This window comes from Neovison vison, chromosome 1 (genome assembly GCF_020171115.1).
Source record: "Neovison vison isolate M4711 chromosome 1, ASM_NN_V1, whole genome shotgun sequence".
In the NCBI taxonomy this organism is placed as follows: domain Eukaryota; kingdom Metazoa; phylum Chordata; class Mammalia; order Carnivora; family Mustelidae; genus Neogale; species Neogale vison.
Window position 1 is genome coordinate 231,245,005 of NC_058091.1, and position 576,716 is coordinate 231,821,720.

General features: G+C 38.8%; 11 protein-coding genes, 2 long non-coding RNA genes and 5 pseudogenes across 20 annotated transcripts in view; 10 read left to right on the plus strand and 8 right to left on the minus strand.

Moving 5' to 3' along the window:
* Positions 1-1,618: 1,618 nt before the first annotated feature.
* Positions 1,619-86,134, plus strand: SLC38A9 (solute carrier family 38 member 9). Its single transcript, XM_044224662.1, has 15 exons — positions 1,619-1,866; positions 14,900-15,049; positions 39,869-40,001; positions 44,386-44,507; positions 44,645-44,708; positions 44,944-45,037; positions 46,605-46,775; positions 51,677-51,736; positions 54,739-54,933; positions 56,936-57,043; positions 67,075-67,181; positions 77,574-77,687; positions 79,366-79,514; positions 83,822-83,911; positions 85,327-86,134. Exons 2-15 carry the CDS (start codon positions 14,943-14,945, stop codon positions 85,490-85,492), a joined length of 1,680 nt encoding a protein of 559 aa, XP_044080597.1. The 5' UTR covers positions 1,619-1,866; positions 14,900-14,942; the 3' UTR covers positions 85,493-86,134.
* Positions 22,898-23,122, plus strand: LOC122889491 (small nuclear ribonucleoprotein G-like). Its single transcript, XM_044224671.1, has one exon. It carries the CDS (start codon positions 22,898-22,900, stop codon positions 23,120-23,122), a length of 225 nt encoding a protein of 74 aa, XP_044080606.1.
* A 15,522-nt stretch (positions 86,135-101,656) lies between the features above and the next one.
* Positions 101,657-136,089, plus strand: LOC122889498. 2 transcript variants are annotated; one of them, XR_006380928.1, is made up of 5 exons: positions 101,657-101,697; positions 126,053-126,179; positions 127,826-127,908; positions 129,657-129,753; positions 135,824-136,089. It is a non-coding gene; the product is annotated as an uncharacterized LOC122889498 (long non-coding RNA). The 2 variants fall into 2 exon arrangements; XR_006380927.1 differs by lacking the exon at positions 135,824-136,089 and having other exon boundaries at positions 129,657-129,872.
* Positions 136,090-139,956: 3,867 nt separating this feature from the next.
* Positions 139,957-140,162, minus strand: LOC122889877 (annotated as a pseudogene).
* A 4,909-nt stretch (positions 140,163-145,071) lies between these two features.
* On the plus strand, positions 145,072-238,468 carry PLPP1 (phospholipid phosphatase 1). Of its 2 annotated transcripts, none has more exons than XM_044224709.1 (6): positions 145,072-145,431; positions 179,091-179,245; positions 209,724-210,004; positions 227,741-227,798; positions 237,400-237,576; positions 238,055-238,468. In XM_044224709.1, exons 1-6 carry the CDS (start codon positions 145,374-145,376, stop codon positions 238,181-238,183), a joined length of 858 nt encoding a protein of 285 aa, XP_044080644.1. In that variant the 5' UTR covers positions 145,072-145,373; the 3' UTR covers positions 238,184-238,468. The 2 variants fall into 2 exon arrangements, with proteins under 2 accessions (XP_044080644.1, XP_044080653.1); XM_044224718.1 differs by lacking the exon at positions 179,091-179,245 and adding an exon at positions 203,933-204,084 and having other exon boundaries at positions 145,075-145,431.
* On the minus strand, positions 238,407-345,799 carry MTREX (Mtr4 exosome RNA helicase). Its single transcript, XM_044224697.1, has 27 exons — positions 345,421-345,799; positions 335,569-335,706; positions 333,583-333,649; positions 329,023-329,085; positions 328,001-328,113; positions 321,771-321,945; positions 320,633-320,723; positions 318,453-318,577; positions 317,170-317,268; positions 316,444-316,546; positions 314,879-315,010; positions 313,292-313,371; positions 311,305-311,415; positions 309,616-309,717; positions 306,859-306,984; positions 298,855-299,005; positions 289,119-289,291; positions 288,324-288,392; positions 275,961-276,089; positions 264,745-264,855; positions 263,285-263,473; positions 257,323-257,486; positions 253,237-253,342; positions 248,777-248,833; positions 247,415-247,577; positions 240,091-240,195; positions 238,407-238,702 (listed from the first exon to the last, which is right to left on the minus strand). Exons 1-27 carry the CDS (start codon positions 345,552-345,554, stop codon positions 238,650-238,652), a joined length of 3,129 nt encoding a protein of 1,042 aa, XP_044080632.1. The 5' UTR covers positions 345,555-345,799; the 3' UTR covers positions 238,407-238,649.
* On the minus strand, positions 294,261-296,620 carry LOC122896504 (annotated as a pseudogene).
* A 58-nt stretch (positions 345,800-345,857) lies between the features above and the next one.
* On the plus strand, positions 345,858-401,777 carry DHX29 (DExH-box helicase 29). 2 transcript variants are annotated; one of them, XM_044224729.1, is made up of 27 exons: positions 345,858-346,167; positions 355,591-355,664; positions 357,380-357,493; positions 358,471-358,600; positions 359,363-359,505; positions 361,362-361,490; positions 364,628-364,754; positions 365,690-365,848; positions 366,859-367,024; positions 367,294-367,417; positions 368,934-369,542; positions 371,565-371,708; positions 382,732-382,908; positions 383,557-383,697; positions 385,392-385,536; positions 385,658-385,775; positions 386,342-386,426; positions 389,569-389,657; positions 390,806-390,934; positions 391,030-391,105; positions 392,258-392,482; positions 393,653-393,789; positions 394,197-394,290; positions 396,099-396,401; positions 398,287-398,418; positions 399,538-399,634; positions 401,483-401,777. In XM_044224729.1, exons 1-27 carry the CDS (start codon positions 345,987-345,989, stop codon positions 401,536-401,538), a joined length of 4,104 nt encoding a protein of 1,367 aa, XP_044080664.1. In that variant the 5' UTR covers positions 345,858-345,986; the 3' UTR covers positions 401,539-401,777. The 2 variants fall into 2 exon arrangements, with proteins under 2 accessions (XP_044080664.1, XP_044080675.1); XM_044224740.1 differs by lacking the exon at positions 399,538-399,634.
* Positions 387,773-388,992, plus strand: LOC122889520 (annotated as a pseudogene).
* A 32,862-nt stretch (positions 401,778-434,639) lies between the features above and the next one.
* On the plus strand, positions 434,640-436,782 carry CCNO (cyclin O). The gene is made up of 3 exons (XM_044240791.1): positions 434,640-435,026; positions 435,645-435,830; positions 436,297-436,782. Exons 1-3 carry the CDS (start codon positions 434,640-434,642, stop codon positions 436,780-436,782), a joined length of 1,059 nt encoding a protein of 352 aa, XP_044096726.1.
* Positions 436,783-440,783: 4,001 nt separating this feature from the next.
* LOC122901278 lies at positions 440,784-442,272 on the minus strand. The gene is made up of 2 exons (XR_006383413.1): positions 441,851-442,272; positions 440,784-441,471 (listed from the first exon to the last, which is right to left on the minus strand). It is a non-coding gene; the product is annotated as an uncharacterized LOC122901278 (long non-coding RNA).
* MCIDAS (multiciliate differentiation and DNA synthesis associated cell cycle protein) lies at positions 441,961-448,241 on the plus strand. Its single transcript, XM_044240792.1, has 7 exons — positions 441,961-442,077; positions 442,165-442,261; positions 442,439-442,530; positions 445,753-445,825; positions 446,395-446,618; positions 447,425-447,535; positions 447,785-448,241. Exons 1-7 carry the CDS (start codon positions 441,961-441,963, stop codon positions 448,223-448,225), a joined length of 1,155 nt encoding a protein of 384 aa, XP_044096727.1. The 3' UTR covers positions 448,226-448,241.
* Positions 448,242-479,163: 30,922 nt separating this feature from the next.
* On the plus strand, positions 479,164-524,416 carry CDC20B (cell division cycle 20B). 3 transcript variants are annotated; one of them, XM_044224766.1, is made up of 12 exons: positions 479,164-479,226; positions 479,494-479,556; positions 499,034-499,262; positions 500,244-500,371; positions 504,541-504,634; positions 506,781-506,897; positions 511,455-511,651; positions 513,010-513,104; positions 515,740-515,965; positions 517,869-517,994; positions 518,456-518,573; positions 523,912-524,416. In XM_044224766.1, the coding sequence occupies exons 1-12, from the start codon at positions 479,164-479,166 to the stop codon at positions 524,025-524,027; spliced, it is 1,572 nt and encodes a 523-aa protein (XP_044080701.1). In that variant the 3' UTR covers positions 524,028-524,416. The 3 variants fall into 3 exon arrangements, with proteins under 3 accessions (XP_044080701.1, XP_044080710.1, XP_044080716.1); XM_044224775.1 differs by having other exon boundaries at positions 518,456-518,561; XM_044224781.1 differs by lacking the exon at positions 517,869-517,994.
* GPX8 (glutathione peroxidase 8 (putative)) lies at positions 486,031-491,199 on the minus strand. 3 transcript variants are annotated; one of them, XM_044224796.1, is made up of 3 exons: positions 490,990-491,199; positions 490,177-490,438; positions 486,031-486,645 (listed from the first exon to the last, which is right to left on the minus strand). In XM_044224796.1, the coding sequence occupies exons 1-3, from the start codon at positions 491,191-491,193 to the stop codon at positions 486,482-486,484; spliced, it is 630 nt and encodes a 209-aa protein (XP_044080731.1). In that variant the 5' UTR covers positions 491,194-491,199; the 3' UTR covers positions 486,031-486,481. The 3 variants fall into 3 exon arrangements, with proteins under 3 accessions (XP_044080731.1, XP_044080724.1, XP_044080741.1); XM_044224789.1 differs by having other exon boundaries at positions 490,177-490,441; XM_044224806.1 differs by lacking the exon at positions 490,177-490,438 and having other exon boundaries at positions 486,577-486,645.
* On the minus strand, positions 494,220-495,959 carry LOC122896516 (annotated as a pseudogene).
* A 2,980-nt stretch (positions 524,417-527,396) lies between the features above and the next one.
* On the minus strand, positions 527,397-535,703 carry GZMA (granzyme A). Its single transcript, XM_044240795.1, has 5 exons — positions 535,578-535,703; positions 532,910-533,048; positions 530,385-530,526; positions 529,915-530,184; positions 527,397-527,754 (listed from the first exon to the last, which is right to left on the minus strand). The coding sequence occupies exons 1-5, from the start codon at positions 535,645-535,647 to the stop codon at positions 527,593-527,595; spliced, it is 783 nt and encodes a 260-aa protein (XP_044096730.1). The 5' UTR covers positions 535,648-535,703; the 3' UTR covers positions 527,397-527,592.
* Positions 535,704-548,818: 13,115 nt separating this feature from the next.
* On the plus strand, positions 548,819-549,266 carry LOC122901305 (annotated as a pseudogene).
* Positions 549,267-573,644: 24,378 nt separating this feature from the next.
* MARCOL (MARCO like) overlaps positions 573,645-576,716 on the minus strand; it is a 6,991-nt gene continuing 3,919 nt past the window's right edge. The window contains exons 2-4 of the mRNA XM_044225537.1: positions 576,158-576,716; positions 573,777-573,898; positions 573,645-573,675 (exon numbers count right to left, since the gene is read on the minus strand). The exon at positions 576,158-576,716 is cut by the window's right edge and continues 28 nt beyond it. Of these exons, the coding sequence (XP_044081472.1) occupies positions 573,645-573,675; positions 573,777-573,898; positions 576,158-576,716 (712 nt within the window). The remainder of the gene's footprint in view (positions 573,676-573,776; positions 573,899-576,157) is intronic.

Below are 576,716 nucleotides of genomic sequence, written 5' to 3' on the forward strand. Positions count from 1 at the left end.
TGCTCCCTCCGATACCAGCAACCTACATCAGGAACATAAGCTACTATTTTTAAGGCTGCTACCAACCTGGAGAATAGGAGGTGATCATGGTGCTCTCCTGTAAAAATTCAGCATTCTTTTCTTGTGTTCCCTGGTTGTTTTACATCTTATTATTACATGCCAGAGTTAAAAAAAAAAAAAGTTGATTCCAGCAGTTTTGCCAATTTATTCATTGCTTTTTTGGAAGCAACATTTTGAAGTTCCCTACTTTACCATTTTCACTGATGTCACTCCATACCATTCAATTCTGTGCTTTTTGGTCTTGCCTAAAATCATTTTCTCAACCTGGAATGCAGCAAAAGAAGAAAATTTTATTATCATTGAAGTCATCAAAAGAATGTTAGTTTATTTATTTTTTTAAAGGTTTTATTTATTTATTTGACAGAGATCACAAGTAGACAGAGAGGCAGGCAGGGTTGGGGGGAAGCAGGCTCCCCACTGAGCAGAGAGCCCAATGTGGGGCTCGATTACAGAACCATGGTATCATGACCTGAGCCAAAAGCAGAGGCTTTAACCCACTGAGCCACTCAGGTGCCCCAAGAATGTTTATTTAAAGGTAGGTAAAAGAGTAACTGCAAAAAGTTTGGAATAAGGACACCATTAGCAAAATAAATTTTACCTGTCACAAAGTCAATATTCATTGTATCATCTGCCTGTTGTCAAGTCCTCAGTAATACAGGGAGTGTTTTATAATGTTTGAGAACTCAGGCTTTGAAATAAGACGTCAGTTGGAGTTTGACTCTTCTGCCACTTTCTTCTTGTTTGGCCTTGGGGAAGTTACTTAAATTCTGTAAGACTATTTCCTTATTTGTAAAATGGGAATAATACACACTTCTACATCATGGTAGAGACTTAAAGTATTGTATGTAAAGTGCTTAGCACTCAATATTAGCTGTTAAATTTGGAATCGTTAATTTGGTTTCCTTATCCCATTGCATTTCTTGTTTTCTTCTGGTTGTTTTTCTTAAAGAAAAAAAAAAAAAAAAACCCTACTGGCTTCCTATGTAAGAAGCCCTTAGGTGTTGCTATATGCTTCCCAAGGGACTTTGATTGAGCTGACTTTTTACAACAAGCACATTAATTTTACTTAGATTACAGGTTAATCTCGGGGGTTTTGGTTGAAATTGCGAGGGATGTGAAGAATGGGTTAAAATACTCCCAAAGCCCTTCTTTTCGCCTAGGGACGAATTTGTCAACGCATTAAAAGAATAATAATAATAATAAAAAAGAAAGAAAAACAGAACAACAACAACAAATTAAGTGTCCAGCCAAGAGTGAGAATGCCAACTCAACGTTTTTCAAACCAGTTTCTCTCGCTGTCTGTGGGATTCAGGCACGTGACGACAGTACAGACAGCCAGAAGAGCCGGAGAAGAGACTGATAATGGGAGGTCAGCTCTAGATGGAGATGTCACGTCAACCCCTTCCTAGGTAACCTCTGGAGGTGTAAGGACTGCAGGAGATGGCATTTCTTCTTCTAGGCGACTTTGATCGTCAGGCAAGCATCTCACACAACGCCAAACATCACTGAGCAGGGATGAGATTTGCGAACCTGAACCGCCCGGCCTTTCCAAAGCTGGAGAACGCGGCTCTGCGGCGAGAGGCGTGGTGACTCTCGCAGAGACCTCTGGGAGTTGTAGTCCCCAGGGGCGGGAGGTTTGACAGCGGCTGCCGACTTAACGCGCTCAGAACTCCATCCCCCGCCGGCCCCCGCGGCTTAAGCTATTGCCTCTTCCTGTTAGGAGAGGAGAAACCCTGCTACAGCAAGTTGAGAGGATTTGGGAAAGGGTCTCCGATCTTTCGGAGACCGAGCCCTTGGCGGAAGCAGGTAGGGCATGTTCCCTGGTCTTACAAAATGACTCCTCGGTATGGGCGGAGGGGATAGAGGGGAAGCAGCGGGAACCGCTGAGCTTGCTGTGGAGCCGGCTGTCGCCGGGGAAGTTCTTTAGTGAAACGCGTCGAACAGTTGCTTATTAGGGGATCCGTGAGGACAAAGTCGGGGACTGAGGAGATCACTCCAGAGGGGCGACGCGCGCTCCTCTCGGCTCTGGTGACTCCCGCGGGAGCAGAGAGAGTTCAGGGGGCTATGGAGAGTCGGTGCGTGTTTGAGCCTGGGGGTGATGATGGGTAAACACCCGGGTGAGAAGGAGGAGAACTGGAATTACTGCGAGAACGGGAGAGCCTTCTCTGTCCCGAGTAAGGAAGAGCTGTAGAAAGGAGATCCTGGGAGGGAACACTTTAGTGTCTGGGGCTAGGACCACAGATGGGTGGGGGGCCGAAAGAATTAAGTCCTCGCCTCTCTTTTCCCCGGCTCAAATGTGAGAGCGGCTGTCTTGATAGTAGGTGACTTTATATCTTAGCTGTCTTAGAATACTAGAGCTGGAGGAGGCCTTTGAGAATAGCTAGTACAGCACATTCTCTTTATTTGACTGATGAGGAAACTAGGGTCCACCAAGTTGGAGAAACTGCCTCGCGCATGACCAGCCAGCCAGTTAATGGCCAACTTGACTAAAACCTAATTTTCATGACTCTGAAGCACTGCCGTAATCTATTGCTGAGATCAGTACAGCAGCAAACTCTAACCTATTACTCTTTTTTTTTTTTTATGCTTACCTATACAAAATAATAGGCAGACGCTGAAGGGCAAGTTTTTAAATTTCTCAATAGGCCAAGGAAACCCCGGCCTTAACTTAAAGAAAAATCTCTACAAACTTCATAGTAATATAAAAGGTTGGTAGCAAATTAACATGTGACCTCTTCTTTCCCACCTACCCGCTGGGAACACTTAGCCTTAGATTGCTTCTCTCAATCCTAAATGCTGTATATCTGAGTCTTATAAAAATAGCATGCTAATTTGATTTTACAGTACCCTACATATTTACAGTAACGGGTAAACGGCATACGAGGTTGGGAATACCCACCTGAACTATAAAATAAAATAATAATTTATAGTATTTTTTAAGAAGGCGATATGAACATAAAAGTTAAAAAAATAATTAGGAGATTAAAAACTTCTACGGGGCCTGCATTTTATAATACACTTAAATTTCAGTCCATCAGCATTCTTTCTTACTGCATAACATAACTGGAGAGCATTTAGTGTTCCCATTGCATTATTTTGGCTGGTAATTTCTTTATTAGACTACATTGCCCTCCAGCACGGTGAAATTTAACAGCTTTTGAAGCATTCATTGATCAGTTTGGAAGCATGTTCTATCAGTCTTCTCAGAATTGGAGCTTTAGAACTCTTATTGGCTGACCATTAAGTGATTCAGAAGGAAGAATTTGAGATAAATTCATTACCAGACATTATAGCAGTTGCAGACTTCTATAGATGAAAACATGTATACATAGCATAACTTCTTTCACCAAGCTGCTTTTTTATGCTGTGGTTCCATTGGCTTTTATATTGGTGTAGTACAGAAGTGGCCAAACTATGACCAGATTTGCTATGACCATTGCCCCCAGATGCATTTATTTTTTATAAAGTTTTATTGGGGGGCAGTCAGTTAAGTGTCTGCCTTCTGCTGAGGTCGTGATCCCAGGGAGCCCCACCTCAGGCTTCCTGCTCAGCAGGGAGCCTGCTTCTCCCTCTCGCTCTTCTAACCCCTGCTTGTGCTCTCTGTCAAATAAATGAAAGTATTTTTAAAAATTGAAAAAAGTTTTAAAAAGTTTTATTGGAACACTGCCATGCTCACTTATTTATATATTGTCTTCTGTGCTAAAATACAGAGTTGAGGGGTGCCTGGGTGGCTCAATGGGTTAAAACCTCTGCCTTCGGCTCAGGTCATGATCCTGGGGTCCTGGGATGGGGCCCCACATCGGGCTTTCTGCTTGTCAGGGAGCCTGCTTCCTCCTCTCTCTCTTTTTATTTGACAGAGAGAGATCACAAGTAGGCAGAGAGGCAGGCAGAGAGAGAGAGGAGGAAGCAGGCTCCCTGCTGAGCAGAGAGCCCGACGTGGGACTCGATCCCAGGACCCCGAGATCATGACCTGAGCCGAAGACAGCAGCTTAACCCACTGAGCCACCCAGGTGCCCCTACCATATCTTCTTTATCCATTCATCTCTTGATGGACATCTAGGTTCTCTGCATAGTTTGGCTATTGTGGAGATTGCTGATATAAACATTCAGGTGCATATACCCTTGCGGATCACTACATTTGTATCTTTAGGGTAAATATCCAGTAGTGCGATTTCTGAGTCATAGGGTAGCTCTATTTTCAACTTTTTGAGGAACTTCCATGCTGTTTTCCAGAGTGGCTGCACCAGCTTGCATTCCCAGCAATAGTGTAGGAGAGTTCCCCTTTCTCCGGATCCTCACTAACATCTTTTGTTTCCTGACTTGTTAATTTTAGCCATTCTGACTGGTGTGTTAGGTGGCATCTCTTTGTGGTTTTGATTTTTATTTCCCTGATGACAAGTGATGTGGAGCACTTTTTCATGTGTCCATTGGCCATCTGGATGTCTTCTTTGCCTAATAGTAAAATTTACAGTCAATACCTTTTATGTTAAATGTACTTTCTTTGGTGGCTTTCTATGTCCTTTTTATGGAAAAAAAGTATTTTTCAGTGCAGATATCAGCAAGCAGTTCAGTAAACTGTTATTTTCCTTTTGAGACTCCATACTGAACCAATTTTAAAGTAAGTGGGATATATTATTAAATGACTTAGCTTTGACATTAAGTCTTGCTTCTATGACTTTGTTTTAAAACTCAGAGGACTGGGGTGCCTGGGTGGCTTGGTCATTAAGCAGCTGCCTTTGTCTCAGGTCATGATCTCAAGGTTCTGGGATCGAGTCCCACATTAGGATCCCTGCTCAAGGGGAAGCCTGCTTCTCCCTCTTCCACTCCCCATGCTTGTGTTCCCTCTCTCATTCTCTCTTTCTCTCTCTCTCAAATAAATAAAATCTTTAAAATACAGAAAAAATTTTAAAAACCTCAAGTTTGAGCCATTAGAAGTGATTTTATCTGTTTATGTCATCTTGTATGTTTAGATCCCTGTATCAGTGTTGTCTGTGGCAAATTAATGGTATAGGAGTATTTAACATTTTAGTTAATTATTGATGGTGCTATTTTGTGTTATTATCTATGTAGCATTAGCTCTGGACCTCTAATTTGCTCGTAAATTCATCAAACTTGAGAATATCTTGTAGTTGTACTCATCAAGACTTCCAAAAGGCATTACATTTCCTTTGAAATAGCATTTTTGGGGTATTTGAAGTCAAGCTATTTGACTCATTGAGGCAACTGAAAATTACCAGTTTTCTTACAATTCTTTGTATTTACTTGAATATTATTAAATCCTGGAAAGGCATTATAAGGTTTGGACTTATTTAAGGCTTATTTAGATCACTGAGATAGTATCATTGTTCTTGCTTATTTGGAATAAAGAGCTAATCTGATAACACCACAACATTTCAGATTTGCTCAGAACAAACACATATGTGATTAAACTGGAAACTTTATGTCAAATCCTGAACACCCCTCACATTTTCCCTAACTTTGATTATCATTTTTGGGAAGGCTGACTGAGGTCCCAGGACCTTTCTAGATTTTTCTTATTCTGGGTTTTCTAATATTTAATTTCAGCAAAAGTATTGATTTCCAGAAGTTAAAAGAATCCTCTCTTCCTAAATTCAGTTGCATTCTCAGTATAGTATAGGAACCAATATTGCAGAGCGTATTGGTTAAAAACGGAAGTCTGGGCAGACATCACAGTAAACTGGAAATAACATTTGGGACCTAAGTAACCTGGTTTCCATCTCAGCTGTGGCTTTATTAGCCAAATGATATAGAAGAAGTTACTTATGAGTTTCAGTTTCTTTTTTTATAATTTGAAAGTAGTACCTTTTTTCCAAATTCTAAGATTAGTTGCAATTAAATAACATGTAAAAACTTAGGCCAGGAATAGGTGTTCAGTAAATAAATGTTAGTCCCAACTCCCACTACTTATTTATTGATTTTTCTTTTTCCCTGGGTTTTTCTCCAAAGTGACATCCAGTTTTCTTCTTCAGAAATGATTTCTTCCCTTTAGGTCTTTTCTTTTTGTGACAGTTCAGTAATACTGTGAAGCTCAACTTCTTTATCTTTCTTACCTCACCGAGTTTACTCACTTTATACTAAAGGCATATAGATACATCAGCTGATTTTATTCATACCACTAAGTTAAGCCAACACATAATTTTGCTAACTACTTTAAAGAGCCAAACTCATAATAAAATGATACCTGTGTTTGTTGAACACTCACTGTGAGTGAAGGCACATTATGTACATTATCTCAAATCTCAAACCCTGTAAGACTAGTACTTTTATTATTCCCTGAACCAGAGAGTCTTAGAGAGTTTAAATCAAAGTTACATAGAAAATAGCAGAGCCAGGATTCAAACCCAGACAGTCTGACACATGAGCTTTCAACTACCACACTCTACTTGATGAACCAGTGTAGGCCATGCCCCAAATTAAGCATTGTGTATAATTCAAATGAAGGAATATCCTGGCAATACTTTCTGAAGATGATTTTATCAGTTTTTAGAGATTGAGGAGCAATAAGGTTGTATCTCCCAGTCAAAATTTAAATTCTTCTCTAGTATTTCTTAGCAATTCTATTATGACTTCATTAAGTTTAGTTTTATTAAGTACAGAAATGATAGCAAACTTCTATACAGAATCTAACAGTACTTGGCATCTTCCTAATGTTTGTACAAATTGAATTTATGGTCTTTTAGAAAAGTTTTTATGTGCATTAGATTTTCTTGAATAAATAGCCCTGCAGTTCTTAATGATATTCTTTTTGATGAAAGGATACTGGCTGACAATCATCTTTTCAATTCCTAAAATATTTAATTTTTAAAACTGAGAGAATGTTTTAAAAATTCCGTAAAGCTAGTAACTTGGTTTTTTTCAGAAGACAAGTTAATGCTGAGATTGAGATTGTATTTGCCAATGGTTTATTTAACAGAGGTTCACTGTGGGAATTTCACAAGCCAGTAGTATACAGAATGATACCTCTTGATAAGCCAATAAAGAAATACTCCAAATCAGTGATAAATTAATTATACTCTATTCAAGACAAGAGGAGATGAAAGGAATAAATTCCAAATTTATTTAAGGTGTAACTTCTTGGAATTGATACTTGGGAAAGACAGCTGAGTCAACCAGAGTGAATGTCCAGCTTCCTGCACAAAAGTAGAGGTGTCCTGTTGTTAGAGCATGTTGCTAGGGATGGTCATTGTCCCTGTTGATGGGCAAGATGATCTTCTGCGCTGCTGCATGGTTTTTACCACTGCAGATGAAAGTATCCTTTGCCTCAGCAGGATCTAATTGCCCCCAGGTCTTTAGAGAGCTATTTTAGATCATTAGAGTCACCTTGCCCATACCCAACACTCTGATAGTCCTCCCAAACTCACTATTTATAGTACAGATATCCCCTTGCCATAGTTGCGTCTTCCTGTGTTTTTATTGATAAGCAAATAAGCTCCTGAGTTCTTATCCATGAAAACAGATGAAATAACATCCTAGCACGCTTAACTTTGTTCTTAATATTAAAACAACTTTTTTTTTTTTAAACAACTTTACTTCTAAAACAACTTTTTTTTTTGGCTTTGCCATAAACAGGTTAAAATGATTCACTTAGGTTGTAAACAAGTAGATTTGAAATCATATATACACAGAATAACTTCTCTACAATATCTTTATTTTCTAAGTTTTTAATTCCTGTGCTATGTCCACCTTAATTTAAAATGTATTTTTTGTTGGTATTTTATATAGAATATTTTCACTCTTTATACCCAGGAAGCAATTTTTTCAGGTTAAGTAGTCATTGACAATTTTAAATTAAGGAAGTTTAATAGGAATATCAATACTAGTTTTATAATTAGTGGTTCAAATAATCTTGAAACATACTGCTTTTCAGTTTTAAAATTTAAGACCAAACAAGTCAACTGAATTATTAATTAGTTTTATTATGTAGAAGGAAGAAGGAACTGAAAGATCAAGTTTGTGTTTCTGCTTCTCAGCTAACTCTATTTTTGTGAAATTACTTAACCTTGCCTCAGTTTCTTCCATCTTAATGAAAGATTAATAACAATTACCTTTGAATAATGTATGCTTTTTATTCAGGATCATTTCTGATGCTTCAATCTAAATACGTACAATGCATTTTGTGAATCTGTGTTTTAAACAGTTGAGTAAACTTTTTACCATAAAAAAATAAATTTTGCACTGCTCTATTAGAAAATTGATTTAGGAGCTAGGACTAGCAATTGGTGTACGCTTTAATTAAAAGTACAATGATGAACTGAAAATCAAAATTGGTAATTAACATCCTACTAGTTTTTATTATTTAAGTGATTTAGAACAAGTTACCTGACTTCTAGGCTTCTTAAATAATATTTTTTAAGTTTATTAAGGTTGGGAACCATAAGTTAAAAAAATATTTTTTTCTCAGTACTACTTTAGTACATTGTAGAGGCTTGGTGAGAAGTTGTTGAATGAATATATTGTTCAGGGTTTGCCATTACTCAGTATTTTAGTTGTCTCATCTTAAAATAGATAATCAGTTTTGCTTGTGTGCTCTATAGAACGACACAGAAATAAAGCCCTTCAGGACTGGAGATGGTAGGATTTTGATTTCACTTTTTTTGAAAAATCACTATTACATAAGGTACTTCTTTAACATTATTTGTCTCTAGTGAGACTAAAAAGTTAATGAGACCTTTGGCTTAAATGCTGGGCTGGAAAACAGAAGAGGGAAATGGAAAGGAATGACAGAGGAAAGAAAACGTACATATTCTGGGGATAGAATATGTTACCAACATCTATGTCACTTAATAGTCGCATTTTGACTTGTGCCTACCTCTCACCTCATTACTGCAGAATTTTTCACTTGAAGAGGTTAATCTCAAGAGGGCTGCACATGTTTAAAAAAACAAACAAACAAACCAACAATAAATCTTTTCATTTGTTTTCTGAGAGGAATAATAGTGGGTTTGAACATTTATTTTCCTGTTACAAAGTACTAAGTATAACATGCATCATTTCATTTAATTTTCAACCACACCAGTTGGGTGGATGCTATTGTTCAGTTTCACAGTTGGGAAAATAGGTTCATGAAGGTTAAGTGGTTAATCTTCAATTACATAAGTAGTGAGTGGCAGGTAAGCATTGCTGACTCAAAGTATTTTCTACTGTGTTCTAAATGCTATTTTTAGAAAAATACCAACAGCAGACTTAAGACTCCGTTAAACAAATACAGCACCAATAAAACTATACTTGTTTTAAGTAGTCTGGCAATAAGAAACAGAAGGTGAAAAATAAGAGACAAAGGGCAAAGAACAGGAAAGAAGCACAGCATAATGGCAAAGAATACAGGCTCTGAGCTTAGACTGCCTGGTTTTGAATTCTAACTCCCCCCCTTACTAACTTTGTAATCAGTTAACTTCTCTGTGCCTTGTATCCTTATTTATAAAATGAGGATAGTCATAGTAACTTAGAGTTGAAGAATAAAGGTAAAGCACTTGCCTTAAATGTTAAAACCTATTTATTTCACTTCATGGAGTTTGCTTTTTTTGTGTGTGTCTGCTTACTTCTGAAATACAACATCCATTTAGAAAAGTGCATAAAGGGGCATCTGGATGGGTCAGTCGGTTAAGCGGCTGCCTTCTGCTTGGTTCATTCTGGGATCAAGTCCCGCATCGGTCTCCCTGCTCAGCAGAGAGCCTGCTTCTCCCTCTCCCTCTGTCTGCCACTCTACTTGCGCTCTCTCTCTGTCAAATAAATAAATAAAATCTTTTTTTTTAATGCATAAAACAAATATATAATAATAAAGTAAATGGCCATATAAGCAGAATCAAGTTGAAAAATGCAATATTGCCATCACCATTTAAGATCCTCTCCTGCCCGTTCCTTTCATAACCTCTTACTTTACCTGTGTAGAGCAGTGTTTCTCAACTTCAGAACTATTGACATTTTGGACTGAATAATTCTTTGTTGTAGGAGGCTGTTTTGTTCATTGTAGGATATTTAGCAACATCCCTAGTTTACCCACTGGGTCTAATAGCACTTCCCCTGGTGATAAAAACCAATTGGGTGAGATCAAATCCTTCTCTATATCTCTCTACAACTCTACCTGCTGTGTACAGAGTAGACAGTAAGGGCATAAGGGTAGAAGCAGGGAACTCCATCAGAAAACTGTCGTAGAGGGGCGCCTGGGTGGCTCAGTGGGTTAAGCCTCTGCCTTCGGCTCAGGTCATGGTCTCAGGATCCTGGGATCAAGCCCCACATTGGGCTCTCAGCTCAGTGGGGAGCCTGCTTCCCCCTCTCTCTCTGCCTGCCTCTCTGACTACCTGCGATCTCTGTCTGTCAAATAAAATAAATAAATAAATAAATAGAAAACTGTTGTAGAACTCTTGATAACAAATGGTGGTTTCCATACCCAGGATATACTTGAAGAGGAAGCCAAGGCTATTTTCCTAATGGATTGAATATACATTGAGAAAAAGAAGTCATGAATACCTTTGAGGATTTTGGTCTTAATAACTAGAAGGATGGTGATGCTAGCAACTGAAATCAGGAAAACAATCAGTAGGATACTTTTTTTGGGAAAAAATTAAAAGCTCAGTTTTGATATGTGGGTTGCCTGTTATATCCAAATAAAAATGTTAAGAAGAATATATATGTATATCAAATAATTATATTGTTCATCTAAAACTAATGCAATGTTTTATGTCAGTTATATTAATTTAAAAAAGATGGGAGCACCTGGGTAGCTTAGTTAGTTGAGCATCCAACTCTTGATTTCGCTTCAGGTCATGATCTCAGGGTCATGAGATCAAACTCCATATTGGGCTCTGAACTCAGCAGGGACTTTGCCTAGGATTCTCTCACTCTCTCTCCCTCTCCCCCCGCTTGCACGCTATCTCTAAATAAATAAACAAAATCTTAAAAAAAAAAAAAAAAAGATGTTAAGTAGGCAGTTGGATATGCAAATGTTAAATCCAGAAGAGAAATGTTGGCTAGAAATGTTACTGTGGAAGTTGTCATTGTCTAGATCAATAGAACTTTCTGTTATGATGGAAATGTTTTATTTTTACACTGTGCAATATGGTAACCACTAGGCGCGTATGGCTACTGAGCACTTCAAATGTGGTTAGTGTGACCCAGGTGCTGAATTTTTTTTAAATTTAATTTTAATTAATATATACATATAGGTATGGGTGACTGGTGGCTGCTGTATTATACAATGCAGGTGTGTTACTAAAACCATGGGATTAGATAATATTATCCACAAATTGAGGGTAGATAGAGAAGGGAACCAACACTGAACCTTGAGACTACAATTTTAAGAATTCTGGGACACAAGAAGTAAACAGTAAATGAGACAAAAGAGGAGAGACCAGTAAGGTATAGAGAAAACTTGGAGCCCTAGTGAATCTAGTTTATTAAGAAGGAAATATATATATGACACTTATTTCTGATGGAGCGAGTAATTTAAATACTGAAAAATAACAACAATTGACTTTTGGTCCTTAGTAATCTAATGAGTACTTTTTTTGTAGTGATGGGAAAGATAGCATGGTTTTAAGAAAGAATGGAAGGATCTTACTATTTTATGCTTTCTATTTTTCCTCCCTTTTTAATGTTTTTCTTCTTTTCCTAGTCTACTATAGTAATTTTAAGTTACATACTATTTTCTGTTATGTTAATAGTTACCTTTAAAATCATAACATGCATTGTTTCAAATATAATGTTAATCTGGACAATATAAGGACCTTAGAACACTAATTCCAAGACCTTCACTTGACTTTTTTTCCCTTTGGTCTGGAATTTTAATTCCTTTTCTCTACTCTATGATAATATTAATTCTGGTTGGAATTAGTTAAACTTCTTGAATTTGTAGATTGTTATCTTTTATGAATTGTGGAAAATTCTCAGCCACTCTCTCCAGATGTTACCTCTGCTATCTCCTGTCTGTGGTTCTCCAGTTACATGCATGTTAGGCCTTCTTTTTCTATCTCCTGTGTCTCTTAACTTTGTTTCCACATTTACTTTTTTTCTCTTTCTCTGCTGTTCTAGATAGTATCTAGTATTATTCTATATATCTATATATAGAATGTATATATATTTTATAATATAACTAAATACATATTTATTATGTATTTTATATATTCTATATATTTTAGAATATAACTATACATTCTAGTTCATCAGTTTTGAACTTTAAAACCCATCCATCACATTTTAAATTTTGGCTCTTTTATTATTGGAGGGGGTTAAAATTCATTCTGGTTCTTGTCAAACATGCTGAGTTACTTTTTGGTAATCCACTTTGTTTTACAGAATACATTTATTGCAGTGTGTACTGGCAATTAGATTTGAGGTTGTAAACTAAGCTGGTGGAATGAGCTTTTTATATGCAAAGTGAGATATTAATGTAATTAATCTTATAAAATCTTTTTAATGATTTATTTATTTATTTTTGAGAGAGAGTAAGAGAACATGTGAGCTGTGGGAGGAGCAGAGGGAGAGAGAATCCTCAAGTAGACTCCCTGCTGAGAGCCCTGATGCAGGGCTCAATCCCAGGATCCTGAGGTCATGACCTGGGTCCAAATCAAGAGTTGGTCACTTAATCAACTGAACTACCCAACACACCATTAAGTCAAAAAAAAAATTTTTTTTTAAGATTTATTTATTTGAGAAAGAGAGAGAGAAAGAGAGCATGAGCAGTGGGGAGGGGCAGAGGGAGAGGGACAAATAGACTCCTTGCTGAGCAGGGAGCCTGACGTAGGGCTCAATCCCAGGATCCCAGAATCACGGCCTGAGCTAAAGACAGATGCTTAACTGACTGAGCCACCCAGCCTCCCCAAATCAAAAATTCTTAACAACAAGTTGACAGTAGGAGGAAAAAAACCTCTTTTTTGTTTAAGATTTTATTTATTTATTTATTTGAGAGAGAGAGAGAGAGAGAGAGAACGTGCACAAGTGGGGAGCAAAAGCAGAAGGAGAGGGAGAAGCAGGCTTCCCGCTGAGCAAGGACCCTGATGTGGGGCTCAATCCTAGAGGAACCCCAGATCACGACCTGAGCCAAAGGCAGACACTTAACCAACTGAGCCCCGAATCCTTCTTCAATTTAGCTTCTATGAATTTAGCTTCTTTAAGTACATTGTGCTTAAAATTTTCTTTTTTTATTTGTTTTATTTTTTGTTTTAATTTCAGTATAGTTAACATTCAGTGTTGTATTAGTTTCAATGTACGATATAGTGATTCAGCAGTTCCATATATTACTCAGTGCCCATTAAGATAAACACACTCCTTAATCCCCATCATCTATTTCACCCATCCACCCCACAAACCTCCCCTCTAGTAACCATCTGTTTGTTTTCTATAGTTAAGAAGTTGTTTGGTTTGTCTCTTTTTTTGCTGTTTTGTTCCCAAATTGTACCTCTGAATGATACCATATAGATTGGTCTTTCTCTGCCTGGCTTATTTTGCTTAGTATTACCCTCTCTAGATCCAACCATGTCTGCAGACGGCAAGATTTAGTATTTTTTTGGCTGAATAGTATTCCATTGTGTATATATCCACTTTGTTTTTTATTTAAAGACGGGAAGCATAATTGTTTTCTAGTATTATTTTGATAATTCCTATAGTTGAAGTCTTTATGAATCTGTTTCTGCTCATGTTTCTCCTGGTACTCACTAAAAGCATTTTATTTCTTTGCATGCTAGATTATTTTTTACTGTGTACTATTCAGTGTCCTTGGAAGATTGTTAGCAGGTCTTCTTTGAGGCATAGGATCAAGGTGTGTCCTCACAGAAAGATTTATATTTGTTTCTAGCAGTTACCTAGAAGTCCTACCAACCAAATTAAAATTAAGTTATATTCCTGGCTTTAAGTATTCTTTGACCTTCTGCAAATCCACATGAAGCACAGTTTGTGGTATGGAATACTTCCTCCTCCACAGATGCATGCCTGCAAGCACATGTGTGCACACACACGCTGCCTATGGGCATGGTCAAGAAATCTTGTTTGTAGTTCCCTTGTGAGGGAGTAATCCCCAGTGCAATGGTAAAGATCTTTGTACTCCCCACTCTGTTACTGGGAGAAGGGAAAGGGCATGATTTCTTACTACATTATTCCTTACTTTGGGTGAATCCCAGGTTTTATCTGCTATTTTCCTAGTACTTCACAAGGCCTTGAAATCCTCAGTCCCATTTTCTCCTGGTACAACAAATACTCTGTGGGCAGAAGCAGTTTCTCGAGCTGTTTACCTCACTAGGTTCCTTAACTGTACCTACTAATCGCCTGATTACTATCATTATTTTTGATGCTTTTCAAAAGATGTTTTCTGTATTTTACCCAATATTTTTATAGTTGTTTTCTACAGGAAAATGGGTCCAAATAGCCTAACCTGTTTTTTTTTTTTTTTAAGATTTTATTTATTTATTTGACAGAGATCACAAGCAGGCAGAGAGGCAGGCAGAGAGAGAGGAGGAAGCAGGCTTGTGGATGAGCAGAGAGCCCGATGCGGGGCTCGATGCCAGCACCCTGGGATCATGACCTGAGCCGAAGGCAGAGGCTTTAACCCACTGAACCACCAGGCGCCCCAATAGTCTAATCTGTTTTATTACTAGAAACAGATTGGGGCAATTGCCCCACTTATTTTTTAGAAAGCTGAAAAATAAACAGCAACTCCAATTCAGCTTAGCTAATTTCTGATAAAAGATTTCAGGCATATACCTCATTAAGATATCATTAGCAAACTCTTATATTTTTCCAGTATCTTATGCATGCAAATGTATTACTTGTTAGTAATAAAATAATTTTAATTAAGTTTTATATTTTTTATCCTTTCTTATTTATATAGGACTGACTTCATCAGTGTTTAGAGGCTAAGAAAAGTGGCAGATATGGATAGTGATTCTAGGCATCTTCTCATCCCAGAGGTCAATCATGAAATAATAAATCCTGGACCTATGAATATCCAGTTTGATTCATCAGATCTAAGATCCAAAAGGTAAGTGATTAAAATAAAACATTTATTTCATAACTAGAGTTTTTAATTATTAGACTAGAACTGTGTAGCCAAATACATATAGCTTTGAATATAAAATACCCAGTTACTTAACAGCATATATATGTTTGTATGTGGAAGGGAAAAATATGAATACACTTTAATCTTTTATATTTAAGCTCACCATTTGTGTTGTAGAAGGGGTTGGATTAAATTTTACAAAGTAAGATGCATTTATATAATTCATTTAACAAATATATATTGATTACCTGCTTTCTGCAAGGTAATATACTAGGTACGGGGGATAAAACAGTAGAATTAATACATAATCCTAACCTTCACAGAGCTTAAATTCCAGCAAATAGTTTAAGATAATTTGAGTTTAAAATTTATTTCATTGCATACCTAGAAACCCCGAAAGAATCCACTAAGAAATTATAGAGAATTCAGTAAAGTGGCTGTCCATAAAATAAACAAAAATAAGTAGTATTCCAGTAATAAGGTGTAATGGGAGAAAAGAAAAGGTAAGAGTAGCCTAACAGTGTGCAAAATCTACATGAGAGAAACTTCAAAATAAGATTTAGAGTGTTTTTCCATATATGAGAAGCTGACTGTGAGTTGAACTGTTCTTTCTTTTTGTAATTTAACACAAAGATAAACTGCTACCAGTACACCTATGAAGTAATCTCTTAGGACTTAGAGATTTTTTTTTTTAAAGATTTTTTTAATTTATTTATTTGTCAGAGAGAGAGGAGCGAGAGTGAGCACAAGCAGGCAGAGAGGCAGGCAGAGGCAGAGGGAGAAGCAGGCTCCCTGCCAAGCAAGGAGCCCGATGTGGGACTCGATCCTAGGACGCTGGGATCATGACCTGAGCCAAAGGCAGCCGCTTAACCAGCTGAGCCACCCAGGCATCCCTAGAGATTTTTTTTAAATTTCTAAAAGAACCCTTGAGCTTATTTGGTATTTTATCGTATATCTCTTATGCAGTTATAAAAATGAAAACAAAATATTTCAGTTAAGATATTACTTACTGATACTTCACATTTAGAACATGATCCTTTGCAATCAGTTTTCTAACTTGGTGTCATCAAAATTGTTTTTTGTTTCCCCTCCAACACCCTGTTGTCCTTTGTATCATTAAGAATGTAATAATGTAGTTAAGAGAATTTTCTTTCAAATCACTGGCACTTTCTTTAGTTTGGATGCTTGCACTTTCCTGATCTTACCAGAAGGTGTCACAGGTTTTCTGACAATAATATGGTTCATATTTCTTCTCAAATGGTCCTTAAATGGTTTGATGACTGAAATGACCAGTTATTTATAACTTACCTATAATTTACAATATACCAGTCATTTACAATTAACTGTCATACCACCAGGAATAATTACATTTATGACAACCACCTGGCTGATAGTGATTAAGAGATGTTCTGGATTATGAGATATGTCCATATTTTAAAAACATTTAAGAATTGGTAAAATATGACATATAATGAAAAGGCATATTTTGCAGTCAGTGGAAGGACTCTAAAATACAGTCTTAATGCTCTTTAAATTTTAGTCCATAAATTTAATGTCTCCCTCAACCCCCAAAAGTGCCAGCAGCCAATTCCAAAGTTTGTATGTCCCAGCAGTTTCACTTCTAAGCATTAACTCACAGTATCAAATAATATATATACAAGGTTATTTAATGCAGTATTTTTTTTAAATAGTCTAAGATTTAAAACAACCAGAATGTCTTTTCTTAGAGGACTAGATAAATAAATTTTGGCACATTGATATAATGGAATATTCTTCACCCTTTAAAACGAAGGAAGTTGCTTTATTACATATCAAAAAGAAACAAATCTTCAACTTGTTTTGTTTAATCAGAAAAAGTACAGAACAGTGTAGTATACCATCATTTGGGTAAAAATAAATTCTAAAACTGTGTATGCTACAATATGTATAAATGATTCTGGAAGAATAAGTAGTAAATTTTAAGAGTGGTTGCCTCCTCAGAGAGAAACAGTGCTTGAGTACAGATGCTGTTGGGTAAATACCCAACGATTCAACTACCGGAAGAGTTCCTCAGCCACAGAATCTTAATCTTGTTAACAGAGGCAGTAGGTTCCAATCCAAGAGATAAAGGAGGATTGAAGCTAGAGATGGCAATGTGAAATTTGTCATAAAGAAATGTATCGTTGTCATTTACATAGTGGCCACCACAGAAGATAACGAAATGAATCTTAAAATTTTCACTTGTGTATTCCAACATCAAGTGAATACAAAAACTTATGAATGCTGATTGAATACTCAGGATTTTCTTGAAACATCTAAATTCTATGATAAATAATTGACCACTGTGACAATAGAATATAGGTCATTAAAGTGCATTCCAATTGGCAGGAGTTCGGACAGTTCCCTGAGAATCTGTTTAACCAGGTAGATTAAATGGAAATATATTTTCTATAATGAAACTCGCCAAAATGAGAAGGGATCAACTATTGACAATCATGAGATCATTACCTGGGTAAGCATGTTTTCAGGAAGGCAAATATTGGGGTGCCTGGGTGGCTCAGTGGGTTAAGCCTCTGCCTTCGGCTCAGGTCATGATCTCAGGGTCCTGGGATCGAACCCTGCATCGGGCTCTCTGCTCATTGGGGAGCCTGCTTTCCCCTGCCTTTCTGCCTGCTTGTGATCTATCTCTCTCTGTCTGTCAAATAAATAAATAAAATCTTTTTAAAAAAAAGAAAAAAGAAGGCAAATATTTATAGGCATTTTGCAGTATTGAATGCTAATTTGCTTGTGAAATAATTTCTGCTTTAGAAAACAGGGCCTATTACTTGATGAAAAAAAAGAAGTACCTAAAAACATTGTTAGTTCTATTAAAGTATGGGTTACTTCACTTTATATGCATTAAAAAACCCTCAGACACAGTGAGGGAAGTTATTTTCCATTAGAAGAACCAGCTTAGGGGCACCTGGGTGGTTTAGTAGGTTAAGCCTCTGCCTTTGGCCCAGGTCATGATCTCCGGGTCCTGGGATCGAGTCCTGCATCGGGCTCTCTGCTCAGCAGGGAGCCTGCTTCCCTCTCTCTCTCTGCCTGGCTCTCTGCCTACTTGTGATCTCTCTCTCTCTCTCTCTCTGTCAAATAAATAAATAAATAATCTTTTTTAAAAAAGAAGAAGAAGAAGAAGAACCAGCTTAGACGACTATTTCTAACACTGATCATTTTGGAGTTACCGTAAAGCTTTGGTGATATCCCATTATAATATTACTTGTGCAGTATTATTATGTAGATATATTTTAAAATCTGTTTACTTCTTAAAATTAGGCTTTTAGCTGCATCTTCATAGGTTTATGAAATGATGAGTTTCATCATTATTCTAATATGCATTATGATAAATATCAAGTAGTTAAAATAGCATTGGTCTTTGTGCTACCTAAAAATCATCTCACATGTAAGAAATTGCTTGGCCATCAGAGAATAGAGAACAACATTTGATACTTTTAATTTGCTTTTCCTCAGTTTAGCTTGTGATTAATTTTCTCTCTTCCACTAGGTGGCAATCAAAATCATCTATCAGTTCAAATGTAACAATTTTAAGAACTCCTTTGAGCTGATAGTGTGCTGGATCTGCTTATGACATTGGTGGAACTGGGGTCTAATTAGACTCGTGGAGAATGAAGCTTGTCACTGTAGAGTAGGAATACATATCATAACCATTTGGATCTTGTGAGGAACTTCTGCAAAGTATACGTGTATACTTCTCTCTACACACCTCTTCTCCCTCTCAGTTTTTCACCTGGTTTGGGGTAGAGTTAGGAATGTGCATGGAGGGACAGAAAGGTTTAGAAATCTCCTGTGTTGTATGTGATAGATTCCATTGGCAATCACTGGTTCAAGAGATTGTCTTCCAGCTTTTCCCAGACTTTCTGGTAACCAAAGATATAGCTGGTATTCAGAATTGCTTCATACTGTGATGCTGCTCTGGGATTATGCCCCTTGAGAGTTGAACATTCCAGCCAGTCTAAAACCAGATTATGAAGTGGTTATTTTGTTTTTGAGCTCCCCTTTTTCAGTTTTCTTCTATCAACATGTCCTTTTTCATTTTTCCTAGGGTATAGGGCTTTCATGCTTCTTTTGTATCCCAGTGTTCCTCCAGGGCAATAATTGACCCAGCAGTTTCCTCTTAGGCAGTGCTTGGTAAATCATACTTTTTGTCCCCCCCTTTTTCACTAGTTCTTTTTTTTTTTTTTCCTCATCAACTGTTTTTGTTTTGTTTTGCTTTAATTTCTTTTCAGCGTAACAGTGTTCATTGTTTTTGTACCACACCCAGTGTTCCATGCAATACGTGCCCTCCCCAATACCCACCACCTGGTTCCCCCAACCTCAAACCCCCCGCCCCTTCAAAACCCTCGGGTTTTTCAGTGTCCATAGTCTCTCATGGTTCACCTCCCCTTCCAATTTCCCTCAACTCCCTTTTCCTCTCCATCTCCCCATGTTCTCTGTTATTTGTTATGCTCCACAAATAAGTAAAACCTTATGATAATTGGCTCTCTCTGCTTGACTTATTTCACTCAGCATAGTTCTTATCTGTCTTATTCTTGTGGGATCTGTTGTCTATTTGGTGTTTTGATGGAAAACAGTCTTAGGTGTCAGAGACCTAGTCTATTACCTTTCCATAGCTATTTGCATTTTAATATGGAGAATCCTAGAAATGTAAAAGCCTGACCTAAAAGTTAGGGGGTTTTGTTTTGTTTTGGTAAGTGACAACATTGCAAGAACTCTGGTAAGTCAGTGGGACAGAGGTAGATATTGAAAATAAGCAGCATTCCTGGTACCCTCAAACACGCTGTGTCATGGCCCCTGGTTTTTTTAGAATGTTTACTAGTCTGCACATAATGTCAGGTGGCCTCTTTCTGTTTCGTTTGGCAATAATACTACCCCTGAATAGCAGCCTGAATTGACTCTTTTGGATATTTGTGGTCCTGGGAGAGAGAAGGAATAACAAAGCAAAGTGAGGAGTTTATTAATTTGTAAGGGTAGATCTGGGCCCAATAGTAATAATTGGAAGCGGTTACTGAAGCTTGGTAATTCCATAGTTAGGGATTATGGAGATGTATAACAAGAGATAGAAAAGTAGTTTTCCCAGGGCTGCTGATTTACAGAGCTGCATAAATTATATTTTGAGAATGTGCCATCCATGTTAAGTAGATGGGACAAGGGTCTTGACAATATATCAGTGACAAGGATGGTCCATTTGCTGATGCAGTGCTTCTTCTATACCCTCCATCTCTTCCTTATTTTTCTTCTATTCTCTTCCCTCTTCTGTCTACTTTTCTCATTCTTCTCCCCGTTTCCATCCCCATGTTACTTTTCCACAGTGGAACCCTTTTTTGCTAAATGCTTACATGCATATGTGTGCATCTGTGTGCATTTGGTAATGCATCAAAATCTGAAATGAGGGACACCTAGGTGGCTCAGTGGGTTAAGGCCTCTGCCTTCGGCTCGGGTCGTGGTCCCAGGGTCCTGGGATCGAGTCCCGCATCGGGCTCCCTGCTCAGCGGGAAGCCTGCTTCCTCCTCTCTCTCTGCCTGCCTCTCTGCCTCCTTGTGATTTCTGTCAAATGAATAAATAAATCTTTAAAAAAAAATCTGAGGGGCGCCTGGGTGGCTCAGTGGGTTAAGCCGCTGCCTTCGGCTCAGGTCATGATCTCAGGGTCCTGGGATCGAGTCCCGCATCGGGCTCTCTGCTCAGCAGGGAGCCTGCTTCCCTCTCTCTCTCTCTGCCTGCCTCTCCATCTACTTGTGATTTCTCTCTGTCAAATAAATAAATAAAATCTTTTAAAAAAAATCTGAAATGATTTTTTTCTAATGGATTATTTTCATTTTCCTGTATAACTTACATATTCTCTTCAGATAGACAGTCTACTACTTTTATAATGAGAACCAAGTTATTCAGAAAATACAGCGTTCAGGAACACCTGGGTAGTTTAGTCAGTTAAGCATCTACCTTCTGCTTAGGTCATGGTCCCAGGGTCCTGGGATTGAGCCCTACATTGGGCTTTCTACTCTGTGGGGACTCTGCTTCTCCCTCTGCCCCTCCCTTGCTCATGTGCATTCGTTCTCTCTCTCTCAAATAAATAAAATCTTTAAAAAAAAAAAAGAAAGAAAATATAGTATTCTTATAATTTAGGGTAAAATAGTATATGCAAAATAAAAACTCATTTTCTTAAAAACATTATTTAAATCATCTGTGCTTCTGTGGAATGTTACAAATCATGTCTTTTTCTCTACTTGGTGGAGCTTTTTTAGTAGGTGGGTATAAGGAAGTTTCTGACAACAGAAGCATAAGGAAATAAATTCCATCACATAGAGGTAAACATTGTTGAAATATTTTGGTACATTTCATCTTGTCTCTCTTTTCTATGATTTTTTTTGTGAGGTCACATAGTAGGTACAATTTAAGGTACTGCTCATTCGGTGTAATTCATTACTTCTCCCTGTTACTCCCTAGCTATCTCCCTGCCTGCCTCCTCTCTCTGCCTCTTTCACTCCCTCTCCACTTGCCACCTCCTGTCCTTTTTTCTTATATTTTTACTTTTGTCAGCAAACATTCACTAAGCATTTGTAGTGTGCAAGAAGTGCTCAAACACAGCCCTTACCTCCAGGGAAAGAGATAGACACACAGTGAGAAAAAGGGAGCACTTTGATGAACAGTTATAAATATTTTGATTTTATTTTTTTTAACTCAGTACTCATTTTTCACTAGGAAAAATACTGGTTTATCCCATCCTGAACTAGCATTACCAAGAATGCTGTGGAATTATTTTCCTGTGAGTAACTATGCTGTAGAGTCTGGCTGAGCCCAGCCAGAAATACAATCTAGCCATTTGTAGTCCTGATGGCTAGGTGTTTGGGGGGCTTTCTGTGTAGGCACTGCTCTGAGTAAGGATATTTGTTGTGGTAGTTTTTTTTGGACTGAAGTTGAAGGTCTTTCCTTTGAATTTTGTTTTATTTGTAATACATAGTCTTACAAATATGTGGTAGATCTTCTAAAGGATTAAACTGGGTGAAGTTTACTAACATCTGGTTACAAGCATTTCTAAAAGAAAGACCTATTCAGATGCTCCCTGACATAGATGTGACAAAAGCATGAGGCCTCCTTCCTGCTTATCCCCTCTGCCCACCAAGAAGGGGAATAGAAGTCCTTATCTCTGCTTCTGAGTCACTAAGGAGACTTTCAATGTCTGGCAGGAGTTAGCAAACTTTTTTCTGTAAAGGGCCAGATAGTAAATATTTTAGGCCTTGTGGTCCTATGAATTAAACTTCACCATTTTGCAGTGAGAATAGCTATAGAATACAAAATTACATGGACATGGACATGATCCAATAAAACATGCCATAGACTGGATTTGTCCTATCCTGCCATAATCTAACATCCTTAATCTTTAAAAATGAGTTTTAGGGACTCAGGTATATGGTTCCTACCACTGTGACTCCTAGGGATACCTTTTGCCTTGTTTCTGGAAAAGCTAGTAATTAAAGCCTACTCACCTTAATTTCACTCTACTCCCACAACTGCTTCTAATAAAACTGTTCTCATAATAATTGTTCCAATCAAAATGGTCCTTTGGACAATAAAACAGTCTCTAGCCTTTCCCTGAACTCAGGTCATGATCTCAGGATCGTGAGATCAAACCCTGCATCAGGCTCTGAGCTCAGCACAGAGTCTGCCTGTCCCTTTCCCTCCCCCTCTGTCCCTCCCCTCACTCTCTCCCTCTCTCTAAAAATGAATAAATAAAATCTTTTTAAAAAAGGAATTCTTGCCATTTGGAGGCATCTTTGAGCTCGCCGAGTAGACACTATGAGCAAAGCTCACCCTCCCGAGTTGAAAAAATTTATGGACAAGAAATTATCATTGAAATTAAATGGTGGCAGACATGTTCAAGGAATATTGTGGGGGTTTGATCCATTTATGAATCTTGTGATAGATGAATGTGTGGAGATGGCAACTAGTGGGCAACAGAACAATATTGGAATGGTAGTAATACGAGGAAATAGTATCATCATGTTAGGAGCCTTAGAATGAGTATAAACAATGGTTGTGTTCATCAGAAGAATCAACTGCTTCCACATGTCCCCTCTCCATAGTACCTGTTTTACTACAATATAAAAATCAGATCGTGTGCATTTTCATATTGAGCTTTTTTGTTAAATAAACTTTTATAATAGCCAAAAAAAAAAAAAAAAAGGAATTCTTAATATGAGAAAATGCTTACAATATATATTTGGGGGGCATTTCAGTGATTCTTTTTTTCTTTTTTTTTAAATATTTTATTTATTTATTTGACAGAGATCACAAGCAGGCAGAGAGGCAGGCAGAGAGGAGGAAGCAGGCTCCCGCCGAGCAGAGAGCCCGATGCGGGGCTCGATCCCAGGACCCCGAGATCACGACCCGAGCCGAAGGCAGAGGCCCCAACCTACTGAGCCACCCTGGCACCCCCATTTCAGTGATTCTTAAGCACAATTTTTACTGTAAAACTTTTTACTTCTCCTTGAAACCTGGTACTTTCCCCTTGTATATCATTCTGGCTTCAGTCTCTATTCCTAGAGTTTATAGCAGTTAAAATCCTTGATGACCTTGCCAGAGGACTTTTGGCCTGCATCCGGGGCATGAGTTAAAAGGAAAGGAAATTTTAGTTAAAATGCTGACCTGGCATTTTTCTTCTTCTTCTTCATTTTTTTTTTAAATGGAGAATATTTAGGGTTACAAAACGGGAAATTTTCTTTCTTTTCCAGAAATTCTTTTTTTTTTTTTTAAGATTTTTAATTTATTTGACAGAGAGAGAGTGAGAGACGGAACACAAGCAGGGGGAGTGGGAGAGGGAGAAGCAGGCTCCCTGCTCAGCAGGGAGTCAGTTGTGGGGCTCCATCCCAGGACCCTGCGATCAGGGCCTGAGCCGAGGGCAGACGCTTAACCATCTGAGCCACTCAGGAACCCCTCTTTTCCAGAAATTCTTTTGGTGGATTTGTGTAAGAAGGAGGGTAGTAATTGGCATGACATTGCAGGCTGAAGCCTACCCTTTATTTATAATTAAGACATACCCTTTATTTCAAAATATTGTTAATGATATTCTTAATTTATTGCACTTAAGTTTATTGGGACAATTTGTGATTTATTTTGGCATTTTCATAAGGCGGTTAAAAGGAAGAGCTGGAAAAATATACTGTCTTGGAAATTTTTCCCACATTCCTAATCTTCCTTTTTTGAGGTCACTCACCATGTCCCGTTTGGATCTGCTTTTTCTAGGTGGAAGATGGGATGCAGTGATGGTGGTGGTTTTATTTTATATCAACCTAGAGATAGTGAAAATACTGATTGATGTTTGTATTACATGGAATAAATACCAAGATACTAGTGCTGTCATTTGCGTCATTATTACAGTTGTTATTTTGACTATTTTTATGTTTAATAACAGATTCATTCAAAGGCCATTTACAACTTTGGAAGTTTTTACGTGTTAGAAAGTTTCATCCATGTATGTAAAATTGCAGATAGAAGTTTTTATTGGTGACAAACATTATTTTCAGCAATAATATTATGTACAGTGGAAACATTTCTCTCTTTTTTTAAAGATTTTATTTATTTGACAAAGAGAGACGGAGCGGAAGAGGGAACACATGCAGGCGGAGTGGAGAGGGAGAAACAGGTTTCCCACCAAGCAGAGAGCCCGATGCAGGGCTCTATTCTGTGTGGAGCTTAATGTGGGGCTCCATCCCAGGGCTGTGGGATCATGACCTGAGCCAAAGGCAGACACTTAACGATTGAGCCACCCAGGCACCCCAGTTGAAACATTTCTAAACATCCATTGTCAGAATATTCTCTACTCAGTGTGAATTTTTAAAAAGCAGCTACTCTCTTGGGGCACCTGGGTGACTCAGTCTTTCAGTGTCTGACTCTTGATTTCATCTTGGGTCTCAATCTCAGATAATGAGTTCAAGCTCCGCCCAGTGTGGAACCTAGTTAAGTATGTGGAGGCTTTTAGGTTTTTAATGCATGTTGTGTACCTATATAGCATACTTTTGATAGCGGCTTGCCATCGCAGGAGGAGTTAATATATTTTAAACAGTTGTCTTTTCATAGAAAAGTAGGTAACTTGTGTTTGAGTTTGACACATCTTTATTAATAGTTTGCCAAAAGATAACCAGTAAACTTCTGTATGATATATAAGATTTTTTTGGTCCCTTTTCATCTCCTTACTAAATTTTGAAAGAATGGGTTAATTCAAGTTATATTTTTTAAGTCTTTTATCACGTGATATATGTACAGAAGACTGTATAGCATGTATGTACATTTTTATTTTTTTTAAGATTTTATTTATTTGAGAGAGACCACAAGCAAGGGAAGGGGCAGAGATAGAGGAAGAAGTAGCCTTGCTGCTGAGCAAGGAGCAAGAACCAGGGGCTCAGTCCCAGGACCCTGAGATCATAACCTGAGCTGACTGAGTAAGCCACCCAGGCACCCCATATGGACAATTTTTTAAAATAATTGTAAAGCCAACACCTATGCAGCCAACACCAAGGTATAGAAAGAGCAGCACCCCAGAAGTTCCTCATATGTCCTTTACCAAACACATCCTCCTTCCTCCCTACAAGTTCACCACTTTCCAGTTGTTTGTGTGATCATTTCCCTACTTTTATTTATTTATTGTCTCTGTATCCCTAAAGACTGAATTCAGTTTTACCTTTTTGTGCACTTCATGTAAATGAGATCATTCTATATATATTATTTTAGAATTTTTGTTCAGCAGTGTAATTTCCATCCAAGTTGTATATAACAGTATTTCTTTCCCATGCTTTGTGCTATTTTATTCTATGACTATCTGAAGTTTACGTATATTTACATTCTACTCTACTTAGACATTTGGGTTGTCTCCAATGTGAAGATCTTACAATTAATGTTCTTATAAATATTGTATGTGTGTCTTAGCATACATGTGTAAGAACTTTTCTAGGATATATGTATGTGAATATTCAACTTAACTAGATAATGCCAAACTCTTTTCCATAAGAGTTGAACCAGTTTACATTCCCACTATAGTGTGTAAGAGTTTCCATTACTCTACCTCCTGCTAGTGCTTGGTATTGTCAGATTTTAAAATCTTAGTAATTCTGGTGAACATACAATGGAATCTCATGTTTCCTGCCCAAAAGAATGAGGTTGGGAAAGTGTTATTAATGATTACTCATTGTGGGGTTATGGGTGATTTTTATATTTGTTACGCTTTTTTAATGCTTTCTGAAGTATTTATACTTAACCTGTTAGCTACCACTCCATTTCTTTGGCTCCTTTTTACAAAAAACTCTTTGCAAGGATTATTTATTCTCACCATTTCCAGTTTTTCTCTTGAACCCAATTCAGACAGGCCTTTGCCATTACTACTCCACTGAAAGCACTCACATCACAGTCACCAGTGGTCATTTCATGGATCAGTTCTCATCTCTTTTGACTTAGCAGTAACACTTCACACAGTTAATCATTCTATCCTCTTGAAAAATGGTTAATTGGTTTGAAGATAACACACTAAATTAACACAGTAAATTGATTTTTGTACAAGTTGCTGCTTCTTTTGTAAAGTACTTAACACTTTGATTACTCCCTCCATCATTTCTCCCTCACTTTATTTTAAACATTTTAAACCTACAGAAATGTTGAAAGAATTATCCCTATAACTTTTCATTAACATTTTTCCTGATTCTAAAGTAATACAGGCACCTGGGTGGCTCAGTTGGTTGAGTGACTGCCTTCAGCTCAGGTCATGATCTTGGAGTCCCAGGATCTAGTCTTGCAGCTAGCTCCCTGCTCAGCAGGGGGGGTCTGCTTCTCCCTCTGACCTTCCGCCTCTCCTGCTTGCTCACTCTCTCAAAATAAATAAAATCTTTTTAAAAAATAAATAAATAAATAAATAAAAGTAATGCAAGTTTTGATGATTGTACTGTGGTTATATAAGATATCAACATTGGGGAAACCTGAGTGGAGTGTACTCTGCTCTTTGTACTGTTTTTCTAACTTCTTTGTGACTGGAAATTATTTCAAAATATTGGGGCATCTGGCTGGCTCAGTTGGTAGGGCATGCAACTCTTGATCTTTGGACTGTGAGTTCGAGCCCCACGTTGGGCATGGAATTATTATTATTTTTTTTGACTAGGTGTTATGAGTGTATGAATATGTGTGCAAGTGTAAGTGCACGTTGTATTTGTGTGTGAGTATGTGTTATGTGTTTAAGTATGTGTTGTGTGTATATGTTGTATGAGTTATGCATGTGTGTGTTGTGTATTTAAGTCTAGTGTGAATGTATGTAAATATGTTGTGTGTGGCATGTATTGTAAGTGTGTATATGTTATACTCTGTGTGTGTTTTGTGTATACATGTGCACATGTTGAGTGTATATAGGTACATTGTTGTATATTCTTTTTTTTTTCCCAATTTATTTATTTTCAGAAAAACAGTATTCATTATTTTTTTCACCACACCCAGTGCTCCATGCAATCCGTGCCCTCTATAATACCCACCACCTGGTACCCCAACCTCCCACCCCCCTGCCACTTCAAACCCCTCAGACTGTTTTTCAGAGTCCATAGTCTCTCATGGTTCACCTCCCCTTCCAATTTACCCAAATTCCCTACTCTTCTCTAACGCCCCTTGTCCTCCATGCTATTGGTTATGCTCCACAAATGAGTGAAACCATATGATAATTGACTCTCTCTGCTTGACTGATTTCACTCAGCATAATCTCTTCCAGTCCCGTCCATGTTGCTACAAAAGTTGGATATTCGTCCTTTCTGATGGAGGCATAATACTCCATAGTGTATATGGACCACATCTTCCTTATCCATTCATCCGTTGAAGGGCATCTTGGTTCTTTCCATAGTTTGGCGACTGTGGCCATTGCTGCTATAAACATTGGGGTACAGATGGCCCTTCTTTTCACGACATCTGTATCTTTGGGGTAAATACCCAGGAGTGCAATTGCAGGGTCGTAGGGAAGCTCTATTTTTAATTTCTTGAGGAATCTCCACACTGTTCTCCAAAGAGGCTGCACCAACTTGCATTCCCACCAACAGTGTAAGAGGGTTCCCCTTTCTCCACATCTCTCCAACACATGCTGTTTCCTGTTTTGTTAATTTTGGCCATTCTAACTGGTGTAAGGTGATATCTCAATGTGGTTTTAATTTGAATCTCCCTGAGGGCTAATGATGATGAGCATTTTTTCATGTGTCTGATAGCCATTTGTATTTCTTGATTGGAGAAGTGTCTGTTCATATCTTCTGCCCATTTTTTGATGTGTTTGTCTGTTTCGTGTGGGTTGAGTTTGAGGAGTTCATTATAGATCCTGGATATCAACCTTTTGTCTGTACTGTCATTTGCAAATATCTTCTCCCATTCCGTGGGTTGCCTCTTTGTTTTTTAGACTGTTTCCTTTGCTGTGCAGAAGCTTTTGATTTTGATGAAGTCCCAGAAGTTTATTTTCGCTTTTGTTTCCTTTGCCTTTGGAGACGTATCTTGAAAGAAGTTGCTGTGGCTGATATCAAAGAGATTACTGCCTATGTTCTCCTCTAAGATTCTGATAGATTCCTGTCTCACGTTGAGGTCTTTTATCCATTTTGAGTTGATCTTTGTGTACGGTGTAAGAGAATGGTTGAGTTTCATTCTTCTACATATAGCTGTCCAGTTTTCCCAGCACCATTTATTGAAGAGACTGTCTTTTTTCCACTGTATATTTTTTCCTGTTTTGTCGAAGATTAATTGATCATAGAGTTGAGGGTCCATATCAGGGCTCTCTACTCTGTTCCACTGGTCTATGTGTCTGTTTTAATGCCAGTACCATGCTGTCTTGGTGATCACAGCTTTGTAATAAAGCTTGAAATCAGGTAAGGTGATGCCGCCAGCTTTATTTTTGTTTTTCAACATTTCCTTAGCGATTCGGGGTCTCTTCTGATTCCATACAAATTTTAGGATTATTTGCTCCAGCTCTTTGAAGAATGCCGGTGGAATTTTGATCGGAATGGCATTAAAAGTATAGATTGCTCTAGGCAGTATAGACATTTTAACAATGTTTATTCTTCCGATCCAAGAGCATGGAATGGTCTTCCATCTTTTTGTGTCTTCTTCAGTTTCTTTCATGAGTGTTCTATAGTTCCTCAAGTATAGATCCTTTACCTCTTTAGTTAGGTTTATTCCCAGGTATCTTATGGTTCTTGGTGCTATAGTAAATGGAATCGATTCTCTAATTTCCCTTTCTGTATTTTCATTGTTAGTGTATAAGAAAGCCACTGATTTCTGCACATTGACTTTGTATCCTGCCACGCTGCTGAATTGCTGTATGAGTTCTAGTAGTTTGGGGGTGGAGTCTTTTGGGTTTTCCATATAAAGAATCATGTCATCTGCGAAGAGAGAGAGTTTGACTTTTTCATTACCAATTTGGATACCTTTTATTTCTCTCTGTTGTCTGATTGCTGTTGCTAGGACTTCTAATACTATGTTGAACAAGAGTGGTGAAAGTGGGCATCCTTGTCTTGTTCCTGATCTCAATGGGAAGGCTGCAAGCTTTTTCCCATTGAGGATGATATTTGCTGTGGGTCTTTCATAGATAGATTTGATGAGGTTCAGGAATGTTCCCTCTATCCCTATACTTTGAAGCGTTTTAATCAGGAACGGATGTTGGATTCTGTCAAATGCTTTTTCTGCATCAATTGAGAGGACCATGTGGTTCTTCTCTCTTCTCATATTAATTTTTGTATCACATTGATTGATTTGCGAATGTTGAACCATCCTTGTAGCCCAGGGATGAATCCCATTAGATCATGGTGGATAATCTTTTTAATGTGCTCTTGGATCCTGTTGGCTAGGATCTTGTTGAGAATCTTAGCATCCATATTCATCAGTGATATTGGTCTAAAATTTTCCTTTTTGGTAGGGTCTTTGCCTGGTTTGGGGATCAGGGTAATGCTGGCTTCATAGAAAGAGTCTGGAAGTTTTCCTTCTGCTTCAATTTTTTGAAACAGCTTCAGGAGAATAGGTGTTATTTCTTCTTTGAAGGTTTGGTAGAATTCCCCAGGGAATCCGTCATGTCCTGGGCTCTTGTTTTTTGGGAGATTTTTGATCACTGCTTCAATCTCGTTATTAGATATTGGTCTATTCAGGTTGTCGATTTCTTCCTGGTTCAATTTTGGTAGTTTATATTTTTCCAGGAATGCATCCATTTCATCTAGGTTGCTAAGCTTATTGGCATATAACTGTTCGTAATAACTTCTGATGATTGTTTCTACTTCCTTGGCGTTAGTTGTGATCTCTCCCTTTTCATTCATAATTTTATGAATTTGGGATTTCTCTCTTTTCTTTCGGATTAGTGTAGCCAGTGGCTTATCGATCTTATTGATTCTTTCAAAAAACCAGCTTCTAGTTTCATTGATACGTTCTACTGTATCTCTGGTTTCTCCCTCATTGATCTCAGCTCTAATCTTGATGATTTCCCTTCTTATGTGTGGAGTTGGTTTGATTTGTTGTTGATCCTCCAGTTCTTTAAGGTGTAGAGACAGCTGGTGTGTTCTGGATTTTTCAATTTTTTTGAGCAAGGCTTGGATGGCTATATATTTTCCCCTTAGGACCGCCTTTGCTGTATCCCATAGGTTTTGGACCGAAGTGTCTTCATTCTCATTGGTTTCCATGAATTGTTTCAGTTCTTCTTTGATCTCCTGGTTGATCCAAGCATTCTTAAGCAAGGTGGTCTTTAGCTTCCAGGTGTTTGAGTTCCTTCGGAACTTTTCCTTGTGATTGAGCTCCAGTTTCAAAGCATTGTGATCTGAGAATATGCAGGGAATAAGCTCAGTCTTTTGGTATCGGCTGAGTCCTGATTTGTGACCCAGTATGTGGTCTATTCTGGAGAAGGTTCCGTGTGCACTTGAGAAGAATGAGTATTCTGCTGTTTTAGGGTGGAATGTTCTGTATATATCTATGAGGTCCATCTGGTCCAATGTGTCATTCAATGCTCTTGTTTCTTTATTGATTTTCTGCTTCGATGATCTGTCTAGTTCTGAAAGAGGCGTGTTAAGATCTCCTACAATTAGTGTATTCATATCAATATGACTATCTTGATTAACAGTTTTCTTAAGTAATTGGCTGCTCCCATATGGGAGCATAGATATTTACAATTGTTAGATCATCTTGGTGGATAGTCCCTTTAAGGATTATGTAGTGTCCTTCTGTATCTCTGACTACAGTCTTTAGTTTGAAGTCTAATTTATCTGATATGAGAATCGCTACCCCAGCCTTCTTTTGAGTCCCATTGGCATGAAAGATGCTTCTCCACCCCTTCACTTTCAGTCTGCATGTATCTTTAGGTTCAAAATGGGTCTCTTGTAGACAGCATATGGATGGGTCCTGTCGTTTTATCCAATCTGCAACCCTGTGCCGTTTTATGGGTGCATTTAGGCCATTCACATTGAGAGTGATTATTGATAGATATGTTTTTATTGACATCGAGTTACCTTTGAAGTCTTTCTTTCTGTAGAATGTCTCTATATTTCTGTTCAATGCTATTCTTGGGATTTTTCCTCTTTTATAGAACCCCCCTTAATATTTCCTGCAGTGTCGGCTTGGTGGTTGCATAGTCTTTTAAGCCTTGCCGGTCTTGGAAACTCTTTATCTCTCCATCCATTTTGAATGTCAGTCTTGCTGGATAAAGTATTCTTGGCTGCATGTTCTTCTCATTTAGTGCCCTGAATATATCTTGCCAGCCTCTTCTGGCTTGCCAGGTCTCTGTGGACAGGTCTGACGTTATTCTGATGGGCTTCCCTCTGTAAGTAAGGAGCTTCTTTGCCCTGGCAGCTTTCAAGAGATTATACCTACAATTATAATTTCTCAATTTGACTATCAGGTGTCGTGATGTTTTTTTGGAGTGTATAATCTTGGGTGGAGACCGTTCAGCCTCTAGTACATGAACGCTGGTTTCATTCGCGAGATTCGGAAAATTTTCATGAAGGACTTGTTCCACGATATCTTCTAGATTTCTTTCTTTCTCCTCCCCTTCAGGAATTCCAATAATTCTGACGTTGGAACGCTTCATGGCATCATTTATTTCCCTGATTCTGCTTTCGTGGGATCTAAGCTGTTTGTTCCAGGCTTCCTCCTGATCCTTTCTCTCCATCTGTTTGTCTTCCAGATCACTAATTCTATCTTCTGTCTCAGTTACCCCAGCTTTGAGAGAGTTTAGATTGGATTGGAACTCATTGAGAGCATTGTGGACCTCCTCCCTGGTAGCTTTGAGCTCCGCCCTAACATTGTGAACATCCTGTCTGGTCGCTTTCAGTTCGGCCCTAATCAATTCTGTTTGGTCATCCATGGCTTTGTCCAACCTAGCTATTGCCTGGATAATTGTTAGCCTGAATTCTCTTTCCGACATATTGTCTATGTTGATAGCCGTTAGCTCTATTGCAGAAGGTCCATCCTCTGTATTTTTCTTCTGTTGGGCATTCCTCCTCCTAGTCATTTTGGTGGGAGAAGACTGAACAGATGTAGCTGGATGTATCAACTCTGGTGCAGTCAAGGTGCACCCTGGAACACTTCCTGATCTCCGTCTCAGAGAGAAGCCTCAGTCTGGGTGCAGAAGCTGAATAAATTCCCCCTGGGACGCTGGCAGTGCAGGTTCCAAGTTAAAGACCCTGGGGGCGCAGGATCTTTTGCTCGTCCCCAAAGCCAAGGCAGTGGCGGCTGTCTGGGAGCTCCTGACCGCCAGAGAGTTTCCAAGCAGCGATCGCACACTGAGATTTTGCCGCTGGCCCGGGCTGGGAGTGCCCGGCTTACGCGCACCTCTTTTCAGAGGCGGCTGTGGGTCGGGCGGGCATCTGGGGCACTGAGAACGGGGTGCTGGTCTGTAAGCCGCAGGCTGGGCTTTTGCGCGCCTCTGTCCGGGGAAGAGTTTCGCGTGCGCGGCTTAGACTTTGAAACAATGGCGCGGGTCAAGAAGCGCCCCCGGGCCTTAGAAACCCTGGAATTATTTTTTAAAAATTATTTCAAAGTGGACTTTTTCTTAAAGTGGTATATGATATTTTATTCACCATATTCTAATGAGCTTTTATGATATGCCAAGTACTATCCTAGCGCCTGAGAATATAAGAGTGATCAAATTGACAAAAATCCTTGCTGTTACTGTAAGCAACCAATAATATATAAGTATATACTGTGTTACATAGTATAAATGCTAAGGAGATATTGTAAAGCAGAGAAAATATGTGAAATGACAAGTGTAGAGAAGATGGGTTGAAATTTTAGCTATGCTGTCAAGGATAGCTAAATACCTTATTCCTCAAGTGAGGAAAGAATTGAAAGAAGTAAAGAAGCAAGCCATGCAGATACTTAGTGGAAAGGCCTTCAGAGGCTTTGTGTTTTACCTGAAATTGGTAACAAAGGTCCTGGAGTATAGGTGCATGCTTGTAGTGTTTCAGGAATTGTGAGGAGGCTAGTGTGATGTGGTAAGTAATGAAGTCCAAGAGATGGGGTTGGAGAGAAGGACAAGATCAGTCTGATATATATGAATCAGGAGTTCAGGCTAGAGATAATAGTTTGAGTGCCATCAGCATATACATGATATTTAAATTTACATGACTAGATGAGTCCACCAAGAGATTGAATCTAGATAGAGAAGAAAAATGTCAGTGGATTAAACTCGGAATAACTGATTATTTGAGGTTTGAGATTGGAGAAGGAATCAGCTGGGTGTTCTAACATAAAGGATCATAGCTTTTGTTGGCATGCGAAGTCCTCCATGTTCTTGCCCTGGTTTACCTTGTGTCTTACCCCTTTTCTTCCTGCTATTTAGAGTTTCCCAAAAATACATCATACTGTCCTGTTTTTTTCTACATGCTTGTATATATTTCTGACTAACTCTGTATCTTCCAGGATCCACCTCAGCTGTAACTTCCTCAGTGGTCTGCCAGACATGGTTTAGCTTCTCCTGCTTTTTGATTGCATAGTACACTGCACCTACCTAGTACCACACAACTCTGTTCACTCTTTCTTGCTCCCACTATTGCTTATAAGTAGTCACTCTCTGTCTTTTTCCCTTTGGATTGGAATTGCTTACCTACCTGTCTTCTCCAGCAGATTATGAACCTTCAGGTTCTGTGTCTTATTCATTGTTAAATGTTTAGAACTATGCTTAATACTTGCTTGGCATTTAGATAATATTTAATAAATTTGAGAACCAGTACAAATTAATTAACCATCACAGAGAAAATTTGTGTGCTCAGCCTTTGATAATAGTGAGTGAAATTGGAGTGTGGAACAGGATTTTTGTGAAAAATGATGTTGTATAAGCATCAGAGGAAGTGAGAAACATATTAGCAAGCTCCAGGTCACCATTTTTTTTTTAATTGTAGCCGCAAGGAATTTCTAGGTGCAATGGCTTGATTAACTTCTTTTCTGTCTTTATTGAAATGCTTCTTGTCAGACATAGCGTTTTACCATGCAGGAAGAAACACGTACAGTGGATTCATTATTTTGAATGTCTGTTTTGCTTGAGATTTTTGAATAGTTGATTCCCTTTTCATTTTTTAACAACCTACCCCAATCTGGCAGGTGTGGAGTGCTTCAGCTTTCATAGAGATGTGAATAAAGGAGCAGCTTTAAGTCATAGGTCTTCATATTGAGTATGAACCTAAAAAGTCATGGGGTTTGTTGTTAAACTCTAGAGAAACATAACTGGTCAGTAGAAGGGTGGAGACAAATTTTAAAGCCAAAAATTTTTAAGGAATTTAAGGAGTGGAACTAGAAAAGGTGTTAGGTAGAAATAACGTTTCTCTGTTTATAAGGGTATTAAATGAAAATATGGGATTTTGAGTCACATTTTTAAATATCTTAAAATTTCTACTAAATGTTAAAAGCATTTTCTTCTGTAGCATGACCATACATATTTATAAGGTAAAACAAATATAACTTCTACATGAAATATCATAATTTATTTTTACTTTGGCACATTTGAGCCACATTTCATTTGGGAGGTAACCCTGATAGGGAGCAATCACATGAAACCATGTTCAAAAGAAAAAGCCCAAGTTTCAAAAGCATTTTACTCTTAATACTGTTTTCTGTATACTATTAATTTTAAAAGTATTTTCAGAGCCAACTGAAGTTCAATTTAGAAATGTAATTTATATTTTTCCTCTCTGATGAAGCCTTAAGTGTATGTTTCTAATAATTTAGTTAAAATATGCGGAGTTGGATATTTTTTAGGAGAATCTGTTTTGAAAACATTCCAAAATATTTGTTTGAAAAGGCACTCAGCATCTCGATGAAAACTGTTGGAAAAAAAAAAAACTTTCAGAGTCATTCTGCTCTCAAGGTATCCAAGCCAACTAAACTGGTACAGTTAACTCTTCTGTTAGAGGCCAGGAGCCAAAAAAATGTAGCACTTCTTGGACTGCTTTTCTGCAAGCCTTCAAGCCAACTTAGTGGTTGATATTAATACATTTGGATTTTCAGAGTAAAAAGTTACAAGTAGAACATCTACACCTCTCTATTAATAACCTACTTGTAACTCTCTTTCATAATCTTTGATCAGTTGCAATGTCTTTTTTGTTGGCATTAAACCTGTAATTCTTTCTTGAATTTTGTGGGGTATTGTTCTTGCAAAAAAAGAAATGAATGCTGTGTAGATTGTGACCCCAGGTATGACTGAACTGTCTCCTGGATGTAAATATGTTTACACTGCTTTTTAGTACTGCTGTCACATTAGATCTACAAATTATACAGAATACTGTAATGCTTTGGAAGGGTTAGTAGTTATCTAAGGCTACCAAATTTATAAGTAGGGATAGTTTACCCAGCTTCCAGCCTTCATGTTTTCTTTATATCACCTTCAGATTTATTGACATCCCTTACTTCACTTAGTAATGATATGCTTAGTAGAGATAGACTGTCATGTTGATCTATATATCCACATATTTACTCTAGTAAGTGCTTAACTTTAAGATATATGTTGGGTTGAACTGGAGAGTACCCATCCTATTTAGGTGCTGTGATGGAGAATAAATAGAAAAAGAAAGATTCAGAGATTCTGTATACTAACTAGAGAGACAGGATTAAATTTAACATCTATACTATCATTTCTCTAATATCTAACAGTTGGAAAAATAACAAACTAAAATTTTAGTCACTTGTTTTTCAAGTATTTCCACAAGATTAGATTAACTGTCTCCAGAAATGACTAACACATTTTTTAATTTAAATTCAATTTACTTAATACATAGTATATATTATTAGTTTCAGAGGTAGAATTTAGTGATTCATCAGTTGTAGATAACACCCAGTACTAATTCCATCAAGTGCCCTCCTTAATGCCCATCACCCGTTTAGCCCATCTCCCTCCTCTCCTCCCATCCAGCAGCCCTCAGTTTGTTTCCTTTAGTTAAGAGTCTCTATGCTTTGTCTCTGTCTCTGTTTTTGTCTTATTTTTCCTTCCCTTCCCTTCTGTTCATCTCTTCTGTTTCTTAAATTCAACATATAAGTAAAATCATATTGTCTTTCTCTGACTGACTTATTTTGCTTAGCATAATACCCTCTAGTTCCATCCACTTCCTTCCAAATGGCAAGATTTCATTCTTTTGATGACTAAGTAATATTTTATTATATATATATATATATTCATTCTTTTGAATGAATATATATATATATATTCATTCAAAAGAATGAAATCTTGCCATTTGCAAGGAAGTGGATGGAACTAGAGGATATATATATATAGATATATATATATATAGATACCTCACATCTTCTTTATTTTATTTCATTTTCATTTATTTTCAGCATAACAGTATCATTATTTTTTCACCACACCCAGTGCTCCATGCAATCCGTGCCCTCTATAATACCCACCACCTGGTACCCTGATCTCCCACCCACCCCCTGCCACTTCAAACCCCTCAGATTGTTTTTCAGAGTCCATAGTCTCTCATGATTCACCTCCCCTTCCAATTTACCCCAACCCCTTTCTCTCGTTACTCCCCATGTCCTCCATGCTTTTGGTGAGCATAGCTGCCTTCCACATCTTCTTTATCTTTTTATCGTTCAGTGGATACCTGGGCTCTTTCCAGAGTTTGGCTATTATGGACATTGCTACTTTAAACATTGGAGTGCATGTGTCCCTTCAAATCTCTATGTTTGTTGGGGCGCCTGGGTGGCTCAGTGGGTTGAAGCCTCTGCCTTCAGCCCGGGGCCCTGGGAATAAGCCCCGCATCGGGCTCTCTGCTCAGCGGGGAGCCTGCTTCCTCCTCTCTCACTGCCTGCTTCTCTGCCTACTTGTGATCTCTGTCTCTCAAATAAATAAATAAAATCTTCAAATCTCTATGTTTGTATCCTTTGGATAAGTACCTAATAGTGCAATTGCTGGGTCATAGTGTAGTTCTGTTTTTAACTTTTTGAGGAACCTCCATACTGTCTTCCAGAGTGGCTGCACCACTTTGCATTCCCATCAACAGTGTAAGAGGGCTCACTTTCTCCACATCCTCACCAACATCTGTTGTTTCTTCAGTTGTTAATTTTAACCATTTTGACTGGTGTGAGGTGTTATCTCATTATGATTTTGATTTGTATTTCCCTGAGGCCAAGGGATGTTGAGCATTTTTTTGTGTGTCTCTTGGCCATTTGTATGTCTTCTTTTGGAGAAATGTCTGTTCATGTCTTCCACCCATTTCTTGACTGAATTTTTGTTTTCTGGGTGTTAAGTTTAGTAAGTTCTTTTAGATTTTGGATATTAGACCTTTATCTGGTAAGACATTTACAAGTATCTTCTCCCATTCTGTAGGTTGCCTTTTAGTTTGGTTGACTATTGCTTTGCTGTGCAAAAGCTTTTTATCTTGATGAGGTCCCGGTAGATCACTTTTGCCTTTGTTTCCTTTGCCTTTGGAGACATGTCTAGCAAGAATTTGCCATGGCCAAGGTCAAAGAGGTTGCTGCCTATGTTCTCAAGGATTTTGATGGATTCCTGTCTCACATTTAGGTCTTCCATCCATTTTGAATGTTTTTGTGTGTGTATGGTATAAGAAAGTTGTCCAGTTTCGGGACACCTGGGTGGCTCAGTGGGTTAACCCTCTGCTTTCCGCTCTGGTCATGATCTCAGGGTCCTGGGATTGAGCCCTGTGTTGGGCTCTCTGCTCAGCGGGAAGCCTGCTTCTCCCTCTCTCTCTCTCTGCTTCCCTCTCTACCTACTTGTGATCTCTCTCCCTGTCAGATGAATAAATAAAATCTTAAAAAAAAAAAAGGAAGTTGTCCAGTTTCATTTTTCTACAGGTTACTGTCCAATTTTCCCCACACCATCTGTTGAAGATACTTTTTTTTTAAAATATCCAGTTTCAAATACTTTATTTCAAATTGTTCTCCGTAGCTCTTCTCTTACTTTTCAGATGCTGTTTTCTTTTTTTTTTTTAATTTTTAATTTTTTATTTTTTATAAACATATAACATATTTTTATCCCCAGGGGTACAGGTCTGTGAATCGCCAGGTTTACACACTTCACAGCACTCACCAAAGCACATACCCTCCCCAATGTCCATAACCCCACCCCCCTTATCCCAACTCCCCTCCCCCCAGCAACCCTCAGTTTGTTTTGTGAGATTAAGAGTCACTTATGGTTTGTTGAAGATACTTTTTTCCATTGGTTATTCTTTCCTGCTTTTTGGAAGATTAGTTGACCATAGAGTTGAAAGTCCATTTCTGGGTTCTCTAGTCTGTTCCCTTGATCTATGTGTCTGTTTTTGTGCCAATACCATACTGTCTTGATGATCACAGCTTATGACTAACATAAATTTTAAGCTTCTTTCACAACTGTTAAGTGCAGCAGAGTTATATGGAACCAGAGAAATCTGAGCTTTTCCCCCTTCATTATTGGATCTTTTTGTAATCTGAAAATAGCATATTATATGCAGTTTGGGGCACAGTATCATTTGTGACTTAGAAGGATTTGAGAGTCATGCTACTCTGCCTGGTCTTTCTGTTTTGGAGTATATTACTGGAAGCTTAGAAGCAAATGGAGGGAGTTTTGGTAAGGAACTGGCAGCGTTAATGACTAGAAATAATTGAAAACTAGAATCTGCAGTTGATTGGGACATAGTTATGGGAAAGAATCATATACATAAATAATAGCATAATAGGATTTGTTACTGAAGTCCAAATAAAGTAAAATGAGGCAAAATATCTATAGTGTCTTCATATTCCATTTGATAATACTTGTGACAAGTTTCACAAGGGAGGTGGTTGAGATCATTAATCTTTAGTACATGAACCAAGCAATAGATATTTTATTTGTCATAGGAAATAGCTTTGGCCCATAAAGAAGGAGTGGAAATTTCTTAGCAGAAGAGAGTAGTTCCTCTTTTGTATAGGAACATTTATAACAATAATTTCTTTGATTTAGTGCCAGAAACTTTTTGAGAGAATATTAAAAGCTGTATAGGTTTAAATTTCATTGTTGAAAACTAACAGCTGCTATGTACTTCTTTTTCATATCTGACTGAAGCTCTTTCTGTTATGTCTCCTCTGTTGCTAAATTCCTAAAAATTAAAAAAGTGTATTTATAATAGTATTATGAGACAAAAGCATTAGTCTTTGGATTGGATAATACTTCTTTTGTGACATTTTCTTTTCCCACCCAAAGTGAGAACTGAATGCCTTGCCTTGGTACATCCCATTTCTAATGGAGGACAAGAAGTTATTTTCCTCAATGGCTGACTTCCAGAATTTCTGGCTGAATATTCTTTGTCAAGTGTATATTCCCTTCTCTAGGCCTTTCTATATAGAGCCCACAAACATCGTCAATGTGAATGATGTCATTCAGAGGGTTAGCGACCATGCCTCTGCCATGAACAAGAGGATTCATTACTACAGCCGGCTCACCGCTCCTGCAGACAAGGCACTGGTAAGGGACAAGCATTGCTAATTGTCTAAAGTTAAGTTGAAATGAACAGTGAACAGCATAAGCCAGGGAAACTCCCAGTGATTGATCTTTTTTTTTGCTGGCCATATTCCAGATGGCATCATGGAAAATCAAGGTAGTAATTAGTACACATCTTAACATCCCAGACTAGTTTATTCTTATCTAGCATGACAAAGAGATTTGAAATAATCTCTCTGTGTTGACAATAGCCTGAGATTTGTTGGATTAAATTCTGCTAGTCTCCAATCCTAAGAGCTCTGAGGAGAATAAACTACTTTTAAAGTACTTTAGGTCACTGATAAATAACATAAATAATAGTAGATCTAGTTAGTCCATTCAGTTATTAAGTTTGAAGCTACAAGGGAAAAAAATTTTTAGAATTTTTCTACTAGAGTGGGAAACTGAAATACATATAAACAAATATATTATTTTACTATTTAGCAATGTCCTTGTATAGATAAAAAAACAAGAGTCAAAGAGCAGATTCTAAACGTTTTAGGCTTTGTGGGCCATATATTATTGCATATTCTTCACTTTTGGTTTTGTTTTGTTTTTGTTTAAGATTTCATTTGTTTATTTGAGAGAGAGAGCACTAGAGAGAGAGCAAGCACAAGTGAGGGGCACCTCCACTTATCTGTTATGATCATTACAAATATATAAACCAGGAACGCCTGGGTGGCTCAGTTGGCTAAGCAGCTGCCTTCGACTCAGGTCATGATCCCAGCGTCCTGGGATCGAGTCCTACATCGGGCTCCCTACTTGGCGGGAAGCCTGCTTCTCCCTTTCCCACTCCCACTGCTGTGTTCCTGCTCTCACTGTCTCTATCAAATAAATACATAAAATCTTTAAATATATATATGTGAAGTAATCTGGTTGCTTATAAGAATCATCACATATGAGATATGCAGAAACTTAATAGCTTAAAAAAATGGAAACATTCTGGGAGGAAAAGTGATATTTTTATAGATGATAATAAAAAAAGGAGAGCGAAACCAGTATTCTTTAGGTGTTTACTGAGGGACAAGGCTTGAGATATCTCAAGTAAAGCCATATGAGGTATTAACATCTCCTTTTGCATAGCTGAAGTAGTGATTTCCAAAATATTCTGGTCATTTTTTTCCCCAATTTTTTCATTTTTCCTCCCCTAGACCTTTATATCAGTACTTGTCATAAAGACTTAGTTCCAACGGGATTATTTAAGCCCTCTGCGGAGTAGAAGTAATCCAATGTCTCTCGGTCTAATTCAGACCTAGAAGCTCTTCTTGTGGAAGCAGGCTTTAAAGATACTGGCTGGGCCAGTCTAGTCCTGAATGGACATTGTTTGGCTGGAAATTAAGTCAACAGTGAACACCAAGTTGAATACCTTTTGTTAACTGACATTGAGATGACTGTAGTAAATCAAAGTGTATAAACAGTAATAAATAGTGATCTAGAATTAACAGTAAGACATGACCATTTTTAATGAATGTATGTATACATAAAGGCTCATTTCCTGAGAATTCCAAAATTACTTTATTAAGAGATGTTTAAGGGGAAAACAGTGTGAAACCACATGTCTCAGGATTCTACGGAGTTGTGCCTTTTTATTTCTGAAACTTTCCTTATTTATCTTACTATTTTAATTCTAGAATAGGGAAGAGAAGAAAATTATTTGACCGCCAACATCTCCTAGATCCTGATTAGTAAAATTGTGTCCTGCACAAGCCAGCAGTACTGGCATCACTGAGAACTTATTAAAAATGCAGAATCTCAGTCTTTACTCCAGACCTACTGGATCATAATCTGTATTTAACAACATCCCTGTGTCTGTCACAGGAAAATTTAAGTTTGAAAAGCACTGTCCTATGCCTGGGTGCTGGGTGGCTCCGTTGGTTGATCGTCTGCCTTCAGCTCAGGTCATGATTCTGGGGTGCTGGGATAGAACCCACACATCGGGCTCTCTGCTTAGCTTCTCCCTTTCCTTCTGGATGCCCCCTGCCCCCCAATTTGTGCTCACCCTCTCTTGCTTTCTCTATCTCAAGTAAATAGATAAAATCTTAAGAGAGAGAGAAAGGAAGGAAGGAAGGGAGGGAGGATGGGAGGGAGGGAAAGAGAGAAAGAAGGGAGCAAGAGAGAGGGAGAAAGGAAGGAAGAAAGGAAGGGGGACACCTGGGCTACCTTCACCTCAGGTCATGATCCCAGGGTCCTGGTTGAGTCCCACATCAGGCTCCTTGCTCAGCAGGGAGCCTGCTTCTCCCTCTGTTTTCTGCTCCTTCTGCTTGTGCTCTCTCTCCCTTTCTCTCTCTCTGACAAATAAATAAATGAAATCTTTAAAAAAAAGAAAAAGGAAGAAAGAAGGGAAGGAAGAAGGGAAGAAAGTGAGGAGGGAAGAAAGAAAGGAAAGAAGGAAATGAAGAGAGGAAGGTAGGAAGGGAGAGAAAGAGAGAGGGAGAAAGGAACAAGAAAGGAAGAAGGGAAGAAAGAAAGGAAAGGAGGAAGGAAAGAAAGGGAGGGAGAAAGAAAGAAAAAGGAAGGAAGGAAGGAAGGAAAGCACTATCCTACATTACTGCTGGAGTATGGAATCCAATTCTCCATTTTGTCTGTAACTCTTAAAAATTTATAACTTCTTAACCTTTAGCTTCTAATCCTGCCTCCTGTAACTTTAAATTTTCACTTTTTATGAACTTTGCAAGCCATCATAGTTTATCACCTGCCTGATGCAGACATGATCCTTCCCCTTTTTTCTTTTTACACCCTTGAAGAAAATAATACAACTCAGACCCAGGATGGTTAAGGGTAAAAGAGAAAACAGCAGAGCCATTTACATATATGCCTTTTTATTTCTCAGAAATAATTGTTTCCAAAGCCACAGGAGGCGTAACATTCAAGACACGTTTTACCCGCAAGATACCAGCAATTATATACGTAAAGTCTCTGCACTTTTTCCTTTTGTACCAGTCCATATCCTTTCTACTTACTATGGTCCAATATTCTATCACTTCCTTGACGTCTTCCCTAACTATTCTAGTCCCTGTTAATCTTTTGTCATTCTTGCAATACAGTATCCCACCCTTACTTTTTTCTCTCTTCTACCCTTATCTAATTGCTTCCAGTCTTCCAACTGGAATTTAAGCTTCTTAAAGTTGTGGACTGTATTTTTCATCTTGAACACTAAACCTAACACAGAGTTGTAGATTTTTATAGTGGATGCTAAATGTAAAAGATTGTTGAGGGATGCCTGAGTGGTTCAGTCTGTTAAGCCTCTGACTCTATCTCAGCCCAGGTCTTGATCTCAGGGTCATGAGTTCAAGCTCTGCGTTGGGCTCCATGCTGGGTGTGGAGCCTACTTAGAATAAAGGGGAGAGGGGCACCTGGGTGGCTGAGTCAGTTAAACATCTAACCCTTGCTTTTGGCTCAGGTCGTGAACTCAGGGTCATGAAATGGAGCCCTGAGTGGGGCTGTGTCCTCAGCCTGGAGTCTGCTTGAGAGTTTCATTCTCCTCCTCCCTCTGCCTCTCCCCCAACTTGCATGTTCTATAAATTCATTAGTTAATTAAAGTCTTTAAAAAAAGGGAAAAGATCATTGATTTTTTACCTGTCAGCTCTTTTATTTTTAACTACTATATGGGACTTCATGTTCTCAAAGGACTGTTCTCAGGGAGATGGGCAGAATTCCACCAGGAGACTAATTTTTTTTCCTCTCTAAGGAGGTAGAATTCAGAAGATATGTATGGGAGGTAAGGTGAGAACTATGTGTATAAGAAAATGTATCTATTCTGTCATTCCGTGTGTCTTCAGCCTCTCTATTAGCTCCTTGTGTTTTGTTTGCATATTCCATCTCTAAGAATTCTTGCTTTGCCTTTCCTTAGGCTATGTTAGCTCATTTTTTACTTCTGCTTTTTATATGCTTTTCATATATATTTCCTTTCTTTATCTTGTATTGATGTGTCATTTCTTTATAGTTTGAGTTCCCTACCTCTTTGCTAAAACCTATTCCTGGAGGAGTTCAATGGCCACTTGATTTTTGAAATTCCTCTCACTTAAGCCCCAGATCTCCTCCATCTAGAATTCCTTAATCTCATTCTTTGCTGACTCTTCTTTCTTTCTCATGAAAATGAAGGGAAAAATATTTTTATAGTTGCATATTTTAAGAATTCATTGTCATGTCACATGAACATTTTATTGCTCTTATTCTCCAAACTCTTAGTCCTTTAGATCTACTATATTTGGAAAGGGTTTTTTTATATTCATTAATCAGGGATACATGCTATTTGTTTGTGATATTAAGAATTATATCTAGAGTCAGGTCCTCTGATGTTTAGAAAATATCCTATCCTGCACATTTTCTGGTTGTAACATTTCTCTTATAACATTTCTTCTTTTACTAGATTGCCCCAGATCATGTAGTTCCAGCTCCAGAAGAGTGCTATGTATATAGTCCATTGGGTTCTGCTTATAAACTTCAAAGTTACACTGAAGGATATGGCAAAAACACCAGTTTAGTAACCATGTGAGTAAAACTTCTTTTTGGATCATAACTTAAGCTTTTTATAAATGAAAATTCCTGGTTATTTTCATTTTTGTCTTAATTAAAATGTTTAAAGAGTCAAACTCCATATTTTTACTACTATTATTCTGTGTTTTCAGTTTTATGATTTGGAATACCATGATGGGAACATCTATATTAAGTATTCCTTGGGGCATAAAACAGGTAATAAAATTTTTCAGCACACTTTTTGCTTGAATTTTTTTCTCTTTATTTTGTAAGATTTACAGTCAAGGTTTTAATAAATCTAGACAGTTACTGAAGAAAATAGATAATCATTTTTAACTTTACATTGTCAGGTTTTATCATAATTGTTTAGGGTAGGGTAAGGTAATGTGGTTGCATATGAATTTATTCTAACCTGATGATATATGTTTTCTATATTTGTGTTTTTAAACAGGCTGGCTTTACTACTGGAATGTGTGTCATCATGCTGATGGGCATTTTAACACTTTATTGCTGCTACAGAGTAGTGAAATCACGATCTATGATATGTAAGAGTTTGCCATGATGAAAATAGAGTAACCATTTGGGTATTCATAAGTATTTCCTGGTGAAGGAGATCACTAATGTATACATTCCACATGTGTGTTAACTATTTTGTTTCTAAAGATTTACTTCTTTAACTCATAGCATTCAACTGAACTGATATGTCAATGAATTAGTGACTGCCTTTGAAATTCAGAGAGGTTTGTAGTTTCTTTACTTTGATGCTAATTTCCTGATTTAAAAAAAAATATGATAAGATCTTATTTTAAAAATAGTCTTTTTCAGAACTAAGTTGAAAATTCTGTGATTCTGGGTTGCCTGGGTAGCTCTGTCAGTTAAGTGTCTGACTCTTAATTTTGGCCCAGGTCTTGGTCTCATCGTCCTGGGATCCAGCCCTATGACAGGCTTCTGGTTCAGCAGGGAGTCAGCTTGAGGATGGTCTTTCTCCCTCTCCCTCTAACCCTTCCCCCTGCATGTGCTCTCTCTCAAATGAATAAATCTTTAAAAAAAAAAAAAAGAAAGAAAAGAAAAGAAAAAGAAAGAAAGAAAAGAAAACAAAAATCTGTGATTCTTAGCAGTTAATGGTGACTTTTGATCTATCCCCCACCAAGAGATCTAAATGTTAGAATCTCTTTAAAGTAGAAAATGTAACTAGAAAAATATGAAAATATGAACATGTCCATTTTAGTGAATTCACAAAGCTTAGTAATACATTGCCTCTACTCATCTCTGTAAATTCTGGATCAGGGAATTACCTTTTTAGATTGTTTTAAAGTAGTTTAGGACCTAAATATCCCTATATTATTTAGGTGAATCTTAGCAATTTTGAATCAAGAAACCAGGCTTTGTCTTTGAGGGGGAGGGCTTTATTAAGCAATGTATATTTTGTCTTTTTTTTTTGAGGGGGTGTATATTTTGTCTTAATTTTATGATTTATTCTTACCCCTTTCCCATTTATCCTCAAATACCTTGATGCTCTTACAGATCTGCTAAGTTTTTTGTATGATGTAGACATTAGCCCTTTAACCATTATTTCTTGTCAATTTTCTTTTCCATTCAACATTTGAATGGCTTTTGTATTATATGAGTTTGTTTATATCTGTTGATCTTTTCCATTGTATTTCTATTTCTTCATTTGATAGAAAAGGATAACCCTTCAAGGTCTATTTTTATATTGTCTTCTAACTTACTTAATTTTTGAATTAATTAGGACTCAGGAAAACTTTCCCCCATATGTCATTTAAGTATGCCAAATATTATTGAATAATATCTTGACTCTTACTCATGATTTTGCTTAGCCATGATTTTTCATTTGTTTTTATTAATTGCAAAATATTATGATACTGTAATCTGTTTCTTATATTATCTGTACTGTTTTGTTGACCTATATATCTTTTTATGTGTTTGTTCTGTAATGTTTTAATTTCTGTTACATCATTCTGTGTTCTAATATCTGGTGATGGACTATTCTTAATATTTTGCTAGATATTTTGAGTTAATTAGGGGAACACAGATTATGATTAATGGATATATTAGTAACATCTGTTTTATTCTTTCTCTTGTTTTATCTAGCATCAGTGGATACCAGTACCTGGGAATATCCAGATGTCTGCAGATACTATTTTGGCTCCTTTGGACAGTGGTCAAGTCTCCTTTTCTCCTTGGTATCTCTCATTGGAGCAATGATAGTTTATTGGGTGCTTATGTCTAATTTTCTTTTTAATACTGGAAGGTTTATTTTTAGTAAGTATCCATATCATATGCTTTAACAGTAGTTACTTTCAGATACAGTAACTACTGCAATGTTTTAGTTTCAGCCTTAAATTCTGGACTTGGGATAAATAAAGTAAAAAGTCATTTGTAATTCTGGAAGATATAATTGATTCATTTTGTTTTAATATCATAGACATACTTTTATCCATTTATAAACTCTTTGTGTGTTTGTGTATTTGTGCTTTATATGTAAAAAGAAATTTTTACTGCCTACGAACAGATTTTTTCCCCCCTTGGTGTCATTATCTTATCCACTGGAAAAAAAAGATCTATGCGTATACCCACTCCACTCCCCACCTCAGTTGTTATAGATATAGTTCTTTTTTTTTTTTTTTTAAAGATTTTATTTGTTTATTTGACAGAGATGACAAGTAGGCAGAGAGGCAGGCAGAGAGAGGAGGAAGCAGGCTCCCCGCTGAGCAGAGAGCCCGATGTGGGGCTCGATCCCAGGACACTGGGATCATGACCTGAGCCGAAGGCAGAGGCTTTAACCCACTGAGCCACCCAGGCGCCCCGATATAGTTCTCTTTTTTTAGATAGAATTTACATTCATAGAAACACATAAATCCTAGCCATATAATTTTGATGAATAAATCCATGTAACCATACCACCTTCATGAAACCATTCCATCGTCCCAGAAAGTAGTGCTATATTTGTTAATTATAAAAATTCAAGTTATTTGTTGCTATTATAAAATAACCTAATTAATTTTGGAACCTTTGTCTTGAATCTAGCAAATATGTCAAACTCATATCGATTCTAATTTTATAGGTTCACTCTGGATTTTATGTTTAGACAGTTATGTTGTTCATGAGTAATGAAAACTTCCCATCCAATTATTACTTTAAATGATTCATACCTATATACATACATTTATATATATACATATATCCTTATATTTATATATATATACACAAACACACAACATATATGTTTATATGTACACATATTTATACATGTTTATCTTTTTTAAAGTATAAAGTTATGTAGATAATGTCTCTGGTAGACATCCTTATATTGTTCCTGTGGATATCCTTCCCCATTAAATATTAAGTTTGTTGTGGGATATTGGTTATACCCTTTAGCAATTTAAAGATGTTCCTGCCTATTATTCTCTTAAGAATTTTTATTAATGTGTACTGGATTTTATCAGACATTTAATACTCTGTATCCCTTGAGATGATCATAAATCTTTTCTCCTTTATTTTTATTTATTTATTTATTTATATTTTTTTAAGATTTTATTTATTTATTTGACAGAGAGAGATTACAAGTAGGCAGAGAGGCAGGTAGAGAGAGAAGGAGGAGGAAGCAGGCTCCCTGCTGAGCAGAGAGCCCAATGCGGGACTCGATCCCAGGACCCTGAGATCCTGACCTCAGCCGAAGGCAGTGGCTTAACCCACTGAGCCACCCAGGCGCCCTATTTATTTATTTTTTTAAGAGAGAGTGTGAGCAGGGTGGGGAAGGGCAGAGGGACAGGGATAGAGAGAGAATGCTAAGCAGACTTCATGCCCAACCCAGAGCCAGACATGGGCTCTGTCTCACAACCCTGAGATTATGACCTGAGCTGAAACCAAGAGTCAGACACTTAACCAACTGAGCCACCCAAGGCACCCCAATCTTTTCTCCTTAAAATTGTTATTATGATAAGTTAAATGAATACATTTTGTATTATTTAAATCATTCTTATATTCTTAGATAAACTTAGTTTAGCAGTCATAATGTGTATTTTTTAATTTTTTACTGGATTCAGTTTATTTTCAAGAGGAAAAGAGTTACTATTTTATTTAGAACTTTTGTGTCTTTTCAAAAGAGATATTAGCCTATAGTCTGTTTTTTTGTTTTTTTTCCTCATACTGCCCTTGTTGAGCCTTGATGTATTTGGCTACTATAACAAATTACCATAAACTGTTCAGCTTAAAACAAGAGAAATTTATTCTCTTGCAGTCCTGATGACTGGAATCCAAAATTGAAGTGTCACTAGGGCTCCACTCCTTCTGAAGCCTTTAGGAAAGAATACTTCTTCCTTATCTCCTCCTAGCTTCTGGTGATTGATTGTTGGCAATCCTTGGCATTCCTCAGCTTGTGGCTGCATCACCCAATTTCTGCCTGTCTTCACATGGCCATCTTCCCTCAGTGTGTCTTATTAAAGATACCAGTCATTGAATTTAGGGCCTACCCTAACATGTATGACCTCATCTTAATTATATAACTTAATAACCCTATTTCCAAATAAGGTCACAGTCTAAGGTTCCTATGGATGTGGATTTGAGGGTAGACTATTCACCCTACCATACTTGGTGTTAAGGTTTTACAAGCCTTATTTGAGTCTTTGGCATCAGGAAATAGATAAAAACTGATCACCTCTAATCTTATCACTAATAACCCTTAAAGATAGTACAAAAGCCTAGAGCACTACTCTCCTGCTTTTATCTTGACAAGCATACAGTGGAGGTGAATAATTCATACATACTTAACTTACTTTATGACCTGAAAATCTAATCCAACATTTTTTATCATATCATTTAACTTTCACATTAAACACTTAAGGCTTACTAAGGTCATAAAAGATTAACATCAAACAGAATAAAGTAACTTCAGGGCGCCTGGGTGGCTCAGTGGGTTGGGCCTCTGCCTTCAGCTCAAGTCATGGTCTCAAGGTCCTGATCTCTCTCGCTCTGTGTCAAATAAATAAATAAAATCTTAAAAAAAAAAAAAAAAAGAAGAAAGTAACTTCAGTCTAACAAGAAAACACATTCTTAATCCATTCTCTCATTAACTATAGAGTGATTTGAATGTTTAGATATCTGCATATGCTTTTCTTTTGAGATGTCAAGCAGATACTTTGTTTTTCTTTTCAAAATTTTATTTAAATTCTAGTCAACATATAGTGTAATATTGATTTCAGGTTAGAATTTAGTGATTCCTCACTTACATGTAACACCCAGTGATCATCATAACAAGTGCCCTCCTTAATACCCATCCCCCATTTAGCCCATCCCCCATCCACCTCCCTCCATCAACCCTCAGTTTGTTCTCTGTTGTTAAGAGCCTCTTATCAGTGCTTCCCTCTTTTTTCCTCCCCCCTTGTTCATCTGTTTTGTTTTTTAATTCCACATATGAATGAAATTATATGGTATTTGTCTTTCTCTAATTTAATTTGCTTAGCGTAATACAGTCTGGCTCCATCCTCATCATTGCAAATGGCAAGATTTCATTCTTTCTAATGGCTGAGTAATATTCTGGTTATATGTATATAAACACACACACACACACACATACATATGTATTCACCACATCTTTTTTATCCATTAATCAGTTAATGGACATTTGGGCTATTCCATAATTTGTCTATTGTTGATAATGCTACTGTAAACTTTAGGGTGCATGTACCCCTTAGAATTTGTATTTTTGTATCCTTTGGGTAAATACCTAATAATTCATTTGCTAGGTCATAGGGTAGTCTTATTTTTAACTTTTTTTTTTAAGATTTTATTTATTCATTTGACAAAGAGGGAGAGAGAGAGAGCACAAGTAGGCAGAGCAGCAGGCAGAGGGAGAGGGAGAAGCAGGCTGTCTGCTGAGCAGGGAGCCCAATGTGGGGCTTGATCCCAGGACCCTAGGATCATGACCCAAGCCTAAGGCAGCCACTTAACAGACTGAGACACCGGGTGTCCCTATTTTTAACTTTTTGAGGAACCTCCATACTGTTAAGAATGGCTGTACCACTTTGTATACAGTATAAAATTTATACTTTGAATACAGTATAAAAGTAAAAGAATACAGTATAAAAGGTTTCCCCTTTCTCCACATCCTGGCCAATATCTGTTGTTTCCTGTGTTGTTGATTTTAGCCATTCTGACCAGTGTAAGGTGGTATCCCATTGTGGTTTTTATTTGTATTTCCCAGATGATGAGTTATGTGGAACATCTTTTCATGTATCTATTAGGCATCTGGATGTCTTCTTTGAAAAAAATGTCTGTTCATGTCTTGTGCCCATTTCTTGATTGGATTATTTTTTTTTTAGGTATTGAGTTTGAGGAGTTCTTTTTTTTTTTTTAAGATTTTATTTATTTATTTGACAGACAGAGATCACAAGTAGGCAGAGAGGCAGGCAGAGAGGGAGGAAGGGAAGCAGGCTCCCTGCCGAGCAGAGAGCCTGATGCAGGGCTCGATCCCAGGACCCTGGGACCATGATCTGAGCCAAAGGCAGAGGCTTTAACCCACTGAGCCACCCAGGCGCCCCAAGTTTGATGAGTTCTTTATAGATTTTGGATACTAACCCATTATCAGATATGTCACTTGAACATATCTTCTCCCATTCTGCATATGCTTTATACTTTGCTACTTCCTTTAGTATAACTTAGTGGTACATGTGAGCAATAATTATTACATAATCTTCAGTCTATTAAAACATATATAATACTTTATGAAAGCTTTATGTGATTCTCCAAATAAGTTTTGCTGTTTTAAGTGTTGGTTTTCACCTTCTGCAGGCTTCAGAACTTTATATAAGAAGTAACTATACTTATATCAACTAGTATGAGTAGAAGAAAAAAATTGTATACTTTATCTTGATTCCAGGGCTTTAACTAAATTCTGCTGTGTAGGTAGATCTTTTTTCTTTTTTTAATCTGCAATCGTGTAAAAATTTTCCATAGTGGGAACTGAAGCCCATGACATCATTCCTGTAAGTAGAGAAAAGCTGAGAATGGTTAAGCTGGTTAATAATGAAGCAGGCTTGGTTCAGTGTTCTACGTAATATTACCACACAGTAGATCTAAATGATTTTTGTAGATCAAAGATTTTAGGGGGTGATTGATTTAGCATCTTTCATTTGATATTAAACTGTTTTTTCTGTAATTTTTAGATTTTATTCATCACATCAATGACACGGATGCTGTACTGAGTACCAACGATAGCAACCCTGGTGAGTAGTTTGAAATTTAAAGTTTAGCTTATTTTTTTATTTTCCACTTTGCTTCAGAAGGAATTTAAGGTGGAGCATATTGCTTTATTTTAGGTAAATAATTAGTGCAACATCATTACCATTATATTAACTGAGCCAGTATTAAATTGATGGCAACCAATGTGTTTCAAAAAAAGAAACTCCATGAAAGGTTGTATTAATGTGAGCTAAACAAGATTGAGTTTGTATTATGCAGTTCACAATGGTAGCTCACATCTCTAGAATCCATGTTTGCCTATAAGTAGTCAATACACATTTTTAAGAGCTTGTATCTTTGCTAATTGTTTTGGAAGTCTAGAAGCATAGTTCTCAGGTTGTTAACTTTTTTAGACATTTGCTGTATTATTTACTAATGCTTAAGATACACAAGTCTGTATCCTGGAAAATAATTTCCTAATAATGAACAAAGGTTAGTAAATACAAATAAACTGAAGGCATGACTTAAAAAAAAAATCTTAATTTCTTAGAAAGGTTTCCTTTAATTAATTTGTTAAAAATAAATCTTTTTGGCTTATGGATTTATCTACTTTGGCAGTCATGAGGAAAGTGAATGTTAAAAGCTAATGTAGGGGTGCCTGGGTGGCTCAGTCAGTTAAGCATCTGCCTTTGGCTTGGGTCATGATTTGAGGGTCCTGTGATAGAGCCCCAAGTAGGGCTCCCTGCTCAATGGGGCATCTGCTTCTCCCTTTGCCTCTCCCTCTCACCTGTTCTCTCTTTCTCAAATAAATAAGTAAAACCTTAAAAAAAAAAGTAAAAGCTAAGGTAACCTTCTTAACAGTTTTACTGTTAATCTTTAACATTATCCAAAGCTTTATGTAGTAATGATTTAGATTTCAGAGTATTAGATTTCAGAAATGCTAATTTATCTTTGTTATGATTTCTAATGTATCTTTATGTTAGATTTATATATTTAGATTTCAGAGATACTAAATTGATATCATTCCAATGGAGGAACACATTGATCAATGAGAAGAAAATTCATTCTATATATATATTTTTTTTTAATGTAATTATATATTTAAGAGAGAGAGAGAAGACTGCCAGGGAGAAGGGCAGAGAGTCCTATGAGGGGCTCCATCCCACCAACCTGAGAACATGATCTACTCCAAAACCAGGAGTCAACAGCTCAACCAGTTCTGCCACCCAGGCGCCCCTCAACATATATTTATTAGGCTTATTATGTGTCAGGAACTATTCTAGGCTCTGAGGATATAATGAACGGATGGAAGTCTCTCCTCTCTTAAAGCAAATGTTTCAGTATTTACTGTTCAGTGTCTTTGTTCCTTAATTAAGCTCATTAACCTGTGTTTTATTAACACTAGCAAATGAGTGGGTACAGTACCAGCATTTCTGTAGACAGACAGATACACACACACACTTTTGAATACTTAAACACTCACATATTTTGGGTTAACTTTAAAATATGTTCATAAGTTTCCTGATTACACTGATGATTTGGAGAGTACCGTCAGCAAAGTCAGTTTACTTTGCGTTCTTCTCTTTGAATGATGTGTTAAATACTATGAAACAATACATTTCAGTTAATGTAAAATTATAGTTAACCTTTATTGGATACTTACTGTGTGTAGGCATTATCCTAAATGTTTTATAGCACTTCTAGGTATTTTATGGTTTTATAGCACTTCTAGTTTTATAGCACTGCTAGGTCGATTATGTTAACTTCACTCCCTAGATGGAAAAACCAAAGCACAGAGAAGTTCATAACTTACCCAAAGTTACACAACTACTAAGTGAGAGAGTCAAGATTCATTATTTAGTCAATTTAGTTCCATAGCCTGTGCTGTTTTCCACTGTAATTACTAGCACACACACAAAAAAATCCAAGTTAACTTACTTCTGTCCAAACATAGAAAACATGTTAAAAAGCAGACTAAGCAAGAAAAGTAAGTGTTTGCCTTTGTGGCATGCCAAATATATAATGGATAGAAAATAAAATTAAAAACAGAACTTAAAATGAATATATCATTTTCTCTTTAGCTAATGATGAGAATGCTTGTTACTTATTAGTATTTTTCACCAGCATTAAGAGTTGTTTTTAAGGTGCTGATTATTAAGGAAAGTAGTGTTATGAAATTAGAAACATAGAATGATTTTTATCATCTCTCCTAACAGAAGAAATTGCTAGCCACTTCAAGATCAGCGTTAGGGAAAATGTATTTTACTCAGCAGTTCTCTGGCTATCATCTAAGCTATTAGGCTGTTATAAAATGTGATAAACTCACATGAGAATTATTCCATATTGCTGGAATTCAAGATTCGTAAGCTATAAGCAAGTTAGGTTTGGGCACTAACATGTCATCTGTTTCAATGATGTCCACTTTTTATTCCAAACCCATAGATTTTGTTTATTGTTAAGGAAATCTGTTCTGAGGCGGGTGGGTGTCTCAGTCAATTGTGCATCTGACTGTTGACTTTGACTCAGGTCATAATCTCGGGGTTGTGAGATTGAGTCCCATGTTGGACTGTGCACTGGTTATGGAACCTGCTTGAGATTGTCTTTTCTTTCTCTCCTTTTGCCCCTCCCCCCTCTAAAAAGAAAGAAGGAAACAAACCTGTTCTTTGGACTTTGTGTGGGTTATTAGCACAAAGGTAGCAAACAGTCACCCTGAATATTTCTTACATTATTGTATAAATAAGATCAAATACCATTCAGTTCAGTATTTTCTCTCTGGCAATGGAACCAAAAGATAGTTGGTAGGATAATTTTGTAGCTTCTCATAGAAATTAAGGATATACCTCAGAATTTTCTAAGATTCTCCCACCTTTAATTATTTGTAAGTAAAAGTTTCCTAATGTGTTCAAATATAAACCTCTCTTTTTTTTCCAGAAAGCAGCAACTTATTCATGATACAAGTTGAGGTTGGTAGAGCAAGTGTCAGTCTCTGGGGTAGCCATTTTGTATTCTTTGTGGTCTTCTCTAACCTGATGCTTTTCTGTTGCAGTGATTTGTCCAAGTGCTGGGAGTGGCGACCATCCCAACAATGGCTCTATGATTTTCTATGCCAATGACACAGGACTTGAACAGTTTGAAAAGTGGTGGAATAAGTCTAAGACAGTGCCCTTTTACCTCATAGGACTCCTCCTGCCACTACTCAATTTCAAATCTCCTTCATTTTTTTCAAAATTTAATATCCTAGGTAAGCTGAGACACTGTGTTATGGAGCTTCTGTGTAATAGAGTTCACACTGGATTCTGTGGAAGTATGATCTGGCTTGGGAGAGTTACCTACCAGGCCTATTCACCTATGTTTAATTTGTTCACTTATATGTTACCCTGCTTTGTGGTTTTCTTTTGGAGTTTGACACAGAGAAAAATGTAGATGACCATTTCAAGTCCAGGTTCTTTTTTTTAAAAGATGAATTATTAGTTGTCCCATTCTAGCCTGACTGAACCACTGTTCCTCATTTCCTTGGTGGGTACAACTAGAGGAAACAGATTAAGATTTCAGGAGGAGAGATCCAAACTGGATAATACAGGGAATCTCAATACTAAGGATTGGAAACTTAAGAATTTACTGGAATATTTTTTCCTACAGTTTCTACTTAAGAATATAGCACAGAATTATCACCTAGCTTCAACCTGGGATATCATTCTTTAACTCACCCTAATGAGGTTTATTCTGCTTTTACTGTCCTCCTCATTGCTTTTTCTTTACTGGAACACTGTTGCCTCCTTAAAAGTACAGACTTCTTACCATGAGTCCAGTTTTTCAGAAATTTCCGAAATCACTGAAGAAATTTCACAAATTTCTGCATCATTAAAGAAATGTTTTTTATCCCATTTTCATTTGCAATACTGAACTTTAAGATGACAAAAGGAATCCCCCAATGAAAACTTAGATCTGGTTAACTAAAAATAAGGATAATAGTCATAAAAAATCGATAACTCCAAATAATCCATAGGGTTTCACCTCCTCCCTATAGTTCTGATCTCCTGGTAGGCAGTGTAGAGTATAAAATAATAGATTATTCATCACATCAAGGAGTTAGCTTTTGGGGTTTTCAGAAAACCAAAGGAGGAGGTAAGTTTCTTTATAGCTCTCTACTCACAATAGGATTCTCTGCAAGACTGCCACAGACACACAGAAAATCAAGAATTGGGATATAAACTTTGGCCTCGTTTTTTTTTTATCGTTTCTGTGTCAACTACTCTGCAAACCCATAGTAGAACTTACATAGCTTATTTGTGGTTTCCTAATTTGCTTGCCGACTTTCCTATGGAACAGATCTTTTAACATTAGCATATAAACTGGGAAAAGTATTTGCTAAAACAATCACTGGACTTGTAACCAGGTTGATTATTCTCTACCTCCTTAAGAATATTTTGCTTTTGCCTTTTTTTTTTTTTTTTTGGTACTTTGCCTTTGTTTTAAAACTATAGCCTCTTTACAGAAATTAGTATGTAAGAAACCCACTTGAATCTCCTGACTCTACTCCATAATGACTGGACTTAATTCCTTAAAAGGAAAATTCTCTACCTTCTAGATTACTAAAAATTCTGAATACCCACTTCACCCTGTGTATGAATAGCTATGAATGGAATCTGTAATCTTATCATCTAGCAGGTAGTACTACCCAGTCAAACCCTTCTCTAGGTACTAGTTCAGATTATTCATGGATTATTTGGCATATCACCTTTCTCAAATAGTCTTATGAGCCATATCTTTTCTTTCTCTTCTTTCTTACTTTCCTTTCTTTACTCTCTTACCATCTTATAGTAAATGCTGTGACAGACTTTTCCAGCATTTTGACCATCTCTAATATTTGCAATACAAAGAATGAGGGTCAGTTTCATGTTGCTTTTTTCCTCCTGTGTAATCTTACAATTTTGTAATGGATTTTTTTTTTTTTTGTATGTATCCTCCACTTAACTCAGCTCTTAAATAAATTAAACAGTTTTGCATTCTTCAGTATATGAGCTACCTTCATTTAGTTCTTAGGCCCACTACATAGTGTTTTGCTTTCTGAAAACTCGTGTAGCTTCTTTCTTTTCTTTAGATTCCACCTGGGTTTTAGTGGGAATGATCAATGAGAATAATAATTTTCCACACTTCGCTGAAATTTAGAAACAAAGCTTAACTTTAAAATAATCTGTAAAATACACAAAGTTGACAAATGGTTTCTGAATTTTGTCTCACAGGCACAGTGTCCGTTCTTTATTTGATTTTCCTTGTCACGTTTAAGGCCATACACTTGGGATTTCATTTGGAATTTCACTGGTTTATGCAAACAGAGTATTTTGTACCAGGTAAGCTGTTTTGGCCAAATAATCAATAAATTACAAAAATGTGACCTGTTAGTTAACTATTATTAAGTATTGTTATTATAAAACAAATAATGGCATTTTTTGGATGAGCACTTTTCATTAATCCTATTAAGCTAAAAACGGGAATGCACTTAAAATTATTCCACTTTTCTCCCAGGAGTAACTAGGGCCCTTTGTCATTTCTGCTTGAGAACTGAAGTTAATTGAAGTTATAATGCAATTAAAAGTTGCATTTCCTAGCCTCATTTCCTAGACTTTTCTGGAGAAGCATACCCCTAGAATTTCAGAAGCTTAGGACATAGTCACTGATTAACATATGTGGATAATACTATTCATTAACGTCATTGTTCCCTTATGGTTTTTTAAATTGCTTTTAATTAAGACGGTGGTTAGTAAGTGTTCCCTCCCTCCTTTTTTCTCTCATGGTTATAGCTTGGTAGTTATCTTAAGTTTCACCCAAATTTAGTGGATTTGGGGTATGATAAAGGCACCGTGAAGCAATGAATGGACGATGCTAAGTGAGAATACATTAGAAATTGGAAGTGAATATTATACTAGTATCCTGAAAACTCGTAAAGAGAAAGCAGTACAAAATTCTCTTATTTGTTTAGAAAGACAACTTTCTTTCCATTCTTCACCTGTTAATTCAGGTAGTCTAGAATTCAAGTCTGTTTTGTATCTCGTATTATTCTGAGCAATTATAACTGTCTCCTCTCTGAAGCAATTACAATTGTCTACCATTCCTTCTGTTGCTTTTGTTACAACATGCCTGGGTTTTCTGAGTATATAGAGTTGTTTGTTGGAAGTTGTTGCTATGTTTACATAGATCATCTGGGTGCATTAGCTTTGATTTTTTTTTTTTAAATTTCTGTAAGAAGCCCATAAAGACTAAAAAGTCAGTGTAAATTCAGGATAAAGGAAATACTAGAGACTGAAAGGCATCCTTCTCTTCCATATTGTATTTAAAATTGGATATGAATGAAAATGACCACTTAAGGATAGTGTTTCCATTCATCGATAAAAATAGTCTGGGATGTTTTTTCTAAAATTAGGTCCATACTGATTTATATTAAGAGTCTTAGTGAGAAACATTTCTGCTAATAATAGGACATGAGAGAAATATGAAAAAAAAGAGAGTGTAAATATTTAGAAGATGCAAAAGAAAATATATTTAAATACATATTAAGCCATTTATTTTACTTTATTTCATTTCTAAATGATACAAAGGGAGAATCATGAGGATTAAGGAGTCTTATGTTTATATTTATGGTTCTGAAATTCGTTACATTATTATAAGTGAAGAATTTTTTAGGAATCAAAATATGTCATAAATCTTTTTCAGTAAAGGCTAATTAAGAAGCCAAGAACTTTGGAGGGTGTAAGTCTTTACTATCCTGATGAAAAATTCACAGAAATTTGTAGTTCTGACTAAATCTTTATTTACTCCATTTCTACCAGATAAAAATCTCTCTCTCAGTCTAAAAACAAAAACTCAGATAATTTCACATTCCCCTCTTGCTGTTACTTCCCTTTAAAGAAATACTCTTTGAAAGAGTTGTCTGTTCTCACTATTTCTACTTCTCCTTCCATTTTGCCTTAAACTCATGTTTGCTAGGCTTTTGCCCCAGTCACTCCACTGTATCCAGTAACTCCATTTTAGCCAAGTCCAGTTCTCACATTTCTTCCTGCTCAGCTTATCAGCAGCAGAATAACATTTGGTCATGCTCCTCCCCCTTGCTCATGCTCGCTCTTTCTCTCTCAAATAAATAAAAATCTTAAAGAAAAAAAAGAAGCAAGCAAGCTTCTGTCATAGTCCACAAATACTATGTGATCTGACTATGTGATCTGACTCCTGGCTTCCTGTCTGCTGTCATTCCCTACTACCTTTCTACTTTTTCAGTCCACTCCAGCCACAGTGTTTCCCTGCTGTTCCACAGCATACTCCTAGCTTAGAATCCTTGCACTAACTTTTACCTGCATATGAAATGACCTTGTCTTTTTTTTAGGAAGCCACATGGTTATTATCATTAGAGAGGCCTTCCTGGGCTTCCTGCCCACTCCCAGTTCTTGTGACTTATTTTTCTTTAGTGCTCTCATCACTACCAAATCTTATATGTAGGTATCCCTGGTTATCTAAATGTATTAAGTTCCTAATTCTAATAATGAATTAAAATATTAAGGGATATCTATTATTCTAATCTACTTGGTTCCTGAGTTTCAGATAGAAAGTAGCAGAAGTTAAGATAACAAAGGACTTTCTAAAAAAGTTTCTTAATCTATTTGTTTCTTAAATTCAGAGAATGAAAGTTCAGTTGGTAAGGAATACCTGTATTTTTTTAAACTTGTGTATCTGTTGTCCTTAATAAGAATGCTAGCTCCTGAGAAAAGGGATGTTCTTTGTTTTTGTGTTCTGTACTTCTCTATTACTGTTATATCCCCCAAGACCTATAATAATTCCGAGGGCATTGCAAGTAGTGTATAAACAATGTTGAATGAATAAAGGTGTTTATCCCTACTCCCTCCTGAATTTCATTAAAACAATAGTTAAGAAATAAACGTAAAAATGGGCACCTGGGTGGCTTAGTCATTAAGCATCTTCCTTCGGCTCAGGTCATGATCCCAGAGTCCTGGGATGGAGCCCTGCATCAGGCTCCCTGCTCAGTGGGAAACCTGCTTCTCCCTCTCCCACTCCCCCTACTTCCCCTGTTCCCTCTCTCACTGGGTCTCTCTGTGTCAAATAAATAAATAAATAAATAAATAAATAAATCTTTAAAAAAGAAAAAAAGAAAGCAAGAAATGTAAACAAAGACACAAAGAAACTATAGCAGAGACAATATAGCAGGCAAGAGACGGCAATAGATTGTTAGATACTAGAAAACTGGTAGATGGTTAGACCGACAGCAAAGCAGACAGAGCTGAAATTTAAGTACCTGCAGAGAGTGACTCTATCACAGAGGAAACCATTTTCAGCTATACATCGAAACCCTCAGTATTTGGAGGCATTTGGGTCATTCTGAAAGTAAGAGTAAGGAAAAGAGCTTAAAAAGGGGAGTATTCTTTGAAAGTTTACATAAGGAATAGATAGATAGTTAGATTATAAATCCCTTTTCCTCCTCAACTTAGCAAGAGATGGAAAAAACTGAAGTGGTTCGCCTCAGGACTAAGGTTCTGCACACACAACAAAGGGTAGGATAAAGGCTTTAGTCTGAAAACAGGGACTAAGTGAAAGTGTTATATTGAGTGTTAAGACTCTCCTCTCTCCCTGTACCCCTCCAATTCTCTTTTCTTTACTCTTTGGCTCCCAGAATGCTGACAGCATAGGATAACAGAGGGTTCTCCTCTGGAGAAACTGACAAGTCCAAGAGGAAAGACATAGAGTCTTGAGCAATTTGGGTTCTACCAAAGAAATAGCAGGTACCTTGCTTGTATCAGACCACTTAGGTGTTTACTAAGTATACATTTTTGTGTGCTTCACTTTGCAATATAAAATAAAATAGGCAAAGATCACTAGATGTTTGTGGAAAGCCTCTTACATGAAAACAAAACTTAGTCGGTGGGGGGTGGGGTGGTTGGGGGGCTGACCTTGAAAGGAAAAGAGAATAAGAGGGAATAAGGATAAGAAAGGGGAGCCTGGGTGGCTCAGTGGGTTGAGCCGCTGCCTTCAGCTCAGGTCATGATCTCAGGGTCCTGGGATCGAGTCCCGCATCGGGCTCTCTGCTCAGCGGGGAGCCTGCTTCTCTCTCTCTCTCTCTCTCTCTCTCTCTCTGCCTGCCTCTCCATCTGCTTGTGATTTCTCTCTGTCAAATAAATAAATAAAATCTTAAAAAAAAAAAGTAAAAAAGAAAACTTGCAAAAAAATTACCGTCTCAAGGTGACAAAAGAAAGTAATACATCCATGAAACAGTATTTGGGTGCCAAGGAAGGAAGGAAGGAGGGAGGTTGGTCTTAGAAACCAAAAATATAATAGAAGTTAAGAATGCAAAGAAAATTTGGAAGATAAAGCCCACTTCCCAAAAAGTGGTTTTGGAATCCTGGATGGATGGAAGAAAATAGGGAGCGGGGGAGGGAGGGAAGGAAGGAGAGAAAAGATAAGAAAATTAAAGCGTTAATCCAGGTAGCCTAATAACTAAAAGTAGTTCCAAGGAACAGAGAGAAAATGAAGGGGGAGGAAATTGTCAAAGAAATAATTTAAGAAGTTTCCTGCTAATCAAAGAACACGGGTTTCTAGAAGTACGGGTCCCACAGTACCCAGCATTGTGAATAAAACCCACACCGAAGCATATCATCATAAGATTTCAGAACACCATGAATAAAGAGAAGACCCTGAAAGCTTCTAGGGATGAAGAACAGGTTTACACAAAAGGTCTGGAGTCAGAATAGTCTCAGACTTCTTAACAACTCCTAAAACTAGAAGAGAGAAGTGTCATGAAGGTCTCAGGATAAGTTATTTTAACTTAAAATTCTGAATCAAGTGTAGTACAATAGATATTTTCAGAAGGTAAAGGAAAACTTTACCTTTCATGCTCTCTTTTTCCACACATATACACACATACACACAACAGCAAAAAAAAACCCGCAAAATGTGTTCCACCAAAAAGCAGTGAATGACAAAATCCTAGGAAGTAGCTGTGCAGCAGCCCACTTGGATTATAGCAGCAGACAGAGGGCCCCATTAAGCATTTTATCCAAAAGGAAAATGAAATGGAAAAGATTATTTCATGTGTTGTATAGAATGGAGCTTTACCATTCTTTTGTAGCGTTTGGGGGAAAAATTAGTTTTAAGTAGACAGGCAAGGGAAAAGGAAATACCTCCAAATCTCCATAAATCTCTATAAAAACAGGACAACAAAAATATTTTTATATAAGAAAACATAATGCTAATACATATCATGGCTTAACTGTGAATAATATAGAATAATCATCAAAATTAAAACACTGAATACTGATTTTTACAAAATCAAAGTTAGAATTAAGATATTAGGGGGATAAAGGATGGGAAAATGTGAGTGGTGGTAGGACTAAAGTCTTCTGGGGGAAAATCAATGGATTATGTCTAAAATTTTAAAAGTAAAGGAAAAGGAATATAAGCATATTAAATATAAGATTATAAATTTGAAGTCTGCTGAATAGTTATAAGAGGTATAATTACCTCAGGGAAACAGGCTTCAGGTTGGGAGGTATGAAGCAAGAGAGGTTGGGAGGTATGAAGCAAGAGAATGCTGGTTTTTGTTGGAAGCCCTGTAATACTTTTAACTTTTAACAATTAGTACACATCTAGGACTATATTTTTAAAATGAAAAACTTAAATGTTTTGAAACTGATTTCAAAAAGACTTCAGCCACTGATCTGCAAGGATTATGCAGTGATTTGCCATTTGTTAGCAGCATTGTGTTCATCTACAGAAAAAATAATTTTTAACCATATATGCTTTCATAGTTTTATTAACTTTCCATTAGGAGCAGACTACGTTCTACTACGTTCTACTTAAAATGCCTGCAATTACAATGGAATTTCTGTTTTCATATTTTTTTACATGTAGGCTCTACCATTTTTCGTTTTCACTTTTGAACTTTTTATTGAGACATAGCATACCTATATAAAAGTGCACAACTCTTAAGTATATAGTTTGATTATTTTTCACAAACAATGTACCAGATACCCAGAACAGACCAAAAACTAGCACTCCAGAAGTCGCTGTCATTTATGCCTGCCAGCTGCTATCTCCCTGCAAAGTTAACCACTGTTCTAACTTCTAACCCCAAAGGTTGGTTTTGTCTGTGTTTTGTTTTGTTTTGAAGTCATGTAAGAGAAATATAGAACATGCATTCTTTAGTATCTGGCTTCTTCCAATCAACATTAAATTGTGACATTAATCCATGTAGTTGTGTCTGTTTATAGTTCATTCTCATTGGTATTTCATTGTGTAACTATACCCATAATTTGTTTCTTTTACTGTCCAGGGGCATTTGTCTCCAGTTGTTTAGTATTATGTTTATTGTTGTACTCTATTCTTACACATATCTTAAGGTAAAAATATGACACCTTTCTCTTGAGTATAAACCTCAGAATGGATTTGCAAGGTCAAAGGGTATGTGTATATTCTTCTTTGGTTGATATTTCCAAATAGCTTTCCAAAATGGTCATATACTTTAAATGGATGAAGTGCATATGAATTATATCTCACTGAAACTGTTGAAAAGAATCTCAGGTTTTTAAGAAAGTTACTCAAAAAGAGTTTTTATTGGTTAATTGGAAAAAGCTGGATATTTACTCATTCTAATTTGATAAATTAAAAACAACACTGGTGAGTGGGCATCCTGTCTCATTCCGGATCTTGGAGGAAAAGCTTTCAGCTTTTCACTGTTGAGTTTGAGGTTTATTATGTTAATATACATTCCCTCCATACCCAGTTTGTTGAGAGTTTTTGTCAAAAATGGATGTTGAAGTTTGTGAAATGCTTTTTCTACATCCATTCCTTGCTTTATTAATGTGGTGTATCACATTGATTGATTTGTGGATGTTGGACTATCCTTGCATCCCTGAAATAAATCCTACTTAATCATGGTCTAGAATTAAGTTTGCTAATGTTTTGTTGAGGATTTTTGCGTTTATGCTCATTAGGGATATTGGCCTATATATTTCTTTTTTTGTAGTGTCCTCGTCTGAATTTAATACTTTTTTTATAGTGTCCTTGTCTGAATTTAAGATCAAGGTAATATTGGTCTCATAAAGTGAGTTTGGAAGTGTTCCCTCCTCTTTTATTTTGTGGAAGAGTTTTAAAAGGATTATTATTAATTCATCTTCAAATGTTTGCTAGAAATCACCAATGAAAACATCTAGTCCTGCCTGGACTTTTCTTTATTGGGAGATTTTATTACTGATTCAATTTCTTCACTAGAAATTGGTCTGTTCATATTTTCCATTTATGATTCAGTCTTGGTAGTTTGTATGTTTCTAGCAATGTATCTGTTTCTTCTAGGTTGTCCACTTTATTGATGTATAAGTGTTTACAGTAATCTCTTATAATGGTATCAGTTGTGATGTCTCCTCTTTCATTTATAATTTTTTTATCTGAGTCCTCTCTTTTTTCTTATTTAATCTAGCTACTGATTTATCTATTTTGTTTATCTTTTCAAAAAGCCAACTTAGTTTTATTAATCTTTTCTATTTTCTTTCTAGTCTCTATTTCTGCTCTCATCTTTGTTGTTTCCTTTCTTCTACTTTAGGTTAATTTGTTCTTTATTTTTCTCATTATCACTTGAGGTATAATGTTTGGATTTTTTTTTAAGATTTTTTATGTATTTTAGAGAGAGCAAGTGAGCGAGCATGTGCTTAAGCTGGGGAAGGGACAGAGGAAGAGGGAGAATCCTCAAGCAGACTCACTGAGTGCAGAGCCTGACCTGGGGCTCAATACCAGAACCATGAAATCATGACCTGAACCAAAATTGAGATTTGGATGCTCAACCACCTGAGTCACCCAGGCATTTAGTTAGGTTGTTTATCTGAGATCTTTCTTGTTTGTTAATGTGAATGTTTATCACCATAAAATGACCTCTTAGAACTATTTTTGCTTCATCCTTTAAGTTTTGGTAAGTTGTATTTCCATTTTCATTTATCTCAACATCCTGATTTATCTTTTGGTTCCATCTTTGGCTCATGGGTTGTTCAGTAACATGTTACTTAATCTCCACATATTTGTGAATTTTTCCAGTTTTTTTGTTTTTGTTTTTTGGGGTTTTTTTGTAATTGATTTCTTTTTTTTTTTTTTTTTTATTTATTTGAGAGAGAGAGACAGTGAGAGAGAGAATGAGCGAGGAGAAGGTCAGAGAGCGAAGCAGACTCCCCATGGAGCTGGGAGCCTGATGTGGGACTCGATCCCGGGACTCCAGGATCACGCCCTGAGCCGGAGGCAGTCGTTTTAACCAACTGCGCCACCCAGGCGTCCCTGTAATTGATTTCTAGTTTCATAGCATCATGGTTGGAAAAGATGCTCAGTATGATTTCAGTTCTCTTAAATCTGTTGAGACATATTTTGTGGGCTAACATGTGATGTATCTTGGAGATGTTCCATGTGCACTTGAGAAGAATGTGTATCCTGTTATTGGATGGAATGTTCTGTAAATGTCTATCAGGTACATCTGGTGTACTTCTGTCTGAGTGATCTATAGTTGTTAAAAGTGGTATATTGAAGCCTTCTACTATTATTATATTGCTGTCTCTTTCTCCCACTGGTTGGTTAAGCAGCTGCCGTCAGCCCAGATTATGATCCCAGTGTCCTGGGATCGAGCCCCACATTGGGCTTCCTACTCAGCAGGAATCCTGCTTCTCCCTCTAGAGCTCCCCTGTGCTTGTGTTCCCTCTCTCACTATCTCTCTGTCAAATAAATAAATAAAATCGTTTGAAAAATGGAATAATTTTTTTATTTTTTTTTAAACAGAAGTGGGAGTTGCCCCCACATTTTATTTTACTGCTCAGATGTTAAAAAGTTAAAAAATTATAGACAGAAAAGGGGAGAATTTCCCTGAGAAAAATTTATTTATTTAGAAACAGTGTGTGTGCACAGGTAGGGAGGTGGGTGCAGTGGGAGGGGGATACAGATAGAATCTTAAGCAGGTCCCATGCCTAGTGCAGAGCCCACCCCAGGGCTAAGTCTCACAACCCTGAGATCATGAGCTGAGCCGAAGCCAGGAGTCAGACATCTAACTGACTGAGCCACCAGGCACCCCAGAAAAATGGACTCTGAATTGCTTTTGCAAATAAATTTAGATAAAAGCTAACAGAACAACAAAATTTATGGAAAACTATAGTATTGATTTTAAAATTCTTACATCCTGATTTCTTTAAGAGCCAGTGCTTGATTCTTAGTTATTCTTATTTCCTTTCCTAAATCTATGGCAAGAAGTCAGTGGACTTTGTTTTCTTGTTTGTATTTTTTATACTAAGGAATCCCCGGAGACAGATTGTTCTTCACTTTTGCCACCTACTTCACCTAGATACAGCACTGTTTTCATGTAACTCTTGGTCTTATTCTACATAAAAACAGTTTTTCATTTTTGTGTTAGCAAACCTCAAAGACAGAAATTGCAGTACTTTTGAAATATTTATTATTTTATTCTTATTTCATATTAACTTTGAATTTATTCTAGAAAATTTAGAGAATATAGATAAGTGATTAACTTAAAATAAATCCCACTAGCCAGATAACCACTCTTTAAACTTTTGTGGTTATCCCTCCAGTCTTTTTTCTTAGCATACATACATATATATACCCCCAAACTTCTTAAAATAAATGTAAAAATCATACTCTACATGCTATTTGAGTCATAAACATTTGCCATAGCATAAAATCTTTCTCTAGAACGTAATTCTTATTGTACTGTATACCACAGAGCAACTGTATCATAGTTTAACCATTCCCCTCTGTGTAGATGTTTGTTATTTTGAGTATTTTTAAGCAGTGCTTTTTTTCTTTTCTTTTCTTTTAAGATCTTACTTATTTATTTACAGAGAGAGATGCAACCAGAGAGGAAACACAAACAGGGGGAATGGGAGAGGGAGAAGCAGGCTTCCTGCTGAGCAGAGAGCCCAGTAAGCAGTGCTTCTTGGATTAGCCTTTGAAAAATGTTAAATGACCAATTCTCCCTTTTCTGATTCCTTTTCTAAAGGTGTTTTTCTGGCAAATTCAAGTATTAGAAGAGGGAGACCTTTAGAGTTCTAAGTTTGAGTCCTGCTGTGCCTGCCACACACTAGTTGTGTGACCTCAAACAGCAATAACCGATGTGAAGTACCCTCACAGAGTAGTCATTTCTTGATTGCTTTTCTTCCCCTTTTCAAGTATTTTGCTCAAGTATAATGCTAGCCTTGAGGAACTTTGTGAAGACATTTTAATATTCTTATTCCCTGGATAAAGCAGGGACAACTAATTTTTGGCAGTCAATTTTTGGCTACTAACATTCGTTTTCTAGCTGTCAGTTTAATGTTTTGTGTTTTTTTTCACTCTCTTTTTCTCCTAGAGATAAGATTTCAGTTTCCACAGCTGACTGGAGTGCTTACCCTTGCTTTCTTTATTCATAATTGTATTATTACACTCTTGAAGAACAACAAGAATCAAGAAAACAATGTGAGTAATTGTCAGAGGAATTAAATTTTGTTATTGGATCTTAATTCTTAAATTTAAACCATGGAACAGTAGTCAGCAAACTTCTTCTGTAAAGATTTAGATAGTAAATATTTTGGGCCTGTGGGTCTTACGGTCTTTGTTGTAACTGCCTAACTCTGCCTCTGTGTCCTAAGTAACTGTATATCATACTTGAACAACTGGAGCGTGGCTATGTTTCAAGAAAACTTTATTTACAAAGACAGACAGTGGGCCAGATTTCATCATAGACTGTAGCTTGTCAACCCCTGCTGTAGAATAATCACTAAAAAAATGAAGAGACATTGCTAATAGCCAACAGTGGTCATACAGTCTTCTTAAAATATCCAGGTTATCTAAAAGATTAAAAAAAGTAGAAGAAAAGAAACAAAGAATAGATGGGAAAACTGAAAACAAATAGCAAGATAATAGATTTAAACCCAATCATGTTGATAATAACTTTAAGTATAAATGGTCTAAATGCTCATTGAAAGATATCAGACTGATTAAAAAAAAAAAACCTGACTACAGTTGACCCTTGAACAAAATGGTTCTTTGGGTTTTTTTTTTTTTAAAGAATGAACATTCTTTAAATGCACTATCTTGAAACATATACCGAGATAACCATATGCTAGGAAATTGAATAAATCTCAATAAATTTAAAAGGATTAAAATCATGCCAAGTGTGTTCTTTGACCACAGTGAAGTGAATTTAAAAATCACTAACAGGGGCACCTGGGTGGCTCAGTGGGGTAAGCCTCTGCCTTCAGCTCAGGTCATGATCTCAGGGTCCTGGGATCGAGCCCCATGTCGGGCTCTCTGCTCAGCGGGGAGCCTGCTTCCCCCTCTCTCTGTGCCTGCCTCTCTGCCTACCTGTGATCTCTCTCTCTCTATGTCAAATAAATCTTTAAAAAAAAAAAAAATCACTAACAAAGAAATTGGGAAAATTGACAAATACATGGACCTTATTTAATTAGCAGCCTCGTATAATAAGCAATGTGTCAAAGAAGAAATCACAAGAAAAATTGGAAAATACTCTGAGATAACTAAAAATGAAGACACACCATAGCAAAACTTATGGGATGCAGCAAAAGCAGTGCTTGAAGGGAGATTTTATAGCTATAAATAACTACACTAGAAAAGAAGAAAGATCTCAAATCAATAGCCTAAACTTCTCCCTTACGACGCTAGAGAAAAAAGAGTGAACTGAACCTAAAGCAGTCAGAAGTTAACCCAGTTACTTGTGGCCTTGTCTGCAGATTTTGAAATCAGTTTGATGGCTTCTAACCATGTAAATGAAAATCATGGTGAAGCTTTAATAGAGCTATGTACAGTTGTTACTGAAATACAAAGGAAGAAGGGTTCACTGAACCTGGGGGTTCTGAGAAGACTTCAAGTAATGTTTGGTAGAGCCATTATGAAGGCAAAAATCCTTCTAAGGAGTAGGAAGTTAGCTCTCAAATTAGGCCAAGAATATAAATCAAATTCTAACATTTTCATGTTTACTCTTAGATGTTAACATATCTGGCATATTACCTGTGAATGGGGTTAGAATTCAGTTAATCTGGGTTTTCCAAACCTGGTGACCTTTTCATAGCATTATTTTATAGCTATCTCTCAGGATTTTAATCACAATTAAACATATAAAATAAGAAAAATATTTAACATGCTGTGGTGTATAGTAACAGCTAGAAATTTTTTGTTTCTATATCCCTCTTACCTTCTTTCCTTACCTTTAGACTGTGGATCTCTCACCTAACAGGAGAAAATATTTTCCCCTTCAGATTCTTCCAGTGCCTTAAAACTTGTTTTGCAATGAGAATGTTATCAATTCTTCTCCAAGATTTCTTCCTGTAATGCTAAAGTAGATTTCCAGAAAAATACATAATGAATCATGTCAGTTCTTCCTTACCTTTTTTCTCATAAGTGTACTAGATTTTAATTTAATTTTTCAATTTTTTTTATAGATTTTATTTATTTGAGAGAGAGAACAAGAGCAGGGTCAGGGACAGAGGCAGACAGAGAAGCAGGCAGAAATGCTTGGTGGAGAAGCAGGCTCCCACTGAGCAGGGAGCCCTAGGACAAGACAGGGGGCTTGATCCCAGGACCTTGAGATCATGACCTGAGCTGAAGCCAGACGCTTAACAGACTGAGCCATTCAGGTGCCACTATATTTAGTTTTTATCTTGGAAATACTTAGTTTTGTTATACTTATACTTTTGTCAAAAACAGTTTTAAAATCTTCTGAGGGAATAGGAAGAAAGTCTTGTTTATCCTAACTAAGCATTTGGAACTTGGCAAATGTAAGGGAAAAATGAACATATACTTTTAAAACTCTGTACTTTTGAATCTCTTCCTCCTTGGGGCCCCTGGGTGGTTCACTGGGTTAAGCCTCTGCCTTCGGCTCAGGTCATGATCTCAGAGTCCTGAGATCGAGCCCCACATGGGGCTCTCTGCTCGGCAGGGAGCCTGCATCTATCTATCTATCTATCTATCTCTCTCTCTCTCTCTCTCTCTCTCTGCCTGCCTCTCTGCCTACTTGTGATCTCTGTCAAATAAATAAATAAAATCTTTTAAAAAAAAAAAATCTCTTCCTCCTCCTTCACAAATTCCCTGACTCATTGTCACTTGAACAAAGCTACCTACTCCAAGTTTTAGGAAGTTTAGAAAGCTATGTGGGAGATAACTGTTTCATCTTCACAGGAAATAATGTAAATCTCATTAATGTATTCCATGGTGTCATCTAAGTATCCTGTCCACACTAATCAATTCTTTTCTTAGGCCAACTTAGACCAAGTAATGTATTGGATCATTCTATCCATAAGGCTCTGCTTCTCAGACTTTACCACTAAAGTCTCCTAACAACAGAGAGTGCCTCGTATATCTGGGAATCTGCAGGTGAAAAGCACAGTTTCATTAAAGTCTCATATTTCACCTTAAACATGCATGCACATTTTTACTGTACTCTAAATTAGTTTGTCTTAGTAGAAAAGTCTTAATGAGTTAAATAATAGGCAGACCTCACTTTACACAGTTCCTACATGCATGACTTTCAGTTACTGTGGTTTAATTAAATTACCTCAGTCCCCTGAACACTGTGGCTCAAATTCCAATTACCACAGGATTTGAAATTTGAGTACTTACATGAAATAATAGCTACCAGCCCTTCAATTCACAAATCACCACATAAGTAACAGACCTATATCATGGTCTGTTACCAATCACATCACTTCTTTCAAAGTCTGTTGTTATTGATTGGTCACTACACATCTGTCATTCACTTTACACAGAGACTGCCAACCGGATAGTTGAGTCATCTCCTTCTTACCCGATGGTAAATCCACATAATATTTTACAAAAATGGAAAATCAAGAGAGAAAATTGACAAAGGTGAAGTGCAATAATGAAATAAAAAGTGAAAATGCTGGAAATGAAATTTGAATGAAACATGAATGGAATCATAAAAGAAACCCACTTGTGGAAATGTGGGCGTTCAAGAGACATTCAGTGTGTAGCCAGAGGAACCTGGGGACCTGGGGAAAGTAAACTTAACCAACATGAATGAGGAAAGTGGTTGTGATAAGAAGAATGAAGTTGTCCCCAAGGAAGTAGCACTGTCCGAAAACTTCACATTGAAAGAATTCTGAGAGATACTTCACAACTTTGAAGGCACAATGGATGAAATGATGGAAGCTGATACAAACTTAGAAGAAAGGAATATGACAGGTCACTACAGCATGGAAAAGATGCTTGCTCTATATTGTAATTATACCATGAGAAGGAGGAAACAATTCGAAGTGCTCTTGGTAAATTTTTAGATATTAAAAAAAAAAAAGCCAGTTTAATTCTTGATGTTTTAAAATAGGGCTCCTGGGTGGCTCAGTCAGTTAAGTGTCTGCCTTCGGCTCAAGTCATAATCACAGGGTCCTGAGACTGAGTCCCACATCGGCTCCCTGCTCAGCAGGGGGATCTATTTCTCCCTCTCCCTCTTACCCTTCCCCTAGCTCATGCTCTTGCTTGATCTTTCAAATGAATAAATAAAAAATCTTTTAAAAAAATAATATATTAAATAAATAGTACTTTTGCTTTTTTTTTTCCATTTCCTATAGTGAAGGTTTTTATTTTTATTTTTTATTTTTTTAAAGATTTTATCTATTTGACAGACAGAGATCACAAGTAGGCAGAGAGGCAGGCAGAGAGAGAGGGGAGGAGGAAGCAGGCTCCCTGCTGAGCAGAGAGCCCGATATAGGGCTTGATCCCAGGACCCTGGGATCACGACCTGAGCCTAAAGCAGAGGCTTTAACCCACTGAGCCACCCGGGTGCCCCAATATACAGTGCAGGTTTTTAATGTTTCAACAAAAATTGTTAAGTCGTGGAAAAATTGATTTTTTTTCTCAGGGATTATTATTATCACATCACACATTTTTTTTAACAACTGATAATATATTGAAATAGTTGGTATAAGTATCTACAGTAGTAACTTCAACCATTTAATACTGATGGAAGTAATCTGTTTAATAACCTCTGAAGGATGGTACAAATTAATGAATGGCTTGTGAATCCTTGTCTAGAACTGACTTTGGAAAATCTTAGGAATCTTAGTAGCTTCAGCCCAAGGAGTTTTCTCATAGTGATTCTCAGAATCTTGGTGGGCATCCAAACTCTTTCTTTTACTTTGATATTCTTTTCCTTTTTGCCTCCGATCAAGTCAGCACAGATTCTCCAGGGCATATGTACATTCAGTGGATCCCTACATCAGGTTTTATCGGAGTCTTTCTGATATCTGTAAGCCATGGCTGCAGTGCACAGCTTTCTGACCAGCTTGTTCCTGGGCGAGAGCAAACAGCAGTGAGGAAGGAGCAGGTGGACCTCAGCTGTGCCACACCTGCCCCCACATCTTCCTCAAAGAGGTGTCCAGGCAGTTTTAGTGTCATACTGCTATTAAAAAAAGAGGACGGCCTCTATTTGTGCTTCCTAAAACTGCAAAGTAGAATCACTTTTCTGGAAAATTACACCAGTGTATCTGGAGATATTCCTCCGTGGGAGAGGCTCAGGACTGCATGGAAATAGAGGCATTTCAGTTCATGGTCTCCCAAGGATTGCAGGAAGATTCTCTGCCTTTCTTACTAGAACACTCAGTGGGCCTTGAAATCTGTTTTTTATATGGAAATAGTGTAAAATGGGTTCCTGTTTCTGCTCCCTTTTGGAACTAGCACTTTGGACAACTAGTATGTTAGGTTCAGCTGATAAAATCTGACTCAACTTTTGTCTTTTGTGGGAAATATTTTTTGAAAAGAAGCTTAAAAGTTTAAATGGATGATGGTTTCTTATTGTCTTAATTGAAACTAGGGTATGAGGTATAGTCTAGCTTTCAAAACAATCAGACTTTGGGGCACCTGAGTGGCTCAGTGGGTTAAAGCCTCTGCTTTCAGCTTGGGTCATGGTCCCGGAGTCCTGGGATCTGGGATGGAACCCCGCCATAGGGCTCTCTTCTGGGCAGGGAGCCTGCTTCTTCCCCTGCCACCGTCCCCTCCCCCCCCCCCCCCCCCCCCGCACCTGCCTCTCTGCCTACTTGTGATCTCTGTCTGTCAAATAAATACATAAAATCTTAGAAAAAAAATTATGTTAACTTCTTAAAATATTAGTAACTACTAATGATAAAGCTAACATTCTGTAATGTAAAGCTAACACTTTGTGCCAACAAAATTCTAAACACTTTAAATACACGTAAATACATACTCTTTATAATTGCACTGAAATTGGCTAAATATTTGCATAAATTAAGCTAAGTGGGTAGCTGAGAAAAAAATATTCTGAGAAAAAAAAATTGTCATTTGGTTTATTTAATGATTATACTTTTCAGCCGGTTTCAGTAAATAATTTTACTCATAGAAGTTCTGTTAATATATATTTTCTTGAGATTTAAGTCAGAAAATATGAAGCTGGAATGCTTGGGTGGCTCATTTAGTTAAATGTCTGCCTTTAGCTCAGATAATGATCTGCAGGTCCTGGGATCTAGTTCCATGTTGGATTCCTTGCTCACCTGGGAGAGTGCTTCTCCTTCTGCCTGCCACTAACTCTCTATCTCTCTCTCTGACAAATAAGTTAAAAAAAATTTTTTTAAATGTGAAACTTGTCAGGGACTCTGAATTGTTAATGTTGTATTAGTCATTCAGAGCCAGTAAACAAAGGCTTAAAAGTGCAAAAGACAAAAGAATAAAAAGGCCTCATTTGCTTCTGTATAAATGACAGTAGGACTTGGATCTAAAGACGTTTGTGAAAGAGGAAAATAATGTGGCTTCTAAACAGGTATAATCAGATTTTCCAGCTTTGTTAAATTCAGCTTAATTTCATGGTGGTTTTTTTTTTTCACTAAACAGTTTTTTTCATGTGTCACAAAATGGGATATAATTTCTATTTCTTAGTAAGGCATACCTTACCAAAAGAAAATAAATGTCGTAGAATTGAAGATCATCCAACTCATTCTTTATTATCAGATATATAGTCTCTATAACCATGTAGGAAATGATCCTGGATATGTGGGCTAACCTCTGGGAATTTTCTCCTCATGTTTGAATTAGAACCTATACAGTGCTTTTTTTGTTTTGTTTCACCTGTCTTTATCTAGTTTCACACCGTGCTAGTTCTTTAAAAACTATTTGCAGTTCCTTATATCTCAATTTATTATTTACTTTTTGCTTCTTCATATGAATCTGTGTAGTTTATTTAACTATACATCATTAGAAGTTTTATGTAACTGTCTAGGGTAGGTCTGTGTGATCAGTTTCTGTCATTTTTGTTAGTAAATGCGCTACTGCATAGTATTTTCACTATGAATGGTATGTGGAACAAATTATAAACCATATTCGAGAAGCAGAATGTGCTTTCAGCACCACTTGTGCCCCCTGGTAAAGCTAGTCCTCATTCTGAGGTGGCATTTTTCCCATTACTCTGCCAGCAGTTGCTTATTCATAAGGCAGAGTAGATTACCTAACCTAATATATAGGATTCATATTGTCACTTGTGCCTCTTTTTAAGTATATTTTTACTTTGAGACTTGTCTAAAATATGGCTTTTTTTCTCCCTTTTCCATTAAGTGTACTATTAAGAGGCTAACTCTCCAGGCATAGTACAGTGATAGCTTGTGCTCAAGCCAGAGAATAGCAAAATCCACATGTGTTCATGGTACTCGTAGGTGGCACATTTCCCAGGAACATGCTAAACCTCAGCTGCTTTCATATTAAAACATCTTTTCTGTTCATTAGAGTAGTTTCAGATGAAAACAGATATGCAACTCTTGACCTAGTTGCATTGAATGTACATTTAGACTACTACAAAACAGAACTTTTCTGATTTTAGTATTTCTCTTGCATCTGTGTGTGCACTCTGCTGTATCCTCTGTTACTTGTAACTTGTTACCTCTTTGTTTTATTATTTAAGATTTTATTTATTCATTTGAAAAGAGAGCGTGTACACACAAGCAGGGGGAGTTGGAGAGGGAGAGGCAGGCTCTCTGCTGAACAGAGAGCCCATGTGAGACTCCATCCCAGGCCCCTGAGATCATGACCTGAGCTGAAGGCAGACACTTAACTGACTGAGCCACCCAGGCGCCCCATCTTTGTTTTCTTTATTATTGTTTATTAACTGTGACACAGATGCATTTGAGACTGATCATTTCTCCACTGTAATAGCTAAAGGGCATGCAATTTGGAGCCATAACATCTTTATTTTGAACACTGACTTCACCAGCTACTTATAACCATGAACAAGTTTTATAACCTTGCTGTACTAGTTTATTCATTTATAAAATGAAGAAAATGAATGCACCTGCATTTAATGAAATTATACATGTAAAGTGCTTAGTGCATAGCCTAGCACCTAGCCAGTTTAATCCGGCTACTAACTAACTTCTAACTATAACCAGCATATTATTTTTTCTATGCATTTATTTACCAGTTTCCACCTCTGTTCCAGGTATTATTCTTGGTATTGAGGATACAAAGATGAAAAAGACACAGCCCTTGGTCTCAAGGATCTCATAGTCTAGTGGTATGAACGAGCTTAGACATAGAAAAATTAAAATACCAACATGATCCAAAAGCTATTAACCTTGGCTACTTTTTGGGTGTTGAGGGACAGTTTTTTTCCCGCTCTTGAGCTTTCATTCATGAACATAGATTAATAATAAAAATTAACAATAGCCACAGTACACTCTAGTAGATGTTGTATTTCAGGTATGTGTACAGTGCTATAAGAACAGGAAAGCAGAAGGGAAAACTGACTTATTATCAGGAAGCCCTCCACCTTAGCCTTCTCATCTTCATCAGACTTTCCCCCAAAGGCTACTAAGATACACATCTTTGCGGAAAGCCTGACCAGAATAATGGGTGATCAGGTGCTAGAGAGGCTAAAAACTGTCCGTGAAATGGTAGCTGTCCCACTTTATGTATAGCTGTCCCTGACACAGCTGTTTTGGACTCCCAAGATTTTGCATTTTATGAGACTACCTGTTCTTGAGTTACATTGAGTAGGTTGAAAGTAGAATGACTTTTAAACATCATAATGAGAGACTATTACCCTTTGATATGAAAGGTAGAGTTGTCTTGTTCATTTCTGTTCATTCTCTACAAGACTGTGAGACAATCTTAGGATTGACTGAAGTCTAGCCTGAAATGGGCCCTAGGCTTCAAGAACTAAAGAGGAAAGACTTGGGGCACCTGGGTGGCTCAGCTGGTTAAGTGGCTGCTTTCAGCTTAGGCTATGATCCCAGGGTACTGGGATCGAGCCCCACATCAGGCTCCCTGCTCAGTGGGGAGCCTGCTTCTCTGTCTCCACTCCCTGTCAAATAAATAAATAAAAATCTTAAAAAAAAAAAAAAGAGTAAAGACTTGGAAAGCCCCTGAACCTTTCTTCCTCAACCCTAAACAATTAGAAACTCTCTGAGAACGCTAGAACCAACCTGCATAATCCCAAATTCCTGTGGCTTCTTCATAGATACGTCCAGCATCTAATTCAGGGTCTGGAATCCCTGGTTTGTTTTCAAGCTGATTGTCTATTTAAACCTAACCTTAGGATCTCTCATAGCTTGTTACTTGCATTTTAAGTGAATTTATCAACATTCAAGTTTATAACTTTCTATTCTTGCTCAGCCCATTTAAGAAGAGTTATCCAAAAAATCACAAATGCTCCCTAATGCCAAATGTCCACTTTCCTAATTGTGCTATCAAACTAAAGTAAAATTGTATATAATTTTTTTCTTATCTGTTTTCTTAACTTCCAAAATAATTTGTGTTTAAAATGAAAAATGAATAGGCTTATTGCCATAATTTAGTTGTGCTGAATTGTTTGGCTGTAACTTTAGCAATGATGGAGACCAGATTTGTGAGCTGTGGGATATGTTGTTTGGATCTGACAGCTGGCTGCATTAAGTATCTTGGAGCTTTTTCCTTAGCATGGGGGTAGGAGGTCAGGAGGGCGGGAACAACAGTGGAAGAAAGCAACCCACTTTAATGTGCTGCATTTGTTTACTGATTCTAATAATAACATTGTACAGCTGTTGTAACAGTTGCCTTTTGATTTCCTTTTGTTTACTGTTTAGGTTTGTTAAGCTTGTTTGTGATACCTGCTTACTATCTGCCCTTTAACTAGCTTTTCTTCTTTATTAAATGTTTTAATACTGTACCAGTTTCTTTCAGCCCAGGCATGCTTTGATGGTTTAACAAAGTCAATTTACTACAAGAAAAACTTTATAAATTGTGTAGGTCGTACTGAAGGTGGCTTGTTTTTGCTTTCTTGTCCCTTAGCTTTATTATTTGTAATCAAATGTTTTGTAATGTGGCAAATAAATTACCTTAGAGGGGCGCCTGGGTGGCACAGTGGGTTAATGCCTCTGCCTTCAGCTCAGGTCATAGTCTTAGGGTCCTGGGATGGAGCCCCACATCCGGCTCTCTGCTTGGCGGAGAGCCTGCTTCCCCCTCTTTCTCTGCCTGCCTCTCTGCCTACTTGTGATCTCTGTCAAATAAATAAATAAAATCTTTATTTTAAAATAAAAAATAAATTACCTTAGAAATTAGTCATAATTTTTGGTTAAGCCACCATTTATGTTAATTTACTAAAATCTGTCAACAGATAGGGTAGCTTAATCTACATGCTCCAAAACAATACAAAAAAAATTTTTTTCAGACTACTTGTGAAGTATGTGGATTTTGTTTTATCTAATTTCTGTGAACAGAATGGATACCTCGAAGGCATATACATAAAAACACACAGCCAAAAGATAAATCTTGAATTTTGGTCAGTTTTCTTTTTCAGTCTATTCAGGCAGACTTAACTGCAGGTTTATTCCATGTTATGGAAATTTTGTTCTCTTTTTATAGGTGAGGGACTTGTCCATTGCTTATATGCTGGTAACATTAACTTACCTCTATATTGGAGTCCTGGTTTTTGCTTCATTTCCTTCACCGCCATTAACCAAGGATTGCATAGAGCAGGTAAGGCCCTACGTGTACGCTCTTTGTGATTTTTATACTATCCTATCTGCAGAGCAGGCAGGGTGATACAGTAGCAAGTTACAATACCAGACAGACAGGGTTTGAATACCTTTTCTACTGTTTAATCTGCATATGAGATTTTAGGCACCTTCCCCATCCTTTCTAAACTTCAGTTTCCTATTTCGTTAAGTAGTATAATACACACACCATAGATTTTTTTAAAGAGATTCTTAAGACGGTATACTGCATGCTGGACCCTTGTGGTACTCGGAATAGGTAATTACTACTATGATGTACATAGTATTTCTCTTTGTTTGGAAAACAGTTACTGGTGCTATTCATGATTTATAAAACCTCTGCTGGGAATACATGCACCCTCCTTATTTTCCAAAGCCCAGATCTGGAAATGTCCTGGGTAATCTGGTGTCTTCACTTATCAGTCCCCAGTGATAGGTCTGACACTCATTTTTGTACAGCATGGTGGGCAGTAAAACAAAGGTTTGGCTGTTAAAAAGAGAGGAAGAGATGGAAAGACTAGAAGAAAAGATTTTACCAAAAAAGTTGCCATAAGTAATACTTTCTTTGATTTGACCCATTATAAACTTAGGAACAGTGTAGTTTCTAATTTAATGTGACTGACAAATTTCTCACAAAAATAGCATTTTACAGATGAATTTCTTTCTAGCCAGAAGAAATTCTTCTTTTTTTTTTTTTTTTTTTTTCAGAAGAAATTCTTCTAATAAGAGTATAATGGAATATACAGTGTGATTTATTATGGATGAGTTAAGAGTTATTTCCGCATAGTAGTTAATAATGTTCTCATCTTTATAAGAGAAATGTTTGAATTATTACTGTTATGATAGCTTGAAATGTTCTTCTCTTGATTTCCATGATTCCAGAAGTTCTTTGGCAGCCAAATGTTCGCTGAAAATTCCCCTGATGTGAACAATCCCGTATAAAGCCCACTCTCTTGGGAATACGAATATCTATGGTATTCGTATGTGAAAGGAAACAAAAAGTTCTGAGTGATAAACTTTCTTTTTAGATGCCAAACTAAGATGGAGAAAATCATGAAAGGAAATAGAAATAAGTCCTTTCTTTTTAGTTATAGGCTATAGATAATGATAGTAGGTGATATGTATACTCTCACATTCTATAAACTTTACTTTGGAAGTGCTATGATGTTTCAGGGAAGGAAAAGCAAGAGAACTAGTGAGGATCAAATAGCATTGAATTAATATTAATTCATAATTAATATGCAATTCATAATTATATGAATTAATATATAATTCATAATTAATATTAATAAATAGTCATTTAAATATACTAAAACAGATTTATGCTTGTACCTTACAGAACATTGCTTCTGTGACTTTGTGAAGGGCAAGGTTTTCTTTGTTGTTGTTTTAATGTCAGATCAATTGCAGACTGATACTTTTGTAAAATAAAATAATAATGTGGCAATGTCAAATTTCTATAAAAATTTCTAAACACTTCAATTTTTGTACTTAGTTTACTGAAAAATAATAGTTCACATAGAATTTGTGGATGAGCGCTGGTCCACAAACCAAAACTTGAGTGGCACCTGTGTTCTAAGTAAGCAAAAGACATTCAGTTTTATAAATTTGTATGTACTAAGTTGATTTTTAACATTACTTCATTATCTTTCTTGGATTAGAATTTTTTAGACAACTTCCCTAGCAGTGACATCCTGTCCTTCATTGCAAGGATATTCCTGCTGTTCCAGATGATGACTGTATACCCACTCCTAGGCTATTTGGCTCGTGTTCAACTATTGGGCCATGTCTTCGGTGACGTTTATCCTAGGTAAGGGCTCTTCTCTTGACCAGCAAGATGTGCCAAGCAACAAATGACTGTGCAAACAGGTCAGTTTAAAATGAGACTGATCCTTTTGCTATAAAAATTTGCCTAATCAAAATGGTTACTAAGAATAGATCACAGGTGTTCTTTTCCCTGAAGAGCTATAAAATTAGAAGCCACTTCCTTGTCCAGAATGATTTTAAGTTTGTTCCTTCTAGCATAGTTATGTCAGCTCTGATATCAACTATATTTATCTTATGATTTATTTGCCATTAATCTATACATTGCCAAGACGTTAATAGTACCTAGTACCTATATTAGCAATGTATGGCTAATGAGAAGCAAGGCTTTTAATTATTGGTTATTGATATGTGCTTGTATATTTATTAACATTCTTGCATTTTTGCCAAAGTTGTAGTTGTTTAGAATTGAAGGTAACTTATACAACAAGGTTAACTTCCTATTTGCTTCAATAATTACTGCTGTAATTTTTAATCTCTTACTGGTGATGGACCAGTTTTGAGTCCTTTTGAAAATCTGTTCAAAGCTGCTCACTCTCATCCAGGAGAAATTTCCATATACTGCTTCAGGGTTTCCCTGGAACTTCATTGTGAATTCCTGGTTAATTCCTGCTCTAATATGAAGTTTTAATAGAGATTCACCCTAGTAAAAAATATCCAGTCCTAACCTATTTTACTTGAATAAATGATTTTTTTAAAAGATTTTATTTATTTATTTGTCAGAGAGAGAGAGATCACAAGTAGGCAGGGACAGGCAGAGAGAGAGGGGATGCAGGCACCCTGCTGAGCAGAGAGCCCACGCGGGACTCAATCCCAGAACCCTGAGACCATGACCTGAACCGAAGGCAGAGGCTTAACCCACTAATCCACCCAGGTGCCCCGAAATAAATGGTCTTAAATGAAGAAAGCTTTCAGATAAAAACTTTTTAAATTACATTTATGGTAACCAATTAAACAAGACATCTGCATCAGTTCTTCTTTGAAGAGAATTGATGCACTCTGTTCCCTCATTAAGTAAATAATTAGTATAAATATGTTGGTTTAAAAACAAAAAACTTATAAAAGCAAAAGTCAAGAGGTACTGCCTCTTTAGCATTGACAGTAGCAACAGTTACAGTTGTAACATTGCTCATCTGGAAGCTTGGATTTTAGTACATACAAGACTCCTGTTGTGTATATTGTGCCATGTGTTGTATTTACATTCACCAAAGTAAAATAAATACAGTGAAGTCATAGATTAAAAACATACTAGGTAAATGTATTATTTGTGTTTTCTGCCATTATTTTGCATAGTGGTGGCTATTAGGATGCTTTTTCTTCTTGGAAATGATCTGGAAGTTCCCTTTCGTGTTCACATTACATTTCTTTCTCTACCACCAACAACACACTATGATTTATCCTACAGTTACAAGTCTTCTACAGACTGCATATTTTGGAGCATACTTTTTTTGGGCTTGGCACCTGCTTTACATTCTTAAAGTTTATTGAAGAACCCCTTTGCTTATCTGGGTTATGTCTATTAATATTTAACAATCAAATCAATCAAAACTGAGAATTTTAAAATATGAATTATTTAAAAAGCAATAATAAAGCCATTAATTGTTTAAAAATAACATACTTTTAAAAAATAATTGTCTCCAGGGGCACCTGGGTGGCTCAGTGGGTTAAAGCCTCTGCCTTCGGCCCAGGTCATGATCTCAGGGTCCTGGGATCGAGTGCCGCATCGGGCTCTCTGCTGGGCAGGGAGTCTGCCTCCCCCTCTCTCTCTGCCGGCCTCTCTGCCTACTTGTGATTTCTGTCTGTCAAATAAATAAATAAAATCTTTAAAAAAAAATTGTCTTCAAAAAAATTTTTGTTTCATATTTTCAAAACTTTTTTTTAAAAGTTACATTTATTTAAGTAATTTCTGTACTCCGTGTGGGGCTCAAACTCACGACTCTGAGATCAATAGTTGTGTGCCCTTCCAACTAAGCCAGCTAAGTGACCTACTTTGCTAGTAGGTAATTGGATTCCCTTATCTTCTGCATTCAATCTGTTGCAATATGTTGTTTTCCTTTTTTTTTTTTTAAAGATTTATTTATTCATTTATTTGACAGACCAAGATCACAAGTAGGCAGAGAGGCAGGCAGAGACAGAGGAGGAAGCAGGCTCCCCGCTGAGCAGAGAGCCCGATGCGGGGCTCGATCCCAGGACGCAGAGGCCTTAACCGACTGAGCACCCAGGCACCCCTGTTGTTTTCCTTTAAATATGTGAAGAAAATCTACTCTCACATAGACATGTTAGAAAAAGGAGTACTTTTAATAGCCTTTTCAGATTATTGTGGATATTCTTCTTTGATACTATGCCAAACCTTAACAAGTGGTAGCTTCTAATAAGTTAATTGAATCAGAAACTCAGTAATATTAAAACCCATTGGTCTGTTGTACACTTTGGATCCTTTCACCTATGCATGTTTTGGTACCATGTTTAATCATTTAGAAAATATCATTTCACTGAGTTCTGCAGATCTTCCACACTTCATTATATAATATTAAAACCCGCATACATAACATTGCCCCCAGTTTCATTCTAAAGTCCTTAAGTACTGGAAAACTGTCAAGCTAGGGTGGCGAATACAAGCTGTCCAAAATTCTAATTTTTACTCGAAAGCTGAAATGTTATCATTGGCCACACATACCACTAGTTGTTTTCCTTGAAGTGACAATCTCATAATCATTCATTTAAAAAAAAAAAAAAAAAGGTCTGTCAAACACCCAAGTCTGAAGAACCACAGTTTTTGTCTACATTTCAAGTAAAAATAGCATTTCTTGGAAAAAAGGGCTAGGTTGCTCACCAGCTCAGTTGCCCAAGCACTTTTCCTCAAGACAACCATTGTACTTCACTGTGTAGCAGATACTCTGTATTATGTACTTCCTAATTGATCACACAGAATAGTAAAAATGATGCATGTTCAAAGCATGAGATTTAATAAAACTAATAATTTTTACTTTTTTATGAAGATCTGTTTTTTGGCAGTATTTGGCAGTAAGGCACACAGTATAAAATACACATTGGTGTAACTGCCTCTCCCTGTGCTAAGAGGCCAGCAGTTTTGCCCACAATTGCTTTTGCAAATGTCTTTTATGATTTGAAATTAATATTTATCTCAGTGACTTCCTGAAAGGGTAATGGGAACTTCCCTGGGGTTCGTGGTTATACTATGAGAACCACTTCTTTGGAAAATACACAGAATTATTTCCTTTTACAATACAGAAATAACAGAGGCCCAGCCATTGTCTCAAAGCTCTGGAACAATTTTAAAGTCGGAGTTTATGGCTAAATAACAAGATCTGGAAGCCTGAATATCTTTGTAATTCATCAAAATGTATTACTAACTATTTGTGTAAATAATTTTCCTCATTTTAATTCTCTTTGTAATCTTTATCTGGGATTAATTACCCTCTGATAACATGGGCTCACAAAGTTGCTTTGATGCATAAATTTGGCTTTTAAGAATCATCTTTTTGGGAAATGGAGTTGTTTCTTGAGCATCAAATTTTATCTACATTATTTTTCTATTCATGATAAACACGGAGTATCTTTAAGTGGCTGAATCTGAAAAATGAAAACCTGCCCATTTCCTTTAGTATAATTTATTTTCCTAATTATAAAAATAAATACAAAAAATATTATAAGATATAGAAAGTTTATTCAATACAGAAAAAAGGAAAAATTGCTCCAAATTCCAAATCATAACATAGTCACTACTGCCTTTTCAGTGTGTTTCTTTTTTTCTGATAATTTTTCTAATGTTTTCAGATTTTCTTGTAGTAAAAATCTAGCTAGCTTTTTTCCAGGTTGCCCAGATGAATTTTTACCATGTAGGTAACAATGATAAGTTATTTTGAGTAATCTTTAATATATTCCATCAAGGAAGTTGTTACCTTGCTGTATATATAGGATACTTCTGTTTTGCCACAAATATCTTTATGTTAATAGCTCTTTTCTTATTTTTGTTTATTGTCTTAAGGTATTCCAAATGGAATTATAGAATAAAGAGCGTGAAGTCTGATACATACTACCAGTTTGATCTGTGAATCTTAACCTATTCATATATTTGCACAAAAGGTCGAGGGTCACCGTGCCATCACCAGCATTGAGTATTATTGTTGTCTTATATTTTTGCTGTGATTTTATTGTCAAGTTTAAGAACATTCTCTTTTGAAAGATGTTAATAATGAATATTATTCTCATATTAATAATTATAATTTATCTGTTTTTATTTTTCCTCCGAATTTTCTCCTCAACTTCTAGCATTTTTCACGTGCTGACTCTTAATCTAATTATTGTGGGAGCTGGAGTGATCATGGCATGCTTCTACCCAAACATAGGAGGAATCATAAGGTACACCCTATAAGGGAACTGTGCCCCTTCATGTATTGTTCTTTATTTGTATGGTTTTCCTGTCAGTACTGTCATTGTGTTGTTAATTTAATTGTATGAAATTCTTGTGTTTAAAACTGCTAACATTCAAATGTAGTTCCCTGGTATCAGTTAAGGTGCTCATTTTCTTACATCACACTGCTTCTTCTTGATTCTAGAAGCCCCATTAACCCTTAGACATCTGTCCCTTTCTCTTTTTCTTTTTTCATCATTTTCCTTTGTACCTTCTTCTGTTTATCCATAATAGAAAATTTTTTAATATATAGTATATAATTTCCTGAGTACCTGGACGTCTCTCATTTATTAAGACTGCATTATAACTTTTTTTTGAGGATACCTGAAATATGTTTAATAATAAAGACAACCACTGTGCTGTTTTTACTTTTATTTGCATTTATTTTATGCAGAATTTACTCATGGGCCATAAGTTTTTGTTTCTTCGGTTTCTTCTGGGATATCTTTTTCTCCTGTACAACTTCTTCTGGTTTAGGAGCAGTCTGCTTCTTTTCAGTAAGGATAATCTCAGTGTGACTGTATTCTAACTTTTTAAACCCATTTCTACTTAAGAACATAATTTCACTGTGAGTTGCAGTCAGAGAGTAAGAGTTTAGGTAGGGGTTTAGATTCTTTACTTAATATACTTTCTTTAAAAATATTGTGGTAGGTTGAGTAGATGGGGAATAAAATTGTGAACTCAGATTCTCAAGGAAGATGGGTTTCCAGTAATCTAATTTCTCTTCCTTGACCTCTAGAAAGCAGGGCTTAAGTCACTTTTCTGAAGACCCTTACCTAAAATGTAGCACAAAACAAAAGGAAAGAGTATTAGCCTGATGCTTACTGAATATAATCGGACTTACAAATTTCTGTGAAGCTGGAGATAGATTAAGGTACAAGAAAGTTCAGGTTCCTCTGTCAGTCTTATGTTGAGTTATTTTTGTTACTGTCTTTGATAATTATGCTGCACACCACAGAGGTACTCATCTGTTCTCATTCTTAAGCAGATGGCTAGCAGTCCTTCAGAAACTCAGAATGCATAATTAGTTTATAAAAGATCAAAGATAGGAAGCCTATCTCCAGATGTTTTTGAGGAAGCAGCCACAAACATGGAGACAGAAGAACTATGGAGATTGGAGAGATGAATCAAAAACTGTCAGGCAGATGCTATAAATACGAACAGGAAATAATATTTTATATTAACTTAGGAAGTAAGAGGTTTTCAACTCAAATGCTTTATGCAACAACAGTTGAATCACAAATAACTTTGTTGCAATAGCAGACTGAAGAGGTTTTAAATTGTAGTGTATTAACCTTAACTGTAAATCAGAAAAAGCAAAATGCAAGATGAATAATTAACCCCAAAAGTTTGTATTTTGCAGGTATTCAGGAGCAGCATGCGGCCTGGCCTTTGTATTCATATATCCATCTCTCATCTATATGATTTCCCTCCGCCAAGAAGACCGTCTGACATGGCCGAAGTTAATCTTTCACATTTTCATCATCATTTTGGGCCTGGCTAACCTGATTGTTCAGTTTTTTATGTGAAATACTCGGTGTCTTCTCAAGATCTTTCGTGGCATTTTGAACTTTGACAACAGTTCCACATAAATTGACTTGTAAATGCTGTTGTTGCTGTAATTCTACGTGTTTTTCCTAAGATAATTTGGAAAAAAAGCGGAGGGGAGGGAATAGTGGTCCATGGATAAGTAATTTTGACTAGAGAGGAGAAAGGGGCAAGAAGAATGATCTTTGTCTCTCTTCATATGCACCACCCCTTCATTCTCATTGTCTTTTCTGAGCAGAAGTGTATGCCCTTAGGAAAAATCATACTGGTTTTTGCTTTTTACAGATATAAGGTGGGTGGGTTTATTTTGACTAGAGTAAAGATTCTCAGGGTAACACAGCAACTATTGCCAGATGCTATTTCTGTTTTATGTTTCGATGTATTCACTTTTATTTTATTACTTGCTAGACAATTTCTGCAGTTTATCCATACATGTTCTGTTTGGGTCAGTAAACCGAATACCTCATTTGTAAAAAGAAATCTCCATGGCATCATGGCATCAGTGTTAATAGAGTGAACTTTTAACTGCATCCTTAATCTCTATATAAAGGAGAGAAAGAAAGAATGTCGGTACAGGCTCTTTGGTAATGAATCTTACACAAAATAAATGAACTGGGAGAGTTTTTTGCGTCCGACTTCTTTTTTCTAATCCAGTACTAGTAACTTAGGTCAAAATTCTAGCTCCCCCAGCCATATTTTGCATAGGAACCAGTATAATTATCCCATAGGCCCAAGAGCTCTTTTGCTTTTTGAATCCCTGAGCATTGCATAAGATGTCACGACAGGACCAATGGGGAAGCATGTAGGAAGCATTTAAGAGAATATTGGGTACATGAGTCCCTACAGAGAAGAAAGAAAATGGAGAAGGGGCCAGAAGAGGGAGGCTTCCTTCCCAGCATATGTGAGTGGTTGAAGTATCTCTTTACCACAAGAAAGGACTAATCAGGGGCGCCTGGGTGGCTCAGTGGGTTAAGTCGCTGCTTTCGGCTCAGGTCTTGATCTCAGGGTCCTGGGATCGAGTTCCGCATCGGGCTCTCAGCTCAGCAGGAAGCCTGCTTCCTTCTCTCTCTCTCTGCCTGCCTCTCTGTCTACTGTGGTCTCTCTCTGTCAAATAAATAAATAAAATCTTTAAAAAAAAAAAAAAAAAAAAAAGAAAGGACTAATCATTTTTGAGGTTAGACTTCCAAGAAGGGGATGCCCCCCACGTCCCCCCCACACCCCGGCCACAGCCTTACTTCTTAACTGGCATGGTAGAAGTTAAATCCCCATAAGAAAATCTCTTTGGATCTGAGAAAAGGATTAGGGAATCTGAATTCTTGAAATTAACTCTCCTCTTTTTCACTGAAACTAAAATCTGAACCAGAATTCAAATCCGTATCTACGATGTAATATGGCCTTCATGTTCAGCTTGAAAAGTTAGATTTCTCTAACTTGAGGCTTACATTAAAGGTCTATTTTGTTAATCCACATCCCAGGATAATGTTTAGGTTTCTGTTACTTCCTTCTTTTGAGAAAGACAAAAATGGTTTTTGAAAGACAGGTGAAGTGGTTTTTTTTAAGCCTGCAAAAGAGCCCAAGATTTGAGACCAGCCACAATTTCTTTCAGGAAAGCTTTCTATCCATTCTATAGACAGGTGTATGGAAAAATCATAGTATTTCTTATAATAGGTATTTCTTCAAGTTCTCACTGCAAAAGTCTCATGAAAATTTGAAAGCATACCACAAAAGTAGAGAAAATAATAGGGATAATCCTCCCACATCCCTATCCCCTATATTTAATAATTATAAAACTTAGCTGTATTTGCTTCATCTATCCTTTTTTCCTTTTCCACCGTAATACTTTAAAGCCAATCTCGGGCATTATGTTATTTCATCTTAACAGTAATTGGAGCCATTCTCAAAAGTTTTTGTTAGCAGAAACTGCTGGTAGAAGTCAGGTTGATTAGAAGATTCTACATTAAGTATCTGTAACCCTATGTTAACCTCTTAGAATAAAGTATATGCATGGAGGAAATGTCTCTGTGCTTGGGATCTGCTACATCTTTGTGACTTCAGGCTTGTTCAGTTAGATACAAAGGAATCAAAAGCTACATAGCTCCTTGAGACCCATGTTTAATCCCTGTTTATCCCTAGTCTCCTCCCTCATCTTTGAAAACTTGAGAGACAGAATTTTCTTTTTTTAATATTTTATTTATTTATTTGACAGAGAGAGAGAGAGCATGAGCAGAGGGAGAAGCAGGCTCCATCCCAGGACCCTGGGACCATGACCTGAGCTGAAGACAGACACTTAACAAATGAGCCACCCAGGCACCCCAAGAGACAGAATTTTCATTGCCTCTTTTCAGTAATATACTTGAATGTTTTAACACATGGAAAATGACTTGGTATATTTTTGTCCATGTAATGATCAAAGTGAATATGACAATGAATGCATTATTTACTAAATTAAAAAGCAATGTGGATATTTGGTTTTTGTTTTCTTTAAAAGGCTTGATAATTTAGAACTTCCAAAATCCTACATTAGGCTTATGCTGAATAATTTTGCCTTCTTAAGTTTCTTTTCATGAAACTGATACCTTCGACTTGTTGTTTAGCTTGGCCAGATGCTCTTTATGTGAGTGTGTATATCCTGGCTCACACACTGGAATGATGAGATATGAATTCATTTGGATCACATTATAATTAATTGCAGGCTTTCTCTACTGTCCTTTTGAATTTTCTAATTAAATTTATTTTACTTTTTGCTCTGATGTGGTTAACCTCAGTTTCTTTGAATTTAGCTTATTTAACACACAACTGAGGACATTATAAAATTTAAAATGGCTTGTTTAGAGAAGTGTTCCCTAGAAAGGTTCTGGATGAAAATATGGTATGCTCATACTAGGCCAAAAAGAACAAAGAAATGTCCTCTGACATTTGATACCTGTGGATAGTTGTCCAGAATGAGTTGTCATCACATCCAAAAAATGTATTGCAGTAAAGAATAAATTCACCCACAAAAAGGGACTGTATTAAAGGGAAATACTCATTTATGTTTTACAATCTCTATTTGGGCATTTGTTTCCATAAATGATTAAGTAAACTACCACATCAGTGGTTTGGAGGAGTCAAAGATGTGTAAGATTTCGTTCATATTATAAAAGAACCTTAATCTAGTAATGAACTATGTCTGTAGTTAACTATATTGCAAGGGACCATTAGAGAAAACAAAACCCCTTCTAGCTGGGGTCCCCAGAGAGGGCTGGTAAAGGAAATGTGGGGTGAAGCAGCAAGGACCCATTTTATAGGCTTCTCCTAAGAACTGTCCTAATTTTTAGATATTTGATAGTTTCACTGTCATATGGGATCATTTAAAGTATAATTGCTTTTATTTTGGCAATTATATATTATTGTAAGTATTATAAATATATTTTTTTCTAAGAAATTTTATGGGAAGTATTTAACTGCCTCTGGATATTATTTATTATTCTCTTTGTATTTTTAACACTACATTATTCATTTCTATGAACCTTGGATAGCAAAGCACAATTGCTTAATATGGGAAATAAGTAATAACATATTGGGCCATACAAATAGATTCCATAAAACTTTCTCTCCAAAGACTTGACTTACTTAAATACCAGGATACAAAATGTCAAATGTTTGAGCTCATTGAAAAAAGCAGAAAATATTGATGTTGCATGTTCTCTTTACAAAGCACTGATCTTACTGCTTTTTAGAATCTGGTGGTGGCTGTTTGTTTTCTTATCCCAATTTGAATGTCCAAAACAAAAGCCAGACCTAGTTGACACTTAAACAATAGAATGTTACATTAGTTTGTGATCCAAAGTGAAATGTGCACAGGCAGCCTGGCTGGCCCCAGTTTCACAGTTGACTGCCGACTTCACTTCAGATTACATAAACATGTATTGCAAAACAGCTCTGACGGGAACCTCATAACCTAAACAGCATTCTCTGAAATGTAACTTGTCTTTTTATATAAAAGGAAAAATTAAATCAAAATTATTTTGAAGAAAAACAACTCCAGGATTTTGTTCAATTGAATTTTACCAGGAAATGCTATTGCCTAGTAGCACTGACCTTGGGGCAGAGAGAAGCTGAAGTCATGTATTTTGCAGGGTCAGACTTCTCTAGTGACTTCACGTGTGTCACATCAAGTCAATCAAGTGACTGGAGCATCTATTACCTTAGGCCACAAGGAACCCTCCTTTAGTATTCCATCCTGGAGAAAGGTATGTGCTGGGTTATGTTCACCAAGATCTAAAATGATCACCCCTTTTGGACAATAAACTGTTGTGATCTCGCCCTGCAAGAACCTTACAAAATGAAGGTGGCATTTCAGGTAAGTGTATCCTAGTTTCTGGCAAAGAGCTAAGTGTCATAATCTTCTAGAGCTATTTAAGGGCAATAAAAAGCTTTACTTTTCTGCCTTCCCTTAGTAAAATTTCCTTCTTTTCCCCCAATGTCATTTTTTTGCATATTTCCTTACTCTTCTGTCTTTTTAAAAGATTAAAATATTCTCCATTCTCCTTATTCATCATGGGCCATAAAGTAAGGATTGCAGTTGGGATTGGGACTAGAAAGAGCATACTCCAGATTTTTCCTCCTTTCGCCCTCACTTGATCCCAAGTGATGTAGTTTTGTTGGGTCATAGCAGACACTTAATGCACACTTAAATTAATGAGACAGATTTTGACTTTAACAGAAAGCAATCAGTTAATTGCTATTTTCTAAAATTTTATTCCATCAGCCCTCTTCCCCCCACCCCAAAAAATAGAACTGGTTCAATCAGATTCAGAATTAGACCTTAAATCAATGTTCTTACTGAATGCCAGACCCTGTGCTAAACACAGAGTATATAGTAATGAACAAAGTGGATGTAGCCTTGACGTTTAGCATTTTTTTTTAAGATTTTATTTATTTATTTGAGAGCACAAGCAGGGGAAGAGGGAGACGGAGAAGCAGAGTCCCCACTGAGCAGGGAGCCCGATGTGGGGTTCCATTCCAGGACCCTGGGATCATGACCTGAGCCAAAGGCAGATACTTAACCAACTAAGCCACCCAGGAGCCCCAGTTTAGCTTCCTTTGCCCTGTGTACCAACAGCTGGTCATTTTCACTAGTTGTCACTGAAATGCCAGGCATTGAGCTTTTCCTGCTGGTCTGTCTCCATTGAATGCTGGGATGTAGGCACATCATACACCTTTTGAAGAGGTGAGTATGGGACAGGTGCAATAAATGCAAATTTATGTCACACGTTTATCAAGATAACACTTTTTTTTAAGAAAATTTCTCAAAATCCTAGGGTAATCACATAAAATGATATAGACATGTGGACAAAAACTGGAAGGGAGAGAATAAACATGGGTGAATAAACATGGGTGACCTGATGAGGTGATGGGATTCTAGGTATATTATTTCTATTGTCACTTAATTATTTACATAACATATTTCTTAAAAGGATGTCTAGAAAAAATCATGGAAAAGAAGTTTTGCAGAAATGAATCTACATTCAACCCATGAAGTTAAAGAGCATCCTACAAACAACCTATGGAACAGGTGAGAGAGATCTTTTGTTATAGGGCGGACCCAGGATTGTGGGGCTGGTCGCTTATATAATTTGGAGTTCCCCTTTAAGGAAATACATGCAAAATTAGGAAAGCAGCCATGCAAATGAGGAGCCCATGACTTAAGCATCTCTCTAGCTTTGAGGTGAACTGTCCACAAGGGTGGGGCATTTAGGAGGTTGAAGGAGATATAATGAAAAGTTTTCTGCCCTCACATATGTCAAACTGCATTCCTCTGCTACCTTTAAGAACTCCACTTTTACCAAATCTGAGCTTCTATTTCTGGAAGAGTCAAACAGGATTTGGCAAAGTAGCATGGGGTACAAATTCATTAATGGTTAACTTGGGATCAAAATCGGGTTTTTTTATTTTTTAGATTAGAGTTTTTACTTGAGGGTGGGTCTTGCAGTAAGTTTTGTTATTGTTGTTATTGTTTCTTTTAATTTTTACAGAGATGAAGAGTACAAAGAATACTGTCTCATTGTCCAATAGCTATTGAATGAATTTCAGAATAGCTGAGGAACGTTTTAAGGGCTCTTGATGTAAGAACACACTACCAAGAGCAACATTTATTTATTTACAGTGCTTTCTCCCAAAAAGGATCTATTTCTACTGCATTAAAGTAAAATCAGCTCTTAAGGATTAACTTGAACATTTTCTAGAAAATAAATTAGAAATCTTTGACACTCTGGGGCTGCCTGGTTGGCTCAGTTGTTAAGTGTCTGCCTTCAGCTCAGGTCATGATCCCAGGGTTCTGGGATCGAGCCCTGAATCCAGCTCCCTGCTCTGTGGGAAGCCTGTTATCCCTCTCCCACTCCCGCTGCTTGCATTCCCTCTCTCCCTGTGTCTCTGTGAAAAAAAAAAAATTAAATCTTTAAAAAAGAATTTATGACACTTCTTAAGTAGAGGAAACTGAAATGATTCAAATAAATTATTCCTTAATGCCATCTCATAGTCCTTTATTGTATGAAGATTAAACCTATTTCAGTGCAGTAAAGTTTTACTGATTGTCCCAAATTTTGGAAAGGCACATAGAGTCATTCTTCCTAGTGCTGCCAGAATCCAATATTTAATGACACTGTTTATATTCTTCGTCTGTAAAATCATTCAGTGCCCCAATAGAAAAAGGTCAAGGACCTTTGCAGCAGACAATTCTCAGAGGAAAAACTGCGAATAAACATGAAGAGGAAAAAAAGTTCAGGGTCAAACTAGTGATCCATGCTAATGGATAACCTCAGAAACATAATGTGAGTGAAAGAAGCCAGAAGCAACATGCAACATCTGTATGGTTTCATGTACATGAAATGTCTAGAAAGACAAATTTATAGGAACAGAAAGCAAACTGATAGCTGTCTGGACCTGGGCACAGGAGCAGGGATTAATCATTAATAGGTGTCGGGGGGGGGGGGGGGGAACGTTCTAAGATGACAGTGTTGCAGGGTTCTTGTCTCACAGAGTCAAAGAATTAATCTCATGGACAAAAGGGTGAAGTGCAAGTGAAAGTTTATTAAGGCAAGGTGAGAACAGAAAGGAAAGCTCTCTAGAGAGAAAAGGATCCTGAATGGGTTGCCACTGATGGCTTTTATGGTTAGTCTTTTATAGAAAACTGACCAGGGAACTTGGTAAATATCTCATCTATAACATTTAAGACAAGGTGGATTTGTAAATATGAACGTATCCCATCTATATGTAGAACAAACAAGGTAGATTAGTTATGTTCCCTTCTCTGTGGTTAGTATCTTGTCTGTAACGTTTCTCCACATCTGGGATTTCTGTGAGCCTGCTTAGGTAGCCCCCTGCATGACCCTAGCCTTGTCACTCTCTATATGTCTCTCCCTACCTAGCCTCACCTGTCCCTTACTCAACAGAAATATTCTAAAAGCGGATTGTGGTAATGGTTATACTACTACATAATTTCTAAAATCATTGGGTTGTATACGTACACTGGCTGAATTTTATGGCATATGAATTATCCCTCAAAGCTGTTAAAGAAAAAAGTTCAATCTTACTAGCCAAAAAAAAAAAAAAGTAACTTTAAATGCTTTTCTACTTGACAAATACTAAAATAACAACAACAACAATAATTATAGTACTCTGATAAAAATGTGGAGAAAGGACACTCAGACACATGCATATGGGTGGGTGCAGATTTCCTGTGAGTTATTTGGCAATAGGCACCAAGGCTTCAAAGTGGGCCTTTGACTCATTTCCAGAGGAATATGCTAATGAAATGATTGGACAAATGTTGACATACACACACAGAAATGTTCATCTCTTTATTCTTTATATTAGAAAAGTTAGAAACAACCTTAATGTCCCACAGCAGGAGATGAGTCATGGAATAGCCATCTAACAGAATACTGTGTAGCTATTCAAATGATGATGCAGATGTATAAATGTCACATCAAAAGATGTTTCCAAATATTAGTGAAGAGAGATTACAGTTAACTATAGAATTAAAAACATTTATACATATATAAATATCCATTTATACATATATAAGGGGCTAGGAGTTTATATAAAAATATTAACATTAGGGACACCAGGGTGGCTCAGTGGGTTAAGCCTTGGCCTTCAGCTCAGGTCATGGTCTCAGGGTCTTGGGATCGAGCCCCGCATCCGGCTCTCTGCTCAGGAGAGAGCCTGCTTCCTCTTCTCTCTCTGCCTGCCTCTCTGCCTACTTGTGATCTCTCTCTCTCTCTCTGTTAAATAAATAAAATTTTTTAAAATTTTTTATTTTTTTTCTTAACATATAATGTATTATTAGCCCCAGGGTTACAGGTCTGTGAATCGCCAGGTTTACACACTTCTTCATAGCACATAACTTCCCCAATGTCCATAACCCCACCACCCTCTCCCTCCCCCCCTCCCCCCAGCAACCCTCAGTTTGTTTTGTGAGATTAAGAGTCTCTTATGGTTTGTCTCCCTCCCGATCCCATGTTGTTTCAAAATAAATAAAATCTTTTTTAAAAAATGAACATTAGGTGCTAGGACTACTGGATATTTTTTTATTGTCTTGTTTATCTGTATTTTCTAAAGTGTTAAAGTAAAATGTATTCATGTTTTATGAAAACAGCAATGAAAGTGTGTGGGTTGTTTTTTTTTTAAGATTTTATTTATTTATTTGACAGAGATCACAAGTAGGCAGAGAGGCAGGCACAGAGAGAGGAGGAAGCAGGTTCCCTGCTGAGCAGAGAGCCCGATCCAGGATCCTGGGATCATGACCTGAGCCAAAGGCAGAGGCTTTAACCCACTGAGCCACCCAGGCGCCCCTGAAAGTGTTTTCTTAAAAAAAATCTTTTACCAACTTCTCATCACTTAAAACAAACTTTAAGGATCTCTTTTGATAGTAATAAAAACCCCTTGGACCTTCACACAATAGTACTTTCAGTGTTTATCGATTGATAAAAATAATGGCAGAAAGCTACCCTAACTTCTATAGCACTTGGTTAGAGGGACAGCCATGCTTAATATATAAGTAGTCCTATAATAAAGGGTATGACTGAGTATACAAGAGAAAGTGATTAATTTTGACTGAGTGATTAGGAATTGCTTCCCAGAGTAGGGTCTATTTGAATTAGACTTATTTTGACAAGTTGAGAAAGGAAAAAGGAGGAATTAAAAAAAAAAAAAAAAAAAGACTTGGGCCCCTTGATAGACTTGGAATTCATTCTGTAGAAAAATGGATACATCTCACCAGTTGCTCCCTGAACTTTCAGGTCTCTGGCCATCCCTAGCACTAGTTGGACTTGCTTCCCAGTGTCCTAACCCCACTCTCCTCTCATCTCCTTGTCAAAAACCACTGACAGCATGGACAATAAATTTCCTTGTTAGGATGCTAACTAAATTGGCATTTTAATTTGACAAAGAGTTTGCTTACCTGGCCAAATATATGTTTGGGTGGTAAGAAAAAGTACTAGGCAAGACACAAAAGAACTGGTTTCTAATCCTGACTTTGCCCTGGACTCACTGAACAGACTAGCTGTATGCCATACAGAAGTTAAAGTCATCCTCAGTTCTCTTTTTTCCAAAATAGGAAGGTTATCATAGTACCTCCGTTACCTAACTCACGTAGTTGTTTAGAAGAATTTAAAATACTGTATTTGAAATCACTTTACTAAACGGTGATACATAAATGCTTAGTTTTAGGACTCTATGATTACATTTCTGAAAATACATCGTGGATTGGGCCGGACCCCTTCTACTGAGAGGCTTGATAGCTTGACAAGAGAAGCATGGCAGTGGGTTGGCAAAAGCAACCTTGTCTTCCTTATGTAATCAGATCAGTGGTTTTCAAGTAAGTGTGGATGGTAAAACATCTGGGTATCATAGAAGCACAAAATATTGGTGTATTTAATTATGTCAAACAAATCAATTGGCACTATTAATTTTTTATTTTTTTGGCAAAAGTGTGATTATACCTGAATGCAAATACAAAGTAATGGAGATACCCTACTCCCCAGTTCTTGCCTCAGTCTAAGCCCAAAGTAGGGTTAACTTGAGCTCTTTACTCATTATAGCAGTCAGGGTTCTCCAGAGAAACAGAACCAATAGAAGAGAATGGGGTGTGGAGGGGTGCATAGTATTTATTTTAAGAATTGACTCATGATTGTAGAGACTAACAAGACCACAGTCTGCAGGGGAGGCTAGCAGGCTGGATGTTGCAGTTTCAGGGTCTAAAGGCAATGTGCTGGCAGAATTCCCTCTTCCTCAGGGAGTGTCATTCTTTTTCTTGAGGTCTTCAAGTATTGGGTGAGGCCCATTCACATTATGGAGGGTGATCTGCTTTACTCAAAGGTGTTAATGTCATCAAAAACAAACAAACAAACAAACAAACAAAAAAAAACCTTCACAATGTCCAGATATGTTTGACCAAATATCTGGATACTGTGACCTAAACAAGTTGACACAGTTAACCATGTCACTCACCACCTTACAAATCACAGCAGCAAGTAGCAAATCATTTTCTCTCCTTCTTCTCTGACTTCTTTGGGAATTCCCTAAAACTATGACTATCCAAGGGTGCTGCTAGATGTGCCATATTAGAGAAACAGCATATCATATAATGGCAGAACCAGTGGATAGCATCTCTGGAACCCTTAGGCATGAGACCCAACTGGGACAGCTTATATAGACCAGGCAGTCCTGAGACCTAGACTGAGGTACATGAATGGATCCTCTGGTCAGGCCATTGCTCAAGGCGCAGCAGGAAACAGAGCCCTCACAAAGCAGTTCTAACCCCTGTCCATGGGGCTCAGCACCTCCTTGACCTTAGATGAGCCTAAAAGGCAGTGTTAGGTCAAGTTTAGGTGGCCTGTCTCTCATGGGACACTCAGAGCCCCTCTGATTACAAGTGATTGTTCTCTTCACATTTGCTAGTCATTTTGAGGTTTCCTTTAATTGTTTATTATGCAAGTCTAAATCATCTCAGATATCCTGCTACTCTGAATCCTGATTTGAAATCTTGGCAAAGGTGTATTTTGTTGTTTTTCTAGGTCCTTTTTATATAGCTCTCTTGGTTCCTTTGTTTCCTGTGACTTTTTGCCTGATAGCTAGAATATGATTAATGCTCTGTGGCTAATCAGATTTAGTCTGCTGCAGGAATCATTTTAGTTTATCAAGTTAACTCTAGAGGATTCTCTGAGAGAACAAGTTAAGTTTTGGAGGGGTTCCAGTGGTTCTCAACCCTGACCTACTTTACTCGGCTCAGTACTGCACCCAGAACAGCCAAACTACGTTCCCCAGCACTCCTCAACTGTGTGGAAATTGCCTATCGTTACTCACAGCTCTCTTCACCTGAAGAGAGGGGGGCAGGAGCACAAAAAGTTGAAAACTCTAATAGATTAATATTTTTTAAAGATTTTTAAAGATCTTTTTTAAAGTAATGTCTACCCTCAATGTGGGGCTTCAACTCAGAATCCCAAGATCAAGAATTGCATGCTCCACTGACCAAGTCAGTCAGACAGCTCTCTAATAGATTAATATTAAGATATTCTATTAGAGGCACCTGGGTGGCTCAGTTGGTTAACATTGGACTCTTGGTTTCAGCTCAGGTTGTGAGCTCAGGGTCCTGGGATTGAGCCCCTCCCGGAGCCTCGCTTCAGGCCTCCTTTCTCTCTCAATCTCTCTTCCTCTCCAAGATAAATAAATCTGGGGCCCCTGGGTGGCTGAGTCAGTTGAGTGTCGGCCTTCAGCACAGGCCCTGATCCCAGAGTGCTGGAAGCGAGCCCTACACTGGGCACCAGTGAGAGAGTCTGCTTGTCCCTCTCTCTCTGTGCCTCCTCTTTGCTTGTGCTTGCTTGCTCTCCTCTCTCTCTCAAATATACAAATAAATAAAATCGTAAAAAAAAAAAAAGAAAAGAAAAAAGAATAAATCTTTTAAAAAGAAGATTCTAGGGGTGCCTGGGTGGCTTAGTGGGTTAAAGCCTCTGCCTCTGGCTGCCATCTGGCTCTCTGCTCAGCAGGAAGCCTGCTTCCCTTCCTCTCTCTCTCTGCCTGCCACTCTGCCTACTTGCGATCTCTGTCTGTCAAATAAATAAATAAATAAAAATCTAAAAAAATTTAGATTAAATTAAATGTTAAAAAAGATTCTATTATACATGAGTAGAGAGCAAATATATTTTATGATTTGAAGGGTATGATCTACATGTAATCCCCTAACCCTTTATTTCAGTCATCCATACCTTCAGCGAAACAGTCATCATTGACTACAGATAATAATAAGATCAGATGGGAGCACTTGGGTGGCTCAGTTGGTTGAGCGACTGCCTTCGGCTCGCATCATGGTCCTGGAGTCCGGGATCGAGTCCCGCATTGGGCTCCCAGCTCCTCAGGGAGTCTGCTTCTCCCTCTGACCTTCTCCTCGCTCATGCTCTCTCTCACTGTCTCTCTCTCAAATAAACAAATAAGATATTTTTTAAAAAAAAGATCAGATGTATTATGAATACTCCTTTTTATTGGAGGTCCAGAGAGAATGATAGAATGAAGCATCAACTTTCATGTATAGCAATATATAAATAAAAATTTCTTCTTTAAAATCTTTTATCCTTCAGAAAACTATCAGTTTATTCTCTCTGAGTAAATATTAACATGGCCTCAAAACAGAATAATTATAAATCATTCAATTTCGGAATACTTTTTTTTTTCTTTTCTCTTTCTCTTTTTTCCTTGCTAATCACAAACCACAACGTGAATTTCTGCCGGAGCCAGGATGCCATGTCACAAAAGATCAGTCTGGCTTCAGAGACTCTTCTTATTTTCCCTGCATGGAAGACAGATGTTTTTTGTTGAATCAGGACCATAATTTGCATCTGGTAGGACAATGGGCCATATTCTCCTCTCCTGTCTACACACAGAGCTGCATTGACAACAAGAGTTGCCCAGAGAGAGGCAGAATTTGGCTCTGCCAGCGCAAAATTCAGCCTGATTTTAAAGAGGAAATGGTGCAGTTAACATTTAGTGAAGAGCAAACCAGCTAGTGTATCTGGAAGTTTCCTTTAAAATTTCTTGAAATTTTCCTTTGAAATTTCCAGCCCAGCGTATGAAGTAATTCCAGACTCTAATGAGCTTCAGAAGCCTCTTGGGCTGTAAATAAGAACCAAAATGATAGTCGTATTGGATCCAGAACTTTCTTAGCCAGTGGATAAATTACTGTTATGCTCTATGTCCTGGTTTTCCCTCAGTGATTGATGTGTTCTCTTCTGTTTCCAGAGGTTTTTTCTAATATTCACCCTTCTTCAAAAGTGACCCTGAAAGATGAGTCAAAAGTTCCATACCTGTTTTCCATATGGGGAAGCTGAGGGCCCAGAAAAGTTAAGCAAATTTTTTACTTGTGCAACAAAGGAATTCTGGGTTCTCACGTGGTTATGGAAATAGAGTCAAAATGGAGATGAGACTTCTGCTTCCTTAGGTTATCTTTCCTATTTGTTTAAAATGAAATCCTTTACATTTCATCAGTTCCTAGGAGATTGCTTTTTTGACTCATGTAATTTGGAATCCTCTCTAATTAGAACCAGGACATCTCATTCCTTCATTATGAAGAACTCTTAAGTCTCTTCTCCCCGATACAAATACAGCCCTTTTCTGGCTGAGCAGATCATTGCTGATAGTGTTCACCAATATTGTACAGAGGGCTTAGAAAGAGATTCGTTTAATTCTGCAGTCTATTGTCTTTGAAACCTATATAACCCACGCATTGTGGGTTTTTTTGTTTTGTTTTGTTTTTCTTAGTAAAACTAAGAATTTATCTTCAGAGTTTCCTTATTTACTTTTAGGTTCCAAGATCTTTTGATCCTCTGGATTGAGAAATAAAGTAGATTTAACCTTGAAAAAGGAGAAAATGTAGAGAGGGAGTTCTCGGTTTTGTGAATTTCAGATTTTCCCAAGGGACAAAAATGAAAAAGGGATAATTCTATTTTTTTAAGACCACAAAATTCTTGAACTATATGACATACTTCCTTTTTTTAGAATGAAATTTGAAGGAATCTTAGAGATTTTTTTTTTTTAAAGATTGTATTTATTTGACAGAGAAAAAGGTCACAAGCAGGCAGAGAGAGAGAGGGAAGCAGGCTCCCTGCTGAGCAGAGAGCCTAGTGAGCTGGATCCCAAGACCCTGAGATCACGACCTGGAACAAATGCAAAGGCTTAACCCACTAAGCCTCCAGGTGCCCAGGAATCTTAGAGATTTTTTAGTTCAATCTTCCCATCTTACAGATGAAGAAATTAAATTCAAATGAGTTGTAGTAAATCTTAGAGCTATTTCCACGTCAATATGTATAAACTTATTCTTTATTTTTTAATTTTTAAAATTTTTTTATAAACATAAAATGTATTTTTATCCCCAGGGGTACAGGTCTGTGAATTGCCAGGTTTACACACTTCACAGCACTCACCATAGCACATACCCTCCCCAATGTCCATAACCCCACTCCCCTCTCCTGATCCTACTCCCCCCAGCAACCCTCAGTTTGTTTTGTGAGATTAAGAGTCACTTATGGTTTATCACCCTCCCAATCCAACTTATTCTTTTTAAAAACTGTGTAACTCTTTATTAGGATGTACCTTAATTTCTAGCAATTTTTCTTTGAGGAATATTTTTTCTCTGAAGAATATTTTATTTCCAATTTTTCTCTACTAAAAATAACGGTGCAATAAATAATCTTGTATAGGTATCTTAGCTCAATGAATGAGTATTTTTATAGGATAGATAGCAAGAAATGAAGTAAAATTTTTTAAAATCTTATTTATTTATTTATTTATTTGCGAGAGAGAGAGAGAGAGAGAGAGAGAGAGAGAGAGAGAGAGACCACCTGTGCATGCATGCACAGGCACCAGTGGAGGAAGGGGCAGAAGAGGAAGGACAAGCAGATTCTGTAACAGTGCAGAGCCCCACATGGGACTCCACGAAGGGCTGGATCTCATGACCAGGAGATCATGAGCAGAGGCAAAATCAAGAGTCTGTCACTCAATTGCCTGAGCCGCCCAGATACCCCATCAAAATTTTAATAGAAATAGCTATGAAATTATACCCCTGCATGCACATCTTTGCCAGCATGGGATGTTACCAAATTTTTAATTTCAGTTTTTAAAATAATTTTGGTCTGGAGAAAAATTAATTTTGGTCTTTTACATTTAACTCATTAATTTATGTGAAATGTGCTCTCACATACTATGTGAGGTTGAGGACTAACTTATTTATTTTGTCAATATTTAATGTGAGAAGAGGAGCAGAGCACTAGTCATGTGAAGAGTAAGGATAGCAGCTGAAGGCAACTGCCATCCTATACAGTCCACCCAGCCAAACGAAAGTCCTGCGGCCTACTGGACCTGCCCCTTGGGGCCACTTCTGAAGGCTAGTTAGGGGCCATGTGTTGTTACAGCAGAGTTGCATCACATATGCATTTGGGATTTAACTACACAGGCTTATTACTTTCTGAGGGCCCACATACTAGGAGCTTCAGCCATTTAAAAGAAAGTACAGTTTTGCCTTCAGTGATGTTTTCCCCTTCCATGTCAACAAAAGAACCTAGCCTGCCCACATCCCCAGCACCACCCAACAGATACACCCAAAATGTGTATACAGCATGCAGGCTTTTTGTCCCTCACACACAGCCTCCGAGGCTCTTACAAAAATATTCCTTACAATCACATATATACACATATAGTACTTCCTGAAAGGATCTTTTTTTTTTTTTTAAAGATTTTTTTTTTAATTCCTGAAAGGATCTTGAAAGCATTTTTCTCCACTTCGTTAGGTTTGGAGTTTTGAAGTTTTCCAGCGATTTCCCCCCACCACCACCATTAGGAATTGGAACCTAGCTGTCCTAATCCATATTCAATATGCTGCTTCTCCCAAGCTTCAGAATTCTCAGTAGAGTGCTCTAGGAAGCCACTACCATCTGATACACTGTTGGAGTCAATTTACTGTCTCTGGGTCATTATTAGTTTAAGTCCCATGGTAGTAGTGGGAGATTTGAGTCTTAAGTATAAAAATTTTCATGCCATCACATCTATCAGCAGCCTTGCCCACAAGTGAGAGATGAAGACTATTGGCTGCCCATGGAAAAAGAAGATGTGGCTCTTTGAGGGAAGAAGACCCTTCCTCTTTCCTTCAGTGGCTGAGGTATGTCATAGGTCTTCCTAATTTCTATATTGACAGGCAGGGTCAGTGATACGATTTCATATCAAGACTTGAGGGGGGTACAGCAGATGCCTTTGGTGCCCACCCACATCCTCTAGCCCTCCTTGTTATTATAAAAACAGGTGGCTTCTGTGACTCTGCCTGAAGACTTACTGTGGCTGATGGAGCTCATGGGGCTTATGCACGGGGCTGGAGCCAAGTGCTGGGCAATGCCTTTAGGAGCAGAACTCAACCTGGGAATTGTGGTACAAGACTCTAAGGGGTACTCTTTGCAGTTTCCTTGGATGTCTCCCACCTGCTCCAGTGATAGTGGGCTCATGCATGCTTCCTCTTTATGAGAGGACTGTTCTTCCCTGTCTCACATCCCCATTCCCCTTAGCAAGATCCCCTTCCAGGTAACCTAGTTGAACTCCAATCCTTATCTCAGAACCTGCTTCTGGGATGACCAACCTGAGACAGGAGGGGACATCACCTTTGTAGAGGGGTATGACATATACTTTTGAAAACTGATACTAGCGAACAAAGCATTTTTAGGAGCTACTATTAAGTAATAACAACTTTTAGTTCTTCACTCTGGAGATGCAAAGACTTCTGGGAAGGATATCTGTTTTTACACAAAGCAGGGAGCTACAAAGTGGAAGGGGTGAATCTCAGGGCAGGTAATCCTTGTCAAACCTACCATCAAGCCTGAAGTGGGAGGACACTGGGCTTGCTCAGAGAACTCCCCAGGGCTCAAGCACCAGCAACATTACCAGAAGCAGCAGTGGTAAATAAAATATTGTGTTGTGATTTCTCCATTTGAAAAAATATATATAAATACATCATTTTTTTAAAATGTCACTCAGGATTGCCAAATGTTGTTTAAGGGAAGGACTGTCATTGTTCTTGGGTTTTGTCTTCTCAAGTTAAAAAATTGTTAAAATATTCATATTTATATGAAACTGATTTTGATGGAAGATACTATTTTTTATATAATATTTTCCTTTGGCAGAATTAAAAGTGCCAACCATTTTCCATTGCCCCTCTTTTAGTGCAGGGAGGGGGATGGTTCATGAAAACCTAAACTCTGAGAGCTACTGATCACAAACCCAAATGGATATACCTTTTCTGTGATGCAGGGGTTTATACAAACTAGCCATATTGTGAAACCAGTGTAATGACTAGTCCCTGACATCACAGGCCAGTCCAACTAATGAATTTTGGGGTGGTAGCAGAGGTACAGATTTCTCACAGAACATTTTTCTGGAGCCAACTGGCTAATCCCTCATGCCCAGTGGTTGTCCTTGCGCTTTTCACCTGTCTGCCAGGATTCCTCTGGGATGTCCCTAAGCTTTCCCCAGATAGTCCAAATTCTTTACTATCACTGCCTCTCCCTCAGCGCCTAGATGTAAGGGAGAAGAGAGCCTTCCCATGTTCTGAGTCAATCCCCAGTCTCCTAATACCCCCTTTAGGGGGATATCACTTTAGAAAAGAACCTGCCTCAGTAGTAAAGGCTACATTTGTTGTTGATGATACTGTTTTAACTCTTTGAGATCAGAATTTCACCCTATTGGGAGAAGTTATTACAAATTATCTGTATCACTCCATCCTTCAAAAAAGTTCCTCCAGTAACAAAGTGTCATGTGTTATCTGCATAAAAATTAAATTCAAGCCCATTATTAATTTTAAATTGATAGAAACCAAAGGTACCATTAATGAAAAGTAAGGAACACAACTTTGGAGATAAGAGGAGAGTGCTAAACTAAGGATGTTCTTACAAAAAAAAGGTGGGTAATTTTTCAAAGAGATTGAGACAAGTACTGAAAATTGAGACAATTGTATGAAAGGAAATGCCCATTTCCAGGGACTCTGGAGAAATGAATTAAATGGGGGCAGCTTTTAAAACTGAATAGGATGGGAGTAGTAGGGAGCATCTTCTTGCCTCTATTAAAACACACATATCCCAGCATGAAAGATCAGAGATGTTGCTCTTGAAATTCTTAGACAAACTATCTTTCTTGAGTACTCTTGTTTTCTGTAAATGGTAATTTCATAGTATATCTCCAGTCTAGGGAGAAATGTGACCCAAGGAACTTTGGGCAGGAGAATCAGGAAACCCAACTGGCATGACCATTCTAGAACAAAGATTCCAGGTGTGATAGTTTGCCAGGGCTGCTGTAACAAAACAACATAAACTGGGTGGGTTAAACAACAGAAATTTATTGTCTCATAGTTCTGGAATCTAGAAGCCTGAAATCAAAGTGTCAGCAGGATTATTTCTTTCTGAGGCCATGAGGGAAGGATCAATTTATGACCTCTCCCCTTGGCTTATAGATGGCTGTATTCCTGTTCACATGCCCTTCTCCCTGAACACATGACTGTGGGTCTAAGTTTCTTCTTCTTATGAGGACACCAATCATATTGGATTAGGACCCACCCCAATGACCTCATTTTAACTTATACCTCTGTAAAGAACCTATCTCCAAATAAGGTAACATTCCAAGGTCCTGGGTGTGAATTTTGGGAAGATACAATTCAACCCATAGCACCAGGCAGCCTCTCTGGCTTGTTTCTCTGCAGGAGAATGTTGTTCTTAATACTCTTACCGGCCCTTTAATCCCAGCTTTCCAAGTCACTCAGCCCTTATAATGCTGCCAAGACTGCACCCTCTACGTCGCCACCCCCCACCCCGTGCCACGCCCAGCCCCTCATTCACAGGACTATAAATATAAGAACTTTCCTGACCTAAGACTGCCAGGAGGGCGGGGAAATGAGTGGGGAAGTGCTGCAAGGGTGGAGTTTTCTTTAACCTTTGTCAGTTGCATGAATTCTGTAATCATATCAACACTCAGGGTGTGGTGAACTGGGGGTCCTGACATCCTAAGGCAAACAAGCAGACTCAATGGTATTTGTTCTTTTCCAAATTCCAAGGTCTTATGTGCTCCAACCATAGATGACAAAATAGTTCCAGGAGAGCTGCAGTGTTTTGTTCTCCCTGCCAATTCATTAGCAACAGAACGGTTGCTGGGCTATAATCCAGCCAGGCTGACATCAGTTCCCCAGTAAAAGGAGGACACAACTGGAACTGGGTCTGTGCAGCCAAAAGGGATCAGGAGGGCTCAGCTGTACTGACACGCTGGCAAAAAAAAAAAAGAAGAAGAGAAAGAAAGAGAGAGGGAGTGAGGGAGAGAGAAAGAAAGAAAGAAAGAGAGAAAGGGAGGGAGGGAGAAAGAAAGAAAGAAGGAGAGAGAGGGAGGGAGGGAGGGAGGAAGGGAGGGAAAGTGAGAGGGAGAGAGAGAAAGGAAAGAAGGAAGAGAGAAAAAGAGAGAAAGGAAGGACAAGACAGAAAGAAAGGAGGAAAGGGGAGGGGAGAAAAGAGAGGAAAGGAGAGAAAGGAAGAAATATGGGGAAGTTTACAGAGATGAAGAGGTCACCCACCTTCTTTAAGGGACTCAGACAGGAAGATAGGATGGAGGGTGTACTAGGCGTGGTCATAATACAAATTAGGATCTTGCCAGCATTGTCTTCAGTGAATATTTAGAAAAATTAGGTTTTGCTTAACCTGCAAATAAAACCCATCAGTTTTAGAAATCTAAACTAAGAGCATGTGTGTAAAAAGAAACCTATATAAGGAAGCTGAGCTGGACTGTAGTTATGGGAGGCCCCAGAACAGCCCACTTCCTTTCTTTGTGCCTTTTTTATTCATCTCTAAATGTGGGGATGGTAATACAATTGCACTCCTCTCAACTTAAAAATACTTCTCTTCCAAATCACCTGACAAGGCTTTTTTTACCCCTGTGCAGTGCCTGTATCCATGAAGAGATCTTCCAGAGCCACTTTTATCAGTCTAGCAGATCTTGCTGGAAGCTTCTAGCACTCCAGATGCTGAATGCTCTATCACTGACCCCTCTCTACCCTGCTTGTCTTAAAGTGCCAAAACTTTATGTTTTTGCTGTTTTATTAGGAGCTTCCTGAGCTTTCGTTCCACAGCATTTCTTCATTCCTACTTCTGGACTTTCCTCCCAGCTTTTACCGTGTTAGAGAGTGAGCTTTGGATGCCACTTTATGGCTGGATATTATATGAGTGTGTCCACATCCCACCCTCTGTTTCCGCCACATGCAGCAGGGCAGGGAAGGAAAAATCATCATCCTCATGGCCCCGTTCCCAGCTTCGTGGAAGCAGAATATGTCCCTGAAGGGGCAGGCACGTTTCTGACTATGCAGGGGCTGGATAAGGGATCTCTGCATGTGGAAGACTAGGACACCAATGAGCTTATCATAAGAGCAAAGTCCAGAGTTAGGTGGATTGAGGACAAATTATAATACGTTTAATGCCTTACTGTGCTTCAACCCCATTTTCCAACTGGATTTTCCTTGACTTAGGTATCCCAAAATGCTATGTTCTGCCATCTCCCCATCTATACCTTCAGATGCTATAGATCCTCTTGGATCCTCCCATTTAAATTGAACTCTTGAATACTAAATCTGACCCTGCTTCTTTAGAAATAATATTTATTCAACAGCAAGGAATGGGTGCCTCTTGTCCACCAAGCATAGTGCTTGATCAAAACAGAAAGGCTCCCCCTCCAACCGATGAGGGTTCAGGATTTGGGGTTTTTTTGGGTTCTGGATTGGGACTTTGACTTTTTGAACTTACAGTACCCATGCTGCCTTTCCAAGGAGGAACTTGGCTTCCTTGCTAACGCAGAGCATGGATACCTGCCAAGTCCCTGTGCTCAACCAGACATCCAGTCTTGACTCCTCCTGGGCTTTCCTGTCTCTGTCTGAAGCTCAGCACAACAGTCCCTTTGCCTGCTGATTCTGCCTGAGTCCAGAAGCTCTGTCCACATACTGAAGGTTATACACCAGAGCCTTTAGGCCTACAAGGCCTCTCAGATTCTCAGCTTCTGTGGAATTTCTTCCCCTTTTGTTTCCTCTTGGGTCCACTCTCAGCCTGGCCGCAATTAGACTATGACCGAGAGTTATAAGACCCCAGCATATCTGAGAGCTCATCTGTGACTACTGAAAATGGGATCCAAAAGGGAACATCTAGCTTTTTTCATTCTGAACCACGCCAGTCTGACTGAACTGTCAGAGAAGTATCTGACGGCAACAATGTCGGGAGCCCAGCACAGACTTCTTAGCCACCCTTGCTTGGCCACCCTTTCTGCTCTGCCTTCTGTTTGGGGCAGGGGGAGACAGTCCCTGTGCAGTGATGTGCAGGGGAAGGTAAGGGAAGTCACAGCCCATAACTAAGAGGCAGTCATACCTATAGGGTATTCCTGCCAAAAACACCATGTGTGCAGCAAGGCAAAGGCAGGAAAAAAAAAATCCTTGTAGCTCCACTGCATCTAAGCTGGAGGAGATAATGAGACATTCAAACTGGACATTCCTCAAAACAGTCATCCTGGACTCTTCAAAAATACTGACGTCAAAAGAGATGATTTGAAAGGCAGGGGAGCTGTTTTAGATCAAAGAAAACTAAAGATGCATGATCCTTGATTGGATTCTGAATTTTAAAAAATATATAACCACAAAGAACATTATTGGGACAATGATGGTTGTGCATGTGTGTGTGTAGAAAGAGCTAGAAAGAAAAGCAAATGTGGTAACCTGCTAACAATTAGTAAATCTAAGCAAGGACTATATAGCTATCCATTGCACTCTTTTCTCAGCTTTGCTGTAGGGTGGAAATTTTTCAAAATAACCAGCATAGAACTTGAGTGTAGCCTGGTGTGGGGTGAATGGGCCATAGAGGCGAAAAGACAGATGAGCAGGCTGGCAGGAGCCAGGAGAGGCACAGCAGCTCCAGACTGCTTCTCCACCAGATTCTAGTCCCTGTGAAAAAACAGGCAAAATACTCAGCGGGCAAACTGGCCACAAACGCAAGGAACCTGCAACTTGGTGAACACCTGGAAGCCTTGGGTCAGCCCCACCATCTGGGGACCAGATGTGGGTGCAGCAGGCAAATTCCAGGCCTGCTAACAGGCGAAGAACTCCCAATAGTGCCACGTGTGGCCTTTGGAGGCGCAGGTTTGGGAAATGCTGAATGATCAAGTGCTTGGCCGTTGTTCCAGAGGCCAGACAGGATTGAAGCCAGCAGGAACTGACACGTCTGCCTGTTGCCTGAGGAGCCCAAAGCCTGCCTGAGGTGATGGTGGGGGTTGAGGGGAGACTCATAGGAGGCAGGGACCTAACTGGTTCTCTTTGCTCTTAACTGGGTCAATTTTACATTGCCAGATTAACTTACTGATAATGCTCACAGATATCACCCTAGCTTTTTTTGCGTATTTTTCTTCTATTCTCTGTTTGTAATTCTTTCTGACTGTCTCTGTTCCTCCCCTGGTTTTATGCCATTATGATGTATGGAAAACACTGGAAGACTCTCTACAGTGTCTTAAAGTGCCTGTGTATAAAGATGTCAAACAAACAAACAAACAAACAATCCAAAAACCTCAGCAAATATCAAAGCTGGTTTTGGACTCAGTAGTGTCCACTTTGTTTGACATGCTGTTTCCAAAGGGCCATGAGCTAAGTGCTAAAATGGCCAAGCATCCAAGCCTTCCCCCTGACTGTGTCATCTTCTGATATTTCCATAAGTTTTATGGCCCTTCAAGGAATGGCTGACTTCTCCTTGATTCTCTTTTAATCTCAGCTGTCCTGAGCAAGTTCTGGACAGGACCAGCGGTTCAGCCATCGCCTGCCCGAGGCTCGTGAGTTTTCTTCCCCTATGTGGAGGTGTATAGCACGAGAGGTCAGCCAGGGGCTGGTGGGACAGACCCAGCCAAGGGCTCTGCGTTTCCACCGTGCAGCTCAGTAACAAAGCAGCATGACAAGCTCTGCCAAGACCATCTGTTGGGAGCCAGGAGTAGATGATTTCCTGGTGTGAGCAAGGAAAACAGCAACAGAGTTTGCTACAACTGTGATTAACACGCAGGATTCAGCCAGGAGAAGGCTCCTCCTGAGAAATGATAACATTTGCACAAGTGAAGTTAAGCAAACCCCAGTGGTTTTCACTCTCAGTCTCTTTCTCTTTCACTCTCTCATGCTCTCTCTCTCTCTCTTCCTTCTTTGAGCAACAAATCCCTATGTTCAAATATAAATATCTTACAAGAGCCAACATACAAAAGAGATAAAAACTCAGGCAATCTGATTTTTGTGAGAGCTTTTTTTTGTGTGGCCTTTCCCCAGTCACCCCAGGATAATTTCAGGGTGGTTAATGCCCCCACTGAATCCATGGTTTGAAAACCATTGCTTTGATCCATCTTTTCCATACACAGAGGGAAGGTGGTGTCTTCTTTGACCATGCCTTCTAAGGTGTTTATATTTTTTTAAGATTTTGTTTATTTCGAGAGAGAGAACAAGTGTGACCTGGGGGAGGAGCAGCAGGAGAGGGAGAGAGAGAATCTTAAACACACTCCACACTGAGCAGGGAGTCTCACTTGGGGCTAGATCTCACCACCCAGAGATCATAACCTGAGCTGAAATGAAGGATTAGATTTGTAACATGTTTTACAAACACCTCCCCACCATTCCCCAACATGTTTTAGAAACACCTCCCTATCATTCCCTGAGCTGTCTTAATGCTTCGACACATACCAAGAATGGATGGGATCTGTTGTATTTCTTTCTTGGAAGTCTGGAAAGTATTCTTTGACAGAAATAGAATCTAATGATAACTCACGATATCTACAAAAACGGCATTGGCCTGAACTTAATGTGTTTCATCCTACTAGAAAAACAGAGGTGTGATCACATGGTTTCGTTTCCATGAGGCTGAAAATGTAGCGTGTGTGGACCCATCCTTCAGCTCCCTCATGAGATGCAAGAACCCCATGGCATGGCCGTCCTCACAGGTTCTGTTGTGCTGGCTTTATGTTAAATCAACATCTTGGATCCATTGAGCTTGCTTCATTTTTTTTGATCATTACACATTGTATTGGCTGCTTAGTTTTCCTGCCATCAACAACTAATTACCTTTTCATCTAGAACCTCAAATGTCATGGGATAGAAAACTGTGGGAAAGTTCACCTCTGAAGCAATGGAAAGTTCCCAAATGTGAGAACAACACAGTAACCTATAACAGGAAAGGCCATTACGTGGGGTTATTACATCAGCTATCACAATAGCAAAGACTTTTGAAGTGGAAAAAAATTTATACGACTACCAGTCATCCCAAAAGAACAATGTGTTTTTTAGTCATTTGTTTCTAAATCATTTGGCTCATTTCTGAGCCACCTAGTTATTTTTTAATTTTATTTCATTAGTAGTTAGACTCTGTTTTCCTAGCCAAAATGCTCTACGCTCTCAACATACAGAAAGTGATGATCCGCACAGGTTGTGATCTTTCCTCACCTCTAGTCCCCATCTGTGCCCCTTCTGGGAATCTCCAGAGAGTCTGTGAGCCCACCAGAAAGTTCACGAGCTACCATCACTCTCTTCTCCTGCCCTGCTCTTCAGTGATGTCGACGCCTCCCATCTTCAGTATCCATACAATTGTGTGAAGTTGTCTCACAGCAGCCTCCAATGTCACCAGCCAACCACCCCCCCTACAAGCCCATTTCTACCCTCACCACCCCTGGGACATAGGGGGCTGCAGTGTATCAATACAGAGGTGAATATTCTGGAGGTCATGAAGTCTCTCTCCCTTTTGTGTAACCTACCTATGTGAGCAGATTACTGAGACAGTATTACCTTTCATTCCTTGCCTTAGAGCTTTTATCAAGAACAATTGTCTTGGTCTGTTTGGGCTGTTATAACAGAAATACCATAGGCTGGAAGTCCAAGAACATATCATGGTTGGGTTCTAGTAAAGGCCCTCTTCTAGGTTGTAGGCTGCTGCCTTCCCACTGTGAGCTGGGGAAAGAAGGGGCTAGGGGACTCTGTGGGGCTTCTTTTAGAATAGCACTAATCCCATTTAAGGGGGCTCTACCCTGACAACAGTAAGCACATCCCAAAGGCCCTACCTCCTAATACCATCACATGAGGCATTATGATTTCAGCAGAGGAATTTGGGCGTAGGGGTGTGGGGGGGGTGGATAAAACAGGCAAAGCACAGAAACAGTGCTTTCAGATTTTATGCACAGGACTTTCTCACCTAGGACTCCATTCTGGGTACATGGAGGGAAGACTAGAGTTTGGGGAGTCCTGTGTGTTTAGAGCCATGCCTCCCACAAGAAGACTTAATAAGCTTTTCTGTTACATGAATTCTCTCTCCTGAGTTCCTTGGTCCCTCTTGCAGATCAGTTTCTGGCAGCTCAGCCGACCAAACAGGCCCAGATACATCTAAATCCCAGCAGGGGATGGTTTAGGCTTAAGCAGAGGCCACTGCTGTATAGCTTTCAAGTTCAAATTTACTTCAGACTCTTTACTCAAAATGTATGCTTTTCTGTTTTTGCTTTTTTTTTTTTTTAAACAGACAACTTTGGTTACATCAATCATTCATTCCTAAGTGGATCATTTTCTTTTCTTTTGCTTTGTCTTCATGAGCTCTTAGATGTGAAATGGCAGATTGGTGAGGTTATCACCCACCATTTGATTCGTACGCATCAACCACATGGGTAGAAAGTATATTATTCCTTTTTATCCAAGTCCGCATTCTGTTTGCCTAAAATAAATTTACTCAAATGGATCTTCACTAGGATGAGGAGAAATTGGAACCCTGGTACACTGCTGGTGGGAAGGTAAAATGGTGCAGCCACTTAGGAAATCAGTTTGGCAGCTCCTCAAATAGTTATACAAAGAGTCATCCTGTGACCCAGCAATTTCACTCTGAAGTACAGAGCTCTGACGATTGAAAACACAGGTGCGCACAAAAACTGACACACTGACATGCATAGCAACATCATTCGTCATAACCCAAAGTAAAAACGCCCTAGATGTTTATCAACTAATGAATAGTGGCAGTGGCTGCACAACCTTGTGAGTATTCTAGAAAGCACTGAATTACATACATACTTTAAAAGGGTGAATTTTATGATATGTTAATTATATCTCAATTATATCTGCACAGTAAGCGCAGACCACAGAAAGAGCCTGCCCTTTTTTTATTTTTATTCACTGAAATCCTGTCCAGTCTTTTTTCAGATTTCTTTATTTCCTACCTAACATTCTTTTTCTGTTCAAGAAGAACCTGCATTTTAAAGAAAAAGTTAAATATGGATCTATGTTTGTAACAAATTGCAGCTTTCTTGTGAAAGGCAAAATCTTTCTAAAGCCCAAGTAGAAAGAATGAATGTGTCTTTGATTCATTCATCTGGCAAATGTTGAAAACATGATATAGCATTATGCCAGGCCCTGCAGAGATAGTGGTGACCAAAGCAGATATGTCCCTGGCTGCATGGGGAGCTATAGGAAAGTCACTACAAGTTGACAGAAGCTGTACCCAGGAAAGCACACAGCTCTGTGGGGGCACATGGAGGAACACCCACTCAGGCCTGTGGGGCCAGGGAAATCTTTCTGGAGCCCGCAATGTCTAATCGAGAATGAAAGTCGAGCCAGAGTCAGGGTCACAAGAGCAGAGGGAGGAAATGTTCCAGAGAGACGAAACAGCATGTGCAAAGACCCTGAGGTGGGAGAAAACACAGCATATTCCAGGAACCACTCAGAATGGCTCTTGAAAAAAGATACAATCTAAACATTCGGACTGAGCAAGTCCAGACTGCTATGTTTAGGAATTCAGTACATTTGCCAGGGTTCCAACTTGTTCAAACTCCACTCTATGTGTCACTTAGAGATTTTTTTTTTATTTATTCATTTGACAGACAGAGATCACAAGCAGGCAGAGAGGCAGGCAGAGAGAGAGGAGGCAGAGAGAGAGGAGGAAGCAGGCCCCCCGCCGAGCAGAGAGCCCGACGCAGGGCTCGATCCCAGGACCCTGGGACCATGACCCGAGCCGAAAGCAGAGGCCCTAACCCACTGAGCCACCCAGGTGCCCCTATGTGTCACTTAGAATGTTTTTAGTTGCAAGTAAGAGAAATTCTGACTTCCACAGAAGTTAAAGAGTTAAGATGTTTATTATTTCCCATGACAGGGAGGGCAGAAGTAGGGCAGACTTTCAGGAAAGGTGCATTCGGTGGTTTGTTGATGTTTTTAAGGACCCAGCTTCTTTCTGTCTTTCTCTCTACTACCCACCCATTCAGCTTCTTACGGCAAGTTCCCCTCAAGGCCACACAACCTGAGGTAACGGGCTTCCATGTCCTCTTTGATCAGGAGAGACTCTTCTTTGCTTTTCTCCAGTGAAGTCTTTCCTGGCATCTCATTGGCACAATTCCTGAATAGAGCACTGGTAAGGGAGTAGCCGCTGTGAGTGCCTTGGATTAATTGTTTTCAATGGTTTGAATGCTGGGGCATCACCCTTAGTGTGACCACAATGGGGAGCTTAAATATAGGTGGGTGCCTTGGGCTGGCACTGCATTTACCAGCCCCTGCCTTGAACCAAGAATATGTCCAAGTCCAGCTTCAAAGTATGATGAGTAATGTGGTTTTTGTTGCCACAGGTTTTGTGAAAACTGGCTATCATACTGACAAACTTCCTAAAAATTATCTTTAAACCTCTTTCTCTTTCCCCAGATTTCCACTCCTTACCACTGCCACCACATCTCTTTCCCTCTTTCCACCCCATCTTCCTCTCCAGACCTCTCTCAGCCAAACTGGTTGTTACCTCTTTTCCACTCCTTTTCTTTAAATCACTTGGCTCGCATTTTCCACCCAGAAGAAACCACTCCTTCCCCTCATGAAGGAACAGACTTTCAGATCACCTAACTCTTCCTCTTGCGTGCTGCTGAGGGTTTCCCATTTGCCCTGCCAGGAATTCAACAGAGATCTACAAGTTGGTATTAGTGTTTCAACACACAAAAACCTCCATCTTGAGATTTCCAAGTGTTTCCAATCAACAGGCCTATGAATTAGCCATCACTATTAAAAATTATGAGTAATCACCAGAAATTGTTTTATGTGGGAAAAGAATTAACTTCAATATGGTTAAAAATACCAAAACTATGACAAAATACAAACCATGTCCAAAGACAAACAAAAAATTGGGAAATATTTGTAAAATACATGACAATTTATTTAATGTAGATAATTATTTTTACAAATCTCTAAGAAAAAGATGAACATCCCAAGGCAAAAGATATGAGCTGTCAGTTGAAAGGGAGATAACATTTATTTTAATTTTTGCCTATCAGATTGGCAAAGATTTGGAAACTTACTAGTCCCCAGTGTTGGCAAGAATATGGAGCAATAAGTGCTGTTGATGGGAACATCATTGGAACATTTCTGGAAGTTAATCCACATTTGTTTCAGTATTTTTAAAATATTTACTTTTGGTTGATTAACACTTCAGGGAATTTATTTTAAGAAAATATTCAAGCAGCAGCGTAAGAATTTATGTACAGGGGATTTATCATAACCCCTTTTCTAAAAGATCTTATTTTTAATCAGTCTCTACACCCAACAGGGCTCAAACTCAAGACCCTGAGATTAAGAGTTGCATGTTTTACTAACTGAGCCAGCCAGGTGCTCCCATAACTCTTTATTTTTATTTTTTTAAAGACTTTATTTATTTATTTGACACAGAGAGAGAGATAACAAGTAGGCAGAGAGACAGGCAGAGAGAGAGGGGGAAATGGACTCCCAGCCAAACAGAGAGCCTGACGCGGGGCTCGATCCCTGGACCCCAAGACCATGACCCAAGCTAAAGGCAGAAATTTAACCCTCTGAGCCACCCAGGTGGCCCCCCATAACTCGTTTATATAGAAAAACTTAACAACTTTACTGTCCAACTAATTTAATTAATTATGGTAAGTTTGTTTTTGCAAAGACTTGCTTACCTATGATTGCATCTCCAGAATCTAGCATCTCCTGGCATCTCCAGTGCCAGGTCCATATATGAATATTTATTGAATAAATGAACAAATAAATGTATTGGATATTCTACAGATATTAAGAATAATGATACAGGGACACCTGGGTGGCTCAGTGGGTTAAAGCCTCTGCCTTTGGCTCAGGTCATGGTCCCAGGGTCCTGGGATCGAGCCCCGTATCGGGCTCTCTGCTCAGCGTGAGCCTGCTTCCCCCTCTCTCTCTCTCTGCCTGCCTCTCTGCCTACTTGTGATTTCTATCTGTCAAATAAATAAATAAATCTTTAAAAAAAATCTTTAAAAAAAATAATGATACATATTTACTTTCATTGAAACAGAAAATTGTCCATGAGCTATTATTAAAAGGAAAAGCGTATCAACAAGAGAAAGGATAAAAACCATATGATCATTTCAATAGATGCAGAAAAAGCATTTGACAAAGTACAAATTCTGTTCATGATAAAAATGCTCAACAAAGTAGGTTTAGATGGAATATACCTTAACACAGTAAAGTCCATATATGAAAAACCCATATATAAAAAAACGACTAATATCATCCTCGATGGTGAAAAGCTGAGAGATCTTCCCCTAAGATCAGGAATAAAACAAGGAGGGGAATCTGGGTGTTTCAGTCAGTTAAGCGTCTCCTTTTGGCTCAAGTCATGATTCCAGGGTCCTGGGATGGAGTCATACATTGGCTTCCTGCAAGAGATCTACTTCTCCCTCTCCCTCTGCTCCCTGCCCTGCTCATGCTCTCTCGCTCTCTCTCTCTCAAACAAATAAATAAAATCTTTTTTAAAAAAGGGAATAAGGCAAGGGTGTCCACTGTCACCACTTTTACCCAACATAGTACTGGAAGTCTTAGCCACAGAAATCAAACAACAAAAAGAAATAGAAGGCACTTATATTGGCAAGGAAGAAGTAAAATCTTCACTATTTGCCAATGGCATGATACTATATATAGAAATCCCTAAAGGCGCCACAAAAAAAAAAAAAAAAAAAAACTACTAGAACTGGTAAATGAATTCAGTAAGTTCACAGGGTACAAAATCAATATGCAGAAATCCTTGTATTTCTATACACTAAAGATGAAGTAGCAGAAAGGGAAGTTAAGAAAACAATCCCCTTTACAATTGCACCAAAAATAATAAAATATCTAAGAATAAACTTAACCAAAGAGTTGGATGTCCTAGTCTCTGAAAACTATGAAATACTGATAAAAGAAATTGAAGATTGACACAAATAAATGGAAAGATTTGCCATGCTCATGGATTGGAAGAATAAATATTGTTAAAATGTCCATACTATCCCAAATAAACTCTACACTTAATGCAGTCCCTGTGAGTCTACAGATTTAATGAAATCCCTATCAAAATACCAATACCAAGAACATTTTTCACAGAACTAGAACAAATTATCCCAATATTTGTATGGAACCACAAAAGACCCCAAATACCTAAAGCAATTTTGTAAAAGAACAAAACTGGAGGCATCACAATCCCAAATATCAAGATATACTACAGAGGTATAGAAATCAAAACAGTGGGGTTGTTGGCACAAAAATAAACACATACATAGATCAATAGAACAAAATAGAGAGCCCAAAAATAAACTCACAATTATATGGTCAATTAACCTTTGACAAAGGAGTCAAGATTATGCAATGGGGGAAAAGCCAGTCTCTTCAACAAATGGTGTTGGGAAAACTGGAAAGCTACATGCAAAAGAATGAAATGGAACCACTTTTTTATACCATAAGCAGAAATAAACTCAAAATGGATTAAGGACCTAAATGTGAGACCTGAAACCATAAAAATACTAGAAGAGAACATGGGTAGTAATTTCTCTCTGACAATGGCTGTAGCAACATTTTTCTAGACACGTCTTCCTGAGGCAAAGGAAATAAAAGCAAAAATGAGCAATTGGGACCACCCCAAAATAAAAGGCTTCTGCACAGCAAAGGAAACAATCAACAAAACTAACAGAAAACCCAGTGAATGGGAGAAGATGTTTACAAATGACATCTCCGATAAAGGGTTAAGTATCCAAAATATATAAAGAGCTTACACAACTCAACACCTGAAAAACAAATAACCCAAATAAAAATGGGCAGAAGACAGGAACAGACATTTCTCCAAAGAAGACATCCAGATGGCCAACAGACACTTGAAAAGATGCTAAGTATCACTCATCAGCAGGGAAATGCAAATCAAAATGCTCAATCAAATACCACAATGAGATACCACCTCACACTTGTCAGAATGGCTAAAGTAAAAAACACAAGAAACAACAAGTGTTGGTGAGGATGTGGAGAAAGTGGAACCCTTTACACTGTTGGTGAGAATGCAAACTGGTGTAGACACTGTGGAAAACAGTACGGAGTCTCCTCAAAAAATTAAAAATAAAATTACCATATGATCCAGCGATTTCACTACTGGGTATTTACCCAAAGAATATGAAAACATTAATTCGAAAAGATAGATGCACCCCTGTGTTAATGCAGCATTATTTACAACAGCCAAATTATAGAAGCAGCCCAACTATTTTCATCCATAAATGACTAAATAAAGAAGATGTGGTGTGTATATGTACATATGCACACACATACGTACATACATACACAGTGAAATATTATTCATTCGTGAAAAGGAATGAAATCTTGCCATTTGCAGTGACATGGTTGGAGATAGTGTAATGCTGAGAAAATAAGCCAGTGATCACTATGAAAGTAGGTTTGTAAGGATAGGAGGATAAAATAAGTTATTTACAGTATGTTGGTTTGATTTAATTATTTAGACATATGGTATGTGGGCTTTAATTTGTATTCTTGTCAAGGGTTTCACAAATGTTAGGGACAGGCCTGGAGGCAAAAAACAAAACTAAGTAGACCAGTTTGTCATGTGAGGAACACCAGATGTCATATGCAGGGATCTACAGAACAGTGTAGATGGTGCTTTCTAACCTCAGGGACAGCTTGGACCTAGATCTGTTTTGGATGACATTTACGGCTTCCCATAGGTTCACTGGTATCTTCTGGACTCTAGTAACTTTGGGAAGAAGAGAACCAATTTTCCTAGATGCATCATGTGCTATCCTATGATAATTTGTAATTTAACAATTCCCTACTGGACCTTCCAGTTGTTTGCCATTGTTTGTTTGTTTTGTTTCTATTATAAGTAAATCTGCAGTGAACATAATTACTTAAAATTCTTCAGTTATTTCCTTAAGCTAGATTTCTAGTAAAGAACATACTAGGTTGGGGGTTATTAACACACTGAAACACTCTTGAGACATATTATCAAATTCCTTTCTCAAAAGATTGTTCCATCTGCCTCTTATCATTGCCAAGAGCCTTCCTGAGTTTGTGGGGACAGGAGCCTCTCTCACAGTGAACTGGACCAGAAGTCAGAAGAGCTGGACTGTAGTCCTTACTCTGCCACAAACCAGCTGTGTGATCCTGAGAAAGGATATTTAAAAAAAAAAAAAAAATTTTTTTAAATGTGTGTAAACCTTACATGCTTTGGGGTTTTTGAAGATTTTATTTTTATGTAATCTCTACACACAATGTGGGGCTGGAACTCACAACCCTGAGATCAAGAGTCACCTGTTCTTCCCACTGAGCCAGCCAGGTGCCCCAAAATGTTTTTTAAATCGCTTTCACATTTTCCCCCCTAACTTTGCAACCACCCCCGTGAAACAGCAGGGAGAGATTATTCCCATTGGAAAGATCAGAAAGCAAGGCCCAAAATGGTTAAGTGGTTTTTCCAGGGTTATGACTGGTAAATGACACAAAATGTACAACTTCTGGTTCCTATTTCAGAATAATTTCCATTATCTCACACTGCCTCTTTCTTCTCATCTTGTCACACAAACATTTTGGATCTCAAGGTAGGCTCTCAAGGTCCCTGTGCTTCCCAGATTTCACTGTGCACACGAATCACAAATTCCCTGAGAAACCTTGTTAAAATGCATATGTAATCAATAGGTCAGGGTAGCATCCAAGCTTGTACATTTCTAACAGGCTTCCAGTGACACAGTGCTGCTGGTTGGTGGACCTCACTTTGAATAGGAAGGTTTAACAGAGTCTCTTACACTCCTTCTGACAAAAATATTCCATATTTGAGTATTTTTCACCTAGGATAAAATGTTATCATATATAGAAGCCACGTATCATATAGAATTCACCAGGTTCCACAATGCATAGATCAGTGGGTGAGGATTGATAACAGACTGAAGCCTGAATTCCCTCATTTTCTGCTCGTTTCAAATAATAAAGCTTTAAAAAGACGCCTGGGTGTCTCAGTTGGTTAAGCGGCTGCCTTCGGCCCAGGTCATGATCCCAGCGTCCTGGGATCGAGTCCCACATCGGGCTCCTTGCTTGGCGGGGAGCCTGCTTCTCCCTCTGCCTCTGCCTGCCACTCCGTCTGCCTGTGCTTGCTCTCGCTTCTCTCTCTATGTCAAATAAATAAATAAAATCTTTAAAAAAAAAAAAAAAGAAGCTAAGCCTAATAAAGAAGCTCTTCGAAACCAAGTACATGGGTTGCAGGAGCAGTCCAATACTGAGCAGGACATTCACCAGGAAGGCAAAAGCTATCCACACAAGAAATTAAGAACCCCAGGGCGCGTGATTAATACTCGCAAGGGTGGGCATTCCAGGCACAGGACGCAGTCTTGGAAAAGCAAAGGAAATAGGAATGGGTCACATGTTTTAGTGACAATGAATAGACTCATTTGGGAGGAATGTATAATTCATGTAGGGAGATAAGGTTGGAAGAACAACTCCAGGCCAGATTTTTATTGCCTGTGGATACTTGGTTGAATTTAGACTTTTACTGAATAATCCCGAGGTGTTTGCCACCGAACGCTTTTGAGCAAACGAATGACATGAAAAAGTGTTAGAATATAAATTTTCAGAGGGCAGTGACTGGAACGTTAAAAAACAGAATATGTGATTGTATTGGTTAGTTACATATGACAAGGGATGGAAGACTTTAACGTGAATCTTCAAGGTTTCAAAGCTGGATGATAGGAAAGTGATGGTACCATCGGCAAAAATAGGAATGCTGGGGGATAAGCAGCCTACGTAAATAACTACAACGACATTGGTCCCACTAACTTTAACATCCTAGCATGGCTCAGAATGCTATGATCACAGTGGCAGAAGAAAGGTTATTTTTGGATAGTTTTGCCCTGAATTGTATGATTATTAGTTAAAATTCTGTTACAGAAAAGGGCTTATACTTGGTTTTCCAGGAGTGATGGGTATGCATGAATTTTTGCCTCTTTTCTACCCATCCTAACTGTCCCTGGTAACACAGTTGACTAGGAGTAGAAGGATATTCATGTGCTTGGATCAGGATCAAACTAACTGGTCTCTGGGGTTCCAAATCAGAAGGAGGGCCACCATGAATTCCTGCTTTCTGCCCCCTCTCAGGACATAACCGCTATATAAAGACATTAATCTAATTCTGAATTCATCCTGATTTAGCATGGTCCACTAGAAACTCCCTTGCTGGAATCTGAAATTCTTTATAACTGAGTTCAGCTTACAAATGCACTGACTTCATTGCCTTATAGAGGCCTTGATGCCCTCAGAATAGCACAGTTATTTGCAGCAAAGGGCAGACCTTTGTACTCCATTGGCAGCTTCTACTCCGTAGAGCTTGTGGGAGCCTGAGAGGAAGAAGCCCAGACATGCATGCAATTTCCTCCCCTGTTCAATTCACTCCATTGTCTTTTTTGGTGGTTTGACCTCTTATGACAATTGTAAGGTATCTTGGAAAATTCTGAGCTATAATTCATAGCTCTTGCTGTACAGACAGAAGATTTTTAATTAAAATGAAAGCAATAATAGAAACATTTTCAAAGAAGGGGTTGAATTTTTTTAAAGCTACACGTCTTCATCAGATTCCAACAGGGATAGTCTCCTGTGTGGATTTTTTTCTTCTCACTTCTTATCATGGATAATTAACAAGAATATGTGGAACACCCACTCTGTTCAGAGCAATATAATAGCATGCCATTGTTTAGAGTTCAAAACAAGTTGCTAATTCAACAGCCTCAATAAAAGAAGTGGGTTTTTTTTTCCCCCTTTGTGGTGGCCCTTTTTATCTGAGGGATTGACTGTATTTCATGGTAGAATTATGTGGTAGGATATAGCATGATTTATCATAAATCTTCAGTTTACTATGAAATGAAATGGGGAGGTGATCTGGAACCAACAAGAAAATAATTTATGTCCATTCCCCACCCCCCCGGCTTCTGACAGTTTTAGTGGCAAGAGAGGTGTTCCAAGCTTAAAGGAAAGGCAGGAGCAACAACAACACCATCTGGCACAGTGAGATGTGTAATGTGTTCTCAGGATAATTCTGTTTTTGTTTGGTTGTAAAAACCTGCCCTGTGTTTTTATTACTCAGTCACTTCTTGAGCTAGTAAGCCTGATACAAGCACAGAAATGCATTCAGATATGTCTTTAATCACAGGATAGCCTTAGAGAACAAGGAGCTGATTCAGAACAACTGATTGTTTCAAACACAGTCACACAGCAGATACCCACCAAACCAAACAAGAACCTTACAGCTTGCTTAAGAACAAATGCACTGATAGAGATGATAAATCTCTGCCGGAAACCAGCTAGATTTCATTTGTTACTTCAGCTGTTTGGCAAGATCTTTTCGACATATACTTTTTAAAAGTCATTGTTTTTTTAATCTGCGGAACCGGATGGCTTCTTTGAGATGTCACTTTATCTTGACATTTGGAATGATTAAAGCTTCGCTTATGGGTCGTGTCTAAACCCAAGTTGAAGGGAAGAATTTAGGTAAAATCTCTGGATGATTTGGGCCAAAAAGGACTCTTTTGGTAATCTGGAGCCCACTTCTGCCATGTTTCACTTTCAGTAATGGGGTAACGGGGTCAGAGACTAAACAGTGTGTATTGGTTCAAGCTTTGCGTTTATCTTTGGCGATATTGTCCTAAATCTTTCAGAATATCTGCTTTACTAAGTTTTATAGGTCAAAATATCATTTGAGGGTAATATAGCTTTTACCTATGTTTATAAAGTTAAATCCATTATCATCAAAACCTCAAACTATTCATTTTTCTGTCCCTAGAAACATGGTTTAAAATGTTTAGTGTGACATGAATATATCCCTAGTTGATACTTTCCTCATCTTGCAGTTAATGTAGGGGCATCATAGAAGGCAGTCTCAGCATCAATAATAAACAATATTATTATTTTTAAATGAAACTTTAATTGGGGTTATTATAGATCCACATGCAGTTATAAAAAATAATACAGTGAGATCCCTTGTAGGCTTTGCCCAGTTTCCTTCAATGGTAACAATTTCTAAAACTGTAATTCAAATTGGGATATTGACATCGATACAATCCAGAGATGATCTATTTCCCTACTATTTACATCACATTGCCATCTATATAGTTTTGTGTTCTCACCACACAGTCAAGATACACACAGTGCCATCACCATAAAGATTCCTTATGTTGCTTTTTAATAACCACATACACTTGTCCTCCACCCACCTGAATTGTATTATTTTTGACCAACCAGGTAATTCCCCACATAGATTGGAAAGCCAGTGTATATTGTGATTAATAGATTAAGTCCCACTGCCTGAGTTTGCCTGGCTCTGCCACCACTCTAGGCAATTTATATACCCGACCTTATTCAATCCTCACAAAAGCCCTATGGATAGATATTCTTGTCCCTGTTTTCATATAAGGAAACTGAGGCTTAGACAAAGGAAAGACAATATAGTATTTGCCTAGAGTAACATGCTAGCACGTATTTGAATTGCGATCAAAAACCAGATCTGACTGCCCCCAAGCCCACGCTTTTCCACAACGGAAAATTTATTAATTTCAAGCGTCCCAATTAAAGCAGAGTGCTGGTTGTTAAGCATTTGTCTCAGCCTCAAATTCCGGCTTCTAGTCACTGCTTTGTGAACCAAAGCGTAATACTCTTTTGCCGTTTTGCGCTTCGCAGGTTCTGCCAATAGGAGGCGCTAGGGGAACAAGTCACTTGCTCCTTCCTGTTTGTTTCCTGTTCCTATCAACGTCATCAATGTCACCCTGCAAACAGCCCTTCATCCTGGCAGTGTCAGTCCCTTCTAGTGGCCACAGTTAATTCCAGTCTGCAGGTGGTCCACATACCCACAACTGGCTTTATTGAATCCCTCAGTGATGCCATACCATCCAATCACACCCCCACTTCAGAGATCTGGCTCCCAGTAATTCTGGGTCCCTCCTCCGAGTTCCTAAGGCACCCTTAGATCTTTAGTCTCTGCTTCCTGAGCTTCTAAATTGTAATATTCCAGGTTCCACCCTTTGTTCCTACAGTCCTGAAATTACTACTTCTGTGATAATCACTGCCTGAAGTTGCTACTTCTATGATATCTTCATGTTCTCTTTCCGTGTCTCTGATTTCCAGCACTTGCTCAACTGTCTTTATATTAAATAACTGGCAGATTATTTATTATTTAAGTTATTTATTAGATAAGTTAATTATTTATTAAAATAATTGGTATGGTTTCTGACTCCTGACTGGGCTCTGGCTGATACAAGAAGCTAATTCTTTTTTTTTTTTTTAAGATTTTATTTATTTATTTGAGAGAGAGGCAGTGAGAGAGACCATGAGTGAGGAGAAGGTCCCGAGGGAGAAGCAGACTCCCCGTGGAGCCGGGAGCCCAATGTGGGACTCGATCCTGGGACTCCGGGATCATGACCTGAGCTGAAGATAGTCGTCCAACCAACTGAGCCACCCAGGTGTCCCAAGGAGCTAATTCTTAATTTGGAAATTTATTTGCAAGATTGACCAAGAGCGTGACAAAATTGTTTAGCAAATAGGATATGTTATAATACTAAGAAAAAAATATTTGACACTTTTAAATATGGCACAAGGATGATATGCCTCTTCCCTTCAGTGTCATCTTGGCATTGTATAACAGGCCTACCCACATATTTCAGTTCTCTAGGGAAATGCACCTTTGTTTAACTTACTATTTGTTATTGCTTAGGACCAGACATAAACTATAGAAGACTGATAAGTGGCAAATGACTTTTTGTAGAGTTGTAAATAATAAGTATAGAAGTATAAATATAAATATAGAAGACTGATAAGTGGCAAATGACTTTTTGTAGAGTAGAGTTGTATATAATCTCTGTTGGGTGGAAAAAGGAATCTCAAAAATTATGGTTTTGTTAACCTATAGGACATTCAACAGATTTTTTGAAGTTAATAGACTTTACTTTCTGGCAGTTTTAGGTTTACAGATAAACTGAACAGATAGTACAGACAGTTGAGTGTATCCTTGCTCTCCTTGTCTGGACTTCCACTGTTTCCCATATTAGTAATATCATACTTAGTGTGGGAATATTTGTTACAAGCGACAAGCCAGTATTGATCCATTATTTTTAACTAGAGTCCATAGTTTACTCTATGGATCATTCTTTGTGTTGTACTGTCTGTGGAATTTAGCAAATGCATAGTGTCACGTATTCACCATTCACATATCATACAGAGTAGTTTCCCTGCCCTAAAAGTGTCCTATGCTTCACCTTTTCAACCTTTCTACTTCCCATGTATCCCTGGCAACCACTGATCTTTTTTTTTCCTGTGATAATAAATAGAAAAAATTTTTTGTTTATCATTTAGTGAGTTGTTCTCCTCAATTATTGAATTAATATGTATATACACAAGGAATAAAATAATGCAAAAATATAAGAGGAAAAAGTTAATCTGTGTCCTCTATCTCTCATTTCTTGTCTTACTCCTCTTCCCAGAGATAATCATTTATCTCAGGGGTGCATTCTTCTACAGTTTTCTTCCTGTTTTTACAAAATGTGAGTTTGTGTGTGTGTGTATGTGCAAACCACTGATTTGATTTTTTTAAAGATTTTATTTATTCGACAGAGAGGGACACAGCAAGAGAGGGAACACAAGCAGGGGAACAGGAGAGGGAGAAGCAGGCCCCCCACTGAGCTGAGAGCCCAATGCAGGGCTCAAACCCAAGACCCTGGGATCATGACCTGAGCTGAAGTCAGACACTTAACGACTGAGCCACCCAGGCGCCCCAAAACCACTGATTTTTTTATTGCCTCTTCCAAACGCCAGATGGTTGGAATCATAGAATATATAGCCTTTTCAGACTGGCTTCTTTCACTTAGTCATATGCATTTAAAGTTCCCCCATGTCTTTTTGTGTCATTTGTTTTTCGTGGTAATACTTCATTGTATGGATATATCTGTTTATTTTTCCATTCACCTGTTGTGAAACCATCTTGATGGTTTCCACTTTGGGGCCCTTATAAATTCAGCTGCTATATCAGGGCACCTGGGTGGTTCAGTCAGTTAAGCATCTGCCTAGAGCTTGGGTCATCATCCCAAGGTCCCAGGATTGAGCCTCATAGAGGGCTCTCTGCTCAGCGGGGAGTCTGCGTCTCCCTCTGTGTGCATGCTCTATCTCAAATAAATAAATAAAATCTTTTTTTTTTTTTAAAGCTGTTATAAATATGTGTGTGCAGGTTTTTGTGGGAACATGAACTTTCAGTTCATTTGTGATTGCTGGATCCCATGGTAAGGGTATGGTTAGCCCTGTGAGAAACTGCTGAACTGTCTTCCAGAGTGGCTGTACCATGTTGCATTCCCATCAATTTTAAAACAAAACAAAACAAAACAACACCTAACTTAGCAATCTGATTCCTGGATTCTTTCTTTCATAAACCACATATACTCAATCCCTTGATTTCTGTCCTTGAATTCTCCTCTCCACTCCTCTCCTTTCAGTTTGACCATCCTGATGGTGCCCCAGTTACCAAGGTAAATAAATATGAAATGCCATTTTTCAATGTTTAAAAATTATACTTTGACAATAATAGCCAGTGACATTTCCCACACAAAAGGTAACCCTACAGAGTAACCATAGGAAGACAACCTTTTTGTCTTTTTTCTAAATTATGGTCATGACCTCTACAGTCACACTCAGATTTCCTCAGGGTCAATTCACATGTAAACTGGCTTAGCAAACCTATTAAAGGTAATATTTTATATGTGCAAACGAGTAGCTGGTGAACATTCCAGTGAACTGATCCATAGATTCATTTTTAAAAAAATGTTTCAACTTGAAAACTGATTACTGGATAAATGCTAAGTCACCCCGGTATAAATCAGATTAAAATGAATTTTTCAATCCACATCGTCTCCATTTTTCTATATATTTTTATTTGGTGGCTTCTATTAAGGGAGAAGATTGAAATCAACCCTCTGCAACTAGGTCTTAGATTTATCTTTAAGAAATAGAATCCTCCCAGGGTTTTGAGGCCTATTGGCTGAATTCTGACACTGCACAGAACTTCCCCAGTCAGAGAGACAGAGTAGAATTACGAGTCTGGTAGTCAGGGAAGCTAGGGTGTGTGGTTTGAATGTCAAGGGCATTCTTGGGCTTGCTGCAAACCTCATTCTGATTCGTCCATTTTCAGACCATTGAGCTGAAGTCGACTTCTCTGCAGTCTTAAGTTATTCCAGACGGTGGATTGAATGATTTTCTCGCCTTACCTTCCTCAGATGTGGAGGCCCGGCAGCGGCCGTGGCTGGCACGGTGCACATGTAAGTTGGACACACAGGACCCCCTCCCAATTAATGTAAAGGTCCCAACATAAACATTAGTTCTCACAAGCGTTCCAAGGGTTTTAAAGGCTTTGGTGTTGTAAAAAAAATATTTAGTCAGCTTGTGACAGCTACAATCCTGCTCCTGTTTCAGCTTTTAAAAAAAGAAGAAGAAAAAAGGAAACCATACTCATTTCTTCCTTCCACAGCTCAGTGACGTTCCAAAAAGTAGAAAGAATCCCTTAGCTTGCCTCACTGGTAGAAATGCCTGGTTGGGACATTCCTTTGGCCACTTGAGCTGAAAGCTGCATACCTTGGGGACTGCTTTAGTCTCCTTTCTGAGAACAGACTGAGACGAGTCTACAAAGATAGGAGAACTCTGTGCAAACCCCCCAGAGAAAACAACACAAAATCACACCGGACCCCAGATGGAGGCTGCATCTCCAGAGGGAAAACACAGCCCCTGAGATAGTGGCATCCCTCTGGATCCCTTTCTCTTTTGACTGCTAAGCAGGTAACTACTATCTTAAGAGTGTTTCCAACATAACCAAGGAAATGTAGGAAACTCTTTTACCTGGTGAAATCAGACAGTTGTCAGTATGACACACTGTGGTAACCTTTTCCAAGAAGCCATCCTTATGAGAGAAGGAACCCGCCCTATAGGAAACGGAAAAGCTGACCAGGCCTTTTCTATCTAGGATCCTCACGCTCCGGCCCCATTTGCTGCAGTAGCTTGGGTTTAATTCCTTGTTGTATTTGGCAATGAGCGAGTGAGAAAAACAAGGGTATTAATAATGATAATAGACATTTGAACTTCCTGGGGACACTATGTACTTGTACCCAAGTGCTGAATAGAATTTTTAAAAAAGATTATTTGTGTGGGTGCGCAACGAGACTAAAATTTGCCACAAACTTAAATCACTCATTTTCCTTTGTCCCGGAAAAACACATTTTTTTGTTTCTGTGGCATTTGAATCAACTCTCCTTTCCTAATTTTGCCATTTGTAAAGGTTTTATGACATGAAATGACTTTATTTATGTATTCGGAACTCATGCCACAAAGCCTTAGGGCCTGCCAATTAAAAACACAGCAGCAAAAGAGTGAAACAATTTGACGATTTTCCATCTATGAAATGGTTTTCCATCAGCAACAAGCGTCTTGCTAAATGATACTGCTATTTGCTGACTCAAATGCCATAAATCTGGTTGTCTTTCTGGTTTTTTTTTTTTTTTTTTAAGATTTTATTTATTTATTTGACAGAGAGAGATCACAAGTAGGCAGAGAGGCAGGCAGAGAGAGAGGAAGGGAAGCAGGCTCCCTGCTGAGCAAAGAGCCCGATGCGGGCCTCGATCCCGGGACCCTGAGATCATGACCTGAGCCGAAGGCAGCGGCTTAACCCACTGAGCCACCCAGGCGCCCCTGTCTTTCTGGTTTTGTGGCAAATCCCACCTGCTGTGATCTTTGTTGGTAACTTGTGGATTTTGGTCTGGCTGCCAATTATTGATCCCTCTTCTCTATTCCCTCTCTTATTAGAAAAGTAGAAAACCAGCAAGAACTATATATGCAGGGAAAACAGGGGTCCTGGTAGGAGCCTCCTATAAGGGGGACCTTTTATGAACTGTGATCTATGAAATTCAAATTCTAGGGCAACCAAAGTCTGCTGCAGAAGTTTTCTTGGCGTATTAAAATTTGCCCACAAGAGAGTTTACCGGAAAAGGAATCCTCAAGGTAAAGAGATGGTGTCTACATCTTTGCCTCAGATGGTCAGATTTCTGGGAAAATCTCAGCTGGGAGCTCTTCTGAGAAGTAAGCTGACATCACAGGGTTGAAGGACTTACCGCCTCAAAACTCCGATGCTCTAGAAATTTACCAAAGCCACTATTTGTTTAAAATTGTCTCTAAACAATGAATCTTGGGAACACTGAAAAAACTTAAAAAAATAAAATAAATAAAATAAAGTAAATAAAATTGACTCTAGAGGCGCCTGGGTGGCTCAGTCCCTTAAGTGTCTGCCTTCAGCTCAAGTCATGATCCCGGGGTCCTGGGATCTAGCCCTGCTTCTGGCTCCTTGCTCAACAGGGAGCCTGCTTCCCCTCTCCCTCTGCCCCTCCCAGACTTGAGCTTATATGCACTATCCCTCTCTCAAATAAATAAATAATCTTTTTAAAAAATAAAATAAATGAAATAAAATTGACTCTAGCCTGTAGTCACATGTACTGATGGATCCTTACAAACAAATGGAGAAGCCATGCCTCAGGAGTGAGTGTCCTCTGCTATGAGGGACTCTGGCTCCAGCAGTTTATATGATCAAATGGCAAAATTAGGAAATATGATTACCACCGGGTAAGAACACATTTGGTGGAACCCTCCAGCAAAAACAATTTGTATATTTATCTCTGATGCCTTTTCTCCCATAATTGGGCCTTCTTAAAGAAGAAACTGATCCACTAAATTGCACTTTTGGCATTCTGAAAATGTAACATTCTCAGTGACTAAAGAGAGTGAACTGAAGCTGGAAGATGTTTAGGTGTTTAAATGACCTAATCCAATCCTTAACAACTCATTCTCTGACTCCCTGCCTCCTTTTTCTACCTTTTTATTTTTTAATTACAAAAGCAGAGCATTAACACATGAGATTGGAATTATACATGGAGTTATTACAGCACACAAAAACTTTTTTTTAAGATTTATTTATTTGAGAGAGAGGGAAAGGGCGTATGTGTGAGAGAGAGCATGAGGAGAAGCAGGCTCTCCACAACAGGGAGCCTGGCGCAGGGCTCTATTCCAGGACTCTGGGATCAAAACCTGAGCCAAAGGCAGATGCTTAACCAACTGAGCCACACAGGCACCCGTCTAGCACAAAAAAATTGTGACAATCTTTCACGGTTCTATCAATTAGAAACAAGCCTTATAATCGTGTCAGTGTATTTCCTTCCAGTCTTTCATCAATACCAAAATTTTATGTATTAAATATCATAAACTGTATGTAGTATACTATAATGTATTATAAATTGTCATGCTTACTAAAAACAACTTACATGCAGAAATGAATAAAGGAGAACAAACATTTCCTATAATTGTAACTCACAATAGTCATAGAAATAATTACTGTGAAAAGTTTGATAATATTACCTAGTGTATATAGCTAGCTTATATACCCATTAAATATTATGTATTATATGTATTATATAATGTCAATACATAATATCTAATATGTTATCTATTACATATGATGACTTGATATTTTTACCAAATGGTTTCTACTATATATTCTGTTCAGTAATTTTCTAATAATAATATATCTAAACATCTTTCAGAGTCCAGATATGTGTATCTACTACATTTTAAAAATGACAATATAGTATTCCACTTCATGTATGTAACCACACTTTTTATAATCCCTACTGATGAAGATTTGTTAGTTCTAACTTTTTGCTCTTATAAACAATGCAGTGACCATTCTTCCATCTTTGCAGACCTGTTTGGGAAGAGGAATTGTTGGATCAAAGGACATTGTGCATCCATCCAAAAAAATGAAATCTTCCATTTGCAATGATGTGGATGGAATAGAAGGTATTCTGCCAAGTCAATTCAGAGAAAGATCAGTTATCATATGAAACCATTCATATGTGGAATTTAAGAAACAAAACAGAGGATCATAGGAGAAGATAGGAAAAAATAAAATAAGATGAAATCAAATAGGGAGACAAACCATAAGAGACTCTTTTTTTTTTTTTTAAGATTTTATTTATTTACTTGACAGACAGAGATCACAAATAGGCAGAGAGGCAGGTAGAGAGTATCTTTGGGGTAAATAGCCAGTAGTGCAATTGTTGGGTCAGAGGGTAGCTCTACTTTCAATTTTTTGAGGAATCTCCACACTGTTTTCCAAAGCGTCTTTGTTGTTTCTTGCCTTATTAATTTTGGCCATTCTAACTGGTGTAAGATGGTATCTCAATGTGGTTTTGATCTGAATCTCCCTGATGGCTAATGATGATGAACACTTTTTCATGTGCCCTATTTTTAACTACTAAACACTACTGTCTGGTTTTAACCACATCTTAAGTGGAACTCAAAATGAGTATAAAATGTATCTTGCTGGAAGCAAAAAAAAAAAAAAAAAGTGGGCAATTTTTAAAAACTACATTATATCTGTAAAGGTAGGAAAAAGATACAACAGAGTCACATTGCAAAAATTCACTAAGGAAATAAGCAAACATTTCAAAGATGAAAAATTATTTCTTAATGACAATTCCATGCCACCTAAGGTTTCAGGGGGAAAGCTCTTTTAAAAGTAGCCCTGTCAGAGCAAAAGGAGGTTTCTACCTAAAATAATGCATTAGCAGTTAACTTAAGAAACCACAATGTTTCCTGACTACATGATGTTTGTTGACCCGGTTTCTCATCCCCTGGGTTATGCATACATTGTTCCTGGCTGACAGCTTTCAGAGAGTTTCATCCTATCACCATCAACAAAACCTATAGTTAAAAGCAGACTAATGAGCCTGTTCAGAATTATGTCTCCAAGCTGCTTTAAATCACACCTCTATCAGGAACCTACTTCCCAGCAACATCAAACATGTAAGATTCTGCAATTATGGAAACTTTTATTCATTTGCTCTATGTGAAGCTTTGTCCAGAATCCAGGATTTTCCAAAACTGAGTAAAGGAAAGCTTTTTTTCTTTTCCACATGAAATTGTTTGTAGAAACCTAATATGTAAAACATTAAAGAAAAATGTGCTCAGGTCCAAGCTAGATCCAGGCTCAGAGCCCCAATTGCTCAGCTCTCTCCTTCCCCTAGTACTGTGTGGTCATTAAGGTACCTCCTCAGATTGCCGTTTGGTCTTTAGTAAGAAACAAAACAAAATAATAGACAAGATACTGATAAATTACAAGAAGGACCAAATCTGCAAGAAATGAATCCTGTCTTCTTTTTTCCTCAAAGATGTTATTTATTTATTTGAGTGGGAGAGAGGGAGAGAGGGCATGAGCAGTTAGGGGCAGAGGGAAAGGGACAAACAGACCCCCCCACCCCCCACACACACCTACCACTGAGAGGGGAGCCCAATGTGTGACTCGATCCCAGAACCCTGATATCATGGTTTGAGCCGAAGTCAAATGCTTAACCAACTAAGCCACCCAGGTGCCCATGAATCCTGTCGTCTATGGATGCAGGCTTCTGATGTTTAGTACCTTTTCAAATATGTGAAAAATACACAATTATGGCTAAAGTCTAAAATGGCCAATCCCTGTTTTAACTAAAATCAGATCATGGAGGAAGTTTTCTTTTTAATGCCACACTTAATTCAATTTAAACCAGAAAAACAGTATGTTCAGAGATATTATTGGACATTGTTGAGTTATAAGAATGATACTGAAATTAACCTATCATTTGGATTTTAGGAATAATATAAAGTTCAATCTATTTTTATATATTAAATATTGTGTGTTTGTTTGGAGACCACCTGCCTTCTACAGTCCAGCATGACAGGTTTCATTCTATCAGGATGAAAGAAAACTTGGAAGATCTAGAAATTTGGAATTAGAGTAGTCCCACCTTTAAGACCCACTTAAAAAATTTGTCCAAAGGCCATCTACATCAGAATCAAGTTGAGATGCTAAAAATACAGGTTTTTATATTTTACTTTCAAAACTCTTATTCAGTATCTGGGGAGAAGCCCAGAAATTGGTCCTTTTTCAAATGGTCTCCAGGTGATTCCAGTGTGCACTCAGACAGGAAGCTGGTGATGGGGAGTTGCGGCGAGAGATCATAGAAATTCTAACTGGCTAGTGTGCAGGGCTCAGCTGCAGGTAACTATGAAACAGGTAGGCATCTGAATCCAAGACATCTCATACTAGTCCTGTATTAGTCCTGGGTCAGCATTCTCAGATCTATTCTTCAGCTTTTTGTCTGCTCTGCTCAGCAGGGCAGGGTGCCTGATTCCTGTGGGCTGTTTCCTAGCGCCCTACAGCCTGACTTTCAGAGGGGATCAGTCAGTGAGAGATACCAGCATCCATCTGAAGAGCTGAAGAAAGAAAGCAGGGCCTTTTCCTGGCTTTTCTGTCTTAGCCTCCTCTGGCCGCCAGTGTGTCTCCTTCACGGTTTCCACTTCCATCAGACGGGCCCACTGCGGTTCTGGCTTCTACTGGCTAACACTTGCCCATGGGCTCTAATCACATGATTCTCTACCCTCTATCCTGCTTTCAGGTGGTAGTGTGTGTTCCTTCTGCTGCTGCTAATATCTGGGATACTGGAACGTCCCCTCCTGGCATCTCAGCTATTTCATTACCCAGGTAACCAATCCCCTTTATTAAATTCCTTGTTGGATCCTGGCTGCTGCAGGGCCACAGCCACGGGGCTAACAAGGGTTCAGAACCAGGCATCCAGTCGCTCCAGGGCCAGGTCGGCAAGAATCAGGCAGGAAGGTCCCCTTCATTAAGGTGGGGACTTGAGGCATCTTTGAGGTTCCTCCAAATGTGTGATGAATCTTGGTACCTTCCGAAAGGCTGCATCTTGCGGCCTTCAAAAAGGCCACAAGGGTATAATGTCTTCTGGAAGCCATATGACTAGAGGATCTAGTACATAGGAGCTGCTTAATAAATATTTGATGATTGGATGTGCATAGTTTGCAAGGGAAACTATCTGATCAGAATTAGAGGAAAGAATTTGAAAGAGATTCTTTTCAATATAGTCCAACACATATTTCTGTTGTGAAAATGTGATAGGTTGTTTTTCTGAAACTTATTTATTTTTAAGCACCTAGAACTTTCTTTTTTTGGTGAACTGAATACTCTTTTATGGGAATTAGTCAGGTTTTTTAAAATTAGAAAACCAGGGTCGCCTGGGTTGCTCAGTGGGTTAAAGCCTCTGCCTTTGGCTCAGGTCATGATCCCGGGGTCCTGGGATCGAGCCCCACATTGGGCTCTTTGCTCAGCAGGGAGCCTGCTTCCTCCTCTCTCTCTCTCTGCCTGCCTCTCTGCCTCCTTGTGATCTCTGTCAACAAATAAATGAAATCTTTAAAAAATAAAAATAAAAATAAATAAAATGAGAAAACCAGGCCTATAAACTAAGACTTTATTTTTATCTACCTGGCAATAAATATTTATCTGTATCTCACTTTTTAAAAAAGATTTATTTATTTGAGAAAGAGAGAGAGAGCAAGCAAGCAGGGTGGGGGAGGGGCAGAGGCAGAAGGAGAAGAAGACTTCCTGCTGAGCACGGAGCCTGATTTGGTGCTCCATACCAGGACTCCAAGATCATGACCTGAGCTGAAATCAAGAGTTAGCCGCCCAACTGACTGACCCATCCAGGCACCTCTCTCAGTATCTCACTTTGGCAAAAAGCATGTACGAGATAAGTAATACCAGATGCTTGTTACGTTAGGTTTCTACTACAGTTTTGTAGTAAAGTGTTACATTCCTAGGAAAGTGAAAGTCTAGTATTACTGGGAGAACAATTAAGATTAGGAGAAAGCGAAATGTATTGAGATTTGTGGGCTTTCAATGTAGGTTAGTACATGTCATATTTTTATTTATTAAAGTTCCATGAAATAAAATTTCCATGTAATTAGTCTCACTAAATAACTAAGACATATAATCTTTTCATTTCTTATTTATTTTTTAAAGGTTTTTTTTATTTATTTGAGAGAGAGAAAGCACGAGGTAGGGGGTGGGGTGGAAGGCGCAGAGGAACAAGCTGACTGCCTGCTGAGCAGGGAGCCCAATGTGGTACTCAATCCCACAACCCTGAGATCATGATCTGAGCTTAAGTCAGACGTTTAACTGATGGAGCCACCAAGGTGCCCTGACATATAATTTTTTTTAAAAGACGTATTTATTTATTTATTTGAGAGAGAGAGAATGAGCAGGAGTTGGGGAAGAGGGCAAAGGCAGAGGGAGGAGAAGCAGGCTCCCTACTGAGCAGGGAGTCCGACGTGGGGCTCAATTTCAGGACCTCAAGATCATGAACTGAGCCAAAGGCAGCTCCTTAACTGACTGAGCCACCCAGGTGCCCCCAAAAGTTTTAACTAAAATGCTCTAATGGACCCTCAGGACAACAGTTTGCTTATATGGCATATATGTCTATAGTACTTGTAGCTAAATAAGCATAGTGTTTGTTCTGTATTTCCCTCTTTAAAGAATTCTGCTATGGTAAACAGAATAATGCCTCCCCCAAAGATACCCATGTCCTAATTATTAGAACTTGCAAATATTACTTTATATGGCAAGAGGGACTTGCAGGTGTAATTAAATTAAGGACCTTGACAAGAGATACCCAGGACCTAAAAATCACATGTGTCTTTAAAATTGGGGAACTTAATGCAGAAAAATGAAATTGGACCATTTCCTTACACCACACACGAAAATAGACTCAAAATGGATGAAGGACCTCAATGTGAGACAGGAATCCATCAAAATCCTTGAGGAAAACAGCGGCAGCAACCTCTTCGACCTCAGCCGCAGCAGATTCTTCCTAGAAGCATCACCAAAGGCAAGGGAAGCAAGGGCAAAAATGACCTATTGGGACTTCATCAAGAACAAAAGCTTTTGCACAGCAAAGGAAACAGTTAACAAAACCAAAAGACAAACCACAGAATGGGAGAAGATACTTACAAACGGCACATCACATAAAGGGCTGGTATCAAAATCTATAAAGAACTTATCAAACTCAACACCCAAAGAACAAATAATCTAATCTAGAAATGGGCAGAGGACATGAACAAGCATATCTGCAAAGAAGACATCCAGATGGCCAACAGACAAATGAAAAAGTGCTCCACATCACTGGGCACCAGGGAAATACAAATTAAAACCACAATGAGATACCACCTCACACCAGTCAGAATGGCTAAAATTAACAAGTCAGGAAATGACAGATGCTGGAGAGGATGCAGAGAAAGGGGAACCCTCCTACATTGTTGGTGGGAATGCAAGCTGGTGCAACCACTCTGGAAAACAGCATGGAGGTTCCTCAAAAGGTTGAAAATAGAGCTACCCTACGACCCAGCAATTGCACTACTGGGAATTTACCCTAAAGATACAAATGTAGTGATCCGAAGGGACACATGCACCCGAGTGTTTAGAGCAGCAATGTCTACAATAGGCAAACTATAGAAAGAACCTAGATGTTCATCAACAGATGAATGGATAAAGAAGAGGTGGTATATATATATATATATATATATATATATATACACACACACACACAATGGAATACTATGCAGCCATCAAAAAATGAAATCTTGCCATTTGCAACGATGTGGATGGAACTAGAGGGTATTATGCTGAGTGAAGTAAGTCAATTAGAGAAAGACAACTATCATATGATCTCCCTGATATGAGGAAGTTGAAAGGCAATGTGGAGGTTTTGGGTGGTAGGAAAGGAATGAATGAAACAAGATGGGATCGGGAGGGAGACAAACAATAAGAGACTCTTAATCTCACAAAACAAACTGAGGGTTGCCAGGGGGCAGGGGGTAGGGAGAAGGTGGTTGGGTTATAGACATTGGGGAGGGTGTATGCTATGGTGAGTGCTGTGAAGTGTGTAAAGCTGGAGATTCACAGACCTGTACCCTTGGGACTAATAATACATTATATGTTAAAAAAAATAAAATTAAAATTGGGGAACTTCTCCCATTGCAGTTAGAAGGAGATGTGCCTATGGAAAGATGATCAGAGATGTACTCTTGCTGGCTTTGAAGAGGAAGGAGAGAGACTCGGAGCCATGGAATGTAGGCAGCCTTTAGAAACTGCAAAAGGGAAAGAAATGGATTTGCCTCTAAATCCTCCAGAAAGAGGCACAGAATTGACAGCACCTTGATTTTAGCCCAGTGAGACAAATGTTGGACTTGTGACCCACAGACTGTAACTTCATGTTGATTTACCCCACTAAGTTTGTGGTAATTTGTGAAAGCAGAAACAGAAACTTATTTATTTTATTATTTATTTATTATTATAATTTATTATTAACTATTTTATTTTTTTATTTATTGTCCTCTGATTGTTGGAAATAAAATTTTTTAAAAAATCTTGTGCTTTTTTCCCTGCGGTGCCTGGGCAGCTCAGTCATTTAAGTGACTGACTCTTGATTTCGGCTCAGGTCATGATCTGAGGGTTGTGAGATCGAGCACCCAGTGGGGCTCTGAGCTCAGCAGGAGGTTTGCTTGAGATTCTTTCCCTTTGCCTTATCCCCTGTCCATGCTTGTTTGAGCACGCGCTTGCCCTCTCCCTCAAAAAAATAACAAATAAATAAATAACTAAAAGTCTTTAAAAAATATCTCTTTCCTTTTTCCCTTATGGGCTGCAACTGACAGCAGCAGCAGCAACAGTGATCCTAGAGTGCCTGAAGTTTGGCAGGACCAAGAGCTGTGAGCTGTGTTGAATCAAACAAACATGCAAAGAGTAAAGGGCAAGGTGGGCTTATCTGCAGTTCAGCCCCCTTGGCTGTTCTTGGAAGCTCTGTTCTGAAAAGACATGCTGTTTCTACAAGGTGTAAAGAACAGGGCAATGCTTCTACATAAACCTGCTCTTGGCGTAACAACAAAAGCAGCTTCATAAATAAGGAAATCATTCCAATAAACACACGGCAGGCCAATGATCCTAAAAACCTGCTCAGGCATCTAAGAACTAGTTATACCTCCCCAGCCTGAGGCCAACAAGATTATCTCCCTGTGATTTCCAACAACGAGAGAATGATACAACTAAGCAGAGAACTCAGTTGTGATTAGTAAGCCTGCAAAGTAATAACTTGAGAGTGTGTCTATGAATAGCAACCCACTCTCGCCACCAGCGGTCTTTGATAGGGATCCTTGATGGGTTTTTCCCCATATTGGGGAAATATAACTTCAAAACAAGTTTCCTAAATCCTCCTATACAAGAATTCTGGAACCACCACTGGAACTAATATTTGATACATGATGTTGACATATCATCAGTGGAAAATAGTTTGGCATTGTCTTCTCAAGTTGTATATATGCATACTTGTATTAGTTTCTGATGTCTGCTGCAGCAAATGACCACAAACTTGATGACTTAAAAAGAGAGTAATTTATTTCCTCATAGTTCTGGAGACCAGAAGTTTAATGTCAGTTTCCCTGGACTGAAATCAAGGTGTTGAGAAGGCACGTTGCCTTCTTCTCTTCTGTCTAGATTCAAATCTCCTTCTGCCTCCCGCTTTATAAGGAGGGTGGGATTGTATTTAGGGCTCACTTGAATAATTTAAGATAATCTTGAATCAAGAAAATCCCCAGATATTTAACTTAATCACATTTGCTAAAACTCTTTTTCTGTATGAGGTATGGCCACAGGTTTGAAGGATGAGGATGTGGACATATCTTTGGGGGTCATTGCCAACCTACCCCAATACCCTAGCTATTCCACTCCTATTAAGTGCTCTAGAGATACCCCTGCTTACATGTAGTTTTTTGAGATGCATTTTAAGTCTGAAGTAAATCACCCAGATGTCAATTGGCAGGTGAATGAGTAAGTAGAAGGGCATATTTACACAAATGGAAATTTATCCATCAGTGAGAATAACTGATCTGTAGGATCAGGAAATAACATGAATAAACACTAGTAATAATGATGAGTGGAAAAGCAAATCCTTACTAGTGTACATAGTAGACTGTTCTTATAAAATTCAAAACATTTTAAACACTGACTAGGGACAAATATGTGGCAAAGCCATCATTTTCTTTTGAAGATTGATTGATTTATTTGAGAGAGAGATTAAGCACCTTGGGGGATGGGGGGGTGGGCGGGGCAGAGGGAAAGGGAGAGAATCCCAGGCAGACTCCCTATTGAGTGCAGAGCCTGAGGCAGGGCTCTATCTCACCACCCTGAGACCATAACCTGAGCTGAAATCAAGAATAGGATTCTCAATGGACTAAGCCACTCAGGCACCCCACCATGATTTTCTTTTAAGTGAAGAGAATGATAAAGGCAAAATGTAGAAGGTGGTCACGAACTCTGTGTTGGAGGGAGTGGAATATGAGCAGGCTGAGGGTATGGGATTGGGAAGGATTACCCAGGGTGACTTCAACGGGATGATGTTTTTAGCTCTTATGCTGGAATGTAAATTCTCAAGTGTAACGTTAGCAATATTGCTTTATATGTATTATATATTGCATTCTATAAAATACCAACATATTGCATTAGGCATTTTTTGTGACTAGCTATAGAGAAGCAAGCTTACTAGAGAAAACAAAGGGATTGATCACAAGGCTTCACATGCATAGGAACTGGAAATCATCTGGGCTTTAAGCAGCCTCAGTACTAAATACACTCTCCTTCACTCTTACCTGCAAAGACAAAGAAGCTATGGCAGGAAGGCTAGGTCAACAAAAAACAGATTCTCTGACAAATTCTTCACTTACAGATGACTTCATCTTTGAGACCAGTGTTTCCTCCCTAAGTATAAGAATAACACTCACCCCACCCGCAAAAGAATAACCCAGATTTAATGAGTCACAATTTCTAAAGAAGATCCCAGATAATCTGCATATTTAATAAGATACCAGGTTATTCTCATTATCACGGAAATTTGGGAAATTTCTGGAGCAGTGCCTGTCAAATGTTAATGTGCAGGGGAATCACTTGGGATCTTACTGAAAAGCGGATTCTGATTTAGCATTTCTGGGGTGTGGTCTGAATCCACCTTTCTGAGAAGCCTGAGAGAAGGCTTCTGCCATTTAAGGGCACTGTTTACGAAGCTAGGTTCTAGAGCTCAGGACAGTTACAGACCCTCTTGGAGAATCTGGGAAGAGCTACCTATAGATCTATTTCTCAGCAGAATACATAAACATAAAATTTAACATAAAATTGCAAAGAGTTTGGAGAGCCCCCAAACACTATTCTTAGGCTAGTAGAACATACCATCAACCTGGTTCCGATGAAGAGGTGACGGGAATCTTCATTTAATAATGTCCAACATTTATTACCTCTGTGTGCTTTGGCATTGTTGTGCTAAGTGTTCTAGACATATTATCTCATTTAATCCTCACAATAAACCTATAAGGTAGGTACTTTTATTATCACTCTTATCTTACAAGTGAGTAAACTGGTGCACAGAAACTTTTAGGTAATTTGCTCAAAGGTATTTGGTGAACCTGATTCCTGAGCCCAGGTGTTTACTGTGTGGTGCTTACAATGGTCTTAATGTGTTGTAATTATTTTGAGGAAAGTGATTTCATTTTATTAAAACTTTTCTAAAAATAGCCTCTGCCTTCGCCTATGGTCATTATCCCAGGGTCCTGGGATCCCAAGGCCCGGAGGGAAGGGCATTGCTCAGCAGGAAGCCTGCTTCTCCCCCTTGCACTCTCCCTGCTTGTGTTCCTCCTCTTGCTGTGTCTCTCTCTGTCAAATAAATAAAAATCTTAAAAAAAAAAATTTGTCCAAAAAACCCCCACCTTGTCTGGAAAGTGAAAATGTGGACAGACTAGATCTGAGGTTTTCAAATTCTGATGTCCATCAGAATCTCCTGGGGCTTTTGTTAAACATGATAAGAAAATAATGCTTAGGTTCCATGCTAAATCTTTATCTTAGAATTTCTGGAGATAGAATGGAGCTGGGCATTTTTTTTTTTTTTAATGATTGCTTCATTTAAAAAAAATTATTATTATTATTTTTTTTACAAAAGTTTGTTCTTAAATCTACAACAGGATCTAAGACAACACTTCATTCCAGTTATAGGTGGCAACAAACGCTAGGACAGGGTGGGGAGGGGGAGTGGGGATCCAGATGTTTAGATAGGAATGGAACTGAGGATCACCATTGCCTCAGGCACTGGCACTGGCTTCCCTTTTGCCAGATCTGTTAATTCCACCTGTGGCCAGGGGCCCCTTCCCTGTGGCTTTCGTTTTTAGCTCTTCTTGTTTCTGCTTCTCTTTCTGTTTCTGCTTGAATGCTTTATCTCGTCCATCTCCTTGGCCTGCTTCTTGGGCTGTTTCAGAGGCTTCTTCTTGTCACCATCGCAGCAGGACATGGTGCCTGTCACCCTTCCCCAGACCCTGCCTGGGAAGCCAACAGGGGAAGCCTGTTGAACCAACACCCCAGATGATTTCAAAGTAAAAAGTTCTAGTATCATTGCCATAGACTCTCCAAAGGTAGCATTTTAAAAGAATAAGCTAAATGAAATCTGTTAGGGAAGACACTCTGAAAGGGAAGGTAGCTCTGAAGGGTAAGAAGTGCCTAGAAATGCATTCCTGGCTCTGATCTTAATGAGAAAGAAAAGGAGGAAAGGACCTCCTCAAAGTTTCCTTTGCTTTCCTTTGATTCTTTGACTTCCAGTTAGAATTATTCTGTACCATTGTGATTTAGAAGGGAATAGATCCACTTTTTAAACCACTTCACATACTAGAGAACACAAAAAAGCACTTATGAAGTGGTATCATAGACCTGTAAGCAGGCAAATTAACCCTGCTTCCCACCTTCACCCCAGACAAGCTTCCATTTGCTAAAATAACAGCAGCAAAGTGTGGGAGGCACAGCTTGACTCTCTTCTCAACGATTTATTTTCCTTTCTCTCATTTTTTATTAAAACCTTTTAAATTTTTTTAACTGCCGAGTACAACTCTGGAGCTGGGAATACAATGCTGAAGGAGGCCTATTGCTTAAGGCAACGAGTTCAGCAGTTGTACCCATCCAGGGATGGGGTTTAGGAGAGGGACATGGATAATATAAGAAGAGCACAAAGCAAGGGTTGTGAGAGAAGGACGGGTTTTATTATGTGGCTGAAACAGCTGAAGAAGGTGGATTCTGAAGAAGAGTAGGAAATGGATGGCCATCTTATTCAAGATTTTTTTTAAAGCACAATATATGCATTGTATCTAATGCTATAGATATCTTATAGGTGATTAACTTCTGTATTTTGGTGACACATTTTTAAAGAGATTATTAAGGCAATAATTTGTGAGCATCGTAGAGAAAGGAAGTGGTGATCAACAGCACCAGGTGTGGATTTACTAAGAACAAGTCACGTCAAACCAACACCATTTCTTCAGTGGATTAGGGAACCAGGGTAGATTTGGGGTTGAGTGGGTGTTAGGAAAGCAGAAATAATGGAGGTGGAGTCACAGAATCTTTGTTTTTGAAAAAATATATTGAGTGTCTGCTTAGATTAGACGTTTGCTAGGCAACTGCACTCACACTTTTTCGTGTTTGATCATCACAGTAAGCCTATTAAGAAAATTTTGGCTTCCTGAAAACCAACAACAGCATAACATTCAAGCTCTGCAAGCTTGACACTGAAGGAGAGGATGGATGGGAGGGGACTACCTCGGTGGAGCCTGTTTGCCCACCCATGAAGTCCCCAAGGCTAATCCTAGAGGTTCACCTCCTTCTATGGTTCTTCCCATTTGTACACTGGCTCAAGAGTTAGCAGAAGACTTTAACCCTCATACCTCTTAGCAAAACTGTAAAAGGACTGGGAGCCATAAACAAGATTTTAGGAAGGATGAAGGCTAACGAAATGGAAATACACAGAGAAAATGATTTGAAACCAGATAATCCAGTTTACAAAATAAGGTTTGCCCTTCTTCAGTTTATAACCCACTACAGAGATTAGGACTTCCTCTAATAGCTAGATTACCTGTTTTAAATTACTCTTTTCAGCAGGTCACTATGCGTTTTCAGTGATTCTTCTTTGCCTCCAGACACACTCTTAAGGTATAAACTGTTCATCTTATCTTCCACTCACCCACACTGTGAGGTTTTTCACCTGTCTTACTCAGAGGCCTCAGAATAGGCTACTGGTTTTGCCTCTTTGCTCAAACCGTTCTTCATAGTCCACTCAGCACTCTTTCCTGTCTGCCCAAATTGTTTTATTCAGGGCATTGTGGTTTGATTCAATTAAGCTAGCTCAAGTAAAAGGTTTTCTTAGAGTAATATGACATGTGAGTTCTCAGAAACAGTACTCAACATACTCTTCAGCCTTGTATCAGTCGTGAATATTTGAGGCTTAAGCAATTGTTTTTCTCTCACATATGAAAAAATCTGGAGGTAGCTAGTTGCTGACTGTTTTAGTGGTTCAACATTATATTCTAAAGACTAGGGGGACTACTCTTCTTGGCTTTTTCCTCATGATCACAAGATGGTTGCCATAGCTCTAAATATGATGTTCATGTTCAAAGAAAGTGGAAAGAGAAGGGAAAGGAAGCCAGTCTTTACCTTTGGTCAAGAGAGCAAGAACTTTCACAGAAACTGCCAGTAAATTTCTGTAACCTAGCTGTTCATAAAGGAAGTGAAATCACAAGCCATAAGTGATTACTATTGAGACTATATAAAGAACTTCTACCCTGGGGCACCTGGGTGGCTCAGTGGGTTAAAGCCTCTGCCTTGGGCTCAGGTCATGATCCTGGGGTCCTGGGATCGAGTTCTGGCATTGAGCCCCACATTGGGCTCTCAGCTTGGCAGGGAGCCTGCTTTCTCCTTTCTCTCTGCCTACTTGTGATCTCTGTCAAATAAATAAATAAATAAATAGAAATCGTAAAAAAAAAAAAAAAGAACTTCTACCCTGGGGTGCCTGGTGGCTCAGTGGGTTAAAGCCTCTGCTTTTCGGCTCAGGGTCCTGGGATCGAGCCCTGCATCAGGCTCTCTGCTCAGATAAATCAACCCAACAGAAAAATTTGCGAAAGACAGGCCATTGACAAAAGAAACATTTGTGGTAAGTAAATTTAGAGAAAGATACCTAGTCACATTAGTGATCACGGAAATCAAATTATGACTACATTGTGATAACCACTCATTATGACTACATAGTATAATCACAAAATTAGCAAAAATGAAGACATCTGAAAAATAAATGTTGAGGGGCACCTGGCTCAGTGGGTTAAGCCTCTGCCTTTGGCTCAGGTCATGATCTCAGGGACCTGGGATGAGCCTTGCATCCCCCTGTCTCCTCAGCAGGGAGTCTGCTCAGCAGGGAGGCAGGCAGAGAGAGAGCCTGCTCTCTCTCTCAGAGAGCCCCCTCTCTCTCTGCCTGCCTCTCTACTTGTGATCTCTCTCTGTGTCAAATAAATAAAATCTTTAAAAAATAAGTAAATGTTGATAAAAATGTGGAATGGTCATTACTGCTAGTGTGGGTGAGGTAAAATGGTACAACCGTCTGGGAGTACAGTCTGGGATTTAAAAAACAGGATATGGCTTAATACATCTTAATGGACTTTCTTTTGTTGATCTATTTTTAAAGTTATTAACTGTAACTTCTCCAAAAGGCAAAAAATCTGTTAATATATTAACTGTTTTCTTTACCTCCTTCTAACCTAAGAAAATGTCTTCTGGTGTTGGCAGGGGGATGGGAAAGTACACCTCCCTCTGCAGTGTTTCCAGAGCTATCAGGCAAAACACTTACTCCTGCTTTGTGTGCCTGCTGTAAGCCAACATCACAATGTTTCATTTAATTACACGTCAGTCTTCCTGACAGGGTGGTTGGCTCCTAGAGGGCAGATATCTTTTCTTGTTCATTTTAGTGTCTCTATAGTGTGCACTGAGTTTGATGTATATCGAGGGACTCAACAAATGCTGAAGGAACGAATGAGTGAATAAAATAAAATTAATCAATAGGGTTTTTTGAATGTTTACTTTTGAAAAGGCGTTTTTAAAAAGATAAATGTTTATTTCAAAACCTGTTTAAATAAAGCACTGTCCCTAGCACACAGTAACAATAAATATGTTTTGAATGAATACCAAATACTTAGCTATCACAAGTAATTTCAATTTACTGTGGCCTTTCACTCTGGGGACTTTGTACTTTACTCTGGAAGTAAAGAAAGCCATATCAACAATGACACATCTTTTTATTATAAATTGTTTAAAACTCTTAAAAAGATATTCCGACAAAAGGTGAAATACAAAATTTACATTCTTTTTTTTTTTTTAAGATTTTATTTATTCATTTGAGAGAGAGAGGGCAAGCACAAGCAGGGGGAAAGGCAGGGAGAGAGGGAGAAGCAGAGTCCCTGCTGAGCAAGGAACTCGACTCGGGACTCCATTCCAGAACCTGAGCTGAAGGTGGACGCTTAACCATCTGAGCCATCCAGGTTAAAGAAAAATGATTTACACTGGTTACAATGGTGAGGAAAACTATTGCCATTGGAGGGGTCAAAATTACTACAATAGGAGAAAGAAATTTTGCTTCACTTTGAATACAGTAAAGACAGCTGGGAATTTATAGCCAACAAACAAGCAGAGTGAGGGGTTCAGTGGATGGAAAATTACTACGAAGAAACAGAAAGGCAGGCCAAAGGTGGAGGATCAGTTATTTGATCACGTATCAAAGGCATCAGACATCAAGGAGCGCGATGACTTAGCAGGATCCGTACTAATACTGGGTTCAGCCAGACCACACTTGAGGGCCTACGTCGAAGCCTAAGCAAGCAAAAGGCTCACAGGAGCCTAAATAACGCTCGGACAACTCTCTGTCACTGCCTGCCTCAGACCTCTTTATTACCCAATCCGTACGGATAAGGATGGCTGGAAGGGGGCCGGATCGTGGGCCCGGAGCCTAGGTCTCCTTCCCGGCAGCAATAATCCCCGGCCAGGATTCCCGAGACATCCTCCTGCGACCACCGGAGGAACGCCGGTCAGAGCGACGCCCCTCGCCTCACACCCGGTGCGCCCCCAACGTCAGCGAGACCGCAGTGCATCCCAATTTAGGGGCGGGGTCCGCAGGTCGGGGCGGGGCGGGGCTGGCGGCGCTGATTGGTCAAAGCTCTCGGGCTTGGGGTTCTCGGCCCCGCCCCACCGCCCCTTTACTGGCCGTTTAGAGTTCGCTATGCTCCCCTCAGCCAGCGAGGCCGCAGACTAGCCAGTCCCGCGCTGCCCCGCGGGAGGGGCCGAGCCCACGTTTCTCCTCCCTACCGGTCCCATCCTTAAAGCACGAGTTCCGACGCCCCGCCCGTTGGAGCGGGCTCCGGGATCGGGACAGCTAACCGCCCCGGCAGGCCAGGGCCTACCGAGGAGGGCCCGAGACCACGGAGCAACTGCGGCTGGCACGCGAACGTCTCGGGGTGTGGGAGCTGCGAGGGCAGGGGTCCTGGGCGCCATTGTTGGCCGCCAGCGAGCCGGCCGGACCTCGTCTGCCCTCAGAGGCGCTTCTCCCGCCGAGAGGAGGCACAGCGAGGGGCCGTCGCCACCCCGTGGCCCAGTGTCGTGAATCGTGTGCCTCCTCTACCGCCCGCGTCGGGCCGCCGGGACCATGTTTGACAAGACGCGGCTGCCGTACGTGGCCCTTGATGTGCTCTGCGTGTTGCTGGGTACGTACGCGCCGCCGGCCCGAGGGGCGTGTGCCCCGGTGGGTACGGGCGTGTGTCTTCTGGGAGGGGACTCGCGGAGAGCTGCGGACGGGCGTGGGGGCGGCGTGTGTGCGCCTGACGCGCGCGCCTTTGCTGGGAGAGACTCCGGGGGCCGCTTCCGCAGCCCCGGGATCCCGCTTTGCAGCCTGCACCCGGCCCCCGTGTGACCTCCTCTGTCTGTCTGTCTGTCTCCTGCGGGTGTGCTGAGCTCAGCTCTGCTTGGACGCTGTTCACGCCTCTGCGCTCAGTCGCTTGCTCCTGTCCTCTGTTTCCAGTTCCACTCCCAACAAGAGCGGGGTGGGCTCCTCCCCTCCACGCCGTAGGGAAAACCGGTCACTGGCTTGTCAGGTTCAGGAGCGACACGGAGGTTTGATTCACTGGGGATTCTCAGTAACAGGCGCCAGTGCCTGGTTTATCTTACTTGTGGGAAGCAGTTTAATTTTTCATCTTTAAAAGGCTAGAACGTTCCTAATTAGAAGGTGTTGCCCGGTTGTAAATTGTCACGTTGCCAGTGGGCGTGAGGATGCCAGGTTTCTGCCTATAGGTCCGAAGAAACTTGCCTTTTTGGGTGTGTGTGTTTGGGTGTGTGTGTGCGCGCGCGCGCGTGCTCCAGACCTTTTTCCTTCTCTGTACAGACCTTGCCATGGTGTAGCTTTCCATCTCCAGTGACAGCCCACAAGGAGCACTAGAGGTTCTTTGGCTGCAGCAGATTTGGCGTTGTCAAATCTCATGGAAGAGTTCATTTCTGGGGCTGCTGGTTGCCAGGTGCTTCTTTCTTTTGACAAGAAAGAATTGAAGTCATCTGGATGAGGGACAGGCTTTGGAAGGAAACTTTCATCTTTTTAATATGTATTTTGTAAAAGCAGTATGTTGCGAACTATTTAGATGTTCTTAAAGAAAGAAAGAAAAAGAAAAAAAGAAAGAAAGAAAAGAAAGAAAAGAAAAGAAAAGAAAAGAAACAAGATCTGATTGAGGTTTGGGTGGCCCTAATCAAGTATGGAAGTAATGGTTCTGGCAAGTTCCCTGGCTGGGGGGAATCTGTGACTTGAGAATCCTAGGTGCAGGTGTGCATAATAGCTTTTCACGGATAAGAAATTCCCCGGGTTTGAATCCCGAATTCCACTTTCCTGCCTCAAACCTGTCCACTTAGGCGCTTGCAATCTTGCTCAATTCTTAGAAATTCTTCTCTTTGAGGTAAAATCCCTTTTTATTATCTATGAAATATCTTTATTGTTGACTAAGACACTTCCTGTAAAGCTCCACAGTGAATTTTTGGAGTTAAGTTTAGGAAAGCAAAACAACGTTCAGGAACACTATAGAAACACGAGGAACTCTTTCAGTTGTCAAGACATATTAATAACTATATTAAATGTATTGAAATTGATTTATTGACAATGAAAGGTTTATCTTTGGTAAAGATGATAAATTTCATTTTCGTTTAGATTTGTCTTTTAATTCCAATGTACTTTTTTAAAAAACAGTGTTACGTTAGTTTCAGGTGTGCAGTATAGTGACTCAACAATTTTGCATATGACTCCATGCTCATCAAAATAAGTGTACTCTTAATCCCCTTCACCTGCTTCACCTATTTCCTCACCCACCTCCCCTCGGGTAAGATGTAAAATTTTAAAATGTACTTTAACCCATACTCACTGTCAGGAGGGCTTCGTTAAGCTTCATTTATATTTTCGAGAAGGGAGAGGAAAATGGTCAGAAGTAATTTTGATAATTCTAATATATTGGCTAGTACCCTGTCATTGCTGCATATTGTGTACTCTCAGAATTATGTATCAACTTCCTCTTCTCCTACCTTGTGAGAGTTATTCATTTATAAAACAAATGTCAGGTTTTTTTCTATGGGCCAAGCACTGCATTAGGACAAATGAGACATAATACCGCTTTAAGATAGCTAAAGCTAATATTAATAATCACAAAGTCATAAGGTAGACCTGTGTATTGTTTGTATGTTTTAAAATTTGCTTATAATGGAAAAATATTAAAAACAGTCTTATAAATTATAAGTTCTTCTTGTCTGTGTTTTCAACATGATGCAAATAGTACATAATTATACTACAGAGGTAAGAATAATTTTATTGCTACATTGACCTGACAGTTGCAGGATTTATGATGGTTCCCAAAAAGATAAAATTGCGTTTTTTATTTTAAATGTCTTTGATGGTTTTGGAAGGACTTGCTTTGGGGACTTATGGATTAAGTATGTTTTAGAAGAAGATACCTCATTTGTTTGAAACATGTTTTATCTGTTACTGTATTACTCAAGATTCTTTTAAAGTAAATCAGAAGATTTTCATCATGGGCCCAGAATTCCCTTTTCCTAAAGAGAAAATGAAGTACTCACTTCTTTTTATTTTCATATAGAAGATGACAGTAGATTTAACAGTATCAGTCCTCCATTACAAACAGCAATGAAAGAGAGCGGTGGGGGAGGAGATAAAGAACTTTTTCATGCTGAGTTTTGGAAGGTAGTACATTTTTAAAAAAGATTTTCATTTATTTATTAGAGAAAGAGAGTGTGCGCTCAAGAGAGAGCACAAGCAGGGGGAGCAACAGGGAGAAGGAGAAGCCGTCTCCCCACTGAGCAGGGAGTCTGATCCTGGGACTCTGGGGTCATGACCTGAGCCAAAGGCAGACGCTTAACTGACTGAGCTACCCAGGTCCCCTGGAAGGCAATACATTTTGATAGCAAATTCACCTTTTTATTGGAGTGTAAGGGTTATTTTAAATTTGGTTTTTATTCACTTTACTGACAGCAGGAGATTGACACCCTAAAATTAGGGGTTATCAACTTGGCATTAACTTTATTCATTTTCTGTGGAGAATATACAGGTAAGAGTTAACTATACCAACAAAAAGATGATTAAACACTTCTTAAGTACAGGGTTATGTGAAAGTGATTCATAATTACAATGTGAATATGTTCCAGGTTCTGTTAATGACCACTCCAACATCATACAGTGTATCCATTTTAATATGATGATGATACATGATTTTGCTATGTGACTACTTTATAATTTTATGGAGTGTGATGTCTGTTGAAGTGATCATTAAACATGTGTTTTTTTGGTGTGTGTGTATGTACATTTGTGCCCCTCCATCATCTTTATTATTATAAAACATGAATTCTCCATCTGATATACCCAGGTGATTAGTTCCTTCAGTGGATGTGGTAAGTTCTTAGAAAAGGAGTCAGGATTTTGAGAGATGGTATGTATTTGAAATGGAACATAGTTTTGCCATCTTTCTCTGGCTTTTTTGATGATGAGTTCTATCATTGTAGATAAGGCTGGCTATAAGCATCTGAGCATACAAGAAAAGCTGCTATATAGGGAATGATAGTGGGCTGGTGTGAAAGAACAGTGTTTTTGCCTGGTGTTAAATGGTGTCCTGAATAAAACTTACTAGTGTTTAATTACTGAGAGTCATTCCAGATTTTATCCACCATGGCATAAGGCTGCCAGTCAGTGGACACTGAGTCCACCGATTCAGTGCACACTGGTTGAAGGCTGATTCTGCCAGGTCCATGGTAGGTGCTAGGGATATAAAGATGAGTAAGACAGTTCTTGCTCTAAGGGAGATCAGGGTCTAATGAAGAACAAACAAACAGGTTACGGTATATCATGGTAAGCATAATAATGGAGGTATGAAATAAGTACCCTTTGAGTTCAGAGAAGGGAGTTATCTTAGACCTGATCCATTATAAACTAATGGTTCGTTTATCCTTAGTGATGCAGAAATGACAAAAGTTTCCTGGAATCCTCTTTTTTTTTTCTCCCCCAACTTGATGCAAGGCAGTAGTGACCCAAGTAAGTACCCTATGTTGATGACTTTTTTGTCTTGAATGGTGTCTTGAAGATTTAGGTGTAACTGGCGTCCCATGGTGTCTTGAAGATTTAGGTGTAACTGGAAAAAGCTTTTTATATGCTTGTGTTTTGCTATGTGGCAGTCATTTAGAATACCTTTTTGGGCTCCATATTCTTCTTTGCCCCTCCACCTCTGTTCACCTTGCTCTGTGCTCTGGGAAGCATGCAAATTATATGGGCTCTATCAACTGACCTCTTATTTTATGATTTCTGTTTGGTTTTGGCTGATGGTATATCAGTAGAGGTATGGAATAGCCAGTTCTCTCCTGCTGGATTTGTGTTGCTAGAGCTGTTGTGTGGTTTTGTGAATAGGTCTCAGCTTCTCTCAATGGCCCTCTCTGCCAGCCAGCTCCAGTTACAGATCTTTTTGGGTTCTGGTAACCCTGTAATTGCCCCTTAGGCCTAATGATGATAATGGCCTCCTGATGTTGGTAGCTTGGGAGTATTCCACCATCTCTTGCTACTTTACCTAAATCCTGCCTATACTTATAAAGATGATTCATTAAATTCTGTTGAATACCTTCTTTTGACTGTGTTTGTGGTTTGTTGGTTGATTTTTGGTAGGGACCCCACTAATGACATTCATACATGTCCAAAACAGATTTGACGTAGCTTCCCTTTCTGCACTTAACACCTTTTACAGCTGCTCTTTATAGCAGGTGCAAACAGAAGCTCATGGTCTCCAAGGTCATAGTTTCCTTAACAAGCTCCAAATGTGGTACAACCAGTCTGCTAAATCAGAATCAGTAGATTAAGAATAAAATCTGGCAGCAAAGAGCTGGCAGCCAATAGTAGGTGTTTGTAGAATCCCTGTTACTTGTTCTTCTTCAGTATCTATCTCAAATACTGATACCATATGTTGTTGCCGTGACACTGACATCATTCTGCCCCTTAAGTATTACCCCTGAGGAGTGGTCTCTTTCTTGTCTCTCAGTTTGGGCCTGTTTCTCAAGGAAAAAACAGTAAGTATTCAGTGAAAGATTATCACTTGGTAAATAGTCTGCAGCATTTTGTGCCTTCCCTTTTTTCCTGATGTTTGTTTGTTCCTTCATTCATTATTGAGCATGTATTTGTTTAGTATCTGCTGGTGCTTGGCATTGTGTTGGATGCTGAAGATAAAAATAAGTAGATCAATACATAAATTGGACATAATGCTTATCCTGGTTGCTAGCCATTTTAATCTCCATTAACATTTATTAAGCAAACTTCTTTTCCTTCTGATGAAAGTTTACTGGGTTTGTTTCTCTTTTTTATAAAAAAACTTTCTCTTTCCTCCAAGCCACAGTGAAAAGGAAATCATCTCAGAAACTGAACAAAGGGGGTGCCTGGGTGGCTTAGTCATTAGGCGTCTGTCTTCGGCTCTGACCATGGTCCCATGGTCTTGGGATTGAGTCCCACATCAGGCTCCCTGCTTGGCGGGAGGCCTGCTTCTCCCTCTCCTATTCCCTCTGCTTGTGTTCCTTCTCTCACTGTGTCTCTCTTTGTCAAATAAATAAATAAAATCTTTGGGGAAAAAAAATGAACAAAGATTTGTTAAGCTGGCATATTCTTGAGTTAGACTGGAGTACTGTTGCAGGCCTTTTCTACATTTAAGTGGCCAGTTTTGAATAAAAGCAGAGGCCTGGAAGAAAATGCTACCATTTGGCTCCAGTTGGCTTTGTACACTTGAGCTTTAACTTAAACTTACCTTGCTTGTGGAAATGTTCAGAGAATGTTCTTCTCTATAGAGTTTATGAAATGTAAATTCTTCCTTATATTCACTTTGAATTACATCCTTTTGGAAACTTCTGGGCATGCTGTGGATCTTGATTAATCTTTTTCTTGTTTAGTCATTTTTTGGGAGCTCTACCAAAGTTTCCTATCTGCTCAGCTTGGGGAATTATTCTGATTCTTGTGGATAAAAAATTGAAGTTTACATTGGTATTGTTTACCCTACTAAAAGAAGTTGGAAGAAAGTCACTAACTTCTCAGATTTTAAGTAAGCTCATTAAAATGTAGCTTCCATTTTATGGAAAGGAATTTGGAATGTTAATTGTCCACTTCCTCCTAATTTAGGTAACTTAATTCAGCATTTGGGATAGAAATTACAATCTGTTTAGTAAGCTAATTAGGGATTATATAGACACTGTTTTATTTCTCTTATTCTCTTTTTAAGAACGCACTCCCCATTCAGATAGGATGGACAGTGGTTATAAGTAGCTTTCTTCTTCCATCCTTATTTATTTACCTTATTTTTCATTTTTACTATTTTTTTTTCCTTCTCTTTTCCTCCTGCTTTCCTTCTCTGCAACCTTCTTACTGTCTAGGTTTGTTTTGTTTTTTAAAGATTTGTTTATTTATTTGACAGAGATCACAAGCAGGCAGAGAGGCAGGCAGAGAGGGATGGGGGGAAGCAGGCTCCTCCCCACTGAGCAGAGAGCCCGATGTGGGGTCTATCCCAGGACCCTGGAATCACGACCTGAGCTGAAGGCAGAGGTTTTAACCCACTGAGCCACCCAGGTGCCCCTTTACTGTCTAGGTTTAAAATTGAGATGGCTTAAACAGAGTTGTTGCTTTTTTTTTTTTTTTTTCTTCCTGAAACTAGTCTTACATTGGGAATGACTTGTTCTTTATAAACTGTAAGTTTCTCTTTTTCTTTAAAATAATAGAGAGGTAACATAGTCTAGTGATAAACTCTTTTTTTTTTTTTTTTAAGATTTTATTTATTTATTTGACAGACAGAGATCACAAGTAGTCACAGAGGCAGGTGGAGAGAGAGGAGGAAGCAGGCTCCCTGTTGAGTAGAGAGCCCAATGCAGGGCTCCATCCCAGGACTCCAAGATCATGACTTGAGCCAAAGGCAGAGGTTTTAACCCACTGAGCCACCCAGGTTCCTGTGAGACTCTTGATATACATTGCTTAGGTTCACATTTCATTTCCTCTCTTTACTAGTTTCGTGACCTTGGGCAATTTTCTTCTTTGTGCCTCTTCCTAATAATAGCACCTACTTTATATGGTTCTGAGGCTAAAGCAAGTCAATTTGTAAAAAGCTTAGAGCAGTGCCTTGCACTTCGTGCAGGATATGTTTGTCAAATAAGATTAATCCTCTCTAATCCTACCAACTATAACATAATTTTAATAGAAATAACATCAACTAGTTTTGTGTTAGGGACAAAAAGCAGTCACAAACTTTGAAACATTTCCCATGAATACTCATGGAATGTCTTTGAAGCTTATAGAGCAACTTGAAATAATAATGTTATCAGTCATGTGTAAAAACCACATATACAATCTCCAAGTAGTGGTAATCCCAACAATGGTGGAAACTGATCTGTGTAGGTTGTGTTAGAGAATAATTAAACAAATAGAAAAACTTTATATATTCATAAATCCTGAATTTCAGCTTAATCAAGAAAATGGAGTTAGCTGTATTCTGTGTCACCTTCACTGTTTTTATTGCCCAAGCCATGGGAATGGTCACTCCTCATATAAAAGTAAACTTCATTTAAAAAAAAAATTGACCTTAATTGTACATCCTCGTTTGTGTAAATTTTGTTATTTGAATTCTCAGCAATTAAGTGGACAGCAAAGAAAAAAATGTTGTGTAATACTTCTCCATACCCTCCACTCCCTCTTACTCACTTGTCCATATCCTCTTTTCCCTCTCACTCTTGCTTTTTTCAACCAGATAGTTATTTCAATGTATTTTAATCTGAAATTGTTTTTTTGATGTGTGTGTGTGTGTGTGTGTGTGTGTGAGAGAGAGAGAGAGAGATAGGGAGAGAGAAAGAGAGAGAGAGAATAATGCTAGGTATTTAAAAATATTAGACTTCACATTATCTTTATTAAGTGAGCACCCATTATGTGTTTAGTACAATGTTAGGAGCTGTAAATGCCGTTGTGAAGAAGGTAATGTCTTTAATCTTTAAGAAAATTATAGATGTTTGTAAATGCCACAAAAGAATTAAAACAAGGTTAGAAGAGAGTGAGATGGTGGAGGGTGGCAATCTAAAGGAAGTCTTCTCTGAGGAGGGGATATCTGAACTGGCCATGGAGGAACTGAAAGAAGTTGATTTTAGGTTTAGGGACGAGCAGGTGTTGAGGGCCAAACAGCAAAGAGCATTTTGCCACAGGGATTGTAACATTTGTAACAGTGTGACTGGTATATAGTATACATCCATGGTATTCATAATAGTGAATTTTGTAACTTATTTCTAACTGTCAAAGTGGATAATAATAACTGACAGTTATTTAGTGCTTACTAGGCCCTCTGTGGCCTGTAAAGTCTCTTAACAACTTGATTAGAGACAGTAGCTTGGTCATCCCCATTCTGTAGTTGATAGAACTGAGGTATAGAATAATTGGGAAACTCTCCCAAGGGAACCCAGCTAAGAGGTGGTACAGTCAGGACTTGGGAAACGTATTTTTAAGGATTATACGTTTTGAATGTGGATTCACTGGTCCAGATTTAGGAAAAGTGCTAATAAGTAGAGAAGTTGAGGAAGGAGAGATTAGGGGATTACTTGATTCTAGAAACAATCATTATTTTTAGGTAGCCTAATTGTTTTATGGCCATCTGAATTCAGTATGATGTGACTTCAGAGTCTATTTTGACTTATGATATTTTGAACATGTGCCTGCTGTCCAAAGGGGCAATTTAATTTTTCATAACTCAGACTCCTGATTACTACTAAGAGTTTGCCAGGAGAGTATCTCACACTGGAAGATGTAACTAATTTGCCCTGTTTGGTAACATACCCACAGATTTTTCTTTCAGATAGCTTTGTCATGGGCATTTCTATACAGGAAAGGAAGACCTTTGTCCTTCACTGTACTTCATGTGAGTCATGTGTTAGAGAGTTCAGAGTCACCTTTCTAGTTCATTCCAGCAGATATAGTTAGAATCTCATGATTTAGTTCTCAGTGGTCATTGCTTGGAAATGTTTCCTTTTTCAGGGTGGGGTGCCTAGGAAAATGACATATAGGAAATATGTACTGGATGAGCTCTTGAGTTAATTGGCAGCTTGTTAAGCCAGGTTCTGCCTTGCCTTTTGGTACATTTACATCAGCACTAAGAGAGATGGGCTGGCTGCTTAGGTGCTCTGGGGTAAGTGATGAAAAGTGAAGAAAACCATTATTCACTGAATGCCTAAATGAGCCTTTGGTAAATGTCTTACATAAACTTATGCAGTCTTTACAAAATTCTGAGGTTTTAGCTTCATTTTATGTCATAGCACTGGCATAAGAAATAGGTAGAAAAATAAAATGAAAGCCATGGATCTCAAATAGCTCTTACTTACTGTGGGAGACAGACTCATAAGAAATAGTGGCAATACTGTCTGGTAAGTTGAGTGCTGGATAGGTTTTTGCTTTGAAGTTTACTAAGTTTACTAAGACAAGGTCTCACTGGAGAGGTATACAGAGCCTTGAAAATAGAGATCGATAGGTATTTTAATGAAGTTTATCTATATTTCAAAAAGATTTCTCCTGAGATGTTTGCTTTTACCCTCTGGCAGAGATAATGTATACCTTCGGGGACATTACTTTTGGCTAGTGCTAAGTAATGTAAGTAATTTCTGTAGACAGTTGAGGCCCCATCTGTATTAACTGGGTGAAGACACAGGAGGTGGGTGCTTAAACAGTGTGTGGCACATGGTAGGTATTCCAGTATTTGCCACATGAATGTATAGGCAATGTATTTGAGTCAGCCACTCTTCTGGGGTTTGAATTTTAGCTCTGTTACTAACTCTATGATATTGGGCAGGTCGCTTCAACTCTTGGATGAGTTTTGTCATCTAATGAGGAAAAAGATGCTAATAGTGCATTCCTCCTATTGCTGTGAAATTAGATGAGATAATGTATGAGACAATGCCTAGTGAAGTGTTTAGCATAGTTCTGGCCTGTGCTGTTGTTATCATTATTAAATTAATAAACCAATTTGGTGTCACTGACCCGGTCTGTTACTCAAATTTGATGTGACATGGTATTGACTTTTCTTTTGGAACCTTATTTAGTGTAGTTCTAGTTTCAGCCTAAAGAGCATTGAGAATGGGAATCTGGTTCATATTTCATTTTTTAGTGCCCAGATCATTTTGGGAAATGTTTCAATTATTTCTAACTTATTTCTTTCTGCTATCAGATACCTCAGTAAGATCTTCTAATTTTACTTTTAGGTGAACGGTATTCTTATAGGTACCCAAATGAATGTTTGTGCTTGGAGAGAGATTAGTAAAATAGAAATAGGTGTGTGAGCTAGTAATGGCATAGTTTGGATAGTGGTAACTTCTCTTAGTTCTCAGTTCCTAAAACATGAAGGTTTTTTATGTCTTAAATATAAACTGGTTAAGAGCTAACTTGTAGTTCAGGCTGAAGGAGCTAAACATAAGCTGTTCTCATTGCAACTTCTTTTTTTTTTTTTTTTTAATTTTATTTATTTGACAGACAGAGATCACAAGTAGGCAGAGAGGCAGGCAGAGAGAGAGAGGAGGAGGAAGCAGGCTCCCTGCCGAGCAGAGAGCCCGATGCGGGACTCGATCCCAGGACCCTGAGATCATGACCTGAGCCGAAGGCAGCGGCCCAACCCACTGAGCCACCCAGGCGCCCCGCAACTTCTTTTTATCAGTAAGAATTTATCCTTTCTTCCCATAGAGTTTTAGAAACAGATGTATGTAGTGGTCACACCCATCTGCAGTGTTCTGGGATAGCCCAATTTTAGCTGTTAACCTGCATAAAGGCAGTTTACTAAGTGTATGACTAAATGTAATTAAAAATCATACTTTTATAATATAAACCTATTATTAAAAAACACAATTTTTTAAGCGATATCCCAATTTGATTGGAAAATGTACCTAACATAGTTATGCAGTGTAACAGAAGCAAGTGACATTTATTTTTATTTTTTTCAAATGGCATGGATAAAAGAAAGGAATTTTAAAAGGGCACTTTTCCAAATATGTATTGTTTCTGACCCACTGCTCGAGTTGGTAAAAAGGTTTTGTTAAACTTTGATGTTATCAAAACTTGTTAGGCAGGTTATGGGTAATATTCAACTTTATAGCTAGTGTTGGATATCTACATTGATACTAACTTTATGTACCACTATATGAGTGAGATTCTAAGTGCTGCCATTGAAGATAGCCTAATTATGAACCAAATGTAGTAACAAGTAAATTACCTTTATGGAGATTTTTTTTTTTTTTTTTAGATTTTATTTATTTATTTGACAGAGACAGATCACAAGTAGGCAGAGAGGCAGGCAGAGAGAGAGAGGAGGAAGCAGGCTCCCCGCCGAGCAGAGAGCCCGATGTGGGACTCGATCCCAGGACCCCGAGGTCATGACCTGAGCCGAAGGCAGCGGCTTAACCCACTGAGCCACCCAGGCGCCCTATGGAGATGTTTTTATGTGAACTTTCCCCTTTGCTTAGGATATGATGTCATGGATGTTTTCCAGTAGTGCAATTTCTTTATGTAACTATTTAAATAGTTCAGAGTATGATCTAATAATTAAAGCCGTTGGCTTGGAAATCAAATTCTGGTCTTGCTTCTGCTACTCTCAGTGATCACATGGGCAGGCTCTCATGGGCTGCTTCATTTATTCATGTGTACTTTATAATGAGAATAATAGCTGCCTATATATATATCAGGATTGTAGTGGTAAGCAAACCTTGCTTATTAAGAAGAGTCAGTTGCTACATAATATATTATAGCAGTTGACACTAGGGGACTTATAGTAGGAAGACAGAACACATAGTATTCAAGGGAGTGTTTTGAGCAACTGGAACAGACCTATAAGTGATCAATTATAAGTCTAATCTAGTCAAGAATGAGGTGAGTGTTCTCAACAGAAAGTAGGAAAAAGGTGGAAAATGTTTAGGAAGTAGTGATGGGCCTTGATACAAAGTAATCAAAGTAATACAGGCCCCCTGCTTGAATTTTCTCTTTTGCCATACTTAGGTACACAGTTTTATCAGTGACTAAGTGGCTCATGAAATCTTGCAACTAGTTTATTATTCCTGTATCAGTCATACTGTAAGAAATGGGGACATGTGCTATCTTGAAAAGCCAATGTAAAATATAATTTGGTCAGACTGACTGAAATTTCAGTGAAGGGAGATTTTTATTTTTTTTTTTTTTAAAGATTAATGTTTGGGGGCACCTGGGTGTCTCAGTGGGTTAAGCCTCTGCCTTTGGCTCAGGTCATGATCTCAGGGTCCTGGGATCAAGTCCCACATTGGGCTTTCTGCTCAGCAGGGAGCCTGCTTCCTCCTCTCTCTCTGCCTGTCTCTCTGCCTACTTGTGATCTCTCTCTGTCAAATAAATAAATAAATTCTTTAAAAAAAGATTAATGTTTGCCTACCATTTAATTAAAAAGGGAAAGAAACCACAGTTTTAACCAAGTCTGCTAAATATCAGGAGATTATTGTATCAACAGCAATTTGTCTTCTGTGAAGTCAGATTCTTTTGGTGAAGATCTGATGCACCAAGGGAATCTCTTCTAACCTTGTAATTTGCTTGTGCTATGTTCTGTTCCATTGACCTGCTGGATAATAAACAGGTGAGAGATATTCTTTAAAGTAGAGTGATTGCATTATCTGAGATTGTGTTTCTGTTTTCCTCAGTACAGACTAGTTCATTAGCCAATTAGTGATTAAAATGGTGAGACCTCAATGTTACTGTGTAGCTGTAGCTGTCCAACTGATTTATGTAGGCCATATTGGGGTATAGATACTATTGAACAGTTAAGGATTTCATCTACTCTCTAGACATGGAAACTCAACACCCATTAAAAATATAGCAGAATTAAAATTACATGGCCAAAGTTGTAAGAAAATCTTGACAAAATTGAGTCCCATTTGAGAGCATATTTTTTGCTTGCTAATAACTTAAAAACATACATTTAAAGGCACTGAGCTATTCAATACTCATTACTGAAATTTGAAACTCAAGTGAGCCTCTAGAGCCTAAAGGCACTGATGTGGGCTTTTTTTGACTTTTCTTTTTTTTTTTTTTTTTTTTTAAGATTTTTATTTATTTATTTGATAGAGAGAGATCACAAGTAGGCAGAGAGGCAGGCAGAGAGAGAGGGGGAAGCAGGCTCCCTGCTAAGCAGAGAGCCCGATGTGGGGCTCGATCCCAGGACCCTGAGATCATGACCTGAGCTGAAGGCAGAGGCTTAAACCACTGAGCCACCCAGGCGCCCCGCTTTTTTTGACTTTATTTAAAAATTTTTTTTTAGATTTAATTTCAGTTAGCGAACATACAGTAGTACATCATTAGTTTCAGATGTAGTGTTCAGTGATTCATCAGTTGCATGTAACACCCGGTGCTCATCGGAAATAAATTACTTCTAATAAAAAGGGAGTCAAAAAGGAGAGTGGGGAAAAAGGAAACAAGGAAAATGAAGGAAGTGAATATTGCTGGATGATCTGTTTTTGCCTTCTAAGAGGAGTTCAGAAGAGGATGAAGCTTCTTTGATAGAAAGGATGAGAGAATTAATCATGAGACTGTGCTTCCTAAAGGCCTGAGATTGCTTGCTGCCCAGTAAAGGGATTGTGGTGGAGATTCTGATTTTTCATTTGGAAAAATTTAAGGGTCACATTTATAGTGACTTAAAAAGTAAGGAATTTATCCTTTAGGTTGGTCAATTAATTCAAACTTTGTCTAAGATTTACTAGGGGAAAAAGATTACTGAAGAAATGCTGTGTTAGTTACCCATATATCCTGTCTTTGGAATTTTCGTGATTAAGAATGAGCTATTGGGGTGGGAGTCGCCTGCATGGCTCAGTCAGTAAGCGTCTGACTTGATCTCATTTAGGTCTTGATCTCAGGGCTGTGAGTTGAAGCCAGCCCCCTCTTTGGGCTCCACACTGGGCATGGAGCTTACTTTAAAAAAAAAAAAAAAAAACCAAAACTTTGTTGAGTATTTTGTAAGTCAAAGTTGTAGTAAAAGTTGACAAGTTTGACATTTTGAACTGTCAGATATAACAAATAATGAATTCTTACAGTTCATACAGGGGCTAGCCATAGGCATATTTCAGTGAGTTATCTAAATATAATTCAGGAGAAGGTGTTTATGTAATATGACTTACAGACATATTAATATTTATTATAATAAAGGGTGTGAATCATATCTATGTATTCATCTTATCTATGCAAAGTACTATTGGGCAAAATAAGAGGGAAACAGACTGTTATTCCATTTTAAAGAGGTTAGAATGGTTTACTTTGTAATTTCAACAGAACTTAAAAATTTTTTTTTACCAAGATATGAAATAATCTCCATTTATTTTTACTAATGTATAAAAGTTTTTAGAGAGGGACGCCTGGGTGGCGCAGTTGGTTGGACAGCTGCCTCCGGCTCAGGGCGTGATCCTGGAGTCCCGGGATCGAGTCCCACATCAGGCTCCCAGCTCCATGGGGAGTCTGCTTCGCTCTCTGACCGTCTCCTCGCTCATTCTCTCTCTCACTGTCTCTCTCAAATAAATGAAATAAAAAATCTAAAAAAAAAAAAAAAAGGATGTTTAAAAAAAAAGTTTTTAGAGAATTCTTTTGTATTTATGGGATGCATAAAAAGTTAAGTGTGTGGACACTGGAAACCTACAGGTCTGAGTTTGAATTCCAGTTCTTTCACCTCTAATTAAGATAAATCACCAACATTCACAGATTCAGTTTCTTTATCTGAAAAGGACTGGGTCTTTATCGGTATATTCTCTTTGGCTTATGTGCGTTACATAGTAGGCATTTGTTTATTCCACAAGTATTTGTCTCACATGTTGTGTGCCACACTTTTTTTTTTTTTAAAGATATTATTTATTTGAGAGAGAGAGCATACTAGCAGGGAGAAGGGCAGAGGGACCAGGAGAAACAAACTCACTTCTGAGCAGGGAGCCTGACTCTGACTTGGCGCTGGATCCCAGGACCCTGGGATCATGACCTGAGCCGAAGGCAGATGCTTAAGATGCCACACTCTTAAGCAGAGGAGATTCATGGAATCACACAAATAAATACAAAAATGAATCAGTTACGTGCTATAAAGGAGAGAGATGGGTATTATGAGGGCTTATAAAAAGAGTTTTGAATAGGAGAATGTGAGGTAGCTTTTTAAAATGATGAGTTTGGCTATAGGTTAGAATAATAGATGGATGAAGGCTGGAAAAGGATGGATTTAGGGAGAGGAATTGAGAGGCGGGGCGGTGGGGTCATGGGGAAAAGGGAGGGAAAAGTGAAACAAAATGGGACTGGAGAGGGAGACAAACCATAAGAAACTCTTAATCTTAGGAAACAAACTGAGGGTTGCTGGAGGGGAGGGGGATGGGAGATATGGGGTGGCTGGGTGATAGACATTGGGAGGGTATGTACTATGGTGAGTGCTGTGAATTGTGTAAGACTGATGATTCACAGACCTGTACCCCTCAAACAAATAATACATCATATGTTAATAAATAAATAAATAAAAATTTTTAAAGAAGCCTGTTGAAATAGTCCAAGTGAGATCATGGTAGTGAGACTAAAGAGGTAATGGTGGTGATGGAGAAAGGTGGATGGATCTGAGAATTCTGGGAGGTAAAATTAAAAGATTTTGGTGGCATATTGGTTGTGGGAAGTTGGAGATAGTGAGGATAGTTCTGAAGGTTCTGGCTTGTTTAATGGATTGATGTTGATTCCTGCCAGTATTGAGCTGGGGAGCACTAGGAGAGAACCTGATCTGAGATAGGAAGAGGGCTCTGGAAGAGATAATTTTTTTAAAAAATTTATTTATTTGAGAGAGAGGGAGAGACAAACATAGCAACAGAGAACAAGAGCGAGAAGAAAAGAGGAGAGGGAGAATGCAGGGCTTGATCTCAGGACTCTGGGATCATGACCTGAGCCGAAGACAGATGCTTAACTGATTGAGCCACCCAGGTGCCCCAGTTCTGGTTTATGTTTAAGGTGCCTTTGAGATTTTGAAGGGGAAATGTCAAGTCCTTGTTTGCATAAATGGGTCTAGAGCTCAGAGGAATGGTCTGACTTTTGAGAGGGAGTCACTGATATATTAATGGTTATTGAAGTTATGAGGATTGGTGAAATCCCAAATGGGAGTTACAAAGTGAGGAGAGAAGGTTTAAGATGAAGTTTTGAGAAACACTAGACTTTCAGATTGTTGAAAAAAATGAAGAACATCAAGAATGAGAGGGAACACTAAAAGCTAGGAGAATGTTTCTGGAAAGCCAAGTGAAGAGAGTGCCCCAAGGAGAGAGTGGTAACAATGTCTGCATTCTCTTGAAAGGTCCAGTAAGATAAAGTCTGAGAAGTGTCTATTGGATTTTGTTACAAAAAGGTCATTGATAATCTCATGTAAGAAAGCAATTTCCATATTGGAGTGCTCTGAAAAGTGGGTATTAGGTGAAAAAATGGAAATTGCGGGTATTGGTAATTACTTTAAAATGTTGGGGGGATGTCTGGTTGTCAGTTAAGCATCTGCCTTCAGCTCTGGTCATGATCCCAGGATCTTGGGATCCAGCCCTGCCTCAGGCTTGCTCGGTGGGGAGCCTGCTTCTCCCTCTCCCTCTGCTCCCTTCCCGCTGCTTGTGCTCTCTTTCCCTCACTTTCTCTCTCTCTCTGACAAATTTAAAAAAAATAAAAATCTTAAAAAAAAAATGTTGGACTGAGAAAGGAGAATATAGTAGAGAAGATTCCAAGCACAGGCCAGCAGAATCATTTCTGAGAATGTGAGCAGATCAGTTAGGGCTATCAGCTGACATACTAATGGCCTAAAATAATAGGTTCTCATGGTTACCTATGATATGCCAGATGGGGCAAGAATAATCTTGTCAGGTATAGGAATACATTTTATTAAAAAAAAAAACAAAACACAAACTCCCATGTATATGTGTGTTTTTATACCCAATATGGTACATTGAACTCATGATCAAGAATCGCATTCTGTGGGGCGCTTGGGTGGCTCAGTGGGTTAAAGCCTCTGCCTTCAGCTCGGGTCATGATCTCAGGGTCCTGGGATCGAGCCCCACATCAGACTTTCTGCTCAGCATGGAGCCTGCTTCCTCCTCTCTCTCTGCCTCTCTGTCTACATGTGATCTCTGTCTGTCAAATAAATAAATAAAATCTTAAAAAAAAAAAAAAAAAGAATCGCATTCTGTATCTACTGAGCCAGCCATGAACCCCTAGGAATACCATTTGTATATAAATGGTCCTGTATATGAATACTTAAACTCCTCTTGAAGAATCCTCTTTGCTGAGAACAATAGATTACTTCATACCTTTGTTTTCCAAATAAATGTTACCAAGTATGGTGGAGTTTGGGATGTGGAGCCTGGCAGACTTGGTTTCAGAAATCTGCTTTGCTATGTATTCTTCATTTGGGTCACACAGATGGTTATTTCATCCTGCTGAGCTTCAGTTTCTTCCCTTGTGTGATGGAGAGAATTTGGTCTGTGTAATAGATTTGTTAGGAATAAGTGAGAATCTTTACAAATAAAGCACCTGGTACTTAACAAGCACTTAATTAACTAATGCCTGCCTGTCTTTTTTCTTCCCAGGTAGCTGATGTTCATTGTGTAGTTTCATCATTGTATGTTTGCCTTGAAGTAATAATTGGTGGGAATCCTTGCTTCTTCAGCTTATCTTCTGTGTAAAATAACTTGAGTAGTACAAACAAATATTTTTGGGAAAACGGATGTATGATTTGCTACTGCAATAATCATAACCATTAAAAAAGGAATTTTACCAACTTTTTTGGCTTGTGTGCCTTTAAAAAAATGTGTGTGTGAGTGTGTGTGAGTGTGTGTGTGTGTGTGTGTGTGTGTACGTTAAAACTTACTAATTTCAATGTGCCAAAGTAAATATTTTTATGTTTTTCTTTTGAGACTCATCTTAGTATAATTTTATTTTAGTTTTGGACCCTGGCCAGTTGGCATAATTTCAGAGTAGACATGATGGATCTACATAATACTTCTAAGGTTTATATTATACAGTATATTTTTTATTGGGAGGGGTACATGAACTGTCAAATGCATTTGTGGTTTCAGGTCTGGATTTTATTTAGTAGGCTATTGAAAATTTTTGATTTGTAATTTTGACTCCTGAGTTATTTCCTACTCATATTTTGAGCACTGAGATAACAAAGTTTGTACCAAAATGGTGGAATCAAATAATTCTGATTTCCTTTGTTACTAAAGCAATCTCCTGAAAGGTTTTTAAATCTGCCCCCAACCACCAGTTGGCTGCCTCTTAAGAGGCAGTTATGCATACATTTTTCTAGAAGATGACTGTTCTAGAAATTTTAAAAAGGTATCAGTTTGCCAGCTTTATTCAAGAAACAGTATAATAGTAAACACACGTTTGTTATTTTTTTTTAAAGATTTTGTTTGTTTATTTGACAGAGTGTGATCACAAGTAGGCAGAGAGGCAGGTGGGGGTGGGGGGAAGCAGACTCCCTACTGAGCAGACAGAGCCCAACTTGAGGCTCCATCCCGGGACCTTGGGATCATGACCTGAGCTGAAGGCAGATACTTAACCAACTGAGCCACCCAGGGGCCCTTCACGGTTGTTACTCTTTGGAATATAGGCCTTCCCACTGTGTGGGAGAAGTTATCTCTTGACCAACTACAGTAAGAGAGACTTGGTTAAGCAAAGCTGCAACTGGAAGACTCATTTTATATTCAGAGAAGTAGCTTAACTAGGTGTTCTCAACTGGATACATGACTTTTGGTTTTAAAAGCTTAAATTATACCTAGATAGAACCCTATAGGTCATAATTTCTTTAATGACTAAGTAAACTTTTCAAAGAGGAACCTCTTCAAAGAAGAATCTTTCCTTTGATTCACTATCCTAGGTTGTTTTCTGAAATTTGTTGGCCATTGACAAGCCTTTGAAGAAAGCTATCTAAAGTAATTTAGTTGATAATTTGATGAAAGCTTCTTGTGTATGTGTTGCTAGATCTTCCAAGTTTGGTACTTTTTCATTAGACACAATAGGCAGAGGGAAAAAATAGGGAATAAGTACCATTTAAGCTCTCTTAATGTGCTTTGTGTTATGTTAGGCACATTACTTGGCTCTTAGTTTACAACTGTTATGGAAGGTATATAAACAGTATTTTTTTTGCATTCTCCATATGAGGAAATCCAACTCAGATAGGTAAGTAATTTGCCCATGCTCCCTTAAGTTTAGTAACTGGCAGAATGCCAGAAGTAAACTCAAGTTAGGTGGGGAAGTCCCAACTCTATGCAGGACCTTACCGTGCCACATCAAAGGAAAGATGTCAGGAGTAGCTAAATAGAAGCTAGAGTAGCAAGTAGATGTTAGCTAGGTGGAAGGTGGGGTCATTGTGTAGAGTGTGGCAAGAGGTTTGGAACAGATATGGGAAATAGAGCAATGTGAAATGAGGCTTAAGTCAAGAGTGAAATTCACTCTTTTGACATACAGTTCTATGAACTTAGACAATTTATACTTTAGAGTCATGTAACTACTATACAAGATACAGAACTGATCTGTTACCCCAAATATATTCCCACATGCTGTTCTTTTGTAGTCACATCCTTCCACATCCTATATCTCTGGCAACCACTGATTGGTTCTCTATCCCATGAAGTAATATAAATGAAATCAGGCAGTATGTAGCCTTTTGAGTCTGACTTCTTCACTTAGCATAATGCATTTCTAATTAGGCAACCACTAATGATGTAAATGTTACTGTACAATTTTGCTACAGTTTTTGACCTTGAACTCTTAAAATGCTTTTATCATTCCAAATTCCAGTCTCACATAAACAGAATTTTTTTTTTTTGGCTGAGAAATGATTATAGTTACAGCTTCAAATATCAAAGAAGCCCAAAATAGATTGCTGATAAGTGCACAGAGGAGAAATTAAAATAGAAGAAAATTAGCTGTCTCTCCCACACCCTATTACGTCAGCCATCTCCTTGCCTTTTGTACGTAGAAATCTGCAAGGAAAGTGTGCTACTGTGACCTTTGCCATCTTGAAAAAGAAAGGGAACAGCTGTTACCATGAGAGGGTGGAAGGAATATATGTTCCTGGCCAGTTGGCACTGTGTGTCTTTTGGGCAGGGAACAACAGGTGACCAATTTCTTCCTTTCTATTTTTGTTGGTGTATGAATAAATAGGCTGTGTGTGTGTGTGCACGCATGCATGTAGCAATCTGAGTCCATATTAAAATAACCTGCCATTATAGTCCTGGATTTCTTTTTTCAAAAACATCTGTTTAAATATATACACAAATTTATTTTGTGTGTCTTGATGAACTAAGAAACTGCAAGGTTGAGTGTATTGTAGGTCATTATTGACAGAAAAGTACAAAAAGTAAAATCCTTCTTTGGTAAATGTCACTTATGAAACCTCCTTTTCTCCCCTTTGTCCCAACTTAAATACAAAATGAAAAAAAACCCAGCAAGATACTTAAGTACTTTTTATAGTAAAACCATCAGCCACAGAGATGTTGTGGTCAGTTCAAGCCGGTGACCAGAGTGCAGGTGTTTGTAAAAGCCCGAGGTTGCTCTGTTTCTTGAACTCTTGCCCCGGATACTTCACGTACCGTCTCTGTGAATCACATCCAAACACAGTGCTGCCGACCCCTCCTACCTGGTGCAGGGCTCTTTCCACTCTTCCACCTCTATCTTACACAAACTCATCCTTCTGCAGTACAGTTTTCACCAAGCCCTTTCTTGCTCAAGAGCCAGTGTTGGTTTTTTATTTTTTATTGAGACATATCCATGATATTTACCTGGGACAGAACATCCTCACAGTATAGTTTCACTTTGCCCTTTCATATTTCTGTTATTTCTCAGTGCCTTACTTGAGTTGAATCATTGTGTGAGTGTGTGTGTTGTCTGGCAACAGATTGAGCTCAGTGATCAATCTTTAATGCATTTCTAATTCCATTTCCCATTGCAGTTTTTGAGTGTGTTAGTCTCTTTATTCCATGACAGTTGTTTTGATGTTTTTCTCTCTATGAAAACTTCCATTTATCCTTTGGTCTCTGATTTTTTTAGCAAATGGTACTGTTTCCCACTTCAGTTTTTTAAAAAAGATTTATATTAGAGAGGGATTATGAGCAAGAGGGACAGAGGAAGAGGGAGAGAGAGAATCTCAAGAAGATTCTATGATGAGCATGGAGCCTGATGCAGGATTTGATCTTAAGATACAGGATCACAACCTGAGCCAAAACCTCGAGTCAGATGCTTAACCGATTGTGCCACCCAGGTGCCCCTGTTTCCCACTTTATTTAGAAGGATTTAGAGTTAAATAAGTACATGTTTGAAACCTGGATGTACCACATATTATCACAGCTGATAGCCAGTAGTACATATCTGAGTTTTCCTTTCTCCAGCCCACAACCACCCTGCTGTGGACCTCTCTAAGATCCTCAACTGAAAGGTTGAAGCAGAGCCCAGCTTTTCCAGCACCAGCTGGTGTCTGTTCTGAGTGGCCAGTGTTGGTGCAGCACTAGTTGTTAAATATTTTTAATTTCACCCTTATTATATCTATGACTTTAATTAAGTTACTTATCCTTTCTGAGTCATCCTCTCATCTTCAAAATGGGGATAATAATACCTGTTTTACAAGGTGACTTTGTGCATTCATCAAATACTTGTTGAGGGCCTGCCCTCTTTTAAGTACTGACTTAGGTGCTTGGGATAGATCAGCGAACAAAACAAAAAAATTCTTTCCTAATGCAGCTTCTATTCTAGTATTATGAGGATGAAGTGAAAGTTAATGTTAAATATTCAGTATGGTGCCAAACGCACAGAGGTACACACACTGTTTTAGTTCACTAGATTCTTTGCCACGCTTTTCCATCAGGGCCAAAGGGCCAGGGGGAGCATGGGAACAGGGAAAAAGGGTCAAGTCGGTTCTAGTAACTGGATGTGACTTCCCCAAAGAGGACTTGTGTCCTGACTACATTGCATAGCAATACAAATGAAATAGGAAGCTTATAATTTTTTTTTGTAAAAAATGCTAGCTAACCTGTTCTTGATGGTCTTGGTTGTCTACCTATGCTTTCATTTCCTCCATCTATTTTGGTTGTAGCTTTACATCGTTAAGGCCTTTCTCGCTTAACTGACTGAGCTGCCAGGTGCCCTTATCACCTCTACACGCTTAGTCTTCACTCCTTAAATCTCATCAGTCTTTCTATTCTCAGTTCAGGTGCTGTAGTCCTTCTATCAGTGAACTCTTGTCTATTCTTTTTCTGCTCAGCTTCCTTGTAAGTGGCATTTGTTAAGACCAAATGAACTCAGTGGGCTCATGGCCTCATTGGCCTGGGTTCAGATCCTAATCAATGATTCTACAACTATGTGGCCTTGGGCAGGTTTCTTCATCCTCAAAATGTTGTAATAATATCTGCCTTTTCAAGTTATTGAGGGATTACAAAGCTGCAATACCTAGAATTCTGTCAGGATATAGGGTGAGAGTTAAGTAAAAAGTAGCTCCTGTTACTGGTAATTTTTTAAAAATGCTCCTTTATTTTCCCTGACATTATCTTTTTCTTCACATTCTCATCCTATTTTCCTGAAAGTTCCATTCCTTATTAGTTGGCTTTGTTGACTTTGTGTTTTCTTTCCTAGATTATGGCCGTTGTCACTTTCTCTGAGTGATCTAAATAAAATCTCATGGCCTGTCCTCTTTATAATTGATCATTTCTGGTATTTATCTTTAGTCTTCATTCTCTCGTGAGTGTCAGATGTGAGTGTCCAGCTGTGTACTAGATGTGAAACATTTGTGTCAGATGAAGAGGCAGATTAATTAGGAGTGCACTGAATCTGTAAAGGAAACCATCGCTCTTACCTACAAACTTACTAGTTTAATTTGTTAAGCTGGAAAATTTTTGAGTGATTCTCTTTACTTTTGGACACCTAATGATCCTTTATAAAGGATGAGAAGAAAACTCTATTCAGAAATAACACATAATTCTTGTCAACAGGAGGATTTCTCCAGTGATTCTGTAGAGAATATATAATACCTGTTTCCAAAGAAAGCAAGAAAAATACTGTACACCCCCACAAATGTATTTTGTTCAAACTGAATTGGACACCAAATAAAGAACATTCCTTAAGTTTGGAATGAATGCAATTTTCTAAAAACTGCTCAGGTAGCACAAAATAGTAAAGAGCCAAAAAATTTTTGTTTACTTTTAACCTAGGATTGCTAAAAGGGGAAAATGAAAGGGTTCATAGAAGCAAATTTCACAAATGTAACTGTAGACTTACTTGTTAGACTCAAGTATATTATATGTAGAAAAACGCACAAACATGGTTAAATTGACATGCTGGACTTTTTTTTTCAAAGGGAGAATATTTCTTACATAAAGGTTTTATGCATTACCCTTTTTGGTAAAACATGAGCTCCTAGAAGCCGTTCCCTCATTGTTTATTTTTGTTTTAAGTTTTGCTGAGGTTTCACATTTCTCTTCCGTAGTTTACAGCAAAGTGTACTTAGACATCAGGATGTCTCAGCTCACACATAGTAGATTAAGATGTAGCCTAGCTCATCCAAAGCAATTCCACTTTCACCTGCAATCTGACCGAAGGAAGTCAGCTTTTGTCTATATGTGCAGATCAGCTTAGACTCATAGAATCATGGACTTGACTGAAAGGGACCTAAGAGATAATGTCATTCTTCTTTGTCTTTCATTGCTAAGGAAACTGAGACCCTAGTGGTTAGACTCCTTTCCTAAAAAAAGAGGTGGTATTATGTGGTAAAAAGATAAGGAACTTTTTGTTAAAATGCTGGCTTCCCTCCTTACCACCTGTGTAATATTGATTATTTGCCCTACTCTATTCCCACAAGCTGTGTACTCTTGGGTGAGTTACTTAGTGTTTCTGAATTTCTGGTAAGATTCAGCCCAGAGATATAGGTAGTACATTTTAATAATTTGCTCTATTTGTGTTTTTCTTTCATTTTCTTAAGCCTTTAACAAGAGTGATCATTTCATTAACCTGTAGAAACTCATTTAGTTTTATTGATCTGATTTTGCTTCTTTTTCTACTTCATTAATATTTGATCCATATTCTTTTCACTTTCTTGAGATTTAAAAATAAGTTATTACATTGAATGCTTAATTCCTCTTTTCTGATGTATAAACTTAAAGGTCTTCATTTTTATGTGTAGTATTTTAGCTCTATACTCTAAGCTTTGATTTATTATACTTTCATTGTTCATTTCAAACTATTTCATGATGTTCATTTTGATTCTTCTTGACCTACAATTTAGTGACTTTTAAGTTTTCAAATCTACAGATTTTAGAGGATTGTCCTTTTTTTCCCCCTTTCATGGAATTGTTGGAGACAATACATAGACAAATACTTGGCAAATAGCAGGTATTGAACGAATGTTTTCTCTTTTCCTTCGAGAAATGAAATTCTGCTTTTTTTAAAAAAATATTTTAAAAATTTATTTGACAAAGAGAGACACTGTGAGAGAGGGAACAGAAGCAGGGTAGTGGGAGAGTGAGAAGCAGGCTTCCCACTGAGCAGGGAGCCCGATGTGGGGCTGGATCCCAGGACCCTGGGATTATGACCTGAGCGGAAGGCACACGCCCAACGACTGAACTTCCCAGGTGCCCCGAAATCCTGCTTTTGAAACTAGGACAGAAAACATAAAATTGTAATTAGCATAACTAATATTAAAAATGACTTTAGTTCTATAATATAACCAGATAAGGAGGCTATATATAGAGAGCAAAGAGAGATGATGGAAAAGGATACAAATGGGAAGAGCGGAGGTGGGAAGGAGAATTAGGGGAAGATGTAGGAATGTCAAGTTGAATTAATTCTTTTTTTTTTTTTTGACAGAGATTACAAGTAGGCAGAGAGGCAGGCAGAGAGAGGAGGAAGCGGGCTCCCTCCTGAGGATCATGTCCTGAGCCGAAGGCAGAGGCTTTAACCCACTGAGCCACCCAGGCGCCCCTAGATATAGAGTTTTGATTTATCTACTTAATATGTGATGGATAAGCATAGCTCTCAAAAATTATGAGAGCAGACTTCCCCAAAGTAATTATTTCACTGTAAGTGTACTTGTTTCTGATCCTGTCAGACAGGTTAAAAAGTGAAGGGATAAAAAAAAAAAAAAAAAAAAGTGAAGGGATGATTTCTAATTGCTTTATTTTTTTGTTTTACACAAGAGAGTAAAATAGGCTTTTGCTTTGTCCTGGATTCAAACAATATATTTCCCATAGATAGGACTTTTTCAGGTAGGTTGCATGTATAGTATTTCAGGAAACACAATGAAAAACTTCTTCATTGTGATAAAGTATTTTTTTTAATTTCAAAATTATTTTGGCCTTTTGCTTTATTGTAAAATACTCAAACATGGAAGTATATACAGTAGGAAATCAGTTTTCTTCCTGATTTGTATGAACACCATCTCTGGACATAACTGCTTAAAAGTTGGTGATATATTCTAGGCTTTCTGATGACAATTTAGATACAAACACATAATTTGTTTTATGTAAGTGAAATTATACTGAATATAGTGTTTGTATAGATTATTTTGATTACTTAACAATATATTGGACATATTTCTATGTATATGATCCCTACTCATTCATTAGGTTTTAAAATTTTTTCCAGATTTTATGGTAGTAAGTCTGAAGTATAAGTACAGTTTTAAAAAAAATATTTATTTATTTGAGAGCAAGCGAGTGCGAGGCAAAGGAAGAGGGAGAGAGACTCTTAAGCAGACTGTGCTGAGTGCAGAGCCTGATGCGGGGTTCGATCCCACAATCCTGAGATCAGGACCTGAACTGAAATCAAGAGTCAGACACATACCACCTAGGCTCCCCAATATGTCTTTATATGAAGATAACATACACTTGTATGTGCCTTAGCATGATGGTAGCCTATAATAGTTGCTCAATACATGTCAGTTTTTATTCTTCTTCTTGGAATATGAGAAGGGCCATGGAAGATGATTAATCATTTTTTGAGTAGTGAAACCTATAAGGATTCACAGTCAAAATTCACAACCATAATATTAATCTTTTCACTATAAAGGAAACCTTTCTTCTAAGGATGTTTGTGTTTTGTGATTTGGGTTTATAAATTGCTGCAAGACCAGCAGGATGGCTATTTAAGAGTGTTGTGAGTTAGGCTGTTGATTATTTTAGGTATTTCTGGTAAGAGCAAATATTTTTTATTGGTGAATAAGACACCACATTATGGTTTATCCTTTTTACTGAGAGTGTACAGTATGTATGTACTATAGAGTTGTACAGTATGTGATAACATTTTTATGTGGGAATCTTGAACAAAGTTCTTTGCTAACTCTGAAGATGTTTAGAGGCAGGTGCTGAGACTGGAAATCCAATACTACTGTTACGGGTGGGTAGGTTAATGTGTGCTTTGTGATTAACTTTCAGATCTGATTGTTTCTAGTGGTTCTAGAGAAGAGGATAGGAAAAGATGGATCTGGAGCTGATTGTTAATTATTTGTAAAGTCCTGTCTTGAAGTATTAATGCTTTATACTTTTTGTTCTCTCTTTTTCACATCTGACCCTTATGCTTTTTTGGCAGGGAAGTTGTGGGCCTCTGTTTTGGGGGAAGCAGTAAAGAGGATTGGTTTGGGGCCCCAACTTCTTTACTCCCTAAGGAAAGAGTTAGGGGTGCTGCCAGGAGAAGGGCTTCCACAATAGCCAAATCTGAAGCTTTCTGTGTACAGGCATTACCCTCAGGATTCCAGGCATTTGTAGAACTATAAATTTCTTGTAGCAGTCAACTTGGATATATCAGCCTGTTTATCTTTATTTGTCAACACTTTGCCTGCCTAGTGGAAAACATGCTTGAGAAATAGTTGGTAGAACATAGAATTGGAAGCGCTTCCCTAGCATGTTCTTGAACTTCAGATTGATAATCTGTTTTCTGTTTTTGTTTTTGGGTCTTTTCTTGATTTATTTGTTTAAATGTTTCTTTCCAAAAGACTCAAGTTACTTAAAACATTTGAAAACCTGAGTTTATGGTTACACAAAGGTTTTATGTGCCTCAGAGGCTTTTGCTCACTTGTTTATTCATTTGTTCATTTATTTATTCAACAAATATTCCTTAAAATGCTTATTGTAAGCAGGATTGTGGGAGGAATGCTAACAGTCATCTACTCAAAGGAAAAGTGGAAAATATATTCTGGAGAGATACCGAAGACTGAATGTATGTAGGTAGATTTGTGTAAGAGAAAGACACCTATCCATGTATATGTTTCAAGAGACATGGCCTAAAGTTCTCTGCTAAATATATTTAGAATCTGTTTCTTCTATTCCAGCTGTTGCTTCTCTCATAACCTCAGCATCTCTCATACGTATACAAGAAATACACTGTATTTCTTGGCTCTGGACTTTCCCTCTATTCTAACTTTACACTGCCTTTTCCTTTATATGGCTCTTCTCAAGAGTTTTCCCCCCTGCTAAAGCACAGATTGGATTGTGTGTCTCCTTTACCCACAGAATAAAATTTAAAGTTCCTAATATATAGTTTTAGTACAGATTCTGTAAACAGTTCATTGATGAGGCTTTCCACAGTTATCCACTTTTATTTATTATCTATTCCATGGTGAGACCCTAACTGGTTTTACCTTGTTCTGATATGTGGCTCTGGATATATTCCATTTCCTTCTGTGGACTGGTTCTCATCATTGCCTACTCTGCCCTCAGTGCCAGGAGGCTGACCTTGCCTTTTGAGTTCTAGATGTGTTTGGACAATGGGAAACATTGGCAGGAGGAGAGTAGGGTTGCTGTGTTAATTTTTTGGCTTCTCCTGCCACTTCATGTGTTGTTTGCTTTCCCAGAGGTCACAGTTCTCATGAAGCTGTCCTCTTTGTACTTTTAAGGCTTAAGGGTGGCAGCTTCAGGAGGTTGCACTGTCCCATGACTCTGACCGTCTTCCATATCTTGTAAATAGTCCTTTATTAAGTGGTCCTTAAATTACTCCATTTAAGGATGCTGTTTCCTGCTGGGGTCCTGATTGCTGCATTGTCTCAATACTCTAAGCTTCACTTTTGCTTGTAATTATAGCTGTTACTTTCCTGTAGCACTATCTATCTCTTTTATTAAACATTTTTTGGTGAACTCTTATTCATTTGTCTCCCCTTCCAGTCTTTTTTCCTGGCACTGTGGTTGCAATATAATAGGGAATTGAAATGTCTGAATGAATAAGAAGGGAGATTTTCAAGAGAATGGACATTTGAATTTCCCTGGATGGCGTAATACTTACTTAGATGTCTGAAATAGGATCTTCTGAGAAAACATGGGGAGGTAGTATGTACTTAAGTCCATTTAATCACTTTAATAATGTCTAGATTTTTATTTTGTTCTTCTCATGAGGTAAATTTAGCACTTTTTAAAAATTGTTGCTTCAACTTATTTTTCTTTACGTTTCCGATGTGCTTTATTTTTTCAGTCATGCCGTATTTAAATGGGTGCACTGTGCTTTTACTTGGCATCTGTTATGAATTTGTTTTGAAACCGTTCAGTATTATACCGGCTGGGATAATTACTGATCTCTCCATTCCTTTGGGGTGACACTGCCATCAGGGGACAAGATCCATTCTGTTCCAGTTTGCAGTGCTGTGTATGCATGTACAGCAACACAGAAAGCAGCTTCACTGGCTAATACAGCATTACCGTATTTGTTTTTGTTTTAAGATTTTATTTACTTGTCAGAGAGAGACATGCTCCCGAGCTGGAGTGCATGTGGACAAATTGGAGCGGCCGGCAAAGGGAGAAGCAGGCTTCCTGCCGGGCAGAGAGCGCATTGTGAGCCTCCATCCCAAGGGCCCTGGGATGGTGACCTGAGCCAAAGGCAGATGCTTAACTGACTGAGCCATCCAGGCGTCCCTTACTGCATGCTTTGATCTTGGAGACGACTAAGAGCATTTCTGGCCATGAGAAACATCCCAAAGCTGAAGGACAGGGTGGTGTAACTGCAGCAACTGGTTTTCTACAGCTTTGTGCCAAGTCCCCTTGCAAAGAGACCTGAAAAACCTGGTGCTTCTACATACTAAAAATTGACATTAATTTCTCTTTAAAATGTGTTTGAGAGTAATTCCATTTATCCTTTTGGAATTTTGGAATATTTTGTAATACCATGTCTTTACGGATGTCTGTACTATAATATGGGAGAGATTTCAATTATCACTTTATTGAAGGAGAATATAGGAAGCATATCTATCTGTCAAGGTATTCATTTATTTATCTTCCTCTGTATATCTTAGAAGGCATGCACTAAGAGCAGACATACTATAGTTAACAAGTGGGATTAGAAGACTGAAAGATGTTTAGCAAGAACTTTTAAAAAGCGACTTCTCATATGGAAATATTTCAATTAAGAAAAAAACTCCTAGAATTATGATTTGGGTTAAAATATTTCTATATCCTTTATATAATGATATACCTATTCCATGAAATGGTTTATTTTGAGAAGCATCTTCCTATAATACTTAGACACAGTACTCTCCATTACTATCCCGCAAAATTACTGTTGAAAATAATCTTTATAGCAGAGAATATTCCATTTCCTTTTTTTCCTTTTTTAAATTATTAACATATAATGTATTATTTGTTTCAGGGGTACAGGTCTGTGATTCATTAGTCTTAGACGATACATAGCGCTTACCACAACACATACCTTCCCTAGTGTCCATCACCCAGCTTCCCCATTCCATTGCTTTTTAAAATAGAGGTGTTTGTTTATTCTTGAGGGCGAGGTTAAATTTGCCTGTGTGTGTGTGTGTGTGTGTGCGTGTGTGTGTGTGTGTGTGTGTGTGTGTTTATCCGTCCTAGTCTTTTTGGGCTGCTGTGACATTATGGTATAGACTGGGTGGCTTAAACATTTATTTTTTCACAGTTCTGGAGGCTAGAATTCTGATATCGGGATGCCAGCATGCTTGGGTTCAGGTGAGGACCCTCTTCCTGGCCTATAGATGGCTGCATTTTCCAGTGTCCTGTCATGCCCTTTCCTTGGTGCATGTACATGGAGGGAGAGAGAGATCTCTTTATTTTCCTCTTCTTATGAGACCAGTCCTATTGGATTAAGTTAATAGATTTATGACCTCATTTAACCCTAATTACCTACTAAAAGACCTGCCTCCAAATATGAAAAAATTGGAGGTTAGAGCTCCAAAATAAGAATTCTGGGGACCACAGAATTCAGTTCATAGGGTTGTACGTGTGTGTGTGTGTGTAATATATGAGTAATAAAGGAAATAATTGTAATATATTTAACTAGAAGAAAGTATTCATGCTTAGACAATGACAACCCAGTATTGAAGTTTATTATTGAAGTTTCTTCATAAAGATATTGCTCTTAGTGGAGGTGGCATAATATTATAATAAAAGGGTGGTTATCCAAAGATCCCTTTTTCCTCAGACCTCAGAGACTACTCAGTTCTCACTCTTCTTAGAGTGAGAATGACTTAGTATTTGCATGTCTTAGTATTAGTCATGTCTTAGTATTTGCATCCTACCTTTGCCCAGATACTGACTTGTTACTCTAAGCTACTTCTCTTGGCTTTTGTATCACAACATTGCCCTACTTCTCTATTGTTCATTCTTTTGTAAGAATGGCCATTGTGGGCTGCTGAACAAAATGGACACAACCGGGGCGCCTGGGTGGCTCAGTGGGTTAAAGCCTCTGCCTTCGGCTCAGGTCATGATCTCAGGGTCCTGGGATCGAGCCCGCATCGGGCTCTCTACTCAGCGGGGAGCCTGCTTCCTCCTCTCTCTCTGCCTGCCTCTCTGCCTACTTGTGATGTGTCTGTCAAATAAATAAATAAAATCTTATAAAAAAAAAAGGACACAACCTCTGCCCTCTAGAGCATGTCGTCATCCTCTTTTCCTTTTTTTCCTACAGTCTGTCCATGATTTCATTATGGATATTTAGTCATTAGCTGATTGTTTTATCTCTGTTAGTTTTGATTTTAGGCTGTTTCTGATCTGTTGCATTCCCCGGGCTTAAGTTACCACCTCTAATGCCAGTATCTTGGGTATCTCTTTCTATTTCTGATTGTTTCCCATTATAGCCATTTAATGTATTTTTATTCAGAGTCCACTGTGTGTGTGTGCCTGGTGTAAGGAATATGAGAATGATAGTCTTTGCCTTCAAGTTGGTAATAGAATGTCATAGGCAATATGAAATATAGTGTGATAGATGTGTGTATAATTTGCCATTGGACCAATACACAGGGCATGCCTGCCTTGGACTGAAGGGGAAATGAGAGGGCAGGTATCCCCAGTAGAAGGCTGAACATAAATAAAGCCACCTAGGGTTTTGAAAACATAACATGGAAAGGCAACAGTAAATGATTCCGTGTGATTGGAATCTTAAAGGCTGCATGGAGAAGAGTCACAGATGAGGCTGAGCATTTAAGAAGTTACCAGATCACCCCAAAGGCAATATTCTCAATACTAAACTAATTTTCTTCCAACATAAACCATGTCCCACTCACAGCTTCACATTTCTGTCAGTGGGCCCACCATTCTCTTTCTTGCCAAACCCTGAAGTGTCCTCTTCAGGTCTACCTCCGCACTTGTAGTTAGGCATGAAGTTAAATCATTTCTGTATTCAGAACACTCCTTTGCATTCTCTTCTGTTTTCACTATTAACACATTACTTACCAGCTAATTACTGGATTATTTCAAGGCTATATGAAATGGTCTCCTTTCTACTGTTTTTTTTTTTTTTTTTTTAAATTTCTAGCATCCCCTATTTTACCCTGTTGCTGATCCTGACTGAGCTAAGAGGGCAGTGATATTTTATTTCCTACAGGAAAAGTCCTTTTTTAGGCCAGTATTGTAAGTATGTAATTCTTTTTACTAAATGCGAAAATTTCAAGCTCTCTTCTTCCCATTAAAAACCACAGAATTGGGTGCCTGGGTGGCTCAGTCATTAAGCATCTGCCTTCAGCTCAGGTCATGATCCCAGGGTCCTGGGATTGAGCCCTACATCAGGCTCCCTGCTCAGCGGGAAACCTGCTTCTCCCTCTCCCACCTTCCTTGCTTGTGTTCCCTCTTTGGCTGTCTCTCTATGTCAAATAAATAAAATCTTAAAACAAAAAAAGCAAAAAACAAAAACCACAGAATTGAAGAATTAAGACATTAACTTTGAGTTTTCATTATGAACATAATATGTATTTTATACTGAACAAGCTTTTTCAAATCATTAGTCTCCCACCTCCCAACTTCTTACCACAGTTCTCATGTTTTAATTTATCCAGATCACTTGCCTCCATGGGAGGCCACATATACAATGACAGTGGAAACAACCTGTACTGGAATCCTGGTTTTACTCCTTATGTTTTAGCAAGGGTCCACATTGTCTAAGCCTCATAATAACTTTATGTGAAAAATGGGAGAAGTGGTATTACCTGCAGGGTTATAAGTAAGAATGGAGTTAATCTGTGTAGCCCAGTGCCTGGCATGTGTGAGCATGCAGTACAGGTTGGCTCTAAAATGTTACATACCTTGAAAACCCCTTGCTCATTCCCTCTGTGCTCTTGTTAGTGCGACCTCATGCTGACCTTGCTTTTTTGTACCACTAAATGCTCTCCCTGAGCCCCTCCCTATTGCCTGTGGTTTACCTGCTATGACAGGTTCAACTCAGTTGCCTTTTTAAAAATAGTCTTTTATAATTACTCTAGTTCACGTTGACCTCTGAGTTCCTATAGGACCTTTTATATCATTTTAGAAATTAGACACACTTAATGTCTTTTTTATGGTGTTTCTTTATAAATTTACATAGTATAAAATTGACTTATTTTGATGTACATTCTGTGAGTTTTGACAAATGCTTAGAGTTATGGGTAACCATCACAGTCGAGATACAGAACTATTTCATCACCCCTCCCCCCCATAGCTATCTTGGTATTATATTTTAAGCAATTTCCTCCAATATACATTCTGTTTCTACACATAAAGTTTAGGCTCTTGAACCTAGTGTCGGTTTTATACTAGTTTTTCTCCCTTTGTGTGGCCTAACCTAGTGATGAACATATAGCAAATAGAGGTGAGAGTGTTTGAATTGTATAAAACAAAGCATAAAAACATAGTAAATTTCAACATACTACAAGGCTTCTCATTTAAGTTATTTAACGTCTCTTTGGTCTTTCACTTTACTTGGGTGAAAAATTTGAAATGGATATTATTCCTCTATAATTGGCTCAAGTGATTTCAAGTCTTGCAGGGCTAATCATTTTAAATATATCTTTGGGGAAAAAAGGCTAGTTTCTTTCTGTTTTTATTATCAAATACACTTATGGTTTCTATTTTTTCCTAACCCTGTTAATTTGCTTTTTAATATGAAACAAAGGTTTCTATCCCCCCCCGAGTATTTTTGGCTATTATGATATTATTGATAACTGAATATATTTATAGTTTTCCCTTTTTTCTTAAACATATTAAAAATATCAATCAATTTGATTAAAAATAAACTAGTTACAAAATGTAAAATAGAAAGCCTCCTGTTTTTTCAGCTTTATTGTTCTTTGGGCCAATTTTGCTCCCTTCTCTGGTAATTTCTTTTATTGATTGTCTTTAAAATCAGAGGTCAACGCAAGCAAGAGAATTTATACTTGATAAGTGTGGGGCTGATATGGACAAGCTAATGCTGCATGGTTTCCTTTATCTCTACTCTTGGGTATTTTGGAGTATTGATCCTTTTTAGAAAGGACCAAATATGGTTAAAATTTGCATCCCATTCAGTAGAGTTTACTTCATAATGAAGTGAATTGAATTTAACCCTGTGTATCTTTTTTCCCTTCCCCAACAGCTTCCATGCCTATGGCTGTTCTAAATTTGGGCCAAATAAGTCCATTTCAGAGAGGCTTTTTCTGTAAAGACAACAGCATCCAGTATCCGTACCATGACAGTACCGTCACAACCACTGTCCTCTCCGTAGTGGGGCTTGGTTTACCCATTTCCTCTGTAAGTAAATAAATAAGTAGGTAGTGATGCGTTTATTGTGCTGGAGGATGGATGAAGTGATGGATTTGGGGTGGAAGTAAATCTGTAGTACTGTCTTCACCAGTGTTGATGTGGTGAATGACTGGGGAATATACCCACTGTTTTCATCTAGGGACAGTGTTACTTCAGTTAAAGGGGAATGTTACCCAAAATAACTTGAAGTCCTCATGAAGAACTATAGAATGAATAATTTACAATGGAAGTGTTCATTTAAGTCATTTGGACCAATATTTTTCTGTATGTAAGTGAAGAAAGTTAGGCCCAGACACTTGGTCAAGCTATTTTATGGCAGAGCTGAAACTAAGATTATGCTTATTTTATCATATTTAAATGAATATTGAAACCATAAAAAAGGAGATAGATTTATTCATTAAAATTGAGAAGACAACTCAGCAGAAAGAATATAAATACATATGCAAAATAAAATCCTCAGTATACATCAAAATTTACTATTTTCTAAGTTGTGCTGATCTTTAGATAATTCATCTGTCTACAGGATAATATTTGTTTTCATTTTTTTAAATAACTGGAAACTTTCCTTCTAGGTTAAGTTTCACAAATTAGGTTTAAGATTGGTCCTTGAGATTTTGTGATTACTTTCTTTATCCTTGCCTGTGATTACTGAATCCTGCCCTATCCTGTTTCTCTTTATGTGAGTTGGAAATAGAAGAGAAGGAGCAAAGATTTACCTCCTTGACTGTCTTGGGATTGCATCCAGTGATGATGCTGTATTTCTCCTTTGACCAGTTATCTTTTGGCAGTTGGTTTTGCTAAATAGTTGACTTAAAAGTTTTTGTTGTAGCAGACACAGCACCCTTATTTCCATAATAGGACAGGCTGGTTTTTCTTTGTTTATTTTGCCCTGATATGGCTAAGAATAATAACCTAACTAGTTCTTTAGTTTTCCATTTCATATCTGAGTTCTTTTTTTCTTTTTGGCTAGCAGGTTGTTTTGTTTTGTTTGTTTGTTTCTGGATGGTGTTTAGCACTATATTAAGGTAAAGGGGGCTGGGTTTTGTGATATATCAAGATAGAATAACATTTCCATATATTTTCTACATATTTTAATTTGATCATAACTACTTTTATAACATTAAAAAGGAGAAAAATCTGGGATTTAGTTTATGGAGGTAATTACTTTTTCGCTAAAAAGTAAATTCTACCATAACTGGTAACTTTTGCTTTAGCCTTCAGACTGATGAAACCGTGTACAGCAAAGCATATAGTACTGAAGCTTAGATGAAAATAGACTGTACTGTCTTACTATAACTCTGCTTGTATGAAGTGCAGGGTGTGTTTTGTAGCCGTTATTTTTTTTTAAATTTATTTATTTGATAGACAGAGAGAGATCACAATAGGTGGAGAGGCAGGCAGAGAGAAGGGCAAAGCAGGCTCTGCTGAGCAGAGAGCCCGATGCGGGACTCGATCCTAGGACCCTGAGATCATGACCTGAGCCGAAGGCAGAGGCTTAACCCACTGAGCCACTATCCAGGCGCCCCTGTGGCCGTTATTTTGAGCAGCTATCACCAGGTAAGGTTTTTAAAAACCAACCCTTCTCTTTGAGGAGTCAATTCCTTGAAGATCAGGAAGTTACTTCTAGTTATTTGACTTGGTACATTTCATCTTTTTCTTAAAAAAAAAAAAAAAGTTATAAAAATAATAGATACTCATTTTTGGGGCACCTGGGTGGCTCAGTGGGTTAAGCCTCTGCCTTCAGCTCGGGTCATGATCTCAGGGTCCTGGGATCAAGCCCTGCATCTGGCTCTCTGCTCAGTGGGGAGCCTGCTTCGCCCCCCAACTCTCTGCCTGCCTCTCTGCCTACTTGTGATCTCTCTCTGTCAAATATATAAATAAAGATCTTAAAAAAAAAAAGATACGCATTTCTGAATTTAAGAAAATCTGTTAAAAAAGAAAAAGAAATCACCTGTAGTTGTACTGCCTGAAGACAGTTCATATTTTCATGTTGCTTCCTTTAGTTGGACAGTCTTATAGTTCATTATGAGCACTTTGAAAATTCAGTTTTATTCCTTTATTTAGTTTTTACTAAGTTTTTGTTCCTTTAGTTTTTACTAAGTTTTTAAAAATTTTTTACTAATTTTTATAACATGTTTTTGCATTATTAATAAATATGAAGACGCATTTAACAGCCATAAAGCTAAATTTTTTTAAAAATGGCAGGAAGTAGTAGTATTTGGCCAGTTTCTGGGCCTTAAACGTGCTGATTGCTTGTGGAGTATTATAAGGGTATTCTTGAAAATTCCTAGGGTAAAATTGTTTTTTGTTTTAATAATTTATATAACATTAGATGTAGAAGACAATTTTACTTTTCTGTAAGGTGATTTACATTTGATGTAACTTAATACACACAGATACTTTATAATTTGAATAGTAAGATTTTGGATGATAAAACATTTTTTAATTAGAGGAAGAGTGAAAGGAGGGAGCAGAGGGAGCGGGAGAGGGAGAGAATCTCAAGCAGATTCCACGCCCAGCTGGAAGTCCAGACTGGGGTTCTATCCCAAACCCCAAGATCATGGACCTGAGCTGATACCGAGTTGGATGCCCACCAACTGAGCTACCCAGGTGCCCCAGATGATAAAACATTTTTAAGGCCAAAACTTTTTTTTTTTTAAACAATCTAGCATCTTTTTTAAAAAGTGCACTCATCAGCTAATCAAAAAGATGCAAAATTCAGAAAACTATATATATAGTTTTAAATATACATATAAATACATATGTAATAATATATAAATATAAAACATATAATTTATAAAGATATATATAAATATAATTATATATATATATATAAAGACTGTGTTTTGAGGATTAAGGTTCTTTATGAGTTTTAAGGATCCACTTTTTGACATCAGTTTTCTTCCTTTCCCTTTTGACTTCATGTATCTTCTCCCTCCTTATCTTTTATATTTACTTTTATTAATTTTTAAATTTCTAGAAAAAGGTAAAATCTTGAATTTGTATGCAAACTCTGAGAGTAATGATAGTAAAAGTAAAGTAAGTATTAAATCCCAAGTTCCTCTGTTGAAATGAATAAGTACACTTTTTCCAAAGTTTAAAGTTTATACAGTTTGGGAATAGAAAACTGTTATCTGTTTTTAATGGAATATTTTACACTAATTTGAGTAGTGGCTGTGAGTAGTTGCCTTTTTTTAGGTTTTGTTAGTGACTGCGAGTATTTGCTTTTTTTAGGTCTTTAATGCTCTATGTTACTACCTTGTAGTACAAATGTTTAGCCTAAAATAATTGACTGTTAACCTAATAAAGACTATTTTCTTTGGCCAACTTATAAAGCTCCTAAAAGGACATTGTATTATTCATAGTGATCTAAACTGCATCATGACAAACTACGGATGAATTTGGATACATGTGAAAAAGGCTTAAACTGTTTATATTGTATATACATACTCTTAGACGTTAGAGAAAAACAGATGAATGCTCCAAAGTTAAATGGACAAAGAGCATAAGCAAAAAGTTGTCTGTGGAAGAGAAAAATTGCCAAAAAATATTTTTTAAAAGGGTCAGTTTCTTAAAAAGTGCATTTTAAAGCAACACTGAGAAAATGGTTTGGCCTCTTATGTTGGCGGAGGGAAAAGGTCTCCTTACATTATCAAGTATAGAAAACAAGCGTAGGGCACTTGGGTGACTCAGTTAGTTATGTGTCCGCCTTCAGCTCAGGTCATGATCACAAGGTCCTGGAATGGAGTCCCACATCAGGCTCCCCTCTCGGTGGGGAGTCTGCTTCTCCCTCTGCCCCCCCCCAACTCAGGCTCCCTCACTCTCTTTCTTTCTCTCTCTCACAAAAATAAAATTTAAAAATCTTAAAAAAATAGAAAACAAGCATATTCATATACAAAGCTAGCAGGAGTATAAATGTATGTTAAGAAGAATGTATCATTAGACCTAGAAATTATACTTTAAATAGTTTACCTAAGGAAATAGTACCAATTTCATGCAGAAAATTAGTTAGAATATTTATTACAGCATCATTTTTTATAGTAGGAAATTGGAAATAAATTTATAATAATTATATAATAAATAAATTAGTTCAGGCTTAGGGACTGTTTGTGTCCCATACCCCAGTGATAAAATATTGAGATATCCATATTTTTTTTAATTTTTGATACTTATTGACCTGGTAAGATCTCTTTTAATATATTAAGTGGGAAGGGGAAGGAAAAGAGAAATAATGGTTTTCTCTGATCACTACTATGGTATTACCTTCATTTTATTTCTTCATTTCCATTTTATTTCTTCCTGTGTACACATGCTGTTTTGTACAAGGAAGGCTATTTTTAAATTTTAAAGCCCAGTAGAAATTACCCCATTTTCATTTTGATAAACATGAAGTTTAACTGTGTAAACTGTATACCCATTTTCATATAATTGTTCCAAAAGCTGAACTGTTCTGTGTGTGGGTTTAATTTTGTTTGTCTCCAAGAAAGTTCCAAAAGAAAAGAAATAATGATATTTTGAAGATGCACAGTAAATCAAAATAAAAACTCCACTTCTTGTTCTTGCTGGGTTGGCTTTGGTCTTAAGTGGACCTGCTGATAATCCTTTATCTGTCTCCTCAAAAAGAGAAATTTTGTCTTGTATGTAACAGTATACTAGAATCCAGTTCTGATGCTAACCACCCAGAACTGGCATCAGATTCCACCATTGGTTTAAGGTCATGGTTTCCAAAATGACTGCCCTCACTTTAGTTGTCAGCTGTAAGTTTGAGGGTCCCCGGGTCACCCATACTTCTGACCAATTGGCTACAACCCAGGGGATTTCCCCCTACAAGACTGCCCTCATTTCAGATGGCAGCCACAAGATTGGGGGTTCCCAGGCCACCTGTACTTCTAATAAGCCTACTATGAATTTGGAGGTTCCCATGACTCTCTCAGGTTTAGTAATTCACTAGAATGACTGAGAACTCAGGAAAGTGCTTTTTTTTTCTTTTTAAAGATTTTATTTATTATTTGACAGATTACAACCAGGCAAAGAGAGAGAGGGGGAAGCAGGCTCCCCACTGAGCAGAGAGTCTAAGGCGGGGCTTGATGGGGCTTGATCCCAGGACCCTGAGACTATGACCTGATCCGAAGGCAGAGTCTTAATGCACTGAGCCACCCAGGCTCCCCTGTACATTGTTTTCAATTACAGCGGTTTTTTGTTTTGTTTTGTTTTGGTTCTTTTTTTGGTTTTGTTTTTTTAAGTAGGCTTTATGTTCAGCGCGGAGCCCAATGTGGGCTTGAACTCATGACCCTGAGGTTGAGATCTGAACTGAGATCAAGAGTCAGACACTCCACTGACTGAGCTACCCAGGCTCCCCTACTAAGTTTTTTTTTTTTTTTATAAAGGATCCAAATCAATAGTGAAGATACACTTAAAGTGAAATGTGGAAGTTGGGAGGAGCCTGAATGCAGAACTTATGTACTTATGTGCCCTCTCCTAGTGGAGTCAAGGCTTATTATCATCCCAGCACTCAGGTGTATTCACAAAGCTTCAAGTGTCAGATGTTTTTATTGGGGTTTCACTTATTTCATGTTTGACTAAGTATGATTGAACCATTGGCCATCTGACTGAACCTCAATTTCCAGTCCCCTTCCCCTCCCTGGGGCTCCAAGCCCCAGCCCTCTGATCACATGGCTGATCTTCATAGCACTCATACCCATCCTGAGTCATCTTGTCAGCATAAACTCAGGTGTGATTTAACAGATTCATGAACAACAAAGATATTCCTGTTACTCAGGAAATACTAAGAATTTAGTCTCTTTGGCTCACAGGAGCCAAAAAAAAGGCCAGTCAAATTCTTTGTTAAAAATTTTTTAAAATTAAAAAAAATTTTAAATAAAAAGATAAAAATCTTTTTATCTTTAACACTATAAACTTGGTGCCTTGAACACAGTTCAGTGCTCAGATGTTGGTTGATAGGAGTAATTTTAAGAAAAAGTTTTAGTTTTTCCCCTTCTTTCAATCTACCAACTAAAGTTTACTGAGGAATTAGTAATCCCTTATAAGGTTTCTTTTATTAAAGAAAACATGATGCTGACACTTGTTAAAATGGTGAGGAAGACTTTATTCAAGATTATTGCAATAGGAGCAAGAGATGGAACTCAGCTCTGAATACAGCAGGGAAGTGGAGATTTCTAGCCAAGGAGCAGGGTGTGGAGGTCAGGAGATATAAAATCACTAAGAGAAGGCATCAACAGTAGCAGGATTCTTGCAAAACTGACCTAATAGGATTCTTCTTCAGGGTATACCAGGACTTAAACATTAAAAGTTGCGATTAAGGAACTTGACCAAGTATCAAGTGTGATCAGATATTAACAGTTGGGGGATTTTTTTTTTTAAGATTTTATTTACTTATTTGACAGAGATCACAAGTAGGCAGAAAGTCAGGCAGGGAGAGGGGAAGAAGCAGGCTCCTGTTGAGCAGAGAGCCCAACACGCGGCTTGATCTCAGGACCCTGAGATCATAACCTGAACCAAAGGCAGAGGCTTAACCCACTGAGCCAACCAGGCACCCCCAACAATTGGGGGATTCTTGCTAAGGCTGGGCTGTGGAGGCCCAGCAAGGACCTTCTTAAGAACAGAGTGTAGCAGGGCACCTGGGTGGCTCAGCGGGTTGGGGCCTCTGCCTTCAGCTCGGGTCGTGATCCCGGGGTGTTGGAATCGAGTCCCGTGTCAGGCTCTCTGCTCAGCGGGGAGCCTGCTTCCACCCCTCTCTTTCTCTGCCTGCCTCTCTGCCTACTTGTGGTCTCTGCCTGTCAAATAAAGTAACAAAAAAAAAAAAAAAAAAAAAAAGAACAGAGTGTAGGGGCACCTGGGTGGCTCAGTGGGTTAAAGCCTCTGCCTTCAGCTCAGGTCATGACCTCAGGGTCCTGGGATCGAGCCCCGCATCTGGCTATCTGCTCAGTGGGGAGCCTGCTTCCCTTCCTCTCTCTCTGCCTGCCTCTCTGCCTACTTGTGATCTCTATCTGTCAAATAAATAAATAAAATCTTTAAAAAATAAAAAAAAAAGGAACAGTTTAGAGGAAGCTTACTAAAATTTGGTTTAAAATCTGGTTAAGGAAAAAAAAATCTGGTTAAGGAGAGAGTCTTTGTCACGATCTACTGTTGCTAATGACAAACTTCATCTTAAGTATCTATAGTATTTTAAGTTGTTAGCTCATGATAGAACATTTATATAAGCTTATCCTAGTATACAAAAAATCTTCGAGTTTATTTTAGTATTGTGGTATTTGAATACCTGTTACGTTTCACTTGTTTAAGTGTTTGTCTATTAGAATTCCCTTACTCTGGGATGTGGAGTATTCCAGTTTTTGGTTTTAGTAAAGTCATTCTAGGTTATTATTACAAAAAACAGAAATGTCAATAGCCTCCTAAGCCACAATTTAAAATAATGTACTTTGGATTATCCTTTCATTGGTCGCGTGGCTAAATGTAACCAAAAAATGCTTGGCTTTTGTATAGCATTCAGCACAAGTATTTTTATAGGATGGTTATTCTTAAGATTTTTGCTACAACTGTTATTAGTGGAATATATTAAGTAGATAGTATTTAGAATTTTAAGGGATAAAACACAACTTAGAAGAAATTTTTTTCTGTTTTTGCTATTGTGATTACTTTCTATTTTTTTTTTTTTTTTTAGTTCTTTTACTCCCTTTATTAAGGTCTGAGGAAAAAGATAGTATGGAATAACTTTTTTGGGTTGAATTGTTATAGAAAACTACATGTGCCAAGTTTGGGATTTGATAATGTTTGAGAAGATAAGGGAAATCATTTACTGTGTATATATGGATTTTCTGAAGTTTTTTATTTTTGGCACATGGTTTGAAAAATCCCGTTTCTTTAGGGTGAACTAAAGAGGACAAATGAGGCCCTTTTTTTTTTTTTAAATAGTTACTTAGGTGATAATAAGAAATTGCTAATCATGAAGACAGAATGGATGGGTTAGTATATTTTTATAAGCTGTAAGGTAATACATAAGTAAAATATGTTTATGGTCAGCATGTCCATAAATGCCCTCCACTGTCGGAAGCCATTGGCGTTTGTTGGCAAGTCTCTCTTGACACCTCTCTTCCACTAGTCCAGGAAACTGGTATCAAAACAGTGTGTTGCTCCACTTGCCATGTTAACATTGGTGCTGTGGCTTCCTTTTTCCAGATTCACCCCAAGAGACGCAAGACAAGGTTTACTAGGGTAGGCATGATCTCATCTCTTTTGCTCCATTGTGTTCATAGCACCAAACACCATGCTTGGTATGTCATAATGGTTTAAAAATATAGTTAGAAGGACACCTATGGGTGGCTCAAGTGGTTAAGTGTCTGTTGATTTCAGCTTAGGTCGTGATCTCAGGGTCCTGGGATGGAGTCCTGTGGCAGGCTCCCCACTCAGCAGGAGGTCTGCTTGTCTCCCTTACTCTGTGCCCTTACCCCCACTTCCCTACGCCTTCGCCCCTGCTCACTTGGATGCTCTTTCTCTAAAATAAATAAATAGATCTTTAAAAATATAGGTAGAAAATAAATTAATGAAAAACTACTACATGTGAAATGGGAAAGATTGTTGCTTATGTTTAATAATAATTATCACCATGAAAATAAACCATAACTTTTTGTAATATACTGTATTTCCAGGTAATCTTTAATCTGAGGTACCTCATTAAAACTGCTTCTCAGGAGAAAAATGGGATACTATTATATTGAATATATATCCTAATTATAAATATCTTAAAATATGGGGGAAATAGCCATTTGAATTAAAGATAAGTAGTATTATGGAGGTGGGTTTCTTCTGTTGGAAAACAGTTTTATTGTTTACTTATTCCCATATGGAGCTTTGTTTCCTGTCAACATTGTTATGGAAAGTACTGATTCAGTCAGTTGCTCTAAGCAATTTTTCTGGCCCCCTTTCTGTATATAATTGTCACAAAATAAAGTAATAACAGATGCATCTCTAAGAAATTTGCCATAATCATGGATGTTTTTCTTTAAGATTGCTTTTCATGCTGTTTGGAAGACATAGTGTGTAGATTCAGTATATTAATAATTATATATTCATTTTCTGGAACCCTTAAAAATATTTTGATAAATTTTAACTTATACTGGATGTACTTAGAGAAGAGAAAAGTTATATAAATATTGAGTATATACTGCCGATAATGGAAACTGAAGCTCTCTTCATGTCACAATAGCCAAGCTTACTCAATTTCACTGTTGTTTTCCTAAATGCTCTGAATTTTTAAGGGCTTCACTGGGAAAAATAACTTCTCATAAAATCTTAAAAATAATTTCTGGGGTGGGGCACCTGGGTGGCTCAGTCATTTATGGGACTGACTCTTGGTTTTGGCTAGGGTTATGATCTCAGTCAGGGTCATGGGATCAAGCCCCTTATGGGGTTCCATGCTCAGCGGAGAGTCTGCTTGAAATTCTCTTGGTCTCTTTCCCCTCCTCCCCGCTGTTGACGCATGTGCTCTTTCTCTAAAATAAATAAATCTTTAAAAAAAATAGTTTCAGGGTTGTTATGGAATGCCTTTCCTAATAAGTTTAAGGGGTGAAAAACTTTTGCTTCACATGCTGAGCACAACTCTACTAAACTAGTAGACATCATCTTTCAACTTTTCTACTGCATGTTTCTTGACAGATTTTTTGTAGGATTTGAATGGGTGGAACATTATTATATTATATTATAGAGGAAAATTCTGGTTTTCTGAGAAGTCCTAAAATCTCTTTCTACCAAATAAGCTTCATCAGTGAATTATATGTGATAAGACAATTGAAATTAAAATGTTTGTTTTGCTTAAGTCTTCTGACCATCTAAACTTGCTTTCAGGGGAGATTGGCTAGGTCAGTTGGTATAGTGTGTGAGTCTTATTCTGGGGCTTTTGAGTCTGAGCCCCACACTGGGTGTAGAGATTACTTAAAATCCTAAAAAAAAAAGAAAAAGAAAAGAAAAGAAATAGACTCACTTTCAGAGTTAAATCTCCTCTTCCCCTCACCCCCACACTCCCAACTTTTTCAAGCATTAGTGACATAATTGAATTTGGTAAACACTGAGTTGGCAAACTGGCCAAGCTGGACACCTGGATAGCCCAGTTAGTGGAACATGTGACTCTTGATCTTCAGGTTGTGAGTTTGAGCCCCATTTGTGGCATGGAGTTTACTTAAAAAAAAAAAAAAAAAAAAGTGTAAGCATTTGTGTTAACATTTCATTTTATTTTTCTCTTTCATAAGTAGTATTTTGAAAACTGTAGGTTGGGATGTTATTTGCTTTACTTTTTTAGGTTTTAAGAAATTGGATGAACCAAGTTTATAAAACAGATATTGGTTGAAACCTGGTTTCTTTGAAAGCTTTTTTGTAATTAAAAATAAATTTTCACCTTTGGTTTGGCAATGAGTTTTTAGATAATGACACCAAAAGCATGATTCTTGAAATAAATAATTGATAAGTTGGGCTTGATTAAAATTAAAAAGTTCTGTTCTGTGTATAGCCACAGACTGAGGGAAAATAATTATAAAACACATATCTGATAAAGCACTGTATCTGAAATATACAAAGAACTCTTAAAACTCAACAGTAAGAGAACAAACTACCCAATCAAAAAGTAGCAAAAGGATCTGAACAAATAGTCACCTCACCAAAGTAATTACACAGATGGCAAATAAACATATCATAGGATGGCCAAATATCTTCATTAGGGAATTGTAAATTAAAATAATAATGAGATACCACTACACACCTATTAGAATGGTTAGAATTCAAAACAGTGACAACTGCTGGTGAGGCTGTGGAGCAACAGAAGTTCTCATTCATTGCTGGTGGCATTGTAAAATGGTACAGTCACTCTGTAAGATGGTTGGACAGTTTTTTAGAAAACTAAACCTAATCTTATCATATGATCTAACAATTGTGCTTCTAGATATTTACCCAAATGAATTCAAAACTTAGGTCCACACAAACCCAGCACACCATGTTTGTAGCAGCAGCTTTATTCCTAATTGCCAAAATTTGGAAACCACTGAGATTTCCTTCAGAAGGTAAATGAATAAATTGTGGTATGTCTGTGTGATGGAATATTATACAGTGCTAAAAGAAATGAGCTGTCCAGTCATTAAAAAGAGAGCCTTAAATGTGTATGTGAAATAAAGGAAGCAATTCTGAAAAGGCTGTATAGCGTATGACTCCCAACTATATGACATTATGGAAAAGGCAAAACTTTGGAGACAATAAAATGATGGGTCAGTGGTTGCCAGGTGTTCAGGGATGACAAGGAAGGAATGGGGAGTTGGAGTACAGAAGGTATTTAGGGCAGTGAAACTATTCTACATGATGTTATAGTGGTAGATGTATGTCATTATGTATTTGCCAAAACACATAGAATGTACAACAAAGAATAACCCTAATGTGAACTATGGAGTTTAGTTAATAGTGTTATCAGTATTGATTCTTCAGTTATAACAGAAAAACATTGATAATGGGGGAAATTAACAGTTGTGTTTATAGAGAGGGAATAAATATTTCTGCTAATTTTTTTTAAATCTAAAACTGCTTTAAAAGATAAAGTATACTAATTTTAAAAATACAAAAATTTAATCAACAAGTTTAGTGATATATCAGTATTTTTTGGCTAAAATTAGTAATGATTACTACAAATGATTATCCTTATAGTTAATAAACATACATTCATTGCTAGGAATAGAATTATATAGTAAGAAAATGAAAGTTCAGGGCTGTGCTTCATCTTACTTATGTTAACTCATGATATTTTGACTTCAGATTATTGGTTTTATCAAAGGAAAGTGCAAAATTTGTTACAATCTAATAAATAGAGTAAAACTTAATAAAACTTAATCTAGTGGAGACTTGAGTTTGGAAAACATAATAGTACTTAAAATTCAGTGCAAGTTTTTAGTCTTTAAAAGGAAAAAACAACTGAAATCTCGTGGCACTTATTATCTGATAATTAAGATATGTTTAGTACATTTTATGTGAGGGGGCCCATTACTGTTGCAGGCTTTATTATGCAGTAAAACTTAAATGGATTTAACGTTTTTTGGTTTCCTAAAAAATAGTATGTTGAATTTAGAAACATTTTTTTAACAGTGAAGATTTTATCTAAGTACAGACTCACAGTCCATTATCCAAAACTCTTGGAGCCAAAACTTTTTGAATTTTTGAAAGGTTATATGATTTGTATACCTTATGTAATATTCTTGGTGGAGTCGACCATAATCAAAGACATGAAGATCTATGTAGTGAAATATGACTAGTACAAGTAAGTGAGGTAAATAAAGACTAGGGTCATTTCTTCATTTGTTCAGGTTAAGTTTTGCCATTAGATAAGTTCTGGTTGGAATTTTGAGGGTCTTGAATCTTAGAATAAGGGATTGTGGGTCTTTTAAAGAAAGCTCACTTAAAACTATTTAATTCCTTAGCCATGTTATATGGTTACTTTAAACAAATATTTAAAAATCCTAAATTTAGTTTCTGTTGAGAAACAGGACCTATGTTTAAAAGTGTAAGTTTAAAACTGCTTATGTGAAACTAACTCATTTGTGATTGGAGGGCAGGATTGGTGATGTAAGCCATAAAAAATAAACATGTCCAATGCAGCACAGGGATTTTGAATACTACCTTATTCAGTAATTGTGAAGTGTGAGCAAAAATAGTGTCTGAAAAGAAGTAACTTATGAAACATTTGGTGTTTCCCTGGAGCCATAAATAGCTTAAGTCTTGTATCTGGCTTTTTGGAAGAGCACTTAATATTCTATTGTAGCACATTCCTGTGGGCTCCTTCTTTAAGAGTTAAAAAAAAAATTCTCCACCATTTTTGTTAATTTTTAAAAATTTTATTTATTTATTTGAGATAGAGAGAGAAGGAATGAGCAAGAGACAGAGAACGAGAGCACGAGTAGGGAAGGAACAGAGGGAGAGGGAGAGGCAGAAGCAGACTTCCTCCTGAGCAGGGAGTCCAATGTGGGGCTCCGATTCCAAGGTTTCAGGTTCGTAACTGGAGCTGAGGGCAGAGACTGACTGAGCCTCCCCTTATCAATTATTTTTAAGCTTTTATATTAGGGATGAGAATTGAGATAGGGTTTTAAAAGTGACTGTTTACTGCTTTATCATGACCCTGTGTTTTTAACATAACAAGAAATGGAATTCTGTATTACTTTTTTTTTTTTTAAGGGTTATTTATTAGAGAAAGGGAAAATGAGTGGGGGAAGAGCAGAGGGAGAGGGAGAAGCAGGCTCCCTGCTGAGCAGGGAACCCAATTGGGAGCTCCATCCCCCAGGATCATGATCTGAGCTGAGGGCAAACACTTAACTGAGTGTTTGCCACCCAGGTCCCCCAGTTCTGTATTACTTGCAGGAAGAAAACTTTCTGTGTTTTTACCTCTGTTTTGGGGCTGTGAACAGTCAACACCAATTCAGAGCATGGTATCAGAACAACCACCTTTCAGAAGGCATGTCCCAGTTGCTGCTCACCCGAGTGGGTAGCAGCAGGGAGTAATCTTTTTAATCAAATGACTTTCCAACAGCTGTTCTTGGCTTGGCTGTCTTGGTTTAGATGGTGGAGGGGGTTGGAGATCCAGTTTGTGATGTCGTTGTATCTAGGGGGATTATAAGCAGAGGTCACTGGCAGGGCAGTAAAAGTGGAATGAATGGTCTAGTGATTTCAGTGATTTTCTCAACAGAATGCATGGGAGTTGTGAAGCACAGTGTACCAGTAATGGGTTCAGTTAAATATGTATGTGTGTTCAATCAGATACATTCTTATACTTGAGTATTAATCTTCTAATATACTTAAAAGCATTCTTTTTGGAGCTGTCAAAATTTGAGAGAAAAAAATAAGTTTTTTTTTTGAATTAATTTCTCTGTAACTTGGGGGTGGAGAGTATACCCTTGTTTAATTTTATCTGTGCATTACCTGTTTCCAGGGTGGAGAGTAATTCTATTTCGTGTGTCCCAATAAGAAAATCATTGGTTAAGGAGATGAGAAGAATAACCAGAAAGGCACCCATTTTGTGGATTATGGAGTTTTGCTTATTCTCTTTGTAATTACTTTAATGTGGGTGCTTGTTGTTTGGTTTAGAACTTTTTCATATATGGTAAGTGGAAGGCTGTGTTCTATCACATGAGTGTTTCCTGTGTATTCCTGTGTACTAAGTTACAGATTCTTTATCTCCCCTTAGCAGCTCTCTGAGGCTAGTAGGTATTTTTCCTTTATAGCTACCAAAAAGCGTGGTTGGGATTTTAACCTCAAGTCTAACTTACTCTGTTATTCACATTCTTTTTGACAATACTTCATTGTCTTCAGTGTGAAGTAGGTCTGTTTTGATGGAAGTGGGTAAGTCCTGTGGATTCTTCTGTTTTGGTTTTCTTTGTCATTTGAAAGTTTCGTGTGAGTTAAGGTGGTGAAGATTAGATTAGGGAATAGTGGCAGGAAGTTTGGGATTAGTGTGATAGCAGCCAGCAAAGGTTAAGGTGGAGCTTGTCTGTCTAGGTTGACTTTATCTACTGGAGCAATTTCTGAACCCTGATCTAAACTCCTTAAGAGTGAAAATTTGAATTTGAATCTGTTTCTTTGCTCTACCCCTGAAATTCAGTGTGACTTTGTACAAGTCACTTAATCTGTTCATATGTATTTATCTAACTGAAAAGGATGCTCTTCCGTTAATTAGAAAGTCATGAGAAGAGGACAGTTTCAGTGATGCAAATAATACACCAAAGTCTGTCGTTTTTCTTAAGAATAAAGTTCCCTGATATTGCTTCCAGTGTCGCACACTACTTTGGGTTGTATTTTGGAGAAAGTTACTGCCAGTTACTCACCTTTTAAGTGGAAGCAAAATACTTTGCATGTATTTTTTCCTCCTAATCTTCTCTCATTGTCCAATTTTACTACTCATTTAGAATTTTCATAAGCTTTTCTGTAGACCTTAGAGTAACTCTAGAGGAATATCTGGTGGTTTACTCTACTTGAATATAGGTCAGTAGCCTCCTTGGGAATCTTTCAAAAATAAGCTGATCCTCCCCTCCCAGATTTAGTAAGAAATTATCATTTCCCTTAACTTTTCAACTTCCATTTCATTGTCTGTCTCAGCCATTAAACTTGCATGATCATATCCTACTTGATGCCATTTCTAATAACTTAAACCCCACCATAGTCTGTGTTTTAAGCATTCTGCTTTCTTTCTTTCTTTTTTTTTTAATTTTTATTTATTTGAGAGAGACAATGAGAGAGAGTATGAGCGAGAAGGTCAGAGGGAGAAGCAGACTCCCCACGGAGCTGGGAGCCCAATGTGGGACTCGATCCCGGAACTCCGGGATCATGACCCGAGCCGAAGGCAGTTGTCCAACCAACTGAGCCACCCAGGCATCCCCTTAAGCATTCTGCTTTCTAACCATCATGTTTATGTAAACAGTTTCCTCTCAGTCACCAGCAGTTTCTAAGTTAAATCTGGTGATCTTCATCTTACTTGATCTATCAGCAGCATTCAGAAAACAGTGAAAAAAATGTTTTATTTTGAAATAATTTTAGACTCTCCTACAAGTTGCAAAAGTAGTTCAGAAAGTTCCCTGTTCCCTTCACCCAGCTTCCTCCAGTGATAACATTTTACATAACCAGGGTAAAAGTCTCAGTACTAAAGGAAATATAGGCCTTTTTCAGATTTCACCAGTTTTTACTGTGGGATGTGTGTGTGTGTGTGTGTGAAATTTATCACACGTAGAGATTTGTGTAACTGTTCAGAACTGTTGATCACCCCAGAGAAACTCCCTCAGATTGTCTCTTTCTAGTCACACCCTTCCCCAGTCCATAACACTTGACAACCAATAATCTGTTCTTCACTATAATTCTGTCATTTGTTATATAAATGGATTCATATAGTATATATTTGAAATTGACTTTCTGATGTCTTAGGGACATCTTGATTATTTCCAGTTTTTGACTATTACAAGAAAAACTCTGTGAGGTTCTTTTTTTTTTTTTGTATTTGTGATTGGATGACTAATTGTCTCAACATCTTTTGCTGAAAAAAGATTCTTCCTTCTCCATTGGATTGCTTTTGTGTCTTTGTCAAAAAAAAAAAGGTTGGCTGTACTTGTATGGGTGAACATAATTTTCATTTTTCTAGGGTAGATTACCCAGTAGTAGAATTGCTGTCTTTTGGTAAATTTATATCTAAATTTCTGAGAAATTGCTAACCTGTTTCTAGAGTGGCCATACCATTTTTCATTCTCACCAGAAATGGCTGAGAGGTCCACTTGTACATCTTCACCAGCACCAATAATGTATTTTTATTTTAGCTATTCTAATAGGTATGCGGTGATTTGTCCTTTGGGCTTTAATTTGCTTTTCTTTAATGGCTATTGATGGTGAACACCTTTTCATGTGGTTGCTGCATAACCATGTATACTCTTTGGATGAGTATATGTTCAAGCTTTTGCTTATTTTCTGGTGAGATTTCACTTTATATTATTTTTTTTCCATGGAGTTTAGAGAGATCTTAATTTATTCTGAATACATAAAGTCTTTTGTTGAATATCTGATTTACAAGTATTGTTTTCCCTGTATCTTGTCTTTTCATTCTGTTAAATGTCTTTTGAGAGCAAAAATTACTTTTGAAGAATCAAGTTGATATTTTTTCTTTTCTTTTTTTTAAAAGATGATTTATTTGAGAGCGAGAGAGAGAATGAACAGGGGGAGAGGCAGAGGGAGAAGGAGAGAAGCAGACTCCCTGCTGAGTGGGGAGCCTGATGCAGGACTCAATCCCATGATCCTGAGATCATGACCTGAGCCGAAATTAAGAGTCAGGCACTTAATAGTGTGAGCCACCCAGGCGTCCTGGTATTTTTTCTTTTATAGACTGTGTTTTTGGTGTTGTGTCCAAGAATTCGTCACCTAACCCTGTTACAAAAACTTCTAAAACTGTTTTTTTTTTTTTTTTAAAGATTTTATTTATTTACTTGACAGAGAAACCGTGAAGAGAGAACACAAGCAAGGGGAGTGGGAGAGGGAAAAGCAGGCTTCCCAGGAAGCCTGATGTGGGGCTCCATCCCAGGACCTGGGATCATGACCCTAGCCGAAGGCAGGTACTTAATGACTGAGCCACCCAGGTGCCCCTAAAATTGTTTTCTTTTAAGGTTTTATAGTTTTCTGTATTATTCTATCTCTGTAATCCATTTTGTGTTAAGTATTGTATCCATACTCATTTCTTGGTGATCTCATCCAGTTTCATAACTTTGATACCCACTCTGTGCCAAATGTACATCTTTAGCTTGGACCTCTCCCCCAGTGGGCTCTATGTACAGCTCCCTACTTGATATCTCTACTGATGGGTACATCAGACGTGATGCATCAAAGTATGAACTCTTAAATCTATCCTTTGCCTGCTCTGATACTCAGTCTCCAATCTTCCCTGTCTCAGTTAATTTAACTTTATTTTATTTTATTTTATTTTGAAGATTTTCATTTTCTTTTTTTTAAGTAGGACCCATGCCTAACATGGGGCTGAAACTCACAACCAACCCTTAGATTATGAGTTGGATCCTCTACTGACTGAGCCAGCCAGTCACCTCCCCCCAACCCCAACCCCTTTTCTAGCCTCTCAAATGGAAAAACCTTAGGGTCATCCGTCACTTCTCTTTCCCTACACTCCTATCAAATCCATCCATCAACAAATGTTGTTGACTCTTACTTTGAAAGTGAATCCACAAATTGACTACTATAAGATCCATGTTGTATTTGCAGTTAGTCTCCCCTCAGCCTAGTGCCTGGTACAGAGTAGTATGACCCCACTTAATGGTTGAATTGAATGATTGCTTCTTTCTTAAAGAGATGGTATGCAAGACTTTGAGATTTTACCTTTTCTAGTTGAATTATATTATCTTTTAATGTTGACAAAAATAAGTTATTTTTATATCTTCCTTAAGCTTCCTGAATTCATCAGACTTGTTACAGATGGAGTTCCATAAAATTTTGGTCAGTATACTGAATTGTGTTCCAATACAGTTAATATTAAACTTTTCAGTTCTTTCTTTAAGATTTAGTGATAGAATTTTCCAATAGGAGAATGTTCTAGTTTTAATTTTAGTTATAATTTCATACGCTGGTTGAAAAAGTTTTTTTTCATGAAAAAAAAAAGTGCCTCTACTAAAGATTAATATTAATGAAATATACTCATATCAGCACTCTGTATAACATGAGAGTGTGTTGTATGTAAGGCGACTGCTCTGAATTGTTTATAGCAAAAGATACATTCAGTGATTTAAGCAGTAAAACTGATCTTAGTTCCTTCTTCTTTATTTTTTGGTGTAGCTCAGTAATTATTTTTGTTTCTGGTTCATTCCCTCTGTTTCCTGAACTTTATTTTATCATGTACTCCCATGTACCCGAGTGTACTGTATTTTATGCATAAATGGGGCAGAGTAACTTCACAGGTTCTCTTAAGTTGTCACCACAGTTTTGTGCTCTTTAAATATAAGCAGAAGGAAAAGAAATAAAGCATTGACATATTCTTTTTACTATTTTTTTTAAAGATTTTATTTATTTGACAGAAATCACAAGTAGGCAGAGAGGCAGGCAGAGAGAGAGAGGGGAGAAAGCAGGTTCCCTGCGGAGCAGAGAGCCCGACGTGGGGCTCGATCCCAGAACCCTGGGACCATGACCTGAGCCGAAGGCAGAGGCTTTAACCCACTGAGCCACCCAGGCGCCCCTTCTTTTTACTATTTTTAAAGTATGATTATATCTCAGGTCCTTTCTAGCATCTTTGACAACTTGTATTTTCAAAACTGACTCTTTCCTACTTGGAATTTCCCCATTGGTGAGCAAACTAAGGTAGGTTTTCAAATGACCTAATAAAGAAGGTAGACTTAACACCTCCCCTATCTGTTTAGCCAAAGTGAAGTATCAAAAGTAATAATAGATACATTTATTCTACAGTTCAATCTATACCTTTATATTCTTTATAGTTCTAGTCTCCATATCTACATCCTTCCTTCTTGTTCAGGCATTAAAAGAAGAATATGATCCCTGAGGTCTTTCACAAATGCGCATGGTCCTCTCTGTTTGGTGTTATCTTTTATTTGCCATTGGGGTCTGTTCCTTTTTGAGGCTACTAAAGTGTGCCTGACCTCAGGGTGCCTGACAGTTTTGCGTCAGGATTGCTCAGGCTGGCGCCTGTTGCTCTTAGCCCTGGGGAATTGTGTCCCTTAATACTTTGCTGCTGTGAACTCAGGAGTCGCATGCCACTCTTCCCTGAACATGGGATAGTTTTACAACTCCGTAATGGAATACCATTCTGCAGTAAAAAGGAACAAGATATCCATCTATGCTACACCATTGATGAACCTTAAAACATTATTTTATGGAGGTGTTCGTGTAGTTTTCACTATTAGGAGAGTTCTCTTCACATGTAAAAAAGTTCTTAACCACAGTTTCTTAGTTCTGCTGGACACCCCACCACCAGTCTTTCCAACTAACACCTTTGTTTACATCATGGTTTTAAGATGCTGAGTATTTGTGCAGAGGAAGTTAAAGATGTTGTGTGACTAGTTTTGTTTTGTTTTTTAAAGATTTTATTTATTTTATAGAGAGCACTCACCTGTGTGGGTGAGAGAGTACTAGAAAGTGGGGAAGAGAGAGAATCCCAAGCGGACTCCCCCTTAAGCATGGATCCTGACATAGGGTTCGATCTCACAACCTCTAGACCACGACCCAAGCTGAAATCAAGAGTTAGAGGCCTAACCAACTGAGCCACCCAGGCATCTGACCATGTTCTTATGTTATCTTTTCCTATCTCTGGTAAAGAATGGAGAAGCGCTCTGGTGGTATTTAGTTGGTGAAGTGGTGAGTTACTGTCTCATACATTCTCTTTTGAACTATGATAAATATTCACTAGTAAAAAGTAGAAGGCTGTATTTATTTGTGAGTAAGTAGGAGTTTACCATGCAGAAAATCTGATTCTTAAATGTGTGAATGTGACTAGCTATGTGGGCATATTAAAAAGCAGAATGTGGGAGTGTAAAGTGGCACAGCCACTTTGGAAAACAGGTTGGCAATTTCTTAAGTTTAATGTAAACTTATCACATACACATATTCATATGATTTGGCCCTTCTACTCTGAGGTGTCTACTCATTAGAAAGGGAAATACATGTCCACACAAAAACATGTCTGTGAATGTTTATAGTGGTATTACTCCTACTAGACAAAAAGAGAAACAATCCAAATATCCATTAACTGGTGAATAGGTAAACCAGATGTGGTTTATCCATGCAGTAGGTTACTATTTAGCAATAAAAAAGGAAAAAAATGCATGCTACAAGGCGGGTGGACCTCAAAAATATGCTAAGTGATATAAGGACTTAAGTTATACCACATATTGAATGATTGCATTCAACTGAAATGCTCAGAAAAGGCAAATCTGTGTAGAAACAGAAAACAAATGAGTGGTTGTCTGGGTTGGCAGTGGGAGCAAGGACTGAATGCAAATGGGCTTGTGCGAATTTGGGGGGTAATGAAAACGTTCTTAAAACTGGATTATGGTGATGGCTGTACAACTCTATAAATTTACCCAAATCACTGAATTGTATACTTTGAGTTGATGAATTTTATGGTTTGTGTACTATAACTCAGTAAATTTTTTTCAAAAAGGGAATAAAAATGAATTTCATAAACTGAAGTATGAAGAAAAACATAGTTTGACAAATGTAGTCATTTGAGTAATGAGGAAAAGGAGTTGTCTTGGAGGTGTAATCTTTCAGGTAAAAGGAAAAGGATGTTCGTTATACATTGATAAAAGAGTAAATGGAACCCTTCTTTTTTGCCTTGAAATCTGTAGTTAACAGTAACATCAGATGTTTTTACTTAAATTTTTGGATTTCTCCATGTTTTTATACCCTGTGGCTGATAGAGTAAATTGTGATTATATAAAATAACCTTTTTGGAGCAGTTTGTCAAAGACCTTAACATTTGTATCCTTTGGCCTATAATTCTACATAAAAAGTATATTCTCAGGAAATAATTAGAAATGAAAATAAGGATTAGTATTTGGAAATGTTCATACTAGCATTACATAGGCTAATCAAAAACTAGTAATCTACATGCTTTTCACAGTAGGAAGAGTTATTTTTTTGTTTTGTTTTTTTAAAGATTTTATTTATTTAATTGACACAGAGAGCGAGATCACAAGTAGGCAGAGAAGCAGGCAGAGAGAGAGAAGCAGACTCCCCACCGAGTAGAGAGCCTGATGCGGGGCTCAATCCCGGGACCCTGAGATCAGGACCTAGACTGAAGGCAGAGGCTTAACCCACTGAGCCACCCAGGTGCCCAGTAGGAAGAGTTTTTAGAATTGTTTCAGTTATGGCTCTGTTGGTTGCAAGGGGCAGAAATCCTTTTTAACTAGCTGAAGTAAGGCTGGGTTTTGTGAACAGGATGCGGGGCACTCTAACAGCTCCAAAATAGCAAGATCAGTGAGGCCCTTTGGCGATAGGAGCCCAAAGCCGCTTTCCCCATTTCTCACTCTCAGGGGCAAGGCTAGTCACTTCTGTTTTCTTTGTAGGCCTGCTTTGTCCTCAGTCTCTTCTTCAGCCATTCTTTCTTGCACATGGTTCAGTGCTGCTTGCCAGCTCTGAGTCAGTCTTTGTTCCATTTCCAAAATTTCTAGAGCAGGATTCTGGGCTAGGTCGTCTTTTTGAGCCTGAAGTGGTTCAGTGAACAACTGGTGATTTGATCTTCTCCGTCCCCTTTTTGGGGTCTACATTCAGGTTTAGTATAAACCTGAAATGAAATGGTGATGAACAGTGACATTGAAAAAATAGATCTCATGGACCTATATCGCAAATATTATTAAGTTAAAATATTTCTATGACCTTCTGAAAATTGCTTTTCTTCACTCACACTCTCAAAAGAATAGTGTGCATTTGTGGTAGATTCCGGCTTTTTAAAAAAATTATTTTTTTTTATCATTCCTTACTAAAATCTCCATGGTATGACTTCCATCCTTTCTTCTTATTAAAACCACTTTTACTGCAAATCTGGCTCTTAAAAATGTATTAGATACTGTGGCTCTATCATCATATCCAGAGATGCCATCTCTGGACTTGATCTCAGTGATGTTCCTCTCTCTTGACCTTTCTTTGGGCCTCCAGGTCTGCCTCAGTGGATCTTCCTCCTGAGCTCATCCCTTTATTATTGTGGCTGCCCTCTGCCTTACCCCCCTCTTCTTTTCATTTCAGATCCATCCTGCAGTTTCTTTTACCTCTGTGGCTTCAGAGGTCCTTTATATCCCCAAATCTCTGTCTTTATTAGGTGCCTTCTACTGAGTTCTGTAGTAACCACCAGATTTTTGCATATCATCAGAGCTTCTCTTTGAACCTTCATATGAACTTTTTGTACTTCTGTTTATTCTCTGCTGCACTTAACATATTATGTCTTATATAACTTTGTATTCCTGGTAGCACCTACCAGAATTCTTTGACAGTGGATTCACTCAATATTTACCTGTTCATATATTCCTGTTTTTAAAAATGGGCTAATTATATTTGTACGTGATTTTACCTTCTTTCCTTCCTATCCTAAAAAAAATACCGCCAAATTTTTTTCCCAAATTTAAAAATAATTTCCAGCATAGTTGTTTTGGTCAGAGGAAAAAAAACAAAACCCAACTTAGTGGATATGCTTGCTAAGAAAACTTTTAAATATATTTGGGTCTATTAATGTGAGTTTTTCCTGAGAATAAGGACATAAAGCCTACTGAGTTTTGGACACTATCATATGTGGATTTAATTTCTGTACTAGATATTTTCTTGTCCTACTACAAAAAAAAAGAAATCACTGAAAAATTCAACCAATTCAGGGGCGCCTGGGTGGCTCAGTCATTAAGCAGCTGTCTTCGGCTCAGGTCATGAGCCCAGGTCATGGGATGGGGCCACATCAGGCCTCCCTGCTCAGCAGGAAGCCTGCTTCTCCCTCTCCTACCCACCCTGCTTGTGTTCCCTCTCCCACTTTGTCTCTCTCTGTCAAAAAAAAAAAAATAAATCTTAAAAAAAAGAAAAGAAAAGAAAAATTCAGCCAATTCAGAAATATGCCGTGTAGAGATTGAAATTTCCCATTATTATGTATAGAGTTCTTGCAAGTAGAATTGAACCGTAGAAATGGTGGTTCTTTGTGAATACAAAATAAATTTGCTATTGGTTGAAGGGTGAACGTTTAGTTACTGTATAGGGTAGGCAGCAACTGATCACAGATCTGCTTACTAACCTCCACAGTGTGTGTTGCTGTGTGCAAAAGGTCTGTGCTGGAGCTGTGGTATTTTATTAAAGGCTTGGGCATTTTGCCCTATTCCTCTGAATGCAGATAGTTTAGTGCATCAGAGGATAGTTCGAAATCAGATATGAGAGGTAGTATAAGGGTCAGTTAGCAAAGTCGATTCTAATTTATTTTATGTATGTATTTATTTATTTGTAATGGTAGCTTTTACTAGAAGTATGGCTTTGGAATCGTGTGAACATCTTAAAGACTTCTAATGGGTTGCTGCTCTTGGCAGATGATTTTTAACACAACGATAACAACTTTGGTTCATGTATTCAGGGTATAAATGAAAGACAGGAAAATAAATAAAAGACCTAGAAATGTGCTTCTTTAACTCTTGCAGGAGGAACATACTTGATATTTGTAGTAATGACAGGCAGAGTTTCAGCGGAGTTAATGAGACCTGTAAATGGTCATCAAGACTTGGTGCTTCATGGACAGAACACTCAGACATACATTGAGCATGTTAGCTTGGTGGTTATGGCATTACTACTGGGAGAATGGGTCTCTGAGAGAGTATCTTCCATACTTGGGCAAGTCTTGCCACAGACCTCATATTGAAGGTTTCTGCTAATCTATAACTCTCTTACAGAGCATTCCTAGTTGGTATGCTGCATATTAATCAGTGTATCTGCTCAGAGAAGTTAAGGAGACCTGAATTCTTAAAGCTGACTTTTAGGGAAGAGACCATTTAGGAGGTGAGTGTGAGACATAATCTTGAGGGAAAACATGGATGAAAACAGAAAGAACTGTCTTTTTGTGCTTGATTTTATTGTCCATTTTCCTTAAACTTGGTTTAAGTTCTGATCCTTTTCACAGCAGCTTGAAACTTGATATAGATGGTATAGAAACAAGTGGACAACGCATTATTTAGATTCTCTGATAACTTAGCCATGACCATGTCCTGTCCAAATGTGGTAGTAATGTAGAGATGAAATGGGTAATGTCAAAAAGCTGTTTTCCTTTCGGAAGCAGAGTGCATGACAAATCGGTTTGGGAATAGTGTTGAAAACCCTATGAGCGACAAACAAGAGTATGAGAAGGGATTTTTTTTTTTTTTTTTTGGTCTTCTCTGCAATCTGCGTGTTTGGGCAGAAACAAAGGGAAGAAGATACTCTTGGTTAGATTGGTTAAGCATTGGTCCTCTTCCTACCTTTATAATTTAAACTGTAATCTTTCTAACTTGTGTTGCATGCATTGCTGCATTTCCTTTTTATGTGTGCTCTTATTTATTTTCATGGCAAATGCATTTTTAAACAGTCTCTGGGTTAATTATTGCCATTCATTAATTTTCATATTTCCATTTTAATGATATTTTCATTTATTCCTTTTGCTAGCTGGATTGCCTTTTGCAATTCTTACTTCAAGGCATACCCCCTTCCAACGAGGAATATTCTGTAATGATGAGTCCATCAAGTACCCTTACAAAGAAGACACCATACCTTATGCGTTATTAGGTGGAATAATCATTCCATTCAGTATTATTGTTGTAAGTCAAATCCACTTTTCCAAGTTTATCACTTTTGGGCAGTTGGCTTAATTTTGTGTTAATCTGTTAATGATTGAATGCATAAATGTCCAAAACAATGTATATTTTTTTAACATTTAATTGAAGGTGTTATTTGATCAAGATGATCCCAGCTATTTTAAGTGGAACCAAAGGAATAGCAGTGTATAATTAAAAGAACCTTACTGAATGTGTATAGCTTTTATGCTAATCTTTTCCAATTCACTGTGATTTTTAAAGCTCTAATTTGCTGTTATAGTAATCCTGCAATAGATACATGTTATAGCAATATGTTTTTTAGCACTCTTTATACCTAGGGTATTGCTTTATAATTTGTGGACTCTGTATGCGTGTACCTACTTTCTAGTTACAGAGTTCTAAAAGAGAAGAATAACTAATGTCAAGACTTCATTCTAACCCCTGTTAAAGAATTTTTATATAATGCCAGAAAACTAAAGAGAAGAGCCAGAGTTCTATCTATAATCAGCAGTGAACGCAAGAAATTTTTTACTGGTACTGAAACCCAAGAGTAACTATTGCTTTTAGGATTTCAGGTGGGTATGCTTAGAGATTGTGCTCCAAGAAGATGACATCAAGGGATTGCACTAGATTATTTAATAATTTCTCAATTGAGAGAGTCTATGACTTAGATTAAATAACTTTATGCTCCATGACTGATAACTTTAGAAAGAAGATTTATGTTGGTTTAAAGTAGAAAATACGGCCCAACCAGGAGATAGGTCAATGAGATAACATGTATGCCTTGTCTGTTTTGGTGTTTATTGAAAAAAACCTCTTAATTTAGAAATTCAGTGTTTTATTCAAGAATTATCACAGCTCCTTATTAGCATTGAGAATGAATCAACTCATTATTTGTGGTATGTAGTTAATAAAAGAAAACCTGTCTTATAAACATGTTTGTTTTGTGGGACTGTGAGCTCCTGGAAGGCAGAGATGTTGCTTCATTCTTCTTAGTACCCTCGCTACCTGCCATGGAGCCGGGCATGGTGGAACCCGGCATGTCTTAGGTGCGGGAATGACATGAGAGTAATTACATGGGGATATTGGTTGACCCTCCTTTAGTATGGTGAAGTTTTAAGAAATCAGCAGATCCCTTTAATCTAGACAGATCTTTACACTGAATTTTTACTATGGAAAGAATGAAAGCCAAGCCTATCAGTTCCTTTAGGAAGGCAGTAAGAGTAGATTTTAAAAAAATATGTGTGTTTCTAAATAAATAAAATCTTTTTTAAAAAATTTTTTAAATTTTTAAATTTTTAAATTTTTATTTTTTATAAACATATATTTTTATCTCCAGGGGTACAGGTCTGTGAATCGCCAGGTTTACATACTTCACAGCACTCAACATAGCACATACCCCCCCACAATGTCCATAACCCCACCCCCCTTCTCCCAACCCCCCTCCCCCCAGCAACCCTCAGTTTGTTCTGTGAGATTAAGAGTCACTTATGGTTTGTCTCCCTCCTAATCCCATCTTGATTCATTTATTCTTCTCCTACCCCCTTATTAAATAAAATCTTTTTAAAAAAATGTGTGTTTCTGAGATACTATTTAAAGTTTTAGTAGAATTTAAAGTTTTTAGTAGGATACTTAGTTGCAAATAGAGTTGCCCCTCAAACAAGATGGGGTTAAGGGACACTGATACCTGGTGCAGTCAGAAATTGGTGTTAAAAATTTGGACTCCCCCAAAACTTAACTACTAAGAGCCTGGTTGCCTGGAAGCCTTACTGAGAACATAAAGAATCAATTAGCACATATTTTTTATGTTACATGTATTACACAATAAAGTCAGCTAGAGAAAAGAAAATGTTAGTAAAATCCTGAAGAGAGAATACATTTACAGTACTGTATAATAAAAGTGGACTCATTCAGTTGAAACACATGCTATTGAAGGGTCAGCTGTAGTAGCTGGGTCCAGAAAAGATGCTCCCTTGGAGTACTCGAACCCTGCTGCAGATGGACTTGTCTTTCAGTTCGGTTTGACTTTGTGTCTCAGTCAAAAGGATGCTGCACAAGCAAAACTACAGAAATCCAGTACAGACCAGGGGCCTGCAGCAGGACAGAACTCTGATGGCCAGGCTCCTGGAGTGTAGGTGTGGCCTGCATGAGTGCAGGGCCTGACAGAACCCTCAGTGAGCAAGAACTCATTATTTGTATTTAATAAATTCCTAAGTTTTGATGATTTCACCATCAGCTCTGAGAAAGTTATCTCTGTGTTTAATAAAGCAATTACAAAAAAAAAATAAAGCAATTACAAATTGAGTGTAGGTTTCTTAAAAACCTACACTCTTCTTAAAGGTGCTAGGAAAGTACTATTTTTATATCAGCCATATCAGCCAACTCTGCACAGGCTGACAGTTTTATGTACTAACTTAAAAATTTTTCACTTTGTTTAATAACTCCACTGATTGGAGGCATCACTTGGTTAGACATGTAAAAAAAATGTTTAATTTTATTAACTAAAAAGTGAATCAGTTCTTTAAAAAAAAAAATGAGGACTGTGATTCAGGCTTCCTACCAGGTCTTTGACCTGGCTTACAGATGATCCACAGATATATGAGTGATTGAGGGAGCCTGTGGAGAACCAGAGTTAGTAGAGCCATGGGAGAATTTCAATAAGGAGAAATAATCAGTGATGTCAAATACCGTGAGAGGTTAAGGTAAATGAGAGTTGATAAATACCTGTTTAATCCATTTTGACTTTTGAAAAAGATTCAGTAGAATAAAGGGAATGAAAGTAGTTTAAGATATTTAGGAAGAAGTAGAAGTACACCAGTGATTTTAGACTGCACTTTTGGGAAGGTGGTTCCTGAAGGGGAGGCACATAATACAGGGACAGTATAGAGATGTATAAAATCGTCTGGGTTGATGGAGCTATAAAAGAGATGGTGAGAAAATATTGTGGTGCCTAGGTTTTAAATGGTTTGAATTACATATATTTGGGTAATTATTAGCTTTGATCTTCAAAAGCATTTTGTTTTAATCCCCCAGACACTATCTTTAGTTCTTTAATAATTTATCCTATCTTTGGAGTATAAATAATGCATAAGAAGTGATCCCAGCTATAAGGCCACAGTCAGCTTAAGTGTAGACTTCACCAAAGACTAAGCATTGGCATAAATGGCTCAAAGGGCAGGACAAAGTATTAAAATGAAACAAAAATATGGCTGTCATGAGTAGTGAAATGCTCAGACACATCCCTGCATTTAGAAAGTCAGTTTAGAACTTGTCTCTTGTCTGTCTCAGTGAGGATGGAGGGCATAATAAAAAACAATACACGTTGACCAGCATTGGTCAGCTTTAGAGTCCCCCTGCCCTTTCCCAGCATCAAGGATTTTAAGTTTCAGCTTACCTTTGTGAATCAGTTTATCATCTGTGCCCATGGCTCTGAATTCTCCTAGTGAGCTGACTTTCTGTCCCCAGTGTCAAGAACCAGGGTTTGGGTGGCCCTAAAGAATTGGAAAATAATTGAGTGCTTACACTTAAGAACAGCTGACAGTTGAAGTGTGAGAGTTTCAGCTGCTCAAATTGTGGTTGATTGGTGTAATTGGTATATATTGTAAATGATCAAAGAGCAACTCCATAATGAAACACGAGGGAAGTCCTCTCTTGGTGCACATCTCTAAAGGCAGTTGCTGGGACACCTTAACAGTCCGAGGAGACAGTATATATTTTAATACATGGGCCAGTTGGGCCGGTTGGAAGAACCTAAGTGCAGTTGCAGAGTGTGGTATCCCTAGAAGTGCACATGGCTTTTCTCTTCTGAGAGACCTCTTCTCAGAAAGTATCGGATTAACTCATTCACATTAGTTACTGCAATGGGGGAATATATTTTTCTGGGGCTTAATGTTTAGGGGTGTTTACTTTTTACCCATGAGGCACTCCTTTCAATTAAAAAAATTTTTTTTAAAGATTTTATTTATTTATTCGACAGAGATCACAAGTAGGCAGAGAGACAGGCGGAGAGAGAGGAGGAAGCAGGCTCCCTGCCGAACAGAGAGCCCGATGCGGGGCTCGATGCAGGGCTCGATCCCAGGACCCTGAGATCATGACCTGAGCCGAAGGCAGAGGCTTTGACCCACTGAGCCACCCAGGTGCCCCTCAATTAAAATTTCTAATAACCTACTCTGTTGAGGCCACTATGGTGGTACTAGGTTTTTATTCAATGACTAAAACTTGATTCTTGCTTTTGTGGGATTCATAGTCTAGTTGTCAGAGTTTTAACATTCTGATTACAGAGCCATGGAGCTAAATGAAGAAAGAATTTTTGGCGTTAGGTTTTGTTTTTCTTTTTCCTTTAGAGATTTTATTTCTTTATCTGACAGCACAAGGGAGGAGCAGCAGGCAGAAGGAGAGAAAGAAGCAGGCTTCCCGCTGAGTGGGGAGTCTGATGTGGGGCTCGATTCCAGGACCTGGAATCATGACAGATGCTTGGCCACTGAGCCACCCAGACCACCAAGTGCTCCTTTAGTGTTAGGTTCTTAAAAGCTCTTTTAGGAGGCAATCATTTATTTTACCTACAATAAGGTTCACCATGAAAATAATTAATCCACACTAAATGGAAATGTTTGAATGTTTGATATGATTGTTCATGTAAATTTAAGGTGAAGCAGCAAAACTAGTACTTAAGAAAAATTTCGTGACTTCTATCTCCCCACTTCCCCAACATAAATAAGCAAGCTGATTCTTCTTGTTCTACTATTTATTTTGGTCACAGGTAGCTAGAATATGGATTATTTTATCAGCAAGTGTAATTTTGTACAAATTTTCTCCTCAGTATTTTTTGGATTTCTTAAGGTCTGTGAATTGTCAAGTACTGGGAAGGCTTTTCATGCCTTTAAACTCATTATAGCAGCGTATGCTGGCTGACACACACTCTACTAGAATCTGGGAAGGCCTTGTCTTCACTTTTAGTGAGAAATAAAGTCAGTGAAAAATAAAGAGGGAAGTCACTTGAAATGTTTTCTTGGAGAAGGAGAGCATCAAATGTGTGTTTGGTCTGTTAATGAGACTTGTTAAGTCTTATAAAGTCTGTTGAGTCTTGTTAACCAGGCCTCGGGTTCTGGAAAGGCAGGGCTGGGAGGCTCTGTCTGCTGATCTCTGTCCTCTATACACTTTGGTTTCAGTGTTAGATCCCTGCTTTTTTTGAATAGTTTTTTGAAACTATTTTACTTCTTAAAATATGATGGATGTTTTTGATTCAGAGCAATTTTGGTTAAGAAGTACTGCCAGATCAAAAGTACTTACACAGGGGATACTCTAATTAGGAAAATTTGTGTTATTTGAACAAACCATGGTTTTTCTCATTCATGATACATAGTTGCTTATTAAAACTCATTTTATTTGAGTACCAGAAAAGAAATAAGGTCTTATTGTTTCAGGTAGATTTGAAATTATTTTGGCCATTGCTTTATAAGCAGATCTGACTCCTTTTTTCATGGTTTAGAATTAGATATCCTGACTCTGCATTTGCAAATTAAAAAAGGGGAGTGTTTTTAAAATATTTTATTGTGATATAACAATTTTTTTCCTATTTTTAAAATTTTGTTTAAAGTGCCCAGTTGCTGTTTTAACATACTATTTTTCTGTTTCTTTTTCAGATGATTATTGGAGAAGCCCTGTCTGTTTACTATAACCTCTTGCACTCGAATTCCTTTATCAGGAATAACTACATAGCCACTATTTACAAAGCCATTGGAACATTTTTATTTGGTGCAGCTGCTAGTCAGTCCCTGACTGACATTGCCAAGTATTCAATAGGCAGACTGCGCCCTCACTTCCTGGATGTTTGTGACCTAGATTGGTCAAAAATCAACTGCAGTGTTGGTTACATTGAAAACTACATATGTCGAGGAAATGCACGGAAAGTGAAGGAGGGCAGGTGCGTGTTAAAACTTCAATGTTCGTTTTATCTTGTGTATTCTTGGAAAAGAAGGTTTCTTTACTAGCTTAGGGAGAGCAGCTAGTATAATCACTGGGAGGTGAACTGAGTTCATATTTTGACTTATTATCTCTACTTATTCTTTTTTCCCCATTTTACCCCTACGTTCTGTGTAAGAGCCTTTTAATGCAGGTCTTCCCATCTCTCATGAATAATTAAAAAGAACTTCATATAGTCATATAGTCATATATGACTTCATATAGTCATATAGTGCAGAGCCAACAGACTTTTTCTTAAGGCACCAGGTAGGAAATATTTTAGGTTTTGTGGGCCATTTGGTTAATTTGACATCTGTACTGTTGTACCAGGAAAAAACAGCCATAGACAGTCCTTGAACGGATGGGTGTGGTTATGTTCCAATAAAAGTTTATTAACAGAAACAGGCTGCTCCAGGGGTTATAGTTTGCTGACCTTCCACGTAGTCCAGCCTTGTATTAAGTTCTGCTCTGTCTCTTAGTATTCTTAGAGTATATTTTTTGTAAGGAAATTTCATACATTGACAGCTTTAGGACTTCAGGTTGCCTTCTTCTAATGACCTTGTTAGGCTCCTTTCTACATGTGGCACGCTATTAGGCATGAATGAAATACAATGTTTGCAACCCAAAAGGTCCAACTCCTTTAATGTATAGATGAGCAAATGAAGGCCCAGTAACATTAGATAAAGCCACTAGGGGCACCTGGGTGGTTCAGTCCATTAAGCGTCTGCCTTAGGCTCATGTTGTGATCCCATGGTCCTGGGATTGAGCCCCGCATTGGCTCCCTGCTAGGTGGGAAGCCAGCTTCTCCCTCTCTCTCTGCCCCCCCCACCCAGGAAGTGCTCACTCACTTCCTTTCTTTCTTTCTCAAGTAAATAAATAAAAATCTTTAAAAAAACAAAAAGCTACAATTCCTCATCTCAAGTTTCAGAATTATCAGCCTTTTTTTTTTTTTTTTAGGAGCCTTACCTTTTCTATACGATTGATATTCTCATGTTTTAAAATAGCTATCACTTTAATTACTCATCAACCAACAGATACTTTCTCTGGGTAAAACACCCTTTGACTGTTCTTTATAAATGATTCACAGGTACTTCATTGTCTTTGTTGGTTCTCTTATAAGCTACACAGGCCTTAGTAGCCCCCAATTTTTGCATGTAGTGGAGATGAAAAAAACACCTTATTTAACTAAGCGTATATACTGTTCTGTGTGCATGAGATCTGGCCATGAGCTACATAGTTCTGGTCTCATCTTCATGGAGCTTAGTCTAGCACAGAGGACTTAAATTTAAGAAAAGTGATGGTGGTGGAAGAGAACCTCCTTATTGATAACAAGGCCAGAGAATAGAGAGGCTGTTGGATGGCAAAGCTTAATGAATGAAGGAGGGAGGAATGGCTAATGCAGTAGGCAATTTATAGTGGAAGGCAGTATTGTTGATTTGAGGTTAGGTAAGAAGGCATTTTTTAAGAGGACTGGGGAAGAATGGTCCAGAAATGGCTTTGAGGAGTGATGAACTTACCAACACCAGCACTGGGCACTGAGGGTGTGAGATGTGGACATCTCATTCTCTGCTCTCATAACACTGCAGTGTCCTAGGGAAAGGTCTCAGATTTAACAACTAGGAGATGCAGTGACTTTTGGTAGAGAGTTTGAAGACTCAGAGAAACTCAGAGAAATATAGAGGACTATCCATGCCTATGTCTCCAGTAACATCTCCTGCATCACCACAACAGAAAATAGGAAAACTCTAACATTTTCTTTTGTCACAGTATTTAAGAAAGTCGGGTGATAAGGGCTTACCTAATGTCCAGAAAATATCATTATAACTGATTATTTAAGAAAATAGTTTCTTCACACATGTATTATTTCTCTGGTTTGGATACATACATTTTAGCTCAAAATTTTCTTATAATAGTATGTCTTATTGAGAGATTTTTCTTTCTTACATGAGCCATTTGGACAAAACGTGAAATATAATTTATTTTAAATGACATAAATATGGTTACATTTTCCAGTCCCTGTATGTCCTATTATATATGTATTGCTAGTGTATCTAAATTGACCAAGATACTCTGATGGTACTTTTGACTTAAGTACACATAGTTTTTTACCCATTACACTTTAAAAGTTTCTTCAGCCTCCCACATTTTCAGTGAGATCTGTTGATAAGCTTTAGGGTTCTGAAGTGAGAAGGAAAATCAAATCTAGAAATGAAATTTTAAGAAAACTTTGTATCTTCCAAGAAAAAATGGGATTTCCATTGGTATTTCCAGAATGAGTTAGTTGTTGCCACAGTTCCAGAGTTTTATAACTCTGGTTCATAACTGTGGCTTTGCATTGCTGTTCTGCTGTGAAGCCTAATTTCGTTGGATTCAGGCTTTCCTATTGCTTTTCTCTTGAATTTTTAGGTTGGGATGCCAAAAATGCAAAAATCTTTCAGTCTAGACATTGTCTGTTAATTTCCCCCTCTAATTTATTTATCTCCACAGCCTGTCCCCTGTACGTTTATTTTAATTATAAAATTATAATGCTTGACATTGGAAAGAAAGGAACATAAGCACCCGAAATGAGTCATTTTTGTTGACTATAAATGAGTCAGAGTTACATCTGAGGGTGAGAGTACTCTCTTACAATTTTGGCTTTTGGTCTCGATATTCGTTTTCTTATTTCCTTCTATTCCTCTCTCTGCCTTTCCTTTATATGTGCACACTCTGGTGCTCTTGTATCACTGATGTCAGAGGACTTTTACCAGGCTTCATTTGTGGCCCTGGGTCCTAAATATAGAAGTGAGAACATAAATGGATTAGAGTAGCATACTTATTAACTCCTTATTAGCTTCTATTCATTGTTAAAAATTAATACCTGGGCATTTACTATAAATGAAAAGGGGCTGTACTTGTGACTTTGGGACATCCAGCTGCTCTTGCTTATGCCAATGAGAATAGCAGTCCTTTCCATTTGTGGGGGAACAAAAATTACTAATGAGCACAGGCAGTTCAGACCTATAGCACTCTGCCCAGGTAAAGATTCTCTTTAGGGACTCTTTAGATCAGTGTCTCTCAAATGTTAGTGGTTCATTGGAAACACATATTTCAACTTTTCATCCTCAGGTGGGGTGGGAGGTGAGGATATGTATTTCTAACACACTCCCAGATGCTGCTACCTCTGTGCTTGATCTCAGGACCGCACTTGGTGAGCCAGTGCTTAAAATCCCCAGGATGATGGGAACACAACCTCACATGGTATCTGTTATGTTAGGATGTTTGGCAGGGTGAATTTAAGATTGGGCACAACTAGCTGTGTTCCCAAATGACCTATCACCGCCACCAACTCAGGAACCTAGCCGTTGAGCCCTGGTGCTACTGGGGCCAGTTGCTCTGTGTCAGGAAACCCAAGGGGGCTGGACAAATCGGAAGCACAGCTCCTGACGGGGTTTGCCAACACTTTTGCGGCACAAACTAGGATAAACTGGTGGTGAGAGTAGTCACCAACTCAAGAGATGATGGTTTGGAAAAGAGAAAGGGAGAAATTTAGGGTGCTACCTACAGGGAGCTTGGTGATAGGCTCAGGCTTTACCCACTGACCTCTCCATCAGCATGATAGACACCTTGTCCGAGGTACAGGGAGAGGTCAGGATGGAGTGCCTGCAAGAGAACAGGCAGGGAGTGCATGGTCATGGGAGGGGCAATCACCGCACAATCATGGGCCGGGAAGGGGACATGTGGGATGTGGTTGTGGGTTGTGTAGGCATTCTGTTGCTATCCGGGTTTTTCCGATCTGGCATTTGGGATGTTCAGGTCTTCGCAAAATGTCATTGCCAGTGCCTGGAAAGTCTGGTAAGAAATAAGCACAATGGATTTTCGTTGGAGCATCAGTTAAGCAGTCTTGCCTATTTCTGGCTTTAACTGTTGGGGTCTATAGTTGAGTAAGACAGCTCACTAACAGCTGCTCTGTTTGTGATACTACAGTATGGAAACTTTGGTCTTCTCTGAGAAATTCACTTTTTTCTGGCTTTTATTTAAATTCTGTTTGCTTAAGGATAGACTCAGCATTCCTAATCAATTCTGAGCAATTGGTCTTTGGCTATGTAAATCAGATATCCAAAATAAATTTACTTCTTTTGGATTATGGCAGCTTTGTATTATTTAGATGTTTAATTGTGATATGTTTGGTTAAATGTGAGGCACAATTTTCCTTTTGTCTTTTTTTAATGCAACCCCTGTACAGGTAAATACAGCTGAATTTTGAGGGAGTGCCTTCTATAATAGTAAAAACCCATTATATTCAGACTGACTAGCTGTGGTGTTAAGTACCTGGCAAAACCTGCTTTACACTTTGAGAGAATGGCTGCTTCTTTGTGGTCTAATTGTAGACATTACTGGACACTTCATGCATTCAGGAAGATTTATTCAGGCTTATCTAAACTTCCCGTGTGTATATGTCAGTAAACTAGCAGACAACCTTCATTTTATTCTTATATCTCCCGGGAAATAGCAACACATAGAATGAAAGAGGGGATCATTTTAAAAGATCCTTTACCCTGTGAATGGACATTAGCTCTTAGTGTATATAAAAGCAATTTGGCTTGAAGGCCAGCACCACTTTCCACCTCCTCTGTTCTGAATGTTAGCACGGGACACTTCTGGTTGCAGCTGCGACTCTTTCTTCAGTCTGGCTCTGACTCTGTTTGCCCCAGAATTTCTTACACTTCAGTCACATTGGAATCCCGTGGAGAGTTTGTTACAATACAAGATAGCTGGGCCTCACCCCTAGAGTTTCTGATTCAATGAGTCTGCATGCCAGGGAGCCCGAGAATTTTCGTTCCTAAAACATTCACAGATGGTGCTATGGCTGCTGACCTGAGAATCACAACTTCAGCCTCGCCATGAAGTTACTAAATTCAGCTAACATCTATTGCTGTTAAGCCCTAGTCACTGTGGGTGTTACCTCCCCAAGCGCACACGTTGCTCTCGTGGGCTCACTGCACAGGGGCTGAGACATGTTTGGAGATGGTGTGTGTGATAGATACGTGCCTTGAAGGAGTGAAGATGAAATGATGAAATTGGAGGATAATAATACTGCTTCCAGTAGAGGGGCATTTCGGAGGATGAGTAAGGTCTGAACGTTTAGAATTAGGACGGGGTATGTCTCAGGATGCAGGGAGCAGCAGGATCACAGGCAGGCAGGTAGGCTGGAGGCTTAGGGGATACAGGCAGTGTTTTACTGGATTTAGCTTCAGTAAAACCAGCATAATCTTCAGGGTTTTGTCAGCAGTTTGTTAATTTTTAAGGCAATCTGGGGCACTTAAGGCTGAAGAAACTTCTTTGTTTAGAAATAAAAGTGAAGTCACACCACATGATACCTAGTTAAATAGCTGTACACATTCTTACTCATACTTTTGATTTAGCCTATGTTGCATTTATACATTCCATATAATTTTGTTTTGATGTGGAATAAAAGCAAAAGTTTTTTTTCTCCCTTGAGATTTGGCTTGGTGCCTGATTGTCTTTCCTGAATGCATAATGAGTTGACTTGACATGTGGCTTTATTTTGGTCAAGGTATAGACTTGCAAACACAAGATCCTTTCTTTACTTTCAGTGACTTCCTGCCACTATCTGTTGGTAAATACATGTATATCCTAATTTATTTTAAAACCAACCCCCCCATAATAACACCCTTTAAGTTTAGATATTTGGTATTTCATGCCATCCCACAGCAGTGCTGTGCATTAAATATTAATAGGCTTCTAAATCACATGAACACATCATCAGCTGTTGACTTTCTGTTGATGCTTTGTATCTTCACTTTAGAACTCTTGAATTCCCCAGTGCCAGATTTGAAATATGACAAAAAAGGCAGGGGGGCACCTGATTGGCTTAGTTGTTAAGTGTCTGCCTTCAGCTCAGGTCATGATCCCAGGGTCCTGGGATCTAGTCTGCATCAGGCTCCCTGCTCAGCGGGAAGCCTGCTTCTCCCTCTCCCACTCCCCCTGCTTGTGTTTCCTCTCTTGCTGTGTCTCTCTCTGTCAAATAAATAAATAAAATCTTAAAAAAAAAAGTCATGTAGTTACATTAATCCTTTTTCCAGATAAAAATATAATGGATGGAGGGACAGCCCCAAGTGGCTCACTTGATTGTGTGTGTGCTTTTGGCTGAGGTCATGATTCCAGGGTGCTGGGATTGAGCCCCACATTGGGCTCCCTGTTCAGTGGGAAATCTGCTTCTCCCTCTCCCTCTGCTCTCCCCCTTACTTGGGCTTTTTCTCTTTCTCTCTCTCTCTCTCAAATAAATAAAATCCTAAAAAGAAATATAATTGAGTGGTGTAAGCCTGAGTTTCCATTTAGAATAAATATAAACAGCATGCATTCAGTATTTTTACTTAATTAGAAAATAAATATTTTTCTTGAGGGGTAGGATGTGAGTTGAATTTGTGAAAAGTAAAACAAACCTGACGTATGGATTGTGTTGGCTTGTGTGATTCTTCAGTGTTTTTCCTGTTTTAAGTAGCCTTTATAATAAGAAAGCAGGAAAATCATTAGCATTCTTTTGATGTGACTGTCTCCACAGAGTGCCCAAACTCTTGACTTAATCCCAGGTGTGTTCCTAATCAAGCTCAAAATTACCTTTCTTCTCATTCCTCTCCCCTTGCCATTCAAAGTGTGGTCCCCTGCTCTGACCAGCAGGATGGACATCACCTGGGAGCTTGGTAGAGAGGTATAATCTTGGACCCCACTTCCGGTCTGCTCAACAAACTCTTGAATTTATGTTATAAATGAGTTTACATATGCACTTGAGAGCAAGATTATAGGATTGGTTAACCTTTTTCTTTTATGTTTATATCCTGTTAACCATAATATTTTCTTATGTAATCTACTGCAGCTACATTGTATTGCTTCTGAGGTAATGTTTGGAAATTTATGAAGATGGACAGTTTTCAGTATTTTTGGTTTATTGAAGAATAGAATTGAATCTTTAAAAATGAAGAAACTCTTCCAAGGCAATGGAAAGTAGGATTCAGGCAGTACCTAAAACCTTGTTATTTGTCATCCCTTGTTTTTGTTTTATTTTGTCTTTGCTTTTTGCCCACTTACATTTTTTTTTTTTAAGATTATATTTTTAAGTAATCCCTACGGGGCTCAAACTCATAACCCCGAGATCAAGAGTCACACATTCTACCTGCTGAGCCAGCCAGGTGCCCCTGAGAAGGCTTTTAAAACTTAATTTGTTTTTGATTTACAATATATCTGTTACTTTATAGATATCATTTGTTCCACTAATCTGACTGCCTTTGATCACAATGTAAAAAAAGTTTCTGGACATTTTATACACATTATTGAAATGCTTGCCGAAGGTATTGGGAAGAGGCCTTAGGTACTGCAGGTTTAAGCTGACACATACTGATACTGCTCACAGGTTCTTACAGAAGGGCAGAAAGAGCAGGGGTGTTAGATTGCACTTCCTAATTCTCCAGAACTGTGATGATAAAGCCAGAATTTGTAACCACTGTAAGGGGAAAACACATCAGAGGTAAGATGTTAAAATCAGGTAACTTACCTTGCCATGATTATTGGCAGAGACTTATTTAAGTTCAGCATTTAATTATATGATAACATTATTATGCAAAGTTAACATATGTCCTTAGTTTTATTTTTTGCACTTTTTACAGCTGTCGAAGCACAAACTGATTGAAGTGTACTTCTTGTGGAGGCACTGACATAATACTCTATTATTGGTGCTTTGGTGGGGGAAGGGGTGGGGAAGCAGCAGAGGTGATTTGTGACATTGAAATATGAAAAGTATAAGAATTTTACATCTTCTGGAATGACTACATAAAAACTGATTTATCATTAAGACATTAGATTCTGTTTGAGCTTAAATGTATTGAGCACCTACTGTATGCTTATCTAGTGGTGGTGGGTGTTAAGGATTCAAGATGAGTTAAGGTGGGATCTCGGGGGTGCCTGGGTGGTTCAGTAGGTTAAAGCCCTGCCTTCCACTCAGGTCATGATCTCAGGGTCCTGCAATTGAGCCCCGCATCAGGCTGTCTGCTCGGCAAGGAGCCTGCTTCCCTTGCCTCTCTGCCTACTTGTAATCTCTGTCTGTCTAATAAATAAATAAAATCTTAAGAAAAAAAAAAAAGATGGGCTCTCAGGGAGTTAGGTGTTTACCAGCAATTTTTCTCTTGATTTGCTATACCTTCTGAATTTTTCTAATGGACGTTTCGTAAGTAATTAAAACAAAGAAAAATACAAACATCAGACATTTCTGTTTATAAGTCTTGTCCTACTCCTGCCTATGTTTGGATGGAATGGAAGAAGGAAGGACTATAGCAGATGATTTACTGTGGAAGGTGGGTTCAAGGATATATGTGTGCCGTACATCTCTCTCCTTTTGGAGAAAGGAAGAGCACTTCAGCCTAGTTGTTGAAGAAAGGTTTCTGGAAGGTAACAGTGGCTGCGGTGACTCTTGTGTTGTAATTATCCAGGAAAGTTTGGAAGCTCATTTCAGGCGCAGTGATGAAAAAACACAGCATGAAACATGATGTGTATTGGTAATTGTAAGTAGTTGGGTAGCAGATGATGGTTCCAGACTAGTTGGTGAGCCTGATGAAGGGTCTTGATTACTCGAAGCTCAGCAGTGTACCAGTGAAGGACGTGAAGGAGGAGAGTAATGTGGTCATGATTTTGTCTTTATATTTGTAAAAAGTAGTCTGCTTTCCTCCACTTCATTCAAATCTAAATATACTAAAATGGGTATCTAAATATTATATGATCTAAGCTTTCATTTCTTTTAAAGCAAAAGGACTTGAGATACTAAAGGAAATGTCACTCCAGTGCTTTTGTCCATTTGGTAGAAAGGTTGTCTAAGTGCAGTACCGTGGCACTCAGCTTGTCCTCTGGTAACACTGTCTCTGGTGATGTCATCTGCTCGAATCCGAAAGGAACCCAGAGTGACCTGTCTGGTCAGCTTCCTGTTGGGCTCTAATAATTTCATATGTGCGTGGGCTTTTACATTTTCTCTTGCCACTCTCAGTGCATATCAGAAGTTTTATAGTAGTTTAATTGTATAGACTTGTACTGGTGTCTTCTACAGTCATCTTACCTGGGTGGTGAAGAGTTAATGGTGATTTCATGGTCTGCGTCAGGGTGGGAAGTGGAGTGTACTGGCCAGATTTAACAGGCTTTCTTGGCCTTCATGCTGTCTTTTTGGGAGAGGGCTAAAAGTAGAGGTGTGGCAGTTTTACCTCTGGCTAGATTCCTGCCCCTTAAAAAACACCTTAGAAGGCAATTTAGAAGTCTGCCTTCCTTCTGACTGCCTCTAAATTCTTCTGCCTTGTGGCAAGGTAGTTTTCCTTGTTCAGTGTTTTAAAAGGGGGTTGGGGGAGGAAGGAGGTAAGGAGTTACTAGTTACAGGCATAGGAACGCCTCAAAGTTACGTCCCGTCCCTCGTGTAACCTGCCAGTTGCCCTTTGTTTCCTTTTTAACTCTTTGATAATGCCACATTGGTGATTTGGAGTCTTTTTGCACCAAGGAATCAATTTTTCCCTCCTGCTGTAGGAAACCTGTGATGGCTTTTCTGCTTAGTGCACTTATGTCTGTTTTACTCTTCTGTCAGTAACCTCTGTCATTTTCCCATCTTTGCTCAACTGTCAGAGGCACAGTTTCCCTGCTCAGAGTGTAGAACTGTTTATTCCCCAGTCATCTGATTTTCAAGGCACACCCAGTTTTACTTTCCTTTATCTCCGAGTTCTCAACAACTTCTCCTTTTTAGATTCCTTCTTTTCAAACGAGTCTCCCATAAACAGAAGACATGCGATCATTTGTTTTTAATCATCAACTGGTTTATTTAATCAAGAGTTTAAAATACCTTGTACACATATCAGTTATGTCCTACTTTTACCCCTCTCTTTTTTCATTTTCCACGGTCTTGCTCATTTCTCTCCTTTAAGTTTCATGATATGGTATCTATAGATATTAGATTATTTGGTATATAAGTCACTGACAGTAGTGGCTGTGAACTGGTATTTGATGCTGATGCATTAATATTAATGAATAAAATAGGATACTCGGATCTGTTTTATTTTAGTTAGGCATGTCACTTTTATACGTGAAGTAGCTAATCAACTCCATATAAATACAGTGTAGCTTTAAATGGAAACCTAGTAAAATCTTTCTAAAAATAATTTAAGGAATATATGACAGGATTTTTGTTGCAAGTGAACTAATCTCTTAGTCTCTGGTTCAAGCAAATAAGATGAATTTACATTATTTTTGTTGTATTTTACTTAACTTTGTTTGGGATCATCTTACATTCTTTTGCCATTTATCTTCATCTTTATCTCTGTACCCTTTGGAAGAAAAGATACCCCGTGGTTCTTGTGTATCTACACATCTCTAGAAATCTGATCTTTCTCCTCTCCAAACACATATGTCAAAATCACTTGTTTACTGGCTCTGTTACTTGTAATAATCAACAGTTAATATGCTGAATTTCAGTGGTATGAAATTAAGTGCATATATTTTTGTGGAAACACGACATATGATATTTAAAAATACACGCGAATGTCAGAACGTTTCATTGAGAGATGTAAGAACAAGCTTCCCAGGGTTGAGTCCCAGTGGGGCTCTGGACATGAACCTGAGGGCTGGCTGCTGGGCAGCTCTGAAGGCAAGTGTTGTTCAGGAACGAATTCAGGTGCATGTGTGTGTGTGGGTTTAGTGGAGAGAGGGTTTGTAGGAAATTTTTAGCAGGCATATCAGATAATTTGACTATCATTTTTTGTATTTTTTTTTTTTAAAGATTTTATTTATTTGACAGAGAGAAATCACAAGTAGGCAGAGAGGCAGGCAGAGAGAGAGGGGAGGAAGCAGGCTCCCTGCGGAGCAGAGAGCCCGACGCGGGGCTCGATCCCAGGACCCTGGGATCATGACCCGAGCCGAAGGCAGAGGCTTTAACCCACTGAGCCACCCAGGCGCCTCATTTTTTGTATTTTTAAATATATATATACAAATATATAAAATCCCAGTAATGACATGTTATGTTTGCAATATTATCACTGTAAAAATGTGACAGATTTTTTTTAAAAGGTTTTTATTCATTTATTTGACAGATCACAAATAGGCAGAGAGGCAGGCAGAGAGAGAAGGAGAAGCAGGCTCCCTGCTGAGCAGAGAGACTGATGCGGGGCTTGATCTCAGGACCCTGAGATCATGATCTGAGCCAAAGGCAGAGGCTTAATCCACTGAGCCACCCAGGTGCCCCTGAAAGATTTTTTTTAACCCTCATTTGATACCTTTTCCCCAGAGTGACTATTAACAGTTTGTCCTATCAGTTGCTTTCTGTGTATTTTACATTAAGTATGAAGTTGTATGCTTTTATGTGGTTTAAATAAGTGACATATTTTAAAATATTTCCTGTAGATTTTGTTGTCACTTCACATAGTTATTTAATCGATTTTAATTAATTTACAGTATTCAGAAAAAGAGTGAGAAAACCATCATCTTCAAGTTGCTGGCTGTGTTACTTCAAACATCTTTGTGCTTGTGTGTGTTTCTCTAGGATAGATGTCTTCAAGTGGAACTACTGGGTCAGAAACTACTGTGGGTTTACATAGAGATAGATATTGTCAGATCTCCTTTGAAGAGTATGCACTCCTATCAGTGCATTGTGGAACTACCCACTTTCCCCATTCACTACCTACTTGACTTACCTGGTATATTAGATGTGAAATTTTTAAAGATAATAGCCTGACAGCTCATTGCCTGAGCATTTTGCACAGCTATTGGTTGTAAAAATCCTTTTGAAACAAAGTGGGACAAATACTTGGGAAATTATTCCTTTGTGCATTTGTTTGGGACATTTGTTATAACTTTCTCATAGGGTCATTCTATGTTTAAAGGTTCCCACAGAAGGGAGTTTTATTTACCCCGTCCTTCAGGTTAATTTGCTGTTGTGTAAACTTTCTAATCAGGAAATAACATTTGGAGAAAAGGCTTCATGTTGCAGTTTGACTTCCTTTTGTTTTGGCCTTTAGATTGTACAAAGGAGAAATGAGTCTTCTCTTAAAATGCTTATCTGCATATTGACATTTGCCTTTTCACAGAGGATCTAAGTTCTTCGTGTACTGACTTCACACACGGGGCCGTGTGTGAATCACGCCTCCTGTTTTTTCTCACGGTGGCTCCTTGCTGGGAGATGCCGGCGTGCTGCTGCTGAGTCTCCCGGCCCTGCACCTGAGTGGGGGATCCTGGCCCACTGGGAAAGAGCTGGGAGGACTTGGATTTGATCCTCAAAGCGATGGGACTTGGGAGCCAGTGAGTGAACCTCTGGGAGGTTCAGGGTCTCTGTCTAAAATAGGATCAACAGCCCCCACCATGGGATTTCTGGGAAGAGTGGAAGTACTGGGGATTAGATACCTGTCCATAAAAGGGGCTCAGTAGCTTAGAACCGTTAAGTCTTATGACAGCTTTTCTGCCTTAAAATACTTTAGGAATCGGTTTCAGGATGATCTTTAAGGAAAGGAAGGAAGTTCTGAATTGCCCCAGAGTCAACTTTGCCATACCCAGTGAACTGGTGGGAGAGTATGAATTAGAAACATTGTGAACACTGACCACTTTAAAATAAAAACAAACTATTTTTTGCCAGACTATGTCTCCTAGTAAAGCATTTGATTTGAGATAACATTTTATTAGTCCTATTTTTTTTTTTTAAGATTTTGAGAGAAAGAGACTGCAAACATGAGCAGGGGGACGGGCAGAGGGAGACGCAGGCCCCCACTGAGCAGGGAGCCCCATCTGGGGCTCAATCGCAGGACCCCAGGATCATGACCTGAGCTGAAGGCAGATGCTTAATCTGCTGAGCCACCCAGGTACCCCTTGTCCAAATTCTTGTTTTAAAAAAGACTGCCTCAGGGTGCCTGGGTGGCTCAGTGGGTTAAAACCTCTCCCTTCAGCTCTGGTCATGACCTCAGGGTCCTGGGATGGAGTCCCTCGTTCGGCTCTCTGTTCAGCAGGGAGCCTGCTTCCTCCTCTCTCTCTGCCTACTTGTGATCTTTCTCTCTGTGTCAAATAAATAAAATCTTAAAAAAAAAAACTGCCTCTATTTCTGGCAATATGGAGGATTAGAAACACTGATAGAGTTGCACATGCTAGGTAATACATTACACACACATATGCACATATTGGTATTATATATTAAAATATATATTAACACATATAAATAAATCTTTGTAAATAAATAGCCAAGCTGACGAGAGAGTAAAGGAATTTTCATGATGTTGGAATTTGTTAATGCTGTTGATCTGATGTATACCTGAAAGTATGTGCCAATTCTTGGTAGCCTAGAGCCTCAGTTTTGATGGGACTCTGAACATGAGGCTAGTGCAGGGTAGACAGAGGGGAGACCCAAGGATAATTTAAGGACTTCCAAAGGGCACATCTTCCTGGCAGGGGAGGAGACTGCTGTCAGAAAGAGTTCTTAACTACAGGACCATAGTCAACATTGTTCTGGTGCCAGAATACATACTATATATGTGGGGCTTTAAAAAAAAAATTTTTTTTTTTAATGGATTGCTACTGAACCCAGCAGGAGAGAACACACATCTTTGCTGGAAGAACTCTTTTTGTTTATTTATTTATTTTTAAAAGATTTTATTTATTTATTTGGCAGACTGAGATCACAAGTAGGCAGAGAGGCAGGCAGAGAGAGAAAGGGGGAAGCAGGCTCCCTGCTGAGCAGAGAGCCCGATGCGGGGCTTGATCCCAGGACCCCGAGATCATGACCTGAGCCGAAGGCAGAGGCCCAACCCACTGAGTCACCCACGCGCTCCTTTGCTGGACAAACTCTTTTTAAACCAAGGCCTCCAAGATTCCCCACAGATGGAGTGTCAAGGACATGAGTTCGTATTGTCCTGTGAAGGAACATACATAGAAACAAGTTCCCCTAAGTGAGAGTCAGGAGATACAACAAACTACATAAGCTCTGAAAGGTTGCAGATAGTAGAATTACCATATAGAATATAAAATCAATATATCTACTGTGTAGAAATAAATCAGAGACTGAGAATATGATGAAGGATAAACAGGATCAAAATTGACCACAGATTGAAAAAAGGACCAAAGAGATCTTTTATAAATGATACATACATATTTAAATTAAAAAGTAGACTGATAAAGTACTTTAGACACAGCAAAAGTGAGAGCTGAAATGGAAGATAAGCACAGATTTAAAGTACAAAAAAAAGGTTAAGAGATAGGAGAGGATAGGATGAAAATGTCAAACGTGTTGAAGCAATCTCAGAAAAAGAAAGGATGGAAGATATAGAACAAAGTTCTAAACAAAACAAAAAAACAAAGTTATGATGGCTGAGACCTGTTCAAAAGTGGTGAAGTATATAAATGGGAAGCCAATGAATACAAAATTGATAAATAAAAAGACATTCCTACTGGATACATGATCATTGAGACGAGAATATTGACCTTGATGGTGGAGGGGGAGGGTAAGTACAAAAAAGGACAGGTAACCTAGAAAGGAATGGCAGACAACTAGATTCTATTTTAATAGCAAATGTAGAAGTTAAAAAAGTGACGAGAAAAAAATTTATCCTACAATTCTGTATTAAGGAAAACCATCATTCAAGAATGAATGCAAAGTAGACCTTTCAAACTAAAAGAACAGCTAAAGGGATAACTCTTCTGTGTGTTTTAACTCTGGTGAGTTGGGAGGAAGAAAGAAAATCAGAGGGCTGGACAAGAGCAGTTGAGAATTTTAGGAGGTTGTGATTTAACCTCCCCATGAGCTCCAAAATGCCATTTAAAAAATTAAACACTTTATGTGAGTTGTTTGCGTCTGATGACTGATAAGGGTTAGATTTGGCTGTCTTTGCAGTTTATAAGGCTGAATATTTATGTAGATGTTGGAAAACAGAGATGGAAGAATGATGGGTTGAGTGGGAACTCATGGGCCCTGTGGGGAGTGGATGGCTGTAAACACTCGTGAAGGCTATGATATTAGGGTGCAGGCTAAGCAGCTCTCCCAGGAGAAAGGGCTGTCCTGGCTAACAAAAGAAAACAAAAATCTTAAATCTGCCATTTGGAAAAGAATGATCTCCATAGTAAGTTACATTGTCAGACTTGCCTACTTGCTCAGTGTAATAGGCCATTCCTGCGTTAGTCACATAGCTGTCTTTCTGAATATATTTTATCTCTGTAAATATTCTTTCTGGAGAGACTGCCTTAAGCTTTGATGGAAAGCTAGCTCAAATTGTTTACCTATCTATCTACATCTAAGAATGGGGTGACGTTTGAGGCCAGGGCCAAAATCGTAAACACTTCAGTGAGGTTACTGTGATGAAAACAGTCTGCATTTTGGCTACTTCTGGAATTGTATTTTATTTTATTATTGTTTTTTTAAAGATTTTATTTATTTATTTGAAAGAGAGACAGTGAGAGAGAGCATGAGAGAGGAGAAGGGCAGAGAGAGAAGTATGGAGCCGGGAGCCTGATGTGGAACTTGAACCCGGGACTCCGGGATCATGACTTGAGCCAAAGGCAGTTGTCCAACCAACTGAGCCACCCAGGCGTCCCTATTATTATTATTACTATTTTTTAAGGATTTTAAGTAATCTCTACACCCAAGGTGGGACTTGTATTTATAAGCCCTAGATCAAGTCACATGCTCCACTGACTGAGCTAGCCAGGCCCAGGGGGATTTTTATTCAATTACTCACAAAATTATTTGTTCATTTGTGAGTTTAAGACATAATAAAGAGCTATATCTCCTAGAGATCCCAATAAAGAGATGTGTATGGAATATGAAAATAACCTGAATTTGTATTTTGGTGTCTTATTCTGTTTTAATAGTTGGTAAAAGTCCATTCTACCATGATTGTTTGATCACCTACAGTGAGTAAAGGGGTCAAATAGAGTTCTCCCCCCCCAATTTTTTTTTCTTTAAGGTTTTATTTATTTGACAGGCAGAGATCACAAGTAGGCAGAGGCAGGCAGAGAGAGGGAGAGAGAGAGAGAGGAGGAGGAAGCAGGCTCCCTGCTGAGCAGAGAGCCCGATGCGGGGCTCAATCCCAGAATCCTGGGATCATGACCTGAGCCGAAGGCAGAGGCTTTAACCCGCTGAGCCACCCAGGCACCCCTGCCCTAGAGCTCTTATTTTATGTGTTTTAATCCCTGTTTGTTGAAGTCAGAGGTTATTCCTTGACTGGTTCTATACTGAATAAAATACCTCCTTATGTATTCAGAATAAAAAATTGAAACCGTTTTGTTTTCAACTAATGAAATCTCCCTGTGACTGAATCAGAACTGTTTAAAACTATTAATGTAGGTATGGAATTTACAGTTTTGTGGCATAGTGTACAGTGAACACTCTGAAGATGAAGTCTTAGTGAAATTTGAACTTGCTTGGCTTTGAGAACATTTCTCTGATCGTGGTCATGCTGGCTTGATGGGATTTGACAGTTCTTGAAACTGGCTTTTGTTAACTTGTAGGTTCTTCAGTATAACTTACTGAAATATAAAATGTACAGAACTCTGCTCTAATTATCTAATTTAAAGTAAGGACTTCTAATCTATTCTCTACAGCCAAATAGTTGGTGAGGCTAAAAGTGATTTATTTTTCTTGTTTCATATAGATTAAATCCATAGTAATTATCAGGTTTAATTAGGTAATTCCTAGTTGGTACTAGAAGTTGAAAATATTCACTTTCTTAGCTATGTATCTGATTATGAAAAAGACTATCATAATTCTTGCTAGATCATCATCGGTACATGCTTAAGAAAATCTCCACTCCCACCTTCCCTCAGTTGCCAAACATAACACAGAGGATTTTCTGATCTGTGTTTTAATTTCACCTCTCGGAATCCAGGTAACCAAATTCCTTTCCAGTCAAGCAGGGTATAATAAGTGAGATACTTTGAAGCCTGCCCTTCTGAGTTATGTTCATATTCATAGGCAGGAGAAGCATTCTCATTATTTGCTTGATGCATCCTTTGCATGGAGTTACTTCTACTGGACTGAATGTACTTGCCCTTTCAGTTCCCATGGCCAGCACTCCATAAGCAGAACCTAGATCATGGATGCTAGTAAGCTTCTCCCTTTTCCAAAAGGGACCATAAAATTAAGTTTTGCAAGCATTCTGTCACTTTGGGTGGGAAGACGATACTCACATGTTGATAGAATATAATGTTGGAAAGTGTGGATTCATCTGGTACACGAACATCAGCGCAGTTTGAAAATAAATGTCAAACAAGCATTTTCATCTGGTGGGAATTCTGAGGTGAGATGTGTGCCTGTTAAAAGGGCTAAAATACCACTTCTAATTTTTTTTTAAATTTATTTTCTTTTTGAAGAAGTAGTTAACTTCCGAGTATTCTAAAGGAGGTATTACTAGCACTCAGGGGCAAACCCTTCAGGTAGAAAATAAAACTTAAGTCATGGTCCTTTAAGTGTACGTGTCCTGAAGCCAGACCATTTATATACCAGTTGTGGCTTGTGGAGTATTACTTCAGAAATGTTCCTGTCGGGTTTTTCCCTGCTGGAAGTCTCAGTGCTAGGGCACCCCTCCCCACTCCTGTAATTGGCCAGGGTGAGGGGGCCAGGTGTCTGCTCCACCACAGTAAGAGTTAGGACAGCAAGATGATTGTGCCCGCCTAGAAAAGGAAATTGACCTTTGTCTTCTTTCTCTCCTAGGTTGTCTTTTTACTCGGGCCACTCTTCATTCTCCATGTACTGCATGCTCTTCGTGGCAGTAAGTACTCTGCGTTGGTGTCTGGTGGGTTGCGCACTCATGTGTTCCGCCTCAGTGTCCCCTTCCGTGCGGCCAGCTCTGTCTGGCATCCTCCGGAGCTTGGCTTGTGTGGTTCGGAGAGGGGCCGCCGGTGCTTCTGTCGCAGCCAGTCACTACTGGGTGTAGAGGCAGCAGACAGGCACACTCGCTGTATGGGTGGTGAATCGGGAACTTTCAGGACCGTACAGGGTCTTCCCGGATGAAGGTGGTGCTTCCTTCCGGTGGGAGAACCCTAATCAAGTCTGCCAGCCTGGTGCTCGGAGTCAGTGGATGTGCGCCCTTACTTTGGGACATATTTTCTGCAACATACCAGCAGCTTCTCTGTCATCACCGCAGGTCCCTGCTCTGAAGAACTGGGCCAAGGTGGCTGTGCTGGGCAATGATCTGACCCTAATTGGGAGCCCTGACCTTAGGAGCTCAGGGGGCCCCTTTCCTGTTGCGGGGGTTGCTGGGTTTAGGGATGGAGCTTCCAAATTTGTGGACTGTGAAGGCAGTGGTTGTTACTCCTTGAATAGGTTTTGTCTTCCTTCCACTTTCTGAAATACTTGATTGACTGCTTTCCATGGGTCTAGAAAGATTTCAGTTTCTGGAAGAAGTAGTTGCTGCTCAGGGAGCTTAGCATCTTTCTGGTTGGGAGGTTCAGTTGTGTCTGCTAACCCGGACAGCAGTCTGCCCGTTGGCACTTGCAGCATACAAACGGGACAGTGAAGAGGGAGAACATATTTGCCTCCACATTTTGCATCTCTAGAGATGAGTGTTTATCCAGTGTCACTTAAGGAAGATAGGCTTTAGGTCATATACTCTCCTATCCCTGTGAGTCTTTCTCTATAAAATTACCAAAATTTGTTGGGAAAGAGGAAACATCTCTACCCTAAATGATCAGCTACAATTTTTGTCTTAACTTTGTTAGTGGATTTTTATGTGGTTATGTTCTGTGTGAATTTGCTGTTTGCTCTTTTTTTCCCCACTCTCCTTGTTCACATTCCGTGCTCTAGTATTTAATGCTTACATTATAGGTCTGGAATATGTAATAGAATAGACTGTTGGGAGTTAGTTTGGTCTCACTTGGAGATTTTTAAAATCAATTTTTACCAGAATCCTGCTTTCATTTGAAAAGTCGAAAGAATGTAAAAATCACAGATGTGTGTGCTGTACAAAATGCAAACCCATGATTTCAAAACCATTACAACTGAGCTAATTTTTGGCTTCTTCACCATTACTGGAAATGTCAGTCTTTTGTCTTAGGTTAATTTAATTTTGCAAGGAAGCAACAGGGTACCAATTAACAGAATTGGGGGCTTCCTTTTTAAAATACACACCCAAACGTTTCTGAAAATGTGCCATGGGGAATGTAGTTATTTAAGTGGAGGAACAAGAAATACTATTCCAATATGCTCTGTTCATTTATCCCATTAGGAAAAGTTAGCATTCTTTCTAAAGGGAGCCACCGTATATTTTTCCTCTTAAATAGGGCATGGAGTCTGGAGGAGATGAAGGCTAGAGCCATTAGCCATTAACCCAGCCATTTCCTGAGAAATCTTCCCCAAACCCGAAGTCTTTGACGACACTGATGGCTTTTCAGTGTTTGAACATGTTTTATATGCCCTCAGCCAGACCTTGTTAGTGCCGCTTCTGTGTTTTGCTCCCTCAGCTGTGTGTATCTTTAAGTCCTTAAGGAGAGAGAGAGTCCTTAAATCCTTTAGACTCAACATTAAGACTCTAATGTTGATATTAATGATTTGCATTTAAACTACTTTGTTGACTCTTTCTGATAATCCTCATTAAGTAGAAGAGGGATGGTTGCCACCCTTTTAGTAGGGGAAATAGGAGCCTTGGGAGGCTGTTGAGGTCAGCTCTCTAGTGTTCATCCGCTTCCCTTGCTTTGCTGATAGACTGCTTGATCTAAACCCTAGCCCAGTTACTGTAAAGGCCAGGTGATGACTTTTAGCAACTGCCCCCCCCACCCCAAAGATTTTATTTATTGATTTGACAGAGAGAGAGAGAACACAAGCAGGGGGAGCAGCAGGGGGAGAGGGAGAAGCAGGCAGTCTGATGGTGGGGCTCATTCCCAGGACTCCGGGAACATAACCTGAGCTGAAGGCAGAGGCTTAACTGACTGAGCCACCCAGGCACCCCCAACTGTTTTTAATTGTAAAAAATATATTCTCAGATGTATCATATTCCATATCCCGTAGTCTACTGTTCATGTTTGCTCCTTTACCCCTTCTCAAAATATCTGTACATTCAATTATAAACTTTAAGGGCTTTTTTGTAAAATATGAAACTACTGTATAGAACATGAAATTAATATATAGAGGGCCTCAGTAGTAAGCCTGCTGTGTGGACACCCAGGAGTGTATGAGGAGGCAAGTTAAAGATGTAAGCAGAGGGAAAATGACCTTAACTGTAGGTTGGTAACCGGGTCAGTATGAGCTCTTACAGGTAAAATTAAAATGAAAAGTTCAGATAAAGAGATTTGTCATAGACCAAGGCCTTTATGGAGAGGAAAGTTGGCCAGAGCAACCATGCACTGCATTTCAGTGACTCTTAAGCAGTGGAAATATTTACTTGATGTGCATGTAGGCCCCCGCTTTTATTTCAGCCCCTGAACACAGATGTCTCCCTGCTTTCCAGCTTTTGGTTTACATGCAACATTTAACCACTCCCATATCCTCTGCCAGTTCCTTAGGCAATGACTCATCTTGTTTCCCTAGGCATCTTGGCATCGTGGGTCAGTCCCAGATTTGGGTGGAGATGTACAGTCATTCAAATTCTGAGGACAGTTTTTGATAGCCAAAACTTCCGCCCAGAATTCCTGACACCCAGAAATTAACTTTAAAAAGTCTCTTAAAGAAAATATCCTGACCATTGTTTTCCTCTGGCAGGCAGCCCAGCCCTGAACTTAACAGTGGTAGAGCACCCATGAAGAGCACCTAGGCTGGCAGGAGCATACGATAGGGCTTCTTTGCACATACCTAGTTCAAGTGCTTAGTGATGCCCACTGAACTTGGCCAACTGCCAAAGAATCCAAATTTACTTCACTGTCCAGGAAAGGAACCATGTTATGAGACTATTCTTTTTTCAGTATATATATAGATAGATCTCTCTATATATAGGTTGTGTTGGAATATGCTGAAGGAATAAACTGAAACACGTTTCCCAGCACTGTACTATAAAGCCTGAAATCTCAGATTGTGTTTCTCATCGTCTGTTAGGAAATTCTTGGATTAATTTCTACAGTGGGGCCCCAGGCACCTTGGTGTCTGGGTCTTGCCCCCTCCTGTCTGGTAGTGCTCTTTGATACCACCCACTTCTCTCCAGATTTGTACAACCTCTTACCCCGCACTTACCATGTAGTATCTACGATTGGTGAATATTTCATGAAGATGGTTTCCAAAGTGAATTAATGCCATTGCACAAATGAACAGAGCCCAGGAACTACATGAATCTTGTCTAATTGTAACATGGAATTGTACATCTAAATTTAGGAACTCTGAATCCTAAAGATGGTGAAATTGAAGTCTAGAGTCAAGACTAAACAGAGGTCACCCTTAGGGCGTTCTCCTGGCCAGATCTGTCTTTAAGTGGAGGTGGAACAATATATTGCCTGGCTGAGTCTTAGAAGCTGTTTTCAAAATAAGCAGAGTAAGAAACAGTTCTTTGTGTTGAACACACTACTGTTGCTCTAGCTCCGAAGTTGGCAGATGATGATTTTGGTAAAAGGTTAGGTCAAAAACTTTGTAGTCCACAATGCAGTCTCCGCTGTGAATTCTTCTTCTTCTTTTTTTTTAAATAGTCCTTTAAAATGTGAAAACCATTCTTAGCTTGCAAGCTGACCCCCCCTGACTCTACTTAAAATGGAAAAATTAAAAAAAAAACACCTCTCATTTTAAGAATAGATTATTAAGAAACTCTGTGAGACAACAGTGTTTTGTAGTTAAGTGTTACAGGATCAAGGAAAGGCAAAAATAAACCAGCCTCACAAAATATTTTGGTCAGCAATCAGGTTTTAAAAGTGAGAAGTTAGACCCTTTATTGGAAGCTAGTTTTTTTTTCCAGAAATTTTAGGCAAAATAGGCCTGAGTCTCCTTTTTTGGTGATAGTAAGATAATGAAAGGATACCTAAGTAGTGTCAATAGACATTTGACATATAGACATAGAATTTCCTCATTTAAAAAAGCTGTGTGTGTGTGTGTGTGTGTATATATATTTTTTTTTAACAACAACAAAAAAAGTATACTTTTGCATTTTTTTCCAATGTGACCCCATGCATTGAAAAGTCCACGTTTTAACAAGGTCTTCGTGTGCCCTACAAAGCTATCATGAGGCTCTATTCACACAGATTCAGTGCTGGATTCTCTCCGGGTGAGCAGGAAGGCCTCTCTGCACTTGTCAGGGAACCATCTGCTGCCTGCACGGTGGTGGAGCGTCTTCCTACAATCCCCTCTGCCTTTGAATATCTGGTTATTTTGAGCAAATTGATTCTTTCTGTCCTTGTTCTCTTAAGGAATAAGAAATTGCCTTTATGAGTCTCTACTAATCTCAGCTAAGCAGCTTTTATTTCTTTAAAAAATACCGATGTAGTAACTTATTTTCAATAGGTTTTACTTTGCTAAGAGACTGGACTTTTTTTTTTTTTTAAAGAGACTGGACACTTGACCCTACATTGAGCAATTGTATTTTCCTGATCAGAAGCCTGATGCAGAAGAGTAGCTAAAAGCCTACCCTTGCTCAGTTTCCGTTTGTTGGAAGGAAAAACTAAATCTGGAACCTTCCTTTTCACAAGCGTCAGTAGTGATGCCTGGTTTTAGTGAGGACATTCCTGGAGGATAATATTGGTGGATTATCCCCAAGGCTAATTACCAAACTATTTCTTGCTTTCTAAATCTGGGCTATGTGCAGTCACTGGTTGTATCTGATTTGCCCTGAGCTCTTGCTCTGATGCACGGTCTGGTCACGAAGATAATGGTTCCCCTGCTGGAGATGGAGAAATCGAGATAGGCCTCACTATGGTGAGGCCTGGAGGTGGTTAATTTGCTCTCCAAGTTCTCCGGTGGTAGGTGTCTATCCTGCCTCTCTAATAGATGAAAAAGTGGGCAGAGCAGTGTGAAGGTTAGTAAAGTATATGATGGTTCTTTGTTTTTCCTGCTAACTTTATTGTTTGTGCCTCCTAGAAGCCCACATGCCTCTTGACTTTTCCTGTGACAGAAGGGATGACATTAGTGGTAGGCTCAGTTGTTCCTTTCACAAACTTGACGGTTCGTTTTGCCTCTGCGAGTACCTCAGTGACCAGCTGCACATTATTGCTTCCATTCTGCCTTTTCCACCCTTTCTCTTATTTGTAGTTGGGAACTTTCTGCTTTGTTGTTTCTTTCACCAGAAGGTTGGATATTAGGATCAGGAGGGATCCAGAGACTAGAATTTCTCACTTGGCAGTACTCTGTCCACCAGTGGACCAAAATCCCCACGGGGCAGGTCAGTTGAGGCCAAACCGAAGCATGCTCAGAAAAGAATCTTAAAATGGCCCTGAGAGAGTGATAGAGATGGGTAGATGAACCACTTTTGGCTTAGGGTAGGGTGGCGGTGCACACCTTGTACTGTACGTAGAAAGAAGTCATGAAGTAAAGCCCATGCCCACTACCAGAACGCTCTTGTTCAGTAACATTTAATGTATGTTCCCATGGGATTATGTTTTTCAAGTTTTTCTCACAGTTTGAACACTGGTGTATAAATACTATTTTCCTTCCCAATTGAAACTTACCTTTTTAAAAAGTAAACTCATCATTCAAGTCAAAGAAACCCAAATTAAGAACAAAAATGGGATTCTGATTAAACACAGAGGTAGCTAGTAGTTGACACTTTATCTTTTGGTTATAAGCAACTGACTCATCTCCCAGAGAAAAAATTGTGTGTGTTTTAAGATTTATTTATTTGAGAGGGAGAGCGAGAGTGTGCCCATGCTTATGAGCGGGGTGGGGGGGCACGGCGGGGGCAGAGGGAGGAGGAGACAAGCCGACTCCCTGCTGAGCAGGGAGTCCCATGTGGGGCTTGATTATAGGACCCTGAAATTATGACCTGAGCCAAAATCAAGGGTCAGACACTTAACTGATCTGACCCACTCAGGTGCCCCCAAAACAGTTTATAGTAAAGACACAGATGGGCTAGAACTAGCACACCACCAGGAACTGGACTTGGTCTGCCTGTCTCACTGGCCGCCTGGCTTTTTGGTATGGCTGCCACTCTGCTCCATTCTTTGATCTCTCGTCATGGCCTGCTGTCCTTGTCCAACCATAGCTTTTGCTTCCTTGTAAGTTTAGTTTGCAGATAGCCTATCCTGTACCCTGTAGGTGCTCTTTCTATATACATTCTGAAAAAAAGAGAACTCGTTCATCCTTCTGCAAATTCCAGAGGGAGAATACAGCCCAGCAGATCTCTGGATCAGGCCTGTCATAGGTCATCTTCAGTGCCCTCTGTAAAGAGAAGGCAGAGCAGTGTGGTCCGGATGGGGCTCCCCCTCCAACTGTGTCTGTGGAAGAACGGTTCCTCCAGGAGGGGAATTTGTAAGTTGTTGACACTGCCACTGAGTCTATTCCGAACCGTACAGAACACCGGGTGTAGAGTTCCTTAGCTCTTCTGAGCTTTAAGAGAGAAGCAACGGATTTCCTTACGTGGATGTGTTCGGGGCGTAAGTGATTAGCAAATAAAGTGTGGGGAATGGGGAAGGTGGGGGGAGTGCAGTTTTAAAGGCAGGGACTTACAGAGCCTTATTATTATAAGCGTTAGCATTAAAGCAGGAGTTCTGTCCCTATATCTAGTTCTAGTAGCAGCAATGGTGAGAGCTTCCAACACTGTTGCTCTGAGATAGTTATGAACATAGACTTCCCTCAATAGAGTCTTGTTTTTTAAAGGTACATATACTGTCTGTCCTCTTTCCTCTTAAAGGACAAGGAATAGAATAAAAAGTGATAATCCACAAAATGAAAGAATGGAAAAGGAGAGAACTGGCAAGAGGTAATGATTTTGGGAAGGAGTTAAATGAGTGGCAGAGGAAGTCAAATCTCCAGTGCCTCCAGAGGGTGAGGTATTAAAAGATCTGCACTGCAGAACCTGAGAAAGGCTTAACACAGAGCCACCAGAAAGACAACACTGTCTGCTCTGTTGAAGCTGCTGATGGAGGAAAAGACTTCTGGCTGGCAGCATGGGAGGAAAGTTGTCCATGTCTGGAGTTGTGGGCGTGTCCGCTGTGGAACTCAAGTGGTCCAAGGTCCAGGAAACTCAGTGTGTTTAGCTCCGTGGCATCAGTTGGAATGGAGGATTCTTCACAGCGACAAACAGGGCTGTTGTGATACCTGGTCTTCCCAGAGCTACACTGAGTATCTTGGACTCAAGGAAACAGAGAGCAGGAAAACAGGAAGCACACCCAGTTAGTCCGTCTCACCTAGAGCTGAGAACTGTTCTGTGACCACAGCCTGCGTACACACCATGGCCATTAGTCATCAGAAGAGCCAGAGCCTGGAGGGGAGGGTAAGGTTAGGGGTAAAACCACAATGGGGGGATTCCTAGTACCCTCTCAGGGTGAAATCATCTCCGGGTAGCGAGAGAAAAGGGTAACATCTATACTTGGGTAGATGTGTAAGGAGAAACTAGCTACTTAGAGGGGTGAGGGTTTCACCTAAAGTACATGGAAGCTTGGGTACTAGTCCATAAGTGAATGCTAATTCTTTTCACAGGGATGTTGAGGAATTTGGGGGCAAGCTACCTTGAGTTAAAGTGAGGGTCTCTGGAAGGAAAATACTGTCAGAAGGATTTAGAAGCCTAAGTGAGGAAGGACCTTCAAAGTCCTGAGTTTTCTTTGGGTTGGAAGCACAAACTAGGACTAAGTGTAAATCCGTTTTACAGTTGGTATTGTTTCTTTCGTGCTATGTCCTTAACAGAGATAGGTGCAGTCCTAAGGTGCATTCATGTAAGTATTTATAATTCATAGGTATATAATTTTATAGTCTGAAGAACTCATGCCTTTAACAGATATATGAAAAGGCAGCTAAATAATCAAAAGAGGGACAGCTGAACTTTTGGGGAGTAACATCCAAAACTTGGCTTCAGCCCCAGTCCAAGTACTATTCTCTTTAAAAGAATAGAACATTTCCAATGAGGATAAGAACCTAGTGAGGGGAGTGTTACTGGCATGGTTGTTACCTAACTGGCTTCAGTTCCAGATGCAAACTTTTCTTCAGCCAGAACCAACTATCTCCCCAACTTCGGAATCTTGAGACAAGCCTCTTACTGTTTACATTTTTATAGTTTCAACAACAAAAAGGGAAAGGAGAGGCTCTGCAGAAAGCCAGAAGCACTTTAACCAGCTAACAAGTGCAATTCAATTGAACAACTGGTATGCTCTTTTACAATTAGATGTTTCTACTGTAAAACACTCGATAAAATTAGACAATCTCTGAGTTTTTGCCAGCTGCTGAGAACTGAGTATTTGCTCACAGCAGTGCACAAAGAACTGGGAATGGATCCGTATATCTATTTCAAGTAGGCAGTGTCTATGGGCATAGCCATTCATAAATTGTTGGAATCCATTTAATTGTTATAAGTCACAAATTACCAAACAAGTTTTAAAATATATTTTAAAACCATATTCTTATTAGATAGAAATAAGGCAAAATTTTTTTTTGTTTTGTTTTTTAAAAAGAGACCAGATTTGCTGAAAGGAAATGACAGGAAAACTATCTAAATGACAGGAAAACTATCTAAAAAACTATCTAAACCCTCTGCATCACAGTCAAAGGCAGGCTGACACAGAAAAGGGGAAATTCTCAAGTCCCTGATGAGTACAGGGAAAAGTCATGGAACTTAAAAGATTACAGAGCACAGGTGCTAATCAAAGACTAACTCACTGCTGGGTCAGGGCTCAACTAGAATCTGTATTATTTAGGCAGAGTATTAGATTTACTTAAAATACAGATTATGTAGTCTCCACTGCCCTTTAAAATAACCCCAGGCGAGCAGAACTCTTGAGTAAATTGAATCAATTAAACAAACTCAAATCTCTAGATAGATTGGGCGGAAAACATAGCAGCTGGACCCAGGGTAAAGACACCCTGTGCTCAGAATGCTAGCAGTTTGTTCCAAGACTTGCAACTAAGGATAACACTTGGCTGTGAATCAGAATTACAACAGATGCAAGAGGAGAAGCTGCCCTTGAAATCCTTGGAAGTCCTGAACATGGACACCCCTTGCCATGTTTACAGTTTGAATAGTCATCTAGATAGGGAAAGTAATGAACTGTTCTAAAGACAAGTTTCTGGGGCACTTTTTGTTTGGCTTATTTAAAAGGATTAAGTTGCAGGTGTTGATGAACATAAGAATGCCTAAAGTCCTGTTCTATATTTAACTTATACTCTGATTAGTTAATGGTTATTAACAGTGATGGTTATTAATATATAATGACTTGTTCATGTAAAACACCAACCCTTTCGGGGTGTGGTGATAGTTAAAATGTATAAAGTTTCCAGTTGGTATGCTGAGCTCTTCTCTTTATTCCTATCTTCTCAATTAGCTTTACCTTCAAGCAAGGATGAAGGGAGACTGGGCAAGACTCTTACGCCCCACACTGCAATTTGGTCTTGTTGCTGTGTCCATTTATGTGGGCCTCTCTCGAGTTTCTGACTACAAACACCACTGGAGCGATGTACTGACTGGACTCATTCAAGGAGCCCTGGTTGCAATATTAGTTGTAAGTATATAGGGCAGCGGCCTACAGCTTGATACTGATAAACACGGGGAGGAGTTAAGTAGAAATCCTGTCCCAGGGAGAAAACTATCCAAAGGCAGATAATGTGGCTCAGTAATTTTTACTGGGTAATCACTCGATGTTATTAACTATGTTGCTCTTTCCAAAAGTTACAAAAATCTTAACTATATGTACTTTTGTAAAAGGCTACTGCTATAGTGTTTAGTTTCGTTTTGGTATGAATTGCAGAATAACCTAAGTGCTAACAGAGTAAATCTATTTACTCAAGACCTAACTAAGCAACTCTCAATTTAATAGCATCTTTTTCTAACTCCGTTAGTCCCTTTTTTTTGGTACCCCTTCTTTGTGATAGGGTTTTATTTTTGCCAACTGCCTGTGGCAACTGTGTATATGGTTTTTAAAGTGAGAAGGGGAAAAAAGTATTTAATGATATAATTTAAGTATAACTTGTTTTCTGTAGGCAGTGTATGTAGCTGATTTCTTCAAGAACAGAAATTCTTTTAAAGAAAGGAAAGAGGAGGACTCCCATACAACTCTGCATGAAACACCAACAACAGGGAATCACTTTAGGAACAGTCACCAACCTTGAAGGTAGCAGAGTGCCCAGATGAAGCTGGCCCGCTTTCTAAAGGAAAATGATTGCAACCAGAAGACAAGAGGATGAGTTTTCTTCATGGTGTACAAGCCTTTAAGGGACTGCTGCTGCTATACCTCTTGGATGCCCACTTTACCTGTGTGTATATAGTTACATTTAACACAGTGGTTCTCTAATAGCTCTAAGTTCATTAAAAAAAAAAAAAAAAATTCAAGCCTTTCACTAAAACAATGCCCACCTGTACATTTTTTATTAAAAAAAAAATGTAATGCTTATGTACAAATGTGTATGTAATATGCTTTCTTCGGCTGATGTCTGATTGAAGTATAATACATATTAAAATGTCTGAGTACAACTGCCTTGAAATGGGAGAACCAAATCAACATTTCTGTAAGCATTTGTAGTCAACTGTAATCAGGTGGTGAAAAATTTAAAATCCCACATTCGTTTAGCTAATTCTTTATAAGTAGAGGCTGGCAGCAAACACAATATCTCTCTTGATTTTGGTGATTCCTAAGAGAAAAGAAAAGACAGTTTAAACCTCCAAGATCACAAAGATTGTAATTCCCCTCTGGTGGGGTTTTAATACAACAATCCTGTTGACACAAAGCCCTGTTGGTCTAAGAGGAGAGCAGGGTAACTTAGAAACCAGATTCCTACTCTTGTGACCCTAGATTCGGTAGTACTGTGTGTGTGTGTGTGTGTGTGTGTGTGTGCAGGGCTGAGACGGTGTCTATGCACAAAGACTCACTGAAGAAAGGACTAAGCCGTTGAAGGCAGTTAGCTGACCCCAAAGCATGAATTTTCAACCTATTTCAGGAGACACTTTATTTCACTTACCATGTGAGATTCTTTCTGAACTAAGGCAGGACAAAATTTATAATTTAGTAAGTTTACATAACTAAACTCTGGCTGATTAAATAGGCCTGCCCCATCAACCGTATGGAAACAGTACCCAGTTGTTGCACACCTCTGAGGACACTGGTTAGCAGAAATCATTAGGGATTGTGACTATAAGAGTAACTAACTCAGAACGACAAGGTGCTGGCTGCTATTCTTTAATGTATTCACTCACAGCCCTTTTTCTTGGCAAATATTCAGGCAGAACAAACTGTAAGCAGGTTATACACTCCCTCCTGCCTCCTGCCTGCCTCTAGTTACTACCACCTTAGACTGGCCATCTGGTTTTTCCTGGTCTTCCTGCTTCCACCGTGCTAATCTGCAGACTTCCCTACAATACAACAGCAAGAACTGCCAGAGCACACCACTCCTGTGGTCAGACCTCCAATCATTTCACAAAAAAGCCGGGGGCTGAGGGGTAACACGATCATCTCTTTTCTCCTTTCTACTATTCTACTCCTCACTCTGCTCTAGCCACATTGGTCTCTTGCTCTTGCTTACATCTATCAGACATACGTGAAGGGCCTCAATACCACCTTCTGAGTGGGGGCCCTAGTCCATCTCCTCTATCCCTCAATTCCTATTGTCTCTTCCCTTCTTACTATAGACTTAGCACCACCTGAAATAGTTTAATTGTTGACTTACTTTATGTCTCCTCACACTAGAATGTAAGCTCCATGAAGGCAGGAATTTGTGGTTTTTTTGTTCACTGCTGTATTCCCCTGGTACTTAAAACCATGCTGCACATAGCACACAATAAGTATTTATAAATGATTATATAAAAAATCTTGAAACTTTTTCCCAGAGAGACATTCTAAAATGTTATTTAAATTCTAAAAAACAAAAAACAAAAACAAAAACAAAACAAAAAAAACTAGATGGCCCTCCATGGCATTCCAGTGAAGAACATCTGAAAATGTCTTCCTATGTTATGGCCAAGAACTCAGGTCTCAAAAGATTTGCCTTAATGATTAGAAAAGGGCCACAGACTGGATACTGACCTTCTGCAAATTTGTTTTCCAGCTCAGTGTTTCCAATGGCTTTTGCTGCTTGACACATCTGTCGAAGCAGTTCTTCCAGGCGCCTCATACAACGAATTATGCTGCCTGTAGAGAAAGGAAACAAATCACTTGTAAAATGAAAATAACCAGAACAGTAGAACTTTTGTTAGAGGCAAGGTAGGAGAACATGGGATGATTAACTAATAGTACTATGAGGAACTTCCCATCCAATAAATGAGGTTGAAGACCTGACTGGCTGCCTGATAGGCATTAGGAGAGATACAAAAACAGAAAGTTTAATTTCCCATCCCTGGCTAATGGTAAAGAGTCCTAATTTATTATAATGTATTGACATTTGCTCTTGTAAGTTGACAAAATGCCCTGGGAGCAGGGGGAGAGCAACTTTGGATTAAGGGCACCAAGATAACCTATAACCTGGGTCTCTAAGCATGAGGAGGTCTTTGTCAGACAGCAACAAAAGATGACCACGGGCCAATGCAGGGAAGTGCAACAAAAGTGTAGCTACTCAAAGACCCTGAGGGGGCCTACTGAGGTATCTGGATACCATCTGGTGAAGAGAATGCAACTGGAGATTTTTAAGCAGGGGACGAACAGCAGGATCAGGTTTGTCATTTTAAAGCTGCAATCATTCATTCTTCTTGACCTTAGATTTTTACCAGTGCTTTCTTCATACCGTGTATCCTCAAGGGAGCACAAAGGAGAAGATAAGTCTATTCCCACTGGATTTGACTCCCGGAGATCAGTGTTTTTATCAAAGCTGAAGCTGTAAACATAATTTAACTTCTACCACACTTGAGCTAAACATGATTTGACTTCTACCACACTTAAGCAAGCAAGGGGCCTGGGATCCTTTCTCAGAGAGCTATCTGCTTAAATTTAAAAGTCTTGAGACTTTAATGTGTGAACTATATTAGAAGAATATCAGTCTGATATGCGAGGTATGAACTCCTCTAGTTTAAGTCCTTACCATTATTAACTCCTTTTAACACTGAACTAATCCATCAACATTTATCAAGTTCCTATAATACACTGTGCACAGTTGAGTTTTCTCTTAATGCCCTCCATGTTCTCTTCCACTGTGCCCAGTGCTTGGGGGGAAACTGGGGAGAGTTAACTCAGGAAGGAAGATGTAATTTGAGCTTAGATGAAGATAAAATAAAAGCCATTTGCCCAAGAGAATCCGCATAATCCAGCAGCAGGTGCCCACGCACATGTAAAGCACCTTCTCTTCCCTGTGGGACAATTCCAAGAGCCACAGATAATACTGCAGAAGAAGGGCCTGCACCCCTAAGGAAAACGTTCTCATTAAAAGGTTCATGAATTCTAGGAAAAAACTCCAGTCTTACAATATAGCCTATTTCTACTACACAACTCTGTTAAAAGTTATTTAGTACCTAGCAAGGGACTTCGTAAGAGTCAACAGCAAAATGGCAATCAGAACAGAGACAAATTCTGTAAAATCCAACCAATCGCATATATACGCATCTTATAATAACCCTCAGGACTTTCTTATATTACTGGAGAGTAAAGTTACCAATGTTCCTAGTTACATTTAGGCATCAAAGAAAGGAAAAAAGGGTGATATCCAACACTTTCTGAGCACTTATTTTGTGGCGGATCTTCTAATACATTATCTCATGTAAAACTTCTCATTTGACGTTTACAATTGGACCAAGTACTGTCTCCGTCCTCATTTTACAGAGAGGGAAAAGGAGAAGGAGAAGTTGCATACATAACCTGACCAAGGTCAGAGCCAGGAGTAAATGATGAAGGCAGGATTAGAATCCAGACCAAAGATTCTAGAGCCCAGGCATTTACCAATATCCTAGTGCCTCACAGAAATATCTATATTTTCTAAATTTTCTATAATAAATGTATATTGCCTTATAAATTCTAATTTATATATTTAAAGTAAGGAAAATCATATTTTTAAGTTTTTAAAGTTTGAGAGCACTCAAGTGCAAGTGGTGGTTGCGGGGAGGACAGCAAATGGAGACAGAAAGAATCCTCAAGCAGACTTTCTACTGAGCACGGAACCTGACGTGGAGCTCTATCCCAGGACTGTGAGATCACGACCTGAGATGGAATCCAGAGCCGCTTGCCCCACCGACCCAGCCAGGTCCCCCAAATTTTTAAAGTTTTTTAGGCCTTATGCTAAAGCTTTTCACTTGCATAAAAATCTTCATTGCCAGGTAGTGACAGAGTATTTACATTAATTAGTTTCCAGAAATAGCAAGCAGTAAAAATTGGCAAGTACAATCCAAATAAAGGAGTCTTGTTTTCTAAATTTGTCAATTAAAGTCACTGGTGTCTTGTAGTAATTTCACCTGATCTTAGCCAAAAGGCCGAGAGGCGAATCTCGTAGTAATTTCAACAAACTGAGATAACACATTACCATGGATCAAGATGGAAAGGGGGGGGAACTAAAGGTGGTCTGTTCTCAACTAGTCCTGAGCCCCTGCTGTAAAAGGAAGGAGGGATTAAGGGTGATGACAACAAAATACCTGCCAAGACAAACTGACAGCAGCAGCTCCCATTTATTGAATGCTATGTGCCAGACACTGTGCTAAAGGCTCTCCATATGTCACGTTAGCCTCACATTATGAGGAAGGAGCTATTACACTCATTTTATAGCCAAAGAAACTGAGGCACAGTTAAGTAAGTTGCCCAAGATCATTTAACTGAGGGAGTAGGATTTATGGCCAGGATTTGTGCTCTTGCTCTTAACCACCTGATTATGTTTGTAGCTGAAAAAGGTGTGGATGAAAACTATAAGCCTATTATTAATGGCAAGATTGAGGAAGGTGGAGAAAAGAGTGAAGCAAGGCCCTGAAATTCAGAGCAAGGGCGGAAGGGTCCATCTTCCAAAGAAGAAAGAATAAGGTAAAGGACAGAGGTACATGAGTTTCTAGATAAAGAAGATAGACCTAATGCTTTCTCCCTTTCCTATGATGCACAAGTGACAACCTATGAAGCTGGGGGCAGAGCTGCTGCAGATACTTAACACTTCATGTCCATTATCTCTGGAAGTGGACAGACCAGGGATTACATTTCAGCTGTACCATTTACTATGTGAGGGGCTGTATTACTAAGCTAGGAGTGACTTCTTTGTGAGTGATAAAAATATTCTAAAATTAGATCATGAAACTCTGAATACAATAAAAACCACTGACTAGTATAATCAGAAGGATGACTTTATGCTTAATATGAGTTCTTCCAGAATGGTAAACGAGGTGAAAATGATCAGTGACACTGAATTGGACATTTAAAATGGTGGATTTTAGATTATGTAAGTTCTGTCACAATTAAAAAAAAAAAAAAGGGCAGTGATTAGTCAGAATTCAATTTCACTTCCTATTCTAGCCCCTGGCCCACAACCATTAGTTTACTTTGTCTCTGCGGACAGTTCTTATAAGTGGAATTATGCAATAGGTTGCCTCTTTTTTTTTTTTAAACTTAGAACTTTACTGTGTTCAATTTTACCCACATTTTAGCAATAATCAGTATTTCATTCCTTTTTATAGCTGAATACTACATTACACTGATATACCAGAATTTATTCATCCACTAATGGACATTTGGGCACACATGCAATCATCAGATTCATTAGGTTCTTGAACAGAACAGTATTATTCTCATTGAGGATGGAAAGCAACACCTCTCTCTGAATAGTGTTTCCATCTCTAGCTTTCTGGGATTCCACAAAGTGGTCCCCCATAGTTCATGTCCTGAATCTGATTTAATATTCCTATCTAGGTGGTTTTAATGAATTTGAGGTCAGGATCACACATATATTTTTCTGCAAATACTAAGAACAAGATCCCAGCTTAGGCTAAACCCCTTCTGGAGAGTAGAGACTGCTACTCAAAATGCACCAAGTACAGCACCAGTCCTGATTCCCACTAGGGTCTCAGTCGTTATTCATCAGATGTGTAAGTATCAAGTACTAACTAATTTCTAAGTAATTTAGTACTAAAATTTTGCCAGAAGTAAAACAGAAAAGATACATGTTAATAAATGGTCACTCTATTATTATTAGCAGAAGTATTTCTAAGAAAAAATCAACTGGCAACTCCATAATGACATTGATGTGTCCCTGACCTAGGGAAGGATACAACTATGCCAGCTGAAAGGCATTTTTAAAAAGAGTGTAAATGGAAGGACAGTGTCGGAATGCACTACATGGTGAACAGTTTCAAGTGAGAGCACACATCATGAGGAGAACTCCTGTGGTGAAGGAGTAGAAAAGTAAGTCTTTCATGTGTAGTGAAGACTATAATACTGTTGTTGTTCAGACAGAAATAAAATTTAATGGCCACTGAACGCTTCCATGGATCTACTACATAGATCAGTAGACTGAAACCCTAGGCTTGAGCTTCTACAAATATGGTTTCAAATTGCTTTCCCAATTTAGTTTAACAGAAATAAGAAATAACTACATTCTTACCATTTTTTCCAGGGTGATAATAGAGGAAATAATAATTTGTATGAAGTCTTGAAAATTCCTCAACTGAGTCACAGTATAAGTTCTTCTCTTGTATTAGGCATCCCCTCAAACACACAGTATTCATCATTACAATGTTAATTTGTGCCAATTAATGTTTGAAAAATACTTAAAACTACTACTCCTGAGGCTCATGACTTGAAGAGTCATATAAAGGAAATTTTTCATATAAATTAAATTTTCATATAAAAAGAAAATTAAGAATCTAACTGCAAACAAATACAGTTTGAGTGAAGGGCATTTTAAACTTTCAGTGCAATCATTTTCTGCCCATCAAAGTAAAGACACAATGTACCATGGGCTAGAGCTTTGATTATAGTATTTTTCCAATTATATAAAGCATGTACAATAACAAGATGAGGAGAGAACAGCTATTCTGAAATGGAAGAACTAAGTAACAGCACGATAAAAAGGGGAGGCACACAGTATGCTAGAAAAAGAAAAAACTCTCCTAAGTAAATCAAGGTTCTCAGGTTTTTTTTTTTTTGCTGTTTAATTATGCTGTTTTATTCCTAAGAGTTAATATATAGTCCATCCCAATTTTAGAAAGAAAAGGTATAGCTGATACAATGACACCCAGACCAGAAAAACATTTAGATTATACTGATGTTAGAGCAAACTTCAAGTTATAATTACAAATGGAATTCCTCAGATTTTAAAACTTTGATTCCTCACACAAACTGTGATGCAGAAATAACCCTAAGAAATTGAAAGGGGGCAAAATGGATTTCAGGAACGCCAGTAGGCTCTGGAAAACTGCAAACTCTTATCAATTTTAGCAGTTTCTGATCTGTCTTCCTATACTGTGACAACTCTTCCTTTTAAGTACAAAGAACAGAAAAAACAGTCCACAAGGATAATTTTATAGGGCACCCTGTATGTGCAGGTCTGTTGCCCCTTGATTTTTCTTCAAACAAACAAAAGGAACTAATCTCTATGAACTACTATTATGTCATGTGTCTGACTTAGATATTTTATAAATATGAGCTACTAACAAATCTTAAAATTATTTCAGCATAGAACAGTCAGTTTCAGCCTTATGTTCCAAAAAGATGCCAGACTGAAGAGTGGTGGGTACTGTATGACTGCATTTACACCTTCACACCACATAAGCGGTCGTGTATGGACCTCGGTTCCTGTGTGTGAAGCAGTGTTCACAAGCAAGGTCAAGTGTCATGCTTCCCTCTTCTGATATCCTCAGCTATTGCATCCCACTGTGAACTACTACAGACCTCCTTACCATTCCTACAAGCACAACTGTCAGTGGATGGAGATGGTACAATCTAGGTCAGGATTTAAGAAGTCTCTAGGTGATCCAAAATTCAAGGATAAGGCATTATGGTGCTAAGATGAACTTATTAACTACCATGTGACTTGTGATCAGAGGCTGGGGTTTAAATCATAGTGCCATCACATACCACACCTCTATGACCTTGGGCAAATTATTTACTTCTTAAAAAACTCAGCTTTCTTGTGCCAAGTAAAGTGTCGACCCGGAGTTGCCATTTTGTTGATTAGATCTAAATTATATAAAGCGCTTAGCACAATGCCTGGCACACATAAATGATGATGGTCTCAGTAAGAGAATACTCGGAAAAAGATTTAGAACCACATTACGAAATGATCATTTAATGGAGGATTAGAAATAAATTTCAGATACCATAATAAAAAATATATATACTATTAAAAACTTTAACATTTTAAACCTTAAAACCCATGAAGTTCAGCAGAGTAAAGGCTCAAAGTAGAAAATTTTAATATTCTGTTGCAGAGATGTTTGACCTATGCATCACAGGTCATCATAGTTTATGATTCATAAACTCAGTAAACGATAAGTCTTTAATAATACCAGTTAAAAAGCAGATATAACGAGTGTGAAAAATACAATTTTTCTTAAAATAGAGCTACAAACAATAGCATTTTAAATATTCTTATAATAATCTCTTATCTCTCTGAAGTCCAAGCTCATTTACTTTCATTTTTTAAAAAAGTTCAATGTAAATATCTAATTTGATAAATATCATTCACTATCATGATTCTCTATATAAACCAATCTTTTTGAAATGAATAAAACATTTCTAAAATGGTCTCCCTTACTCTTTTTTTCATTTCTTATAAATACTAATATTTCTTACATTCTCTCTGCCTTTATTTTTTCTTCTTAAAATTTCTGTTCAGTTGAGTAACAATTATTCTTCAGTCTTTTAATGCCTTTATTTGAAAAGACTGCTCATTAATCTGATTCATGCTGAAGCACAGCATCTCACTGAGGTCAAGTCTATTATTAGAAATGCAATGATGGACAGCATTTTCAGCTCTGCTTTTAGTGGAATTAATATAATAAGACTTTAGATTCTTGACAAGAGATTAAAAAAAAAAAATTCACACAGACTTGACTTACTAGATCATCTGTGAAGTCATTACCATTCCATTTACTACCAAAAATTAAAAATAATGTTATTATTCTTATTTAGTTAAAGAAATGCCATCCTGAGTATATTTCTTCTATCAAAAAGGAATGTATGGGGGCGCGTGGGTGGGTCAATCGTTAAGCATCTGCCTTTGGCTCAGGTCATGATCTCAGGATCTTGGGATTGAGCCCTACATCGGGCTCCAGCCCTACATCGGGCTCCAGCCCTACATCGGGCTCCCTACTCAGCAGAAGGCCTGCTTCTCCCTCTCCTTCTTTCCCTGCTTGTGTTCCTGCTCTTGCTGTCTCTTTCTCTCTCTGCCAAATAAATAAATAAAATCTTAAAAGAAAGAAAGAAAGGAATGTATCTATACAGAATTTAAACATACCTTCAAAGACATCCGTCATTTTGCAGATATGGGCAAATGTAGCTCCAGTTGCCCAGGTATATACTACATCCATTAAGTGAGGTTTGAATGAGCTTAGGTAAGTTTCCTCATCAATTTCCAGTTTGGCTTCTGCTGAAACTTTTGCAATCCTTTTAGCACATTCCTTTGAAGATAAAAGATTTACTTAGAATTTCTTCCTTAAAGTACCTGCGTACTTTTTTTCTTTAGGTTTCCAGAGCCAGAAAATTTCTTCCTTAAAGTACTTGTGTACTTTTTTTCTTTAGGTTTCCAGAGCCAGAATTCCACAAGACTCCCTTTTCTTCCTAGATTCCTATGCCCAGTTTGGATACACTGTACTTCTAAGTAGTTACAGTGCCTTTTCCACTGCTAAGTGACCCAACTGTAATGTTTCCCCATTACAATGAATTAAGAAAAATTTATCAAGAGCATGATTTTCACCCAGTTAAAACTTTTTTTTTTAAAGAAACTCTTCATTAAAGTCATTTAAGAGTAGCATTTAACTAATCTCTAAGTCTTTCATTAAGAGCAACCAAAAAAACCCTCAAAGACATCAATAACAAACAGACTGAAAAAGATACAAATCCCTACGGAAAATGCTTTTCCCTAATAATGCTTTAAAAAATATAAATCTTAATCTCCCCCTTTCCTGCCACACTGAGATATTTAGATTCATTCTATTTTCCTTGGTAATATAGTCCTATACAAACTTCCCTGGTTCTAGAAGTTTAAAATTCTTAGTAATAAGGAATATAAAATGTTCCACTGAAGAGGCTCTTTTTATGATTCATTTCCCTCTCTTTCAGTGTCATATAGTTCATATTTCCTCTGTCTAGTGTTAAAGGTAGATAAAATCAGTTCATCCTAAGAAAATCATAGAACATACAAATTCATTACTATAAGCTACTGGGCCTTTAAAGACCCAGGGATAATTAATTTCTTAGGAGAAAACATGTTTTAAAATTTTCTTGTAAAATACAATGGAAGAACACACAAAACCTTAAGCAAACTAATCCTAGTCCATTAAGATGTCACTCTTAATACCAAGGAAAACAATGCAGAACTGAGTTATTGATATCACCAATCTACACTACAGTGTTAAATCTACACTCACAATAACTCAATATAATTTATTACACTGGTGGGGGAGAATATTTAATTATTAAAGTAAAAATCACAAATGATGTTACCAACATAGCATTAAATGACAAGACTAACACCAAGTAACATACTTAACCTTGAAGGAAGTAGTCTCTGTGGAATGATAAATACTAGGATTAGACTGTCAAAACTGCTCATTTTACATATATTATTCATAAAGCATGAAGTTCAACATACTCATACCTGCATCTGACGAAGTGGTCCGGCTAATTGTTCCGTTAATTTGGGCATCTCACTAGACTACGAAAGAAAAGGATGTAAAAACCCAAGTTTAAAATGTTTTCTATTGTAACAAAAAAAAGCTTTCATATTATCTATTAATATCAAATAATAAGACCTTAGTTATTAGCATTTAGAGTTTCTGATGACCTTAGCTGATGTAAGGAAAATTACCACTCCTTTCATCCTAAATTATATTATTATTATACTTCAGAGGAAAATATTACACTGCTAAATTTACAATATACGAGCTATTTTCTTTAACCACAAATGGAATGGATTAAGAGCAAATACAATAAACACCCAAAGTAGTTTAGTTACATCAAAACTATTATAAACTATTTTATCACAGTTTGATTTTGAAACAGTTTTGGCTCCTAGGCAACTCTAATTCTGTGGAAACCAAAAATTGGGGATAAAGAACATTAAAAGTCATGTTCTCAATTTTTATTTTACCCAGGTATTACTAACTAGGCAAATGAACTTGGACAAGTGGCTTGGATTCTGTGTGTTGGCTTCCTACCCTGTCAAAGAGAAAGAAAAGGTGAGATGCTCAAAACTCTATTCTGTTGTGATTAGAATAAAGACGGTTATTTGTGAACAAAGGCTGACAAAAGTAGCTTTACACAAAAACAAAATTATTACAAAAATGTTATGTATGTGTGTGAGAGACAGGATTTAAACGGGTAAATTCTCTTAAAAAGCTACTACAGGTTAGTTGCAACAGTTACACCTTTATTTTAAGCATCAGTATTTTTTTTTTTAAGATTTTATTTATTTATTTGACAGAGAGAAATCACAAGCAGATGGAGAGGCAGGCAGAGAGAGAGAAGGAAGCAGGCTCCCTGCTGAGCAGAGAGCCCGATGCGGGACTCGATCCCAGGACCCTGAGATCATGACCTGAGCCGAAGGCAGCGGCTTAACCCACTGAGCCACCCAGGCGCCCTTTAAGCATCAGTATTTATACAGGACTGGTTTTGCTGTGCATGTTTTATGTATATTACATAGTAATGACCTAGGCTCTGTATTATACCTGTCCAATTTAAAAAAAAAAAAAGAAGAAAAACCATGATGAATGATGAAAAAACAAAATGGTCACCATGGACTCAACAATTCAGTTTATGAACTCAAGACTACTTAACATCTTTGATATTCTGTCCATCCATGGTCAACAGTTACTGACCACTTCCTCTCTGGTCAATGTAAGTAGAAGACACTGGTCCTGACAAAAATAAATGTTTTTTTTATCAATACTCTCTCACCAGGTGTATATACAATTTGTTCCTTGGTGAGGGCTTTACTAATCACTTACTTAAAATAGTAACCCTATCCCAGTGTTTTCAATCTGCCTCCTCTGCTTCACTTTCCTCCAAAACCCTCATCACCATTTGACATAATCTGTGCATACTTTACTTCTTTATTGTTTACCTTCATCTACTAGCATATGATTATAAGGAAAGCAAAAATTCCTGCTGTATCTCTAGTGCCTAGATCTGGGCAGTACACACAGTAGATTTTTAATAAATATTGGTAGTTACATGATATTTATATTCTAAGATCGTATTTAATCTTTAAATTACTTTTAATGATATAAAAAAGGCAGGGACACAGTTTTAGAAAGAACTCATTTTGAAAAAGAAGTTAGTATATTAAGCAGACTTCTTCATATTTATAACAAGTACTTTACTATTAAGTTTAACCTTTCCATGTGGCTAGAAAACATTCTTCTAAAAGTATCAACAAAATTCCGTATGACTTGTAGTGTAATTTTCCATCTTGATGTTGAAAGGCACCACAACAAGAACTGATGACACTACATATAACACAGTGTGGTTTCACTGAACAAATCTTAATTAACCCCATATAGCAACATCTTGCCCACAAATTTCAGAATAATGGTTTGGTTAAATCCAACTCCTTTTAGGAAGTACATACTAGGTCTCTCAGAAAACAGGACTTTTATTTTTATTATTATTTTTTAAGATTTTATTTATTTGACAGAGATCACAAGTAGGCAGAGAGGCAGATGAGAGAGAGCAGAGGAAGCAGGCTCCCTGCTGAGCAGAGAGCCCGATGTGGGGCTCGATCCCAGGACCCCGGATCATGACCTGAGCTGAAGGCAGAGGCTTTAACCCACTGAGCCATTCAGGTGCCCCAAAACAGGACTTTTATACTGCTACATTAAAAGTCATGTTCTCATGACTTTTACACAACAAATCCAAGAAATTAGCTATAAAACAAAGTCTGACATAGGTAGAAGAACACCAATCTCCAAATCACCTTCAAACTCAGGTCTTTTCAAACAGAATCTGATAGATATTCTTTTTTTTTTTTTTTTTTTAAGATTTTTATTTATTTATTTGACAGACAGATCACAAGTAGGCAGAGAGGCAGGCAGAGAGAGAGAGGAGGAAGCAGACTCCCCACTGAGCAGAGAGCCCAATGTGGGGCTCGATCCCAGAACTAAGCCGAAGGCAGAGGCTTTAACCCACTGAGCCACCCAGGTGCCCCCTGATAGATACTCTTAAAAATTATTCCAGAAATTAATGTAATACATTTTGAACCTAAGAAAAACAACAGCCAAACATAGTACTTTGTGAAGTAATGAATTCCTCATACGCAAATTACTTCACAGGTGCAGAGCTGGCATTCTCAGAGGAGTGTCAATTGTTCCGGGATTATTGTCCTCTTTCTTATCATTGCCACTCTAGCAACGAATTCTAATCAGTAATCAGGGAGTGGAGAGAAAAGGTCCTACTTATTTCAACAAGTAATGTATTCAACCTGCTTCATAAATAAGGAAATAGTTAACAGATCAATGGCAGAACTGAAAAAAGTTTGTCTTACACACAATTCATATGAAAGTTAAACTAAGTGTACGTGGTAAAAGATATAAAAATTTAGAAATTAGTATTAAATTATTTTTAGGGGGCAAATGTCTTTGTCTTCTTATTTTGTCTAATTCATCCACAATGAATAAAGTTCAAAATGTAAAACATGCATTTTACTTTTTAAACAAATCATACTGGTTTTTGGAACAAAGTAAAAGATTAGTGTTTTTGTGGTGGGCCACCAAGCACTTCATTTTCTGATTTTTAAAAAAGATTTTATTTATTTATTTGAGAGAGAAAGAAAGAGATTACAAATAGGCAGAGAGGCAGGCAGAGAGAGAGGGGGGCAAGTAGGCTCCCCACTGAGCACAGAGCTTGATGCAGTGCTTAATCCCAGGTTTTTGACTCTCATGACCTGAGTCAAAGGCAGAGGCTTAACCCACTGAGCAACCCAGGTGCCCCTATTTTCTGATTTTTAAGAGTTGCTAAAAGCGAACTAACTACTCAATGAAAAAACTACTGCAAAACCAGCAATGAGAATCCATAGCCACTACCCTCAAACCTTACCTATGACAACTAAGACGTCAGCCACTCAGAAAATCAGTTGCTGACAAACTGTAAGTGACTCATAATCTCACAAAACAAACAGGGTTGCTGGGGGGAGGGGGGTTAGGAGAGGGGGATGGGGTTATGGACATTGGGGAGGGTATGTGCTAAGGTGAGTGCTGTGAAGTGTGTAAACCTGGTGATTCACAGACCTGTACCACTGGGGATAAAAATATATGTTTATAAAAAATAAAAAATAAATAAAAAATTTTAAAAATAACAGATTCATATAATTTAAAACAGTATATGAGCAATAATAAGTTTTCTCTGACAACCATGTAACCACTGTGCTCATTGGCAAAGTCCTTAGAAAGAACTGGGAAAGGAGATACAGGCTTCTAGTTATGAAATAAATAAATCACAGGAATAAAGAGTACAGCATAAAAATACAGTCAATGCTATTATAATGGTCTTGTATGCTGCTAGATAGTAACTACACTTATGGTGAGTGTAGCATATATATATATAAACTTGTAAAATCACTATGTTGTATACCAAAACTAATGCAATATTGCGTGTCAAGCATACTCAAAAAATACATTTTTTACTTTGTTTAAAAAAAAAAAAACAAAGAAAGAAAATCAGTTGCTTCATAGTTATTCTCCATTACTGGGAGGAGAGATATTAATTTAACCTCACTACCCCCTTTTATTTTCACTCTTTTGCCTAATTTTATTTTCAATCTTTCATCCTCTTCTTTCTAGGACTATCTGACCAGACCAGATCTTCAAACAATGCACTGGGTTACAGAAGAAATTAAAGGCTTGGAATATGATTAACACAAATAAAATCTTATTTCACTCTCCTTCTGATAATATGTATTTAATTATTTAATATTCTCTTAGATATTTGTGTTAAAATAATGATTTCTAACATTAGCCATAATATGTAAATAGGAAACTTTTATAATTAAAAATATCCATAACAATATTTACATTATAGGATGTGTGAATTAATAAGTAAGGTATGTTAAATCTATTAACTCACATTCTCTTGAAACACAAAGCAGCTAAGTAGTGCTGTTGCCTGTTCTGCACTCAGGTCATTGAAAAGGCCATTAAACATCATCTCAGTTAGAAGGAGCTCATCAGCACTAGATCACCACAAAAAAAAAAAAAAGAGAATAATTTTTAAAAGTCATAATATAAAAATACAAAATGTATACATATGTGCTTAAAATATAGAAAATTTTAAAATAAAATCTATTACTTGACCATAAGGAGGGATCAATGAGGAGGGACAGATTTATTTAAGAAAATGGCAGGTCTTTATATTTTCCAATGTATCAATAATAAATGTAAAATGGTTATTTCATGTAAAAATCCCGTTCTAGTTAACACCAAAATGCAAATATTTAATGAAAAAGAAACTCCTTCTTAACTCTCAGTATTCCAGGAAAGATAGTCACCACCATTTTTCCTCTGGGTCCAAGGATCCATTTAACAGTTGCTTAATACTTTATAACACAAAGGGATAATGAAAAACAACTTCATTAGAAATCTTAAGAATTTACATGTAACCACAGGAGAGACACACTGCATTTCCATCACTGAGAATGTATATTACCAAGATGGCCAATGGTCTTTAAATGCAACTTTAAATGCAATGCTGCTCATCAACTGTCATCTGTGAATCTGGACAATATCCATGTAGTAAATACAATTCCAAATTTCAAATACATCTCCAATAGGTACTAGCTTATTACTTCCATTTTTCTCCTGCACTTAACATTATCCCAGCATACTGGCTGCAGATTTTAAATACATCTCTTTTAAAGACTCTAGCTAATCATTATTTTTGGTTCCTCTTTTGAATCACCAAAATACACTATTTTAAAAAACTTTCACAAGTTGTAATTTTGTGGAAAAGGAAGGCCATCCTCTTTGCTCTATAACTGTACAACATTTTCATATTCAGGCTTATATTATAAAGATTAGAATGATCAATCCAACAGATTTTTTTTTAAATCTCTCCATCTATTTCTTAACAATTTCCTTGTATTTACAACTGTCTTTTGAAAACTATCAAGGACAACTTAGCAAACAAATCATAAAAGACTATCGTCACAAGTCCTTTTAGTAAAATGGAATGGTCCAAGTTCTTAGCACAAAACATTACATAATTCCTGCTTTCTGAACAGAAAGGAAAGTAAAATAATCTTAAAATTTTCTTTTTGTCTTTAGAGATACATTATTCACTCATTGATTCTTCACAGTTCGAGAATTTACCTTACAGTCTAAGATTTTGCTGTATGATTAATTTCATCATCATCACTGTTATCTTCTGATTTGTGTAATAATCGCAAAATATCTTTACTGTTTTCTCTCTGCCATCATAGATGGGAAACAAAAAAATCTGAATGCTCAACTATGCTCAATGGAAGCTACAAAAGACTACAAAGATAGTGTTTCTAGAATTCTGTAATCAAGATTCCACAATGTACCTTACATTTATAAAAGGGTTTAATAGACCCATTTGATAATTTCGAGGGTGTTACCGCTATTTAAAAAAAAACAAGCTAACTTTTATTTTTTGACTTCTAAAAAAAGAATAAAGTCACAAGCTATCAATCTTTAAGAGTAAAAAACTCAATTTGGGTTCCTGGTGGTAAAATGAGAGTTAAGTCAAAGAGGACAACACAAATAATGCCAGAGTACTTCAAGAACTACATATTACTACATACACGCCACTAAGGTGGGAGGCAGAGAAGAAACAACAGTAATCGCAGGAGAGTGATCTAACAGGTTATACGGGCAATTATGAAAAAAAGCTGGGGAGCTTAAAATAAGATTAGAGAAATTCATAGGAAGTTTCAGAAGATGTAGGGAAAAATATGTAGGAATTGGATTTGGGGTAGGAGTGAGGAAAGGTCATTGCTGAGAGAAAAATATGTGTGGGATGTAGCTAGAGAGGAAAGGGCAGTAACACATTAAATTATGGCATTTATTCTAAAAGCAAGAGGGAAAAACAGAGACTTTCACCAAAACAATGAAATTACAGGATCTGTGCTTTGAAAAGAATACTGGGAAAGCAGTAAAAAGAACTCTATCTTGAGTCTTCATAATCTCTATAATCAAAAAAGAGGGTTTCTGCAGTACTCTAAGCAAGAAATAATGAAGGCACATTAGTCAGTGGGAAGATTAAAAAGGGCAGAGACAGAGGAAACAGGAAGACGGTAAGAGAGAAAGAAAGGAGAGGAGTCTAGGATGTTTTTGCTGTTGGTGGCTGGGTCTTATTCAGCAGAGGGAGAAGCAAATACTGGGGGAAAGGTAACATTCTTTTATTCATGTTTTCTCTCTCACTCTCTCTCTAGTCTTATATTAGAATAAAATCAATACTATTCTCCCAAGACTAAATCCATCTGCAGATAGCCAAATTTTCTGTTAATTGTTAAATAGTATATAATATCACAAAGAAGTAATTCCAATAACAGTAATTTTAGCATATGAATTAGTAAACTGGTGCTGTGGCCTAACTTTAAACCTAGGTAAATTATTAACCTTGTGGTGCCTATAATTCTTTAATTACAAAGTAGGAAAGCAGGTTTAAGGAAAACAGGAAGCTGACATGCCAAATCTAACTTGAACAAATGATATATTTGGCTCACACACTGACTTAAAAAAAATATTCTCAATTAGTTTGTGAACAATTAAAAACCAAGGGATTTCACCTAAAATTCTGGATTTCTGGCTTTTCTAAAGATCTGTGATCACATTGCTCTGTAATAATTGGGGCTGAGTAGTTGCTGCCCCCTTTTGGTGACAAAGAATTGTTCTAGTTTACCACACAATCTCCCCCTGGCCCCTGGGGACATAAGTTCTTAACATATGAACTAAAGTATCAATAAGAATAATATGAGTAAGTCTTTCCCAAAAACGTCTGAAACCATATACAAGCCTATAATTCCCCAGGCCCATCCATTAGGGCCATGGTGAAAACCTAAGAAACTGTTTCAAAAACATCTTTTATGAACTCAGTAAGAATAATGGTTATAACTATGGACAAAACAACAGTATCTTCAGGTTAACGGAAATCACATAAAATCCTGAGCCAGAACCATTCAATATGCCCTTCCTGAATTTCTGGCCCACAGAAACCAGCAGAAATAATGAAATGACTGCTGTGGTTTCAAGTCATTTAGTTTTAAGGTCATTTGTACTATGTCAAAAGATCACCCAAATGGACAATATCTTATAGCCAGTTTTATGCCGTGGCCTATAATATGCTATGCTGTAATTCCATATTTCTTAGCCCAAAACTTTAATAACACCTCCTATACAAAGGATAATGGTTATTAGACTAAGTTTAATAAAAGTGGGAAAATGTTTAAAATTGTAAAAAATAATTAAGTATACAAAACTCTGATCATGAATATGTAAAAATACTCAATGCATTAAAATAAAGAAAAAAGAAAATGCATCCGAATGCTAATAGCATTTGTATTAAAGTGGGATGGAAGAGATTCTTTTAATGCTCTTTTCCTAACTGTATCATCAAAAACTGCATTTACTATGGAAGGTACTTTACTAACTTAAAATTTATTTTTTAAGGTTTTATTTACTTATTTGAGAGCGAGCGAGCGAGCGAGAGCGTGCGTGCGTGCGCACACGCACAAGCAGGGGGAGCGGCACACAGAGGGAGAGAGAGAAGCAGGCTCCCCGATGAGCAGGGAGCCCAATGGGGCTCGATCAAGGACCCTGACATCATGACCTGAGCCAAAGGCAGACAGTTAACCAACTGAGCCACCCAGGCACCCCCAAAACTTTTTAAGACAGCTCTTTTTTTCTGAAAGATTTATAGTCCTTGTATAAAAATATCATCCAATTTTAAAATCAGTTTTCTAGGGACGCCTGGGTGGCGCAGTTGGTTGAACGACTGCCTCCGGCTCAGGGCGTGATCCTGGAGTCCCGGGATCGAGTCCCACATCAGGCTCCCAGCTCCATGGGGAGTCTGCTTCGCTCTCTGACCTTCTCCTCGCTCATTCTCTCTCTCACTGTCTCTCTCTCTCTCAAATAAATAAAATAAAATCTTTAAAAAAAAAAAAATCAGTTTTCTAGAACAACCAGTTTTTACCTGCTTATTTCACAAGCCACTCGTCCTTTCATCTCTATGACATCAGAAGAAGTAGCAAATCCCAGCCTCCTTAAAACACGTTTGCGACATTTGAGCTCATCCATTTGTAGGACGGTTCTTGCTTTCTTTAGTTCTCGCTTTGCAGATTTAATATCTATTGCAATCTAAGGCACATAAAAGTATAACGTTAGTTCAATAAAGTAAACAAAGTAAAATGAGATTTATTCATTTTAAAATATAAAAATAGGGGCGTCTGGGTGGCTCAGTGGGTTAAAGCCTCTGCCTTCGGCTCAGGTCGTGATCCCAGGATCCTGGGATCGAGCCCCAAATAGGCTCTCTGCTCAGCAGGGAGCCTGCTTCCTCCTCTCTCTCTCTCTGCCTGCCTCTCTGACTACTTATGATCTCTGTCAAATAAATAAAAAATCTTTTTAAAAAATGTTAAAATATAAAATACTAAAATAATTAAAAATTATAAAAAATGTATTTTTGAAGATTTATTTGAGACAAAATGTGTGCACAAGTGGGGGGAGGGGCAGAAAGAGAAACTCAAATAGATACTACACGGAGTATGGAACCAATGCAGAGTTTGATCCCATCACCCCAAGACCATGACCCAAGCCAAAATCAAAAGACAGGTGTTCTGGGGCACCTGGGTGGCTGAGTCGTTAAGCGTCTGCCTTCGGCTCAAGCCAAGGTCCCAGGGTCCTGGGATGGTGCCCCGCATCAGGCTCCCTGCCTGGTGGGAAGCCTGCTTCTCCCTCTCTCAATTCCCCTGCTTGTGTTTCCTCTCTTGCTATGTCTCTATCAAATAAATAAATAAATAAATAAAATCTTTTAAAAAAAGAGAGAGAGAGAGAGGAGAGAGAGAGAGAGAGAGAGAGAGAGACAGGCATTCAACCAACTGAGCCACCCAGGCACCCTAGAAAATATTTTATAAGGATACCTTGCAAGGATACTTGGAGCTTCTTAACTTTTGTAGGATATTACACAAGAGGAATGATATATGTATCTATAGTAATTAAACACCAGTAAAAATGTTATATATATGGAAATATAAAACATCCAGGTGAAAAATTTAAGGCAAAGCAGGGAGGAAATTTAGGAGTTGTTAGAAGTTTAGGAACTTGGGGACTACAGCATGGTTTTCTTGCTTAAATGAGGAGCAAAGAGAAAGATCTACAAGAAGGAGTGAGTTGGATAGCCATCAGCTAGATAAGGTAACCTGCTAGAGGTTGAGAAAGTCAGTGGTAAATTAGGATAGGCTCTCCCAGACAAGATATGACAAGTAATCATGCTTCCAAAGCAGCATCAGCTCTAGCTTTTCATCCTTTGGAAATCAGGGGGTAGCTTAGAGAACAGCAAAGATGAGGGTATATGAGTCTTATTTCTTGTTTACCAATATTTCCCCCTTGACATCCTGAGAAGCATTTCTTCTCTTTGCCTTCTAATTGTATCACAAAGCTGTTCAAACAGCTTTAGCCAAGAGAATAAGGTCTTTATTCTATACTTTAAAAGGAAAACATATTTTTAGGTCATGCTCCAGAATGGGTAAGTTTTAAAATTCAGTTAATCAGTAAATACTACCTATTTTCTAACTGGGATAAGAATATCACACAGTACAGAAGCAAGAAAATAATGAATTCCTAAGACTGTGGCTTAACTTCAGAAAAACACTGACAAAAAGAAAATTCTAGAGACTTAGAAGTTGAAATTCAAAGACTCTAGAATTTTACACATGATTTATTAGGCTTCAATTGAGCAGAAATGATAAAGGCAATGACCATGGTCAGTAATGGATATTTACAGACAGCTAACTATGTACCCTACTTCTGGTGCTTTACATTATTTCATTTCATTCCCATAGCAATTGTGTAAGGTAGGTAACTAACACTAAATGTTTACCAACATAAAAATCTGAGACAGAGATTACTAAGTATACTGGTCAAGATCAGAGCTAGTGAGTAATAAAGATGGGATTCAAAACCACTCTGACAGCCTTCAGAATCCAATCCCTTAATGGTTACTTATTTATTTATGTTTTTTAAAAGATACTATTTATTTATTTGACAGAGAGAGAGATCACAAGTAGGCAGAGAGGCAGGCAGAGAGAGAGGAAGGGAAGCAGGCTCCCCAGGGAGCAGACAGCCGGATGCGGGGCTCAATCCCAGGACCCTGGAATCATGACCCGAGCTGAAGGCAGAGGCTTTAACCCACTGAGCCACTCAGGTGCCCCTCTTAATGGTTATTTATACTGTTACAATCAAATGTGTTGTCATAATGCTATGAGGATAAGAAGACTTTCTAGATAACTCTCTGCTACCTAGCATAACTTACCAGGTCTATTAGAAAAAAAAGTTGTTTTCTGAAGTTTTCTTGATTGAGGATGTCCACAGGAGCAGAGCAAAGCAGACTGCTAAGTACTCAGAGGCATATAAAACTTACTGGTTAGCAGAAGAGGGCCCGCTAGTGAAGGATTTTTTTCCCTCAATTTTTATTAAAATGTATTTTGGATATATTGAGTTAAATGAAAATATTATTAAAATCAATTTCACCCATTTCTTTTCACTTTTTAAAATGTGGTGACTTTAGAATTTAAAATTACGTAAGTGGCTTACATTATATTTCTGTTAGATAATGCCGTTTTAAATCTTTTCCCACAGAATTTTAAAAGAACAGATATATTCATGTCTGTAAAAGCATAACTACATAGTAATAGGAGCTTTTCTCCCACAGAAGTAAGATCAGTTTCCTTTTCTCCTCCCTAATAAATCATCTGCACACATTTGCTATACATTTTGCAAAGACTACATGTAAAATGACCTCTTTTTTTAAAAGATTGTTTTAAATTAAAGATATCTGAGAGAGAGAGAGAGAACAAGTAGGGGAAGGGGCAAAGGGAAAGGGAGAAGCAGACTGAATGCTAAGCAGGGAACTTGATGCAGGCCCTGATCCCAGGACCGTGGGATCATGACTTGAGCTGAAGGCAGACATTTAATTGACTGAACCACCCAGGTGCCCCTACCTCATTTCTTCTTTTATAAGATTTTACTTACTTATTTGCCGGGGAGAGAGAGCACAAGTAGGCAGAGCAGCAGGGAGAGGTAGAGGGAGAAGCAGGCATCCTGCTGAGCTGAGAGCCAGATGCAGGACTTGATCCTAGAACCCTGGGATCATGATCTGGGCTGAAGTCAGATGTCACTCAGCCCAGGTGCTTCCCATTTTTTTTTTTTTTTTTAAATGTCCATGTTGATTTCCATGATATGTAGAAGTCACACATCTAATTCCCTACTGATGAAATGCTGAGGTTATTTTTATATAAATTCACTTTTTCGGACAATGCTACAAGAACATGCATGTACCACCTCACACTTTGGAATCTTAATTCCTAGAAGGAGGAAAGCTTGCTCAAAAGGTATGAGTACTTAAAATGGTTAGAGTTGAAGGATTAGATTTTTGAAGCCTTCTTAGGTAGGGCTAAGGGATGTGAAATTTATCCTATAGTCACTTGGAGGCCATAAAAAGACTGGTTTCCGCTCTCCTTTCCCCCTGTTAACTCTGTAGTTTTCTCTCATTGTAAAATATTCTATAAGTACATTACAGACAACTGGGGAGAAAAAAAAAAAGAAGGAAAAAACAGTTATTATAATCTCATTCCCCACATACCACCACTTCAGGTTTTACTTTTAGTCTTTTTGGTATATGTTTTTATTTGTGCTAAATTATAATCACATTCCACATTGATATCAGCATTTAATGCACCTACACAAGCATTTTTCTATGTACTGCTGAGTTTTCATAGCAAGCTTATTTAGTCAGTCCCTTGGCCAGACACTAAAGCCTTTTTCACTTATGTCTGAGTAACTTAGATAATGTCACTCTCTGTGGCTTCATACGGCCTTCTCTGTGGATGCTTTCTATTCACCAATTCAGCCAAGCTCATGAGTCTGTTCTTGTGTTGTGGACCTGTTCAGGATGACTCTCTGGCAGCAACATAGAAGTAAATGAAGCAGGGAAGGAGCTAATGGAATGGTCTCAGTGAGAGATGAAAAGGCCAGGATACCAAGTGAGGATCCTTGTACAAGTCACTAAAGCTTTTTGTGTCTCTATTTCCTTCCTGGTGGACCAGACCATGGTGCACTATATGTTCGCTGCCCACGTTTTAAGAGGCCCCATTATGTTAGTTCACAGAAAGCTAGAAAGAATGCTGTAAAACTGTGAATTAAACCACCCTATTCTGTTAAACCAACAAGTTTCCACTCCCAAGCATGTTCAGTAAGTAGCAGCGATCATTTGGGATATGAGAGAGTATAAGTAAGCTAAAATGAAATACCTGACCCTAAGGAGCTTAAAATAATGATATTTGAAACAGAAAAACAAGGGTGGTTCAAGTGGTTCAAGATAAAAGCTGAAAAAGCTAATAGTAAGGAGATGTTAAGTTTCAGGGAGAAAGCAACACTTCTATAGTACAAAAGATTCTAGTTGAAGAGAAGTGGGTAATGGAAAGGAATGTGTTCACTTGGAAAAACTTTCCCTAAATTCACTATTCACCATGGCTCTAAGAATGCTTTTCTGGTTACAGACTACAGCTAATTACTCTAAAAAGTTAAACTACTGGGACGTTTGGGTGGCTCAGTTGTTAAGCCTCTGCCTTCGGTTCAGGGCACAATCCCAGGATCCTGGCCTCCAGCACTGCATGGGTTCCTTGCTTGGCTGGAAGCCTGCTTCTCCCTTGCCCACTCCCCCTGCTTGTGTTCCCTCTCTCGCTGTGTGTCTGTCAAATAAATAAATAAAATCTTAAAAAAAAAAAAAAAAAAGCCAAACTGTTACAACTTCTTACCACTAGGAACGTTATAATAAAAAACACAGACGATAATAAGCATTGGTGAGAATATGGAGAAATAAAAATTTTCATAAATCACTGGTGAGAATATAAAGTGGTACAGCCACTTTGGAAAAAAACTTGACAATTTCTCAAAGGTTAAACACAGACTTACTATATGACCCAGCAATTCTACCCAATTCCACCCAAAAGAAATGAAAACATATCCACACAAACCTTGTACATAAATGTTGGTAGCAGAATTATTCAGAACAGCCAAAAAGTGGAAAAACCCCAAATGTCTATCAACTGATGAACTGTTAAACAAAATGTAGAATATCCATAAATGGAATATTTTTCCCCCTTAAAAGGGAATAAAGTACTAATTCATGCTACAACATGGATGGACCTTGAAGACATGTAGTAAAAAGAACAGACACAAAAGGCCACATACTGCAGGATATTATTTTTATGAAATATCCAGAAAAAGCAAAACCACAGAGGCAGAAAGAAGATTTATAGTTGCCAGGATCTGTGAGATGGGAGAAATAGGAAGTGACTGCTAATTGGTATGAGGTTTCTTTTTGGGGTGATGGAAACTCTGGAATTGGACAGTGGTATGGTTGCAGTTCTTTGTGAATATGCTACAAACCACTGTACATTTTAAAAGAGTGAATCTATTGCTATATGAATTGTATTACATTAAAAAAAACTGTGAAGAGGGACGCCTGGGTGGCTCAGTGGGTTAAGCCGCTGCCTTCGGCTCAGGTCATGATCTCAGGGTCCTGGGATCGAGTCCCGCATCGGGCTCTCTGCTCAGCAGGGAGCCTGCTTCCCTCGCTCTCTCTGCCTGCCTCTCCATCTACTTGTGATTTCTCTCTGTCAAATAAATAAATAAAATCTTTAAAAAAAAAAACAAAACAAACAAACAAAAAAAACTGTGAAGAAAACCCACAAATACCAAATTAAAATGATTTTTATCTTATTTTGCTGGTAAGAATTGATAGTCTCCTTAAAAGATAAGGTATTTCCCTGTTTTAGCTGATGAAACCAGTAGGAAAGGAAAATAAAATAAAAAAAACAAATATTCAATAATTTAGTGACATGCATACGATTTTATGATAAAAAATATTTCTGCCATACCTGTGCTTTTTTTTCACAAAGCGTATACACAGTTTCCAAATTTGGGTCATTGTGAAGTGGATGAGAATACATTCTATGCTCAAAAGCCTCCACTTTCTGGATAACTTTTTTCAGCCCTTGATCCTGAATGCCCATATCATCAATAGGATCTAATAAAGGAACACCATCAGGAAAACGTTTCTGAACTTCCTAAAACAAAAAATTTAAAATTATTTTTTTCATTTAATAGACAAGATTAGTTAAGAGTAAATAAATTATTTCCTTCTATGCTTTTCTATGCACAAAGAGAAACATGCACTTAAAAATGCACCTCAAGTGGAGCTCAATTTTACATGCATATGTTTTGAAAATTCCTTCTAAATTGCTGTACTACGATTTACTGATATAGGGATGTGTAAAATTTATTAATAACTCCAGCACTTAGAATTCAATAGTTCTGAATGTGGCACAACTTATGGATAAACACATAATTGTATCTTTAGGTTGTTATAACCTCTTATTGTTATAAATAATGCTGTATTTAACAACCCAACTATAAAATGTTTTTAATTTTCTCATGATTTCTTTGGCTGCTTCCTAAGGGTGCACTATGGAGTGGAAAGACATAAATTTTTTAAAGGGTTCCAGATCCCTATAAAAACAAAAAAAAAATTTTTTTAACATGATTTATAACGAGCATGTGAGTTCAGAGAAGGGATAGCTCACTGTAGAGGCTAGTATCCCCCTGAGACCCCTTCAGGGTCTTCAATAGGCCTTAAAGGTAAAATAGGATTTAGTATGTTAGGGATGAAAAAAAAAAGGTTATCCACATAAAGTTCTGTAAAACTGTCAGGAGAATTCTTCAATTCAGATAGCCTGGCTATCTATGGACCACAGCTTATTCCTACCCTAATGAAAGCATCCTGTTTATCTATCTGTTTTCTCAAATTCTAGTACAGAGCCTTTGCAGCACAGTAAATATTAATCCAAGTATTTGTTGACTAAATAAATGACAAAATTCCTTTTCTTCCCCTACTGGAAAATAAAATTCTAGAATGTCATAATTTTTCCTACTGAAAATAAAACAATTTCATTAATTTATTAGCTACACTAAAAAATGGTTAAAAAAGTCCTGGCATATGATTTTATACATAATATTCTTAACACAGTCTAGTTATTTTCACTCAACAAATAATAAAGCAAAATATATTTTGTACAAAATAGTAGCCATGTTTTCCTCCATGAGATCTCCTTTAGTAACTTGCTTTGTTGGTATATTCAAGAAGTGAACAATCTACACAAAGATCTGCTATTATATTTTATTTAAAATGACACTTTATTAAAAATGCCATTGACAGCAGTGTTTATAGTTTTTTTTTAAAGAAAGCAATACATTTTAAAGCATTTAAGTTGTCTTGCTATAAATCTTATTTATATTTACATAAAATTTATATTTAAATTTGTAAAATTAACACACATACCTGTATTGATTTTAAAACACTCTGTCTATTATCCACTGGTCGAAGGTCTTTAGGAATGTAAAGCCTAACACTGCTGATGGCAGATAGAAGGTGTACCAAAACTGGAACAACCTACCAAGAAAAAGTCAAAGAATACTACAATTAAAAATGCACATTTTCAATCTCTGCTATTTCCTAAATTTAGCTTGAATCCTTAAAATGAAGCTGCATTCACAATTTGTGACACACATAATAGTTGATAATAATAATCACTGTGGAAGCTTCTATCTTATTAGAAGCTATAACTGAAAACTAAAGAGTAATTCAACCTCTAAATAACAAGCAAATAAATGGTACCTAAACATAAGTTATTCCTGCAATACAGAATTCATTTTCACCTCCTCATTTACTGGCATTTTTTGAACACCTTAAAGTATAACAGCACTACAAAGGAAGGAAAGACTCCTGGTTTAGCTTTAGATGGCCAAGTAAGGTTCATGTAAGCTCTGGATGGGCCAGAATGAAGAGCAGATGAAAAAAAGTATTTCAACCAGAAGAAATAGTATACTCCATTAGACATAACAAAGAATCACCTATCTTCAAACTAACTTTAATGCTTTCTCCTGACAAAAATACCCTTCCCTCACCATCAAATATGACATTTTGCTTCCTTTAAGTATGCTTCCTTTAAATGAGGGCATCTGTACACTGAGAAGTTAATAATTTCAAAGTCCAAATTCATACTTTAGTAAATACTATTTATTAAATATTATTAAATATTAATGAATATTAACTATTAAACAAGTGTCAACAAATCTGTATATACCCAAACTAAAATATTAGCACAGATCATACTCAATAACCAAAGAGAAAAGGTATCTGTTAAGTGTTAATAAGTGAAAAAGATGAAGAATGAAAAAATAGAGAATGCCATTTAAAGGGGATAACCACAACTTATTTGAAAATGACCAAAACAATAATACAACAAACTGTCCATTTTATTTTCTCAACTGTTAACAGCTTGCCATATGTGCTTTTTCTCTTTCCAGATAAGATTTTGGGGGGTTTTGGAGGGTGTGTTTTTTCTTTCTGCCTTCCTTGTTCCTCCTCTTAATTTAACCATTTGAAATTAATTTTCAGGTAACATGTTACTTCACCTTACCAACAAATACTTTATCATGTGTCTTCTAAGAACAAGCACATTCTCCTGCATAGCCACATATATCATAAAAATTTAACAATAATACAGTACCATCTAATATATAGTTCATATTCAAATTCCCCCAAACGGCTCATTAATGTCCTTTATGGATACTACCACCACCACCACCACTTTCAGACCTAGCATCCAGCCAAGGATCATTTATTGCATTTAGCTGTCAGGTCTCCTTAATCTTTTAAAATCCAGAATATTCCCCACCTTTTTTGTTTTTATGGGTTTTACACAGTCATATAATTTCAAAGGTAAAAGTTACAAAAACAGAATAAAGAGCTCCTATATGCCTTTATTCAGATTCACCATTTATTTACATTTGCCCCATGTGCTCTATCATTCTCCCTCCACACACACACACCACAGTCACAGTACAAGTATTAAAGAGGGAAATTTAATGTTGATATGATATTGTCTTATCTATGGTCCATAATAAAATTTCACCTACTTCCCCAATACTATCTTTTATACTACCCTCCTTCCCTCCCACCATTCCATGCATCCAAACTAGGATGATGAATTAAATTCAGCTGTCATAATTCTTTATTCTACTTTAATCTGGAACACTTCTCAGTTTTTCTGTGCTGCTCAGGCTACTGACATTTTTGAATGAGCTAGCTGTTTTGTAGAATGCCTCTGAATTTGAGTTTGTCTTATAAGGAATCATCAGATTCGGGGTACGCATTTTTGGCAGAGGTAATGTTTTCTGTTCTTCTCATCCACTGATCAACATTACTGGTGATACTAATTCTTACTCAATTCAGGTGGTTATCTCTAGCATTTTCTACTATAAAGTTACTACTCTCCCCTTTACAATTAATAAGAAATTCAGGGGTAGACTCATACTTTGTAAATATCCCATAACTCACTAAATTTCCAACTCACAAGTTTCAGCACCCATGGATTATTCTTGCCTGAGTTCATTTGTGGTAGCTGCCTAACAGTGACTTTTCTAACAGATTCATTCTTTCTATATTTTATCTATCTACCTACCTACCTAAGTATGGATTTGTAGACGCTTACTTTCATTTGATTATAATCCTTTAATATAACTTAAAAATTCTCAAACTGTCAAATTTGTTTTTAAGTGAGACATTAGAAGGGCTAAACTGGCTTTACACCACCAGTTTGTGACCCATGCAAATCCTAGATGCTCTGTTTCAGTGGAAAGAGAACACTGAAGTGAATGTACATAATCCAAAATAGCAGAAAACCTCAAAATAATTCACTTGGCTTTAGGCAGGAAGTATACGCTTTGTGTATTTCAAGTTGAATTCATTTAGCACAAGTATTTGAGAATTTCCTTGAAAACAAAATAAACACCATACAGAAAAGACTTGATTCAGAAGCAAGTCAGAAACTGCTCAATTTCTAATGTTTCCTGTAATTAACATTATCCAAAAATGGTCAACTCATTCTCATTAATGGTCATTCTCATTAATGACAAGAAAGACACCATAAAAGTCCTCCAACAAAAGTCTCCTTAAGTATAAGGAAAGGAAGATCCTACAACTTAAGTTTTGTAAATAAGAAGTTAAATGCTTAAAAACCAACTGAATAGTTCTCATGATAAATCTCTATACATAGACATTTAAAAACATAATACTTGTATAGTGTAATTCATGTAACTTTCTAGCCCTACGAACCTTATAAAGTAACTCAGAATTCAGATTCATCATGATATAAGATTGGTTTATATAAATCCAAATAATCATGTGGGTAATTATTGCAAATTTGTGAGTATACCAATAGCAGGAATAGACCTTTCCAATCTTTTCAAGCTCCCAATAAATCAATTTCCCCTTTTAAGATAAGCAAATAATAAGGTAAGAAGATATAAGAGAAGTTGGAAACTTTAAGTGAATACAGTCTAAACGAGTTTCAGGCAATGCCATTTCTTCAAATCAAGACTATTAACTAAAATGTGATTTTTAAACTTTTCATCCAGGAAAGGTATTTTTATCTTATTTTATTTTTTGAACCAATGAAAACCAATTTTTTGAACCAATGAACCAATGAAAGGTATTTTTTGAACCAACTACATTTTAATCAAGTCCAGGCAAAGTTATTTAAACTGATGTGTTTTATTAAATTTTAGATTTTTAAAAACTAAATGTGTGTCTTGATCTAATTTTCTTTCCAGGACTCTGGAAATTAACCAAAAGCTTGCAGCAATCTAAAAAGCATTTAAAAAGCTATATTTGGTATCACAAACATTCCCAAGTTAAAGGAAAGAAAATGTGGAAATCCCATTTCCTACTCATATCTCATGTAAAGGAAGTCTGGTTCAAACCTACCCAGGCTACATAGTAACTACAGTTGAGAGATAAAATTTCCTTATAAATTATCTGTGGAATGATTTCCCTGTGTCCAGAATTCCTATTCAAGATATTAATTTATAAAAGCAATCAATATATATGTATTCCATCTCTTATGCTACAGTCCTTCTCTTTTTTGTACCTTTATCATTTAACCACATATAACAGAACCTACTTCTTTTTAAAAAGGGACATTTTGAGGTGCTTGGGTGGCTCAGTGTGCTGGGTGTCTGACTCTTGGTTTTGGTTTGGGTCATCTCAGGGTCCTGAAAGCAGACTCCAAGCTCAGCAGGGAGTCTGGACTGATTTTCTCCCTCACTCATTCTCTCTCTTTCTCTCAAATAATGAATCTTTAAATGAATCTTTAAAAAACAAAAACAAAAAAGGAATGTTTCATGCTCTGTATATGTTGCTTCCATTGCCACAAATGCAATTCTTGTCTGAAAATATTTCTACAAATCAGGTGAATTTCTTAATACTTCTTTTATAAAACCTTTACTGATCTCCCTACTCAAACACACTCTACCCCAGTCAGAGGATGCATTTCTGATGTTCAGCAAGTGGAACACAAAATATTCCCTCATTAAGCTATAAACCCCCTGAAACCAGAGACAGTATGATATATATATATACTTCATGCTAACACACCTCCCCTTAATTTCCTGAAATAAACTGAATAAAAAATTATAAGTGAGGTATAAGTGAATTATACCTCAATCAAAAAAATGCTATAGACACAGTTTGTCTAGGATCCAATGACGTCTAACCTGCACAGGCTATTAAACTGAGACAAATCATGATTGTGAAGTACTATAAAGTTTCTTAGTATCTTTAAGTAAAATGGGAACAGGCAAGACAGACAACAAACACGTTTTCCTTAAAATGCTAATTCTAATGAATTAGTCATTAGATCATTTTCTTGGAAGAATCTAAGCATTCACTGGAAAAGAACACCACGATTTATCATGTCTGCCATGAGAGAAAAAGAATGCTGACATGTATGCCACGTATTTGCCATTCCAAGTTGTAATAACTTTGAGTACAATGACTATCTGCTAAATTGTGGGAGTTTTACTCTTATTTACAGTTAAGCAGTCAATTGTAAAATAAACATTATGGAAAAAATCATACAAGTTTCAATGGTGCTGGAATTCTATGGAACAAATTTTAAGACGGAGGACTAGAAACTAAGGGATAGCTGGGATTCAGAAGTATAAAATTATACTCTTAATTATTATTTTAAAACATTTAATAATGAACAGTCTCCTTAAATACTGTCAATTCTGGATTCCATTGTCATCTGAACTAATCCAAAGCAGCAGCCCTCTGACTCTGCAGTGGCAGATTTTTAATTTTGATAAATCAAAGCTTATTATGACATATATGATTACAATGACATTTCCTAAAAAATCTAGGAATACACCACATACTTAAAGCAATGTTTTAGAATAACAAAATTCCAGTATATCAGCCTTCAAATACTTATGTGCCATCTCAAGAGAGAAAGCAGCAGAAAACTAAAACATTGTTTTAGAATAACAAAATTCCAGTATATCAGCCTTCAAATACTTATGTGCCATCTCAAAGGTGAAAGTAGCAGAAAACTTATTTGAAGAAATAATAGCTTAAAATGTCCCTAACCTGGGAGAGAAAAAGAGACATGAGGGTTTAGGAAGCACAGAAAACCACAAACAAGATGACCTCAAGGAGGTGCACATCAAGACAGACAATAAGCAAAATATTACTATAATTAAAGATAAATGAGAGAATTTTAAAAGCAGCAAGAGAAAAGCAACTAGTAACATACAAGAGAAACCCCATAAGGCTATCAGATAATTTTTCAGGAGAAACTTTGTAGGCTAAAAGAAAGTGGCATGATATACTCAAAGTGCTGAAAGGAAAAAAACCCCAAAACCTAGAATATTATTCCCAGGAAGACCATGATTCAGAATTGAAGGCGAGAGCAAGAGTTTCTCCAATAAACCCCTCACAACCCTAAGTCAAGACCTAAGCTGAGACCAAGAGTCAAACACTTAACCAACTTGGGCCAACCAGGCAGCCCAACAATTATAAATTTTTTATGCATCCAACACAGGAGCAGTTACGTATATAAAGCAAGTACTAAGTGACACAACTGGAGAAAGTGACAATAATATAATAATAGTAAGGAATTTTAATATTTACATCAATAGATAGATCATCTAGAGAGAAAATCAATCAGGAAACAGTTGCTTTGAAAACACAGACTAGACAGACATATACAAAATGTTCCATTCAAAAACAGCAGAATAGAACATAATTTTCAAGTACATATGGAATATTTTCCAGGACAGATCATGTGAGGCCACAAAACAAGTCTCAATAAATTTAAGAAGGCAGAAATCATACCAAGCATCTTTTCCAACCACAATGGTATTAAACTAAAATTCAATTAACAAAGAAAAACTGGAAAAAACAAAGACAAGGAGACCAAACATGTTACAGAACAATTAATGAGTCAACAAAGACATCAAAGAGAAAATTTAAAAAATACCTTGAGACAAATCAATACAGAAACACAACAATTCAAAATCTTTGAGAGGCATCTAAAGCAGTTTATAAGTTTATAGTATGATACAGAAGAAACAAGAAAAATATCAAAATAATCTAACCTTATGCCTAAAGGAACTAGAAAGAAAGTAAACAGTTATATAGGAAAAAAGTTAATAGGGGAAAAAAAAGGTCAGCGTGGAAATAAGTGAAATAGAGTCTTTAAAAAACAATAGAGAAGAGCAATAAAACTAAGAGATGGTTCTTTGAAAAGATAAACAAAACTGATAAACTTTTAGCCAGACTCATCAAGAACAAAGATAATTCAAATAAATGAAGTCAGAAATAAGACAGAAGTTACAACCAACACCAAAAAATAATGATAATAGAGTAGTCCAAAAATTACATGGCAACAATTGGACCATTTTTTAAAACATATTTTTTATTTATTTGAGAGAAAGAGAGAGAGGTCACAAGTAGGCAGAGAGGCAGGCAGAGACAGAGGAGGAAGCAGACTCCCTGCTGAGCAGAGAGCCGGATGCAGGGCTTGATCCAGTACCCTGGGATCATGACCCGAGCCAAAGGCAGAGGCTTTAACCCACTGAGTCACCCAGGTGCCCCCAATTGGACCATTTATAATAAACAGATAAACTAGAAACATACAATCTTCCAAGAGTGAATCGAGAAGAAACAAAAAATGTGAACAGACCAACTACTAGTACTGAAACTGAATGGATAATCAAAAAACTACAAACAAATGAAAGTCTAAGACTAAATGGTTTCACAGGCACATTATACCAAATACTTATTTCCTTATTTTTATTTTTCTAAGATTTTATTTATTTATTTGACAGAGAGAGAGGGAGAGATGGAGAAAGCACAAGCAGGGGGAGCAGCAGGCAGAGGTAGAGGGAGAAGCAGGCTCCCCTATGAGCGAGGAGACTGACATGGGGCTTGATCCCAAGACCCTGGAATCATGACTTGAGACGAAAGCAGACACTTAACTAACTGAGCCACCTAGGTACCCCATTATACCAAATATTTAAATGAGAGTTAGTATCTATTCTTTGTCAAATTATTATTTAGAAATTGAAGAGGAAGGAATGCTTCCAAATTCATTCTATGAGTCCAGCATAATCCTAATTCTTAAACACAGGAAGACACTACAAAAAAAGAAAATTACAAGCTTGTGTCTGTGATGAACACTGATGCGGAAACCCACAACAAAGTATTAGCAACTGACTTCAACAATACATTAAAAGTTATCATTCACCGGGGCACCTGGGTGGCTCAGTGGGTTATAAAGCCTCTGCCTTTGGCTCAGGTCATGATCTCAGAGTCCTAGGATCGAGCCCCACATCGGGCTCTCTGCTCAGCAGGGAGCCTGCTTCCTCCTCTCTCTCTGCCTACTTGTGATCTCTGTCTGTCAAATAAATAAACAAAATTAAAAAAAAAAAAAGTTATCATTCACCATGATCAAGTGGGATCTGTTCCAGGGATATAAGGATGGTTCAAAAATCCATAAATCAACCAACATGGTATACCACATTTACAAAAGGATAAAAGTCATACCATTTACACAGGTGAAAAAAACATGTAACAAAATACAACATCTGTTCATGATAATAACCCAACAAAACTGGTGTATACCTCAAAGTGATATAATACACATAACAAAACCAGCTAATACTATTCTCAATGGTAAAAAGCTGAAAACTTTTCCTCTAAGATTAGGAAGAAGGAAACATGACTACTGTTGCCACTTTTATTCCACATAGTATTGGAAATCCTAGTCATAGCAATCAGACATAAAAATGAAATAACAGGCATCCAAATTGGAAAGAAAGAAGTAAAACTGTCACCATTTGCAAATGACACAGTATTATATACAGAAAGCCATAGTCAACAAAAATTGTTAGAATAAACAAGTTTAGTGAAGTTGCAACAGGATCAATATTATCTGTTATGCTTCTCCACACAGATAAACTATAAAAGACACATTAAGAAAACAATCCCTTGCAATTGCACCAAGAAGAATAAAACATCTAGAAGAATAAAGTTAATCAAAAAAGTGAAAAGTGCCTGTACTCTGAAGACTATAACACAGCAATCAAAGAGAGAGAAGATGACACAAATAAAGGATAGATATACCATACTCAAGGGCTAAAAGAATACTGTTAAAATGTCTATACCACTCAGGGTGTCTGAGTGGGCCAGTTTGGTTAAATGTCTGCCTTCAGCTCAGGCCATGATCCTGGGATCCTGAGATGGAGTCCTGTGCTCAGAGCAGGGTCTGATCTCTCTTCCTACTGCCCCTCCCCCTGCCTGTGCTCTCTCTCAAATAAATAAAATCTTAAAAAAAAAAAAAAAAAAAGAAAAGAAAGGAAAGGAAAGGAATACCACTCCTGACAATCTGCAGATTTAATGCAATCCTTATCAAAATTCAAATTGTATTTTTTGAAGAACTAAAACACATAATCTTAAAACACACACAATCTTAAACACAAAGATCTTTTTTTTTTTTTTTAAAGATTTTATTTATTTATTTGAGAGAGAGAGACAGTGAGAGAGAGCATGAGCGAGGAGAAGGTCAGAGAGCGAAGCAGACTCCCCATGGAGCTGGGAGCCTGATGTGGGACTCGATCCCGGGACTCCAGGATCACGCCCTGAGCCGAAGGCAGTCGTCCAACCAACTGAGCCACCCAGGCGTCCCTTAAACACAAAGATCTTGATGCAGAATCATCAAGTCAAATAGCCAAAGCAATCTTGAGAAAGAAGAAAAAAGCTGGAGCTCAACACAATTTCAGATTTCAAACTACACTACAAAGTTATATAATCAAAGCAGTATGGTACTGGCACAAAAAACCCCCAGATCAATGGAACAGAACAGAGTTCAGAAATAAACCCATCATTAAATGGTCAATTAATCTAAAAAAAAAATGAGGTAATCAGAATGTATAATGTGGAAAAGAGAGTTTAAGTGACAAACAGTGCCGAGAAAACTGGACAGTCACATGCAAAAGAATTAAACTGGACTACTTTCCTATACCGTATAAAAAAATGAATTAAAGACCTAAATACAAGACCTGAAACCATAAAACTCCTAGAAGAAGGAGCGTTTGGGTGGCTCAGTTAGTTAGGCATCTGACTCTTGGTTTCAACTCAGCTTGAGATTGAGCCCCATGTCAGGTTCTGTGCTAGTCGTAGAGCCTGCTTCAGATTCTCTCTTTCTGTCCCTCCCCCGCCCCCACTCACATTCTCTCTGTAAAAAAACAAAAAAACCAAAACAACAATTTTAAAACCTTCTAAAAGAAAACATAGGTACTGTTGCATTAGCAATACTTTTTTTCTTGGATCAGGCTCCTCAGGCAAGGACAACAAAAACAAAAATAAACAAAAGGTTCTACATTAAACTATAAAACTTTCACAGGACAAAGGAAACCATCCACAAAATGAAAAGGCAATCTACTTGATGGGAGAAGATATTTAAAAATGATATCTCTAATAAGAAGTTAATAATAATAATAGAAAAAGAACTCCTAAAACTAAACACATATATAAAATCTGACTAAAAAATAGGCAGAGGACCTGAAAAGACAGGCTTCCAAAGAAGATATTCAGAGAGCTGACATACACATGAAAAGATGCTCAGCATTACTAACCATCAGGGAAATGCAAATCAAAACCACAATGAAATATCGCCATCCACCTGTAAGAATGGCTAGTATCACAAAATTAAGAAGTAGGTCTTGGTAAGGATGTAGAGAAAAGGGAACCCTCATGCACTGTTGGTGAGAATATAAATGCATACTGTCACAGTGGAAAACAATGTGGCAGCTCCTCAAAAATTAGCAACAAAAGTACCATATGATCCAATAATTCCACTTCTGGGTATCAACCCTAAAAAAACAAATACACTAAATTGAAAAGATACATGCACCTCTTTGTTTATTGCAGCATTATATATAACAGCCAAGATAAAAAGCAATCTATTGTCCATTAACAGATGAATGGATAAAGAAAATGTGTTACACATACACACATAGAGTAATATTACTCAGGCATAAAAAAGAATGAAATCTTGTCATGTGTAACAACATGGATAAATGTGCAACACCATGGTTATTATGTTAAATGAAATAAATCAAAGATAAATGCCTCATGATTTCACTTATATGTAAAATCTAAAAAAACGAAAGGAACAAACAAACAAAACCAAACACACACTCATAAATACAGAGAACAATTGGAGGTTGCCTGAAGCTAGGTGGGTGAGGTGACAGATGAAACATGTGAAGGGGATTAAGAAGGAGATAACTTCTAGTTATCAAATAAGTCACAGGGATGACAAGTACAGCATAGGGAATACAGCCAATAATACTGTAGTAACTTTGTATGATGGCAGATGGTCACTACACTTACTGTGGTGAGCATTTCTAATATATAAAAATGCTGAGTCACTATATTGCAACCCTCAGATTAATGTATTATGTCAACCATACTTCAACTAAAATTCTGTTAAAAGCACATGTAAATTAAATGGTTTCAACTAAGGAAACTTATGCAGGATTTTTAATTATCAAATTCCTGCTTCAGTATTTCATAGGAATACAGTAAATAGGATGAAGTAAAACTGTAATGCTATTTCATCACAAAAATAAAACATCATTGCAGTTCAAGTAAAATCCAACTTCATGTGAAAATTTATATTATTATATTCTCTTTATCTTTTACTTCATCATTATTTACCTGACCAAAATTTGATAATAGAAAGAGATTATTATTTTTAAAGATTTTATTTATTTACTTGACAGAGAGTGAGAGAACACAAGTAGGCAAAGCAGCAGGAAGAAGGAGAGGGCAAAGCAGGCCCTTCACTGAGCAGGGAGCTGGATGCGGGGCTCGATCCCAGGACCCTGGGATCATGACCTGAGCAGAAAGTGGAAGGGAGGCACTTAACCAACTGAGCCACCCAGGTGCCCCTAGAAACAGAGTTTAAATCTCATTAACCAACCTTCTGATATACTAGATGACTTTAACATAACCTTAAAAGCCTTGAAATCTTCCCATTTAGAAATCAAGACAGTATGTTCATTATAATCATATTCAGGAAATCTAGCGACTATAAATAATTCAAAAAGTATTTGAAATCTGAAGATGGAAAATAAAATGCAAACCTGCATCTCTCCTTTCTCATCAGGTTTAGCTGGTTTTGCAGCCTCAGTAGCTGAATTTTTCAAACTTTCTTTGCTACAGCGCAGAAGTACTTCAACTACATATAAAGGATCCAGTTCTCCGGAATTAGGCTAGGAAAAAAAACAAGATAAAAGAAGCTCATTACTTCTTAAATCCTGGCCCACAAATTTTAAGTTCCAAAGGTACAGGGACTATGTTCTCAGTATTTAGCATTATGAATGGCACATATAGCACAGGAAAAGTTTATTTCATGCAACGAGGGCTGTCCTTCATCCTTCAACACATTCCACTAAATGAAAAAAACAGAAATTACTTGACACTTATGAATTCAAATGAGATTGAGTGTGTGTATGTTCAGGGTGGTATGACTATAGACTTGATACTTATGAATTTAAATAGAATCAGCTGCCCTCCCTCTCTGCCCATTTCCCTGCTCACACTTTCTCTCTCTCTAAAATAAATCTTAAAAAAAAAAAAAAAAAGTACGAACCGTTAATTGACATAAAATGCCATTTTAAGTTTCCAATGATTAGTTTGTAATTTTATTTAATGTTATAGAATTAGAAAAAGAAACTATAAGAAATGAAGAGTTTCAGAAAATAAATCTGTGTCTTCAAATTATCCTAATTAAACATGTAAATTATACTAAAGTAGATTACTTTATTGCTTAGTACACTGGCACCTCATTAATGTGATTTTATATCATTTTATTAAAAGACTTTTGTCTTTTATATTCTCTAATAAAAATATGGTTCTCAAGATCCAAGGCTTAATTAATCATATCTGTAATTTATGATAATTTGCTTGATAGCAGTATCCTTCAAAGAGCATTAAGATATTTTCTTGGTCTTTTTTGAATGGTCCCTTTTGCATAAAATAGATAAAAAGGAAAGTTATTTTGATTGAGGAGTAAACATGTCAAAGAACTAAGTGCTTGGTATCCTCTAGGCATAGTTATTCTTTTTTTTTTTTTTTAAGATTTTATTTATTTATTTGACAGAGAGAGATCACAAGCAGGCAGAGAGGCAGGCAGAGAGAGGAGGAAGCAGGCTCCCTGCCGAGCAGAGAGCCCCATGCGGGCCTCGATCCCAGGACCCTGAGATCATGACCTGAGCCGAAGGCAGCGGCTTAACCCACTGAGCCACCCAGGCGCCCTAGGCATAGTTATTCTTTAAAACTGAAAAATTTTCAAGAAATGACAATTAACCCATAGCTACGATTGATTTCCACAATAAACTTGTTAACTGATTTCCCAATTAACAAATACATTTCCAAATTCAAACCAAAAATACAATCATAATTATTTTAAATTACTGAATTCAAATTTCTGAAATTTGAATTCAAATTTCTGAAAGCATAAGCTCCATTCCTCAAACCCAGTATTTTCCTCCATGTACTACTTTTTTTTTCCAAATATTTTTTTTTTCTTATTTTTAAAGATGTTTCATCAAAACAGTCTTCATTTTGGTATAGAAACAAACCAAAGCTAAATAGTATTTACTTTTTTAAAAAAATATTTTATTTATTTATTTGACAGAAAGAGAGAGAGCAAGAGAGTGCAAGTAGGGGGAGCTTCAGAGGGAGAGAGAGAGAAGCAGACTCCCCACCGAACAGGAGGCAGATGCTTCACTAACTAAGCCATCCAGGCACCCCCTGATTAGTATTTTCAATTAAGTTTGTAGCTGCAAAAGTTATATATTTATGTAAAGCTTAGTCAAGATAAAATGATTTTATGAGGGACGCCTGGGTGGCTCAGTTAGTTGGACGACTGCCTTCGGCTCAGGGCGTGATCCTGGAGTCCCGGGATCGAGTCCCACATCGGGCTCCCAGCTCCATGGGGAGTCTGCTTCGCTCTCTGACCTTCTCCTCGCTCATGCTCTCTCTCACTGTCTCTCTCTCTCAAATAAATAAATAAAATCTTTAAAAAAAAAAAATGATTTTATGAAACAATGAACTACGAAGTTATAACATAACTATTAAATTCTTCCAGAGGACAAAAGACTGTAAGGAGAATCAATGACTGTTATCTTTAATGCTTTCAGAAATTTGAATTCAGTAATTTAAAATAATTATGATTGTATTTTTGGTTTGAATTTGGAAATGTATTTGTTAATTGGGAAATCAATTACCCTCTTGGGTAAGACCCATTCCAAATTTGATGAATGAATGAACTCCAAAGGATTAGGGGACAAGTGAGTATTCAAACAAAAATAATCTAAGATTTATGAACAATCTGTACTGTATCTAGATAATCTAAAACTGTCTTTTGTGTTTAGTTCCAATCCTATGGATTTTATTTTTAAACTTAATATTCTTTTTTTTTTTTTAAAGATTCCATTCATTTACTTGACAGACAGAGATCACAAGCAGGCGGAGAGGCGGGCAGAGAGAGAGGAGGAAGCAGGCTCCCCGCTGAGCAGAGCGCCCCATGCGGGACTCGATCCCAGGACCCCAAGACCATGACCCGAGCCGAAGGCAGTGGCCCAACCCACTGAGCCACCCAGGCGCCCCTAAACTTAATATTCTTCCTCTGTAAGCAAAACAATCAGAGAAGTGACCACTGGAACTCAAGTATATATACGTCATCTTTCTTTGTAAAGTTACCAAAATCATTCACATTACAGAGATATCCTTAAGTGTACTATGAGAACACCCTTCAAAGACTTCTTTATTGAGGCATTAGATGGAAATCTTCTGTTAAAAGTATTTCTTAAAGATTATAAAATAATTCGGGGCACCCAGGTGGCTCAGTTGATTAAGTGTCTGACTCTTGATTTTGGCTCAGATCACGGTATCAGAGTTGGGCTCTGTGCTGAGCATGAGGCCTGCTTAAGACTCTCCCTGTCCTTCTGTCCCTCCCCACTGCTTGTGTGCTTCTCTCTCTTTCTCTCTCTAAAAATAAAGATGATAAAATCGTTCTCACTGAACTATTTCTAAGCTCTATACTGTGGTAAAGGTGGATCAACAATGTCATCCTTTACATAAGAGAATAGTTACTAAATGTTCTAGTTGGCTTAATGATGGTCTTAGTATACACTCTTTTAAATGTCCTTATTTTTAACTTCTACGTCCTTATTTTTAACTTCTTAATCATATAATTGAACTTTCTTTTTCCTAACTTTTCATTACTTTTAAAATGTGGCTAATTTCAGGGGCACCTGGGTGGCTCAGTGGGTTAAAGCCTCTGCCTTCGACTCAGGTCATGATCCCAGGGTCCTGGGATCGAGCCCCACATCGGGCTCTCTGCTCAGCGGGGAGCCTGCTTCCTCCTCTCTCTCTCTGTCTGCCTCTCTGCCTACGTGATCTCTGTCTGTTAAATAAATAAATAAAATCTTAAAAAAAAATGTGGCTAATTTCACACTATAAATGGAAATTATCAGATTAAAATATACTTTTGATGAAAATTTCAAGTTTGTAGAAGGTAAAGAAATTTAAAATAAATTTTGACAATGTTGACAATTACATTTTTATTTATTTAAAATGCTTCTAATATCTTCTTCCTTACTGTGTATTTTTCCTCTCTCTACCAAAACCTATTAACCACAAAAATCTCTGTTATTAGTATTTTGACCTAGATTACAAAATCAATAAAGTAAGTACTTCATGTTTTTAGCAAACAAATTAAGTAACTCAGTGGAGAAATGAGTTTCACCACCAACTTAAGTAGAAAAAAAACTGAAATGTGTTCTTCTCTAGTTCCCATTCCGTATTTGCCTAAAAGAATTCTCCTCAATTGGCACTACTTTTATACATGGATTAAGGACCAAGAAAAGTAAATCATTTAAAAACTTGTTCACTATGTATATATGTGCAAATGTAATTATAATTATGTTAGGTATAATTTTTCTCTCCTAAAAATATAAAACCTGACATCAATCACCAGCATGACAACATGAAGAATGCATCACAAACCCTGCTCTCTAGCAAAACCTGGCAAAGTTATAAAAAACCAACCATGTAAAGTCTCTGGAAATGGTTCTCAGGGCACACAGGAGGTAAAAAAACATCTATTCAAGAAAATCCACAAAATTTATTACAAGTAACATGAGTCTAATCTCTAAACCAAGATCATTTCCACCTCACTTCTCCTAGTTCAGCAAGACAAAAACTGCAGACTAGCGAATCCAAAAATACAGTAGGGCTCCCTCTCCCTGCAGCTCTCAGTTGGAGGGCCATCTTCCCAAAAGACATAGGATGGCAGCATTGCTTGCTTATCCTGCTCCCACCAACCCACTGATGAGCATAAGTTCTAGGCAAATGAGGCTGAGTGCTGGGGGCACCCTTCTTCTGCCAGCCACCAATGGTTGGCCCGAGGCTCTATCTTAGTTGTAGTACTGCTGAGAACACTGAGGCCTCAACTACCCTTGTCTATCCTACCTTTAAGGCACTGCTGTCATGCTGGGAGAGACAAACCATAAAGATCTGACGCTTAGGGCCCCTGGTTCTCTCAGTTGGTTATGCATCCTATTCTTGTTTTCAGCTCAGGTCATGATCTCAGGGTCCTGGGACTGAGCCCCACGAAGGATTCCCACTCCACAGGAGTCTGCTCATCTCCCTCTCTTTCAGCCCCCTGCCTATCCATGCTCTGTCTCTAAATGAGTAAATAAAATCTCAAAAAAAAAAAAAAAAAAAAAAAAAAAGATTTGAGGATACTGCTTCCATGCTTCACATACACCAAAAGTCCTGAAGTGTCACTCAGAACAAAGAAGTTTATAAGTGGGACTGGAACAGACTTCACTCCATCAAGCTAATCACTAAACTAATAAACAAGAAATAACAATATAACTGTGTGAGGGGAGGGAAAAAGGAACCAGTACCAAGAGGGCTACCTATATTATTTAAAATATTCAATTTCAAAGAAAAAATTGTAAGACATGAATAGAAAGGTATGATCCAGTACCTAGATACCAGAAAAAAGCAGGCAACAGAATAAAATGCCTATGAGAATGACCAGATATCGCATTAAACAAAGACTTAAAAGGTAGCCAGTATAAATATTTTCAAACAACTAAAGGAATACCAATTAAGTAAAGAAAGGAAAAATAACAATGTTTATCAAATACAGAGTATCAATAAAGAGACAGGTATGATTAAAAATGACCAAAAAGGAAATTCTTGAATTCTTAAGTACAAGCATGCCTGAAATGAAAGAAATCACTGAAGGGGCTCAAGAGATTTGAAGTAGCAGAAGAAAGTGTTTGTACATAGAGATTATGTAACCCAAAAAGCAGGGGGAAAAAAAGGACAATGAGCAGAACCTTAGACGAATGCAGGATACCAATAAGTATAATACACCCATAATGTGAGTACCAGGAGAAGAGAGAAAAAGATGAAAAAATATCTGATGAAATAATGGCTGAAAATGTCCCAAATTAACTGAAAAGTATTAATCTACATACTTGGGAAATTCAATGAACTCAAAGTAGAATAAGTATAAAGAGATGAACAGAGACACATCATAGTAAAAATGCAGAAAGCCAAAACAGAGAATCTTGAAATCCGCAAGGGGGAAAAAAAAAAAAGACTCCTTACAGTGGACCGCAGTAAGATTAACAGCAGAAACCTCTCAGCAAAAACAATGGAGACCAGAAGGCAGTGGATTGGCATATTCACAGAAAAACACTTATTAACCAAGAATCTATAAATCCAGCAAAGTTGTTTTTCAAAAACAGATATTCCCAGATAAAAACAGAAAATTTGTTGCTAGCAGAACCCACTTTATAAAAAATATAAGAAATTCTTGAGGCTGAAAGCAAGTGACACTAGACATTAGTCAATCTACATGAAAAATCAGAGCACTGGTAACAGTAATTATGTAACTATAAAAGACAGTATAAAAATTATTTCTTTTTCTACTAAATGATTTATAAATGAAACTATACATATATAGTAAATTATTAAGTCTGCAACATACTTAATATGGGTATAATAATGGGTATGTTGGTAATAATGGGTTAGGAGCATAGTTGTACTGAGCTAAGGCAATAACTCCAGATGGTAACATGAATCCACAGGATCCAATAAAATAAACCAGAAATGATAAATAATGAGATTAATGTAATAAAAGCTATAAATAAATACTTGCTCTTTCTTCTCTAAGCTTCTTTATAAATAATAAAATCATATTAAGTAATAATTATAACATGTATTGTTGGATTTGTAACACTTATAGATTATACAACAAGAGGGAAAATGGAACAAGTGTATATGGGAGTAATGTTTCTACTTCTCAGTGGAATTCAGTATAAATCTGAAATTTATTCTATTAAGTTAATATGGAAATACTGAATATGAGAGACCCTAACAGCCACTAAGAAAAAAACAAAAAACAGAGATGTAGAGAAAAAATGTAAAAAGTAGAGAAAGAAATCATTAAAATAAACTGAAATGTTATGTTAGAACATAAGCACTTAATGCTAAAGAAAGCAGTGGAGAACTAGAAAAACAAAAAAAAGAAATGAGACTAAAGAAAAAAAGCACAATGAAAGACACAAATCTAGTGATATCAGTAACACTACATGTGAATAGATTAACCAATCGATTAAGGAAACCAAACAAAAGGTAGAGATTTTTCAGACAGAATAAAAAAAGATCCGACTATGCAGTGTATAGGAGACAGACTTTAATTGACAGAAATGAAGGGAGATAGAGCAATTGAAAAATAGTTGAGTCTTCAGTACCTTACTTTAATGCACAGAACAAAGAGACAAAGATTTGCAAGAAAAGAAACAAAAGACTTGAATACCACCACAAACGAACCAGACCTAACAGACATCTATAGAATATCTCACCCAAAACAGAATATACATTCTCCTCAACCACATATAAAACATTCTGAGGGCAGACCATATGTCAGGCCATTAAACAAAAATTTCAAGAAATTTGAAAGGACTGAAATATGACAATTATTTCTCAACAAAGAAATGACATTAGAAATAAAAACAGACAGAAATTTGGGAATTTCACAAATAGATGGAAATTAATACACGCCTCTAAACTGCCAGTGGATCAAAGAAGAAATCAAAAGAGAAATTAGAAAATACTTGGAAGTAAATGAAAATGAAGAAAACTACACCAAAACTTATGGGATGCAGTTAAAATATCTCCATGGAGGGGAATTTACAGGCATGAATGCCTGGATCAAAATGGAAAAAACATCTCAAATTAATAACCTGACCTCCTACCTTAAGACAATAAAAAAAAACCCAGAAAACTAGAACTAAAGCTAGCACATAGAAGGACTAACAAAAATGGAGCAGAAATTAATGATAACGGAAAGTAGAAAAAAAAAAAATCAGTGAAACCAAAAGCTGGTTCTTTGAGATCAACAAAATTGACAAACACTTAACTAGATGAAAGATTCAAATTATAAGAATAAGAAATGAAGGAGAAGACATTACTAAACCACCTTCTGGAAATAAAAAGTATTATAAAGTAATACCATGAACAATTATATACAAGTAAATTAGGTAACTTAGATGAAATAGACTAATTTCTAAGAAAGCAAATCATTGAAACTAACCCAAGAAGAAATAAACAATCTGAACAGACCCTATCAAACTGAGTTAATAATCATAAACTACACTCAATAAAAGCCAAGGCTCAGGTGTTCTCACTGCCAAATTCTTCCAATTAAAAAAAAATAAAATTAATACCATTTCTTCAAAAACTCATCAAAAAACAGAAAAGAAGGGGAATACTTCCAAACTCATTATGAGGCCAGCATTAACCTGTTACAAAACCCAGACAAAGACATCACAAGAAATGTAGGTGCAAAAGTCTTCTGCAACATACTAGCAAAATGAATCCAGCAAAAAATCAAATGAATAATGCAGCACCAGGTGGGATTTACCCAGGAATTCAAAGTTAGTTTAGCACTTAAAAATCAATTAATCTGTTTTTCTGAAAATAAATAAATTGGAAAAAAAATTTTTAAAAAAATCAATTAATCTAATATACCACATCAGAACAAATACAAAACAGAATTAAAAAACAATCACATGGGGGCGCCTGGGTGGCTCAGTGGGTTAAGGCCTCTGCCTTCAGCTCAGGTCATGGTCTCACGGTCCTGGGATTGAGTCTTGCATCTGGCTCTCTGCTAGGCAGGGAGCCTGCTTCCTCCTCTCTCTCTGCCTGCCTCTCTGCCTACTTGTGATCTCTTTCTGTCAAGTAAATTAAAAAAAAAAAAAATTTAAAAAAAAAATCACACAATTATCTGAATAGGTACATAAAAAGCATCTGATAAAACAAAACAATCTTGCATTACAAAAACACTCAACAAACTACAAACTGAAAGAAACTTTATCAACTTGGTAAAGGACACTTAACAAAAACCCAGAGCTAACATCATTCATAATGGACAACACTGGATGGTCCCTCCCTAAATCTGGAAAAAAGACTAGGATATCTGCTCTCATCATCTCTGTTAATATTGTACCTGAGGGTTTAGCCATAACAACAAGGCAAAAAAAAAAAAAAAAGAACTAAAATGCACCCACAGTGAAAAGGGAGAAAAACATCTCTATTTGCAGATACAACATGGGTTTATATATAGAAAAAAAGTAAAAGTTTATACTTGAAAAACAGTAAGTTACCAATTAAGAATATCTAAATAAGGGGCACCTCTGTGGCTCAGTTGGTTAAGCAACTGAATCTTGATTTCAGCCCCGGTCATGATCTCAGGGTTGTTGTAATCTAGCCTCATGCTGGGCTTCTTGCTTAGGTGGGAGAAGCTTGAGAATTCTCTCCCTCTACCCCTCATCCCATGCTTGTTCTCTCTCACTTTCTTTCTCTAAAATAAATAAATTTTTTAAAAAAGTGTAAATATAAAGAAAACATGCTATGTTCATGACTGAAAAACTCAATTATGTTAAGCCAGCAGTATTCTCCATGCTCAGATTCAGTGCAAGCCCTCTCAGAATCCAGCTGACTTCTTTGGAAAAACTGACAAGCAAATAATCGAATTCATATGAAACTGTAAGGATCCCAGAATAGCCAAAACAATCTTGAAAAAGAAGAACAAAGCTGGAGAACTCATAAATCTATTTTTTCTTGAAACTTAACTATAAAGATATGGTAAATGAAGATCATATGGTACTGGCATTGGAATAGACAGAGGTCAATGAAATGGAACTGAGAGTCTAGAAGTGAAGCCATGTGTCTATGATCTTCTGAGTTTTGACAAGGATGACATGATCATTTAATGAGGAAAAAACTTTCCAATAACCAGGGCTAGGACAAATATGAAGGTAGACCCTTACCTTATACCACATAAAGAAAACTGAAAATGGATCAGGAACCTAAATATAATAGGTGAAACTATAAAACTCTTAGAAGAAAACACAGAGGTAAATCTTCATGACCTTGATGTTGGCAGTAATTTTTATATATAACATCAAAACCGTGAGTAACAAGAAAAAAAAAAAGACTTAATTTGGATTACATCAAAATTAAAAACTTGCGCATCAAAAGGCACTATCAAGAAAGTGAAGATAGGGGCGCCTGGGTGGCTCAGTGGGTTAAAGCCTCTGCCTTCGGCTCAGGTCATGGTCTCAGGTCATGGTCTCAGGTCATGGTCTCAGGGTCCTGGGATTGAGTCCTGCATCCTGCTCTCTGCTCAGCAGGGAGCCTGCTTCCTCCTCTCTCTCTGCCTGCCTCTCTGCCTATTTGTGATCTCTGTCAAATAAATAAATAAAATCTTAAAAAAAAAAAGTGAAGATAGTCCACAAAATGGGAGACAAATATCTGGAAATCAAATATGATAAAGAACTCATATAAAACTTAGTAATAAAATGACAACTCAATTTGAATGTGGGTTGGTGAAAGAGCTGAAGACATTTCTCCAAAGAATATACAAATGGCCAATAAACACTAAATAGATCCTTGGCAATATTAGTCATCAGGAAAATACAAATCAAGACCACAATGAGATAGCACTATATACCGAGTGTAACAAAAAAGTCAGACATTAAGTGTGATGAGGATGTGAAGAAATAAAACCCATTATACATTGTTAATGGGAATGTGAAATGGTGCAGCCACTTTAGAAAGCAACCTGGCAGTTCTTTAAATGGTCATACAGTATCCACAGGATCCAGCAATTTCACTCTCAAGAAAAATGAAAACATATGTCCACACAAAAACTCAGACATGGATGTTCATAGAAGTATTATTTGTAATAGCCCCAAGGTAGAAACAATCCAAATGTCTATCAACTCATGAACGGATAAATGAAATGTCATGTATCTGTATAATGGAATGCTATTCAGTCACAAAAGAGAACAAAGTGCTGATATACACTACAACATGCTTAAACCCTGGAAACATTAGGCTAAGACAGTTGCAGCAAAACACTCCCATTCAAGAGTGTCCATTCTAGTTCTTCAGTATCCTCCACCTGAACCCTTATTACTATTACCATCTTCCTTCTGACTCACCCAAAACAGTAAGTTTCCTTAATAGAGAAACTTGTATCTACTATGCTATCTCTTTCAATATCCTTCAAACACTGTCAATATAGTAACTTCTGATCAGATCAATCCCTCCCTCAAAAATAAACAGATTAAAAAAGCACCAAACTAAACCCAAGCAAACCAATCAACCAACCAACTAATCTTCAAACACCTACCAGTGCTTTCAAATGTTTAGGTATCTAGACTGAATATACTCAAATCCATTCTTCATTTTCTGTAACTTCAATACTTCTAAAAGATTTCACTCTTTACCTGAAATGTTCTGGGCCTGCTACGTATCACTGCTCCTTCAGCAGTAAATAAATATCCACCAAATGAATGCTACTCATTCTCCAAGGTTCCTTTAAAAATTTTAAATTATTTTCCTAATTAGATACCATCTCGAATAGCTCAGATACAATTTCTTCCTCCTCTGAGTTCCAAATGCATTTTACTTATATCTTTACTAAAGTATTCATACTATTCTGCCTTCTATTTTTTCATTATTGGCTTTTTGCTATTCATCAAATGAGTAAGCACAGAAACTTTCTGTCTGTGGTCAATGAATCCTTACCTAATTGGGATCAAATGAGATAACAAGTGGGGCAATACTTAAAAGACAAAACTTATAATTACGAATGAAGATGGTAATGTATCAAAATGGTAATAACAAACTAAATATCCTTAAGAAGTTCTTCAGTGGGATTAATCACAGATCATTCACAAAAACACCGATCACAAACCTATGAACTTTTTTTTTTAAAGGGTTTATGTATTTTTTGAAAGAGAGGGAGAGAGAGAGCACAAGCAGGAGGAAAGGGGCAGGAGAGGGAAGCAAGACTTCCCACTGAGCAGGGAGCCTGATACAGGGCTTGAACCCAGGGTATTCTGAGATCATGACCAGAGCTGAAGGCAGACGCTGAACCAAACACACCACTCAGGTACCCCCAAACCTATGAACTTGTTTCTCCCAAGAAATGGCTTTATTATCTCTAAATTTATTTACATATTTCAGGAGTAACTTCCAGTCCCAAAGCTTAACTTCTACTTTCTCTATACCCAGGTAGAACAAACAATGACAACAAAAATCATGAGATGGTCAGCTTTATGAGTATGCAGGCATCTTATGCAAACTCTTCTTCTTCTTCTTCTTTTTTTTTTTTTAAAGGATGCTCCACACCCAGTGTGGAGTCCAGTGTGGGGCCTCAACTCATGACCCCAAGATCAAGACCTGAGCTGAGATCAAGAATTGGACACAAAACGGACTGAGCTGCACAGGTGCCCTGCAACCTATTCATTTTTAAAGATAAAGAAAAATATACATGGAGATACAAAATGCTGCCTGAGGTCATATATTGGGAGACAAAAATATAATAGGGTGGCTAACTTAATTTTAAGATAGTCACTCATCTAACAAAGTAATAAAATTTTCCTTAACTTTACATATTATCTTTTCCTCAAAATATTTATATAAATAATGGCCAAAGCCAACTTTATTATTGTTCTCCCTTACAGAGAATAAGTAAAACTGACTAGCTCCTCTAATACCTTTTCTTCAACTCTATTATATACCTAAATCAAAATTCTAATTTTCCGTATCAGAAGCTAATTTTTTCTAATATTCAATTTAAAGAGTAAAATTATAAAAAGTATTGATGAATTCAGAGAAGACAGGTGAACTGTCATGAAATTAAAATTTGTTGTTGTTTGGAAAATAACTGCATTTTGAAGACAAAATTTAAGATTATTCAAAAATCTAATTCCTATGGAAGAATTTATTATAGCTTCTCTTAATGTAATGCTATTTCTACTTTGATCAATTTCAGGAGTCTGAAAAAACTTTTTACTAAAAATTTATATATGATTCTACCTTAAGGGCAATGGTTTATTTACCTTAACATTTGACTTCTTTGAGAAATTCACCACTACTCCCCAGCCAAAATCATCTCCTTCATTCTTTACCTAAAAAGAAAGGGAAGCAAGTAAATAAAAACATTTATGCTCCAAAAGCAATTTTATAGACTTCCATGCCCACATTATAGGCTAATAAAACTTTGAGAGTTCTTAGTAACATATTTTTTGAAAGATCAGTTAAACTTAAGGAAAAAGATATAAAGCCTAAAGAAAAAAATCACCACCAAATAGGCCTCTAAAACAGTAACAAGAGGAGTATCTCAGTTGGCAAACAAATTTTTTTTTTTAAATTTTATTTATCTGTCAGAGCGAGCAAGCACAAACAGGGAGAACAGCAGGAAGAGGCAGAAGAAGCTCCCTGCTGAACAAGGAGCTCAATGTGGGACTCAATGCCAGGACTCTGGGATCATGATCTGAGCCAAAGGCAGACAATCAACTGAGCCACACAGGTGTCCCTGGCAAACAAATTTCTAAAATGATATGATGTATTTATTCTGAGACTATATGAAATCTTTTATATTTTATAGCTAATGAATTCATCCAAGACTGAATACTGTACACAAAACTGCTTCTATTTTTTTAGTTCATAACTGGAAATACTTTATATGTCCACACCAAAAGTATCTCCTTCGATTTATACCCCCAAAATGAAAATCAGTGGAGATAAAGAGGCCTTCACACATGATCTCACCCCTAATCAATTCCAAGTGAATAGTGCAAAACAATGTAACTAATACAGAACAACAATTAGAATCTTTACTCAAAATGACATACCTTTACCAAACGACCTGGCTGTAGAAACGGTAAGCAATATTTTGGTTTATGAATATACTCTTCAATTTCTTTACCCAGTTTGGCAAGCTGCTGTCTGATCTTATAATAGATGACGACACTTTCCTCATTTGGTATTACTATTTTATTATACTGTTCTTCTGAGTTCTTTACCTCTGTAAATAAAACACAAGTAAAATATTAAAAAAATACTTTATGTAAACTATACAAAGATACATCTGTTTTTCTTCTACCAATGTAGGAAACAAAGCTTGCATAGACTAGAAATTTTGTGGAAAGACTTCAGAGATAACTGCACGTCGTTCTGAGTATTTTCTTTCTATATGAAGCTCCTACATTAAAGTTCCCTGAGTCACTAATTGTGAATCGTCAAATTGAGTCTGAACTGACAGTGATCCTTCCTATCTGGTGAGCTGTTACTCTCCCTATAGACGTGGAAGAGGGTATTAACTAAGAATTCTAGGCCTACATTGTTCAACACCTCATTGTCCAGTCAAACTCTCTGTATTGGCAGAAATGTGCTACAACAGGTTTTTCCAATATACTACCAGCAGACACCAGCCATATGTGGCTTTTTAAATCAAAATTAATGAAAATTAAATAAAATATTTAGTTCCTCAATAGCACTAGCACCATTTCAAATACTCAACTGTCAGTAACTCAACTGGTTACTGACTTCTGGACTTGAATAGCTCAGATACAGAACATTTCCACCACTGCAGAAAGTCCAATTAGACGGAACTATTTTGGACTTTTTAAGTATAGTTGTTTTAAATTTCAGAAAGAATCCAGCTTGCTATTGTCCTGAGACCTCCACCACCATCAGGGTCTAGGTCACTAACATTGAGAACAGGCAATTCAACCACAGTTCTTTCTCTACTCAGTCAGTAACCAATACACAAACTCTTTCCCCGAATTTTTCTCTTAGCTCATCTAACCATATATGATAGCATTTTCTGCTCAAATTCTTGCATCTAGTGCTGACCTCCCTTCCTTACTCATTTCATTATGCCCACATCCCATTGTGAATAAACACTATTTCAACTGGCGTAAAATACACAAAACATAAAACTCACCATCAACACATTCAAAGTACATTCACAAAATATGCAACTATCCCCACCACATAGTTGTAAAATATTTTCACTGCCTCAAAAGGAGACTCTATATCCACTGAGCAAACACTCCTCATTTTCTCCTTCCCCCAGCCCCTGGCAACCTGTCTACTTTCTATCTGTATGGATTCATCTATTCTAGATATTTCATATATATGCAGTCACGGTATACCAAGGCCTTCTGTGTTTGGCTTCCTTCACTGAGCATGTTTTCAGGGTTCATCCATATCATAGCAGCATAGCATGTATCAGCACTTCACTCCTTTTTATGGCTGAATATTATTTCACTATTTGGGTATACCATTTTAGTGATCTGTTTACCAGGCGATGGACTGAATTATTTCCACCTTTCAGCTACTGTGAATCATGTTTTTATGAACATTCATGCACATGTTTTTGTGTGTGAAAAAAAATTTTTTTTTTGGTTATATACCCAGGAGTGGAAATGTTGAGCATCTTTTTCATGTGCTTGTTTGTTGGCTAATAGTTTATCTCCTTTGGAGAAATATCTATTCAAATACTTTGTCCATTTAAAAATTAGACTATATGTCTTTTTCTTAAGAGTTCTTTCCATATTCTGGAAACTAGACCTGTATAAGATATGTGTCTTGCAAATTATTTTCTCCCATTCCATGGACTTTCTTTCTACTTTTTTGTTGGTGCCTAACAACAAAAGTTTTCAATTTGATTGAAACAGAAGTTTTCAATTTGATTATAACAAATTTACTTTTTCCTCTGTTGCTTATGTCTTATTTAAGAAACCACTGCCAGGGGCACCTGGGTGGTTCAGTGCGTTGAGCCTCTGCCTTCAGCTCAGGTCATGATCTTGGGGTCCTGGAATCAAGCCCTGCATCTGGCTCTCTGCTCAGCAGGGAGCCTGCTTCCCCCTCTCTCTCCGCCTGCCTCTCTGCCTACTTGTGATCTCTCTCTGTCAAATAAATAAATAAAATCTTAAAAAGAAAAGAAAAGAAAAAGAAATCACTGCCAAATCCAAGGTTATAGGGATTTAAACTGATGGTTTCTTCTAAGAGTTTTATGGTTTCAGCTTTTATAATTAGGACTTCCACTCAATTTCAAATAATTTATATATACACTAAAGGTTCAATTCATTCTTTTAAATATGGCTAGCCCACTGCCCCAAGAGCACCTGTTGAAAATCAAGTGATCACAGGTGATTGGGTTTGTTTCTAAACTCTCAATTCTATTCCAATGATCAAATCCTCTATTAAATCTGTGTTTTAGTTTCTTTATCCACAAAATGAAAATAACAAAAATATTCATACTCCTAAGAGTATAATTAGAGATTAAAGATACAGAAAGTACTTAGCTAAGAGTATAGCATATAGTAAACACTCAGGGAGGATATTACAACTATCTTGTTATTATTTTTATTATCATATTCAACATTCTCACAGACTGCTCCCTCAAACTTATGATCTTTTGCATTCCCTTAGGCATAATACATCACCTTATTATTTTTTTTTAAGATTTTATTTATTTGACAGACAAATCACAAGTAGTAGGCAGAGAAGCAGGCAGAGAGAGGAGGAAGCAGGCTCCCCCTGGAGCAGAGAACCCGATGTGGGGTTCGATCCCAGGACCCTGGGATCATGACCCGAGACGAAGGCAGAAGCCTTAACCCACTGAGCCACCCAGGCGCCCCCATCACCTTATTTTTAAATGAACTACAAGTCTTCTTATAGGAAATGAATTCCATTCACTGAAGACTAGAAAGCTATTCTTAATACATATTACGGCAACTGACATTACCAAAAAGAGAAACAATTACAAAACTATAAAAGAATATTTGACAGGCTAAAGTCAGTAGGAAGTTTTATAACAAAAACCACACAGAAATGTTAATAAGCTGCCCCATCTAAAATTACAAAGTAACACTGTTTGCAGGAGTCAGTGAAACAATAAGCACTGACAAGAGTTCAAGGAGACAATAAACACCTGTAGGATGACTTAAGTACTGCTCCCTGTTCTCTCTCCAAATCATTTCTGTACTAAAACCATTTTACTACTGAGTCAAAAGTCTAAGACGCTTTAAGAAGTTACATGTATTTTATATCTAGGATTCTAACTACAGCTATACACAACTCCAGAAAAGTAAGTGTAGTCAATTAAAGAGTAGAGAAACCTTTGTATAAGAAGCTGGTTTCACTGTAGTGCAGACGATGGGAAAGTTTCAAGATCTTAGGAAACACCAGATGAGAGATACTCCAATAAACTCTTAAAAGAGTTTGCAAACAATTTCCACTTTTTGAGGGAGAAGGAAGTTTCTGGTTCCAAAGATGTATTAATATATAACATGTGCGCAGATACAGACCTGGGAGTGATGGGAAAAATGGACTGCTATTCCAAGTACTGAGCAAATTTTCTAAGAGGTTAAAGTTTAAATGGCTTTCCTGATCTACAGCAATACTATCAGTAGTTACAACAAGTACTCAGTGACCATACAACATTAATTATCTCAATTTTCATGAACTAGATGAACTAGTTATTATCCTAGTTTAGATGAGCCAACTAAAGCTCAGACAGTCTTGAATCAAACCCATGTTTAATTTCACACCTATTGCTACTAACCATGGCATTACCTATTAATAACACAAACAAAAGATTAAAATTAACTTTGCATATTTCCTTTCAGAACAGAAACAGTGAAATCCTCTAAGTTTTACTCCATAGCTCACTGGAAAATCTAATGTGGATTCAGTAAATCAAAACGAAAAACATCTCATGTATGCCAGCCATCCAAGTTTGTTGTAAAACATAAAAGCACTATAAGTTATAGAGATTAGTTCTATAATTCCAAAGACAACAGTCTACATTTTGTTAGTTTTTTTAAGATTTTATTTATTTATTTGACAGAGATCACACTTAGGCAGAGAGGAGGAAGCAGGCTCCCTGCTGAGCAGAGAGCCCAATGTGGGGATGTGGGACTTGATTCCAGGATCCTGGGATCATGACCTGAGCCAAAGGCAGAGGCTTTAACCCACTGAGCCACCCAGGCACCCCAACAGTCTACATTTTAATTTGGATATACTAATAAGGTGAAAATAGTACCAGCTCTCTTGAAGAAGTTCTAGTAGTATCAAGAGCAAAAAGAATGAAACCTTTCTTAATAATAACTAAAAATGAGAATAAACTGCATTCAAGATGTATTCTGCATTTTTAAAGCATACAGGATAGCCTTTTATCACCTCTAACCATTTCCTTCTACACTATTATACCACTCAGTCCTGCAAATTGTAGTAAAGGTGGTGCAATTCTGTCATTAACTCTTTCATCATTTTAATTTCTATCTTTTCCCATTAAAATGTCTGTTCTACTCTTGACAGTTCATTTTTTTATGAGTTTCAAAAGGTCTTTGCCCTTTAAAAACATAGGGAGGAAAAGCAGGATGATTCAAGCAGAAGAATAAGCAAATGTATAGTAGCAGTACCAGGAAGTGCAGATTATGTTATTCACAATCCTTTTAAAAGTTAAGTCAGTCAGAACCACCCTGAATACAGCAGCAGCTGGGGACTGGAGAGACAGAGGACAGAGGAGTGGGAAATGATGGTAATGTTTCAGTTCAGAGCAGGTAGCCGAGTCTTTGTCCAAGTCATACTCAAGAATTTGAGTCCAGAGGCACCTGGGGGGCTCAGATGGTTAAGCTTCTGCCTTCAGATCAGGTTATGACCCCGGGTTCCTGGGATCAAGCCCTATGCAATCCCTCTCCCTCTGCTGCTCCCCACCCCTTGTGCTCTCTCACTCAGTCAAATAAATAAAATTGGGAGGAAAAAAAAAAGAATTTGAGTCCAGTGAGAAGTCATAAAAAAAGGGTTTAAAGAAATGGGGAAACACTTGTTTCTTACTCTATCCCCAACCATATCTGAGATATTTTCTATGGAATTATAGAAGAATAATATAAAGTGAAGTTTAAACAGTAATTTATTGGTTGTTAGAATGCGCTATTTTTACAAAGAAGGAAAAAACATCAAAGGTTTTTGGTGTACCAATATGCATTCTGTTTCTCTTGGTTATTCAGTCACAAAACCAGTCTAACTGCTGGCTGGCTGGCTGAGGGTGTCTGTGTGTGTGTGTGCGCGCGCGCGCGCGCGTGTGTGTCTGGCTTGGGGTGTGTGTGTGTGTGTTTAATTACCCTAGTCATGAATGACCCAGTGACAACTGCTTAGAACTACTGTAAGCTTAAAAATCGTTATCTGAAGTATTAAGGTGACTTGGGGTGAGCGGGTGCCTCAGTCAGTTGGGATTCAGACCCTTGGTTTTGGCTCAGATCATGATCTCAGGGTTGGGGTTTGAGCCTCATGCTGGGCTCAGTACTTAGTGTAAGTCTGCTTGTCCCTCTCCCTCCTGCTTCTCCCCTGCATTCTATCTTAAATAAATAAATAATCTTTTAAAAATATTAAAAATATTGAGCTACAGTAGCAGGGTATACATATGCCTGCTGGTTCATACCACTGTACATCTCTGGACCTCATTTCCACATTACTGAGTGCTATCATAACCACTCCATTAAGTGCCTGTTGAATTACCAGTTCTAAAACTGGTCTCTAGACCAGCAGCACACAAAATTACTTCCAAAGCTCCCACTGGTGTAGATGGCAGCACAGTAGATACCATTCTAAGTTTTCCCCCCAAATCTCTCTTAAGCAAACTAATCTCTGCCATAGTTTCCTGTCTCTAAAGGTATTGAAGTCAGCCCTCTTGCGCAGAGTATCTATCCCAATTGTCATCCTTTAAGCCTCCTCCACCCCTGAACAACCTGAACCTGTCTTTGACAAACTGAATCAACTGGGAACTAACTGCTCTTGATCAGCTTCATGAAACACAGATAAGATAGCTCACTTCTTTTATGTTATTAAAGAATGTTTTATGTTATATAAAGAATACATATGCTGTCTGTTTTGATACTGTGAGTAGCTCTTCCAATTCGATGAATATAATCCTCTGAGGAGTGAGGGTAGTCATAATTGATGACAAATTTCACATCTTCCACTTCTAGCCCTTGAGGCCACATCTGTAGCAATCAGAATAGGAGATTATCCACGTATGAAATAATTTAGAACCCAGTCATGTCCTGTAGACTCTTGTCAGCATGAGTATCAATGGTGGGCCATTCATCTCTTCTCATTTTTCTAGTAAGTTCATCACATCTTTTTTGGTTTCAACAAAAACAATGGTTTTATTCTACTCCTCACTCATGATCTCTTCCATTAGATGAGTAAGTTTTTCAATCTTTTCGACATCATGACACATATCCACAATCTGAGGAATGTTGTAGTTTTGCACCCAGTTCTAGTGCACTACACTCTATGAATGTAGTCTTTAAGGAATTAATCTTCATCAAGCTTACTTCTTTTGGCCAAGTTGCACTCCGCATGAGGGTTTGCCTATCAGGTCTTTTTTTTTTTTTTTTTTTTAATGATTTCTTTTTAAGATTTTATTTGTTTACTTGACAGACAGAGATCACAAGTAGACAGAGAGGCAGGCAGAGAGAGAGAGAGAGGGAAGACCCTGAGATCATGACCTGAGCCGAAGGCAGCGGCTTAACCCACTGAGCCACCCAGGCTCCCTATCAGGTCTTTTCTAACCCATAATCTTCCTTGTTTGGGTTTGAAGCCGCTAACAAGCATTCCATATACTTCATTAAAGATGGGTTGATGGTTCTTCTCAGATTGGTTTCCCCACACTCTAAAAAGTCCAACAGTCTTTCAGGTGTTGCAATACAGATTTCCACATCTCTCTCCAAATCACAAATTTGTGATCCCTTGGGAACACAACCAGAGACGCAAGTGGACCTCTAGCCACATACTCTTTATATTCAGCAGCTACTTGCTATACATACTGTTGGACCAGTTTCCAAGTTGGTACCAGCACCAAGCAAATAAGGCAATGTTTTCCTACATCCAGTCTATGCTACTCCAACCATATCCAATCCACTTCAAGCAATGACCATCCTTGAGCTTGAATAACAGTTAAGTTCAGTAAAATTCTGTCTTGCAGTCACATCCATTACGTTTCCAGGGAAGTTTGCTTCATAAAGTCAGAACTGGCTTTGGACAGTTGTGACCTTTGTAACTTCCTTCCTTACTCCGTCTGTACATCTCCATCTCTTATGCTGTGCATCTAGCCAAATCAAGCTGTTTTTGATAAAAATTCTCAAATTTGGGTAGCTCATCAAGATTCCATTTCTTTTTGATTAGTTTTCCCCAGAGTTTCCAAACTGCATTCCAGATATGCAGTTTCTGCCCTACCTTCACCCAAATCAAGGTACACCAAAGCTACAGGTTTCTGCAAGATGATACTGCTCCTTGTTCACTGCCTGTTGACAAAATATTGTTTTACAGTGACAGTCATCTTGTAAGTCAGTATTTGAAAAGTTATTATCTCGGTGTCTCTGGCTGAAGACATGGAATGGTATCACCCAAAGCCAGATTTGCTTTATGGCCAGCAACTGCAGCAGCTGAGGACAGGACACATGAAGTATCTTAAGAGTTCAATCTTCCAGTTATTTGCCAATGACTGGTTCCTACATGGCTGATAAGGTATAATCAAAATCTGAAGGGGAAGCCATGGCATTTAGCAATGAGTGGTGTGGGGATTCAAGGAGGAAGGAGTCCTGAGCCTTTAAGAAAAAAATCTGGGGGCACCTGGTGGCTCAGTGGGTTGGAGCCTCTGCCTTCGGCTCAGGTCATGATCCCAGGGACCTGAGATCGAGCCCCGCATTGAGCTCTCTGCTCAGGGGAGGAGCCTGCTTCCCTTCCTCTCTCTCTGCCTGCCTCTGTGCCTACTTGTGATCTCTGTCTGTCAAATAAATAAATAAATAAATAATCTTAAAAAAAAAAAAAAGAAAAAAAATCTGTAAAATGATGCTAAAGCTCCTTCCAACTCTATAGTTGGTAATGAAGAAGGCTCTCTTACGACCTGAGAAATTAAAGAGAAAATAACTATGATCTATCACTTGGATAAGGGTAAAGAAAAAGAAAAAAAAAAAGAAAATTAAGACACTTGGACGTTCTAAGCCTTTTTCTTTTAAGGCATATTATTATAATTCATTTACTTTTGGCTACATAAAAATTGAGTTGAGTGTACTAACACTTGTGATAGAAAAGTATCTCAAATTTGCCTTTATTTTTAAATAAATAATAGTACATTTATAAAACAGAAATACTGTATAATCATAAAAATCATACTTCCAAAGACTGCTTCAGATAAAATTTGAAAAAGCCAAAATCACTGGGCTAATAATAAATGCAAAGTATTAACACAAGGGTAGGCATAAGGTAAATATTTAACAAAAGATAGTAATATAAGTATCATCATTACTTTTATAGAAACTGTATACAGTAGTCCTCTCTCTTATCCATAGCTTTGCATTCTGTGGTTTTAATTACTTGTGTTCAAATACAGTATAAAAACAGACAACCTTCTTTCTAACATACTGTCAGAAGGTCAATAGGAATCTAATACTACATCACAATGATTATGTCATTTACCTCAGTTCACCTTATTATGTAGGCATTTTATCATCTCATGTCACAAAACAGGTGAGTATAGTATAAGATATTTTTAGAGAGAAAGAGACCACACTCACATAAATTTTATTACAATATATGGTTATAATTTTTCTATTAGTTAGTGTTGTTAATCTCTTATTGTGTCTAATTTATAAATTAAAATTTTATCAAAGGAATGAATGTATGTATAGGAAAAAAACATAGTATATATAGGGCTCAGTACTATTTGTGATTTCAGGTATCCACTGGGAATCTTGACACATAATCGTGGGTAAGGCAAAACTAACGTATTTAATCCCACCTTAAAAAAAAAAAATACCTTTGTATGAGAAAGAAAAATGTTAGAAGAGCTACGGAGTGTTACAGCTGGCTCTGTGTAAGGTTACAAATGATTTTAACTTTCCTCTGAATCTTTTGTTCAGTTTTCCAGTTTTTCTCCTTGGAAAAATGACTATGAATTATTTTTCTAAGATCTACCAAAACCATTATTTTCAGTCTTTGCCTCTGTTTTAGATTTTAATCAGTTTTTACATGATGATCAACCAAAATATCCTCTAAGGTAAGGATCAATAAACAATTCTACTTGAACAGTTACCACCGAACACTTTCTAAACTTTAGAAAGCATTACCATAATAGGAGCTAGAAATTCTAAAAAGGCTGAACTGAAATCCCAGTTGGAGTATTAAATTTCCTTATTTATAAACTTATGCTCTGGCACTCTTTTATAATGAGAGAACAGTACAAGGGCAAGACTAATATACACATGCTTCTTATAGGTCAAATTTAATATACCAGGTTCTTTTGTTATGACTCATGAACATGAGCTATCACATAGTATACCTATAACAATAAATTACATTAAATTTGAACCAACTCTTGAAAGGTATACTAGAGCAGGGTTTTCTTTTATTTTAAAATATTCTAGTCGGTTATAATGACCAGATCACAGTTCTGGTCAAAAATCAGTATTTGGCTAACCAAAATAAACAATGGCCTAGGCGGCCAGTAATGCAGGAATTGTGCTATTTACTCTACTAGCTAAGAAGGCTCTGTTATGATAATTTTATACTTACTCTCTACTACTCCTGGAATTGCTCTATAATGCTGAAACTGGTAAAAGGATTTTTCCAACATGTACTCAGGATTAATTTCTTCTACACGTAGTAAGTTCAAAACCATGTTGTAGGTCAAATGAAAAGCACTATTTAGAGGATCAGCTGAGCCCTAAGGGGGAAAAAAAAGGTCAATGTGATTTTTTTCAAATAAAATTTACATAGATACCTGTTAAACTGCTTAATAATTTAATCCATGTTAAAGAATACTGTACAAATGTATTAAGTTCTTTCTTTTAAAAGACCAATACAAAGTAATGAATAGTTAATCTTTAGGAAAGTGAAAGGAAAAAGTCCACTAAGTAGCAATAGTACTTGTTTAATACTGTTTGCCAAGTATGTTTAGCTCTCTGCCTTACTGGCACTTGGTAAGACTACATTTTCTGGATCCCTGGTGGGTGGGGCAAATAAATTGTAATGATGTGTCACTTTCTGGGCAGGTATTTAATTGCTGGTGTGAAAAGCTATCTTTTCCCTCCAGCACAGTGACTATTCATGTTCAAGATGCCGGTTTCTTCATCATCTTGCATCCTTAAACAAGAGTAAGCAGAACCTCCTCTATAAACCTGCATTGAACAAGTAAGAGAAATAAACCTTTAAGTACCTGAGATTTAGGTTTGTTATTGTAACATAATCTAGCCTGTGCTGACAAAGTATACACTAAATTCATTTCAGAAAGATATTTAGATAAAAATTAGCACCTTAAAACTCAGCTGCCTGGAGTGACATAAAACAGAAGTGTTCCCCACCCTACCAATTTACAGATCATTTTTTGTCTACGTATCTGAGTCTCTTAACTCAGACAAAAGACCCCTGTGCACAAAGCATCCCCTCCTGAGAACCAAAACTAGCCCCTGAAGGGAGGACTTCCTTGAGCTAGTAAGACTCCACTGATAACTAATCCCAAAAGGATGAATAACTTGACCAGCAATGCCCACCTGCATGTATCCAGGGAACTTTGTCCCACATTTTCCTTACAGAAATTTGTGAAGTGATTTTGGCCCTTTGGAGACAACCTTTGAAACACTAGTTCTCTATCTTCCCGGTATTGGCCTGACTAAAATACATTCCTTTTTTGGTTCACCACCCCTTGTTTCTCTTTAAAACAAGCCTTCAATGAGTGGCTAAACCTGCTGTTTGGGACCCCAGAGCCAGCTGCTCTTGGACCTCTATGCCCCACATACAATAGGAGAATTAACTAAATTCTTGGGAGATGCATACTGAAATATTTAAAGAAGTGAAGTGTCACAAAGTATGCTTATGTATTTCTAAATGGCACAGTAAAATACATAAAATACCCTTAGGGTGGTCAGGGGCTCTTAAATTGAGTTTCACAGACCAATCTAATAGCATAATTCTAAATGTACACACATAGGATTTATGAGGAGAGCTTTCATCACACTCTTAAATGAAAGTACTCCTTAACTCCTGAAAGATTAAGAGCCATTCACCTTAGGGGCATGTTACTAAGTCCCTAAAATTGATGTTTATGAACTTTCCTTGAAAATAAGGCCAAAGGGGGATGTAAAGTTAGTATGAAAACCAAATTCTTGGAGGAGAGAGGAATTTAAAGACAACTTCAGCTATTTTACAATTTTGCAAACACACCCCTTACTTTTCTCTTATGTTTTTGTACTATTACCTCCTCTCAGAAATTTGGGGCTTCAATATTACCAGTGTTTATTTCTAAGCTCAAGCTCTGCTTCTATGTTCTTGACAGCTGTAGAATACACCTCTGAATTCTTGGTTACCTGAAACTTAACCTGGCATTTTGACACTGTAACTAAGTGAGCCCAAGATAGTCCCACCCTACAACTGCTGTCTTGGTATAATTATTAAAAGCGCCTTTTCCACTCCTACAGTAACCTAATTTGAGTGATAAATAGTAATAATAGGGTTACACTATCTAAAATGAAATTTATCTCTCTTACTCTTTTCCATTCTTGAGTTTTACCCTTACAAAGATTAATGTTTAGAGGCATTACTGATTTTGTCACCGGCTAAACCCCAAGCCCTAACCTTCATTGCTTACCTACTTACATTCTATGACCTCTGTCCCACAGTCTTCCTTAGTTCTTCCTTCTAGCTGATCTCTTAAGTGAGGCAAAGACCGCAAGGCATAACATCCTGTGAGGGAAACCAAAAACTAACCTCTCAAGCATAACTGCCCTGATGAGGAGCTCCCAGACCACCCAGGCCAGTTTGAACTCAATCCCAGACTTTCATGGGCACAGATGAACCGGAGAAGGACTAACAGTTACTTTAGCTCATTTTAACACTAAGATCTCTGCCCAAGGAAGAACCCAAGCCTTGTTTATGTAACTTATAATGTATATACAGGCAATGTTTCATTAAGGTGTGTGCTTATGCCTACTTCCATACACGATGACAAGGCTAAATACTCATCCTAACCCTAAATAAAAGGAATCCATTCACCTTTGCTCAGGGAATCACAACTTTGGAAGTTGTTCTGTGATCTCCTTATTTGTTACAAATAAAATCCTTTGTGTGAAAATTATACCTGATTTAATGTCTATGGCTCTGTAAAGGGTGAACTTATGAGAGTTCAATTTTAATTTGATTAATGAGCAATGAAATTACCATTTAAATTATAATTTAGGAGGCTTTTCTTTCTTTTGCTTTATCCCTTTTTAAAATTTTAATCAAATGGCGGTTGCAGATTATTTCCTCAGTATATCTTAGACCAGTTCTTTTGTTTCTTTACCACTGCCATCATCTATTTCAAAGCTTCATCAAATCTGGTCTAGATCATTTCAGCTCTGGAAATCAAAATCCAACCCCTATTCTTATACCCAACCGTTCAGGGCTTGCAGCAGGATCAATTTCCTCCATAAAGCCTTAAATCACAATCATCTAGTCTAGAATTATCACAGATTTTCCCAAATTGAAGTTATGGCCAATTTGGAGTTATGACCATATTGGAGCACATGGCCATTGTGCCATATGCTTGCTGCTCCTTGTTTACTTTCTGTTCTAGATATGTATGTAAATAGATTCCCCAAGTTTAAAAATGACCACATTTACTAAGTATGTGCCAATCACTGTACTAATGCTTAAATAAATTTTCAGTTCACAATATTCCTAGCAAAACTGATTTACTATCTTAATTTTAAACAAGAAACAGGTACAGAGATGTGAAGAGACCTGCCCAGGCTAAAGAGGTAAGAGATAAATTTCACAGCATCTCTGGGCTAAAGTTCTTCCAGAAGGCAAATTCAAAATGTAACTTATTTCACATCGTTGTTTCTCAATATTCACATTACTAAACTTAAAGGAACCCTCAAATGTTGACCAAGTACTTCTCAACTTTTTATATATTTAATTTGATCAGCCAAATTATAAAATTTTTAAATGATATATCAACAGAATGCTTTAAAAAGGGTCACCTAAAATTTAACTTGGAACAAAACGCAGCCAGTGCTAAGATTTTAAACTTAAGCTTCATTCTAGAAAAACTTTTAGGGTTTCTTTTAGTCCTCAAGTTGTTCAGCTAGTAAGACAGAGAGCTATACAGATCAATTTTCCAAAGAAAATCTGTATTACTACCCTTTGAATGCTATTCTACTTCTAATGAAGTTTTAGATGTATGGTTTGTTCAGGTGAGCAATTTAAAAAACTGCCAGTCTAAATATTTTTGCATTTTAAACTGTTACAATAGAAGACAGAAGAATTATGGACAAATGTGGGTCTTCTCACTTCTCCAAAAAAAAGTCTAGATAAAGACTGGTGAACGCATCTTTTATTCTTCAGCAGTTAAGAGATCATTTACATCTCTCCAGTATTATCAGAAGAAATATGCCTTCCAGTATAGTACCCATATTTTCAAAAGAATGTAAAACCATCACAGTACTTTGAGGAAACGTCATTACTCGTTTTATCAAAGTAAACCTGTTTCCATAATTTCTGAAATGATTAAATAAACTTAATGGTTTCTTACAGGGAATGAAGTGCTACTCCTAAGAGACTCTACAGGCTTTCTGCTTCGAAAGAGTTGTGTGTTCATTTCAACCTGAACTATATTCTTAATGGCTAAGGAAAATAATTTGAAGGAAAATAGTTTTGACTTTCCCGTTTTTTTAAAAGCTTTGGAACTTTAGGAAGAATATACCTTTTCTCTTAAAGTTAGTTCTGTCCTGTACTGAAGATGATTAGTTCATATGGTGTATTAAGAAATATGTCAAAAGAACAAAGTGCTGTCAAGCCAAATTTGGTTTGAGCCAGTAAATGAAAAATCTATTTGCATGAGGTACTGAGAAGCAGCAACATATGGTGGTTAGAAGCATGCATTCCTACACCAGACTGCATGACCTTAAAATCAGAATTTGTCATTTAACAACAATGACTTTAGAAAAATTCTTTAACCTCTGTACGTCTTATTTATTTATAAAACTGGGATAGTAATAGTAATTATTTCAAAGCCCAAGACATGTTGAATATTTGATAACTATTAGTTGTTATTTTTCTGAATAAGGTGCCTACAAATTCTGTAATAAGTGAAATTACCTGCAAAAAATTCCAGAGAACAAAAATAGTGCAGTTAGTCTCAATAAAAGAAATGTGTCTAGAAACAAAGAAATATAGATACACATGTATTTGCTTATATAACTGCAGTATCATCAACAGGCAGGTACTATATCCTTTAAACAAGTCAAACCATGCAGCATTCAAAGTGAAGGCCCCATTTTCACACTCACTAGGATGATGATTATAAATCAAAAGGACAGATAATAACAAGCGTTAGCTAGAACATAGGGAAATGAAAACCCTCATACACTGGTGATGAGAATGTAAAATGGTATACTACTGATGATGAGAAGCAGTCTGGTAGGTCCTCAAAAGGTTACACATAGAATTATGTATGACCCAGCAATTTCACTCATAGGTATATACCCAAAATAAAAACATGTTTACATAAAAACTTGTAAAGAAACAATCATAGCAGCATCATTCACAACAGCCAAAATGTATAAATAACCTAAATATATATATCTGCTGATGGATAAATAACTTGTAATATATCCACACAATAGAGCAATATTCATAAATAAAAAGGAATGAAGTGCTGATACGTATTTCAAATATAGATGAACCTTGAAAATATTAGGCTAAAAAAAAGCCAGATACAAAAGATTATATATAATCTGACTAAGTTTATATAAGATGCCTAAAACAGGCAAATCTATAGAAAGAAAGAGATTAGTGGTTTGTCTAGGGCTTTCGGGAAAGGGAAGAGTTAGGAAGGAAATGGGGAGTGATAGTTAATGGATATAAAGTTCCTTTTTGGACTGATAAAAATGTTCCAAAATTGATTGTAATGATGGTGGCAAAACTCTGTGAATTTATTAGCAACCATGAAAATGGGTGAACTGTATATAATATGAATTCTATCCAAATAAAGCTGTTCTTAAAAATTCATTTAAGAAATGATGGAGAAATCGGAATCCTTGCACACTGATGGTCAGAAAGTAAAATGGTATAGCCACTATGGAAAACAGTATGGATATTTCACAAAAATTGAAAACAAAAACAAAAACAAAAACTACATATGACCTGGCAATTCTACTTCTGGGTATTTACCCAAAAGTATAAAAACCAAGACACTAGACAGATAATAACACTCCTATGTTTAGCGCAGTGCTAGTCACATACCCAAGATGTGGAAACAGTGGAAACAACCTAAATGTTCATCAGTAGGTGAAGGATTATAAATATATATATATGGTATATACACAATGGAATACAATTCAACCTTAAAGAAAATTCTGCAAAATATGACAACATGAACTTTGAGGACATTATGGTAAGTGAAATAAATCAGTCACAGAAAAACTAATACTGTGTGATTCCACTTACATGAATTTTATAAAATAGTCAAATTCAAGTAATCAAAGATTAGATGGGTGGTTGCCAGAAACTGAAGAGGAATGTAAAAGGCTAGTTACTAATTAAAGGTCATATAGTTTTAGTCAAGCAAGATAAATAAACTTCAGAGATATGATGTATGACATTGTACCTACAGTCAACAATAACGTATTTTATAATTTAAAAAAATCTGTTGAGGGTTGATCTCATGTTAACTGTTCTTACCACAATAACATTTTTTAAAATAAAAGCCAATAGAACTTTTGCACTTAACAGGTACATTTATATTCAGAAATGTTAAGTAAATATAATGAAATATCTGTCCTAAAGAAACCAGATGCTGTCATTAAAATATTACCTCCTACTATTGGCAACCTAATTCGACTTTTTCCATACATAGAGCACAAGGAAAGAAAAACAGGGTTTATTATATCTGGCACGATTTGAAGACTAAAAATACCAATTTTCAATCTTGTATCATTTTCTTCACATGAACACTTAAAAATAGCTTTCCAAGTGTTAATCTTCAAAAGTGAAAATAAGACACCATATGATCATTATGATTATGTACAGATAAGCTTCATCGTCACTCACATTAACCACATTATTTTAAAAAAAAGACACTTTTACTTTCTTGCTTTAGCATACCAGACTTCCCACAACCATATCTCTCACATTCTCCATCAGTTCCCAAGTTTCTGAAACTAAAAACAGTCTGTTTCAGAGATACTGACCTGTGTATGATTTGACATGTTTTAGAGCTCTTTGCTAATGATTTGGCACTTAATTTTATATTTTTAATTGATTTTTTAAAAGATTTTATTCATTTATTTGAGAGAGACAGAGCATAAGCAGGGCTGAGAGGGAGGGGGAGAAGCAGACTCCCTGCTGAACATGGAGCCCAATGTAGGACTCAATCCCAGAACCCTGGAATCATGACCTGAGCTGAAGGCAGACACCTAACCAACTGAGTCACCCAGGCAATTTCTTTCTTTTTTTTTTTTTTTTAAAGATTTTATTTATATATTTGAGAGAGAGAGAGAGAGACCACAAGCAGGCAGAGAGGCAGGCAGAGAGAGAGGGGGAAGCAGGCTCTCTGCTGAGCAGAGAGCCCGAGGCGGGGCTTGATCCCAGGACCCTGGGATCGTAACCTGAGCCAAAGGCAGAGGCTTAACCCACTAAGCCACCCAGGCATCCCCCAGGCAATTTCTAATTAATGTTAAGTTTCCCATCTTACTAGGAGTTTTCTCTAGGAATTTGTTTTAAAAACTTCTTACTGCATGGAGAAGGAGAAAGAAAGCAACTGCGCCTAACTTCCCTGAAAAGTTCTCCAAAACAAAACAAAAATAAAACCCTTAAAACAATCTGAAAGACAAGTACTAAACAAGTAAAATGAATAGGCTAATTTGAAATAAAGCTTAAAAATTTAAATTAACTTGGGGCACCTGGTGGCTCAGTGGGTTAAAGTCTCTGCCTTCTGCTCAGGGTCCTGGGATGGAGCCCTGCATCAGGCTCTCTGCTCAGCATGGAGCCTGTTTCCCCCCACCCCCTCTGCCTGCCTCTCTGCCTACTTGTGATCTCTGTCAAATAAAATCTTTAAAAAAAAAATTTAAATTAACTTATTGGGCTATTTACAATCCATCAATAGGCAGTATTACAACGGTAGATTATAGAATTAATTAAGCTATACGGGCTTGCAAGGGGAGGGGAAGGTAACTGCCCAAAACACTGATACCATGTGCCCTACTTCCTGTTATAATAGCTGAAGAGCAATCTTCAGTAGAGAAGGCAATTACAGAGATTGTCTCAAATTTGAGGGGCAAAGTAGACATTTCTGCCCTCTCTGAGGATCTTTACATGTCCTTCAACACATGAGATACACTTCACTTATTAGAACAGAAAGTAGGGTACAAAATACCAGCACTTTGTGCAGTAACCCTCTTCTACCTTTCAAGCCTAGATAGTTTAGTAAATTCACTCATCTACTTAAAAAGGTATCTGAGCTCACACAACTAATTTCAAAGTGGCTCCTGAAGTATGTTTCTCAAATTGCTGGTGAGAGCAGAATCTTAACTTGGTTACCTTAAGTAACTGTTTTCCAATTGTTGGGCTCATCTTTTCATCCACCATAAGAATTACAATTCCTCTATCATCCATTCCCCGCCTTCCAGCTCGACCAGACATCTGAATGTATTCACCAGAAGAAATCTGGGTGAACATAATTAAAAATCCAGAGTTTAGGAGAAAACCTGGTGAAAAATATATTCTTAAATTTTTATCACAAAATACATAAGCACAAGTTATATATTCCCAAGAAGAAAATATGACTAAAAACATCAACTTTTAGGGGTTTAAGTAAAAACACAAAAATGCAAAACACTTAAGAATAGTTATAAAACAAAATTTTAGCTCCAAAATGATCATATACACCAAAGGTAAAGGGAAAGAATGTTAATTAACTGACATAAAATATCTTTGAGCCAGATGTTGTGGAAAGGTCTAAAAGAAAGCAAAGAAGGAGTCAAACTCTATAAAATACCAATTCTGACGTGATAATAGACTTTCTTATTCTGCCAAGTGAAATGAATATAAAATAAACTTTTTTTAATTTTTAAAGTACAATTCTCTTGTTTTCTTGGTATACATCCCTGGAGTTCAGCGGAGACCATTCATCATTAAGAAGAATGTAGTCAAAAAAGATTTGTAAGCCTTTTCAGGGTGACATTCAACCACTGAGACACTGGGCAAAGTTTTATCTGTAAGTGCTTCTGTACTATTTGGTGAGGGAAAGGGTCTACAGTTCTCAGATTCCCAAAACATACCTGACACAAGAAGGTTAAGCTGTAAGGATGCATATTACTGATAGCATCAAAAACAGACTTAACAACCTGGGAGAAACAAAGGCACTAGAAAAAACAACAGAAAAGCTAATCCTAAAAAAGATCTAAAAACAACATTTCAAAAAGACAAAGCAACAGAACCTCAACAGGGCCCAAGGGCATCATTACAACAGTATGGGACGTTATGGTTTTTAAGTTTAATAATATGATACTGAATCATCAAGAAAAGATTGCTTTCTTAAGTTCAATTATCCACTATACTCTGCAGATTTACTCTACGGTTCTCAGGATGCCAAGAAGTATGTAAAGTCACAAAAGACTTATTTTCTAATGGCATCAATTTTATTCAGAAAATTAAGTAATTTTAAACTGATAGATAACATAAAGATTTTTTTTTTTTGAAGATTTTGTCTATTTATTTGACAGAGAGAGAGAGGGAACACAAGCAGGGGGAGCAGGAGAGAGAGAAGCAGGCGCCTCACTAAGTAGGCAGCCCAATGCAGGGCTCGATCCCAGGACCCTGGGATCATGACCTGAGCTGAAGGCAGACGCTTAACAACTGAGCCACCCAGGGGCCCAACATAAAGATTTTTTAAATTTACAATATTTTAAAATGTAAAACCTGAAACTATTACTGTGTTATAAACAGGAATCACATTCTACATGAATTAAATTATTAAAAGTTCATTTTTTAAAACATTTTATTTATTTGAGAAAGAGTAAGATAGAGCATGAGATGGGAAAGGGTCAGAGGGAGAAGCAGACTCCAAGCAGGGAGCCCGATGTGGGACCTGATCTGGGGACTCCAGGATCATGACCTGAGCTGAAGGCAGTTGCTAACCAACTGAGCCACCCAGGCCCCTAATAGTTCAATTTTAGAAAGTTATAGGTTACAGAAAATTTTTGAAGATTGTAAAATTTCTAAAGACAAATGGCAACTGCCTCACTGTATTTGTATTTCTCTTTTGTACAGCAACCAAAATATCTTAAAATAAAACAAATCAAGAAAAAATGCTTTGCCTTTATAACTCTACCATGAGGGCTTTTCAGTGTTTCGATTATTAGTAATTACTGCCAGCAACTTCTCTGTGTATGAAAGAATCACCACTTTCAAGGATTAGATTAACTGAAGAATAGCTGGCTATTTAAAAATGTCTCCCAAATATCAGTTTAACTGAGTCTTTGCCTTGTCATGGATAAAGTAGAAATTTACTTCCTTTTCACCCTGTGAAGCTCCACTGTCAACCTAGTAAATACCCATGTGCAGTTGTTTCTCAGTTTGAGGACTGCTTTCTCTAATGAAGCCTTCCATGACCCCTCTTATATAAGTGACTTCTTTTTTTTATGCTTTATCCTTCTGTACATACTTCTCAGAATCCATTATACAGTATTTTATTGCACATCTGTCAATTTTCATCTGCTACTAAGTTTCTTTAGAGATTGGGTTTAACAAAGTTTAAATTTGGTAACATTACTGAATCTCTGGACTAAGAATTTACTTTCTACCCAAAGTTACCACTTTACCAGCAATTACAACTTTCTCTCCTTCCTTCTGCCTTAGAAAAAACATTATGTGTGAACCTGTTAGAACTTCTATTTTAAACCTGAAAGATAAAATAGCTGCAACTGGAGCCAATGTAGATTTGGTGCCTTAAATACCCTAAACTTTAAGAAATGAACATTCTAGATATATTTAAAATACTTTAAAGCACTCATAAATCATCTACACACTTAACACTCTTCATCAAATATTTTACCGAGGGAGAATTTTCTTTTTAGGTTAGCCAAAAAACAAAACAAAACAAAACAAGAAGCCCCAAACCCGAACAGATAGAAATGACAGCTCTGAAGTTACACCTTGATGAACTTGTTTATTGATTTATGTGTAAGTTCCTCAGTATTTAGAATTGAAAATCTCAAAGATTATGTAAGCCCAAACACCTTAGGTAAAACAAGTAAAGATAAAAATTATTCCAAGTATAGTAATTATTTTACTTACCCATCGGAAATCTTTCCCATCGAATTTCCGGGCATTTGTAAATAAAACAGTTCTAGCTGGCATATTAATTCCCATAGCAAAAGTCTCTGTGGCAAATAAGGCCTAAGTAATTGAAAAATATGATTAAACATGTATTTTATTAAGCTGAAAAACTAGTTTTGTAATTTTCAAATATAAACATTAATTTTAAAATCAGTTGTTAATGAAACAATGCAAAAATAAGACAACATGCTAGTTTCAGATGTAATTCAGTATTTATATATAAAACTACCAAATAATATCTAATGTCCCTTGTATCCCAGAAATGTTTTAATTCTGGGAAAATAGTTTTTTTTAAATTCCAGCGGTGGTAACTTAAAGAGGATACTACTGATCTAATGTGTAAAGCATGAGGCTGCAGATTACTTTTCTAAACACTGAAAGTTACATTTCCTGCCTTTTTTACTGATGATACAACAGTTTTGGAGCTACCCTCAGGATCTCTGAGGGGAGAACAGAATCAGTGGCTAAGCTCACTGTTAAGATCTTACTAACAAGAAACTGACTACACAAATAACTGGCTTAAGCACACAAAGGTGTAAATATATACAAATAAAATAAGTGAAGTACTATTAATCTAAATTTTCACTAGTAGGGAAGAAGAGAAAAACATCTTTTATTTCATCAACTCAATAAAAAGCTATTCACCTACTAAAAAGAATGAAAAGTTACACATATGACAAAACTGGATTAATTACATGGGTAGTATAATTTTTTTCTTTACAAAGTAAGTCAAGAATTATTTGTATGTTTGCTAGTGAATGCTGAGAAATGAAAAGGACGGTCTTTCATCTTTTACTTTATTTACAACCATTCTATTTGACTTTTACCACCATTAAGTATCATTTATGTTTTTAAGAAAAGATTCTTTAAAATGAGCCTCAACAATAATCTACAAGGGAACTCGAAGAGGGCCTTACCAGGACCTAGGTAGAAAGTAACTAGTGACCAATTCTTGATCTAAAATATCTCAAGTATATTCTTTAAAATGAGTAAACTTCTTTTAAATATCCTATTTAGTGCTCAGATTCTCATGATAAATCAGATTTTTAAAATTTTAACCTGATTTTAAATAAAATCATTTATAAATCATACATAGACTTAAGACTACATTCTGAAGTTGTTTCTGATTTCTAATACCCCATTTCTGAGTACGGATATCAATATAAACTTTAAAATTAAATTAGACTCTCTGTAGTTTGAATAAGCACATCCTAAAAAAACCTTTTTTTTTTTTAAAAAAACCTCTTTTTTATAACTACCAGCAATTCTCCTTGTCTTCTCTAATCGTTTTATTCTGTATATAGATGAGTCCACTCATAGAATCAACTCCACTTTTGAAAACTAAATAGCACCTTCAGCAAAATTCCACACTGTGTAGTGTTACCATTTCTTTCTTTTATTACTGGAAAGAAAACCAATGATATTTTACCTATGGCCCAAAATGTATAAAGTAATAACACGATACATAAAAATCAAATTGCTGGGCACCTAGCTAGCTTGGTCGATAAAACATGCACCTCTTAACCTCAGGGTTGTGAGTTCATAGGCCATATCAGGTGTGGAACCTACTTTAAAAAAATAACAATAATAATAACTTTCAAACTATTCATACAAAACAACTCGAAGGCGTAATAAATAAAATCATACCTTTATTAATCCTTCAGAAAAGAGAATTTCTATAGTTTCTTTCAAAATAGGAAGTAAACCGCCATGATGAATACCAATTCCTCGCTTCAAGAGAGGAAGTACATGTTCAACCTGTGATTGAAGTATTTTTCAGTGATGTACGAAAAAGGAAAATAGAGTATGTTAAATTAACCAAATTAAGAAAAATGGGCAATGAAAAGCTGTTTAAAGGCATGTTATAACTTTTCAGAATAAAAGCCAAATCCAAACCCGTATTCCCACAGATTAACTCAAAATTCAATTCTGCCCTAGCTTTCCTTAATATGAAAAATATACTTTAAATAAAATTCATATATGCACTCCTGCCTCAAATTTTCCAGCATCACTTCATCTTGGCAACTACTAAAGAAATGTGGACAAAGTAAAATAAACTTAATATACTTAATAAACTTAATATTAACCAGCTCCAACTAAAAATAAGTAAGTATAAAGCTTACTTAACATAAATAGGTACTTCGTCTAAAAACAAATGAATTACTGAAGAGTTCATCCTCATTAACACTTTACCAAATGCAATTACATGTCTACTTTTAGTTTTTATAGAAAACTAGAATAACAAAGATGTATAAAGACATGTCTTAGCTCTCAAATACTAATTCAGCTGGGAAGAAAAATTACAAGAAGATCTTTTAAGTTAAACAGTATTTTAGGGTGCCTGGGTGGATCTGCCATTAGGCATCTGCCTTCAGCTCAGGTCATGATCCCAGGGTCCTGGAACTGAGCCTCGAGTTAGGCTTCCTGCTTAGCGGGAAGCCTGCTTTTCCCTCTCGCACTCCCCCTACTTGTGTTCCCTCTCTTGCTCACTCTCACTGTGTGAAATAACTAAGTAAAAACCCTAGAAAAAAATCCCACTCTCTGCTCAGCAGGGAGCATGCTTCTCCCTCTCCCTCCACTGTTGCCCATTTGTGTTCCCTCTCTCGCTCACTCTCACTGTGTGAAATAACTAAGTAAAAACCTTAGAAAAAAATCCCACTCTCTGCTCAGCAGGGAGCATGCTTCTCCCTCTCCCTCCACTGTTGCCCATTTGTGCTTGCTCGCTCTCTCTCTCTCTGTCAAATAAGTAAGTAAATAAATAAAATCTTTAAAAAAAATAAAAAATAAACACTGAGAAACATGCTATTATCTTTTTACCATAAATTCTTTACATATGAGAGTAATCATTTGGAAGCAGAATATAATCTCTCAATTTTCATTTCACAAAACAAAATTTTCATGTCTTAGGTCACAATACAGGAGTTCTCAGGTTTGGATGCACATTAGAATCATCTGGAGAGCTTCTGAAAGATTCTAATGACCACAAAACACATCTGACCAATTAATCAGAACCTCTGGGAGTGGCACCCAGTCACCAGTATATTTTAGAAATCCCCAAGCAATTCTAATAGTTGAAGAAAAAATTCTCTGGAGTAAAAGTAGAGTAGACATTAAATTCCTCACTGAACACAGGATTTTCATTAGATGTTTTGTTTGGCAGACTTCTGAATTAAGCAATTTAGTGACTCTGGGGTGCCTGAGTGGCTCAGACAGTTGAGCATCTGACTTTTTTTCAAAGACTTTATTTATTTGAGAGAGAAGGGGAGAGAGCACAAGCAGAGGGAAAAGGCAGAGGAAGAGGGAGAAGCAGATTCTCCACTGAGCAGGGAACTTGGCATGGAATTGGATCCCTGGACCCTATGCTGGGCACTGAGCATGGAGCCTGATTGGGGTTCTGTTTCCCTCTCCCTCAGCCCCTCCCCTGCTCATACACACACATACACACACACTCTCTCTCTCTTTAAAAAAAAAAAAAGAAAGAAAGAAAAGAAAAGAAAAAAGAAATTTAGTGACTTAAAAATATTTACTAAGTGTGTAAACAATGCAATATGTAGTAACAAAACCAAGAAAGGCAAGTAAAAATAGGCTATCACACTTAATATCCACATTTTACTTAGTGATACTAAACACAAACCTGAGGGAGTTTTTTATCCTCATCAGACAAGCAGTCTATGGCATTACTGAATACTTCTTCAACCATCTTCTTTTCTTCATCTAAGAAAAAATTCAAAGGTACATAAATATCTAAGTCAATCAGTGATATACCAAACTTGACAGATTTCCAAGAGTATAGGTTTATAAAGAATAAAAGTAGAGTATTTAATAAAGACAAAAGTAGATTAAAATTACTATTTAATAAAATTCACTGCCTTTCAAAATGTATCCAACAGAATTCATCTACGAATAAAATTACTATCTTATAAAATTAACAAAAACTACACTAAGTGCCATATATCTAAGTCTTACAATTACAGATCACAGGGATAATTTATACCCGCTATTGAGGAAAATGAGATTTACAGCAAATAATAGAGGCTGCTATTATTAACTGTTAGAGGAGCAATGCCAAAGTCTATGCCGTTAACTATTATACTGCCTTACTGTACAATGTCTATTTAATAACAGGTAGTCAATAAATATTTGTTCAATTAATCAATATATGACCTTACAACATTAAGCAAATGCAGCACCGGTGGTTATAAGGAAACACATCTAAGTAGAGCAATTCACTCAATTGAAAAATAAAATATTACTAGCTTCAGGAGTTTATGTGGGATACCTGTTTTTACTTTGCCAACGGAGAAGTAAAAATTAGCTCTAAAATGCATGGGTTTAATTAATAACACTTTGATAATGAAAGCAATACAACAGATATTTGATTTTGGGTGATCAAGGATATTATTTACTTCTCATTATATAGGATTACATAGGTAAAAGTATGAACTGAATAATAAATGGGCTTGTATAAAGTATGCCAAATTTTTGGCTAGGTTATGCTACTACCTTGCTGTGTAACTTTAAGTGAGTTACATTCACAGATAATATGTGAGAAAATTTTATTAATTTAATACAAGTTATCTTACTTTATTTTTTCTTTATTATTTATTTATTTATTTATTTGACAGATCACAAGTAGACTGAGAGGTAGGCAGAGAGAGAGAGGAGGAAGCAGGCTCCCCGCTGAGCAGAGAGCCTGATCCGGGGCTTGATCCCAGGACCCTGAAACCATGACCTGAGCTGAAGGCAGAGGCTTTGACCCACTGAGCCACCTAGGCGCCCCATCTTACTTTATTTAAAGGTTATACCACAATTAGGTAAAGGGCAGGTCTTCCGGTTTGGATTTTTAGAAGAATGAAGCACAGTACTATTTATGCAGAAAGTGATTTGACCAAGTAACCTAGTCTTAAGTTGTCACACAGAGAGCCACAGTAACAAAGGAGTTTATGGCAATGAAGTACAAGAGGGTATATTCCTAGTATTTTTCAGTAGGCTCTTTGGATTTTACACAAAGCAATGTAATTAAACATTACAATAAAACAAGAAAAAGAAGGAAATGATAAAACAAGGTCTTTTATAAAACTGTAATGAGTACATTCCAGTAACTGTAATGTGAACTGCATATCCTAGCAATACATAACAGATTAGTAAGATTAATCTTCTTATTAAAATATTTATATTTATTTTCACATAACATTAAAACTGTGTTGAAATTATATAGTACCTGTGTTAAAATCTAATTTGGTCATCTGAAGTGCATAGGCTTCACAATCTTTCTTACTGAAACTGAAAATAATTACAGGTTGAAAATTTCTTTCCATAATCATCTTCACGATCTTGAAAACATTGGATGGTCCTACAAAAAGAATATATAAACCACACCCAAAAATTAACTCAGAATGGATTACAGACCTAAATATAAAATCTTTAACTATAAAACTCTTAAAAACTATAGAGGAATAAATATCCACGATTTGCTATTAGGCAAAGCATTCTTAGGTATAATACAAAAAGCACAAGCAACAAAAGAAAAAAAAAACCAGATAAGCTAGATTTCATCAAAATTAAAAACTCTGGTACTTCAACAGACATCAACAATAAAGGGAAAAGAGAACCTTTACCCAAGAATGGGAAAAAGTAGGTAAGGATCTACTATTCAGAGTATATAAAAAATTCTTATAATTCAACAACAACAAAAAAAGACAATTTCATTTCTAAATGGGGAAAAGATTTGAATAAGTATTTCTCCAAATAAGACACACAAATGGCCAATAAGCACAATAAAAGATACATCATTAGCCATGAGAAAAATGTAAATTAAAACTACACTGAGATACCAGTTCATACCATTATGATGACTATATTAAAAGAGATTACAGTGAGTACTGGTAAGGATGTGGAGTAAATGGAAACTTGATATTCTTTTGATGGGAATGTAATATGGGGCTGCCACTTTGGAAAATAATTTGGCAGTTATTCAAAAGACTGAACACAGAAATACCATGACTCAGAATTCCAATGTTAGGTATACATTCAATGAGAAGAGAAAAAAACATTTACATAAAAACTGGCAGATTACAAATATTTACAGCAGCATCACTAACAAGAATCAACAAAGAGAAATAACCCAAATGTTCAACAACTGATGAATGGATAAATAAAATATGATACATTCATTTAATACAATGTTTTTTGATTATAAAAGGAATTAAGGACTGACATGCTGTAACATGGATGAACCTTGAAAACAAGGTTCATCCTTGTTTTTGTTTTCATCACTTGAAAACAAACTAAGTGAAAGAAGCCAGATGCTGAAGACCACACAAATTATGACTCCATTTATATGAAACATTCAGAAAAGGAAAATAAGAGACAGAAGGTAGATTAGTATTGTGTAAGGCTGAGGGGCAGGGGAAGAGGTTAGAAGAAATGAAAAATAACTGCTAAGGGATAAAGGCCTTCTTTTTGAGTTGATGCAAATGTTCTAGAATTAGTAGTTGCGTAAGTTTGTGAATACACTAAAATACACTGAATTATGCACTGAAAAATGGCAATTTTTATGGTGTACTAACTTCAATAAAAAAACCTGAAGTGTGGCTGCATAATTCTGTTACATAGTAATAACTATGAAATTGTATACTTAAATGAATAAATTATATAGTACATGAATTATATCTCAATGTCATATAAGAAAAAAGAGATGTGCCTTTATTTACACAATTTTATCTTGTATTATCTAGATCTTTATATAGCTTCCCAAGGGGAAAAGTGAACAAAGTTCCACATTACCTTTTGTTCCTCCTTTCCGTCCCTTCTGATCTCCTTTTGCCAAATCACCAGCATCTCGAAGTACTTGCATTGCAGTATTAAAATTATCTTCTCTGAAGTCACCCTGGAATCAGATTTCTAAATAACCTCACTAATATTTAACCAGAATACAAACATTTTTTTCATACCTCAAAACAGAGCTTCCTCAAAAATAAAAATAATGTAAAAATTATTACAAAGGTCACTGAAAGAGTTAAAAAATATTGTGTATAATAGGTCATAAGAGGGAGAGATATTAAAACTGGGAAAAGCAAAACATAAGATATCTGAAACATGTCCTAAGTCCCTATTCTTCAGGAATTTTAAAACACTAGGAAAGAAGAAGGAAAAAAAACTGGGAAAGAAGAAAAATCTTCATTTATGCATAAGACAAACACAAGTTTTAAATATAATTTTTGAAATAAAACTACATACAAACCCAACAATTCTTGACCACAAAACTACTTAAGAAAAAAAATGGACTTCTACCATTTACTTCAGTTTAAGTAAAAATAGGTAGGAACAAGCAAGGATGACATTATAGGTAAGAATCACAATTACTCCTAGTGATGGGTAATAAGGGCAAGTATTGCAGTAAGCACTGGGTGTTAAACACAAATAATGAATCATGGAACACTACATCAAAAATTAATGAAGTACTTATGGTGACTAACATAATATTAAAAAAAATCATAATTACTCCCTTACATTTTCATCAACCACAAGGTGCAGGCCATCTCCCCCTGCTGGAAAAATGTAGTGTTGCAAAGGAGTAGGCCGATAGTCTGTATAAATTACATGACAAGGCTGTAAAAAAAAAAAAAGAAAAAAGAGAAACAATTAAACACATAATTTTATTTCTTCAAAATAATATTTAACCTACCTAGAAAACCTTGAAGAAATAAACTTTTGAATTCAACATTTTAAAAAGAGAAAAAACTTAAAAAAATATTAAAACCGGGCAAGAGAAAAATGTGGAAGAATTAGGTCTATTAAATTATACTACCATCTATTCCCTAATCAGGGCCAAAAACATGATATGAGTTTCAATAATGATCTTGGATTCATACCCTAGACCTGTGATGCCATAATTAAAGACAACGCATATTCCTACACAGCAGTAGTATGGTGACAGAGAATACTCCTTGGGATAAAATGGGATTTTTTTGCTCCACAAAGGTTTTTCAGAGCTTTACTAAATTGATCTAGCTCCTCCAGAAGATCAAATAGGTTTCTATCCTACAGAAGCAACAAGGATATTACAAAATCCCATTAGAGAGCTTATAAACAGATAACGGTAAGAATACTGATAAAAAGGGGGGGGAAAAAGGGCAGGAAAGTTGGACTACAAAAACAGAAGGGAAACACAGTAAAAAGGCTGACTATGTTAACATAACAAGAATCAAATCACATGCTCAGGAGATGCACAGCTTTTTCCTGGTACTGAGGTCTTAGAGAAAATTCTCTACCGTAAGGCCTCACTCAATGAGTAAATGCAGTAATTTCCAAACCTGGCAAATAATCAAGATCAGGTTAGGAGCTTACAAGCCCCTACTCTCAGACATGCTTATATACTGGGTTTAAGATGGCACTTACAAATACACACTTGTGGGGCACTTGGGTGGCTCAGTGGGTTAAACCTCTGCCTTCAGCCAGGTCTCAGTGTCCTGGGATTGAGCCCCGTATCAGGCTCTCTGCTCAGCAGGGAACCTACTTTCCCCTCTCTCTGCCTACCTCTCTGCCTACTTGTGATCTCTCTCTCTCTCTCTATTAAATAAATAAATAAAATATTTTTTTAAAAAAAGAAAAAGAAAAATACACACTTGTAAGAGGCTAGTCAGGTGATTCTGACAAGCCTGTACTTGATGTGAGACATAGTTTCACATTAAAGTCTTCTTAATCCTAGGCAGCATTAAGAACAAAGTATAAAAGACAGCAAAGTCAACTTCCAATGTTTTAAATACTGAAGACATCGAAAAGAAAGAAAATACCTGCTTATGTAAATGGCAGATCCATTCAGCAAACTGTCGGGCATTTGGAATAGTAGCCGAAAGAAACACATAGTGGACATTGTCAGGAAGCAAAATAATAGTTTCTTCCCATACAACACCACGCTCTGGGAAAAAAAAAAAATATGTATGTACACACTTTGGAATTCAGAGTCACTTTTTTACAAGTCATCTAAAATTATTACCTCTCAAGCTCAGTAATTAGAAATGTAGACCACTTTCCACAAAGATATTTTTAGCCATAGACCCTTAACGAAAACTACTTTCTTTCTTATGATGAATTTATCCAATAGATAGTAAACTAAACCACTAAAACCACAATGTACTCTGAAACAACAGCCTGCAAAGAGCAGCTCCAGACCGAATACTTTTCACACAGCATAACAAGAGTCCCATGACATTGTAAACAGTATTTCCATCTCACTTTGAGAAACAAAAGTTAAGGGGCGCCTGGGTGGCTCAGTGGGTTGAGCCTCTGCCTTCGGCTCAGGTCATGATCTCAGGGTCCTGGGATCAAGCCCCGCATTGGGCTGTCTGCTTGGCAGGGAGCCTGCTTCCCCCTCTCTCTTTGCCTGCCTCTCTGTCTACTTGTGGTCCTTCTCTCTGTCAAATAAATAAAATCTTAAAAAAAAAAAAGAAAAAGTTAATGGCTGTAGAAAAGTTACAGCAACAAATTTTAAAGACACACCATTACTATACCATAAAACATCTTTCATCCAAATCACCCTCATGATCTCTACACCTGAAAGATTTCATTAGCAGCAAAAGTATGCCAGTTTTTATTTAATGGGAAAAACTAAAATAAAAAATCAAGAGCTCCTGGGTGGCTCAGTCATTAAGCATCTGCCTTCTGCTCAGGTCATGATCCCAGAGTCCTGGGATTATTGAGCCCCACATCGGGCTCCCTGCTCAGCGGGAAGCCTGCTTCTCCCCACCCCAACTCCCCCTGCCTGTGTTCCCTCTCTCACTGTCTCTGTCAAATGAATAAACAAAATCTTAAAAAAAAAAAAAAATGAATACAGGATTCCTGATTTCAAAACCTAAACAACTCTGGTCAGAACTTAATTTAATTTTATGAATTCGAAAGCAGTGAAATGTTTAAAGGGCACATGATTTCATAAATTATTATTACTTTCACTATAAATATAGGCTAACTCAGGGCTTTAAAAAAAAAATTTAAGTTTTAAGTGTGGACACGTTAAACATTTAACTTTTAAATGTTAACAGTACCCCTCCCAGTTCCACTCAAAATTCCAAGTATACTTACTTTTGCTTACAATAGTGTCATAGTTCAAGTAAAAGAATATTTTTTTCTCATTTGTATTTTGTAATCCCTATTTAGTATTTTTAATCATAAACCTGCATTTCTTAGTTTTTAAAAACTAAAATACTAATAAAACCAAGTAAGCTGGGGCGCCTGGGTGGCTCAGTCATTAAGCGTCTGCCTTCAGCTCAGGTCATGATCCCCAGGTCCTGGGATCAAGCTCAGCAGGAAGCCTGCTTCTCTCCTTCTCCCTCTCCCACTCCCTCTGCTTGTGTTCCCTCTTTCATTGTGTCTCTCTCTGTCAAATAAATATATAAAATCTTAAAAACAACAACAACAAAACAAGTTAACTCTAGGCTAAAAGCTTTAAAAATTTCCTTAACACTTATTTTACTTATTTTGGAGAGTTCTCTATTAAAATCCAACCAGCTTAAGGGTGCCTGGGTGGCTCAGTTGGTTAGCTGTCTGCCTTGGGCTCAGGTCATTATCTCCGGATCCCAGATTGAGTCCAGCGTCAGGCTCCCTGCTAAGCGGGGAACCTGCCTCTTTCCCGCTACCCTGCTTGCTAATGCTCTCTCTCTCTTCCAAATAAAAAAATTAATCTTTTAAAAATATAATTAAAAAAAATTAAACTAGTCTTAGTTCTAATTGTTTATTATAAATTTGCATTTTCACACCCAGAGTTACTAGTTAAAAGAAGCTGACGTTAAAAACCCATCAGAAGCTGAAGTTAAAAACCCATCAGAAATACTGTACCACGTTACCCACAATTTAGTTTATTAGAACTCCAGCCACATGAATAGTGAAAGCAAAATTTAACAACTACTTACTCAAAATTCCCAATGCCCTTTTGAAGGAAAATAAATGGCACACATCTCAGCAACACAGAAGAACATACCTGAATCTCTCATGTAATGAATTTCATCAAATATGACCCACGCTACTTCTCGCATAACTTCTGAACCTCTGTAGAGCATGCTTCTCAAAATCTAAAAAAATATAAATAATTTGGCAAAATTTGGCAGTTCTCTCTAGTGAAGAATTTTGGAAATGCTTTAATGGAAACATTAAAATAATTTAGGTTACTTATCTTAAATATATCTCATAAATCAAGTAATAGTCCTTCTCTCATGAAACCAATATAAATGACTTCTCAACAGTTAGTATTCAGGCACAATTCATGGAGAGAATTATTATCCCCTCTATCTACATATATCTTAAGTATGAAGCCACTTCACTGTAATATAACACTCATCACAAGATCCACACTATCTAGGATATGAGAATAACTTAAAATTATCTTCTATCCAACATATGGTACTTTATACTGTTTACTGATTTTTTTCTACTTCCTCTCACAACATGGATACTTTCTGGCAACCATATCCTGATTTTTGACTTAAAGTAAATCTATACATGGAAAGAAATTTTGGGAATGGAAACTTACTTTGGGCACCAAAATGAAAAGTGAGCAATGCTTTTGGCTGGCTCTGCAGGCCAGAAGTTAGTTTATATTCCCTACAGTACCATGTCCTTGTAAAATGCAGGGATATAATACAAGAATGTATAAAAGTACTTGGTATGCCAAGACAGCTAACTGTGTTCAAAACAGAAGATATTTTAAGTATTTAAGTTTTAAGTAAAATTTAACTATGACTATGGGAAGAAGTTTAACTCGCTTGGACATTTTTCAAAAAGTTATTTATGTATTTGTATCAACTAAAATGCAAAAAAAAAAATCAAATGGAAGGAAAAGCCCCTCCTTACATGAAACTGTATGCAGAACTGTCAATGTATTTCCATGTCACTGACAATAAGTCTTTAAAAATATTTGGGAAAAAATTCTATCTATGTCATATGACAAGAAACAGGATTAGTAATTTACAACTAAATTTATGGAATTACTAAAGCACTCAGAAAATAAAGTATTACATTTTATCTATATAGAGCAACTGATAAAGTCTTATATATTCAAATCGTAGATACATTAATTAAAATTAAAAGGGAAAAATTGGATGAGGCACCATATAAATTACCTCTGTAGTCATAACAAGACAAGACGCTGTAGGATTAATAGTAACATCTCCAGTCATCAATCCAACATCTTGAAATTCTTCATACATTTCCCGGTATTTCTGGTTACTCAGAGCCTTAATTGGGCTGGTAAATATTACACGCTGTTTTTCCCTTAAGGCCAATGCAATGGCATATCTAAAAATGTAAAACCAATTAAGAATAAAGCATCTAAAACCTTTTCTTTAAAGTACATAATTTTTAAAATTCTATTAATATATAAATTATGTCCCAACTTCCCGTAATTACTTATCTTAAACGGACTTGGCAGAACAGAAATATCTTGTTCTGTTTACTAGTGACAAGCTATTAAAGTAATAATTAATAATAATTAATAAAGTAATGAAATGTAGTGGTCTCAATAAACAAGAATATTTAACTATGGTCTATTGGAATAAATGTACTTAAACTGCTAATACCAATAGGTTACTGATGGTTACCCTATTTCTTGGAAGTAAAACACTTCTGATTCTATAAAAAAGTTGAGAGCCTCTGCCCATCAGTTTATACATATATAAACAATTAGCAAACATGGGAAAATAAAATTTTGTTCTACTGAGTTTCAAAAATAAGTTCATCCATATGTACTCTTTCCCCACATGTAATAATTATCAAATCATTCCTTGCCGGTGAATTATGACTGGTTCTAATTTTATAAAAGATCTTCCACAACTATTAGCAAACTGAAATACAGTAGTTTTGTAGGTTTTTTAAAAGATTTTTATCTATCTGACAGAGAGAGACCATAAGCAGGCAGAGAGGCAGGCAGAGAGAGAGGGGCAAGCAGGCTCCCCTCTGAGCAGAGAGCCCAATGCAGTGCTCGATCCCAGGACCCTGGGATTATGATCCAAGCTGAAGGCAGAGGCTTTAACCCACTGAGCCACCCAGGTGCCCCAGTTCTTTTTAAGGTAAATTCTATTAAGTATTTAAATAAAGACCATGAAATGATAACTAAGCTTAGCACTGTGGTAGAGTTTCCTTGTTTAAAATATAATTCTGGCCCATGACAGGCTTATAACCTATTTGCAGAAATAAAAATAACATTCATCACAGCTGTATAAACATATTCCTCAAATAGTGAAATAAATAATTAAGTGTCGAAACATGGTCAAATACATAGTTCAAGAAATAGGTATGAAACAGAAAAGGATATAAAGATGCTATAATATATTAAATAGCAGTCCACTTCTGAACAAAAAATTAGAAGATATAAAAAGGAAAAGGGAAGTATGATCCATACTCAGGGAAAAAAGCAGTCATGAGAAACTAATTCTTAGTTGGTCCAGATGTTGGACTTAGTAGACAAAGACTTAAATGCCGCTATCAGAAACACGTGCAAAAAAATGGAAGGAAGCCATGTTCTAAGAATTTAAAAAAAAGTAGAGGCTAATTATTAAACAAACAGGTCATCACAACAGAGAAGCCGAAACTATAACATAAATAAATGAAAACACTACAGATGAAAAGTATAACGGAAAGGAACAATTCACGAGATGGGCTCAAGAGCAGATTTGAGATGACAGAACAATGTCTGTAAATATGAAGAAAGAATAATCAAATTGAAAGAAAGAAACAGAAGAAAAACATAGAGAACCTTGTGTCCCACTGGAAGTTCCAAAGTGAGAAAAAAAAAAAGTATTTGAAAAAAATACACGGCTCAGGGCGTGATCCTGGAGTCCCGGGATCGAGTCCCACATCAGGCTCCCAGCTCCATGGGGAGTCTGCTTCGCTCTCTGACCTTCTCCTCGCTCATTCTCTCTCTCACTGTCTCTCTCTCTCAAATAAATAAAATAAAATCTTTAAAAAAAAAAAAAAAGAAAAAAATACAATGAAAACTTCCTAAATTTGTTTTAAAAAATATAAATCTACAGATCCAACAAGCACAATGAACGAAAGCAGGAAAAAGTAAAAAAGAAGTACACATGGAAACACTGTCAAACTCTGAATAACAAAGACAAACGGGAAGTCTTCAAAGTAGCAAGAAAACATTAAACATTGGGAAATATTAAAAGACCAAAATCAAACTTTTGGAGATGAAAAATTCAATGTCTGATTTGAAATACACTGGATAAAAATAAAACAGATTAGACATTGCAGAAAAAAGATAAATACACTTTAAGACCTATCAAGAAAAGGTGTCCAAGTGAAGAAGAATCAACTCCAAAAAACAAAATAGTAAGAAACAGAGTATAAGTGGGCTGTGAGACAACCTAAAGTGGCATGACAGAAGTTTAAGTGAGTCCCCAAGGAATAGGAAGAAGGGATATGTTTCAAATAAAAAATAGGTGAAAGTATCTCAAATGTGATGAAAACTATAATAAACATACAAATCTGAGAAGGCCATCAAACTCAAGCATAAGAAACCTGAGAAGAACTATGTAAAGTCACATCATAACCAAACTGCTTCAAAACAGTAATGAAATTTAAAAACAGCCAAACATCCCACCAGAGCAATACACAAAGAAGCAGGAAAATACTGACCTACAGTGAAAGGAAAAGTCAATCAGAACAGATGAAGTAACACAGATGTAACAGTAATCCGTATGTTCAAGAAACTAGAAGAGGGACGTCTGGGTGGCTCAGTCAATTAAGTGCCTTCGGCTCAGGCATGATCTCAGGGTCCTGGGATCAAGCCCATATCAGGTTCTCTGATGGTGGGGGGGGAATCTGCTTCCCTCTCTCCCTCCCCCATGCCCGTGTGCTCTCTCTCTCAAATAAGTAAATAAAATCTTTAAAAGAAAAAAAAAGAAACTAGAAGAAAGTTAAGTAGTAAGCAGAGATGTGGGAAATAAAAAGTAAAAACCACACACACAGATAAACTTTTAACAAGGAAAAATATAGTATGAGATGAAAATGCAATGAATGGGATTAATGACCTTATAGGCAATGAGGAAGCAAAGATTAATGAAATGGAAGATACAGCATTAGAAAAGGCCCAAATGAAACATACAAAATAGTATACACACAAAAAAACATACTATCAGTAAATCATGAGACAACTTTAAGTAGCCTAATGTAATCCTAATTATAGTCCTTGAAGAGGAGCCATAACAATGAAAAAACAAATCCAAAGCACAAGAAAAAACTACATGAAAAAACTACATCAAGCCTCACCAAAAACTGCTTAAAACCACTGATAAAGATAAAATCTTAAAGCAGCCAAGTAAAAAAGATGCATTATCTGCAGAGGAAAGGGGATTTCCTGTCATAAACTATACAAGTCAAAAGGTACTCTTAAAAGAATCAGAATTCTATATTTATAATATATTTATAATTCTATAAGTGCAACTATCTTCCAAAGACAAGGTAAAAGGTATTTAAGACATGCAAAAGTTGAAAGAATTTGTCATCAGGATATTTGTACTACCATAAACTGTGAAGGAGTTTCTTCGGGAAGAAGGAAAAATAATGCCACACAGCAATCTGAATCAAACAACATGTCAAAACATATCAAAATATTTTGAAATCATATCAAAAGCATTTCCTAAATATACCAAGTCACACAAAACAAAATCTGTGGGGCAGCTACAGCAATATTAAACATATATATATACCACTAAATGCCTGTATTAGTAAAAGAAAAGTCTCAAATCAATGACTTCACCTTTCCTCCCTAAAAAACTAGAAAAAGGAGATCAAATGAATCCCGCAAATCTAAATCTAAATTCTAAAATAGAAAATAAAAAAAAAAAACAACAGAGAACAATCAATGAAACCAGAAACTTGTTCTTTGAGAACATCAGTATGACTGACAGACTGCTAGCAAACTAATCAGTAAAAAAATAGAGAACATCACACTAATATCAAAACCCGATAAAGACACTACAATAAAACTGTAGACCAATATCCTTCATGAACATATATGCAAATGATAGTCTACCAAGAGGAACTTTTTTGGGGTTCCTACATCCCACAGAAACATGGTGGGGGGCTCTCCCACTCACAAAGCAAGCAATTCTTACTAGCAGGGTGTCTTGGGAATTCAATTAAATGCTGACACTCCCCAGAGATAGCATCAGATTGTACAGATTAAGGACTCAGTTCCTCAAAGACTGCCCTCCAGCCCCCAATTGCCAGTAGCAAGCTCCAGCCCAGTTACCTGTGCTTCTGATCAACAGGCTTCAGACTGAAGGTTCCAACAACTTCCTCCTTGGTATAGATCAATTTGCTAGAGTGGCTCGCAGAACTCAGGAAAACACTTACTTAACATTTATCAATATATTAAAGAATATAAATCAATAACCAGATGAAGAAATATGTAAGCAAAGGACAAAGAGCTTCCATGCCCTTTCTATCCAGGAGCACACTTTCCTGGAACATCTATTTAGGGACATCTACACATGTTCCCCAACCTGGAAGTTCACCGACCTGAGTCCTTTTGGGTTTTTATAGAAGTTTCACTCCATAGTCATGACTAAGTCATTGGCCACTGGCTGATTCAACCCCCAGGCCACTTCTATCTACCCTGGAGGTCACGCAAGAGGGTGTATGGAACTAAAAGTTCCAAACCTAATCACATAAGTGGTTCTCCTGGCTACAACCCCCATCCAAAAGTGACATTTCTAACCTTGCTCTATCGCATGAAATTCCAAGGGTTTTAGGAACTTTGACTCAGGAACCGTGGATGAAGAGCAAATAAAAACATGAAATGTGTATTTGGTCATTCCAATGACCAAATATGTATTTCTTATAAATCACAATATTGCTGTTTATTCATAGGGTTATATATATCACAACCCTACAGGGTTTATTGCAGGGTTTATCTCAGAGCTGTGTATTATTTGAAAATTAATGTCTTGGGCTCTCTGCTCAGCAGGGAGCCTGCTTCCTCCTCTCTCTCTCTCTGCCTACCTCTCTGCCTACTTGTGATCTCTCTCTGTCAAATAAATAAATAAAATCTTAAAAAAAAAAAAAAGAAAAGAAAATTTATGTCTTCATCATAGTAACAAAAAAAAAAAACCATTTGACAAAATATAACACCTAAATATTCTGCATGTGCATGCGCGCACACACACACACATGCAAACAGAATAGAAGGGAACATCCTCAAGTTGATAAAAGACATCTGTGAAACACCTACAGATAACAGCATGCTGATGGTGAACTTAGTATTAGGAACAAGGCAAAGATGTCCACTCTCATCACTTCTATTCAACACTGTACTGGATGTCCCAATCAGTGAATAAGGAAAGACATTAAGAGTACTGAAAATAAAAAGGAAAAGTGTTTTTATTTACAGAAATCAAACAGAAAAACAAACTTTTAAACGGTGAAATAAGAAACAAAGCTATTTTAAAATTTCATTTAAAAAGCACAAGGAGAACAAAAATGGAACAGAGAAGCACAAGACAGCCAGAAAACAATTAACAAAATGGCAGTAGGTACACACCTATTAGTAATTACTTTAAATGTAAACAGACTAAATTCTACCATAAAAGACAGATGGCTTAATGGATTAAAAACTACACTCAGGGGACGCCTGGGTGGCTCAGTGGGTTAAGCCGCTGCCTTCGGCTCAGGTCATGATCCCAGCGTCCTGGGATCGAGTCCTGCATCGGGCTCCTTGCTCGGCAGGGAGCCTGCTTCTCCCTCTGTCTCTGCCTGCCATTCTGTCTGCCTGTGCTGCTCTTGCTCCCTCTCTCTCTCTGACAAATAAATAAAATCTTAAAAAAAAAAGAAAAACCCCTTTTCAAAAAAAAAAAAAAAAACCTACATCAGCTATATGCTACCTAAAAAGATTCACTTCAGAGTATAAGGATACACACACATACATACTAAAAGTGAAGGAATGGAAAAGGATATTCCACACAAATGGAAACCAAAAGAAAGCAGGGGAAACTATACTTCTATCAGACAAAACAGACTTTAAAACAAAGACTATAATAAGAGATAAAGAACAACATTACATAATAAAAGGGTCAATCCAATAAGAGGATAGAAGATTAAAGCTAACACAGGAATACCTACATATATAAAACAACTATAAACAGACCTAAAATTTCCTTTATATATTTTTTAAAGATTTTATTTATTTGACTGATACACAGAGCATAAGCAGGGGGAAGGGCAGGCAGAGGGAGAGAAGAAGCAGGCTCCCCGAAAAGCAGGGAGCTCAATGCGGGCCTCGATCCGAAGGCTAATGATTAACCCACTGAGCCACGCAGGTTTTCCTTTAAAAAGAAAAGCTACTCACTCAGCGCATACAGTCTTTCCTGCTGATGTATGTGCAGATACTAAAACAGACTGGTTATTATCAACACACTGAATGGCTTCTCTTTGAAAAGCATCAAGAATGAACGGGTATTCCTATAAAAAGAAAATAATAATATCTGCATGAAAATTATCTAACCATTATCAGAACACACTGAAAATCAAGAAATGCTAACCCCAAGAGGCATTCTGGGAGCATTTCTTTATGATTCTACTTAGGAAATACACTACCCAATACAGAAAATTAGGAAGAGTAAAAAAACACCTTTCACTAAATGGCAAAGAAGTTAATTCTGCAGTCTAATTTTTAACTTTGCTAATATACACATTATGTTAGTTACTATATAGTAACATTACCGTTTATCAACAACATGTTTTGTGGTAGGCACTGTGCAACACATTTTCCATATATTATTATCAAAAATCTTCACAATAAGCCCTAAAAGATATTCTTTCTTTTCACAGATGGGAACTCTGAAGCTCTTAACTCCCTCACATAAGTTCACTCAGCAGACAGAATAATAACAGCTCTACTAGACTTTTAAGAGTTCATGCTTACTCCATCATTCTGCCTACTGCTTTTAAAGAAAATATGACTTAGAAAATTTCCATTAATCACTTAAGTTCTATGAAAACTTCCAAATCCATTTAATATAAGCATCAGAGTTTTAAGTTTCATAGAATTTTGTTAAACTCCCAAAACTATATGTATAACTTATTGTACACATGCTTTTTTCCCTAGAGAAAGGTTGATAACTTCCCTTTGATTCTTTAAAAAGACGGAGAACCATTACTTTCATTTTTAAAAATCTCTTCACATGATTTTTTTTTCTTTTTATCATGGTTGTTTACTTATGGGTTCTTACTATATTTGACTTCAGAAGGCTTCTTCTTGGTTTATATACACTGGGAAATATAAAAAAATCTCACTTGAAAGCGTTTATCTTTAAGATTTTTAGAAAAGAGACACAAAACTATACAAACTGTATTGTCTAGCATACAGACCTTTGCAGCTTTTCCAACTCGAGGTTTAAGTGGTAAATAATCTTCATCTGCAGGAAGTGCAACCTGATGTGAAAAGAAAAAAAAAATCACCAACTTACTATTGGAGAACTGATACATTCAACACTCCATAATTAATGACAGTTTGAAAAATTAAGTGATAGTGTTCAATACAGTCTTAGACACTGTAAAATCAAATAGCTGCCTTTAAGGACAAGACAAGTACTAAAGTGAGAATATCAAAAAACCTCTACCTCCATTTATCTAATGGTAACGTAATTAACACCTAAGTTTATCTCCCTGAAGAAACTGTATTTATTAAGGTCTAGGGCCTATCCAAGCTTTGTATTTTCTATAGTCTGATACTAATAAAAGCTAAAAATAGCTGAATGGACATAAAAAGGGATGTTACTACACGAAAAGAAAACTATGAGGAATAAAATGATATTCCCTATTTGCTAAAACAAAACTTCTTTTCCTCCAGTGAAAATTAAGATCTGGAGAGCAGGGACGCCTGGGTGGCTCAGTTAGTTAAGCAGGTTCCTTCAGCTCGGGTCATGATCCCAGCGTCCTGGGATCAAGTCCCACATCGGGCTCCTTGCTCAGCGGGGAGCCTGCTTCTCCCTCTGCCTCTGCCTGCCATTCTGTCTGCCTGTGCTCGCTCTCTCCCCCTCTCTCTCTCTGATAAATAAATAAAATCTTAAAAAAAAAAATTACAAAAAAAGATCTGGAGAGCAGTTCATAATGTATCTAAATTCCCAAGAATCAAACCATTTAGTATATATAAATCCACAGGGGCAAAATAAAATACACACAAAGATTAGAAATAATTTACAGTTATAAACAAAATTTCAGTAAGTATTACATGAGATTACCCATCTTAGAAATACTAAGAGCTTGGGGGTAATTTCCAAGCCGACCCTTGAACAAGACAGGATTTGGGGCAATAACTTTCCCCAGCCCCACTCTGAATGTCGAAAATCCATGTGTAACTTTGGATTCCTCCAAAACTTACCTATTAGTATACAGTTAACCAAAGTCCTTACCAATGACATAGTAAACGCATATTTTATATGTATTCTATACTTTTCCAATAATGTAAGCTAGAGAAAAGAATATAATTTAAAGAAAATCCTAAGGAAGAAAAAAACAAATTTATAGTACTGTGTTTATAAAAAAATACCTTTTAAGTGGACCTGTGCAGTTCAAAATCACATTGCTCAAGGGTCAACTGTATAATCACAGTAATGTGGGTAGTCTTTTGAAAAGATCTAAGTAGATACTGATTATAATTAAGAAAAGTGAAATTTAGTACATTACGAAACCTAATGAATAATACCCAGTAAAATGAATGTGCTAAAAGAAATGTGACATTCTAATGGCTAACAGACACATGAAAAAAATGTTCATCATCATTGGCCATCAGGGAGATTTCAAATCAAAACCACACTGAGATACCAACTTACACCAGTTAGAATGGCCAAAATCAACAAGACAATATACAACAAGTGTTGGAGAGGATGTGGAGAAAGGGGAACCCTCTTACACGCTGGTGGGAATGCAAGTTGGTGCAGCCACTTTGGAAAAGAGTGTGGAGATTCCTCAAAAAATTAAAAACAGAGCTACCCTATGACCCTCCAATTGCATTACTGGGTATTTACCCCAAAGATACAGATGTAGTGAAAAGAAGGGTCATATGTACCCCAATGTTCATAGCAGCAATGGCCACAGCCGCCAAACTGTGGAAAGAGCCAAGATGCCCTTCAGCAGACGAATGGATAAAGAAGATACGGTCCATATATACAATGGAATATTATGCCTCCATCAGAATGGATGAATACCCAACTTTTATATCAACATGGACGGGACTGGAGGAGATTATGCTGAGTGAAGTAAGTCAAGCAGAGAGAATCAATGATCATATGGTTTCACTTACTTGTGGAGCGTAAGGAACAACATGGAGGACACTGGGAGAAGGAGAGAAGGGAGTTGGGGAAATTGGAGGCGGAGACAAACCATGAGAGACTGTGGACTCTGAGAAGCAAACTGAGGGTTTTGGAGGGAATGAGAGTGGGGGTGTTGGGTGGTAGGTATTAAGGAGGGCATGTATTGCATGCAACACTGCATGTGGTGCATAAAAAAATGAATCTTGGGACACTGAAAAAATAAAATTTAAAAAAAAAAAAAGGAAAAAAAAAGAAATGTGACATTCTAAATGGAACTATAAAGTGGAGACAACAATTAGAATTTGAATACCAATTAGAATTTAATTAGAATACCAAAGTAGAATTTGGTATTGCACACATTAAGAAAAAGTAACTTATCAAGTGTTTTTACTAATGAATGAATACTTCCACGGGATAAAAAATAGTTTTCATTAGTCTTTTCCCTTAATACCGTATATTCTCCTTTATTAGGATTCTAAAAAACTTCTAAGTAGTTTCTGATTCCCAGCTGGTTTGATAGTTAGACAACTACTTATCCTAAATTTCAGGAAATGTCATGCTTTTGTATACCTCCATCTGTTACGAATATGACCAAAGTGAGTCTATCCAAGAAAGCACAATCCTTGGTACACTGACAAAATCAAATTTCTGGTTCTAGAAATCTGAAGCCGGGACCCCACATCATGGTATTATTCCCATCAAATATGATCAACCTACAGTGCTATATCAGATGAACTGAGTGACCCTTTCACATCTCTCCCTGTCTCCATCTGCAATAATGAACCAGTCCTGTGCATGTGCGGGGACATGCTAGTACATATGCCTAAGTTCCAGCAAATACCATTCAAATTCACCCCCAAGTCACTACTTCTCAGGCTGAGGGGTGACATGTCTATGCCCTAGAGGGCAAATGTGGGAATGGGACCCCTGGTACATTCTACGACATAAAGAACATCACTGAGGAGCAATTAAGATGTTAACTTCTGCAAGATTTAACAGAAGAAAGAGCAATAGATTATGTTTTCACATGTATGAGAATCGAAGAGTTTTTGTTTTTATTTTCTGAAAACAGTCTGGATAACACTATCATATGACAGGAAAGACACTAAAAAATCAGAAAAATAGAAAACCAGTAAAACGATCAAGAGTCAAATAAACCTCCCACGTAGTCACTGGTGACTTCTGCCACAGAAGTTTGGGAGAAATGGGGAAGAAATCTAATTGCAGTATATTTAAAAATGAATGGCAAGTTAGAAAGTCTAGCAGGGATTCTCCTAGCAGAGCACCCAAAAGCAACTCTGAAAAGGGACCACATCTCTTTATCTCTTTGTAATCAGTGAAAAGTACAATGTTTCTGTGTCTCAAACATATATATTGAAATAATGACTACAAAATGGGGGGGAACCCAACATACTGGCTGCAAAGCATCCTAAAATAAGAGAAGCTTCTGAATATTCATACGCTAATAGGAAAGAACAGAGAGAGAAGATATTTGATGCCAGAACTACCAAGGGAAAATGGACTGATTTAAGGCTTTGTGAAAGAAAGGTAAGTTACAATTAAGAACATTGGCAAAACAAGCCTCCCTAGCATTGCCTTTTCCTTTGAGTGGATGTGACAGGTACAGAGAGGCATGGTGAAGGTTATAAACATAACCTGATAGCCTCTAAAGAAGTAAAAGCTATAATTAGCTGCAAAAAATGAGTAGTAACAGGATGGACTGCAGACAATTATGAAGAAAAAACTTTTGACCTCTTAAGAGCAAATTTTGTGCCCCCTCACCATCTTTTTAAAACCAGAGCATTGAATAGGGTCTAACGTAAGTACTGAATGAATGATGAAATGGGTATTACAAAAGCCAAGCTAAGTTTTTCTAAATGAACATCAAGGAACTTAGGAAAACAAGTGCAAAAGCGGTATTTTAAAAACAAGGTTCTAAATGTCTATCAAAAGCCATTTTTCTCAATTTGGAATTACTCTTACTCAATATAGTCTTTTAATAAGACTTATCAATTACCTGTAATAATAACTTGTAAGGCCATACTGTAAAGACAGAAGGCTTAGTATAAAGAAACAGTGTTACAGTTCCTTTATGTCCCTAATAGTTTATAAATTCTTACTTCTAAAGGGTTATGAAAGCTATCAGAGACTACCACCTTATGGCGAATAATGAAATTGCAACATACCAGTAACCAGAAAAAGACATGAAAAAGTACGTGACCTGTAAAATGGCACTATTACTTGACTTCAGGAGTATGGGACTGAACGTGTACCGAACACCTACTCTGTGCCAGGTCCCTTACACTAACTTTCTTCTATAATCGCCACAATCACCCCATGAGGTAAATCCCATTATTCCAAATTTTTAAAAAATTTTTTTTAAAAAGTCAAAAGATTAAATTCATCTGAGACTATAGTTAGACAAAATGCTGTGTCAAGATCTGAGTTCAGGTTAGAATACAAAGCCCCAGCTCCTTCCACTGGACTACATACCCCACAGGAACAATAATTGTTTCCGAAGCCCCTAAGACTAAACTGCTTGCTAATGATCATACTAGACAGCCCAAAGCAAACTCCCATTGATAACACCAACTTCCTATATACTCTTTGTGCTTACCTCATGTGTACACCCTTCAACAGTTTCGACAGACTGCACCTTGATTCTGGGCATCAAGTCTGCCAAACTTAAAAAAAAAAAAAAAATTATTGAAGTTATGTTAAAATAAATTATTTTTCGTAATTAGATAATAAGCCTCTAGTCTTAACTGTTAAGGAAAATGACACTGTCCAATCATCAGTATGAAAATTGGGGAAAAAAAAACTACTATTAAGAATATACAGGGGCGCTTGGGTGGCTCAGTGGGCCTCTGCCTTCACTCAGGTCATGATTCCAGGGTCCTGGGATTGAGCCCCGCATCAGGCTCTCTGCTCAACAGGGAGCCTGCTTCCTCTTCTCTCTCTGCCTGCTTCTCTGCCTACTTGTGATCTCTGTCTGTCAAATGAGTAAGTAAAATCTTTTTTAAAAAGTTATTAAAAAAAGAATATCAAAAAAAAATTTTTGGATTACTCAAATCTATGCTGAGAATTCAAAATGATCAATTAACATCCATATTTACTAAGAAAGTACAGATGCCAAGGGGATTATTCAAAAAATTATGTCAGGGACACCTGGACAGCTCAGTGGGTTAAGCCTCTGCCTTCAGCTCAGGCCATGATCTCAGGGTCTGGAGATGGGGCCCTGCATGGGGCTCTCTGCTCAGCAGGGAGCCTGCTTCCCCCCTCTCTCTGCCTACTTGTGATCTCTCTCTCTGTCAAATAAATAAATGAAATCTTTTAAAAAAAAAATTGTTAGCTTAGTTCTAGTAACAATTAAAAAAAAGAACCCCTCCCTCCAAAGTATTGCCACTACTTCAAAACATGAAGCTGGGGGCGCCTGGGTGGCTCAGTGAGCTAAGCTGCTGCCTTCAGCTCAGGTCATGATCTCAGGGTCCTGGGATCGAGCCCTGCATCGGGCTCTCTGCTCAGCAGGGAGCCTGCTTCCTCTTCTCTCTCTGCCTGCCTCTCTGCCTGCTTGTGATCTCTCTCTGTCAAATAAATAAATAAAATCTTTAAAAACAAAAACAAAAACATGAAGCTGGTTATAAAAACCATCACATGATAGAGAGTACAAAATAAATCAGCTTATTATAGACATTGCTATAATTCATAGAAGTATTCCTTATTCTCTTCAAAATCCCAAGTTCTTACCTAGGTTCCGTTTAGACTCTGAGAAAGACAGGATTATGGATAAACTGAAGAAAAATCATACTTTGGATAAAACCCAAGGGTTACTACAATAAGCAACAAGGATTTGAAATTGCAAATATATTGTAACCTATTCCAGTGGCTTTGGAAAAACGTGCACCTGAAATATTTCAGTGACACGCCTACCAGCATTAACAGTAGCTACTTCTGTTAGCTACAACAGCTGATTTTAAAAATTCACAGAAAGTAAATTTTTCACAGTAGTACCAAGCCAAAATATGGCATATAAGAAGAGAGAAGCAAAGCTGTACAGATTCATCACCGTAATAAAGGTCAACCTAACTAATTGGTATCAATTTCTACAATGAGAAGAGCAACCAGCTATTTCAGTCACAGATATCCATGGGTCTCCCTCACTGACATAAGACTTGAGATTCATAGCCACTCTATTGCAACATGTAACAGTAAAAGTCTAATTCCTCTTAATATTCCTTCTCACTTATTCTTTCCATTTTTCCACTCTCAGCGATCCTCCTCTTGGGAGATTAATAAATAAAGGCAATGTGGGGGTATTTTTCTTAAAAACAAAACAAAACAAAACAAAACATGAGGCTTCAGGATTCTTTTTCAAAGTTGGGTTCTAAAATATTAAAAGATAAACCTTATCTATATTGCCTTCCATTTCCCCAGATGCTCTAAACAGATGTTCTGTATTTTTGTATGAATATATAACTAAAAAATATTTTCCATTTAATTCAACAAACACTTTAATAAAGAAGCAACATATAAGTAACTTTCCAGACTTCATGCAACCATCTAATTTAAGAGTTACTAACATTTATGACAATGGAAATACTACCTTAAATCTTCAGTTACGGATTCTTCCACCCTAGGCTTCTTTCCAAAAATGGGTTCATCTGTGCCCTCAAAATCTGCATCTCTCTTGGTTTTTCCAGTATTAGTTGACTCTGATTGCAATTTACCATCAAAACGTTTCCTAAAAAGTAAATGGTTTAGAATCAATTCTACAGTATCAGTTCTTACTTTAAGGATGATTTTGTAAATTACTATTTTGTATATAGTAGATATCATTTACAAAAAGTCATGTAAGTAGATGTTACAAATCAAAACTGCCTAAAAGCCACAATACCCTAATAAAACTGAACAGTACTCTTGAAATTTCATATTTTCTTGTAAGTTTTGCTTTTTAAAATATTCTACAGCTCACATTAACATAATTAACATCATACTTTTAAAAATTACAAATTAAAACAATGTTAAACATATTTCCATAAGCACCTTCAATAAAAAATTAACACTTTCGCAGGTCCTATAATTATTACTGTTAAAGAGATAATTTTTTGTGATTGGAGTCACTGGTCAAAAGTACTGACAATAAATGGTATTGGTGGGCTAGAGCTATCCAGATAGGAATTTAACCTGACCTACATGCTTGTTACATGAATCAATCAATTACAAGCGGATCTCAGATCTAATTATGAAAGGCAAAACAACAAAGCGTCTAGAAGAGAAAACAAAAATATTTTCATGTTTTACTAAATAGGACATAGAATTACTAATCAAAAATTAAGTCTGATAAGTTGGAGTGCATTAAAACTAAGAATTTCTATTAATCAAAAGATGTCGTTAACAGAGTAAGGGGCAAGACAAAGAAGACATCTGAACCACATATAACTGACAAAAGTTATATATCTAAATAAAATATGGAGGTGGAGATTACAAATTTAAAAATAAATAAATAAATGACCTGAACAGGGATTCTACAGAAGAAGATATCTAATTTGCCAGTAAGCATATGAAAATAAGCTCAAAGTAAGTACTCACAGGGAAAATGAAAATTGGGCTATACTCAATCGGTGGCTCTCAAATTTTTGAATTCTGAATTCTTTGCAAGTCTTAAAAATGATGGAAGATTTCAAAGAACTTTGCTTATGTAGTTATACCTACTGGTATTTACCACATCAGATATTAAAATTGGGAATTTTTAAAAAATTTACTTCATTCTAGCCGGGCGCGGTGGCGTACGCCTGTAGTCCCAGCTACTCGGGAGGCTGAGGCAGGAGGATCGCTTGAGCCCAGGAGTTCTGGGCTGTAGTGCGCTATGCCGATCGGGTGTCCGCACTAAGTTCGGCATCAATATGGTGACCTCCCGGGAGCGGGGGACCACCAGGTTGCCTAAGGAGGGGTGAACCGGCCCAGGTCGGAAACGGAGCAGGTCAAAAAATTTACTTCATTCTAAAAGTCATAACAAAACTGTAATATCATCATTAATAACATCTGATAAAAAGCAAGTATTTTCAAAATGAGAAGAGCAGCACTGTTTTTTATTTTTACATATTTCTTTAATGTCTGGCTTAAGAGAATACATCTGGAGCCCACATCTGTTTCTGCATTCAACCTGAGACAGGTACCATCATGAATTTCATGAACGATGCTGAGCCAAAGTCAGACACAAAGGCATATATTCTGAATGATTCCATTTACATTATATTCACAAACAGAAAAAAAAAAATAGTATGTTTTCAGGATAGTCACTTTTTATGGAGGAAAAGAAGGATATCTGAAATATTTTATATTTTCTCCCAAATGAGAATTGCATCAGGATGTTCATTTTATGAAAATTCAACTTAAGGACTTCTACATTTCTCTTTTTATGTTTTACTTAAAGAGAAATGTTGATTTTTTTTTTAAAGAATAACAAATAATAATGTATGCTTGAACAATCTTTCCATAACAAAGTTCCTTCTTTGACACTTAGCAAAACCTGAAATTTATAAATCCTATTACTCCCAATTTAGTCAGAAAGGTATTCACTCTTGTCCCATGTTTCCTGCTGACTACTTTGGTGAATCTCTTTAGGACAAGCCATCAATATCCTTGGGCCTCAGTAAAGTAAGACATTTGGATGATATCTAATCCCTCCAGTTCTAACATTCTAATATTCTATCCTTGAATTATTAAGCATCAATAAAACCATTACAATTAAAACCATTACAAGTGGGGTGCCTGGGTGGCTCAGTGGGTTAAAGCCTCTGCTCTCAGGTAATGATCCCAGGGTCCCGGCATAGTGCTTCACAGAGCTTCACAGAGCTTCACAGAGCTTCGCATCAGGGCTCTCTGTTTGTTGGGGAGCCTGATTCCCCCTCTCGCTCTCTCTCTGCCTGCCTCTTTGCCTACTTGTGATCTCGCCTGTCAAATAAATAAATAAAATCTTAAAAAAAAAACCATTACAATTAAAACCATATAACTGTAATGTAATAAAACCATTACAATGGAAACTTCTGGTGAAAACCATAAAACAAATACATTTAGTTTGTATAACCTTGAGAAACTTAAAACCTAAATTTATAGAACACGTTCCTTCAGAAGAGCTATATTATTCATTACTGTATGTTATTCTAGGTCTCGAATTCTTTATTTCTCTTATAGCTTGGTATGTCAGTCACATGGGGAACTTGCACACTTGAAACACCTGAGTTAAACAGAAGGATGGAAATAAAAAGTGTCATAGATAACAAGGTTACTCTTTAAGAATAAGTTTATTTTTTTTCCAAGATTTAATTTTTAAAAGTAATCTCTACACCCAGTCCAGAGCTTGAACTTACAACCCTGTGATCAAGAGTCGCACACTCTACCAAGTGAGCCAGTCAAGCATCCAGAAGACTAAGTTTTTGATGTACTGAAACTGCAAGAAAATGTTATTTCTAGACATGACAACCACATCATGGTATCCTACATAGAATCCTTTTCTTATACAGGATATTAATGCTACTAGCAAAATATGTCTGTAGATTAGATAATAGCACTGTATCAGTGTTAATTTTCTAATTCTGGTAATTGTTCTCAGGACTGAGATGTGGACCCCACTGTGGGGTAGAGAAGAGAGGCACCATTCTGCCTGCCACACTGCTGAAAATACAAAATGGTACATCTCCTGTGGAAACTTTGACAACACCCAGCAAAATTACATTATGTTTACTCTTTAACCTCGTAATTCCACTTGTAGAAATCTACCCCAAAGAAAAAATGGCAAAAAAATTTAAAACCAAAAAAAAAGGGAGGGGGACGCCTGGGTGGCTCAGTTGGTTGGACGACTGCCTTCGGCTCAGGGCGTGATCCTGGAGTCCCGGGATCGAGTCCCACATCAGGCTCCCAGCTCCATGGGGAGTCTGCTTCGCTCTCTGACCTTCTCCTCGCTCATGCTCTCTCTCACTGTCTTTCTCTCTCAAATAAAAAAAAAAAAAAAGTAAAAAAAAGGGAGGGTGCCTAGGTGGCTTGGTCATTAAGCATCTGCCTTCAGCTCAGATCATGACCCCCAAGTCCTGGGATAAACCCCACATCAAGCACCCTGCTCAGCGGAAGCCTACTTCTCCCACTTTCCCTGCCTGTGTTCCCTCTCTTGGTGTCTGTCAAATAAATAAATAAAATCTTAAACAAATTTTTAAAAAGACAAACATGTACATGGCTACCTGTAATAGTATAAAACTGAAAATAATCCAATATCTATTAAAAGAATAAACATTACATCCACATAAGGAATTAAAACCATGCAGCTATAGAAAAGAAACAGTTAATATATTAACATGGAGTTATGTCTGTTTCATCACACTAAGTGAAAAATGATGAAAAACAGTTCTTACATGACATCTTTTGTGTAACAGTGAATGGAGAAGGCAGACACAGATATGCACATGCACATGAGTATTTTCAGAAAGAAATAATGAAAAGAAACCCATAACTCAAGGGCAGAGAAAAACGGGCCAGAAGACACAAAGATAAAAGCAAGGAAGTTCTGTTTTATACTTATGATTTTGGAATTGTAAAATAATGTTTTACATAATTTCTTAAAAATTAAATTCCTGGCAATCCTCAAAAGTGGAAAATAAATGGAAACAAATGAACCCAATACCTATCAAATTGGTAGCACAAACATTTAGAAAAGAAACTACTAAAGAGTATTTTCCTTGTCAGTATAATGTATTTTTCTAAGGACAAAAAGAATCGCATATTAGAACCACAAACTATTCAATGTTCTATTCTGAATAGCAATAATATATTGTTATTTTTGACTATTACAAGAATAAAATTTAAATATGTAATTATCATTAGGTATGAAGATTTTCCACAAAAAAAGGGCATACAATTATCAAAATCAAAGCCAAATAAAACCCCTGTAATATTAATTACACTGTAAATGTCAGTATGCACTTTATTTTTTCTAAAAACAGTGATTCCCCAGTTCATTCCACTCTAGAGGCCTAAAAGCAATGAAATCCTGAAGCAATGAGCACTCTAAGCACCAAATAACATTTTCCTGTATAAGGAACTGGAGACTCTTTGGAGAGATCAGATTCCAGGTTTGGACTGAAAAAGCATATTATGAGTCTAGAAAATCTTTTGCCAAAAAGCACAGAGGCTATCAAAGCCTGACTAAGCTTGCCAGAAGAACAGAAGTGCCAATTTAAAGAGCACTCATTGGTAGGAATATCAAAAATAGTAATGCAAATGTCTCAAGTGTCCACCAAAACATGAAAGTATAAATATATATGTTATCTCCATAAAACTGAAAAGAGGAACTGGAGATACATGCCTCAACAGAGTGATCCTCCGAAGCACTAACTATGAGAAACCAGGCAAAAAAGGAATATACACTGTAGTATTCCATTTAAATTGAATTCTAGAAAATACAAGTTGTTCTCCAGTGCCAGAAAGATGAGGGGTTACCTGGAAGCAGGGCTGGAGAAGGCGTGCAAAATATTTAGAGGTCTTGGAAACGTTACCTTGATTGTGGTTGTGACTTAGGATACTTTAAATATACACCAATAAAGCTTAAAAAAAAAAAAGATAAAAAAAGAGTGCAGACGAGTACAACATACCAAATCATAAAAATCCATTCATTCATCAAAATGCTTAACATATTCACACCAGTCAGAATGGCTAAAATTAACAAGTCAGGAAATGACAGATGCTGGCGAGGATGTGGAGAAAGGGGAACCCTCCTACACTGTTGGTGGGAATGCAAGCTGGTGCAACCACTCTGGAAAACAGCATAAAGGCTCCTCAAAATGTTGAAAATAGAACTACCCTATGACCCAGCAATTGCACTACTGGGTATTTACCCTAAAGATACAAACGTAGTGATCCGAAGGGGCACGTTTATAGCAGGAATGTTTACAGCAGCAATGTCTACAATAGCCAAACTATGGAAAGAACCTAGATGTCCATCAACAGATGAATGGATAAAGAAGATATGGTATATATACACAATGGAATACTATGCAACCATCAAAAGAAAGGAAATCTTGCCATTTGTGACGACATGGATGGAACTAGAGGGTATCATGCTTAGCGAAATAAGTCAAGAAAGACAACCATCATATGATCTCCCTGATATGAGGAAGTGGTGATGCAACAGGGGGCTTAAGGGGGTAGGAGAAGAATAAATGAAACAAGATGGGATTGGGAGGGAGACAAACCATAAGTGACTCTTAATCTCACGAAACAAACTTAGGGTTGCTGGGGGGCAGGGGGTTGGGAGAAGGGGGGTAGGGTTATGGACATTATGGGTATGTGCTATGGTGAGTGCTGTGAAGTGTGTAAACCTGGCGATTCATAGACCTGTACCCCTGGGGATAAAAATATATGTGTATAAAAAAAAAATTTAAAAAAAAAAAAAAAAGCTTAACATATAGTCATACACCCATTTGGTCACCATGAGAAGTACCTTAGGGCACAACTCGTTTCTCCTCAAACCGATCAAGAATCAAGCATTTTCCTGCTTTTTGTCTATGAACTGCATTTCAGGGTAAACAGCTGATAAGAGAATTTTCTTTTTTATAGATGAATTTGAGGTAATAAATGCAGAAAGGACAAAATAGAAAAAGAAAAATCACCATTTTGCCAAATACCACAGAAATAAAATAGCAAAGCACGCTAAAGCCATTATGTGAAAATCTGAAGGTTCATCTTTTTTAACCCATTCACCCATCTTAAAAACTACATTATGTCTCATGATGTAATGCAATTGAAGGGCAAAGCAGCACTATGAATTATTCCTATGTAAGCTGAATCTTATTAACTCTCTACTATCAGCGGTGTCCAATAAATATATACATATACAATGCAGACTTCACATGTAATTTTACATTTCTAACCATATTAAAAGTATTAAAATCAGTTTTAATAGATTTCATTTAATCCGATATATAAAAAATACTACCAATTCAATATACATCAAGATAAAAATTAATGGGGGGGCGCCTGGGTGGCTCAGTGGGTTAAAGCCTCTGCCTTCCGCTCAGGTCATGATCCAAGGGTCCTGGGATCGAGCCCCACATCGGGCTCTGCTCAGCGGGGAGCCTGCTTCCTCCTCTCTCTCTGCCTGTGTCTCTGCCTACTTGTGATCTCCGTCTGTCAAATAAATAAATTAATTTTTAAATAAAAGATAAAAATTAATGGGATAGTTTGCATTTTTCAAAAGCTGGTGTATATTGTATATTCAAAGCACTTGTCAATTCTGACTATGATTTAAGTGTGTTAACACCTACAGGAGCATAGCAGGTATTATATATACTACACAGTTAAAGCTTTGGATGTAAGGACAATTAACAGTAAATACTTAAGGATATAAGAGCTTGTTGTGTAACAGCATAAGAAAGCAAACTCAGGTTTTAGAGACTATAGAGGACAGAGGACCTGGTTCTTCATCTCAGCTATCCCTCCAAAAGACATCAATGGCATAGGGGAAAAAGAGGGAAACTATTGTAGAATAAGACTTTGGGGATGTACCAACCAGAACAGTGTATGAGCTTTGTCTGAATCCTGATTCACATAAACCAAGCACAAAAAAGTACCTCTGAGACAACTGGGGATTTCTCATTCTGGACTGAATATTCAAGGATATTAAGAAAATGATGTAAATTTTCTGGGGTATAGTAATGGCATGATAACTATGCTAGAAAAAGGTGTGCTTGGATGGCTCAGTGGTTAAGCGTCTGCCTTCAGCTCAGGTTGTGATCCCAGGATCCTGGGATGGAGCCCCACATGGGGCTCCCTGCTCAATAGGAAGCCTGCTTCTCCCACTCCCACTCCTCCTGCTTGTATTCCCTCTCTCACTCTCTCTCTCTCTGTCAAACAAATAAACAAAATCTTTAAAAAAAAAAAAATTATGCTAGAAAAAAATCATTATCAGTAAGATGCAACTGAAACATCTGGGGAAAAACAGTATGATGAACAGCATTCAATTTATTAAAAAAAAAAAAAGGGGGGGGGTTGTAGGAATAGAAGAACCATGACTTGATATTGCTGAAGATGGTATGGATACACGGAGTTCTTCGTACTATTCTCTCTCCATGCTCTCCCACACTCCAGCCATATATTAACAATTTTCAAAATATTAAGTTTCTTTAAAAAGTATCCACTTGATCTAGAGTATAAAATACGCAAAAAGTTTCTCTAAATTCCACGATTTGCCCTATGTTACCTAAGCTGGGTAAGAACCATGTATATTATGTTATGAATAATAATTATCATAGTGTGATAGCTGGAATCAGGCAAATTGTTTTCCCTAAAACCACTTAGAAGAGTAGGTTTAGCTAGAAATGTTAATAAATAAATTCCTTAAATCCCTAGTGTTCTATATTTTCTTATTCATTTCCCTTCTCTAATGTTCATGTATTTCCTAGTAAAATTAAAATGTAAAACTTTTGTATCCTACAAACTTTCACTTGGTAAGCTGTACTGGACAAAGTGAGTTTATTTTACCCTAGTAATTTTGAAGCACAGTATTTACTAAAGTCGGCAATTACTTGTATTGCGTTGCGCAAACTATAGTAACTACTAATTATTCCTATTTGGAAAAAAAATAAAAGGCATAAACGTGTCCTCCTTTCTCATCTTCCCTAAAATGTACCCCCAAACTCTCTCAACTCCTTCCAAATCAATGAAAAAGACTATTTTTCTACTTTCACTCCTACTTACCTGACACTTCACACTCCTGACTGTTCTGTTTCTCTAATCCTTATCTTCAGTACTTGCCCATATGTACCTCCAACTCAAGCAGTACCATCCAAATGTAACATCCCAATGTATACTTCCAGTTCTGAGGTTTGCCCAAAACCTAATTAAAATTGCCCCCTCGAAACCTCTATATGGATATACTATCATAACTTTGTCTCAAGTCAAATTAATTTCATTTTCAAATTAAAAGCACCTGTAAACTTCCTTATATTTCTTCTCCCGGATATCCAGATCAAAATGTCTCTTTTGACTCCCTTTCCATGGTTCTGGCCGATTCCATTCTTAAGGTTTGTCACTTTTCTTCATAACATTTTGCACCTTTCTTTTTCCTTCCTTCTGCTATCTCCTGACTTGAGATTCTTTTGGTTTCCTAACTGACTAAACTAAAATACTTGCTTAATTTACTTTCTTATTCTTGTTGTCTTTCCTCTTTCAATATACTCTGACAACCACTACCACATTAATTTCCCTAAACTAGCACTTTACTTACCCTAATCAGCAAGTTAGGGAAAAAAAAAAAAAAAAAACCCACAAAAATCTACTTCATCAGCGTTTAAAAATGAAATTAAAATTCAGGTGCTTGATAGTCAAGATCCTTCACAATCTAAAACCAGTTTTTATTCTCACTTTTATCTCTTCTTGTCCCTAAGCCAACACTCCCCCTACACCAATCTGTAAAAAAATAAATCTGCCCATGAGTAACAAATCATTTCCTCTTGCATGTTAACTCCCTGAATAACACAAATAGAAATCTCTTTACTGAACCTGCAGAACGATTAACTGTATACACAACTTACTCTATCACCTACTAACCTTTAAAATATGTGCCTGTTCTATCAGGACTAAAAATTCTTTGAGAGCAAAATCATGCGTAATTTCATTTACTCTCCTGATACCTCCTCCAGTCAACATTAAATTTTGTTGATAAACAATGAATCAATGAAACTTTTTTATTTAGAACCATCTTATTTTAATTCACGTATTAACTTTTTCTTGTTCTACTATAAACAATTCCGTACACTTCAAGGTAGTTTTATCCATCAGTCTGTATATATGTTTAGGAATCGGTAAGCTTTAAAAATTTTCTTAGTAAACTCAACGATAACCAGCTTTTGACAATGTATTACGTACTAAGCCCCGTTAGGTGCTTAAGGTACATTATCTCACTTAATCCTCACAATCCCAGTAGTGGGCACTTTCACGTTTTTTATGGGCAAAAAACGAAAGCGTGGAGATTAAATTTCTCTCCCTTCTCCTGCTGCTGTTTGCCAGTACCAAGTCACGTTTTCTAAGCTCCTTAACCCTTTACTGAACTGGTCACTAGTCTCATTTTAAAGACTGTGCCAGGTATCGTGGGGTACAAACCTAAGAAATACCTTACCTCCCATCTCCCCTCCCTACCTCATGGCGCACACCGGCGGAGTCAGCAACTCAGGCGTTAAGGAATTGTAGTGTCAGATGCTCAACGCTGCATGCGGACACCGGGGAACGCCAAAATCCCGATTCACCAAACAACAGTCTTCCTCCCCACTCAACATTTCCCGGAAACCCCTACACTTGCGACGCCACTCAATGTACACTCCAGGTGCTCATGGTCTACGAAAGAACGTTGTTATTTTCTCCCACCCAGCATTGAGGAAAGAAAAAAAAAACCTCCTGACATCTTCCTTACCCGCCCTTCTCCGCAGACCCCGGAGGCCCCTTCCATTTCCCCTTTTCTTTCTCCTTGTCTTTTTTAGTTCCTGGCGCCGTGGTCGAGTCGTCCTCGAACACGCTGAACAGTTCATCTCCGAAAGCGTCCGCCATCTTCCGGAGCTGGGAGACCCAAGCTCCCTACTACCCACGATGCTCTGCGAGCGCACCGACAGCTACGCCAAGGGAAGCTTCAGCTGTCGCCCCTGGGAGACAAAAGTAGTCTAGTCATACAACCCCAATCCCCAGAATTCTTCCTTGACTTCTTCTCTTCTGACTTTTCCTTTCCGACCACTACTGGGCAGCCCGCTCCCTGGCTGAACGTGGAGAGAGGGCCCGGCACGCCGCAGACACTTAGAGGGCGGGGAGGAGGCGGAACTGTGGTGAGTTGGACCAATTGTAAGGCAGCGGCCGCCCAGGCCGGAGAAGCCCGGATGGAGGACGCAGGTTGGCGGCGTGGGACCCGGGGAATGTAAAGAGCGTTTGGAGGCTGTGCTGTGGTAGTTCCGGGACGCGGACGGAGGCTCCCTTTGCCAGAGCTGCAACATGGGAGGCAAGAACAAGAAACACAAGGCACCGGGAGCCGCGGCGGTCCGGGCCGCAGTGTCTGCTTCCAGAGCCAAATCCGCCGAGGTCGGAGCTTTTGGGGAGGCCCAAAACAAGAAGTCCGTGGCCAGGCCGCCCCCCGCCGCTGCCGCCTGCACCAGGGAGCCCCGAGTCAAACAAGGTACGAGGGGTCCTGGTGCCCCGGGCTTTCCACCCCGAGCAGCTGCTGCTGTTCCAAGGCAGAAGCTGGCGCAACTTGGGCGGGCGCTAGGTCTCAAAATTTGTTATCTCCCACACATGAAGCTGCTAGTTCCCTATCTGGTGGCCTTACTCTAGGTCAGTGTAAGCTGTTGGGGCCTCCCACATTATGACAGTAGCCCTGTTGCAGCCTGGCGTCTCCCACCTAACCCCCCCCCCCCGCCCTCATTTTCTTTCTTCGAGAACGGAATAAAAATTGCATTTTCTCCCGTCTCAGCAAGGATCCGTCCCGAGCCACCACCTATACTAGCTAGGCTGATGCAGCGGTAGGGTGTGGAGTTCCTAACCTCCTGGAGCCAGACAGACCCATTTTGTACTTGCTCTTCATAGCATTTTCAGCCAGGGTGTGTGTTTTCACGTGTTATGGAAAAATCTGTAGTAAGAATTTCAGTACTAACACACGGAATATGGGTATAATCTATTGTGGAATTATCTACGATGTTTACCATAATCATGCTGTTTTGGCGTACTGTGCAATTTGGTTTGGTAACTCGGAGATTGCTGATTCTGGCTACAGATGAGCAGGCCCCTATTACAACTGATTCTAAAAGATAAACAGGTGTGCTCTGTTTTGTTCTGCTTAGCTTGTTTGCTTGTAGTTTTTACTGAAATATTAGTCCAACACATATTTATTGTGTATATAGATACTATGTTTATTGTATATACAGATACCCCTGTGTCTTTCATGATGTTGGGGGTGGGATGAACAATTGGGACACATCACCTTTCATGGATCTTGCTAATGTAATGGCGGATAGAGGTATTAAATAACCACACCTGTATTGCTTTATACTTATTAAGTGCCACAGAAAAGCTAAGGAAGAAAATGTAACAAGATAACCTAATTTTTAGGGGGGGGGGAGGAGGGGTCTTACATGGTCTCTTTGAAAAACAGATCAGGAGGCAGTTAACTTTGTAAAAGATGGGGGAAGTAGTATTCTTGGCAGAGTTAAGGAACTTTGTGTGCAAAGATCTTCAGTGAGGAGGGAGCTTGGGTCTTCGAGGTACTCCTGGAATGTAAGCATTGCTGAAGAGAGGATGAGACTGAAGAAGTTGACCCTTACCAAACTTTCACCTAGAAGGTGGATAAATAATTCTTTGCCCTACATTTATTATAACTTTTTTGTTGTTGCAGAAAGGTGATTTTATTAAAGCTCCGGGACAGGACCCATGGGTAAAAGAGTTCCTGCCTACAATTTATAATATTTTTAAGCGCAAAGATAAAATGCCTATAGATAGAGATACATAGAATTTCTCTTCGACTGTTATTCTTTAGCACTTTTCTTCTCAATCTCATCTTTTGCATTCTTTTCCTGATATTCCTCTGAATTCTTTCAACTCTAATAATTTGTTCTAATCTTTGTCTTCCCGTTCCTCCTGCTCCAAAATGCGATCCTCACCAAAGATATTAGTTTATGACAGTGTAATTCTCTCTTTATAGCCTTTGTAGGAGAGTACTCCATTACTAATTCTGTCTTGTCCTTTGTTCATGACTCCTCAATCTGTTCAGTCCTGGTCTCTATTCTAATCCCAAGTCAGCCATTTCTATATTTACTTGGACCTTTTGGCCCTATTTTGCAAGCCTCTCAAATTTTACTCAAGTGATACTAAACTATTTCCTCCCCACACTGGCTCTTTTTATTTCCTTGTTTCCTTTTTTCCCACATTCTTCTTTATCCTGTTGGGGCCGATTCCATGCTAAAACTGTTAAACCCCTAGGGCCTACCTGGGCCTACTTAGCCATAGTGACTCCATGTTGTCTAGGTAGACATTTTGTTGTTTAATAAAAGCCTCAGCAGTTACTGATGTCAGTTCCAGGTAACTGTTGCTAAAACACACCTGAAACAAGGCCATTTTGTTTAATAAATGCCTCAACGGTTGCTCTCGGTTCCAGGTAACTGTTACTAAAACACAACACCTAAAACAAGGCCAGACAGGTGGAAACATCCAATCAGCCAAAGCCACATATGTAGACGTCTGTGGTTGTGCCCTATAAAACTAGCCTGTAAGACCAAGGGGTGGTCGCCCTCTTCGGAGACGGCCCTGACCGGTCAGTCTGGTTCCTGATGCTGATGCTTGGCATAAGAATAAAATTTTTGTTAAACCTTAACTCCACGTCAGTCTCACTCCTTTGATAATGGACCCAACATGTGGGGGCTCGTCCGGGATCAAACGATGAGACCTGAGCCAGCATCAGAAGAATAACTTTGTCTCAGTCTCATTCCTTTGATAACAGACCCAACAATCCAATGTTAGTAGTTACTTTCAATGACTTCCTTTCTTCCTCATGTGTAATCTCTTGCCCAGCTTCATGCAGTTTTGACTCATTTATCTTCTGTGTACACCATTTTCACTTTTCTTCTGTGGTGTTCACTCCTATCTCGGCACTCATGAATTCCTGGAGTACCAACAAAACCTTCTGATGGGTCTTCCCAACTCTGTTATTTTTCCTCCTCTAGTTTGTCCTGCATTCAAGCATCAGATTTATCTTGGAGAAATGCTGCTTTGTTCATAGCACTTCTCAGTTTCTTCCACAGCATCTTCACTGACTTTGTGATTAAAGTCCATACCATTCACCTAGCACTCATGACCCTTTTTCCAGCCTTTGTACTAATTCCTATATTCACCTGTAGCAAATCTGGGGTATTTTCATTGTTCAAATGCAGTTAGTGACTTTCTCCTCCTGTATTCTTGCCATTTTCTCTTAATGGAATGCCACCTATCCCAAACACTGTCTTCCAAAATCCTGTAACACCCATCCCAGATGTCAGCTACTTTTTAAATTCTTCTGTATCCACAGCTCATTTATCATTGTTATTTGAATTATTCTTTTTGATGTCTAGGTCTTGCCTGTTGTATGTGAGGAAATATCCCACAAAATTTTAGGAGGTAGAAACTGTTTCGTGGATATGTATTAATATACCTCAGTGTCTGTTCCAGTGCTGTGCATATAATCATCAAAAATTTTTCATGGCGCCTGGGTGGCTCAGTGGGTTAAGCCGCTGCCTTCGGCTCAGGTCATGATCTCAGGGTCCTGGGATCGAGTCCCACATCGGGCTCTCTGCTCTGCAGGGAGCCTGCTTCCTTCTCTCTCTCTGCCTGCCTCTCTGCCTACTTGTGACCTCTCTCTGTCGAATAGATAAATAAAATCTTTAAAAAAAAAAAAATTTTTTTTCATGGATAAGAGAGGAGAAATAAGGAAAAGCAAAATAAGGGTGGACAAATTAAATAATAAGAAAACAAAATATCACAATAAAAGATTCTAAGAAATAATATTAAAATAGTGTAGTTTGCAATAAGCATTTTAATGATCCCTCTTCATTCTCTTAACAATACAATGAAAGAGGTATTAGATGTACATTTTCCAAATACATACACTAAGTCTATGGGTTGAATTTTGACTTCACCAGAAGATATTTGAAGTCCTAATCCCCAGTACCTCAGATTGAGAATGGGACCTTTTAATCAAGGTTAAATGAAGTCATTAGGATGGGTCCTAATCCAATATGACTGGTGTCCTTATAAAATGGGGAAATTTGGACACAGAAACATGTACTGAAGAACGATGACTAAAGAGGCACAAGGAGCAGATGACTGAAAGCAAAGGGATGCCAAGGGCTACCAGAAGCAAGGAGAGAAGCAGCAGGCAAACTCTTCCTTTGACCCTTCAGAGGGAGTTTGGCCTTGCTTGTTGACACCTCAGTTTCAGATTTCTGGCCTCCAGAATGTGAGAGGATACATTTCTGTTCTTCTAACCCAACCGTAGTGCTTTTTTATAGCAGCCCTACTAAGTTTCAGAGAGGATTAAGAAAATGGTCCTGGGACACCTGGGTGGCTCAGTTGGTTAAGCTGCTGCCTTCGGCTCAGGTCATGATCCCAGGGTTCTGGGATCGAGTCCCACATCAGGCTCCTTGCTCATCAGGGAGCCTGCTTCTGCCTCTGCCTGCTGCTCTGCCTGCTTGTGTTCTCTCTCTCTCTCTCTCACACACACACAAATAAATAAATAAATAAATAAAATCTTTAAAAACAAAAAAAAAAAGCAAGCAAGCAAGAAAGAAAATGGTCCTAACTCAAATAGCTGTTAAATTCTCAAACTGGCTGCAAAAAACCAAACACACACAAGGAGAAATTCAGAGGAATTAAGGCTAAGAAGTCAAGAGAGAGAAAATGAGAGGTTATCTATTAATTTGTAGAAAATATTTATAACTAAATATGTATACCAGTATATATAAAATAAATCTGCTGTGCAGATTGCCACATGGCTTCTCTTTTTTCCTGTTTGGGTATTTTTATATAACATATGTTAGGCCTCCTTTGGAGAAAAAACATTATCTCTGAACTTGTTGTAGTTGCTAATGTAACTGTTCTAGTCCATTTCATCTCTTCTCTTTTCAGAAGTTTGAGGTATTGTATATAGCATTACTTTCTCAAAATTGTCCTCTCATCCAGAGGTAGAGAATCACTGCTGCCATGAAATGGTTCTTGGCACAATTCTCAGTATTCTCCCACTCCCATTTTTTCATTTCATTTGTTCATCAAATTTTTAAATTGTTGCTATGTGCCAGACAAGATTTTAGGCACTGGGAATACTCCATGAACTGTTCAGGAGTGAGAACTAACGACTTGTAAGGCTTGTATGTGTGAAAATCCTTAAACCTAGCTGAGAGTTGAAATCCTAAGAGGCAAAGAACACTGGGGGAGTAATGTCGTGAGTAAACTCATAAAAACTGTGATAAATATTTTTCAGGGTTATCCAGATAAAACAGAAGAAGTGTGAAAAAGGGCAGAAAACTGTGACTTGGTGAAAAATAAATTGGGTGGTAGAGTCTGTTTTTGCTTAAAACACGGAAGGCTTGGGGTGCCCAGGTGGTTCAGTCAGTTAAGTGTCTGCCTTTGGCTCAGGTCATGATCTGGGTTTTGGAATCTAGCCCCTCATTGGGCTCCTTGCTTGGTGGGTTGTTTGCTTCTCCTTCTGTCTCTCACCCCACTCATGCGCACACTGTCTTTCTGTCAAATAAAATCTTTAAAAAAAAAAAAAAGAACAACAGGGAATACTTCCCTGAGGAAATTTCTATGCTGTGATGGTTTGAAGCATCCAGTTCTTAGAAAATTTGGAGACGGGGTGCCTTTGTGCTCAGGCGGTTAGTCATATGCCTTCGGCTCAGGTCATGATCCCAGGGTCCTGGATCAGCCCCTCATGGGGCTCCCTGCTCAGCGGAAAGCCTGCTTCTCCCACTCCCGCTCCCCCTGCTTGTATTCATTCCCTCTCTTGCTGACTCTCTCTCTGTCAAATAAATAAAATCTTAAAAAAAAAAATAGCTGGAGACAATGTTTTGAGACTAAGGGAATAAGGGCGAAGGCCCTTAGGTGGGGATAAGTTAGGCATGTTATAAGAGAGCAAGAAAGTGTCTGGGTAAAATGAGAGGGGGCTAGTGTTGATATTAAATGTAGGCGAGATTTTATCTAGTTTACTTTTTTTTTTAAGATTTTATTTATTTATTTGACAGACAGAGACCACAAGTAGGCAGAGGGGCAGAGAGAGAGGAGGAAGCGGGTTCCCTGCTGAGCAGAGAGCCCAATGTGGGGCTCAATCCCAGGACCCTGAGATCATGACTTGAGGCAAAGGCAGAGGTTTAACCCACTGAGCCACCCAGGCACCCCTAGTTTACATTTTTAAAGGCTCAGTGAGGTAGTTCTGGCAGTTTGGACTTTGTCATAGACCCTGACTACTCAGGTTTTGTCTGTTCATCCTCATTTGTTTTCTAGATACTCTGTACTTCCCTTTCAGAGCTTATCTGGCTATTCAGTTGCCTAATTACCTCATGAAGACAAGGACAGGGTCTTATTTATTGCTCTTTGGATCCCTTGGCTGGTTCAGTTCCCCTTGCAGTTGTATACTTTTGGGCAGAAGGAAACCAGAGTGCCTCAGTGCCCCTGTCACCAGCACTAGCAACTCAAAGTGAATGTATTAGTGATAGTGGGTCATTATAATCACTTTGTGATGTAAAATGGAATACATTTTAAAAGGAATATGTTATGAAAGAATGAGTCTTGGGCAATAAGAAATTGATTTTTGGCTGATGTTTTTTTTTTTTTTAATTAGCTGAGTCATCTTGAGGAAATCACTTTTTCTGTGCTTCAGCTTTAATATTTTTGACAATAATGTGTTGCAGTCTGTGAAATATAATTTATAAATTCAAAATCCATACTACTTTTGCCTCAGAGATACTGTACACTAACATCCTTACTTTCCATCAGATTTCCATTAACTCCCTCTGTGTGAAAAGGAAAGCCACAGTTTATGGAAAAGGTCTTTAAGGAGCAAAGAAAAGTAGCTCATAAATCCTGTGCACCTTAGTTGTATTTGAAAATAAGGTTACTAATTTATACATTTGGGTATCTATTTTTTTCTGGTGCCTTAAATTTTTCTTAAGTAACACATTTGAATCTGCTGGGAGGGAGCGGTTAGACCAACATTCTTTAAAGTTGGCGGCTGACAGAAAGGAGACCACAGAATCACCAAATAGAAAATTAGAGCAGTATCAGGGAATTGAGTAAGTTCAGTCTTTTTAGTAGCCTCTGCATGCCTCCAGGGACAATAATAGATACTCATAATAGGTAATGCCTCATAAAATCTTCAAATTTTGCTGACTGAACATGTTTTAAGAAGAATTTAAAATAGAAAGGGCCTTACTGCTTTACTTGATTTAATTGGTGATACCACTGAGGCAAGATCTCATTGTTGCTTCATTTCCTCAGCATATTGATTAAAATAAAAAAATACCAAAAATATACCCATGTTTAGGGACACTTCTTGACACCCAGTGAATGTGCATCAGTATTTGTGTACATTCCACTCCTGATTTTGTAGGGATTCAGCTCTTTTTTTATTTGCCCTCTAGAAATTCCAGTGTAAACTGACTTCAGGGAGGTGATACTATTGGATATCTTAGGTGGAATGGTTGCAGGAGGCAAATGAGAGCTTACTGCAATCTTCAGAGCTTACTACTTACTTCAGTCTTTACTAACAACAACAAAAATTATTAAAGGAATTTACAGTTTCATCTCTATCAGTAGCACATCAACCTTGAACTGCTTCTCAATATAGTTATAGTAATAAACTGCTCATCCATCTGTACCTTTTCCAAAAGGGTTATTATAATTGGGTCCCCACAATAATTCTGGGACTTATAAACCCTAATTAGTATGCTAAATTTGTGAACAAGTTTACTGCACTGATGAGACCTCACAGAAATGGATAAAGACTACTGATAGGTCCTCTCATTTATGACTATTGGCATGAGTTGATGAGGAAGGTTATAAGATTAAAGTCTTAGACTAGAATATAAAGAAATTAACCATACTGTGCCAGAATTGTCACTATCTTTTCATATACTCTAGGTAGCTTGGGTACTTTCTGTATAACTCTAGCATAGAAGTAATTCAGGGAACCACTAATGTCTCTAGTTCAGACTGCCCAAATGTAAATGGTTATGGTCACAACTTTTGTTTAAGATTGCCTGATTTGGGACGCCTGGGTGGCTCAGTTGGTTAAGCCACTGCCTCTGGCTCGGGTCATGATCCCAGCGTACTGGCATTGAGTCCCACATCAGGATCCTTGCTCAGCAGGGAGTCTGCATCTCCCTCTGCCTCTGCCTTCCACTTTGTCTGCCTGTGCGCGCGCGTGCGCTCATTCTCTCTCTTTCTGTCTCTCTAATAATAAATAAATAAAATCTTAAAAAAAATAAAATTGCCTGATTATATTAACTAGCATCTTAAAATGAATACCCTCATGTAATTCAACAGAGATCAAAGTTCTTGACCTTTAAAATCATAATAAGCAACTTTTAAATTTAATATTTAGATTTCTCTTAAAAAGAATCAAAACAAAACCTTATTTTGAGATATATAAGAGTAGAGTAAGTAGGTATTATATGATTCTAGGCTTATTCATACACAGCAGTAGTTCACCAAGTGTGTTTCAGGTAATCTTGTAGAATTCTGGAGACCTTCCTGGCTGGGACTCCGTAAGATCAGAATTAGCTCCATAGTCTAAAATGTTGTCATTTTTGTAGTTATTTTCTCACAAGTATGCAGTGGTATTTTTCAATGGCTACCTGATAGTACTACAGAAAATTGAAAGCAAAATCCAGACAGTAAGAGATTTGCAAAAATGAACAACAGTTTTTTTTATTTGGAAAATGAAGTTATTTTTCATAAATAGTGTTTATATTAACTGGTCATGGGTTTGTTATTTTTAATGAATTAATGAATATTTAAAAATTTTCCCTTTTACTGTTTGGTATATATCAGTGTCATAATTCACATGAACAGAGAGCATTTAGGATCATCACTGATTTTTAAGAGTGTATGGAGGTCATGAGACCAAAGGTTTGAAAGTACCTTTTAATACTATTTCTTCCTTCTTGGTTAGTCATTGTTAGAGAACTGATGATACATACAGCACTTCTGTTGGCTGGAACAGAGTTGGCATCTGCAGTGGGTTGAGTAGTGTCCCATTTCCCCCGTTCCTCTCCCCTCACCAAAGTTCATTTGCACCTGGAACTTCAGAATGTGACCTTATTTGGGAATAAGGTCTTTACAGATATTATTAGTCAAGGATCTTGAGATGAAGTCATCCAATGAATAGTGTCCAGAGAAAGGAGAGGGATATTTGGACACAGACACACAGGGAATAAGACCATGTGAAGCCCCACGTGTTAAAAAAGAGGCAGAAAAGGCAGGCAACTCGTGGGATCACCAGAAGCCAGAAGAGGCAAGAAAGGATTCTTGTTTAGAGCTTGCAGAGAGCATGGGCCTGTTGACAACTTGGTTTTGGAATTCTGGCCTCCAGAATAGTGAGAGAATATTTCTGTTGTGTTCGGCCAACCAAGTTTGTGGTAATCTAGGAAACAAATACAGCAACCTTGGACTCTATTAATAGAAGGTGATAGGAACTGCCACCTCATTTTTACCTTAAGGCAGTGTTTCTCTTTAAAATTAACTACCGTCTCTACCAGGAATCTAGTATCCTCAGAGAGGTCTTCAGCTAAGTGCCAGGCAGAAAAGCATTTGATTGTGAAACTATGAAGATGAAGATAGATTTAATTTTTAAAAATGTACAGGCCTTTGCTCTTGTAAGTAACTGGTTGACCTAGAGAAATCTAATTGATAAAATGTTTTTGAAAATTTAGAGGCCATATTGCTACTTGTAGATTGCTTGGTGAAGTGGGGAAAAAAGAATTGAAATATTTAATGTTTTAGCAATTTTTTAGAGAAAATTAAAATAATGTAATAGCTATTAATGACTAAATTGCCTTGACTACTTTTTGTCTGTTACATACAGGTCCGAAAATTTATAGTTTTAATTCTGCAAATGATTCTGGTGGCCCTGCTAATCTGGATAAATCTATTTTGAAAGTGAGTACTGAGATGTTGAGTCATTTCAAGAAATGTTCTCTTTGGGGCGCCTGGGTGGCTCAGTGGGTTAAACCGCTGCCTTCGGCTCGGGTCATGGTCCCAGGGTCCTGGGATCGAGTTCCGCATCGGGCTCTCTGCTGAGCGGAGGGCCTGCTTTCCTCTCTCTCTCTCTCTCTGCCTGCCTTTCTGCCTACTTGTGATCTCTCTCTGTCAAATAAATAAATAAAATCTTTAAAAAAAAAAAAGAAAGAAAGAAATGTTCTCCTTGAAAAAGAAAAAAAAGATATATTCTTAAATATAAAAGTTCTGGGGTATTTAAATTTTTTGTAATAGTTAATTGCTGATCTGTACTAAATAGAAGTAAATCATAACACATATGTTGAAAGCCCATAATAAATTAAGGAAGATCTAGGTAAGATCCAAATTTCTAAGGATAGCATATGCATGCTTTCAGACTTAATTTGGTGGACATTTCCAGCCTCCTCTCCATTATTCTTTTCCACATAAAATTTTAGTTCAGATCTCATTATTCCATCCAATCCCATATGATTTTATGACTAGGCTTTTTGTCAGTGGTCTCTCTGCTAAAAAAAAACCTACTTCCCCTTCTCCATTTGTCACCTCTAGAACCTCCATCTCTCTGCTAAAAAAAAACCTACTTCCCCTTCTCCATTTGTCACCTCTAGAACCTCCAGGACGTCCTTTGTCACTCAGCAATTTTCCATGTGGCTCCATATTTTTTTCATACACCTTTTTAAGTAATTGCTCTGCTGGTGTACAGTTTATCTTTGTGGGGTGTTTTGGGGGTTTTTGTTTGTCTGTTTGTTTTGTTTTGTTTTCCTCTGCTACACTGGCCTCCTGAAGTATGTTTTTGAGCTTAGCTCATCATAGGCATTCAGTAAAGATGTGGTCAAGAGATGGTATCTTTGTAGGTAGATGTTTATGTATTCTTGGGTCTAAAATACTGAAAGAACATATGGAACAGAAAATCAGGAATCAAACTCTGGAAGCCAAAAAAATTTGCGTAGCTTAATTATTACTATTAATATAGATTTCACTTTTACCTTATAGGTCTTTTTAGTGTAGCATCCATTCTTTCCAGTGCTATGCTTGGGGTGGCTTACATTAAGCAGATTTTTGGGCTCCATTTTCAAGGATTCTGATTCTACTTGTTTAGGATCAAGCTTAGGAGTCTTTACGATAGCAATCCAAGGACAGTGTCTTGAGACATGCAGGTTCAAGAGGGTTTTGAAAAGGATTTTTTCTTGCCACACGTTGCTTTTCCCATGTTACATTTTTTCTTTTTCTTCTTCTTAAAGATTTTATTTATCTTTAAAAAGAAGAAAAAGAGAGAGAGATAGCAGAAAAAGAGAGAGAGATGGAGGAGAGGGGGAATCACACTCCCTGCTGAGCAGGAACCCCAACAGGGCTTGATCCCTAAACCCTGGGATCTTGACCTGAGCTGATGCTTAACTCCATGACACTTAACCAACTGAGCCACCTGGGCACCCCTGTTACATTTTTCCTTAAATATATAGTACAGAAGTGGTCCAATGAATGGTAGTCTAAAATACAGTAATTGTTTTATCTGATTTTCACTGAAATTCTTGGATAGGTTGGCAAGAATATAGAACACTGTGTGTTTTTTTTCCTAATTATTAAATATTATTTAATAATTTAGATTCTAATTGATATGACCTTTTTGGCTTCAACAGGTGGTAATTAATCACAAACTAGAGCAACGAATTATTGGAGTGATAAATGAGCATAAAAAGCAAAATAATGACAAGGGAGTGATTTCTGGAAGACTTACTGCCAAAAAATTACAGGTATTTTGCAAACTGTTTTTAAGTTCCTTATTTTTTTTTTTTTATTTTAAATGTTCCCAAAACTTTAATAGATAAAGATATGTGGTCACCATAAGTTCCTTATTTTTAATGGAGCATTTTTAAAACCGGTTCACATGTGAGGTGGTAAGATAAATTGGCTTCTTCATCTTCCATTGAGATTTCATGTAGATCATTTCCATCAGCAAGGATAAGGAAGGAATTGGGCCAGATACAAGAGCACACATTAAATGGTGGTGTGAAAACTAAATTGCATTCCCCAGATTATATTAGACTCTGTAGTGGGCACTTTGCTTCTTTCTCTCTGATGTAATACCAGAAGGTACTTTGCCTCATTCTTCAAATGAAGAAATTAGGGCTTAGAAAGATCACAGATGCTATAGCTGGAGGTTGTTGGTAATTAGCAGAGTAAGCAGAGTCTGGATTGGAACTCAGTTCTGCCCAGCTGTAAAGATCATGCTTTAGAAAGTACCTTAGGTAGTTTTACTTTATGTATGAACGTATTCATTGAAGCACTACTTGCAATAAGAAAAGAAAACATCCTAAGTGGTCCCCAGTAGGAAACTGTAATTAGATTATGATATGTCTTCCCAATGGAATATTATGTAACTATTAAAAGTGATGAAGAGTTTCTAATAACTGGGGAAGATGCTTATCTTACATTAAGTGAATTTTATTTTAACAAAATCATAGAAAAAGGACTGAAAGGATACATACTACATTGCAAACAGTATCTTTGAATAGAGAGAATATGAGCAGTGTCTTCAGTTCCTTTTTTAATTTATCCATAGTTTTCAATTTTCAATTTGGTGAACATATTTAACTCTCCTAACTAGAAGGAAAAAAAAGATATTTTTGAAATTAAAAGTTGTATCAGTTTCTGGTTTAAAATGAGTAGAAGAATAAAATTTCTAATAAAAAGAGAAATTAGAATGCCTTTTTTCATTTCCCTTTCATAGGATTTATACATGGCTTTACAAGCATTTTCATTTAAGACTAAGGACATTGAAGATGCCATGACTAACACACTTTTACAGGGAGGTGATCTCCATTCTGCCTTGGATTGGCTCTGTTTAAATCTTTCAGATGGTAAGTCATATTATCATAAAATTCTTTCAGTTTCTAAAACCCTTTCAAAATTATTTTGGCAATTGTGACATTTGTATCAATTTCTGAATTTTTTCTCTCTTCTAATTACTTATTTTGCAAATGTTCTTTACTCTTTTTCGCTCTTTACAGTAATTTTCAGAGATTGTAGTCCATGCCGGAAGAAATTTTGTACATTACTTTTAGTTGTCTATAGTCATTTTACAGTGCACTTAATACAACAAATTCTCAAAGTTTGCCTGCCTGTAACCTATCAGACTGTGTTTCCTGGTTTTGGTTCAGAAATTTGGGCCATCTGACTTTAGATAAATTTGTTTAACCAGAAGGTTAACATTCTTTGCAAGAACCTAGAGTGCAGATTGCTTGTATGACTGAGTAAGGATCTTGCTTTATACTGTGACAGGCAACCAAGGAATTCAGAAGGGTTCAGATCATTTTTTGAAAATTTAAAAGTCTAACACATTGAGGGCAAAATAAATGGCCAAATAGAGATGGGCTAGCTATCTCGTAAGTGTTTCCACTCCTACTTTGAGAATAAAGCCATGTTCATTATAGGATTTCTAGTCTTAGAATCTAGATGAGGGGTGGAAGAAAATTAGGTGCTCTTTGTCGAGGCTGAGTTTTTATGTATGTTTAATGAATGTGTATGTTTATGTTTTATGTATGATATGCAGGGGTTTATGTGTTTAATGAATGCAAATGTTTATGTATCATATGAATGGTTTTTTTATTCCCATTTTTAAGATGCACTTCCTGAAGGATTCAGTCAAGAATTTGAAGAACAGCAACCTAAAAGTAGGCCAAAATTCCAGTCTCCTCAAATACCAGGCTCTGTTTCACCTCCACTGCAGCCTAAAACCAAAAAACCAGAAGATAATAAGATTAAGGTAATTTAACAAATGAAACATTTAAAGTTGTATAAAATCAGAATGAAACACATGTAACAGTTCACCAGCATAAATACCAATTACAATAACATTTCTGCTTCTCAAAAATAACTAATTGCTTTGCCAGGTTTTCTATCACTGTTTCAGTAATATGTTGCTGCATAACAAACCACCCAAAAAAGTAGTGGCTTAAAAGAACAATTAATTTCTTTAGATTCTAGAGTCCATACTGGGCTCAGCTGATTAGTCCTTCTGTTCTACAAGGTATCTCCTTGGGCTTGAATATTCAAAATGGTTTCTTTGGGGGATAGCCAAGCATTCCTCTTCCCATGTGGCTAGCTTGGGTTTCCTTATGTGTGGTTGCAGAGTGGTTTGATCTGCATGGCATCTGGCTTCCAAGAGCAAGTATTTCAAGGTGATAAACCCCAGCTTGTATCACTGCTGCTAATGTTTCCTTGGTTGAAACAAGTCATGTGGCCATTACAAAATACATGTGGAAGGGGATTACAGAAAGTCATGAATACTAGAAGGTACTTCATTAGGGCATTACACTTAAATACCCAGCATATCATGGGGCACCTGGGTGGCTCAGTCAGTTAAGCATCTGCCTTTGTTTGACTCAGGTCATGATCCCAGGGTCCTAGGCTCGACCCTGTGTCAGGGTCCCTGCTCAGGGGGGAGGTTGTTTTTCCTTGTGTCCCTCTTCCTGCTTGTGCTTTCTCTCAAATAAGTAAAATCCTAAAAAAAAAAAATAATAAATAAAAATACCCTGCATATTGTAAAATGTCTATAAACGTGGATAAAAGTGGAGAACATTATGCCAAGTGAAATAAGCCAGTCACAGAAAGATAAAGGCTGTATGATTTCACTTATGTGAGGTATCCCAAATAATCAAACTCATAGAACTATGAGAATAGAATGGTGTTTACCAGAGGCTGAAGGGAGGAGAGGGGAATGTGGGAAAATGTTGCTTGTTAAAGGTTTCAGTTACACAAGATGAATATATTAGAGATCTTTGTAACTTAGTGCCTATAGTTAACGCAGTATTGTGCACTTTAAAATATGTTCAGAGGGGCACCTGGGTGGCTCAGTGGGTTAAGGCCTCTGCCTTTGGCTTGGGTCATGATCCCAGGGTCCTGGGATCAAGCCCTGCATCAGACTCTCTGCTTAGTGGGGAGCCTGCTTCCTCCTCTCTCTCTCCTCCTGCCTCTCTGCCTACTTGTGATCTCTGTCAAATAAATAAATAAAATATTTTTTAAAAAATAAATAAAATATTCAGAGCATAGGTGGCATGTTAAGTGTTCTTACTGCAGCTACCACTCTCCATTTCCACCAACACACATGAACAAAAGAACACAAGGAAGTTTTTAGAGATGATGGATAGTTTAGTACATTGATGTAGTGATCATGAGTATATGCATATATGCAAACTCATCAAAATACTGAATTTACATTACATTAATACTGATATACTAATATGCACATTAAATTTGTGCAATTTTTAAATATATCAGCCATATCTGAGTAAAGCCTAAAAACAAAACAGAAACAAAAATCTGGAAGCATTATCCCCAGAAAACCACTGCTTTTAAGGAATAACACTAGTTTTTAACAGTTCTCCTTTTATTTTTTTTGCCTCTTTATAAAAACATATTTTTTTTGATTCTGCAAGTTTGAACTTCTTAAAGTAATGTTGAATTCATTTGTCCTTCACAGAACAGTATATACTATGATTTTGGGGGCTTATATGTTTGTGTTTCTGAGTGTAAAGAAAATAGTAAAAACGAGGACACGTGATGATAGTTTGACACCTTTTTCTAACTTTGGTTTTTCAGATATTTGTTTTTCCTTTCTAGCCAAAAAAGGAAGAAAAAAATTTGGAAGTAAATATGAAAGAATGGATCCTACGCTATGCTGAACAGGAAGATGAAGAAGAAAAGAGTGAGAAGTCTAAAAGTTTAGAAGAGGAGGAAAAATTTGACCCTGTGAGTTAGAAATGTGTATTAGGCCTCTACCTGGCCATTCAGAGGGTGACATAATTTAACTTCTCTGTGACTTAGTTTTCACCTTTGTAAATTAAAGAAAAGATGATGATGTAAAGATTAAACAAGACTTAACAAGTAACAAAATAGAAATGGCACAAAATAACTGCTCAGTAGCTATTACTTATGTTCCTCCCATGTTTAAAGAGCTAATCATCAGATATTTTAAATGATTATCATTTGTAGGGAGAATGCTAAATTCCTTGGATAATAAAAGAAAGGCACATTTCTTTACAGAGGCAGTCCATAGTGTGGTCAGAGAAAACCTAGATATCATAAGATAAACTAAAAATGTAAGGTTAAAGGAAAACAAGTTGTAGGAAGAAAATACTACAATACACATGTCTGACAGTACTTCTGTCTAGAATTGATAAAGGAGACAGACACTTTACAAAAATAGATACATTGATGGTCAATAAACATGTAAAAATAATTTTAGGATCACTAGTCATTAGAGAAATGAAAACAAACTGCAATGAGATAACTATTTTATATTCATCACAATGGCTACAATTAAAGAGATGAGTAATACCAAGTGTTGGGAGACATGTAAGATTGGGCACACTCAGACGTGAATTGTGGGAGTGTAAAATGGTACATTCACTTTGGAAAACTGGCACTTATGAAGTTAAACACACGCTTAACCAAATGACCTAACAGTTTCATTCCTAGGTATTTATTCAAGAAAAAAGAAAACATGCCCACAAAAAAGACCTGTATGCAAATGTTCAAGCAGCTTTATATTCATAATACCCCAACACTGCAAGCAACTCTCCAAGACATACTTGTATGAAAGAAGCCAGACACAAATGATTGTATGTGTAATTACTATATCGAAATCTAGAAGAATCATCTGTGCAAAATCAGTCTGTAGTGACAAAAGGCAGATCAGTGGTTGCTTGAGGCCAAGGGCAGAGGGAGGAGATTGATGGTAAGGCAGCATGAGGAAACTTCTGGAGATGATGGGAATATTTTATATCTTCATTTTGATAGTGATTACATGGATGTATACATTTATCAAGCTCAATTCACCTGTACACCTAAATGGGTACATTTTACTCTACGTAAGTCATACCTTAATAAGATTGGTTTAGAAAGAAAAAAGGAGAGTTGCAGAATAACATGTAGTATGATGAACCTGTTTGTGTAAAAAAGAAAAATATATATTTGCATTCTTATGTATGCATAGAAATGATCTGGAAAGATTCACAAGAAGCTATTATGAATGATTAGGACTGGGATGCTAGAATGGGAGGGAGATTTTTTTTTTTTTTTCGACTCTTCTATATCCTGTAAGGGTTTTGTTTGTTTGTTAACTATGTCCCTGTATTAAACTAATAAAAACAAAGAATTTGGGACAGTACAAGTCTACATTGAGATCAAAGAAGAGGTGTCTTCTGACTGGAGCATTTGGTTAAGCCTGCAAAGAAGAGGGGTGGAACTTGGGGTGCATAGAGTGCACATGGGCAGGAAAGGAAGATGGTCCAGAGGGGTGAAACAGTGTGAACAGGTATGGAGGTGGAATTGTGCAAAGGGCCTTTGGATATTAGACAATAAGTGAGTATACTGAGCATAAAATGTAGATGAGTACTGGGAGGCAGGAGTAAACAGGTGAGTTTAGCTGACATCAGAAGATTTTGATGCCTAGAAAATGAATTTTATTTTCCTCTTGTGAAGAGCCACTAGAAGGATGGGGGCAGGTAAATTACAGGAAGAATTTGCTATTTTAGGTCAGATTTAGTAATGGTTTTTTGTTGTTGTTGTCGTTTTTTAAAGATTTTATTTATTTATTTGTCAGAGACAGAGGGAGAGAGAGCAAGTGAGCACAGGCAGACAGAGAGGCAGGCAGAGGCAGAGGGAGAAGCAGGCTCCCTGCCGAGCAAGGAGCCCGATGTGGGACTCGATCCCAGAACCCTGGGATCATGACCTGAGCCCAAGGCAGTGGCTTAACCCACTGAGCCACCCAGGCGTCCCGATTTAGTAATGTTTAATAAAGGTTGTTTGGAACATTTAGGTGACATTCCAGGTGATCTGGTAAAGGATAGGGAAGCCATTTGGGTAGCTATTGCACTTCCTCGGGTGTGCTTAATAGGCTTCAAATAATGCTTAATAAGGCTTCAAATTGGAATTGGAAAGGAACAGATACATATAAAGCAAGAATCCAGAGAAAGTGTTGATTTACTAAATATAAATGTTAGTGAGCTAAAGACAGCTAGAGATTTGCAGGTGGAGGGGTAGTATCAGTAGCAGAGATAGACGGGATGAAGGAGTGAGTGTGATGGGGTGAATAGAAGATAGCTAATCCTTCTCCTTGTTAACAGAATGTGTTCTACACAGAATGGTCCCAGAATTCAGCCCTAACTGCTGCCTTAGTTTATCTCTTTTCTGTTCATCTTAATGGTTATGTTTCATAGCAGCATTCTGTATGCCCTGTACATTGATGCATTTCACCTGTCACTTATTAACCTAAAGTAAAAAACAGAAATTTGAGTTCAACTTCAAACTGTATCTGATGGTTGCTCAGCAGAGCTAAGTCCTGAAGTTTTAGTACACCCCTTTTCCCCTGAGGCTTTTTTTTTAATGTCCCTTACTGTCTTCTACAAGAGCTGATGGGAAGATGACTTTCAGATGAGTATTATTATATTATTACCTATACAATTCTTTAAAAACATGTGTTTATAAAATATATAAAAATAAGACATTTTCTTATTATAGAAATGAACTTGCATTTACTTTTTCTTCTGTAGTTTTAAAATTTTATTTAACACATCAAGGAAGTTTTCCATGTGTATCACCCTCATTCTTTTGCTATCTCATTTTCTTTTTCTAATGGCTGACGGGTTTTCTTCTGTAGAAAAATCTGATTTGCAGTTTTTCCTCTTCGTTCAGTACTGTAGTATTATGTGTGTATACTTGCAAATCTGCATCTTTGTATTATTTCTCTGTGAAATATTCCTAAAAGTAGATTTGCTGGATCAAAGAATAAGATCGAAAGATCATAGGTTTTGATATAATACATTGACAATAGATTAACTCATTTTGTTCTTTTTTAAATTTCTGTATCATCTTACTTGGAACAGAATGAAAGATACTTGCACCTTGCAGCAAAACTTCTGGATGCGAAGGAACAAGCAGCTTCCTTTAAACTAGAAAAAAACAAGCAAGGCCAAAAAGAGGCTCAAGAAAAAATAAGGAAATTTCAAAGAGGTAAACACTTCCAAATTCTTAGATGTATAAATGTCTTTTGGGAGGGTGGGGGGCGCTCTCCCAGCATGGAGACTGCCCCTTTTTAATTTGTTTACAAAACTCCAGTTTATATGTGGGCTTGACAGACTTTCTGTAACAAGCCAGATAATAAATACAGTAGGTTGTGTGGGCCATAAGGACTCCTTAATAATTACTGAACTCTGCTGTCACAGCATAGAAGCAGCTATAGACAATGTGTCAGTGAATGGCTATGGTTTCATAAAACTTTACAGATCCCAAAATGGGAATTTCATGTAATTTTCACATGTCATCAAATATTTCTTTTTTTCTTCAACCAGTTAAAAATATAAAAATCATTCTTAGCTTGTAGGATGTACAGAAACAGGCAGCAGGCTACATTTGACCAGCAGGCCATAGTTTGTCAGCCTCCGACATATACCTTAAAATACCATCCTCATTCAAGAAGGAGAGGTGATTCATAATTCCATGAGTATTCATTTCTGGTGAGGATGTTCTTCGGACCTTCCACATCTGTTAATTTTTTAAAAACATTTTAACATATGATATGAAAATAAATTGCCTCTGACTTCTAGCACAAATTGCAAATAGGAAATGTTGAATACTTGGCTACAAGGAAAAAGATGGAATGCTGGTTTTTTTTTTTTTTTAAACCAACTTTGGGGGCACCTGGGTGGCTCAGTCGTTAAGTGTCTGCCTTTGGCTCGGGTCATTATCCCAGCTTCCTGAGATTGAGTCCCTTATTGGGCTCCCTGCTCAGGGGGAGTCTCCTTCTCCCTCTTCTACTCCCCCTGCTTGTATTCCCTCTCTCACTGTCTCTCTATCAAATAAAATCTTTAAAAATAAGTAAAGCTATCTTTGCAACATAAAAAGGCATAAAAAACAGATACAACAAAGCATGATTTTTTTCTTGGTAGAAATGGAAACTTTAGAAGACCATCCAGTATTCAATCCAGCCATAAAGATTTCACATCAACAGAATGAAAGAAAAAAGCCTCCTGTAGCCACAGAAGAGGAAAAGCCTTTGAACTTTAACCTGTTTGAAAAATCCATGGCTGCTACTGAAGAAGAGAAAGGTAAAATGAAGGGAAAGTGTTTCAAGGTGTAAGTAGTAAAATGTCAATGAATATACAATTAAGAAGTGAAGTTACTTTGCATTCTAGCAGACTTCATAAGCTGGTAGTAAAGCTATGTTACCACATGCTGCCTTTGAAAAATAATAATTATAACTTTTGCGGCATTTTATCATTACAAGTATCCTGCTTCAGCCTCGTCTCTTTTTAGTTCATTCTCCAAATTCCCGCCAGAATTATCTTTCCATAACACACATCTAAATGGGAGTTCCCTGTTAAAAATCCTAATCAGTAGTAAGTCCAAACCCTTTATCATGGTATTGAAGATCCTTTGCATTCTGCCACAATCTACCTTTCCACTCATATTCTCCCAGCTGTGTACTATAGCCACATGTTATTTCATGGCTGCATGATTTTACTCATCCGGTTAGCCCCTACTTGGCCAACCTTCTCCTCTCAAAGCTCAATTCAAAATAGCACCTCTTTAAACCTCTCACGAGTCTTGCCATCCCACCATATGTGTTTGTAATTGTTTACTTGTGCTAAAGTAAATTATTGATATAGCTTGTATAATACTTATGTGTAATATAGGCAAATCCTACACTAAATTGTCAGTTTTTAACTTATATGTTGTTTCATAGATATTTACTGAATTTTCTCTCTGTTCAGAATGTCACATGCTATGTGTACATTTATTAACAAAATAACCTAGTCCTTGCGCTCTTCAAGGGTATGGTTTAGTAGGAGAGGTAAGCTTTAAATATACATAAATATTTAATTACAAATTGTGATGTGTGCTGTTAGAGCAAGAAAACTACTTTCTAATAATAGAGATAAGGAGACTGATGACTTGCTCTGAGATCTAACAGATGATTAGATCAAGCTTTTCTCTGTCATTTTTCACCTAGTCTCTTCTAAAAGTCTTTTCCCAAAATTGAGAGGACTTTGATGACTCAAAAGAGATTATACATTACTGCATGACAATTTTTAAGCACCAATCTCTGTCATTTTAGAGAAAAAGAAGGAACCTCATGATGTAAGAAATTTTGACTATACAGCTCGAAGCTGGACTGGAAAATCTCCCAAACAATTTCTGATCGATTGGGTCAGGAAGAATCTTCCTAAGAGTCCAAATCCTTCCTTTGAAAAAGTTCCAGTAGGTAGATACTGGAAATGTAGGTATGTTTTTCTGGTTAATTAAAATGAACTTTTAGGAAAATCTAAGATGAAAAATCTCTTTGTTTCTTATATGTTAAGTAGACATTTAGGAAGCCCTCTCATTCCACGACTCTGAGTGGTAATGCTGATCAGTTATAATCTAGGTACAGTGTCTTCCATGGAAATATTTAATTTAAATAATTAATGTAAACTTGGGTTTGGGGTTAATGGAATTTTGACTCATTTGACTTCATTAATTTTATCTTAAAAATTATTTGACTTCCTTGTAGGGTAAGGGTAATCAAGTCTGAAGATGATGTACTGGTAGTGTGCCCTACAATCTTAACAGAAGATGGCATGCAAGCTCAGCACCTGGGAGCAACTCTAGCTCTTTACCGTTTAGTGAAAGGGCAGGTGAGACTTTTTTAGACTGAGCTGTTTAAAAAGTCGTTTGTAGATCATACATAGGCAGCATAAAACTTTACAGGCATATGAAATGTCATATTTAATTATGGCCTTTGGTGCCAGTTTTTACTTACTGCTTCTTCAGATTAATCCTCATTTCTGCTTATTTATAATTTTGACTTCCTCAAGCCCCTAAACCTAGCTCTGTCGTTAGACCAGAGGCTCTGTCAGTTTTTCAGGCTATGCTATTTTACAGATTAAAAATAGTTTTATGAGGGGCGCCTGGGTGGCTCAGTGGGTTAAGCCGCTGCCTTCGGCTCAGGTCATGATCTCAGGGTCCTGGGATCGAGTCCCGCATCGGGCTTTCTGCTCAGCAGGGAGCCTGCTTCCCTCTCTCTTTCTCTGCCTGCCTCTCCATCTACTTGTGATTTCTCTCTGTCAAATAAATACATAAAATCTTTAAAAAAAAAAATACTTTTACGAGGTTGGTTGAAGTAAGGAGAATTTTTAAACACTTTAATGTTTAATTAAGTGTTATAATATCTCTCTTTATTCTTATATTTTCTCTCAGCTTTGGAAAGTTATAGACCTTGATTCAAGTTTTCAGTTTTAGGTTATATTAGTTATAAGCTTTCAGGTTAAGGAAAGATTATAGTACTACTGTAGGATGCTCTCTTTTTTTCTTGGATGGTTAGATTGTCAGCATTTGTATTATGCAATAAATATGTGTATTTTTCTTCATGGAAAATTAGAACCACTTGAAATTATAGACCCTGATGACATGGAACTCCAAAAAATAGTTCTTTTCCAGTTTCTGGCAGTAAAAGTTCTTAGTGCCTTTATTTCCCTTATTTGCAAAAAAGGTATCATAAGCTAAGCTTAACTGATAAAGCTGAGCAGGGAGCCTGATGTGGGGCTCAGTCTCAGGACCCTGGGATCACAACCTGAGCCAAAAGCAGACACTTAACCAGCTGAGTCACCCAGGTGCCCCTGCATTGTAGTTAATTTTAAATACTTTGACCTATAATCTTAATTTAACTACCAGCATCTCACAGGGAGCTTTGTTTCAGAAATGCTTTATGGATCATCTACATATTTACATAGCACCACTGCAGGAATAAATAATAATAAATGTATTCACTAGTTTCCTATGTTCCAGGAGTGAGCACTTTTCATATAGTGTAACTTAAAGTTTACTTCAGAGTATGTCTATAAAGGATATATTGGTCCCATTTTACAAATACAGAAACTGAGACACAGAGAGGTTATTTGCCCAAGGTCACACAGCTAGTAAGTCTAGAAGCCTAAATGTGATACACTATTTATAAGTTTGCATCATAAGCATGTGTTTCTTAAAGTAGGCACTTACTAATTTAAGAAAGAAATTATATTTTAAAAGGAAAGTAGCTATCCTAAATTCTAGCCTATTGAATTTTAGTATCCAGTAGTTAGTGAAAATAACACTCTTGGTTTTTGTTTGTTCGTTTTGTTTTTTTGGTGTTTTTTTTGTTTTTTTCACTTATAGTCAGTGCATCAGTTACTTCCTCCCACTTACCGAGATGTTTGGCTGGAGTGGAGTGATGCAGAAAAGAAAAAGGAAGAATTAAATAAAATGGAAACCAATAAACCCCGTGATCTGTTTATTGCCAAACTTCTGAGCAAATTGAAACAGCAGCAGCAACAGCAGCAACAGCATCCTGAAAATAAGAGAGAAAACGCTGAAGATCCTGAGGAATCTTGGGAAAATTTAGTTTCTGATGAAGATTTTTCTGCACTGTCCTTGGAATCAGAAAAGGCAGAAGATTTGGAACCTGTTAGAAACCTGTTTAGAAAGTTACAAAACACACCGAAATACCAGAGACTTCTAAAGGAAAGGCAACAGTTACCTGTGTTCAAACATAGGGATTCAATCGTGGAAACTCTTAAAAGGCATCGGGTAGTGGTTGTGGCAGGTGAAACAGGGAGTGGCAAAAGTACTCAAGTACCACATTTTCTCTTGGAAGATTTGCTTCTAAATGAGTGGGGAACGAGTAAGTGTAACATTGTCTGCACTCAGCCCCGAAGAATCTCAGCAGTGAGTTTAGCCACAAGAGTATGTGATGAGTTGGGCTGTGAAAATGGACCTGGAGGAAGGGTAAGGTGTTGTTCAACTCCATCTCAGTGAATCCTGACTGTTACTGTTTGTTCAGTAGCACATCTCAAGCACTTTTCATGTTTTCTTTGATAGGTTTCATATTGTGCCACTCTCCTTCATCTGAAAAGGGTTGTTAGTAATCCAGTCATTAAAATTTTCATATCAAGGAAAAAAATTCATTTTAATAATTGAATATTCAATATGTTACATACTAAAGAGAACAAATACAGATTTGACTGTGATATCATAATTCTCAAGTTCCTGCATATCTTCTCTATGGAATGTATTCCTGAATTGTTTTCATTAATTCTTTTTAATAAGCAGAAGAAAAAAACAATATAGAAGAAAAAGCTAGACTGTTCTCAAGCCCTTTATTTTATTTTTTTATTTTTATTTTTTAAAAGATTTTATTTATTTATTTGACAGACAGAGATCACAAGTAGGCAGAGAGGCAGGCAGAGAGAAAGGTGGAGGCAGGCTTCCTGCTGAGCAGAGAGCCCGATGCGGGGCTCAATCCCAGGACCCTGGGATCATGACCTGAGCTGAAGGCAGCGGCTTAACCCACTGAGCCACCCAGGCGCCCCTCTAGCCCTTTATTTTTAAAAAATGGAAAAAATACTAAAATATCCCTTGTCATGCATTCTGCCCTGCAAGCAAACCTAAACCTGGCCACACCTTAGCTAGAATGACTGCAGAATACAGAAAGTAATAAAATTGCTTAGAACTAAATATGATGAATTTCAAGTCAAATAACTCAGCTTGCTTATACTTTGCATTGTTCTTTCTGGAGATGGTATTTAACACTTTTGCCTCTGTCTTTAAGATACGTACCCCTAGGCACCTGCGTGGCTCAGTAAGTTAAACGTCTGCCTTCGGCTTGGGTCATGATCCTGGAATCTCAGGATCAAGTCCCGTGTTGGGCTCTCTGCTCAGTGGAGAGCCTTGTTCTCCCTCTGCCCCTCACCCCAATCTTGTGTGCACACAATCTCTCTCTTTCAAATAAATAAGTAAAAAAAAGAAAGAAAAAAAAAAGACATGTACCCTTTTATTAAAGAAGTTTCATGTAACAAACTGGGTTTCTGTCACAGAATATAAGAAAAAAAGACAGTTTCTGTCTTATAAGGAACTCACATTAAGAAGATGACAGACCTGTACACACATAGCAAATAAAAGAATGACTGTTAAAAGTGAATGTGATGGAAATTGAAGGGACTTAAAATTCCAATCAGGCACCACTGGTACAATACCAGCTGCTTTTTAATGGTGGCACTTTTATGAAATCTTAATAGGAAATTTTTAGAACTGCTCAAAATTTTTGTTCCTGAGTACCTCAGCATTTTGTTCTAAGATAATGGAATTAGCAAGATTGATCTTGGTGCCTAAGTGGCTCAGTTGGTTAAGTGTCCAACTCTTGGTTTCAGCTCAGGTCATGATCTCAGGGTTGTCAGATCTAGCCCCACTTACAGCTCTGTGCTCAGCACAGCGTCTGCTTGGCACTCTACCTCTCCCTTTCCCTCTGCCCCTCCCCCTCAAAAAAAAGAATAGAATAATATTGATGATACTCAAAGCAGTGAACAGCTTTTGTGTCACCACTTTTTTTAAAAGATTTTATTTATTTGTTTGTTTTACAGTGAGAAAGCACACACACAAGCAAGGGAGGGGCAAAGGGAGAGGGAGAAGCAGATGCCCCGCTGAGCAGGGAGCCCAATGCAGGTCTCAATCCCACGACCCTGGGATCACAACCTGAGTCAAAGGCAGATGCTCAACTGAGCCACCCAGGTGCCCCATGTCAACACTTTCAAGAAAACAGAAGTTTTTCTTATTTAAAATTAGCAAAACAAATTTTAACCATTTTAGATGATTAAAGACCATGGGAAAATAATTTTAATTTATAAATTTTACCAAATAGATTTACTTAAGCTGCTCCATCTAGTAGCAGGATCAGCACCTCTGCTACACTTTAGTGATTGTTTCCCAGATCTCTTATGAGAATCTAATCTCAACCTTGTGTTCTCCCTTCAGAATTCTTTGTGTGGATATCAGATCCGGATGGAATCTCGAGCTAGTGAATCTACAAGGTTACTGTATTGTACAACAGGGGTTTTGCTTAGGAAACTTCAAGAAGATGGTCTCCTAACTAATGTGTCTCATGTTATTGTAGATGAGGTGAGTATACTTTATAGTCAAGTTCAGATAAATTTGAAACATCTTCATATTAATAAGATGCTATTTCTAATACTAGCTAACATTTTCTTCAGGCTTATTTAAATACCAGACACTTTACTTATAATTATTTAATTTACTCTAATGAATGTGTCTCACCTTAATCGATTTAATACCTTATGACATTTGCTAGATGCTATTCTGATTTTATGTATATAAATTCATTTAATCCTTCTCGCACTCCAGTGAAGTAGATATTATTGCATCTGTCTGCTGCAGTCTGTGCTGTAACCAGTATAGTGACTCTCAACTACGTTTAGTTGTTACAGAATTTTCTTTGATTCTTTTAAAAAAAAAAGAGGAGAACTTTTGATCATTTTCTCTTTAGATAAATCCCTCCCTGAATCAAATTCAAACACACATTAAGGTGAATGTTTAAAATGGAAAGTTTCCCATGGGAATTATTTTAAATGGCGTGGTAGCCTAGCATATGTAAACTGATTTTCTTTGTATATAATTTTGTCAAGAAGAAATAAGATATATAGCATTTCTCTTATTCAAGTAATATTTAAAAATTTTTCTGTGATATAAAGTTTTTATGAGTGTCTATTAATTAATTAAGTTCAGAAGGCAGTAGTAAAAGTTCAGTCATTCGGGGTGCCTGGGTGGCTCAGCATCTGCCTTTGGTTCAGTTCCTGATCCCAGGGTCCTGGGATTGAGCCCCACATTGGGCTCCCTACTCAGTGGGAAACCTGCTTCTCCCTCTGCTTGCTGCTACATCTGCTGTGTGCACATACTCTCTCTCTGTCAGATAAATAAAATCTTTTAAAAAGTACAGCCATTCATTGATTTTTAATTAATAGACTACATGTAGATTATTGGGTTATTTTCCTCTTTTTGGTTAGAAAATATTTTATAAATATTGAAAGATACACGAATGAAAATTTTAAAAACTTGACCCAGGAAAAAACTCAATGTTGACATTTAACTTTCATATTTATATGTATGTATATTTAGTGTGTATGTGTATTTTACAATTTTTTACATTAGCCTATAAAAACAAGATTTTAAAAGCTTTATAGTATATAATTTGGATGCCCCATAATGTACTTAACTTTCTTCCTGCTGGATTTTTTTTGTTTTTTTAATTCCATGTGTAAGTGAAAACACGTTATTTGTCTTAATGTCTGACTTACTTCGCTTAGCATAATAGCTCTTTTCATCCATCCATGTTGTTGTAAATGGCATGATCCCATTCTTTTTTAAGAGTAATATTCCATTGTATATATTCCATATCTTTATCCATTCATCTCTTGATGGACACTGTACATCACTAGATGTACATTAGATGTATAACCCAAGTTGTACAATAGCTATAATAGCAGCTATTATAAATAATGCTGCTATAAACCTAGGGGTGCATGTATCTTCTCATATTAGTGTTTTTGTTTTCTTTGGGTAAATACCCAGTAGTAGAATTACTGGATCATTTTATGTTTGTTTTTAATTTTTTGAGGTATCTTTATACTGTTTCCACAGTAGTTGCACCAGTTTACATTCCCAACAACAGTGGACAAATGTTCCCTTTTCTCCACATCCTCAGTAATACTTCTTTTTAATTCTAGCCATTCTGACAGTTATGAGGTGATACCTCATTGTGGTTTTGGTTTGCATTTCCCTCTTGATGAGTGATGTTGAGCAGCTTTTTATGTGTCTCTTGGCCATCTGTATATCTTACTTGAAAAAATGTCTATTTATATCCCTTGCACATTTTTAAATTGTGGTTTTTTGTTGTAGAGTAGTGTACATTTTTTCTTATTTTAGATACCGACCCCTTATCAGATATAAGATTTGCAGCTGTCTTCTCCCATTCATTAGATTGCCTTTTTTTGTTGTTGATAGTTTCCTTCACTGTGCAAAAGCCTTTTATTTTAATGTAGTCAAAATAGTTTATTTTTGGGGCGCCTGGGTGGCTCAGTGGGTTAAGCCGCTGCCTTCGGTGCAGGTCATGATCTCAGGGTCTTGGGATTGAGTCCCGCATCGGGCTCTCTGCTCAGCAGGGAGCCTGCTTCCTCCTCTCTCTCTCTGCCTGCCCTCTGCCTACTTGTGATCTCTCTCTGTCAAATAAATAAATAAAATCTTAAAAAAAAAATAGTTTATTTTTGCTTTTTAGGAGTTTTATGGCCTCACATTTAGAATTTTAATCCATTTTGAGTTTGTGTGTGATATAAAAAGTGTTCCAGTTTTCCCAACATCATTATTGAAAAGATTACCTTTTCCCCATTATATATTATCTTGCCTCAGGGTGAACCCTAATTTAAAAGCGAGACCAACTTGAGGAAGTTGTTCTTTCATGGTTTAATATTAGCAGTCTGCTTTACTGAATTATGCTTAAATGTGATACTCTCAGCATCTTGAGCAATATGGTAAAAGTAAGAAAAACCCCAATGAAATTCATCATCATGTTAAATATAAGAATGTAAAAGATATTGGGACAGAGTTCATTATATTTTTCAGGACCTTTCTTTTTGACAGTGTGCAGAGTAATACTTCTACCTTATTACAAAAAGTTGTGTGATTTGTTCTAGTTTGTGGTCACTGTGTGAGTTATAAGTAGGTTTTCCTGCTGACTGCTGGTATGTTTACAAGCAAATTTTTTGCCTACTAGCTCTCTTGAATGTGCTTAATCAAGGACACATTATTTTTAGCTCTATTTTATGATCTATTCTTTTTTTTTAATTATTATCTGTATAAATTTATCTATTTGATGAGCTTCCTCAGATTTGCTTCATCCTCCAGGAAATCTCTCTTGAGTTTCGGACATAAATATCCTGGTCAAAGCACAAAAGTAAAAATAACTAGGATTAATCCTTCTTTCTCCCTCATACCCCAAATCCAGTCATCTAGACCTATTGATTGTACTTTTCTCAAATTCATATATTTTTCTCCATATTTAACTAGTATTGCCCTTACAGAGGTTATTATTTCTTTCTTTTTTTTTTTTTTAAGATTTTTTATTTATTTGACAGACGGAGACCACAAGTAGGCAGAGAGAGAGAGAGGAGGAAGCAGGCTCCCTGCAGAGCAGAGAGCCAGATGTGGGGCTCGATCCCAGGACCCTGAGATCATGACCTGAGCAGAAGGCAGAGGCTTGAACCCACTGAGCCACCCAGATGCTCCGAGGCTATTATTTCTTTAAGTACTACAACAACCTATAATTTTTTGTTGTTCTGAAAGAACTTTGTTTTGTTTAGCAGTTTTATATTCTTGTTAAAACATTAAAAAAAGAACAAAGCATTAACACTTGTGACAAGAAAAAAGGTCCTCTCCAACCCTATCTACTTCTCTTTTTCCTCTCCCAGAGTATGTCTTTTTCTTTTACTATATTTATTTCAAGGGGGAAAGTGAGCAGATATGAGATTCCAATAAGTTAATACTAAAAGTTCACAGTGTGTTAAAATATAATTATACCTTGACCACCAAATTTTAAGGTTACTTTTATTTACAGGTTTTGCCTATGGAAAACGGGAACAAATCCATATAAACATCCATTCTGAAAGAGCAATGAAGGCCAAAAATGCTATTAAGATCTAACCAAAATGAGTTACAAGATAGTTTTTACTGGTACAAAGGAAAAACTTAAAGGACTCAACTAAAGGAACACAGCAATAATTATAACTGACACATCCTCTCCTTGCAAGATACACACTGGGCTTGCCCATGCTAAGTTTCAGAATACTGAAGTCTTCTGGGTTTTTCTTTTTAAAGAGGTGTGGGAGCAGAGGAATGGAAACAATCATTGTTTTTAAGCTAGGGAAGGTTGGGAGATCCTTTAGTCTTTTTAAGGGAGCAGTGCCACCCTAGATAAACATATAATCCCCCATCATTTTTTCAGAGTTTTCATTAACCCAAGGAAGAGAGCATATCTGTGGCAAACTGCTTCCCACTCAAATCCTGAGTTAATGCTACATGGTTTAGTTTCATCCTCCCTTTCTGTATTAGAACCTCGAAGTCACATTTGTGATCTTTCTTTGACTGTTTGTACTTTAGATAGACAGTATCTTTAAGTAGTGTGGGACAAGGCTTGTACATGTTTTATCTAATGTTCCATTGTCACCTTTTGTTCATTTGTCACTCTTCTAAATCTAACTTTGCACAAGTAACCCATATAAAAAATGTGCAGAAACCTATAGTTAAACTTCCTTTCTGTTCTGACCTCTTCCATTACATTCTCCACATTATAGCCGGTTATCTTTTTTTTTTTTTTTTTTAAGACTTATTTATTTATTTATTTATTTATTTTCAGTGTACCAAGATTCATTGTTTATGCACCACATCCTGTGTTCAATGTAATATGTGCCCTCCTTAATACCCACCACCAGGCTCACCCAACCCCCTCCTATCCAAAACCCTCAGTTTGTTTCTTGGAGTCCACAGTCTCTCATGCTTCATCTCCCCCTCTAGTTTACTCCAATTCACTTTTCCTTTCCTTCTTCTAATGTCCTCCATGTTCTCCCTTATGCTCCACAAATAAGTGAAACCATCTGATAATTGACTTTGTCTGCTTGACTTACTTCTCTCAGCATAATCTCCTCCAGTCCCATTCATGTTGATAAAGAAGTCAGGTATTCATCCTTTCTTTTGACTGTGTCATATTCCATTGTATGTATGGATCATATCTTCTTTATCCATTCATCTGTTGAAGGGCATCTTGGCTCTTTTCACACACAGTTTGGCGATTGTGGCCATTGCTGCTATGAACATTGGGGTACATATGACCCTTCTTTTCTACTTCATCTGTATCTTTGGGGTAAATACCCAGTAATGCAATTGCAGGGTCATAGGGTAGCTCTGTTTTTAATTTTTTGAGGAATCTCCACACTATTTTGCAAAGTAGCTGCACCAACTTGCATTCCCACCAACAGTATAAGAGGGATAGAGATAGTTCCCCTTTCTCTGCATCCCCTCCAACATTTGTTTACTCTCTTGTTAATTTTGGTCTTCTAACTGGTATAAGGTGTGAGAGAATGGTCAAGTTTCATTCTTCTATACATAGCTGTCCAATTTTCCCAGCACCATTTATTGAAGAGGCTCTTTTTTCCACTGGATATTTTTTCCTTTGTTGAAGATTATTTGAATATAGAGTTGAGGGTCCATATCTGGACTCTCTACTCTGTTCCATTGGTCTATGTGTCTGTGTTTGTGCCAGTACCATGCTATCTTGGTGATCACAGCTTTGTAGTAAAGCTTGAAGTCAGGCAACGTGATGCCCCCAGCTTTGTTTTTCTTTTTCAACATTTCCTTGGGGATTTGGGGTCTTTCCTGGTTGCAAATTTTAGGATTGCTTGTTCCAGCACTTTGAAAAATGCTGGTGGAATTTTGATTGGGATGGCATTGAAAGTATAGATTGCTCTAGGCAGTACAGACATTTTAATGTTTATTTTTCCGATCCATGAGCATGTAATGCTTTTCCATCTTTTTGTGTCTTCTTCAATTTCTTTCATGAGTATTCTGTAGTTTCTCTAGTACAGATCCATTACCTCTTTGGTCCTCTGTGGTTCTTGGTGCCAGAGTAAATGGAATAGATTCTCTAATTTTCTTTCTGTATTTTCATTGTTAGTGTATAAGAAAGCAACTGATTTCTGTGTTTTGATTTTGTATCCTGACAGATTACTGAATTGCTTTATGAATTCAAGGAGTTTGGGTGTGGAGTCTTTTGGGTTTTCCATATTAAGTATCATGTCCTCTGCAAAGAGAGAGAGTTTGACTTCTTTGCCAATTTGAATAACTTTTATTTCTTTTTGTTTTCTGATTGCTGTCACTAGAACTTCTAGTACGATGTTGAACAACAGTGACAAGAGTGGGCATCCTTATCATATTCCTGATCTCAGTGGGAAGGCTGTTAGTTTTTCCCTGAGAATGATACTCACTGTGGGTTTTTCATAGATAGATTTTATGAAGTTGAGGAATGTTCCCTTTATCCCTATACTTTGAAGAGTTTTAGTTTTAATCAGGAATGGATGCTGTATTTTGTCAAATGCTTTTTCTGTATCAATTCAGAGGACCTTGTGTTTCTCTTATTGATTTGTTCTATCACATTGATTGATTTGCAAATGTTGAGCGACCCTTGCATCCCAGGGATAAGTCCCACCTGGTCATGGTGGATAATATTTTTAATGTACTGTTGGATCCTATTAGCTAGGATCTTGTTGAGAATCTTGGAATCCATATTCATCAGGGATGTTGGTCTGAAATTCTTTTTGATGGGGTCTTTGGCTGGTTTGGGGATGAAGGTAATGCTGGCTTCATAGAATCTGGACGTTTTCCTTCTGTTTCTATTTTTTGAAACAGCTTCAGGAAAATAGGTATTATTTCTCCTTTGAATGTTTGGTAGAATTCCCCAGAGAATCCATCAGGTCCTGGACTCTTGTTTTTGGGAGGTTTTTGATTACTGCTTCAGTCTCATTTCTAGATATTGGGCTATTCAGGTTGTCAATTTCTTCCTGTTTCAGTCTTGGAAGTGTATAGGTTTCCAGGAATGCATCCATTTCATCTAGGTTGCTTAACTTATTGGCATATAACTGTTGATAATTTCTGACGATTGTTTGTATTTCCTTTGTGTTAGGCATGATCTCTCCCCTTTCATTCATAATTTTATTAATTTGGGTCCTCTCTCTTTTCTTTTGGATTAGCCAGTGGTTTATCGATCTTATTAATTCTTTCCAAGAACCAGCTTCTAGTTTTGTTAACGTATTCTACTGTATCTCTAGTTTCTAATTCATTGATCTCTGCTCTAATCTTAATTATTTCCCTACTTATGCGTGGGGTTGGCTTAATTTGTTGTTGATTTTCCAGTTCTTTCAGGTGTGAAGAGAGTTGGTGTATTCAGGATTTTTCAGTTTTTTTGAGTGAGGCTTGGATGGCTACTTATTTCTTTCCCGTATCCCATAGGTTTTGGACCAATGTGTCTTCATTCTCATTGGTTTCCATGATTGTTTAAGTTCTCTTTGATCTCCTGATTGATCCAAATATTCTTGAGCAGGATGGTCTTTAGCTTCCAAGTGTTTGAATTCCTTCCAAACTTTTTCTTGTGGTTGAGTTCCAGTTTCAAAGCCTTGTGGTCTGAGAATATGCAGGGAATAATCTCAGTCTTTTGGTACCAATTGAGCCCTTATTTGTGACCCAATATGTGGTCTAGTCTGGAGAAAGTTCCTTGTGTGCTCGAGAAGAATGAGTATTCTGGTGTTTTAGGGTGGAATATTCTGTATAGGTCTGTGAGGTCCAACTGGTCCAATGTGTCATTCAAAGCTCTTGTTTCTTTGGTGCTTTTCTGCTTAGATGATCTGTCTGTTGCTGAGAGTGGTGTATTAAGATTCCCTACAATTAATGTATTCATATCAATATGACTGTTTAACAGTTTGCTTGTGTAGTTGGGCGCTCCCATGTTGGGAGCATAAATATTTACAATTGTTAGATAATCTTGTTGGATAGACCCTTTAAGAATGATGTAATGTCCTTCTGTATCTCTGACTACAGTCTTAGCTTAAAATCTAATTTATCTGATATGAGAATTGTGACCCCAGCTTTCTTTTGAGGCCTATTGGCATGAAAGATGGTTCTCCATCCCTTCACTTTCAGTCTGGATATATCTTTAGGTTCCAAATGTGTCTCCTGTAGATAGATGTGTCCTGTTATTTTATCCAGTCTGCCATCCTGTGCCATTTTATGGGAGCATTTAGGCCGTTCACATTGAGAGTGATTGTGGAAAGATAAGTTTTTTATTGACATCATGTTGCCTGTGAAGTCCTTGTTTCTATAGATGTCTTCATAAATTTCTGTTCTGTGTTACTCATAGGTTCTTTCTTCTTTTATAGAACCCCCTAGATATTTCTTGTAGTGCCAGCTTGGTGGTCACATAATCTTTTAAACCTTACGGGTCTTGGAAGTTCTTTATCTCTCCATCCATTCTGAATGCCAGCCTTGCTGGGTAAAGTATTCTTGGCTGTATGTTCTTCTCATTTAGTGCCCTGAATATGTCTTGCCAGCCCTTTCTGGCTTGCTAGTTTTCTGTGGACAGGTCTGACATTATTCTGATGGTTCTTCCTCTGTACAGAAGGAATGTCTTTCCCCTAGTTGCCCTTAAGACCTCCTGTCTGAATTTATGATTCATGAATTTCACAGTTAAGTGTCTGGAGGTCTTTCAAGACTCATTGATCTTGAGGGGTGTCCTCTCTGCCTATAGGACATGAACACTTGTTCCATTCCCCAGATTAGAGAAATGTTCATCCAGTATTTGTTCACCTCTATCTTCTAGTCTTCTTTCTTTCTCCACCCCCTCAGGGATCCCAATAATTCTGACATTGGAACATTTCATGGCATCATTTATTTTCCTAATTCTGTCTTTATGGTTTCTAAGCTGTTTTTTCCAGGCCTCCTCCTGATCCTTCTTTTCTATCAGTTTGTCGTCTAGATCACTAATTCAATCTTCCTCATTTACCATAGCTGTTAGAATATTTAGATTAGATTGGATCTCATTGATAGCATTTTTAACTTCTGCCAGATCAGCTCTCACTTCCATCCTTTGAGAGTCTATGTTGCCACTAATGGTCTTCTCCAACCTAGCCATTGCCTGGATAATTGTTACCCTGAATTCCATTTCTGACATACTGTTTATGTCCATATACAGTAGTTCTGTGGCAGAGGTCACAGTCTCTGAATTTTTCCTCTGTTGGGTATTCCTCTTCCTAGTCATTTTAGTGAAAGGTAGTTGAGGGAATGTATAGCTGAATATATCAGTTATGATCCAGTCAAGATGCACCTCTCCACTGATGATCTCCTGCCCCCGTAGAGATCCATAAGTGTATAATCTTACATCTCAGGCTGATTTTATGGGTGTCAGAGTGTTCTGGTAGATATTTACCTCAATTCAGGAGACCTATAGAAACAGGTTCTCCTACTTTTCAGCTATCTTGCTCCAAGCTCCAGATTTTATTTATTTATTTATTAGAGACCATGCGCACAAGCGGGGTGTGGGGGAGGAGGCAGAGGGAGAAGCAGACTCCCCGACAATCAGCAAACCCCACTCAGAGCTGGATCCCAGAACCCTGAGATCATGCCCTGAGCCAAAGACAGATGCTTAACTGAGTGAGCCACCCACGCGCCCTGCCAGTCTTTTTCAAAAGGAAAGTCAGACTGCATGATTTCCCTACTTAAAGACTTTTTTAAAGATTAATTTTTAAGTAGTCTCTAATCTTTATACCCAATGTGGGGCTTGAACTCAAAACTCTAAGATCAAGAGTTGCATGCTCCCCTGACTGTGGCAGCCATGTGCCCCTAAAATGTTTTAATCACTGCCGAAGTCACTAGGGTAGAGTCTCCCGGCCTGACACAGCAGATTACCAAGCATCTCGCCTGCTTTATCTCTTGTACCTTTATATGCTGAAGGTACCATGTTTGCTTTTCCAGTCCCCAAAATATATTATGATCCCTCTCTTTTATCATGATTTTATACAATTTGCATCTCAGCACCACTTTCTCTCCCTTTGTCATCCAATTCCTCTTTCATTCTTTTTTTCAAACTCATCCTTCAGTTCTTAGTATTGATGGCAGTTTCTTAGTATACCCTCTGACCTCCTGAATTAACTACCCTTCATATGTAAATTTAAAACTATCCTGTACAGTATCTTCTTACTAGACTGTAATCTGAGGTGGAGAGAATGATCTTGGTTATTTGTACATTCCTAGGATCTGGCATGATGCTGAGCACTTACTGTTTGTTGGGCTTTATTCTAAGGGCTTTGTATGATGTCATTGGACTGTCACAAACACTCTACAGAGTTTATATTATTATATTCTTGTTTTATAGAAGAGGAAATAGACCCAGAAATATTTAACATTCTTAAAGTCATGGGTGCCTGGGTGGCTCAGTCGTTAAGCGTCTGCCTTCGGTTCAGGTCATTAACCCTGGGGTCCTGGGATCAAGCCCCACATCAGGCTCCGTCCTTAACGGGGAGTCTGCTTCTCCCTCTCCCACTCCCCCTGCTTGTAGTCCCTCCTCACTGTCTCTCTCTATCTCTCAAATAAATAAATAAAATCTTATTTTTAAAAAAAATTCTTAAAGTTATACTGCAGGTGGCCAAGAGTTGAACCCAAGTGATTGATTCTAGAACCTGAACACTTACTCATTACTGCCTCCCTTATAAACATTTTAATTTATCTTGATGTACTTCATATTTGTGAGCTGCCTTAAATCTTACAAAATAAAAATGGGGTAGAAATAAGAATACACAGAGTTGAAAGATAATTACATTCAAAAGATAAGAGCTCTGTATACCACATCTGTTATGTTCTTCCCTAAAATGTGTGTGCCAGCAGGGCATTAAAACCGTTTTTCAGGGACGCCTGGGTGGCTCAGTTGGTTAAGCAGCTGCCTTCGGCTCAGGTCATGATCTCAGCGTCCTGGGATCGAGTCCCACATTGGGCTCCTTGCTCGGCAGGGAGCCTGCTTCTCCCTCTGCCTGCCTCTCTGTCTGCCTGTGCTCGCTCTCTCTCCCTCTCTCTCTGACAAATAAATAAATAAAAATCTTTAAAAAAAAAAAAAAGAAAAGAAAAACCGTTTTTCATGGACAGCTCATTGAGACCTGCTAGATCCCTACCATCAACCCCCCTTCTACATAATGCATGAACCATCTTCTTGCGATAGTGGTGACAGTACAGTTTGGTATTAGTGGCAGAACTTTAGGAGTCACCCTGGCTTGGCTCCAACCAAGCACTTACAAACCATCTCCTAAGCTTGCAACCTACTATCATAGCTAATTTTGTTCATTCTATGCTGATTTTTATGGCTTCAGTTTCAGAGGGTGACTATTTTCATTTCTGAAGGTCTACCTTATTGAAACATAAGCTTCTCTCTGCTTCTGCATGTGTCGACTATATTGAAATATTAACTTTTTGTAGGTTTGAGTATCTGATTATCTGAGTCTCTTACTAGAACTTATTTATGATTTTTTTGTTCCATTTGTACTAGGTTCATGAAAGAAGTGTCCAGTCAGACTTCTTATTGATTATCTTGAAGGAAATTTTACAGAAACGGTCTGATCTGCACTTGATTCTAATGAGTGCCACTGTAGACAGTGAAAAGTTTTCTACATATTTCACACACTGCCCAATTCTCAGAATTTCAGGAAGAAGCTATCCTGTTGAGGTAAGTTTTCTTTATAATGTGTACATGAACAGAAACTACTTTCCTACCAGGGAGCGTCCCCAGCAGATAGGCCCTAGTAGTCTGAGCCCATACCTAGTCTTACAATACTGCAAGTCAGGAGAAGACTTGGAGATGGCTTGGGAATCTGATGGCTGGTGCTGCTTGGATGGAGGGTGGGTGGGCTGGAAGGAAGGATTCTGCTGAAGGACGTACCTGAGAAGTATAGGACAGAAAACCCACTTCCATGTCAAAACCATTATAACCAGAGTGAGGGTGACTGCCTGGCAATAAAGAACTCCTTTTTCACCCACCTCTCAAATTTAGGCTTGTTTGTGATGCTTCTTTTCTGCCTGTTCTATTCTTAAGGTTTATCCTTTGGGTTCAGTTCATAAAGACATCTCTTTTTAATTGGTTTTCACAAGTTAAAAAATAGACACCATAATTTAATTTATCCTGAGACTTCTAGGGACAAACTCATCTCTATCAATCAAGTTTTCCATTCCCAAATAATGTAGAAAGAAGCTTTTCTCATAGTAGTCTACATTAACATTTGGTAACATTGAAAAAATAACAATCCCCTCATTCTTTTTAAAATGTATTTACTGAAATGAATTTGAGTTCACCATTTAAATGCCTTAATCTATGTAGGTTTTTCACCTTGAAGATATAATAGAAGAAACAGGCTTTGTACTGGAGAAAGACTCCGAATACTGTCAGAAATTTTTGGAGGAGGAAGAAGAAATTTCCATTAATGTTACAAGCAAAGCAGGGGGAATAAAAAAGTATCAGGTAAAAAGAAAACATTTTCAAAGACATCTGATAGTTATATCCAGGGTACAACCTTCTATGAGAGGTTTGAAATCAAATGGCTGGCTCAGTGAATTCAAGTATAATTTGGTAGAAAAAGGAAGAAATGGGATTTTGAACAAATTTTAAAGGTCATTTCTTTAATCTTTGGTTTATGATATTTTATACTATTTTGGCCATAAAGATAGACAAAAAATATCAAGGACCATATAAATAAGCAGTTTTTATTGTTTCATAGCAACGACTAATTATTTAGGAATAAATTTGTAATTATTTTCTTTACTTTATCTGAACACCTTAGGTATGAATATGGGGCAGGCCTAAAATCTAGAGATCCTTGCCATTTTTTCCTCAGCAGCCTCTGTCCTGGTATGAGCCAACCTTGGCTATATAGTGAAACTGTCTAGAACAAACACAGCTCTTCCTAAAGAGTTAGTTTCGGGCGCCTGGGTGGCTCAGTGGTTTAAGCCGCTGCCTTCGGCTCAGGTCGTGATCTCGGGGTCTTGGGATTGAGTCCCACATCGGGCTCTCTGCTCAGCAGGGAGCCTGCTTCCTCCTCTCTCTCTCTGCCTACTTGTGATCTCTCTCTCTGTCAAATAAATAAAACCAAAAAACCTTTAAAAAAAAAAAAAAGAGTTAGTTTCAATGACATGTTTATTTTTGGAACTATCATAAAAGCTAAATTACCAAACATTTTAACCAGTGGTACTATATCCAGTATTTTTATTGTATCCATATTTCATGCTTATATCCAATCTGATGGATACATGAAGTTACTTTATTTTCTAGTTAAGCAGATAAATCAAAAAAGCAAAAACTAAAATCTTTGCCTAAAACTCCAGAGATAGAAACTAGAAACTAAAGGATTTCAGAAAATCAAAGGTATTTCAAAAGAGATAATTGAAATTCATAACCAAAGTAGAATCTAATGGGAATGAGGCCAATATAAACTACTTATTAAAGTTATTATGGGAACACCTGGGTGCCTCACTTAGTTTCGGCTCAGGTCATCATCTCAGGGTCATGAGATCGAGCCCCTTACCTGGCTCGGTGCTGGGCTGTGGAGCCTACATAAGATTCTCTTTCTCTCTCCCCCTCTGCCCCTCCACCCACGCACCAAAAAGTTATTATGACCTCTCCTGGCCTGCTTCTTAGTTGCCACAGAACAGTGCATACAGTGTTCTGTTTTTCTTAGCTCTTTAGTCTGTACATGACAAGAGTAAAAGTATTGCTTTACAATTGAGATTGAATGAAATGAAATATGCAAGACATGAAATTTTATACTTTTTCCACTCTTAAAAACTGTACTCTTAGCATATTTTAACAAAATAATGGTTTTGTTTTTTGTTTTTGTATTTTATTTTCTCAAAATGAGAAACAGTTTTGAATGACTGCAAATACATCATTTTTCCTTGTCTTATAAAAATACATAATTTTGGGGCGCCTGGGTGGCTCAGTGGGTTAAAGCCTCTGCCTTCAGCTCAGGTCATGATCTCAGGGTCCTGGGATCGAGCCCCGCATCTGGCTGTCTGCTCGGCAGGGAGCCTGCTTCCCCCTCTCTCTCTGCCTGCCTCTCTGCCTACTTGTGATCTGTCTCTGTCAAAGAAATAAATAAAATCTTTAAAAAAAAATACATAATATTTTTGTTCACCTTTTTCTGATTGTGTTTCTTGTAGGAATATGTACCAGTTCACACTGGACCAAGTGCTGATTTAAATCCACTTTATCACAAGTACAGCAGCCGCACTCAGCATGCTATTCTCTACATGAATCCCCATAAAATCAACCTGGATCTCATTTTGGAACTTCTTATATACTTAGGTATATATCTTTTTTTCTAATTTGACTCCATTTGTTTTGATAAAACTTTTCTGCTTACTAAAGATGTTTTAGTAACGTGTTATATGCTATCCCTTATCTTTTTTCTTATGTTGAATTTCAGACAGAAGTCCCCAATTCAGAAATATTGAAGGAGCAGTATTGATCTTTTTACCAGGACTTGCACATATTCAGCAGTTGTATGATCTCCTGTCAACTGACAGAAGATTTTTTTCTGAACGGTAATTACCAGTCTTCATTATATTCCAAGTAGTTTTGAAATAGAAAAATGTTTTATTAAAATTCTTGATCAGAATTTTCCGTCTTTTTACCTTCAAGTTTTTTAACATTTCTATTACAGCACTTAATATACTAAAAATTTTAGCTATTGTTTCTGCTTTTGTTTTGTCTTCTTATTATGAGTAAGCAGTGGTTGAGAGTATGACGGTGACTCCCCTTCCCCACCACCTGGACAACACAAAACCCCTACTGGTTGCAGTTTATCACCCAGACATATGGAGTCAGCTGTTTAGTGTATCTGTGCTGATATGGTTCATTACGCTGTCACGGTTACCATATCCAAGCATATTTTTAAATTCTCTAAACCTTATATTCCATATAAATTTATATGAAGTATTTTCTCTTTGATGAGTATATGTGGTTTCATTATATCATTCTCAGAGCTTTTGTGTTTGAAATTTTTCATAATAAAAAAATTTTTAATTGCTATTTGCAAATAAATTTTGTTATTCTTTGCAGTGTCTTCTAAAGAGAAACTCTTGCTAAGAACTATGATTTTAACTTTCAGATATAAAGTGATAGCTCTGCATTCTATTCTTTCAACTCAAGATCAAGCTGCAGCATTCACAATTCCTCCTCCTGGAGTCAGGAAGGTAAAATTCCATGAAGCAAATTTTATGTGTGATCTGAGAATATTTTGTGAAATATTAGGACTCTTTAACATCAGTTATTAAAATGTTACTAAGTGTATATATTGCATGGCAGACTCCAGATGCTATCTGGCTTAACATAATCAGAAGTGAACCCAATAATGAAATTTAAGTATTTGAATATTTATATTATGCATTATTAAAGGGACAAGGCTTTTAGGGGAGTGACCGTTGAAAAATATTATGGCATGGGTTTTGCTTGTGAAAAGAAAAAGAAAAATCACTACTGTCCCATCCTTTTCACGAGGGATGTTGGATGTTGAGCTCTTTGAATGCTGTGAGGATTCTTTGTTGTTCTCCAGTCTGTTCATCCCTGATTATCTTTGTTAATACATAGACCATTAGGTTAGGAAACAGTCTCAGTATTTTCATGTCTCCTCCATTCAGGATTCTGAATGTGAAGAGGTACTTGGCAGAGAGTTTCTCAGATTTAGAAGGGGATAAAAGAGCACAGTGTAAGAACTGGGGGGAATCTGAGAGTTCCCAGAAAAGAGCCTGGGTTCTGAGGCTGCTCTGACCTGTAACATTTGGGCTTCCCTCCAAGATTTGGTTTAAAGAAGAGAGTTCCACCTCTTAAAACAATTTTTTAAAATAAAAAGATTATTTATCAGAAAGCAAGCCCAAGCAGGGGTAGCAGCAGGAAGTGGGAAAAGCAGACTCTGCTGAGCAAGGAGTCTGATGCAGGACTTAATCCCAGGACCTTGGGATTATGACCTGAGCCAAAGGCAGATGCTTAACCAACTGAGCCACCCAGGTGTCCCGAAAAAAAATTTTTTTAATTTTTTTAATTAGAACGAGCAGTAGGTCCCATCTAAGTCTTAGAACCCAGATTATTATTTCCTAGAAATTTTCCCAGAAAAACAAGCATTCACTGTTGAATTACAGAGTTGAGATAGAACAATATGAAAATGACTATTTGATGGAAAATTTCCTAAATGTTTTACCTCCAAGGACTCAAGAGAAAAAATGCAAAGACTACAGTATGCAGCCATCACTATTAAGAATTTTAGAACTAGAAATGGATCTAAGAAATCATCTGTTTCTACCTCCTACGTTACAGTAGATGTATCTGAAATCATCTGAGGTAAAGTGACTTGGCTGAGGTCACAGAGCTAGTTAGTAGTAGAGCCAGGGCAGCAACAACTTCTTACTGACATACTGTTTTTTCCCCAATAATTGTGAATGGTTGTGCTGAGCTGTCTCTATTCCTGACCCAATTTCCCAGGCTACTTAGTTCATTTTTAAGATGACTGACTAGAATTAGAGGAACAGTATTTTTGTTGGAATAAAAATCCCTAACTTTAGCTTTCTGCCCGTGGACGCTGCCGAGTAAGCATCGTTAAAGTCTCCCCTCCCACCGCCGTCATGTCTAAGTCAGAGTCTCCCAAAGAGCATGAACAGCTGCAGAAGCTCTTCATCGGAGGTCTGAGCTTTGAAACAACCGATGAGAGTCTGAGGAGCCATTTTGAGCAATGGGGAACACTTACGGACTGTGTGGTAGTGAGAGATCCGAACACCAAGCGCTCCAGAGGCTTTGGGTTTGTCACATATGCCACTGTGGAGGAGGTGGATGCAGCCATGAATGCAAGGCCACACAAGGTGGATGGAAGAGTTGTGGAACCAAAGAGGGCTGTCTCAAGAGAAGATTCTCAAAGACCTGGTGCCCACTTAACTGTGAAAAAGATTTTTGTTGGTGGCATTAAAGAAGACACTGAAGAACATCATCTAAGAGATTATTTCGAACAGTATGGGAAAATCGAAGTGATTGAGATCATGACTGACCGAGGCAGTGGCAAAAAGAGGGGTTTTGCTTTTGTAACATTTGATGACCATGATTCTGTAGACAAGATTGTCATTCAAAAATACCATACTGTGAATGGCCACAACTGTGAAGTAAGGAAAGCGCTCTCTAAGCAAGAGATGGCTAGTGCTTCATCCAGCCAAAGAGGTCGAAGTGGTTCTGGAAACTTTGGTGGTGGTCGTGGAGGTGGTTTTGGTGGGAATGACAACTTTGGTCGCGGAGGAAACTTCAGTGGTCGAGGTGGCTTTGGTGGCAGTCGAGGTGGTGGTGGATATGGTGGCAGTGGGGATGGCTATAACGGATTTGGTAATGATGGAAGCAACTTTGGAGGTGGCGGAAGCTATAATGATTTTGGCAATTACAACAATCAATCCTCAAATTTTGGACCCATGAAAGGAGGCAATTTTGGAGGCAGAAGCTCTGGCCCTTATGGTGGTGGAGGCCAATACTTCGCCAAACCACGAAACCAAGGTGGCTATGGTGGTTCCAGCAGCAGCAGCAGCTATGGCAGTGGCAGAAGGTTTTAATTACTGCTAGGAAACAAAGCTTAGCAGGAGAGGAGAGCCAGAGAAGTGACAGGGAAGCTACAGGTTACAACAGATTTGTGAACTCAGCCAAGCACAGTGGTGGCAGGGCCTAGCTGCTACAAAGAAGACATGTTTTAGACAATACTCATGTGTGTGGGCAAAAAAACTCGAGGACTGTATTTGTGACTAATTGTATAACAGGTTATTTTAGTTTCTGTTCTGTGGAAAGTGTAAAGCATTCCAACAAAGGGTTTTAATGTAGATTTTTTTTTTGCACCCATGCTGTTGATTGCTAAATGTAATAGTCTGATCATGACGCTGAATAAATGTGTCTTTTAAAAAAAAAAAAAAAATCCCTAACTTTAATTGGCAAGCTAAGCTGTGAAACTAATTGTAAAGAATTAAAATTACATAGTAATGGCAAGTTTTGTTTTGTTTTTTTTTAAAGATTTTATTTATTTGACAGAGATCACAAGGAGGCAGAGGCAAGCAGTAGTTGGGGGAGAGCAGGCTCCCTGCTGAGCAGAGAGTCTGATGGGAGGCTCAATCCCAAGATCCTGAGATCATGACCTGAGCCGAAGGCAGAGGCTTAACCCACTGAGCCACCCAGGTGCCCTAGTAATAGCAAGTTGATGGTGAATTTTTGTAAATAATGTTGAAATTCACTTTTTAAAATTCATCAAGTCAGACTGTATAGTTTAAATGATTGCACACTGCTGAAAGTTATCTAAATCTTTTGGCTTTTGTTTATTTTCAGATTGTCTTAGCAACAAATATCGCAGAAACAGGTATCACTATTCCAGATGTTGTATTTGTAATTGACACTGGAAGAACAAAAGAAAATAAGTAAGTTTGAGAAGGGTTTGGTGCTCCTGTATTCTTGGGAGAAATCACAGAATCATATAGGGAAAATCCCAAATGTCCTAATTCTACCTGAAGCAAAAAGCCTCAGAAAAACTCTTAAGAAACTTTAAAATGCCCAAGAGTAAATGTCAGGTTTCATGTCTTGATTTTTCCCACAAGGGATGCTAGTATACCACTACTTATAGAAAACTGAGAAAATTTTCAGAACATAATTTTTTGTAAATTTGTAAAATATCTTTACAAAAACATTTATGAGATCATAACAGTGTATGGATTTTGGAATCAGGGTGGATTAAAATCTCTGACCTATAGTCTTGAGCAAATAATAATACAGTAAGTATAATTATCAGTTGCCTCCTATATAAATGGGAAGCATGAATATTTTTCATAAATATGATGAATATACATGATATGTTAATTGGCACTTAATAGGTTAACCTTACCTGAATCTTCATAAAAAGATTACTACTTTTAATGTTTTAATGGTAATTTGGCAAAAACAGGGAAAACCTCCTTGATAGTCTATTGTAATCCATATACACTTTCCCTCTATTGGGAAACTCCAGCAATATTTGGCAATGCATATGACTACTGAGAGGCATTTCTCAAAATCTTTTTTTTTTTTTTTTTAAAGATTTTATTTATTTATTTGACAGAGAGAAATCACAAGTAGTCAGAGAGGCAGGCAGAGAGAGAGAGAGGGAAGCAGGCTCCCTGCTGAGCAGAGAGCCCGATGCGGGACTCGATCCCAGGACCCTGAGATCATGACCTGAGCTGAAGGCAGCGGCTTAACCCACTGAGCCACCCAGGCGCCCCATTTCTCAAATTCTTTCAGAGAAGTCTTGTTGCATAATTGATAGGCCTTCCATTAAAATAAAACATCTTCCATGATCAGATTAATTTTTTTCCCTTATAGAGGTATCTGAAGCTTTTGACATTCTGAGATTCAGTTTGGAAAGTTGGCTAAATTATTTAAATATGAAGCATGACTTGGAAAACTGGCCCACAATTATGATGGACATTTTTTAGCCTATCTTCAATATAATTTTAACAGTCACCTATTTCCAACCTTTTTCAGATTTTGATTTAAGCTCTTTATCTAATTACTCTGTCCTGAAACTTTTCTTCAGGTACCATGAAAGCAGTCAGATGAGTTCTTTGGTTGAGACGTTTGTCAGTAAAGCAAGTGCTCTGCAGCGGCAGGGGAGAGCTGGAAGGGTCCGAGATGGCTTCTGCTTCAGAATGTACACAAGAGAAAGGTATGACACAACACTGGAAATCAAAAATACATCTGTCATTATAGTGTGGCATTTCTGATAATGAGTCAAGTGTTTAATATGATTTTATTTTTCAGATTTGAAGGCTTTATGGATTATTCTGTCCCTGAAATCTTGCGTGTACCTCTGGAGGAATTATGTCTTCACATTATGGTAATGCCGAAGGAATTTGGATGCAATTTTACTACTCCTTTCTAAAAAAGAACAAAATATGAACACTTAAAATTCTCTTACCCTACATTGCTCTAGATTTTCAAGAATTTTATTTACTCTTTAATAAATACCCCCTCCTCCATCTTTTTTTTTTTAAGATTTTATTTATTTATTTGAGAGAGAGAAAGAGTGTGCATGAGAGACAGCACACACAAGGGAAGCAGCAGAGGCAGGGGAAGAGGTAGAAGTAGGTTCCTGTTTGAGCAGGGAGTCTATGTGAGGCTCAATCCCAGAATCCCAGGATTATGACCTGAGCTAAAAGCAGTTGCTTAACCAACTGAGCCATTCAGGTGCCCTGTCCCCCATCTTTTTATAAGTAAACCCACTGTGCTTAAATTTGACCACAGGCACCCATCTTAATAGACTAAAACTAGCTCTCAGCTGGTGCATTATTGCTCAACAAAGTACAGTTAGCAATGTCTTCAGACATTTTTGCATTTCAGACCTTAGGGGGAGGAGGAGGCCATGCTACATGGGCATCTAGTGGGTAGAGACCAGGGATGACTGCTAAACCTTGCATATTACACAGCAGTCTCTTAAAGAATTATCTGGCCCAGGGGCGCCTGGGGTGGCTCAGTGGATTAAAGCCTCTGCCTTCGCTCAGATCATGATCCCAAGGTCCTGGGATCGAGCCCCACATCGGGCTCTCTGCTCAGCGGCGAGCCTGCTTCTCCCCTCTCACTCTGCGTGCCTCTCTGCCTACTTATGATCTCTTCCTGTCAAATAAATAAATAAAATCTTTTTAAAAAAAAATTATCTGGCCCAAAATAACAGTGCTGAGATAGAGAAACCCCGACATAGACCAAGACCTTCCTACTCTGAAAGATCTATAATTCCCTTCAATTTTTAGATTTTGACTTTACAAAAATCAGGAATGAAGAAACTAAAAATATGGCCTAGAGGATCTCTTCCTCATGCCAGCCATTAACACACACACACAGAGTTTCTCACACACTTCCAATTTTAAGAAAAAGAACATGTCAGCCTTACTGAGACATTTATGTCTCTTTGCTCAGAATTTATTTCCAATTTGACCATCTCTTTGGTCAATTCTAATAACATACTGATTTATCACTCTTTTTTAATGTGCAGAAATGCAATCTTGGTTCTCCTGAAGATTTCCTCTCCAAAGCCTTAGATCCTCCTCAGCTTCAAGTAATCAGCAATGCAATGAATTTACTCCGAAAAATTGGAGCATGTGAACTAAATGAGCCTACACTGACTCCACTGGGCCAACACCTTGCAGCTCTGCCTGTGAATGTCAAGATTGGCAAGATGCTTATTTTTGGTGCCATATTTGGTTGCCTTGACCCAGTGGTAAGATAAATGTTGCTCTTGCTTCTTCACTTTATCATTTTGGCTAAGTTTGGAAATAATTTTTAACTTTTTGTATTTATATACAAAATCGTATACAGTCATCCCTTAAGAGTACTGTAGGTACTATTTTGTAATAGGGTTTGGCTTGTCTAGACTTTTGCTATCGAAAATCCCATTTGAAATGTTTATTTAATTGAATATATAGGTGGGGGGGCGTAGAACAAGCAAGCTCTGGTGGGAGGGAAGGGGAGAGAGAGTCTTAAGCAGGCTTCCTGCCCAGTACAGAGGCCAACCAGAGCTCGATCTCATGACCCTGAGATCCTGACCTGAGCCAAAATCAAGAATTGGACCAAGCTCAACTGACTGAGCCACCCAGGTGCCCCTTTATGTAAAGTACATTCTTTTAAAACTGTGAACCCCACAGACTTACCTAAGGAGAATGAAAAACTTTATTCCTTCACTCTTTCTGCATTATATCTCTGAGCCAGCAATTACTGGCAGTTCTGTTTTATCATGTTATCTCAGAATTAACAAATTTTGTGCCTCCTTCTGAATCTCTGGGCTCTATATGCCTGCTGTGCCATTACAGCTTCCCAGTTTTACCAGGCTGTGGCCTTTTCTGGGGTTGCAAACCAGGGCTGTTTAAAAACAGAATGAAGAAGTGTTTAACATACTCTCTCTAGTATTAAGAATACTCACCAGAATTGTGCTGAGTCCAAAAATAACCTGTCATGATAGTTGATGTGAAAAGCTGCAGCAACAACAAATGGGTCATAATGCATTACAAATTATTTTTTAAGTATTTAAAGAACATTGCAGGCAATGGAAATTCTGTAAGCTAAGAGTCAAGATACAGGAGGTACGACTCTGGATTGCTTCTCCCTATATGAGACTATGAATCACTATATACCCAGTCACGTTTTTATCTCTGGTTCTGGTGATGTGACCTCCTTATAAATATGGTCTAGAAGTGCTGTATTTTTAAAATTAAATTAAGTGAAGCCCACAATAACTAATTAAAATGAAACTGCTAGCTTTTGAAGAACACAAGGTGTTGGAAAAGAAATATGCAACTTGAAAGTGGGACTGTTGTATGATTTGCTTTCCTTTACAAATCACCTTTCCATATATACCTCTTTACTGATAAATGTTTTGGTTATTTATGGATAGGCAACACTAGCTGCAGTGATGACCGAGAAGTCTCCTTTTACTACACCAATTGGTCGGAAAGATGAGGCAGATCTTGCCAAATCAGCTTTGGCTATGGCCGATTCGGACCACCTAACGATCTACAACGCATATCTAGGGTAAAGAAATAATCTGGGTGTTGTCAGTAAGTCAGTGACTGAGGTTATTTACTTAAAAAAAAACTCATCTTTGACTTTCATTAAAAAGGTAAATCTAAGATTTACCTTTTAGTTACTTCATCTGTCAAGGTATAATTAAAGTTTTTTTATAATCCTTCTAAAATTTAAGAATAATGTACATTGTATTGTACCTATATTACCTCATTTTTGGAGTTAATAATTTACTCATACACAAAAAAGTCCATATTGCAGTTCATCCTCCTATATTCAGTTAGTAACTCCTACAACAATTAAGACCCCCCCCCTTAAGTGATTGTAATTTCGTTAAAGCTTACTTTGGTTAATACCTCTGAAACAGAGAGTTTGAAAAGAAAACATGTTAAACCTGGGTCATTTTATGTACATAGATGGAAAAAAGCACGGCAAGAAGGCGGCTGTCGTTCTGAAATAGCATACTGCCGGAGAAACTTTCTTAATAGAACATCTCTGTTAACCCTAGAGGTAAGTCTTGATAGAGCTTGCTAATTCGGGGCCATATTGGTGATGGATAGGCTTATTGTAAGAAATAGAAATGCCTAGGGTGGTGATTGATACATAGTACATTTAATTTACTGAATTACTATATTTGTAATTTTTTGTTTCGTTTCTTGTAGTAGGTGACTTTTATGTATTAAACAGCGATTTAAAATAGTATTTAACAGTCATAATGTAATAGTCATAAAAGGCTTCCAAGGCTTAGGACCTAGTCATTTTTCCTAAGAGCCACAGTTCCCTTTAGTGAAATTCTTCTCTGTTTTCCTGAACATTAGCTAGCTACTTCATTGGAGGTAGGATGATAGCTATGGTAAAGCATCCACAGCATGGTACTCTGTGGCTGATTGTGACCAAGTGTATAAATCTGCTCTTGGGAAGGGAAACCTAACAACTGTGCCCATCACTCAGGTTTTGGTTTTTTTGTTTTGTTTTGTTTTGTTTTAAAGATTTTATTTATTTATTTGACAGAGATTACAAGTAGGCAGAGAGGCAGGCAGAGAGAGAGGAGGAAGCAGGCTCCCCGCTGAGCAGAGAGCCCGATGCGGGACTCGATCCCAGGACCCTGATATCATGACCTGAGCCGAAGGCAGCGGCTTAACCCACTGAGCCACCCAGGCGCCCCATCACTCAGGTTTTGATGACTGCTGAGGACCAGAATTATTTCTTGGAGGAGAGAGAGTAGAAGTTTGGTTAAAATAAAAAGACAAGTGATGGCAAAAAGCAGGGCCCCTCTGCAGATACTTACTGTTCATGGTGCATAGGAAATGATGTTCAGTACACCATCTAAAGGCAAACAGTTTCTACTGCAGACATGCTATAAAAGTATTCAGAAAATAAACAGTGTATCTTACATAATTTCTCTATTCTTTGCTCATATCTTACAGGGTTAAATATTTTATTCCCATATAACTTAAGCCATTATTTTTTGTTATTCAAAATAACGGCTGGACGAGAGCAGGAGAATGAGTTTTGTCCTTCTACGAGTAGATAAAGGGATAAAGTGAAGAAACAGCTGTCTCTGGGCTAACTCACTGGGATTCCTCTGTCTCCACTCCCTTAAAACCACCCATCTACCTCCTGCCTCCTTTCTTCTGTGTGCCTTTTCTTCACCTCCCCTGCTGCAAGGTTTTCCATCTCTTCACCTCCCCTGTGGTGTTAGAGCAGCTGTTTGGCCTTTTCTCACCTGGAATCAAAGTCTCTTAAGCCCCAAACCAGAAACCTAAAGGAAATCCAAATGTAAATATCACCTTTTAATCGACTGTATCCTGTTTGCTATGAAAAATGCTCATCCTTCCTATAGAATTTAAACTGGTTGGCACTTAGTTACTAAAGGCAAATACAGATTTTTCACAACAATTTTAGATTAAATGAAGGTGTCATTGTTAGAATTAAGGTGAGATTCTCGGGGGCAAATGAACAAAGTATTTGCAGTCCAGGACCAAGATTCCTCTCCTGTTCTTCATCAGTATTAGTCCTCTCTGAGTGGAGATAGCTACTACTGAAGTAAATATATTGAATTCAAATGTGTTCAGGCACATTTTTATTGCTCTCACATTTTAGACATGTTTTATGACACGGAAAGTCTTGGGACATGGAAATAGATAACTCTTGATTTACCATATCGTTTTTTCCTCCTTCGATTTGGGCTCTAGTTAACTAAATAATTTAGCATCCTATCAATTTTGATGGGAAACAGCAATATATATTAAAGGATTGTCAGTTTCTCTATTTTAATCAATTATGACCTGGTCTCTTTTTAACATAAACCAATCTAGGATGTAAAGCAAGAATTAATCAAGTTGGTTAAGGCAGCAGGATTTTCATCATCCACAACACCCAATGACTGGGAAGGAAACAGAGCCTCACAGACCCTTTCCTTCCAAGAAATTGCCCTTCTTAAAGCTGTACTGGCTGCTGGACTATATGACAATGTGGGGAAGATAATCTATACAAAATCAGTTGATGTTACAGAAAAATTGGCTTGCATTGTGGAGACAGCCCAAGGCAAAGCTCAAGTACATCCATCCTCAGTAAATCGAGATTTGCAGACTTATGGATGGCTCTTATACCAGGAGAAGGTAAAGTGCTTATTCTTTTTTTTTTTTTTTAAAGTGCTTATTCTTAATTCCACTATTCAGAGATTTATTCTAGAAGTCAGTTGTAACAAGTCACGATGCCCCAACAAGTATTATATTTGGTTCTCAAGTTGAACAGTTTATTTTTTACATATTTGAAATCTGTGTGTATATAGTTTCTCATAAAAAGTCCTATCTCTTTCACTTAATGAAAGAAAAATATTAAGGTTTCTATGCTATCATCTTTCCTACCTGAAGTAAAGACAATTATAGCAAATAGATACTGTTTAATAATGTATCAGTTAAAAAAAAAATAATGTATCAGTTCCCTGAGATTTCAACAAAAGGTGCTACCTCAAAAGAGAACAAAGACATGTTCTATGTGCATTCCAAATAAAGGGGATATGGGATTAGACAGAACTCTATATGATCTGGCAACAGTTTGAGTCACTGTGTAACCCAAGATAGTTTAAAAGTATTTATAGATTACAGTTAAGAAAATCTTTTCAGTCGTAGCTTGCTATAAACTAACAAGGATCCATATTTTGAAGTACTGGGTCAAAAAATCATTACACTGTCATAACACTTGAATATAAAGGTGAGGAATTCCTGACTAATGACCATAACTGAACATTGATCTAAAAACCAGACACTATGATGAAAAAGTGCTCCATATCACTCGGCATCAGGGAAATACAAATCAAAACCACAATGAGATATCACCTCACACCAGTCAGAATGGCTAAAATCAACAAGTCAGGAAATGACAGATGCTGGCGAGGATGCGGAGAAAGGGGAACCCTCCTACACTGTTGGTGGGAATGCAAGCTGGTGCAATCTGGAAAACAGCATGGAGGTTCCTCAAAATGTTGAAAATAGAACTGCCCCGACCCAGCAATTGCACTACTGGGAATTTACCCTAAAGATACAAACGTAGTGATCCAAAGGGGCACGTGCACCCGAATGTTTATAGCAGCAATGTCCACAATAGCCAAACTATGGAAAGAACCTAGATGTCCATCAACAGATGAATGGATAAAGAAGAGGTGGTATATATACACAATGGAATACTATGCAGCCATCAAAAGAAACGAAATCTTGCCATTTGCCACAACATGGATGGAACTAGAGCGTATCATGCTTAGCGAAATAAGTCAAGCGGAGAAAGACAACTATCATATGATCTCCCTGATATGAGGGAGTGGTGATGCAACATGGGGGCTTAAGTGGGTAGGAGAAGAATAAATGAAACAAGATGGGATAGGGAGGGAGACAAACCATAAGTGACTCATAATCTCACGAAACAAACTGTGGGTTGCTGGGGGGAGGGGGGTTGGGAGAAGGGGTATAGGCTTATGGACATTGGGGAGGGTATGTGCTTTTGGGTAAATTGGAAGGGGAGATGAACCATGAGAGACTATGGACTCTGAAAAACAATCTGAGGGGTTTGAAGTGGCGGGGGGGTGGGAGGCTGGGGTACCAGGTGGTGGGTATTATAGAGGGCACAGCTTGCATGGAGCACTGGGTGTGGTGAAAAAATAATGAATACTGTTTTTCTGAAAATAAATAAATTGGAAAAAAAATAAAAATAAAAAATAATAAAAATAAAAACCAGACACTATGAAACTTTTATTTTTGAGCTAATTAAAGCATTAGTATTATAAAATGGCTCATTTATGCTGAAGGTATATAATTCGCCCTTACAATTAATGTTTTAAAATGCCTTTTAATAGTATAAATGCACAGATGTTAGAATGTAAAGGTAGCTTTACAAAACTTACAGTGTAAATCTTATATGCGCAAATTACAGAAAATGCTTACATGAAACAGATGAATGTCTCACATTTTCAGGCTGTGAAGTTTTTTTTCTCTCTTTATTCCTATGCAGGTAAGGTATACCCGAGTATATCTGAGGGAAACTACCCTAATAACCCCTTTTCCAGTTTTACTTTTTGGTGGTGATATTGAAGTTCAACACCGGGAACGTCTTCTTTCCATTGATGGCTGGATCTATTTTCAGGTACATGTTACATCTGATCTCATAACATTAAAATTTTCTACTTACAGTAACAGGTAGATTTTTAAAATTTTATCAGTGTTTGCATAGTTTCTCCCTATAATTTCACTGAACGTGGAAGACTTCCTTATTTTATCTTGCCTATACTGTTTTAAATCAGTTAAATACAAAAATTAAATAATATCCCTACTATTGCAGACTATATTATCAGTAATAATAACTTGCCATCTCTAAGTTAACTATGTCTCAGTAGTTAACTTTACATGGATTATTCTAAATTTATTACCCTGATAACCTTGTGATTAATTTCCATAGATGAGATACTTATATTCAGTGAGAAGTTATTTAAACTTCTTAGAGTAAATGAATTGTTATTAGCCAAGCAAGACTTCTAATCTCCTTCTACGTCATACCAACTGTAAGAAATCACAGCTTTTAATGAGTATGGTCAATTTTTCCTCCAAAACAATTAGACCAGTCATTGCTACCGGCAATAAGCTTATTTCTTTGTAACCCCATCAACAGTGACCAGCTTTTAAAAAATCTAAAACAGGGACGCCTGGGTGGCTCAGTTGGTTGGACGACTGCCTTTGGCTCAGGGCGTGATCCTGGAGTCCCGGGATCGAGTCCCACATCAGGCTCCCAGCTCCATGGGGAGTCTGCTTCGCTCTCTGACCTTCTCCTCGCTTGTGCTCTCTCTCACTGTCTCTCTCTCTCTCAAATAAATAAATAAAAATCTTTAATAAAAAAAAAAAAAATCTAAAACATTCTGTTACTGTATGCCATCACAATTTGTCTTAGACTGAAGAAGTAAACTTAAATGCAACTTAAAAAATATATGCAATTCTCTCCAAGAGGTCAGGGTTGTAGAAATTGTCAATTTAAGGTTAGTAAATTACACCTCAGTAAAACTATTAATTCCTTCCCCCAAATTTCAGGCTTCACCTCCACAGTTATTGTAAGAAGTTACAGGAAATAATTTCCCTGTATTTTTCCAATAACATTTTATATTCAAGTCTAGATGTGTTTAAACACATGGTATACATGCTTTCTTTCACTTATTGAAACACATTCACACTCAAAGAGATTAACTTTGGACAATATGTCATCTCCTTTCAACAGGCTCCTGTAAAAATAGCTGTCATTTTCAAGCAGCTTAGAGTTCTCATTGATTCTGTTTTAAGAAAAAAGCTTGAAAATCCTAAGATGTCCCTTGAAAGTAAGTATTTGCTTTTAATATAGCTGGAAAACTATTTTTAAACATTTTGAGTACATTAGCACACTGAAGTCTTAACAGTCCATATGATTAAAAATTGTTTTCATAAATTTATGCTGAATTCCATCAGACTCCTAGACATTGCTTCATTATTCACAATCTAATTATCTTACTCTTTCCTCTTCTAAGCTTTACTTCTAAACTTCTGGCCATTTCCGGGGAAAAAGGATGGTGAAACTGAGCATTGTTAAATTTTGATTATAAGGGACTTTCTCTGAGGTTCCCAACATGTTTTTATCTACCATTATCACAAATGTAGAGCTCTAGTCCGTTTAAAAAGTACATTATTTTTCAACAGAAACCTGTAGTAAACACCTGAGTTTTCCTTTAATCTGGTGCAGTGTTTCCCACCCAAACTTCCCAAATCATCCGAATCGTCTTGGCAGATATTAAAATACAAAGTCCAAAGACCTACCCCAGACCAGACATATTTAATCTTTCTGGAAGAGGCCTGTGTGTTATTTTTTAATCACTTAATTTATAACCCTTTCCCCTACTACCATCCCCCTTTTTAAATAGAGTAACTTTTATTAAACTGGATTATTTTACTGGTAAAATTTGTCATTTAGGATTTGGTTGGTTACATCTTCATGCTTTGATTTAAGGTGTTTCTCTATGCCCTCTATATCCTGCGGACTATATAGTAGTTGTATCTAAAGCTTTGATTAATTGGATTTCTAGGAAAAGGATATTTTCTGCTTGCTGCTCTGTTCTTCCCATTGCATCACATTACAAAGCATTTCAGTTTGGTTTTCCCACTTTGAATGATGTTAAGAATTGATCAGTGGGTTGCAGCATGATTGACTGTATTTATCAAGTATCTCAGTTAATGCTCATAGAATAAAATGTTGGAAGCTATGGATCTAGTGCTACTACCCTGAAACTTAGGGAGCTTAAAATTCATGGTTCTTTTTAGACCCGTCATTGTTTCCCTTTTAGCAAATGATCTTTTCTTTTTCTTCCTTCCTTCCTTCCTTCATTTATTTATTAATTAATGTCAGAGTAGCCCCCAAGAATTTGAGTGTCAGACCATGGGCCCAGTTATCAGAATTTCTCAGGGCACTCTCTTACTGAAGTGTCTAATGTAAAGACAGAATTTCAGTCTTGCAGCCCTGATTATTACACCTATCTGAAGGGCAGTGAAGTTCTTAAGAAGTCACAGTCTCAGAACGACTGTTGAAAAGGAGAAGCATCTGTTAACATAACCTCCTTAGCAAATACTGTAGCCTCTGTTGCTCTGTTTGTCAGATTAATTGGTGTTTATACTTTTGTTGTGTAGAGAGATCTGTCACTTCCCCATTGACACCTCTCCAAGAGTCCTTCCCTGTTAGAAGTTACTGTTTCTGTTCGGACTAAACATGGAGCAACTGGTATCAGTTCCTCCTCCTTTGTCCATACTGTGGAAATCCTGATATATTCTGAAGACGATGGAACAGCTTATAGATCCTTCAGTATATCTGAGCCAGGTGACAAAGTTAGCAAACTACCTGTCTTAAAAGAATTTTTAAATAAATAATTCCTTATAAAGGACAAATAGTTAAATCACATCACGTTTTGGGGCACTGGCCTACTTGTCATAGTAGGGTCAGATAACTATAACAATAATATCTGTAGGGCAACAAATCCTATTTGTGGACATCTCTAGGTTTCTTGTGAATATTTCTGGTATAGTCTTGTATTCTAATATAAAAGAATCTTCTAATCAAGTATGCCTGCTGTTCACATGTGTATACTTTGGGAATTTAGCCAGGTGATGAATTTGTTCATGGGTGCTTTTTTTCTTCCACTTAGATGACAAGATTCTGCAGATCATTACAGAATTGATAAAAACAGAGAATCATAACTGAAACTGAAAGTCATGGTCAACTGCTTTAAAAATAAAGATGAAGATACAGTCATGAAATTATGTGAAAATGGACCATCACATTAAGTATTTCAGTACTTAAAATGTTGGTACTAGCCATAACTTAAAGGTGATGGGAAAAAAAGCACATACTTTAAACATGTGTAATTTTCTAGTTCCTTTTTAATGATAATTATTTGCAATGTATTTAGCACTACATTTACAATAAATCCTTTGGTATCATCCATGCTTCATACATCATTATGTGCCTATGGGCAAGGCCTGTGTCTGTAGTATCTGTAACTTAGTGTCCTGATTCCCTGTGTATACACTTTATGCTCTACCAGTCCTTCTTTTTTATTTTTTTTTATTTTTTAAAGATTTTATTTATTTATTTGACAGAGAGAAATCACAAGTAGATGGAGAGGCAGGCAGAGAGAGAGAGAGAAGCAGGCTCCCTGCTGAGCAGAGAGCCCGATGCGGGACTCGATCCCAGGACCCTGAGATCATGACCTGAGCCGAAGGCAGCGGCTTAACCCACTGAGCCACCCAGGCGCCCCTCTACCAGTCCTTCTTATCTGGAGAGTTTAGACCTTCTTGACCCGCAAGAGAAAGTGCAAAAACTCCAAAACCAGTTGCAATTAAATTTCCTTGAAAAGAACAACTTCAGAATCAATTATTTAATATTTATAACCAAAATGAAAACCTAAGTATTAATAGATACACACTGTATGCAAAGATGTCTACTTCCTGCTAGACAATAGGCAGGAATGGCTAATGCTACTGTGAACCTTGGGATGGACGGCTTAACCATTTTCCTCCATCCTAAGCTTTGGTATCAATGCCCTTGAACCCTTTTTTGTACCCATAACTGAATTAGTAAAGTCAGTTACTTTGAGATAGTAAAATATGCTTAGATATTTTTCAAGGGTCTCAGTAGCTTTTGAAACAACATTCTGATTACATCGAGGAATTTTCCCTTCATTTCCAGCCAAGATTGTTGAAGAACTTCCAAAATAGACCTGTGTAGACCAGATAGCAGGAATTGTATCTGAAGGACGAAAGATTGGAATAGGAATCTACTCTAACTGCTTGACTCTCTTAATAGGTACTCAGTATTTGTTGATGAAGGAATAAAAGAAGCTATAATTTCCATTATATGTGGGAGTAAAAATAATACTTAGTAGTAATCTCTAGTTTTAACTTTCTGCCTGCAGTGGGATAAGGGAGTTAAGAACAAAGAGTCAAATATGATTGCTGATTGGGAATCATCAGCTAGTGCCGTTAATAGAACTGGACATTGTCAGATCAAAGAGCTAGTTTGGGTGCTAAAGGAATTTCAATTTGTAACATGAAGACAGAAATGTGGAGTCCTGAACTAATGTTTCCCATCACTAGGTGTGTGCAAGCTGGTGCCCAAATGGTTTTTATGTATTGATTTAATCCTTAGAACAACCCATGAGTAGGTAGTACATTATTCCCATTATACAAATGAGCAGACAGGCACAGAGAAGTGAAGTAACTTGCCCAGATCAAACTGGCAGTAAGTGGCAGAGGCTTGATGGCTCTAGAACCATTTGAATTTCTGAAATGTAACTGTAGCCTTATTCCTTTGAAGTTGTCAAATAGTGGCATCAGGATAAGGGCCTTTGGGCTAGTTTTCCATAGGTTTATCATTGTTAAAGATGTGGGAGTGGAGATAAGCACCAAAGGAGAGAGCAGCTGGAAGACACATGAGGTAAAAATCTTGCAGCACTCCCTATTTCAGTCCATTCAGTCCTTTCCATCTCCCCAGCCATCCTTCCAACCCAGGTCATTGTCATCTTTCACCTACGTCACTGTAGTAATCACCAAACTGTGCTCTCCCCTCCCTATCCCTCTGTAATCCCTTCTTCTCTACAACTGTAAGAATGAGCTTTTTAATTTTTATTTTTTACATTTTAATTCCAGTATATTTAACATACAATGTTACATTAGTTCCAGGGGTATACGATATAGCGACTGAACAGCTCTGTACATTACTCAGTGCTCATCATGACAAGTGTAGTCCTTAATCCCTAGTACCTATTTCACCCATTCCCTGACCCACCTCCTCTGGGGTAACCATCAGGTTGGTTCTCTACAGTTAAGAATCTGTATTTTGATTTGTCTCTTTTTTCCCCTTGGTCCTTTGATTGTTTCCTTAAATTCCACCTAAGTGAAATCTCATGGTATTTGTCTTTCTCTGACATATTTCACTCAGCCTAATACCCTCTAGTTCCATCTATGGTGTTGCAGATGGCAGGCTTTCATTCTTTTATGGCTAAGTAATACCCCAAAATATACATATGTATCACACCTTTCTAAGAATGATCTTTGAAAGATACTTATTGTTTAGCTGATTTAAACCCTTTCTGGTCTCCCAGTGTCTTTCAAATAAAAACTCCTAACCATGACCTACAAAGTTCTGTTCCTCACTACCCTCCAACCTCCTCTCTTCCTCTCCCAAATTTCTCACAGTGCTCCAGCCACACCAGACTCCTTTTGAATCCTAGAAGATTCTAAGAGACTTTTTAAACATTTGCACTTGCTATTTTCTGCTGTAAAGTACTGCTTATGTTCTTTACCAAAAAGACCTTACCCTGCATCAGTGATATCTCCACAGACCACCCTACGTATTTCTTCACTGACCACGCTTCCTGAAGTCCATCTCCCCTTTTAATTATTCTCACCACACAGTACTTTTCTTAACATGAAATAACCACTTTTTGAGTTCTCCCACTAGACAATCCGCAGCACCACGGCTGTTTCACTCACTCATGTATACTGAGCACAGTGCCTAGCACATACAGGTATTCAGTCAATGTCTGCTAAATGAAGGAGTAACATGGGGGAGTGGAGAGGAAGGAGTTCAAATATGGCTGCAGTTTCTTGATGAAGTCAAGGAAGGAGAGTTTCTGGAAGCAAGAGTATTGTCAACAACTGTTATGGACTAAGACACCATAAAGAGATCAAACTTTAGAGAGCAGTTTGAATTAAGGGTGGGAAGGAAGGACATGGTCACAGACCTATACGTTTGAAGACTGACTAGGATTTGCAGGACTCCGGGTATGGCTGACTCTAGAGAAAGGATACGCAACAGGAAAAAACACACAGAATCTGGAGGAATCTACACATAGACTCCCTACACATATTCAGCCTTTCTGCCCACAGATGCCCAGGTGAGACTCCGAGTCCACAAGTATTTTACTGGATGCTGGTCAGTAGGCACAAAGACCAACACCATAACTATAAAAATTCCAGACTCCCAGAAGGAAAGCCGATATTAAGTACCCCAAGCAGGCAAAACAGTGTTATCTGAAAAACATGGAATTTTCCAAAGCCAAGTGCTCAGGCTCCAGTCAAGAGCCAACTGTGCAGGCAGGTCCTTCTAAAGAGAGCAGTCTTGAGGCCTGCTATGTTAACTCTAATGCACGCAAAGCATATTTTTTAGGGAATGAATACAAACTAAAAGGTCAGTGCACCAAATAAGGAGTACTCTTTACAGATGTGATGAAGAAGCAATGTTTAAGAAGCTGAATGAGATATTTTAGGATGGGAAGATTGGCACTGATTTACAGACAAAATAGAACCAGGAGACAGTAAGAATAATACTAGAGTGCTCAACTCTTGATCACAGGGTCTTGAGTTCAAGCCCAGCACTGGACATGGAACCTCCCTACAAATAGATTTGTATATATATTTACATTGAATAATATTAGCATCTGAGGGAGCCCAAGAATGGCCTAAAGAATATCAGGAACAAGCTGGAAAGGCTTTTTGGCTTTCTCAGCAATGAATGCTTAGGGGCTTGAGGAAATGAGCAGCTAAAATTGATAGTGAGCTTTTTTTGCTTTCAAGTGACCATGGGATCTTAGAATGAAAGAGATTATCTCATTGAATTGTTGACCAAAAATGCTTACATAGAGGCAAACGGCCAGAAAAGAGGCCATGGACTAGGAAAATGGAGAGGCTGAGGAATTAGAGGTCAGGATCTAATCCCAATTCATTATGAATAAAGTAAGGAGGCTGATTAAGGAAGAGAATTTGAGAATTTAAAATTTGAGATGTAATTGTTGCAGTAATAACTAAACCTAATGCTGGTGGATAGCAAAATAAAGACGGTTATCACTGAAGGTAGGTTCAGAACATAGTAGGCCAGTACTTCTGTGCTATAATTATTGGGAAAGCAGGAAAGTGCCCCGCAACTTAATAGACAGCAAAGATGAATGAATAAATAAGCAAATGAAGGAATGAGAGGATCACATGATAAAATAGCATGCTCTTCGGGTAAGAACATGTTGAATCCTGGTGGGACAGGAATATGTCAACCTTTTCTCATTGAATCAATTAGAAGTACAACAGTCTTTATTAGGATTAGCTGGAAGCAAAGGAAACATTAAAGGAAAGCATATTTCGATTAAAAATTTTTTAAATTGTGCATGATGTGATAAGCACTTAGTAATAAAAGCTTTATATTTTTGTTTATTCCTGACAACAATCCTGAGAGGGAATGGGTAATGTATTTCCAATTTACAAATAAGGAAACGGAGCCTAAGAAGCTAAATTTTCTAAGGTTACTCAGCTAGTGATGAAAAATGAAAAGATAACTAAAAAATAATCTGAGCAGTGTACTGGCAAAGAGATAGGCATATATATCTTTGGAACAGAACTGAGAGTTCAGAAATAAGCCAACCTGTCTATGGAGAGCTGATTTTTAGTAAGTGTGCCAAGGCCATCAATGGGAAAAGAACAGCCTTTGCAAGAAATGGTACTGGGATAAATGGATATCCAGAGACAAAAGAATTAATTTGGAACTTTATCTTACATTATATACAAAAAGCTGCAAGTGCATGATAAAGCTAAAAGTAAAAACACTAGTCCTTCAAAAGACACCATAAGGAAGTAAAAAGACAACCTGTGGAATGGAAGAAATTATTTGTAAATTATCTCTCTGATAAGGGACTTGTATCTAGAATATATAAAGAGCTGTTACAACTCAGCAGTAAAATGACAACCCAATTAAAAACTGAGCAAACTAGGAACAGAAGGAAATTCCTGCAACATAATAAAGACCATATGTGAAAATCCCACAGCTAAAATCATATGGAATGGTGAAAAACAAAGCTTTTACTCTAAGATCAGGAATAAGCAAGGATGCCCACTCTAATCTCTTGTATTCAACATAATACTGGAAGATACTGGAGGTGCTAGCCAGAGCAAACTAGGCAAGAAAGAGAAATAAAAGGCATTTGAATCTGGGGCGCCTGGGTGGCTCAGTGGGTTAAAGCCTCTGCCTTCAGCTCAGGTCATGATCCCAGTGTCCTGGGATTGAGACCCGCATCCGGCTTTCTGTTCAGCAGGGAGCCTTCTTCCTCCTCCTCTCTCTCTCTCTCTGCCTACCGTGATCTCTGTCAAATAAATTAATTAGTTTTTTTTAAAAAGGCATTCAAATCAGAAAGGAAGAAGTAAAATTACCTATTTGCAAGTGACATATTTTATGTAGAAACCCTAAAGATCACACACACACACACACACACACACACACACACACACACTATTAGAAATAATAAATGAATTTAGAAAAGTTGTAGGATAAAAAATTAACATATAAAAATCAGTTGCATTTCTATACACTTAACAAAAAGAAAGTTAAGAAAATAATCCCATTTTCAAAGGCATACAAATTAATTACTTAGGAAAAAGTTTAACCAAAGAGGCAGAAGATTTGTATACTAATAACGTTGCTAAAATAAAGATAACACAAAAGAAAATTAAATGCTCATGGATTGGAAGACTGAATATTATTAAAATGTCTATACTACCCAAAATGGTCTGCAGATTTGATGCACTCCCTATAAATGTCCCAATGGTATTTTTTTCATAGAAATAGGAAAAACAATTCTAAAATTTATAATGGAACCACAAATGGCCCTGATGATCTTCAAAAAGTGTGCCAAAACTAAGTATGGAGAGGATAGTCTCTTCAACAGAAGCTATTGAGAAAATTGGATATCCATATGAGAAAAATGAAACTGCACTCCTATCTTCTACCACACACAACAATCAAGTAAGAATAGATTAAAGAGGGCGCCTGGGTGGCTCAGTGGGTTAAGCCGCTGCCTTCGGCTCAGGTCATGATCTCAGGGTCCTGAGATCGAGTCCCACATCGGGCTCTCTGCTCAGCAGGGGGCCTGCTTCCCTTCCTCTCTCTCTGCCTACTTCTCTGCCTACTTGTAATCTCGATCTGTCAAATAAATAAATAAAATCTTTAAAAAAAAAGAATAAAGACAGAATAAGATCTAAAACTGTAAAACTATTAAGAAAACTAGGGTAAAAGCTTCATAGCACAGGTAATTCAAAGGATTCATTGGATAGAACACTAAAAGTACAGGCAAGAAAGCAAAGATACAGAGTAGGACTACATCAAATTAAAAAGTTTCTGTACAATGAAGGAAATAGGGGCGCCTGGCTGGCTCAGTGGGTTAGGGCCTCTGCTTTCGGCTCAGGTCATGATCCCAGGCTCCTGGGATCGAGCCCCGCATCGGGCTCTCTGCTCAGCAGGGAGCCTGCTTCCCCCTCTCCCTCTGCCTGCCTCTCTGCCTACTTGTGATCTCTCTCTGTCAAATAAATAAATAAAATCTTTAAAAAAAAAAGTTTCTGTACAATGAAGGAAACAATAAAGAGATAAAGAGCTATCTATGGTACGGGCGATATCATACCGTACCATACCATACCATACCATACCATACCATACCATATTTGCAAGCCATGTATCTCACAAGGAGTTAATCTCCAAAACCAGTAAATACTCCTATGACTCAATAACAAACCCCAAATAACCTGATTTTTAAAATGAGTAAAGGACTTGAATAAACATTTCTCCAAGGACAAAAAATGGCTGACAGGTATTTGAAAAGATGATCAACATTACTAACCATCAGGGAAATGTGAATCATAACCATAATGAGATACTCCCTCACCACTACAAAGATAACTAAAAAAGCAGACATTATCAAGTGTTGGAGAGAATCTGGAGAAAATGAACCTCTCATACCTTGCTGGAGGAATATAAAAATCATGCAGCCACTTGGGAAAACAGTTTGGCAGTTCCTCAAAAAGTTAAAAGAAGACAATGTATGACCCAGCAGCAATCCCATTTCTGACTATATACCCAAGAGAAATAAACACCTATGTCCATACAAAAAGCTGTACATGACCCCAAACAGCCAAAGCAACTTGAGAAGAATAAAGTGGGAAATATCAAGCTCTCAGGTTTCACACTCTACCACAAAGCTACAGTGATCAAAGCAGTATGGTACTGGCAAGGAAACACTTATAGATGAAAGGAATAGAATAGAGAGGCCAGAAATAAACCCACACTTACCAGATCAATTAATCTATGAAAAAAGAGGCAAGAATATGCAATGAGGAAAAGAGAGTCTTTTCAGTAAATGGTTTTGGGAATACTAACCATGCAAAAGAATGAAAAGGGACCACTAATTTACACCATACACAAAAACACATTCAAGATGGATTACAGACTTGAAGCGGGGAGAAGCAAGATGGCAGAGGAATAGGAGACCTAAATTTCATCTGGTCCCAGGAATTGGGCTAGATAGTTATCAAACCACTCTGAACACCTACAAACTCAAAAGGAGATCGAAGAGAAGAAGAGCAGCAATTTTAGGAACAGAAAAGCAACCACTTTCTGGAAGGTAGGGTGTGTGGAGAAGTGAAACCGAGGCAATATATAGAAAGATAGACTACAGGGGTGGGAGGGGCCAGCTCCTGGCAAGCGGTAGAACAGCAGAGCACAAAATTGGAACTTTGACAAGTCAAGGTGCCTGGGTGGCTCGGTTGGGTGACTGCCTTTGGCTCAGGTCATGATCCTGGAGTCCAGGGATTGAGTCCCACATCAGGCTCCCTGCTTAACAGGGAGTCTGCTTCTCTCTCTGACCTTCCCCTTCCCATGCTCTCTTTCATTCTCTCCCTCTCAATAAAATCTTTAAAAATAAAAATTAAAAAAAAAAAAAAGAAGAAGAAGAAGTCGGCTCCACTGAGGGACATTGCTCCAGTGGCTAAGTAGGGGGTGGAATCCTCGATGAGTCAGTGTGGTTTCAGGACCCTTGGGGATCACAGAAAGACTGGGGGAGCCTGAGTGTGGCAGAGCTCCCAGGTATCAGAGCAGGAAGCCAACTGCAAAGACGGAGCCGAGAAGTGAGCTCTCAGCTTGGGGCTGCCATAAACCATGATCAGAGGCAAAGCTGGGGCACTACTCTTCAAGCAGAGACCCTAGAAGTGGCAGATCCGGGGTGACCCCCACCCTTCTTCCCCTGGGAGGAGTGGCACAGGAGTAAGTTGAAGGAATTGACTGGGTTTGGAGACTCCAAATGGGGCCATGCACCAGAGATAGAAACAAGCTGGGTGAGCATGGAGTATGGCCAGAGACCAGGGAGACTGGAGGGTTTGACAGCTTTTCTCTGAGGGCACTCTGAGGGCACACTTAGGAGGGGGACCCCGAGCTCTCAGCTGCTCCGGGACTGGAGATTGGGAGGCCACCATCTTCATTCCCATCCTCCAAAGCTACGGAAAGCATTCAGGGAACAAAAACTCTGAGAGTGAGCCCAAGCAGATTACTTAGCCTGGCACCTGGCAAAGGCAGTGCAATTCTGTCTCAGGCAAAGACATTTGAGAATCACTGCAACAGGCCCCTCCCCACAAAAGATCAGCAAGAACATCCAGCCAAGGACAAGTTTACTGATCATTGAGAATTGCAAAACACCAGTGCTAGGGGAATATAGCACATAGAATTCATGGCTTTTTCCCCATGATTCTTTAGTCTTTGGAATTTAAAATTTTTTAATTTGGGGGGTTTTTTCTTTTTTAACATTTTTCTTCTTTCCTATTTTAACCATTTTATCAACACCTTTTTAAAAAACTCTTTTAATTGTCATTTTTATGGTCATATTCGATCCCTTCATTGTATTTAACCTTATTGTTTGTTTACATATGAGTTTTCTTTCTTTAAAATTTTGGGATGCAGTTTCTTCTAACAGACCAAAATATACCTTAAATCTTGCATATAGCCTTGTTCTGATCACATTCTCTCCCTTTTTATTCCTTTTTCAACCAACTGCTTATCAATTCATTTTTTAAAATCTTTTTAAATTTCATCTTTACAGTCATATTCCATCCCTTCATCATGTTTACCCTCATTTTTATATATTTTTTTCTTTAAAATTTGGGAAGCAGTTTCTTCTAACATACCAAAATACACCCAAAATCAAGTGTGTGGCTCTGTTCTATTCACCAGCCTAATCCTATTCTTTCTTCCCTATCTTCCCCCCAACCCCCGCTGGTTTGGTTAGTGTATATTTTTGATTTGGTTAGTGTATATTTTTCTGGGGTTGCTCTTACCCTTTCAGCATTTTGTTCTCTCATTCATCTATTCTTCTCTGGACAAAATGACAAGGAGGAAAATTCACCTCAAAAAAAAAAAAAAAGAACAAGAGACAGTACCTACTGATAGGGACCTTAACCTTATGGACATTAATAAGATGGACATTAATAAGATGTAGAACTAGAGTTCAGAATGATGGTTATAAAGATGCTAGCTGGGCTTGAAAAAAGCATAAACAATACTAGAGAATCCCTTTCTGGAGAAATAAAATCACTTCCTGGAGAAATAAAAGAACTAAAATCTAACCAAGTTGAAATAAAAGAAGCTATTAATGAGGTACAATAAAAAATGGTGGCTCTTACTGCTAGGATAAATGAGGCAGAAGAGAGATTTAGTGATATAGAAGACCAAATGCTGGAGAATAAAGACACTAAGAAAAAGATTAAAAACTAAGGATCACAAAGGGAGAATTTGAGAGATAAGTGATACAGTAAGACAAATTAATATTAGAATAATTGGGATCCCAGAAGAAGAAGAAAGAGAGGAGCACAAGGTATATTGGAGCAAATTATCATGAGAATTTCCCTAATTGGGCAAAGAGAAGCAGCACCAAAATTCAGGAGGCACAGAGAATCCCCCTCAAAATCAGTAAAAATAGGTCAACACCCCATCATCTAATAGTAAAATTTACAAGTCTCAGAGACAAAGAGAAAATCCTGAAAGTAACTTGGGACAAGAGGTATGTAACCTACAAATGTAGAAATATTGGATTGGCAACAGACCTATCCACAGAGATCTGGCAGGCCAAAAAGAACTGGCATCGTATATTCAGAGCACTAAATGAGAAAAATATGCAGCCAAAAAGACTATATCCAGCTAGGCTGTCATTGAAAATAGAAGGAGAAATAAAAAAAACTTCCAAGACAAACAAAAACTAAAAGAATTTGCAAACACCAAACTAGCTCTACATTGAAAGGAGTCCTCTAAGCAAAGAGAGAACCTGAAAGTAACAGACCAGAAGGGAACAGAGACAATACACAGTAACAGTCACCTTATAGGCAATACAATGGCACTAAATTCATATCTTTCAAGAGTTACCCTGAATGTAAAGGGGTTAAATGCCCCAATCAAAAGACACAGGGTATCAGGATGAATAAAAAAACAAGACCCATCGATATGCTGTCTACAAGAAACTCCTTTTAGACCCAAAGATACATCCAGATTTAAAGTGAGGGTATGGAAAACAATTTGCCATGCTAATGGACATCAAAAGAAAGATGGGGTGGCAGTCCCTTTATCAGATAAATTAGATTTTAAGCCAAAGACTACAATAAGAGATGAAGAAGGACACTATATCATACCTAAAGGGTTTGTCCAAAAAGAAGTTCTAACAATTTTAAATATCTATGCCCCTAACATGAGAGCAGCCAATTATATAAACCAGTTAATAACAAAACCAAAGAAACACATCAACAATAATACAATAATAGTTGGGGACTTTAACACCCCCCTCACTGAAATGGACAGATTATCTAAGTGAAAGATCAACAAGGAAATAAAGGCTTTAAATGACACACTGGACCAGATGGACATCACAGATATATTCAGAACATTCCATCCCAAAGCAACAGAATATACATTCTTCTCCAATGCACAAGGAACATTCTCTAGAATAGATCACATCCTGGGCCACAAATCAGGTCTCCACTGGTACCAAAAGACTGGGATCATTCCCTGCATATTTTCAGAACACGATGCTTTGAAACTAGAACTCAACCACAAGAGGAAATTTGGAAAGAACCCAAATACATGGAGGGTAAAGAGCATCCTACTAAAGAATGAATGGGTCAACCAGAAATTAAAGAAGAATTAGAAAGATTCATGGAAACAAATGAAAATGAAAACACAACTGTTCAAAATCTTTAAGACATGGCAATGGCAGTCCTGAGAAGAAAGTATATAGCAATACAAGCCTTTCTCAAGAAGCAAGAAAGGTCTCTAATACACACCCTAAGCCTAAAACTAAAGGAGCTGGAGAAAGAACAGCTAATAAAGCCTAAACCCATCAGGAAAAGAGAAATAATAAAGATCAGAGCAGAAATCAATGAAACATAAACCAGAAGAAAAGTAGAACAGATCAATGAAACTAGGAATTGGTTCTTTGAAAGAATTAATAAAATTGATAAACCCCTGGCTAGACTTAGCAAAAAGAAAAGAGAAAGGACCCAAATTAATAAAATCATGAATGAAGGAAGAGAGATCACAGCCAACATCAAAGAAATACAAACAATTATAAGAACATATTATGAGCAACTATATGCCAGCAAATTTGACAATCTGGAAGAAATGGATGCAGTCCTAGAAACATATAAACTACCAAAATTGAACCAGAAAGAAAGGAAGACGTAGAAAACCTGAACAAACCCATATCCAGTAAGGAGATTGAAGCAGTCATTAAAAATCTCCCAACAGGGGCACCTGGGTAGCTCAGTGGGTTAAAGCCTCTGCCTTTGGCTCGGGTCATGATCCCAGAGTCCTGGCTCTCTGCTCGGCAGGAAGCCTGCTTCTCAGTCTCTCTCTGCCTGCCTCTGCCTACTTGTGATCTCTCTCTCTCTGTCAAATAAATAAATAAAATCTTTAAAAAAAAAATCTCCCAACAAATTAGAGCCCTGGGCCAGACGGCTTCCCAGGGGAATTCTACCAAACATATAAAGAAGAATTAATACTTATTCTCCTTAAACTGTCCCAAAACATAGAAATGGAAGGAGAACTTCTAAACTCATTTTAGGAGGCCAGCATTACCTTGATCCCAAAACCAGAAAAGACCCCCATCAAAAAGAAGTATTACAGACCAATCTCCCTGATGAACATGGATGCAAATATTCTCACCAAAATACTAGCCAATAGGATCCAACAGTACCTTCAAAGGATTATTCACCATGAGCAAATGGGATTTATTTCTGGGCTGCAAGGTTGGTTCAACATCCACAAGTCAATCAATGTGATACACTACATTAATTTAAAAGAGAACAAGAACCATATGATACTCTCAATATATGCTGAAAAAGCATTTGACAAAGTACAGCATCCTTTCTTGATCAAAACTCTTCACAGTGTAGATATAGAGGGTACATACCTCAATATCATAAAAGTCATCTATGAAAAACCCACAGTGAATATCATTCTCAATGGGGAAAAACTGAGCTTTTTCCCTAAGGTCAGAAACACGGCAGGGATGTCCACTGTCACCACTGCTATTCAACATAGTACTAGAAGTCCTAGCTTCAGGAATCAGACAACAAAAAGAAATAAAAGGCATCCAAATTGGCAAAGAAGAAGTCAAACTCTCGTTCTTCACAGATGATAAGATACTTTATGTGGAAAACCCAAAAGACTCCTCCTCAAAACTGCTAGAATTCATACAGGAATTCAGTAAAGTGTCAAGATATTAAATCAATGCACAGAAATAGTTGCATCTCTACACACCAACAACAAGACAGAAGAAAGAGAAATTAAGGGGTTGATCCCATTTACAACTGCACCCAAACCCATAAAATACCTAGGAATAAACCTAACCAAAGAGGCAAAGAATCTGTACTCAGAAAACTATAGAATACTCATGAAAAAAAAAAAACTGAGGAAGACATAAAGTAATGGAAGAGTTCTATGAGTTGAGTTCTATGTTCATGGATTAGAAGAACAAATATTGTGAAAATGTCTATGCCACCCAGAGCAATCTACATATTTAAAGCAATCCCTATCAAAATACCACCAACATTTTTCAAAGAAATGGAACAAATAATCCTAAAATTTATATTGAACCAGAAAAAACCCTGAATAGACAGAGGAATGTTGAAAAAGAAAACCAAAGTTGGCAGCACCACAATTCCAGAATTAAGCTCTGTTACAAAGCTGTAATCATCAAGACAGTATGGTACTGGCAGAAAAACACATAGATCAATGGAACAGAATAGACAGCCCAGAAATGGACCCTTAACTATATGGCCAACTCATCTTCAACAAAGCAGGAAAGAATGTCCAATGGAAAAAGGCAGTCTTTTCAATAAATGGTGTTGGGAAAATTGGATAGCCACATACAGAAGAATGAAACTGGACTCTTTCCTTATACCACACACAAAAATAGACTCCAGATGGATGAAAGACCTCAATGTAAGACAGGAATCCATCAAAATCCTTGAGGAGAACACAGGCAGCAACCTCTCTGATCTCAGCCGCAGCAACTTCTTCCTAGAAACATAGCCAAAGGCAAGGGAAGCAAGAGCAAAAATGAACTATTGGGACTTCATCAAGATTAAAAGCTTTTGCACAGCAAAGGAAACAGTCAACAAAACCAAAAGACAACTGACAGAATGGGAGAAGATATTTGTAAATGACATATCAGATAAAGGGCTAGTATCCAAAATCTATAAAGAACTTATCAAACTCAACACCCAAAGAACAAATCATCCAATCAAGAGATGGTCAGAGGACATGAACAGACATTTCTGTAAGGAAGACAGACAGATGGCCAACAGACACATGAAAAGATGCTCAATATCACTAGTCACCACAGAAGTGCAAACCAAAACCACAACAAGGTATCACCTCACACCTATCAGATTGGCTAGTATCAAACAATTTAAAAAATAACAAGTATATCGGGGCGCCTAGGTGGCTCAGTGGGTTAAAGCCTCTGCCTTCAGCTCAGGTCATGATCCCAGGGTCCTGGGATAGAGCCCCACATCAGGGTCTCTGCTCGGCAGGGAGTCTGCTTCCTCCTCTGTCTCTGCTTGCCTTTCTGCCTACTTGTGATCTCTGTCTGTCAAATAAATAAATAAAATCTTTAAAAAAAAATAACAAGTATTGGCAAGGATATAGAGAAAAGAGAACACTCATACACTGTTGGTGGAAATGGCAGTTCTTGTAGCCAATAGGTAAAACAGTATGGAGGGTCCTCAAAAAATTAAAACTATGACATAATTCAGCAGTTCCACATCTGGGTATTTACCTGAAAAAAAAAACGAAAACACCATTTGAAGAGATATGTGCATCCCTCTGTTCACAGCAGCATTATTTACAAAAGCCAAGATATGGAAGCAACCTAAGTGTCTGTCATGAGAGGAGTGGGTAAAGAACATGAGTACATGTACACACGATGGAATACTCACAGCCATAAAAAAAAGAACAAGATGTTGCCATTCATGACAACATTTCACTTACATTTCATCATAAGTGAAATAAGCCAAAGAGGATGACAAATACAATAGGATTTCAATGACCTATAAAGTCTAAAAAGCAAACAAAACAAAACAGAAAGAAACTCAAAGAAACAGGAAACAAACCATTGGTTACCACAAGGGGAAGGAGTTGGGAGGGCTCTGGGGAAATACAGGAGGGTGAATAAGAGGTAAAAACTTATGGTTATAAATGTCAGGGAAATGCAATGTACGACATAGGGAATACAGTCAATAATATTGTAACAAGTTTGTACAGTGACACATGTTAACCATACTTATTCATGGGGTCATTTCATAATGTATAAACATATCAAGTCACTATGATAAATACCTGAAACTAGTAGGATCTTACGTATCAACTATACTTCAATTTTTTAAAAAAACCTGTGCATGCATATTCACAACAGCATTATTCACAAAAGCCAAAAAGTGGAAACAATTCACTTCTATCAGCTGATAAATGAATTTAAAAAATTTGTCGATATGCTGTATCAATACAAAGGAATATAATTTGTCCATAAAAAGGAATGAGGTACTAAATGCATGCTAAAACCTGGATGAACCATAGAAACAAGCCAAATGAAAGAAGCCAGTCACAAAAGACCACATATCACGTGTTTGTAATCACATTACAAACACAATTCTGTTTATATAAAATAACCAGAATAGGCAAATTCATAAAAACAGAGAGTACAGTAGTGGGTTCCAGATGCTGGGTATAAAGGGGAATGGTGTTTCTTTCTGGGGAAATGCAAATGTTCCACAATTAGACTGTGATGGTAGTTACACAACCCTGAAAACCACTGAATCATACACCTCAACGGGGTAAATTTGTATGTTTTATTCAATATGGGGTCTGCATTTATGTATAATTTGTTTCATTTTAAGGAAGAATAAGTAGCAGTAAAGGATGCATTAAAGATAGAAAAAAGGCAAGACGACAGGTCAAAAAGAAGCTACACTGCTGTTCTTTCAATAAGCACTTCCTAAGCACTCAGTGCCAGGCATGGAGCCATCAAAGTGTTCAGCATATTTACTGAGAGTTTCATAGATTGTGGTAGGTCTTGGCCATAGAGCAGTGAAAAAAAGGACATAAACTCTTCTTTCGTGGATTCTGGTAGAGGGAGATGGATGATAAACCAGTCAAATCAACAGCATGTCAATAAATACGGGCAGAGAAGAGAAAGGAGTGCAGTGGTGGGGTGTAGAAATGAAGGATTTCAGTTTTAAATAGCATTGCCAGGGAAGCCTTGCTGAGATGGGGCAACAGAACAGAGCCTTGGAAAAGGGGAGGGAACTAGCCACGAAGACATGGTTGATGAGAATTCCTAGTAGAGGAAACTTCCAGTGCAAGAAAATGGGTTGGTGGAGTCAAGGGTCTGTAAGTCAGCCAGTGGGGCTGGAATTGAGAGATCAAGGGAGAGGGCTTTGGGAGATGTCAGGGGTCAGACTGGCCAGGTCATATGGAGCCTCGCATGCCACCATCAGAACTTTGGCTTTTTATTTTAGGTGAAGTGAGGAGCCACTGGTAGGTTCTGAGCAAAAGAGTAAGATAAGACTTGGAAATTAGAAGAATCACACAGGCCACTGTGTAGAATAAATGGCAGAGGACAAGGGAGAAATTGGAAGATTCTTCAGGAGACTCCTGAAATCAGAGATGGTGGCAGCTGGGACCAGGGTGGTAGCCCTGGATATGGGGAGTAACAACGATTCTAGAAGATACAGGTGATAGAATTTGCTCATGGCATGGGTGTGAGGTATGAAACACAGAGAAATTTCAAGGATGGCCGTCGAAAGAGCAGGTTTGGGAGTGAAAAACCTGGAGTCCTGGCACTACCCTATTCTTCTCAACAGAATCCAAGCCCCAAAAGTGCACAGCAAACAGCTAACAGAATGAATGGGGTCTGAAAAGGGAGAGGTAAAAGTTGAACAAGAGCCAGGACATCAAGAAGGCTAGAAACACACTCAGAACAAGGAAAGGTTGGTATGAATTTTTAAAATATTGTCAGACAAGCATCTAGCTCTGAGTGATCACAAGGTACCTTTGGTCTTCACCCACCAGTAGAATATTATCCCATGACTGAGAATGAATCCATGTAATCCTAATCTGATGATGCTGGGGCTGTTGACTGATGGATGGTACAAGCCCAGAGTCCTCCACCTTAAGTTCCCCACACAGTCAACAGCATGTATTTAAAAAAAAAAAAAAGAAAGAAAGAAAGAAAGAAAAAAAAAGCCACAGAAACTTCTTCTTCCACAACTTCAATCTTTTGTTTACATTCCCAAAAGGAAAAGGCGAAGTGATACTCCTTGTAAAACATTTAATGAAAAGAATAGTACTGAAGGTCTATTAAACAGGAGAGCATGAAAAGTGAAGAAGGTAAACCTCCTGCCCAGCTCACCAATGTTACAACCCACTGTAACCATCCTGTTCCTTCCAAGTCAATGCCTCCCACCCAGCCCCAGAGGGTCCCACTATTCTGACTTCTACCGCTATCAGTTTTGCCTTTGAGCTCAAGTGGTTAAGTCTTTTTACACATGGAGTTAAGTCTACCATCTTGCTATTTGTTTTCTAGCTGTCCTTTAAGTTCTTAGTTCCTTTTTCCATTCTATTCTGATTTCGACTGCATTAATCAAGTATTGTTCTTATCTACTCTATTAACCTGTTTTGTATTATTTATCTACTCTATTAACCTGTTTTGTATTATTCTTCTAGTGATTATCCTAGAGCAGCATAGTGCCTGAAAATTCTACACTGATGAAAATGTTCTGTATCTGCTGTCTCCTGTGTGGTAGCCACTAGTCCCATGTGGTTACTGAGCACTTGAGTATGGCTAATGTGACTAACGAAATCAATTTTTATTTTTATGTAATTTTAATTAATTTAAATATAAATAGCTATCCATGACCAGTAGCTAATACACCGGACAAGACATCTGAGATATTAAGTATGCATCTTGCCTTCCTACATTCTATTTTAAACTATAACATTTATCACTTCCTGAGCAATGCATGATTATTTATTAATATTATCAATCATGTTTTCTATTTTCTGAATCTTGTGATGTTCTGACAACCTAAAAACCTTGTTGACCAAGGAGAGAGTGCACCTCCCAAGGCTAACCAATTCTTGGAGCTAGAAAGGGTCTTAGCCAGGATCACCCCTTTCATATGCAAATAAACCAATCCTGAGTTTATAGCAAAGACCCCTTTTATCTAACTCTCAGACATCAAGCTAAATGTCTTGTGTCCTAAATCATCCTAGGAGCCAGGTACCAGGCAACTGGAGACCACCCCTATAGCCCAAAGCCCCCTAGAATTATTCAAAGGAGCCAACTCTAGGCTGTGTACTTGGCCCTGCCTTGCCTTTCCCATGGAAACTCCAATAAAGTCTCTGACCTAGGCTTTCCCCTCATTCCTGTTTCTGGTTCCTGACAGAAACTTGGTGCTCCTCATGTGGCCTCGGCACGGCATGATGTGTCCCTTTCTCTCAGGAGATGTAATAAATCGTCTTCCAACAACACTGAACTCTGTGTGTGGTCACTCAGTTACCTCCATAAATTAAAATCCCATGGTTGTAAATAAGACAATAACCATTACAACATTTAACTTCATTCTACTGTCTCCCACCCTTTGTGTTAAATATGTTCTCATGTATTTCACTTCTGCATCCATTATAAACACCAAAATATTATTATTACAATTGCTAATATTTTTTATAGTACAGTGTTAGTGATTAATTACCTCTGCTTTTGGCTGAAAACATCTTTATTTCACCTTTGCTTTTTTCCAGTGGTATCTTTGCAGGATATAGAATTCTAGGTTTGCAATTTTTGTTTTTTCTTTCAGCACTTTAAAGATGCCATTCCACATTGGGGAGGGTATGTGCTATGGTGAGTGCTGTGAAGTGTGTAAACCTGGTGATTCACAGACCTGTACCCCTGGGGATAAAAATATATGTTTATAAAAAATTAAAAATGAAAAAAAATTGTTAAAAAAAAAGATGCCATTCCATTGTACTTTGGCTTTCATGAGTTCTACTAAAAAGTCAGCCATAAATCTTCTTATTGCTCTTTTGAAGGTTACTATGTCTTCCATCCCCCACCATATCGATTCCTACTTTTATGATTTTTCTCTTGATTATTGGACATAAGCAGTGTGACTATGATATATTTAGAGTTGTTTGTTGTTATTTTTTAACACTTGTGCATCCTCTTTGAGGTTCACTGAGCTTCTGAAATCTGTTAACTTTTTCTACCACTTTTGGTTACTTCTCAAGCGTCACCTTTATAAGGAATGCCTCATAACTATTCTCTCTTTCCTCTCCTCCTAGAACACTAATTTCACATATGTTATGATGTAGGAAAGACATGGGTTCAAAGCCAATGGCCAAGAAAGAATTCTTGAGATGTTTTTGGTGCAAAAAGTTGATTTTATTAAAGCACAGGGACAGGGCTTGAAAGATCTGGGCAGAAAGAGCTGCAGAAGGGTCATGAGGAGTGGTCCATTATATATCTCAAGTTGGGAAGGGTTAGAAATAGTGTGAGTCTCTAAGGGATTTTGGAAGCAAGGTTTCCAGAACCTTGAGGGAGCTAACTATTGTTGGGAAAAGGTCATTTATTACTGTCTAATAAAACCTTAGTCATGAGACCCTTCATATGTATATTGGTGGGCCATATTCTTGGGGGATGACTATCAACATGTAACTTGGGGTTTACAGTTAAAGAAAGTTTCTAAAGGAATTTTTAGACATTAAAGTGGACTTATAGGACACTGGTGGGATAGGGGGAAGGTCAGGCTAGGACTGCCTTTTGCCCTTAGCAAAGTATTAACACTGAGGCAGTTGAGTCTCTAGAAGAATGTCATTCTGCCTCTTTCAAGGACTTGTCAGTGGTCTCTAGATAGTAAGGGAATTTAATAATTTTTCTTCTGCCTTTGTTTTCCACATCATGTTAGACTCTCTGTACCCTCCATGTTATTTTATGTTCTGTGCTTCTGACTGCCAATATTTTTTTATCTGTGATTCAGTTAGAATAGTTTTTTTTAAAGATTTTGTTTATTTGACAGAGAGATCACAAGTAGGCAGAGAGGCAGGCAGAGAGAGAGGGGGAAGCAGGCTCCCTGCTGAGCAGAGAGCCTGATGTGGGGCTTGATCCCAGGACCCTGGGATCATCACCTGAGCCCAAGGCAGAGGATTTAACCCACTGAACCACCCAGGTGCCCCCAGTTAGAATAGTTTTTAATGAACTGTCTTCATGTTCACTAATCTCATCTTCTCTTATATTCCAACTGCTATTAAAGTCATTCAATGACTGTAGTTTCAGACATTTTTCAATTATAATATACTCATTTGATTATTTTTATAGATTCCAACTGTCAGATAAAAAAATGTTTTAAGACTATTTATTTGACAGAGAGAGAGAGAGAGAAAGCAAGCACAAGGAGGGGGAACAGCAGACAGAGGGAGAGGGAGAGCAGGCTCCCACACAGGGCTTGATCCTGAAACCCTGGGATCATGACCCAAGCTAAAGGCAGATGCTTAACCAACTCAGCCACCCAGGAACCCCCAAAAAATTTTTTTAAGAGAAAGCACACAAGCGGCCAGGGATGGACAGAGGGAGAGGAAGAGAATCTCAAGCACACTCCAGGCTGATCAGGAAGCCTGACCCAGCATGCGATCTCATGATCTGGAGATCATGACCTGAGCCGAAACCAAGAGTTGGATGCTTAACAAACTAAGCCACCCAGGTGCCCCAATAAAATTCTTTGCCCATTTTATTCATCTTGCCCTCTGTTTTCCTGAGCATACTTAAGATAATTCTCTTTCTAAAAAATATTTTATTTATTTATTTTAGAGAGAGCATGAGTTGGGGAAGGGGCAGAGGAAGAAGAAAGAGAATCTCAAGCAGATTCTGTGCTGAGTGCAGAGCTTGACATAAGGCTTGATCTCATGACCCTGAGGCCACAACCTGAGCCAAAATGAAGACTCAGGTGCTTAACTGACTGAACCACCCAGGTACCCCTAAATAATTAATTTAAAGTCCTTATCTACTAATAGTTCACCTATAGATGAATCTAGTTCACCTACAGATGAATCTATCTATACTATCTCCTGGAAGTATTTGACCAAAGCAAAACTGTGATGAGGTGCTGAAAAGAGGTGACTCCTCTGGGAGAATCATAATGAATTATACAAATGAAAAAGAAGACAAATACACCAAGAAAGATGTGACATTTCACTGGGACCTCAGGTGAGAAAATTGTATTTTTTGTCCAAGAAACCAGAACCTGGTAAAAAGAAATCCACCAGGGAGGCAAGAATTTGAAACAAAAACAGATAAAGTAGGGTGCCTGGCTAACACAGTCAGCAGAGCACAGGAATGTTGATATTGGGGTCATGAGTTTAAGCCCCACATTGGGTATAGAGATTACTTAAAATAAATAAATTTTAAAAAAAAACAGATAAAGTATTTTCCGCTGACTCACATAAGAGGCACATTCCAGTGAAGACAGCACTGTCGAACATGCCACTTGGACAGTAGGGAGACCAATCTACGTGTAAAGCCAGACTCAGAGGTGCAGAAGACAGTTTCACCCAAGTGCCAGACTTCAGAACTAACTAGGCAGTATGCTTTAGTTTGGACAAACTAACTGGCACTAAGAAATATAGGGCCAGGAGAGGGGCAGGGCTTATGGGATGACAGCCTTAAGAACTTCTAGAAGGGGGGCGCCTGGGTGGCTCAGTGGGTTAAAGCCTCTGCCTTTGGATCAGGTCATGATCCCAGGGTCCTGGGATCGAGCCCCAAGTTGGGCTCTCTGCTCAGCAGGGAGCCTGCTTCCTCCTCTCTCTGCCTGCCGCTCTGCCTACTTGTGATCTCTGTCTGTCAAATAAAGAAATAAAAATTAAAAAAAAAAAAAAAGAACTTCTAGAAGGACTGAAGAAAGAGATTTTAAAATTAGGTTTGGGCAGCCTGAAGCTCAGGTTAAGAATCTCTGAGAACATACAGGAAAGGAATTGCTATATAACTGTGGTAAGGAGTAGAGTAGCTGTCTAACCAGTGAAATTCATTCTAACACAGAGACCTCACATGACTAGGATACTTGATCTGGGGACAATGAAGCCAGGACAAAGTCAAACTAGCTATTAGTAGAACTCTAGCTTAGAATTTATAAAATAAAGCATCAGTGCCACTAAAAGCATCTGTTCCCAGTTTTCAAATATCAGTTCTTTGAATATTCTTTTTCACTGTTACTGAGAAAGGCTGCTTGTAAAAGAGCTTAGCGTAGCCTCCAGAAAACAAATGAGAAAAGGTGAGTGAGGCAGCCATGGCCCATATTGTAGTGCACGTGGATCTACTATGTTTTCTCTCTCCTAACTCACACTAGTAAACCCAAAAGTTGCACGGATTTTGACTTAGAACCAGTCATTTTAGGATAAAGATTTCAAAGCAAGTCACCTGCACTCTTCCAAAATGCCAGAGAGGGTATACTTTTTTTTTTTTAATCACTTACTTAATCTCTATGTGGAAGACAGAATTTGGAGACTAGTGGGGATATACACATACAATTTTTATTTAACTGTAAAATGGAATTAGGAATTTGCTTCAAACCACCCTCTGCTTAAAGTTACTATCAGCAAGTCTTATTCAGCTTGGTTGTGAGTGCCCTCTCCTCACCACCTGGCTGATATCTCTGTTCATTCAGAGTCCCTGTGGGCAAAGGGGACTGGTAACACTGGCAGGCAAGACCAGCACCTTGGAGAGGGCAGGGTGGGGAAGGATTGGGGAAGGAGCTAAAATGTAGAGCAAAATGCTAGAAACTAAATGGTAAAATCTAAGATTAGTCAGTTTCAAGAAATACACAAACAAACAAAAAGAACTGCCTAGGAAAGAGGGAAATACACTGGGTATGAATGAAGAGAAATAATACTAGGGTAATAGGGGAGGAAAATACTCCATTTATTAAAAAAAAGATGGGGTTTCTGGGGACCTAAGTAGCTTTGCCCTTCTGCTTGTGGTTGCCAACTGTAAAAGTCTGTGCTAAGGCAGAGAGAAATATTTCCTTTGCACTTTTAACATTAGCATCCTAACATGTCTAAATAAATGCCAACATACTGGACATCTCAAAGGGAATTGGCAGACTGACTGCCCAACTTTAGAAAACCACTGTGGAGCAAGGGATGTAGGTCACTGTATATAAAACTTCTTGGATTGCCTAACTAAGTAAAGAATGGTATGCCCATGTGAGGGAAAACTGTAGCTACTAAAAGATCATGATTTCATAAGATAATTAGTGATTTGGGGCAAATGTCAGGATACAATGTTAAATGTCTGTCTATGGGACAGAAACAATGCAATACATAGGCTACACTGTTTCCTCCTTCTGGACCTACAAGGAGACCATATTCCCAGTCACCATTGGATTATTGGGATCATGTGATTGTATTTCTCATCAATGGGAATGTGAGTAAAAATGTATCACATTCTAGTCTTAGGCAGCAAAGAACCACTACAAGTTTACCAAGTTACCGCTCCTATATACATGGTTGATAGCATACAACTCCAAAGATTGTGATTTTCAAACTTGAAGAAGCAGCTCTGAACTTTAACTCTTGATGAAAGAAAGCTAATCACAACAGCTTGACCAGCAAGGAATGGGCTGAGAGCAAGAAACTCAACTTTGTTGCATTCAGCCATTAAATATAGGTTTAGTTGTTAGGGCAATGAATATACGAGGACTAATTTTGTCTCAGGGTTATGAGTTCAAGACCCACATTGGGTGTAGAGATCACTAAAAATAAAATTTTTTAAAAAGTATACATAAAAACATATATATATACACATATCTATATATATAGTGTGTGTTTAAATACATACACAGCTACTGAAAGAGTACATACCACAATGTTAGTGTTTTCTACTACAAAAATATTAAAATTTTCTATTCAATATAAAAAATTTCTAATTTGGGGGCTCCTGGGTGACTCAGTCGGTTAAGTGGCTGACTCTTAATATCTGCCCAGGTCATGATCTCAGGATCCCAGGACAGAACCCGGTGTCTCAGGCTCTATGCTCAGCAGGAAGTCTACATCTCTCCCTCTTCCTCTGCCCTCCCCTCACCACCCTCTTAAAAAATAAATAAATAAATCTTTTAAAAATTTTTCTAATTTTACTGTAACAAACAGGGATTAATTTTCTAATCAGGTATATACAATAAATGTCACTGATGAAAAAGTCAACAGGTGAGGCTTGGGCAGACCCTGAATGAACACTGGTTGATGAAATGTACTCTCACCATGAGTACTGTGATTGCCATATTGGAGCAAGGGGGGCATGTGACTGTCACTGCTCTTCCCAGAAGGCCTACATATTTTACAGTGATTGTACCTCACCAAAGTCAGTCGGGAACATTGTCTAAATGTTTAACTTTGGTGAAAATGATTTTCGCAGTTCCCTGTTAGAATTGTTTTGTGCGTTCCACCAGAAATACAACCTCCAATTGGTCTTTGAGTTCAATGCTAATGTTACAATCTAGAATACAGGAGAGCTAGAACAATACAGATGCTTCCTAAGTGGTTCACACATATATTCCTCCAAGATGAAATAGAAACCACAGATAAAATAATAATACAGAAATATGGGTTATAATGCTGGGGAAAACAGAGCATTTATCGGTCTCTTCCAAGTACTAGGAAACGTGGTTTGTTAGTTTTTTAAAAGATTTTATTTATTTATTTGACAGAGATCACAAGTAGGCAGAGGCAGGCAAAGAGAGGGGAAGGGAAGTAGACTCCCCGCTGAGCAGAGACACCCACCCCCCATGCGGGACTCAATCCCAGGACCCTGGGATCATGACCTGAGCTGAAGGCAGAGGCTTTAACCCACTGAGCCACCCAGGAGCCCCAAAACACGGTTCTTTATGGATACAACTTTAGCATCCAGACTTGCCATATGGGAAGAAAAGAAAATCCAACCCCTGCATCCATTCATTCCAAATCCACAGAGCTGAACACTCTGAGAGAGAGGATGCTGCCTCTCAACAGGGCAGCCTGCTACTTGCTAAGAGCTTTTGTTAACTGCAGGCCCTTGGTGCCTCTTCTTATAAATTCTAAGAAACCTATGACTGACTAGGCAGCCCTCAACAGCTGCTCTGCTTTCATCCGCACCCTGTGATCGGACATTCGAGCAGGTGCATTACACACTGCCCTTCAGCCTTTCCCTTTGTTATTTTTCAATAGGACCAGCTTCGTTTTACATTCGGGACAGGAGGTTACTTTACCATAGTCTGAAGATACTAATGGCTGCTCTTTTTGTTTTCTGTGTCATAGAGGAAAAAAAAGACCCGATAGATCTCCCCAGTTTAACAGAGAAGCCTGAGGTTATTTTAACAGAGGATTCCCCTGTTAAACACAGGGCATACAAGACCTTTGTGCAAGCTGCAGCCTCATCATTTAAAATAATAAAAGCAACAAGAACAAACAAAGAGATGTATGAACTCTCTCTTTCATTGGGAAAAATTCACAGTATACAGTGAGGCCATCCTCACACTGACTTCTTTGCAAATCGCCTCAAGAGACCTACTTTAGGAGAATTTAACTACTACTATCTAAACATGTGTAGGAGTCCCACCCCACCAGAAAATACTGATCCCCAAACGATGATAAATCGACATAAGCAGAATTATGAGAAATCTCGCTTAGGGAACGGATTTGCACAACAGTAAAAGAAACAGATATATTTTTGCTTGTGAACACAAGCAGCACAGGAGAACTGCTCTTCAAAGAGGCATCCCTGACCATCCAATTTAAAGCACCCTCTCACACTCCAGAAAAGTACACTCAAATCTCTGGCAGAACTTATAATGCATGGTCTGAAAACGTTTATATTTTGTTTACGGTTTTATGTTCAGCCTCTCCCCTCCCCATTCTGTGCAAGCAGGGGCCTTGTATGTCCTACCCACTGCTGCGAACCCAGAGCTGTGCCCAGCACTTAGAGGACACTCGTCAAATACTGGCTGTGGAAGAGGACAGACAGATAACTACTGTATTTGGGTACAGTTAAATGCTAGTAACAGGAGGCCTTTTAAAAAAAATCTTCCATTACTGGTTTGTCTCAGATTTATCACTTCCTTTGAAATATATGTTCACACCAGGAACAGGAGTTGGAAAAAAAGCTAGACTGTTTTTTTTTAAGATTTATTTGAGAGAGAGAGCGTGTGTGAGCACAGGGGGAGGGACGGACAGAGAGAGAAAGAGAGAAACCCAAGCAGACTCCCTGATGAGTGGAGAGCATGATACGGGGCTCCAACTCACAACGCTGAGATCATGACCTGAGCCAAACTCAAGAGTCAGACACCTAACCGACTGGGCCACCCAGGCGCCCCGAAAGCTGAACTTTTACCAATCTATTTAGTCACTACTTGAGGACAAAGCTACCAGTTTCCCTCATTCTTCAAGCCAGGCTGCTTTTGGAGACCTTCTCTGCACTCCCAGCAAGGCTGCCAGTTAACCGAACTTGCCCTCTCCAGACAATTGAAACTCGTGCTCTCTGTGAGAAACTAAGCCAACTGTCACTTTCTTGTCACTTTCTTATCACTTTCTTAGGTAAGTACCTCCCAAGAGGTGACTGGTTCATAGAAATTAGAAACAAGTCTGTGGTCCTCACACTCCAAATGGCTTCACACTTCTTTTGGTCTCCAAGCCTTACTTCTCCCCACTCCCAGTGCTAGCTCAGTTTGTACCTCCTGGCATGTACTTTGGGCAGGGAAGTCTGCCTGCCTTGCTAAATGACACCACAGAGCCTCCAAGGTTTATCTAAGAAAGTTCTCTGTGCATTCCTCCATCTTCTGGGGACTCTATCCCCTCAGCTTTACTCTCCTTTCTAAGCAGTGGCCCAAGGGGGGGCCTCAAAGACTTTTCTTGGCTCTCTCTTAACATTTAATAAACAGAGAACAGCATAGGCGTGAAAGTCCAGGTTAGAATCATAGACTTGGGGGGCGTCTGGGTGGCTCAGTGGGTTAAGCCGCTGCCTTCGGCTCAGGTCATGATCCCAGGGTCCTGGGATCGAGCCCCGCATCGGGCTCTCTGCTCAGCCGGGAGCCTGCTTCCTTCTCTCTCTCTCTGCCTGCTTGTGATCTCTCTCTGTCAAATAAATAAATAAAATCTTAAAAAAAAAAAAGAAAATATTTAAAAAGAAAAAAAAAGAATCATAGACTTGGGTTTAAGTCCCATTTCCCACTTACTAGCTCTGTATCTTCAAGCAAGCTCCTTACCCTTGCTCAAGATTCATATGTTAAATGGGGACAGTAACTGTACCTATCTCATACAGTTGAGGTGACGGTTAAGTGCTATGATAAATAACTGTGCACTATGACAAAGCATAAGAAGTCAACAACTGCTAGCAGTAACAAGTTCCTGTGTGATTCGGCCCATTACCTCTCTGATGTCATCTGTGCTCCTTGTCACTCCTACTCCAGCCACACTGTCCTCCTTCCTCCACAGGGAAGACCTGCTCATGCCTCAGGGCCTTTTCACTGCTATTTTCTCCGGCTAGGATGTTTTCCCCCCAGATGCCCATGTGGCCAACTCCCCTACCTCCTCAAGTTCTTGCCCAAATCTTCCCCATGCACTTATCTGACCACCATATTAAATAATGAAGCCTGTCTGTGGCACTTCCAGCATCCCAGTCCCTCTGTCGTGTCTCTCCCTGCACTGCCACACCCCCCAGAAGCTCTGGGAAGACAGGGATGTTTGTCTGTTCTGTTCACTGATGTAATCCAACTTCCAAAACAATAGTCTCACTTAGGAAGTGATGTAACTTTGCTCCCAGAGAGCTCAGACCCTGTTCTAGTGTATCCAGCCCTTCCGATTTTCACATGTAATAGCAGTCACCATTTTTCAGGAATCACTTAGGTTCCTTGCTTTTTAACTTTCAAGCCATCTGCATATGAAAAATGCTATCTTTAAAAAGAGGAAACACATACCTAGAGTTCAAAATTCAGAAGATCAATGAAAGTACAGTAAAAAGTAAAAAAAAAAAAAAAAAAAGTCCCTCCCTTTCTATTTCTGTCCCCCACATCTTCTTCCCAAAAGCAACCTGTGTTACCAGTTTCTTGTGTATCTTTCCAGGGAAATTCCATGCAAATATAAGGACATACGTGTATATATATATTTTTTTAACACAGTGGCAACATATTTGACATAGTGCTTTGCACCTTGCTTTATTTTATTTAACACTCTATTTTGAAAATCCTTCTACATCAGTCTGTAAACATCCACCTCATTCTATTTAGTGGCCACATAATATTCTGTGTTTTAGATGTCCCTTATTACACACAATCAATGTTTTACTTTTAACACGGACATTGTGATAAATACCTTTTTATAAAGTAATTTTGCATTGATACATAATAAGCATCTGGGAATAGAAATGCTGAGCTGAAGATTACATTCATTTTAGATGTTTACAGATCTTGCCAAATTACCTTCCAAAACAGCTGTACCAAATTACACTCTCACCAAAAACATATGAGCCCTATTTCCCTGCATCCTTTTATCAAAAGTATAGGCTTCTATCAGATTACATATAAGATAATATCTCATGATGCTTTTAGTTTGTGTTTTTCTTGTTTTGAGTGAATTATCATGAGGACCGTTCCCTCCTGACACCTCTGATCTACGTGGGCAATTCTACCACCTAAAGGGAAAGCAGTGAAGAGAGTATCAGGTTATCATCCTGGATTGAAGAAATACTTTCAAGGCCCACTAAAACAAGTCACTAAGTCTCCCCTATTTCAGAAGAGCTGGAGAGTGGACTGGCCTCCAGCAAAATGCTACTGTGCTGACTCCTCTTTGACTTCTTCTCAATGTCCAGTTCTGATCATATATTATGTCGATCAGCAAAATTACAGCAGGTCCTATGTTAGCCACACTGGATAGCCATGCCTTAGCTAGAGAAAAATGTAATTAGAGCAGCCTCTAACTCACACTGGGCACTCAATGCACACACTATATGCCTTATTTAATCCTCACAACAATTTTCTAGGAGACTCTTATTATTTTTTAACAGCCAGGGAAATGGAGGAATAAAAAAGTTGAGCGACTTGCCCAAGTTTACAGAGCTTGTGTGTTGCAGAATTGGGATGCCAAGCCAGGTGCTGACTCCAGAGCAGGAGCTCATCACCACTACACAGTATCACCTGTGCCAGGCAGAATGCCACTGGCGGGTGTGAGTTGGGAGAGAAAGCACATGTGTGCATGAGGGAAGGAGCAATGCACTAGAGTATGCGCCCTGAAATCTTGGTGAACTGGCAAGTGGCAAAACAGCAGAAAAGCAGATAACCAAGAGATGGTCTTTTCTAGTGGTGCCAATACTAGTGGACATTTAGATGTGCAAGTCAAAAGTCTGGCTTTAAAACCTGGTGAGGGGGGCGTCTGGGTGGCTCAGTGGGTTAAAGCCTCTGCCTTCAGCTCAGTTCTATGATCCCAGGGTTCTGGGATCGAGCCCCACATCCGGCTCTCTGCTCAGTGAGGAGCCTGCTTCCTCCTCCCTCTCTGCCTGCCTCTCTGCCTACTTGTGATCTCTGTCTGTCAAATAAATAAATAAATCTTTAAAAAAAATAAAAAATAAAACCTGGTGAGGGGCGCCCAAGTGGCTCAGTGGATTAAAGCCTCTGCCTTCAGCTCAGGTCATGATCTCAGGGTCCTGGGATCAAGTCCCACATCAGGCTCTCTGCTCAGCAGGGAGCCTGCTTCCCCCACCTTCTCTCTCTGCCCCTCTGTCTACTTGTGATCTCTCTCTCTCTCTGTGTCAAATAAATAAATAAAAACTTAAAAAAAAAAAACACCTGTGTTGAAAATTTCTGCTTTGGGGGCACCTGAGTGGCTCAATCTGTTAAGTGTCTGCTTTCAGTTCAGGTCATGATCCCAGTGTCCTTGGGATCCCTGCATCAGGCTCCGTGCTCAGCAGAGAGTCTGCCTTTCCCTCTCTGCACTCACACTGTCTTTCTCAAATAAATAAGATCCTTAAAAAAAAGAAAGAAAGAAAGAAAATTCCTGCTCTTTACTAAATACCAGAAAAACTTGTCTGACTTTTAATACCTTAAATACTTCTCAATCTGGGCACTTAAGAACATTAATAGAAAACACATTAATAGAAAACATATATAGTAAATATAATTTTTAGTGAGATATAAATTCTAGTGACTTAAAATATAAAGTGAGCTTAACGACCATTTGAGGCACTAACAAAGCTGTCCACCTCTAAGTACCAAGCACAACCCTCTTACTCTGCTAAACAAGGTACTGTTAGAAAATGTATTCTTCTTATCTCCATCACAGTCCAAGAGTTGGGGTGGGATGATGGTGGGAGCTTTCAACTGAGGCTGGAATGTCAAACTGGAAGAAAACAACAAGATAACTTCAGTTCAATTATCCATCCTGCAGATTTCAAAAACCACACCTGAAAATAAGCAGGGCCAAATCATGGTTAAGTAGCTTTCATTATAGAAGCCTGGGCTTAATTAAGTTCTACACCTTTAAAGTATTTTAGATTTACCTAGTGCCTTAAAGGTGCATTGTACCTAGGTCTCAGACAAGAAAAGAGAAATTTAAAGACCCTTCATAGGGAAAATAAGGCCTTAAATTGCACTGGATTGTTCATACCACAAATACTGCACCTAAATAGCCTCCAGTCTTGTCTCCTACAATCCATTTTTCACACCTCAGCCAGAATAATCTTTAAAAACAAAAGGCAGATTCTACCTTGGTAAAGCTTCTTCAATGACTTAAGGTAAAGTCTAAACATTTAATGTACCTATAAGGCACTGCAATGTCCCATGCACTATTTGAGACATGATCATACTAAAATTTATCTGACATTTGTTTAACTGGGTATCCTGTATTTTATTCAGAAGGTCTTCTATCATAATCATTTTTTAAATCAAATCATTTTTTAAACTTACCCCACTAGAGTGTTAGCTCTATGAGGGAAGAACCCATGCAGCTTTTTTTTTAAAGGGTTTTTTTTTGTGGGGGGGAAGGGGGACGGATGCGCACGGGCGGGGGAGGGACAGCACCTGTGTGGCTCAGTCAGTTAAGGATCTGCCTCCAGCTCAGGTCATGTTCCCAGGGTCCTGGGATTGAGCCCTTCATTGGGCTCCCTGCTCAGCAGAGAGCCTGCTTCTGCTTCTCCCTCAACCTGCTGCTCTGCCTACTTGGGCTCTCCATAAAAAAGGTTTTTGTGTGTGTGTGCTTTTTTTTTTTTTTAAGTAAACTATACTACCCACCTGGGGCTGGAACTTACAAACTCCAGGATCAAGAGTCTCATGCTCTACCGAAGCCAGCCAGGAGCCCCAGGACCCATGCAGCCTTGATCATGGTCTTGGACCAGGCTTGGCAGTCATATCCACAAATACTGAGGAGTAAACCCATCAGTACAAAGCTCAGGGACCATCTGTTGGGAGTTAATTCTAACTACCCTCACATCCATGTGGATAAAATGATCTTTCTGCTTTTTCAGAATATCTCCAGGGTGATAATATTGACTTCTCAATGGAGGCTTTAATGTAACCCCTGTTTTATATTTTAAAGGGACTTTGAGCTTTCAACATATTTCACTTGGTCCTCAAGACAAGTATTAATAACCAGTTTTAACAAATGAAGAACAGAGATTCTGAGAAGATAAATAGCTAGACCATGATGACCAATAAATGGGAGTGACAATTCTGACCCTGGGAACTGACTTTGTGCTCTGTACCACATGCTCATCTGGGCTGATGAGAAGAATCAGAATTTCTAGGTCTTTCCTTCTCATCCAGAAAGCTTCTCAAGGAAAAAGTCTGACAGCTGACCCCTCTCCACAGATTTCCCTGCTCAACCCATAATGGTTCCCCAACAACAGTTTGAGAGGAGACAGCAAGTCCTGGCACCTCTATTTTGAAAGAAAGGTGGTTCTTAGCTAATCTCTCAAGTGATAAATGAAACTATTTAGGTGGAGAGACTAAAGACCTTTCTCAGAGTTACAGGGAAATAGGAGTAAAACTGACCACAACCCCAAATCCTTCTCTTTTCTCTTTCCTGCATCTCTAAGAGACAAAATCCCACTCCCCAAATTCTGGGGACTGGGATTTCAATCTGATGACATACATTCCTCAGCTTTCTTTTGAAATGAGGTGGGAATGGCTGAACCTGCTCTTGGGATACCTAACAACCTCACTTCTGGGAGTGCCTCTGGAAAGTTCATCAGGCTGAAGGTCTAGTGGGTTTCCTGCCACCGAGAGACGTACCTGTAAGTCTGACTCCATAGTACTTGTGCCCCTTTTCACTCAGGGTTAGGCCTCCAGCTTCTACCAAGACTGGAGGCCAGGTTCTAACCCAGCAGCGCCCTCAAGAAACTGCTACATTCACCTCAGTCCCTCCTACCTGGGCGCTCGCCTGCCTCCCGCTCCCGCTCTACTTTTGTGAGCTTCTGAAGGAACAGAACTGAGAGCAGGGAAAAACCGAGGAAGCGTGAGGCGCCCGTGGCAGGTGTGAGCAATTCGATCAAGCTAGTAATCCGACGCTCCAACTATGTCATGTCCTTAACCGCTCCTGTTTACTTGGTTTGGTGTGGCAAGTGTGCAGCAAGTGTTAGAGGAGTTGAGACCTGCTGTCTGATGTTCGCCGGGCAGTCTTTGGTTTTGAGCATGTGTGCCTGCCTGGGAGGCTGCACTAGCTCCCAGATACACAGCGCAGGAGATCGTGTGGAGGGTCTGCTCCCCGAGACCAGCGCAAGTAGGGATACTGGATCCCAGATCCGGCCTAAAACAAAAATTACAAAAGCAATGGAATTAGAATTAACTGCGTGTGTGGGTCAGCGAGGAAAACTCCTGTCCTGACAAAGTTCTAGTTGGAGCCCTGAAAGGTCGTTAACTGATCTTTACCAAATTATCGACCTGAATTACAGCCGGCCTGAGGGGTGATAGCACTTGCAAGACTAGACGTACCTCGACGGGGAGACCACGGCGAGGAAAACCTTTTTGGCCCGGGAGCAGTCGAGCCCCAGGTCTGGCTTCTGCGCACACTCCATCTAGCCGCCGCCTCCCCACCCCCACCCCGGGCGGCGCGCGCAGCTCTCGGCGCACCCCGGGCTCCGTTACCTGGGTAACGCGAGACGCGCGCGGAAAGGCAGGACAGGGCGGGTGCGCTCCGTCGGTCGTAGCTCCTCCTCTCCGCCGCAGGCTGCGCAGGCTACACCCTGCCAGCAGCTTGCTCTAAAGCGGTTCTTTAGCCGGGAAAGCGCGGCCTTGCCTCTCTCAGTACTCATCCAGTGAGAAGCCGGGGGTGTGGCGGGGGTAAGGAGCCCGCCGAGTACTTAGGGACTCGCCGCGTCTCTGGCCAACCTACTGCGAACTCTGGAGCGCGCCTTCGGTTTGTCGCGAGGAGTCGTAGAGCGGCCACCGGGCTGCACCATGGTGACCCCCTGCCCCACCAGTCTCGTGAGTCCCGCCGCCCGGGCTGGGAAGCGGGACCACGACCAGAACCTCCGCGCCCCAGTGAAGAAGAGCAGGCGCCCACGCCTCCGGAGAAAACAGCCGCTGCAGCCGCTGAACCCGTGCTCGCTCCCCGGAGACTCCGGTGTTTGCGACCTGTTCGAGTCCCCCAGCTCCGGGTCTGATGGTGCAGACAGTCCCGCAGCATCCGCGGCGCTAGGCTGCAGCCCCCTACCTGCTCCTGCCCCGCAGTTTGAGCAGCTAGATCTACAAACCTTCCGTGACTACGGTCAGAGCTGCTACGTCTTCCGCAAGGCGCGGGAGAGCCACTTCCACCCGCGGGAGTCGCTGGCGCTGCAGCCACAAGTGAGGCGTTGGGAGAGCGAGATCCTCACCCCCGCTCCTCTTCCCCTCTCGGGCTCCTTCCTCTTCTGCTCCGTCTAACCTCCGACGCGCCCCGGGGCACGGAGCTTCGCGACTCTAGCGGGAAGGGGCTTTACAGGGCCGGTCCTCCAGCCACATTTTACAAATGGAGAAAACTGGGGCTGGACGGCTTAAGTGACCTGCCTCAAGTTTCCATACTGGTTAGTGGAAACGCGGTAGAATGCAGAGGAGCGAAGACAGTTTCTAGGTTCTAGACTCCTCCGGACCCCAGGCAAGCCATTTAACAATTCTGAGCTTATTTCTTCATCTGCAAAGTGGTGGCCCTCTCCCCGCACTGAATTGCTGAGAGGATTACACAGGGTAATGTGTATACACACTTGGCGCAGGGCTAGGTACGAATCCAAGGCTTCCAGGTCCTGGCCCGACCATTACTCTTCGCGCAGCAGCACCGTCCAGTGTCTCCCAGTTTCCACAGCATTTAGATCTTCCCTTTTTGTGCCTTCCTCCAGGAAATCTCCCTGAGTTTTCTTGGCAGGTTCCTTCTGCAGACCCTCCTTGCCGTAGGCTCAACGGGTCCTCCTCCCACGTCCCTCCCCGCAGGTAACGGCGGAATCCCGCTGTAAGCTGCTTAGCTGGCTGATCCCAGTGCACCGCCAGTTCCACCTCTCCTTCGAATCTCTCTGCCTGACGGTGAACACTCTGGACCGCTTTCTTACCACCACGCCTGTGGCTGCCGACTGCTTCCAGCTGCTTGGGGTCACGTCCCTGCTCATCGCTTGCAAACAGGTACCTCCACGTGGGGTCTGGGGGACAGCCAAACTCACGAAGACTCTCTGGCCACCACCCGGCTTTCCAGCGCACAAGATTTAGTGCTGGGCGCTCTGAATTCATTCTGTCCTACATTTGCAAATCTATATATCCCACAGCTTTAACTTTTCAGTAATGGCCCCCACCCCTAACAGCCCCCTCATGGACCCCTAAAATAGGCTGGAGTCAGTCTCAAAAGTAAATCCCAACAGCACTTTGTAGCCCTGCTATTCTAGACTTCTGGGGTGGGGGGAAATATTTAAAATTTCTCAAACGTTTTTTAGCTGGACAGTTAGAGAAACTGCGCTGGAAGTACACCCCAGGCGATTAAAGTGGAAGAAAGGGAGAGGTGAAGGCCCAGCTATCTGGCTGGAAGGGATGGGGGGAGTCCTGGTTTCCTCCCAAGTTTGAGACTGGGGTGGGCCTGGGCGTTCCTGTGTTGCAGGTGGAGGTACACCCACCACGTGTGAAGCAGCTCCTGGCCCTGTGCTGCGGCGCCTTCTCTCGGCAACAACTCTGCAACCTCGAGTGCATCGTGTTGCACAAACTCCACTTCAGCCTGGGCGCGCCAACCATCAGCTTCTTCCTGGAGCATTTCACGCACGCTCGTGTGGAGGCCGGGCAGGCTGAGGTATCAGAAGCCCTGGAGGCACAAGCCCTGGCGCGTGGTGTGGCAGAGCTGAGCCTGGCCGACTATGCCTTCACCAGCTATACTCCCTCCCTGCTGGCCATCTGTTGCCTGGCGCTGGCTGACCGTATGCTACAGCTCCCGCGCCCGGTGGACTTGGGCCTAGGCGGGCACGCCGAGGCCGCAGTGCAGGACTGCCTGGGCAAGCTGCAGCTACTAGTGGCCATAAATGAGACCTCCTTGACTCATATGCTGCCTTTCCAGATCCTGGAGAAGTGCAGCCTGTCTCCGAAATTGAAATGAAATACACATTTGTCTGTCTACCCTCGTCTGACTGCTGGACCTCTCCCATTGCTGTGAAGGAGGGCAGTCTTGGTCCCTAGAGGACTTCATGGCTCCCAGCTGGTCACGAGGTCATCCTGCAGGTTGTAAATAGTGTATAATAAGAGTGCCTCCTCCTTTATTTATTTCACTAAGCCCACCTGACAGACCTTAGTCGTTCCCCAATAAACAGGCTATCAGTCTTGGTTTGTCTGAATGCTATTGCCTGCATTGTCTGTGGGGAGGGAGGGTAAAGGCAGACAGGGATACAGGTAGTAAACGGAGGGGTCCTGCCCCCCTGGCTCCTACCCTGTAATTAGGTATCCATGTGGAAGCACCAGCTCCTTTGAGATGCCAGAGGGTCACTTGTAGACCTGTATCCCATGACCTCTTAGGAGGCTGAGGACTGCTCATTCCCAGAGGTCCAAAGGGAAGGTGGGGTGTGAACCTGAATAGAATGCACAGTGGTCTATGCGGTCTAGAGGGATGGGGACACACAGGATGCCCAGCTGGGAGGCTTTGGGAACCACCTATGCCCACTAGCTAGGGCAAAGCAAGACCTACTCTGACAACTAACAGATGTTGGAAATGAAGGCTGTCTTGGCCATGACAAATAGAACCCAATTACCCCGCAATGACTTGGTTCAACAGTTCACTTTTGTCTTACACCTGCTGCAGGTGAGACCAGGAGAACAATGGCACAGTAATCATGGCCATCATTGGGTGCTCAAATGTTCCAGGTGCTGTGGTCAGCATTCATTGTCTCAATCCTCCAAAAACTCCATGTGTTATACCATTTTTCAGAGAAGGACCCTGGACCACAGGGTCTAGAGCAATCAGGATTTGAAGGCAGGTGATCAGAGCCACATTGCTCAACTTCTCCCACTTACAGGTTTGTGGAAAGGCTTTTAAAAAACCCCTCTTCCTGAGGTAGGTGTGAGACATGTTATCTACTCAGTGCATTCCATTCAATAGAGACTATAGAGAACATATTTGGAGAGCCAGCACAGTCCCTGCCTCCAGTCGTGACACAGGTGGGAAAACTGAGTCAAGAAATGAGACCTTTGGCTCAGGTCATGATCCCAGGGTCCTGGGATCCAGCCCACCGGGGAAATCTCTGCTCAGCAGGGAGCCTGCTTCCTCCACTCTCTCTCCCTGCCTCTCTGCCTACTTGTGATCTGTCTGTAATAAATAAATAAAATGTATATATATATAAAAAAAGTGAGACCTAGGCTTGCTGGAGTTAACTCCACAGCAGTCTCCTCACTTTCATTCTCATTGTGGTGAGGCTGCCATGGAATTTCAGTTCTGTCACCTCCAGCCAATGTCTTCACTTCTCTGAGCCTGACAATCTTGATAGAGCTATTGTAATGCATAAGGGAGATCCTGAGGTAGTAAAAAATCATGATGAAACAAGTGGGCTCTGGAATATTCCAGCAAGTCTCATCTCTATGCACCCACGAGTCTCTTCTGTAGAATTAAGAAGGTCAATAACCTATTTGATAGGATGGAGGTATGGATTTTTTTAAAAGATTTTATTTATTTATTTGACAGACAGAGATCACAAGTAGGCAGAGAGGCAGGCGGAGAGAGAGAGGAGGAAGCAGGCTCCCTGCTGAGCAGAGAGCCCGAAGCGGGGCTCGATCCCAGGATCCTGGGATCATGACCTGAGCTGAAGGCAGAGGCTTTAACCCACTGAGCCACCCAGGCGCCCCGGTATGGATTTTTTAAAAAGTTTTATTTATTTATCTTGGAGAGGGGCTGGGGTGGGGGTAGAGAGAGAGGATGCAGAGATCCTGACGCAGAGCTCCATCTCATAACCCTAAGTTCACGATGACCTCGGCCAAAACCAAGTGTCTGGATGCTTAACCAACAGCACCATCCAGGTGCCTCAGAGATATGGATTTCATGAGATGTTCCATACAAATCCCTCTGCACAAGTCCCTGCATGTAGCAAATATTCAAGACATGAAGGCTGTTGGCAGCCTGTATAATAATGGGGAGGGATTTACACAGAAAAAAGAAAACCTTGGAGAATGAAATAGAGGCAAATAAGGGATAACGTTAGTTATTGGGAGGCAAACCTGTTATTCATTGCACTGTCTTTTCAAAATTTCCAAAAGATTTTAAAAACTTAAGTTTTGGGGGAACAAACTTGTCATGTTCCTCTATATTTAGAATCAATTTAAATGTAGGACAAATATGCGTAAATGAAAAGCAAACAAACTCAAACCAAATTTAGAGACTCTTCCTTACACCTTTCCTCACAAGTACCCTCTAGGTACTCTCCAGCACCAGGAGCATCACTTTGAGGTCCTCAGATCCCTTCTTCCCTTATGTTTTTTTTTTTTTTTTAAATTTTATTTATTTATTTGAGAGAGAGAGACAGTGAGAGAGAGCATGAGCGAGGAGAAGGTCAGAGAGCGAAGCAGACTCCCCATGGAGCTGGGAGCCCGATGTGGGACTCGATCCGGGACTCCAGGATCACGCCCTGAGCCGAGGGCAGTCGTCCAACCAACTGCGCCACCCAGGCGTCCCTTCTTCCCTTATGTTAATGTGTTAAGCTCACCAGGAAATTACTAGACTTGGGCTCAGGGATAGGGAAATGGTGATCCCCAAGCTGTTTGAGGAAAAAGCTGGTCTGTGATGATGAAAAGGAGAAGGAAAAATTTTATTGTCATGACCCAAGTCCCCAAATATCTAGAGGCCTTAGACCCACTGTTAAGGGTGGATAGGATCACTGTCTCTTTTACAAAAGTGTGACTTGGGGGAGAAGTTGTTTTCACCAACATTTACTCCATCACTCAGCCAAGACTGATATGGGTGAGTTGGTTCCAGAATCATCCAGATTAGGAGTCCTATAATCATGCTATTCCAGCTCCTTTTGCCACATTTTAATGTACAATGTCCCTATTTTTCTGCATCTTGGAATTCACCGATGATAAAGGAGTCTATTCTGTAAAATCAGGAATGGCCTCAGGTGAGAGATGTTCCCAAAGAAGAGCTCCCATACTCCTTTTACAGACTGGGAAGATAGGTAGGGATGGAGGACTGGCTAGTTACTATGCTATTCAGGAATCAGAACTAAGCCAAGAATAGGTTGTCGAGGCTGGAGGAGCACTGAAAAGCCTCCTTAAAACATCAACAACATCAATTTATCCACACCAAGCACCAGTTGCATTACATAATCTCATTTTAATAGCACCTCTACTGAAGTTAGCATTATGATTTTCTTTTCTTTTTTTTTTAAAGATTTTATTCATTTATTTGACAGAGATCACAAGTAGGCAGAGAGGCTGGCAGAGAGAGAGAGGAGGAAGCAGGCTCCCCACTGAGCAGAGAGCCCGATGTGGGGCTCGATCCCAGGACTCTGGGATTATGACCCGAGCTGAAGACAGAGGCTTTAACCCACTGAGCCACCCAGGTGCCCCAATGATTTTCTTTTCTTAAAAACTTAATTTTTTGTAGTCATCCAGGGATGGCTGGGTGGCTCAGTCAGTTGGACATCTGTTTGGCTCCGGTCATGATCCCAAAGTCCTGAGGCTGGGTCCCACATGGGGCTCCCTCCTTGGTGGGGAATCTGCTTCTTCCTCTTGGCCTCTCTCCCCTCCTTGTGCTCCCTCAAATAAATACAGTCTTAAGAAAGAAAAAAAAAGTAATCTCCACACCCAAGGTGAAGTTCGAACTCACAACTGAGAATCAAGTCACATGCTCCACCAACAGAGCCAGCTATGTGCCCCAATTTTATGCTTTTCCTAAAGATCTGGTGGAGCACCTGGTTCCAATCCTCAGGTACTCTGACACTGAAGTCAGAGCCCCTCACTGAGGGTATCATTGATACCCCTCATTGATTGTGGTATCAATTAGTGATACCACACCAATTCTAGCTGCCTGACCTCACCTCAACCAGGTCTCCCCATTTGTAGATGTATCCAAAAATCTCTAAGTCTATTCTAGCTCTACTATTGTAGAACAGTCTCCAACACTGTTAAGGGGTGCCTTTATTAATCCAGATAACAGAGAGAAATAAAAAGGGGTCAAACCACTTTAAAAGAGGATTTTCATTACCACTACTTGGTATAAGACACAAACAAGGTGACCAATAGGAAGTTACAAAATTCGCTATATCTAAGAGTGGTCTGAGGGATACCCTCACCCAGGGATTTGGAGATGCTCCTTCTTGGGAGAGGCCCTGGTCTTGGGAAGGGCCGCCAAGACTTCCTCAGAGCGACCAAGGCCAGCTGTGTACAGAGTGGCCAAATGCTGCGGTGGCCAAATGAGGCTTTCGGGGGAGAAAGAGATTGGGGTTTTAGGGGATTTGGGACCGTGCAGTGAGGCGTTTTCCGAAAGGGGAGGAGCATTTGTAGATGTCGCTTTTTCTTAACCGACTCTCTTTTAAAGGCTACACGCAGGAGTAGCTGCCCGGGAAAGTGCGGGGCTAGGGGTACGGGGAGCGCTTCTAGGCATCAGGCAAAGAGAAACCAAAGGCAAGTCGTGAGTCAAGACCAGAAGTGCACCCCCAAGCCTTGCGTAGGGGTCTTCTGTAATCTGGGGGCAGTTCTGCGGAAGTTCCCGATCGAATTCTACATCCGCACCAAATCCTACAGGGCGGTGAAATGCCGGAGTCAGGCTTTGGCGAGTGTTACTCCGCGGTTATTTCGTGCCTTACGGCTGGGGGTGGGAAGAAAATGAAGAAAGAGTTGTTAACTTTTCCATTCCTGCTATCCGAAACGGGAAAGGTGGTATAAGGGACCAGTGGGGCTCGTCCACTCCTCCCCCACTCTGGTGCTGCCTGGGGGCAGCGGCGCCAACCCTCCCCAAAAGGGCGCTCGCGGGCCCGGGTCCCGCGCTCGCCGCTCCCGGGGGAAGCCGCGTTGCCAGGTTGGGTTTAACGCCTCCGCCCGCGCGCAGATTGTCCGGGGCTGAAGGCGCCACCTCCGGCGCTCAGGCGCGAGCCGCCCCTCCCTCGCGGCAGTCTTCCCTCTCCTCTTGGCCCTCCCTCCGCACCCCTACAGCCACCCCCTCGCCTCCACCCCGACCACGCGCTTACCCCTGCAGGCGCCAGGCGGGGCGCTGACTGTGGGTCGCTATTCCGGCCGCGGCCACCGCAGCCGCAGAACCAGCGCCGCGTTCCTGCGCCGAAGCCGGCGGGGAGGCAGGATGCAGTCGTGCGGAGGCGCCGCAGCGGGACGCCGAGCCTTCGACCGCATCTGCCCCAACAGGATGCTGGAGCTGGGGGGCCGGCCTTTCGTCAAGCCCAGGAAGCTAGAGAGGAAGGTGGGGCCGCGGGCCGGTGCCAGGCAGGGTCTGCACGCTCCGGGGCCCGAGGGCTGACCCATGCTCACGGTTTTTGTGTCCGGCTAGTTCGCCTCTCCGCGGAAGTTCTTTCCTGGTTGCAGCGGCAGCAGCCCAGTGGCGATATACGAAGATCCCCGGGACGCGGAGCCCGCGGCGCTGCCAGGTGAGCCTGGCGGCTCTCGCGCGATCCCTCGGGTTCCCGGCGCCGGGTGGGTAGCGCACGCGCGGCTCAGATGAACTTTTTCCCCCGGGGCTCCAATGTCCTGACGGGAGGCCAGTGGCGAGCTCTGGCGGAGACTCAGGGCCCGCCTCCTGCGTGTCCCCGGTTCTCCCCGCGCAGCCCTCACCACCATAGACCTGCAGGACCTCGCCGACTGCTCCTCGCTACTCGTGTCCGACGCGCCGCCTAGTGGTGACTTGACCGATTCGCAGGTATCTCCCCTTAACTCCCGAAGCCCAGCGGCCTCCAACAGCCCAAATTCCGACTGGGAACTCCGGGGTTCCTTTCCGCAGAGGCTCATCATGGGCGGGCGCGCAGGCAGATTTAGCTAGTGGGGGCAGACGTCGTGCCGGAATCTCAGCCCTGAGGATCGGAACTTCTTCCCTCCTAGTCTGTGGCGTCGGCGGTATTCTCAGAGCTGTTCTGACCAATTTGGGACAGAGGGGCTCACTTGGAGGACTTTCCTCCAGGGAAGGGGTCTCCGGTTCTCCCCCCTCTACTCCCTGGAGCTGTGACAAAGCAATCTGGAAATTGAGCACGGAGGAGCCAGGCCAGTAGGTGGGAGCAAAATGGAGCGCAGGGCACCTGCTACTTGTCCTGCTCCCAACATCCCTGCCCGGCCGTTCACTAACAATTTTCATTCCCTGGTATCAAAGGAGTGTGAAGATTGATGGGTAACTACTCCATCAAGACTGGAAAAGACGAATAGAGTTTACATTTAGAGGAAGAGGGACGAAGGACAAAGAACTCTGGAAGAGATCTGACAGCAAACGTTCCTCTCTGCAGAGATGGCTCTTCAGCATTTGGGCACTTTAAAAAAGTCATTTTCTCCCCCTGCAAAGGTTCATGTCACTTACCCTCATGGGGCAAAGAGGTATTTGACTTTTTCTTTTCCTTAAAAACTTATTTCCCTACTCCCATCCCACTTATACCACTTCCAAGGGCTGACACTCCCCAGGTTGATGAAGGAACCTCCCAGCATTGGTGTCTGGGATGCCAGAAGCCTGCCTGGCCATCGATGGCCATTGATGGGACGTGAAGTGCCCAGAAGGACAGGAGGTCTTAGCTAGATGCAACCTACAGGAAGAGTGCCAGTTCCAGCTTCCTGGCAGGAGGTCCTGGTGGGCATGGGTCCATGGGGGAAATGTCCAGCACTGAAGACTCCAGAAGATATGACCACCTCGGAGAACTGAGATTGGTGGAAGAACACCGCCTACCAGAGTTCCCCAAGTGCCTTTAGAATTGGGTAAGAGCCCAGATGGAGTCAGGGTAGGTGGCCACAGAAAGCAGAGAGTGGGTAAGGCAAGGGATGAGAGTGGGCATTGCCCGGCAGAGGCTGGTTTGTTTTTCCCTTTAGATCTGGATGCTCAAATAAGGAAAGAGTGCTTGAGCATCTTTCAACCGACCCAGAGGCCCATTCACTGTCTTACTCCAACATGTTTATTTTACAAGTCATGAAAACCATGCAGGCTCTTCTTGAATTTTTGCTCAAGTATTTAGAACTTAAATTTCACATCATGTTCTGTATTAGCCCCTCCCCCCCTTTTTTGGCTGCCATTGTGGTTTGGAAAAATGCCAGATTTTTAAATCTAATTGGGAAGGTAGGATTCAAAGTTTAGGATTCAAAGCATAGAGCTCATGTGAGATGGCCCAAGAGGTCCAGGACTTTTCCTGGGGAGAGACACAGCTGGTAGAAAGGGAAAGACATCCCTTAGAGGAAGATCCCCTGGAAAGACCCTGACCAGTGGGTGCTCAGGTCAAATTTCCTAGCCTCCTTCCTGCTGGGTAAAATGAGCCCAGAGGAAACACTTCAGAAGTGTTTGTTTGAGGTCCAGAATGAGCCAAGGACCTGGGATAGCATGGGAGGAAGCATTTCCTGGGCCCCAGTTCCTGACTTAGCCTCAAGCCTCCTCATGGTAAGGGCTTTGGCTGAATCTCTATTAAGAGGAAGACCTTTCAGCCCTTGGAAAATGAGTCTTGTTTCTGGGTCCTTCAACCAGGGCAGAACTTGTGCTTCAGAATTTGCTTTGGCCCTTTCTAAGCTCCTTTCACCCTTATAGCCTCAGTTCCCAACTAGTGCTTGAGACCTCCTAGACTGAAGCTCCAGGAAAGCTCTACTACTTGTACTTTTTTCAAGGTTAGGGTCAGAGTAAGTTCCTCTTCTCAGCAATATTTGAAAATTGGAGAAGGGCTTCAGGGAAATAAGTATGAGTAACACAAAGGAATCAACAATAGTGGAAGCAGTAGAATAGGCATTTCTGATGGGCATATTGGATGCATTCCCCCACACCATATGCCTCGAGAAACTTCTTTCCTCTTCCCCAGTGCTGTCTTCATTGGAAGACGGGCTTTCCTTAAAAAAGAGATAAACGCTAGAGGCAATGAGGTATGGAGGAAAGAAGATTGAAATAGTCACCATCCTTCTAGGAGCCCCAATTCTTAGCTGGGTGACTTTGGGCAATTCACTTTCTCTAAGCTTCAGATTCTTCAAACGGGGAGGGATCACTTCCTGAGCCCTGTGTGCTTCCTACATTGGGTGAGAATTAATATAGGGACTCTGCGTAAAAGAGTTTTGTCAACTCTAAATGTCCACGAATTAAGAGAATAGGAGGGCCTCCCACTGTCTCCCTCGGCGTCACGCAGCCAGGCACACTGCGGGAACCTAGGAAGAGCGTCCAGTTCAAGAGATGGGAGGTGCCTCCCACCGTACCGAGAAAGTGGACTCTGACTTGCTGAGAAACAGAAGAGCAATAAGGGGCCACGCTTGCTGCCCACTGAACAGAAGCACTTTCTATTGCACGCCTGCTCCCTCATCATAGGCTACCCTTTCCCTGCCTGTTTGGGGAGAAGGTGGTTTGGCTGCGACTGAGCCTCGGCCGGATACACGGTCTTACGTTATTTCTTTGGACGCCCCTGCACGCCGTCAGGTCTTGGGAGGGAAATCCGAGTGGGCGCACACCTGTTCCCTTACCTTAGGGCACCGCTCCTTGGCTTGTCGGAGGTAAGTTGAACTAGAGGTTCAGCGGGAGCTGGAGGAACGCCTCGGGCTTCACGTGAGGAGGCAGCTGGTTGGCTGGTGGCGGGCCAATGAGGCGGCGCGGGGACTGCGGACGGCCGGCTGCCGGGCGCCCGGCCACTATGCTGAGCGCAGGAGGACTCCCGCCGCAAACACAGCTCCGCACAGTTTCGGCGCTCTTCGGGCTCCCCGGGGACCCGGCCCTTGCTCCTACTGTTCCGCTCCTCACCATTGCAATGCAAGCCTGCTGGGTTCCAAGCCTGGGATGGGGCTTTGATTTTCAGGTAGGAGGCTCGGTTGCGGAACTACGGTGCGTGCACACCTGCTGCCAGGCCCGGGAGCGCGACCGTCGGTCTGGGAAGTGCTTCAGACCTGCTGGACTCGACGTTAACACTTTTACACCTCTGGCTTATTTCAGAACCATTCTCTGCAGACGGCAGCGGACTTCGATCTGCAGGATTTCAGAGACACAGTGGACAGTCTCATTGCAGGCAAGTGCAGTCTCCTTGTGGTTAAGTAAAGGGAGGCGGGGACGTTCCCCACTCCGCAAATCAAACTAGTTCAGACTTCGATTTCGTGGTCGCGTAGGTGGTAAACGCAGCACCTGTCAACATCTTCAGTAACTCGCCAATGGGTCCGGCTCTTCCATATTTATGGGACAACACCCTTTCTAATGGAGATGAATCGCTAAATTTATAGCGCTTTCCCAGTCTAACGGTTTGGGTTCTCGGAGAGGGAGCCCTACTCTGTGATGCTGTCAAGGAGAGGTTGGGGGACGGGCGTGTGAAGAACGGCGGAGCTGTGTGACTTGGGGCAGGCTTGCCGTGGCCGCCTTGGAGTCTGAATTCAGATCAACTCGATAGGCGTATATGGAGCGCCTGCTGTGTATGAAGAAGATATCAAAAAGAGCCTGGGAAAAAGTAGGGATTGCAGAATGAGGGGTGCTTCCCTTAAGTCTTTACGTAAACCCTACACTCGGCGAGGCAGGCGTGGCGTTGTGTCTCTGTAGCTAGCCGGGCACGAGTCTGAGGCGGCAAACCTAGCTCCCACTCTTCCTCAGACTCATCCTCTTTGATGTCGCCTCCTCTGGCCGGCGGAGACTTCCCCTTCTCTCCTTGCGACGTATTGCCATTTGGGCCCTGTCTCTCTCCGCCGCTGGACCCAAGGGCCCTGCAGTCACCGCCGCTGCGCCCTCCGGACGTGCCCCCGCCTGAGCAGTACTGGAAGGAGGTGGCCGACCAGAACCAGAGGGCATTGGGGGACGCACTCGTTGAGAATAACCAAGTAGGGGCACTGGGCTGGCCGCCAAGAATCCTGGGTTGGGGATAGGGTATGGAGCTCTGGGTGGAAATGGGGTTTGCCGGAGCGGGAATGTGCCCGGGTGTAAGTCAGAACCAGTGGACAGACCAGTGCTTCACCTACTCCAGTGGCTCTTCTGTTTACAGCCTTAGTAAGTAGGAATAATCCTGCCCGACCAGATTGATTTTTATTTTATTTTATTTTGTCAGAGAGAGAGAGAACAGGCAGAGTGGACGGCAGAGGCAGAGGGAGAAGTAGGCTTCCCGCCAAGCAAGGAGTCCGATGCGGGACTCGATCCGAGGACGCTGATATCATGACCTGAGCCCAAGGCAGCCGCTTAACCAACTGAGCCACCCAGGCGTCCCCAGATTGATTTTTAATAGGGACACCAGTATTTACCGAAGGCTTTATACGCCTGGTATTGTGCTTATCAATTTACTTTTTCTTCTAATACTTAAAACCACTGAATAAGATACCCTTACTACCCCATTTTACAGCTTATGAAACTGAGGTATAGGAATATTGAACTTCAGAGGCAGACCCTGTATCTGCTTCTTGCCCAAGTCCGTACTCTTCACCACCATGCTACACTGAAGATTGAGATACGTTTTGTCTAAGTGATTTGTAAAAACAAAGGGCAACTAAACAAACGTTATTATTCCCACCAGTGCAGGTGCCCTTGGGTCTCCAGTTCCAGATTAGATGTTAGGATCCTGGTATAACTCATGCAAGTATACAGATGAGACCGACCACGGTGGCCTACCTCGTAATGTTTGGGTCTCCTTATGCAGCTGCACGTGACACTGACCCAGAAACAGGAGGAGATCGCCTCGCTCAAAGAGCGGAACGTGCAACTGAAGGAACTTGCCAGCCGGACCCGGCACCTGGCCTCGGTGCTGGATGTAAGTGGGGTGCGGGCGTGTGGGACACTGCGGGACGTCGGAAATGTTCCTATATAGCTCCCACCCTGTTCCCAGAATTGGGACCCAGGGCCGTTGAGAGAAGGACGGTGGCTGCTGAGAGCTCGCTGAGCCACCTGCAGCCCGCATCTAAGCCCGCGGAGTTCGAGAGGCGCCCGGGTCTGCTTTGCGCGCCCAGTGCGCGGGGAGTCCAGCCGGCCCCAGCTTGGCTCTCCTCCCCATCTTTTGTAGAAGCTGATGATCACGCAGTCCCGGGATCGCGGAACGACAGCCGAGCCCTTCCTGCTCAAGGCGACAGCCAAAAGGAGCCTGGAGGAGTTGTTCAGTGCTACCGGGCAGGATTGCGCGGAAGTGGACGCCATCCTGAGGGAGATTTCCGAGCGCTGCGATGAGGCACTGCAGAGCCGCGACCCCAAGCGCCTCCGGCTACAGCCGGAGCCCGCGAAGAGCGAAGGCAAGCCGGGGCACCTGCACGGCAGCTTCCGGGGGCTGCGCACAGACTGCAGCCGGAGCGCGCTCAACTTGAGCCACAGTGAGTTGGAAGGCGGCGGCTCCTTCAGCACTCCCATCCGCAGCCACAGCACCATCCGCACCCTCGCTTTCCCCCAGGGCAATGCCTTCACCATTCGGACAGCCAACGGGGGTTACAAATTCCGCTGGGTCCCCAGTTGAGCTGGGTTGTGGTGGCCCCAAACACTGCCCTGTATCCGGACTGAAGCGCCTGGAGGCTAAGTGGGAGTAGCTGCAACGTTTTCCTGAACCTGGCTTCTCAGAAGAGCTCCCCCTGCTGGGCGAACGCCACTCTGAAACTTATCTTTCAGGAACCAAAAAAAGGTCTCGATAATGATGTACTTGTGAAGTCCGTATAAAATACTGTATATTCCTTCCCCCTTCACTCTGTGTGTGTGTGTGTGTGTAAACACACATAATCTCAAACAATTTTAAAGTTTATTTTTAAGAGCTTTGAATGATAGACTTTTAGAACGGGAAAGGACTTAGGATGTACTTAGCTATTTTGTAATTATATAATCCCCTACGTTTATAAGGAAAAGTAGGCTCGAAGAGATTAAGTAATTTTCCATAAGCAGCAGCATTTATTGGGAATTTCCAGTCTTTCTCACTAGTTATTTAAAGATCGTAGGTCCAGAAGCCAGGTTTCTGAGTGAATGCTTCATTACATCACGGAACTTTCTCTGGTCCTAAGGACACTTAATTATCTTACTGTTGAAAACTTTTATTCTGGCTGGAAGAATAAAAAGTTAGGAGAGAAGCCAAAATACTTGCTTTTGGGCAACAAAGTAGAGAAAAATGTAGATGCCCAGAGGAAATGGGCTATCTACAAAATAGGTACTAAATACATTTATTTGTAATGATCATTCATATAATTTTGTAAGATTTATGGTATACATTTATATTAATTATAGTTTATATGTCTGAACAGAAGAATTACACAGAAAGCAAACTTGGTTGATAAAAAATACAAGTTTTAAGAAAATGGCATATTTCACATGAAAAAGAATATATATTTTTATGTGTATGTGTGTGTGTGTGCGCATGCATGTGTGTCTGTGCGTGTGAGCATGTGCAGGTGCACATGCACATGTACCAGAAACAAAGTGTGGAAATCTTGGTAAACCTATTTGAATTCCATAGATAAAACTGTGGTGCACGTTCATGTCATATATTTCTACGGCTGATCTTCTAAGAAAAACTTACACATTATTTAGTGCCTTCACTTGGACTTTTTTTTCTCTTTCCTTCCGTGTGTGTGTGTGTGTGTGTGTGTGTGTGTGTGTTTAGTTCTAGTCTATTGTGAAATTATGTGACTGGCATATATATGTCAAATAGTGATTTTTCCCAACCTTTCCAGTTCTCAACACAAGAGTTATTTCTTTCTGTGTCCTCAGCGTGGGCAAGTTTCCAGCCTGTTACCTCATATTGCTCGTTCTGCCATCTAAGTGGTGATATCAGATAACAGGGGAGCTGGGCAGGGCGGCAGAACCCGCTCCTCCAGTTTGTCCTATGTACTGTTATCTGTATTTAGGAGCCAAAAAAAAAAAAAAGTGATAAAATAGACCACATTTCCTCATATTTTGTCTAACAAATGGACTAAAAGTACACTGAAGAGTTGAAAATTATTTTCATCAGCTTATATATAAAATTACTGAAGTTCAGGTTCAGAAAAAACAAAAACAACAAAGACCCTTAACTTGTCCTGAGAAACAATCCACAGAAAGAGACTGACAAATGACAAGCAGGCAGCCCCTCTCCTTTTTTCCCAATACAAGGACGACAGAGACTTTTTGGGTTAGGGCTGAAAGTCAAGGGGTTGGTGCCTGAGGGATATAACTCTTCATTAATCTCAAAGCTGTGGGGGAAACCAACAGTAGTTTCTACTTACACGGAAGGCAGTAACTCCTGCAGTATAAGCTCTTCTAAAAATATACTTACAAGAGGTGTGCCTGGGTGGCTCAGTTAGGTGTCTGCCTTTCGATCAGGTCATGATCCCAGGGTTCTGGGATTTAGCCCAGAGTAGAGCATTGGGCTCCCTGCTCAGCGGGGAAGCTGCTTCTCCCTCTTCCTCTGCCTGCCACACTCCCTGCTTGTGCTTTCTCTTTCTGTCTCTGTTAAATAAATAAAGTCTTAAAAAAAAATACAAGAGTCAGAGGCCTTGTGATGGATACTATAACATTATTCTGTAGGTTTAAAATTTTTCCTTTTTCTTTTTCTTTTTTTTGGAGTTTTTTTTTTGAGAAAATGAAAAACTTTAAACACTATGATAGCTTAAATTGCTATTAATCTTTGTAAATATTACTTTTATGTAAGTGAACCTCATCAACCTATGGTAAATCTTAAATTTCAGTTAATTCCAAAGGAAATGATATTATTGCTCAACTTTTAAAATAGAACACAGTGTGGCTTTTGTTAACAGATGAATATGCTATTTGGTTTGACATACAGTATAGATGGTAAACGTGTGCCCATCATCACAGTGGCGGGGACTTGCATACTTGCTGCAAAGTCAAAACTAGTCCAATACATCCTTTGATGCCTCCTGCTCATAATTTGGTGTGAATAAAAGGTCATAAAGCTATGATAGAAATTAAGGCACCTTCTCCTTGTGAATATTAATAACATTGAAAAAATATAATAAGAAAAAACCTACTGTAGAATGGGTTTCACCATTCACTGTACAAGGTGGCAGGAATTGGTGGGAGGGAGATGTTTCTAAATGTCACTAGGTTGACATAGCTATCATCCTCCTCACAAACCTAGGTCAATTTAGTGTCACTGGAGGTTAGAGTACATAGAGTAGAACAGAGAAGGGAGTGAGAGAGAATTTAATCTTTCCCTAAATGTAGAAAATTAGTAAATCATCTATTCCAAAGTTTTACACATAAAGAGTTACTTCTAAACAGAAAGGTTTGATCTTTTTAAAAAGATTTATTTAGGGCACCTGGGTGGCTCAGTGGGTTAAGCCGCTGCCTTCGGCTCAGGTCATGATCTGAGGGTCCTGGGATCGAGTCCCGCACCGGGCTCTCTGCTCGGCAGGGAGCCTGCTTCCTCCTCTCTCTCTCTCTCTCTGCCTGCCTCTCTGCCTGCTTGTGATCTTGCTCTGTCAAATAAATAAATAAAATCTTTAAAAAAAAAAAAGATTTATTTATTTTTATTTTAGAGAGTGAGAGCAAAGAGAGCAGGGGTGGGGGCCAGAGGGAGCAGGAGAGAGAGAATCCTCAAGCAGGTTCCCCACCGAGTGTGGAGGAACAGGACCAGGATCCTGACATGAGCCCAAATCAAGAGCTGGATGCTTAACTGACGGAGCCACTGCAGTGCCCCCAAAAAGTTTAATCTTAGTGTCTCCATCTTCCCTACAAACATACATACAAACATTTATTTATTTATTATTTACTATTTATTTATTTATAAAATATTTTATTTATTTATTTGACAGACGCACAGCCAGAGAGGGAACACAAGCGGGGGTGGGGTGGGGGGGTGGTAGAGGGAGAAGCAGGCTTCCCGCTGAGCAGGGAGCCTGATGTGGGGCTCCATCCCAGGACCCTGAGATCATGACCTGAGCCCAATGCAGATGGGCATATGCTTAAGGACTGAGCCACCCAGGCATCCCATTCCCTACAAATCTTTAGATTTTACAAAAATATTTATAAGAACATGTAAAATAAGAGCATAAGATCTCAGAAAACAAGAAAGCCTGATGTAATTAATGTAAAATGAGCCTTGAAAATTGTTTGTATTTCTTTAATCTCTAACGGCTGAACCAGGAAAGGAATTTAAGCAAGCGTGAATGTGGATACCACATTCCATTCTCATTTATATATTTACATTAAAAGTACATTATTTTTCTTTTTGTAACAGTATATATTATACCATAGCAGTGATACATATTTGTTGTAGAAATGAAAAATAAATCCCCCATTTAATAATTCACCAATTTAATCGGTGTGCTAGGTAGGTGTTGGGTATACGTTGGTAAATACAGCAGGTGTAGCTCTGCCCCTTTGGAGCTTAGAAGCTAGGGAATGAGACAAATAATAACCTGCAAACACATAAATCTGTAATTTAAAATTGGGAGAGGTACCTATCAGAGATAGAGAAAAACAGTGGAAAATCCATTTACATAAGGGAACCTGGGCACTTTGCCTTAGGGGAAGAAATTTTAAGTAGTAAATATGAAATTTTATCAAAGCAGTACACGCACAGTTAAGAAATAAAATAACAGGGGGTGCCTGGGTCAGTGGGTTAAGCCTCTGCCTTCAGCTCAGGTCATGATCTCAGGGTCCTGGGATTGAGATGGAGATCTCACTGGCTCTCTGATCAGCAGGGAGCCTGCTTCCCCTTCCCTCTCTGCCTGCCTCTCTGCCTACTTGTGATCTGTCAAATAAATAAAATCTTAAAAAAAAATAACTTAAATGAAAGTAATGATCTGCATCTCCCATTGTCAATGTACTCACCAGATGCAACCATTTTTAAAAAGGTCTTTTTCAGCTGTTTCCCTTGCTAGTTGCTGCCATATCCCCAAATCACTGGTTTTCAACATCAGCTCTCTGTTAGAATTACCTGGAGAGGTCTGGAAACAGTACAAAACATGTGAGCCTTACCTGCAAAGGTTCTACTTTAACTCATTGCAACAGCATCAACATTTAGTTCTGCTTCAGTTAAAGAAAATATTAAGATTTTGATGTTTTGAAATCACTGAGATTTGTTTACTGGCATGTTTATGTTCTAAATTGGTACATAGGGGCACATGGGTGGCTCAGTGGGTTAAAGCCTCTGCCTTCAGCTCAGGTCATGGTCCCAGGGTTCTGGAATCGAGCCCCTCATTGGGCTCTCTGCTCTGCGGGGAGCCTGCTTCCTCCCCTCTCTCTCTGCCTGACTCTCTGCCTACTTGTGATCTCCGTCTGTCAAATAAATAAATAAAATCTTAAAAAAAAATAAATTGGTACATATAACATGATTTGAAAAGAATGTGAATTCTCAATTTACTGAGTGTAGTGTACTTTAAATGTCAATTAGATTAGGTGGTTGATATTTTTGTTCAGATCATCTATATCCTTACTGATTTTTGTTTTTTCTGTCTATTCAAATCCTATTAAAATCCTCAACTCTAGGGCGCCTGGGTGGCTCAGTGGGTTAAGCCGCTGCCTTCGGCTCAGGTCATGATCTCAGGGTCCTGGGATCGAGTCCCGCATCGGGCTCTCTGCTCAGCAGGGAGCCTGCTTCCTCCTCTCTCTCTCTGCCTGCCTCTCTGCCTACTTGTGATCTCTCTCTGTCAAATAAATAAAATCTTAAAAAAAAAATCCTCAACTCTAATTTTGAAATTGTCTATTTTTTCCTTTCATTCTGTCAACTTTTGCTTCACATACTGTGAAGTTTATTAGGCACACATATTAAGGTACATGTATTTATAATTATTATATATATTTTAAGGTATTGGCTTTTTCTATTATTATGGAGAGTTTCTATGGTCATATATTTGTCTTAAAATGTATTTTGCCTGGATCAACATAGTTGCTCCTACTCTTCTATATATATGGAATTTTAAAAGTTTTTATTTACGTGATCTCTATACTCAACATGGGGCTCAAACTCACAACTCAGAGATCAAGAATCAAATGCTCTTATGACTGAGCCAGCCAGGCGCCCTTAGAATATTTTTTCTTTTGTTTTATTTGCAATTTATTTATTTATTTTTTTAAGATTTTATTTATTTGACACAGAGAGTGATCACAAGTAGGCAGAGAGGCAGAGAAAGAGGGGAAAGCAGGTTCCTATGGAGCAGAGAGCCTGATGCAGGCCTCGATCCCAGGACCCTGGGATCATGACCTGAGCTGAAGGCAGAGGCTTTAACCCACTGAGCCACACAGGTGCCCCTATTTCTTATCTTTAAATTCAGGATATATAGAGAACATAGTCAAGCTTCTTGCTTTTTTGTCCAGTCTGACAATATCAGTCTTTTATATGTAGTGTTTAGTTCATTTACATTTAATGAAATTATTGTTATAGTTGGTCCACCATTTTGCCATTTGCTTTTTATTTGTCTTATATACACTTTTTTTGGTTCCTCTATTTCTTCTTACTCGCCTTCACTTAATAAATTTTTTAGTAATCCATTTTAACTTCCCTGGTGGTCTTTTAGTTGTATCTGTTTGCATCTTTTTTTTTTTTTTAAAGATTTTATTTTTTTGCAATGAGAGAGGGAACACAAGCAGGGAGAGTGGGAGAGGGAGAACAGGCTTCCTAGGAAGCAGGGAGCCTGATGTGGGGCTCAATCCCAGGACCCTGGGATTATGATGTGAGCTGAAGGCAGAGGCTTAACAACTGGGCTACTCAGGCATCTCTGTTTGCATCTTTTCTTTTTCTTTATTTTTTTAAAAATATTTAATTTATTTATTTCACAGAAAGAGAGAGAGAGAGGGAGAGAGAGAGAGAGATCACCAGTAGGTGGAGAGGCAGGCAGAGAGAGAGGGAGAAGCAGGCTCCCCCTGAGCAGAGAGTCAGATGTGGGGCTTGATCCCAGGACCCAAGATCATGACCCAAGCCAAAGGCAGAGGCTTAACCCACTGAGCCACCCAGGCGCCCCTGTTTGTATCTTTTCTATAAGGGGTTGCTAATCAAGGGATTAAAATGTGCCTCTTCAGTTTATTACTAAAAATGAATGTTGTGACTTCAAGTGAAACTTCCAAAACTCTGAAAGTATCATTCTGTTGATCATCTCCTTATCCTTCTGCTACTGTTATAAACATGTCATCAATATACACTATAGGGGCGCCTGGGTGGCTCAGTGGGTTAAGCCGCTGCCTTCGGCTCAGGTCATGATCTCAGGGTCCTGGGATCGAGTCCCGCATCGGGCTCTTTGCTCAGCTGGGAGCCTGCTTCCTCCTCTCTCTCTGCCTGCCTCTCTGCCTACTTGTAATCTCTCTCTGTCAAATAAATAAATAAAATCTTTAAAAAAAAATATACACTATAAAGCTAACAATACAATCTCTCTCCCCCATAAATGTTCTCATCTGTGAACAAGCTCATTTTTAGCTATCAGTACACTAGAAGTTCTAGCCAGTTTAATAATGCAAGGAAAAGAAAAGTCACAAGGATCAGAAAGGGAGAAGTAAAAACAGTGAATATAGTTTCACTTTTACTGCAGCTAAGCTAACTTCTCCAGAAACAATATTAAATCTTCTGAAAACTTAAAAAGAGAGTCAGTCATTCATATGTTTAGTACATACCCTGCATATGACTTAGTTAATTTAATATTTTACTTTTAATTTTCTTTACTTTGGTATCAACAAGATGCAGGCATAAATGAGTGGAAGAGATAGAAATTATATGTTGAGGGGCACCTGGGTGGCTCAGTGGGTTAAGCCTCTGCCTTCGGCTCAGGTCATGACCTCAGGGTGCTGGGATGGAGCCCCACATTGGGCTTTCTGCTCAGCAGGGAGCCTGTTCTCCCCCCCCACCCTCTGCCTGCTTCTCTGCCTACTTGTGATCTCTCTGTCAAACAAACAAACAAACAAACAAAAACTTAAAGAAATTATCTGTTGAATTTAGACTATGATATTTTGATTAATTTGGTTTGATTTGATATATATAACATTTATATATATTTCTAAATATACTTTTCTAGAGTAGTTTTAGATTTATAGAAAAATTAAGAACATCTCCAGAGTTCCCATATATCCCTGGCATACAGCTTCCCTATTAACATGTTAATATAATACATTTGGTAACATTTAATGAGCCATGGTGATACATTATTATAAACAAAAGTTCATATTTTATTCAAATTTCCTCAGTTTTTACCTAATGTCTTTTTTTCTATTCTGGGATTCCACCCAAAATATTTGTCATGACTCCTTACATTTACCTTGTCTGTGGCAGTTTCTAACACTTTTTGTTTTTGTTCTCCTGGCAGTTTTGAGAAGTGCTGGTCAGGTATATTTTATTTTATTTATTTTTTAAATATATTTTTAAAAGATTTTATTTATTTATTTGACAGAGGTCACAAGTAGGCAGAGAGGCAGGCAGAGAGAGAGGAGGAAGCAGGCTCCCTGCTGAGCAGAGAGCCCAATGCGGGGCGTGATCCCAGGACTCTGGGATCATGACCTGAGCCGAAGGCGGAGGCTTTAACCCACTGAGCCACCCAGGCACCCGGTCACATATATTATAAAATGCCCCCCACTACTGAAATGTATCTAATGTTTTTATCATGATTAGAGGGGTAGAAGGTCATATAGGAAAAGTTCCGTTTTCATCACAATATGCCAAGTGTACATTTTGTCAATGTAATTTATGACTGTTGAGTGTTGACTTTGATTACCTGACCATGAAATGTTCATCAGATTCCTTCACTATAAAGTTACTCTTTCTTCCTTTTATCCCTGTGCAACTAGTACATGGAGCCTACCCTTAAGAAATGGAGAGTTGGGGGTGCCTGGGTCTGCCTTGGCTCAGGTCATGATCTCCAGGCTCTGCGATCAAGCCCCACATCTGGCTCTCTGCTCAGCAGGGAAATCTGCTTCTCCCTCTCTCCCTGCCCTTCCCCTGCTCATGCTCTCTGTCTCTTTCTCTTAATAAATATATAAAATCTTAAGAAAAAATAAATGAGTTGTGGAGGTGGCTGAATGGCACAGTTTGTTAAGTGCTGACCCTTGTTTTTGGCTCAGGTTTTGATCTCAGTGTTGTGAGATTGAGCCATGGATCAGCCCCACACTGAGCATGAAGTCTGCTTAAGATTCTCTGTCCCTCTCCCACTGTTCCTCCCCTCCCCTCCAATAAATATATATCTTAAAAAAAAAAAAAAGAAACGGGGAGGTGTATTGTCCCTCCTTGGGATAGAGTATCTATACAAATTATTTGGAGTTTTTCTGCATGAGAGATTTGTCTCTTTTCTCCATAACATTTGTATCTTAATTCTGTCACTGTTTTTCCACCCAACTATCCATCCATCCATCCTATCAACTCTAAGTTAAACAAAGAAAATAGTAAAAAATTATCTTCCTCTGTGAGACCCAATATTATTTCTAAATCTAAGCTGGTTATGTCTTTTTAACAATCATTTATTTTTAAGTTCCAGTAAAGTTAACATACAGTGCTGCATTAATTTCAGGTGTCCAATAGAGCTTTCAACAATTCCGTATATTGCTCAGTGCTCATCAAGGTAACTGTACTTTTAATCACCCTTACCCATCCCCTACCTACCTCCCCTCTGGTAACCCTCTGTTCTCTATAGGTAAGAGTCTGGTTTTTTTGGTTTCTCTGTCTTTTTTCCCTTTGTTTCTTAAATTCCACATATGAGTGAAATCATATGGTATATGTCTTTCTCTGGGGCATGTCTTCTTTTTATCTATGCCCAAACATAACTGAGCAGAACAATGTTCATTATGTTTGGTTTCATTTTACTAATATTTGGCTTTTACCTAAAGCTTTACTATGACATCCTCTATACCCTATTATTATTTTTGTAATAGTTCAGTATATAGGCTAATTACTATTATTACAGATGAAGGAAAAAATGGATCAAGGCAGATCAATGAATGAATGCCTCTACAATTGATTCCTAGCTTTGCTCCCACTTCAATGAGTCTTGTTAAATGAATCTCTTTGTAAATTTTAAGACTTCAAAGAAAAAATCCTTCCCATTTTTTTCTTAACTTTGTTCCTCCAATTCAACGTTTCCCTGTCTTTGAATAATAAACTTTAAACATATTAGACTGGAGGAGAGAAATTAAAGCTAAGTTTTTCTGCAATGTTTAGGAAACCGTCAATTAGCAAAAACTAAAAAGTAAAATCAGAACATTACCATGACAACAAGATGAAGGCCAGTATTGAACAAACAAAATGTAAAACTGAAAATTCAACAACAAATAAAGAACTTACAGGTGCTACTACTTAGAGAAACTTTAGCTTTAGGTTCTTTTGTTTCTCGACTGAACGTGACACGTTTGCATTTAAATTTAGAAAGTTTTGCTGATACCTACTCTTAAAAGTAAACACTCCACAGTAAGTGGCTTAACCATAATCCATGTATACCAGGAATGGAGAGCTCTGCTACGTGAGGGGAATGGAAAGGAGAAGTAAGTGGAGAAGAGCTTGGCAAGAGAGAGAGTCTAAGGGAATGGGGTTATGTATTGGGCTTACTTTTATGGGAATTTTGAAATAAATTCAAAATTGCTCAATGAATGATGAGAACAGCTATGTTACAGAAAAATATTTATATCATTGTGGCATAAAGAAATTTGAACATCTAAAAGTCATATCTGTAACAGAAGAATGGCTTTTTTTCTGAGTTTAGTTTAAAAAATTATGTACTCAAGAAATATTTTCTCTTCTGGGAGCGCCTGGGTGGCTCAGTGGGTTAAAGCCTCTGCCTTTGGCTCGGGTCATGATCCCAGGGTGCTGGGATCGAGCCCCGCATCGGGCTCTCTGCTCAGCAGGGAGCATGCTTCCCCCTTTCTCTCTGCCTGCCTCTCTGCCTGCTTGTGATCTCTGTCTGTCAAATTAAAAAAAAAAAAAAGAAAGAAATATTTTCTCTTCTGAACCGAATACTTAAAGCCCCCGAAAGCCAGCTACATGAGGGCACAAAATATTTAACAGATTTATACTGGTGGGGGCGGGGAAGCTTACAGTTAGTTTGAAAACCTACCAACTAAATGGAACTCTACATCAAATTAGAAGGATAAACTAAAACTGTCCAAAAGCAAAAAAAATTATCTAGTTTTTGTTATATAAACAATAATGTCCTTATTCTATTAAATGTATGTATTTATTGGCAACACATTTTATCAACCAGTTTATGGAACCTACTTGGGTATATAATATTGACAGGTGATTTTTAGTTCGTCAGGTAAATAGTGACTTAACCTAGGCTTATTTTTATTTAATTAAATATTTTGGAGGAAAGGGGCACCTGGGTGGGTCAGTGGGTTAAAGCCTCTGCCTTCGGCTCAGGTCATGATCCCAGGGTCTTGGGATTGAGCCCCGTATTGGGCTCTCTGCTCAGCAGGGAGCCTGCTTCCTCCTCTCTCTCTCTCTCTCTCTCTCTGCCTGCCTCACCATCTACTTGTGATCTATGTCTGTCAAAAAAAAAAAAAAAAAAAAAGAGGCTAAATTATCAGCTTTCGAGTATGGTAAAGTCTCTCCATGTTTCTTGACCTGTGAATTACACACACACACACACAATTTTGGAGGTACTGTTACAATGAGAAGATTTTGGCTGAGTATAAGATATTGTCCTGTATGGTATCTATGAATAGTTTATTGGCTCTACTCTTTTAGAATGCTTCTCCTTAAAAATATATGAAGAGGGCTGCCTGGGTGTCTCAGTGGGTTAAGCCTCTGCCTTCAGCTCAGGTCATGGTCTCAGGGTCCTGGGATTGAGCCCCGCATTGTGCTCTCTGCTCAGTGGGGATCCTGCTTCCCTCTCTCTTTCTGTCTGCCTCTCTGCCTGTTGTGATCTCTCTCTCTCTCTCTCTGTCAAATAAATAAATAAAATCTTTTAAAAAATATCTGAAGAGATTCTCTTTATTTAAAATTGAAGTATAGTTGGGGTGCCCGGATGGTTCAGTCGGTTAAGCGTCTGCCTTCGGCTCAGGTCGTGATCTTAGGGTCCTGGGATCGAGCCCTGCAATGGGCTCCCTGCTTGGTGGGGAGCCTGCTTCTCCCTCTCCCTCTGCCCCTCAACCCCACACATGCTTGCTCTCTCTCTCTTGTTCACTCTCTCTCAAATAAATAAGATCTAAAAAAAAATTGAAATATGGTTGACACATGTTTAATTAGTTTCAGGTCTACAACATAGTGATTCTACGATCATATACATCATGAAATGCATACCACAGTAAGTATATTACAATATTATTGATTATGTCCCTACATTGTACTTTTCATCCCTGTGACTTGTTTATAACTGGAAATCTATACCTCTTACTCTCCTCCCCATTTCACCCCTTCCCTGCCCCCATTTCCCCTTTGGTAACCACTAGTTTGTTCTCTGTTTATCTCTTTGGTTGTTGTTTGTTCATTTGTTTTGTTTTTTATTATTTATTTTTAAAAAGATTTTATTTATTTATTTGACAGAGAGAGAGATCACAAGTAGGCAGAGAGATAGGCAGAAAGAGAGGGGGAAGCAGGCTTCCTGCTGAGCAGAGAGCTCCATGTGGGGCTCGATCCCAGAATCCCGAGATCATGACCTGAGCCAAAGGCAGTGGCTTAACCCACTGAGCCCTTCATTTTTTATTTTTAAAAAGATTTTATTTACTTATATGAAAGAGAGAGAACCAGTGGGGATGTAGGGGGAAAGGAAGAGGGAGAAGCCGACTCCCCACTGAGCAGGGTGCCTGACTAGGGCTTTATCCCAGGACCTTGGGATCATGACCTGAGCTGAAATCGAAAGCCAGATGTTTAACTGATTTTGCCACCCAGGAACCCCTTAAGTTTAGTCCTGCAAACACAAACTTTCCACCACAACCATAGAGACTCCATTACTTACACTCGGTGGTACTGGCTGTTTCTAATCTCATTTCCTATTTATGTCAATTGATGTGATCCATGAAATTAAGGCGGTGTGTTACTCCCTTAATTCAAATACATTCTACTTGGAAAATCTTAATACTTGCATAAACCTCTTGTGAAATAATTTCTAGTATATTAACACTTGCTGCATGAGAAGAGATTTTATGAATTGCCTTGGCTTTAGCAGAGAAAGAAAAAAGCTTCCAGGCTCAAACACCTGAAATATTCTTTTTCATTGTTTAGGAGATCATGTACTTGGATAAATTCCTTTGGGTTTCTTTCTTCCTGATCTGAAAAGATAAAAACAGGCTGGCCCCTTATCGGCTTTAATCTTCCATGGTCATCAAAAATCCACAAAAAATCTTTAATAATTTAAAAGACGGTAAGATTATTGGGAGGCAGAAAACATTTCCTTGTTACTTCAGATGAAACTAATAGGTAAGTAGAAAGACATTTAAAAACACTTGGTTATCTTGCTTTTATCTTAAGGCTGTTTACTATTGCCATGTGCCTAGGTAGCTCAGTGGGCTGGGCAGCTCCCTCAGGCTCCTGTCATGATCTCATGGTTCTGGGATTGAGCACGAGTGGAGCTCCCTCCTTCGTGGGGAGTCTGTTTCTCCCTCTATTTCTTCCCCCTGCTCATTTGCACACATGCTCTCTCTTTATCGCTCTCAAATAAATAAAATCTTTTTAAAAAAAGATTTTATTTGACGGCGAGCGAGATCACAACTAGGCAGAGAGACAGGCAGAGAGAGGAGAAAGCAGGCTTCCTGCTGAGCAGAGAGACTGATGCGGGGCTCCATCCCAGGACCCTGGGATCATGACCTGGGCTGAAGGAGGAGGCTTAACCCACTGAGCACCCAGGAACCCCTCAAATAAATAAATAAAATCTTAAAAAAATGCTTTTACAGGCAGAAACAGGTGGGCATTTTAGGGAAAATTTTAGATTCAGAAATGGAGTTGGGGAAGGAATATACAAAGCAGATTTAATTTAGTAGAACTGACCCCATGCCAGGAAAGACCTCCTGCTCTGCCCCAACACAGTTTCTCACAAATCTTTTCCTTTCCCTTGGATGGCCTGACTTTTCTCTGATTCAAGATCGTTTTGGGTTATTAAGTAGTCTCATTAAATAATATGATCCGCCCCATTATAACAGTAGCAGGTGTTATTCAGTTTCAGAAAATAAAGAAATAACCTCTAGTTTCACCTTCCAAATGTAATCACTGTTCATATTTTGGTGAATTTCATTCTAGTTTTTTTACGACCATTGGTTTCATTTTCCTCAGAGTTGTGATCAATCTATAACATTTTGACTCCTCTGTTCCAGTATTTATTGTAAGCTTCCCCCAACTTCCATGACTAAGCAGCTTCTTCCACTTTCTCTAGAAGGAACATCAAACTGTACAGCATCCATGAATTACTGCAATTTTGTTATACTGAGTTTGTTTTTCCCTTCCTATATACCCATATATATATGGTATGGCTATGACATATGACAAGGTCAGATGTTTTTATTTGTCAGGCAGATTGAACATCTCCCATATGCCTAAAGGCAAGGAAAATAGAGTCCTTATCACTGAGGAGTTCACAGTCCACTTGGGAAAAGCTGAGTTAACAAAGGAAGGAGAGTTTGATTAAAGGGAAGAGAAACAGGTCTCTTGGACTCAAGAGTACTTCAGCGCAGAGCTGTGAAAAGCTTCACCCCCCTTGGTAATCAGAAAACAGGATCTAGAATTGGAGGTGGGAGGGTGCCAGAGATAAATTCTAAATAAAAAGTTTTTCTAGGTAGAACGGAGGGTTTTGAAGTCAGAGAAGTGGTACCTATGGTGACAGAACCGGTAGGGAAAACAAAATGCGGGACACTAGAGTGGTGGAAATGTTCTGTTTCTTAATCTGGCTGTTACACAGGTGTATTCATATAAAAAAGTCATCACGTTATTTATTTAAGATGAGCGCACTGTACGTGTGTTCTGTATCAGTAAAAAAGTAAAAGTGTCTCCCCTTCCATGCCCGTCCCCCGCCCCGCTGGGCCTGGTCCTTTGCTCACAGCAAAACAGGTTTAGGAAAGATCTGTTTGTCCTGTTCTCTAATGTACTAGGTCACTCCATTAGCAGGACCTAGAGCTCAGGCTTGTATTAATATCACGGTTTTGCTACCTTAAAGGTTAAAAAGATTTTTCTGGATTAATTTGTGAAGTTAATACCATTCAAAATTAGTTCCGCAGGGAAGTGCAATTGACTTAACAAAAGAACATCCAGACTGCAATTTAGCAATCACTTGAGGAACACCTCTACTCTGTAAAGAATGGAGTTTGGCGCTGAAAGTCTCCAAGATGAATGAAACCAGGATCCTGTGGCTAGGAGCCTGATCTTTTCCAGGTTAGTGTCTTTCCCATATTACCGTTGGTTGAAGTCTTGATTTTCTAAGTTTTAGAAATAATTAAATCATTGGCATACTATGGAAAGATACTTAACATCATTAACCATTAGGGAAATACAAATCAAAACCACAATGAGATAGACACAACTTCACACTCACTGGGATTGCTATAATAAAAAAAGACAGATAGGGTGCCTGGGTGGTTCAGTGGGTTAAGCCGCTGCCTTCGGCTCAGGTCATGATCTCAGGGTCCTGGGATGGAGCCCCACGTGGGGCTCTCTTCTCAGCAGGGAGCCTGCTTCTCCCTCTCTCTCTCTGCCTGCCTCTCTGCCTACTTGTGATCTCTCTCTGTCAAATATAATAAATAAAATCTTAAAAAAAAAGTGTTGGTGAGAATATGAAAAATTAGAATCCTCATATAATGCTGGTGGGAATGTAAACTGGCACAGCCACTCTGGAAAACAGTTTGGCAGTTCCTTAAAGGTTCAGCTTAGAGGTACAATATGACCTAACAATTCTACTTTTAGATACCTACCCAAGAGAAGTGAAACACATCCATACAAAAATTTTTGCATGAATGTTCATAGCACCATTATTCATATAATCAAAAGGTGTAAACAGCCCAATGTCTATCATCTGGTAAATAAAACGTATGTCCATGCAACAGAATATTGTCCAGCAATAAAAAAGAATAAAGAACTAATACATGCTACAAAATGGATAAATTTGGTAAGCATTCTGCTAAATGAAGGAAGCCAGCCACAGAAGACCACAAGTCTATTTTTAGGAAATGTCCAGAATTGGCATAGACACAGAAAATAGATTAGTGGTTGCCTAGGGCTGGGGAAGGAGGGAATGGGGAAACTGTTAAAGGGTCAGGAATTTCTTTTGGGTTCATCAAAATGGTCTAAAATTGACTCTGGTAATGCCTGCATGATTCTGTGAAAATTCTAAAAACCAGTTATGTACACTTTATTTATTTATTTGATAGAGATCACAAGTAGGCTGAGAGACAGGCAGAGAGAGGAGGAAGCAGGCTTCCTGCTGAGCAGAGAGTCTGATGTGGGGCTTGATTCCAGGACCCTGGGATCATGACCTGAGCTGAAAGCACAGGCTTTAACCCACTGAGCCACCCAGGTGCCCCTGTTATGTACACTTTAAAAGGGTGAATTTTATGTATGTGAATTATATCTCAATAAATTTTTGAGATATATTGAGATATAAACAAACAAACAAACAAACAAAAAACAACACCCTAGTGCCTATGAAGAAAGCAACCAGAAAACCTTAGCACCTACATTTCAGTAAAAATATTAAGAGTGGTTTTAGAGTCACCCTCTGGGTCTAAATCCTAGCTCAACCACTGAACTAGCTGTGGGATCCAGCATGTTATTTAATCTCTGCATGACTCAGTTTCCTATCTGGAAAATGGGAGATCCTGGCAGGGCCTCCTTCACTCAGAAGTGGCTGCCCATAGGATTTTGCATAATTGAATGTTAAGGGGAGTAAGTACAGTGATCACATTAGAGTTCAATAAATGTTAGCTATTATTTGTAGAGAACTCTAACACTTTTAAAGTACTCTTACAAACATTTTCTCGATTGATAACACAAGTACTCAGGAAATTTACATTCCTTCTGCCTCAGTAAAATTTGAGCGTTTGTTTTTGGCACTGGGAACTCTTGATGTCTGTCACACTCTCTTGCCCCTCCTTTATTCCACGATGCCCAGGATGGATTCCTATTTCATTCTTGCTTTTACCTAATTTCTGCTAAGATGCCAAGAAATAATGCTGAATAATGTGACCCAGCCAAGGAAACTTTTGTATTAAAAGAGAAATCTTAAAATCAAAGGAACTTGAGAATCTAAACAAAAGGCAACTCTCCAATTGTATCCTTATGTATAATTACGTATCATTAGGGAGCCAGCCTGACCTTCCCACTCTACACTGGGATCTGATTTTTGTGATCTAATGAACAGCCTGTGATTTAATCTATGAATTTTGTCTATTTTAAAATTGGCCAAGGGGTGCCTGACTGGCTAAGTCAGTACATCTCAGGGCTGTGAGTTAGAGTCCCATGTTGGGTGGTAGATATTACTTAACAATAAAATCTTTTTTTTTTTTAAAGATTTTATTTATTTATTTGACAGAGAGAGATCACAAGTAAACAGAAAGGCAGGCAGAGAGAGAGGAGGAAGCAGGCTCCCCGAGAAGTGGAGAGCCTGATTCGGGGCTCTATCCCAGGACTCTGGGATCATGACCTGAGCTGAAGGCAGAGGCTTTAACCCACTGAGCCACCCAGGCACCCCTGAAATATTTTTTTTAAAAAGTAAACTTTATACCCAGCGTGGGGCTCAAACTCATAACCTGGACATTAAGAGTCAATCACATGTTCTAAGAACCATATAATTCTCTCAATAGATGCAGAAAAGTCATTTGACAAAGTACAACATGTATTCATGATTTAAAAAAAACCAAAACAAAAACCTCCCAATTAAATAGGCTACAAATAAAATACCCACAGTTAATACCATCCTCAATGGGGAAAAACTGAGAGCTTTTCCTTTACAGTCAGGAACAAGACAAGGATGTCTGTTCTCACCACTGCTGGAAGTCCTAGCCTCAGCAGATGACATGATACTCTATACAGAAAATGCAACAGACCACCAAAAAATTGCTGGAACTGATCTATGAATTCAGTAAAGTTGCAGGATAAAAATCAACATACCAAAATTTGTTGCATTTCTGCACATCAATAATGTGGCAGCAGAAAGAGAAATGAAGGACTCAATCCCACTTACAACTGCACCAAAAACAGTAAGATACCTAAGCATAAGCCTTACCAAAGAGGAAAAAGCTCTGCATTCTGTATTGTAGAAGACACAAAGAAATGGACAAATGTTCCATGCTAATGGATTGGAAAAACAAATATTGTTAAAATGTCCATACTACCCAAAACCATCTACACATTTAATGCAATCCTTATCAAAATACCAACAGTATTTTTCACAGAGCTAGAACAAACAATCCTAAAACGTGTATGGAACCACCAAACACAGAAGTAAATTCAAAATGGATTGAAGACCTAAATGTGAGACAAGAAATAATCAAAATCCTAGAGGAGAATAGAGGTAGTAACCTCTCTGACATTGATGATAACAACTTATCAGTTAGGTCTTCTGAGGAAAGGAAAACAAAAGCAAAAAGAAACTGTAGGGACTTCCAGATAAAAAGCTTCTGCACAGCAAAGGAAACAACAAAACTAAAATGCAACCTTTGGAATGGGAGAAGATATTTGCAAATGACATCTCAGATAAACGGTTAGTATCCAAAATATATAAAGCACCTATAAAACTGAATCACTAAAAATCAAATAATTCAGTTAAAAAATGGACAGAAGACATTCTTCCAAAGATGATACCCAGATGGCTAACAGACACATGAAAAGATGCTCAACATCACCCATCATCAGGGAAATGCAAATTAAAACTACAAGGAGATATCACCTCACACCAATCAGAATGGCTAAAATTAACAGCACAGGAAAAACAGATATTGGAGAGGATGTGGAGAGACGGGAAACTTCTTACACTATTGGTGGGAATGCAACTGGTGGAGCCACTTTGGAGAACAGTATGGAGGGTCCTCAAAAAGTTAAAAAGAGAACTACCCTAGGACCCAGCAATTGCACTATTGGGTATTTACCCAGAGGATAAAAAATAAAATAGTGATTTGAAGGGATACATGCACCCAGATGTTCATAGTAGCATTATCAACAATAGCCATACTATAGAAAGAGTCCAAATGTCCATTGACTGATGACAGACATATACATCATGGAATGGAATATTACTCAGCCATCAAGAAGAATGAAATCTTGCTGTTTGCAATTATGTGGATGGAGCTAAGTGAAATAAGGCAGTCAGAGAAAGATACCATATGGTCTCACTCATATCTGGAATTTAAGAAACAAAATGGAAAAATGGGGGAGAAAAGAGAGGCAAACCAACAAACAGACTGTTAACAATAGAGAAACTGAGAGTGGCTGGTGGGGAGGTGGGTATGGGGGATGGGCTAACTGGTTTTTAAGGAGGGGATTTGTTGGGGTGAGCCCTTCGTATTGTACGTAAGTGATGGATCACTAAATTCTACACCTGACACTAATATTATACTGTATGTTAACTAACTAGAATTTAAATAAAAACTTGAAAAAAATATTATGGTGAAATACAACAACAATAGCAAAAATCACATGTTCTACTGACTGAGCCAGCCAGGTGCCCCATATTTCTGAAATAGTTCAATGACTCCATTTCATTATGTAGAGGTGGAAGGATTTATGTAACCAATACCCTGTGGCTGGATATTAACAAGTATGCATGGAATCATGAACATTCTACAGTTATTAGAAAAATAAACAAAATGCTAGGAAATTAGGGGAAGTAATAGATTTCTCCCAATCTTTAGCCTCTGGGGCCTTTATGATGGTGGTACAGTTTGGAGTTTTATAATCAAAGATAAATATTGAAACCTGAGGATTCAGAGGAGGAGTAAACAAAGCATTGAGAAATAAGAATTGAAATTATTTAACCCTAGGTAGAAAGCGTTTACAGAGGACTACATACTTATTTATATAGAAAGAATATCCCATAGCCCCTTGCATTTTCATTAGGCTACATTCACAGTCTACCAGTATTAGAATCATTGTTGTGTATGTCTCCACTTCTAGCCTGAGAGTACCAGAGGCATGATTTCCTTTCACTCTCTATTTACCCTGTAGTGTGTGCTTTTCGAAGAGTAAATGTCTGTTGAATGGGAGTTGAACACAATTATGACATCTCAAAGGAAGAGAGAGTGTAGATACTTCTGTCTTGCCCACAGCCACTTTCCAAATTTCCATAAACTTCTAAAGAAATTACCAGCCATACATCTCTGTAAACATCACTGGTTTGCTACGGTGTGCTCCTCATTTCCATGAAGAAGAGCTTTGCCCCACTGCCTTACTCTAGTAAATCAGGCCCTTGCATATGAAATTACTGAAATGTAAACACAGTCGTGTTGAAATTCTGACCGACTTGCTAATTTGAACTGTATGAAATGTTAACCAAATGCTTCTGTATTTACACAGGTATGTTTGCCTACTGGATAAGCATCAGTTGGAAGTGTTTCATTTAAGTGTGATGATCTGACCGTCTTATGGTGCAGCAGAAGGGCACATTCTCCTGAAGAGTTTTACAGTTTAGGTTTTCGGGGCACTTTTGGACTAAATATCTGAGCATAAAGCTGGGGAATTTCTATAGAAAAATTCAGAGCGGTAGCAGCCACAGCTGATGGTCAATCCACATATGTATTCAAATTATGTGATCTCAAACTGGCAGTTGTTAAATTTTGCTAGGTTCTTGAGCAATAAGGTAACTGTAAATTTTCAGGTTGTTTGAATCACAATTTATCATATTTGATGATAAAATAATTTAAGTGGCTTTTGCCATACTAAACTAGGTCTGATTCTTGTGAGGGTTGGCTGGGGTTTGTTAACAGGAAACCAATTTTTTTTTTTTTTTTAAAGATTTTGTTTATTTGAGAGACTGAGACAGAGATAGGCAGGAGAGGAAGAAACAGTCTCCCCCATCCCAGAACCTAGGATCATGACCTGAGCCCAAGGTAGATGCTTAACCAACTGAGCCACTGAGCCACTCAGGTGCACCCCCCAAATATTCTTAATGAGATCTTCTTTCTTCTTCTGGTGGCAGGTAACAAAACAGTCTCTTATATAGTCACGTCTCTGATTAATAAAGACAAACATCATATCTTATCTCCTTATATATTATCCTCCCCCCCAAAGCAGAAAAACAAGTTCATAAACTATTTCCCAGCAAAATTGAGTATGTTGGAATTATGGTCCATTAAATACTCTTTTAAAATACCTTCTTTCTTTATTCTCCTGCCGAGGTTTGTATAAAAGTGCTTATAATGAACTTAAAGTGAGTGTGGCTAAATACAGCTAGCATTCAAGAAGTTCTAGCTATTAGTTTTTTGTAAAAAAAAAAAAAAAAAAATCCCGCAGTATCTTAACATAAAAATTCACAAAGTAATGGGCCCAGTGACAATAGACAATAATTTTGATCTCAAAAAGAAGGCGAGAACAATCAAAATGAAAGAAAAACAGCAATTAGGACTATGAAAGGCATCAGAATAACCAAAATGCATGCTATATTGTATTTTTAAAGTCTAATAATATAGTCCTATAGCTCCTGAATAAATTCCATACTGAACAGCGCTAATTACTCTTCCTTGTTCACAGCGCCACCTTCAGGAGAAAGAAGTTTCCTTAATTTAGTCCAAATGCATTCTTACTGGATTGAGCTAAATCAAGCACCTAAAGATCGGGCATTCTATAGAAAATGTATGCTTTAGTTTAATCGGTTATCATAAGAATGTCTACTCTGATGCTTTCTACCTGGCTGTGTTCAATGCAGAAGACCAATCTGTGAGCTTTTACATTTTGATGTGGGAAATTTAAAAAATGGATTAGAAATGAATGCATACGATCTCTAATTCATTTTCTTTTGGAACACCATACTTAGATCATAATACATAAGTCATGCAGTTCTTACATTATCACCAAGAGACTTAACAGTTCCCTTGTTATTTTGTTCCTTTAACCAGTTTCAGAAGGAAATACTCCATATTGCATAAAAACTAGAACTAAGCAATTACTTCTAGTACTTAAAATGGTACTCACTCCATGAATACTTGGTTGAAGAAGCCAAGTAGGTCAGATTAACAACCTGAGACAGGATAAGGGGGAAAGCTCCTAGAACTACTAGAACTGTCTAGGGCTAACTAATATGGTAGCCACTAGCTACTGGGGACTTGAAATGCAGATGGGGATACTAGGAATTGAGATGTGCTATAAGTGTAGAATATACAAAGCATTTTGAAGACAATACAAAAAAAATCAAATATCTCATTTTTATATAGATTGCATGTAGAAATGATGTTTTGTATATATTAGGTTAAATGAAATATTTAATCTCACCTCTTATTTTTACTTTTCAAAATATGTCTACCAGGGGTGCCTGGGCAGCTCAGTTATTAAGTGTCTGCCTTTGGCTCAGGTCATGATCCCAAGGCCCCACATTGGGCTCTCTGCTCAGTGGGAAGCATGCTTCTCCCTCTCCCACTGCCTCTGCTTGTACTGCCCCTCTCACTGTCTCTGTCTCTGTCAAATAAATAAATATAATCTTAAAAAAATAAAATAAATTATGTCTATACCAGAAAGTTTAAAATTATATATATAGCTTGCATTATATTCCTGTTGGGCTATGCTTTCTAGGGCATACAAATTAGTGTGGCAGCAGCACCCATTACAGATTTACTAAGCACATACCATATGCCTGGCTCATACTAGGGGCTGAAAAAACCTTGCAGGAAAAGTTCCAAGATCACTTGTGTTTTTACCTGGAAACTAAAGCCAGGAGATCAAATAATTGCCCCAGATATCAGAGCTAGTAAATGAAAGAGGGGATAGTCAAACCAAGTTTGTATAGACTCCGTACAAAAAAAAAGAGCCCACGTTCTTAATATCTACACTCTACTACCTCCTGGAATCATCTTTACTTGAAATAATAGAAATCAGAGCAATGCAGAGAAAGGAGAGATTTGAATTCAGACTTTCAGTTCTGTAGCAGGGGAAAGTGAGGATAAGAGAAGTTGAATCACTCCAAGATTTCTTGTAGTAGAATCACATATAGTTTACTACCTGATTTGGGGTGAGGTGAATCATGATAAATCCTAATTGTTAAAAAACAAAACAAAACAAAAAACAGGATTCTAGGAGAGAAAATAATTTAGTGGTGGGATATGGCCTGAAAAGTTAAATAAAAGAAGTAATGTTTCAATTAAAATCTGGAATAAGAACAGAAATTAACTAGATCAAGGAGGAGGAGCAATAGGAAGACTAAAAGACAGTTGACCCTTGAAAAACATGGTTTAAACTATATGCATTCACTTATACACAATTTTTTCTATAAAATCAGTACAGTAACATAAATGTATTTTCCTTATGATTTTCTTAACATTTTCTCTTCCTTGCTTACTTTATTATAAGAATATAGCCTATCACTCTTACAGCATACAAAATATGTATTAATCAACTGTTTATGTTATCAGTAAGGCTTCTGGTCAATAGTAATCTACTAGTAGTTGAGTTTTGGGGGGATCAAAGTAATACAAAGATTTTTGACCATTTTGGAGGCTGGCACCCTTAAGCCCTGCATTGTTCAAGGGTTAACTATATACACAGATCTCAAGGTGAAGAAGTATGGCTTCTTTAAAGAAAAGTCTTTACAAAAATAATCCAAAGAGGCAGCTGGTTCCAGGTTAGGACTGGTGAGAAGGGCAGAGGCCAGATCATCTGGGGAATTTTAGGCCTTATGAAGGTTCCAAAAGCAAAACTTCTGGCTCCAAAGTCTATGAACTTTTCACAACTCTATGCCAAAGAGGAGCAAAAAGACAAGATGGAAAACATTTTGTGTCATTCTGACTTTAAAGACTTTATAAAATTAACAAAAAAAAAAATCAAATTGGATTAGGAGCAGAAACTCTAACATGGGTCTCCCATATTCCTGCATGTTTGTTAAATATACTACTAAGGATCCAAAGTCTGGACGACTTTTTCTCTAGTCTATCAGAACTGATTTGCACAAGCAGATTTGAGGGATGAGCTAACCTGTCCATCTGAGAAAAAAGGACAGGCTTGCTTCTGCTTTCTATAAAAGCAGTGGATTCCCCAAGCTAAGCGTTCCTCTCCTCTTATGCAATTCATGGTGGGCCCAGCCATCCCAACAGGCCCTCTGCATTGCCCCTCTGGGATCTGGAGGCATGACGAATTGATGTAAATATGATGCTCTTGCTGTTTGCCACGTTGTGAGTAATAAAGTCCTTTTTCTCTGACCCAGCAGTCTTGTGTCTTCTACCAGCATCTATGAACCAGCAAGAGGCTAACTAACTTCCTAGATGGTAAATAGGATAAAATCAAACTCTAGACCTAAAAGGTTGTATCTAAATTACCAGTGGCCCCTGGAAAGTTTGAAAAAAGAAGGTATAAGAACAAGCAATCTGAGAGGTAAGAAGGAACAAGTACTGATTTTTAAAAAAGATTTTTAAAAATTTGAGAGTAAGCGAGAGAGAGAGAGAGAGAGAGAGAGAGAGATAGATAGATAGCAGGAGCAGGTGGAAAGAGGGAGGGAGAAATAGGCTTCTTGCTGAGCAGGGAGCCCCATGCAGGGCCTGATCCCAGGACCCTGGGATCATGAGCTGAGCCGAAGGCAGACGCTTAACCAACTGAGCCACCCAGGTGCCCCCTGATTTTTAAATTAGTCAACTTTTTGCATAGGTTTATCTAAACTGCCCCCTCCACAACACTTTACTCTTTGGCTTTATAAAAAGAAGCCCTGGTTTTAGGGCTTAAGGCTCCAAACTGCTGTTGGTGGTATTCTGCTTCCTTTCATGTTAATCTCTAGAAAGTTAACTTCTCATGTACAGGTGGGAATGGTTTCTGGGGGCTTCAGGATGGCTGTGATCAGACAGTGAAAGAGTGAATGGCTCTGATTTCAGGCAGAGTTTCCCAGTTGGGGGGGTACAAAGTGGAGGTCACTTTGGTGGGTAATTTGTGAACTTTATGATACAGAGGAGAGAAATATGTTAGCATTCCTTCAGGCTACTCTCTCCTCATTTTGCAATCAGACTTTTTATGGTAAGGAGTAACCTGACCAAAATCACAGGTAAGTGAATGGCAGAGTGGAATTCCACAGCTCTTTGTTCACCTCTCCAGTTCCATTCCACTTCTCCAGAATCATCCGCAAGTCATAGCGATTATGTGGTACTGACTTACAAGCTCACATCTAGGGGGATAAACAAGAATTCCATTCACTTAAAATTGTAGATATATAACTGTCCAGAGTAAGATCACTTTCATTTCAGGGGTAAGACTTTCTGGACTTAAGCTTAAGTCATGAATCAAGAAGTTGGTTGCTTGCGACACCCGAGTGGCTCAGTGAGTTAAGCCACTGCCTTCAGCTCAGGCCATGATCTCAGAGTCCTGGGATTGAGTCCTGGGATTGAGTCCTGTATTGGGCTCAGCAGGGAGCCTGCTTTTCTCTCTGCGTCTGTCTGCCTCTCTCTGCCTCCTTGTGAGCTCTCTCTCTGACAAATAAATAAAATCTTCAAAAAAAAAAAAAAAGTTGTTGCTTGGTGAGCACAAAATTGGAACACATTTAAATATATATTCTCTAGTGACATAACCCTCAAACTAGAGTGGACATATGGATTCCCCTTGATTTAGTGTATTACTATTTAGAGAATGGGGTTGGAGTTTAGAATTGGTTCACTTCTATTTCTTGACCACCTGCTATGTGTCAGACACCTACTGTGTGTAGGCCCTGGACCTAAGGATACTAGCCTCTGGACAAGTGCTTTATAGAGACATACTTATTATCTGAATACTCTTTTAAATGAGCCATCTAAGTGTTATTACTTCATCTCAAAGGAAAGAATTTACACTTTCAGGGGTCTTATATGATCTCTCTTGATCCTCATCATGAACCAGTATAGAGGATACTAATTACCATACTTTACTGAAAGGAGCCTGAGACTTAAACGGATGAACTAACACGCTTCAAGGCACACAATTAGCAAGTGGCAGGCCTAGAAAGACCCTGATCTACCTTACTCCATGCACCTTCACTTTCCACTTCACCCTTTTACTCATAATTTTCTTACAGTTGGGTTTATCACCTTCTAAGTATAGCCACATTAAGGCCTTTATTTTCGGACTCTATAATCCTCATTCCATGATTGGGGGAGGGAAGGGCCTAATCTCATCTACAAATCAATTCAGCAAACAGACATTGAATATGAACTATGTATAAAGCTTAACTATGCGTAAAGCACTGAGAACTGAGACATTCTCTGGAGCACACAGAGATGAAAAAGACAAGATCCTTGTATTCCTGGAGCTTCCAATATACTGCACACAAATATAAAAGCTGGAATTCAGCTGAGTAAAGATACAAACAAAATGCTATGGGAACACAGGGGAGAGAAAAAACAAGAATTCAGGAGATTTGAGAAGGGTTTTGGAACAAGGAACTGAAATTTCAAGGATAAGATTGTTATAAGATAGGAAAAAAAAGTCCTCATGAGTAAGGTAGCCTAGGGGCAGGGAGGATGCCTTAGGGGCTCAGTTGTTTTAGCATGGGACCCTTATTGGGTGTAGAGATTCCTTAAAAGCAAACAATAAAAAGCGAGGTAGCCTGAAGGCAGGAGAGTGCTGGCCTTCATCTACACTGTGGGGAACAGAAGATACTGGCAGAAGAAGATACTGTTATTGTGGCAGGTGATGCAAGAAAGGCAGAAGTTAAACTGAAGAGGGCTTGTATGTGACCTAGAAGGTTTGGGACTGAATTCTGTGTAGGAAAGATTCTTGCAGGGATTTGAGCAGGGCAGAAATGCAATTAGCTAAAGATAATGCGTAATAGCTTTTTACAGCTTTATCACTGGATTTTCACTGCTTTACACGGTGCATGGAACTTGCACTGTGCAAATAAACATGTTAAATGAATGGACTCAAGGTTGATATGGAATTATCGATTAGGTTACTGTAATAGATCAAGAAGAGGCAGATGCAATCAGTGCTGAGGTGAAAAGGACTGCCTTTGATATCTGGGTTTGGGCTTATGGGGAGGGGAAGTGTTAAGGCTGACTTTGGTTCTGTTCCACCGGGAAGGTGGGGGATATTGGGAACAGGCTGGTTGAAGGGGGGAAAACATGGTTTGGGGAGAAGAGGAATAAGGAAAGTCTCAATTCTGTTTTGGATATGTTGTGCTTGAAGTGCTGGTAAGAGATCTAGTAAAAGGATTTGCACGCATTCATGAGCCTTTATTTCTTGAGGCGGCACCATGTTTATACGCTTGACTTCATCCCTGGTTTTATACAGATTTGTACTGAAATCAGGTTGATATTTTCCTTTCATCCCATAAAATTGTGGGGGTAAATACCTTAGCAGCCTATGCAAGAGTTACCCTAAGCAGCAACAGAAGGGGAAAATGCATTAAAGCAGCTACGTAGTTGGAGGTGAAGTGATCTTCTGATTTCATGCTCTAAGCTGGGCAAATTTTACCCTTCACCTTAGGTAAAAATAGATGAATATATTTTAAAGATATACATTTTAAAGGACAGACCCTGTATTTAGAAACGAGGTAGTAACAGAAAAATATGCATGTACCTAAAGTAGTAAGTCAATGTAACCAGAGGTGAGGTGGTATTTATTCTTCTGATTGAGGCTTTTACTCACTAGAACCTTCACAAGTTGTCTTTCTAGCCCTGCTGGTATTATAAGGGAGTCATTCCTTCCTTCCCATGCGGTATTTTGAGCTATATATATTGGGAGGGTGGTGGGGGGGAGACATGCTCAGACAGATTATCAGTCCAGAACACGATGCTCTCCTTCCCTTCCTTTCCTCAAACTTCATGGCCAACGTCCCGACTCTCCCACTGCACCCGGTCTTCCCCGGGTCCCACGTGGCTGGAGCTGTATTGATCCCGCCAGGAGTGGCGCTCTCCCCCAAGTCCTGCCTGGCCCGCACGTGCCCCAGGGGCGGTTGCAGAGCCCAGCAACGGTCCCTTTTGTCCAGTAGGCGGGCGCGGGAGCGGGTCTGGCCTGCGCGGGAGGTGGGGCGCGAGTCGGGGGCGGGCTGGAGCGCGCCAGGTGGGGGCGCGAGCCCACCCCGAGAAGCCGCGATGCTAGGGGGCGTAAAAACCGACAGTTGGAGTTGGGGATGGGGAAGCTCTCCGGTTTGCAACTGAATGCGGTGAAGCAGAAAAAGCAAGTTGCAAAACGATTAAGTGTAGTGAGATCGCAAATACGTTGGAAGGTTCACAGCGCCCAACTCTCATTTACATACATTTCTGTATGTAAATGCTTTGGAAATGGTCTGATAGCAGCTCTGGGGGAAAGGAGTGCTGGGAGGGTGGATGAAGGGAGCTGACTTTGTACATTGTGTATTTTTGAGATATGTAACATTATTATTTGGAAAATGTGATCATGTAATTGAAAAAATATCTGCATTTGGGAAGCTTTGGATATCTTCTTGCTTCCCATTGGTAGGGAACTGCTCAGACTCTCAAAGCACCCGCAAGATAGGAGTCAAGAAAAGTGTTTTCACGTTCACCTCTTCTCCCTGCTTCATCTCTTTTCCTCCTCAACTTCTTATTCCAAATACTTCGAATTGACCTTGGCCTTCGCAGAGGAATCTTCTTCACAGCCCTGTTCTTATCACAGATCTGCAAAACGCACTCACAAAGAGCAAACGTCTTGAAGATTGTACATTACAGACACATAAACCGATGAATTAGGCATTACTCCTAAACTGTATTTGATAAAAATTAAGATAAAATGTTTACAGGATATTTCTATTTTCTCCTAAAAACTTATGCCATACTAATTTCTATTCAGTCTATCATTTCTATTCATAGGACCACATATTGTTTCTCATTCCTAAATTTTACTTTGACATAATTTGACTTAGAAAAATGTTACCAAAATGGTACAAATAATTCCTTCATGTCCTTCAGACAGCTTCCTGATATGTTAACATTTAATACAACTAGAGCACAATGATTATAAGTACGAAATAAGCATCACTACTCCTATGTTAACTAATCTACAAATGTTACTCAAATTTCTGCAATCATCCAACAAATGCCTGTTTCCCCCTTTGGTCCAGGCTTCAGTCCAGGATCTTACAATGCATGTGTCATGTTTAGATAGACACTTCTGATCTGTAATAATTTCTGTTTTTCTTTTTCATGATGACACTTTTGAAGAGTACTACTGGCCATTTATTTTGTGAATATTCTTTCATTTGGTTTGTTTAGCATTTTCTCATTGTTAAATGCATGTTATTGTTTAGTTAATTAATTTGGCAAGGATGTCACGGAAGTTATGTTGAGCCCTTCCCAATGTGTCCTATCAGGAGGCACAGGATGTCAATGTGTCATTAATTGTGAGGTTAATTTATTACTTGGTTGAGATGGAGGCTGCCAGATTTGTCCAATGAAAAGTTGTAATTTTCCTTTTCGAATTGGATCACAGGAGGCAAACCCCTCATCATATGTACACCAGGTTTACTATTCATGGTTCTCAACCGCCACAGTTAGTACTGTGGTGTTTGCCAATGGTGATTTTTCTATTTCCATCACTCCAGTTAGATTTTAATATGAATATTTAAATGCACAATAACTTCCTAAAGGAAAATACTTGGCTTTTACTTTTCTGTTTTAACCTGGGGGGAAATGCATTTGGAGGCTGTGTGATATGTTGTGGAACTGGCAGCTAAAATGGAATTTATAAATTGCATTACAGATCAAGTGAATTTTAAAAGAGTATTTCACTATTTTAGTACTTGTAAGGAGATGGATTCTAAAATCACAGTTTACATGGGTTTACAAGTTCATAAATTGGCTTTTATTACTCCTGTGATTGTGCCCATTCTCATAAGTGGTACACGTAAAATGATACTTAGCAGTAGAACAAAAAGTCTCCCATATTATTTCCAATATGCTGCTAATTTTAGCTGGTATTTGCAAAACTGTTCTTTAAATTAACAATACATTTGACTCTCAGCCAATATTTCACTTTATTTAGCCTCAATGTTTGCTGAAAGGATTTACTGGAAGTTGAATGGACTATAAGGAAGGTAAAATTCTTGTGGGTGAACTTACAGATCTTTCAGTCCATGGGTTATTTGACTATCAAGCATTTTGATAAATCTCATCTGATTGTTACCCTGTGCAGCACTTTCCCTAACCTTTATCATTGCAGATGGAAAACTGGTTCAAGACTGGGTCTCAGCCTTGATGTCAATTTTCCTTGCTTTCCGTAAGAAGGAAACAAGAGAGTGAATTTAGTTTATTTATTTTTTAAATCATTGACCCTTTTGAGTATCTGATGTCTTTGAATCCTTCCCAGGAAAATGCCCAAACCCACAGGTTGCATTAAAGGGAAAGGAATCCAGTGTCAAATGGGGGAAGGTAGGGAGGAGGTTACTGGAAGGGAGAAACTGGTTGCCAGTCTGTCAGAGGTTCCCCAGTTTCCCCTCCTGCCATATGGCACAGCCAGCCTCCCTTGGCAGCTTAGGTGGGGCTGCTGAGGCTGCACAGCCCATCTGGCTCCTTGTCATTTCCCTCTAAACCCCTCCCTAAACCCCCCAAAACATCCTCTCCTTCCTGATTTAGCCCCTAGTCTGTTCAGCTTTCCTGCTGGCTCTGCAACCTTCCTGAGGTGCTCCCTGTCGCTAGCCTTCACCTATGCCTTCATCTCGCTCACCAACTTCCTGTTTGGGAAGAGAGCTGAGAAGCTCAAGTAAGAGAACCTGGCCCCTTCCAAATGGCAACAGCAGAGACCTTATTAATCAATGTGATGGCTCCCCTTTCTCATGAGCACAGAAATCTTGCCACGGTTTTCTGCCTATTTGAAAAATGGAGCGAGAGCTGATGAACACGTTGGGGGAACACGTCTAAGATCAGTGGTTTACACAAACGGTGAACATTATTACCAATGCAGAGGAGGCCCCGTTATAACGAACCTTTTTTTCCCCACCTTGAAAATGGAAAGAACGTGAACTCACAGAACCCGCTTCTTCGCCCGCCAACCCTCTCCTCTCCTGCTGGTGTGACGGCCCTGGGCGCCTGGCCCAGATCAGGCCCGCCACCGCTCGCGGCAAAGCTTGGCGCTTCTGTGCGCGCGTCTGCTGACAAAGAGCAGGCGGCGGCGGCGCAGGGCGGCCAGCCCGGAGGTGGAGGCGGGCGACGCAGCGCGCTGGGGGAATCCCTTCCGCATTTTTACGTCACCGCAGCGCTGGCCAATGAGAAGCGGGACGGAGGGGATTCCCGCTCCGGCTGCCGCCCAGCAGGCTTTTTAAACCGTACCCTGGGGAACGCGGTCTAGCAGCCGTGGGAGGAATGGGGGAAATGAAAATTAAGGGTGAAAAATGATGGTCCCTGGGGGGGGGGGGGAGGTGGGGATGGTGAGACTCTAGATGTTTGACGATTAGGCGTCAAGACCGACTTAGAGCTTGGGGGGAAACCAGAGCCGATCGGGCGGGGGAAGCCAAACTCTAGGTAGGGGGAAGTTCTGCGGAGATGGAGTGGAAACTGGAGCGCACCGCCCCGCGGAGGGTCCGGACAGAAGAAGAGATGCTGTGGGTGAGTGATGTTCTTTTATTTCCCAGGGACTTCTCGTCGAAGGCACTGTTTATAATACCTATTTAGGACCAAGATGTAGCATAAAACTCTAAACCCTGATCCTGCATTTTGCGATCTGTAGTTTAGTTGTACACCGGAGGTGCTTGCTTGCTAAAGAAAAAAGTAAATGCAGCCGGACAACCCGAGGATGTATAAACATCCCACGCCTAGCATTATGATTTTTAAAAATAATTTTTCCTCTCAATATGTTGTCTTGTATTTTCGAAGGAGAATGTCATGCGGGTGTTTGCCAAAGACCTGAAGCAAAAGAGAAATCCACGTTCTTCTAAGGTGAGTATCTAGGGCTTGCTCTAGTTCTCTTAATTCTGATCTTGAACAAAATAATTTTTCCTAAAGAAGATATTTGTTGGAAGTACGGCGTGGTCTGAAGATATGAAAATTAAAAAAATCAATCTCCTAAGATATCACTAACAACAGAGTCTAATTATACACTCCCCTACCCCCTATTTCTGTAAGATGTTGAAGATCCCTGGCAGTGGTAATCATTTGTATACCGCTGGTGCTTTCTAGTTTTTGCCTCAACAGGAAAGCATGAATGTATCAGGTAGGCAGTGCATTGCTCGCTGGCTGTTAATTTTAACAGTTGCTAGTTGCACTAGCCATTGTTGCAGTTACGCTTGCCTCCCCAAAAAGGGGAAATGGTGCCATCTTGTGGATAACCGGAGAAGTGGCCTAATTGATGGTCTGTCCTTCCCTTAGCAATTTAAAAAGTTGATCCAATATAGTACTTTTTCTCCTTGAAAGTCTGAAGCCAAAGGCCTGTAACTTCTCTTGTAATCAGCGTAAAAATAAAACAAGTCCATGTGAGTTTTTCTTCTTTTCCCCACATAAACAGCCCTCATATGCTTTATTTTTTAAAAAATATTTTATTTATTTGACAGATCACAAGTAGGCTGAGAGGCAGGCAGAGAGGGGGTGGGGGGAAACAGGCTCCCCGCTGAGCAGAGAGCCCGATGTGGGGCTCGATCCCAGGGCCCTGGGATCATGACCTGAGCCCAGGGCCCTGGGATCATGACCTGAGTGGAAGGCAGAGGCTTTAACCCGCTGAGCCACCCAGGCACCCCCCTCATATGCTTTAAATCTCTCACTATCACCATTCACCTTGCCTTCTCTCTACCCCAAATTGTTCTTACTCCTTTAGACTTTCCTCATAGATTCTAGTTTCAAACCCATCAACCTTTTTAACAGATTTTTCTTATAATTTAGATTTTTCAGTATTTCAGTGGTGTTACAATAAATCAAACACAAAATGGCCCTTTAAGAGTGCAATGACTAATGTTATTTATAGTGGGAGATGATGAACGACTGTTTTAAGTCCTTACATTCCCTAAATACTTTAATATTGATTTTTCCCCCTCCAAAATAGCTGCAGTTTTGTTTTTTGCCCAACTTATGTATTGCCAGGACTCCTACTAAACATTTTGCTGCCTAATACAGACAACTGATCTTTTGGTCGGTAAATAGAAATAATTGGAAAAGCTACAGTTAAGTATAACTTGGTTATTTCACATGTACCATAGTTTGATAGCCAAGCATTTACTTGAGAATAACTAAATGCAAGTATTCTGAGAGTTTTCCTTTTTAAGTTTTTATGGTTTAAAAATAATGTTTTTATATTTTATAACTGTTTTGGAGGAACAAGTTTTGTTTATAAATTTTCTTTTATGGGACTCTTAAGATTACCATTGTGCCAGTGTTTCACGTTGCAAATTAGCTTCAGTGATGTCATGGGCTATGACAAGCAGGAGTGACCTGAGTCAGGTAGGCAGTGTGTTGTTAGCTGGCTGCTTTGGGTCAGTACGGCAGCCACAACTACCCTGCCACTTGCTTCTGGATAAATTCTTCTCGTTAACAAGCTGTACTAGTTACCTGTGTGTGATGGGTTGGCAGTGTATTGTTAGCTGGTTGAATATATGAATGGCATCAGCTAACATGCAACTGCTCTCTTATTGCATATACAATGGACATCAGCATATAATTAATTCTGTAATTAGTGTATGTGTATGTGCGTATGTGTATGCTTTTTGCTATGAACCGGGACACTAGTTACCATAATACTCAAATTGCTATTCCGTTACTCAATAATAATACAGTAGAAAGCTTTATAAATATGAAGAAATCAATACAATTAATTCTTTAAAAATTTCCCAGGTAATATTTTTGGAGGTCTGGGTATACAGTATGAAAGTACTTGTGATATGGTGTATATATTTTTAATATAAGATTTAGAATACAATGACAATTTGAAATGGAAAGCCTAAAATGTTTTCCCAAGTTTTCAACTGAATCTTTAGTATTCTCTCTAGATAATCGGTTCCTTTCTTCTTTTTTTTTTTTTTAAAGATGTTGTTTATTTAACAGACAGAGATCACAAGTAGGCAGATAGGCAGGCAGAGAGAGAGCGAGAGGAGGAAGCAGGCTCCCCACTTAGAAGAGAGCTGGATGCGGGCTCGATCCTGTGACCCTGGGATCATGATCCGAGCCAAAGGCAGAGGCTTTAACACACTGAGGCACGCAGGCGCCCCGATAATCAGTTTCTTAATACGACATCAGAGCAGGTCTCTAAAACCATGTGTATGGACCAGCTGAATGGAGAATTGAGGTAACTTTCAAGATGAGTCAGTCAACTCCAACATTTTCACTTGAAATACCAAGAAAATTGGAAGTTTTGGGGTGGGGATGGAGTTGAATAGTTAGGAGGATTTGCTTCAATTATTCACTTCATCGTCTGTGAAGTCACAGACTCATAAAATATTTGGAGTAGAACATGAAATTTAGCTTGTGAAGCGGGAAGAATTGACTGTATAATATGCTTTTAAATATTTTCTGATTCCTTTGGGGGCCCATGCAACTGGCTCATGCAACAATGTCAAGTATGTGCTGGGTCCCAGACATACAGTGACATACGTGTCCTCGTGGACATTTGCAGCAAGTTCATGGAACTGACTTTGGTGGTCTCGTCAATTAGTCATATTCTAAGTGTGATGCAGGAAATATATTACAGGGGCGCCTGGGTGGCTCAGTGGGCTAAAGCCTCTACTTTCAGCTCAGGTCATGATCCCAGAGTCCTGGGATCGAGCCCCGCATCCGGCTCTCTGCTCAGCGGGGAGCCTGCTTCTTCCTCTCTCTCTGCCTGTCTCTCAGCCTACTTGTGATCTCTGTCAAATAAATAAATAAAATCTTAAAAAAAAAAGACCTATATTACAGTCTACTCTACTGGGTTATAAATTACAATTATAATTACAATTTTAATTCTTATTTTAAGTTTAAACATGTAAATCATGGGAGATAGATGCCTATAATTGGATTCTTTATGTATTTTGCTACTTTCACATCTATTCTCTTTTCATTGTTGCCCATTATCATTTTATTTTCAGCATTTTTAAAGGATCCTTTCCACATAAATATTATTTTCATTTTCTTTTTTCTTAAAAGGTTAAATTTCAGTGTATTCTTTTTTATGGAAACTCTCTGACCTGTTGATAAAAATAAAACCTACTAAATTAAGAAGGCTTGGCCTTTGTGTTTTAATTTTTTTAACTAAAGAACAAGACATAAAATGCCAACATTCATACTCAATGATCAATACATATTTAAAGCTGTTCTTCCATTCCGTATTACTGAGATGATGAGAAAGAAGGGAAAGACTGGAACACAATAAAGAGAAATTAAGGAGATCAGTGGGTAAGGAGGAGAATGACTATGTAAATTCAAAAGAAGAATGTTTTCATAGGAATAAGAGGGAAAGAGAGGGATCCATACTTGGGACATCAGAGCTACTCTTCATTCCCCCCAAGTGTTAGCAGTTCAGCAAAGGGAAGGAAGAGAAGAGTGGGGAACAGTATGGGATGTTAGTTTCTAGGCATGACAGTTATTAGAATTTTATTATTCTGTGGGAAAGATGAAATCCAGGTAAGGAATAAACACGGACATAGTGTCCATATATTGTCTCCACCTAAATATACCATTTTTCTTTCAAAGAAACACCACAAAGGACATAATATTTTGTATAGGGATCACTCAAGACTTTTTACCTTGTTCAAGGTAGTCTTCTGAAACGGTAAACGTGTTTAAACACACAAAAAACAGGTTTTTTTTTTTTCTTCTGAGGCCTTGTCTAAATTTTTTTTTTTACTGTAGTATTTTCCTACTTGAGGTTACCTAAAGAAGATCCAGTGAAGTCATTAGATTTTACTGTCATTAGCATATTGTTAAAAGCTTTTCATATTTCAGTAACTGTATTTCCACATATTCATATAGCCTACATAAATAGTACATAATAAAAATAATATATAATAAGTTTTTGCTCTAGATACATCTCTTAGGAGATCCTTATGATAACCTAACAAGTCTGATTTTTAAGAATTTTGGTGTCCTAGAGCCCACTGATAGTGGGTTGTGAGAAATGATTGTTAAATTTTCAGAAATGTGGCATGCTAGTTATTAAGCCATTGGTAGATGGAAGTTGGCCACGTGGGAGCATTTAAACCATGGAAATTGGCAAGTGCTGCAAATTGGGACCCCTCTTCCAGAGATGTGATGGTTATCAGCCACTGGGTATATGCTATCTATTCCATAATTACTAGGAACTGTATATAGCTACCTCTATACATACTATGGATATTAATTAGTAAGTATTTTAAATAATGAAGATGACTTTCAGGATATATCTCAGGAAAATTCATATTTATTCCAGTCCCCAACACTATGGCTATATGTGCCATTGGATGAAGACTGGGAGTTAGAATGAAGTACTCCTTCCCACCTTCCCAATAAGCCAAACTTCAAGCCTATGAATTATCACAATTAAATGCATTTGATTTTGTCCCTTTGTCATAATGGCCACTGAATACCCTTTGATGGGATGCCAGCTGTTTTCTGTTATACTCCTCAATTTAGACAGGAGTCTGTGTCTCAGGCTTTTTGATGCCAAGACAGGGAAGATCTGCTCGGTTCACGAAAGCTACATTTTTTCCCTCCGTATGTGTGTACCTGGTGGAATTCACATAAGACACTGGAGTTATGGGTAGCAGGACATCAGCAAATAGCTCCACACCCTCTTTTAGCACAGACAGCCTCATCGTTACAGAACCTTGAATGGACACCCACTTGACACACTTTCAAATCCCCACCTGCCTTCCCTGCATACCCAAAGGACAGGGGGAGAGAATCAAGCACTGACTATAGTAGATAGGTTGAATAAAGCAACCAGGATTGGAGATCTGTAACTGAAAACCCACTTTATATGGCTTTGGAGAACAAATGACTTTGGGCAGGATGGACATCTCAACTGCATTCACCAGGACAGTCCTGGTTGGTCCCCAGGGCAGCATTATTAGCGTCGGACAGTGGGGAGTCTACACAGCCTGTGTAGTGCTAGCGTATACACTTCTACTCATACCCTAACATGAGCACACAAAACACTGAAGCAGCCCTGTGGCACTTGTCCCAGGGCAAGAGTGCTCTGGGAGCAACACTTGGAGAGTTTGCCCTGAACAAAATTTTGCTGAGAGGCTCAGAATTCAAACTGCTTCTACACTCTTGGGGGCAAAATCGCAAAGGACAGATAGGCTTGTTTGAGGGCTTCTATTTCTTCAAAAACAATTCAGATCAGTACTGATTCTGTTCCTGATCACTGAAGACACCTTGTTAAGCATGGCGCTTGACTGGTGGAGCTGGAAGGAACTCTTTCTTCAGTCTGACCTCAACTTATGGCTGAGCAAATCTAAAAGTAGTCTAGTGACTTGCCCAAGATCATATGGCTGGTGAAGGGTACAAGCAGGTCTGCTGACATACTAACCTGCCATTCTTGAATCTATCCTTGTAAATCTTCTTGACCTCTAATAGAAACTGTACCCCCAACTGTGGGTGTTTGGACATATACTTTGAAGCAGAAGGTGATCCAAGAAATAAATTTTTGGTTTCTCCAAGAACTTTAAACACTTGTACAGAACTATATACTGAAGTGGCATTACTGAATTCACCATAAAAAACCCTCTTCACTTTCATTAATCAGATCAGAATTTGGAAGCCATGACTATTGAGATTGGATCTTCCTTCTTAGCCAAATTTTACATGATTGCCTTTCCCTTTTTTTCTTCTGCCCTAGTCTTCCTATTGAATTCATGAAATGAATATCTACCTAGATATGAAATGAAAATCTAGACTTCACCAACTTGGCAGGTTGCTCTGTTAGTCAATAATTGTAAGACTGACAACATAAAAGTTAATGACTTTGGGAGACGAAGCATTTTGTGGCTCTATCAAAGGGTTCGGTGACTGCTGATGTTTAAGGCTGTTGTGACTGCAAACCTCCTTTGTTTACATTCAGACCTTTGAAGATTCAGAGTTGAGTCTTACTGTTTCAGCTGTCAGAATGATGTGGCATGGAATTCTTTCCAAATGGCTGATCTAGTCTGAATATATGAGCAACCAAAATTATTATACCAAGAATTGAGCTAAATCATCAAATACTGTCTTTTTCTTACACTTAGGATTTTCATTCAGAAATAAAGCCTGCAATTCAACTATTAATATTCTATTTACAAAATTTGAGTTGCTTCTGGAAAATAACCTAGAAGTAACAAAGTGATGAAGGCTTTTTCAAGTGTTAGGATAGTGTCATTCATCAGTTACTATTCAGGCAGATATAATAAAACATACTACGAACCTGTACTTAAAAAAAAAAAAATCAAACAAGAAACAAAATCCTGTACATGAAACAGAAGTATATAGAGATTTGAATCTATTTCACATTTTTCAATGTTTATTTTGTATTTCATTACATAAAAATAGCCATTTACATTTAGTTACTCCTGAAATTTCAGTCACATACAGTGCCTTGAATTCAAACAGTGTAGACCACTGTGTGTTGGCATTTCCATCAAGTACAATCCTGGAAAATGTCAAGGTGAACAACAGGATATGGATGCACATTGGTGACTCTGTATTCTGAATTATTTAGTGTGGTCAGATGAAATATTTAATATATTGCATTTTGATTTTTTAGCTACTCTTTATTTTTGCTTTACCCGGGGACAATCATTACCACTCACCAGCAAGGTATCCTAAAAATAAAACACCCCATCCTTCAGGGCCACATTTTATTGTCAAGATTCTTCAGATGAAACCCACCCTCCCCCGCCCTGACATGTCCATATTCCGATTACTGTGTCTGAATGACTCTCTGCCATGTTCACAGGTCCTCTTTCTTTCTTAAGATCATTTGTCTAATCAGAGCTGCTATTTCAGGCCTGATGACTTCAATGGGTTCCTCTGGCCTCCAGGACTTCACAACTTGGCCCTCAGGGTTGACCAGATACTTCCAAAAATTCCACCTTGGTTCCTTCTTTGAAGAATCTAAAATACCAGAATATATTTTCATGAGCACAATTTTATTCTTTTGCTAAGATTGTCATTCCTATTAGTATCTATGTAAGTGACGTTAGAATCAAGTTCTAGCAATGTCAAAAACAAAACAAAAAGCAAAACACCCAAATAAAGCAAAACTCATATGAGTAACCATATTTCTGTATATTTGGTGACTTCACTGATGATTCTACTGATCTGGAATCGTGAAACAAAGTGGTTTATTTTGCATCAGATCTAAAAAAAAAAAAAAATTTACTTTGTCACTCAAAATTTTCAGTTTCCTGACATTTTTAGAGATAAAATGATGTTCCAATGGTCCTTGGTAATGGCATTATGGAATTATTTTCATATTAAATGTTATCTATGGTTTTAATATCGTTACATGTAATGTAGACAAAAATGGAAAGGAATTCTTTTTTTTTTTTTTAAGATTTTATTTACTTATTTGACAGACAGAGATCACAAGTAGGCAGAGATGCAGGCGGGCGGGGCGTGGGAGGAGGGGGAAGCAGGCTCCCCGCTGAGCAGAGAGCCCGATGCAGGACTTGATCCCAGGACCTGAGATCATGACCTGAGCCGAAGGCAGAGGCTTTAACCCACTGAGCCACCCAGGCGCCCCTGGAAAGGAATTTTTTATCGCATTATTTTTTAAGTGTTTATTTAATTCCAGTTAACATATAGTGTTAAATCATATTGAGAAATTATGCTGTCCTTTTGATACATCTAAATTTATGTAAGAAATGTAGATTTTTTTTCCACTTACACTACCCAGAATTGATGTGCACTGACTAACATAGAAAAAAATATAAATAGGGGCGCCTGGGTGGCTCAGTGGGTTAGGGCCTCTGCCTTCGGCTCAGGTCATGATATCAGGGTCCTGGGATCGAGCCCCCCATCGGGCTCTCTGCCAACAGGGAGCCTGCTTCCTCCTCTCTCTCTCTCTGCCTGCCTCTCTGCCTGCTTGTGATCTCTCTCTGTCAAATAAATAAATAAAAATCTTAAAAAAAAAAAGAAAAAATATAAATAACTTGTTTACTATGTACCTAGGAATGTGTGCTCATTGCTCTAAATGGATCCTTCTATTTAATCTTTACAGCAACCCCGTGAGGTGGGTATTATTATTAAGCCCATTTTGCAGATGAGAAAAAGGGAGTCCTAGACTCAAGGTCTCATGGCTAGTAAGTGGTAGAACCAGGACTGATACACAGACCTTCCTACTCCTATGGAAAAGCAAGCAGATTTTAGGACAATGATGACAAATTTGTTTTTGTATGCGAGGGGATTCAGGTGTCTGTGGGTCATCCAGTCAGAGGAGGCCACTAGACTATATGGCTTTGGATCTAGGAGAGAGAGCTCACTCAGGGAAGGGGGATAGAATAAGAGCCCCAGTGGATTGTGGCAGAATTCCGAGGCTCAGCAGAATTAAGGGTTGATGGAAAGGAGGAACCTGAAAAGAAGAAAAAGAAGGGGCCAGAGTAGCAGTCACTGGTACCTGTAAGGTTCAGGAGATCCTGGCAAGAAGCCAGACACAGTGATCTAAGAAGGAAACGGAGACAGGGAAGCAGAGGCAACAAGTGTTAATTATTCTTTCAGAAATCGAGATTAAATAGGTAGAAGGAACACATTGCCTATAGAGTTTTAAGGTGTACAATACTTTGTGCTGGGAGAAAGAACCAACGAGGGAGCATAGGTTAAAAATAAGAAATAAAAAGTAGCCTGATTACTTAAATGCGCTTTACTTTGTGCACTGTGCCAAGCAGTTCAATTTATTTCATTATTAGAGAAAAATATTTCTGATACAGCAAACATCAGTGACTCAGCGTATCATTTTACCACATGAAAACTGTCTCAAAATCATTTTGAAAAATTGCCCTTTTCTGTAATGAAAAATGCGTCTCTAACGATACTACAGGTCAGGGCAGAGCTCTTTCTAGCTGACCTAACATCTTGATGTGAATTAAGAAAAGACAAAATAAATAAATAAATAAATAAATAAAGAAAAGGAAAGAAAAGACACCTTTCCAGGTGGGTACAGCCCCCTCAACACACGCCTTGCTGTGGCTGAGCTTCAGTCCCCATGAGCCTCTGTGTCCAGATGCCCTGCCTAGTGACAACTGCACACAGAATGGGGGCAGAATGGGCCTGTTCGTGACCACGTGACCAGTTACAGTCCATTTTGGCTTGTTTTAAAAAGATGTAATTTTCATTTGACTACGATCTCAGAGTCTTTGTCTCTGTAGCTTCATCTAACTTCAGTGAAACCTTAAGTCACTGTTGCTTTTTTTGGTTACATGGGGTAGGTGGAGTTTCAGAAGCTTTTTTAGTGACAAAGGGGGAGAACTCAGGAGCTATGATGCCCACGTATCTGGCTGCTATAACTGAAAATGATTACAAGGACATGTGTTCTGGCTTGTCTTTCCTCAGTGTATCTTGGAAATAAAAGGAATGAAGATATCACTCTGATTATATATGCAGGGTGTTAAGCACTGTGCTAATTTCCCCTAGAAATTAAATATGTTTTTAAAAGATTCTGATTTCACACTTAAATTTTATAGAGTATCATTAGCTGACTTCCTGGACTGGAAGCTTGATTATCTGAGGTCACTGTTTTATGAAAACTCAAATTATCTGTGAAAATAGGGCTGAGGATATCATCTGTATAAGTCAGATGAGAGGACATTAGCTGAATATCCACTAGAGTAGTGTTTGGCAAGGTAAAGCGGCATCTAAATACTTTGTTTTTTGCTAGTAATATACTTAGGAATACAAACAATGTCAGGCAGTAGGTAGTAATAATAGTCTCCTTTCACAAATGAGGAAGAAGGCGCAGAGGAGTTATCTCATGTACCTGAAGTCACACAGCAAAAGCAACAGAGTAGGGGTTTGAAGCCAGAGAATGAAGCTAAAACCAATGCCCTTAGTCACTATATCTCACTACCTTTGGCCCAGGAAAATCTTTAAACAGATTTCTGTAGCTCGTCTAATTTTAGACATAGCCTATATACCCGCCTCCAAAAAAATCCTTATATTCTGTTATAAATTTTAGCAAAAACCTGGTAAACCAAGACATTATTCATCCTTAAAGATAGTATCTCAGACAAGTAAAACAACATAAAATTAACCACAAAGATATGTCTACTAATAATGCCCATCAATATTCATGAGACATAGATAGCTTTAAAATGGGGAGGAACATTTCCCCAAGAGCTATTTTGTGAAGATATTTTGTGATGATAGCCATGACTACACTTCAGATAAATTCTTCAGGAAAATTATCATAAGGAATAAAATACATTGGAGTAGACTCATTTTGCCATTCAAGAGGTTGAAACATTGACTTCAGGGAAGCATAACTTCTAGAAAATTACAAAACATGAGATTCGGGCTCTTCGGTATTTTATCAAACTTTCCCACTAAAACATTTCAAATGAAACAGAGAAGTATGGTCCTGGTCTCTTTTGTTTTAAAAAGGAAAAGCAATTAAAAACATTAAACTGGCGAGGCAAGATAGATATTTACCAACAAGAAATCTAAATGCTGGGTCTGCTTCAGATCCTAGAATCTTAATCTTGTGGAAGATGGGGAATGTCACTCCGTAGTTACTTCTTGCAAAAGATACTACTTCCTTGCTTGGGCGGGGCTCCGATTCTCCAAACTGATTGCACGGGAAGGCCAAGACGCTGAAGTGGAATGGTCCGAACTCTTTGTGTAGTTCCTGCAGTGCTAAGTAATTTCTGTCTGTGAGTTGGCAGTCACTAGCCACGTTTACAACTAGGGCAACCTCCCGGAAAAAGAAAAAAATCCAACCGGAAAGTGAAGCAAATAAAAGATTAAAAAAAAAAGTCTGCAAGTAGTTAAAATCCCAAACCATTTTGAAGCAGATAGTTATTTCATATTTTTAGATATACCCACTTTTATTGAAAATTGTAACCTGGATGCATGAATCAAGACTGAAAGAACACCACCGTTAAAAAAGCATCGGATACAATGGCTTATTTTTAAATAAAAGATAGTAACATCGATAAGAGTGGTTTTTAATGTTGCTAGATTATGGAATTAATGTTTTTTAATGTCTCCATAGTCACATTACTAACTATAAGAATTTCCTAAACAACCTAAAGGATTAATTTAGTATGCCTCTGAAGACAGGACAGAGTTTATCAATTAGAAGTAGATACACTATCAGAACTTTGATGGCTAAAATGATACACAAATAACATTACTTTGAAGATTAAAGTATAACTTACGACACTTTAACAATGAAAAATTGATTTCATTAAACAGAGAACATGAATGAACAATGGGAAAAAAAAATCAGAAGATGCAACTTACTTTGCCTTTAAACTTTTCCAGAGAAACCGTTCTTCCTTTTGCATCTTTCACTTCGAAGGTATAAAAGCTGTTGATTTTAGGTTTTAGGAATTTTAGTTGTAGAAGAAATAACATTACTGTGCATAGAACCATAGACAGTAAAACTGCAAATACCTTTGCTTTCGACCCTGAACATCTTAAAGGGTATGCTGTAAGCGGCTCCATTTTGGATGATTCTAGGGGGACGTCTCAGCGGGCTGGAATTCAAGGAGGAGCTGAAACTTGACACCAGCTCTGTTTAACGGAAAACCAAGTAGGACAGACTACTGCTGAGAAATAGAAAGACCCTTCTCACACGGGGAAAGGAGTGAAAGTCCTGCATAAAATAAGGAGTGCTAAAGAATTTTAATATATTTATGGTGCCCACTGGAATCTTTCTAGAAAAATCAGGACTTTTTGGGTAACTCTTTGATAACTCTTTTGCCCTGTAAGGCAGAAGCTGTGGATTGAGCACTCCCAGTAGTGGGTTAAATGTAGGGCAGTAAAGACCACCCAGGAATAGTTCAGAGGTGGATTAAATGTGGCCTGTTAACAGGATGGATAGTCTGGAGGAATTTAATATTATAGTATTATACATATAACATATGAGCTTGCTACATGAGTTCTAGGAATTTACAGTGGAAGGGGCAGAGAAATATGTGAAGGGGCTGCTTACCCTGAACTCATCTAATTTAGGCAATGCCAGGTGAATATAGTAAAAATAAAGCAAACACAACGAAGGCTTTAAAGAGCACTCCACTATCAAAAAACAAACTATAGTCCAGTGTTTTTCAAATTTTTGATCAGGATCCCCACTAAGAAATGCATTTTACAATTGAACTCAGTACGCAGACACGTGTAACTGAGAAGTTTCATTAAACAATACTTCTCCTTTGAATGCTGATAACGCCTGTGGCAGTTTTAAAACAGCCTGGTTCCAACCCATGACAGTGATTTAAGGGGCTGCAGCCTGTAGACAGAAAAAAATACTGAACTTTATAATAAATCAGGAATTTAAAAATTAAATTAGACAATTCTATCAAGAAGGCAAAACCAACAAGGAAACCCCCCGAATCCACTTCTCCTTGGGTGCATCATCTAGTTTCTTCTTCTTTTTCTTCTTTTTTCATCTTTGTTTTTCCCATGGCTGTTGCCTCTTACAGGAGGCCTAACTTTACTGTTGAAAATTTCAGGGGTAGGAATGGATGGTTGAGGGCTGCCATCCTTGGGTCATCTTAGCCTCTTCTCTATGACACACAGGAATTTTCAAATGAAGGTGCTTCATACTATGTGCCTGCCTCTTGGGGTCTTGGTGTGTTTATTGAAAATGCTAGGAAAGGAATGCCTGGGTGGCTCAGTGGGTTAAGCTGCTGCCTTAGGCTCAGGTCATGATCTCAAGGTCCTGGGATTGAGTCTAGCATAGGGCTTCTCCCACAGGGGGCAGCCTGCTTCTCTGCCTCTGCCTGCCACTTTACCTGCTTGTGCACGCTCTCTGTCTTTCTGACAAATAAATAAAATCTTTTTTAAAAATGCTAGGAAAAAGTGCATGGAATGATCTGAAAAACCATGGGAGTGCCCTTTCCCACCACAGATCTTTGGGCTTTAGAGGATGTGCTCAGGAGGCTGGCAGCTCTGCCTCTAGGCCCTGCGTCTGTGGTGTGTGCTCTTGGGGGTAGATGAGCCGAATCCACAGCTTAGCCATGTACAACCTGTCAGAGACTGATAAACCATGTTATTCCCACTCACGGAGCCTGATAAGAATGGACACAAAAGAAAAGTCTTCTCCTGTAAATGTAATTTCTGGTAAAGAACAAAAATGTACACAAAACATGTTGTATCGCCTCTTAACTATGATAGCATTCCTTGGGTGCTCTCTGGCTGAGTTACTGATGGAGTCAAACTTTATGGGACACCTGGACTTAAATGCTGTGACCTCCCTACTCCAAGCGCAAGGTCCTTGGGCTCCAAGTGTGGAGCCATTGCCAGATGCCTGTTGGATACACAGCGGCTCGAGCCCCATCTCAGAGTTCCTGAACCCAAATCTGCATTTTTATAAGACCAGCTCATGACTCAAGTGTGCATTTAAATTTGAGAAACTTTAGACCTCGATCTTTTTTTTTTTTTATTTCAGAGTAATGAGGTTTTTTGGTTTCTGCCTGTCTTCCATCGTAGACAGGTTTCATGACTATGTCTACACTGGGTATTTGATTTGCTCCTCAGGCTGTTCAAGGAAATGGCTCAGGAACTTGAGTTCCCAAAGTTAATTAAAAAAAAAAAAATTAATTCAGGGGCGCCTGGGTGGCTCCGTGGGTTAAAGCCTCTGCCTTCGGCTCAGGTCATGATCCCGGGGTTCTGGGATCGAGCCCCGCATCGGGCTCTCTGCTCAGCGGGGAGCCTGCTTTCTCCTCCCTCTCTCTCTGCCTGCCTCTCTGCCTACTTGTGATCTCTCTCTGTCAAATAAAATCTTAAAAAAAAAATTAATTCATAGAACATCTGCTGTAGGGACGCCTGGGTGGCTCAGTTGGTTAAGCAGCTGCCTTCGGCTCAGGTCATGATCTCAGCGTCCTGGGATCGAGTCCCACATCGGGCTCCTTGCTCGGCAGAGAGCCTGCTTCTCCCTCTGCCTCTGCCTGCCTCTCTGTCTGCCTGTGCTCGCTCTCTCTCCCTCTCTCTCTGACAAATAAATAAATAAAATATTAAAAAAAAAAAAAAAGAACATCTGCTGTAATTTGAACCATGTAAACCCCTCCCGTTATAAGGGTGATTTGAGGGAGAGGACAGTACCTCTGGGAAGATGCTGACTGACTAGACCCCAGGCAGGGTCCCATAGGGTGGTATTACCTCAATAAAATCGTTATGATAATTTCTAGTTCATTGTTTTGTAAGTACAGAAACTCCCATCAACTGCAGAGCTTGGTCTTTGAGAATGTCAAAGTTTTGCTGTATAAACTTATAAGAGATTCTGTACAAGCCCACATGTCAGTTAGTAACCAGAAATAGAACAACTGTGCCAGTTTGATGTCGCACATTCGTTTGTCCAGAAGATTCACCCAATAAGAAAACTACTTGGAAAACTTCAATAAATCTCATCAGGGCTGAAATCAGTTTGTGACTGATTACAGTTTATGACTCTTATGGTTTAAAAGTATTCTAGATACGATTTTTTTGAGGTGTTTTACACCCTTATTGCTTTGGGGTTGGGGTAAAGTTGTTCAGGGGCCCTTGCAGGGGGCGGCCTGCTTCCTCCTCAGCATCCCCGGGTCCAGGTTGAACAGGATAGCGTGGGGATTCTGCGATCGGCAGGCATGCGCAGATCCGGGCAGTCCCTGTTCTTGCAGGTCACGTGTCTGATGCTGCTGAGGGGGGCCCGGGCATTCTTGTTGATGGTGGTCTGCACGTAGGAGGTGGCGGGTTTTCACTGGCTGGATCTCCATTTCATGACCATCGCTACAGCCGTGCCATGGGGCGCCGGGTCTAAGCCTCACAGTCTTGCGGTAAATCAGCAGGTTGTAGCAGAAGGAGTTGCAAGCCTTCAGGTTATTGGGCTCGGTGTTGTGTGTCTGCTTGTTTCTCTTGATCAGGAAGCTGGAGCAGTTTTGCACGACCACCACTGCAGGTGGGTGGAGACGGCAGCCGCAACTCAGAGTACTGTGGTGGAGATGGAAAGATTGAGTGTGTGTGTGCATATATGTGTGTGCACATGTATGTATCTATACATACATACATGCACATATCTAAAAAAGCATATATATGTGGTTTTAAACCTTGTATGTTTTTTGTATATGAATGATCTGTAAATATCCATTTAGGCCCATTAATCAGACATTCAGGAGGACAGCTTGGGTAACTCCCAGCCTAGATATTACTGAACACTGATAGATTTAGGCCCTTAGGCATTTCTTTTTTCTTCATTTTTTAGAGTCTTTCTTTTCATTTGTCAGAGTCTTTCTCTGTATATATTTTGATATCATCATTTCTTAGTTTTCTGGGGGAATCTGTCATCATTGTTTCCATGTTCTGTCTATACTAAAACCATTCTCAACTTATAAATATACCCACATTATAAATTTCTCTGCATAGGAGATAGTATGCTAGAAAAATCAACAGCGTTTTTTCAGAAGGTCAAGGAAGGCTTTCTAAAGGAGGGGAAGAGAATGATGAGGTGAAGGTCAAGGGAACCTCTTGGGACAAGAATGGGATAAGGCAGTTGACTCAGTGAATCAAGGAGCTTGGGCACTGTGGGGGATAAAAATAAAGTGTCAGTAATGAAGCCTGCCTCATACAAGTTGGAAATCTGTTTCAGAGACAAGAAAACACACACGAAACGCTTGGGGGAACAACACTAAGGCAGCAAATCACCAACTGCCAAATAAAAGACTCTTGTTTGTAGAGAGCTTTATACTGTGCACAATTTATTTATAAATTCTATGTATAGATATATGCGCACACACATATATACACATATTAAAAGGAACCGTGTGTAGTACAAAGCTCTCTACAGGTAGACTGCAATAATGCTTTCATATAGGAAGAAATTAGTAACAAGCCCCCAAATCACAGAGCAAGTAAATAGAACAAGCAAGAAGAGAGTTTAGGAATTTTAACTTTACAACCCAAATTACTTCAACTTCATTCAAGTGTCTATTTGTAATAGACACGATATATTTCCTTAGAAGAAAACATGGTAGGTAAGATTCCTGTCATACTCTGGTGAAGGGGTTTGATTCATTAGGAGACATTTAATTTTACAAGAAATCACTGAGGAGACAGGCTGGAGAATAACAGCAGAGCAACTTGGCCAAGTGTAATTGAAGCGATCTGGAAGGGGCCACAGAGTCTGCAGAGAAGATGAGAGGTGAGGGTGCCTTAAGGAAGGCCGCTTTGGTCAACGTAACAGAAGGGAAGGGATCCATACTCAAGATGGTCAACGTAACAGAAGGGAAGGGATCCATACTCAGGATACTCGGGAGCCCCCAGGGGCAGTGGGGAACTAAATAAAATGTATCCGAAAATGATCTCAAAAGTTTTGCCCACCGGTATGAGTAGACACTGGAGGTTCAAAAATAAGGTGATGGACATTATGGGGTGCCTGAGTGACTCAGTCAGTTAAATCTCTGATTCCTGATTTTGGCTCAGGTGTGATGATCTCATGGTGGTGAGATGGAGCCCTGCGTGGGCTCTGTCTTGGGTGTGGAGCCTGCTTGAGATTCTCTCTCCCTCTTCCTCGGCCCCTCCTTCCAAAAAATAAATAAAAATAAAAGGTAAACAAGCCAAACTGATGTGCTTAGAGTACTGAGTCATTCATCCTTTCCCCCTTTATCGTGCTTTGTCTTATTTTTCTTCTCTTCCTCTTTCTTTCCTACTATCTACTCGAGATGTTTAGAACTATATGACAGTCATTTCCTCAGGAAGAGATAGATCCTGGAATAAAAGTTTAAAAACACAATATCACAATAAAAAAATGCAGCGATTCCCTAACCTAGAGTCATTTGCATACCACCTCTGTGTTTTTGCCATGTGTACTGTTTGTTAGTTACTTAGCATTTTGGTTCAAATTGATTCATTTATTTTACTCATATATATATTTTTAAAGATTTATTTATTTATTTATTTATTTGACAGAGAGAGATCACAAGTAGACAGAGAAGCAGGCAGAGAGAGACAGAGGAAGGGAAGCAGGCTCCCCGCCAAGCAGAGAGCCCGATGTGGGACTTGATCCCAGGACCCTGAGATCATGACCTGAGCCGAAGGCAGCGGCTTAATCCACTGAGCCACCCAGGTGCCCCTCATATATATATTTTTAGAAGGGAAGATTTTTTTTTTTTTTTTTTAATTTTAGAAAGAGAAAGAGAGAGAGGGTTAGGGAGGGGCAGAAGGAGAGGGAGAAAGAGAGTCATGGAGCCTGACATGGAATTCGACCTCACAACCCTGAGATCATGACCTGAGCCAAAATGAAGAGTACAGACATTTAATTCTTTTTTTTTTTTTAAAGATTTTATTTATTTGACTGAAAGAGACACAGTGAGAGAGGGAACACAATATGTAGGGGGAGAGGGAAAGGGAGAAGCAGGCTTCCTGTTGAGCATGGAGCCCGATGCAAGGCTCAATCCCAGCACCCTGGGATCATGACCTGAGTCAAAGGCAGATGCTTAACGACTGAGCCATCCAGGCCCCCCTATATTTTCTAATTTCTAATGGTTACAGAATAGTCTCTTTTAAGGATGCCTATCTTGTCAGTTCTCCACTGGTAAACACTGCGTCCTTCCCATTGTTTTGCCCTCTAACCATACACACTGAAGTAACCACCGCCTGTTCCCTGCTGGAAGGGTGGACCGTGGAGTCAGACAGCGGAGATTAGGGTATAGCATCTCCACTGACTCACTGTGTGGGCTTAAGCAATTCACTTAACCTCTAAACCTCAGTTTCTTCATTGGTAGAAGAGGAATAAATAACAGACCTGCTTCACAGGTGTTTCTGAAGATTAAATAGGAATGTGTTTAGACCTTTAACATATGGGTTCATATTGTAGCAAGCACTCAATAGATTTTGGTTTTACTGATATTTGCTCATTTTAAAAATTTCTTCCTTACATTTTTAGTGATGATGTTGCTGGGTTAGTAGAGATTATACACATATTTGAAGGCTTTTGACACATGTTGCCAAATTGTCTTTTCCAAATACTAATTTATGCTCCACCAGCAATGTATACCAGTGTTTGTTTCTGGAACCTTCACCCTTGGGGCTTGTTATTAAAAAAAAAAAAATCATTGCTAGCATCTTGTTATTGTTTTAAATTAGCATTTCTTTGATTACTAGTGAGGTTGAATATTTTGGGGGCATTTATATTCTTTTGTGAATTGTCTTTTTAGGTCCTATGCCCTATTTTTTTCTTTTTTCTTTTTTTTTTAAAAAGATTTTATTTATTTATTTGACAGAGATCGCAAGTAGGCAGAGAGGCAGGCAGAGAGAGAGGAGGAAGCAGGCTCCCTGCTGAGCAGAGAGCCGGATGCGGGGCTCGATCCCAGGACCCTGGGATCATGACCTGAGCCGAAGGCAGAGGCTTTAACCCACTGAGCCACCCAGGAGCCCCATATGCCCTATTTTTTTCTATTTGGCTTGCAAATTTGTCTAACTTTCTCTAAGAGTCCTTTACACAAATAGTCCTTTACACAAATAGTCCGTTACACAATAGGACATTACACAAATCTAACATGCCTGACATTTTATTAAGAATATACTTCTGCAGTGCCTGGGTGGCTTAGTTGGTTAAGGTTTAACCTAATCCCAGACAATGAGGGGTTCTGGGTGGCTCAGTAGGTTAGCGGTCTGCCTTGGGCTCAGGTCATGATCTCAGGCTACTGGGATCCAGTCCTGCATTGGGCTCCTTGCTCAGCAGGAAACATGCTTCTCCCTCTGCTTGTGCTCTTGATCTCTCTTCTTGCCAAATAAGTAAATAAAATATTTTAAAAATTAAATAAAAAAATAAAAATATACTTCCAGTTTGTCATTTGCATTTGAATTTCATGTAGATAACATGGTGTGTTTCACCATTATAGGATCTGGAAATACCAAACTCCTGGGGTTTCTTGGTGGGAATGAGATGAATGTTGAGCAAATTAGGCCTCAGTTCTCTCATCTGTGAAATGAAAAGTTTGAACTAGAAAATTGCTGTTTATTTCCAGATTTGCAATTTTGTGATTTTATATAAAAATGTTGTCAGTTCAATATATAGGGTTATTTTAACTTCATATTTTATATTGATATGTAATTGTAATAACTGTAAACATAATTATTTCCTAAGCTGCTTTTATGTCTTGAGACCCTTAAACAGAGGCTCTAAGTATACACATGCACACACACATATATATTTATAAATATAAAATAATGTTCTCTCAGATCACAAAATTAAAATCTTATAGTTTGTTTTGTACTAGATGAGTTGTTTATAATTCTCCTTTTAGGAATACCTTCTTTTGCATCATTGAGGCGCCTATAAATTACAGCCTTTTTTTTTTTTGTTAAATAGGTGTTTGATGAAGTTAAGCCCACATATTCTAGCTTCAAGAGCAACTTTGTGAAGAGGCTGTCAGTGGAGGGTCCCATTGCCAGTAGCCCAATTACCACTAGATGGCGGCAAAGCCAAACCAGGGATCTGGCAGCCTGCTCCTTTGGGGAAGAGCTTTCAACCACTTACCTCCCGGAAGATTCTGGATCCGTGCTCAAGATAACACCTGAGAAAGAGACTTTGATTCTAGGTGAGGTAATAGAAATTTCAGAGACTATTTAAAAAATGTTAATGAAATAGATATTCCTGAGAGACTCTGTCTTGTAGAACTATCTATTGCATTCATCAAGTGCTTTCCTTTTCTTCCTTTGAATAAGAAATTTTCAAGGTGGTGGGGGAGAAGAGTGGGAAATGAAACAAAACCAAAAGACAGTATGTAGTGTTTTAGATGATTTCTGAGATTTGTACTGGTATATGATTTCTTTTTTAAAGATTATAATTATGTATATAAGATTTTTCAGTGGTCCCTTGGACCCTCTGCAGAACAAGTGGTATGAATGGACATAAAAGAAACTTAGTTTTAGAGGGTGACAGGACAGGGTTTTCTGTACAGTTAAAAGTCTGGTAAAGGGCTTTCTCAATCTTGAGAAGAGAAACAGTATGAATAATAATGATACAAATAACATTGACTGTTATTACTTTAATTTAGAAAATAGCTCACTGACGTCATCTCAAATTATACTTACAGCATCTTTCTATAAAAGGGGGGGGGTAGGCAAAGTGATTTGTTCATGATCGTAGAGTAGATGTCAATGATTAGGGAAGTAAGCACCCGACAGTGATTTCCTGGCAGGAGGAGCTTAGCCTGGGCAAACCAGACACCTTTGCTCCATCATCTTAAACTAGGGAACTGTTTGTATCTATTCTTCAAATGTGCGAATATGTTCTTTCCGAGCAGAGACAAAGCATTTCTGCTGCGGCTGTGGTGGGAGTCAGGTCTTTATCTTGGCATTTCCTACAGAGGCCGCTGAGGCAGTGCTCACTTATGACCTTGGCATTCTGGATAAGGCCCTGTGCTGACCCTTTTTCTTTTCCCACCTCTGCCAGGATTTTGGAGAGATGAGGGGCTGTGGCTTCACTTTCTATTGTGAAAGACATAATGGATTGATCACCAACCTGAGTGATTATCTTTTTTGAAAAACAAATTAAAAGCTAAATGTCTTTCTTGCAGGATCCTACCAAGAACCACTCCAGACACCCATCAAAGGGACTTTCGAAACAAGTAACTCTTTCCATTTTTGCAAGGAAGCTCATGCTACGGACAGAGACTGGAATGAAACCGTTGCCTCAAAAGGCCGGGTAGGTAAAGGGAGAAAACTGACATCTCATATCCTGAGAAGCTCAGACAAATGGGTCCCAAATGTGAGGAAAGAACTGGCTCAGCTACTCTTACAAATCAGGAAGAAAATGATGGGTTCTTGACAGGAAAAATGAGTTATGGACATGAATAGCGGCACTTTGTTAAAAAGAAATTAATACCCAACAAATATACAAATATAGTTAGTATCAATCAAAAAAATGGAAATGAAACATAAAAAAGGTGAAGATTCAGATGACATGATACTATAAAGAAAACCCTAAAGACTCCATCAAAAGACTACCAGAACAAGATGGGATCAGGAGGGAGACAAACTTATGAAACAAACTGAGGGTTGCTGAGGGATGGGGGGTAGGGATAGGGTGGTTAGGGTATGTACACTGGGCAGGGGTGTATGTGCTATGGTGAATGCTATGAAATGTGTAAGCCCAATGATTCACAGACCTGTACCCCTGGGGCAAATAATACACTATATGTTCATTTAAACAAAAGAAGATTAAAAAAAGACTACAGAACTGATAAGAAATGAATTAAGTAAAGAAGCAGTATACAAAATAAGTATACAGGTATCTGTTGCATTATATATATGAGAAAGAGAAATTAAACAATCCCATTTATAGTTGTACCCCAAACAGTAAGATACCTAGGAATAAACTTAACCAAGGAGGTAAAAGGCCTGTACTTTGAAAAGTATAAAGCACTGATGAAAGAATTTAAACACAAACAAATAAAAAGATATTCCATGCTGATGGATTGAAAGAAAAAATCTTGTCAAATGTCTGTACTACCCAAAGCAATTTCCAGATTTAATGCAACCCCTATCAAAAGAGCAATAGCATTTTTCATAGAGCTAGAACAATCTTAAAATTTGTATGGAACTACAGAGGAGGCAAGAATATGCAATGGGAGAAAGAAAACTCTTTCAACAAAGGGTGTTGGGAAAACTGGACAGCTACATGCAGAAAAAGCAAACTGGACCACTTTTGAACACCATACACAGAAGAAGCACAAAATGGGTTAAAGACCCATTAAGTGTGATCTCTGAAACCATAAAATTCCTAGAAGAAAACATAGGCAGTAATCTCTTTGACATCAGCTGTAGAAACATTTTTTAAGATATAGTCCCTCCTCTGGCAAGGGAAACAAAAGCAAAATCAAATTACTGGGACTATACCAAAATAAAAACCTTCTGCACAGTGAAGAAAACCATCAAAAAATCCAAAGAAAATTCCAGAAAATTCACAGTGTTGAGCATTGTGTAATGTATAGAATTGCCAAATCATCCTATTGTACATCTGAAACTCTTATAAAACTGTATGTTAATTATACTTGAATTAAATATTTTTTCTAAAGATGTAAAGATTAAAAATATAATGAAATTATACATATTATGGTATGTACCCCCTCAGCCAAAAAATTTTTTATATAATCATTTCCAACTATTCAGTGACTTGATCTGCCCCAGACCCCTGGGTCTCTCAAGATAAGCTAAATTCTTTCTCTATAAGATGGTCCTTTTTTTTTTTTTTTCTTAAAGACTTATATTTATTTATTTTAGGGAGAGATAAAGTGCTAGTGGGATGAGGGGCAGAGGTAGAGGGAGAGCTAGAATCCCAAGCAGACTCCCCACCAAACGCAGAGACTGTGGAACTCGAGGCAGGACTCTAGGTGGGGATCCATCCCAGGACCCCAAGATCATGATCTGAACTGAAATCAAGAGTCAGACACTTAACCAACTGAGCCAGGGGTCCCTATAAGATGGTCTTTTAAAAATTTCCCTTAAGGTATTGTTATTGTTGTGTTTTTGTGTTTTATCCAAGTTAATTTAGTTCCTTTAAGTATCTTATTTACTATGGTTTTAAGATCTTAGAGGAGTCTGATCTAAATCTTTGATACATTAAATATCACTAGCATGTTTTCCCATTTATCAAACCCAGTGAAGACCTTCTGAAGGAATCACGGTTTCATTTAGAACTTTAAACTAGGAAAGTCATAAATTCTCATTTTGGGCAAAGTTACTCATTTAGTATGTGCTTCCGGTGTTTGGCATGTATATCTTGCTAGAGGAAAAATACTGTGAATAAGCCAATTGAAAACAAACATCTTAGGGCGGGTCCTTTGCCGAGTGCTTTCTTGTTGGTTAAGGGTTTGAAGGTGCAGATGGCCAGGAAGTTCTATATCATTGGCGCAGGTTGACCTTACGCCCAGGCCAGGTTATTAGCACCGCAGCTTTTCCACACTCTATGTCTTGCAGACTGCAGTTTTTACTGCTTTGCCCTCACAACTTCATTAGAGTCCCAGTGTCACTGAAGAAGTTGGGAAGGTGATAATGGAAACCATTTCAATACTTCATATCAAGCATTTGTTATCCTGACCAGTTAGAAGTGAGATGGCATCAGGAGTGGTGCAGATGCACCGTGAGGTCTCTCACAATGACAGGAAATGTGTGTCTTCCAGTGGTCCTCAGAGGTCACAGGGAGGGTATTTCTATGACAAGGGTCAGCGTAGCTCTGGAGATGCTCAAAGTTATTATATACAGTCAGCTCTATGCCAAGCTGTTCCTTAAAGTAATAAGTAGCTCTTACTGAGGGAAGAGCACACTAGGGTGCGTGGGACAGAAGTGCCCTGTGCTGGGCAGTGCCTCAGTCAACTTTGTGTGAGCTATGGGATTCTGAAGAGGGGACTCTATGAAGAGTTACACTGATTTTAGGAATGTTATTTTATATTAGCCGTTCTCAGTTGGGTATGAATTTGCTCCCCAAGGCTCCTCTGACAATGTCTGAAGATATTTTTATTCATCGCAACCTAGGGGAAGGCCTCTAGTAGACAGTCTGAGATGTTGCTAAATGTCCTATAATGCACAGAACAGCTCCCACAATAACTAATTATCTGCTGCCAAGTGCCAGTGGTGCTAAAAATGGGAAACCCTGCTTTATACTTGATTGTTCTAATTTGAATACTTAAAAATTCACTATTCACTGACTGGCAATGATGTAATATCTGGGAAGAAAACCAAAATCTCAAAACAATGCCAGTAAGAGAGACTTATGTAAAAATTATGGTGATCCAATGATTGTTTTACATGAAGAATCAGATAAATTATCATGAAGGAGAAAATAAGGAATTGTCTCTGCTTTAACTGTTCATTAAAATGTTTTCAGAAAATTCCAGTAAGTATGTTTCTTTAAACTTCCTACTAATTTTCTTTTCTTTTCTTTTTTTAAAAAAGATTTTATTTATTTATTTGACACAGAGAGACAGACAGAGAACACAAGCAGGTGTGGGGTGGGCGGCAGGAGAAGGAGAAGCAGGCTTCAGTGGAGCCGAGAGCCTGACGTGGGCCTCGATCCCAGGACTCTGGGATCATGACCTGAGCCGAAGGCAGGTGCTTAACAACTGAGCCACCCAGGCACCCACTACTAATTTTCTTATCTGTTTTTGATTGAAGTTGGGTGTAAGAATGTCAGAAATGCTTTTTATATACTGGCCCAAAGAGACAGCAATCAGATATTTTTATTCATGGAAACTGAGACAAGTTACTTAAGATCTCTGTGATTTGATGTTCTAATAGGAAAAGGTGTTAATGGAAAAGGACCTTTAAGATGATGAGTTCAATCCTGACATACTACAGATGAAGAAAATTAAGTCCCAGAGAAAATCTAAGTAACAGAGTGGAAGGAAGAACACCTCTAGGTTGAATGCTGAGAGGCCCCCTTGAAAGAAACCTTCCTTAAAAATTAGCCTTACTAATGTTTAATTTTGTTGTCTTGGGGAGGTCTTTCAATTTCACCCTGTACTAGAACTATCATAACATTTCAGTTCTTGCAGGCTTTGATGCTATCACTGGCCTTTAGCTGGTTTGTGGGCTAAAAGGAATTTTCCGTTAGAAGACTGAAAGAAGATTTTATTCTAGCTGAGGAATACTTGCGTGTGGAGTTGCCAGGGAGATTAGAAACGATACACGCGAATGCTCAGCACTGTGTTCACTACACAGTGGTTAGGTAGTAAATAACAGCCGTCGTAGCCTTGGGTGTGCTAATGTGGAAACCTCGAACTTCCTAGCAAATTATCAGTTTTAACACTCGATCATGCATAACATGTGAGATGTATATGCACATTTCTAGAGAAGTATTTCTTTGCTTGCTTTCAGAAATGCCTAAACCAGCTATTTTCGACCCAGAAGGTGGCTCGGTGGGTAAGTGGGCAAATGCAGCTCTGTGAACAATCCCAGTGTGCCTGGAAAGGTATGGGCCAAAGATTTTCTGTTTGTTCTTCTTACCTACCTCCTACCCTTCTCTCTCCCTGCCTCCATCATTGCTTCCTTACCTTAGAGTATTTTATTAGAATATGTTATATTTATTAGACTAATCAATATTATTATAAAATTTCAATAATTCTCCTAATTCTCTGCCTTGCCTGTCCCATCCCCAAGTCTCATTTCCTAGAGACAATGACCTTTAGCTCTTCCAGCTCTTCCCACTACTATTTACATCCATTTTCTTTTTAAAGATTTTATTTATTTATTTGAGAGAGAGAAAGAGAGAGAGCAAGCACGAGAGGGGGAGAGCCAGAGGGAGAAACAGACTTCCTGCTGAGCAGGGAGCTGGACGCGGGACTCGATTCCGGGACACAAGGATCATGACCTGAGCTGAAGGCAGTTGCTTGACCACCTGAGCCACCCAGGCGCCCTGCATCTATTTGCTAAGCAGTCTTTGTAAACTGCTCTTTCTTGATATTTTAGACTTTATCGTAACTTTCTAGCATAGTGGGTAAGAACTTGGCTGTCCTGTTTCATTCACCTCCTTCAGTCTACTTAGATCACATTTCCAAAAGGTAACCCCTCACATGGGTGAAAATCTGTATCTAACTTTGACTCCTCCAAAACTTAACTGCTCATAGCCTACTGTTGACTGGAGGTCTTAACAATAAGATAAACAGTCGATTAACATATATTTTGTATATCATATGTATTATATACTATATTCTTAAAACAAGCTAAACTAGAAAAAAATGTTATTAGGCAAATTACAAGGAAGAGAAGATACATTTACAGTGCTGTGGGGTATTTATTTAAAAAATCCACATGTGGGCGCCTGCGTGGCTCAGTGGGTTAAGCCTCTGCCTTCGGCTCAGGACATGATCCCAGGGTCCTGGGATCGAGTCCCGCATCGGGTTCTCCGCTAAGCAGGGAGCCTGCTTCCTCCTCTCTCTCTGCCTGCCTCTCTGCCTACTTGTGATCTCTGTCAAATAAATAAATAAAATCTTAAAAAAAAATCCGCATGTAAGTGAACCCATGTGGTTCAAACTCATGCTGTTCGAAGCCCATCAGCGTCAGCTTCAGGAGTAAAACAATGATCTGATATTTGTATATATTGCAAAATGATCACCACAGTAAGTCCACTTAACATTCATCACCATTCATTGTTACAGAATTTTTTTTCTTGTGATGAGAAGTTTTACGATCTACTCTTATTAATTTTCAAATATGCAATCCAGTATTACTAACTATAATTGCTATGTTTTACATTACATATCCATTACTTAGTTTGTAACTGGAAGTTTGTACTTATTTTTTTAAAAACCTTTATTGGAGGTGCTTGAGCGTTTCTAGTAAACTTTAAGTTTTGCACACAAATGCAGGTCTTTGCGGCTAACACCAAGGCAGTCATGATCTACTTCTTGGTATAGCGTTGTGAAGCTGTTAGGCCTTTTATCAGAAGGCATGTGGTTGTAAAGACCACAGATTACCTGGGTGGGCTCAGTGTTTATCAATTTGTGTCGCTCTCAGTTTGATCACAAGCCAAGTGGTGGGACAGATGAAACGATGGTGGCCTGTGGTTTAGACTTAGGTGGGTCTTTTGATGAGAACTAAAACTGAACCCAAGATAGGACCCTGACCTCAGATCATTATGTGTAAAAACTAGCCAGAAGTACCTGTGTGCTCTGGTTCAAAAACAGTGAGACAAAGAGTCAAAATAAATGAATCAATAGATATTTCCTGACAAAGACTCAGAGTAAGGCTTATGTCTCTCAGCTAATTGTTGATGTGCTAGACAAATGGATACGCAAAAATGACTGTGATTTTAAGATCTCAAGTGACGGAATAAATAAATATTCAGGATACTACAGTGTTTCTGTGTGCTTCCCACAAGTTATGTTACACTTAGGTCTGGCACTCATGTGTTTTTTATTAAAAATTGCCATGAATTATTTTTGAAATTTCTGTTTAAATTAATACTGAAGAATTTTTTTCCCTTCCCTTCTCCTGCAACTTGTAATTCAGTTTTATTATGATGACACTTTCTTTTTCACTTTGTTATGTCTTAATACCTGCATGGATACTATGCTTACGGGATCATAAAGATACATGGAACTGTTTGTTCTTTATAGGCTGCAGAGATGGAGTCAGAGATGAATCCTTCCATCTTAAAAGATTCAAGAATCTAGACTATTCCATACTCCAACCAGAAGTGAAGATTCATCTTACTGGTCTTCGAAATGACTATTGTAAGTTATTGTTTAGACCATGAATTGAAAAGTTGGAGTGACAAAATGTATCCTGTACTGTGGCATAAACTTGAAATTTGCTTCTGGAAGAATCCAGTGACCCTTGTGCCTCACGTCCCAAAGCTGTACTACCCAAATAGAGTTAATGTAATTTGGCTTTTCCTTGTGCAGATTTCATGTGTGGAATGGGTATTTTTGGTGTTAGTGGGATATGAGAAATATACTTTTTTTTTAACTATATTATAATGAACTGTGAGAATGGGAGCCTATTCTTAGACATATATTTTAAACATGGATAAATCTAATCAGTCAAACAACCACATTGGGTCTTCTTGTTATGTGCCTAATTTATAATCTAGTTGGGAGGACAGGACTTTTTTTTTTTTTTAATATTTTAATTATTTGAGAGAGAGAGTGAGTGAGAGAGACAACATGAGCAGGAGGAGGACCAGAGGGAGAGGGAGGAGAAGCAGACTCCCTTCAGGGCAGGAAACCTGGTGTGGGGCTGGATCCTGGGACCCTGAGATCATGACCCAAACTGAAGGCAGACACTCAACCAACTGAGCCACCCAGGTGCCCTGGGAAGACAGGACTAACTCAATGGAACTTCTACCAACATGTTAGTATAGAATAGAAGTAATGAATTGTGGAATAAAAGGAGCTATAATGATTATAAGTAGTTCAGTGATCTTTGCATCTTTGTCTGAAAAGACTTTGTGGAGATACTGAGCTTTGAGCTGGGTCTTGAAAAATGGGTAGGTTTTGGAGGGATGGGGGAGAGAAGATAGAGCATTTTTAGCAATGTTAACAATGTGAACAAGGGCAAGATGTTGGTAATTAATGATAATGGCAATGGAGAGAATACAGTGGGGGACTGGCAAATAGGTAGGTAGATGGAAATTTTGTAGTCATCCAGGTCCCCTTAACCCCCTTAACTTTTTTTAGGTTATGGCAGTTGTCATATATTTTACATCTACGTACATTGAAAACTCTACCATTGTTATAAATTTTACTCCAAGAAGCCATACATTTATGTATTTTAAATGAAAGAGGAAAAACTGTCTTCATATTTACCCAAATATATAGCAATTCCATGCTTCTCTTTCATTCCTGATGATCCAGATTTCCCTCTCATATAATTTTCTTCAGCCTGAAAGCTTCTGTTAGCATCTTTCAGATCAGGTCAGTTGGCAAAGACTTCTGGTACACTTTTTATATTCTGTTTTATGGTATTTTTGGTGCATGTAGAATTCTGGGTCGCTAGATTTTTTCTGTCAGCATTTTAAAGATATTATAAGGATTTCTGGCCTCCATAGTTTCTGGTGAGAGTTCTAAGGTAATTTGAAGACTTATTCTTTTGCTTCAAGACCTGAATCTAATTACACATATGAGATCTTTGGATATTATTCCAAAGGTCCCTGAAGTTTGCTCATTTCTTTTTCAATTTTTTTCTACATGTTCTTCAGATAAGATAATTTCTGTTGATTGATATTCAAATTCAGTGACTCCTCTGTCATTTCCATTCTGCAACCAAGTCCATCCAGAAGATTTTTCAGATATTGTAATTTTCAGTTTCAAAATTTCCACTTTACTGGTTTTTTTTTTTTTAAGATTTTATTTATTTATTTAACAGACAGAGATCACAAGTAGGTAGAGAGGCAGGCAGGGAGAGAGGGGGAAGCAAGCAGGCTCCCTGCCCAGCAGAGAGCCCGATGTGGGGCTCAATCCCAGGATCCTGTGATCATGACCCGAGCCGAAGGCAGAGGCTTAACCCACTGAGCCACTCAGGTGCCCCTCCACTTTACTGTTTATATGGTTTCTTCTTCTTCTTCTTCCTTTTTTTTTTTTTTTTAAGATTATTTATTTATTTATTTGACAGACAGAGATCATTAGTAGGCAGAGAGGCAGGCAGGGGCGGGGGCGGGGAAGAAGGCCCAATGCAGGGCCCAATCCCAGGACTCTGGGATCATGACCCGAGCTGAAGTCAGAGGCCCTAACCCACTGAGCCAACCAGGCACCCTGTATGGCTTCTATTTCAGTTTTATTTTTATAGTTTCTATTATCTTTGTATATAGAACAGTTTCTATTTTTTTATTCCTCTGCTGGTATTTTCTCTTTTCATTGAGGTATGTTTTTTCTTTACCTCATGAAGAGTATTCTTTTCTATTCTGTGTGCATATTCTATTAGAACTGCTTTAGCACCTTTGTCTGATAATTCCTATACTTAATTCATCTTAGGGTTTTCATCTATTAATTATGTTTTCCTTGTGTCCAGTAATCTTGAATCGTGTCCTAAACATTGTGGATTTTATGTGATATTAACTCAGGCTCCTGCAGAGAATGTTGCCATTTTTGTCTTACTTTTAATTTAAATTTATTTTTTATTTAAAAAAAAAGATTTTATTTATTTATTTGACAGAGAGAGGGAGAGAGAGTGTGCTTACAAGCAGGGGGAGGGACAGAGGAAGAGGGAGAAGCAGGCTCCCCACTGAGCAGGGAGCCTGATGTGGGGCTAGATCCCAGGGCCCTGAGATCATGACCTGAGCTGAAGACAGATATTTTATCAACTGAACCACCCAGATACCCCTGTCTTAGTTACATTATACCTTAAGTTTTGTCTTGCCTTTTGTGGGTGGTGTTTTGAGTCTCAGATCAGTTTCTTCTGCCTTTACTATGCTGGTTTGGGTCTTTCCCTCATATGTAGGGAGTCTAGGCTGAGTCCTAAATAGATGCTTCACTCAGTTCGGTTCTCAAAGCCTTTGCTAAGCTGATCTGAGTTTTCCCTAAAAAACATGATTTCAGGGTTCTGCTGAGATGTGCATGGGTTCCTACATTCACAACTAGAGTTGTGTGGCTCTCTTTCTGTGGCTCTCTCCCCTCCAGGACTTTCTCCACACATTTTGGCCACCTCAGGCTCCTTTTCTTGGCCCTCTCACCAGAAAGATGGTGAGCTTTCTACCAGAGCTTTAGTTGTTGGTGCTGTTCTGTGACTGGGGCCCACCCTCTGGCAAAACCATGTGAGAAAAAAAGTGAGAAACTCACCCCTGGGCAGGTTGCTTCTTCTGGTTTTGACTCCCTTACTTAGTTAAATGCATTTGCTAATTTTCCAGTTCTGAGGGAGGTTTTTTTTTTTTCTTTTTTTTTAATATTTTGTTCAGAGTTTATAGTTGTCATCAGTGGGAGAGGTGAGTCATGGGTGGCTTAGGCCACTGTAGTGGAGCTGCTGTGCCTCATAGTTTTGTATTGATATGTATCAATGAGGAGAAGAATTTTTGTCTTATAAGAAATAAGAAAGGGTTATATGTCAACTATATCTCAATTCAAAAAAGAAACAAGATAGGATACATTTTAATATGTGGTCTTACAAATATGGTTTTTTTTGGCAAAGAGTTCTAATAGTAGAAACTGGAGAGTACAGCTAGGAGTTTCCAGGTATCACTTATAAGCTAGTGATCACTTCTAGATAGACTGTAGTTGGGTGGTATTTTTGGTTTGAAATGATGGTGGCATCTTTCATATGGATACTGTACCTTCAAGGATGTCTCTGTAAGGGTTAGGTGTTTTCCCCCTATGTTTATTGCAGTATTATTTACAATAACCAAATTATGGAAGCAGCCCAAGTGTCCATTGATAGTTGAATGGATAAAGAAGGTGTGGTATGGGGGTGCCTGGGAGGCTCTGTCATTAAATGTCTGACTTTAGCTCAGGTCATGATCTAGGGGTCCTGGGATTGAGCCCCACCTCAGGCTCCACACTCAGTGGGGAGTCTGCTTGTCCCTATCCCTCGGCCCTTCCCCACGCCTGTGTTCTCTTTCTCAAATAAAAAAATAAAATCTTAAAAAAAGACGTGTTATGTTTTATATACATATGTTTGAATTTTATTCATCCATAAAAAACCCCAAATCTCTCCATTTACAACAACATGTATGGATCTAAGTGAAATACATCAGTCAGAGAAAGACAAACCACCATAGGATGAAGAGACAAACCAAAAAGCAGACTCTTAACAATGGAGAACAAACTGATCCTTGCCTGAGGGGAGATGAGTGGATAGGATGGGTGAAACTGGTGAAGGGGGATTAAGAGTATACTTATCATTAATAGCACCGAGTGATGTGTAAAATTGTTGAATCACTATTTTGTATATCTGAAACTAATATAACACTGCATATTAAGTATACTGGAATTAAAATTTTTTAAAAAGGCCAGATAATTTCAATTAAAAAATGTGTTTTTAATTTTTAGTGATCTGTTAGATAAAATCCATGTGTACTAATAATGGTAGATGAAACTTCCAAGTTCTCAAAATGACTCTAAATAAATACATTTGAGTATGAACAGTAAGATTATTATTCATTAGACTGTGACTCTTGATACAGAATTCTAGTTTTTATTTTTGAACTTCTAATGATCTGTTTACCTATGTGATTCTATTTCCCAGTTGATCATGGGAAAGGTATTAATTTTATTTATCTATCTGTAAAAAAAGTTGGTTAGTTGAAAATATTTTTTATTTGGCTAAAATTATTACTCTAATATGAAATGCTTTTCTTATAGATCTGAATACTCTAGATTGGAATTTTCAAAATCTAGTTGCTATAGCTCTTGGATCCTCTGTATTCATCTGGAAGGGGGAAAACTACAATGTGACTGAAAATATAGATCTACCTATCAATTGTAACTATGTATCTTCTGTGTCCTGGATAAAAGATGGAACCTGCCTGGCAGTTGGCACCAGCGAGGGAGAAGTACAGGTAATGGGCAGGTTTTTTTTTCCCCCTCAGAATGTGCTCTGTGTAATTGCTAGATAACTAAAGCTGGCCTTTAATAACAAATTAATATACAATAGAGACTCTATATTAGTTGTGGTGCTTGAAGCTATGGGGAGTGAGAAGATATGGGATTCTGGCTCTTTTCTGATTGACATTTTATAAGGACTTAAGGATACTCAACCTAGCTTTTGTTTCTTTTTTTCTTCACACAATCTCCTTCTGCTGTATTTACCTTTTTTTCTTCAAGATTTTTATTTATTTATTTGACACAGAGATCACAAGTAGGCAGAGAGGCAGACAGAGACAGAGAGGGGGAAGCAGGCTCCCCACTGAGCAGAGAGCCCGATGCGGGGTTTGATTCCAGGACCTTGAGATCATAACCAGAGCTGAAGGGAGAGGCTTTAACCCACTGAGCCACCCAGGTGCCCCTATATTTACCTTTTTAAAAGTCTTTTTTCCCCCAAATATTTTATTTTTTTTTAAGTAATCTCTACACCCAACGTGGGGCTTGAACTCACAACTCTGAGATCAAGAGTGGCATGCTCCTCTGATCGAACCAGCCAGGTGCACCTAAAAGTCTTTTCTCTTGTATTAAAGTTGGGTTTGTAGAATCCCCAGGGTTAGGACTTCAGAGAGAGGAAGATAACCTTCAGCTCTCCTTTTTCACCTCAAGCTATGATCAGGAGTAGAGTTACTTAAAATGAATATATTTTTTTTTCTGATAGGCTCTCTGAAATGGAAATTTACCCAGTTTCCATCAATCTATTTAGCTTCTCATGTATTATTATTACTAATAATACTGTAAACAATATTGCTCATGTGTTCAGTGTGACTTTGGAGGGTCACAGATGGTTCTCACTGCTTTCTCATTTCTACAGTGATACTGGATGCTATGAAGGTTATATCACGGTTTCTTCTCACACCAAAGTTCTCATTTCTCATATCAGTCAGAGTATCGTATATAGAGGGCAGGAAAGGAATCTCTTAGCCTGTCAGTGGATTTCCAGATATGAAACTAGAAATGTGAGAGCTATTCTCAAGCTGTGGCTGCCCATTGAATTCACCTGGGGAGCTTTAAAGCAAATGTCATAAAATAAACGCCGTATCCACAGATTCTACCTCCGTTATTAAATCAGAATGGCTAGCATGAATGGCGAGCCCCATCGGTGATGTCATATACAGACAGCGTTGAGAAATGCTGCCCAGGGTTAAAGGAGCTGAGCTTTCCCTTAGTACAAGGGCTGGCGGTAGCAACATTAATTGCTATCAGGCCTTTAAGAAGACAGTGGACTGTGACAAAGACAAAGCTATGTAACTGTTTATTCATTTTTTGTTTTCAGTTATGGGATGTGGTAACTAAAAAGCGGTTGAGAAATATGCTTGGTCATTTGTCGGTGATTGGGGCTCTGAGCTGGAATGACTGTATTCTCAGCAGGTAAGAAGCATCTTAATGGAATGAATTATATTTGTCTCCCCAAGTGATTATGGGGGCTGAGTGAACAGAACTATAATATTTAAAACCAGAAGCAAAAGCAAAACCAACCACAGCCAAACAGGATATTAGTTAGGCAGTTATGATCCTACCTTCTTGAATATCCTGCTCCTCTGGTGATGTAAGTGGTCCGTTGGCCCCAGGCACCATGCTGGCTATGTGCCTGCACCATGTGCTGGTACTGGAAAGTGAGGTTCAGGATCCACTAAATTGTTCAGACAAAAGGTAAAACTCTGTTTAAGCAAAAAGTTTCTCTGCACCAAGTAATATCTACCAGGAGGATACTTTTGTTAAAAACAAGTATTTAATGCTGTCAGGATCAATAATTTGGAATATGGAAGCTTTCTGGGGCACATTTCCCATTCATAGATCCACAGATGTTAGAGCTTGAAGGAACCTCATAGATCAGCCGGTTCCACAGTTCTCACACTTGAGCACCCATCAGCAATCCCTGAAGGGCTCTTTACAACACAGATTGCTGGTCCGTCTCCAGGAACTTCTGATTCAGTAGGTCTGGAGGGGCTCTGATAATTTGCATTTCTAATTTCTGAAGTGATGCTCATGCTTCATCACTTTTGAGAACTACTGATTTAGTCTAACTAACCAGAAAGTTTAAGTGACTTGTTCGTATGATCTTACAGATTTACTTTTAACAATTGCTATTCACTTTTTAAAAAGATTTTACTTTTTATTTGAGAGAAAGAGCGCACAAGCAGGGGGAGCAGCAGAGGGAGAGGGAAAAGCGGACTCCCCATTGAGCCGGGAGCCCCATGCCGGACTGGATCCCAAGACCCTGACATCATGACCTGAGCCAAAGGCAGAGGCTTAACCAACTGAGCCAACCAGGTGCCCCACCACTGCCATTCATTTTTATACTGTAGTTCTTAAGGTAGGTTTAAATTAAATAAATTCCAAGGTCTTTTACAATTTCTTTAGGTACCTGAGATATAAACTTAATATTTCAGTACCTTGTGATTATAGGTAAAACTTAAAGCTCCTTAAACAAAATACCACATAAAGGGCTAATTATTTACTGTGCGAAGTTGTTATAGTGAGGTCAGTTCTCTATTTAAATTCCTTTTACAGTCTGTGCTGTTTAAATTTGGTTTTATTATCCATGAACAGATCCTTTCTTATAATAGCAGTTAATATTTTTGGAGTAATGTGCGCCAGGCTTGCTATACTCTTTGTGTGGATAATTGTGTTTTAATCCCTGCAGTAACTTTGTGTCAAGTTGTTTCTAATCTCCAACCAACCTGTTGCTAATGAACCAACTGAGACACTAGCCTGAGGTCACATGGTTAGTAAAAGGGGCAGAGTCGGGCTTTGAACCCAGGTGGTCTGGCCACAGAGCCCATATTGTTCATCAGAAGGCTGTTCAGTGTGGTGCCTGATCATTTTTAAAAAGACAACTCTGGGGGTGTCTGGGTGGCTCAGTGGGTTAAGTCTCTGCCTTCGGCTCATGTCATGGTCTCGGGGTCCTGGAATCGAGCCCCTCATTGGGCTCTCTGCTCAGCAGGGAGCCTGCTTCCCTCTCTCTCCCTCTGCCTGCCTCGCTGCCTACTTGTGCTCTCTTGTCAAATAAATAAAACTCTTTAAAATAAATAAATAAATAAATAAATAAAAAGACGACACTGGATTTTGAGAAATTTCAGAAATAATTGTAGGTAGTTTTTTACTTATTCCTTGGAGAAAATTAAATTAGTCTGGGAGGAGTTCATTATCTTTGATAAAGTGATATGATCTTTATCATTCTTTGGATCCAAATCGCTACCAGTAGACATTATCTCCTGATTCCGAATCACATTGCAGTTTGCTGTGACATTCAGAGAGTTTTATACTCTTTTTCGACATGAGTGGCATTAACAAAATTAATAGTGACTTGTAGCTTAACAGAAAAAGGAAATAATACATTTCTATCTCTGACATTTCACTATAAATATATATTGCATTGAGCTAATATATTCTGAATTCCAGAAACATATTTCGTATGTTCAGTACGTAAAGAACCCCCTGGGGAAATATGGAAATCTTCAAAATTTATCATTTCCATAGCTGCCTGCATCATATTGAAGTCATTAGAAATATCTGTCAAAATGGGGTGCCTGGGTGACTCAGTCGGTGCCTGGGTGACCTGCCTCTGGCTCAGGTCATGATCCAGGAACCCTAGGATTGAGCCCCATATCAGGATCCCAGCTCAGTGGGGAGCCTGCTTCTCCCTCTCCCTTGGCCCCTGCCAACCCCGTTCTCTTACTTGCTTGAGTTCTCATTTCCTCTCAAACAAACAAACAAACAAACAAATAAAATCTTAAAAAAAAAGAAGTATCTCTCAAAGGACAGCATCTCATTATCCACATTTGAAACTTTGCCACAGAAATTTTTTTCGCTTGTGCGAATAGTCACCCAGGCAGAATACTCTATCCTTATTAACCCAACGAATGTTCAAAAACTGGGTCTCGAATCTGTCTTGTGGGGTCTTTTGGTGGTTTGAACTATGCTTTCCTTCATGTTTTCAAATGCTTATTAGCAATAGGCCTTGAGTTTTCTGTCAGGAACCTGCCCCTTTACCTCTGTGCAGCGGGTCGAGGCTGGGCCGTGTTTATCATCACGACGTTCGGGTCACGCAGCATCACGTTGGAACACTTCACCACAAGCAAGCTGTCTGTGCTCTCAAGTGGTCCCCTGATGGCAGGCTGCTTTCCAGTGGCTGTAGTGATGGACTGCTGACGATATGGCCCCATGACCCCGGTGCAAAAGCCCAGGTTCAACCCCTGAAAGTCATAGCCCAACCTACAGCAGTCAAGGTAAGACATCCAATAGCTTTCCAGGCTGCTGTCCACTCAGAGATCACTGAGCATCCTTCACACCTGAGAACAAAGCCATTAAGCTAATGCTCTGAGATTTTTCTTCCCCTGGAATTTGTTTTGGAAAGACAAAACAAATTCTCTTGAAAGACAACCCTATTTATACCCCCCATATGTCTGATTTGTGGTTGTAAGTAACTGAAACCAGAGGTAACCGAGAGCTTCTGCAAACAAATGTAAATATATTTTTTCTTTCAACCAAGGAGTCCTGGGTACATATAGCTGCTTTCAATACCGTCCAGACCTAAGGCCTTAAATTATGTCATTAAAACTCTTTCTCTTTGGCTCTTGGCTCTGCCTGTCTCTGCTGAGTTTCATTCTTCATTCAGACATTTTGTGGGCAAGATGGCTCTTAGCAGCTTCAAATTCAGATCCTCCCAGATGGAACTGATTAAGAAACTATGGTTCCTTGTTACTCTGATAGAAAAGTCCCAGAACTCTGGTATGACTTTGGGCACATTCTCATCTCTCAGCAGTAACTGTGGTCAGACAGATGGGTACACTGGCTGTCCAGACCTACCTGAACTCACACCTCGAAAGGAAACCCACTGTGAAAAGGAGGAGGAGAAAGGGTGCTTCAGAGTTAAACCAATATTCCATCAAGCTCTGCATAATATTTTTTTTATTTCTCTGTATTTTAAATTCTTATTTCTAGTAAAAAAAAAAAACAACAAACCAACCTGTACTTTCATTCCTTTGGCATCACAGATATATGTCTTGACCTCGACATTGTCGCAGAATATTTATCACTCACAGAACGAAGAAATGGTTCTACTTTATTACCTATGAACAAATTTGTTAGAATGAGAACTTACCAAGTTAACAGAGTTTCCTGATACAGGGTGTAATACTTCCTACCAGCTGCTAATGCATGGTAGTGGCTCAGTACTCTGGCTTATAGTTTTAATATCCACAGGACATTAAGAATGATTTAAGGTCCAAATTCCCATCTTTAATGATTTGAGAGAAATCTAGGGAAAATGTATGTAAAATACTCTGCGAACAAAATACGAAAACCAAATAAAGCAAACCAAAAAAAAAATAAATAATAATAATAACAAACACCCAAAAAACCAAAAACCCAACATGTGAAAAACCCAAGACAAGCAAAACAAGTTACTTTCTTATGTGCCTTGTCAGAAATACAGCAAATTGAACCAAGGGCCTCTGAAGTCTGAGCGAGCCAAGCCTTGGGCAACTAATGGCAGGATGGCCGTGCAGATAAGGATACGTGGATAAATACAATGGAAATATTTATTAGACTGTCCTTTAAAATTAGTGCTATTCATCATTTCAATTGTCAGCATAAATATGCAATACTGAGCCTTATTTTTCAGGATTACCTGTAGTCATTTATAAGGAAGTAAATCAACAACAATTTTCCTTTCTGAAATGTTATTAGGAACTGAAATGCATGAGAGTTTTGGGGGTGCAAGCAATCATGTGTGGCTCCATTTTGTCCTTTCTTCTCTGACCTAGAACCTAAAGACACAGGTAGACAAATGAGAGAAAAATTCATTTCGTCATCAGATTCCAGGGGGTACATGTCACCTATTCCAACAGCAGATTCTTACCCCATAGGACACATTGAGTGTAGTTTTTAAAATATATTATTGAGTGATTTTTCTTTGTTTAAAATATTGGCAAATTGTTCTCAAAATTTGAGGAAGGCACCTAATAGGTGATTTCCAGTCCCTTAGAAGTAATCTCTAGAGAGTGCCTTTGCTCCTGCCTTTAGATCAGAGCTCCAGGAGAGCCGTGGTATATGGTGTGAAGTGTGTCACCTTCACAAGTTCACTTCCTCCAAGCCTGAGCTGCCTGTGTGATTATTTGAACTTTCAAGGCCATGGATTGGTGTCCCTGGCAGTCTGCAGTCCTTGCTGTTGGAGGCGGCATGGAAGATGGACACTTACGTGTCTTGGACATAAATACTGGGCAAAGCATCCAGACCCCAAGCACAGACTCACAGGTAAATATCTCTGCTGGGGTCTGCCTTCTCTTTGATCTTCTAGAACCTTGTGAAAATGATTGCTGTTAGAGCATAGGACCCAAACACATCTCTCTGTACTTGTGAGTCTATAAAGACTTCAGTTCTTGGCAGTTTGTTTTTGTAGAACCTTTCTCTATGGGTTGATTTGTGTATCTTTTCCTTCCCCCTCTATTTCCCACGCTTTCCTTCTTTCTCAGCACTGCTTTGACTGTGCTCAAATTTGTAGGTTCATTGCACCCAAACCTATTTGTATGCTTAGTCTTCTGTTGGCTTGGGATCAACTTTCCTAAAACTAAAATATTTCCTCTCACACCTTAACCCCAGCTGTGGACTAGAGGAGGGATGTGGACAGAACATATCACCTGGTATCCATTTGAAATATATTCATAATGCATCAGACATTGCCATAACTCTGTATTTTTTTTTGGCCATTATTACAGATTTGTTCCCTAATCTGGCTACCTAAGACAAGGGAGATTGCAAGTGGCCAAGGTAGTCCCAAGAATGATGTGACTGTGTGGGCCTGTCCTGGTTTGACCAGGTCACGTGGATTTTTGGGTAAGCACACAGATGACTAAAATGCATGTTCCCATTGCTAACTGAGCTGTCACTGGCAGGAAAAGCCCTGAGTGAAAGATCTCCTCTGGCTTTTTAAAGTATTTATTTTATCAGGAAAAAAGACCTACATCCACCCCTCCTCAGGGTGTCCATAGATGAGTATTTTTGAATTTGACTCAGACTGTTCATTGCTTACAATGGTCCTGTCTTCTCCTTCTTGCATACATGCATGGATGAAGAGTGATGGTCAGGGAGAGTTTCCAAATGCTTTTTGAACTCTGGAGTTAGCATCATAACTCATCTTTCCTTATTTTGCAGAAAAACCAGGAGTGCTACAACGTGTGGGTTTATTCAATATACATCTACCATGTGTGAGGCACTTTTGGGGGTCGGGGGGACATACATGTAAACAAGACAGACATCATCTTTGCCCTCAGGGAGCCCATACTTTAGTGGGAAGAAACAGACTGAAAACACCAAATGTATACAGAGTTCCATAGTGATAATACTGTGACTCTCTTTGTAGATTGTGAGAATGTTATTTGGCAACAACAAAACACCCTTAACAGAAAGACTTCCTGCTTCTGCTGGTCTATCTGACCTCAGAACAACTTTGATATCCTTAAGCTGTTAGACTGTGTGATTTGGTAAATAAAAATGTAGACATCTCTTGACAGAGCTACCTGGGTGGCCATGCCTGAGTGTACGAAGGACATGAATTAATCCTTTGTATATTTTAAATCATAAGATACGTAATTCATGGGATATGTTTTCTGATTAGGGAAATTATTTTATTTTATTTTTTTAAAGATTCTACTTATTTGAGAGAGAGCATGAGAGGTGGGGAGGGGCAGAGGGACAGGGAGAAGCAGACTCCCCGCTGAGCAGGGAGGCCGACATGGGACTTGATCCCAGGACCCTGAGATCATGACCTGAGCCGAAGGCAGATGCTCAACTGACTGAGCTCTCCCAGGCGCCCTAGAGAAATATTTTTAATGAAGCCTTAAACCTGGTTCTTTACAAAACTACAATTCCAGTAGATAGTTAGATCTTTCAGTGAGGTAGGGACCTCTGAAAGATCCTGGAGTCAATTTGTTGATACTGGCAATAAAGAATGAACTTAACTGGTACATTTTCTTTCTTTTCTAGCCTTGACGAGTTATGAATTCTTCAGTCGTCATGTCTTGTGCTTTTTTCATTGATATTAGACAGAATTCCAAAGAGTACATTTAACCTTTTCTTCCCTTAACACGTTTATGATTAAAGAAGATGCAGTTACTTTCCAGCTTTCAGACACTAATGCTCATCTCTGACCCAGTAGTCTCTCCCAGGGGCATATTTCCCAGTGTTTAGTGGGGTAATTGTTATATAAACATACATCAGGTGGTTAGCATTAAAAAGGTGAAATAGAATAGCAGAGAATGGAAACAATGTAAAAGAAGGCATTATTTTGTGAAACTTTTGTTACAGTTGTTCAATACCATGTGCGTGTTTAAATATGGGGTGGCAACATAAAATGTAGTTTTGAAAAATGGATTGTGGTCATAAACCTTAGAAAAAAGCTATTCTAGATTACGGCCACGCCTTTCCTTCATCTCACCCTGTTAACCACACTCATGATTCTCTGGGGGAAGAATTCTATTAAAGAGGTTTTCCCCATCTAACTGGAGAAGGAAGATAACTTAAGATCATTCTTCCCCTCACCTTCCAAAAGTTGTAATTTACAAGCTTTGAAGCAGCAATATGTAACTTTCTAACCTGTAGGTGAGGTCTGGCCTTTGATTTGGTTTCATAGTCCTTAGCACATGCATTGATAGGTCGTCTCCTTTATAATGATTGCTGCATGAAGAACACAAAACTTTCAAACAAAATCCTTTCAGTGATAATACTCTTGGAATTTAGGAATGTGAATCCTAAAGGATGGCCTTGGTCTGAGGTAAAGACGGCATTTCCCACTAAATCTAGTAAATTAAGATTTTCACTAATAGGAGAGAAGTGTTTCAAGAAAGCTTCTGCTTCTTGCTGGTGAGGATTCGGAGAAAGGGGAACACTCCTACACTGTTGGGGGGGATGCAAGCTGGTGCAACCATGGAGGCTCCTCAAAAAGTTGAAAATAGAGCCACGACCCAGCAATTGCACTACTGGGTATTTACCTTAAAGATACAAATGTAGTGATCTGAAGGGGCATGTGCACCTGAATATTTATAGCAGCAATGTCCACAATAGCCAAACTATGGAAAGAGCCTAGATGTCCATCAATAGATGAATGGATAAAGAAGATGTAGTGTGTGTGTGTGTGTGTGTGTGTATAGATATATATATCTATATATGGAATACTATGTAGCCATCAAAAGAAATGAAATCCTGCCATTAGCGACAATGTGGATGGAACTAGAGGGTATTATGCTTAGCGAAATAAGTCAATCAGAGAAAGATAATTATCATAAGATCTCCCTGATATGAGGAAGTTGAGGGGCAACAAGGAGGTATGGGGAGTAGGAAAGGAATAAATGAAACAAGATGGGATTGGGAGGGAGACAAACCATAAAAGACTTAATGTCACAAAACAAACTGAGGGCTGCCAGGGGGAGAGGGGTAAGGAGAGGGTGGTTGGGTTTTGGACATTGGGAAAGGTATGTGCTATGGTGAGTGCTGTGAAATGTGTAAACCTGGTGATTCATAGACCTGTACCCCTGGGGCTAATAATACATTGTATGTTAATTTAAAAAAAAAAAAAGAATGCTTCTGCTTCTAATCCAAATTCCATTTTCCTAACAAATTTTGGAAGCAGTTCTCCATTTTTTTTAAAGTAAAGACATTTTTCAAAACCTGCTTTGGAAAAGATTTGGATTTTTTTTTCTTTATTACTCCTTTTCTACTTTTTTCCCTTTCTTTCTCTTCATCTCAACACATTGTAATAAAAAAATGAAGGCATATTTATCATCTACTGTATTTATTGAATTGACTTTTCTTAAGTTTAATTTAAAAACATTCATGTAATATTCCATATTTATCCTAACTAAATTAAGTGGTTTTCATTTATATTGCTTTAATTTATAAATGTTTAATTGAAAAATAAGAAGCAGTGGTATTCCCTAGGAAAAGAGATTCTTCTTTGCTGTGGGACTGGAGAATGGGCTAAGGGTTAAAGCACTGAATTCGATTCTAGTTCTGGCTCTGCCATCAATTAGCTCTGTGACCTGGGACAAGGCAGTTGATCTTACGGGAATTTTTTTTTCATCTATAAAATAAGGGAGCTGCTTTGTATCTATGAATCTAGATTTTTTTTTTTTAATGCACTCACACACCCAGAGTCAAACCCACATCTCTTTGTGGGGCATGTGTGCCTGTGCCCGTGTGTGTATGTGTGCGTGAGCATCCAGGAGACCATTGGGCATGATGTGTGTGGATAAAAAAACTCCCGTGTCTAAGAAATGTCTCCTTCAACAGTGGAATATGTATACATACTCTTTGCTCCTGAGAATCTGGTGTCAGAACACAAGATTATTTCTGAAATTCCAGATCTCATTTGAATTAAAAACTGTACTAGTTCTATGAGATGACTACCAACCTAGCTATATTTTATGTGTGTCCGCAAATACCTCCTCAGCCAAAAACTTACACAACCTCTTTCCTTTCCCTCCATCCTCCTGGCCCCAGCCTTCTTTCATGGAGTCAGTTTTGTCTGCTTTGGCCTGAATGTTTGATTGTTAGCCGTCACTGTTGGGTTAGGATAGATTTTGCCAAGTATTTTCCAAGGAACATGAGCTATGTGAGAAGTTCATGTCAAAAGGACATGACTGGGGCACCTGGGTGGCTCAGTGGGTTAAAGCCTCTGCCTTTAGCTCGGGTCATGTTCCCAGGGTCCTGGGATCGAGCCCCATATCGGGCTCTCTGCTCAGCGGGGAGCCTGCTTCCTCCTCTCTCTCTCCTACTTGTGATTTCTGTCTGTCAAATAAATAAACAAAATCTTTAAAAAAAAAAAAAAAAGGACATGACTTTGGTCTACTAAGTTTCAGAAATGCTGCTTATTATAATCTCTTCTCCCAAATAAAGTAGTCTTGAAATAAGGAATCCTGTTTAATTTTTTTTTAACCTGGAGATCCCAAACTAATGTGAACATTAAACACTGTTTTCTTTTGGGGCACCTGGGTGGCTCAGTGGGTTAACCGCTGCCTTCGGCTCAGGTCATGATCTCAGGGTCCTGGGATTGAGTCCCACATCGGGCTCTCTGCTCAGCAGGGAGCCTGCTTCCTCCTCTCTCTCTGCCTGCCTCTCTGCCTGCCTCTCTGCCTGCTTGTGATCTTTCTCTGTCAAATAAATAAATAAAATCTTAAAAAAAAACAAAACAAAAAACCCACACTGTTTTCTTTTTTAATACCTATTAACCAACTTCATATGGAATTACTGTTCCACAAAATGTTCTTTGGGAGATGATCAGGTAGATAACAGAAAAAGGTGGATTGTCTCCAGAATTACATAACTAAGACTCTTGTTTGTTTTGGGGTAGAGCTTTTTGGGTCCTTTCCTATTAATCTGCCTCAATTTATTTGATTATCTCCTTGAAACTTAGTTCCCAAGGGATGAGTTTTGGAGAGGATAAGGAGGATGGGATGGGTGGCTGGAGCACAGCAGTAGCAATTCCTGGGTGCTTGTGGAGTAGAGAAGATAGAGCTGATAATGGTTTGGGGCATGAGGGGCGTGGTGGGCTAGAAATGATCCCGCCACTTGTCAAATCCCTGGAAGCTGTGATTGTGATTTTCTTTAGCAAAAAACTCTTGTAATTAAGTCAAGGATTGTGAGATGAGATCATCCTGGATGGGCCCTAAATCCAATGACAAGTGTCCTCGAAGAGACACACAGAAGAGAACAGGCACATGGAAAAAAGGGCCATGTGACCACAGAGGCAGAGAACAGAGTGATGTGGCCACAAATCAAAGATAGGAGGCAAGGGTTGGAAGCTCCCCCAGAGCCTCCAGAGGGAGCCAGTCCAGCCGACACCTTGATTCTGGACCTCTGGTCACCAGAGCTATGAGGACATAAATTTGTCTTGTTTCCAGCAGTGTGTGGTAATCTGTTATGGCAGCCCTAGGGAACTAATAAAAGGGGGAAGAGCTCTGAAAGGGAAACCCAGTGAAGCAAAACCTCAGCCACCTGAGGTTGCTGCCTACAGTTAGCTCGGACTGGTGTTTACCACAGCAAAGGCACAGTGGGAGTGCCAGCTTCATATATGGCAGGTTTCAGGGAAGCCTTCATCCTGGGAGGGGATACGGGGCCCTCCACCTCAGCAACAGCCCTTGTAATGTGAGACATGAGCTGTCTTCCCTTCTTCCCACAGGCCACAGAGGCAGAGTGCTGCACCTGGCTTTGAGTCCAGACCAGACCCGAGTGGTTTCTGCTTCAGCAGATGGCACAGCCTGTGTATGGAGCTGCTGTCACTCAGCAACACCATGAGCTCCAGCTTCCTCACTTCAAAGTGGGAATAATGACAGTGGCCTTGTCTTCTCCACGGGGCTGTTGTGACTATCAAACTGGATGATGTGCTTTTCCCGAGGTGAATGTTCTCGTGACCTTTCTTCTCAGGCGTATTTGCTCTGCTTCCTCCTGTTCCATTTCCTGATACTATCTTTGCCTCTTCTCTATTTTCCCCTCCCTCATTCTCTTCTTCTTCTTCTTCCTTCTTTTTCTTTTTTTCTATCTCTTCCTTGTTAGGGATGCATTTCCACTGTGATAGCAGAGATTTCTATAGCAGAGATTTCCAAACACCTTTTTCCCTCTTGACTTTTCTCCCAATTTCCAGCCTCATATTTCTTTCTGCCTCTAGATATTTCCTTTCTGAGATCCTTTCCTGTTTTAGCTTAAACCAAATACATTAAAAACATCCCTTATTCACTTGAAAAATATTGGTTAAAATCCCACTATATGCTAAGCAGTATGTTAAGCATGCCCATTATTTCCTCTCAAAATGAGATCCCCTGTAGAACTCCCTTGTCCCTCTCCCTGCTCTCATCACTATCTTGGTCATCCCATCATCCAGGGAACCTCCTGATTATTCCATTCCATGCTTAATCTGCTCACACTTTGTTCTCTTCTGTTTCATTCTAGTCATGTCCTGAATACCTGATGACCATTTCATTGTAATTCCTTCTGTTTTCCTCTCTTTATTCTTCATGGGTCTCCACCACACAGTTAGGCTACATTTCTAAAAGCATGGTGGTGATCTTCTCAGCCCCTGCTCAGAAACTCTCAGTGACTCCCTATTACATAGAGCCCTCACCTCAACCTTAGGGTCCTGAGCCCTAGAACTGCCATAGACCTACTGAGCAAACTTGCATGTGGTCATAACACTTACAAGAATAGGACTTTGGATTTGATAATTGCTAAGTTTTTTTTAAGTCTTGATCAGGCCACTGTTCTCTCTCTCTCTTTTTTAAAGTAGGCTCCATGCCCAGTGTGGAACACAACGTGGGGCCTGAACTCCACAACTCTGAGATCAAAACCAGAGCTGAAATCAAGAGTCAGACTCTTAATGGACTGGGGCACCCAGCACAAATGTTCTTTAAAAAATTTTTTTAAAAAAGATTTTATTTATTTATTTGACAGAGATCACAAGTAGGCAAAGAGGCAGGCAGAGAGAGAGGGGGAAGCCGGCTCCCTGCTGAGCAGAGAGCCCGAAGCAGGGCTCGATCCCAGGACCCTGGGATCATGACCTGAGCCGAAGGTAGAGGCTTAACCCTCTGAGCCACCCAGGCACCCCATCTTTTAAACGTTAATCCTTGCTCATTTCCTGTGTTAACCCTGGGCTAGGTATTTTGATTTCCTGCCTTTGTGCTTTTGTCAGAGCTTTTCTTCTAGTCTGGAATTTCTACTACTCTCTTCCTTTTCTTTGCTCATCAAAGTCTTAACCTCTCTAGGAAGTGTTTTGAGACGATGTTACTTGGGTTCGAATTCTTGGCATCAGTCTATACCATCCACTTGAACATTTCTTGTACCCTAAAGACTTCCCTGTACCTACTCTTTGTCAACACCTTTCCATTATTCTGACCTCTACACTATACTTTTGTTTTATGCCAACCTGCAGATAAATGGAATCATATCTTTTATATTCTTTTTGACTTCTTTCACTCACTATTAAGCTTATACTATTAATTCATGTTGTTACATGTAACTGTAGGCTTTTCTTTTTCATTGCTGTGTAATATTCCCACATGTAAATGTATGACAATAGTCAATCCATCTTACTGTGGATAAATATTTGAGCTATTTTCCATGTTGACTTTAAGAATAAAGTTGTGGGGCACCTGGGTGGCTCAGTTGGTTAAGCATCTGACTGTTGATTTTGGCTCAGGTTATGATCTCAAGGTCGTGAAATCAAGCCCTTTGTCAGGCCCTGTACTCAGTGGGGAGTCTGTTTGAGGGTGTCCCTTTGCCTCTCCCCCTGCTCATGTGTCCTCTAAAAATAAATAAATCTTTTAGAAAAAGAATAAAGTTACTATGCACACTCTTAATCATTCTTTGGTAGACAAAAGCACACATTTCTGTTCAGTATATACCCAGGTGTGGAACTGCTTGGTCATAGGATATTGAGTTTTAAGTAGTCACTACCAACTTGCCTAAGAAGTATCAGTTTACGCTTCCATCAGCAATGAATGAGGGTTCTATGCAACTACTTTTTAATTGGACTTCGAAATCTATAATGTTGCCAGTAGGGAATAGTCTATCCTCTTATTGCTATTAAAATTCTAACTATGAATTAGGGATTATAGCAGGCATCTACAATATCATCCTAGGGACTCTCTTAGAGCCCTGTTTTAGATGTTAGCACCAGACTTCATTTTTTAGGGTAAGGCCTCCCATCACCAGCTGTATATTGAAATCACTGGGGAGATTATATAAAGAATATTATGTCCTCGGTCTCACTGAATGCAATTAAATAAAAATTTCTAGAGGTGGGACTAAGGATTTGTAATTGGGCTATGCTCCTTCTTTGTTTTAGGAGGCTGTCTCTTGGTGTTGATGTATGTTCTTGGCTTGGGTATACATTGTGTGTGTGTGCATGTGCATGTACACTTCTAAAGGAACTGATGGAAATTGCAGGAATCCATTCACATAATCACATTTTGAAGTGGCTGTTGGACTGACGACTCCCCAATGAGTTCAATGTGCTGAATAACAACATAGGGGTTTTTCAAGGAAGACTTTGAGCACTTACTGTCTAGGATGTGATGGCAGCTCCTGTAACCATTGTGTTGGCTGGATCCACCCAGGCTCAGGGTTGAGGAGAACCAAGAAATCACCTAGATAATCAAAGGCTTCTATGCAAACCCATGAGAGAGGAGGCTGACTCTCTGTTGTATACTTTTCTTGTCTGCCAAGTGCATCATTTCTGTCCCGTAGAATTTTATTTTTTATTTCTCACCTGCCTTTGGGAAACACGGTGAGACACTGCCCCTTCTACTTCTTTCTTAGACTCAGGTTCTTGCAGAGAGATGGATAGATTGATAGATAGCATGTGTTGATGTGGAGCAATGGCCTTAGAAGGGCAAAAGCATTTCCTTTTAAACCCAAATGCTCCACTGGCTGTTCCTGTTTCCTGCAGAATTGCTGAGCCTGTCACTAGACAGACCTGACCTTATTGTCACTCCTGCTGGGCCCCATTTAGACAGTGAATAATTTGAGGAAAGTATGTATGTCACTTGACGCATGGTTGACCCTGGTGACCTTGGCTCTCTCGTCTCTCTTGCAATATCTGTAAGGTTGTCATATTCCTCTCTTTCCCCTTGCCAGTGCAGATCTTCCCACTGAAGGTATAGGAGAAATGGATACAGTTCCACAAATTGATTTTATTTATGATAAGATTAAGAAGTCACAGCAAGTGCCCACCCCATAAATGGTGAATCACATAATTCCACTCCTGAAACCAATACTACACTATATGTTAACTACTTGGAATTTAAATAAAAATTCGAAGCAAACAATGAAAAAAGAAGGGACAACAAATGCACTGAAGTACAATTAGCTAAACAAACCCCTTCATAGTCATAATTGTCCAGTTGAGATGCTTCTGTGAGAGAAGAGTATAGACGCCAGGTCCTCGAGGGTCTCCACATTTTCCTGGAAGGCCAAAGGCAGTAATGCCTCTAAAAATACCCTCACATATCAAAGGGCTTCCAGAATCTCCCTGGAGGAAAACAAGAAAGGTAATGGAGATCAGCATGGAATATGTTCACTAGTGGGATGGAAAAAATTCCATTCAATGTGGAACATTCAATGTGAAGTTAAGACCAATCTTGACTTAAAGGAAAATTTGTGCTTAAAAGTCCTAAATGTTGGGGCACCTGGGTGGCTCAGTTGTTAAACATATGCCTTCGGCTCAGGGCATGGTCCCAGGGTCCTAGGATCAAGCCCTGCATCCGGCTCTCTGCTTGGCGGGAGGCCTGCTTCTCCCTCTCCCACTCCCTCTGTTTGTGTTCCCTCTCTCTCTGTCAATTATAAAATCTTAAAAAAAAATTTTTTTTAAGAAGTCCCAAATGTTTGGAAATGTTTTAATATTTTTAAATTGGCTTGTTCAATTTATTTATAAACCAGTGAACATGCAATAAAACTTGTATTACTGCTCATGTTATCCACCAATTTTAAGACTGATTCTGCTTTAGGAGGGAAGCCCTCCTGTTTGTCATTTTCTTAAATTGCTTAATAACGCAAAGGGTAAAAGAGTCAAATGCAGACGGGATATTGAGGCAAAGAGGCATCATATCTTCTAGTTTTATAAGGCATACATGTCTTCTAGATTCTCTAGCATGTAACTGTTTTCCTAAAGGAACAAAACCAAAGCAACTTTCCCCTTTGTCCTGTCAAATAGACAGAAATTGCTCCCCCAAGTCTCTTTGGAGCATCTGACACCAGATGGGAAATCCCAGAAACCAGTGGTCACACTTCAAAGTTAATGAACTCTGCCAACAGAGAGGCTTTAGTTAGCTGAGGTCACTGCTTTATGCCTCCTGACTGTGCTATCCACTCTGTGACCCTGTATTCTCTCATGGAAATCTAGAATCAGCATATTTAAATGTATTGAGGTCTAGAGTCTGAAGTGGTCATTTCACTACTCTTGCTTTAGGGAGTATCGGTGGTGCTAGACAGAAAACCACAGAGGCATGTATATAGAGCTCTGTAAACACCAGGCTCTGAGTGCCCAACATCTTCCCAGACAAGTGAAGGCATCAATGATCCCTCGTTTTCAGGCAAAAACTGGGCTTATGAATACATGAACTAAGGGAAGTGTGTGAGAGCCTGGGACCCCTCCTGGACAGGTATATTTCTCATAGGGTGTGAAATTTTCATCATGAGTACATCATAGCCAATTCTAAAGGGTCTTGGGCACTAAGAGAAAGGCAAAAGGATGGTTAAGCTTTGACCCTAGGGTGGCAGTGGAGAGGGGACAGGCACACTGGGACGTGGCTGTGGCCTCAGGATTCTGCATGTGTTTCCAAGGGTGGGAAGGTTCTGGGTTTCTGGATTGCCAAGATGGTGGATGAGGGGAGGGGAGGAGAGAGAGCAAAGGAGAGAAAGTGAAAAGGTGCAGAGGACCAATGTCATCTCTTCCTGGGATGTGCCTAGCCATGGTCCCAAAATGAAGCCATTCAGATTCTGCAGATGTTTAGCCAAGCTTCTGGAAAGAACAGAGACACCTGGATCTCTCATTCTCTGATTCAAGCTCCCAGACCACCTATACTGCAACTGCTTCTCTTCAGAGGAGGCTCTACAGTCTTTGGGAAAGGTGAGAAATGATAAACTCAGAGCTTAAAACTTTCTAAGGTGTCTCTGCTACTTATATCTTTAAGTCCCCTCTCAGGGGACTCTGGGATGGAGACTTGCACAGTCTCTGTATGGGTCACATTTGGAATTTGCTTCTTGGGGACTGAGCTTGGCTCCAGGAAGCAGCAGAGTCTGGCCAGAGATTCTTAGGCAGGCTTGGAAAGGACGGGCATGTCAGACTTGCTAGTTAAGTGACAGCAAATTTTGGAGGGGAGGACTGAGGTGGGGAAAAGGGCATGGAAGTCCTTAGAGGAGCCCTGACTTCAGCTTTCCTGGATGTTACATATTTTCAAATTGAGATCTGTATATGTTTATATGAAAGATGAGAACAAGTCTCTGATGAATGACTTACATGAGCTTACATTGATTTATTTGGGATTTTATCAAATTTCTGTTAAAAAAAACAAAACAAAACACTAGGACCTTGCAGAAGCCAACGCCATGACAAGACAAAGCCTGATGTTACAGGTTCTCTCTCTGCGGGACTTACTCCAACAACTAACACGTGGGACCTTATTTTACTTACATTGCACGAGTCTTTTCCACCTTTGAGGCTGCCAGCACAGATCATATTCAGTCCAATCACAGGATTATAATTATAGTGCTTTTCATCATTGCATATTCTTCGATTTATGACGGTGATATTGACTTCTCTGAGGGTGTCAGACTGAGGGGAGTTATTGCGGATGCTCCCCCAGCCTGCAACGTGACACGTGGTTCCTGGTTTGACATCATCCCCCTTCTTAGGGAGAGGGAGGATACTCACATTTTTATTAATTTTTGCTTTTTTTTCCAGCTGTTAGAAGACAAGCATGAAGACTTAACAAAATAAGATCATTTAAATGGTCCTATTTTTACTTAAATTCTAGCCCCACCTTCAAGGACCCCATTATGTAACTCTTGTCTATAACCACAGAGCACCAAGGAAAAAACTTCCATGGAGTCAGCCAGATGGTGGGATGTTCTGTGACTGTGAAGTCTATCAGAGGTACATACCTGTAAAAGTTTCAGATCCCCCTCATGTGTGTGCGGGTCAAAGCACGGATAAGGAAACTCTTTCTTAATATACATTATCTGTTTTTCTGACTCCTTCTTGGTTATTGAGTGGGCTCCAAGAATGACCTGGGAACTTTTGTTCCTGGAAACAGACATGACACTGTTAACTGGGTTTACTCTTTATATTAGGAGCTCAGCATATCATATGATCCGCTTTACTGTCTCATTTGTCAATCTATTTTCTGTGGCAATTCTTGTTTGTGGCTCAGAAAGAAAAAAAAAGTGTAGTTTAAAGAATAAAAAAAATGTTTATGAATCTGTCATCATCATCACCAGCTTCTTTGCAACACACTAAACTAGGTCTGCTGAAAAACAACAAGAGAACTCCACGGCAGCTAAGCCAAGGCTTGGGATCTTAGGGGTTAGGGTTTTAGTGCCCCCTCACCCTCCTTGAGCTGTGGTAGAGAATGAGGTTGCAGAATCAGGTTGCAGAATGCTAGAAAACAAAGATCTCAGGGGTCTAGAGATGGAAGCAAAAGACACTCAGTAATTGTAGAGGAATGCACTGAAGGATCTTTGTAAGAGAACAACAAAATTAAAAGGGAAAACTTTCAGAATATGATTGTTCCATGAACCCTATTTGCATGGCACTGAGTGTGTGTATATTGTGGGGATGGTGATCTGGAGCAGGGACCCAGGATCCTTTCTGTTTTTTTACTCCCTGCAAAAGGTTCATTTTGATTCATAAAATCAAAATACCCAGGAGGCTCCTGACTGGTTCAGTAGAGCCTGTGCCCCTTATACTCCCCTTGAGTATAAACTCAAGCCCCATGTGGGGACTGGTCCTACTTAAAAAAATGCTCTCTGGTGTATTAATGATTAAGGTTATCATCATTCACAGCGTAGTCTAAATGAAACCAACCAGATGGTCTCACTGTCATTTTTCCATTACATCAGTTGATGTGAGTATCACTTAAGAAACTAGAACTGGTTTCAGTAGAGCACAACTGAATGATGAAATGTTCTATACATCTGCCTCATTCAAAATGGTAGCCACTAGCCACCTGTGGCTAGCAAGGACCTGAAATGTGGCTAATGCCACCAAGGAAATAAATTTGTAATTTTATTGAGCTTTAACTTAAATTCATAGATCCACATGTAAATTCATGTAACCATATGACAGTGGCTACCATATTGGACAGCCCAAGTTTAGAGGCTTGATTATGAGAATGGAGGAAAGACCAGGCCTGGAAGAGCTCTGAAGGAGTAGTCAGTGGGGGTTAAGAGATGGCTGAGATGTGAGATACAGTCAGAAAAGGAAGAGGGAAAGTATTAGGAGCAAGCTTTCTCTACAAATCAAAGCCTCAATGAGATACCACCTCACACCAGTCAGAATGGCTAATATGAACAAGTCCAGAAACGACAGTTGGCAAGGATGTGGAGAAAGAGGAACCCTCCTTCACTGTTGGTGGGAATGCAAACTGGTGCAAGCACTCTGGGAAACAGTATGGAGGTTCCTCAAAAAGTTGAAAATAGAGCTACCCTATGACCCAGCAATCACACTACTGGGTATTTACCCCAAAGATACAAATATAGTGATCCGAAGGGGCACATGCACCCGAATGTTTATAGCAGCAATGTCTACAATAACCAAACTATGGAAAGAGCCTAGTTGTCCATCAACAGATGAATGGATAAAGAAGGTGTGGTATATATATACAATGGAATACTATGCAACCATCAAAAGAGATGAAATCTTGCCATTTGCAACAACGTGGATGGAACTAGAGGGTATTATGCTGAGCAAAATAAGTCAATCAAAGCAAGACAGTTATCATATGATCTCACTGATATGAGGAATTCGAGAAACAAGACAGAGGATTATATGGGAAGGGAGCGAAAAATGGAACAAAATGAAACCAGAGATGGAGACAAACCAGAAGAGACTCTTAATATCAGGAAAAAAACCCTGAGGGTTGCTGGAGGGATGGGGGGTAAGAGGGGAGGGGTGGCTGGGTGATGGACATTGGGGAGGGTATGTGCTATGGTGAGTGCTATGAATTGTGTAAGACCGATGATTCACAGAACTGTACCCCTGAAAAAAATAATATGCTAAAAGTTATTTAAAAATACAAAAAGAAAAAAAGAAACAAGCTTTCTACTTGACTGTTGAGCTCAGGCTCCCAAGGGGACACTTTAGTTTTACCCTTTCATACTGTGGTTAATTCTCTCTAGTCATGAAGTCAAGACCAGAAGCAAAGCCTTGCAGTGCTCAGAGCTGGTAGCTCTAGCCGAGTATGACAGCAAGCATGTGGGTGCCCACTGTGGATCTCACATGGATCTGATCCTTTGGGGCTGAGTCTGGGCTTAACTCCCTGCTGGGGTATAGCAATTTCCCAGAGACTTAAGTGATGTGAAGATACTAATGTGAGCTTCCTGTGGTTTTAGTGAATATTTACTCTCTTTATTAATATTCCCCCAAATAAGAACATCTGTACAAACATTTTTAGAACCCCAGCACTTACAGGACACAGTGAGCTGCAGTCAATACCCAGTCTTTTGCAACCAGAGCCCCAGCACAGACTTTTTTTCCTTTAAGTAGCACCATGTAGGGTCTTGAATGAGGAGTCACTTGATTTCCTCCAATAATTTCTACACAGAAATCTGTTAAAAAGAAAAAGACAAATCCTCTCAGCTCCCACCCCAAAGAACTCTCCCTAAAGCCATGTTCCTGAGACCACACATGCTTTTCCCGCTTGGGAGAGGAAACCTAGGTGTCAGGTCCCCCCCGACCTCCTCGCCCTCCATGGAGATGTTTGGATATTGGAATGTAAATCCCACTCCTGCTGGACTCCCTGAGAGTGTCCTGCTCTTCTTTCACCCACAGAAGCTGGGCCATCAGCAGCTCCAGGGATTAGGAGGCTGGAAATCTGCCACAACAGTGGAGATCTGGTCCGTAGCGGTTGCTCCAAGAGATGCTAGTGATGATGACCACCTTGAGGGCACTCCACCCTCCTCCCTTCTGGCTGAGTACTGATCTGGGGAAGCAGAGCTGCTTTCAGAAGCCTGAGATTGCCCTTCCGTCCTTGCCAAAACACAGGGCTTATAAACTGATAGAGTGCCTTTTAGCTGTGCCCCACCTATGAGTTCTTTGATCATTGTGAGACTTCTGTTTAATTGACACTGGTATTCTCCTTGTTCCTAAATGGACCAAAGAGTATCTGTTGCACCTGAAGCTCCCTTTCAACCTGTGGACTGAAACGCATGGTCAAACCAAAGACCTTTTCCAGAGAGGTAGGAGAAGGAAGGAAAGAACTCTGCCTTAATAAAATTTCCATGATGACAGAGCAGGAGTAGGGTTTCCTGATTACAGAAAATAGTCTTACGCACAAGAAACCCCATTCATGCTGGTTTAGCTATCTTGTGCCTTTGCCTTTGTGATACGCTTTCAGTCCTCCACCCCTGTGCCAGATGCTGTTGGACTCTTCTAAAATACTTCTGACCACTGGCTGAGATTCAGTGGTTTCTCCTTTAGGGCAGAGTACCCTTTACCCCATTAATAGAGCCAACTTGCTGCCAAGTTCACAATCAGATGCAGATGGTCAAAGTGAGGGAAGGGGAAGAGAGTGGTCCTAAGGGCTCTCATTTCCAGAAGTGTGTTGGGAAGCAGATATACTAGACTCTAGAAGTTAGAAGATAAGGAATTTAGAGAAACGCTGACAACTTCACCCCCATCTCAAATTTTCCTTGGGTGAGTCGTGTATGTAAAGATCCCAACGGTATGTCTTTGGACCTTCTGAGCTGCAGAAATCATAAACTCAGCAGAATAACTTCATTTTTATTTTTCAAAATCATCTGTTTGGTGAGCACAGACACAGCTTCCAAAAAAAAAAAAAAGTCAACATCTGCAACCAACCCCTCCTAAAAGGGTCAGGGGTAGAGTTTAGAGCAGGTGAGAAGCTTCTGGAACCTAGCAATTCTTGATCCCTCCCCAGAATCAAAATAAATCCGAATCTTGGGAGTTGGGGCTGGATGCAAGCACTGTTTAAAAAGCCCTCCAGAGTATTCTAACGTGTAGGACAGTAAAGACCACTGGTCCAGAGCGTCAAGTCTTGCTTTACTTTATCTGTTCCTTTTATGCGCCCACATTGCTCTCTCTGACCACAGGCAACAAAGAAGAGTGGAGCAAGCCTCTCTGTTGTTTCCTTTGAGGGAAAGATATCACTGGATTTTTTTTTTTTTTTAATATCTGCTCTGTTTTCAATGTTACAGAGGCTCTAGCATGCCTGAACACAGTCCTACTATGCCAGGCTGATGGTCTGCCCACGCTTTTGACCCATATGTGTAGCAACCTTTTATTTTAAAAATTTCTTCTCATTTTTAGGTGCAAGATAAACTTCCTTGCAGATTCCTGGCAAGGCAGGTTTTTGCATCAGCCCCTGGCCACTGCTCCCGTGTACAAAAGCTGACAGACCTTGGGCTAAAGCCATGGCTAGTGCCTACCTGTCAACATACTTGAAGCAGTCCTAGACCAGTCCTCACTCTCTTGAAGGTTTTCAAGAAAAAGTCTAAAGCCACTCAGGGGGTATAACCTGTCTTGTGATAATGCCATGAGCTTCATAGCGTTTGAAACTGATGCCCATGCAGCTCATATAAAACCAGTCATGTTGGTTACTACTTGGAATGCCAGAGAAGTCTCTCAATACCCCCAAAGAGTCAATGTGGGGACATTCCCAGGGACACACTAGAGAAATGATATAAATTCAAGTCATTCCTGATCTGTTTTGGGTAACAAAATAAGGTTTTTTTTTTTTAAACTTTTTAAAACCATCCATGTACTTTCTGCAGCAAGAAAGGTTGAACACCACTATTCCCTTCCTGAAAGATACTATTTATTTTCCTAACTCAAGCATCTTTGTTTATTCACTTATTTTGTTTATTCATTTATAAATTTTCAATTTATAAATTGGCAGAAATAAACACTGATGTTTCCATTATTTTTTGTGAGGAAATTTTAAAGAGGAAAGAAGGATGTTTTTCCTTCTAAAATAAAGACATAGAATTCAAGGGAGAGTATTAAAGCATGGGGAACAAATATCTCCTCTTATACATAGCTAATCTTGCCAAAAGTTTGCTGAAAGTCTGCTCCATTTGCTTAATGGTTATGCTGGAAATGATGAGAAGCAGTCTTACCTCCAGGAATCAGCAGGAGAAAAACGGCAATTGAGAGAGAGGATGCCAGAAACATACAAGAGATTCTCATTGTGGCTGCTGTCCTGTCCCCACATCAATCGGCACGAAAATCTGTGTTAGCTCTTGACTGACTCTGTCTATATACTGAGGGTACAAAGGATGTGGTTTTCTCTCTTTCCAAGTTCAAACTTGAACATTCAGAAATGAAACCCAAGTGAGAACAGTGAACAATTACTCATTACAGTGGTCATGCTTTCCTTTGCTAGGACTGCTGAGGGAGGGGAGGGCAACTCTATAGTGTGGGTGGGGATGAGAGGACCCTGTTGCCCTCAGAACGTAGTACAAAAGGGGAGACTCTAATGTGTTTTCACAGGAATTTGGAGGATTCTAGTTCTCATCAGCAGCAATACTATCTTCTGCTTCCACTAATGGAATCTATTAAGACTTAAATTAGAGCTTTGAAAATAAATTGGTCAGCAACCAAATTCTTTCCTGGTTATCTCCTTGGGTTATATTGTTAGGGTACGGAGTCGACCACCCCTCAATTAGACAGAGAACACTCTCGATAATGCAAGTCACACAATGAAGTTTATTTCCAGCTAGCTGGGGTCCAAGTATTCGCCCGGCGCAGCGGGTTTCAACAAAGACCCCAAGCATTCAAAGCCAAGGATTTATATAGCATTTTCAAGGCACTTTTTCATAGTACATACATATCTTGCACCCCACTTTGACAGTTTAACTTTGTTTTACCTTTTTCCACCCTGGCGTCACCCAGGATCGGTTAAGTGAGATTGAAGTTTAGAAGAAATTTAACTTTATTTGCATTTCCTTCTGCCTTAGCCTCCTTCAGTTTTATGGTGCAACCTTAGGTCTTGAGGAACTGAGCCTTTTGTCTCTGGAAATTGGGCCATTGAAGAGATAGCCCTTTTTGTTGTAAATCACCAGGACATTTGCAAACCAAGGGAGATTCCTGTCTTGCAGGATTGTGATCTCTGCAAGTTAACTATTTGTTTTTCTCTAACATTTGGTCCCTGTGGCACCACCACCTAACCGCCCTGGTGGTATATGATTAAGTTGTTTTTCCAGGTTTTAGCTACTTTCTCTTATCTCAAGTTACTGCACAGTATGGGCTGGTTAGGGACACTCAGTAAAATGGCTTCCCGGCCTTCAGGATGGCCATTCTTATGCTAACCCACTCTTACAGTGCAAGGTGCCAGCTTTTGCTTTGCCAAGATGGCTGTACTTATGTCAGGGCTAGACTCGAGTTGGGTACAGCCTTGTTTATCTTGGCCTCCACACCTGGAGCTGGTTTCTGGGACTTGTTTTTAAGTCCCCTGGGGGAGGGGAGCAGGGACAGTAAAATAGGTCCTTACAATCTAAGGACTAATAGGGCAAGTGGAAAGGCAGAAGGAAGTCTTATTTATTAGTAAGCTCCTGCCTAGATTTTTCCTTCCCCACTTTGTGGAAGATTATTTATTGTGCTCCTACCTGAAGTCTGTGGCAGGTGTGAAGACAGAGGGAGTGGGGATAGGGAGTGTTGGCTGTCTGTGTTTCCACAGACAGGTGTATTTGATTATACACCTTGAGATACAGGAAAGATACTGAGTTTCCCCTCCCCGCCTCTTCATCCTCTCCTCTCTCCTTCCCTCCCCCACCCACTGTCTCCTTTCCTTTCTTCCTTCTTTCTGGATTTAGCTAAAGAAGGAAAATGTAGTCAGACATGGCTATTTTGTTATAACATTGAGAAACGTCCATAAGTGACTCTTAATCTCACGAAACAAACTGTGGGTTGCTGGGGGGAGGGGGGTTGGGAGAAGGGGGGTAGCGATATGGACATTGGGGAGGGTGTGTGCTTTTCGGTAAATTGGAAGGGGAGGTGAACCATGAGAGACTATAGACTCTGAAAAACAATCTGAGGGGAGTGAAGTGGTGGAGGGGTGGGAGGTTGGGGTACCAGGTGGTGGGTATTATAGAGGGCACGGCTTGCATGGAGCACTGGGTGTGGTGAAAAATTAATGAATACTGTTTTTCTGAAAATAAATAAATTGGAAAAAAAATAAATAAATTAAAAAAAAAAAGACAGTTGAACCTCAGTCCTATAAGGAACAATATTCAGTACACTCTCTATTAGAACTGTTTTATGATCCTTTCTGAGCTGAGGATGTGGTCTTAATACACATGGTTGTATGTTCTTTCAGGATGTTTGGTGTTACACCAGCCATCCCCAGAGTTAACATACTGACAACTTCAGACCTAGTGGTTTGTTTCTCAGAAATCACATGACCTTCTAAGGGAACCCTACTGAGACCCCTATGTTTCCTTTTCCCTAGATATTACTAATGCATCAAAAGTTAATCATTTTCAGTAAATAGCAGTGGGATACCAGTCTCCAGTTCTGACAAATAATTTTAGTGCAAACTTAAAGTCAAGTTTTTACTGACTATGGCTACTAAAAATTTCCTAATGGAAACAGTGACAATTCTGCTGTTTTTTTTTTTTTTTAATGTGAATATGGTTGCTATTCCCTCATTCGTGTTGACTCTTAAGAGCTTTATGAAATATATTTTACATACCATTAATTTTACCCATCTGAAGTTTATAATTGAATGGTTTTCAGTATATTTACTGAGTTGTGCAACTACCACCATAAATAATTATAGGTCATGTTCATCATTCCCAAAGAAGATTTGTACCCATTAGTAGTCACCATATAACTCATTAGAATTCCCATAAGGCCCAGGTTACTGGGTTGTATGCCAATTCTGTGTTTAACATTTTGAGGAGCTTCTAAACTGTTTTCCAAAGTGATTGCACAATTTTACATTGCCATCAACATTGTATGAAAGTTCCACTCTTCAGCACTATAGGCGGTTTCTACGTCATTGCCACTACTTCTTGTTGTTGCTGCTGTTGTTTGGTAATTGCTATTCTAGAGGGTATGAAGTAGTATCCCATTGTGGTTAGAATTAGCAGTTCCTGAATGACTAGCTAGGAGCTTCTTTTCAAATGCTTAGGAGCCATTTATCTCTCTTTGTTGTAGAAATGTCTATTCAAATATTTTGCCTTCTAAAAAATGGGGTTCTTTATCTTTTTATTATTGAGTTGTAAGTGCTTTTTATATATCCTGGATATGATTCCCTTATCATATACATGATTTGCAAATACTGTTGTGGAGGTTGAGAAAAATCAAGGCCATCTCACCTCAGGTGTAGCCTTAGCAGAAGTACAGCCATCTCAGATCCCTGAGCCCAAGGGCTGAACTTTCCCCTACCTTACTTTAGTTCTAAGAAGCCCCACCCTACTTTAGTTCTAAAGATCCCCACCCTACTTTGGTTCCAGAGACCCCCAGCCTGCTTTAGTAACAGGAACCCATAAATACCCCTGCCTTAACTAAGCTCCGGGTCCAAGTCCCTACTCTGCTGTGTCGGGTATACTTGGGCTCAAGCTTAAGCTTGTCGAATAAACCCTCGTGTGATTGCATCGGTGTTGGCTCTGTAGTGGTCTCTCGGATGCGAAAACTCGGGCACAACACTGTCTCCTAGTCTTGGGGTTGTCTTTTATTTTTCTTGATGGTGTTTTTCAAAGCAGAGAAGTTTTAAATTTTGATGAAGCCCAGTTCACCAACTTCTTTCGCCTTGTGTAGTTGTTGTCATATCTAAGAAATCACATCCTCTTTCATCTCAAAGAGCACATTAATTTACAGGTAGAAGATTACTGATTACACCGGAATAGATAACTGTCCTTACTCTCACCCTGAACTGAAGTCACAATTCCTTATAGTGAGATTTTCTCTTTCTTTTTTTTTTTTTTTTTTTTTTTGAGATTTTCTCTTTCTAATCTATTGGTGTCTTTATCAAAGGAATGGAATCAGTCCCCAGAATCAGCCATCCTTGCAATAATTGACACTCAGAAATGATTATTTTTCTTCCTTTTCTAGAATGTGGTCTGTGTCACTTACGTATTTTTCAGTCTATTACAGCGACACTGACTTCTCTCAAGGTATTTGAAATTGTTCACGAGTCTTTTTTGGTGCTCGCCCATCCTGCTGCATGATACCTGGCGTGGGGTGTTCCATTTCCTCCTATTTTTTGTAGCTTAAGGATTCCTACAGTTTTATAGCAGCTTTACCTTCCAGCTAGAAAATGGGAAACACAGTTTTAGTCAAGGACAACAGTAACACAACCCAGAAAGCAGCTCTGATTAAAGTATATGTCTTGCTTATTTAGTATGCTCTAACGAAGGACTTGGCTGAAGACATATTCTGATAATTGACAATCAGCAACTGATTATTTTTTCAATGTCTCAAATTTTTACTTAAGCTTCAGTTAGTAAACATATGGTGTAATATTAGTTTCAGGAGAATTCAGTGATTCATCACTTAGATATAATACCCAGGGCTCATCCTAACAAGAGCCCTCCTTAATGCCCATCACCCATTTAATCCATCCTCCACCCCACCTCCCCCAGCAACCCTCAGTTTGTTTTCTACAGTTAAGAGTGTCTTTTGGTATGCCTCCCTCTCATTTTTCTCCCTTTCTCCTTTATGCATCTGTTTTCAGCAACTGATTTCTAAAAAGTCACAGCATATGTTTATAGGCCTGTACTGTTACACAAGTCTAGGTTAACTTTAGTTCCACTGGCCTGTCAGTGATAAAATTATATTGGTGGTGGATGACAGTTCTGTGTTTGAAAAGCTGCAGTGGAGAACTCAGTCATTATTCAGATGGTCTTAGGTCTGTGAATGGACAGGTGGAAGGAAACCAGGGTTCCAGGTTTTCCCCAGCAGTGGGGCTGGGCGGAAGAGGGGCCAGAGTCTTCATTAGCCACCTCAGTGGAAATGTGGTTTCCCCACTTCTGAGCATGTGCAAACCAGCCTGAGGCTCTCACCTGCCTTTGAGGCTTGCCCACACTCTGCTCTTCTCTTTCTTACCCCAAGCCTCTTCTAGGCTAACCATCTTGCTCTCTTTTCAAAAAGTCAAGTCAAGGAAAGTAGGGAGTGTGCTCAAGGTTGAATACACAGTAGTAGAGGGAGACAATTCTAGTTCTTTCTTTTCATGTTGCCTTAAGCTCAGTTTGAAACTGCAGAGGGTCTTGGTCTTATGGATCTTCTAAAAACAAAGGACACAACAGTAGTGGCCACTGTCACTTGCCTATCCCTGCATTGTTTTCAGCCCTCACTTCCTCACCTTTGACTGTCCCCTCTTCCTCAGAGGCTCCTCTGAGTAGCTGATGCTCCCAGCCCTCACCTTGCTAAGATTTAGAAGCTGAAATGGTCACAAGGGCGAGCCTTTCCGTAGAACACAGAGTCACATGCCCACGCACACCTTCCTTTCTTTTCTCCTACTCTTGCTTTCTCCCAGTCTTCATGCCTGTTATCTGGTTGGATGGACAAGGAGGAAGGAGAACCTTAAAGGGATTTTGATCTTAATGAATGGATTATACCTGGAGTCTGGGGAGCCTGTGTGTATAAGGCACAGTCCTCTCAAGCTCTCCTATGCACAAGCACACAGAACGGCACTGAGCACACCACTACACTGAACCCTGGAAGGTTAACCATGCTGAAGTCCTCCCACCTTCTTTATGGTTTCTTGAGCAACATCACCCTGCTGGCCACAGAGGTGGCAGAGATGAGATGGAGTTTTCTGACTTTATTGTGAGAACACAAACCCTTCACCTCCCCTATTCCATCCCACCTCCTTATAAAAAAAGAGAATAAAATCAGGGCTGTGGACTTCTTTATCTCTCACTAGCCTGGAAGTGTCTTTAGGGCTGGATCTGAGGACTCTATCTTCTGAGAAAGAAAAAAGCAGACTGGTACTCACAGCTGGACCCCGATTTTTCCTGTTGATCAAACATTCTCAAAGATCACCAACATCAGACAAGGGGAGCAAACCAAGTCTACTCTGCAGTCATGTCTGAGCAAAGGCAAAAACAAGATCATTGAATGCACCCCAAAAGTGACCAAACACCCCCTACTGGCTGTCACCGCTTAGTCACTGCTGCTTCTTAAACATGGTCTCTCTATTCTTTCTGCCTTCTAGATAAGTGAGATCCATTAGGATGCCCAGTAATTACCCCACTTCTTGACAACACTCAGGTCAGGGCAAACTCCTGCTCTTTGAACCCTCCCCGAATACTGCTCACACAAGCCTAAATCCCATGATAGCACTCATCCAACACACACTTACCGAGCTGTTCTGTGGGTCCTAGGTGTACAGTCTCCCTTGCTGAGTGAACTTCAGTTAGCCAAGTCTGGTCTGACTGCAGGGGAGTTCAGCACTTGGGAGTGCTAGGTCCTATCACACTAGGACTTTTCTCAGTATTTGCTGAGAACATCTGAGGCAAGAGTGCTGGGTCACAGCTGTCCTCCTTACCTATACCGACATTGGCCAACCTTGGCTGTGAGGACTTTTGTGTAAAAACTAGTTTCAGCTTAAACTGACCAAAGTCAAAATCGCTATTGAAAAAAACATACTTGGGGCACCTGGGTGGCTCAGTGGGTTAAGCCTCTCAGGATCCTGGGTTGGAGCCCTGCATCAGGCTCTCTGTTCAGCGGAGAGCCTGCTTCCCCCTCCTTCTGCCTGCCTCCCTGCCTAATTGTGATCTCTCTGTCAAACAAATAAATAAAATCTTAAAAAAAAAAAACAGAAAAAAGAAAAAAACATATTTACTGGAAAGAGTTGTAGATCACTTCAACTGATTGTGGGTCACAGCATGGATGGGAAATTGCCAATCGTTCATTGACTCACTCTCTCATGCATTTATTTATTTATTTATTTATTCGAAATTGCCCTTTTTTTTTTTTTAGATTTTTATTTATTTATTTATTTGACAGACAGAGATCACAAGTAGGCAGAGAGGCAGGCAGAGAGAGAGGGGAAGCAGGCTCCCTGCTGAGCAGAGAGCCCCTCGAGGGGCTCGATCCCAAGACCCTGAGATCATGACCGGAGCTGAAGACAGAGGCTAAACCCACTGAGCCACCCAGGTGCCCCAGAAATTGCCTTTTTAAAGGAAAATATTTGGTCATGTTTCTCTTTATGGGACATTGGGGTAGTCCCCAAGAAAAACTCAAGGTTTGCCCTTCTTGGAAGAAAGAAGGACAACACATCATTTATGTCAGAGACTGGAGGAAATTAAGACATGAACTTAATTTATTCAAATCTGATCAGTTCTTTCAGAGGGCTACCTATTTATAAACAAGAATAGAGAGACAGGAGAATTTATAGGGTTTTCTTTTGGTGTTTCGTTTACCTAAAACTCCCACAATGTGTGTTACCACAAATTGCTTCTATTTCCCATTGTTTCATGAAAGAAGCACCCAGAAGGGAATCCCGGAATCCCAGCCTCTGGCAAAGCCAAGAGTATTTAGTGGCAAAGGCCTGGAGAGGTATGCTTGGGCGATGACCAGACAACACTAGACAGAGAGGCCGTGGGTACCTCCACCTGCTTTGGATTTGTGGAATAAACACCTAAAGGAAGAAACCAAACCCCAAAACCAAGACACTAAACCCAAGAACTAGAGTGGAAGTAACAGCTTTGCTTTTCTGTGCTTCAGGGAAACAGTGTAACTCGCTTTAACATTTAAACATGGCAAAGGTTGACAAGAGTCAAGCTTTTCATAGGTAGACTTAAGGAAATGCATCTTTGATTTTACAGTGCATTTTAAAGCTAAATCTAAAACAAACACATGCATACAGCCACATACGCATATGCGCACACATACACAGACACAGCAGAAGTCAACAAGCAAAGAGGGCTAGCTGGGAGTCTAGTTTGTGAACCTACTGATGGATAGTCTGGGAAAGGTGGGCACAAACTTTTCTTGATTTGCTGGGCACACTTTCCAAGCAAGTGGGCCTATTAATTAAGCATGCCAGTGGCTAGCTTCATTTACAATGTACATTGTTCCTACTTGATTAATTCTCATTCAGCACAACAATATAATGCAAATCTGTTGGATCTTCTTGTGAGAGCTAGTCTTTATGTCCTTCTTTTATGCATGCAATTTACACTAAGGTGAACAGGGAAATAACTGGTACTCATTACCAACAGCAGGTACCAAAGAAGAAGGAGCAGCCTATCTATATGATAATCATTCTGACTTTCAAATCACAATTAGGGAAAACACTGGTTTGGACCACAGGAAGTGGCTATATTTTTAATGTCAAATAGTCAAATATCAGTAATTTCATATGGTTCAATGTAACACATAGCAACATGGGGTAACACTAATTCTAAGGTAAGCGAATCACTTGCAATCGCAGAGGACACATAATTTGCTTGACTATGTTAAATGTGCTTATGAAAAAAGCCTACTTGCAACAAAATATACCAAAATCTTAACAGTGCTTGTGTCGGGTTGACAACATTATGAGTGCTATTTTTGCTATTTACAGTGAAAAAACATTTAAAAATAATATGCAAATATGGTCATGCATTTCAATCTTATTCTATAAGATCTGGTCTTTGCTTATACAGATAATATTTTAATATTATAATATCATAAATATTAAAAGATATACTATATTATAGATATTAAAAGAAAGAGATATGATAAAGAAGTATTATAACAGAACATAACACTGAATGTGCTCATTCACTTTTTTCTCCATCCCTATTTTTGGTTTTGGACTTCAGAGTCCTTTTCACAGAACCGCCCCTGGTGCCCAAAGTATCTTGAGAATGAGAGGAGCTCAGAATACTTACAGGTCACAGTGAGCAGGGGGCAATAGCCAGTTTCCTTTGACTAAATCTCCTACCCAGATTTCCAGCGCTTTGATTAGAGCTGGGTAGCATCTTGTGTGAGATGACATTTCATCTCCTCATGTAATCCTGCACAGGATTCTGGAAAAACTGAAAGCGATCCAGAATGAAGTCCCATCTTGCCCCCGCCACATGTGGTGCAGAGCAAGTTGGCCTTAATGACCTGGTTCGAGTACATAGACAGGCACTCTGTGTCAGAAAGAGAAGGTCAAAGCAGTGTGGATGGCGTGAGACTTCCCACCTGTCTCTGTGGTGGTGTTATCAACAGTAATTACCGCCATCTGTGACGCTTACACATTTGTTAGTGTTTTCTTATGATGATTTGGGTAAATTTTACTATATATTCGGTTAAGTTTTACTACAAGTGAATTTCCTATTATGTTAGGCTTTGAAATTATTTTTTTGTCCACATGTCTCAATTGATTTATCTTTGTTTTGAAATGGTTAAGGCAAAAATGAGAAATATCTAGACATGCTCCTTTTTCTTTCTTTCTTTTTCTTTCTTTTTTTTTTTTTTTAAAGATTTTATTTATTTATTTGACAGACAGAGAGAGGTCACAAGTAGGCAGAGAGGCAGGCAGAGAGAGAGAGAGAGAGGAGGAAGCAGGCTCCCTGCTGAGCAGAAAGCCCGATGCGGGACTCGATTCCAGGACCCTGGGATCATGACCTGAGCTGAAGGCAGAGACTTTAACCCACTGAGCCACCCAGGCGCCCCCCCCCCCTTTTTTTTTTTTTTTTTACTTTTTTAAGGAATGGTTCTCTAATGTCAGGGTAACCACTCAGAGTGCCTACTTAAAAGGTAGATTTTCCAGGCCCACTGCAGGGACACTGGGTCAGAGTCCTAGAGAGGGAACTTGGCAACCTGCATTTAAATAAACACTTCAGGTGATTCTGATGCCGCTTGTCCCCAGAGCAGTTCTGAATTTATAAGACTGTGACCAAGTCTTGGAAAGCAGTGAGTTAAACTACTTTTGCCTCTTTGTGCTGACATTCCTAACAGAGGGCGTTTTCCCAGCTCACCATTTGATCATAGGTGTGCAGAGATCACCAGGAGGACAGTGTCCAGGGCTGCAACCTTCCTGGCAGGACACATATAACATGGCTCTGGTCCCAGACAAACCTCCTGCTCCTTGGCTTGCATAAGGACCATTCTTCATCTTCAGATTCAGCAGCTAGGTCAGGGGGAGCCTACTTCCACTGTTCTGTAAGGGCCTACTTAGAGCAATTTCATCTGGGTTAAACAGTGATTTTGTTGTTTATGCAGTAAAACTTAAACTGACCCTGCCCACCCCTCCCCCAGGGGAACTTACTTAAAAGCAAGTCTGGGAAACCAGTAAAATATGGTAGACCAGTCCCTGATAACAGAGCCCAAATACAAGGGCGGGTCAGGTCAGGTAGAGATAACAGAGCCCGAATGCATCTCCCTAAAGAATGTGGACCCCTTTTGGGCTTTTTGGGCACCGATTCTTACCAAGGCGATAGGCTAGTTCAAATAGCTACTATAGGATGAATTGTAATTCAATTGGCCACCCGTGTGTGACCTAGCATGACTATGCAGCTTTCTCTGTGTTTTACAATCTCATTGGCCACCTGTGTGTGGCCAGGCTCAACCGCATGGCCTTTGCTCTATAAAAGTTAGTCTGTGAGGCTGGGAGGGGTCGCTCTCTCTGTAAGAGGTGGCCCTGACTGGTCGGTTTGATTCTCCATGCTTGGCGTGAAATAAAGCTTCGCTTTGTATCAGTTTTGCTCCTTTGATCACGGACCCTAACAGTTCAGTTGAAAAAATGCCTTATTAGTTACACACGTAAATAAAGGGACCTTTGCATCTTAACCTCTGGAAGAAGAAAAAGTGGTCTTGGGGCGATTGATTACATCCTGGGTATTCTGCCTGGGAAAAGAAGACTCATGGGGAGACTCAGTTTCCCTTCTTTTTCTTCCTCCCTCCACCTCCCTCCTTCTAGGTGATTCCTGGACATGGTTGCTAACACGGCTGGAGAGGTCATATTTCCCCCCAGGAGAGCCTGAGTGATCTGTAAAGTAATAAAAACCACTGCCTTGGTTTCTTGAGCCTCATGGGAGCCAAGCTCACAGAACCATCTGTCTCTGCATAAATACGATGGTACACCTTGCATATAATAAAGCTATAGGTTTTTAGTGGCTTTTATTTATTTTTCTCTTTCCCCTTTATTTGTTATTATGTATATGGAAAACAAGGCAAGGCAGATGAGCTAAAATAGGGGTGCAGCTATAAAATATATGTTGTAGCCCAGGATCGCATGTTGACTAAAGTCCCCAGCAGGGAAGGGCACATAGCAAATTCGTTAAGTACATTTTTTTTTTTCTTAAACTGACTCTAATTCCAGAGTATGAAATTATGGCAGGACCTTTTTCCTGAGCAATTTACACATTCATTCATTTCCTATCTGTGCTATTACTCCATAGATGTTTTTGGAGGAGTTCTGCAAAGATGAATAAAACATAGTTCTTACCTTTAAAGACCTGAGTAGTAAGAAGACACAAAACAACACTGTAGACAAACATGCAAATGATCACAGCGCTAGACAGTGTGCTGAGTGCCTGGGGAATAGAAATGAGGAATATAAAGAATTCAGAGACAGCAGATACTGTCGGTAGGGAGCCTGGGAGGTCTTCACAAAGAATGCAGACCTATTTGCTTATTTCCTTCTGAAAGAGATTGAAAGGATGAGATGTTAGCAGCCAGGACGGGAGAAGACTTAGGTTCAGGTAGATGTAAGTAAAAGGCAGACAATTGAGGATTATGAGACTGACACAGGTGGCTCACTGAGAAATGGTAAACAGAGCTTAATGATTCATCACCTTTCAGTGCCTTTGGAATCCAGACTTGACACTCACCTATTCCTTAAAATGAAAACTATTCGCAAAGTGCTTTTTTTTTTAAAGCTCCGACTTGAGTTTCTATTGTTCTTTTAATTGTTCAGGTACACTTTTTTCTAGCTTTTATAATTTTCTATGATGTCTCTGGATAACAGAATCTTGAATTTAAGCAGCGCTTCTCCTCACTAAGAATTCAAAGCACCTTTAAAGTAATATCTATCTGCTTCTTACCCATGGGAGGAAGGAAGCGTCAGGCAATAGAATCTCTTTTCTTAAACCTCACAGAACAAGAAGATTAGAGACTACATCGCACAGAGCAGAGTGGGGAAGATCCCCTTCTCCTGCTGTGGCCATTCCTAGTCTGTTCATTTCCTACTCCAGGGCTGCATTGTCTCACTCTCAGGTTGAACACTATGTTATTGATGTTAAAAACCGCTCAGTATTTCATGGCAAGATTATAATTTGGACTGATAATTTAGTAAGTTATATTAAAGAACAAAAATCAACCACTACAGAAACAATAGTAATAACACTGTCTATGATTCTCCAGGCACTGGTGAGTTCCAGACACTGGTTTTGATGTTAACTATAATGCAAGGTAGGTGTTATAATTCCCGTGGAGAGATAAGGAGCATGGAATTTAGATTGGGCAATTAGAGTGCCCAAGTTCATACAACAAATAGATGGCAACACAAGGTTCTATCCCAATTCCACATCATGTAAAAACCACCAACTTTTCATTGTGAAGCGTGACTTCACAATGTTCACAATAACGCTGTTTTCTGAAAGTAGTGGCCCTTTACCATCTTTCTTTTTTTCTTTTTTTGAAGTGTAGAGCCATTTGAGAATCTGATGAAGCAGAGACACACATATGCACCCAAACACTTGCATACTATTTTTGGCAAATTCACAGACTTTCTGATGTCCATTCATGGCCTTGAAGGAGCTCATGGATCCCACATTAAGAATTTCAGCTCTGAAGATATCATTGAGCTAAAAGAGAGCATAGTGTATGGTCAAGAACATTAACTCTGGGTTCAATCCCAGCCCTACTAGTAGATGACTTCAGTAAATTTAATTAACTTCTCTATGCCTCTTAGTTTCCTCATGTGTAAAATGAAGCTGATAACAAAGGTACATAACAAGATTAAATATTAGCATATATAAGTCATTTAGAATACTGCCATGCTAATTGTAAGTTTTATTAAATATTGGCAAATATATGGGTATTTGGACTGGATTATTTATCACTGATATTACTGCTTTCTTCACCAGCCCCATCACTGGAAGCAGACACAAACACATTCTGAAACCAAAAGTTTAAAGATTTACCTGAGAGCTCTGATGATTCAGTTATTTGTATAAATGAGAGGTGCAGTTAGTAAGTCATCTATCCATCTTCAACTTAGTGGCTTTGTTGATTGTTCCCTGAAAGGTTTTGCTCTGTAGACCTGGCCTGAATTTAGGAGAGTCACCAGATAGAGTTAATGCGTTCATATTTTACTGTAGATAAGAAGGGAGTGTTCTCATCTTAAAAAGTCAATATGCTTTTTTGATAGCAAAGACAAATGGTCATATTAGAAACTATTGGAAATCCCCTCTCTTTCATCTGGATGGCCAGCATGCCCTCTAGACTGAGGATGACCTGGAAATTTCGGGGTCGTATGAGCCATGGCCAAGGCCACTTAGGCAAGAAAGAAGCACCCCAGAGGCCAGGGTAATGCTGGTGGCATGCATCACCACAGGATCAACTTTGACAAAGATCACTCAGGTGACTTTGGAAAAACTGGTATGAGCCGTTAACACTTTAAGAGGAACCAGAGCTTCTGCCCAACTGTCAACCTTGTTATACTGTAGTCCCTAGTCAGTCAGTGAGCAGACCCAGGGACATGCTGCCAAAAACAGGACTGGAGCTGCTCCTGTCATTGATGGGGTGTGATGGGCTACTACAGAGTTCTGGGAGAGGGAATTCTTCCCAAACGATCTGGCATTATGAAGGCCAGATTCTTCAGTAGAAGAGCTGAGGAGAAGATTAAGGGTGTGTGGGGGGCCTGTGGCCTGGTAGCTTGAAGCCATGTGGAGGGAGGTTCATTGTATGCTAACAAGCATATGAACCCCTCAAACCCAAGACTATTGGAAATTAAGTTTTGGCTTCTTTCTTTCTTTCTTTCTTTTTTCTTTCTTTCCTTCTTTCTTTCTTTCTTTTTTCTTCACTATGTTAAACATAAATGAAAACAATACAGAATTTTATTTTCTCTGAGTAAAACTAAAAAGCATTTGAGAGTATATCTTCCTTCCAGGAATTTGGAAACCTATGGAAGTAGGAAGAGAAAGGAAAGGAATTTTCATGGTGCTGTTACCCACATAGGGAGACAGTTTCATTTCAGGTTTTGACATTTGTGATGCATAATGAAACACAAAATGTGTGGGTTTTTTTCTTTCTTTTTCTTTCTCTGCAATGCCGCTGAAGATCTCGGTGTCTTATTACTAGGAAACATAACCTAATTTTAGCGATGGTGTGGTTACTTATTTGTCTCACAGGTAAGGTCATTTCCTTTGGGTTTAGACCTCTCCTACCTTTAAGGGTAAATGTGAAGCCATGGAGACTGACAAACTGAGAGCATGTGAGAGAAAATTGCTCTTCTTTTGGCAACTTTTTCACTTTCAAATACGAGTTTACTTTAAAAAGCCGAGCATTCAAGTGTCCATTAGAAATTGTTTGGAAATAACATCTTTAAGCCTAGTCTGGTGGTGAAAGGTTAGATCCGTGATGCATTCATTGTTGAGGTTGTTGGGTGATCATCAGGGAAAATTCGAAGGGAGAATGAACACCTGAAAAAAAAAAATGATTGGAGAATCTGAACAAGTAATTTCCAAAGAAAATATAAGGATGGCTGCTATATTCCTAGATTATGGAGGAATGCATAAGCATGCAGCATGAATTATTGATAATAAAAATGCAATTTAAAACATTTAGGTACTATTCAGATAAAAATTAAAAAACAGAAAGAGTATTCTCTCTTGTTGGGAATTCTCATGTGTTGACAGTTATTTCAAATTGTTACTATCTTTTTGGAAGGCAATACTGTAAGGGTTATTAAATTATGCACGATCTTTGACCCAACAAATGATTTCTATAAATTTAAAAAAATTGTGGAGATGCAGAAAGATTTAGCTATAAGGAGTTCCATTGCCTTCTCATCCTCTCATGAGAAAAAGTTGCAAGTAATCTAAATGCCCCCAAGTAATTAAGTAAGGCTATGAGTTTCCCATTGCTACTGTAACAAATTATCAAAAACATTGTGGCTTAAAACAACACAAATTTCTTATTTTGTAGCTCTGTAGGTCAGAAGTCTGATGCAGGGTCTACTGGGCTAAAATCAAGACTCTGCAAGGCTCCATTCCTTTCTGGAAGCTCTAGAGGAGAATCAATTTTCTTGTCATTTCTAGTTTTTAGAGATCACTCCAAAGCCAAGGACGGCTGGTGGGGTCTTTCTCACAGTGCACGGCTCTGACATGAACTCATCTGCCATCTGCTTCCACATCTGCTTCCATGGATGTTGGCCACCTGTTCTTCAGCTACTCTGTGGAGACCCATTCTGTATGGTGTGGGATTGTCTTTCCTGGGCACCATGTGAGAGCACCTTGCCTCATACCCACATGATACAGCTTATGCTTCTCATCCCTGAATTCTTTCTCTACTGCTGAGACCTAGGAGGTTCATGATGCAGAAATTCAGGGAGATCAAGCCTTTTTGGGAAATCTATTGATTAGTGGGAGATGGAATCCAGTGGATAAACTCTATTCTCCTTTGTCCTCCTCCCAAGGGGTATTCTTTGAAGCCATAATTCCCAGGGTTCTTGGAAGACGGTCTGAGCAATCAGCTGCTCTTATTACCAAGAGGTTTTCCAGTCCAGCTATGCACCCTTGCACTGGTACTTCTCCTTGATACTCCTCTTCTCCCTCCATACAAGCCCCACTCCCTTCTCAAGTATTATGATCTCTAAGAAAGTGGTAGCACATAATCTCTCCTCTCTGAGAGCTCAGGCAAAACAATTGGGAGCGGCACTCGGGGTGGGGAGTGGTCTTGTAAATTAGATCAATGCAAAGTAAGATTGGATTTCCACACATTTATCTCAACTGTGTTTCTTTCCTTTTTTTTTTTTTTTTTTTAAGATTTTATTTATTTATTTGACAGACAGAGATCCAAGTAGGCAGAAAGGCAGGCAGAGAGAGAGGCGGAAGCAGGCTCCCCACTGAGCAGAGAACCCGATGCGGGGCTCGATCCCAGGACCGTGAGATCATGACCTGAGCCGAAGGCAAAGGCATTAACCCACTGAGCCACCCAGGCGCCCCTCAGCTGTGTTTCTAAATTTTAAGCCCCTACAATGGAAATGCTATTTATATAATTCATGTAATTGCACATTCACTAATTCTTCATGTATTTGTCAAAAACTTTCCATTAAACTGTGCTCTGGCTCGAAAAATGCAGAGATGAACAAGGACATCTTCTCAGCACTCAAGAACTTAACCATCCAGAGTGGGACTTCTCCTCATGTCACTTGTCTTCTCTCATAGCTCTTCAGTTCCTTCCATCCACCCATTCATTCAACCATCCATCTACCCATCCATCCACCCGTCTAATATTTAATGAGGGGCCACTGTGTTCTAGGAACTGGAATAGGCATGAAAAGTGGATATTGTCCTAGTTGGCATGGTAGGATAAATATGGTGCTTCCTGGATATTTGATGCTGATGTGGGATAATTTTCCTAACCTATGGAATTGATATAGAGTATGATTTTATTTTATTTTATTTTTAAAAGATTTTTATTTATTTATTTATTTGACAGACAGATCACAAGTAGGCAGAGAGGCAGGCAGAGAGGAGGAAGCAGGCTCCCCGCTGAGCAGAGAGCCCGATGTGGGACTCGATCCCAGGACCCTGAGATCATGACCTGAGCCGAAGGCAGAGGCTTTAACCCACTGAGCCACCCAGGCACCCTGGAGTATGATTTTAATAAATGCATTCACTGGATACATATTTAATTGTTTCTTACATGCTGGGCACTGTGCTAGATGCATAATAAATCCTGGCCCTCACAACCTTGATTTCTTAGGGAACTATTAGTAGTTCAGATTTTCAGGAATCTGAGTGTGGAAGTGGTGGGAGATGAGGGTAAAGAGGAACTTTATGGAGAAACCTTAGCACGATGAGAAAGTATGTGGACGAAGCCAGGGATGATGGGAAGTCAGTGAAGGGTTTTAATCAGGAGAGGCTCAGGATTCTGTCCTCATTAAAGAGAGGCCACTCTGGGACCAATGGGGGTAATGACAGCTCCAGAATGTCTATATATGAAAGGATTAAGAAATAGCAATTTGTTGAAAGGTGGTGATTTACAAATTGCCTTGGAGTCATGTTTCCATAGCAAGACCCAGTTTTAACCTAGAGTGAATGCTTATTGAAGGGGGGGCGGTGCTTAATGTGAAAAAATTGGCATAAACTCGTGCTGGGGTGTGAGGCTGAATGCTGTCAGTGATGGAAGAGGGAGGGAGTTGACAGGGCCACTGGCTAGGAAATGCTTGCCAGGTTGGAATTAACTGAAACTGTGGGGATGGAATGGAAGGACAGATAAGAGGCACTAAAATTAGTTTATTTAGTGATAATGAGTTCTCTATAAAGAGACAGGGCCAGAGAAGAGGGGGCTGGATTGGAGAGAAGAGATGGCAGTGGGTGCCTACATTTCTGCACCCATGTTGCAGGACGTGGGCACCCCCACACCTGTCTCACAAGTGGGGGCATAGGGTTTCCCTGAAGTGGGGCATGTTAGGAGAGGGGTAATTGTAACTTCTTTGATTTTCTGAATTTGGGGCTGAACTTTGGTATGAGAAGAGACTTTTATGAGGTATTCACCCCAACTTTCTGGTCATACTTCAGTTGGTTAGTTATGGTTGAGGGACAGAGCTTTCTATGTGGTGGGTTTTCTAGACAATGAAACTATCAGACCACTGTCCTCCCCCACTTCCCCAACCCCTGGCTCTGCATCTCATGTCACCCTGCTAGGTCACCAACTACCTCACTGCCATTATAGCTACAGCTACCACTAGGACAGTCCCGCTCATTTTCTTTCTGTCTTCTTTACAACCACTTTACTGAGGTTTATAATTTGCATAACATGCAATTCACCCATTTAAAATGTACAATTCATGTTGTCACAAATGGCATGATTGCATCCTTTTTGATGGCAGAATATCCCACTGTATGTGTGTGTGTGTGTGTGTGTGTGCATATCTCACACACCTTTATTATAGACAAACAAAAAACTAAAAAGGATCATAATACAGGGAACAAATTGATAGTTGTCAGAGGGGAGGGAACTGGGAGGATGAGTGAATAGGTGGAGGGGATTAAGAGGTGCAAGCATCCAGTTATAAAACAAGAAAGTCACTTATGAAATACAAATAATGAAAATAAAAAGTGTACAATTCAATGGTTTTTTATATAAAACTACTAATTTTTAAAAATTGTGGTAAAACGTGCATCACATAAAATTTGCCTTTTTAGGGGCGCCTGAGTGGCTCAATGGGTTAAAGCCTCTGCTTTCGGCTCAGGTCATGATCTCAGGGTCCTGGGATCGAGCCCGCATTGGGCTCTCTGCTCATCAGGGAGCCTGCTTCCTCCTCTCTCTCTGCCTGCCTCTGCCTACTTGTGATCTCTCTCTGTCAAATAAATAAAATCTTTAAAAAAAAAAATTTACCTTTTTAGCTGTTTGCGGTGCACAGTTCAGTGACATCAATCATATTCACAGTTTTGTGCTAGTATCTATTTCCAAAAATTTTCAGCTGCTTTAAATAGAAACTTTGTAACCATTAAGGGACAATTCTACAATCCCTGGGATTGTGGACAGGGGCACTGCCATGGCCCCACACCTGAGATCAAGGGCCACAATGCCTCCTTCATATGGGGCTGGATATGGACAACAGAAAGCGTCTCTTTATTTCCCCCCTCTGGGATAGTAAGAATGGAGTAATAAATAACAGCAGTCTACTGCTGGCAGGAGGAGACAAAAGTGAGGGGAGAGAATCTTACTGAGGTCCAGGCACACGGGCAAAGCCAAAGGCTGAAGTGGATCAGAACACTGAGAAACCTTTTGTGCTAACCCAACCCCAGCCCTAAGTACAAGGTGATGCCAGGGGAATTTAAAGCCTGAGGTATATTGATAGTAACTAGCAACAATAAATACAAAAGCAGGTTAACTCCTGAGTAGGTTGACTCAATTCCTCCCAGTAGAAGTCTAGATAATGAAGAGTTATTCACACAGCCAGACATGAAACTATTTACCTCAATGTCTACTGTCTTGAAAATTATGATGCTCACAAAGAAGCAAAGAAAAACATCACACAGTCAAGAGACAAAGCACTCAATAGACTTGAGCTCACAGATGCCTAAAATGTTAGAATCCTCAGAAAGAGAACTTAAATAATTATGATGACTATGTTAAAATCTCTAGTGGAAAAGACAGACAACAGGCACGACCCTATGAAGGATATCAGCAGATATACAGAAACTACTAGAAGGGACCAAATAGAAATGCTAGAGATGAAAACCATAGTGAAAGACTTATAACTTGAATGGCTCATCAGGGGACTTTATTCAACAGGAAACTTAGAGATGGGTCAGTAGTAATTGTCCAGACTGAAGCACAAAGACAAAGAAGAAAAGATGGAAGGAAGGAAGGATGGAAGGAAGAAAGCCAGAGCAGATCATCCAAGAGCTGTGGGACAATACCGAACGCACCATCATAAAATGGAATCTCTGTTAGAAGAGAGGGACAAGGTGGCAGAAGAAACATTGGCAACGATAATAGGGTGAGCCTTTTATCCCTCCTGAAAGCATTGTACGACTGCCCTTTTCTTCAGCAGACTGAGATGACATTTGCAATCTGATTATTTCACTAATCTGAGCTACCTGAACATACTTACCTCTCTAATTAAATTGCTAGAAGCTGCTATATTCCTCCCCTTATCCATTAAACTTAAGATACTTAGAAATTACCCACTATGGGCTAGATCTGGGAGGCAGGGCCACAAGGGATCTAGCGGCCTAAATAGACCCAGGAGACACTGGGGCTCTGGCCAGTGGGAAGACAGACAGGGCTTTGGAAGTGCGACAGCCCTGCCTCTAAATCCTGTGCCTAACAATGACCACATGCACCATGTCTGAGCACAGTGGTGCGGGGAATCAGGGGGCTGTCGAAAGGACTGCTGTAAGGGGTTGCTTCTATGAACGACTGAACTACTCGGTCTGGGGTGATGGCAGGCATTTCTCCCCCAGCTTCCCAGGTAGTTATAAAACCCTAGTGAGGACAGAGAATTGCCGCTGTGAAGTGGACCCCCCCCCCGCCCCCACATAGCAGGCACTCAGCAAATGTTCGTAGGCCCCCTGTTCCTACCTGGAATCGCCTCCAAATCACAGTCTTGGCAGATGCGGCCCTAAAGGGAAGGCTGGTTTCCTCTTTATTAGAGATGGGGAGGGAGAGGGGAGAGTGGGTGTTGACAGGAGGAAGAAGGTCCCCTGAGAGTGAGTCCGAGGGGAGGTGGGATGGGCTGCAGCTGCCCCAGGCTCATTCTGGGGAGTGTAGGGGGAAGGGTATAACTGGAAAATCCTTTCTCACCAGGTTTTCTCAGCGCAGCCCCCCCCCCCCACTAGCAACTGCAGCTCAAAACAAAACATTTCCTGATTAGAGAGTGCCCTCCACTCAGTCCCCTGAGACCCAGTCCTGTCTTTCCTCTGCCTCATGACTGCCAAATGCCACGTTGTTGCTGTTGTTGTTGTGAATACACACATTGTAGGTGATGGTATAAGACATAAATCTACTCTGCAAAAGTCCTTGAATTAGCAAAATTTGATAATTGGTGAAGGGGCTGGGTGATGGACCTGTTCCCAGAGTATACATTCAACCTAGTATTCTCTGCACCTGGGGACTTTCAAAACTAGAGTCCTTGATGGCTTTACTGTGCTGTCTGTGTTACTTGTACCTTGGCAGAAGAGTGACCTGGTCGTATATTTTTACCATCAGATTGTTGAACTTGACCAGCGAACAACTAGCACATATGAACATCGCAAAAGGATTTGGCTAATCACAATGAGTTATAATGTAAAAAACAAATCTTTAAATTTCATTTTGGCATATTTTAAATGCTTATGGTTTTTGGCCTTTTTTGATTTGTTTTACTGATCGTTTGTGAGATAGCTGATTTTTTGTTATGTTTTGTTTTGGTCTGGGTGAATTTGAAGAAATCTATATGTATGTCCAACTTTTTATAGCATCACAGAGAGCAAGACAGACACAGTTCTGTGGTTGTGTACTAGACTGTTTGAAAGCACAGCTGCTGGGCAGAAAGAGGTGGCTCCCCAGCTTTTTGAGTTAGACACACCTCACTTTACTAGAGTAGGTGTTTGGAGGCTGAAAACCACATCTTCTGTTGTGGGGAATAGAGCTAATTACTGGGGGCAGGGCTCCTGTGGGCACTAAGCAGTTTGGGTGATAGTTTTTTCTTTGTCTACACGGCTACTTTATTAGGTTAGATTCAGTTACCTCTCCAGAGGTATTCGAGGGTGGGTGGAGGATGAGACTTCTTTCTCTCATTAACTGACATCTGGAAAGAGTGCTCAGGGCCGAGGGGGCAGGGGCACAGTAGGAGGAGAAGAGTGTGAGTATGTGTATGTGTGTGCAATAAACTGACCAAGTATGAATGCAAAGACTTGATTAAGATGTCTTTAGTTAAAATGAAAAAATGTCAGCGAAGCTGAGAAAATAACCAATGAGGTAGTTTTACTTGGATGTGAAATGGGCACATCTCTAGCGTCGCACTATTTGTTAAGAGTAAGATGGAACAGCAGTTATCATATAGCTGAGCTGTGAGAAAGAACTCACCTTTAACAAGACCTACTATAAGGAGGCACCTTGGTGGCTCAGCCAGTTAAGCGTTGGCCTCTCGGTTTCTGCTCAGGTCGTGATCTCAGGGTCATGAGCTCAGGGTTATGAGCTCAGGGTTGTGAGATCAAGCCTCCCATCCGGCTCAGGGCGGAGTCTGCTTAAGATTCCCTCTCTCTCTCCCTGCCCCTCCTGCTAGTGCTCTTTCTCTCTCTGAAATCAGTCAATCTTAAAAAACAACAACAACAACAAAAACAAAGCTACTGTATGTGTAGAAGGCTACCGCTGTGATGATCTCTTAGTGTTTTCTCAACTACCAGTTTTATACATGGGGAGACTGATGATTAGGGAGGTTAAGGAACTTGACAAAGCTAGTTAATTGTGCACTTGGAATGCAAATCCAGATGGACTCCAGAGCCCATTTTCTTCTCCACGGGGTAGCAGGGATGTCCATGCCACAGAGAGGTGTGTGCAAAGCTGACGGGTGCGTGACAGTGGAGTCTGGGCCAGGGTGATGTCCATAAGGAAGTGCCTGTCCGCATAGCAGTGACGTCTGGAACTATGTCCCTCTAACGAAAGATCTGGTTAACCACCGTTAGCCAAGTTTGGTGGGCGGAGAGCTTCAGAGTCTGGACTCCAGCCCTGACTCTCCCAGTCCCTGGGGATTGCCCCCCTGTGATGCATTTATTTTCCTTGGCAGCTACTATTTCTGTCTCTTAGGTAGGAGGATAGTTAGACTTAAAGTACTTGTACCACCTCAGAGGCTAGGAGAATGCCTTGCAAAACTAACTTGTGAAGTGTAGTTTGGGGCAAATATATACTGACCACAATTTTCTTGGGGACTTTGTTCTGGTCGTAGTGAAGGGATCTCTGAGAAAGTGTGGAGGGGATCCGGGGCACAGGGACAGGGAGGAACTGCTTGAGGCAACTGGCTAGCCGCTGCCTGAGGTTGGAGAGCCGTGAGTAGCCTGACTTTCTGCCTTGTGGGAAAACTGGCCAGTAGACTGGTTTGTAGGGGAGTTTCATGCAGGGTGACAACGATGGACCTCCTGGGCTAATTATCCTGAGGGAGGGCACATGACCGGGCTTCTGAGGCTGGGTATGGCTGATGGCTCCGGGTGACGGAGACATCTAGTGTTTGTTTTGCGAAAGACACGGAACTTGAGTCCTTAGGATTCAAGCGTCTGTGGCGGGAGCTCAGGCGTGTGTGTGTGTGTGTGTGTGTGTGTGTGTGTGTGTGTGATTCCAAGACCTTGCCATCCCAGTCCCCTCTTCATAGTCTCTTCACCTTCTGGAACCACAGGGCCCCAGGGACCTGGAAAAGTTGTGATCCATATTCAGGCTCCTTCACTGGTGGAATCCGGACTTTCATGTTTGAAGTGACTGGAAGGCATGGGGATGGATGTTCAGAGAGGGGCCATGGACCTTCTTATTGCTTCCAAGGCTCAAGGGATAGAGACAGGGATTTAAAGTTGATGACATATCCTCCTGTGATAGCCTCTCTTTCCCGCAGAGGTGACAGGCGCAGGGCCAGAAGCATTTGAAAACGAATGGTTGGAGGCACAGTTTTTTCCATCTTGCTGGGCTTCTCTTGCAGGATTTCACGCATCCATTCATTGGTTTATTCATGTATTCATTCGTTTGTGAGCTATTTACTGACTTTCCCATGATGAGAAAGACACCGACCTCACATTCTATGGGGCTGGAGTGGGTACCAAAGTATATCAGAAAGAGACCTTGTTTGGAAGGAGTTTACAAAAGGAGATAAGATAGAAATGTCAAAACCTAAAATACAAGAAGGAAATGCTAAGTGCAAAAAATGGCATTTGCTAAACACTATGGGGTTCTGGAAGAGGAAGAAAGTACCTGCAACTGTGAAGGTCAGGTAAGGAATCATGGGGGAGACGGTTGGATTTGGACGTGTGGGGATTGGAGAAAGAGCAGGAAAGGGTGCTCCTGCTGAAGGAAGGCTCCAGCACCAAAGTGGGGAGGTGGGAAAGTGGAAAGTGTTTGGGGGAATAGCAAGCTGTTTGGTTTGGCAGGAGCATGAGGTTACTGGGTAACCCCCACCTCCATACCTTCAAGAATAAGGCATATGGAAGACAGCATCAGGCCTAAATCTTGCCTCAATTAGTACTACTGAGAAAAGGAGTTAGGGACCCAAACCACCTCTGGTTCTGGAGTCCATGGGACCCTGCCAAGGAGATAAGTCAGTCAAAAGACCAACTTGAAGACTCCCTTCCTTGATGGTTTCCTGAATGGATTCTGATAACCACTCTGAAAAGGGCTGGTGAACCAACTCTCAACACAGACACCCTTGGCAAACCTAGACTGCCAACTCTTTCTGGACATTGAAAGGCCTGGTTTTTTAAGTGGGCTCCTTTCACAAACACAAGAAACAAGTAACTGCAAGTGAACTGTTTCTTAGAGGAAGAACTAAAGCAAAAGCTTTCCATTCTTTGGATCTAACACTGTCTTTCTTCTGGCATGAGGAAGACCTTGGGTGTGGGCCAGCTTAGAGGAAGGATGGGGGGAACACTGGCATCCCCAGATGGTTATTGCTAAAATGTTTTCACAGGTTCTAGATGCTACTTTCCAGTAACGAAGTCTGCACAGCAGGGTGGACGTTGAGCAACGTAATGGACAACATTTTTCAGAAAAAATTCATCCATGTTGTTGCATGGGACAGGATTTCTTTCCTTTATTTTTTTATTTTTTAAAGATTTTATTTATTTATTTGACAGACAGAGATCACAGGTAGGCAGAGAGGCAGGCAGAGAGAGGAAGGGAAGCAGAGCAGAGAGCCCTATGCGGGGCTCAATCCCAAGGTCCTGGGATCATAACCTGAGCCGAAGGCAGAGGCTTCAACCCACTGAGCCACCCAGGCGCCCCTCTTTCCTTTATTTTTAAAAATTTGAAAAATGTTGCAGGATTTTTTTCATTGCAGTAAATGAAAATATATGTAGCGTAAATTTGGCCATTACAACCATTTTTAAGTGTACAATTCAGCGGTAATAAATACATTCACATTGTTGTGCAACTTTCACGAACATCCATCTTCAGGACTTCTTCTGTCTTTCCAAACTGGAACTCCATACTCATTAAGCAGTGAGTCCCCATTCCTCCCTCACTCAGCCTCTGGAAAAGAGCATTTTACCTTCTGTCTTGATGAATCTGACTACTCTAGGTACTTCATATAAGTGGAATTGCACAGTATTTGTTCCATCACGGCTGGCTCATTTCACCCAGCCTACTGTTTTCAGTGATTATCCATTTGGTAGCTGCTGTCAGACCTTCCATCCTCAATAATATCCCTTGATATGCTTATACCACATTTCCCTTCTCATTTTGCCCATTGGTGTTTCCTTGGGTTGCTTCTACCTTTTGGCTCCTGTGAACGATGCTGCTCTCAACGCGAGTAAGCAAGTATCTGTTTGAGTCCCTGTTTTCAGTTCTTTTGTGTGTATACCCAGAAGTGGAACTGCTGGATCCTATGGTAATTCTATTCTCAGGTTTTTGAGGAATCACCATAGTGTTTTCCACACTGGCCCTACCATTTTGTATTCCAGCAACAGAGCATTAGACTTCCGATTTCTGCATGTCTTTGCCAAAACTTGTTACTTTCTGCTTTGATAGTAGACATCTGAATGGGTGTCAGGTGATATCTCATTTTGATTTTTATCTGCTTTTTGAGAACATTTTAAAAATAACATTTCTATAAGGATAAAGGTCATGACACAGGCTGAATGCTTTTTTACAGTATGACTCCAAAAAATGTATAGTCCAATGGATATTTTCATTAAGAATCAAGAGTAGAAATTTTATACAAAGAAATAGTCCCTACATCGATCCCACACTTCCATAAAAATGGGGAAAATTTTTTTTAACCAAAAAGGAGCATTTTTGATATATTATATATGGCATATTTATACTTACCTTCCGGTAGACAATCTACATTTCTGTCATTAAAATTGAGCTTTAAATGAACATTTGGCCACTTAGCTAAAAGCTGCTTCTTGTTAGTTGGGAAATGGAAAGAAATGGAAGAGCATCAGACTTTCATCACAAATAGATATCCTACTGTCACCTGCCATTAGATCACTCACTTACCTCTTGACTTATTTGTGAGAAAATAAATAATACAATAAATATTTCCCAAGCCTTTGAAATCTTACAGTATCTTTGAATACATTCTTTAATTCATTCCATTATAAAATTTAAGTTCTTACTAATAAACTATTTCATTAAGTTCCTATTGCCTAGCTTTCATGATTATTACATTAGTCTTGGGTACTTCCAAAATTCAGTTGCCCGCACCCCTTTCCTTGGGAAATTTTTTTTTTTTTTAAATTTATTTGACAGACAGAGATCACAAGTAGGCAGAGAGACAGGCAGAGAGAGAGAGAGGAGGAAGCAGGCTCCCCGCCGAGCAGAGAGCCCGACGCGGGGCTCTATCCCAGGACCCTGGGATCATGACCCGAGCCGAAGGCAGAGGCCCTAACCCACTGAGCCACCCAGGCGCCCCCTTTCCTTGGAAAATTTGATTGTTTAGGATGGAACAGACCCAAGAATCTGCACTTTTGTTAAACACCCCAGTAACATATTACTTGTTTGCCTCTGAATATATTGCTTTGATTATTCTCTCCCAAAGTATGCACATCTCTTAACTCACTACCCAGTTAAAGAAAGGGTATTTTGATAAAGATGACAACAATTTAACATTTTAATGAATGAAATATTTATTATTTTAAATCACATTACTTTTCATGTTATCAAATATGCAATCAAGACATTAGTGTTTCAAATTACCATTGAATAATTGAACATAGAGAATTAAAAAACCTGAAATCACAGGAACTTCGAGTTGGAAAAAATTTTTCAAATTCCCTATATTTTGTCTTCTGTTCATAGGATGTACCTGGCCATCTATGAATTTCAGGCTCTGATCGAGAATATTCTAATTGTCTGTGGACTCTTCTACAAAATGTGATGACACATTCATTGAAGGGCTGTTCGATCAATATTCAACAAGTACCAAAATGTAAAAAATATATATGATCCCTGTAGAGAAAGCAAGAGAGAGAGAGAGAAAAATAAATTAAAGAGTTATAGGGAAGAAATAAAGTTTGCTACATTTAAAAAAAGCTAAGAAAGATGTTAGTTGAAAACTCGGTGAAATCCAAATGAATTCTATAGGTTAGTTAACATACCAATGTTAATTTCTTAGGTTTGAGATATGTGCCAGGGTACTATAAGGTGATAACCTTAGCGGAAACTGGATAAAGGACATGGAAAATTGGTACTATCTCTTAAGTTTTTCCGAAAGTCAAAAGTTATTTTAAAATAAAAATTTTACTTAAAAACGTGATCTTTTAAACCCCTGGCTCATCTCACTGTAGATAGTAAATTCACTGCTATAAATTTGATCGTTGGCTGCACAAATTGGATCCATTTCTGTGGTGCAGAAACGTAGATAGTACTCATGGAGAATACACTTTGGATGGATACATGATGATATCAAAGCGCTTCTCAACAGGGAGGATCTGAAGGTGGTGCATGGTGGGGAGGCTGTCCTCCACTGTGGAAGCAGTTGGGCTCAGCTTGCTCCTTGGGTGTGGCTCACGTCCTTGTGCCCTACTCGTCCCCTACCAGGCTGCATGACTCTTCCCACGTGCTCGGTTCTGACTCAGTTTTGGGACGCACCCCAGTCTGAGAGAGGAGTTATTGGAGATGGTCTTAATGACTCTCTGGAAACAGAGGCCAATTTGGGGGATTCAATGTGCAAGGATTTGTGAAAGGAAACACCTGTGAGAGAAAATTAGGAAGGAGGTGGGAAGGCTGGCCAGAGAGTTAGACTGCAAACTCCTTCAGAGTGAAGGGGACAGGGGAAGGGAGATTTGATGGGAGTACTCAAGAATGCCCTGCTGCCCACGGAGGATATCTGGAGACTGTCATGGAGGTTATGAGACAAACTGGACCATCAGAGGAGTTCCTTTCTAGCATGAATGGGCCCATTATGATGGATTTCAAATTGCAAAGGTCAGTTCAGGTTCACACATGAGTAGGCCCTCTGCAAACAGAGGTCTGCAGGGGTCAGGATCATGGCCACCATGGAGAACTATCATTCTGCATCAGGGCTTAGGTATTATGTCACACTGGTTGCTAGTCTGCCCTTAGTAATTCACAATTAAGTTCAATGAATTGATTTCTGCCTTTGCACAGTATCAAGCAAAATTATAGTGAGAATGCAAACACAAAACAACTTTCAGAAACAGGAACTTTGGGGAAAGGTACAAGCGTGCCCTAAGTTTTTACAGACATCTTACCATTACCATTTATTGTGCTGAGGTTATCTATAACACAGATTTTGCCATCACTTTGTGATAGTTTCTCATACTCTTGAAGAATAAAAATGGACTAGTGTGTGCTTACCCTCTTCCCCTGCAGAAAGTACATGGGTTGCCATAAGTTCTTCCATTGCTTGCACAGACTGGATCCCATTCTCTGGTGCAGTACTTATTCTCAGGTGGATATTGTGTACAGTCCACCATCTCAACAGAGAGACAACAAAATTCGTCAGGGAATGAAACTCTAGAGTTTTCTTGAATCTCCCTCTGAAATGCTACATGTCAAACTGGAGAAACATAGTCTATATGTAGTTGTAAAAGGTAATATCTATAACACTAACACCTAGAAAATGAACACATATATCCCTTAAAAAATAAGACATTATAAAAATGTCTTTACAAACCTGCTATTACTTTGTAAAAGGTCACAGAACTAGCTGTGTTTTTCTAATTTGATGACCACCATCCTCACTTCCCTTCACATCTTTCTACTTCCAAACTTGAGAAGAAATTATAAAGCTGAAGTTTTTCTGTTTATCATTCCTTTAGCTTTCCTGATAATTTCACAATGTATATGTGTGTGTGTCTGAGTATAAACATATAGATATAAATGCAATTTGTTTGGTGTTGACAGTGTTGGTAATCTCCATAAATAAACAATATGTATGCATGCTTATATTATCTGCTTCTGAAATTTCCCTGTGACTCTGTTTATTCAGATACTCAAATGGGTACTTTAATTTATACCTCTCTGTGTATATATGGAAATGATCATATTCCATTCATCCTTGAAGTGTGTATTTTTGTTGGTTCACTTTTCCTTTTGTTTTGCTAAAATGAACACTATAAACACCATTTGACCTCTCTCAGATGCTTGTATGACATATTTGTGCCCTTTAACTACATTTTTGTGTAATGGGATATGTACATTTTTATGTTGTCTAGATAATGACAAATGGTTTTTTAAGGCTGCTATGTTTCTATTCCTTGACTTTAGTGTAAGAATATCACTGCTTTGTTGTAATTTTTGAAAGATTTCTCTGTTGTACATTTGTTTGGTAAATTCCACTGTTAAAATTTACAATAAAATAAGCCAAGTATTTTATTTTTTCCAACTTCCATCATTATTGACTTACTGGAGGATCGGTTGTAGTCGGAGGTCCGAAAGATGTCTCTGCAACCAACAGATTGATGTAATCATTAAAAGTGAAGATGAGGAAGAGGAGGAGGAGAAGAAGAAGGAGAGAAAGGAAGAAAGAAGGAGGAGGAGGAGGAGGAGGGGGAGGGATGAGGGAGGAGATGAGAGACGAAGAGAAGGAGTAGGATAGGGAGGAGTAGGAAGAATGGTCTTTTTGGTAAATAGAACCCATCTCTCTTTTTTTTTTTTCCCAAAGATTTTATTCATTCATTCGACAGAGAGAAATCACAAGTAGATGGAGAGGCAGACAGAGAGAGAGAGAGAGAGGGAAGCAGGCTCCATGCTGAGCAGAGAGCCCGATGCGGGACTCGATCCCAGAACCCTGAGATCATGACCTGAGCCGAAGGCAGCGGCTTAACCCACTGAGCCACCCAGGCGCCCTAGAACCCATCTCTTAATAAACCTATGGGAATTGTTCCTCAACACTTGGCAAGTAATGAGGTGGGGCTTTGTGTCATTAACAAGACCAAACATTCACTGAATACTATCAAATTTGGAAATCTTTTAAAATCCCAATTATTCTCACTCTGTGAAATATAATTTGATGTATAATTTTTAATCATCCCTAATGCCCTTCTTTGAAGATAGGCTCTTTTTTTCTCCTTCTTTTTGTAGGTGAGACATCTAAAACTGAGAAAATTGAGCATGTTGCTTACATATGAAGAAATCAATGAGCACTTAAAGAATCAGTTCCCTAATCTAAATGGGAACGTTTATCCAATACAATGCAGATGACTTATTCTGCAGTTCATGGTCCCCCTTCAGCTCTAAGAAAGATAACTTTTGCCCGAGGAGTCAATGTGTCTCTCCTTTGAGGCCTGTTTTTGGGACCTCACTGGGTGATCAAGAAGCCAGATTATTAACCAACAGCAGACCCAGAAGAGATCATTCCTCCCCATGGTTTGTATTTAACAACAATGGATTTGACCTCCAAAAAGGGGGGAAAAAAAAAAAGGGCGGGGGATTTAAGTAATGTTCTTTAGTCACAGATGGACAAACAACAAAGTTCTGCTGCCCATTCTAACCCACTACTCTGTCTCCACTTGTCCAAAAAAGGAAATGAGAAAAAGCAATCCACTGATGCAATTTTAAAAAGACATTTGTGGGGCACCTGAGTGGCTCAGTCAGTTAAGCAACTGACTCTTGATTTCAGCTCAGTTCAGATCTTAGGGTCCTGGGATTGAGCCCTGTGTCAGACTCCCCATTCAGCTGGGAGTCTGCTTAAGATCCCCCCACCCCCCACCCCGGACCCCTCTCCCCCAGCTCAGGCATGCTCATTTGTTCTCTCTCCATTAAAACAAATAAATAAATCTTAAAGATACCCATACTATGCCTCTTATCACTTTACCAGTTTAGAAGCTGCAAAGGAGCTCCTCCCTCCTGGATTATTGCAGTGGCTTCCTGCATGTTCTAAGATATATTTCGCCTTGGACAGGAAATATCTCACCTTGAACTGGAAAACTTACTCACCAGAATAAAGAGGAAACACCAAGGCAATGATGAAAATAGCTTTGATCCACGATGAAAGGAGAGACATTTTATCAAGTCTGTGGAAAGAAATTTTGGTGTGTTTAGAGCACATGGCACATGGACAAATTTTCTGTTTCCACATGAGGGTTTTTGACTGGCAAAGTCCAAAATCCTAGAGTGCTTAACAGATAACTAATTAAGGTAGACCACGTATTCTTATTTTTCTTCCCTCAGCTCTCAGATTCAATAGGACATATATATGAACAAAAGGGCGAGAGATGTGAGAGTAATCCCAAGATAAGTTCTCTCAGCACATTGAAGAAGGAGCTGCTCATTCTCCCAGGCTTGGCACAGCTCACAAGGAGCCTGGCTGTACAGAAGGAAATAGGCCCTTTGGAAGCCCCGTTTTGCCACAGAACACAGAAATGGTTATTTCTGGAAGGAGTGACCTTGAGCAGTCCTCACAGTGATGCTCTGTGCCAGGGCCACCTTTGTGACAGTCCTCCTCACTGACCTGAGACAGAGATGGCAGTGAAGAGAGTGAGGCCTTCAGCTTTAAGGACTGACTCTGTCTGTTTTGCTCATCTGTCTCTCTTGGTCACTCCCACCCAGCAGAGGTTCCTCCTTTATTGGCCTATCAGTGGGGAGCCCCACGGCACAAAACAGATGATCAGCAGCAGACAAGAAGCTGAGGTATCGTGTGCTATGTGTGGAAAAGACGTCCCAGTTTTTCTGTCAGGGGGAGGCTGGGGACAATTTGATCCGATGAGTACAGAAGAATGAGATGGAAGAGCGTAATCAGGGTAACTATAGATCCTAAGATAGGGAAAATGTATGTAAGCTTTCCAAGCTATTGAGTTGGAAAGGACAAGAGAATCAAAACCAGCCAAGAAGAGCAGTTCGCTGAAGTGTAATTAGATACAGGCCTAGACCGTGGGCTTCACAACACCGGGCAGAGACTCAATCGGAGATTTGTTTTAGATTGAAACTCTCCTTACAGTTTCAATGTTAACTTTTTGTTTTGAGATAATTTATAGGTTCAATGTAGTTCTAAGAAATGACACAGAGCCGACCGGCATCCCTGAGCCAGTTTCTCCCATTGGGAGCATCTTGTAAAACTGGAGGGCAGGGGCGCCTGGGTGGCTCAGTGGGTTAAAGCTTCTGCCTTCAGCTTGGATTGTGATCCCAGGGTCCTAGGATCGAGCCCCACATCCGGCTTTCTGCTCAGCAGGGAGCCTGCTTCCCCCTCTCTCTCTGCCTGCTTCTCTGCCTACTTGTGATCTCTGTCTGTCAAATAAATAAATAAATATCTTAAAAACAAAAACAAAAACAAAAGCAAAAAAAACTAGAGGGCAAATTCCCAGCCAGGAATTGCTATGAGCGGAGACCTCTGGTCCGTGTCCGCTCTCATTACCAAGATTGTGCATCAGTTGTTTGTACACAAAGACTGGGTAGTGGTATGTTGGAAAAACTCCCAGGTGGGTATCAGCGTAGCCAACTTTGGAACCTAGCCTAAAGGATAGTAGGCACGAGAGAGACCAACTCATAGTGTTAATCCTTCCTTGATACGTATGTGCATCCAATCATCACGCTGTACGGCTGTAACTTACAGAATGTTATATGTCAATTCCATCTCAATAAACCTGGAAAAAACTAAAGAAGACTCACAGAAACGAGACTGAGACCACATGGGGCAGTGTCTTAAGTTGAATAAGCGGGTGACATTAGAGACTTTGAAGGAGGGTACGGTATCATCAGTCTTTGTCTCCCTAATTAACTAATCTCCTTCACAGTCTGATATCTGGAGTTTGGGCCATTGAAAGACTTGATTTTGAGTCTCATCTACCACTGAGTGACACATTGACACAATCTTTCAATATTCTAATGTAACTTCTTTATTTTAAATGTGGGCATAACAATTCCTGTGTCTTAGATGTCAGGGATAAAATAGAAATGCAGTTTGCATTCACAGTTGAGTGGTGGGCTTAGCTTTGCTGCCCTAATGTAACTTGACTTTGACCAGCAGTGGGAACAGCTAGGACTCAGGTGGGAAACTCAGAGGGTAGCACCATTCAACTTATGGAAGAATACAAAATCTGGTGAGTGCAGAAAGCGCTCCATTATTCTAGTTCAGTGAATATTATTCCTAGAGGAACTCTTGGAATTATTGACAGACACCATCAGAGGCTTCTGCAGCAGATCTGTTCTTCTGATGCAGGACGTTTGAGGAAAAAGAAAACTGAAGTCTCGAGTTGAAATTACTGAGAAGCCCTCCATAGTTCCCACCCTAGACTTCTCCTCTTGTTTGTTCTCACCAGTAAAGTCTACGAGCAGGAGAGGCAGCCTATGAATCCCAGCTGGCCACATACATTTTTGTTTTCTGTTTTTTAAATTATTCGGCATGAATGTTTACATGTGTGAGTTGAAAGTTTCATAAAAAAAAAAATGAAGATATTATTCAACTTGCCTCAGAGGAAAGATAAGAAGACTGCATCTTACAAATAATAGAGATATTAAGAGAGAAGGAAGGAAAAAAATGAAAAGTGCCACTTCTAAAAAATGAGAAGTGCCTCAGTGCCGCTGCCCCATAAATTGTGGGCAAAGAAATCCGCCATTTTGGACAATAACAGTAAGCTACCCGAATTTTGCCTGAACATGTAAAACACCAGCTGGACTGATACATGAACTTCTCCCAGGTCATTGAATAATGCATGTGTATGGTTTTTTAAACTTCATATTGTTGAAAAGAGAATAAGAGAAGTCCACATTTACCAGTATTTCATAAAAGACTGAGTTCTTCCAGTTCACCACCTGTTTCAGAAGAAACCAAAGGGATTTGATGCCATACCATATGCCATGCTTTTGAAAGATGTCTCAGAGGATACCTGGGAGGCTCACTTGGTTAAGTGTGGGGCTCTTGATTTTGGCTCAGGTTATGATATCAGGGTTGTGAGATCAAGTCCCACATTGGTCTCTGCTCTGAGCTTGGAACTTGCTTGGGATCCTCGCCCTTTCTCCCTCTGCCCCTCCTTGCACTAACTTGCTCTTTTTCTCTCTCTCTCTCTCCTAAAGTAGTGGGGTGGGGGGGAGGGAAGATGTCTTAGGCAATAACCAAAGAGCAGAATTTGCTGATATAACACCCAGTGCTCATCATAAGTGCCCTCCTTAACCCCATCATCCATTTAACCCATCCCTCACCCACTTCCCTTCCAGCAACCCTCAGTTTGTTCACTCTAGTTAAGAGTCTCTTTTACAGTTTGCCTCCCTCTCTCTTTTTTCCCCCATGTTCATGTGTTTGTTTCTTAAATTTCACATATGAATGAAATCAGACGGTATTTGTCTTTTTTCTGACTGACTGATTTTGCTTAGCTCAATACACTGTAGATTCATCCACGTTGTTGCAAATGGCAATATTTCATTCTTTTTGATGGCTGGGTAATATTCCATTGTATACATACACACCAACTTCTTTCTCCATTCATCTGTTGATGGACATTTGGGCTCTTTCCATAATTTTTTTATTGTTGATAAGGAAAGCCATCTTATACACGAAAGCCACCAAAACCTAACACAGATTGTCCCTTCAAGAAGTAAAGGCAGGGGTGCCTGGGTGGCTCAGTGGGTTAAAGCCTCTGTCTTTGGCTCAGGTCATGATTCCAGGGTCCTGGGATCGAGCCCCGCATTGGGCTTTCTGCTCAGCAGGGAGCCTGCTTCCTCCTCTCTCTCTCTCTGCCTGCCTCTCTGCCAACTTGTGATCTCTGTCAAATAAATAAATAAAATCTTAAAAAAAAAAAAGAAGTAAGGGCAAAGGACAGCTGTGACCATCTTGTTCGCTCTTGCCACCTCAGCTAGCTTCACTATGCTGAGAAATCTCCTCTAAAGATCTTTGTATAAGAAACTAGATGTAAAAGAAATGTTAACGATAAGGCACTGGAGTTCCTTTTGTCCTGCCCAGATTTTGAGAACTTGCCTTCTACAGATGGCATCAAAGCTATTCAAGCAGCGTAGAGTAGGGGAATGTTTTTGATCCAATAGGCACACATGAATGGGGAGTGGAGAAAATGATGTGTAGTTAGTTATAGCTATGTACAATCTGTTCAAGCAAGGGAGTTTTACAGGCTCCAAGAAACTAGGATAAGAAACGAAGACTTTTGGAATCTGTAATCGCTAAATACGGCCAGAACCTCAGTATTTTAAATAATTGCTAGATATGAGAATCACTGAGGAGCTTTATAATGACATCTGGGTTCATTCCCTGAGATGGTGATTCAATTGTTCTACATTAGACCCTGGGCATTGGTATTTTGAGGGGGGTGGTTAGAAGTAACCAAGGTAAATGTGCAGCTCCAGTGGGGGTGGATAACAGAACAAGGGATATAGAACTACCTCTGGGACTTCATTCCAACCACTTCCCACCGTTCCAAACCAGAGCTTTTGTATTTAATAAAAACATTTTATAAACTGCTCTGCCATGACTTTTATTTACTTAATATCTGTGGAGCTTATTTTAATGTCATTTTATATAAATTAGTTTATTCTTTTGAAAAACACTATATGATGCTTTTAGCATTATGTAAGTATTAATTTAAGCATATTTATTAATGGGGATTTATTTATTTCACTCCTGCTCAGAATGATCTAATTTTTTCCATGGCCTCTAGAAGGAAATAAAAGTCATTTAAATATCATGAAATTGGAGAAGTGTCTGTTCATATCTTCTGCCCATTTTTTGATATGTTTGCCTGTTTCATGTGTGTTGAGTTTGAGGAGTTCATTATAGATCCTGGATATCAACCTTTTGCCTGTACTGTCATTTGCAAATATCTTCTCCCATTCCATGGGTTGCCTCTTTGTTTTCTTGACTGTTTCCTTTGCTGTGCAGAAGCTTTTGATTTTGATGAAGTCCCAAAAGTTTATTTTCGCTTTTGTTTCCTTTGCCTTTGGAGACGTATCTTGAAAGAAGTTGCTGTGGCTGATATCAAAGAGATTACTGCCTATGTTCTCCTCTAGGATTCTGATGGATTCCTGCCTCACATTGAGGTCTTTTATCCATTTTGAGTTTATCTTTGTGTATGGTGTAAGAGAATGGTCGAGTTTCATTCTTCTACATATAGCTGTCCAGTTTTCCCAGCACCATTTATTGAAGAGACTGCTTTTTTCCACTGTATATTTTTTCCTGTTTTGTCGAAGATTAATTTACCGTAGAGTTGAGGGTCCATATCTGGGCTCTCTACTCTGTTCTACTGGTCTATGTGTCTGTTTTTATGCCAGTACCATGCTGTCTTGGTGATCACAGCTTTGTAATAAAGCTTGAAAATTGGTCATACAACTGGCTCTGGCCTGAATTTTTTGGTGCTTCTGTAATTACTGTCAGATCCCAGAAAAGATGTACCATATCACAGAACCCATGCCCCTTATGGGTCAAGGGCTTTTTTCATATTATTTACTTGCCTGAAAATTTTTGTTCCCTTTCTTCTGTATATGGTAAAGAAGGATTTTTCCTACTCTCCTTCCCTTCCCTACTCCTTCGTCTTTCTGACTGTATCTTCCTATGTCCTTTTACTAGGAAGTAACTTTTATGGAGCTGGTTCATTCATTTCTCATCAGCTCTGGCAAGACTGTAGGCCTTATACAAGAGGTTGTCTCTTTACCCTACCCAGCCTGGACTGTCATTTGCTCCCAGATAGCTCTTATCAAACAGCCCTGAGAAATAGAAAGCTTCAGGTGGTTGGAAGTGGTAGAGTTGATACTGTACAAGGTAATCTTCAGGTGGCAGTCTAGGGACTGGGACTCTTCAGGACAACAGTGATAGGGATAATGTAGAACAATGGATCACACCGAAGTCTCTTCCAGTCTTGGGGATTTTTTCTAGCTATCCTCAAGAGACTTAATCAGGGAATAGTGATGTCATAGGGAAGATGGTACCATTTCTAAATAAGTCAGGGGGATATAATCTAGGCAGTTAAATATATTTACCTAACCCTGGACAATCTATCTATCTTTCTTTCTTTCTTTCCAGATTTTATTTATTTATTTGACAGACAGAGATCACAAGTAGGCAGAGAGGTAGGTAGAGAGAGAGAGAGGAGAGAGAGCAGAGAGCCCTATGAGGGGCTCGATCCCAGAACCCTGAGATCATGACCTGAGCCAAAGGCAGAGGCTTTAACCCACTGAACCACCCAGGCACCCCAGCCCTGGACAATTTCTTACCTAAGGGCTCTCTTTAGCTAAAATTTCTATCTCTATCCCTTGAAAATCAATGCCTTTAATTTTTTGAAGTGTTCATAAACACTTAACTTAAAGTAAAACTAATTATTATTTTTAAAAAACTTTTCACCTATTTTTCTCACCCTAGTCCCCCATGTTAGGCAAAAAATCAATTGTGTTCTATATCTGCAAGTTTGGGGAAAGTCTAGAAAGCAAATAATCCCAGAAATCAGTAGCAACTCTGGAACTGACTTTATTTGTAGTGGAACAAATTTGAAAATAAGGTAAGATCCATCATATCAGTAAGACTCTTGCTGACCTCAGTGGAACACCTGAGGAAATCCATTTCTTAAAAGAAACAAAAGTAAGATTTTGAGGTTCCAGGTAATTTGGTTGCTGTCAATGCTTAGCATTTCCCTTCATGATTCAGATTTAGTTTTCCATTACTCATCCTGCAATCAAGTTAATGAAAGAAATTAAGGATCAAGAAGTTGTGGCACCAACAGAGAGAGCAAATGAGATTATTTAAAAATCACATGGGAAAGAGCAGGTCTAAGCTTTGGCTCATCTGTTTCACACTGAGTGCTCTGAGAAAATGTGACTATGTGCCAGTCCTTCCTTGACCCTGGGCCATATGTCTTATGTATAAAATGAGAAAACAAGGGTCTCGTGTTTCTTCCTGCACTAACTTTTACAGCTCTAGGGCATACTTACCTTTAACATTTATTTATTTCTGCAGGAATGATTTATTGAGCCTTTAATACATCAACTATCAAAAATAAGAGAGGTATAATTTTTACCTCATTACTATCTTTATGGCTGAACCTTCATTGATTTTAAAAGCTGAGTCATGTAACTCTTTCTTAGGCATGTGTTCTTATTTTAAGCAGCCTTATAATCATCATGTTTTGTGTGGATGGACAAGCGTGCAACCCTTAAATGTTTGCCTGGCTCACCAAATCCATTCTCTAATACTGTTATTTAAATTAAAAATACGTTTTAAAAGTCAAGATTAAGTAATCCATGGGATTCACAGTCCTGTTTATCCTCTGATACATTGTGTTTGCTGTCTTCAGCTACAAGAAAAGCTCCATGGAAGCAGGAAGTAATTCTGTGTGTTTTGCTCACCACCTTCCCTCCACACAAGCAATGCCTGGTATATAGTGGAAGTTTAATAAATATTTGGTAAATGAATGACTCAATAATCAATTTATTCCTACTTCAAAAGCTGAATGTAGCACATTCTCTCAGAAAATGCCTGAATTTACTGTTTCAGGGTTCAGTATCTTTCATGTTTCCTTGGACAAAACACCCAAGGCACTATTGAGAGAAAACTACAGAGACACAGAGAAAAATGTTCTTTTACCCCCTTTCGATCACAATAATACTTCCTGATACAAAGACACAAAGAATCATCTTACCTTTTGGCTTCATTGAATACACAGTGGTTCCCATAGGTTTTTCCATCAGAACCACAGACTGGCTTGTAGACAGATGGACATTTTGTATTTCCAGCTGGGTTCTTGCTGCTGGTTTTTCCAGTCTGCAGTAACGTGAAAGACCAATAGGCAAATAAAGGGAACTCGATTTAATTCTGATATTGTAGTTAAACCAGGAGTTCTTGCTAATTAATTTATTGATTAAGCATTGCTCTAAAGCAATCATTTTGTTAATCCTTTTATTTTAATTTAAATTACACAACAAAACTGAAAAAAGAGTAGATTTTGCTCTGTTGCTTAATCACAGGCATACAGTATATTTAAGTGACAAGCCCCAGACCAGATATGGATTAAATACTCAAGTTGGGGAGCAGACCCTGAATTAATGCAGCTCCAGAGCCCCTCCTCTTATTACATATCAGACTGCCTCACTTTAATTCCTTGTAGGCAAGTCTTCCCTTGCCTGAGAAAACAATAATTATGGAAAAGTCATGCAGGCAAATAACATATGTGGTTGTATATATTTTTTAGAGATTTATTTATTTATTTGAGAGAGAGAAAGAGTGTGCACGAGAGTGTGGAGAGGGGCAGAGGGAGAGAATCTTGAGCAGACTTCCCCATGAGCAGGGCTCCATCTCACAGACCCTGAGATCATAGACTGAACTGAAATAGAGTCAGACACTTAACTGATGGACACAAAGGCATTCCATATGTGGTCTTCATTTACTAAAACTTTCGTCAAATCACATGAAAGAAAATGAGGCAGGAGGTAGGATTGTGCAGAGTTAAGTACTACCTGAGGCACTAGCTTAGAAGGGAATTTCAGAATGACAGACGCCTGTGAACAGAAAGGAGCTCTGACAGCAGATGAGAACAGAGACACTAAATGAAATTGTGAGGATCTTCAGCAGGAGGCTTCGTCTTCTTAGGACCAAGGAAGGTGAACCTCTAGCTTAGTTTTTTCTGACTCAAACCCCATTTTTGTTTCAATCCATCTCTTTCCTTCACACATGCTCTGAAATGGACAGGGTTAGCACACCTGTTTCCAAAAAGAATGTGACATTGGGAAAGCTTAAGTGACACTGTAAACACTCAGAAACATGCTGGTGGTGACAGTAAGTTCTGGATGGTGGGAGTGTCCCTGGAAGATCACTACTTCATGCCAGCCTAGACATAAGGACTGAGAGGGACAGGCAATTTTCATTAGAAAGGGTGCCGAGTGAGGAATGACAAATCTGAGGTAAAAAATGAAATTCCCATTAAGATCACGAGATTGAGGGCATGCTCTACCAAACTGTTTTGGATGGAGTAAGTGGAGTGCCCAGGATCATTGCTGAATGGAAATAGGAGGCTGGCAGTTGGGAGAGAGAGAAACTGACAAGTAAACCCGAAGCACAGCAGGACTCAGAGGCAACACAGGAGTCATGGATGTACAGCTGTTTGCAATGATGTCTTGCAAACATCATCATTCACTCATCTGACGAGCAGTCCAAGAGAACATATTGTATACCTGTCTTGTTCTAGAATTTAGGGACACAGATTTAAAAAGAAATGGTACTTTCTTTAGAGGGGTTCACGTTCCAACCGAACATACAATCAATTACAAAGCAATATGGTACATTCTATGAGAAAGAATATAATCGATATTTGGAATACAACTGTAGAACATCAAAGAGTTCTGTAAAATGTGGATGATGTGTGACCAAGAGTGACATGAATTGTCCAATCATAACTAATCATGACATGGGTTCCAATCATTAAAAAATCCTAAATGCCATGCTCAGGAGTTTTGGTCTTATCTTCTAGGCAGTACGGTGCCACCGAAGAATCTCCTACTGGGCAGTGATAGGACAGATGAGATTTATGATTTAGAAATGAACCTTGAGTGGCTTGTAGATTATGGATGGGACAGAGAAAGGCATGAGCGTTAAATCTGGTGGGGATAGGGACTCAGTTCACGGAGGCCTGACCTTGTCCAGTATAGGTAGAAAGCCTGGTGTGGAAGTAGAAGGGAATGAGAAATGGAATGGAGAAGGATGACTCATCAATGATCATCGAGTATATGGAAATGGCCACCTCCAGATCCCTCCTCATTTTGTTGAATCACTATCACCACAAAGTATCTGTCATTAGTACAGTATGTTTTGTTAACTATTTCAAGTCTTGGAAAATAGAATGGCTGAGGTAAGTTTTTGTTTGTTTGTTTGTTTGTTTTGCTAGGCAGGGAGCCTGATGTGGGACTCCATCCTGGGATTCCAGGATCATGACCTGAGCCAAAGGCAGTTGCTTAACCAACTGAGCAACCCAGGCGCCCTGGCTGAGGTAAGTTAGGAGAGAGAAAAAACAAAGAGATGAACACTAACCTGAATCTCCATTATATTGGCATGCAAAGGGTTGCCTACATTTTTTCTTTCTTCTTGATTGTAAAAAGACTTTGACTTCCCTTGTTGGCTAGACCATCCTGGTCTTCTTTGTGGGTCAGATGACATTGAACCCCCTTGTTGGCTAGATGAGCCTGTACCCCCTTGCTGGCTGGATGACCCTGGATACCCTTGCTGGCTGGATGACCCTGGACACCCTTGCTGGTTGGATGACCCTGGATGCCCTTGCTGGCTAGAAGATCCTGGTTTTCCTTGTTCATTAGAAGCTTCAGCATTCTCTTTTGAATTAGAGCCTCCTGAATTCCCTTGCAGACTCCCAGGCTGATGGAGAATTCCTGGCCTTTCTTGCTTATTAAAATTCCCTGGTTTCCCTGGCTGGTTAGAATACCCTGTTTGTCCTTGCAGGCTAAATGTTGCTTGTTTTCCTTGTGTGTTGCTACCTCCTTGCTGATTAGATTCCTGTTGTTCTCCTCGATGGTTAGCTTCATTTTTTCTTTCAAGAATAAATGCAGGTTCTGGACCCTCCTGTGGCTTAAAAACA

Coding starts and splice junctions, on each gene's coding strand:
- SLC38A9 (XM_044224662.1), top strand. CDS start 14,943: ATGGATAGTGATTCTAGGCATCTTCTCATCCCAGAGGTCAATCATGAA. Junction 46,776..51,676: donor TACTGGAAGGTTTATTTTTA/GTAAGTATCCAT, acceptor TGTAATTTTTAG/ATTTTATTCATCACATCAAT. Junction 77,688..79,365: donor CCAAGGATTGCATAGAGCAG/GTAAGGCCCTAC, acceptor TTCTTGGATTAG/AATTTTTTAGACAACTTCCC.
- LOC122889491 (XM_044224671.1), top strand. CDS start 22,898: ATGAGCAAAGCTCACCCTCCCGAGTTGAAAAAATTTATGGACAAGAAA.
- PLPP1 (XM_044224709.1), top strand. CDS start 145,374: ATGTTTGACAAGACGCGGCTGCCGTACGTGGCCCTTGATGTGCTCTGC. Junction 145,432..179,090: donor TGTGCTCTGCGTGTTGCTGG/GTACGTACGCGC, acceptor CTTCCCCAACAG/CTTCCATGCCTATGGCTGTT. Junction 210,005..227,740: donor CGGAAAGTGAAGGAGGGCAG/GTGCGTGTTAAA, acceptor TTTCTCTCCTAG/GTTGTCTTTTTACTCGGGCC.
- MTREX (XM_044224697.1), bottom strand. CDS start 345,554: ATGGCGGACGCTTTCGGAGATGAACTGTTCAGCGTGTTCGAGGACGAC. Junction 321,946..328,000: donor GGAAAGACTGTATGCGCTGA/GTGAGTAGCTTT, acceptor TTACATTTTTAG/ATATGCCATTGCATTGGCCT. Junction 240,196..247,414: donor AATGACGGATGTCTTTGAAG/GTATGTTTAAAT, acceptor CTTTCTCTACAG/GCAGCATAATTCGTTGTATG.
- DHX29 (XM_044224729.1), top strand. CDS start 345,987: ATGGGAGGCAAGAACAAGAAACACAAGGCACCGGGAGCCGCGGCGGTC. Junction 364,755..365,689: donor AATAAGGAAATTTCAAAGAG/GTAAACACTTCC, acceptor TTTTCTTGGTAG/AAATGGAAACTTTAGAAGAC. Junction 382,909..383,556: donor GAAGAAGCTATCCTGTTGAG/GTAAGTTTTCTT, acceptor TAATCTATGTAG/GTTTTTCACCTTGAAGATAT.
- CCNO (XM_044240791.1), top strand. CDS start 434,640: ATGGTGACCCCCTGCCCCACCAGTCTCGTGAGTCCCGCCGCCCGGGCT. Junction 435,027..435,644: donor CGCTGGCGCTGCAGCCACAA/GTGAGGCGTTGG, acceptor CCCTCCCCGCAG/GTAACGGCGGAATCCCGCTG. Junction 435,831..436,296: donor TGCTCATCGCTTGCAAACAG/GTACCTCCACGT, acceptor CCTGTGTTGCAG/GTGGAGGTACACCCACCACG.
- MCIDAS (XM_044240792.1), top strand. CDS start 441,961: ATGCAGTCGTGCGGAGGCGCCGCAGCGGGACGCCGAGCCTTCGACCGC. Junction 445,826..446,394: donor AGTGGACAGTCTCATTGCAG/GCAAGTGCAGTC, acceptor ACTCTTCCTCAG/ACTCATCCTCTTTGATGTCG. Junction 446,619..447,424: donor CACTCGTTGAGAATAACCAA/GTAGGGGCACTG, acceptor CTCCTTATGCAG/CTGCACGTGACACTGACCCA.
- CDC20B (XM_044224766.1), top strand. CDS start 479,164: ATGGAGTGGAAACTGGAGCGCACCGCCCCGCGGAGGGTCCGGACAGAA. Junction 479,227..479,493: donor CAGAAGAAGAGATGCTGTGG/GTGAGTGATGTT, acceptor GTATTTTCGAAG/GAGAATGTCATGCGGGTGTT. Junction 511,652..513,009: donor CCAGCGAGGGAGAAGTACAG/GTAATGGGCAGG, acceptor TTTTGTTTTCAG/TTATGGGATGTGGTAACTAA.
- GPX8 (XM_044224789.1), bottom strand. CDS start 491,193: ATGGAGCCGCTTACAGCATACCCTTTAAGATGTTCAGGGTCGAAAGCA. Junction 490,442..490,989: donor TGGAAAAGTTTAAAGGCAAA/GTAAGTTGCATC, acceptor TTCTTTTTCCGG/GAGGTTGCCCTAGTTGTAAA. Junction 486,646..490,176: donor AGCATTTAGATTTCTTGTTG/GTAAATATCTAT, acceptor CTGGTATTTTAG/ATTCTTCAAAGAAGGAACCA.
- GZMA (XM_044240795.1), bottom strand. CDS start 535,647: ATGAGAATCTCTTGTATGTTTCTGGCATCCTCTCTCTCAATTGCCGTT. Junction 530,527..532,909: donor ACTGCAGCTCACTGTGTCCT/GTAAGTGCTGGG, acceptor GTCTGTTTCCAG/GAACAAAAGTTCCCAGGTCA. Junction 530,185..530,384: donor GGGATCTGAAACTTTTACAG/GTATGTACCTCT, acceptor GTCTTCTAACAG/CTGGAAAAAAAAGCAAAAAT.